This window comes from Carcharodon carcharias, chromosome 1, assembly GCF_017639515.1.
Source record: "Carcharodon carcharias isolate sCarCar2 chromosome 1, sCarCar2.pri, whole genome shotgun sequence".
NCBI classification, from domain to species: domain Eukaryota; kingdom Metazoa; phylum Chordata; class Chondrichthyes; order Lamniformes; family Lamnidae; genus Carcharodon; species Carcharodon carcharias.
Genome location: NC_054467.1, coordinates 31,170,190 through 31,746,905, shown reverse-complemented (window position 1 = coordinate 31,746,905; position 576,716 = coordinate 31,170,190). Strand labels below are relative to the sequence as shown.

The 576,716-nt window shown below is 43.3% G+C and overlaps 6 protein-coding genes across 29 annotated transcripts; 4 read left to right on the top strand and 2 right to left on the bottom strand.

The window, feature by feature from the left end:
- The first annotated feature begins 100,834 nt into the window (after positions 1-100,834).
- On the top strand, positions 100,835-112,550 carry ucp1 (uncoupling protein 1). 2 transcript variants are annotated; one of them, XM_041188782.1, is made up of 7 exons: positions 100,835-100,852; positions 101,651-101,800; positions 102,018-102,234; positions 106,900-107,097; positions 107,186-107,287; positions 109,261-109,441; positions 111,817-112,550. In XM_041188782.1, exons 2-7 carry the CDS (start codon positions 101,675-101,677, stop codon positions 111,929-111,931), a joined length of 939 nt encoding a protein of 312 aa, XP_041044716.1. In that variant the 5' UTR covers positions 100,835-100,852; positions 101,651-101,674; the 3' UTR covers positions 111,932-112,550. The 2 variants fall into 2 exon arrangements, with proteins under 2 accessions (XP_041044716.1, XP_041044708.1); XM_041188774.1 differs by lacking the exon at positions 100,835-100,852 and adding an exon at positions 101,383-101,432.
- Positions 112,551-121,199: 8,649 nt separating this feature from the next.
- On the bottom strand, positions 121,200-144,207 carry elmod2 (ELMO/CED-12 domain containing 2). Of its 3 annotated transcripts, none has more exons than XM_041200227.1 (9): positions 144,121-144,207; positions 139,447-139,594; positions 137,982-138,010; positions 136,844-136,941; positions 131,484-131,613; positions 130,549-130,682; positions 128,868-128,936; positions 126,781-126,914; positions 121,200-123,353 (listed from the first exon to the last, which is right to left on the bottom strand). In XM_041200227.1, the coding sequence occupies exons 2-9, from the start codon at positions 139,589-139,591 to the stop codon at positions 123,202-123,204; spliced, it is 891 nt and encodes a 296-aa protein (XP_041056161.1). In that variant the 5' UTR covers positions 139,592-139,594; positions 144,121-144,207; the 3' UTR covers positions 121,200-123,201. The 3 variants fall into 3 exon arrangements, with proteins under 3 accessions (XP_041056161.1, XP_041056154.1, XP_041056167.1); XM_041200220.1 differs by lacking the exon at positions 144,121-144,207 and adding an exon at positions 143,319-143,337; XM_041200233.1 differs by lacking the exon at positions 144,121-144,207 and adding an exon at positions 140,579-140,607.
- A 400-nt stretch (positions 144,208-144,607) lies between these two features.
- LOC121286655 (zinc finger protein 774-like) lies at positions 144,608-154,991 on the top strand. Of its 3 annotated transcripts, none has more exons than XM_041203679.1 (2): positions 144,608-144,711; positions 148,904-151,924. In XM_041203679.1, exon 2 carries the CDS (start codon positions 149,092-149,094, stop codon positions 149,848-149,850), a length of 759 nt encoding a protein of 252 aa, XP_041059613.1. In that variant the 5' UTR covers positions 144,608-144,711; positions 148,904-149,091; the 3' UTR covers positions 149,851-151,924. The 3 variants fall into 3 exon arrangements, 2 of the variants coding, with proteins under 2 accessions (XP_041059613.1, XP_041059694.1); XM_041203760.1 differs by having other exon boundaries at positions 144,634-144,711; positions 149,043-151,924; XR_005945058.1 differs by lacking the exon at positions 148,904-151,924 and adding an exon at positions 154,655-154,991 and having other exon boundaries at positions 144,639-144,711.
- Positions 154,992-167,498: 12,507 nt separating this feature from the next.
- On the top strand, positions 167,499-445,012 carry LOC121284965 (alpha-1,3-mannosyl-glycoprotein 4-beta-N-acetylglucosaminyltransferase B-like). Of its 4 annotated transcripts, none has more exons than XM_041200975.1 (15): positions 167,499-168,119; positions 249,494-249,682; positions 270,785-270,925; positions 301,298-301,431; positions 316,860-316,906; positions 318,072-318,185; positions 350,006-350,081; positions 390,107-390,221; positions 399,106-399,236; positions 415,205-415,312; positions 419,924-420,117; positions 423,600-423,678; positions 428,111-428,198; positions 432,814-432,926; positions 441,975-445,012. In XM_041200975.1, exons 1-15 carry the CDS (start codon positions 168,029-168,031, stop codon positions 441,996-441,998), a joined length of 1,644 nt encoding a protein of 547 aa, XP_041056909.1. In that variant the 5' UTR covers positions 167,499-168,028; the 3' UTR covers positions 441,999-445,012. The 4 variants fall into 4 exon arrangements, with proteins under 4 accessions (XP_041056909.1, XP_041056900.1, XP_041056929.1 ...); XM_041200966.1 differs by having other exon boundaries at positions 249,494-249,694; XM_041200995.1 differs by lacking the exon at positions 249,494-249,682.
- Positions 445,013-457,110: 12,098 nt separating this feature from the next.
- Positions 457,111-516,513, top strand: LOC121278565 (calnexin-like). 3 transcript variants are annotated; one of them, XM_041188952.1, is made up of 15 exons: positions 457,111-457,209; positions 465,325-465,493; positions 466,466-466,539; positions 466,706-466,764; positions 469,243-469,384; positions 474,989-475,070; positions 490,011-490,203; positions 491,651-491,840; positions 492,022-492,135; positions 493,657-493,813; positions 496,935-497,150; positions 505,314-505,433; positions 506,246-506,375; positions 512,250-512,359; positions 515,280-516,513. In XM_041188952.1, exons 2-15 carry the CDS (start codon positions 465,338-465,340, stop codon positions 515,358-515,360), a joined length of 1,824 nt encoding a protein of 607 aa, XP_041044886.1. In that variant the 5' UTR covers positions 457,111-457,209; positions 465,325-465,337; the 3' UTR covers positions 515,361-516,513. The 3 variants fall into 3 exon arrangements, with proteins under 3 accessions (XP_041044886.1, XP_041044885.1, XP_041044884.1); XM_041188951.1 differs by having other exon boundaries at positions 457,189-457,274; XM_041188950.1 differs by lacking the exon at positions 457,111-457,209 and adding an exon at positions 457,231-457,355.
- Positions 516,514-548,703: 32,190 nt separating this feature from the next.
- Positions 548,704-567,076, bottom strand: LOC121268922 (short coiled-coil protein). Of its 14 annotated transcripts, none has more exons than XM_041185588.1 (4): positions 566,881-567,052; positions 557,246-557,317; positions 549,886-549,969; positions 548,704-549,464 (listed from the first exon to the last, which is right to left on the bottom strand). In XM_041185588.1, the coding sequence occupies exons 1-4, from the start codon at positions 566,945-566,947 to the stop codon at positions 549,322-549,324; spliced, it is 366 nt and encodes a 121-aa protein (XP_041041522.1). In that variant the 5' UTR covers positions 566,948-567,052; the 3' UTR covers positions 548,704-549,321. The 14 variants fall into 14 exon arrangements, with proteins under 14 accessions (XP_041041522.1, XP_041049589.1, XP_041065585.1 ...); XM_041193655.1 differs by having other exon boundaries at positions 557,246-557,314; XM_041209651.1 differs by lacking the exon at positions 566,881-567,052 and adding an exon at positions 566,211-566,330 and having other exon boundaries at positions 557,246-557,314.
- Positions 567,077-576,716: the final 9,640 nt, after the last annotated feature.

The window sequence follows — 576,716 nt, the reverse complement described above, 5'->3', positions numbered from 1 at the left end:
AGGGCAAAACAGTTAAGAGTGGCTGTTAACCAAATCACTAGCTTGCCAGGAACTTATTCATGGTTTGGGGTCATTTTTGACAAGGCTGGTTTTATTGCCCATCCCTAATTGCCCTTAAGGAAGTGGTGGCAGGCTATCTTCTTGAATTGCTGTTGTCTGTGTACTTTTCTTCCCACTCCTGAACTGTTACCTCTGGAGTCCCCCAAGGATCTATCCCTGCCCAATTCTTCCCCTTGGCAACCTGAAAACAAAATGTAAGATTCCACATCTACACTGGTGACACCTAGTTAGATCTCAACACTACATTTCGATCCCTCCACACTTTCTGAATTGTCGCACTACTTTCCCAACATTTATTATTGAACGAGCAGAAATGTCATCCAATTAAATAATGAGAAGAATGAAGCCTTTGTCTTTGGTCCCCAACGGAAAATCTATTCCCTAGCCATCAATTCCAATCCCCTATCTAACCACTGTTTGAAGCTGAATAGGACTGGTCACTACCTCCATGTCATATTCGAACCTGCATCGAACTTTGAACCCATATCCTCTCTATCTCCAAGACTGCCTACTTCCATCCCTGTAATATTCCATGTCTCTGTCCCAATCTCAGTTGCTTCTGAAACCTTCCTGTATTCTTCTGTTACCTCCAGACTAAACTATTCCAATGCCTTCCACATTGTATCTTCTCTAAACATGAGCTCACCCAAATGCTACTGTGCATATCTTAGCTCCCACCAAGTCCTGTTCACCCATTAAGCTTGTGCTTGCTGATCCACATTAGTTCCAGATATGGCCGTGTGTTCAAATCTTGCATGGCCTCACCCTTCCCGATCTCTGCAGCCTCCTCCAACACTACAAATCACCAAGATCTATGGACTTATCTTATTCTGGCCTCTTGTACTTTCCCGATTTTCATTGCCTCATCATTGGTGGCTGGGCCTCTGGCTGCCTGACCCCTAAGTTCTAGAATTCCCTTCCTAAGCATCTCCACCTCTTCTTCCTCTCTCTCTTCCACTGCTCATTGACCAAGCTTTTAGTCATCTGTCTTAATATTTCTTTAAGTGGCATGATGTCAAATTTTTTTCTCTTAATGCTCCTGTGAAGTGCCTTGTAATGTTTTTACAATGTTAAAGGCAAGTTGTTATTGTAGTAAAGGTGCTCCCACAATGCTTTTCGGTAGGCGTCTTCAGGATTTTGACACAGCACTGATGAAGGAACAGCGATACATGTCCAATTCAAGATGGTGTTTCATTTGAGGGACCTTGGAGGAGATGCTGTTCCAATGCACCTACTGCCCTTGCCCTTTTAGGTGTTCAAATACATCTTACCTCATAGTAACAGAAGATATTCGACATTTTATTTCCCTAATAGGATACCTGGTAACTGAGGCACATCCTTCCTAAGAAAACACAATGAAATTTGGAGACCAACTGCCTCATCTGTCAGATTACTATTACATTACCAGGGAGCTAATGCACACCATCAACTAAACCAACAACAAGGTCAGATACAAACATGGGAACATAGAAAATTTACGGCATAGAAGGAGTCAGTCAGTCCATGGTGCCTGTTTCAGTCAAAAAAGAGCTATCCAATCTCAAATGATTGTTCTTCTGAACTCAGGAATCATATCATGCTAACTCTGTTTCACTCTCCACAGCTGCTGCCAGGCCTGCTGAGTTTTTCCAGCACTTACTGTTTTATTTCAGATTTCCAGCATCTGCAGTGTTTTGCATTTATTTTATCCAGCCCAATCCTATTATCAGCTCTTGGTCTATAGCCCTGAAGGTTCTGAGAATTCAAATGCACACCCAAGTACTTTTTAAATGCAGTGAGGATTTCTGGATCTAAAATCCTATCGGAGGCCCCGTACCCTCTCAATGATGAAAAGAATTCTCCTCAGCTCCAATTACTTTAAATCTATTCCCCCTGGTTATTGACCCAAGGTTCACCACTTCAGCTTCACCTGAGACTGGAAACCCCTGGTCCAGGCAGTGGGCAGGTGTGGAACACCCTCTTTCCACAGGGGGCGGGAGGCAGATGAATGCTGGTAGCTTATCTCCCACAACATGACTGAAATCCCAGAAAAAGTTCAAGGCCAAGTGGCAATCCCAGGAGAGTGGCCTTGGCTCCATGGGGGCAACACCTGATGCCATATCACAGAATGACAGCATGCCTGCCACTTATTCCACCATGGCATGCTAGTGCCACACAGGCCACTCTGGCCCACATTGAGATTCTGCAACCTGTACCTGGGCCTGCAAGCCCCAGAGCTATTTGAGATCTGATGTGTCCTCAGCCTTCTAGCTCTCAAGCTGCACTCACCAGGAAAGCATTTAATTGGAGCGCCAGGATAGGGAAGGACCATGCAGGACTAACACTAAGGCACAAGGATGATTAAATAATGATTAATTATTTCTATTATCTGCTAGATTGAGATGGAATTGATTTGTTTGATAAATGTATTTTTTTTGTCCTGGATTTGGTGTTGGTGTCTGTTTGTGCAGAGAAGTGAGGGGAAGACCTGTAAGCCTGGACCGAAGGAAGGCTGTCGGATGGTGATAGTAAGGTGAGTGGTAAGGACTGTGGCCTTGTTGTGCTGTGAAGGGATGGGTGGTTCACGTGAAGTGGTCTTCGATGAGCTGGACTCTGAGAGATCTGGCAACTTTGGGCACTAGTGGTCGACGGCACTCCTGCTCCTTATCATTTTTGCTACCCAGGTGATGATGAGCACTGGTTGGACATGATGGTGTACATGATGCATGCCACAGACGGCTACAAATCTGGATACCCACTCAGGGGTATACTGCAAAGCTCCCGCCACCCATACCCACTCCTGCCAGTCATATAGGCCTCATTTCAGACTAGCTGTGCCCAGGTTCCTGAAGAATCACGAGTCAAATTTGGAGGGGATGGCCCTTGTGATCCAGTAGCCAGTATGTAACTGTATGGTCTGGTAGGAATAAAGGTGGCATAGAAAGCTGATTTCTTGTTTGATGTATGAACATACAAAAGTACGAACATACAAATTAGTGGAGTAGTCCAGTCGGCTCTTCGAGCCTGCTCTGCCACTCAATAAGATCTTGGTTGATCTGATTGTAACCTTAACTCTACATCCCCACCCGCCCCCAATAACCTTTCACCTCCTTGCTTATCAAGAATCTATGTACTCTGCCTTAAAAATATTCATAGATTCTGCTTCCACCGCCTTTCAAGGAAGTCTAAAGACTCTCAACCCTCTGAGAGGAAAAATTTCTCCTCATCGCAATCCTAAATGGATGTTCCCTTATTTTTAAACAGTGGCCCCTAGTACTAGATTCTCCCATAAGAGGAAATATCTTCTCCACATCGACCCTGTCAAGACCCATCAGGACCTTACATGTTTCAATCAAGTTGCCTCTTACTCTTTGAAACTCCAGCGGATGCAAGCCTGTCCTGTCCAACCTTTCCACATTAGACAGCCTGCCCAATCCAGGCATTAGTTTAGTAAACCTTCTCTAAACTGCTTCCAATACGCTTACATCTTTAAATATGGAGACCAATACTGTACATAATACTCCAGATGTGGTCTCACTGATGCCCTGTATAACTGAAGCATAACCTCCCTACTTTTATATCCAATTCCTCTCTCAATACACAATAATATTCTATTAACTTTCCTAATTACTTGCTGTACTTGCATACTAACTTTTTGCGATCCATGCGCTAGGACCCCTAGATCCCTCTGCATCTCAGAGCTCTGCAATCTCTCACCATTTAGATAATATACTTTTTTTTATTTTTCCTGCCAAAATGGACAATTTCAACTTTTTCCCACATTATATACTCCATTTTCCAGACTTTTGCTCACTCACTTAATCTATCTATATCCCTTTGTAGCCTCCTTGTGTCCTCTTCACAACTTACTATCCTACCTATCTTTGTGTCATCAGCAAATTTATCAACCATACCTTCTGACCTTTCATCTAAGACATCTATATAAATTCTAAAAAGTTGGGGCCCCAGCACTGATCCCTGTGGCACACCACTTGTTATATCTTGCCAACCAGAAAAAGACCCATTTATGCCTACCCTCTATTTCCTGTTAGCCAGCCAATCTTCTATCCATGCCAATATGTTAACCCTACAACATGAATTATTATTTTTTCATAATAACCTTCGGCATGACACTTTCTGGAAATATAAATGCAGTACATCCACTGGTTCCCCTTTATCCACAGCATATGGTACTTCTTCAGAGAACTCTTATAAATTGGTTAAACATGATTTCCCTCTCACAAAACAATGTTGACTCTGCTGAATTTTTCCAAGTGCCCTACTATACCTTAATAATAGCTTCTAACATTTTCCCTATGACAGATGTTAAGTTAACTGGCCTGTAGTTTCCTGCCTTCTGTCTCCCTTGTTTTTTGAATAAACAAGTAACATTTGCTATTTTCCAATCTAATGGAACCCTCCCCGAATCTAGGGAATTTTGGAAAATTAAAACCAACACTTAAACTATCTCACCAGCCACATTTTTTAAGAGTATGGGATGAAGTCCATCAGGACCCAGGGACTTGTCTGTCCACAGCTCCAACAATTTTCTCAGTACCACCACCCTGGTGATTGTAATTTCCCCGAGTTCCTCCATCCCTTCCATTTCCTGATTTACAGCTATCCTGATTTTGGCCTCTTTGTTGGATTTTTTTGATGCTGTGCCAATATAAAGAATGTTTCTCATTGACTGAGAACTGTTATGAAACCATCTTGCATGAGCATTACCTCATATATTATTGAAGTGGGGATCAGGAGAAGGGCTGAACAAACAACCTTCTCCTAATCAAGGCTCTTGCTCCATATCCTCTGCATCAAAATGCATTGGGCTTGCCAATCATTCTAATAATCTTTTATATCCTCTGTCTCCAAAACTGCTCTGGCCTTAACCAATACCATTTCCCTTGCTAATAACTAATTACATGATTTCTTAAAATCATTTGCAGTGACAGTTTAATAGGTGCATCTTAATAAACACAACAATCTGATGCTTCAAAACACAAGGACCTCTTATTGATAAAAATTGACCTTGATAACACTATGGGATAAAGCATATAGAAACTTATCACGGTCATTTGAAATTCCTTTCAACTTAGTGGAGGACATAACATAAATAGCTTTTAATTGATTAATACCTCTTCATAAAATCAGAGAAATTTCAAAAAAATACATTAACCATTCATACACCAGTAACCCGTCTTGCCATTTCAAATCTAAGGTCTCCTTGTTTTTTGTTCTAAAAGCAAATTTCATTGTTTACGAACAATGACCTCAATAATTTTGAGTATGTGACATTGTTAAAATTTTCATAATACAAAATTGTGAGCATTTATAATGCTATCTATTAAACAATTAAAAGACTATCAAATACCCAGCAAGCAAAAGTTTACCTCGGCAATTGTTGTATACATTGTGGGTATTGATACTAACTGATAGCTATTTGATGATGGAATTTACTACTCTTGTGTCATAATCTTTCCAACACCCACACGTTTCAGAGACAGCAGGCTGTAGTGAAACCTTATATTAGAAAGATTATACTGAAAGCAATCTATTTTGTTCTGCTGGGATGGTTCTAGTAAGGCAAAAAAACCAGACTGTTTCAGCATCTGCCTAGCTCCCATGTCAACAGTCTAGCAGATGAAAATGGTATTGCCCACCAGAACACTTTCTAAATAGCGATTGCTGTGCAGATATGTGGCTAATTTTGCATGATGTCACCTTTAATTTATCACAGAAATATTAAATCTGATATATGTATTGTACTTGCATATTGGTAATAGAACATTAGAGGGCCACATGATGGCAGCAAGAATACCATAGCAAATGCACACCTGGATTTTCTTATATTAAATATTGCATAGAGAGAATGGCCTGGATTTTGCAGTCAGTGGCGAAGGAATGATGTTTGCCGTTTACCCCATTGGCAGCTTCCCACAAAGACTTCTGAGGCTTTTGAGCTCAGACATGCCTAATCTGGCATCTGATCCAACGTGGTACCCTCTACAGGGGCCTGAAGCATCTGTATGCAGTCTTCTTAGCTGGAAGATTCCTCACATGCAGCATCTAAACTAGGGATTATAAAGCAGGAAGAACAATTTGATTTAAAGAATGTACAGAAAGTGAAATAAAAACTGGGAAAGACAGATGGGATAAAGAAAAAGAGATAAATCTCCTAAATCTCCAACTTTAATTAACTTCTGAAGGAATGAGACTCTACATTTGGAAAATTAAGAAGAGCCAGAAAAGTTGCTTGGCACTAGCTATCAGTTAACACACAGTTTAAAAACTCCAGAATGTAGCTGATGTGATATTTCCAGGTATTTTAGCAGGGAACTAGTGGTGAAAAAAACCCAACTTTAAGACATTGCATTGATTTCACACCCTGTGACAACAATTTCCATGTTAAATTTTCAGCATTGTTATCCTCACCATTATTATTTAAGCAAAATATGGGCCCTTGTTCTAGAGAATCTGAAATAAAAGTAACCATTCATTAGCACACCAACTGTATTTAATAGAAACAAGAAAATGTTTTCTTGCTTCTATTAAAATTAATGTACCATAATTATTAACTGTAGCTGCTATGCTTCATTTATGTTCATTCGTTATCTTTTTCTTCTTTTGGTAGATTCACCATTCCTCCCGTTACACATTCTCACATTCAATTCATTAACCCCTGGTTGAGAGAGACCTCCTTCTGAGCTCTTCTAATCTTTTCCCACAACCAGCCATCAGGAACCATGTGAGAAATGTCTAATTTGTCTCCTCCAACCGTGTTTCTTCCTGCCCTACGGCTGTAACACCTTATTCCTGTTGGTAATTCCAACAAACGCTGCAATTGAGATCAGGACGACCAGGGAACAAAATCACTGCACCACTTGGACTACAGACTGAACTCAAGGTTTCATTCAAGAGGCTGCATTTCTAAAACAATAATGTTGAAAAGGAACATTCTGCAGGTGAAGAAATTCCATCTTTATTTTCATTTCCATGTTCCATAGTGTTAGCCCCGGCTCAGTGATAGCATGCCTGCCTGCAGAGCCAGAAGGTTGTGGTTCAAGCCCCATCCAAAAGTCTTGAGAGCATATCTAGGCTGGCAGTAGGGGAGGCGATGGCATAGTGGTATTGTCGCAGAGCTAGTAATCCAGAGACCCAGGGTAATACTCTGGGGACCTGGGTTCAAATCCCACCATGGCAGATGGTGAAGTTTGATTTTAATAAAAATATGGAATCAAAAGGCTGATGATGACCATGAAAGCATTGCTGATTGTTGTAAAAACCTATCTGGATTAATACCCTTTAGTCAAGGAAATCTTATCTGGTCTGGCCTACATGTGACTCCAGACCCACAGCAATGTGGTTGCATCTTAAATGCCCTCAGAAATAGCCTAGCAGCAGGTCACTCTGTTGTATCAAACTGCTACAAAGTCTTAAAGAAGGAATGAAACCCCCCAGCATTGACCTAGGCACCAGAAATGACAGTGGCAAATTCAGCCCTGTCAACCCTGCAAAATCCTCCTTACTGACATTTGGGGGCTAGTGCCAAAATTGAGAGAAACTAGTCAAGCAACAGCCTGACATAACTTGCAGACAATGTCCCAGACAGTACCATCACTGTGCCACCACCTAGCAGAGGAGCTAAATGGAATGGATTTCGAACAGATCTAGCCAGAAATGCCGAGTGGATGATCCATCTTGGCCTCCTCCAGAGGTCCCCAGCATCACAGATGCCAGTCTTCAGCCAATTCGATTCACTCCACGTGATTTCAAGAAACAGTTGAAGGCACTGGATATTGCAAAATCTCTGGACAGCACCATATTCTGGCAATAGTACTGAAGACTTGTGCTCCAGAACTTGCTGTGCCCCTAGCCAAACTGTTCCAGTACAGTTACAACAATGGCATCTACCCGGCAATGTGGAAAATTGCCCTATAGGTATGTATATGTATGTCCTATACATAAAAAGCAGGACAAATCCAATCCGGCCAAATACCGCCCAATCAGTCTACTCCCTATCATCAGTAAAATGATGGAAGGGATCATCAACAGTGCTATCAAGTGGCACTTGCTTAGCAATAACCTGATCACTGACGCTCAGTTTGGGTTCCGCCAGGGCCACTCAGCTCCTGACCTCATTACAACCTTGATTCAAGCTTGGACAAAAGAGCTGAACTCCAGAGGTGAGGTAAGAGTGACCGCCCTTGACATCAAGGCAGCATTTGACCAAGTGTGGCACCAAGGAGCCCTAGCTAAACCAGAGTCAATGGGAATCAGGGGGAAAATTCTCTGTTGGTTGGAGTCATACCTAGCATAAAGGAAGATGGTTGTGGTTGTTGGAGGTCAGTAATCTCAGCTACAGGACATCACTTCAGGAGTTCCTCAGGGTATTGTCCTAGGCCCAAAAATCTTAAGCTGTTTCATCAATGACCTTCCTTCTATCATAAGGTCAGAAGTGGGGATGTTCACTGATGATTGCACAATGTTCAGCACCATTCACAACTCCTCAGGTACTGAAGCAATCCATGTCCAAATGCAGCAAGATCTGGACAATATCCAGGCTTGGGCTGAAAAGTGGCAAGTAACATTCACACCACACAAATGCCAGGCAATGACCATCTCCACAAGAGAGAATCTAACCATCACCCCTTGACATCCAATGGCATTACTATCGTTGAATCCCCCACTATCAACATCCTGAGGTTTACCACTCACCAGAAACTGAACTGGACTAGCCATATAAATACTGTGGTTACAAGAGTAGGTCAGAGGCTAGGAATCCTGCGGGCAGTAACTCATCTCCTGACTCTCCAAAGCCTGTCCACCATCTACAAGGCACAAGTCAGCAGTAATATGTAATACTTTCCACTTGCCTGGATGAATGCAGCTCCAACAACACTCAAGAAGCTTGGCTCCATCCAAGACAAAGGAGCCCACTTGACTGGCACCCCATCCACAAACATTCACTCCCTCCACCACCGAAGCACAGTAGCAGCCGTGTGTACCATCTACAAGATGCACTGCAGGAACTCACCAAGGATCCTTAGGTAGCACATCCCAAACCCAGGACCACTACCATGTAGAAGGATAAGGGCAGCAGATAGATGGGAACACCATCAAATGGAACTTCCCCTCCAAGCCATTCACCATCCTGGCTTGGAAATATATCACCGCTTCTTCACTGTCGCTGGGCAAAATCCTGGAACTCCCTTCCTAACAACACTGTGGTGTATCAACAGCACAGGGACTGCAGCAGTTCAAGAAGGTAGCTCACCACCACCTTCTCAAAGGCAATGAAGGATGGGCAATAAATGCTGGCCCAGCCAGGGACACCACATCCCTTGATTGAATAAAGAAAAATGGAGTGCAGTATTGAGAGAGTGCTGTACTGTTGGAAATGCCATTAAACTGAGGCCTGCTCTGTCCTCTCAGGTGGCTATAAAAGAATGCTTTGCACTATTTGAACAAGAGCAGGGGATTTCACACTGTGCCAAAAGCAATGTACTGCGGATGCAGGAAATACTCAAGAGGTCTGGTAGCATCTGTGGAGAGAAGTGCAGAGTTAATGTTAACATTATTTTCCTTTCCAAAGATGCTGACAGAGTTGCTGAGTATTCCTGGCATTTTCAACTTTTATTTATTTATCCAGTGTCCAGGCCAACATTTATCCCTCAATCAATCTCTAGCAAATGATGATCTGGTCATTTGTTCCATTGCTGTGAGTAATTTTGGCTGCCACCTTTCCTAAAGTACAACAGCAATAAGACTTTAAAAGTATTTTGTTGGTTGTAAAGAATTTTGGGATGTCCTGAGATTATGAAAGATACTATATATTTGCAAGTTCTAGAAACTTCTTGCTAACTAAATCTCATTGCAAATAAAAGAAGTTGACATGATGGAAGAATGGGAATATCCAAAACAACACATTTGTCACTCTCAACAGCTTAAAATTGAGGAATTTCTGAACCAGGAGCCAGTTAAGTCAGCACACATAGGTACTTGACGCATGTTAAAATATGGGCACGAGGTTTAACTAAGAATTGAAGTTTTTGGAGCATCATTTCAAGTCTAAAATCTTAGGTTACCCTTGATTGGCCAGGAAAGCATTGGAATAGCTGAGTCAGCGGTTAATGAAGCAGTGAGCTGAGGTAGGACAGAGACAGGCGATGTTGCTGCTGCAATCCCCGTAGAGACCAATAACTATTTTAAAAGTGATCGATTTCCCAGCCACCGATGGAAATAACTGAAGGACAAGATTTTACATCTTAAGATTTTTACTGGAACCAACAAACTAAAATCAACATGTATCAAACATTACTTAGCAGGCAACTAATGCACCAAGCTAAGGAAAAAGGTACTTTTGCATTAACTAATTAATTCAATCAAAATATGCCAGACAACGCGTTTTTAATGCCATGCTTAAAATAAAGGAGACATTTTAAAGTACTGAATTGATAGCATGGCAGAGGTGGAAGTAAGCAGTCTTGGTGATAGAGAGGACAGGGAATCAAAAGCTCAGCTTTTGGTCAAATTAGATGCAACAAATCTGTTTCAGTGTGAGACAGTGACCAGGAATGAGAATGGAGACTGAGAATCAATGGCTTCAGTCTTCTTGATATTCAACTGGAGGAAATGATGGCTCACCCAGGACAACAAGTAGTCTGACAACTCAGAGACAGAGGAGTGTTTGACAGAGAGATGTGTTGTGGCAGAACTTGATGTCACAGCATACATGTGGAACCTATTATTATACCTTTGGATGATGTAGCTAGATAGGAGAATTGGTCCTTGGGGAACTCCAGAGATAATGGTGGAGGGGTGGAGTTGGGTGGTGCAGGAAATGAAGCCAAGACAGAAAATATTCTGACCACAACTGGACAAACATAGAATCAGGTGACAGCAGTTCCACTCAGCTGAATGATGTTGGAGAGGCATTGGCTGAAGGGAATGCAGTTACCTTTGTCAAAGGCTGTGGAGAGCTTGAACACTGAACACAACTGAGCTTTTTGCTGAGAAATCTTCTCATTGTGCTTTGGATTTGCAAGAGCTCCAGTACAATTCCAGACCAGAGCAAGGCAAATTTTGAAATTGCACCTGGGAGGTTTTAAATTTTGGAATGGAATCATATGTCACTGAAAAAGGCCATTCGGTCCATTGTGCACATGCTGCCTCTTTGAAAGAGCTATCCATTCATCCCAGTCCCCTGCTCTTTCTGCATAGCTATGGATTTTTTTCCACCTCAAGTATTTGTCCAATGTGCTTTTGAAAGTTATTATTGAATCAGCTCCCACCATCATAACAACATGCTGCATATTTTTCTTCCTTATTTCACCTCTGATTCTTTTGCCAATTCTCTTGAATCTGAGTCCCCCAGTTACCGAACGTTCTGCCACTGCAACAATTTCTCCTTTTATACCCTAACATGATTTTGAATGCCTCTATCAAATCTCTACTTAACCTTTTCTTCTCTAAGGAGGGGCACCCAGTTTCTCTCAGGTCTCCGTGCAAATGACATCCTTCATCCATCTTAAGGTGTTCTATCCAAAACTGGCAATGACATTCCGGTTGTATCCTAATCATTGTTTTGTAAAGTTTTAGCATAACTTCCGTGCTTTTGTCCTCGTTGCTTTTGTTAATGGGCTGGATTTTACAGGGACGTACTGCTCACCCAAGCCCATGGAAGGAAAGTGGGTCCCAAACTTTAAAAAGGCCTACCCCACAGTGATAACATGCTGGGGGCTGGCTAAACAATTTCAGGGTAAGACTTCTGCCCTCAATGGACAGGAAGCCCCGCCCTTGAGAGCTGCTGGCCAATCTGATTGGTCGGCAGCTCTAGCAGTCCCAGCAGCGTCAGATCTCAGTAGTGCTAACTGCTAGGACTACAAGGAGGTGCAAGGAGAAAAGTGATGGCCCCACCAGAGAGAGGTAAGTTCTGGGGTTTTAGGATGGGGAGGGATTGCAGAGCCTAGGGAGGGGAAGAAGTGGGTGGAGGAGGATGAGTTTTGAGGGCAGGCAAGAAGGAATGAATTGGGGGGTGACATCTTGGGGAAGTGCCTCCTATGCCCACCGATTGATGTACCCCCAACACCACCCCCCCTCCTTCCTGCCTTTTTAAAGAAGCCTTTCCAAAAACATCCTTCGCACTCTGGCCCGCCTGCCACTTCCCAGCATTTTACGGCATTGGAGGTGGATTGAGGCCTTTAATTGCCAATTAATTGGGCAATTTAGGCCAATAAGCCTAAAAGTGGGTGGCCTAGTGGGTGTCTTAACCACCCTGCCCCCGCCCCAGTTTTATACAGAACAGGTTGGGGGTGGGCAGGTAGGAGGTGGGCTGGATAGCCGACAAACTTTGGGTTTCCCCCCCCATCCCCTGCAACGAAAACATGCCTGGCAGAAGACAATAAAATCTAGCCCAGTAAAGCTAAGGATCTCTTAGTCTTTTCAACAGCCTTATCCGAGCACCTTCTAATACATTTGCGCATAATCCCCTTGTACCTGTGTTCCTGTATCTTCTTTAAAAATGTACTATTTTGTTTATATTGCCTCCCCTCAGTTTTCTTATCAAAGTGAACTGCTTCACATTTGTATGCAAGCCTATAAATATTATACTGTGATGGAAACTTGAATGTTCACTTTAATATCAAAACTGGATACCTGGGATTGAATCACACGAGGAGTTGCACTGATACTGCACCAAATTACATCCAAACAATTCAGAGAAAAATTGGGCAGAGTGTATTACAGGTGGACGATCCAATTGCCTGCTAAAGTGCCAAAGTTGAAATTTATCCTTATGTTTCAGACACAATTATAATCACATATACTAAAAAGAACAGCTCCTTATATCAGTGTGATGAACCAAGGAAAAGAATACTTACATTAAAGTCAGAGATCAGAAGCTTGGAGGCTGGAAACTACAGTTCCCAGGGGGCCTCGGGGTTTCTGCGCATGCGCCAGCTGAAGAATGGCCAAACATGCGCAGTTGGTGGATTTTCGCATCTTTAGGCAGGGAACCATTTTTTGATCCCTTCAACTCGGGAAACCAACCCTGTGCATCTGTGCAGAGGAAAATAAGCACAGAAGAGAAACGGCGTGAAACCACAGGTCAGGCGGCCTGAACAGGGGCACTATTTAGGAGAAGGTGTCCCACGGAGGACACAGGGAGGGGGGCAGGGAGAAAGTCGCAGAAGAAGGTCCCAGGCAGGGTCAAAGACAGGGATCAGAAACAGATCCCAGAAAACAGTCCTAGGTAAAGGACAAGAGCAGAGATCAGAAATAGACCCTGTTGAATAAAGTTGAGAGAAAGAAGCAGACCATTTGGCTCTCAGTTAAAGAGAAAGCTGCGGAGAGCAGGCTTGAAGCAAAGTGGGCTTGAGAGAAGCCAGAAAATTCGAGGAGGCAGCTGGTGACTCCTTACTGTGGGCCTTTGGAGCAGTGGTATGCTGATTGGCATAGCCGAAGATCTGAAAGTGTGCCTGGAAGGTGAAGCTTGAGTGTATGTGGAGATCTAGGGGCAAGGAACATCAGAAAGCGAAATTGAAAACCTGGAGATGGATCCTTGTTGAAGGTGTCCAAGTAGAAGCGACGTTTAGGAGGGAATTCCAAGGTGAGTTCTTTGAGCATAGAGATTGGAAGCTTTCGTGAGAAAGACAGAGTTTCAGTGAGAACGATTGGCTCACAGCGTGATGAGCACCTGAGGAGTTGATGACAAATCCATGGAATCTGCCTTGGTGGCATCTGTCACTCATTTGGGGTGTGGTGTGTCTGACCATAGTTCAACTATTAATTTGCATGTACTATGTACTTACCCTGAACATTAGAGTAAAGATAGATATTGTAAATTGAGTTATCTTTACGAATTTGTATGTATCTGTAAAGATATATTTGGAGTGAAGGGATAGTGTGATTGAATCATTTACTGGGGTTTGTATTGAAATCTTTCCAACCTTTTTGTCTCATGTAATATAGTTCATTTTTCTTGTTTAATAAACATTTTATTCTCTGTGCTAAAAGTACACTAGCGGACTCCTGTGAATGTGTTCAGTCACTGTCCTCCACTGTTTCTAAAAAACAAAAGTTAGGATCTATCAAGCCAGGTTTCACTCTGAGATCTGACTTGTCCAGTATTAATATCAGCTGGGATTGTAGCAATCAGATAATCGGAAGTTTCCTTTTTCCACTGTTAAGGACTGGTAATTCTTTAGCTTTATCTTTCACACACTTGAAATAGCATTGTGTTATTCCTGATTTCATCTGGATGCTATGTGCACTTCCACTGGATACGTGTTTCAGTATACATTGAATTGTTAATGGCTGCTCTTAATTGCTAGTCTTTTCCTCTGCATGTTTCAGAAGCAATCTGAATTGTTTTAAGTCATGTTCAAGTAAAATTCTGAAAGTAGCACCATTATGGAATAAAGCACTTACAAACCTGTGAAAGGATAGTTGCATTGTCCCCATTTCATGCCCTACAGATATGTACAGTTCTCACAGCATAAATCACAGCTACAAAAACTGCAAGATGCACATAAAACTAATAGGATTCTCCAAATGCAAATTATAACCAATTAAAAGCTTCAAGGTCAATATCCAACAGTAAAAGAGGATTCTATTTCAATTGATTTAATGGCAATGAATTATTCTGGAATACAATTGGAAAACATATTTTTTTCTGTCACCTCAACACCTCCCCCCCCCCACCCTGCTACTCTACCTGGCTCAGAAAAAAAGTCTAGTGTGTGGATAATACCATTTAATCCTGTTGAGTGGAATGAATGTTTGGGAGGCATTAAGGGGGGAGAGAACATGGAGGCTTGAGACAGTTTTCTTTTCCAGGGAGGACAGATGGGAACTGGTGAACCTTGTCCATGGAGTCAATCCAAGGTTTATGGCTTCTGAGACAGCTAAGATTAGGACTATAAGATTACAAATGGGGCAGTTCTACACCCAGCACAATTTTACTCTTCATTGACATTTGTCCTAACAGGTGAGGAGTTGGAATCCATACTAGCACACAAGTCTGCAGATTTCTGTTGCATTGGGTGAGTTAATCTCAGCTAGGCCAGCAGCTGAGGTGCAACAATTGGCCTCAAAAAAACCAGAAAGGGTTTTCACTCCTGGTTATGAAAAGGGGCAGGAGTTGATTGCTATATTTTAGCCTCCATACAAACATAGTTCCTCCCATGGCAAAACCACTGTTTTGCTGGGTAGCATCCAACTCGTTGACTTCGTGATGTGCAAGTGCTGGTCATTGCTTGTCATGTGTGATATGGGAGATTGATGGTGCTATTGTTCAGTTCTACCAAGGTTTCCATCTGTAGAAAAGTTTAGGTTTAATAATTATTGACAATTAGTTTGTAGCTTGTCTATGTGTAATGATCAAGTAATCAAAGTATATTAATCAATTAACCCAATATGATATTTTGCTTAATTATAGTTAATGCAGGACATGAGTACATCACATGATTAGCTCTTTGTTAGAAGTCGCATTTGACAAGTGAGAAGAAACACCACATGGCCCCAAACCATGTAGTGTTATATTTTCATGGTCTAATTACAAAGCAAGCACTGTGAAATCAGTCAAGGCTGATCAGATCTGAGTACAGTAAAGAGTTGTTATACTCCCCAGCAATTAACACTGATCAGTTTATATTCCCTAAGATTCAAAAACCTATTGTGTGAAGTAAAACAGCTGCAAGGTTCTAAACAGTTAATCCTACTCCATGAGAATTAGTTTAGTCCTCTTATCTTGTAGTATTGTAAAAAAAGAGGAGTTACTTTCCTTCACAACATGTGGTTCGCAACTTTTGGTTCTGCAAACTTAGAATTAAGTTTTGTAATCAGATTTTGTAACTATGTAGCTCTTTTGACTTTTATTACTTAGAAATATGTATTAATTGAATGTATCATGCTGTGTTTTTAAGTGTATCTTGTTACCTCAACTTTAACACACCAATCATCTCTGCACTGATTTTATATGTACTTTATTATTCTTAATGTAATTTCTATAACTTTGTAATTTCTGTAAGGCTATGCACCACTCATACTCTTTTATTATTTTTAATTTATTTGTACCAAGCACTGGTAGAAACCACAAAAAAATAAAATAGCAAAGCTGTTTCCATAACTAAAACATATTGATAAACTAAAATAAAAGCAAAAAACTGCAGATTCTGGAAATCCAAAACAAAAGAATCTCCACCTATCACTGGCCCTCTAACCAGCTCTACTTGTCCCACCCCCCACCCCCCCCCCACCTTAAACCAGCTTATATTTCACCAGTCTTCTATTTTTCCTTAGTTCTGTCGAAGAGTCATACGGACTCGAAACGTTAACTGTGTTCCTCTCCGCAGATGCTATCAGACCCGCTGAGTTTTTCCAGGTATTTTTATTTTTGTTTCTGTGTTGTCTATAAGAAGTCACTCTGTTTAATGAGCTGCTGTTACCCTCCTCACTACTTGCTTCTTTATTCACTCACCTACAATTTAAATGATCCCACGTTTATAATCTTGCTGATTATAAATTATGCATTGATTTTTTGTCCCGTGCTCCTGCTAAGTACTGGAAGTGGATCAATGTGTATTGTACTGTTGGGGAAAATGTGGCATTTTCTCAACTTTACCAGCTGGACGTTGTAATGGGTATTTTAATCCCAAAAAATAGGTGGGCCTGGATCAAGTGGGATTTAAAAATGTTAAAAATCTTAAACCTGACCCCAAACAGCCTCCAATCTGCCAACTTCCGAGTTTAATGGAGGCGGAAGAGGGTGTGTGGTCAATCTGCTCCAAGGAGGTAGGTTAGTCATTTAAATATTAAAATGAGGTTGCATGCCTCAGATTTAAACTCCACTTTAAACTTTACCCTGACTGGCTGGGTTTCCCCAATCTCAGGAAAACCGTCAGCTAAAGGAAAGCGAGGATGGCTGGATCCAGCAGGTACAGAGACAGAATATACTAATCACCTCCTAACATTAAATTTAGCAGGACCTGAGAGAAACCTGTCCTTCTTAGTTTCCCAGCTGCAAAAACAGTGTTCCCCACCCTGCTGCACCTCCTCTGTGGGCCTACGTATCACCCGGGAGGAGTGCAGAAAGAACAATCCATTGGGAAGGATTGCATGTCTGTTCCCAAATACACCTGGCTGTCAGTCCAGGGAATGCTTACTGCCCACGGTTAAAGACCAAACTCTACCCAGGTGGACATAAAAGATCCCATGGCACTATTTCGAAGACCAGGGGTTATCTCCCCAGAGTCCTGGCCCCTACTTATCTCTCAGTCAACGTCACTAAGAACAGATTATTTTTTCATTACCACATTGCTCTTTGTGGACTTGCCATGCACAAGTTGGCTGCTGCATTGGCTGCCACATCTCCAATGTTACAACCATGGCTACGCTTCCAGAAGTACTTCATTAGCTGTAAAGCACTTTAGGACATCCTGAGGTTATGAAAGGCAAGTCTTATAAATGCAAGTCTTTATTCATTTTACATCAATGGGCAGAGTTTTCCCCTCGTTGGGCGGGTGCGGCTGGTAGGCCTGGGAGCAGCTGTGAAACAGGCCGCTGCCCATGATTGGGCCCTGACCGCGATTTCACTCTGACGGGCCAATTAAGGCCTGCCCACTGTGAAATGCGGCTCGGCACTGGCTCGGAAGGGCCGAGCAGGGGCGGGGGCCTGTTGGTCGCTGGGTCCAGTGGCAACCCGGCGGCTGGTTTAAAAACGGCACAGGCAGCCCCAGAAAGGCTGCCAGGGAAGGACGTCTGTCTTCCGTTGTAACGGAGTCGAGTGCAGTTGCAAACGCCAGGTGGGAGGGCAGGTCAGGTGGGCACTTGGCTCCCCGCTTTCCTGGTGCCTCGCTGTCCTCCTGGATGAGGTGGCTGCCAGGAGGGACACCCTTGTCCCCAGAGATGGGAGAAGGAGGCCACCACACCTCACCAAAGGAGGAGGTGGAAGCCCGAGTGAGCAGCCATGACATGGTGCGGAGCACCTGGGTGCAAAGCTGCAAACGCGTCAATGACCTGCTGCACTCAGGAAGGGTGAGTACCATGTTGGCTTGGCTCAGTGTGCAGATGTGTTAAGGTGTGGCCGACCCCCGTGGTCCTCAGGGGTGCTAGAGTCTGAGTGCCAACTGTCAATGACGCCGGAGCTGGCCAAGGGACTGAGCCCTGGCTGCTTGGACTGAGTGCCTTGTGGCTCGAGGGCCGCGACTCGGATGTGCCCTGCAAGGTGCTCCTCAGCTGGGATTGGCCAGGCTGCAATGGTGCTGCAGGTAGAGAGTGGACCAATCAATGCTCCTCTTTCCTTTCAGGAGAAGACGAGCTATAACCAAGCCAAGAGGGCACATACAGGTGGAGGCCCGTCCAACCTGCTGCTGCTCACCAGGTTCGAGCAGGGCGCCCTGGAGCTGGAGAGCCGGCACACTCCCCATGCAACTGGGCGTGGAGAGGTGGAGTGCCAGACGAAGGTAAGAGAACAGTGCATAGTGGTGAGACTTTCAGATTGTGCAACTATTCTAGTGCAGTCTCCTCATTAATGGGAGCCTCGAATCTGGAGGCCCCATTGACCATTGAAAGATGATGGCACCGTGATGCAGATCTCCATTGTCTCATCTGGCATGCACAGTGACAGTGTGATGACTTTAACTAATGACAAGTCTTTCTTCTCCCTTTTAGGTTTGCCAGCAGGCATCCGATCTGCAGGCCCTGAAGGGTAGCCCCTGACACCAGAGGACCACCGGGCGTCATTTTCACCTGCGTCACACCCACTCTGTGAACCAGGCACCAGCGCAGATACCAGCACCTCGGTGGGCATTATATCAGCAGCTAGAATGTCAGTGCACGTTGGTGAGGGCATTTCACAGTCACTTGAGGTACAGGAGGAGGCAGAGAGTGCCCAGGGCGCTGGCAGTTGGAGAGCTGCTGGGGACCAGGACGATGCTCGAAGGCAGATATTGAGCCTCTGGAGTCGTCCATTAGGCGGCAGATGCTTGATGGCTAGTGGGATGTGCGGGAGGATCTAGCGGAGATCCATGTGTGCCATGGTCCTCGTGATGGAGGAGTTCCTGCGCAGCATGAGCGCTGCGTTGACCATCATGGCCAAATACACTGTCCCCTCCATTGATAGAGCGGCGACTCTCATGGAGAGGCAGCTCCAGGGACAGAATGAGGAGGTCCTGGGGTTGCGTTTGGAGCTGCAAGCCCTCCCACAGGCAATGGCCTCGTGGTCAGTGTCAGTGTGGGAGATGGATGAGGCACCCAGTATCCCATCTAGATGTCCGTCAATGGTGAACAGGGAGGTCCAACACAACCTCACATTGGCACTCAAGTTGCTTGTCACCTCTGCGGGCTCCTCTCAGGGCGGTCCAGGCGACAGCAGCAGCTCCTCTGCCCCTCCCCAGTGACCATGGCATCTGTCGAGGCTGCGATGATTGGGTTGATGCCAGGCATGGTACTGGCCGCTCCCCCTCAGGCAGGGTCAGCACAGGCTCCACTGGCCAGAGGGAGCCCTCCAAGGTCATTGAGGCCAACAAGGCAGCAGAGTCAGCAGGCTACCTCCAGTGTATACTCTATATACTGCCAGCGATGGGGAAGCACCTAGACGTAGCACTCACAAACGTAAGTTAAAGGCACCATGAGGACAAGAGAGACAGGTCACGGGTGATTTTATGTTCATTTATGTTTACTTTGCCTATACTGGTCTGGGAATGAAGACCAGAGAAGTTTATGTAACCAGTTTGGAATTGTCAAAATGAGATAAATTTTATTTTGTTGTCACGGCTTGAGTATGCTTCACCTTTTTATATTATTGGTGCAGGATACGCCAGTATGTAATGCTGGATGTAGGTGGCTCTGAACTTTATTGCACAGGTACTGAGTGTTCTTTGTGTTCAAATGAATGGGTCCTTTCAGACATCTGGGATGGAGGCAGCAGCCCTGGCATGTGTTTGAAGCTGATCTTTGGTAGCCTAGCTGAAGGAGCGTTGAATCAAGGCATCCCTGGTGTCCCTGCCTCCCTGGAGGTTACCGAGGTCTGGCTTCACACCCTTAGCATTCTCCTCACTGTGCTCATCTTCAGACTTACCACTGGACTCATCATCTGTGGTCTGTGCAGCTACATCAAGATCCTCTTCCTCCATGGGTCCACCCTTGCCAGTGCCAGATTATGGAGAGTGCAGCATGCAACCACTATCAGTGACACCCGCTCTGGGTGAACGGACCAGGCATTGGAAGCACATCCTGAGAAGACCTATGGTCCTTTCTACCACCGCCCTTGTGGAAGCATGACTCATATTATAATGTTTCTTTATCTCTGTTCTTGGGTGGCAGAGAGGCATCATGAGCCACCTCTTCAATGGATAGCCCTTGTCACCGAACAGCCATCCATCCAGTCGGGCTGGAGCACTGAAGAGCCTCAGCACCTGGGAGTGTCTCGGGATGTAAACGTCATGGGAGCTGCCAAGGCACCTAGATGCAGAATCTGCATCCCATGGTCACGTGCATGGAGTGGGATCCCTTCCTGTTGATGAAGGCACCCAGCTGACCTGCTGGCGCCTTGATGGCCACATGTGTGTAGTCGATTGTACCCTGGACGTGGGGGAACCTAGCAATCACTGCAAAGTCTCTGGCTCACCCAGCCTAGCTGGCCTCATCCATATGGTAAAGAATAAAGGTCAGTGCCCGCCTAAACAGAGCTTCTGTCACCAGCTTGCTGCAACTGCAGACAGCTGATTGGGAGACTCCACACAGATCCCCAACTGAGCCCTGGAAAGAGCCGGAGGCATACAAGTTGAGGGCCACTGTGACCTTCAGAGCCACTGGCATTCGGTGTCCAGCCAGACAGCCGGAGCTGTTCTCAGGCCCAATCATCTGACAAATGGAGGTCACGATCTCCCTGGAGAGGCAGAACCTCCTTCGGTGTTGCACCTCAGACATGTTGAGTTAGCTGCATCGCCACCTGTAAACTCTGGCAGCAGGATGGCGATGTTTTCTGTGGTTTTGGACTACCTGCTGGCACTGTGTCCCTTGTGCCTGTGCGTCTCCTCCCACAGGTCTCTACCCTGGAAGCTGCATGGGGATACCTGGCCTCCTCTCCCTTCCGTCCTTCTCTTCCTCCTCAGAGGAGGTGCCACCAGCAGTACCATTACCAGGGTAAAAGAAGGCAATACCTAGAAGGGCATACATGGTCTGAATCTTCCAGGGGCCTGGCAGACAGCAATGAGTCCTGAAATGAGGCCAGGAGATGGTAAGAATGACGCCGTGAACATAGATGACGCTGCCAACTACCAATAAACCACCAGCTGCAAACTATCTACCAAACTGCTCACTGCTGACACTGGCAATGCTGCCTACCATTTTTAACCCACCCTTGGATAAGGTTTGTGAAAATGTCGGCTAGCCGCCTGCCTGTTTTGCCCGTGCGACGATCAGAAAATCACACGGGTGAAAAAATCACAGTCAGTTGGACTGTTAAGGGCCTTAAGTGGCCTGTTAATTAATGACGGGCGCCATTCAGGCACCTACACGTGCCTGCCAAGCAAAATATTGCACAAACGCACGATGACATCAGGATGCTCACCCGACATCACCTCACACTATTTTACCCCAGTTTGGGTCAGGCGCGGGTCTGCCCATTCGCCCATAGGACAAAAAATTCTGCCCGATGTGTTTAGGAAATCTCAGTTCCTTCAATCAGCACTAAGCTAACTGTTTTCTGAGACGGACTGAAGATCCCCTGAAATGAAACATTTGGAGTTAATTTTAGAATGGTGCTTACCTGTCGCAAATCTGATGAATTTAGCTCCAGTTTTAACTCCCAGCAGGAGTCACACAGGTAGGACCGAGGGCAACTGCCTGATTTTCAGTCCCAACTTTCATCAAAGCCAGATCCCATAGATAGAAGTAACAATGTGCTACATCACTGCACCGGTCCCCGTCCCCAACCCCCACCCCCAACCCCCATCCCACCCCCTGCCAAATGCAATGACAATCCTAGGGTTATCAGCAATGCAGGAAGGTAGGAGTCGGTGTATCAGAACTGGGAATGATGGACATGACAGCTGTGGTACCTGATCAGAAAGATAAGTGTATGTACACATCTGAGTGCACATTGGAGAGGGGTCAATTCTTGAGGCCTGCCCAGCCTTGGCCAACACACTGGTGTTATTAATTAAAGCAAACAGCAGTTGAATTTTGAGTAAACATGACTTACAAATCTAACACAGGTCACAAGATGTACAACTGACAAGAACCAGTCAGCTCTGGTTCTCTCTGGTACACAGTAAAAGAGCAGGCTGATTTTTCCAACCGCATCAATCACTAAAGACTTACAGAAAATGTTCCCCGTCCTTTAGGTTAAATTCCTCTCTATCAATACTGACAGTAGAAACAAAAATGCAATCCACAAGTACAAAATCCACACATAGAAAAGTGAAGACCAAGAGTTTCCACCACTTTGGGTGTAATCAATGACCTGGGCACAAATTGCACTCAAAATTGTGCCAGTTTTCAGAGGCTTTTCCCTCCGTTTCTGCTTAAGTTTATTTGCAAATCACTAAACATAAAGGGCAGAATTTTACAGCAGCGGGATTTTACGTTCCCGCTGAAGTCAATGGAGTTTATAATGTCTCGCTACATTTTACAGCCCCGCCCCCACCAAAATGGGGGCCGTAAAATTCTGCCCAAAATCTTTGAGCCAGAGCAATCAGAGAGTGAAATAATATGTAGTGTTTTTTTGTGAATTTTGTCTTTAAAAAAAAACCCTTGATATACTTAACAGTAGTAAACTGTTCCAGTTTCATTAATACAGCTGACAATGAGTTTATCACAAAAAGTTAAACGTTTTTACTTGGGGATTGGGATTTTCCAGGCCCTTGGAGGGTGGAGTCAGAGGTGGGATGGCTGGCAAGGTGGCGTGCGGAATCTATGGGTGCTATGCCAGGCACCTTTCCGCTGCCATGTCAGTTTGCCAGCAGCGGGAAGAGTGGCAGAAGGCCTGCTCACCTGGAGCCCAATTGAGCCACTTAAGTGGCCACTTAAGGGCCTCTTCCTGCCCCTGCTAGCATTTTATCAGCGACAGGGACTCTGCCACAAGGCAAACCCTAGCATTTCCGGCAGGTGAGGTCTGTCCTTTGGGGTGTACCTCCTTTTTTAGGCCTGTGGAGGGGCTGCCCCTGGCAGCAATGGGTTGCCTCACAGCATCGGTGCTGCCTGGCCTCAGTGAACCACCTCTAGTTGGAGCCTGGCTGACTGCACCCCCTACCCCACTGTCACTGTCCATCACTGAGACTGCTGAGCTCTTGGCCTTCTGGTCCTTGGGGACAGCAGTAGGACGGCAAGCCCAGCAGCAGCCACTTTGTTGGTTGTCACCCACGAAAAGCAGCTTTGGATCTTGCTGAAGCAGGGTCGCCTACCCGCTTTCTCCCCCACCCACCTGCTGCTTTTGGCCCCAGTGAGGGACCCCTGCCGCCTCTGAAAAATTCTAGCCAGAGCTTCTCACCGGCTGTGAGTAACTCATTTTTAAGTAACTGAAAATGTCTTTAACAAAAACTGCAGAACCATTTACTAATTACATTGGTGTGCAGTGGCCAGTTTTCTAGTAAATTTTTAAAACTACAATTATTTCAAGATTTGTGGAAGTTGGTTATAAGTGCGCTTGCATCAATACCATCCAATGAACCTGTGGAGCTCATCATCCAGCCTGATGACTCAGGTCACAACTTCTACTGCAACAATAAAAGCAAAATACTGCGGACACTGGTTATCTGAAACAAAAACAGAAAATGCTGGAAAAACTCAGCAGGTCCGATAGCATCTGTGGAGAGAGAAACAGAGTTAACTTTTTGAGTCCGTATGACACTTCTTTAGAGTAGAAGCGAAGTGGAAATGGGATGGAATTTATATTGTTTAAGGGGTGTGGGGCAGGTAGAGCTGGATAGAAGGCCAGCGATAGGTGGGGACAAAGGAGGGATTGACAGAGATGTCATGAACTAAAGGACAAAGGAAGTGTTAATGGTGGTGGTTAGTACTAAAAATGGTGCTGATAGTGGCATAAAGGTAAGAAAGCAGATAATAGCAGAACAAGGGTAGCATTGTGTGAAAGAACATCATGGAATAAGTAACAGAAGGCCCTGTAGGAGATCGGGTGGGGGAAGGGGCAGTGGTGGGGGGGAAGAAAGGATAGAAAATGGGATAGAACTTCAGACAATGAACTCTCTCCTCCATCCTCACCCCCTTTTTTAATCCCCTTTTTTCTACATTCATTTATATTTTTTATCCACTTATTTTTATTTTTATTCAATTATCAATGGTTTTATCCCCTTTTTTATTCCTCCTTCCATCCCATTTTCTATCCTTTGTTTCCCCCACCACCACGCCCTTCCCCCACCCCACCCCATCCCCTACAGGGCCATCACATTCCGCTTACTTACCTTTAAGTCACTATCAGCACCATTTTTAGTACTAACCACTACCATTAACACTCCCCTTGTCCTTTATTTCATGACATCTCTGTCAATCCCTCCTTTGTCCCTACTCATCACTGGCCTTCTATCCAGCTCCACCTGCCCCACCCCCCTTAAACAGTGTAAAGTTCATCACATTTCCACTTCTCTTCAGCTCTGAAGAAGGGTCATATGGACTCGAAACATTAACTCTGTTTCTCTTTCCACATATGCTGCTAGACCTGCTGAGTTCTTCCAGCATTTTCTGTTCTACTGCAACAACATTCCATATCACTTGTAGCATCTTCTAAGGAATGGCAAAGTGCTGAAATGGAAGTTTTTTTTCAGTCATTCATGGGATGTGGGCATCACTGGCTAGGCCAGCATTTATTGCCCATCCCTAGTTACAGAGGGCAGTTAGGAGTCAACCACATTGTTGTGGGTCTGGAGTCACATGTAGGCCAGACCAGGTAAGGAGAGCAGATTTCCTTCCCTAAAGGGCATGAGTGAACCAGATGGATTTTTATAACAATCAACAATGGTTGATTGTTATAATCAGACTTTTAATTCCAGATTTTTATTGAATTCACATTTCACCACCTGCCATGGTGGGATTTGAAACCAGGTCCCCGGAACATTATCCTCAGTCTCTGGAATACCAGTTCAGTGACAATACCACTATACCACTGCCACCCCAGTTCAGGCAGCTGCCATGGTGACTGTAGACTCCAAGGTTAAAAAAGGCTTGCAGGGTGTTTCAGCTGCCCAGAGATTTGTCCATGAGCAGATCAACTGGGATGACTGAACACCCAGAGATATTGGCCTGGAAATAATGGAGCAGGAACTTGCTGGTCTCTCCCCAAATGACTGCATTCCTGCTCCCTGCACCACCCCCCCCCCCCCCCCCAACACACACACACACACACACACACACCCTACCCCCTTGCTGTTGTCTTTCAGCCAGGCAGTGCAGATTGCTCAAGCCCATGTTGAGATGGTGCAGATGTAGACAGGGCCATCCATCATGGCCCATGGCCTCACAAAGGCTTCACAGGAGGACACCTGATTTGTCCTCTTCAAATTTGCAGCAGCCATCTACCTCAAATGCTGTTGCCACTCATGTTTCACCTCATAGAAGCACCAGAGTAGGCAAGAGCACTTTTGGACAGTCACCAAGAGTAAGTACCAGGGTGAATAGTTTAATATTTGTAAGTGTCTTAGGCCTAACATTCGTCAGCTGTTTCATCAATGACCTTCCTTCCATCATAAGGTCAGAAGTGGGGATGTTTGCTGATGATTGCACAATATTCAGCACCATTCGCAACTCCTCAGATATTGAAGCAGTCCATGTCCAAATGCAGCAAGACCTGGACAATATCCAGGCTTGGGCTGTACCAATTACCAAGTAACATTCATGCCATACAAGTGCCAGGTAATGATCATCTCCAACGAGAGTGAATTTAACCATTGCCCCTTGACATTCAATGGCATTACATCACTGAATCTCCTATTATCAACGTCCTGGGGTTACCATTGACATGAAACTGAACTGGACTAGCCATATAAATACTGTGGCTACAAGAGCAGGTCAGAGGCTAGGAATCCTGTGGTGAGTATCTCACCTCCTGACTCCCCAGAACATGCCCACCATCTACAAGGCACAAGTCAGGAGTGTGATGGAATACTCCCCACTTGCCTGGATGAGTGCAGCTCCAACAACACTTAAGAAACTTGACAAAGCAGCCAGCTGAATTGGCACGCCATCCACAAACATTCATTCCCTCCACCACCAACACACAGTGGCAGCAGTGTGTACCATCTACAAGATGCACTGTGGGAATTCACCAAGGCTCCTTTGGCAGCCCCTTCCAAACCCACAACCGCTACCGTCTAGAAGGACAAGGGCAGCAGACAGATGGGAACACCACCACCTGGAAGTCCCCCTCCAAGTCACTCACCATGCTGACTTGAAATATATCGCCGTTCCTTCACTGTCGCTGGGTCAAAATCCTGGAACTCTCTCCCTAACAACAATGCAGGAGCACCTACACCACATGGACTGTCAAGAAGACAGCTCACCACCACTTTCTCAAGGTCACCTAGGGAAGGGCAATAAATGCTGGCCTAGCCAGCGATGCCCACATCCCATGAATGAATAAAAAAAGGATTTGGTTGTGTCAGGTTTTCATTATTTTATTAGTTTTTACTCCAGATAAAGAGTCATTTTGGTAATTGGGTAATGGCAGAATTGATGATTGTTTTTTCTTGCGATGTTCATGGGGAAGGGGTTGAAAGGATTGAACATGGATGACAGACTTGATGGAACCTCAGTTCTGAAAGAGAAGGCATCCCAATTGTCTGCTTGGTAACATTTTACTGGTGGCAGAGTCGCTCTCAGTGTATCAGTGCTCAGCTGGTGGCTAGGGCTTTCTCAGGGGAGTCATGAGCCTTTCCTTAAAGTGTATAAAACCTCAGAGGACTGTGATATGTGACAGCTATCACCTTCAACAGACTGGAAAGTTCCAGTTTCTAACAATTACTGTGACCATGGCTGCCACAGGCAATGCAGTCCTGACTGTGCTATGAAGACTAAGTCTTTCTTCCATGAGGCTGTAGATATCTGTGATGACCTCCTTGGTACAGCACAGCCTCTTCATGCACCGGACTTGGTTAATGTTCCTTCTTAGCTGTGCGGCTGGGAAGTAACTTGGAATCCCCACAAGTTGGCCCCTTTAAACTATCACGTATGTCTGACTAGGCAAAAGGATTTAATGGGGCTGCACAATAGAATAAATCACCTGCACACTTGAAATAAAATCAGAGGGAATGTTAGACTTGGGTCATGTCGATGTAGAAGGAGTGTTCTCTGAATTCCTTGGGTGGATAGAGCCTTTCTTTTGAAAGCCTCCCTCGACTTCCTGTCTGTCCTCTCCCTCTGTCTCCACCAGCAGCAGTCTCTGTCTGACCTCATCTCCTCCCACCTAAGGGGGCCCCCTAGCAAGGTCCCGGTGACTAACCTTTCTCCTGGTGACTTCTGCAAGGTACAGTGTCACTGTACAGGCCATCTTTAGGTGATGTTCTCAGCAAAGTTCTGGAAAACATATTGATGGTTTGTGTTGTAGAAGTTTATTTGGTCTTGCACTAAGAGGCCTTGAGACTTGTATGTTTACACATAAACCATTTACTGTTAACCCATAACTATGTATATATTAATGAATGGGTGCTGCCTCCATGCAAGCTCCTAGGTTCTACTATCATGTGACTCTCTACATCATACTGTGGGCAGTATTGTTCTACAGTCCCACATTAACCCTTGCTCTGCCAAATACCTTCATACTACAATGGCATGCTGTTATCACTTAAAGTCATACACAACAATGTTGTGGAAGTCTTGACAAAGTGAACCAGAAAATTTCCCAGGGTGCATCTTAAGTCCACTTCAAATGCAGTATAGTAAGCCAACTTCAATCAGTAAGTGCAGAGTAAAAGCTAAGCATGGCTTTATTTAGTACTCACAATCCTCATTAATGACTTTATTTGCTCTTGTTCAGCTTTTGTTGTTAGAAGAGGTTGTTAGTCACAGCCAGCAAAATGGCATGGGGCCTCAATCTTTAATGGCCAAATTTATCAATGGCATTTTTTAAAAAAAATACTTTATTCATAAATTATCTGGAAGAACATTACAAAACTTTTCTAAATTGCCATCACAAAAAGTGCAATCAGATTCAACTTTTACACATGGATCACGAGGCGCTTCAATAGAATCAATGAATATTACAATCATTTCAATATGTTTATTACAGACAATCAGACAATGGTATTGGAGTTATCAACATACATCATGTTGCACTCTGAGGTGCTTCAATACAATTATAGTACAATTAGTATTCAATGCATACACTCATTGTGAGCCGTACAGCCTGAGGGGTCTATACAATTCCCAGCCCCTCGGTGCACTATGGCAGAAAGGTCTTAGACAACGACCTTTCCCCATTGCACCTTTGCGGCAGCTGCCCCAAGCTTTAACGTGTCCCTCAGCATGTAGTCCTGGACCTTGGAATGTGCCAGTCTGCAACACTCGGTTGGTGACAACTCTTTGCACTGGAAGACCAACAAGTTTCGGGCAGACCAAAGAGCGTCTTTCACCAAGTTGATGATCCTCCAGCTGCAGCTGATGTTTGTCTTGGTGTGTGTCCCTGGGAACAGCCTGTAGAGCACAGAGTCCTCTGTCACAGAACTGCTCGGGATGAACCTCGACAGAAACCACTGCATCTCTCTCCAGACCTTCTTTGCAAAGGCACAATCCACAAGGAGGTGAACAACGGTCTCATCCCCACCACAGCTACCTCGAGTGCAACATGCAGAGGGGGTGAGACTCCTGGCATGTTGGAAGGATCTGACGGAGAGGGCCTTTCTCACCACCAGCCAAGCTACATCTTGGTGCTTGTTAGAAAGTTCTGGCGATGAGGCATTCTGCCAAATGACTTTGACAATCTGCTCGGATAACCATCCCACAGGATCCACCATCTCCTTTTCCCGCAAGGCCTCTAAGAAGTTAAGTGCCGACCACTGCCTGATGGACTTATGGTCAAAAGTGTTTCTCTGCATAAATTTTTCCAAGAGGGACAGGTGATACGGCACGGTCCAACTACTTGGAGCGTTCCACAGCAGAATGGCCAGACCCATCCTTTGCAACACCGGGGACAGTTAGAACCTCAGCAAGTAGTGACACTTGGTGTTTGCGTACCGAGGGTCTACGCACAGCTTGATGCAGCCACACACAGAGGTGGACAAAAGGATGAGGGCGATGTTGGGCACGTTTCTCCCCCCCCTTATCTAGAGGCTTGTACATCGCGTCCCTGTGGATACGATCCATTTTTGACCTCCAGATCAAGTGAAAGATGGCTCAGTTGATTGCCATCGCGCAGGAGTCTAGAATGGGCCAGACCTGCCCCACGTACAGCAACAGTTAGAGTGCCTCACACCTGATGACCAGGTTCTTACCCGCAATGGAGAGGGAGCATCGCTCCCACATGCCCAGTTTCCTTTGCGCCATAGACACTTGCTCCTTCCAGTTTCTAATGCATGCCCCGGTCCCTCTGAACTATATCCCCAGCACCTTCAGGCCGTCAGCCCTGATGGTGAAGGGGACAAAGGATTGGTCAGCCCAGTTCCCAAAAAACATGGCCTCACTCTTCCCATGATTTACCTTGGCTCCCGAGGCCAGTTCGAACTTGTCACAGATGTGGATCAGTCTGCGTACCAACAGCAGATCCGAGCAGAAGACGGCGACATCATCCATGTACAGGGAGGCTTTGATCTGAGTGCCTCCACTGCCTGGGATTGTCACTCCTCTTATGCCCAGATCCTTCCTGATGGACTCAGCAAAATGTTCTATGCAACACACAAATAGGAGAGGGGAGAGAGGGCAGCCCCGCCTGACTCTGGATTTAATAGGAAAGTTATCTGATTCCCACCCATTGATTGAGACTGCGCTACTGAAGTTAGTGTCAGTTGGATCCAATTGCAGATTCCCTCCCCAAACCCCATTTTGGAGAGCACATCCACTATGTAGGTATTCTGTCAATGGCCTTCTCCTGATCCAGGATGATCAGGAAGGTGTCCACACCCCTGTCCTGCACATAGGCAATTGTATCCCTGAGTAGCGCAAGGCTGTCAGAGATCTTCCAGGTGGGCACAGCGCAGGTCTGGTCAGGGTGGATCCCCAATTCCAGAGCAGACTTGACCCGATTGGCGATGACTTTGGACAGAATCTTATAGTCTACATTCAACAGTGAAATGGGTCGCCAATTTCTAATTTTCTCCCTTTCCCCCTTGTGCTTGTAGATGAGGGTGATGATGCCTTTCCTTGCCAATTTAATTGCTAATCAGAGTCTGAATCATCCTCTGGGTGGTTGTTCTTAACACATGCTTAAACGCCTTTATCGGGCTGGCACCTTGTGGTAATGGTGGGCTAACCAAGCATTGAAAACCAAAAGGTTTAAGGAGAGGCTTGTCCAACGTACTGCCCACAGGCCAAAGGCCTTGCGCTACTCAGGGATACAATTGCCTATGCGCAGCACAGCTTGATGCAGGCACACACAGAGGCGCTCCATGAAGCCCCTCTATGCGGCCCCAAGAATAAGTTTTTAAATTCCAGTCAAATAGGTAAGTTTGAATGGAAGATTTTGCATGGAGCTGCTCCTCCAATCACAGGCCGTTTATCTCCCACATTTGGGAGAAAAACAATCTGTGATTGGAGGAGCAGTGCACACCAGCAGCAGTGAGTTCAGGGCCCATGCAGCGTGGCCCAGGGAGCAGAGGTGCTGGAGAGCATAAACAAGGGAGCGGAGGTACTGGGGAGCAGAGCATGGTACAGCCAGAGCTGAGCTCAGGCGAGATGCAGCAGGGCTCAGGCATCCCGGAGTGGGGCTCGGGCAAATTCACGTGGGGCCATGGTGGTCTGAAGCAGAACACAAGCTAGCAGGAAAAATGACTAATGGCATCTGAGAAAGTGACTGGAGACTGTGTGAGAGAGTGGGAGTAGGTTTGAGAGTGTGGGGGGTAAAGACAGAGTGTGAGGAGAGTGTTGAGAGAGAGTGTGAGGGGGTTTGAGAGAGTGTGGGGTGTAGCTGAGTGAGAAAGCGGGCAGAGAGCTGGTGTGAGGGAGAGTGAGAGGTTGCGGGGGGGTGTGAGAGTGTGTTGGGGGTGTGAAAGCGTGGGGGGTATGACAGATTATGAGGGGTTGTGAGAGATTGTGGGCAGAGGGTGTGAGAAATTATGGGGGTGGGCAAGAGATTGTTGGAGGGGTGTGAGAGATTGTTCTGGAGGTGTGTGAAATTGTGGGGGCTGTGAGGGAGTGTGCGTGGTGATGTGAGAAGGTTTGGGGGCGTTGTGAGAAAGGAGAGAGAGAGGGAGAAAGAGAGAGAGTGTATGAGGGGAGTGTGTGTGCCAGCGCAGACTGGGTCCATAAGCCTGTCTCACTCCCAGAATCAGGGTTCTCATTCACCCTCACCCACGCACACCACCATGCACTCTCATCCACTCTCACAGTGGGTGTGGGAGAGTGAGTGAGCACCCTGAAACTGCTATCACTAATTGTTTTTTTGCTTGTCAAAGTGTTTCTTTTCATACCTCAGTTTTATTTTGAAATCCATATTTATTGTTGTGCCAAAGTTTATCCATCTGAAATTTGCTCATCAGCCCCTTGAGTGAGAAAACGTTTGAAATGTGGCCCCCACAAGAAGAGGTTGGACAAGCTTGCTCAAGGAGCTTAAGGCCTAGGCTGCTGAAGGCATGGCTGCAATAGTGAGGTGAAGAGAATGAAGGATGCGCACGAGGCCAGAATTGGCAGAGTGCAGAGATGTCGGATGGTTAAAGGGCAGGGAGGAGGTTACAGAGACTGGGTGGGAAGGGGGTATGAAGGGATTTGAACACAACGTTGAGAATATGTAACATGAGATGTTGCTGGGCCTGGAGCCAATGTAGGTCAGTAAGCACAGGGGTGATGGATGAACAGCGTGTGAGTTAGGATACAGGTAACCAAGTTCTGGATGAGCTGAAGTTTACCAAGCATCTTAGTTTGGAGGCCAGCCAGGAGAGCATTGGAATAGTCAAGTCTAGAGATAACAAAAATGTAGCTGACAAAAGAGCTGAGGCATCTCTGGAATATTAATTGGTCCAAATATTGATTGCTGTGCAAGCAGCATGACAAATTAAATGCATTGGAAGCACAAAGCTGTTGGTGAGGTAGAGTTGGGTGTCCTTAAGCTATATATATAGGGCAGAACTTTACAACCATGTCACAGTGGGGATGGGGCCATAAAACGTGGCGAGCATTCAAAAGTCCGTTGACTTTAACAGGACCGTAAAATCCTGCCAGCGTAAAATTCCGCCCATGGAATCGAAAGTTGAACTTGTGCATGATTGTTGCCAAGGGACATCATATAGGTGAGAAATAGGAGAAGGCCAAGTATAGACCCTCGGGAGACTCCAGAGGTATTGGGGTGGGAGCAGGAAGAAATGCTGTTGCAGGAGGAAAGAGAGGTGGAAGATGGAGCAGTAGTTCACAAGGAAAAAGGAATCACAGGTGGGCTTTTTGAAGACCAGTGTGCTGATGGAAGATTTGAATGAGAGGGGGACAGTACCAGAGGAGGGAAAACTGCATACAATATCAGCTTGCATGGAAGCTGAGTAGAGAACATGGGTGGTCAGCACTTTAGTGGGTATGGGGTCAGGAGAATAGGGGTTTGTGGACAAACATGAGCTTGAAGAGGGCCTGGGGCTTTATATGAGAGAAACTAGAGAAAGAGGCAAATTCAGGGCTAGGCAGGAGGGAACCATGGAGTAAGTTTGCCTTCGTGGACAAAGAAATGTCAAGATATAAGGGATGGGTGTGGCAGAAGTAGATTAACAGAAGGTGTCCATCTTAAAGAGAAAAAAGTTGATTCTCTCCTAGAAGGGGCTGTCTGACATGAGAGTGAACAAGGCAGGGGAAATGGATTTGTTAAGATGGTTTGCAGTGGAGAAGAAAAGCTAGGAGTTATCTTTGCATTGCAGGGTGATTTTGGAATAATGGACTGTTTTGTCAAAGGTAAGCAGTACCTAATTGTGTTGACGTTTCGAGTCCTCATGACCCTTCGACAGTTCTGTCGAAGGGTCATGAGGACTCGAAACGTCAACTCTTTTCTTCTCCGCCGATGCTGCCAGACCTGCTGAGTTTTTCCAGGTAATTCTGTTTTTGTTTTGGATTTCCAGCATCCGCAGTTTTTTTGTTTTTATGTTTGTACCTAATTGTGCTTGATGTGATCCAGCCAAATCTGGCAATGAATGACGAAGCAGTTAATATGAGCGTTCAAGCCTGTGGCTCTTAAGTGAGCGGAGATGGAAGCTGCATCGGAGGAAATAGGGAAGGAGAGAATAATAGTTTTACTAGAAGCAAGGCAATGTTGAGGTGAGGGTGTAATTGAGCAGATTGGTAGCTATAGAAACATCATAGTGAATGGAGGGCCAATCGAGGACTAGTTGGGAATTTCAAAGTGCTGTTGGAAGTGACTCGGGTGAGTGTTTTTTCTAAGGAGGGACAACAGGAGGAAGTGGGTTTGGAATGGGGAAGGGGTATGTGAGTGGTGAGGGATACAAGGAAGTGATTTGAGATGACCTTATCTGCAATTGAGAGGATGGGATTAGAGATTCCATGTGAGCTGCTATGGTCAAGGGAGTGGCTGTCCAGAACGCTACTGCTCTATCTTATCCCACGCTACATTTAGTCACCTGTCATCCCTGTGCTCACAGATGTAAATTAGTCACTGGTCCAATGCCTCAAATTTAAAATTCTCATCCTTGTGTTCAGGTCCCTTCAGGATATCAATACTGAATACATCTGTAATTTCTTCCAACAATCTTGGTAATGAAGTGAGCCTCTGACTCTGGCTTTCTATGCATCCTTCATGCCCTTTGCTGACCATACCTATAGCCACCTAGGCCATAGGCTCTGGAATTTGTTCCCTAAACCTCTCTCCCTCACCTTACTGAGGCACTTGGTAAATCTTTGACCAAGTTTCATCCCATTCTTTTGCTGTGCTTGGATTTTTGTCCAATTACTCTTCTGTGAGATTTCTTGGGACATTTTTTTTTCTATATTAAAAGGTCCCATATATATGAATGCAAGTTGTTATTGAAATCCTTTCTAAAGTGGGTGAGGTTTTCCGACCATTTCTTTGCACAGAAGCAGAAATCCCCATGCCGACGGCACTGCACAATCCCAGTTGAGTGAACTTTCAAAGGAATTTACTTTGACATTATTCATATGTAAAACGGCTTTGACCTGCAGTGCAAATATTGAGCAATAAAGTGCTATTTCCAGTAAAATGACACAAATACACTCCACCAGCAAACTTGTGCTGTCGTTCATAAGACAGCTTTCCAGTTTCTTTTTTGTTTAATTTTTTTCTTGCAAACTTGAAAAACTAAGTAGAAGCAGTTACTACAGGGATTGTTAGTTTACATTAAAATATCATTCATTTATTTCTACCTATCTAATGAAAAGCCAGTAGAGAAAATGTAAAAGATGGTTCAAGGTTTTTGAGAAAGAGGAACCTTGGTATATTGAGGTCAACTTCTTCTTGAATTTGCTGCCCAAAGGCAGGTCAGACCCACAGTGTTGCAAATTTGATTATAGGTAGGGCAAGGAGGCAGGACCTGAATCCACCCCAGCGGGAACAGGGATTGAACCCCATGTTGTTGGCACCAATCTGATCCACACCAGCCAACTGAGCCAACCTGCACCGCACCCGCCCCCCCCCCCCCCCACCACCACCACCAAAGAGCCCAAGCTGATGAGGCAACCGTTACAGACAGGAGGGGGTTTACAATGCAACAGCCCATTTTGTCCACTCACCACCCATCCGTAAACAGAGAGGCATTTCTGAATTCCTTTCTTGGCCATCAAGTCCAGGGATGGGACATGAACCCACTGCCCACTGCACCATAAGACCACCTTCGTAGGTGAACCAGGGAAGAGTAAATTGCTGCACAGACTGATGAAATGGAGGAGGGAGGAATCACTTCAGGATTCTTCCTTATAGATAATAGGATCCTTGTGGAAAAAGGTATATATTTTTAAAAAGTCCAGGAATTGAGCTTCATAGCAATGGGATGGTCAAAAATGGATTGGAACTTAGATCTGTGAATTTGCACCTCATTCATACAAAAATGCAAATTGCAATTTGAGGGAAAAGACATCTCTGCTTACTTGACTTCTGTTCTGCAAGCAGTTTGAGGGCATGTCTGGGACATAATCAGGCAGCCCTGGAAATCCTCAAAGAATCGTCCTGATAGCCCTAGTCATTCACACATCTGCCTAGAGCAGGACTTAATGACCAGCTATGGATAATCCAATAGTAATGGACCCATGAGAGATTGATTACTGTTACAGATGGGCATCCCATGAATAGTAATGAGTGTTTAAAATATTGGCTATTATCTTCAGCACAATACAGGCCTCTGACTCCACACTCACCGCCTCCCCCCAACAAGAAAGGCGGTTCCCACCCTCCGTGTACCCCCCCCCCCCCCCCCCCCCCCCCCCCCAACGCCACCCCCCACTCCCCAACCTGCCCCACAAGATTCCGAAATGGAATCTTTTCAGAAAGATTCCGAAAATCTTCATTGTTATACCATCACTGGCGCAGAATCAGAATTATAGGATGGGAACAGCACAGAAGGAGGCCATTCAGCCCATCGTGTCTGTGCTAGCTGACCAACTTCTCCTCATAAGATAACCCCCTCAACCCAGAATCATTCAAGTAACCATTCTCTGAACTGTTTCTAATGCAAATATTTTCTTTCTTAAATGAGACTGAAACTGCACACAGTACACTAGATGTGGTCTTACCAGTACCCTGCAAAACTGTAGCAAAACATCCTTATGTTATATCCCATCCTCCTTGCAGTAAACAACAACATTCCATTTGCCTTTCTAATCATGCCTTTCATCTCCCACAGGCCTCACAAGTATTCTTGAGTAGCTGCCACTAGAGGAGGACAAAGACTCATCAAAGGAGGCCACTCCATCTGAGGATGCACTGTCACATCACTCAAGCTCACTCTCCACAGCTCAGGTACTGCATAAAACTTCTCCTGATTCAAAAGGTGAGGTTTTCCTCCAAGCCCAATAAAGTGACAGACTTCTCATTCAGGCCATTAGCGATGCATGTGATAAGTTACTTGCCATGACTGATGTTCCATAGATGTAGACATCAGCACAATTACCCGAGACATCATGGCACTCATACTAGAGGACTCCTCTAATCTCTCTCCAGTGGTTCACAGTGACTTTGGAAATGCTGGCAGAACCTTACACATATTCTGCTGCTTGTCCAGAATAGTCTCATGATGACCCCTGAGGGTCAGCGCCTGCATTCAACTGAGCAGAATTTGAAGGCCCTGCACCCTCCAATGAGTGTTTTTCACAGCAACATCTATTTCCACCTCCTGATCCTGCTCACTTGTGATTTGCACTTCACCATGTGACAAATCAATTACTTGTCTTGCTGGCTGCAATGTGAGTACCTAAGCTGTGGAGAGTGAGCTTGAGTGATGTGACAGTGCATCCTCAGAGGGAGTGGCCTCCTTTGATGAGTCTTTGTCTTCCTCCAGTGGCAGCTACTCAAGGATACTTGTGAGGCTTGTGGGCGATGAAAGGCATGAATTAGAACTGATAATGTCAGCGGGTTCTAAATCACCATTGTTCACGTCATAATATTTTAGTGGTCAGTGACACCACGCCTACAGAAATGAGTGTTTTGTGCCATGTGGCTGTGTGATTTAATTCTGTCACCATTTAACTGGGAGATCTGCATTTGTCCATCGCCAATGGCTAGGCAAGCAGAGACATGACTTATCCCTAGTGCTTTTTCCCCGTGACCTCTGCCTCTCCCTGGTGTGCTGCGCTCTCATTTCCTTCAAGCAGAGAAGCAGACCTATGAGTGTGAGAAGTGGAATATTTTCAGAGGGTGTTAGGGCAACATTTGTAGTGAGTCATTGTGAAAGACGGGTGTGACAATGTAATGGGAAGATGGTGAAAGTCAGTGGTCAGATAGGGATGTGAGGAGATGCTGAGAGATGGAGGAATGGAATCACCTGTGAGGTGGGCTGGTCTGAAGAGTGATATGCAGGAGAAGGCACAGTGAGGGAGTTTGCATTTAAATGAGGCATAAAACCAACCTTTCCTGCCCTAAGCATATCATTAAACTTCTTCTGGCTCTGTATCCAGGAGTGAGGCACCGCACCCCTGCTGCATAAATCTGCCATTTCTAGCTATGTCTGCTTGCTCTCTGCGGCACCCTTCTTTCTCCTCTCCATGAGGAATAAATCTTCTCTGGAGTGCCCTTCCATCCCACAGCATGATGTCCAGGGATACTTTTAAGAACTGTGGTGTAGCCTTTGTATGTTGACCCTTCATTTGTTCAGTTGCTGGCTTAGTTCTGGTACTTTTAGAATGCTTTATACAGACCCTTGCAGGGTTCCTTTAAATAGTGGAGCTGAAGCCCACTGTACTGACTCATCATCATGCCCACCCATTCCAATTAATCAGGAAATCTGGAAGTCTGATGCAAATATCATGTCTAGGTTAAAAAAAAACCCTGATATACTGCTTTAATGACCTGCTGTTGACCTTCCCCACTGCATGTGCATCAAGATGTTAAAATTATTTTATATGCTGCACTCTCTGCTCCAGTATTGAGTTAGTCCAGCTCCCTCATGAAAGCATGGAGAAGATCATTATCCACACCAGCTGGCAATGTATTCCAAAGGCTCAAGATTCTAAGGGAACATCGATTCCTAGTCTTGTATAGTTTGAACTCGTGTCCCCTTGTCAACCATAATCTGTCAAACTGGAACAATCTATCAATAGGGATGCTATCCAACCCTTTCATTTTATGGACTTCTATCAGGTCACCTTCAAGTCTAAGCTGCTCTGAAGTGAATAGGCCAAGGTCCTTGGGCCAATCTGAGAAACTGAGCCTCTTTAAGCTAGGATTTATTCTTTTTGTTCTCCGGATCTTTTCCTTGATGACTATAGCACCCATTGGGTTCAAACTGGGCACAGTATTCTGCCACATACACAGTCTGATTTAGTGACTCATACAGTGTTTAATGGCATTTTGATTTATACTGTATGTTTCTCTTAATACAGCCCAATAACCTGTTAGCTTTAGCTAGTTTCTCTATATTGGTCATCAGTGATCTGTGCACAATAATGCCAAGATCTTTATCTCACTCGGCCTCTTTGTGTAATATTTCCTTTCAGTGATACAGGTACTCTGTGTTAACCCAACCAACATGCATGACAGTACATTTATCTAAATTGAATGGCATTTCCCCCAGCACACCTAAATCTGTTAGGACTTGATCACACATCTCCACGGCCCTAACCCTTGCTTAAACTCTGGTGCCACCTGCAAACTTACTTGCCATACTCCCAAAACTGCTGTCCAACTCATTGATAAAGACTGTGAGGAGTAGCGGGTCAAGGACCAATCCCTGGGGGGCATCACTAGTAGCGCATCTCCATACTGGGCCAAGTCCATTAGCTACAACTTTTTGGCTGTGAGATTGGAGCCAGTTCTAATCCAATGTTACAAATTTCTACTTATATCATAAGATTGCATCCTGTGATTTGGCCTAGTGTGAGGCACCTTATCTAAGTCTTTCTGAAAGTCCAAGTGAACAATGTCTGCCTCACTCTCTACCCTAGTAACTTCATTAAAACTTGTTAGGCATTAACTATTTTTTCAGAAGCTGAGTTGTAAACCTCTAATAGCCCCTTCCATTTCCCTTAGATCATTCAAGGCATCTCTCATGACCCCTTCTAGCATATTCCCAATAATGGATGTTAGTTTGATAGGCCTATGATTCCCAGGCTCTGATTTGTCCCCTTTTTTTTAGCTTCTTGTCTCGCCTCCCAAAACCATGACCTCTACTTCCTAGAAGGACAAGAGCAGCAGGTGCATGGGAACACCATCATCTCCAAGTCACACACGACTTAGCCTTAGGTTATATTGCTGTTCCTTCATTGTTGCTGTCAGAATCCTGCCTAACAGCACAATGGCAATACTGACACAATAAAGACTTCTGCAGTTCAAGAAGGCGGCTCACCATCACCTTCTTATGGACAATAAATACTGGCTTTGTGATACCCACATTCCATGGATAAATAAAACAAACTATTGATATTATGGGAAGAGGCTAACAGAATACCACTCCCATGTATTTAATCATTTTTGGATGAATATTATACTGATCTGAAGCCCTATAAACTTTGAGCTTTCCTAACCTATCCAAGATGACTTTATTATATATTTTAATGTTACTAATGCCGCTCAATGATGAGTATCCATTATTTACAGGAGTATAGACTGATATAAAATAGTATTTTAGCCATAACTTGAGAATCAGCTTGCATTTGTCCTACAATATCATTTAGGGGCCCTATATCATCAGTTATGGTCTCTTGATTTCCAGCATAACTAAAAAAATCTTTTGCTATTGCTTCCACAATGCAGCAAATTCTTTTACCAGGGATCTCTAGGCTAACCTTACAATGGGTTTTGTTTTCCTTAACTGCGCGCAATGCATTTCGCTACTCTCATGCCTGTTAACTGCCTTAAAAATGTATACACATTTCGCTGTGTACACTGGTGCTACTTGGTGCTATCCCGGTAAGAATAGGAACTTAGGTGGCTGGCTGCTCATTCCAAGAGCTTTCTGATATGTGAGTGGCCTATTACGTCCTTCTGTTGGTTAGAAGTTATCCCTTTAACCCATCGGTGCACTGGTCAGCTCGCCTTATGATTCTACCAGTATCATTTGAATAAGGCAGCTGTGTATCATGAGAGGTAAGTTGCCTTGTGATAAAATTCACCCATCGATGCTTGCTCATGCCCAGCTGGTATGCATGTCCTGTCACCTGTGCTACAGGAGTCACTGAAGCTCTCATCAGGGTCATGTCCAAACAATTTTCCAGAACAGAATCTGAGTTCAAGTCCTTTACGTTGTTGGACATTGTGGAGAGTGAAAGGTTTAACAGTCAAAGTTCTTTGCATTATGGAGCAATATTCTTTACAAGATCAACAGGATGGCTTTGAAGTATCATGAGAGGAATACACAGCTTATCTTATGATTTGTAAAATTCTTGTGCAAACAAATACATGGCAATAATGGCATCAGCCATGAGTGGTTAACATGTGACTTTAGGGGCTAGGGTAGTTAACATAGGCAGAAGGTATCCTTTAGTTATAATATAGAAAGATAAAGGTTGTTATGCCTGTTCTCCAGAGGTTGGCATCAGGTCAGAAATCTTGTTTGAGAAAGCAGCTTTGGAGTAAACAAGTACAACTGTTTATGTGACTAGATTGTCTTCAAATGATTTAGGAATAGATATGTCATGAAATCTTATCTATGATATGTACTTTTTGATGTCAGCAAAACATGTTGTGTGAAGGCACATGGTTTCCATTAGTTCTTCAGAAAGTTCAAAAGATACTGAAACTGTAAAGCTGTTCTCCCTGTATACACATCGGGACAAATAACATAAGTAAGACTAGGAAAGAGGACCTGTTTGGGGATTATCAGGAACTAGGAACTAAATTAAAGAACAGGTCCTCAAGACTTATAATCTCTAGGGTAAACTAGCCAGTAATATAAAAGAAGATTGCAGGAGTTTTTTTAGATAAATAAAGGGTAAGAGAGAGGCAAAAGTGGACATTGGGCAGCTGGAAAATGACACTGGAGAAGTAGTAGTGGGGAACATAGAAATGGCGCAGGAACTGAATAGGTACTTTGCATCAGTCTTCACGGTGGAAGACACAAGTGACATCCCCAAAGTTCAAGAGAGTTGGGGGGCAGAGGTAAGTATGGTGGCCATTACCAAGGAGAAGATGCTAAGAAAACTGAAAGGTCTGAAGGTGGATAAATCACCTGGACCAGATAGATTATGCCCCAGAGTTCTGAAGGAGAGAGCTAAAGAGATAATGGAGGCGTTAGTGGTGATCTTTCAGGAATCACTGGAGTCAGGGAGGGTCCCAGAGGACTGGAAAATTGCTAATGTTTAAGAAGGGAGTGAGGCAAAAGACGGGAAATTACAGGCCGACTAGCCTGACCACGGTCGTTGGTAAGATTTTAGAGTCCATTATTAAGGATGAGATTTCAGAATACTTGGAAGTGCATGGTAAAATAGGGCAAAGTCAGCATGGTTTCATCAAGGGAAGGTTATGCCTGACAAATCTGTTAGAATTCTTTGAGGAGGTAACGAGTAGGTTGGACAAAGGAGAGCCAATGGATGTTATCTACTTGGACTTCCAGAAGGCCTTTGACAAGGTGCCGCACTTAAGGCTGCTCAGTAAGATAAGAGCCCATGGTGTTAGAGGCAAGGTACTAGCATGGATAGAAGATTGGCTGTCTGGCAGGAGGCAGAGAGTGGGATAAGGGGGTCCTTCTCAGGATGGCGGCCGGTGACTAGTGGAGTTCCTCAGGGGTCAGTGTTGGGACCACAACTTTTCACTTTATACATTAATGATCTAGATGAAGGAACTGAGGGCATTCTGGCTAAGTTTGCAGATGATACAAAGATAGGTGGAGGGACAGGTAGTATTGAGGAGGCAGGGAGGCTGCAGAAGGATTTGGGCAGGTTAGGAGAATGGGCAAAGAAGTGACAGATGGAATACAATGTGGGCAAGTGTGAGGTCATGCACTTGGGTAGGAAGAATAGAGGTATAGAGTATTTTCTAAATGGGGAGAGAATTCAGAAATCTGGAGTGCAAAGGGACTTGGGAGTCCTAGTCCAAGATTCTCTTAAGGTTAACTTGCAGGTTGAGTCGGTAGTTAGGAAGGCAAATGCAATGTTGGCATTTATTTCGAGATGACTAGAATATAAAAGCAGGGATGTGCTGCTGAGGCTTTATAAGGATCTGGTCAGACCACATTTAGAACATTGTGAACCATTTTGGGCCCCGTATCTCAGGAAGGATGTGCTGGCCATGGAGAGGGTCTGGAGGAGGTTCTCGAGAACGATCCCAGGAATGAAGGGCTTAACATATGAGGAACGTTTGAGGACTCTGCGTCTATACTCGATGGAATTTAGAAGGATGAGGGGGGATCTGATTGAAACTTACAGAATACTGAAAGGCCTGGATAGAATGGCTGTGGGGAAGATGTTTCCATTAGTAGGAGAGACTATGACCCTAGAGCACAGCCTCAGAGTAAAGGGAAGACCTTTTAGAACAGAGATGAGGAGAAACTTCTTTAGCCAGAGAGTGGTGAATCTATGGCAATCATTGCCACAAAAGGCTGTGGAGGCCAGGTCATTGAGCGTATTTAAAACCGAGATAGGTTCTTGATTGGTAAGGGGATCAAAGGTTACGTGGAGAAGGCGGGAGAATGGGGTTGAGAAACTTATCAGCCATGATTGAATGGCGGAGCAGACTCAATGGCCCTAATGGCCTAATTTCTGCTCCTATGTCTTATGGTCTTATGGATCCCCTGGCTGTATTTTTCAATCAACTGACAACTATCATGTACCACCAGGGCTCCTTTTACAGGATAGGCACCCGTCCCCAAGAGCGGCTAGCCAGTTGAAGGGCTGGTAGCTCAATGGTGCCACTGGGAGCAGTGGCCAAAACTGGGATTGCATCTCGAAGTTGAGGACGTCATGGAAGGAGACTGCCTTCCCAATCATGGAGGTTGCTGCATGAGCAGCCATTGTCACCAGGGGCCCCACCTGGGTTACAGAGTACCTGAGAAGAAAAGTGTCACACCCCAGCCCGCAGAGAGGCTGCCAGAATTTACCAGGCAGTCTCCCCATGCAGAAAAGGGCCCATGAACTTCTGGTAAAACACCATTATCAGTGGGAAGAGGCCTTTAATAGGCCATCTGAGTGGTTCAATTGGCCTCTGGGCAGGAGGGCCATTGCCCATCTTTCCCACAGCTGGTAAAACGCCATGGTGGCAGGAAGACAACAGGCAGTCCCTCTCCCCACCATTTCACAGGCTCCAACAGCCCCTAGCTCTTAGCCCATCCCCAGAGTGTTGTTAAAATTCAGCCCTAGGTATTACACTTTGCAGAGTCCTTTCACTCCTTTGAGAGTATGCAATGAACTAATGATGCAAAGCCCATGCTTTGTAGGTAGCTTCTGGAAGGCACCAATTTCAAATCTCAATATCGGAGGGGGCTGGCTTTGAGCTGGACAACTTCTTCCTGTACTCATACATTACATATATTTCAATCTTCATGACACTTCTTATACCAACATTTTGTATGTCATGCTGTTGTGGTGTTGGGTAACTGCCTTTTGACAGAATACCTAAGTAAATGATATATTTCTTGAGGGAGTGAAGATTGCAAAATGGATACCAGTCTGCAGATACAGTCTGCATGTCCCTCTACAATGAACTCCACATAATAGTGGTGCATAATATCAAGAGTGGCTTGCTCTTTAAATTGGTGGTGCCCCTTCTATTTGATGACAACTCGCCTACGTTGAGAGGTTTTTACTAAAAGCCAAGAGATTAGCGAAGGGGTTATTGGAATGAGCCTAGCTCTAGCTATGCAACTGACTGCTAGAGTCACAAAGATGCAGCGCACAATTTGATGAAGGGGAACCATTTTCGGCTCTATAGCATCAATAGATGATTACCAGAAATGTGAAAGGCATGAGTATGAATTGTTTGCCATTAGTTTCTGAGAGATTGAAAAGCCAATTAATAACATTGGTATGTAAAGCTATTCTTGCCAATGGTGCATGTGAAACTATCAAGGATGTAAAAATCCATCTGGTTCACCAATGACCTTTAGGGAAGGAAATCTGCCATCCCTACCCAGTCTGGCCTACACGTGACTCCTGATCCACAGCAGTGTGGTTGGCTCTTAACTGCCCTCTGAAATGGCCTAGCAAGCCACTCATTCAAAGGGCAATTAGGGATGGGCATCAAGTACTGGCCTTGTCAGTTACACCCACATCCCATGAAAGAATAAAAAAATATTGTAACCTCTACCTTGATTCCCTGTTCACCTCCACTCCATCTTCCATGTTCCAAATATGTGGTCCAGTAACTGCTGGCAGAATACCAACTTAATGTAAATAAGGGAACCTTGCAAAAAAAACAGAGAGGTCCTTTCCTGGCACCCATAACACAAACTGTATCTGTTTTCTGGCTATAGCACCAGCAAAATGTCATTCCCATAGAGAAAGCATGTAGTTTTGAATAAAAGAATTTTGTGTTCATCCCCTAAGTACTGACAGGAATGCATTCCAGACTGTACTTGAAACGTTGCCTGCAAAATTCAACACAGTAGCATCAGTGTTTTTTTGGTGATACTGGTGCTGTTGTGTCCAAAATGGCATATCTGCACCACACACGCACACTTCTGGTGAGGCAGCATTTTGGTGAGGATTTTAGTGCGGGTGTTAGCACCGTGAACTGGACGTATGCAGAGTCAGTAGATTGTGACATCACTGAGTAGTGCTGACTTGACTCAACTGTTGCCACTTTTGGACCTCAGTGCTCCAACTAATGTCTATTTTTAAACATGTACAGTTTATATACATATGCTCAGCAGTTGGAAGCATCCTCACTACTGCCATTTGAAGGAATCATCAACTACTCTCAGGCTAGATCCTAACTGAATTCAATTGGTTGCTGCTGAGTTCATGGAAGTACTGGGAATTTTCTACTACTCCCCGACTACAGGGAGTGGTGTGGCTTATGATCTTCATATTTCCCTCAAGCATTCTGCTCACACCACTTGCTCCAGTCATGGCTGCTGTGGTGCACTATGATTTCTTTTCTATTTGTTCATGGGATGTAGGCGTCGCTGGCTAGGCCACATTTATTGCCCATCCCCATCTGTCACCTGTTGCAGGAAGATCTGCAGTCTCAGAGCGGCGTGGGGACTACACTGCCCATGGCTGCATAGGTGACCATGGCGATGAACTTCATTGCATCAGGATCGTCCCAGGCTGACTCTCCTTCAGAGCTAAAGGGTAGTAGAAATGTGGTGAAATATATACTGATTAAGATGGGTGGAACCAATGAAGCTGGATAGAAGGCAATGGATAGGTGGAGGCAAAGGAGAAATAGAGAAAGATGTTACAAACAAAAGGTCAAAGGGTTGTTAATAGTGGTAGTACTAGCTAAAAGAGGTGCTAATGGTGACATTATGAGTGGAAAACAGAATGTGATAATGGCCAGACCAGGGTAAGCACTCTGGAAAGTGACAGATAGCCCTAGTGGGGGTGGGGTGGGGGGAGGGGATGGTGGTGGGAAAAAGAATCAAAAAAACAATGAAAAAAATGGAAATAAATTTTAAAAAATAATAATGATGAAAATAAGTGGGAAAATAAATAAATAAAAATTTTAAAATAAAAATTAATATAGGAAAAAGGGGGATCAAAAAGGGGTGGGGATGGAGGAGATGGTTCATGATCTGAAGTTGTTGAATTCAATATTCAGTCCAGAAGGCTGTAAAGTGCCTAGTCAGAAGATGAGGTGTTGTTCCTCCAGTTTGCGTTGAGCTTCACTGGAACATTGCAACAGACCAAGTACAGACATGTGGACATGAGAGTAGGGTGGAGTGTTGAAATGGCAAGTGACAGGGAGGTCTGGGTCATGCTTGCGGACAGACTGAAGGTGTTCCGCAAAGCGATCACCCAATCTGTGTTTGGTCTCTTCAGTTTAGAGGAAACCGCATTGGGAACAGCGAATGCAATGGACCAAATTGAGGGAAGTGCAAGTGAAGCGCTGCTTCACTTTAAAGGAGTGTTTGGGCCCTTGGACAGTGAGGAGGGGGGAGGTAAAGGGGCAAGGGGTTGCATGGGAAGGTGCTGTGGGAGGGGGTTAAGGTGCTAGGGATGATGAAGAAGTGGATCAGGGTGTCCTGGATGGAATGGTCCCTATGGAATGCCGATGAGGGCGGGGGTGAAGGGAAGGTGTGTTTGATGGTGGTATCATGCTGGAGTTGGTGGAAATGCCGGAGAATGATCCTTTGAATACGGAGGTAGGTGGGTGAAAAGTGAGGACAAGGGGGACCCTATCATGGTTCGGGGAGGAGAGGAAGGGGTGACAGCAGACCCGCAGGAGATGGGTCTGACACTGTGGACTGCCCTGTCAACCACCGTGGGTGGGAAACCTCAGTTAAGGAAGGAGGAAGACATGTCAGAAGCACTGTTTTGGAAAGTGGCATCATCAGAGCAGATGCGAAGGAGATGAAGGAACTGAGAGAATGGGATGGAGTCCTTACAGGAAGCAGGGTTTGAGGAGGTGTAGTCAAGGTAGCTGTGGGAGTCGGGTGCCTTTGCCCTCACATCTTCCTCTCCCTCCCAGAATCATGATAGGGTCCCCCTTGTCCTCACTTTTCACCCCACCAGCCTCCGCATTCAAAGGATCATCCTCCACCATTTCCGCCAACTCCAGCATGATGCCACCACCAAACACATCTTCCGTTCAACCCCCTGTCAGCATGCCATAGGGACCGTTCCCACCAGGACACCCTGGTCTACTCTTCCTTCGCCCCCAACACCTCAACCCCCTCCCATGGCACCTTCCCATGCAATCGCAGAATGTGCAACACCTGCCCCTTTACTTCCCTCCTCCTCACCGTCCAAGGGCCCAAACGGTCCTTTCAAGTGAAGCAGCATTTCACTTGCACTTCCCTCAATTTGGTCTACTGCATTCGCTGCTCCCAATGCGGTCTCCTCTACATCGGAGAGACCAAACGCAGACTGGGTGACCGCTTTGCATTGTATACATTGCACAGTAAATAAAAGATAATTACTACATTCCTCCCCCTTTAATTCGGCTATAAAACTATATTTACAAGTACATATCTTTCAAGACAACATAATATTTATACTGGGTAAAGAATTTACAAATTCAGCCTTTCAGGCGGTTTCCTGGTACATGTGGAATATCGCAGCTCCACAACTTCAGATTCTTTGTCAGGAACCTCCTTTTCCAGAGTTGCCTGAACATCAGGTGATTCGGTGGGCACTTGCAGTTCTATACCCCCAACTCGACAGGAACATCAGACATGTCAGTCCTGGCTTGAGTATTCTTAGCAGGAAACGCAGAACTGGTCGTGGTCACAGGTGGAACCAAGTCTTGGTGATTTGTCTCTCCCTTCCTTAAATGGTCCACATGTTTATGGATGATCTGGCCTTCCATCCCTGCGTGGTAAGATAGAGGCCCAGTCACCACACTTACTTCACCCGATAACCACTTTGGTCCTACCCTGAAATTTTACACGTATACCAGCTCTCCTTTTGTAAATTTCCCCTCATGACTATGCCAATTGTGTCTAGTTTTCTGGCTTCCCTGACTCCTTTCCACTTTCCCCCCTAAATTCGACATTATGAATCTCAATCTCGTCCTGAGATGGCGTTTCAACAATAACTCCGCAGGTGTGACACCTGTTGTTGTATGAAAAGTAGTCCTGTAATGAAAAAGAAAGCGTGATAGCTTGGTTGCCAAGGAATCACCAGTTAACTTTTTCATCCCTGCCTTGAACATTTGAATCACCCTTTTGGCCAGGAAGGGTGGTACAGTGCAGTTTCCACAGTGATACTGTTGAGACTGATAAACTGTTGATACTCAGCACTTGTAAATGCTGTGCCATTATGGGATACTGCTACTCCTGGTAGTCTGTGAATTGCAAATATCTGATGTAGTTTCTCAATTGTAGCAGCCGACGTTGGTGACTTCACCACATATACGTCCACTCATTTTGAATGAGCATCAACAATGAACAGAAACATTGTTCCCAGGAAAGGTCCAATGTAGTCAATGTGTAACCGCACCCAGGGTCTACCTGGCCACTCCCATAGGTCTAACAGAGTGTCGCTGGCAACTTTTACAGTTGTTGACATTGCACACAGTGCTTTACTAAACTCTCTATTTCACCATCCATCCCAGGCCACCATAGATAGCTGCATGCTATGGTCTTCATTGAGGAAATTCCTGGATGGGCACTGTGTAGTTCAATTAAAAGTGGTTCCCTTCCCTTTGGAGGAACTACCACTCATGTTCCCCATAATAAGATGCCCTCCTGACTGGTTATTTCATGTTGTCTGTTGAAGTACGGTTTCATTTTGTCAGACACAGGCTCCTGTGACAACCATGAAGCACTTGTTCTTGTAACTGAGATAGGACTGGGTCCCGACCTGTCCAGGCTTTGATCTGTCGAGCACATACTGGTGAGGAATCTGAGAAATTTAACAGTAAAACAAGTTCCTGTGGAACTGGGATGTGCTCATCATTTTCTTGTAAAGGCAAACGACTAAGGGCATCGGAGTTTGCGATTTGATTGCCAGGCCTGTGTATGAAAGTATACTCGTATGTTGTCAGGATTAAAGTTTTATTTATATTTCTATATCTTCTTTTTAGTGCAGACTTTAATCTTGGCCTTCTTTTTGACTTCACTATTGGCTAGACTACTCTCAGATGCAAGCTGAACTTGTCTGAGCTCAGTGGCTGAGTCTCCCAAAATTTCATTATCTGTCTGCTTCTTGGAAAATTCTGTCTTTTGCTTCCAAAGCCTCTTTGGCTTCACTTAGCTGATTCTTCAACTCTTCCATCTTGTTTTTGTATTTGTTTGCTGCCTCCTGGAAAACTGAGCATTGTTGTGTCTTCTCTGCCAACTCAATCTTCAGTTTGTTCAGAAAGGTGCTGAATTCTTTCTGTTTCTCTTCATTCATTTCCAGAGGTACAAACTTTGACCTGAGGACTCTTGTAGTTTGTGAAGGTCTTTCAATAGATTCTCTTTTTCCCTTCGAAGGTTGCTCACGTCGTTGCAAATTCTGTTATTAATCAGGGTCTCTTTGAGTTCCTTCTGCTGTTCTTCAAGGTTTTGGCTTAAGACAGCCTGCATTTCTTCAGGTTGTTGAGTCCTTGCACGCTCTTTTTCAAAACAGGAATGCTTCCAGCTTCCTTTTAGAATCCCAGTGGCCAATCAAGGTTGATTTCCCTTAGCCAATATCACCCTAGAAGGCTTGGTCCTCTGCCTCTCAATACCAACACTGGTAGTCTTGCTGATTGGCTTCCATAATGGACAGTTTTTTACTCTACTCATGCCTTTTACTTGAATGTATTCACCCGTATATGTTTTGAGTTTGGCAGCTATTTGTTCTAGACTTAATTGGTGTTCACCATTATTCAAATATCTGAGGGTACGTTCCCCAATTACTGTAGTGGAAGCTCCCTTGTCCACTTCCATTCTAACAGGTTTGCCATTTACTTTCACTGTAACAAATATTGGTTCTGTCTTTCCAACTTTCAGATTAAACAATGAGGAAATGTCTGAATTTGTTGTTTCAGGCTCTTCTACATTGTAGATTTCATTGGACTTCTTTTGTTTACAAGCCTGCTTGAATCTTTCTTTGCACTGCCTCATTACATGTCCATTTCTCTGGCAATAATAGCATTCGATTTTTTTAAACTGCCAATCACTAAGACTGATTGTTTCCACCTCTATTAAAATTATTCTTTAATTTCAATGCTAAGTTATTTTTCTTTATTCTTCGGATATCAGGGGGCGTTTCCCGCTTCTCGGCGGAGTCTCATTTTTTACCGCCTCTTTTGGCTGAGGTTTCCCACCCAATGTGGAGGATGGCGCCATTTTGTGCACCCTGCATTATATCCTGCAAGTTAGAGGCAAACGTGTCAGTGAGTATGGTGCAATGTGTTTGGATGGTGTGCCTATCATGGTTGAATAGCTGGCAGCATGCTCAAGGTGTGAGATGTGAGTATGAGGCTTGCAGCAGTGTTAAGTGTGTGAGAGTCAGGTGAAGCTGTGAATGTGAACTTTGAGTGACGCTTGATGAAGATTGCTGATAGGTGATTGATGAGGGGTAGGGAGGAGGGAGGATGGTGTTGTGTTGAGCAGAGTCAGAGACCAGTGATGCAACTGGTGGAAAGTGGTATTGGAAGATGTATTAACTGACCTTGATAATTTGTGTGAGGCCATAAACTTCATTCGGCATTGCTTGGTCTTCTGACTACAATTCTGGCATTAATCTGCACAGCTGTCAGCTCCAATTGTCTTCAGAGTTTGCCTAGAGGGCCTGTTGGCCACTATAGAAACAGGACCGCTCTCTTCCTCTTAACCTCCTATACTAATGCTTTCAGTGCCGCATTGGAAAATCTGTGTGCCACTCTTACCATGTTGTACCATTCCTGTGTCTTTCTCAGGTCAATCACTTGTGCAAGGAATTCCAGCAACCGCTCCAGCCAAAATGCACTTCCCCTTTAAGCAGTGCAGGCTTGCTTCAAGTCGCAATTAATCCAATAATGCAGGTTAAAGATCTCCATTGGAACAAGTATTTGCTTCGATTTTGAACAGTACTTTGCTTGTTCAGCTTTTGATCTTTCTACCAGAGCGGATTTAGATATCACAGCTGCCAAATCCTTACATCAATCTTTGATTTCCATGAATGAAAGCTATTGCTGTGGACCTTGCTCTAATCTTTCACAGATTCAACTCTGTGATTCAGCAAAAACCTCAAGCGAGGCGCTTCCACTTCTTTTACATATAATGATAATCACCTTTTCCGAATAAAATATTGGGTGCAGAATGGAACTCCTCACCATGCCTGATATTTCCGTTTTCACAAGGTTAAAATAGACTGCAGTTGAACATGACCAGGCACGGCCAATAGGAGATATTTGGTAACAATGAAAAGGGTAATACTGATAATGGAGGTGAGGGTTGTGAGTTGAAAGAATCAGCATGGAAATGCTCACTTGTTTGGTTACTAACTATATCCAGAAGGTGTCAGTGTTGTCAGGAGAAGGGGAGAGGAGAACATGAGCAGCAATGGGGAGAATGTTCTGTGCATCGGGTGGGCCAGTTGGGAGTGGGCGGACACGGACACAATCGGCTGCGTGCCACCATTTTACGTGGGCGGGCCAATTAAGGCCCTCCCAGAAAGACGCACGGCCTGTAGTGCTCAGGGCTACCTGTGCGAGCGGGGGGAGGAGGGAGAGTCGGGGCCTGCGATGCGCGCGGAAGTGCACAGAAATCTCCCTGAGGCATGGAGCTGCCTCAGGGAGATTAAATTCACATTGAAATTTTTAAATAAAGAAAGATAAAAGTTATTTAGACATGCCCCCTCATGTGACAGTGTCACGTGAGCTGGGACATGTTTATGAATTGAGCAAAAAATATTTATTTATTTAATAAAACCTTCAGGAAACCTCATCCCGCCCATGGAGGAGATTTCCAGAAAAACGCAAAGGCCGCTTGGGCTCTTCGCCTACTCGCCAACCTTAAGGTTGGACGGGCAGCTTTGATAAGTACTTTACTTGGGTTTTTAATGTCCTTAACAGGCTTTTGACAGTTCGACAGGTGTGCAGACGCCTCCGGCGTGTGCCCGCCGACCAAAAGATCTGAATGACGCGCGATAATGTCAGGACGCACGCTCGACATCACCGTGCGTCATTTTATGCATCAGCGTGCCGGCCCACACCCGCCCCCACACGCCAATGTCAAAATTCTGGCCTCCTGGCTCAGACTATCGTTATCCCTTTTATTAAATTCAGTGTATGAATTGCTGTTTCGTTGCACGGAGCTGTCAATCTGATATATTTTGTCAAATGTGACGTTTTTCTCCAGATTTTTCCTGCTAATGTCAATGACCCCAATCTTAAGAGTAGCAGCGCCAATGTTAGTTTACATATCAACTGCGAGAAGACAAGACAGTGATGACTGGACGGCAACGGAACATAGAGGATGTCGACCACTTCCCCTACCAAGGAAGCAACATTTCTATACGAACATACGAATTAGGAGCAGGGGTAGGCCATTCGGTCCCTCGAGCCTGCTCTGCCTTTCAATAAGATCGTGGTTGATCTGATTGTAACCTCCTGTCTACCCCCTCGATGGCTTCACAAGAATCGAGAAAGCAGCATCGGTCTTCCAGTGGCATACATTCTGGGCATCCAATGCCATCAACACAGCCAGGAAGCTGTGACTCTACATGCCTATTGTAGCACCAACTGCAATCTATGCCAGTGAGACATGGAAGAGAGCAGCAAAGGTATCACATAAGTTGGGCATCTTTTACCGATGTTGCTTATGTAAGATACTGGGCATCACATAGACAGAAAAAATCGTGGAAACACCAATGAAGGGGTATGACAGAGGATTGGTCAGAAGTATATATGAGCCATTGCGATGCAGAGACAAATGAGGCTGGCAGGACACGTATTTCGCCTCCCAGACATGTGCCTCGCCAGAGTGTCAGTAGAATGAACACCAGCAGATGGAAGAAGACGGGGCTGGCCAAAGAAGACCTGGTGAAGTACCTTTAAGGAGGACTTCCAAGAGTGGGACATCACCTGGGATGCAGTGAAAGAAATTGCAATGAACTGGGGCCGGTAGTGGAGTCTTACTGGCCATTGTTCCACATGTCACTGAAAGAACTAAGCATAAGGCTAAATAATCAATGACTTCTGCCTCCTCAACGATGTCACACCACCCAGTTCACCTATCATCATAGTCCCTTCCCAAACTGTCATAATAATAGTGACTCTCCACTTTTCTCCTTTAACTAGTAAGTTTTCTTCCTTTGAGCACCTCACCCCCTTCCATCTCTCCCACACCTCTTCCTAAGGCCTGGTCATGACTCCTGTCATATTTCTTCCCCTCTCTCCTTCCTGAATCTCTGCTCTAAATGATATCACATCTTCCACGATTTTGACCTGCACTAAGATTCCCCTGGTCTCTGCTCTTCAGGTTCCTCTGGTTTCCTGTTCTCATTTAACATCCCCGTTCAGATAAACTCCCCTCCCACATCCATGGCTACTCCTCAATCTTACCATTTCACACAGACCTTTAACTCCTCCAAGGTTTCAATCTCCAATAAGATTCTGACCATTTTCTCTCCCTCTTATCATCCACATCTTCATCCCTACCTCCAATCCCACCGGATAGGGAACTGCTCTGTTCCTGTTGACCTCTTCCATTAAGGCCTTCAGTGCCATTTGGAAAAGCTAGATGCCCAGTGTTACTATGTTGTGCCATTCCTGTGTATTTTCCAGGTCAAAAACACTTGTGTATTGAATTCCAGTAACTGCTCCAGCCAAAATGTACCTCTCCTTTAAGAGATGCAGGCCTACTTTAAGTAGCAATTAATCCAATCTCCATTAGAAACTTGTCTGACAAAACAATCCTGTTTCCCACTCAACATCCTCACTAACTTGCCTTCCAACTCCATCTGCCTTTGACTCTCTGCCAATACAAGACTATTATCATGGTTGCTGTGGTCAGTAGCTCTCTCGTTTCTGCCTTTTATGCTCTTGACCCCATCAAGTCACTCACCATTTCTTACCTCCATCAATCCCACTAGTTCCGATTCCACCTTTGCAGTTTAAGTCTGAAGGTTGCAGCTTTGAGTACAACCTCTTGCAGGATTATTTGTTTCACCCACTGCTGGAACTGGTATAGTCAGGTGAAAGATTAGATTGCCTCTCTCTTCATCTCAAAATCCAATACTATTCCAGGATCATCTGAAGGTTAAGAACAGTCTCAGGATTCCTTTCATATGTGACAAGTGGTCTCTTTAAAACCTTTTCCCTTTCACCTCTACCCTCAATTAAGACAACGGACCAGATTTTCATTACCAAGGCAGGTAGCTTGAGTTGGGAAATTTCCCAATTCGGCAGACATGCCTTGGTTTGAAGGAACTTGTGGTCCTAATTTTCAATCTGGGGAGGCTGGGATGGGATACAGTCAAACTCACTGACTCTGGAAGCATTTCCTAGGCATCATGAAAGTGGGTGAGTGGCGAGACAGGCCCCACCTCACTTCTCTGGGACTTCATCCCAGTAGTTTTATAAGTTACTTTGCCATTAGCCCTCACTTCCCACACCCCCCATCCCCACCCACCTCCCATGCCCTCTCATAGACCCCATGCCACCTCCATGCCAACTCATGTCCCTACCAACATGCCCACTTATAGCCTCCATGACACCTCCATATCACTCACCCAGTATCCACCATGGATAGACTTCAAGAGCCAAATGAAGATGCAAAAAAAAGCTTCAGACAATCTAATACAGCCAGCACTCATACACACTTGATTGTGAAAAGAAATATCGTTCATGAAGCCCATTCAAAGCTTTTAAATCTCATCAAGTGGTTAATCTCTTATAAAAGCAAATAAACTTCTATTCAAGCCACACATCAAAACAGCTAATCCTTTAATGGCTTCTTTAAACTGTCAATCAAATTGTGAACTCAAAACCCCTGCTGAGGTTATTGTAACTTTTGAAAATCAGTCAAGCATTCACAATGACATATGAATAGTCCTTGGGTAAATGTAAACAAAGATCTCTACTGAAACGGCATGATCAAATCATATTTTCTTTTTCTAACCTACACTGATCACTTATCAATAAAAGCAGTGCAGCAGAGGATTTTTTAAACTCTCACTGACAGCTTAAGTTTGTTGTTTCATGTCCAAAGAGCAGGGGATTATAAAAAAGCCTTCAAATCATGACACTTAAACAAACCTTGTCTGCCTTCAAGAGCATTTACCTCTACTCCATCGATTTGTGACTCCCACACAGCAAGTTAGCACCCTTGCAACAGCCAAAATGGGTGCTTTGGAACTCAGCACTAAGTTCAAAAGGTCCTGCCGAGTTTAGGTTTCCCTCCCATGTGAGCCATGCACCATATCTTTCCCCCTGCTGGCAAAAATGGGATCTGTCGGAAATGAGGACAGGACTTTAGTATCAGGGACCTTTTCACCATTTTTAAAGGTCTGTGGAATCTTCCCGACTTTGCGTAAATCCAGCCCAATGTTTGCAACTGCTTCAGCCAGTGTATTCAGCAAAAGGACCCCAAAAGGTTAACAAAAAGGGAAGAAAATGGGATATGAGAGCAAGCTAGCCAGGAACGTAAAGAGATTGTAAGAGTTTTTACCATTATGTGAAAGGGAAGACAGTGGCTAAAGTAAACATTGATCCCTTAGAAACAGAAACAGGAGAAATTATCATGGAAAATGAAGAAGGGCAGGGTCATTGAACAGATATTTTGTATCTGACTTCACAGTAGAAGACATAAATTACATACCGGAAATAGAGGGTGGCCTAGGGGATAATAAACGTGAGGAAGGGAAGGGTAATGCCTGGGTCTCTGGAACATGGCAGGTGATGGAATTTGAATTCAATTAAAAATCTGGTATAAAAGTCTAATGGTGACCATAAAACCATTGTCAATTGTCATAAAAACCCATTTGGTTTATTTTAGGGAAAGAAATCTGCCACCCTTACCTGGTCTGACCTATATCTGACTCCAGGCCTACAGCAATGTGGTTGACTCTTAAATTCCCTCTGAACAAGGACAATTCGGGATGGGCAATAAATACTGGCTTAGCCCATGGAGTTGGGAGTGAGATATTAGCATGGATAGAGGATTGGTTAATGGACAAGAAACAGTGAGTAGGGATAAATGGGGCATTTGCAAGTTGCCAGGCTTTGACTAGTGGAGTGCCACAGGGATTAACACTGGGGCCTCAGCTACTTACTATCTATTTTAATTACTTCTCATCTGGGAAGGCACCAAACACATGGAGAGACTTTGTTGGGAACATGTAGAGGCAAAGCTCAGGCATCAGGGGGAGTGCACAAGCCCCCAAACAACCCAGCTACCCAACCCTTCAAGCACCAGCTGCCTTGTATGTGTCAGGGTCTGTAATTTGTGCATTGGACTTACCAACCACCTCAGAACCATTGAACCGGAGTGGAAACAAGTCATCCTCAATAATGGTTAAGGAGTGAAAGTACATGGCAGAAGTCTATCTAAACAAGTCTAAGGAAGAAAGTATGATAGACGAAGAGAGATTTGGCACTAAACAGTTTGAAGAAATATGCACAGTCATTCTCAACTGAAACGAAATGCAAATAAGAGATCGTGTACAAATTTATGGTGTTCCTTCTTTATTATGCTATGGGCCATCTAGGGCCAGAGAAGGATAAGCTGAGTCATTTTTTGGCAGAATAAAATTACTTTTGATTAAATCCATACTCCTGCCTTATTTTCTGAATTGGCTCAGTAATCTGTTCATGTTTCATTATTACCAATATTCCACAGTGGCTGGGGTGATTCATCTTCTATTCCCATCCCTAAAGAAAACACTTATCTTCCAACCATCAGGCCTTGATGACAAGGTAAAATTCTGTGGGGAATCATAAGTACATTAGACTAGTGGAGTTGAATTACCACTACATCCTTCTCAATCATATTTAATCTCATATCTTTGTATTGATCAGTCCATGAACTGCAAGGGAGATCAAATGTTTAAAGGGGCATCGCTTCGATGAAAGGGACAGTTGATACACTTTTTTACTTGTCAATAAACACACAACATTTACATCATATCAAAATGCATTGTTATTTTGTGATTTATTTGTGACTAAAATAATAGGACCCATAGCTCTTTTTTCAATCTCTCACTCTCCCAAATAAACCTTTGCCAAATGCTTCTTCATCAGATCCATTTCCTTTTTAAGGTTGTCAACAATGATGTAACTAATAAGACTGATCCAATTTGGCTAAAATTTCATCATGCATAGCTCCAATTCCAGTTGATCGTTGTGTGTCAGCTTGGCTCCATTGTCATTTCCTTCAGGGTTGGTAGGTTCTAGATTTGAACCTTATTTCAGGGGGGTTTTTTTTCCAGTGCTATGCTGAGGGGATGTTGTATTTGAGATGAAAAGTGAAACTGAAGTGCCATCTACCTGTTCACAAATACAGAATAATTCTCTGGTGATGGGACAAAATCTAAACTTCAGCTGTTTATTGAATCAGAGCACTCTAGAGTACATTTGAGTTGGATTCCACAGATCTGGTGGATGCACAGGTATGGTTACATACTGCGGAAAAGTCCACCCTCTGTCTCTCTGACTCAGCCGTCAACAATACACCACTGTTTCACATGCCCATAGCAAAGATTTTCAGATCTTCAGTTGTCTCTTTGGACCTTCTTGCCTCTTGCAAGCTATTCTCACTTTAAATCTGCTTTCTGCAGCTTTTGTCTCTTTAAATCTGAAGCTTAGAGACTTTCTCTCTGCCTCTCACTGTTAACTTCAATTAACAGGACCTTTTTCCAGGTTCCTGTCCTTCCTTTGACTAGAAGGTCATCTTTGGACTTGCACCTCTTCCAGTCCCCTGGATTTTTGGGGTTTTTCTTTAGATTGGAACTGGATATCTGCCCCCTTTGCTCCAGTCTCTCCTGGTAGTTGAACTCCAGCAGCTTCCAAAACAAACTGATGTTTCTCTTCTTCTGTGTGTGTGTCTATGCCTCTCTGGGCCCCTGTTGCTAGGCAACAGTCCAATCATTCTACCCCTGTACATTTACTTTCTCTTTAGGGGTCGTAAAACTCCTCATTAGAAATGCAAGCACCTTTTTAAAATGAAACTAAAATTCCATTTGAGCTTTCTTAACACACAGATACAGAAATACAAATCAAACTTAAACTTTAAAGCTAAAACTCATTTCTAACACCCACAAATACCAACATAACTTACTTAAACTATCTCTATTTCCTAATACTTACCCTGCTGAAAGATACGGGTATGGTTGTCAAATAAGAACACCATCAGACTTGGCTGTGACATCCAAAATGAGCAAGGAGCCACCCAAAAAAATGTTCACACATGAAGAACCTTAATTGGTTGAAGCACTGGAGGATAACAAGAAACCTAGGAGTAATCATTACCCAGTTTGAGTTAGTGTCTTCAGATGGAAGGGAAAAAGGAGACAAAAACAGTGGATAGAATACAATTGCTTCATTGTTAGTGAAGGTAATTGTGGTGAATGTAGTAGCAATGCCCCTTTCATCCAGTTATCTGTCAGACTTTAAATATAAATCAAAATTTTGCTTGGTTATAAATTCTGAGACTGTTTTTCAGAACTTCAAAATAGCTTTGCATCCAACTAGTACACCCACCTTGCATACAACAACTGTTCTTTATGATAATATTTCATGGGGTCCTAATGTCTTCCTTTTTATAGGTAGACTGAATCTTCTACATTATATCTGATACTAAGTAGTCATTATTGGAAAATGAACCTCTTTAGGAATCAACAGTAACTGTTGTCATTTTCAAAGTAGTCCAAGCCTCTTTCTTCCACTCTGCTTTCTTCCTTTCCCTTATTTCTTCTCCCTTATCATCTTCCTTGCTCAATTGGGAGTCTTCCAGCAAAGTTGAAAGCAGCCCTTCCAAAGAAATATTAGTTCAGTTGGTAACAGTTGAATCTGAGAGAGAATGTTGTAGGTTCAAATCCCACTCCAGGATCTGAATATCTATCCAGGGTGGCACTTCACTGTAGTGCTGAGGAAGTGCTGCAATGCTGAATACAAATCCTTTGGATAAAATATTACAACGAAGCTCTGTCATCCTGTTTGTTTAGTCCACTCGGACATTAAAAATCAAAGAAAAAGAAGGTGATTCACTCCGTAGCTACTGACTTCATCCGTCTTGCTAGCAGTTGTCTGAGGCTGAACCTGACAGTTTGTAACCTTGCTGTGGTTTTTGACCCTGAGGTGAACTTCCAACCACAAATCAATGCCATCACCAAGACAGCCTTTATCCATTTATGTGATGTTTCCTGACACCACTCCTGCCTCAATTCATCTGTTGCTGAACCTCTCATCCATACCTTTGTTATCTCTGGATTTGATAATTCCAAACACTCCTGACCAGCCTCCCATCTTCCCATGTCTGTAAACATGATGTCATCCAGAACTCTGCACCTATGTCTTAATTGTACCAAGTCCTATTCACCCATCATCCCTGTACTTGGTGACCTAAGTAGTTCCCAGTTAAGCAACACCTCGGTTTTAAAATTCTGATCCTTGTTCTCAAATCACTCCATGGGCTTCCCCTTCTATACCTCTGTAACTTCCTCCAGCCCCACAATCCTCCAATATAGATATTAGATAGATTTTTGATCGACAAGGGAGTCAAGGGGGCAGACAGGAAAGTGGAGTTGAAGCCACAATCAGATCAACCATGACCTTATCAAATGGGAAAGCAGTCTTGGGGCATCAGATGGCCTACTCCTGCTCCTAATTCATGTGTTCCAGCATGTGTTGTGATATATCGTTGTTCCTCCAATTCTGGCCAATTGTATATCCCCAGTTTTGCTCATTCCACCATTGGCTGTGTCATGACAACAGATCGCAGACCCGAATTCTTTACGGGCATGTCGAACATTTTAAGGAAGACTTTTTTTTCAAAAAGGGCACACAAGCAAAAGCTGGCTGAGAATGTAAAGTAACCACTTTCTGGAATATTCGTGTGTGGTTTATACTTGACTGACTAGTCCCCATGGAATGCCACACCCAAAAAGATATCAAGTCTACTTCAGACAGTGGCACTTGAAAGGAAGAGATGCAATGCAAAAGACTAAACTTTAATCTCCTGTGGTTGTGGAGGCAATGGAGACTGATTATCACATCTCAGCAGAAGCCATCTCCTGTTGAGTTATATCTCAGAATGTGGAAATGGTTTGAGTTGAAAGAAAGCAAATTCTGGGCAAAATACACATATTTTTTCCCTTTCAAGAATGCACAAGGAAGTGGGTTAAAAAGCCAGCTGCAAACCTGACCTGTGTGTTCTAGTTCTTGTGTCCTATAGATATATTGTAAAGGTTAGAACAGAGGAACATCAGCTAGGCATCCCTGCAGCTTGCAAATAAAAGTCTGTACTCTCTCTCTATAGCTAAAGGCAATTCAGCAAAGCCACAATCAAGAAGGCAATAGCACAGCTCCTTCGGCTAACCTGTAGAAAGAAATGTCTCCAAGCCAACTGCTCAACTGCCAAAGTCAGCACTACCGGAAACACCGGAAATGGCCACAATGTTTTGCCATCTGCTTCTCATGGACAAGCCAAAGACTGATTTGTATATCTTTTTAACTTTTACTTTTGGACTCAACTTCTCATTTCTGATCTGTGCGTTTGTGTGTTGCATTTTTATTATTTTTTTCCGGTTTTTAATAACTAATAAACTTATTCTTTCTTCGACTAAAGAAAGCCTGGTTAAATTGGCTCCTTCTAAAACACAGATACATTTGGACTGGGAAAAGATATCCATGAGGGAAGGGGTCTCTTTTAAATTAACCGTGTTGTGGGATTGAATAAAGAAGGGGAGTCAGCTCATTCCTCCTCACCCGGGAGCATAAAAAAATTGGGGTCCCATTTGGGAAATGACCAATTTGGAGTATCTTGTCTGGGATCATAACAAATTGAGGCCTCATCCAGGGACTGATTGTAACAGCAACCATATCTTCAGTTGCCCTAAGCTCTCAAATTCTCTCCTTAAAAATTGTGTTCAACATTTCTGTCTTCTTTCAAGACCCTCCTTTAAACCTAGCTCTTTGACCAAGTTTTGGTCCTTTTCCTAATATCTCCTTATGTGTGTCAGTGTCAAGTTTTATTCAGGAATGCTCCTGTGAAGCATCTTGGGAAGTTTATTGCATTGAAGGCACTATATCAATACAATTTGTTCTTGTTGTTCTTGTGGGTAACCATTTCGTCATTCAACTAACTCACCAAAACACAGATGAATTGATCATTTATTTTACTGCTGCCTGTTGAGTACAAAATGACTGCTGTAATTGCCGATGTCACCGCACTTAGAAGTCGGTTATTATACGTGAAGCACTTTGCTGCATTTCAGAGAGATTTAAGGAGATGTTACACAACTATAAGTCTTTTCTTTCATCACAGTGCCTCCAGAGTGCTGCAGAAAATGTATTTTGGTAGTGGGTGATTTAGCATAATAGCAGAAAGAATTATATATCCTGACATAAGAGCATTTGCAATGCAGAATCTCCATTATTGTTTTTTCATAATTTTTCAAATTCTATTAACCATGGTTACAATCAATAATATAATTGAATCAGACATCACATCACCATTTACTAATCCCCTCTATTTACTAACTTGCTGATATACCTCACAAAGCAATTTACTAACCTGGATTCTCTTTTGAGGCACTGTGCATTTTGCAGCAGGTTTGGCATCGTAAGTAGAGTGAAATGTGTCTTTTAAGGCTACTGTTTCAAGTCTGCCGCTAAAGCTGCCATACCTATGCTCATTTATAGTAGACACTTGAACCTAAGGGAATATTTGTATTTACTCCTTTAATTGAGTTCTATTGCTTTATTCCTTTATCATCTACCAAATCCATTTTTAAAAAGTGTTAAAGCTTAATTCATTTTGCACAAAAGCACACAAAAATCTTTTCACTTCAGCTGCTGACTGCACTTGCTGATCCTCTTCAATATTATTGCAACATTTTTAATAGATTTTTATAACCACTATTGTGTTGCTCACAATATAATTGAGTAGATCAGAGTTTACATTGGCTGATATCAGATAAGCCATACAATAAATGAAATGCAATATGACCCAATGTAACAAAGCAATTACCGACCGAATGTGACAATGGGGCACTCATTCATCAGCAAATTCAGTTGAAACAGCATTACATAGATTGCCTCACCAGTGAATGGAGTTGATGTCCATGTTGGCTCCAATTGCTGCAAGAACCGCAAATAACCTTTCAGTAGTAATATTAATAACTTCTTACAGATAAATCTCACTGTAACATCCATTGTTTTCAACAAAAAGCCAAAAGCTTTCAAGCATTTCTATTGCCTAATACCAGGTAACAATCCCAGTAAATCTGTGCTGTACTTTCTCTATTAACTCAACTGATCTTTCCTATGGTGTGGAGCCCAAAACTGTACAGCATTCTTCAACAGTGGCTTTATTAAGATTTTATATGGGTTCACTATTACATTTGGGACTTCCACATTCAATAACTTTCACTATAAAACCTAATATTCTATTTTTTAAAGGCCTTATCCACTGGAGATGCTGATTTTAATGTCTTGTGTACCTGATCTCCAAATCCCACTGCTCTTTCACATCATTTAATTTTCCTTCATTCAAAGTATGAGATCTTTTTAACAAAAATATACTAACGTTGAATTGCTTCTGCCATTTAGTTGCCCATTCCACCATCTTACAAATACTTATTTGCAGCTTCCTTAGGTTCTCAATTTTATTTACTACGCCTCCAATTTTAGTACCATCAGCAAATTTGGATACCTCTCCTTCTATCTATAAGAAAATTATTGATTTACAGGGTGAATATAAATTATCCTAGAACAGAATTTGTTGGTATCCTTACACCCAACCACTATGAGAAACTGTCCTTAACTCTCTCCATTTCCTTCCTTCTCCCTAGTTTTAATTCAATCTTCTATCCCCATGTAATTTCATAACCCTTTATCTTCTCCGTAGGTTTCTGTATGGCACCTTATCAAAGGCTTCTAAAAGTACACATAAACACATCTGCTGCATTTATCCCATTCACTTGGTCACCAAACTCTTCCCACAGTGTGTTGCTCACCCACTGAAGCTTGGCACAAAAGAGGCAAAGTCGTCTAAGCCCCACAGTGGCAGGTTTGGAGGCAAGACCACAAGCAAATTTAGAAAGTTACACATCGGGTCAGCTCCATGATGCATTCCCTGCTTCTAACGTTCTTGTCGGAGGTGGGATCAAAGCAGCAGCATCACGCCTGGTATTGGTGTGCAGATAGTTGAGGCATTGATTGATGCAAATGACAGCCATTTATTGAAGAGGCTGAGATTTCACCGAGGGTACACAAGACCCCGCTTTGCCTGCAGCTTGCCTACTCACAGGAGGTGAGAGCAGAGCAGGAGGTCAGGGAACCATGAGATCAGCATGAATTTTTAGTTTTGAGGATACTAACTATCCATCCTCAGGCTTTTCACCAGCAAAGGTTCGCAAGTGGATTTGCCTCACTGCACATGGATCTACTGGAGAGTACTGGGTGAGCGGGATAGCTATCCAACCTTGTCTTGTATACTTTAAAATGGAACTCCAGTTCGGACCAGCATGAATCATTTCCAGGTTTTACTGATTTTTCCTTCTGGGATAGCCTCCATCGTGTGCTGCCCTCTCCTACTCCATACAGATCAGCAGCACAGAGCCTGTCCAATGGGTCTGACATCCACCCTTCGCCTCAGGTGCTCTGGATGGTCCTCCCACCTTTCCAGCCCTTCTGCCTTTCTCTAATTGGGCAGTGAACACAGAGGCAGCCTGATAATTGGCCACATCTGGAAAGGTTTCACAAGCAGGCAGACCGCAGGTGCTAGCTTGTCAACAACCAGAAAGGCTACCATGCTTGAACATGTTTAAAGATCAGAAGATTCACTCCATTGAATCCATGTCAGCCTGCTCAAGTAGGCTTCTGAAAAATTAGTTGATGGAAAGATTGGCCAGGTGGTTAACAGTGAGGTTGAGTGTCTTGGGCTACAGGAAGATATAGACGGGATGGTCAAATGGGCAGATAAGTGGCAGATGGAATTTAACCCTGAAAAGTGTGAGGTGATACACTTTGGAAGGAGTAAGTTGACAAGGAAGTATTTAATGAACGGTATGACACTAGGAAGTTCTGAGGAACAAAGGGACATTGGCGTTTGTGTCCATAGATCTCTGAAGGTGGAGGGGCATGTTAGTGGGGTGGTGAAAAAGGCATATGGGACACTTGCCTTTATCAACTGAGGCATAGATTACAAAAGTAAGGAGTTCATGTTGGAGTTGTATAGAACATTAGTGAGGCCACAGTTGGAGTACTGTGTGCAGTTTTGGTCACCACATTATAGGAAGGATGTGATTGCACTGGAGGAGGGGTGCAGAGGAGATTCACCAGGATGTTGCCTGGGATGAAACATTTAAGTTATGAAGAGAGGTTGGATAGACTTGGGTTGTTTTTGCTGGAGTAGAGAAGACTGAGGGGCGACCTGATCGAGGTGTACAAGATTATGAGGGGCATGGACAGGATGGATAGGGAACAGCTGTTCCCCTTAGTTGAAGGGTCAGTCACGAGGGGACATAAGTTCAAGGTGAGGGGCAGGAGGTTTAGGGGGGATGTGAGGAAAAACATTTTTATCCTGAGGGTGGTGACGGTCTGGAATGCGCTGTCTGGGAGGGTGGTGGAGGCGGGTTGCCTCACATCCTTTAAAAAGTACCTGGATGAGCACTTGGCACGTCATAACATTCAAGGCTATGGGCCAAGTGCTGATAAAGGGATTAGGTAGGTAGGTCAGGTGTTTCTCACATGCTGGGGCAGACTTGATGGGCCGAAGGGCCTCTTCTGCACTGTATGATTCTGTGAAATGGAAATGTTGGATTTGTTATTGATATTTTACTACATGCTTTGGTTAGTTTTGCTTGGTAGTCTCCAATTATTTTGTATTCTTTCTTTGGCATTGCTTTCCTTCAAATATTTTTGGTTCCTAGTGTCAATTAAATCTCATCAAATAAATTAGGTTTTCCTTTAGGGGTACAAATCTCCTGCTGGATTGAGATGAGAAAGGAAAGTTTTAGTGTTAGAGACTAACATATATGGATACAATGACTCCTGAAGTGTTTTGGCTGTATCCAACAATACCCCAGGGCTCAAATTTATGAAGTGCTTTATCAATATTGTCTCCACCTTATGCGAAGCTCAGACAAAATTACACCATCTACTCCAGGGTGATATGCAAACTGCAACAGCTTGCATTTTTGAAGTGCCCTTAACATCATAGAATATCCCAAAGTGCTTCACCAGAACAGAATCAGACAAAATTTGCTGCCAACATAAGGAGACAATTAGTACTGATTAAGAAGGTAGATTTTAAGGAGCATCTTGAAGTAGGAGAGAGTGTTACAGAGGCGAAGAGGTTTATGGAGGAAGTCCAGTGTGTTTGAGGCTTAGACTGTTGAAGGAATGGAGGCCAATGATAGGGTGAAGGAAATTACTCTAGAGGCTAGAACTGAAGGATCATGAAGTTCTGAAGTTGCAGGCTAGAGGAGGTCACAGAGATAGGGAGGGATGAGGCCATGGAGGGATTTGAACACAAGGACGAGAATTTTAAATTTGTGGCATTAAGGATTTCAGCTGCAGATGGGTGGAGATGGGCATTATTACAGAAGTCAAATCGAGCAGTCAAGGCAATGGAGAGGTTAAATGGGGTCAGCAGCATAGCTCATACAGGACACTGAAATTACGAACGGTCTGATTCAGCCTCAGACGGTGGCCAAGGAGCAGGATAGAATAAGTACCTGGGGCACTGAGTTTGTGGTGGACAACATCCTGAAGAGAGAGGCCTCTTCTCATAGGTGAAAGGTTCCCAAGCATGAAGATGTCATGCTGTCAGATTCGTCCATGGGGCATTGATCAATTTGGACAATCTGCAATGCACGTATGTATATGCAAGTAGCAAATACACTGTTTTCAAAGGGTAATGCTTTAGTCACTTTTCTTGTGGAAGAGAAATGTTAACTGGGTGGGATGGTAGAGTTCACAGCAAGGTGAAGGCATACAGGACAACAGATGGCACAGGGAAGACAGCTGGATAAACCTTTTAAAACTAAAGACTGGCTAAATCTATATAGTTCAGGACACAGGCAAAATTGAAAACAATAGGTAAGAAGAGAAAGTAATTCAAGAGATGGTGGTGAGGAGATGCCAATCTTGCATTTGAATAGCCTGTCCACAGGATGGACAAATGGAAGATAAGGAATTTCACAGGGCAGGTTAACAGACAGCGTACTACAACTTTCTATTCACATAAACTAAAAAACTGATGGTGGCAGCAATATCCAGATCACCTCACCCTCTTATCTTTTTGAAATGAGGTACGCAGGCACTTCTGTAAAGCGATTGTTGAGGTTGTGTAATCTGTACAAAGAACATTCAAACTGGTTAATATATAATCCGGATAAACTCGATTTGATGCCTAAGTGCCATTATTAATGATTTGCTTTGTCATCAATAGCCCATATTGACTTTGATAGGTTATTTTCAATACCAAATTTATATAAAATCTTGCAGCTATATTTTTTAACCTTTTCAAAGCTAATGAGCCCTAAGATCTTGGGCCATCTTTCAACTGCCAGAAGTGAGACAGGGTGGATTTCCAGGTGACAGTCTATTCCATGCCTGACCCTATCCCAAATCCTGAAGGTATAAAGTGGATAGGTGTCTGCCCCAGTTATGGCACAACCAAGGGTGAGGAGGGTGTGATCAGGAATTTCCGTCAAACTATTCTGTCAAGCAGTAGACAACCCTTTCCAATGAAAGATTAAGAGATTTCTGAAGACAAAGTTCTATTTTAACATTGCTACCTTCTCTGGAGCATTTGATCATTTTGGCGTGTATACATCTGCACCATACGTTCTGGGCAAAAGAGGCAGAATTGAAAAGAATAAAAATAGATTTTCATATACAAAGCGCTTTTGACAACCACCAAATATCTCATGGTACTTTACAACCAGTGAAGCATTTTTTTAAATGCAGTCATCGTTGCAATGTAGAAAACTTGGCAACCAATTTGTGCACAGTGAACTCCCACAAACAGCCATGTGATAATGAATAGATAATCTCTTTTTGTGATGTTAATTGAGGGGTAAATATTGGCCAGGACACCAGGTATAGCTCCCCTGCTCTTCTGTAAAATAGGCCAGAATCTTCTGTTCAACGTGCGGGGGTGGGAGGGGTGGGGGGGGGCGCCGCATGCCGACGTGTAAAATGATGCCCGGTGACATTGGGCGTGCATCCCAACATCACCGCGCGTCATTACCATCTTCAGTTTGGCAGGCGTGCACTGGAGTCGGCTGCACACCCGTTGAACTACCAAAGGCCTGTTAAGGCCATTAATAATCTAATTGAACTAATTGCCAGGGCTGCCAATCCAACCTTAAGGTTGGCGGGTTGGTGAAGAGCCCAGGCGGGATAAGGTTTCATGAAGGTTTTATGAAGGTCAACAAAATGTTTCAACAAAATTCATTAACATGTCCCAGCTCATGTGACAGTGTCACATGAGGGGACATGTCTGAATAATTTTATTTATTCTTTCTTTCAATTTTTGAGAATGAAATTAATCTCCCTGAGGCAGCTCCGTGCCTCAGGGAGGTTTCTGCACTCTTTCGCACGCATTGGCCCACCCACACAAAATGGCCAGCTGTGTACCCACCCACGCCCACTCCCACCCAGCCTGCCCGACGGGAGAAATTTCTCCCCATAGTGCCCTGGCATCCACCTGAGCAGGCAGATGTGATCTCAGTTTAACTTCTCATCTGAAAGACAGCAGCTCTGGCAGTACAGCACTCCTTCAGTGCTGCACTGGAGTGTCAGCCGAGATTTCTGTGCTCAAGCTGACACCAACAATTAATGGGATTTCTGGCAGGTGCCATTGTCCTGCCAGTCCTGCCTCTCTTCTGACATTCACACCGCAAGGAAGGTGATGGGCATACAGTGTGGCAGCCCCCTACTCACATTGGAATTTCTCATTGTGCAAAAATCAAAAGGCAAAGATCTGTCAGAAACAGTGGCCCCGTGGCAAATTCTCATCTCCCCAGCTAACCAGCATATAATACTCACCCAGGCCCAAAAGGTTTTGGCCCATTATCTTTATCTGTGCAAAATAGATTGCATATAGAGAACAATCACTCTTGCCATAACACACGTTTTGTGTTAGGCTTCTGTGTCCTTTTTAAATAAAGTAGAATATATTCAAATGTATAAATTAAGCTGCAAATGTCTTAACATAGATTGGGTGACGTGCTCATTTATTCACATATAAATTTATTGTTAAAAAGGAAGTTGAGCCAAGTGTACCAGTAAATCCACTCAAAAGAAAATTTAAACTTCTTTTGGCTGCCAGCTTTTCCCCATGAAATGAAACATTTAGTGTCGAAAACAAATATTGATACAGAAGGGCAAATTCTGTGCTATTGTGCTCGAGGAGTCAAGCTCACTTCACAAGAGCACAAGTTGAAAGATTAATGGGTGGAAAATTGTGGGGCAATCACCAGCAATTTTCTGATATTCTCTCCCATCAAGTGAGCAGCATGCCATCAGTTCAACCTCGCTGCATTTGTCCTTTAATAGATATATACTAGAATTACAAATTTCACAATCATCGGCATAGATTTTCAGCTTGCCTCTTGCGTGTAAATCTCACATTGAAGATAGGTTGCACATTATAGAAACAACCCGATTTTAATTTCCCTTGGCTTTAGGTTTGCTTTTAAAATTTTAACCATCACTGATAGGGAACAAAAGAAAGAAGGAGAAAGGGTCAAAAAGAAGGAAGTAAGCTAAGAGGGAAAGAAGCAAAGAAGGCAACACTTGGACGAATGTCACGTCTTTTACTATCTCAGGTCTCCCAAAGTTCCTCACAGCCAATTCAGAAGTGTAGCCACTGTTGTAAAATAGGAAACGTATCAGCCAATTTTCACACAGCAAGCTCCCACACACAGCAATGTGCAGGTAATCTGTTTTAGTAATGTTGAGGGACAACTATAGTCCAGGAGTATTCTCCTGCTTGTTGTAGAATGGTGTCACAGGATTTTTTACATCCACTTGAGAGGACAGTCAGGGTTTCAGTTTAACATCTCATCCCACAGAATCCAATTAGCGCTGCTCTGAAATGTCAGGCTGGATTTTACGTTTAGATAACTGAAGTGTGATTTGAGCACAAAATGGTCTAACTCAGAGGCAAGGGTGCTACCTACTGAACCATGGTTAACACCAATATCAAGCCATTATGTAAATGATTTGCAGATGAGTGAATTCCATGTTACTGCACTATCAGCAATTTCAGAATTGAAAATCCTAACGTATGCGTGCATGAGAGAGTTTATCGGAGGGAGGCAGAGAAATAGCTGAAGGGTAAAAAAGATAAAGGGCTCGATATCCTGATTAAACTGCTCGGCTGACAAAAGTGCATTGATATTGAGTTTTAAGTTGATCAATGTAAGAAGACCAAGACCTTTTACAATTTCTAGGGGCAGGATTATTTGCACTTTGGAGTCGATGGCCAATGTCTATAAAGACAAGTGGTCGACACCTGCCCCAGTCCAATGGCGTACCTGGGAATCGTACACAGTTGTTCACCAGTTTGACTTGGGGACCCTTCTCTGGTTGAAGAGAAAATGTCAGCAAAATTCTACAAAACTCCTGGGAGGGTCTAAAGCTAGCTGCCTGTTGGAAAACATTGTGCTTAGGTCTACTGAGGAGGTAAACTTGAGGAATTCCTCAAATAGTCCAGGAACTTCCCTAGATACTCACTTTAACCTAAGTGGGGGTTTGGAATGCAAGGTTCATAGAAACATAGAAAGTAGGAGCAGGAGTAGTTCATTTGGCCCCTCGAGCCTGCTCCGCCATTCAATATGATCGTGTCTGATCCTCTATCGCATCACCGTTCAGTTTCTGCCCCCTAACCATAGCTTTCTAAGCGGCATAAATGGAATAGAATCCTGGTGGAACTCAGTTAGGTCCCAATTATCAGTCCCCTCATGTAGTACCCAGTGCGAGATCAGAATCACAGCTCCAGAGAGAGAGGAAGATAGACAGAGAGAGAGGGGGGGGGTAGACATTGACAGAGAAAAAGAGTGAGTGAATCTGTAACCTGTTGTAACCTAGTTCCAGGCATCAAGCCCACTATGCATTTCCTGCCCATGCCTGTCTACCATACCATGTGACCCACTTCTGGAAATCACTTATCCTTCGCCCCAAAAAGCTATTGACAGCTTTTAGACACTCCACCAAATCATCCTTAGCCTTTTCCTGTCCATCAAATGACTTCCCCTGAAGCCAGTTTTTAACTATAAAACCCACTGTCATTGTATTTCTGAAATTTCAGGAAATAATTGGCAACAAGGGTGATAGCAGATATTTGCAATTTAAAAATTAACAGCAAGATTAGACGTGGGCTGATTCTCGACGACCATTTCGTGATCAGGCAAATTCCACCACACCTAACACACTCAAAGTGTCAGGACCCCAGGCCTATTTCAATGTATTGAGACTCTAGGTCACCCCTCCCATCAGCGTCAGCCTTGGGAATCAGCGAATCCTCCCGAACAATGGATCCTCCTTCCTGTGCTACCAGGCCCCAAGGCTTCTGGTCCAGTCTGTCAAACTAGAACTCCACTCCGCTCCACGGCTCCTGTCAGACACAATCAACCCTCCCAGTAAACATTTTATTTTCACAATCCCCTTCTTCAAGCCCTATCCCAACGAATAGGCGGAATCATCCCAGATTTTTGTTAAGTGCAGTAGCAGGTGGGTAAAATGACATTTCACTCGCCAGCCACGATGGCAGATTTTCAAGCCACATTGTCCCAAACCCGTCATGGAAACAAAGTTTCCATGGTGGGTGGGCTCTCATTCACCCACCCGCCATCACCCTGCTGCTGCATCACGCCGGGTGTCATGTTTAAAGTCCAGCTGCAAGCCCACATCTCGGCGCTTCCGGACCATCACTGCTGCATGGAAGACATGGCCCTGAAACTGAAGAAGACTGCAGCCCCCTAGGTTCAGTGACGCGTCCCTCGAGTGCTCTTTGGGTGCTGTGCAGGCCCACCGGTATGTCCTCTCCCACCGATCTGGCCATAGGATGGGAAAAATCATCACTAACCCAGCATGGGAGGCAGAGGCAGCGGTGGTCAGCACCAACGCCTTGCAGAAAATGTTGGCCACCCAGTGTCTCAAGAGGATGAGTGATCTCCTCCATTCCGCCAGGGTAAGTCACTCTTTTCATCACTCTCAATTCACACACTCACAAACCCATCACACATCCACAGGGCCCTCACTTACTGCCCATTCAAGGGCCATCATCATTCACTCTCTCACGCTCATCGTCAATGACCTCATCCCATCCATGGGACCACTCAACACCCACACAGGCCAGGCATACATATCATCTGGCCTGGCAGCCATCCTGCTTACACTCTCCCCATCTCTATCCATGCAGGACAAGCTGGCACACAACAACAGGGAGAGGTCGCACACCGGTAGCGGAATGCCCGAAATCAAAGTCCTCACAGACTTTGACAACAGAGCCATCCAGCTGGCTGGTGACAATCTATACTGGTCCTGTGCTGATGGTGGGGTCAACGGTGCTCTACCGAGTGAGGGTCCAGTGGTGCAACATCCATCAGACAACCATGCTGTGAGTGATGTGTCCTGTTTCACAGGCCACTGCCATGAACTAATTATCTCCCCTTGTTTTTGCAGGCACCTCTGCCAAATAGCCAACAGATTCCACAACCCTCCAGGCCTCCAATCAAGCCCTGAAGAAACCTCTGAAGAGGAAGCTGGAGGCACCCTCCCTGAAGACCCATCACAGCACTCACCCACATCCATCACCAGCACAGAGACACACACCTCGGTGAGACCTAGCTTTAGAATAGCCCCAGAATCACAATCTGGTGAGCACATCGCACTGCCTGATCCATAGCAGGCAGAGGCAGGGACCTCCCAAGTCCCCGGCACTCAGAGGACTGCTGGAAGCCAGAACATTGCTGAGTCTGAGTCAGATGGCAAGCCTCTGGACTCGGTCATGTCACAGTTGCTGGAGCTGCAAAGGCAAGCTCGGGAACATCAGGAAGGAATGTCCACTGCATTCCTCAGATTGCAAGGCATGATGGGAGTCTGTCCACCTTCAGGCTGAAGTGATAGCCCTGGCATGCCAATGCACCAAGGTCAACACTGGTAGAATGGCAGCTGACCATGGAGACTTTGGTCCAGGACTTCGCTCCTGCACTGCTGTGCAGGCTCAACTCCATCACTGATGCCATTGCTGGCCTCCAACACTATGTACGTGAGAGGGGTTCTGGCAGCTCGATCTCACTCCAGCCTCCCTGCTCCTCGAGGAGTCACCCTGGGGGGCCTTGGGTACCCATTGGGAGGAGGATCCACAGGTGCACACTCAGCAGGAGCGATCCATCCAGGTGACTCTGAGAGTGTCCAGCCATCTGACTCCCCTCTTCCTGTGACCCCAGCAGCTCTAACTCCACAGGCCGATGAGGGTGCCACTGCCACACAGCAGGACCCTGAAAGCAGACCGGGGGCCCTCCAATCTTGACCCTCCAGAGGATGCCCGCCAAGGTCATCACAGACAGTGTGCTGCAGTCAGCAGGCTGCCTCCACCTCCGCTGTGGATGTCCAGGGAGCACCAAGACATATCAGCAGGGTTAGGATGGTTAAGGAGAATTAGTTGCACTGCCTGGGCATGGGTGTTAATCACTTGTTAATACAGTTCACTATTGTCAATAAACTCTCTAGAACGTCTCCTTGCCTATGGCTCCTTTTTCTGATGAGCAATGTTCCTTTCTGCACAAGATAAAGGCAGGTGTCTCAGTCCAGGGCCTCTTCCCTGTGCTCTGTGCAACATGCAGACCACAGTGATGGTCCAGCCTCACCTCCCTGGAAACATTACTGATGCCTGCGCCTCAGCGGTGCTTGTCATTGCTGCCAGAATGTAATGGGCAGGTGCCATAGGGTTCCTTCATTCTCTCTGTGTGCTCTCCGCACCTTTAAGGAGGAGCTGGCCCTCATCTCTTCAGCATCTGTGACCACTGATGCTGTGCTCCTGAAGGGCTCAGGTGCTGAAGGCGGACAAAGCATCAGATGCTTCTAAAGTTTCGTGGCTGCATCTCTATGATATGGCCCTGATCATCGAGCACAAGTGATCTGCCCTTGGCCAGACAGGTGTCAGACCTTCTCAGAGGCTGTATGAAAATTTATGGAGTGTCCTCACTGCATGTCATCATCATCCTCCTGCAATCAAGCAACTATTAGGGCTTTCACTGTGTCTCCATGACAGGAACATTATCACAGAGGGTATTCGCTCTGCCAAAAGCCAGACCGAAGTTAAACGTTCACATATGCGATGTGAGGATCTATGGGGTTGCCTCACTGCATGTCGTCATCATCCTCCACAAATCTAGCAGCTATGAAGACCTCCTGAATGCGCCTGCCTTGTCTAATCAGGGCGAGGGCCTCATCCCTGTCATTGTCACCCCCGAGGACATCCTCACCCTCATCCCCATCAGCATCCTCCTCATCCAAGGAGATGCGCAGCTCCTCCATCTCCTCCTCAGCCAGCTCGTCTCCCCGTTGGAGCTCTAGGTTGTGAGGGCCACAGCAGACGACGACGATGTGTGACACCCTCTGTAGACTGAATTGCAGGGCTCCACCAGACCGGGCCAGGCACCAGAACCTCACCCTCAGCATCGCGATGGTCTGCTCCACCAAGTTGCAAACTGCTGGATGAGCCTCATATACCGTCGCTCCGCTGCAGTCTGAGGCTGCCGCACGGGTGTCATCAGCCACGGCCTCTGGGGGTAGCCCTTGTCCCTGAGAAGCCAACCCTGCAGCTTCTGTGGACCCTGGAAGACTCCAGGGATCTGTGACCAGCTGAGGATGTAGGCGTGTGCACACTACCTAGAAACAGTGCACGAACCTGCAGGATGCGTTTCTGATAGTCTCACACCAGCTGCACATTCAGTGAATGGAACCCCTTGTGGTTGATGTAGATCACCATGTGTTGTGATGGAGATCTGAGTGCCACATGAGTGCAGTCAATCACATCCTGCAACTGTGGGAAACCCGAGATCTGGGCAAATCCAATCGCTCTTGCATCCTGGCTGTCCTGGTCCCGGGTGCAATGCACAAACTTGCAAAGATGGCATCCGTGACCTCATGGATGTATTTGTGGGTGGAGGCTTGTGAGATCCCACAGAGGTCACCTGGGGAATCCTGAAAGGAGCCATTGGCATAGAAATTGAGCACTGCAGTCACTCACACAGCCACTGTCAGTGGATGCTCTCCATGCCCCCATGGCATCATATCCTGAAGTAGCTGGCAGATGTGACTGAACAGTTCTCTAGACATTCGCAGTCTTCGGCGACACTGGTTCTCGGTCACCTGCAGGAATGACAGGCGGCGCCTATAGACCCTGGGCATCATTAGGTGCCACCCTGCAATGGCTCATTGTGGCTCTTGGGCAACGCGTGCAGGGACCCCAGCCACCCCTTTTTCCTGAGGTACTGCCCCTGCTTCTGCGCAGCCAGGAGCCTCAGCCGCTCTCTCCTCCATCATATTCACGCTCTATGCACCATCGGGCATACAGCTAGTTCACCAGGCTCCATAATATACAAACTAAATACTGTGGATGCTGGAAATCTAAAACAAAACAGAAAATGCTGGAAAAACTCAGCAGGTCTGACAGCATCTGTGGAGAGAGAAAAAAACAAAGTTAACATTTTGAGTCCATATTCTATGATCCTGATGTACTCCTCCTGCAGAATGAAAGAGAGGCACATGTAATTAGCATGAGGGTACTAAGAGCCTGTCCTGGTTAAGTGATGGCCCCTTAACCCTTTTTGGAGCATGCTGGCCGCCGCTTGAATGGCCAGAGATTAGTGCGTTATAAGGCTGCCCTAATAGCTTGAACCATGGGGAAGACAGGTCCAAACCAGGATGCTGACATTGGAAGGAGCTGTGAGCGCCTCCAACAGTGACTGCTCCATGGCCAGCTTTAGCAGTCATCCAACTCTCCTGCAGTCCTCTAAAATGCTCATAGATTTGCAGCCTGTGCCAGGGATGCTGGGGGGAAACTCTGGCACACTTGATGGGGCTTTGATGCCTCTGTGTTGCTTGAGTGGACAGATAAGCTAGGAGCTCGACCCCAACCATATCAATGTGGCTGTGCCTGAATTCAGTTGCAGAGGAGTGGTCACATATTTTCAGGTTTCCCTAATGCGTGGCCACTTCCCTCGCCCACCCTACCCCCCATCCCGAATGCTTGTGCGCTATATTCAACAGCAGGGCTGCCCTTGGCCCCCCACCCCCCACCACCAGTCGCCTAAACCCTGCCTTTACCCCCAACCACACCTTCCCAAAGCTTGAAGTTCAACAGGCGACCCTGGTGAGTGCTGCACAACACTACTGTGTACTTACCTCCGAGCTCCCCTCAAAGTGCAGCCCACCAAGTGCATGCCTTTTATGCACTGTTGTGATGTTGGCGTGCATTCCTGCCGATGTGGACAGGCAATCCAGCAGGGGTTGGGGGGGTGGGGGGGGGTGGGATGATTCCAGCAGCTGGCCTGATAATGATATGCTGATGTATTACAATGAGGTTCCCAACGTCCAATGGCAGGAAATGTGGCAGGCTGAGCGGACAATCACGAACTGCTTTCCCGCCATTGTAAAACCGATCGCCTGACACCAGCGGCCTGGAAAATTCCACCCAGTGCTACCAAACTCCAGATCTCTCTTCCACAATTACTGCTAAATTCCCCAGTCCCCTGCTCGCTTCCTCACAAGGCTACCTCCAACCTATTTATAATGTCCACCAAATTCCTGCGTAACCTGAGCTTTAAAAGAATGAAGTAAGAATTGAATAGATATGTGAAGAAATACATTATAACAGTGATAATCACAAAATCAAAGTCAATCATTTACAGTTTCCATTGTGAAAAAATTACTATTCTAAAATTTGACCCTCAAACTTTTAGTAAAGGCTCCATAATGTCAAGTGAAGAAACAGAACTGGATATATTCAGTTACTGTAAATCAGTTGCCTCTATAGCACATGAGCATTACATAATGTAACATAACTATCACTATAAAAAAAAATTCTGGCTCATTGTGGGCATCACCACTGTGATTTTCTTATACTTCAATGAAAACTTTACACAACTGTGCCTTTCCAGTCCAGCACATTTAAGAGATTGAACATTGCCCTCAGTATAAGTTTGGAACATGCAGCCAAACTTTCCAACAACTGAAACATTAAGGATATTTTCCTAGCCAAGGGGAAGCAGATTTATCTGTGTGGGGAGTTAAACCACCTAAAATTAATATCAGGTTGAGATCCCAACATCATCCTGCTCACCTCTGGGTTTCCCCAGATTGAGATCTGAGGCCGGTGAGGAAATGGTGGGTTACCAACTAAGACAATTTAAAATCTTCTTTAGCTCTGGATTCTGACTTTCCCAGCCAGGGCACTTATTTCCCAACCTGTCAACAACTTGTCAGGGACACCGGGGAGCGTGCACAGTGGGAACAGTTTCTTCAGGCAAACTAAATAACAGGCTGAGACATCGTTGATCAGTGAAACTGAAGAGGTCCAGTCATAGCCAGGTGAGAGGCTGCTGTTCAATGCGCCCCTTCTCTCAGAAAGTTCTGTCACTGCTTGACAGGTCATTGCTAAGTACTTCACTCACTTTCAGCTGCAGTCCCCTTAAGCCAGCCTTTACCATGGCATGGGAGCATGCAACTCCTCCTTGAAATTTTGATGAGGGGCAAGAGCAGAAGCAAAATCAACAGCACCAGCTGCCTTCTCCTCAGCCACATGCCTCTCCACAGTACAGAGGGGATAAGCACCATGATCCAGTGGGAAGTAGGCAAAACCTCCAACACTGAGCCTACAGGCTGAGAATCAGTTTTCCTAACACCTGTTTTAAATAAAATGCAAGAAAAATGCGGTTCAAAAAGTGACTGCCACGAATCACCTGATGTAAGCTGATCACTTCTCTGGAAAGTTTCAATATGAATTGCAATACAGACCTGTTGCATGGAATTTCACACCTAGGGGTATCAAGGTCCACTTCATACAGGGACACTTTTGAAAAGAAGGTATTAAAAATGCAAAGTGCTGGACTTTGACCAGCTGTAGATCTATCAAGGCAACGAGACCTGCTAACCAGCCAGATACACATTAGACATTCAAAACCTCTTGTGGCAAATGAAATAACTCCATCTCCTGTTGATTTCTATCTTGAAATGTGTCAACAGTTTTGGAGATGAAAAATCAAAAAGTGGGATTACTTGGTTTGCAACAATAACTGCAAAACATGTTAAACAAATTCTGTTCTGGGAATATACAGGCAGGAGTTTTAAAGACTGGTTCTGCCAAGCAGAATCAGGGGGAGAAGGAGAAAGAAACATCATAGCCATCTGAAAACACTGCTGGAAGAGAGCAGTACAGATGTCTCACTCTCTCTCTCTCTTTCTCTCTGAAGCTGAAAGAGCATCTTCAATGAAGTGCAGACCTGAATCAGAATTCTACGGAAAACTAATTAACTTGAAACAGCTGTGACATGCAACAATCCATGCCTCAAAGACAAGCAAAGAACTTAATCATATATTCTTCTAACTTTGTGTTGGGCTCTAACTTTTTTTATTTCTGATATCTATTATGTGTATCGTCGCATCTTTATTATTTTTTTCTCAGTTTACTAACTATTAAATTTACTCTTTCTTTGGCTCAAGAAAACCTGGCTTTATTGGCTCCTTATTAACAAATATATACATTTGGATTGAAAAAGGCATTTATGGGAAAAAATAAATTAAAAAAACGTTGCTGTGACCAACTTAGGGGGCTGCACAGAAGGGGAGCCTGCTCCCTCCTCCTCACCTGGTCATAACAAAATTGAAAGCAGGCGGGTCTGCTGCTGGGGCTGCATGGAAAAAAATTAGAAACAAATCAATATTATGATCAAGGCAAATTAACCGATCAGTTGAAAAGGTTAGTCTCTGATCTGACTAAAAACAATAATTGCTTAATTAAAGACGGAATGGAAGCAAAAATCTCATTTAGGTAAATTCTAAAAGAGATAGGTGTAAATAAGGATAAGGTTAATAAATTGATCAATAACCAAGTCTAAATGCCTCATTTTTCGTGTGTTCTTTATATTTTTTACATTGCAAGAATATGATAAACATGGACTAGAGGACCTAACATATGAAAAATTCCCAGCTAGTTACCTATGAACAATTATGAAGATGAGTGCCAGGGAAGAGAACCTTTGTTCGGTTCAACCATTCACTCAGGCCCATATTGTAGAGGCACCCTGTAACTGTACATCAATGAGCAGGACATTTAAATCCATGTTAAAGGAACCAAACTGGACAACAGTTGTGTAAGATTGAATCTACAAGACAAGTGCAGAATAAAAATATGAAGGAGTACCTCAATTCTCCCACCATGTTTCACAAAAGGAGAGAAATGGATGGAAGTGTGTTTGAATTTATGCAGTAGTCAAGGACATGGGTCATGAGGCATGTGAAGCTCATCGTACTAGGATGTCACAATCATGTTAGTATACTTCTGCAGACAAATCACCATTAGGTCTTATGTTTCCATATGGGAGGGGGCAAATATTGCACACACAGGAAAGGGGAGATTTTGTTAATACCACCTCAGAAAACATGCCTTATCATGGTGGAAGTGAGACTGATGTCAAAGCCAGTGCCATCCCACACTATTGGGTTCTGCAACTATCAAGTTTTTCCAGTTCTGTTGTAAAAGACAACATTATCAAAATACAGGTGAGAAGTGACCTTCCGGCAGAAGCCTTAAAAGCAATTGTAGCATTTGGATGCTCTATACCTCCTTTGACTTTTAGCCAACAGAGTATAACAACTAAAGATATCTGATAAAAACGCTACAAAACAATGAGGAGGCCAAAAAAGGAATAAGAATTTTAGGAGCTTTTTCATTGTGGCAAAACATGTGTAATTCAACAGAAATGCCTCAGCTGATATTGTTGATTAATATAAATTGAAAAGCAGAATACTACAGACGCCGGAAATCTGAAATAAAAACAGAAAATGTTGTTTACAAGCTTTGATGAAAGATCACAGACTTGAAATGTAAGGCGGAAATTTTCACCAGTGGGGTTTTATGGTTCTGCTGAAATCAATGGACTTTTGAATGGCTTGCCACCTGTTAACTCTGTTTCTCTCTCCATGCAGATGCTGCCTAGTCTGCTGAACTTTTCCTAGCATTTTCTGTCTTTATTGTTGATTAATATGTTCCTCATTGCCAGATGTCAGTGACTGTAGCACTGTTGGTTTGTGCCGGCAAAGCTTTTCTCTGACCCAATGATACTATCTAGTTCTTCCAGGATCTTCTGATCTCAGCTGAAGCAGAAATGGGCAGAGCAGGTACACCAGGGTAAGTCCAACGACAGTAAGGAGGGTCAGGTGACTGGGAGGGGAGGGATGGCAGGGGGTTCAGTTGTGATGCTCAGTTGCGTTACACTGTTGCCAGACCAAATATTAAACTGTCTAACATTTCCTAGGTAAGGATTTAAGTAAGTCCCATGTATCTGATTCAGTCTCTGCCCTGAGCTCAGCGAAGAGACATTTGGGAAAGGTCCCAGGAAACAGGGAACCAGCCCATTGGAAGATTAAACTTCCTGGACAATTTCCATGCATGTCTAGCATTAAGACTTCCGTAGTCTCACACCTCCCAATGTACGTCCATCTCCAATGATCCAGAGGCTGGAAAATTTCAGCCATTATGTTTAACTGGACTTGGTCTCATACAAAAAAGATCAGTCATTAACCATTATTTGGCATCAGGAATTGAACTTGTTACATGTCACATTGTGGATATCATATTTTGTTATAATGTCACTTTTTAAAAAGTAAACCTAGCATAAAGGAAGATGGCTGTGGTCGTTGGAGGCCAATTGTCTCAGTCCCAGAACATCACTGCAAGAGTTCCTCAGGGTAGTGTCCTAGGCTCAACCATCTTCAGCTGCTTCATCACAATGACTTTCCTTCCATCATAAGGTCAGAAGTGGGGATGTTCATAAGAACATAAGAACTAGGAACAGGAGTGGGCAATTCAGCCCCTCGAGCCTGTCCTGCCATTCATTACGGTCATGGCTGATCTCATTTTGGCCTCAACTCCAATGTCCCACCCTCTCCCCATAACCTTTCAACCTATTACTAATTAAAAATCTGTCTATCTCCTCCTTAAATTTATTCAGCATTCCGGTATCCACTGCACTCTGAGGCAATGAATTCCACAGATTCACAACCCTTTGAGAAAAGTAATTCCTCCTCATCTCTGATTTAAATCTACCACCCCTTCACCTAAAACTATGGCCTCTTGTTCTAGAATACCCCATAAGGGGAAATATCCACTCCGTGTCTACTTTGCCTTTCCCTTTTAGCATCTTATATACCTCAATTAGATCTCCTCTCATCCTTCTAAACTCTAGTGAGTATAGGCCTAAATTGCTCAATCTCTCCTCATAAGACAAACCCTGCATCTCTGGAATCAATCAATTGAACCTCCTCTGAACTGCCTCTAGTGCAACTACATCCTTCCTCAAATAAGGGGACCAAAACTGTGCACAGTATTCCAGGTGTGGTCTCACCAATGCCTTGTACAGTTGCAACAACACTTCCCTATTTTTATATTCTATTCCTTTAGCAATTAATGCCAAAATTCCATTTGCCTTCCCTATTACCTGCTGTACCTGCATACTAGCTTTCAGCGATTCACACACGAGGACACCCAGATCCCTCTGCACTGAAGCATTCTGAAGTTTCTCTCCATTTAAATAATAAGCTGCCTTTTTATTCTTCCGACCAAAATGGATAACCTCACACTTATCCATATTAAACTCCATCTGCCAAATTTTGGCCCATTCACCTAACCTGTCCATATCCACTTGTAAATCTCTTACTTCTTCATTGCAACTTACTTTCCCACCTATTTTGGTGTCATCTGCAAATTTAGCTATAGTACCTTCTATCCCTGAATCCAAGTCATTAATATAGATTGTAAATAGTTGAGGCCCAAGGACTGAACCCTGTGGCACCCCACTAGTTACAGCTTGTCATCCAGAAAAAGACCCATTTATTCCGACTCTCTGTTTTCTGTTGGTTAACCAATCCTCTATCCAAGCTAATATATTACCCCTAACTCCGTGTGATCTTATCTTGTGTATTAATCTTTTGTGCAGCACCTTACCAAGGGCCTTCTGGAAGTCCAGATATACTACATCTACAGGATCCCCATTATCCACTTTGCTTGTCACATCTTCAAAGAACTCTAGCAAATTAGTCAAACATGATTTACTCCTCATAAAACCATGCTGACTCTGATGAATTGCATTTTGACTTTCCAAATGCCCCATTACTACTTCCTTAATAATGGATTCCAACAATTTCCCAAAGACAGATGTTAAACTAACTGGCCTATAGTTTCCTACTTTCTGCCTCCCCCCCTTTTTGAAAAAGGGCATTATATTAGCATTTTTCCAATCCAGGGAATTTTGGAATATTATAGCCAATGCATCCACTATCTCCACTGCCACTTCCTTTAAGATCCTGGGATGTAGGCCATCAGGTCCTGGGGACTTGTCACCCTTTAATCCCAATAGTTTGCTCAGTACTTTTTCTCTAGTGTTGGTGATTGTTCTAAGTTCCTCCTTCTCTATATCCTCTGCACTATCTGTTACTATTGGGGTGGTACTAGTGTCCTCCACTGTGAAAACTGAGGCAAAATATTGATTAAGCATCTCTGCCATTTCTGTGTTCCCCACTATTAACTCCCCAGTCTTGTCCTCCAAGGGACCAAAATTCACTTTAGTTATTCTCTTTGCTTTTATATACTTGTAGAAGCTTTTGCTCAGTTCTTACATGTTGCGCTAGTTTATCTTTCACAATTTATCTTTGCTGTTTTTATTATTTTCTTAGTAACCCTTTGTTGATCTTTAAAAGTTTCCCAATCTTCCAGCCTGCCACTGACCTTTGCAATTTGGTATGCCTTAGTTTTTGCCTTTAAGTTATCTTTAACTTGCTTGCTTAGCCATGGATGCTTTTCCCTCCTCTTACCATCTTTCTTCCTCATTTGGATATATTTTACTTGGGAGGAATTGAATATCTCCTGAAATATCTGCTACTGTTCATCAACTGTCCTACCTTGTAGTCTTCCTGCCCAGTCCACTAGGGCCAAATCTGACTTCATACCTATGTAGCTACCTTTGTTTAACTCCAGACGCTAGTATGGGACTCAAGTTTCTCACTCTCAAATGGAACTATGATCACGCTTCCCTAGAGGATCCTTTACTATGAGATCATTAATTAAACCCATCTCATTACACAAAACCAAATCCAGAATAGCCTGCTCCCTGGTTGGTTCCACAATATATTGCTCCAAGAAACAATCTCTAATACATTCTATGAACTCTCCTTCAAGGCTACCCTTGCCATATTAAAATCACCCATGCCTTTCTTATATGCTCCCAGTATTTCCTGGCTTATACTGTGCCCTACTGCTAAACTACTGTTTGGGGACATATAGATTACTCCCATCAGGGACTTCTTTCCCTTGCTATTTCTTATTTTTACCCAGACTGACTCTATGTCTTGCTCGCCAGTGCCTATATCATTCCTCACTATAGCACTGATCTCTTTCTTTACTAACAAAGCTACACCACCTCCTTTTCTTTTCTGCCTATCTTTCCGAAACACTGAGTACCCTTCAATATTTAATACCTAAACCTGTTCTCCCTGTAACCACATGTCAGTAATCACCACAAAATCATACCTATTTATCTCTATTTGCACTGTTAACTCATTAGTTTTATTCAGAATGCTACATGCATTCAGATACAAAGCCTTTAAGTTTGCCCTATTGTCAATTTTCCCTACTCTTATATGATTCTTTGGTGCAATATGGCATTCACACACTCTGTCCCTTCCTTTCACTTTTTGATAGCAATCAGCCTCTTCACTAACCTGCACTCTAACCCTCTCCTTAAACCTTGTTTTTTTATATTTCCATGCAACTGAACCCTCCCCCCACTATTTAGTTTAAAGCCCTATCTATGACCCTAGTAATGCAAATCGCTAGGACACTGGTCCCAGCAAGTGGAGCCTGTCCGAATGGAATAGCTCCCTCTTTCCCCAGTACTGGTGCCAATGTCCCATGAATTCGAAATCACTTCTTCCACACCAACCTTTGAGCCACACATTTACCTCTATAATCTTATTGACCCTGTGCCAATTAGCTCATGGCTCAGGTAGTAATCCGGAGATTATTACCTTTTTACCTTTTAACCTTTGGCTTCACTGATGATTTCACAATGTTCAGCACCATCCGTGACTCCTCAGATACTGAAGTAGTCCATGTCAATATGCAGCAAGACCTGGGAAACATTCAGGCTTGGGCTGATAAGTAGCAAGTAACATTCATGACACACAATTGCCAGGCAATGATGATCTCCAACAAGAGAGAAATTTACCATCGCCCCTTCACATTCAATAGCATTACCATCACTGAATCCCCCACTATTAACATGCTGGGAGTTACCACGGACCAGAAACTGAACTTGGCCAGCCATATAAACATTGTGGCTACAAGAGCAGGCCAGAGGCTGGGAATTCTGCAGCAAGTAACTCACCTGAATCCCCACAGCCTGTCCACCATCTACAAGAAACAAGTAGTTAATGTGATGGAATACTTTCCACCTGCCTGGATGAGTGCAGCTCCAACAACATTCAAGAAACTCAACACTATCAAGGACAAATCAGCCTGCTTGACTGACATCCCATCCAGCACCTTAAACATTCACTCGCTCCACCACCCATGTACAGTGGCAGCAGTGTGTACCATCTACAAGATGCATTGCAGCAGTTCACCAAGGCTCCTTCGACCGCTCCTTCCCATCCAGCGACCTCTACAACCTAGAAGGACCAGGACAGCAGATGTGTGGGAACACTACAAGCTGCAAGTCCCCCTTCAAGCCGCACACCATTCTGTGGAACTATATCACAGTTCCTTCACTGTCTCTGGATCAAAATCCTGGAACTCCCTTCCTCATAGCACTGTGGGTGTAGCTACACCATATGGGCTGCATTTGTTCAAGAAGGCAGCTCATGACCATCTTCTCAAGGACAACAAATGCTGACCTAGCCAGCGCAGCCACGTCCTGTGAAAAAACTATAAAGACCTATTTATCCTGTGTGCTTCTGACCTGAAGCTGAAATTGGCCAGCACTTACTAATTTGCATTGTTACATTACCAAATAACAATTAAACTTTGAGTGAATCAAGTCTGAGCTTACTCAACAAAATTTAGGAACTTTTGGAGAGAGGAACCAGAATTCATTGTACTAGTAGTTAAACGAGGCATTTTGAATTCATGTACATGATTAATTAGTGAGCAGTTAATGTTCATGGCAGCTTTACATTGACTGGACACTTTCAGAAAACAGTCAACAATCCTACACAAATGTTCCCTCCTTTCAACCTTCCAACAGAATCTCACTTGTTGCTCATGTTGGGTCCCTATGACATGAAAAGAAATCCAAAACTTTACTCTTTCGCCATTTTAAAAAAAATGGACTTTCTGCTGGACCAAGGAAAAGATGATGGCTGCTACAAGTCATCGGACTGGCCCTTTGTTCTGGGAGCTACCACCAGCAGTTACAAGAGCAAAATAATTCCTCACTCAGCGTGTGGAATCTCACACCTCATTCTACAAACCCCTTGTAATCAATGAAAGCAGGGGAAGGGCAGGCGAATTGGCTCCCCAACCTAAACTATCACAGAAAAGAGAGATTGACACTCATTACACCAGAAGAGATGCTAATGGGCACTTCTCCTCCCAAGCGGGGAGCAATGGAATTCTGGTCAGAAGCACAGAAAATGATTGTTAAGCTACAATTAACCATTAATGGGCCATGTCACATGACCAAAGCCTCTAGCCTTTTGGACAGTTTTAACATTACAATTTTGGCCTCACAGGAAGACTGCTGTTTTAACCTCAACTGGCAAGAACTCCAGCAGCCCGACTGAGCAAGCAGCTGATTACCATCTCTCAACTTAACGAAGACTGCCTGATTTTAAACGTCTCTGATCAATGCCTGCCAAGCGGTCTAAGCACAGAAAGCCCGATGTGTTGTAGCGTCATTTGTTTCAAAGATTTTTGTGCTGTCATCCACAACCAGATAGCTCATCCACATGATTCAATGTGCATTTAATTTGAGCTGATTTTAGAATGGGGATTTTCTTAAAAAGCATTCCTACTCAACAACCAGTGCAATACAATTTTATTTAAATCCAATTATATACTTATATTTTACCCAGTAACTGAGACCAATATAACACCATCCTCTGGTGTCAAAGTGTTCTTGGCAAATGGAAAATATCTATTCTGAAGTTTTATTTTTATAATGTACATTGAATGATTAAAAAATACAGAACTGGTAACTAGGCATTAATAGATTGCTGCGTGCGATAAGCAGCAGCTGTTTTGGAATCAGAGTTTTTAATTGTTTTCACAACATCAAAGTTCTTACAGGATATTTCCACTCCAATTATAGTTGAGAACAATCTTTGATAATGGCCGACTGGAGGAACCACTTAGAACTAAAAACTACAATCAGTGGTCAGTCTTCCTGCATATTTGGTGTCAATAATGAATTCCCAGCCTCTGAACAGCTCTTGTTGCCATAGTATTTATATGGTTAGTCCTGTTACCTTTCTGGTCAATGATAGCCTCCAGGGTGTCACTGGTGGGGATTGAGTGATGGTAATGTTGTTGAATGTCATGGGAGAAGATGGTTAGATTCTCTCTTATTGGAGACAGTCATTGCCTGACATGTGTGTGTGGTGCAAATGTTACTTGCCTCTAATCAGCCCAAGCCTGAATGCTGTCCAGGTCTTGCTGCATGTGGACATGGACCGTTTCAGTATCTGAGGACTTGCTGTGCATTCATCAGCAAACACCCCTACTTCTGATCTGTTAATGGAAGGAAGGTCATTGATGAAGCAGCTGAAGTTAGTTGGGCCTAGACACTGCTCTGAGGGACTCCTGCAGCAATATCCTAGGGCTGAGATGATTAGTTTCCAACAAACACAACCATTTTCTTTTGCAGTACGTTTTTCCCATAATTCCCACTGTCTTCAATTTTACTAGGGCTCCTTAATGCCACACTCAGTCAAATGTTGTCTCAATATCAAGGTTAGTCATTTTCATTTCACCTCTGGAATTCAGCTCTTATGTCCACGTTGAACCAAAGTTGTAATCTAAGTGGATCTGAGTGATCCTGATGAAATCTGAACTGTGCATTGGTGAGCATGTTATTGTTGGTTAAATGGCACTTGATACCATTGTTGACAACACATTCCATTACTTTGCTGGTGATTGAGAATAGACTGTGGGGTAATAATTGGCCAAATTATATTTGTCTTGCTTTTTGAGAACAGGACATACCCGGGCAATTTTTAAGACTTTTGGGTAAATACCAACATTGTAGCTGTACTGGGACAGCATGGCTAGGCACATGGTTAGTTCTGGAGCACAGATCTTTTGCACTACAGCCAGGTTGTTATAAGGCCCATAGCCTTTGCTGTGTCCAATGGGCTTAGCCGTTTCTTGATATCACATAGGATGAATGGAAATAGCTGAAGACTGGAATCTGAGGTAGGGACCTCAGGAAGAAGCCAAGATTGATCATTGACAAAGCACTTCTGGCTGAAGATGGTTGCAAGTACTTCAGTCTTGTGTTACAAAGCAATGCTTTATAAAAATGACTTTATGAATTTACTGGCTGGAAACCACTGACTGTACTTCAAAAAGACTGAAGCCATATTCCAGTGACTTGAAATCACAGCTTCTAAGATGGCTGAAAATTTGCATCACTGTACACAATAAATTCCAAAGCCATTAAGTGGAGCCAACCTGCCTGTATGAGTCTAACAAAACCAATTCCTTAGGAGAATGTGAGTGAACTACATCTCCTGTCACCATTCATTGGCTATCCAGACTCAACTGGGTGAGGAACTAGCATTGGTTCAGACTAAGGACTCTGTCTGAGATAAGAATTCCCTGCCAAATTTTAATCAAGTTACAACTGGAATCCACTAGCCTTGACCATATTTGGGTCACTGGTGAGTTGGAGAAAGAGGATCATGTGTCAAGTTAGCTAACTTTTTTTGCTTTTAAGAAACTGTTTTATCCAGACCATAGACAGAAAGCCGAAAAGACGCCAAAGTGGCAAGGTCCCTGTGTGGATCTCGTTCTCTTTTTCCACCCATCCTGCAAGCTAAAACCCCATCTGCTTTTTGATTATCTATTTGTCACAGATAGAGATTTTAAAGAACTCAATCCAGCAGCTTCTGTCTCCAAAAGAACAAATAAATAATCTATCCACATCTTTAAACCACCTCAACACTGAAACCAGAAGAACCACCGAGCCCAGTATAGATCCTTTCAATTCAACTCACGATAACCATATCACTTTAATCTTTAACAGACTTTAAAATATCACTTAATCTATCCTCCCACTCTGTAACTTCTTGTTGTGCGTGTGAACTATGAGTGCAAATACGTATGAAAGTTGAAGCATTTTATTGTTTTTACTTAGACCAGGCTAAGTACAATAAATACAACCTTCTGTTCTTTTTAAACAATTCAAGGAAACATAGCTATTTGTGTATTTTACAGTTGCAGCACTTAAACAGTTATGCCTGAATTGACAATCACATTCTTTTTTAAAAAACACCCTGCAGTCAAATGAGGCGTGGGGAAAGAGGGGAGCCACTTGACCCCTCGTTACTTGATCATAACACTTGCCTTTAACACTGATGCTGAGATCTAGCATCATTCAGGTTGGGGATGCTTGAGGATCCTCCTCTTCTCATTCATTCTTTAATTGTCCACCACCATTCACAACTAGATTTGTCAGGACGGCAGAGTTTTGATTTGATTTATTGATGTGGGATGGCTTAGCTCAGCCTATAACATGATGTTTCCAATATATAGCATTATTCTTTTGCAGATGTGAGAATCACAGGCAAAGTCAGCATTTATTGCCCATCTCGAATTGCCCTTGAGAAGGTGGTGGTGAGCTGTCTTCTTGAACTACCGCACTCCATCTGGTGTATATACACCCATAGTGCTGTTAGGGAGGGAGTTTCAGGTTTTTTGACCTCCAACATAGACATCGCCATATAGTTCCAAATCGGGGTGTGTGTGGCTTGGAGAGGAACTTGCAGGTGGTCGTGCTCATATGTGCCTGCTGTCCTTTTCCCCAGCATCACAGATGTCCATCTTCAGTCAATTCAATTCACTCTGCATGATAACAAGAAATGGCTGAAGGCATTGGATACAACAAAGGTTATGGGGCTGACAGCATCCCAGCTGGAGCACTGGAAACTTGCGCTCTAAACGAATCATGCCCCTAGCCAGGTTACTTCAGTACAGCTGCAACATTGGCATCTACTCAACAATGTGCAAAATTGCCCAAGTATATCCTGTCCACGAAAAGCAAAACAATTCAATCCAACTAATTACAGCCCCATCAGTCTATTTTCAATTATCAGCGAAGTAATGGAAAGTGTCTTGACAGTTCTATCAAGCATCACTTACTCAACCTGCTCACCAATGCTCAGTTTGGGTTCCCCCAGGGCCACTCAGCTTCAGAGGTCATTACAGCCTTGATCCAAACATGGATAAAAGAACTGAATTCCAGAAGCAAGTTGAGAGTGACTGTTTTTTAGATGTTGGTGCAGTGAGTGAATGTTTATGGAACTGGACGGGGTGCCAATCAAGCTGGCTGCTTTGTCCTAGATGGTGTCAAGCTGCTTGAGTGTTATTGGAGCTGCACTCATCCAGGCAAGTGGAGAGTATTCCATCACACTCCCGAATTGTGCCTTGTAAAAGGTGGTCAAGGTTTGGAGAGTCAAGAGGTCAGTTCCTCATGCAGAATTCCCAAATTCTGACCTGATCTTGCAGCCACAATATTTATATGGTTGGTTCAGTTAAGTTTCTCCTCAATGATAATTCCCAAGATGGGATGATGGATGATTCACTGATGGCAAGTCTGCTGAACCTCAAAGGGAGGTGGCTAGATTCTCTCTTGTTGGAGATGGTCTTTGCCTGTCACTTGTGTGATGTGAATGTTACCTGCCACTTAGCAACCATACCCTAAGTGTTGTCCCGCTATTGCTGCATTTGGGCACAGACTGCTTCAGTATCTGAGGGTTCCCGAATGGTATGAACACTGTATAATCTTCAGCAAACATCCCTGTTTCTGACCTTAAGATGTAAGAAAGGTCACTGATGGAGCAGCTGTATGTAATTAGGCCTAGGGCACTAGCCTGAGGAACTCCTGCAGCGATAGGGATGATTGACCTTCAACAAGCACAACCATCTTTCTTTCTGCTAGGTATATCTCCAACCAGTGAAGAGTTTTCCCCAGATTCCCATTGGCTACTACGCTGGGATGCTGTCAGACCCATGGCCTTTGTTGTATCCACTGCATTCAGCCAGCCTGGTAATCATGTGGAGTGAATCAAATTGGCTGAAGGCTAGAATCTGTGATGCTGGAGGCCTTAGGAGGAGCTGAGATGGATCATCCATTGGATAGCCCCAGCTGAAGATGTAACAAAACAAGAGTTTTTTGAAGTTGGCACCCCCTCTACCAACATGCCAAGCTGTCAAGGGAAATCACTCTCATCTCAACTCTGGAATTCAGGTCTTTCAAGGTTGGAATGAAGTCAGGAGCCGAGTTCCCCACCAAGAGTTCATTCTGTGCCCTTGCTCCTACCGTGCTCTCCTACACTCTTCATTGAACCAGTGTTGATCCCTTAGTTTGATGGTAATGGTAGAGTGAAGGTTATGCTAGGCCATGAGGTTAGAGATTTTGGTGGAATACAATTATGCTGCTACTGATGGCCCACAGTGCCTTACGGATGTACTGTTTTGATCTGCTAGATCTGATCTGAATCTATCCCATTTAGTATGGTGGCAGTGTCACACAACACGATGGAGGATGTCCTTAGTGTGAAGATGACTTTGTTTCCACAAGGACTGTGTGGTGGTCATTTCTACAAATATGGTCATGGATAGATGCATCTGTGACATAGATTGATACAGCTAACCTCAAGTGGCAGCTGTGGGTCAGCTGGTAGCATACTTGCCTCTGAATCACAAGGCTCTGGGTTTAAGTCCCACTCCAGTGCTTGAGTACAAAAATCAGGGCTGATGCTCCAGTGCAATACTAAGGGTGCATTGTACTGTCGGTGGGCCATCTTGCAGATGAGATGTTGAATTGAGGCCCCATCTGCCTGCTTGGGTGGATGTAAACAATCACAGAATTGTTACAGTGCAGAAGGAGGCCATTTGGCCCATTGCATCTGCACCAATTCACCTAATGCTATTCCCCTGCCTTATCTCTGTAATCCTGCACATTCTTCCTTCTCAGATAAGAACCTAACTCCCTTTTGAATGTTTCAGTTGAACCTACCTCCACCACAATCTCAGTCAGTGCATTCCAGGCCCTAACCACTTGGTACATAAAAATAAGTTTCTCCTTATATCACTTTTTTTACTAATTATTTTAAATCTGTGCCCTCTCATTCTCAATCATTTCACGAGTGGGAACAGTGGGGAGGCAGTGGCATAGTGGTATTGTTACTATAGTGGTATTGTCACTAGACTAGTATTCCAGAGACCCAAGGTAATGCTCTGGGGACCTGGGTTTGAATCCCACCATGGCAGATGGTGAAATGTGAATTCGATAAAAAAAATCTGGGATTAAAAGTCTGATGATGGCTAATGTCGATTGTCTTAAAAACCCATCTGGCTCACTAATGCCTTTTAGGGGAGGAAATCTGCTCTCCTCACCTAGTCTACTCTGCATGTGACTCCAGACCCATAGCAGTGTGGTTGACTCTTAAACGGCCTCTGAACAAGGGTATTTAGGAATGAGTAATAAATGCTGACTTAGCCAATGATGCCCACATCCCATGAACAAATAAATTTTAAAAAATCCTATCTACTCTGTCCAGAGCCCTCCTAGCTTCTCCAATCTATCTTCATAACTCAAGTTCCTCATCCCTGGAATGATTTTCATGAATTGTTTCTGCGCCCTCTCTAATGCTTTCACATTCTTCTTAAAGTGTGGTGCCCAGAACTGGCTGCAATATGCTGGCTGAGGCCAAACTAATGGCTTATACAAATCCTTGCTCTCGTATCCAAGTCCTTATTCATAAAGCTTAGGATACTGTATGCTTTATTAACTGCTCTCTCAACCTGCCCTACCACCTTCAATGACTTATGCACATATGCACCCAGGTCCTTCTGCTCCTGCACCCACTTTAGAATTGTGCCCTTTATTTTATATTGTCTCCCCATGGGCAGAATTTTGCCTTCATCGGGTGGGCTCGACAGGGGTGAGCAGGAGCGATTGCGAAGCTAATTAAGGCCTGCCCAGCGTGAACGCCTGTTGCCGAATGCTTGAGAAGGGGAGGGCGGGGGCAGGGGCCTGTTGGCTACCGGGTCCAGTGGAAACCCGGCAGCTAGTTCAAAAAGGGCGCAGGCAGCCCCAGGGAGGCTGCCAACTTCAGAGTTGCAGCAGCGACATGGCTGTGAACGAAGGTGCAGAGACCAGGCAGGAGGTGAGGTTGGCTGGGCACTCGGCCCCCCCTGTTTTTCCGATGAGTGCCTCGCCGCCCTCCTGGAGGTGGTGGTTGCCAGAAGGGACACCCTTGTCCCCAGAGATCGGAGGAGGTGGCAGCCCAGGTGAGAAGCCACAATGTGGTGCGGTGCACATGGATGCAGGGCCAGATGTGTTCCAATGACCCGCTGTGCTCAAGAAGGATGAGTACCGTGTTGGCATGGGTTAGTGTGTTGAATTGTTTTGGGCAAGCCATCCACCCCGTGGCGCACAGGGGTGTTAGAGTCTGAGTGCCAACCGTCAATGATGCTGGAGATGGTCAAGTGGGTGAGCCCTGGCTGCTTGGACTGAGTGTCTTGCACCTTGAGGGCCATGACTCGGATCTGCCCTGCAAGGTGCTCCTCAGCTGAGGTTGGCCAGACTCCAATGGCGCATCAGGTAGAGAGTGGACTAATCAATGCTCCTTTGTCCTTTCAGGAGAAGACATCCCATAACAATATTGAGAGGTTGTGAACTGGCAGAGGACCCCGACACCTCTTCGTCCTCTCTCGGTATGAGCAGGAGGCCTTGGAGCTTGAGAGGCTTGTGGAGCTCATGTCAACTGGCTGTGGTGAGGCTGGGCTGTCAGATGAAGAGTATAGAACACTGAGGTGAGAGTTTTGGATGGTGTAAACATTCTTGCACCGTCTCATCATTGATGGGAGCCTGCAGACTTGGATTCTTCATTGATCACTGAAAGACGATGGCACCATGATGCAGATCTCCATTGTCTCACCAGGGTGCCTGACATGCATAGTGATAGTGTCTTGACTTAAACTAATGACATGTCCTTCTTCTCCCTTAGATCTGCCACCACGCAACCAAGTGCATGACCTCCAGGAGCTACGCCTGACACCGGAGAACCACCATGCTCCCCAAGCATCTGCATCACACCCATTCTCTGAACCAGGCACCAGCACAGATAACAGCATCTTGGTGGGCATTAATTCGGCGGCTAGTAACTCGGTGCACATTGGTGAGGGCATTTGCTTAAGGAGCAGGCAGAGGCAGTGAGTACCTAGAGCGCTGGCAGTCAAAGGACTGCTGGAGACCAGGACGATGCTCAGTCGAAGGCTGATGATGGGTCTCTGGAGTCATCCATTAAACAGCAGATGCTGAATGTCCAGCGGAGTGTGCAGAAGGATCTGGCAGAGACCCAAGAGGGTATCCATGCCATGGTCTCCATTGCGGAGGAGTCCCTGCAGGGCATGAGCACTGTGTTGACCCTCATGACCGAGCAGAATGCATCCTCCATGGAGAGAGTGGCAACTCTCATGGACAGGCTGCTCCAGGGTCAGAATCAAGGGTTCCTGGGGATGCGCTCCGACCTGTAAGCCCACACACAGGCAATTACATCAGGTGGTCAGTGTCCTTTCATGAGATGGATTGGACACCCAGTATCCCAGCTAAGTGCACATGCATCAATGGTGAGCAGGGAGATCCACAGTGACCTCTCATTGGTGCACGAGCTGCTTGTTGTCTCTGCCGGCTCCTCTCAGGGTGCTTCAGATGATGGCAGCAGCTCCTCCGCCCCTCTGCCAGTGATTGTGGCATCTGATGAGGCTGCGATGACTGGGGAAATGTCAGCCATGGCACTGGCCGCTCCCTCCCAGGCGGGGCCAGCACAGGCTCCACTGGCCAAACGACGACCACCCAGGTCATCAAGGCCATCAAGACAGCAGAGTCAGCAGGCTGCCTCCAATGCCAGTGTCAGCGAGGAGGGAGCACCTACACGTAGCATCCATAAATGTAAGTTTATGCACAAGAGGGACTGGTCATGAGTGATCTTTGTTCCCCTACTTTGTTTTACTTTTTTTAATGATGCGACCAACACCAGATATGGTTCTGTTCAATAATATGTGAGTTCCAACATTAAATTACATTTGCTTTTGTGTTATTAGCCTGAGCATGCTTCATTAGTTCTGTAGGTGCGGTGTAGGCCAGTATGTAATGCTGGATGTGGGTGGATCAAAACTTTATTGCACAGGCACTGAGTGTATCTTGAGGGCAAAGGAAATGGCCATTTCTGCAGTCCAGGATGGTGGCAGCAGCCCTGGTAGCTCTTAGTTGGCAGCCTAGCTGAAGGAGCATTGGATCAAGGTGTCCCTGGTGTCCCTGCCTCCCATGAGGTTACCAAGGTCTGGCTTCATGCCCTCAGTGTTCTCCTCACTGGGCTCCTCTTCTGACTCACTACTGGACTCATCCTCTGTGGCCTGTGCAGCTGCATCAAGATCCTCTTCCTTCAGTGGGACCCCCCTCGCCAGTGCCAGATTGTGGAGAGCACAGCATGCAACCGCTATCAATGACATCCTCTCTGGGGAGTATTGTAGTGCTCCCCCTGAACAGTCCAGGCATTGGAAACACATCTTGAGAAGACCTATTGTCCTCTCTACCACCGCCCTTGTAGAGGCATGGCTCCTGTTGTACCGCTGCTTGGCCTCTATTCTTGGGGGACAGAGAGGCGTCATGAGCCATCTTTTCAAGGGATTGTCTTTGTCACCCAGCAGCCATCCATCCAGCCTCAGCACCTGGGAGTGTCTCAGGATGTACGCGTCATGGGATCTGCCAGGGTACCTAGCAAAGACTTGCAAAATCTGCTTCCTGTGGTCACACACTATCTGCACACTCATGGAGTGGAAGCCCTTCCTGTTGACGAAGGCACCCAGCTGACCTGCTGGTGCCTTGATGGCCACAAGTGTGCAGTCGATGACATGATAGACGCGGGCAAACCCAGCAATCGCTGTGAAGCCTCTGGCTCGCTCAGCTTGGCTGGCCTTGTCCACATGGAAATGAATGCAAGTCAGTACCCGCCTGAACAGAGTTTCTGTCACCAGCTTGACACAACAGTGCACAGCTGATTGGGAGGCTCCACAAAGAACCTCTGCTGACCCCTGGAAAGAGCCAGAGGCATAGAATTTGAAGGCCACTGTGGCCTTCAGAGCCACTAACATGGGATGTCCACCCATACAGTCAGAGATGATCTCAGGCCCAATCATAAGAGCATAAGAAATAGGAACAGGAGTAGACCATTTGGCCCCTTGAGCCTGCTCAATAAGATTACGGCTGATCTTCTTGTGTTTCAATTTCCCCATTCCCACCTAACCTCGATAATCTTTATTTCCTTTCCCTAACAAGAATCTATCTACCTCTGCCTTAAAAATATTCAATGACCCCATCTCCACCTCCTTCTGAGGCAGAGGATTCCAACGTCGCACAATCCTCTGAGAGAAAAATTTCTCCTCACCTCTGTCCTAAAAGGGGGACCCCTAATTTTAAAACATTGCCCCCTAGTTCTGGACTCACCCACATGAGGAAACATCCTTTTGACGTGCACTTTGTCAAGGCCGTTCAGGGTCTTGCATACTTCAATTAAATCACCCCTCACTCTTCTAAACTCCAGTGGAAACAAGCCCAGTCCGTCCAACCTTTCCTCATAAGGCAGCCCATTCATCCCAGATATCAATCTAGTAAACCTCCTTTGAACCGCCTCCAATGCATTTACATTCTTCCTTAAATAAGGAGACCAAAACTGCACACAGTATTTGAGATGCGATCTCACCAATGCCCTGTATAACTGAAGCATAACATCCTTACTTTTATGTTCAATCCTTCTCATAATAAAGGATAGCATTCCATTAGCCTTCTTAATTACTTGCTGTACCTGCATACTAACTTTTTGTGACTCAAGTACTAGAATACCTAGATCCCTCTGCACCTCAGAATTATGCAGCCGTTCTCCATTTAAGTAATACTCTGCTTTTTTGTTCTTCCTGCCAAAGTGAACAATTTCACAATTTCCCACATTAAACTCCATTTGCCAGATCTTTGTCCACTCACTCACCCTACCTATATCCATCTGCAAACTCCTCATGTCCTCTTCAGAACATACTTTCCTACCTATCTTTGTGTCATCTGCAAATTTAGCTACCATGTCTTCATTCCCCTCATCTAAGTCATTGATGTAAATTGGAAAAAGTTGAGGCCCTAGTACAGAACCCTGTGGAACTCCACTAATCACATCCTGCCAATCAGAAAAAGACCAAAGACAAATGGAGGTCACAGTCTCCCTGGAGAGGTGGAGCCTCCTTTGGCATTGCACCTCGGTCATACTGAGGTAGCTGCATCTCTGCCTGTAAACCCTGGCTGCAGTATAGTGGAATCTTCTGCGGCCTTTCTGCCTTGGACTACCTGCTGGCCCTGCATCCCTTGCGTCTGTGCCTCTCTTCCCACAGGTCCCTCACCTGGAAGCTCCATTGGGACATCTGGTCTCCTCTCCCTTCTGCCCCTCTCTTCCTGCACAAAGGAGGTGCCTCCAGCGGAGACCACAGAGATGATAGTAGGGGAAGGCTGTCTGACACCTGGAAGGTTCCACATGATCCCAATCCTCAGGGGACCTTGAAGACACCAATGAGTCCTGAAATGATGCGTGGAAATGTTAAGAATGAAACCCTGATTAGAGATGAAGCTGACAAGTACCAATAAGCAACCAGCAGAAAACTATCTCCAAAAGTCCTCGCTACTCACACTGACAATGCTGCTGGCCTTTTTACCCTGCCCTTAGATGAGGTTTTGCAAATTGTGGGCTGCCCGTCTGCCCATTTTCCCTGTGCGACAAGCAAAAAAATCGCACGGGCAACGTTAAATCACCATCAGTTGGGTTGTCAAGGGCCTTAGCTTGCCTCTTAATTAATGGCAGGTGCGGCTCCAACTCCCGCACACGCCCGCCGATGAAAATATTGCACGAGTGCGTAATGACATCGGGATGCTCGCCTGACCTCATCGTGCATCATTTTACACTCATACGGGTTCTTCCTACCAAAATGAATCACTTCACATTTCCCTGCATTGAACTTCATCTGCCACCTGTATGCCCATTCACCAACTTGTCTATGTCCTTTTGAAGTTCTACAATATCCCATGGCACTATTTTGAAGAAGAGCAGGGGAGAAATTCCTAACCAATATTTATCCCTCAATCAACTTCACAATAAACAGATTATCTGATCTTTATCACATTGCTTGTTTGTTGAAGTTAGCTGAGCGCAAATTAGCTGCTGTGTTTCTTACAGTACAACAGTGACAACACTTCAAAAAAAATGTACTACATTTGAGATGTCCACTGGTCATAATAAGCTCTACATAAATCCACATCTTTCTTTCTGTAAGTAGTTTTTTTGGCTGTTGTGCTGGTTCTCTCACCAGCTGCCTCAAGCCTAGTCTGTCAGCTATGTCCTTCAGGACTCGCCCAGCTCAATCAGTAGTGGTGCTACCGAGCCACTCTTGGTAATGGATATTGAAGTCCCCCACCCAGAGTACATTCTGTTCCCTTGCTACCCTCAGTGCCTCTTCCAAGTGGTGTTCAACATGGAGGCGCACTGAAGATTTGAGGGAGGGCGGAAGGATGTAATCAGCAGGAGGTTTCCTTGCTCATATTTGACTTGATGTCTTGAGACGTCATGGGATCCGGAGTAAATGTTGCTGATCTCAGAGCCACTCCCTCCCAACTTGTTGCCACCGCTAGTCAGCCTGTCCTGCAAATGGAACAGGGCATACCCAGGGGTGGTGATGGAGAAGTCTGGGACATTGGCTGGATAGTATGATTCTGTGGGTTATGACCAGGTGAGGAGGAGTGAACTGGCTCCCCTATATTCAGCCCTCCTCAACTGGTCACAGCAAAGGTTTTAAATTCATTTTCCCCATCCATGTCTTTTCAAAATCCTAAATCTATTTTTTACTATCTATGCAGTGAACAATAAAGAGCCAATCAGGAGGCTTTCTTGAGGCAAAGAAAGTGCAAGTTTATTAGCCACTAAACCCGAGGCAAAACAATAAAAGACACAATGTCACAAACACACACAAACATACACACACACACGAACACACACACGAACACACACACACACACACACACACATACACACACACGCACACATGCACACACGCACACAGACATACACACACACACACACACACACACACACACACACACACACACACACACAGGTATAAGGAAAAGGGAAAGTTAGAGTCCATTAAAAGTTAAAAGAATATACAGTGAGAAGTCCTTTGCTTATCTTTATGGTGTGGATTGTTAAATGTTATGGCTGATTGAAGTTATCTGGTTCTTTGGAGCAGGTAGATGTAGAAGATGTTGGAATTCTTACGAGTTCTCGGTTTATTTATAGGTTTTAGGTACGTTGATTTCTTGAACTGAGTGCGACACTTGTTCCCAGGAAGAGATAGAGAGCGAGAGATTCCTTACTGCCCCATTAGCAGCTTCTCCAGACTCCTCTGCTTGGCAAACCCCAGTTCTTAAAGTCCTGCATGACGTACATTCCAAAGGAATCTAATTACCATGTCTGCTGTTGTAAATGTTGTAGAACAAATTTTATGTTTTGATATTTCATCTCAGAAACTTTTGACACATTACAAGATAATAGAAACCAACAGGAAATGGGGCTCTTTCACCTTCCACAAGGGGTTTGAGTATCTGTTGGTTGTATATCTTGGCTGGCTAGCAATTCCCCAATATTTTGATGCACGCTCGGTCTCCACTGAAGAGGTAACCTCATAAAGATACATATGACATGTCCATTTCTTTCAATAGTCTTTTTTGAAGTGGATCTTGACACCCTCAGGTGTGAAATTCCATGAACAATATGTCATAGCATGCCAGGAGTGCAATCCATATGGTAACTATTTAGAAGTGGTCCACTTACATTTCCAGACATCAGTTGACTTGTGGCAGCCGTCTTTGGTCAGTGTCTTTTCCTGTATTTAAAAAAAGGTGCTTTTTAAACAGTTCAGTATGATTTTGCTCAGCTGGTGAAGTTACAGGTAGACATCACACACAATTTCCCATTGCTGTGACAGAGTATAACTATATCAGGCTGCTGCTTGACTTGTCTGTGGCACAACTCTGACAACATGACACAGGTCTAGATGTTAGTCAAGAGGGCTTTTCAGAGTTGATTGGACAGTGTACATTTGTCATTTCCTGGGTTTGTCCTGTTTTATTCTTACTCACTTTATTTTCTTCGATTTTTCTATCACGGTTTGGCAGAACTGAATGATTTGCTAAGTTATTTCAAAGGCCGGTTAAGAGTCAATCATATTGCTGTGGGTTTGGAGTTGCATATAGGCCAGACTGGGTAAGGGCACTCATGAACCAGATGGGTTTTACAACATTCCAGTAGCTTCATTGTCAAACTTACTGAGACAACTTTATTCCAGATATACTTAATTAATTGAATTTAAATTCCCCTGGCTGCTGTGGTAGGATTTGAACTCTGCAGCGTCAGTCCAAGCATCTGGATTACTCACCCCGTAACATTACTGCCAGTCCCTTTTACAGTTTTGCCGGGGATGCCCACAGACCGAGTTTGAATCAAAACGACATTCGCCTCAACAAAAATGGAATTATCTGGAAAAACTCAGCAGGTCTGGCAGCATTGGCGGAGAAGAAAAGAGTTGACGTTTTGAGTCCTCATGACCCTTCAACAGAACCTTGACCCTTCGCCTCACCCCACTTCCCTAGCAGGATTCCTAAGATTGAGTTCTGATAAAAGGTCACAGACCTGAAACGTTAACCCTTTCTCTCTCTCTACAGACATTGCCAGACTTGCTGAGCATTTACAACATTTTCTGTTCTTATTTCAGATTTCCAGCATCCGCAGAACTTTGATCTTTCTCTAAGAATGGTGTGAATTTCCAAAAAGTGTAACTTAAATCCATCCCTAATGAGGAAACGTGACAGTAAATGCTTCAGTTTTAAGTAAAATAAAACGAAGATATTGAGATTAATCACGAGTTCTGAAGAAGAGTCAACAAATTTCTAGCACTTGCAGTTTTTTTTTATTTTTATTTTGAATTCCATGCACCTTTAGTTAGAAACTAGACTTCTTTTTATTTCTGGTGGTTAGTATGGAGCTCTTTCCTTTGATGGTGCTGCAATTTGAACTTTTTAAAGGACCTTATGTCGAAAAATGTAGCTACAGGAAAAAAACCGTTTTGATCAGCTAGGTGTAGGGATAATAAGATGCGCTTTGTTCTCCGGTATTGGGCCACTGTCATGCACGGTAATAAAACTGAAGTTTGACCTGTGGTTAGGTAATTTTACTGAGTAAAGCGGTAAAAAAAATCGGTGTTAAGGGTTATGAATGCCAAGTGATTCAACAATCTTACACTTATCTATGACTGTCAGTCAAGGCAAAATGGGGCAGGCTTAACACATGAGATTTGTCGTCTGCTAGTTGCATATATTTCCATATAGATGTTGCGATTCGGGGCTACCCATAATATTTCACCAATGTTGGCAGGCGCTGCTTTGGCTATTCTCGCCGCTAGAAGTCTTTTACATTTATTGCGTAATCGTACACTGCAAGTGCAGACACTGCATCTAACCTTTGACTGAACTCAGCTCCCTGGAAGCCCTTGACCAGCTGTAACCCAGGGTTCACTGTGTCAAAGCTTTGTACTCAGCTGTTTGAACCTTCAGGGGAGTAGCGTCATCGCGTCTCCTCCTGTCCTAGACCAGGCCTCCTTGGCTATTGGCTGTCCTGGAGCTGGCCTCACGGAACACTTCTCTGCTATTGGTTCTGCCGGTACGAGCCCCCCACCACCCTCCCCACGCCCCCCCTCCCCCTCCTCCCTCACGAATGGCAGCTTAGGCTGGAGACGCAGAGGGAGCAGAGCGGACGTCACCAGAGGAGTTACCCCGGTCAATCTCATCGGTCTGAAGCCAATGCACCGCCCCAGGGCAGAAAACAGCTCCCCGAGGCGCACACAATGCCACATAGTGAAACATTGACTCCATATTTCGTAGTTTTGCTTTGCATCTTTTCTTATTCATGACTCCCTCTTTGTCTTTTTTTTTCTCTGTCGTTGCAACTTGATTATGCAGCGGGGACAATTCTAGTTTGAGAAAGTTCAGGACTTTGACAACTTCCACGTTTTATTGCACAGCAATACCTGGCTATCAGAAAAAAACAGACAGGTCATAAGCATACTTAAAATAACACATCGTAACATAATTAGTGCCATATGAAGATTATTTATTGTTGAGCAATCAAAGCTGCGGTTTTTCCTTGGCTGCTGTCAACCAGGTATCCGTCGATGTGTAAATCTACGAAAAAAGGTTTAAAACCCATTGCACCTTTCGCAAAATGTTGACCGATTGCCAAGCCCTCCCACCTTAACTTGCTTTGGGTTCTCGTTCTCAATAACAGTGCCCACAGTAGATGTTTACTGGTAATAAAAGACAAAAGATCATAACATCATCTCAGTACGTTATCCAGCAGCCCCACACTCTATCTTTCTGCTTCAGATCTGTTCTTTCTGGGAGCCATATCCTAGGGAACTTAGATAAACGTTCTACGAGTTGAAGGTTAAAATTGTAAATTGTAGCCAAGCTTCTTGTTAGTTTATTTGGTGGAACAACGCCATAACACTGAAACTGAGGCAAACAGGGCTGGTAAAGGTAATCTGTCCACACCTCCCATTTAGGAACGCCCAACCGGTTGAACTTTGGTTGCATCATTTGGTTATAAAAGGACAGAATACCCTGAGCTGTTACAACAAGTCCCGGTCATTCCAATAAAAGAACATTTGAAGGGCATGAGAGAAGAATTCCTCAGAGGGTTACTCTTTATTGAACAGTGCAAGAACGTACATAGCCACTGAAGGTATGTACCAGTCAGACATTTCTATTGTAGCTTCCACTGGGATAGGAACAATTGTACAATGTACTAGCTGAACTTTTTGTTACGGGCCAACATGTTTTCCAAACTCCAGGAATGTTTTTATCAATGACTAAGTAGCTTGTGCGTGAAAATGCCCTCATGGAATGGAATTGGTTCCAAAAGATTGAGAAGCTAATAATAAACTCCGTTATGATTTAATGAACAAGTGCATGCATCATCTGGACTGCAAGCTTCCAGGCTGGATCCCCATTCTCTGCTGATCTAAGCCAGTGTTGCATTTGAGGCCCATACAGAGGGTCCTGCCTTCTGATCCCTATCCAGTCAGTGGCTCTAGCTACTAAGTTTACACGTGGGGATGTTAGTAGAGACTAGATTAGGCTTTGGTTAATGATGCCCTTGGTTGAATAGCTTCACTGTGTGAAGGAGGTGGCTGAGCCTGCGGAACCAGACTCCAGCACATATCTAAGCTTTCAGGGAAAGAGAAGGTTTTGGGAAGGTGCTGGTGGAGAGGCTAATAGCGCAGAAAACGTGATGTTGGAGAATTCCATGGGCTTATGGACAGGTTTGTGCATTTGTGATAAATTTCATTAGGATCAATGGAAGGACAAAATGGCAAGGTACAATGCGAAATGGGAAGGAGTCTTACAAATTAAATGTCATGAATGATTTTAAAAAAAAAGAATTAGTAGCAAACAATGTACAAAAAACCCGGATCATCTATGAAGCGGATTGTAACCTGGGCAGCACCATCCACAATGTGCTTGCATTATTTCTTTCTAGTACTTTGCAAAGCCTGTATTCAAGATGGTGGGGCTGAAACCTTCAAGCATACCCCCAACGCCTGGCGTGCGGTTCCTGAGCGCTGGTACAGCAGCCTGCATCGCTGACCTCATCACCTTCCCACTAGACACGGCTAAAGTCAGGTTACAGGTAATTAGCTCTATTCTCTCCAAGATATATCATGAAACTCCGTTTTCGACCAATTGTATGTGTTTGGTTAAAAGTTGCACGTGATTAATTATTTTGCCGGGAAAACAAAGTTAGGAATTTCACATTGACCAGAGTTAGAAAGGGTCAAAACATCATCAGTTCTGCTCACTTGAAACATTCTCTTGGCACCCAATATTTACTCAGGTCTGTGGTTTAGATTCAAGGAGAAACTGCAGGATCCTCTGGGGCCAGACTTGCCAAGAGTATCAAATACCACGGCGTTTGGGGGACAGTCACCACAATGGTCAAAACAGAAGGACCGAGGAGTTTGTATAATGGACTAGTGGCCGGCCTCCAGAGACAGATGAGTTTCGCTTCAATAAGAATCGGTCTCTATGACTCTGTAAAACAATTTTACACCAGAGGGAATGAGCGTAAGTACCAATTGACCGGCGGGAACATTATTTAAATAAATATTATAACTCGCAGGTGGAAGATAGTTAATGCAATGAGTGTGCTATATGAAACAAGGACAGTTGTAGACATTGGAAAAACTCAGCAGGTCTGGCAGCATCGGCGGAGAAGAAAAGAGTTGACGTTTCGAGTCCATGACCCTTCGACAGAACTTGAGTTCGAGTCCAAGAAAGAGTTGAAATATAAGCTGGTTTAAGGTGTGTGTGTGGGGGGCGGAGAGATAGAGAGACAGAGAGGTGGAGGGGGCGGGGGGCGGGGGGCGGTGTGGTTGTAGGGACAAACAAGCAGTGATAGAAGCAGATCATCAAAAGATGTCAACGACAATAGTACAATAGAACACATAGGTGTTAAAGTTGGTGATACTATCTAAACGAATGTGCTAATTAAGAATGGATGGTAGGGCACTCAAGGTATAGCTCTAGTGGGGTTTTTTTTTATAATGGAAATAGGTGGGAAAAGGAAAATCTTTATAATTTATTGGAAAAAAAAAGGAAGGGGGAAACAGAAAGGGGGTGGGGATGGGGGAGGGAGCTCACGACATAAAGTTGTTGAATTCAATATTCAGTCCGGAAGGCTGTAAAGTCCCTAGTCGGAAGATGAGGTGTTGTTCCTCCAGTTTGCGTTGGGCTTCACTGGAACAATGCAGCAAGCCAAGGACAGACATGTGGGCAAGAGAGCAGGGTGGAGTGTTAAAATGGCAAGCGACAGGGAGGTTTGGGTCATTCTTGCGGACAGACCGCAGGTGTTCTGCAAAGCGGTCGCCCAGTTTACGTTTGGTCTCTCCAATGTAGAGGAGACCACATTGGGAGCAACGAATGCAGTAGACTAAGTTGGGGGAAATGCAAGTGAAATGCTGCTTCACTTGAAAGGAGTGTTTGGGTCCTTGGACGGTGAGGAGAGAGGAAGTGAAGGGGCAGGTGTTGCATCTTTTGCGTGGGCATGGGGTGGTGCCATAGGAGGGGGTTGAGGAGTAGGGGGTGATGGAGGAGTGGACCAGGGTGTCCCGGAGGGAGCGATCCCTACGGAATGCCGATAAGGGGGGTGAAGGAAGATGTGTTTGGTGGTGGCATCATGCTGGAGTTGGCGGAAATGGCGGAGGATGATCCTTTGAATGCGGAGGCTGGTGGGGTGATAAGTGAGGACAAGGAGGACCCTATCATGTTTCTGGGAGGGAGGAGAAGGAGTGAGGGCGGATGCGCGGGAGATGGGCCGGACACGGTTGAGGGCCCCTGTCAACGAATGTGGGTGGAAAACCTCGGTTAAGGAAGAAGGAGGACATGTCAGAGGAACTGTTTTTGAATGTAGCATCATCGGAACAGATGCGACAGAGGCAAAGGAACTGAGAGAATGGGATGGAGTCCTTACAGGAAGTGGGGTGTGAGGAGCTGTAGTGGAGATAGCTGTGGGAGTCGATGGGTTTGTAATGGATATTGGTGGACAGTCTATCACCAGAGATTGAGACAGAGAGGTCAAGGAAGGGAAGGGAAGTGTCAGAGATGGACCACGTGAAAATGATGGAGGGGTGGAGATTGGAAGCAAAATTAATAAATTTTTCCAAGTCCCGACGAGAGCATGAAGCGGCACCGAAGTAATCATCGATGTACCGGAGAAAGAGTTGTGGAAGGGGGCCGGAGTAGGACTGCAACAAGGAATGTTCCACATACCCCATAAAGAGACAGGCATAGCTGGGGCCCATGCGGGTACCCATAGTCACACCTTTTATTTGGAGGAAGTGAGAGGAGTTGAAGGAGAAATTGTTCAGCGTGAGAACAAGTTCAGCCAGACGGAGGAGAGTAGTGGTGTATGGGGATTGTTCGGGCCTCTGTTTGAGGAAGAAGCTAAGGGCCCTCAGACCATCCTGGTGGGGGATGGTGGATCCTTTTACCCATCTCCAATATTCTCCCTCCACCTGGACCCCTCCCTCTGGATTCTTACCTTCTCTCGATCTTTTCATTGAGAACTGTTGGCGCGACATTAGTCGTCTCAATTTCTCTGCTCCTCTCGCCCATTCTAACCTGTCTCTCTCTGAACTTACTGCACTCCATTCTCTCAGGTCCAACCCTGACATTGTCATCAAACCCGCTGACAAGGGTGGTGTTGTTGTCTGGCGCACTGACCTCTACCTCGCGGAGGTTGAGCGTCAACTCGCAGACACTTCCTCCTACCTCTCCCTGGACCATGACCCCACCACTGAACATCAAGCCATTGTTTCCAGGACTGTCACTGACCTCATCTCCTCTGGGGATCTCCCTCCCACAGCTTCCAACCTGATAGTCGCCCAACCTCGGACGGCCTGCTTCTATCTCCTACCCAAAATCCACAAACAGAACTGCCCCGGTAGACCGATCGTCTCAGCTTGCTCCTGCCCCACAGAACTCATTTCTCGTTATCTTGACTCCCTTCTCTCTCCCCTTGTCCAGTCCCTTCCCACCTACATCCGTGATTCCTCTGACACCTTACATCACATCAACAATTTCCAGTTCCCTGGCCCCAACCGCTTCCTCTTCACCATGGACGTCCAATCCCTCCACCTCCATCCCCCACCAGGATGGTCTGAGGGCCCTTAGCTTCTTCCTCAAACAGAGGCCCGAACAATCCCCATCCACCACTACTCTCCTCTGTCTGGCTGAACTTGTTCTCACGCTGAACAATTTCTCCTTCAACTCCTCTCACTTCCTCCAAATAAAAGGTGTGGCTATGGGTACCCACATGGGCCCCAGCTATGCCTGTCTCTTTATGGGGTATGTGGAACATTCCTTGTTGCAGTCCTACTCCGGCCCCCTTCCACAACTCTTTCTCCGGTACATCGATGATTAATTCGGTGCCGCTTCATGCTCTCGTCGGGACTTGGAAAAATTTATTAATTTTGCTTCCAATCTCCACCCCTCCATCATTTTCACGTGGTCCATCTCTGACACTTCCCTTCCCTTCCTTGACCTCTCTGTCTCAATCTCTGGTGATAGACTGTCCACCAATATCCATTACAAACCCACCGACTCCCACAGCTATCTCCACTACAGCTCCTCACACCCCACTTCCTGTAAGGACTCCATCCCATTCTCTCAGTTCCTTTGCCTCCGTCGCATCTGTTCTGATGATGCTACATTCAAAAACAGTTCCTCTGACATGTCCTCCTTCTTCCTTAACCGAGGTTTTCCACCCACAGTCGTTGACAGGGCCCTCAACCGTGTCCGGCCCATCTCCCGCGCATCCGCCCTCACGCCTTCTCCTCCCTCCCAGAAACATGATAGGGTCCCCCTTGTCCTCACTTATCACCCCACCAGCCTCCGCATTCAAAGGATCATCCTCCGCCATTTCCGCCAACTCCAGCATGATGCCACCACCAAACACATCTTCCCTTCACCCCCCTTATCGGCATTCCGTAGGGATCGCTCCCTCCGGGACACCCTGGTCCACTCCTCCATCACCCCCTACTCCTCAACCCCCTCCTATGGCACCACCCCATGCCCACGCAAAAGATGCAACACCTGCCCCTTCACTTCCTCTCTCCTCACCGTCCAAGGACCCAAACACTCCTTTCAAGTGAAGCAGCATTTCACTTGCATTTCCCCCAACTTAGTCTACTGCATTCGTTGCTCCCAATGTGGTCTCCTCTAAATTGGAGAGACCAAACGTAAACTGGGTGACCGCTTTGCAGAACACCTGCGGTCTGTCCGCAAGAATGACCCAAACCTCCCTGTCGCTTGCCATTTTAACACTCCACCCTGCTCTCTTGCCCACATGTCTGTCCTTGGCTTGCTGCATTGTTCCAGTGAAGCCCAACGCAAACTGGAGGAACAACACCTCATCTTCCGACTAGGGACTTTACAGCCTTCCGGACTGAATATTGAATTCAACAACTTTATGTCGTGAGCTCCCTCCCCCATCCCCACCCCCTTTCTGTTTCCCCCTTCCTTTTTTTTCCCAATAAATTATAAAGATTTTCCTTTTCCCACCTATTTCCATTATAAAAAAAAACCCCACTAGAGCTATACCTTGAGTGCCCTACCATCCATTCTTAATTAGCACATTCGTTTAGATAATATCACCAACTTTAACTTTAACACCTATGTGTTCTATTGTACTATTGTCGATGACATCTTTTGATGATCTGCTTCTATCACTGCTTGTTTGTCCCTACAACCACACCGCCCCCCGCCCCCTCCACCTCTCTGTCTCTCTATCTCTCCGCCCCCCACACACACACCTTAAACCAGCTTATATTTCAACTCTTTCTTGGACTCGAACTCAAGTTCTGTCGAAGGGTCATGAGGACTCGAAACGTCAACTCTTTTCTTCTCCGCCGATGCTGCCAGACCTGCTGAGTTTTTCCAGGTAATTCTGTTTTTGTTTTGGATTTCCAGCATCCGCAGTTTTTTTGTTTTTATCAGTTGTAGACATTGGTTTAGCAGTCTGTGTGCGGTAATGTAAGGAATGCCGTTATTGTTTTCAGTTTTGTTTTAGCAAGAAATTCCAATTTAATTATGTTTAAAATAGTGTATGGATCATAGACAACTGGAAATTATATCTCCTGTTGAATGACACAACTTAATAAAGATGTTTTCGTACATAGTATGAATTTGGTGCAATATGTGACATACTGATGAATCCTGCCTCTCCGTTAGATGCCAGTATGGTAACCCGCCTCCTAGCAGGGAGTACCACAGGAGGACTTGCAGTACTACTGGCTCAACCGACGGATGTGGTTAAAGTTCGTTTTCAGGCACAAAGGAACTTCCGCGGTGTTCCGAAACGATATAATGGCACACTCCAGGCCTATAAATCAATAGCGAAAGAAGAAGGAGTTCGAGGACTTTGGAAAGGTGTGTGTAGCATTGATCTATCTGACTCATCATGAATTTGGTAGCATTTCAATCATGTTAATCACACCCTGTTTGTCGTTGCTTATAGGAACTTTGCCCAACGTTACTCGAAATGCCATTGTCAACTGTTCGGAGCTTGTAACCTACGACCTCATTAAAGAGGCCATTCTGAGGAAGAAACTGTTGACAGGTGGGCTGACAGTCAACATTTCATTTCAGATCCCTTTTTCGCTGCGTTCTACATAGACAAAGACCAGAAAGTGCGCTCTTTGTGTCGCATTGTAATTGGCTCCGCCTCATTAGCAAACTGAATCTAGGTGGAAGTGTTGGACTACATTTTGTGTTGGCTAATTTTATCATGGGCATAATGTTGGGGAGGAAGGCCCTTGTACCTACTCCTCTTGTCACAATGAACTCACTTTAATGCAAAATGAAGAAACTGGGTGTAATTATTGTTCTGGTCATTGAGAAACGCCTATGATGTTCTGCCATTACGTAATTAAATCAAAAAGATGAATCTACATTTTGGATTTGAATTGAAGGGGGAGATGTGGAAGCAGTGACAGAAATGAAGAGTGTAAGTCTGCACAAGTTTTAGCCAGAGAGGAAATGTCAGGAAAGAGGGATAAGGCAGACTCACCTTTTAATTTCTCTCATAATTAGTGTCAACTCACGGTCTACATCAACCTGACACTGTGTTTTGCACATGTGCAAGGAAATCTCACCATAATTTGACTGATCCTGGGATGGTGGGGTGGGGAGTGGTAGGGGGTTAGCCTATGATCTTGAGAAATGACCTTATTGAAATGAATAAGATTCTAAGGGGACTTGACAGGATGGATGCTGAAAGGATCTTTCCCCTTGTGGGTGAGACTAGAACCGGGGGACACAGTTTGAAAATAACAGGTCTCCCATTTAAGACAGAGATGAGAAGAATTTTTTTTCTCTCAGAGGGTCATGAATCTTTGGAACTCACTTCCCTGAGAGAGCAGTGGAGGCAGGGTCAATGAATATTTTTAAGGCAGAGGTAGATAGATTCTTGGCTAACAAGGGAGTCAAAGGTTATTGGGTGGAAAGTGGGGTTGAGGTTACAATCAGATCAGCCATGATCGTATTGAAAGGCGGAGCAGGCTCAAGGGGCCAAATGGCCTACTCCTGCTCCTAATTTTCAGGGCTGTACTTAGGTACCTGGGGAGGATATGAATCTTTGCAGAAAAGCCAGGAGAAAGTGTATATTTAACAGACTGAAAAAAGACACAGGAAAGGCAAGTCTCTGCTGCTTCATAAAATAATAGATTAGAGAATGTTATCATAGGTGGCACCTGGTGCAAACAACTAACTCCCTATTTATTGCTACCTACGTCACTTGTATTTGACACTTAACCCATTTCCACACTGCTGTAATTAAACATTTTATCCAGTATTTAGGTTTGTTTCAAAATTAATATGATATCAATATTACCAGCCAAATTTACTTACAGATCCCAGCCCATCCCCACTACTCCATCCTAAATGTGCCAGCTGGAGCAAAACGGATAATATTTAATATGAAGTAACAAAAAAAACATGCTTGCCTGACTTGTGACTATAAATCTCATATTAGGATATGTCTGTTATTGATTGACATGGCTTTTAGGGAATTGTCTTGCAGGCAAAGAACTTGTATTTAGTAGCATGTACATCATTGTTCTTTTAAGCATACATTATTTCTGGAGTTTTAGCATAATAGCGAACTTTGATTCATAGTGAGACTACAAGAACAAAGAATGGATCGAAAGAGCTTTCATCCCACAGTGGTGTTTTACAGTATTAATATTTAGATTATCCTTATTATTTGAAATCAGTGAATTAAGTTGCTCAGGTATCAAATAATTCAAATCTTCATTTCATAAAGTTTCTGCATCAAAACATAGAAGTTAGCTGATTATGTTTTAGCCAGAACTTTTGATAATGTGCTTTCACAAAGACACTAATTTTCTATATTTCAAATAAAATCCAGAAAGCTTGATACCCAATCCCTATTAACAATGCCCTAAGACCTTCATTAAGGGCTTTAGTTCCTTTTAATTCCTTAAATAGAAAGTACAAGTTGAAAATAATTTTGTACCTTCACTTGAAAAGATGCAAAGTCTGAAATTGATAAGAATTTGTCCCAATTTGCAGATAACCTTCCATGCCACCTCCTCTCGGCCTTTGGTGCAGGGTTTTGTGCGACAGTAGCAGCTTCTCCTGTTGATGTAGTGAAGACAAGATACATGAACTCTGTTCCTGGGCACTACAAGAGTGCATTAAATTGTGCTTGGACCATGCTGGTTAATGAAGGACCAACAGCTTTTTACAAAGGGTAACTTCATTTGGTTCAACTTAACTGACAGTAAAGGATTGTTCTTTTCTTCTTCCTTTATCTGCTGATTTTCTTCCCTCTCCTCCTTATTGGAGTCAGTTGTACAGTATCATGTGAATGTAACCCCTGAGTGTCAGTAGGTGATTCAAACATGGGGGCATTGCAGCTGAACCTGATCTTGTCCATACCAGAACACCATTCCTGGTTCTAGCAGGGACTGCTGGACAGGTTCATGAACAGGAACCCTGGCTATTTTTTCTCTCCCTGGTCTAGGAGCACCGAGGTCCAGTTGCACTAACGTTCCTGTTGGCCTGGCTGAGATCAACAAATTCAGCACAGGCTAGGGAGCAAAACCAGGGAAATTCTGCTTTCTGACTCAACTACTGGCCAACTTAACCAGCTGAGAAATCAGAAGAATATTTACATATTAAATATTCACCCTAGTTTTATGCAAAGCAAGACACATTTCAAATCCAGATAACCTCATTTAGCTTTGCCAAGTCTGAAGATGAGAATTTCAACATGATATATGGATGAGATCTCCCTGGAGGCGCACCCCTCCCCCCACCCCCCCCACCACCACCCTCACCCCATCTGATATTATGTGTCTAAGTACTCTTTCTTTTCTATCTTCTAAGAGATTTCTTATCTCATTCCATATTCTCCCTTAGATCACTGTGGGTTTTAGTTTAATTAGAAGTCTTTCATGTGGAACTTGGTCAACAACTCCCTGAAGGTTTAAATAAATGATATTGTGGGCTATCTAGTTAATTTTATAATATTCAAAGGGAAGCAAAGGAGGTTTAGTTGGTAGGTTATCCTCTTTTAAATCTATTCTGGTTGTTCCTTAAGTTTTGTTGTACAGGCATTTCTCCAGCCTGGCCCTTACAATTATTCTACCCTTCATTGGTTATAGGATAATGGCCCTGTTCTATTTGTCGGTTCTGTTTTCCTTCTGAAATATCAATCATTTGCCTGTTTCCAATCCTGCAAAATCTGAAAAATGCTCAGTAATTCTCCTGTAATAACCAACCAATCTTCTTACCCTAGTATCCATCAGTACCCTAGAATATATTCTATCCGACTCAGGGGATTTAACAGTCTTGAGACTCTCAATGTTTCAAGTATCTCTGCCTATTCAGCTTTGAAAATACTCAAGGATGCTGGGTGTACAAGAATTAGATAATATATTAGTATGACTAATAAGTAATTCTAGTGAATAATTCTAAAAACAAATGCATTTATATTAACTATTTATGTTTTTAATTTCTGTCATTTTTAACATGTAACTTTTCTAATTCATCATTTACAACAATATGAACATAGGAACAGAAGTAGGCCATTTAAATCATGACTGCTCTATAACTTACCTGCCATGGTTCTGTTACGCTTAGTACCCTTGCCTGTGCAAAAAAAGATTCACAAGGATGATACTGGAACTGAGAGCTTAGAACTATTAAGAAAGAGCTGAGATCTTGTTCAGCCTATCTAGAAAAGGGAAAGCTAAGGAGTTGACTTATTAGAGATAATTAAAAGGAGTTTAAGGTAGATGTGGAAAAGATGTTTCCACTTGTGGGGAGTTCAAAACCAGGGGAAATAAATATGATAGTCACTAATAAATCCAGTAAGAAGTTCAGGAGAAACTTCTTTACCATGTAAGCCATTAGAATGGGGAACTTGCATCCACATGGAGTAGTTGAAGCAACTGGCATAGATGCATTTAAGGGGGAGCAAGCTAAGTACAGGAGGGAGAGAGGAATAGAAGGATATGCTGAGAGGATTAGATGAAGTAGGGTGGGAGGAGTATAAACACCAACGTGTTGAGCTGAATGGCTTGTTTCTGTGCTGTAATATCTAAGTAACAAAAAGCTAGCAATCTCAATTTTGAAATTTTCAATTGACCTAGTCATGGTAGCTTTTTGGGGAGATAGTTTCAGATTTCCAGATACAAGACTTGAAAAAAATCATGTTTAACATTTTTATCTGAGCTCATTTCTACGTTCCCCTTTATATATCTACTATCCTTTCTAATCCATCATAGCAATTTCCTCCCAGAATTATCTCATTTCTATTTGCCTGCAAGCTTTGTATAATTTGTTACTTTTCCCATCTTTATTGCCTTACCCATTCATTTTAGAGGACCCTTACTTAGCTTGCATGTATTTTTCTTGACTATATAATTTTGAATATTCAACATTATTGTTTCAAAAGCATCCTATTCTCCCTTATGAAAATAATACCAACATCTTATCTTTATCCTTATCCTGCTTAGGGGATGAGTGACCTATGGCAGTCATGTATTACTAATCCTCTTTTCCTCTCCCACTACATGCTAAATACCCTGGATTCACTATCAATGTTCATTTCTCTTCTAGGTTTCTTCCTTCTTATCTGCGCCTTGGGAGCTGGAACGTGATAATGTTTGTGACTTATGAGCAGCTGAAAAGGGCAATGATGATGGCCAAACAAAGTCAGGATTGTGCCATATGATTCCCTGGAGCGCACAATGTTGTATCTGGATCATTGAACTACTTCCCTGCACTGCCAAGTCTGCATTATGGACATGAGAACTTATATTATAAATGTGATCATTTTCAATATTGGATTATTTTGTATGAAATGAGACTCCATGAACAGCATGCCAGTGGTTTAATTCTATTGCGTTTCAAAATCTGGTGATATTCATTACATCTTATAAAACACATTCAGGGTAAATGTTTTTAACTAGCATAAGAACAGTCAAAAAGAAGCACTTTATTTTCACAGCATATGCTGTGTAAAACAACTAATACCGTCTGATGGAGTTTGTAACGTTTTTTAAAATATACAACTGAGCAACATGCACTTTATTGATGAGATTTAACATTTTCAAACCTAGGGAAAAACTATTGTTCAAATAGTTTGCTTTGAAAAGTTAATTTCAATCCTGTCTCTTGGCAAATGCCATGAGTTTGCATTGAGCCTTACGTAGCCACAATTCATTAAATATTGTATTTGTCAGTATTTTTATAAAATTAGTTTTAATGGAAGCATAATTTACAACATACTATATGTATCTTTCATGTAACGTTTAGTGAGATGGAATAAATTATAACATAAGTCCCCGTAACTGTTGTTGGCACTGCCCATTACTGTATTATTACATGACTATAGATTGGGAAAAAGGCTTATCCAGTTAAATGGCCACATTTTAAACTGGAAACCTGAGCCCAATTGTCTGCAAGGCATATCCACGTCGATTAATTCTTGAACTTTGGCTGGGGTGCTTACTAAGTTGTACTTGGCTGAAGTATTAACTATCTTAGGTGATGTGACCTCATCAATCATTCTATGTAATTGCTCAATCCATTGTGTCTTTGATCTTTGTGATTGGTAACTCTGGCTCCTGAGAATCTTTAGTCTGAAGTATATGCTGGAGATATTTCTTAATATCTTTAGTTCAGTTTGGTGGATAGAGATAGGAATGTCACTGTCATGCAGTTACCCCCATGTCAGATTCCTGAAAGTTTATGAAAAAGTTTCTTCCATAAATGTTGTTGCTTGACAAATTGTGAAAGAAATACATATGAGAATACGTTTGTAAAAGGGAAATCATGTTTAACCAATTTATTGGAGCTCTTTGAAAGCCTCTCATGTGCTGAGAATAAAGGGGTGGATGTGCTGTATTTAGATTTCCAGAAGGCATTTGATAAGATACCATATCAAAGGTTATTGCAGAAAATAAAAGCTCATGATGTAGGGGTTAACATATTGACATGGATGGAAGATTGGCTAGCTAACAGGTTACAGAGAGTATGGGTCTTTTTCTGGTTGCCAGGATGTAGCAAGTGGTATGCTACAGGGTTGAGTGCTGAGGCTTCAACTTTTTACCATTTATATAAATTACTTTGATGAAGGGACCAAAGGTATGGTTGCTAAATTTGCTGATGACATAAAGATAGAAAGTAAGTTGTGAAGAGGACACGAGGCTACAAAGGGACATAGATAGGTTTAGCGTGTGGGCAAAGATCTGAAAAATGGAGTATTATAATGTGGGCAAATGTGAAATTGTCTATTTTGGCAAGAAGGATTAAAAAGAAGCCTATTATCTAAATGGTGAGAGATTGCAGAGCTCTGAAATTCAGAGGGATCAGTGTCCTAGTGCATGAATCACAAAAGGCGAGTACAGCAAGTAAATAGGAAAGCTAATAGAATGTTATTGTTTATTGCGAGGGGAATTGAATACAAAAGGAAGAAGGTTATTCATTTGTTGTACAGGGCAGTGGTAAGACCAGACCTGGAGTCCTTTGTACAGTACTGGTCTCCTTATTTAAGGAAAGATGTAAATGCGTTAGAAGCAGTTCAGAGAAGGTTTTCTAGACTAATACCAGGAATGAGCCGATTGTCTTATGAGGAAAGTTTGGACAGGTTAGGCTTGTATCCACTGGAGTTTAGAAGAGTTAGAAGCAACTTGATTGAAAACTTTAAGATCCTGAGGGGTCTTGACAAAGTGGATGTGGAGAGGATGCTTCCTCTTGTGAGACAATCTAGAACTAAGGGTCATTTTTTAAAAATAAGGGGTCACTCATTCAAAACAGATGAGGAGAAATTTTTTCTCTCAGAGGGTTATGCGTCTTTGGAACTCTCTTTCTCAAAAGGCAGTGGAAGCAGAGTCTTTGAATATTTTTAAAGGCAGAGGTAGATAGATTCTTGATAAGCAAGGGGGTGAAAAGTTATCGGGGAAATGCAGGAGTTTACAATCAGATCAGCCATGATCTTACTGAGTGGCGGAGCAGGCTCAAAGGGCTGAGTGGACTACTCCTGCTCCTAATTTGTATGTTTGTATGAGAAAAAAACTAACTGTATTTCTGTCCAATGTAAGCCATAGCACTAAGCATCATACTTTTAGTTTCTTGTGGCCTTACTGCTTTGGTATATTAGCTCACACATAACTCAGTATTATTTGTTTAATCTGCATGGTTTGAACTGAAAGCAGAGAAAGCACAATAACATAATAGGCAGCTTACACACTGACAGGGTTCTACACATTTAATGGGTGATGGCTGGTTTTGTGGAACATCATGATGCGCTCAGCATACATACAGGTAATGGTTATAGTTGACAATGGCCTTGGCTGGCTTATGGAAATTATTCTTCAGTCATTAAATGCATGTTAAAGTGCTGGAAGAAAGCCTGAGTGATGACAAAGGAAATAACAGGAATCAGCTATTTCATTCTTAAACAATGTCCAAAGGGACACTGACCTAGAAATTTGATTCCACTGCACCTGTTTTACAGAGACATTCCCGATCGGTGTCTGAGGGCGGACGTGATAGGCTGATGTGCAAAATGACGCGGGATTACAACAGACATGCGTCCCGACGTCATCGGGATATTTCGGTCGGCAGGTGTGCACCGGAGTCGATGTGCACTCGCTGAAATGTCAATGGCTATTGAGGCCATTAAGAAATTAATTAAAGCACTTGAGAAAGCTGCCTGTCCAACCTTAAGGTGGGGGGGGGGGCAGGGGGCAGGCGGAGAGCCCAAGTGGCCTTCACGTTTTTCAGGAAACCTCATCCACGGGCAGGATGAGGTTTCCTGACGCTTTTACTAAATAAATAAAGACATAAATTTACAAACATGTCACATGAGGGGACATGTTTAAATACATTCTTACATAATTTATTCAATTGTATTATTCAATCAATCTCCCCAAGGCAGCTCTGTGCATCAGGGAGATTGGCCCCGATTCTCCTTCCTCCCCCACCACCCCGCCGCCTGCACAGGTAGTGCTGTGCGCTTCCGGCTGCATATTACGCTGGATGGGCCTTAATTGGCTTGCCTGCGTAAAATGGCGGCTCCGCGCCCACCATAGGAAAAATCCTGGCCATAATAAACATCAAAGGGTCCAAAATAACTGATGGTGTGCATGGATCACTCTTTGCTGGATATATGTTGCATCCCCCTATTGGAATAAGTTGCTCACTATGCATTCAGGACATATGCTGGAAAGATTCGAAAGCCTCATTATATTATTTAAATAAGGTTCGTACGCTTGCTATAGGACTATTTGGTGAAATTGGTTTGCTCCAGTGCCTGACATAATAAACATAGCACTAACAGGCAGCAAGGACCCTGCTGTAGCACCATTAAAAGGGCGGAGCTACTCCTTACAGGTTTATTGTTGGTTTGTTTTTTTAACTCGCAAGGTTAACTTCCAAGCCTTTTTTCCCCCAGTTATTTTCTCCATTCCACAAGTTAATCCTGATGTCTTGCAACAACTTTGTGTGGGTGCTGGACTGCTTTGCAATTAGCTTTAATTGTAGCTATGAGTAGTCTGCCTTTGTACCTTGAGAGGGTGCATCGTTGAAGAGCAGGAGGCCATACCCACAGTTGGTCTTCAGTGACCACACCACATACCTTAACTTATGGTGAGGTCCCAAAGGACTGGAGAATGGCCTATGTTGTTCCATTGTTTAAGAAGGGTAGCAGGGATAATCTAGGAAATTACAGGCCGGTGAACCTTATGTCAGTGGTAGGGAAATTATTGGAGAAGATTCTTCGTGGCAGGATTTACTACCATTTGGAAGCAAATGGGTGTATTAGTGAGAGGCAGCATGGTTTTGTGAAGAGGAGGTCATGTCTCACTAACTTGATTGAGTTTTTCGAGCAAGTGACAAAGATGATCAATGATGAAAGGGCAGTGGATGTTACACACATGGATTTCAGTAAGGCCTTTGACAAGGTCCCTCATGGCAGACCAGTACAGAAGGTAAAGACGCATGGGATCAGAGGTGAGCTGGCAAGATGGATACAGAATTGGCTTGGTCATAGAAGACAGAGGGTAGCAGCAGAAGGGTGCTTTTCTGAATGGAAAGCTGTGACTAGTGGAGTTCTGCAGGGATCAGTGCTGGGACCTTTGCTGTTTGTAATATACATAAATGATTTGGAGGAAAATGTAACTGGGCTAATTAGTAAGTTTGCAGACGACAGTAAGGTTGGAGGAGTTGCAGAGAGTGAAGACGATTGTCAAAGGATACAACGGGATATAGATCAGTTGGAGACTTGGGCAGAGAAATGGCAGATGGAGTTTAATCCGGACAAATGCAAGGTAATGCATTTTGGAAGGTCTAATACAGGCAGGAATTATACAGTAAATGGCAGAACCCTTAAGTGCATTGACGGGCAGAGGGATCTGGGTGTACAGGTCCACAGGTCACTGAAAGTGGCAATGCAGGTGGATAAGGTAGTCAGGAAGGCATATGGCATGCTTGCCTTCATTGGCAGGGGTATTGAGGATAAAAGCTGGGAAGTCATGCTGCTGCTGTATAGAACCTTGGTTAGGCCACACATGGAATATTGCATGCAATTCTGGTCGCCACATTACCAGAAAGATATGCAGGCTTTGGGGAGGGTGCAGAGGAGGGTTACCAGGATGCTGCCTGGTGTGGAGGTTTTTAGCTATGAGGAGAGGTTGGAGAAACTTGGATTGTTCTCACTAGAGCGATGGAGATTGAGGGGCGACTTGATAGAAGTTTACAAAATTATGAGTGGCATGGACAGAGTAGATAGAAGCTTTTTCCTAGGGTGGAAGAGTCAATTACTAGGGGACATAGATTTAAGGTGAGAGGAGAAAACTATAGAGGAGATGTGCGGGGCAAGTTTTTTACGCAGAGGGTAGTGAGTGTCTGGAATCTGCTGCCAGAGGAGGAGGTGGAAGCAGGTACGATAATGGTGTTTAAGAGGCAGCTTGACAAATACATGAATAGGTTGGGAATAGAGGGATACGACCCCGGAAGTGCATAATGTTTTAGTTGATGGGCAATATGATCGGCACAGGCTTGGAGGGCCGAAGGGCCTGTTCCTGTGCTGTACTTTGTTCTTTGTTCACTAAGCAGTAATATTTCAGATGGCTTCACTTCACCAAGGAGGCTATCACTGAAATACGTTCCTGGCTGCAGCTAAACTGGAACTGGAATTGGAACTCTCTTCCTGAAAAGGTGATGGGAGCAGAGTCGTTGAACACTTTTAAGGCAGAGCTAGATAGATCCTTGATAAGTAAGGGGGTAGGGGGAAAATGCGGTGTTGAGGTTAAAATCAGATTAGCCATGATCTTACTGAATGGCGGAGCAAGCTCAAGGGGCTGAGTGGCCTACTCCTGATTCGTAGATTCATAAGGACTGAATGCTGTACTCCACGTGGAGTCCTAACCGGACTTCTGTACAGTTGCAGCATAACTTCCAATTCTTGTATTCCAGTCTCCTTGTAACAAAGGCCAAGATTTAATTAACTTTTTAAAAATTACATTTTGTTCCTGTTCACTAATTTTGTGTTTTCGGTAGTAGGACTCCTAAATCTCTCCACTCCTCCACAGTTTCTAGCTTTCCACCAAACAAAATACTCTGATCCATTGGTGCAATGTATGGTTTCACAATCCCTAGGTTGAACTCCATTTGCCAGTTTTACCTGCTCACATAATCAATGTCTTGTTGCAACTTTCTGCTCCATCATACACCATTTATTATGTCTTCGGCAAACAAATACATGGATCTCTATTCTTTTGTCTAAGTCATTTATAACTACAGTAAAAAGCTGCAGCTCCAGTACAATTTCCTGGGGACACACTAGTCACATCCTGCCAATTTGAATATCTGTCCATTATCTGTACTCCCTGCCCCCTCCTTCTAGCCAACTTTCTACCCATGTCAAAAGGTTGCTTCCATGTGGTCTGACTTTTGTAAAGTATCTTATGTGAAGCTTTATCAAATGCTGTTTGGATGTCCACAAACAACATAGACACACTCTGATCTCCCACATTAATTACTGCCTTAAAATATTCAACTAGATTTGTTAGATATGACTTTCCTTCTACAAACTTGAACTGATCAGAGTGAACCAGCCTCAGTCACTCTGTCCCTAAACAACAGATTCCATTAACGTCCCCCATTACAGACATTTGAATAAATGTCCTAGTTTAACAACTTTCATTTAAAAAGCATCTTTAATGTGAAGGAATGTTATCAAAGAAAATTTGACACTGAGTCACAGAGAGATATTTGTAGAGATGACCTAAATCTAAATCAGATTGATGGTTTTAAGCAGCATATTAAAAGGGGTGTGGTAGAAAGGGGGTGGCAAGGTTTAGCAAGGGATTTCCAAAGTTTAAAGGCCAGACAGCAACCAACAGTGTTGCAATTAAAATCGGGAATCCAGAATTGGTAAAGAGATTTCAGAGGTATTAGAGCTGGAGGAGATTAGATTAAATATAGTAAATTCTTCCTCCTTGAATTACTTTTAGATTTCTCTTATCTCTGGTCCTTTATACTCACCCTCTATGAAAACTGACAAGAATTTAGCATTATGCTATTTCCCAATTTTCAATTACAATATTGCTCATGCCAGAGCAATGCTCTCTTAAGACTTTCTCTTAATATATTTATATAAACCTTTAGTGTTATCCTTGATATCCCTTGAAAGTTTTTGTTGCATTTCCTTTTTGCAGCTCTTACTACATTCTCTGCTGTTCTTTATATCTCACCCAACCTGTGGACTCTCCAATGTTCTTTGCACTTGTTTAAGCCCATTGCTAGTTATACACGATCCCTCACGTTCCTTGTTGACCAAGGTTGCATAATTATACAAGTAGATAGCTCACCCTTTAGGCATATGTACAGGTCTTGTATTCTACCAAATACTTCTCTGAACACTTCCTACTATTCATCTGTAGTTTTGTCTGTTAATAGTTCTGCCCAATCTAGTGTGGTAAATTTGTCTCATCCCTCCAAAGTCCACCTGACGTAAATTTAAACTGAAAGTTCGTGATTCACCCTTATCCAATTCAATTGTGTTATTAGCTAGGTGTTCCCATACGTTTAGATTGTTGACCAATTCAGATGCATTACTTATTAAATACCAAGGCTTGCTCCCTTGTTGGTTCACGAGAATGTTCCAGAAACCTGTCTTGAATACACAATAAATTTGTCTTTTTGCATCTCCCGGTTAATGTGAAAATTAAAATTGGCCATTATATGATGGAGGTGTGATAGAATGAAGTGTGATGCAGTGACTGGGGAGTGTAAAGGGAAATGGGTGGTTGAGAGTAGGAAGGATCTTTTCTTTGACAAATCTGGTGATGTCATTGAATTTTCCTAACATTGAATGCTTGGAACTAAGCTCGATTTCCTCAGCAACCACTCAATAATACGGACTCATAGGGCTGAATTTTGCCATGGGGGAAGTCCAGGCCTGCCATGGGGGATGAAAGCACAAGCTGAACCCGGACTGGTGAGTGGCAGGACCCTGGGGCAGCACCTTGCAGCCTCAAGGGCACCGGTCCAATCAAGGATGGCAGATTGCCCCCTCAAGCTGCCGGCCCAGTCAGAGGGCTGATGGCACAGCAGGCTCAGTAACATCACTGTTAGCAGCGGTGGTTGCTGAACTGCATCACCAGGCGGAGACACCCTCAAGGGCAAGTAGGTTATGTTTGAACCATTGCCAGGCAGGCATAGGGGGATGGGATGGGAGGGGCAGCTATGGGGCACAAGCAGCACCTTAGCATAGAAGTGGCCATCGGCACAGGGGGCCCATCTGTGAACCATGGAGTGCCCATTAAGGAGGGCCCCCTCTCAGGGAACCCAATGGGAGACCACCAGGGTTTACCAAGCAGTCTCTCCGCAAGGTGACATACCCTCCTGATATGGGCATTATAACCAGGGAGGGGAGGTGGCCGGGGGGGGGGAGCAAGCGGCAGAAAGCAGCCCTTAAATTGGATCAAGAAGTGGTTCAATTAGCTGCCCAGTCACAAAGGTTCCCAGCACCATTGCAGCAGGATGACATCAACTCTGCTTCCAACACATTCCCCCACCATATGCCACCCCTCCTGCCTCCCAGCCCATCTCCAATGGGACAGGAAAATTCAGCCCATCGCCTTAAACAATTGAAAAACTGTTAAATTCAATGACAGTGAGAGTACAAGAGCGGACCAAAGGTCAGGAAGGTATCCAGACATAAAACACCATACCATTAAAAATCTTAAAGAACGTTTCACTTCGTTACATGACTCCTCTGCATCCGAGGAGATCACATGAATGACTTTAAATAACTTGCATGCAACATTTATAAAATGTCCATTATAAATTCTATTTGATACAGATGGAATTATTTGGCAATCAAGTAATTTAGACACTGTTTGTCATTTAAGCCTTATTTTAGCAGTGGTATACTGATTGAGATTTAGTTTGAGAATGAATGAGTGATGCAGCAATGAGATACCATGCTCCTGTGGTAGTCACATGTTGCAGCTCATCTGTCAAGTAACTTAATATGGGTATTGTTTCCCCTGGAAAATTCATCAGAAATATCAACTTGATCTGGCCATCTGAGCTGCATTAAGCCAACAACTCAGTGGTCATCCTCTAATAGACTCAATCTTTGTTAATTCCTTCAAGTGCAGAAGTGGTGCAAACTCTAGTAATTAGAAAGGAGATGTGGTGGATTCTGAAAGGTGCAACATTATAGAGAAATCTGAAAACTTCTTATTTCCATACTATTAGTAAGCTGTAGACAGCAATCAGGCAAAAATGATAGAAATGGTGCCTGGGTCTTCAGGCTGACAGCTTTCCAGACAGACTTTGAGCCAGTGACCAGTGCAAAACCAATGTCTCCCCCTACAGTATTTAGTGCCTTTAAAGCAGCAACAACCCTTTGTTTAGGTGTACAACAGACATACAATGGTTTAAAAAAAACACAACTGAGTCAAAATACATATGATACACTTAAGTTGTTGCAGTTATACTATTTATTTCAGCAAAGTTCATAAAATAAAGCATCATCTCCCCCCACCCCTCTTGCCCCCATTCTTAAATGGAAAGCCAACCAGTAGAAATCTATATAAACTTCAAATATCATAGCATATTTTTCTGAAAAAATTCCATCCAATAAACTTATCAACGTTCAGCTATGAATGTTTTATCCAAAATAAACACCAGCAATAAATATAAAACTTTCCACTGCCGATCATACAATAAGGGATCCTCCGTAAAAAGCAGGAACAATGCACGGGAAAACATGACCTCCTCTGCTTTCCTGAGTGAGATGAGGCTCATTTTTCCTTGCACCTTTTCAAATACTGCACTGACCATAACACTAATTTTGGAATTTTTCAATAATCTTTCTTTAAAAAATATTTTTCATTTTTTGGTAGAATTAATTTTTCATTGTGGAAAATGATGGGAGACATTAAATGTTAATGTGCCAGTTAATATACACTTCACACAATTTAAACAAAAGCACTCAAAAATTAAGGGTGCATACCTCAAAAGGGTCTCAGCTTAATTGTACCAGCAAGATTGTCAACAATTTGAACTTACTAATAAGCTCCAAGTGATTCATAGACTATGGTTGTTTTTGTGGGAAGATTGTTTTGTAATGTAATCACTAAAAATTAAGAGTGATAAAATCAATTATATATTTGCATAATACGCTACAAGGGTTTTTTTGAAAACAAGTCAGACTATTAAATACATCAATTGCTACTTCAGAACTTTTTGGTATTTACTGTAGTCAGATTAAAACAAATCAGTGCTGGAAAATTTAGCTTTGCGTCACACACAGGCATTAACTTTTCAACAATGTTAATGCATGGAATGTCCTGGTGAAATTTGCTGAGCCACCTGTCACTCTCCAACACCATGATGTATATCATCATGAATTATAGACTTATGAAAGTAGGCTCCACAACAGTAATCTCAAAGTTCAAATGACATTCTGATGCAGCTAAGCCACTGAAACTTTGCTCTAACAACTGGTGACATTACAGTCTGGTAATGACTCCTATGTAGCCCAATTTGCTATTTGACTGCAGTAAATTAAAAAAGGCAGAATGACCATGCAATGCAAACGCTGCTTTAAAATTTCATAATGTTCATGAAACTGCATGGCCTGAGTTTTTCGCTTGTCGGGCAAACGATTGATGAGCCCGGGGGCGGACAGGAAACAGGGCCCCGACCACGATTTCACGCTAGCTGGCCAATTAATGGTCAGCCAGCATGAAACATGAGCTGAGAAAGGCTCAGCACTGCAGGTGCAGGCGGGCGCCAACTTCACCGCGGGTGCTGGTGAGCACTTCCATTTAGCTCCCTGAAAGCAGACATCTGCCTCAGGGAACTGCAGATCTCTACAGAATAAACAAAACAAAAATGCCACAAAATATGTCCATGAAGCACAATCAAGCACCTGAAAGCATACCTCATTAAAAAACCAGTCCCCAGATATCTTTTTATTTTATTACCCCGCGGAAGTTTCATCCTGCTCTGGATCAAGGTTTGAGCAAAAATGGAATGACCGCCTAGCCCATGGGCCCATCCGCCAACCATAAAATTAGCAGCAGCAATAACAACGACAAACTAAAAAAGTTTTTGAAGGAATAAATTCAAGTTATGTTACATTTGTGCTCCAAAGGGAAAACTGAATATCTCTCAAATCATATTTATATACATTTCAAATGGTTCCTCCAAAATGAAGTACCATTTCAATTACTGCTTTGTGGATATCACTCTAAATAAATGATCCATATCTATGCTATCAAACACAAGGCAACCTGAAACAATTTGATGGTATATTTATATTGTAAAATGAATCCATCCTGAATTTCAGTCACAATGTTATTAATAGGTTCCAATTTACAAGTAAAGACTCAATTGAAAATCATGGATCCACTGCATAAACTCACATCTTCCAATTAATTCCAAGTGCGACATCATAGGTTTCATGCAGTTTACTGTCTATTTATTGAAGTTCAGTTCAAGCACTGTTTTGGGATCTTGTAATAGCTGTTTTATCTTTTCATGAAATTGTTCTCTGTACTGGTTGAATTCCATGATGCTGGATGGTCCCTCCTTGAACCAGAATTGATCAAACTCATACATTAGGTAACCTAAAGCAAGATGGAAACTATTATTCATGAAGTCTGGCTGCATTATATAACGCTTCTCTTCCACCTGAACATTTACTACAACTTAAAAATCTGTATGTTCTAACTAACCCGTCTGTAGTAATCTGCCTAAAAATTTGTACAAATCTCTGTTGCTATATTAAAGTGTGTTATCTGCATTTGAAATACAAGAGGACAGATTAAGTGAAACAATGGTTTAAGAAACCCTGTGCAGGCATTAAAGGGAATTCAAACTTTAAACAAGATTCATCACTGGGAATGGAGGAAGAATGTAATTTTGAGTCAGTCACCAGATTACAACAGCAACTTGCATTAAATAGTCTCTATGATGCAAAATGTCCCTAAGCACTACATACTAGAAAGTGTCATAAGCAAACAGTGTTTTAAACTACTACAGTGTTGGTATCATTTTTGGAATGCATACATATCAACCTGTACATACTATGTTTAAATAAAATCTCTGATCCAAGAGGATCTCCAAAATAGTTGGAGCAATAATATTGTAATGTATATTCCTAAATAATTAGGTTACTTTTTTCATATTTAAAAGATATAAAACTGCCCATCAATTTCAGTTAGGAATGTGCTAATGACTACCAAATAATGTTTATGCAAATACTGAACATATTGCATAATAAATAATGAACACAATCCATTACATTAATAGCAATGCTCAAACTGCATAGACAGCTAAATAAAAGTGGGAAAAAAAACTTTCCTTTATGACAATGCTAAAGTTCATGATTAATCTGCAATGTTGCTTCTGCTGTAATTTTTTTACTAATAGACGCTCACTTCAGCTGTAGTGAAGGACTGAAGAATGATAGGTGGGCTGAAGGGAAGTATTTCATTAATATGCCAACCCAAGTTTTTTAGTATAGAATGTATTTTAATCTCTGAATCTTTGAGACTTTTTTTTAAAAAAAATTCGTTCTTGGAAGAGTGCCAGTGGCAGGGCCAGTATTTATTGCCCATTCCTTATTGCCCTTGAGAAGGTGGTGGTAGACAACCTTCTTGAACATCTGCAGTCCATGTGGTATAGGTACTCACGGTGCTTCTATTTTCCCTGTAGGAGATTGATACAGTTGAGTGGCTTCTTATGCTATTTCAGAGGATAGTTGCTGTGGATCTGGAGTCACATGTAGGCCAGGTAAGGGCGGGAGATTTCCTCCACTAAAGGTCTTTCATGAATTAGCTGAGCTTTTATGACAATCTTGTACTTCCTTGATCATTCTTAAATGAGACTAGCATTTTATTCCAGATTTATTCATTAATTGAATTTAGATCCCCAACTGCTATGAAGAAGTTTGAACTCAAGTTTCTGAAGCATTAGGGCCTCTGGATTACGAGTCCAATAACATTACCACTAAGCTACCAACCTTTGATGTTATTGCAATATTATAGACTCCAAAAAATGATGAAAACATCCATCTTTATGTACAAACAGTCTAAGTTTAGTTAACTTGAAGTTGCTGTGATGTTAAAATGCATGTTCAGAATGAGACAATGCATTTCCTATGCTTTACCAGAAAGGTAGCTTCAATCACATCTGGAAATATAGCCACTTAAAAGTGCTGCATTTCACAAATAAATAAAAGATCATAATCTGCAAGTATTTTTTCAATTTATTCAGTTTCCCAAATATTGGCAAAATAAGAGCGAGTCAATTTTTCAAAATTGCATGATGGTTAATTTAAGCCTGCCGAGTTCAAGGCTATTCCTAGGATTTCTGTCTGCAATTTCCTATACAGTAATTTACCAGTCTCAGTGATTTGATTTCATGAAAATGATTCAGATCAGGGTTAGGGTGAATTAACAATTATTCTGCTAATGGAGAAAAACCAAAGTATAACGTGCAAACTACAAGGAATTTGGAAACAAAAATATTCAGTTATGCATCTTCCACTACGGTGCGTAGTGAGGTATCAAAAACATAGATTCACAATACACTTGCCAAGTGCACCAAGAAAGGAATATACTGCAGACACATGCTTTACAATAGGGATAGAGAGGTGTTGCAACAGTCATGATACATTACTATAGGAATAAAGATATGCTGTAACAGGCAGTCAGATATATTACTATAGGGTATAGGGATATGCTGTGTCATGACTCACTGGGAATAGTGCGCTGCATTATCAAGCCCCACTGCTCCCCGAGCTGCGACAAATGTGAAAGAGCTTCATCAACTCACCTATTGTTTAATTTAGGTTAACAGAATGATAAAATAGTAAACTTAAGTAAATAACTGTTTATTGAACAAATTGCCTTTAAATCGTGGCAAAAGAAAGAAATATGAACTTCTAATTTCTAACTCTATAACCTAAACTCTACCCCTTCTTAAATCGCTATACACAAACACAAGACACAGAAGACACACAAAAACATGGATTTTAAGGGTGGGATAGAACAGTTCAATAACACAGTCCCAGAGTACAGGATTCAATGGGTTGATTTTGATCGATGTCTTCCAAATTCCTTTCAGCTTTTTGTTGATGACACGAGGTGGTGGTCTTCCAGCCCTTTCAATCTTTAGTTCACTGGTTGAGCACTTGCCTTTCGATGTCTCTAACAGTGATTTTTCCCTTTATCTCTTGACACTCCTCCTACCTTACTCTTACTGTCTCTATCATCTTCCATTAATCCTAGCACCTGGCATATTTGCTCTTTCCCATCATCTTCCCTGTGATGATATTGCTTCAGCATGTTTATGTGATATAACTGTTTCTTCTTTCTACGCTCAGGAGTATCTATCAGACAAGTCACTTTACTAACTCTCCACCTTCGAGTTTCACTTCCACCCTCAGTAACTTCCTTGACAGGAGTTTTCAGAGAGATAGGAGAAGAAAAAGCCAGCTAGCTATTATTGCAGAATTACTGGAATCTGACACACACAGGAGCAAAAGCTTTCAAGTTGTTTTCCTTTTCAGGCTAGGAGTTATTCTGCTGCACTGTTCTCACACAAACCCTGGTCACCTGGTCAGGAGCCAATTAAAACACTGTTGCCAGGCGGTTCCCCAGTAGACCAGACTCCTCCTCGGCACCATCCTGTCTTTCATGGCACATTCTGTTCTAGGACAGCAACATTGTATATATCCCTCACACTGTTTCAGTAGACATGCCCTTCAAACTGCAGCCATTGTAATTTTAATCCACAGTCCAACAGAAATAACAAGATATGTTCTTTACAGCTACAACTGTCAGATATGTTACTATTGCTAGAAATTAACTTTTTATGCGCCTGACTTAGATTGGGAATAATTTAATTTCAAGCAGTTCATACTAAACTGGAGATGTGACATTGATAACTATGAAAATAATCACATTAACTTTTCAGCAAAAGCAATATATTCTGCACTACTGAGGAGCAAGCATTAAACTGTGGAAAGAAACATCTTAAAACACTTACAATAAAACTGATGGAAATGATGCAGCTGTGGAACTCCAGGAACCAGGTTGCAGAAATGAGCCTTTAGTAAGCCACTCTTCATCATACTGTAAGCCATTTCAGTGAGATTTATTCCAACTATAGCATAGGAATATCTGAAATCGGGAACACAACATAACATAGCTTTAGCTGTCAAACTGATTGAAATATCATGACTATGTTCTAAAACTATAAAACTAAAAATAATTTTAATTTTTGAAACAGTTTATTGCAGATGCAATATACAATAAAACAAATCACATTCTGCACAAAATCTAACCATTAAGACATTTTTGATGTTCTGATAAAAAGGTCATCAGCCTGAGACCTTAACTGTTTTTCTCTCCACAGATGCTGCCAGGGCAGCTGACCACTTTCAGCAATTTGTTTTTATTTTATATTGTAAAATAGATTTTTAATCTTAGTTTTACTAACATGTTTCCTTGCTTTGGGGACTTTATATCAATTTTCCACTCATCCTGAGTGGCTCTGTTTCCACATATTGGCACACACTGGTTAATAAAATAATTTAAGATCTATTTTTCTCTCCCAAGTTCTTTACGGTTGAATCATTCTGCTTTTTTGGTTTATTTAATTAAAACAGTTAAATCACAATAAATGGAAATGCCTATTGCTTGACACCTTGAATGTGACTTAATCACACCCAATATCCAAATTGAATGATAAATTTAAGGCAAGGATCCACACCCAAAATGTGATGACTATCCAATAACTAGAAGCAATTTGTAATTGTAAGGTCTCATTCTTTTCCTTTAAAATTATAGTGTCCATTCTGGATTTCGCTTAAAATACTTACTAAAAAGAACTTCATAAAATCATACCTACTTTTAAAAGTGAGGTTGTTAAAAAATTTGCTTTCAGCTTAGTTAAAGTTTTGTAAGAAAACAATGCTGCTAGTTTTCATTTAAGATTTGTCTTGGAGCCAAGATCTCTCACTATACTTTTATGAAATATATATGGCTACTTCCTAAAATTTTAAAAACTGGACAAAGACTAAAAAGGTTGAAGCTATGTCTGCCTGTAACCTCGAACAAAGGGAACGTTTGACAATATCAGAGCTTTTGATGCCTCGTTATCTCTGAAGAGATGTTAATGACTCCTGTGGTTGCAGAGATCAAATTCAAAGGGAATGATGCAAAGGCCATCTACAATTCCTAAGCCAGGCCCGGCCAACAGAGATGACCAGTCTGCTAGGGCAAAGAACCCTGCAACTTTCAAATTATTAATTGTTGAACATTAACAACCTCAAGAATCTAGATAAAGAAATGTACATCCTTTGTCAAAGCCAAAGTGGGGAGAGTGGGAAAACCAGTTATCCTGTCTTGCTGTACTGCCTCTCAATCTACCTTCTTCCATCTAGCAAGCAGCAGAACCAGAGCTTTGTTCAGGTTTAAATGCCTGGCCCTATCTACACTGTTTATACTGGAACTTATGTACTAGTGTCTACAAGACTAATTCATTTCAATGTGCCTATCTCATCATGGAAGTCATCTTTACTGGAAAAGTTAATTATCCAGCATCAGTCTTCAACCTGCCAACCCCTGTGAAAGAATACACCATTGGATTTTGATTCTGGACTTTGGACTCACATGGAACAATCAGTCTTGGCTCTGTGGTCTTTAACTTGTAACACTTTCTTTCTCTTTTCCTCTTTTATTGTGTGAATGCACCAGGGGCTACCTCCTCCTTCTATGTCTTGAGTGAGAGGATAAACTACTTGAGTTTAACCTATCGCAAGTTTGCTATGGGATTATTAACAAAACTCAGGTCACACCAAATTGAGGGGTTGGGAAATTCACCACTGCCTATAAAAGGGGGGAATTCAAAATTAAAATCCGTTTCTATTTATGGGTGGAGAGAGGAGAAATCAGGGCTGTTTAAATTAAACCCCCTCCTGTCTGTAACACATAATATTTAGACTGAACTTCCTTTGAAAGTGAAACCTTCAACATGTCTTAAAAGATGCTATCATGCCCAACTAAAGAGTCAACATATTTTTGATAGCCTTTCCCTTGTAAAATGAGTGAGATGGTGTAAAACTCACTTACCCTATTTTGGGGTGATTTGAATGTGAAAGAACCTGGCGAGCTGTTTCTGTGTAGTGATCCCCAAAGAACCTAAAAATTTTAACGATAACAAATTAAAAATTACACATGTCATTCGCAATCAAAATCTGAGTTTAGCTTCTCTTCTTTCTTCTATGAAGCAAAGCACCTTGTATCTCCTAAGAGATAGCACAAGGAAGACTCAATTTTAATTCCTTTTTGATGCAGAACAAATCAGATGAAGCTTTGCTTTCCCAGGTTTATCAAAGGCAATCAATGTACCAGGACTTTTTAATAACACTGTAGATGTACAGGAAGTTAAATAATTCTAACAATAAGAATGCTACCCCTTGCTTCTCTTGAATTAAATATTTGCCTTGCCATTTGTCAGCTCAGCAGGAGCTTTGCTTGGAGCACCCGTCCACGCAAAAAGAAAATCCAACCAATTAAGTCTTTCGCCATTAAATATAATTGATTAAGAGATCAATAAGTGTACCCTAAATTAACATATCAATTCACTGCACCAGCCTTACACAATGTGATATTTAGAAACACATATGCCTCAACCTTTACATGGTCCTCGTCTGTGGTCTCATGCCTCCCAAAACCCCAGGATTAAAATAGTAGCTTGTGCGAGTGCAGCACCAATGGGAAAGCCTGTACCCGACCCCATTTTAACCCCACCCATACTCAGCTCGTCATGTACAGAAGTCTAACATTAGGGCTATAATGATTGTTTAATTATTAAAGGAAAAATTAAGGGTTTTAAACAGAAGAAAATCCTAGACAAAAATAATCAGATCAGGTGACTGTTGAAACGGACGACTATTAGCCTTCCTGTTCACCAGGTTCCAAGATCTCCATAGCAGGCCAATTTTTTCAATAGGTGTTAAAACATAAATTACAGATCAGCATGTTAAGGTGGAAGGGGCTACTTTTTAAAAAAAAACTTCATTCATGGGATGTAAGCATCACTGGGTAGGTCAGCATTTATTGCCCATCCCTAATTGTCCTTGAGAAGGCGGTGGTGAGCTGCCTTCGTGAACTGCTGCTGTCCATGTGGTGTAGGTACACTCACAGTGCTGTTAGGAGGAAGTTCCAGGATTTTGACCTAGCGACAGCGAAGGAATGGCAATATGCTTCCAAGTCAAGATGGCAAGTGGTTGGAGGGGAACATCCAAGTGGTGGCGTTCCCATGTATCTGCTGCCCTTGTTCTTCTAGATAGTAGTGGTCATGGCTTTGGAAGGTGCTATCTAAGGAGGCTTGGTGAGTTCCTGCAATGCATCTTGTGGATGATACATACTGCTGCCACTGTTCATCGGTGCGGAGGGACTGAATGTTTGTGGATGGGGTGTGAATCAAGTCTTCTGCTTTGCCTTGGATGGTTAGATTCTCTGACACTTATGTGGCATGAAGGTTACTTGCCACTTGTCAGGCCAATCCTGGATATTGTACAGGTCTTGCTGCATTTGGACATGGACTGCTTCAGTATCGGAGGAGTCGGGAATGGTGCTGAACATTGTGCGATCAGCCAACATCCCCACTTCTGAACTTATGATGGAAGGAAGGTCATTGATGAAACAGCTAAAGATGGTTTGGCCTAGGACACTACCTTGAGGAACGCCTGCAGTATTTAAATTATTTGGGGTTACTTATATACTATACAAAGATACAAGAACTTACACTAGATTGTGTAACCCCAGCATTCCCATGCCTCTGAAGTCAGTTTTAGGATCATCACCTTGAAACCCAATGTCACCCCATTGTTTGGTGATTCTTGACTCCAAGTGTACATGAGGCATCAACAAACGCCACAGCTAAAAGTCACAAAAGAAATAAATAAACAGTAAATATGACAATACACTGAACAAGAAAACTATAAGTGGAAAAATTCTTAGCACAAATTTTAATTATTGAAGAAAAAATGGAGGGATCCATAAAGAATTGCTTCTGTTTCAAGGCTTATTACTTATGGCTGACAATAGAACAGTTCCAGAGAGACACTTATTTGCTCAATCACACCTGGCTACAACCAAGTTTTGTTTACACTCATTAACGTTTAACACTTCAGTTAAATAAAATTACCACTTTTCATCCAAGATGATTCTTTATGCTCACAAGGGGAAAAAAAATTGCAAAGATAAAAAGTCACTCGCTGATAAGAACATGCTCACAAAATAAAGGAAGAATGCTTCTCTTAAACTGGTTTCTAATGGGTGCTTTATATCAATGCACTGCCAGCAAAAAAACATGGGAAATGATTCCATCCTTTACTTTGCACCCAGTGGAATAATTTTTGGAGCAGTGCACAATATAGCCTTTGCACATAAAATGTCCCCCTCAGCAGGCAAAATGCAGGTTCTTTCATTTCAGCAAAACAGGAGAGAAGTAGGTAGCAGCTCACAATGACAGACCACAACTTCAGGATTTCTGCATTAACCTCACTTGCACTAAATCCTGAAGTTGTGATCAGATTCAGAGGAGTTATGTTACTCAGAGATGTTATAAAAAGATCAATGCAATTGATTTTATCCATTACCTTCTCAAAAGAAATCCCTAAATATTGTAGTCTTGCCAGGCCAGGGTAAATGTGGGACTAAAAAATACGATAAACATACCTTCATTAGCATATCTTCATGTTTCTTGTTTGAAGAATCAAATGGCTGCTTCCGTAGGTTTTCTACTTCGGCAAAGAGTTTTTTAAACCCAGAGATTTGAAGCAAGCAAGCTTGTAAATCTGACTTGAACCTAAGGAAAAATATACATCCATAAAGGAATTGTCAGCCTTTTTTTAAATGCCATTTTCCATAAGATCTTGCGTCTGTGCTCCAAGTAATTTCACAACTGGAATTGAAAGAGAAACAAAAATCGGATAAATTAATCTTTTTATAGCAGACTGGAATTTGCAGGCTTTTTGATGGTGAACAGTCTATGTTCACTTTTATTATCCTTCTGTGCCTGACTGCGGCTTCAGGATTTAGCACAAGATTAACAATGGAAAGTCTGAAGTTGCGGTTTGTCATTCACTGCACCGCCATAGCAGTGAAAGCCCCCCCCACTTCTCTCCCTCCCAAACCAACCAAAAGAACTGGTATCAGTGAAATCAATTGATCTGGCAATAATTTCTCTTTTTCTGCTCTCATTACTTTTTTTTAAGAAGTACCGTGAAAAGTCAAGCCTTGTTCAATGAGTTTTTAAACAGTAATTTAAAAATATATATACATTCTCACGGGGTGTGGGCATCACTGGCTAGGCCAGCATTTATTGCCTATCCCTAACTGCCCTTGAGAAGGTGGTGGTGAGTTGCTTTCTTGAACCACTGCTGTCCATGTGGTGTATGTACACCCACAGTGCTATTTGGAAGGGAATTCCAGGGTTTTGACCCGGTGACAGTGAAGGAACAGCGATATAGTTCCAAGTCAGGATGGTGTGTGGTTTGGAGGGGAAATTGCAGGTGGTGGTGCTCCCATGCATCTGCTGCCTTTGTCCTTCTAGGTGGTTGAGTTTGTGGGTTTGGAAGGTGTTGTCAAAGGAGCTTTGGTGAATTCCTGCAGTGCATCTTGTAGATGGTACACACTACTGCCACTGTGTATCGGTGGTGAAGGGACCGAATGTTGAAGGTGGTGGTTGGGGTTCAAATCAAGCAGGCTGTTTTTCCTGGATGCTGTCAAGCTTGAGCGTTGTTGGAGCTGCACTCATCCCGGCAAATGGAGAGTATCCCATCGCACTCCTCATTTGTGCTATGTAAACGGTGGACATGCTTTGGGGAGTCAGGTGGTGAGTCACTCACTGCAGAATTCTCAGCCTCTAACATGATCTTGTAGCCACAGTATTTATACGGCTAGTCCAGTTGAGTTTCTGTTCAATGGTAACTCCCAGGATGTTGATAGTGGGGGGATTCAGTGATGGCAATGCAACTGAATGTCAAGGGAAGATGGTTAAATTCTCTCTTGCTGGAGATGGTCATAGCCTGGCACTTGTGTGGTGCAAATGTAAATTGTCACTTATCAGCCCAAGCCTGAATGTTGTCCAGATCTTGCTGCCTTTAGGCACAGACGCTTCAGTATCTGAGGAGTTGCAAATGGTACTGAACACTACGCAATCATCAGCGAACATCACCACTTCTGACCTTATGGTGCTGGTAAGGTCATTGATGAAACAGCTGAATATGGCTGGGCCTAGGACATATCCTGAGGAACTCCTGTAGTGATGTCCTGGGACTGAAGTGATTGACTTCCAACATCCACAGCCATCTCCCATTGTGTTAGGTATTGCTCCAACCAACAGAGAGTTTTGCCCCAATTCCCACTGACTCTAGTTTTGGTAGGGCTCCTTGATGCCACACTCGGTCAAACGTTGCCTTGAAGTCAAGAACAGTCACTCTCAGCTCTTTTGCCCATGTTTAGACCAAGACTGTAATGAGGTCAACAGCTGAGTGGCCCTGGCTGAACCCAAACTGAGCATCAGCGAGCAAGTTATTTCTGACTAAGTGCTGCTTCCATCACTTTGCCGATGATAGAGAGTAGGCTGATGGGCTGGTAATTGGTTTGGTTGGAATTGCCCTGCTTTTTATATACAGGACTTACCTGGGCAATTTTCCATATTGTTGGGTAGATGCCAGAATTGTTGCTGTATTGGAATAGCTTGACTTGGAGCACAGCTACTTCTGGAACACAAGTCTTCAGTATCATTGCCAGAATGTTGTCAGGGCCCATAACCTTTGCAGTATCCAGCGCCTTCAGCCGTTTCTTGATATCACATGGAGTGAATCGAATTAGCTGAAGACTGGCATCTGGGAACCTCCAGAGGAGGCAGCGATGGATCATCCACTGGACACTTCTGGCTTAAGATTGTTGCAAATGCTTCAGTCTTCTCTTTTGCACTTATGTGCTGTGCTCCTTCATCATTGGGGATGGGGATATTTGTGGAGCCTCCTCCTTCAGCGAGTTGCTTAATTGTTCACCAGCATTCACTGAATATGGCAGGACTGCAGAGCTTAGATCTGATCAGTTAGTTCAACGATCACTTAGCTCTGTGTATTACATGCTGCTTACGCTGTTTGGCACGCAAGTAGGCCTGTGCTGTAGCTTCAGCAAGTTGACACCTCATTTTTAGGTAGGCCTGGTGCTGCGCCTGGCATGCACTCCTGCACTCTTCATTGAACCAGGGTTGAACCCCCAGCTTGCTGGAATGCCAGAGTGGGATTATGCTGGGTCATGAGCTTACAGGTTGTGGTTGCATACAGTTCTGCTGCTGATGGCTCACAACACCTCATGGATTCCCAGTTTTGAGTTGCTAGATTTGCTCAAAATCTATCCCATTTAACATGGTGGTAGTGGCACACAACACAAATGGAGGGTATCCTCAATGTGAAGATGGGACTTTGCCTCCACAAGGACTGTGCTGTGGTCACTCCAATCAATACTGTCATGGACAGATGCAACTTTAACAGGTAAATTGGTGAGGATGGGGTCAAGTAGGTTATTCCCTTTTATTGGCTCCCTAACCAACCTCCGAAGGCCCAGTCTAGCAGCTGTGTCCTTTAGGATGTGAGTAATAACTACTGCTGAACAACCAATCTGGCCCTGAATAATATGTGGAATGTTGTTAAAAGTCTCCATTACATTTAATCACCATATATTTTTGAACTAAATTTTAAGCAATTATGAAAATTTAAGGGTTTTCATATTTCAACTTCTACCTTCACACTATACATATGCACCAATCTTAATTTTTTTGTGTAAAATTTCTAAAGTGTGATTTGATTTTAGTGCTTTTAATTTCCTGGTTGGCTGTCTGCAAGAATCCTTTAATTTGATTGGCTGTTTGGACAGTTTGATGACATCACTACAACTTGACTCTGGGAATCCCCATTAAACACTACAATCAATTGCATGTTGAGATGGGCAAAGTTCTCACCACAGAGATCATTAGATCTTTCAGCATGGATTTCTTCAAGGTCAGCGGTGAGTGTCCATACTTGGGCCCAGTATCTAGTCATAATTCTAATGAATCTGCACTCCAAGGCCAGTATATGATTCTTGAAGTGTAATGCCCTGAACTGAACTCAGTGCTACAGATGGAATCTAACCAGAGCTATATGTAATTGTAACATAACCTCTACTCCATTATTTTCAGCCCACTCAAGATACAAGTCAACATAGTATTCACCTTTTTAATTATATTTTAGACCTGCAAACCAGCTAAAAATCTCTATTCCTCCACGGTTTCTAGCTTCTCGCTATTTAGTTAATAGGCTGATCTATATTTCTTAGGTCCAAACTGGATGACTTCACATTTCCCTACATTAAACTCCATCGCTACAGTTTTTCTGAATTACTTAATCTATCAATGTCCCATTGCAACTTTCTGCTCCCATCTACACTACTTACTGTGCCCACTAACTCAGTGCTATCAGCAAACTTGAATATTTATGCTCTCTTCATTCTAAGTCATGTACAAATATAGTGAAGAGCTGAAGCCCCAGTACAGATCCCTAGGAGGCACTACTAGCAACATTTCATCAATTTGAGTGCAAACCCATTATCCTTATCCTCAGTCTCCCACTTGATAAGTAATTTCCTACTCATGGCAATAGGTTAACTTCTATTCCATGCACTCTCAATTTTGTTAACAATCAATGATGTGGAACCTTTTCAAATGGCTTCTGGAAGTCCCACATAAATGACACCCATAAATGTTTCAAATCTGCAATGTTACCTCCTCAAATAAAATTCAACTAGGTTTGTTAGACATGACTTTCCCTTTACAAGTCCATGTTGTCTCTCTTTAATCAGTTCATACTTGTCCAAGTACTCGGTCACCCTGTCCTGAATTACAGATTCCAGTAACTTTCCCACAACAGATGTTAGACTAATAGGCCTATAATTTCCTAGTGACTCACCCTCTAATTGTATCTCTATCTGGAGAAGTCCTTGAACCTCCTGAAAAAGCTACAGTTAGGTCAACAACTCAGCATTGTTCATGAATATTCCAAGATACCATATGTCTGCCCACATTTTTCCCCCTGTCAAATGCTATAAACAAAGATGATCCCGAAGAACTGGTGCTCTTTGTTCTCTAACCAGCTGACAATGAAGAAAGTTACCAGGCAGTACAGGAACCACCACACTCCATTATGTTCATCTATATTGTCTAAAATTAAGAGTCTGAATTCAAAGTGTGTTTGAACATATTGGAGCTCATTAGCTGCAACAGTAGCTGGTTACCACACTAACATTAACTTTCTTCACAGTTAAATGAAGACACACTGGCGAAGCACTGATTTTAAAACATCTGAAACTGAAATGGTGGTGAAACTCTTCAGAAAGCAACATGACTCAGGTAAGTAGACATATTATAAGCATTTTCAGCCCATTGTTATTTTTAGCTTAGGTATGCCAGGGTTCATTAGAATAAGGTTTACTTCATAATGGGTTTCATAATAAAATTTGAGTGTCAAAGTTTACTTCATTCTAATTCAGGTTTCAATTTAAAGTATCATCTTTTCAGGTCTGTGGTGATGGTAGGAGCACTATAATTGGCTCTGGCGCCTCTGTGGAGAGGGAAGACTGGTCACATTTCTCATTGCTATCCAGTGACACATGCAGTGTTAGGATGTAAGGCAAGCTGCTCTGTAATGCTCCCATGATCAAATGAACTACTGGTAGTCACCAACTAGGTTCATATAACGAACAGCCACTTTGTTAAGATACAGAGGGTGGTCAGCGTCCATGAGTCTGTACCTCAAAGAATCCATTCCTTTTATAAAAAGAAGAAATGGCAGTAGGAAACTGGTAGAAAAAGGAGAGCGATAAAGCTTTGGGAGTAAATGCAACATATGCTTTGTTGCTGAGCTACATGTTTTGTGTTAAGTTAGTCAACCTTTAGTGAGGAGACGATGAAGAGGTTAAATGGGCAGTCAATGAATTTTGAGCACAAGATTTCAAACTAATTTAAGAATACCAACACAACTTACTTTGGATTTTTCTGAATGGAAACCTTTTTTATCTCCATTATGTCATGAACTCTGCTCGCCACATTCATTTCACTGACAGTCACTGATGTCTTTAAAACCTAAAACAAGAAACAATTAATGAAGACAAACATTAGTCGGCACAAAGTTAGAATAATAAGCATTGTGAATGTCTTTGGGGAAGAAATATTAAAAACATAAAAAAGTGTGAATGTGAGCAGTCCAAACATGTTACTGTACCTGCTCTCTTATTCAATTATCTATCCCTCCCAAAAAAGGGAATGGTAAAACCCAGCAGAAAAACATTCCTCAGAGGGCAAAAGTACCAGTAAGTGCAAAGCTGTAATAGAAAATTTACTCAAACATTTAGCTCCCAGCTTCATCTTATGAATTGCTTAAAGCTAACTTTGATTAAATGCACTGGCCTACTGACAGGACTGCTCCAGCCTCAGTGCCTGGGTAGCTAAATTTTACTAAGGGATTATGATTACATATCCAAGTAAACATTTTTTCCTAAATGTTATCTACTTCATGACGTATTGAAGTCATTAACTTTCTTATATTCAGGAGATATAGATTCTGCCCAAGCTCTTTTCCCCTACCCCTTCCACGACACTGTACTGCCATGATTGTGATTTCCGTGCTCAGAGTGCATCTGTGTGTAATTTAGTGGACTAGATTACTTAGAACTTTATTTCATCTTTGACACTGGGTTTTATCTTTCTTCCTTCTGCCTACTGAGTAACTTGTGGATTGGTCTCCCCCAGTTAAGCACTTAAGTGTGTTTCTTTAATGAAGCACATTTAGTCTTCACACTAATCATATTTTACCATCAGTGTTTCAGCTGCCACATTCCAGTGTGAAGAAAAACCTTATAAAGTTTAACTTTTGAATTAAAACTAAGAGATTAGGGGGAGAGGAGAGCTGAAACCACTTACTGTTCAGATAACTATAATCAATGTTCTCATGATCCAGGCCCAGTTCTACTTGAAGTATGTTAATTCTACATTAGACCATAAGATGTAGGAGCAGAAGTAGGCCATTTGGCCCATTGAGTCTGCTCTGCCTTTAGTAATTAAGAGCAACATTGACCTGTTTCATCAAGCAGATAAAGACACACAAACAAACAAATCTCACTTACTTCAATTCTGGAGGATTCCAAAGAAGATTCTATTTAAAAAAAAATGTTAAATTTAGTATTTTGTTTAAGTATTTTGACATCATTCATAGATTAAAAAAAACACTTTTGGGAAATATGTTTAAATCAAGTGTGATGCCAACGAAGCATATTAAGACAAATACCAAAATTTATAGAGGCAAATTCTAATTGTTTCAAAAGAGTATAATACTTTTCATTTGAAGTTTATGGTCTTGCTTTTAGCATTAATAGCTACAAGTATAGTCCCATGTATTATTTAAAAAGGGATCAGCTAATGATCTGGATAACTATGCTCCAGTCTTGCATTAACACCAGATAAAATACTACAATTATCAATAACAAGATGGTGTAGTATTAAGTGAGCTTAAAGTTAACATGTGGCTGTGGTTGAAAGGATGTTCAGTTGCACAAAATGAAAAATAAAGTGAAGATCAGTGAAAATAATCTTTTCATTATATACAGCAATGATCATACCCGACCTAATGAATAATGTGCAGTTCTGGAATCCACAGTTGAAAAAGGTACGGAAAAAGTTCACTAAGATGAGAAGGCAGCTAAAGAACAAACTGGAACTCGGCACATAATAAAGGAGAAAATGAATGAGAAATGTCTGTTGAGTTTTTCAAATAAATAAGGTTTGGGAATGTGGATCAATCAGTCTATTTGTAGGGGCATAAGATAAAAAAGCAAAGGGATCAGTATCAATTAAGAGGAAGTAGATTCACTGTGGATACAATACTTTAAGAGGATTATCAATTTTCAGAATAGCTTACTGAACAAAGTTAGAGTTTACATAAAATTGAACAATCATCTTGGAAAAATATATTATTTTACTTGAATATAGGACAACATGAACCTAAATGGACCTACGGCTTCTCAGATTTTGTGTGTTTCTATTTCTTTCTCAAAATTAAATATATTTAGTCAAGAAAACTATAAAGTTAAGTTGTGTACAAAACAAGTATTGGTTAGACTTTATGGAATATTTTGTATTCTAGCTACAGCAGATGGTAAATAACATATAATTATCCACACAGCTTCTTTGTAGGAATGACAGCTTTGGAGAATGAAGCCTTTAGCAACGATAACTCAAGCCAAAATATTGCTTCATAAATGCGTAGCATCTGGCATCGACTTAACCCAATTCACATAGTAAATTTAAAATGTCTGAAAACAGATTCAACACAGTTTTTCTGTTACCGATAGCCACACTCAATTCTACTCCCACTCAGACTGAAAACGAGGGAAAATGATCTATTTTGATCTTATACACAACTGGTCTAACTATTTCAAATGTCACTCAAAAATCACAGGAGTACCAACAGTTAGCAAGTCTCTGGTTGCAAATAGTGAGCCTGGAACATACAGGTACCATATTACTATGGGAAGTGTGCATCAGTAGATGCTTCTGCCCTATTCACAAGGAATAGCTTGCCCCACCGCTCACCTATTTTCATAGTTCGCTCTGCTCCTTGAACAGTACTGGCACAAATACGTTGTAGTTCACATTTTCCAGTAAACTTTCTTAAAATCCACTTCATCCAAGACCTCAGGAGAGAGCTGTACAGGTAATGCCAAATTAAACCAATCATATTCTGGTGAGACAAAAAATAAAGATGATTTCACTAAATATGATTCACGGCAGAATGGTTAACCTACTTTGAGCCTTAGAACCTTCAATGTAAAAACTATCCAGGCCTATCCGAAAAACAATTCTGCATATTACAAAACACCGCCTCCCAGTTACAGCATCTTAATCACAAACAATATCGCTAAGCAAAAATGGTGGGAATGGATATGAACTCAAATCCCAGGTATAAAAAGATATGATACTTAGAATGCCAATTACTAATCCTTTTCACATTTAAAATTTCCATTTCATTTTATTTTTGGCTAAATTATAATCCCTACTGCAATTTTTTTCATGAAAACAAAGAATTACCAGGAAGTCACTACCACCCAGCTAAATGGAATTTTCTTAATTTGAACATGATCTATCTTACGTTTTCCAATTGCACAAGGTTCAGCACCATTCTCGACTCCTCAGAGACTGAGGCAGTCCATGTCCAAAAGTAGCAAGACCTGGACAATATCCAGGCTTGGGCTAAGAAGTGACAAGTAACATTTGCGCCACATAAGTGCCAGGCAATAACCATATCCAACAAGAGAGAATCTAACCATCATCCCTTGACATTCAATGGCATTACCATCACTGAATCCCCCACTATCAACATCCTGGGGGCTACCACTGACCACTGAATTACCACTGAATTGGGCTAGCCATATAAATACTGTGGCCACAAGAGCAGGTCAGAGGCTAGGAATTCTGTGACAAGTAACTCACCTCCTGACTCCCCAAAGCCTATTCACCATCTGCAAGGCACAAGTCAGGATTGTGATGGATTACTCTTCACTTTCGTGGATGAGTGCAGCTCCTACAACACTCAAGAAGCTTGACACAATACAGGACAAAGCAGCCCACTTGATTGGCACCCCATCCACAAACATTTACTCCCTCTGCCACCAACGAACAGTGGCAGCAGTGTGTACCATCTACACGATGGACTGCAGGAACTCACCAAGGCTCCTTAGGCAGCATCTTCCAAACACACGACTGCTACCATCGAGAAGGACAACGGCAGCAGATAGATGGGAACACCGCCACCTGGAAGTTCCTCTCCAATCCACTCACCATCCTGACTTGGAAATACATCGCCACTCCTTCACTGTTGCCTGGTCAAAATCCCTGGAACTCCCTCCCTAACAGCACTGTGGGTGTACTTACACTACATGGACTGCAGCAGTTCAAGGCAGCAGCTCAAGGACAATTAGGGATGGGCAATAAATGCTGGCCTAGCCAGCAAAGCCCACATCCCATGAACGAATATTAAAAAAAAACATAAATTTAAAGCAGCCCACCTTATTGGCAACAAGCATCCACAAGACTACTGAAGTCATTCAAATCTTGGATGGTAATAGCAGAAAGGATGAAAGATGATACAGAAAGTTCGTTAACACACAATCCTTTTGATAACCAGCACGTAATGCTGTTTTATGTTCCAACTTGTCCAATTACTAAAATTAGCTTCGCTGCGCCTCGGGTAGTGAAAAAGAAAGTAAATCCAAATGTATTCTCACTCCTGACCATTCTTTTGTGATTGCTACTGTAAAGTACATGTTTGTCAGAAAAGGCCATTTCTGATCACTTCCTTGTATCTCTCATCACTCAATGCCTTGCCAATCACTTTTTATATCTGCTTTTGAAAAGCATTCACCCCTCAAGCCACCTATAACTGTACTTTTAAACTCCAAATTATCCAGGCTCCATACTCCTGCAACTACTGAACGGTTCAATGACACACTCAGCTCCACCTTAATACATTTGTTCCTAGTAAAACCTTTACTCTCTCTTACCCTGGTCACCCCCCTTGGTATGGGTCTCCCAACTTCACCCCCTCAAGTCCAAGATATGCAGATTTGGCCATATATAGGGATGCAATCAATAGCTAGGGACCAGAGTTTCTGGTGAGGGCCAAAAACAATAGCTTTGATCTTCCTAATGTTTAACTGGGGGAGTCCTAGAGGTAACAAACCAGTGGGGGTGTTGCAGGAAGAGAAGCCATTGCAGGAGTTTCTTGACCTATAACTGGATAGGTAAGAATATAACCAAGTGAGAGCAGTCCCATTCAGCTGGCCAATGGAGAAGAGACAAAGGAGTATGGTGTTATCAGTTGGGTCAAAGACTGCAGAATGCTTGAGGAGGCAAACTGCACCATGGTCACCAGTCACATAAGATGTCATTTGTGTTTGTCTGTTTTGCCTTTCACAGTCAAAAAGCCTGCAAAAACACACTGTTCATGAATACATATGAAGACACAGTGAGACAGAAGTTAGCAGCCAGTATCTGCAAACTGTCTCAGATAAAGCACCTGAAGTATAGCATACAGTTCTAACTGCCTGAGCACGTAGATGCTGCTGAAAAAAAAAGGTTGTGAGGAAGCTATCAGGAAAAGTTAGATAAGCAGACTCTTCAACCTCAAAAACAAATGCCTCAGACACTCAGTATAAAATAGACCCAGAACAATGCCTTCAGATGTGGCAGAGCAGTTACTTAAGGGAATATACAATTTGAACTAATGAACAGCAAGTTTTGGACACATGTCAGGTGGGACCACTATAGATAGCTATTAAAGCTCAAGCAGCTTCTGTCGTTGAAGTCAGAAGACCTGACTGTAAATCTTATAATGCATGGAGCTGCAAGGTTCCCTACACATATACTAGCCAGTGAAGGTAGGCTAGTGGTAGACTGTGGTAGAGAACCCCAAGCAGTTTTCTCAACTAGGAAAGGGAGTTCATTTGACTGCTTCGTTTAAAAGGTGAATTTGAGCACAGGATGAAGCCCATTAAGACATGTAAGGTGATTGTTACATGCAACTGAGGATTTAAAAATAGTGAAGGTATCATCCACATATTGGAAATATGCGAGGGATAGGAGGTTGGGTGTCACTCCATTGAAGACACGTTTCTCATGGAACCCAACAAAGATGTTTGCAAGAGCCGGGCCTAGAGGGAATCCCATTGCAATGCCATCTATTTGGGCATATGTGGTGTCATTAAAGCTGAATTCAACTGTGCAAGTTGCTGAGTTCATAAGCTCAATGAACACTGATTAACACAATGATGGGGGGTCTATATCACCATGATATAGTGCTGCAACGCAAATATCTACAGCTAAAGTGGAACATTAACGAATAGGCTAGCAATGTCAAATGACATACAGTATAAAAATATTGTTTCCCCTGACAGGTATGTTCTTGTGAATTGTCCTAATGAGTGCAAGACAAAAAACTTCAACAAAAAATGTTTTTTTTCCAGCAATACTCAGGACCTGACTAATTTAAGAAACACTAGATGCTGTAACAGGCAGATAGTAGGATGAGCATTCCAGATAGAAATCAAGTAGCCCAAAGGACATTCTTCATCCAAAATTATTTCAGTCTTCAGTTAGCACCTCCACAAAATGGGAACAAACATTACAGCGAATAAAACATTGCAATAAAGATACCTGTATGTAATCTTTAATCCACCACATTGGCATAAAATTCCTGAGGTCTCAGCTTTTACATAAATTTACACTGAAATTCCAATATTAAAAAGGCCATTAGGGCCAACCAGTCCATGATGTTTATATATGAGCTTTCATCCTATATTAACATGGAGTGAAAACACCAAGCAGGGGCTGTGTTGGTCCTTCAGTCGTATATTAATAGCTTCATTTGGTGAATTACTATTTAACCATTTTAGGCAGTATCAACTTACAATGCATATCGCCATAAGGGGGAAAGCTGAGTGAAGCAAAAGTAACAACACTGAAGAACCATGTGATGATGTAGCAGCATATCCTCTGCAGCTGACTCAGCTCCACACACATTTGTAATGGCAGCAAAACAGTAGAACGGTTTTGTTCCCATTTACTTTGCACCATTCAAATCATATTAAATCTCTCCGGTTTAAAAGTAAACTCTTTGAAGTTCTGCAATATAATCCTTGGAGTCATACTGTAACCCGAGAGAGATGTTTGCCTATTGAACGACTGAGTCACTACTATAAAAGTTGAGGAGTCAAGTCAGCTCCTCGACCTGCCTGACCATCGTTCTGTTGCATAAGCCTGCAGAGCAAGAAAACTAGGTTCGCTTTTTAAAATCTGATTTAATGAACGAAACTCAGGAATATGCTGAGGGTCAAAACATATATTAAGAAACAAACTTTTAGCGGGAAAAGGTTTTGTAAAAAAAAATGATGCAAAGTGGGTTTGGGATTACTCAGTGCCAAACACCCCAGCCCCCATCTCCATCCCGTCTGTGCAGCATGCAGCCACTGCAGCGAGAAAAGGACGAAGCCATTTGACCTGAGACCGAATGATCTTGAGGAAGAGTCCCATAATGGTGCAAACAGAGCGGGGATTAACCTAGCAGATTTGGCAACAACAAGTGACCGGCCCCGGCTCGGCTCCTAAATAAACTCCGGTGGCCTTCTGTCAGACCCACTCCCCCACACCGGCGACAGCAGCAAGCTGAAAGCCTCCAGTCCCCTACTGCCGAAGAGCAGGCTCTTTACTCACAGAGTGACCGCTCCAGACAAACTTCAGCCGTGATGATTCACTGTCACCAGGCCAACAGCCACCGGAAACGCATCACCACCACACGTCCTCTGCGCGAGGGGGGAGGGGCGGGGCAGGAGGAGAGGTGGGGCGGGGCAATAGGAGGGAGGCAGGGCTGGAGGAGAGCCGGGGCGGGGAGCGCCGGGGGCGGGGCGGGGAGCGCCGGGGGCGGGGCAAGAGGAGAGCTGGGGGCGGGGCAAGAGGGGAGCTGGGGGCGGGGCAAGTGGAGAGCTGGGGGCGGGTCAGGAGGGGGAAGTAAGAGCTGGTGCGGGGCAGGAACAGCGCGCGGTGGGGCGGGGCAAAAGGAAAGCCCCCGGGGGGGGGGGGGGGGGGGGGGGGCGTGAAATTGATTTTCCCCAAGCGGTTGCGAAAGGGACGGTTTTTCGCTTCCTTGATTGGTTCGCCTTCCGTTGCCTTGATTGGCCATTCTGTCAGAACACTCTGATTGGCTAATCAGGGACTTCCATGGATGTGCTCGTATGAGGACAGTTTGTAGAGGCGTCAGTGTGTACCTGCGGCCTAATGGACTTCCTCTTTGGAAGAATTCGCGTGGTAAAAAAGAAATCACCTTTTACCGAACTTTATGAAAATCGCGCTCCGTTTGAATGTTTGGGGTTAAAAATGAGCCAACTGTTAGAATTTGTTTTGGGGAAAAAATCGCTCCGAAGTGTCTTTGAATACGAACTGTGTGAAATAATCACGGGTGATGGTACCGGTGGTAATTTTTGGAGGCACTGGGGTTAATCTATAAGAGGTGTAGAAGTTAATCTATAGAAGGCACTTTTTAACCTATAGGAAACATTGGGATTAATATATGGGAGGTCATGTGGTTAATTTGTAGGAGGTACTGGGGTTAATCTATAGGAAACACGGTTTAATATATAGGAGGTACTTGGATTAATCTAACCGAGATACTGGGGTTCGTCTATAGGAACATAATACAAAGGAATACAATACAAAGTTAATTTATAGGAGTTAACTGGTAGATTTGCAAAACCGTGGGAACTGAGGAAAATCTAAGAGCAATGGGACCGATCTTCCAATACCAACAGTAATGTATATTGAGGTGTAAATCCTGGGGTTTTAAAAGAAGTATCTAGTGAGATAGCTGAGGCATTGGTTTTAATTTTCCAAAATTTGGGGAAGGTCCTATTAGATTTGAAGATAGCAAATGTAACTCCATTATTCAAAAAGGGCAGGAGACAGAAAACGAAACTACAGGCCAGTTAGCTTAATATCTGTCATAGGGAAAATGTTAGAAGCTATTATTAAAGAAGTTATAGCAGGGCACTTGGATAAGCTCAAGGTCATAAGGCAGAGTCAACATGATTTTGTGAAAAGGAAATTGTGTTTAACCAACTTATTTGAGTTTGAAGAAGTAAGATGTGCTGTGGATAAAGAGGAACCGATGGAAGTATTGTACTTAGATTTCCAGAAGACATTTGATAAGATGCTGCATCAAAGGTTATTGTGGAAAATAAAAGCTCATGGTATAGAGGTAACATATTGGCATGGATGGCTGGCTAACAGGAGCCAGAGAGTAGGCATAAATGGGTCTTTTTCAGGTTGGCAAGATGTAACAAATGTACCACAGGGATCAGTGCTGGGACCTCAAATGTTTACAATTTATATTAATGACTTGGATGAAGGGTTAGATTGGATGGGATGGCTGCCAAATTTGCTGATGGCACAAAGGTAGGAAAGTAAGTTATGAAGAGGACATAAGGAAGCTACAAACATATAGATACGTTAAGTGAGTGGACAAAGATCTGGCAGATGGAGTATAATGTGGGAAAATGTAAAATTGTCAATTTTGGCAGGAAGAATAAAAGAAGCTTATTACCTAAATGGTGAGAGATTGCAGAGCTCTGAAGTGCAGAGGGTTCTGGGTGTCCTAGTGCATGAATCACAAAAGGCTAGTATGCAAGTACAGCAAGTAATTAGGAAAGCTAATAGAATGTTATAATTTATTGTGAGGGAAATTGAATACAAAAGTAGGGAGGTTATGCTTCTGTTGTACAGGGCACTAGTGAAGACCACATTTGGAGTACTGTGTACAGTATTGGTCACCTTATATAAGGAAAGATGTAAATGCATTGGAAACAGTTCAGAGAAGGTTTACCAAACTAATCCTTTGAATGGGTGGGTTGTCTTATGAGGAAAGGTTATGCATACAAGGCTTGTATCTGCTGAAGTTTAGAAGAATAAGAGGCGACTTGATTGAAATATAGAAGATCCTAAGAGGTCTTGACAGGGTGGATGTGGAGAGGATGTTTCCCCTTGTGGGAGAATCTAGAACTCGGGGTCACTGTTTAAAAATATGGGGCTGCCCATTTAAAACAGAGATGAGGTGAAATTCTTTTCACTGAGTCTCGTGAGTCTTTGGAACTCTTCCTGAAAAGTTGGTGGAAGCAGAGTCTTTGAATATTTTTAAGGCAGAGGTGGGTAGATTATTGGTAAGAAAAGAGGTGATAGGCTATCAGCGGTAGATAGGATGCAGATTTCAGGTTACTATCAGATCAGCCATGATCTTATTAAATGTCGAAGCAGACTCTAGAGGCTAAATGGCCTACTCCTGTTGGCTCCAGGGAAGTCCTGATTCAGCATGCGTGCTAACTGCCCAGAAAGTTTAAACTTCCAATGGATATTTTTAAGCACACTGGACCCCTGCAAATCTCTCCAACACTGGACTTCATGCCAGACATTTGGACCTGTTACGCGCTACTCATATATTAAAAATCCTGGTGTAGATCAGTAATTAATAGCAGAGCTGACACCACCAGCCCAGCTCCACACACACACGCACACCTCCATCCCGATTACCCCACGGACCAGACTGCCCACCTCTCTAATCACTCCCATTCCTACTAACATCACTAAAACCCTTAAGACCTTTAAATATTTACCAGAATATGGCAGCTCCAGTTGCAAAAGTTGGGGATGCGCCGTGTCCTCACCTCTCCTGTATTCCACATTCTCATGCCTCTTGGGCAGCATCCTGGGATCCCTGCTCCACCTGGGACCTGAAGACTGCAGTTACGTTTAACAAATATGTTTGCCATTTACCTTTGCTTTGGTCAGCAGCAATTGGAACTGAATTGCTGCTGACTGGAAGATCTGGCCCAATAAATGTCAATCTGGAATTTTTTCATGACCATTGAGAAATTCCAAAAACTTTGTAGAATTAGAATAATTCACATAATACTAATAGGAACTTTGAACATAACCATTACTACGTTATTCAACAAAGATGCTTCATTCATACATGTGTAGAATTACAATAATTCATATTTGACTTATAGGAACATTGAACCAAACTTTTACAATATTATTCATTAACAAAGATGCTTTGCGCATAGACTCTGCCTCGTGGCCTCCTCGCCCCGCATAGACCCTCCTCATCATTACTCAACAATGTGTAACACACTTCCACAATTTCTTTTCGCTAACTTCCATGATTTCCTTTCGAGGAAATTCTACTCCTGGCCCAATAACATTCTGCCACTTGCATGAGTGACTTTTTCTGAAATTCTCGTTGACAAATGTGACTCAGATTACATGAAGCCCTTCTTGGCTGCTTCTTTGGAAGCAAGTTCACACATGCATTTTCTTTTGTCTGCTGCGGCTCCTCAGCTCTGCCCCAGCATTTTGCTGTGCGAGGGGAGAGCCAATCAAAGCATTGAAAAATGCCACGAAGAAACACCCAGTCGTGCAAACTTTTATTATATTCAAGAAAATGCCATGAAGGGGAGGGACAGGGTCCCAGTGGAACAATTATTATTTTCAAAAGAAATGTAATACAACGTAATATTTTGCACAGATATTGTCACTAAGCATTTTACACTGTCTAGTTCTATTTTTGGAATACTCATTCTTCCATTTACTAAATATTAATTCTCTTTTACATTGATTATTCAAGTGTTTGGGATTTTAATGTTTCTGAAAGGCATTTTCAGTAAGTGAAAGTTGAGCTGTGCCAGTGCTAAGAACAAAATAATGTTGCCCAAATGTAAAAAGGAACACACATTCTCAGAGGCCACCATGTTTATAGGGGGCAATATGCAGCAGGGTACATGTGGCTGCCATATTTAAAGGGGCAGTGTGCAGCAGGGCGCATGCGTGGCTGCAATATTTATAGGGGCAGTGTGCAGCAGGGCACATGCGTGGCTGCAATAGTTATAGTGGCAGTGTGCAGCATGGCGCATGCGTGGCTGCAATATTTATAGGGGCAGTGTGCAGCAGGGCACATGCGTGGCTGCAATATTTATAGTGGCAGTGTGCAGCAGGGTGCATGCGTGGCTGCAATATTTATAGGGGCCGTGTGCAGCAGGGCGCATGCGTGGCTGCAATATTTATAGGGGCCGTGTGCAGCAGGGCGCATGCATGGCTGCAATATTTATAGGGGCAGTGTGCAGCAGGGCGCATGCGTGGCTACCATATTTATAGGAAAAGTGTGCAGCAGGGTGCATGCGTGGCTGCCATATTTATAGGGGCAATGTACAGCAGGGCGCATGCGTGGCTGCCATATTTATTCGGGCAGTGTGCAGCAGGGCACATGCGTGGCTGCCATATTTATAGGGGCAGTGTGCAGCAGGGCACATGCGTGGCTGCCATATTTATAGGGGCAGTGTGCAGCAGGGCGCACGTGCAGCCACCATAGGCTAGGAAGCAGGAGGAGAGAAGTTGTGAATTTCTATCCTAGACTGACAGTGATAGTTTTTTTGTAAACTCACTCCTCTTACAGGGGGTTACTCGCTTCAATGAGACCTGAATATCATCAGCCTTTGAATGTGGAACAAGAAATGTTTTAACTAATCACACAGCCTAAAAAGACATTGCCCCAATCACAGCAGAGAGAAACCGTATACGTGTTCTTTATGTAGGCGAGGCTTCAACTGATTGCCCATCCTGGAGGGAGACAAGACACCCACCATGGAGAAACCATGGAAATGTGGATATTGTGGGAAAGGATTCAGCTACCCATCCCAGATAGAAAATCATCGACGCAGTCACACCGGGGAGAGACCTTTCAGCTGCTCCATTTGTGAGGAAGAATTTACTCAGAAATCCAGCCTTTTGACACACCAACGAATTCACACTGGGGAGAGACCATTCGTCTGCTCTGAATGTGGGAAAGGATTTACTCAATCAGCCAGCCTGCGGAGACACCAGCGAGTTCACACTGGGAAGAGACCGTATACCTGCTCCGTGTGTGGGAAGGGATTCACTCAGTCAGCCAACTTTCTGAGACATCAGCGAATTCACACTGGAGAGAAGCCATTCACCTGCTCCATGTGTGGGAAAGGATTTATTCAGTCATCTGAGCTTCTGACACACCAGCGAGTTCACACTGAGGAGAGACCTTTTCAATGCTCTGACTGTCGGAAACGCTTTAAAAGTACAAAGCAGCTCCTTGCCCATCAGCGCACTCACACTGGGGAGAGGCCATTCACCTGCTCCGTTTGTGCAAAGGGATTCACTCGTTCATCCACCTTACTGACACACCAGCAAGTTCACACTGGGGAGAAGACATTCATCTGTCCTCAGTGTGGGAAGGGATGCATTACTTCATCCCACCTACTGATACACCAGCGGGTTCACACTGGAGAGAGGCCGTTCACCTGTTCAATGTGTGGGAAGGGATTCATTCAGTCATCACACCTCCAGAAACACCGGAGAGTTCACAAGTGATTGAAGGGGTTGGATGCAGCTCTTATTGCTGCTGTTAATCACATCAGGACTATTCATTTTCACAGTTGGAATTTGTTTCTGCTAATGTTAAAAATCCCTATATCTTTAATTAAAAATGAATTTGATTAGTTTAATTTGATGATTAATTAATGTAATAAAATTTAACTGGCTGTTCTTGGGTGACTTTTTTGAATATAATAAAAAAATTCACCTGATTGGCTGTTCCTTTGTGGCAGTTTCCAGTGCTTCGATTTTTCTCTCCCCTCACACATCAGGGACTTGGCTATGTGAGTCCTCATTTGCTGCTGAAAGCTTCTGAGGGAATCCACTTGTTTTCACTCTTCTGAGGGAATCATGCTTGTGAAGGAGGTACTTAGAAGATGCTTGTTGATAATATTATGGAGCTACTATTAACATCGGAACAATTTTTCTCAGCATGAAGCTCCTACAGCAGGCTGTCTGGAGGTATTTGTGAGAAGATAACTGTATTAGTCACGAACATCTGCCCCCTTTGTTGGGTTTGGTCAAAGATTTGCTGTATGCTCACACTAATGAGGATCTTCAGTGAAACTATGCCAAACTGACAGGGGATCCCATAGCAGAGGCTGCACCAGCTACTTTCAAATATGCCACATGGCGGTACAACTGAAGACAACTCTGGACTGTCTGCCACAGACAGGACTTGCCTCACCATGGAAGCAACAGTACAAATTATGCTGAGGCTGCAAAGCAAATCCTAAAAGACCAGATCTTCCAGTGTGTAAAGGGCATGTAAAGTTGTTAAGTTTCTTGCTGATGAGGATGGTGGGGTGTTATGAAAGGAGGATCATGGATTTGGCAAATGGGAAAATAAATGCAACCAGATAGAGGAGATACCTTTCCAGGGGTGGCAAGATAACTGCGGAGATGGTGACACCATTGGAATCTGGCTTATTTAAGGTACAAAGTGCATCCACTGCTGACAAGTATCAAGTGGACATAGAGATTGGAATGTGCACATGGCTTTTTGAGTTCAAAGGCGCACTTTGTAAGCATCAATATACCATAGTGAAACATTATAGGATTCATTCAACTTCCTCCCTATCAATGTTGATAGAATGCACCTAAAGCTGCTCTACCTAGCTACTGGAAATGAAAATATACTAGAGGGTTGGTTTGTCCCCCTGCCTGCAGGTCCCCATAAAGCACACCAGAGAGAAAAAGTCCCCACAGGTACATGTGCAAGCTGAACATATGCAGGAAACCATGGGAAGCAGAAATAATTACATAAATGGTGACCGTGGTCATTCTCAGATAGAGTGGAACCTTGAGAGATTAGAAGTGGATGTGATGAAAGTGACACATTGTCTTCTGAAACAGATGAGAGAAAATCCCCAGGAACTTATGCCAGCAGTTCAAGCATTGCACAGCAAAGTCAGAAACAGACGACTGATTCTGCAACTGTGTCTGCACTGATGACATTTGGGGAGTATGTTGGGGCTGCTGCTTCCTTGGCTCCCAGGTACAAGTTTGGACCATTGCAATTACGACGAGGCACAGAAATCAAGGTACAACCAACTGCAGCTAGCAAGAGAATAAGTGCACTTGGTGGAAGATGCTGCCTTCAAACAAGAAGGAAACTGAAAATTGCTGGTGGGTGCAGAGAAGCTGCAGCAGAAGAAATGAAAATGCATGCGTGAATTTACTTCCAAAATGACAGCCAAGGAGGACAACACATAACCTGTGTCATTGTGTGTCAGTCAGCAAGAATTTCAGAAAAAGTCACTCATTCAAATGCTAAAATGTTGTTGGTAGTAGAGGTTCGTTAACTTCCTGATTTAATTTTAAGAAAAGAAGTGTGTTACACATTGTCTGGGAGTGGTGAGGGATGTCTATGAGCGATGAGGTGGTCACGAGGCCAAATCTATGCAGGAAGTATATTTGATGATGAATAATATTATAAAAGTTATGTTCAAAATTTCTCCTGGTCTTATATGAATTATTGTAATGCTACACATGTATACGCAAAGCATCTCACTAATATAGTAGAAGTTATGTTTAAAGTTCATATTAATATTAATTCTACACATGTACTGAAGCATCTTTGTGGAGTAATGTAGTAAAGGTTATGTTCAAAGTTCCTATTAGTATTATGTGAATTATTCCAATTCTACACAGTTGTTGGTATTTCCCAACAGTCTTTTTAAAAAATTGCAGGTTGAAATTTAATGGGCCAGATCTTCCAGTCAGCAGCAATGCTGTTGTGATTGCTGCTGACTGCAAGCAAAGATAATTACAAATCTATTTGTTCTTTGTAACTACAACTGGGTGCAGCAGGGATCCCAGGATGCAGCCCAAGGGGTAAAAGAACAGGGTGTGCAGGAGAGGTGAAGACACCTCCCCACCCCCCAGCTCCCTTTCCTGACTCCTCCCTTTCCTGACTCAAGCTGCTGCATTCTGGTAAATTTTAACGGTCTTGAGGATTTTCGTGAAGTTTTAAGGATTGAGTGGAGAGGAATGGGTAATTGGGGTGGTGGACATTGTGGTCAGGAGTAGGCTGGGGTGGGGTTTGGTAGTGGGTGAGCTCTTCTATTAATCACTGACCTATGCCAGGACTTTTCCGTGAAACTGTACTCGTGAAAGTAGAGCGTAACAGGTCCAAATGTCCGCTATGAAGTTCTGTGTCAGACAATTCTTTGCAGGGGCTCGGGTGCGCAAAACTGTCCATCAGAAGTTTAAATTTCCAGGGCAGTTAGCGCTTATGCCAGGTCAGGACTTCCATGGGGCCTCAATGCGCAACAGCATATGTACACCTCAAAGTAGGTTGCTGTTGGTATTGGTAAATCTGGCCCATTGCTCTTAAATTTTCATGATTCCTTGGATTTTAAAACTCTACCAGTCCTATAAATTAACCCTAATACCCCCTGTAAATGAACCCCAGAATCTTCCACAGATTACCCCATGATCTCCTGTAAATTACACCATGACTTCCTATAGATTAACCCCAGTACCTCCTCTACTCAGAGTAACTCCTATCAGTTACCCCATGACCTCCTATAAATTAACCTCAGTGCCTCCTACAAATTACCTCTGCGTGCGCTAAAAAAATAACCCCAGTACCTCCAAAAATTACCACAGTACCATCAGCCCTGATTATTTCACAAACAGTTCATGTTCATGTTCGAAGTTGCTTGGGGATTTCTTCTCCATATAAGTTTGCTCTGTTTGCTGATTTTATCCCCAAACAGTTCAAACAAAGCATGATTGTCAGATCGTTCGGTAAAAGGCCATTTCTTTTTAGCCAAGCAAATTCTTCCAAATGGTAACTCCATTAGGCCACGCATACATGCTGAAGCATGTTCAAACTGCCTTCCTGTGAGCAAGTCCATGGAAGTCCCTGATTAACCAATCAGACTGTGCTGATGGAATCCCATTCAATCAATGGGAAATCAATGAATTAACAGAAACTTCCACTTTTTAATTGTTAATTTTGCTGTAAAATGTCTCGAAAAAGTTACATTTGTTAAGTGATATGTAACTGTTTTTTAATGGTGTACTACATTCCTAATTACTGCCAAACACCCTCCCTGGCTCTGAAAAGCTCATTTTAAATTTCTTCATTATAAAAAGAATTCTTCAGATTTTATTCATTTTTAAAGTTTGTTTCTGATATTTTAGCTTTATCTTAATTAAATCATAATTTATTTTGCTATCGAAAAATTTGAGTTAGAAGCAATGCTTTTAACTTCCCTGCTTTGCTACCTGTGAGAATACTTAAGCCCTCCCTTGATGACAACACATCTGAGGATATCTAGAGACCGCTTGACTTGGCACCAGATTTAAATTGCCATCGGGAGAGGGGAAATCCATGCCACAGAGATTGCTAGATGTTTGTAGGCAGCTTTCAAAGTCAGTAGTGAGTACTGCTACTTTGCCACTGACCATGAAATCCTAGGTGAGAAGTTGCTGTCCGGGTTGCCCTGCTATTCCATAAGCTGCAGTACATAGTAATCGGTATCACAGTGCAAGACGGGGCATTCCATGCATGCAGTGGGGTGAAGTTGATGTACTTATCTACTAACACAGCAGAAAAATTAAAGTTTACCTGTTCAAGTAGTGTAAGTAACTTTTTTAATGATGTGGTTGCTGTCAAACAACCTGCTATGGCACTGAAACGTTTATTTTACAAGTGTGAAATCTCATTCATCAAACTTTAACGATTGCTGGAGATTTTTTCTAGTTTTTCTTTGTCTTTTATCTTGCCCTCTTAATCCTGTCTTTCTTTATCCTCACTTTATTTTGCATTCTGTGCATGATTTTACATTGAGTTAAATATTCTAACATGCACTTCTTTGTTTAAACTAAGTAAGGATTCTTCAATGCAATTTTTTTAACTATTCGCTCGTGGGATGTAGACGTTGCTGGCTAGCATTTATTGCCCATCCCTAATTGCCCTTGTTCAGAGGGCATTTTTAAGGGTCAACCACATTGCTGTGGATCTGGAGTCAATTGGTTGAGGAGATACACCATTGCCCTATTCACACAGATCTCAGCTCCCCTGTAGAGGGCGCTGTGCTGTTTTGGCTGACTAATTACCACAAATGTCAGTGTAAAAGCCCACAGAACATCTGATCAAGTGGAAGTGTAATTAGCTGAAAGTAACGCATTCTCTGATCACAAAATGTGGACTTGTATGTGTGTGTGTACATATATATATATATATATATATTTAGAGTGCATATATTATGTGGATTTATGTATTTGTGTATATATATTGTGTGTGTCACGACAATATCTAACATTCCAGTTTGGCATTCTTTTGTAGCTACAGGTGGTGTCAGGTGGATCAGGGGAGGATTTGTGCCTAGAGGCTGCATCTTTAGGTTATCGGTCTGGATAATGGGATGGGTGACTGAATCACAACAGAGTTTTTATTAAAAAGGAAAAGCCTGAAGGCTGTGGTCCTATATACCAGGGAGAGAGACATCAAGGTTTGGCAGGACTAAAAGGTAATGAACTTTAAGTATCACCAATATAACCCTAATATTAACATGTGACACTATTATAAATCACTATTATGCCACCTCTCTCGCTGTGATCTCTGATTGATGTCTCTGACTTTGTTTCCCACTGTCTCAGCCCTATCTTTTTCACCTGATTTCTTTCTGGCTTCCATCCTCTCATTGATTTTTGTCCCTGTCAGATTGTTATTTCACACTTTTCTATCCACCTCATGTTTCTGCTTTCTTACCCCCTTCACAAATGCTGATCGCTCCTGTTTTTAGTTCCATATTGTCCTTCCTCAGTGGGGCCTGTGAAGTTGATTTCTCCCTGTACTGCATCCCAGGGTCTGTCTTTGTCTTTGTCCATCGCTGTATTTGTGGTCACAAAGTGCTAGAACGTACAATATGGTAGGGAAAGTCTGTTGGCAGGCAGTGTTGGGGAACTAGAGTGCCCAATTTTATAACTTACCTCCCTGTCTTGGGTACAAAAGTGGCAGTCTTCAGGCCGGGCTGAGGGCAGAATGGAGGGGTGAGGAGACATCTGCTGGCCAGTGTGCATGAGTGGGAGAGAGGCTTTCCTCCATCTCCCTCTGTTGGCTGCCTTCTGTCACCTCAGAGAATAAGCAGTTTGAGAGAATTCACTCATTGCATGGTTCAGTTGGGGTGCACAGGTAACACCTTCCTTGCATGTAGATTAGGGCTGCCACCGCTTGAGGATTATCATGGAGAATCCAAGAATTAAACATTAGGACAGCTGCAAGTAACCAGAAAGAGTGTTGGGGGGGCAGTGGGGGGGGCATTAAAAATGGCGTACTCTTTATCATTTTCTTTGAACAGTTTTGTTTATTAATTATAAAAATATCAAATGGGAAAAAGGCTGACTGACAATCAACGTTCATTCAGTTGGGTAATGAAGAGCCTAACTGCTTTCCAATTGATATGGGAAAGCGGAACACTGAGGGTGTCCATTGACAGGACTATGGGGGCAGGGAAGTTGGATGTCGTGATGAAACCTCTAGGAACGTGTCCATTCAGGGTTGGCAACACTAACTTGATTTTGTTGCAGGAAATACAAATTAGAAAGAGTAATGCAGAGGCAGGTGATTTGATGAGAAAAATAGGCAAAAGATAGCAACTATGATATTGGGGCTGAGTCAGAGATTCAGGGGCTTGGAACACTCTTACACTCTTCACACTGTCTTCGCTTCATGTTCACTGCAACACTATGATTTGACCTTATTAACCTAAAAAAAACAACACTGTTGATTGGGTGGCGGGGTGGTAAAGGAAGTGGGATCATGAGAATGTATAGGTAAAATGAGTTGGGGAGACAACTGCTTAGAGGAACAGGAATACATTTGTGAAGTGAAAATTGTGGGGAGAGCAGCTGTTTAGAAAACCTTGGGGCAATTATGATCAGTTTTGTGTTTTGCATAAATGTATATCTCAAAGCATTGGCGAAATACCACCAGCAGTGTCTTTGCAAGATCCTCTAAATCTGGTGGCAAGAAAGGCAGTCCAACAATTGAGTCCTCTCCGAAGCCAAAATGCCCAGCATCGAAGTGCTAATAAAGCCAGCTCCGCTGGGCAGGATATGTCACTCATATGCCTGACACCAGACATCTAAAGCAGTTGCTCTACTCAGAGCTCAGAGGAAACTCCCAGGAGGACAGTTTGAAACACTTTAGTACTGTCCTCAAAGCATCCCTGAAGAGATCAAACATCCCTGCAGACTCATAGGAGTCCCTGACTTGTGATCGACCAAAATGGAGAAGATTCATTCTGAAACGCAGGAAAAGACTTCATTAGGAACATGCAGAGGCAAACTCTAGGCACTGGAGAGAGCACACAAACTCATTTACCCAACCCTTCAAGTACCACCTGCCCTGCATATGGCAGAATCTGCAGATTGTGTATTGGACTTATCAGCCATCTCAGAACCCATTAAACTTGAGTGTAAGCATGTCATCCTCAATCCCGAAGGACTGGCTAAGAAGAAGGATACGCAAATGTTGTTTAACTTTCAGATTTTCTTTTAGATTAAATCAAGTTAATTGTTTGAGTAAGAGTTTAAAATAAATTGTGCCATCTTAAAATGTAAAAAAAAATCAACATTTTCCAGGGGACATGCCCTCAGATCCTCCAAAAAATGTTTGCAATCCCATTTGGAAGAAGTATGCACAACGTGAAATTTTCTGCCTGCACCCTTCTTCCTAAACATGTCAATGGGTTTGCATGTCAAGAAGGTTAAATTTATTTGCTCAAATTCTGGTTCATAATTTAAAGGTTTTTTGAATCCCAATTGGAAACAAAGCTCAAAAGAAGGAATCCAACAGCTGGGTTAATAAACAGCTGTCCACAGAGATTTTTGCAGGCTTTTGAGTGGAGACTTGCTATTGTTGGGTCTCTGATTCAGCACAGAACCCTCTATGGGGGATCTGTGCCATCTGTGAGCAGGACAAGCAACAGCAAGACTCTTCAACCAATCAGATTGAAGAATCCTCAAAGTGTGAGACACTTTGGGTGAATCTTCCAGACTTTGAAAATTTTCAGGCATCAACCCATTTGGGGCAGCAATGGGTCTTCAGGCATGATCTCACAAGAACTAACCAATTACCAACCTGTTTCTAGGATCACTGGGATGGCAAGTGGGCTGAGGACAATGGACAATGCCCATTGAAAGAAACCATGCTCACTGAAACAGACCAGACCATTGAAATAGATCATCAACATTGAAATGGATCATGCTCATTGAAACAGATAATGCCCCTTGAAACATAGGGAGCTGTATTTAAGAGTGAGCTTATAGTATGTATATCCTATATATTTTAGGATATTTTCTATTCCATTCTTGGGTGTCGATGCATTGTGCATCATTTTTGGTCAAAAGGTGATTGAGTAATGTTCTCTTCTAGTTCTGCCAATACTGCTGTGAAATTGATCATTAAGGGCTCCCTTCTCTCCTGGCTGGGAAGATTCCAAGTTGGTTACACAGTCTGTACTGAAATAACTAATCTCAGCCAGGATGCTTGTAGAAATGCTGTAATAGGGCTTAGCACTGCCATAAGAAAGGAAGAATCAACCGCAGTTTATTTTCATGATGGCTATTTTGTGACCTTTTCTGGAAGTGCATCTGTTGCTTTCAGAACCCTCAGCCAAATGGCCTTTATTCATATGTAAGCACTGCCACTATATGCTGGCAAGGTAGACATAAAAGCCAAGTCCATTCCTGTCCGCAGCTGATCTCCATACATGTTGCTGCAGAAAAAGGAGGAGGATCGCTGGACAATATTTTCTTCACTAACCGAGGAGGGCTGAGGCCAATTTCCACAAGCTTTACCCTAGATTAACTCAGCACTGACTGGGAATCAAACTTTGAGCCTCTCTGTTCTATGCAGCTACTTTACTTTTAAAATGAACTCCTGAGAATTTTTTTTTGGGGCTGGGGGTGTTATATCCATTTGGTGCCACTTAAGAAGAAACTCCTCTGCCTCCGGGGATGAGGTTTATTGCTGATTTAGAGATATTTGCATGCAGCTGCACTGTCCAGTGACATGTACCACTCCTGTTAATAATTTCTCAGCATGAGATAGCTGAAATTCCAAAAGCTAAAGGTTACCAGCATATTATTTTTTCTAAAGTTGTTTCGCTCTTTCTCACTCTCTTCAAAGCAGTGACACATGTTGTGGTATAGTTCCATGATAAGCCCACCAATATCTTGCCCAAGTGGGCATTCTACGTGTGCAAGCCTATACGCTGAGTGAAGGCAGAATGCTCAACCTCGGGGGCATCACAGCCAAACCTGCCGTCACCTGACATGCACACTTTTCAGCAGTAGTCCCTTAACAGGAACCAGGAAACATGAACCCGAGGGTGTTATGTAATATTTCCAACCACAATCTCCTCCTCAGAACTGTGGATAGATCCATATGTTTTTCCCCACTCTAGGCCAGTGACACAAATCCCAATTACTCTGTGCCTCCATGGCTGGGATTAGCACATTCAGCACTAGCCAGAACTCAAATGTCAGATTTTTAAAAATTCACTCACGGGATATGGGCACCGCTGGCTGGACCAGCATTTATTGCCCATCCCTAGTTGCTCTTATGGTGGTGAACTGCCTTCTTGAACCACTGCAGTCCATGTGGTCTAGATACACCCACAGTGCTGTTAGGAAGGTAGTTCCAGGATTGTGACCCAGCGACAGTGAAGGAACAGTGATATAGTTCAAAGTCAGGATGGTGAGTGACTTGGAGGGGAACTTCCAGGTGGTGATGTTCCCATCTATCTCTTGCCCATGTCCTCCTAGATGGTTGTGGGTTTGGAAGGTGCTGTTGAAGGAACCTTGATGAGTTCCTGCAGTTCATCTTGTAGATGGTACACACTGCTGCCACTGTGCACTGGTAATGGAGGGAGTGAATGGGTGCCCAGTGTGACCAGATGGTAGCTTTACCCCTGGCACAGCCAGCCAATTACTTTTTTTAAGCTAAACTTCCCAACGAGTTACATTTGATGTTAAGTGTATTAATGATGTAACCTAGTTTGCATTTTGGAAACTGCAGCTACACAGGCATTACACATGAAGTGAGGCAGCTGGCACAGCTACACATCAGCACCAAATGCTCTTGTGTATTACAAGTGCCTGCAGGTTCTTATATGCTTTGGAATGCAATCGAATTAAAATGATCAACCTCAATGATAAATGACTGGGGCTAGGTGTGTAATTGAAACAATTGTCTCAGCATTGGCTTTAAATGAATGTTAATCCAATTATCTAGCGGGTCTTATGGCTGTACCCCTAATAATTAACATTTTTTGTGCAATCGTGTTTGTATAATTGGCATTCCATCCAAACATAATATAAGCAGTGATAGTAATCTGATAGATTTTTACTCTTTTTAAATAAAACACCTGATCCACATGCAATGCACCAGAACTGTATGCTACCATGTGCTCAATACCATAATGAATATAAAGAACGTTAAATGTAGAATTTAGACCAGAATCATTGATCCACCTTCAACATTTGATGTATTTTCCTCAGCGCCGCCTCCCCGCACCCACCACCCCCCCCCCCCAACGCTGTAATTCCCGCAAGTCATTTTCTTCCACCTCGTCAACACTCAGAGCTTGAGTTACATTTGAAAGGCAAGATTAACATTGAAAAGTCAGTCAAACTATAGTGGGTCTTATTCTTACCACGTTTGTTTCCTGCTTTGGATTTTGACGTTCGCTGTCAGTATTTCAGTTCTCGCACGGGAACGGAGAATCAGATGAGTTTGTGGAGTAGTCACGCCCCCTTCAGCATTCAATGTTCCCATATGTCCTCCTATCGAGTGATGATCCGTGTCAAGAGCACAAAAACGGGAAACTTTCCTTAGATTTTGTTTATGTTAGGCACATTAAATCCCAAGTGAAGAAGGCCCCTTGTTTTAGCATTGTATCGAAGCCACCTGTGACACCAAGATGATAACTTTTGGCTACCATCTTTGTGCCATGGGTGACTTCATACAAGACAGGCGGATTTTGACCGCTCATCTACATTCAGTGTCAGTGCTGAAATCTTGAATTTGTTTCTTGTGCTGCGAAAGGCAATGGCCTGGATCTGGTGGTCGTCAGTGGTGAAGGGACCACGAAGAAAGTTATCCAAAAAGACTGAGCGGGCTCTGCGCTGTTGATTTCTCCTATTGCGATGTCAGTTCCATTCTGATGTTCTCCATGGGGGAAGTTATCAAACAGGCCGAGCAGTCAATCAGATTGAAGCATTCTCACAGCAAAACTGGAAGTAAAAGGTGCTGATTATCATTTTTAAAAATCATTTTATGGAGTGCAAAAACATAATAATAATTAGGACATATATATCAGATTAAGGTAAAGACTGAAATGTCACATTTTTAGGGGGAAGATGGTGGCTTAATGGGAATATTGGGGTGGGGGTGATGGAGAGCCGGAGCTGGTAATCTGGAGACCCACGCTAATGCTCTGGTGACATGGGTTCAAATCCCACCAGGACAATTGCTGGAATTTGAATTCAGTTATTAAATCTGGAATATAAAGCTAGTTTCAGTTCGTGGATTGTTCGCTAGTGCCCTTTAGGGAAGAAATCTACCCTCCTTACCTGGTCTGGCCTACATGTGACTCCAGATCCACACCAATGTGGTTGACTCTTAACTGCCTGATGAAATAGTCTTGCAAGTCACTCAGTTCAAAGGCAATTAGGGATGGGCAACAAATGCTGGCCTTGCCAGTGACACCCACCAAGAAAAAAGAAAAAAATTATAAACAATCTTTAAACAAATAAAACAAAAGGTTATTTCATTTTTAAAAATAAATGGAATTTTTATCAAGAAATGGAGGGAATGACATTGAAGACTTCTAACATCAGTTTTACAGGGTCAGAGAGGTTGGTTATTAGTAATTGTGACAACATGGTGTTAAAAATTCAGCTACACTTCATTCAACAAGGCTAAACTTTTACTTTTTTGCAGTGAGAATAATGCCTAAAAGGTGAAGTTCATGTGAAATCACTGAATCTTTGCTGACTGCATCTGCAAAGACTGTAACAGCCCTGAGGAGCAGCAGGGTATCTGATAGCAAACTTCTGGATTTCCAGGTTTAATTGTAAATGTGAAGGCAACAAAAGGTGCTGTAAGTTTTATACAATTTTGACAGTGATCATTGAGAATTTTGCTGTCATTACAAAGGCAAATTCCAGGCTAATAGTGCTCTCCAATTTACTTCTCAGCATTTAGCAATGAGGCTGTGGCTACTGCCACTGGCTATACTGTAATATATTAGCAAAAGACTAAGTGTTCGGTAAAAATCTTTCTTTTTATAAATTGTATCAAAACAATAAACTTTTTTTATCCTTTTCTAATATAGATGATCCCGCAGTGTATGTTTTCACATTTTCAGTTTTTACTCAGTTCAGATTTCAAACTGCTGTTTATCTCAACTTATTACTGTTGGAGCTTCACGAAAATTCATTTCATGGCCACCGTTATTAACTCTCAAGCAAATAACTTTTAGGTCAATTAATATGTTAGTAGAATTTATAAAAGGTTATAATCAGAACAATGTCAATTTTAAACTTGGCAAGTTAAGGCATCACCACCACTATCATGAAATGGTTAGGTATGGGAGTATTTTTGTAATCTCTTATGAACTGTGTGTCTGAGTCCATCTGTGCTGCTATGGGATGTTAGTAAGGAGAACACAGGTGCTTTCCCATAGAGTGGGTAAGCAAAATCAGAGGACAGGCATTCCCAAGGCACTCTTCAACAGTTCTCTGGTAGCATTTCTTCTAGTGCCCTGTCTTACAGCAGTATTAGTATAGATGTGGGAGAAGGTCACAGACCACAGACAGTGAATACTACAGGGAGCCTTTGGAAATTGACTTTACTGTCCCTGAGCTTCAGAGACAACAGCAATCAGAATAGGGGAAGTGTGCATGTGTGGTTGTCAAGTGCGAACAAGAATCAAGTTCAACCACAATGGCATTCACATCCACACATATCAGACCACTAGGCTCATGCGTGGGCTATCTGGGCACAGTGCCAGGATGTTGCTGTTGCTGTGGAACCATTTCTTCCTAAAGCTGTAAACTATTATTGGAAGGAAATTGTGGAGGGAAAAGCACAAGTGTTGCTGAATGATAGTGTCACAAGAGTATAATAATTCTCAATATTTTTGTGATTTATTGTAAAAGTAGGTTAATAGTGTGTTTTGAACAGGTTCTGTGTTTGTGTGCGTGCAGGGGAGATTTAATTGAATTGGGGACAGCTGGTCTGGAGGCTTTGACTCATCAAAAGAAGCTAAATACATAAACATGGCTGAAGTTTTAGAATGTGAGGTGAGGTGAATTTGCGTTTTTAGATAAATCAGGGTAGTTTTAATTTCAAAGAGATACTAGGATGTTACACCTAGCCAAAGAAGCTAGGCCAAACAGTGTGTTTATTTTTCCCAAAGGTTACTGATAATATTAGCACTATGCAATGATTTATATTATGAGAAAAGTAAAGTTCCAAAGACACATAGGAACAATGGAATGTGCATTAAAAGGGAGAAACATGTATAAAGGAGAATGAGGCTATGTGTTGGAAGACGTTGTGAGATCTGCCAGAAGCGTGAAAAGCCTCCAGTAGTTGTGCATTAAGCTGCTGTCTACAGAAACCAAAGCTGGGAAAAACTACTTTGAATTTTGCTGTCCAGGGTATTGTGTTGACTTGTCTGGATCTGTTTAAATCTATTTTTTTACCATTGCCTTAACAGAGGTGTAACTGGAAGCCAGATTAATTAGGGGTTTTAGGAGTTATTATAGTAGTAATTTGTAGACCTATGTATGTGCTTGAGATCTTTTCTTTTGTAAATAAATGTTTAATTTAGTTTTGTAAAAAATCTTTAGAGTCTTGGTAGACTTATTACCACTGAATTCAGGGCGCGCATCTCGAAATAAAATACAAATTGTGAAATCATTGTGACCACGTGATCAAGTTTCCCTCGTGGATTTGATCCGCCTGGCACACATCATCTACTGCATCATAACAAATATCCAAATGCAAATGAGATTTCTATTATTACTGAAGAACAGACCACCCGGAAACCTTTCAAACTTTATACGTTGCACCCGTTTCCATTCTATTGTAACCCAAGCAGTATAAGATTACACCCCAATACCAAAACCCAAGTGACACCAATTTGTTGCAGCTATACTGTACATTGGTAAAGGAGTGGAGGGGGAAATCACTGAGAATCTAAATTAAGTTTTTGTTTTTAAAAATATAGTAGACTTCACATTCTGAAACACCTGCTGGGCCTTTCTGTAAAGAATATGATCAAAAATAAAGTGGTTTGAACTTTTTTTTCATGGTGAGAATAGTCACTGTTGCAATTATAAATGTTGTTCTGTAATTAGATCCATAGCACACACAAATGCCTCCACCAATTTCATGTTTCTCTACCTTTTGCAGTGATAAACTGCAAACAATTTTATAAAATTGATTGCAAATATAAAGAAAGACTTAAAAATTACTGAACATCAAAATTCACTGATAAAACAAAATGCATACATTGAAATCAGTCTGTGCAAATATTAGTACCACACTTGAAAGAAAAAAAACTTGCTTTTCTATTGCACCTTGCATGACCTCAGGATGTCCCAATGCGCTTTACAACAAGTTAAGTACTTTTGAACCTAATAACTGTTGTAATGTAGGAAAGGTGGCATTCAACTTCCATATGCTGCACCAAGGTCTCACACACACTGATGAAATAAATGACCAAATCAGCTGTTTTTATCCAGGTGGTGGTTAAACAATTAACATTGACTAAGAAACTGGGAGAACTCCTCTCGTGGTCTTGGAATAGTCTAGTGGGATCTTTTACATGAATCTTTTACATCATCTGTCTGAGGAGGCAGGAAGGGCAGTAGTTTAACACATTATACAAAAGATAATACCTCTGATAATGACTTCTTCAGTACTACTCTGAGTGCTTTGTGCTCAGATCTCTGGAATGGGACTTGAAACCAAAGCATGCTACCTAAGGCAAATGTGCTAATGCCAAGCCACAGATGACAAGGAAAAAAATAAAGATTGCATTTATATAGCACTTGTCATGACCACCGGATATCTCAAAGCGCTTTACAGCCAATTGAGTACTTTCTTTTTGAAGTGTAGTCATAGCAAACTCCCACAAACTGCAATGTGACAATGACCAAATAGTCTGTTTATGTGATGCCGATTGAGGGATAAGTATTGGCCAGGACCTCAGGGATAACTCCCCTGAACTCCTTTGAAATAATGCCACAGGATCTTTATATCATCATAAAAAGGCAGATGGGGCCTCGGTTTGGTGACTCAGCTGAAAGACAGCACTTCTGACAGGGCCCCCTTGGTACTGCACTGGAGTGTCAGTTTTGATTTTTTTGTATGAAATTCCTTTGTCATTTTATCAAACATATTAACCTATTCACTCCAACCCTCTTTGAACTAATATAACATAGAACATTTTCAAGGCATACCTTTTTTTAATAATTCTGTTGTACTACTCAACTGTAGCTTAGTGGTAAGGTAAATAAATTCTAAGTTATAAGGTCCTATTCCAGAGATTTGAGCATATAATCTAGGCTGACGTTTCAGTGCAGTACTCAGCAAATGTCCTGTTGAATCTGTCGGAGGTGCTGTAATTTGTATTAGACGTTAAATTGTCTGCACTCTCTGGTGGATGCAAAAGTGTCCATGGCACTGTTTCAGAGAAGAGCAGAGGATTTCTCCCAGTGTACACTGACCAATATTTATCCTGCACCAAAACAGGAATATCTGGTCATGGTGACATTGCTGTCTGTGGGGCTCACTGTGTGCAAATTGGATGCAGGTATTCTGCATTACAATACTCCAAAACTATTTGACTGTAAAATGTTTTGTGTTACCCTGGGCTCGTGAAAGGCACGGTATAAATGCAAAAGAGTTATATTCGACTGGAAACTCTTAATTGTTTCTCTCCACAGATGCTGTCAGACGTGCTGGGCATTTCTAACACTTTGTTTTTATTTCAGATTTCCAGCATCTGCAATATTTGCTTTTATATTACTGTATAAATGCAAGCCCTTCTTTAAAACCATAGGAAAGTGCAGGATCAAAAAAAAATGCAATTCATGTGCCTAGTACCAAACCACATCTAATACCCCATCAATAGAAAGCTAGGAAGGAAAACATGAGAATACGAAATGTGTCCGCGTAACATCAGTTCACAAACTGTTTATCTGAATCATCTACTGAGTTGCATTCGCAACACCATAATTCTACAAGCCTGACCAGCAGTGTCTTTTCTGTTGCCGTTCTTCCAGAAATAAGGGCAATTAGGGAGCGGCAACGAGGCCCACATCACATGAATTTTAAAAAGCAACACATTTGTGGCCTACATATAATCAAACAGCTTTAAATTCCTCTTCAAAAAATCTGCAGAAACAGGTTTGATTGCATATCGCACTATATGATGTAAGTAAAGTCCACACAAACTCCATGGGAATTAAATAATCAGCAGTGCCAATAAAAGCCTATTTCCTACTTCCCTTAGCTCTGAAGAAGAGCCATAAGGACTCGAAATGTTAACTCTGTCTTTCTGTCCACAGATGCTGTTAGATCTGCTGAGTTTTTCCAGCATTTTTTGTTTTTGTTCCAGATTTCCAGCATCCGCAGTATTTTGCCTTTACCTTAAAGCCCATTTCTCACTTCACCTGCTTCAAACATTGCACTACATCAGAAAACCACTAGGTGGAGTCAAAATTCCTTTCATTCATATGGATATATTCATTCTTCACCCATTTTTAGAAACTCATGGTCCACATGGCTCGGACCCTCATTGGATCAAAACACCAAGCAGTTGAAGGTGTGTAAATGTCAAAGGGAATAGAGGTGCATAACACAACTTCTTTCCTAAATAATTGCATTATATTTAGTTTATAAATTATTACCACTTCCACAAAATCCTGGAAACCATTTCTTTTTATTCTTTGTAAATGCCAGCATATCAGAATTACAAAGCAAAGAATGGGCAAAACACATAATACCAGTTATGCAAATCTCAAAAGCAAGGATGGAAGAGAAGTGTGAAAGGATAGGCCTTGGATTCCGACAGTTGCAAGCTGCAGACCACTTTGAAGTCTAAGCTTTCTTTTGACATAATTGTCATTGTTTTGAGAAAAAGGACTGAAAACAGAAATACAAACAGGTATAGGGTAGAGCAACCAAAATACAAACAAACAAACAAACAATAGTTGAGAAAGTCAAAGGAGGTACACTTGAGGGGGGCACACACACAGAATGAACCCTGACATACACACACACACACACACACCAGGAACAATACCTGGGACACACACAAATGGAAAGGGACCAACACCTGACACACACACACACACAAAACAACATCTGACACACACAGGAAACAACCCCTGAGACACACACACACACACACAAACACACACAGGGAACAACACCTGACACACACACACACACACACACACACACACACAAAGGGAAAAACACCTGACACACACACACATAGAACAACACCTGAGACACACACAGGGCACAACACCTAAGACACACATGCACACACACACAAACACACATGGAACAACACATGGGACAACACACACACAGGGAACAACACCTGAGACACACACACACACACACACACAGGGATCAATACCTGGGACACACAAAAGGAACGCATGACACATACACACACACACACACAAACGCAGGGATCAATACCTGGTACACAAACACAGGGAACACACACACACACGGAAAAACACCTGGGATACACACGGAACAACACCTGAGACACACACATGCACACAGTCACAAACGCACACACACTAAGGCAACATCTGGTACATACACACAAACATGGAAGAACACCTGGGACACAAACACAGGGGCAACTCAGGACACGCACACACACACACATGGAACAACACCTGAGACACACGCGCGCACACACACAGGGAACAACACCTGAGAGGCTCACACACACGCAAACGGAATACCTGGGTGACACAAAGGGAGCAATTACCAATATCGAGAAGTGATAGAAAGTGAAACTAAATAAAGGAACTGTGTGTGTATATGATTGTGTGAGATAGAGATGCTACTTCAGTGAGAACCACTCAAGAGGAAGGAAGGGTAGCGGCGTTGAGGGCGGAGACTGTCAGGGTTGACAAAAGACACTTGTGAAACCATGACAATCGTCTGAGCGGAGAGTCAAATTTGGCAGCGAGCGAGTCCAGTGAACTGAGGAAAAACTCGCATAAAGAGCGGAGCTGACGGAGAGGAAAGAGATGGAGAAATGGTCGAGAAAATCTGGGAAGAAATAGAGTGGAAATGAACTAAAAGATAAAAACTGGGAGATTTTTTTTAAAGCGGGCAACAGAAGGGACTGCATACATGAAGGAGAAAATAGAATAAATTTACAAGGTGGAACGCTGTCCCTAGTAGATACGGTCACAGCGGAAACTACTGTATCAGAAGAGTGAGCTGAGAGGAGGAAGGCAAAAGGAGAGCTATTGGAGAGAGTGAAACAGACAGTGCTCACCTGGATTAATACCGCAGAGCCTGCCCCCGTCCCTCAGACCAGACGATAATCAGCACCAGCAGATACCTGCCCGCTTTGTATGTTTCTGACATGAAATGAGGCTCAGGAATGGAAGTGTTTTAACAGTGCTCATCCTGGGTGCATTTCTATCAATGTCCTGGTTCGCTTCCCGGCTGAATATGAAAGGTATGTGAGGCATTTATCTGTCCGGGCACATTGTACCTCACCATGGCTGGTAGGCAGGTGGTTGAAGATACCCAAGCCCGGTTGGTTCTAGACAGTAGTTGGTTGTAGTTGATATTGCCTGTTTTGGATCTAAAGAAAGCTACAATATTCTGCACGTTGTGTGCATCTGTGCATTTACACTCTCTGTAATCACCAAGTCCACCCCAGTCACTGATTCCACTCGTAATAAGCAGAAAGTCAAAATAAAAAAATGAATGCTGAACTTAAATATGAACACCATTGAAATTACAAACCAAGAGAGCAGAATCTGATTGTGTTGTTATGGTTGGGTTAATAATGCACTCTTGGGGAACTCAAAATGGTGAAAAATTGGCCCTGAATGTCTCAAATCTCAGAGCTCCGTGTCTCCCAGTTTTCAGAGTCATACTGGGTCACCCTTGTATTGACCTGAGTGAATAACGTCAACATTGAGTCAAGAAAGTTGTCAAAGGTTTGGTTAAACCAGGGGGCACAAAGGTTCTGGGTGTAATTATTTCTCTCTCGGAGAGTACTTCTAACATTTCCTGTTTAGCATTTGCAGTTTTTCTTATTCCTGGCTTACCTTTTCCCAGGAGCAGGCTCAGGGAACATAGGGATCATAGATCTCGGTATCTGAGTAAGCGTTGCACTGCAACTTTTTCATGGGGACACAACTGTGGCGGTATGAACGCAGCCCAGAAATGAAGTTAGGCAACACTCCTACACGCAAAGGGCGGTAGAAGTTTGAAACTCTCTCCCACAAATATTAGTTGATGCTCCGCCAATTGTTAATTTTAAATCTGAGATTGGTAGATCTCTGTTAACCAAAGGTATTACGCCCTACAGGGGCAAAGGCAGATATTTGAACTTGGGTCACAGATCAGCCATGACCTCACTGAATGGCAGACCCGAAGGGCTAAGTGGTCGACTTCTGGCTTATGTGACATTATGTTTGGAACGTGTAACAGTTCAGGATTTTTTGGGCTATTTTCTTTCACAAAAAGGATTCGCAAAGTGAATTACTTTAAAAATGTCGAGTTTAAAAGCGATGTGCATTCATAAATGTTTCGGTCAAAAACACTAGCATGGAAATAGTTATTATGCGAATGGCATTTATTTCTTTCAAAGTCTGCAATCAATAATGATAATCAATGAACATCTCATACCCACTGCGTGGGGAAGTCTCTGGTCCAGACAGCTTGGTCACGATGCCTTGGCAGGTCTGCGTGATGTTAGCAAAGAGAGACAGAAAGGCAGGCAGACGATTAGGTTCAGCAAGACAGGTCAGATTTTAAACAAAAGCTGCAGGGCTGTTGCTAAACCCAAGATGAAATGAAAGAGGGTAGTTACTATTTTTAATTCATGGAAGATTACTCACTTGTTAGTTTTGGAATTATGTAAGACAATTTACACTTACTGGACTAAGTGATCCCGATAACTTTTTCTGTATGTTCCGCTGCTGGGAAGTAAAGCAGTTTAAAGATCCACACCCCGTTTTATTTCAGTGTGAACTACATGAAAATTCAGTTAATATCGTACGGTGATAATATTGTTATACCCCGTTGGCTGCACTATTGTACTGGACAGTAAGGGTGTCCTCATAAACACAAGCCACTTGGATTGCTTAAGGCATTTACTCATACTGCTGTGCTTTGGACACTATCAACGAAAGACCCTAAAGTTGCAATCCTGCTTTTGCAGGTAAATGGAGAGCGCAGTGATGCATTGAGTTGATAAAGATTTGATTTACTGTGCCTTGGCAGTTGGTCCTGATATGAGAATGTAGCAGAATTTAGAATTGCCCTTGTGCTACAAGATTGAACGAGTGCATTTTTGTTACATACCCAGGTTTTTAAAGGGATTGATTGGCTACACAATAATATTATTATAAAATGTCTAATTACAAAGCCCCAGCAGTTTTATTTTTAAGTGCCAATATGGTCAGGTATCATTCCGGGTTTTGTACATGCGGCTCTGCTTCGATGCAGCTTCGCGGTGAAGTACTCCCCTGCTTTCCAATAAGAAACTTCCTAGGTAGATTTTCCTCCTTTCCACCTGGGTGGGAGCAGCAGTGGGACAGCACACACCCTTAAACAGAACATACTTCGTTTAAGAAAAGTGGAAGAAAATGCAACTTGTGGAGGAAAAGTTAGGCAATTTGTGAGGCTTTTGGTAACTCTAATTGAAGGACTATGAAAACTATAGAGAAAGGCAAACTTCAACTTGAGAACAGCAATGTTGACATTACTCAAGACAATCTTTACCCATACATTGTGCAATCCCAGCTCAGCAAGTCTGCGATATCTTCCTTGATTTCAACACGTGCAACTCACCAAGGTTCCACGTCATCTGGTTTCCGAACTGGTTTCCGAACATGCAGCAATTCAGTGTTTCCGTTACGGCGACGCCCATGAGGCAGTCTTGAGGAGAGGTGCAACTTTCGCGCTCTATTTTCTCGCGTTCAACTTGTAGCAAGGATTTTGTGCGGCAATTTTCTTATTTCCTTTCCGGGGTACTAGATAAACTATTTTCCTATGAAAGCCAGGAATTGAAAATAAAAATTCTATTGCCCTACTGATTTAGTCTGGCCCTTGCTCCAAGACCACTGGATCCCTTTCCAAAACAGGCAAGACAATGGACGGGAAATCACAGTAAAATCAGGAGCAAAGTCCCGATGGTAGGTTATGAGGCCTAAGAATGACCTGAGTAAGATTTTTAAAAATGGCAAACGGTCTTACAGATAATGCAGTTTTTTCACGCACTAGGGATCTTCCCCATCTTTGGACTGTATCATTCCCAAGAATGAGATTTGGGATTGGGTCTTCGCTGGGATGCATTTAGGCTCCAGCGAGAGCAGGAATAGGAGCCCCCTGAGCAATGCTGTCTTCCTGTTTTAATTATAAGACAAATGTCATCCAGGTATTTGAATAGATTCGCTGGTGAGGAGACATCTTCTAGTTCTTGTATATATAGAGGTGAAAAATATCAGAACCATTCTGTGATAAAGTTCATCGATCTGGGGACATTAAACTTCATTTCCCTCTTTATCGTCGCTGCCTGATCTGCTGAGTGTTTCCAGCATTTTTCTGTTTTTATCCCTGTGGTAAAGTGAGATACCCTGCCCCTTTAAGAGAATGCAAGAGTACTGATTATGTGACAGCATTGACACATCACTACAGCACAGGCAACTGGAAACTGTAAGTCTAGTTCTGGAGGTTTCTGAGTGAGCACTATGTCTAAATAAGCAATCACTGTTTACATCAGTCTCTCTCCATTATTGATTGCAAACAGCAATTGAGGAGAACATAGGAAGGCGTGCTGTTAGAGTTCAGTTGACCAACGAACCCATTTGCCCAAGGCATAAAAGTAGCGATGAGGATAAAGAACAAAAGAAAATACATTTCAAGATGGGTGAGCAAAGCATTGGAAAGAGTATCTGTACTTACCATGTAAAATAGGCGACAGCCAGAAATTGGAAAAAAAAGCAGTGCTGCAGTTTGGAATTTTAAAAAAATCATGGGGATTCTGCCAAAACTTGAAAAAAAGTGTGAAACCCAGCAAAGACAGCTGCAGAGACAGAGCTAAAAAAAGGTGACTGCTTTTAAAGTGGCAATACATTAAAGAAGTACATGCAAGAAAAATGGCTATGGACAGAAAATTATAAGACACCCCAGAGAGAGCGCAACTCTGTGGAAGGCAAGGCATGAATTGATCGACGGCAGTCAAGAAATCCATGGTAAGCCAAACACCTGAACTTGTCATTGCCTGGAAAGCCTATTGGAAGTGCAGTCCCCTTACAGTCGTTCATGATGTCGCAGCTTGGGCGTGTCGATCCATTTGGCCCCATTTCAGATGACTGGTCGCAGTATGTTGAACACCTAGCATTTTTTTTACCGCTAACAACATCACGGGGGAGGGAAAGAAGAGGGCGATTATTTTGCCCTCATGCGGAAACAAAACTTACAAGCTGATCTGCAGCCTTATGTCACCTAGCGCCCCAGACGCAAAGACTTTTGACGAGTTAATAAAAATTGTGCAGAGTCACCTGAGACCAAAGCCCTCAGTTACTATGCAGCACTTCAAGTTCAATTCAAGGAACAGGCTTCCGGAGGAGACAATAGTTGACTATGTGGCCATTTTAAAGGCATTAATTGAGCATCGCAAATTTGGAAACATCCATTAGTGATATGCTGAGAGACCGGCTGATATGTGGGATTGGAGATGATATTATCCAAAGGCATTTGCTAGCCGAACCTGCTCTATACTTTAATAAGGCATTAGAATTAGCTACCGTGATGAAGAGTGCTGTTAGAAATTCTAAAGTTATAAAAGAAATACAAAAGGCTTCATCCATCTGGTCCAGTGGAACAATCCGGCAACAAAAGCCACAAAAATTTTGTACTCCACAAAAAGGCGGGAAATGCTCTCTATCCAGACCATTGAAAAACAATGGTACTGCAGTGAAAACCCATAAAATGAATGAGAGAAATACAGCCAGGCCATCAGTGAGAGAACGACAATTCAAACAAGTCGAGTGCTTTTTCTGACACCGCTATGGCCACACAATGCGGCACTGCAGAGAAAGGCTAAAACAACACTATAAAGGCAGAAGGAAAAATCATGAAATATGCCTCATGGAAGAGCCAGAAGAAATAGAAACAGACATCCATTCATTATATAACCTCAAAGTGGGTAGAACCGAGCCAATCCAAATAGTCATTACAGTTAACGGACAACCCAATAAGATGGAAGTTGATACAGGAGCATTGATGTCCATCATTGGAAAGCATACATTTAGATATTTGAGTAAAGGAACCCATCCTTTGGAGTTAGAAGTTTCGAAAACAAAGCTGAGGATATACACGGGCGAAGAAATAAATGTGAAAGGGGTATGTCAAGTCAAGGTGCAGTATAAGGAACAGTCTGCAAAATTACCCCTGTTTGTAATGTCAGGCACGGAACTGAATCTCCTCAGAAGGAACTGGCTGGGAGGGATAAATCTTGAAGGCCCACTAAGTTCCCAATTCGAAACCAGAAGTATTGCTGCAAGAAAAAATGAGTACGCAAAGACCCAATGGGAGAAGTCCATTGAAGTGTTACACCAGGACAGAATTCAAGCTGAAGTCAGCATCCTTCGAAAGGAAATGGAAAATCTATTAAAGGACTTTTGTGCGCTACAAAATTCAATCAGCTCCCAATTTGTGCCACTGAAAAGATATGAAAAGTTAAGGAAGATTTAAGCCTGTCTCTAGCCAAGTTAAGGAATGAATTAGCTGAGAAGGGGCAACGATATATGATTCTCCAGGAAACTATTAATGAGAATAGGAAAGAATTGTAAAAGCTGAAACAGTAGTTGTATAAAAGCCCTGAAGCTTTAAAGCTAGAAGGCCCTGAATTCTCAGAAGAGCTGTCGGAAAACCCAACTGCTGAGCTTATTCATGTTCAGCTGGCACCTGAGTCTAGTCCAGCCAACAGCGAAATTAAAGAGAAGACAGAGATATGGGTCAGTGCTCCCAAGAAAAGGACATGCAGAAAGAAAAAGAGAAATTATTGACTGTCCTCATAAAGAAAAACAAAAAGATTTTTTTCTTTTCCTTTTTCTCCTCACACATCATGCAGCTCATCGCTGTATTGCTTTGTGCCTGTTGCCCTTTATTCATTTCAGCTTGGAGAGGACGAACATGTTTGCACCCAGAAGATGGTGAAATCATCCACCGAGGGACATAGTGGGCAACTGCCCCTGAAAAGGAGGGCTCAGAAACACAATGTCAAAGTTGTTGGACTACGATGCTCAACCCGTCAATGAAGGCCTCCTGAGAGACTTGACCTGTAAATAGCTATTGTGTAAATAGTTAATGAGCTTTCAGCTTGTTAGCTGTACTTTTAACTAAAGGGGAAGGGTTGTGGTAAAGTGGGGTAAGAGAAAGTGCGTGTACTGATCATGTGACAGCACTGACATATCACTGTACAGCACGGGCAACTGGGAACTTTAAGTCTAGTTCTGGAGGTTTCTGAGTGAGCATGTATGATCTGGTGCTCTGCCCTATGTCTCATTAAACCATCACTGTTTATTCTTACATCAGTCTCTTCATTACAAGCAGCAGTTGAGGAAAACATAGGAAGGTGTGCAGTTAGAGTTTGGTTGACCAACGAACTCATTTACTCAAGGAATAAACCATTCCTGATTCTAATTCTGGTATGGAGAGTCCATAAATGCCGTGACCTTTTGTTCTATGTTGAACATTCCATTGCCACACCGGGATAGAGTTTGACTGTATGACAATATTAAATACGTGATAGCGAGTTGGCAGGCTGATTGACATGTGTCCAATCTTTTCGTTCCATTGAAGTCAACCCTCTCTCCCTCATTTTACACTATTGCACTAAGATCCACCCTGCAAAATATCTCCTAGGGATGGTAGGAGTCCTTACACTACTCCTTTCAAAAGTTCCATCGTTTTCCTGAAGAAGTTCCTATGCAGGGGTCCATTTGGATCACAGTCAGTCACAAAGCTCCTCGTTAGGCCTCGTTAGCCTCTCATTGGATATTCACTACAGAACAGAATCCAATACATCTAAGCTGAAATAACTGTTGTAATTTCTTTAATACTACCTGATTGCTGTTGTTCTGTTGATAGGATTCTCCACTTTCCAAGTGGGAGAGTTAGCATTGAGGCCCTTCTTTGTGAATTTGATGTCCAGTCCAAAAATAAACTAATTTAGGAGTTTGACAATTACTTGATTCATTGGGATCAAGTTTGCCTGCATCTTTCACTGTAATTTTTAGCGTCTCTGTCTATGGTGGGTTGAGGGGAACTTGTTGATTGTCAATTGAAGCACCTAGTCCCAAGATCAGGGGTGCGGATATTGAAATCAGGTCTCTCTGTTGCCCTGACTGTGGGCCATAATTTTAGGAGAGGAGTGAATGAAAACTAGAGCAGCAGACCTTTGTAAATATTTCTCCTTTGTATATTCAATCCATTTAATAGCATATTAACATTGGATTCAAAAATCTAAATATAGGCAAAGAATGTAACACAGTTATAAACTTTCACCTTTGCTTTTTACTGGGCCTGCTTAATGGATAGCCTAATTGAATCTGCAAAGTGAGCACTGGGTTGTTACAAACTGTATCATATCCAAGAACCCAATTTAAAAAACACTTTCAGGACCTAAGTGCTTTACAGTCAATGAAGTACTTTTGAAATGTTGTATTGTAGGAAACTGTAACTAAAAGCTCACTTGGTTTTTATTTCCCTTTCCTGTACCTTTCCCCATAATGATTCTACCTGCTGGTTGTACCTAGTCAGATGCTTCCTTGCTAGCATTTTTTTAAGCATTGTCATCCCAAATGGTTCAGGAATCTTTCTCAGTTTCATGAATTGGCTTCGGTTTCTCTTTTCGGGTAGCAGATCATTGTGCTTTCGTATGGCCTTGTGCCTGCAGGTGCCCTTTAGTACTGACACTGCCAGAGAAAGTGAGGTCAGCATCAATGGTTGTCTATGCTACTAGGGCTGTACCCTAGGCACCTGCCTGCCCCAGAATATTGCAAAAAAAAGTGTTGCAGATGGGGGGAGGTGGGGTGGGGGTGTGGTGGTGCTGCATGTGCTTCACTCAGAAAGGTATTCTTGAGAGTGAGGGTATTATCTGGCAGGGCCCATCTTCCTTAAACGCTCCCTGATGTTCCTTTGCTCCACACTGTTTTGCACCTCCTCTTCATTCTATGTGATGATGGCGCACAAGGACATGCCTATAGAGAATGCCATACTTACTTCCGAGAATTCATGCTCTCACAAGCAGTGGGATGCAAATTTGTAGGCTAAATGTCAATTTAAAAAAATGTTGCCAAATGTTATCCCAAGCTGCAGAAATATCCATTGAAACTAGTGCCAACAGCTGTGCCTTCTAATTCTCAGTGTAAAATACCCTGAGTACTTTGCAATTGCAAAAGCAAGAAGCTTGAAACTGCAGTGCCTTTGGCCTTCAACTACATGTAAATGACTTCACTTGGGACTCAGCAGGTGCAGCACAGGGGGGACCAAAACATTTTGAAGGATCCATTTTGGAAAACCAGCATAAATGGCTTCTGTCTCATTTTGCTGCCAAAAATGGTCACTTTAGCCTGATTATACACTTGAATTATTCCAAATTTCTAGGCCTAACATGCAGGCATTTTCTTTGCAAAATTTCTAGTTTCAGTGTCTTTCCAGAACACAAGCTGAAATCTATTTCTTGAAGCTCATTGGTTGTCTGACTAATTTAAAATAAAAAGGGGAAATGTTAACATTCTGGCACATTAGGATCAGGGTAGGTCCTTGAAGCGAATGCAAATCCCAGAAGACTGGGTCTTTCATCTGTGACAGATTACCTGCCTGGAAGTCAGCCTGATTCCTGATTAACATGCTCGGCTTCCACTCAAGGCACAGAGGACTTCAGAGCAAGCCAGAAGAGTAGATAGGTCCCGTCCTGGAATCTGGGAGGAGGCATTGTTACCTCCCAAGTGGTATCCGATTCCCCACTCTAGCTGACCCCCAGAGAGGAGTCTGATCCCTGACCAAGGTAAGAGGTCTCTCATCCATGATCCATTGCAGGGGCTCTAATCCACAATCTCAGGGATGTCTGATCCCATGGTGTGTGTGCGGTGGCTGGTGAGGGGGTGAAGCTAGGGGTTGGTTGTATGGGAGATGCAGAGTCTGATGGTGGGAAGCTTGCAGGGGTTGGGTGACAGTGGTGTAGTGGGAAGTTTTGAGGTGCAGGAGCTCTAAGGAAATGTGTTGCCATATCACTTCTAAATCTACTATTACATTGTTTTCCTATGTATTAATCATTTGAGTCCCCAAAAATCAGTAAACTATGCTTTTTGAGTGTCGTTAGGCATTTTATTTTGAACCATGTGGTATTTTGAATCATTAGTCTTTAATGTAGCTAGAATTTCATTCAGCAACATTTTACAGGTCAAGTATCTGTTATCCAAAATCCTTGGGGCCAATCCCATTTCAGATTTCAGGTCATTTTGGTTTTCAGACACCACATATAGGACTAGGTCTACTTACATTATAATAGCTTAAGCCTAGGCTAGCTATAGACTAAAGTCAATAAAATGGCTGGAATAGTAAGATCTATCACTGAATAATAAATGCAGGGTACCTGAGATAAGCTCCCACCTGTAGCACCATCGTCGATTCTGCTTGTAGGAGAGGGTTTAGAGTGTCGATGTACTCTGCTAGGAGGCATTCTTGAATCATTCTTCCAGCTTCATCTGCCTCATCAACATTGGTTTTTGTTCCATAGATTTGTCTTTTATTTTATAGATTTACATTATTTCTTGCTCATTTATAAATGCACGTTGCTCAAGTGCAGCTATCAATCCATCACACATCTTAATAATACCATCAATGGGCACCTTCTCTATCGGATTCACTATGTCATCCTCGTCATCGCTGTTTTTATCATTTACATTCCGTGAACCAAAAATTGCCTTCGTCCAGTGGCTGAATTACTGGAGATTTTAGAAATTGTCCTGTTTCCTGTGGGCAGCTGTAGCAATTCTGACCAAGGCTTTTCTCCCTTCAGGCTGGCAGTGGGTCCTGAGTAGGCCAGTAGATTTTAGGCTGTTTTATTTTATGAGCCATTAACCTACCCCTTTGATGGTGTGGAGAGCCAGGCGTTGGGGGAAAAAAGACAAAACACGTAGACAGTAAATAGGCAACGATTGGCACACAATGCGGTGACACCAAAAAAAGAAAGTAGTTTTGGCATGTTGTTCACCTCCAGGGTTTAGCCTCACCATCTGCAATTATCCTGGAACTCCATGTACACTCAAGCTGCACCTTCAAAGCACACTTTCAGATCTTCGGCCATGTCAGCCAGAGCACTGGTGCTCCAAAGGCCCGCAGGAAGGAGTCACCAAAATTTGGTGCCTCCTTGGATTTTCATGGCTTCTTTTGCTTCTCCCTTTACAGGTCTTTCTTTAACTTGGAGCTTTCTTTAACTTTACTTCTGGAAGCTCTGGGACCTTTCTCCTGTCCCTCTTGCTGTGTCCTGCTCCACGGGCCACCTCCTCTGTAATGGCTTTCCTGCTCAGGTCACCTGACCTGTACTTTCACAGTGTTTGGACCCTTTTTCCACTGCGCATGCGTGCAGGGCTGTTCACCGGCCCAAGAAACAACAAAAGACAAACTGCGCATGTGCCGGCCAGTCCCCAGCCGGGGCTTGTGCAAACAGCCTGAGAGTGGCCGCAACCTGCGGGAAATGTAGTTCCACGGCAGTGGTGCCAAGTTCCCGGTATGTTCACCAGGCGCAGGGGGAGTCGGCGCTGTTGGTGGGTGGGGAGTTGGGACTGTTACTGGTAGGAAGAGAAGGTGGCAGAGTGGCGCTCCAGTGCACTCGGGCAGCGCTACACCGCTGTTGGGGTGTGGTGGAGTGGTGGCAGGATGAAGCACTTCTTCTGGCCCACAAAGAGTCTCCCTGAGGGTAAGCCTGCCTTGCTGCAGCATCCAGGTTTCCTGAGGCACAGGAAACCAACTGACAAAAGTTAAACCTGTAAAGCAATTTAAACCTAAGGCTGGAACATATTTGAAATTCCAACACGTTCCCTGGGAACCGGCTGACTTCCATTCTGAATAAAACCTAGAAGACTTAGAGCCGACTTCCTGACACACTTCATTTTTTGTCTGTTTAACCACCCACCCTCATCCAATCCCACCCAGTTACCATGTCAAAATTTATCCCCAATGTGCATCTGCCTTGTATTGTCATCAGGATGCTTTGTTGAGCAAGGTAACGGTTCTTTGTACAAAGAGGAATATGTTGCTGAAATGTTTACAAACAGCCCAACCTTAGTTAGTTCAGTTTGTTTCCGGCCACTGGGTACTATGAAGAATTCTGTGAATTGGAAATTCCCAGGATACTGGGAACACTGATGAGTTGTTCTTAATTTAAAGTGTAGTGACACTTTATCAAATTGAAAGTTACACAGGAGCACTCCACCATTCCTTGGAAATGCACCCCTAAATTTAAATAAACTGGATGTCATCTAATTAATTCTGTGGTTTATTTTGCTTCTGTCATTTTACTTTGTAGTAAATCTGATAGGGAGCTTTTCGTCTAACACAGAGATGGCTATGTTGGGACATGTAATGCCCATTTGTTAAGTGCTATGCAGCCAACTAAGGCTCAGAGATGGGGTCTGCGATGCATGCACTCACTTTAGATGGAAAGTGTACAGGACACTATCCTGGTAAAGAGGTTTGCATAGATGTGTCAATTGCTGGCAGCACGTGGAGGAGGTAGATCATGGCATAAATCAGTGTGCAACACTGATTTTCCGCCAGTGTCAATTCCCAACACTACACCCTGTTCAACATCGCACAGCTCAACATGATGTTAAATAGAATGAAGGGTTGACCATAGTGCTATTTAAAGGGACCATGGACAATTTACAGGTTAGTTGCTGGATTATTTCTTCTGGCTGTTGGTGCAATTATACATGGCTGTGGAGGTTTCCCAAACTTGAATACTCCACAGGGAGTGCTCTGGCTGCCCTTGCACTACTTTTTTTTGTCATATAAAATATTGTGCTGAAAGAAGCTGCTTCCAGACATGGGTGGCTTGGCAGGTATGGTTGCCAACCCTCCCAGGATGGCTAGGAGACTCTGAGAATTGTCCACAATCTCCCAGTTACTATTAAAAGCAGTCTGGGAGATTTTAGAATGATAGGATTCCCCATTCATTGACCAACTCCTGTCCTGGCAGCCACAAAATCCATTTCATTGAACGGCATTTCACAGGCAGGCTAGGCGGTACTCCATGCAGGCACAGCCAACGTGGTGACATAGCACATTATGTCACGGCCTCATACATGTAATAAGCTCATGGATGTCGCTGCTTGCTGCTCTGCCTGTTTTTTTTTCCCTGCCGGCACTGTGTGGTATGAGCTAGCAGGGGAATTGGCACTTCTGCAGCTGTGAGACCATGGTGCCGGGGATGGAGTGGGCTAGTCATAGAGTCATAGAGTTATACAGCATAGAAACAGGCCCTTTGGCCCATCATGTTCGTGCTGGCCATCAAGCACCTATCTATTCTAATCCCATTTTTCCAGCACTTGGCCTATTGCCCTGAATGCTATGGCGTTTCAAGTGCTCATCTAAATACTTCTTAAATTTTGTGAGGGAACCTGCCTCTCCCGCCCCTTCAGGCAGTGAGTTCCAGATTCCAACCACCCTCTGAGTGAAAAATTTTTTCCTTAAATCCCCTCTAAACCTCCTGCTCCTTACCTTAAATCTATGACCCCTGGTTATTGACACTTCCGCTAGGGGGAGAAGTTTCTATCTATCCTATCTTTTGTTACTATAAATGTAACCATCAGGAGAGCAGAACCCAAGGCAGCTGGTTACCAAAGCAGCACCCTGTGTTTGTTGTCCGGGGCTTTGGACTCTGCTCCCCACTGGATGGGCTCACCTGCTTGAGCCACGTCGCCTGGATTCTGTGACGTCACGTCTACAGATGTCTCCCGGAATATGCCCAGCTGGAGTTGGCAACCCAATTGGCAGAACTTACTTTGGGAATTGAAGATGACTGGGAGAATGAAGAGAGGCCACACAGCAGGACAAACTACAGGATGATTTTCAGGGAGCAATCTCCTTACCTCAGCTTTAGTGAGGACCAGTGCATGAGACATCTTCATTTGGCACTTAGAAAAATTCAAAGCAATCAGGCAGGGTCAACATGGTTTTGTTAAAGGGAAATCTTGTTTAACCAATTTATTGGAGTTCTTTAAGGAGTCACATGTGCTATTGATAAAGGGGAATCAGTGGATGTACTTTACTTAGATTTCCAGAAGGCACCTGATAAAGTGATACATCAAAGGTTATTGCAGAAAATAAAAGCTCATGGTGTAGGGGATGACATATTGGCATGGATAGAATATTGGCTAGCTAACAGGAAACAGAAAGTTGGCATAAATGAGTATTTTTCTGGCTGGCAGGATGTAACGAGTGGTGTGCCACAGGGATCAGGGATGGGGCTGCAACTTTTTACAATTCATACAAATGACTTGGATGAAGGGACTGAGGGAATGGTGGCTAAATTTGCTGATGACTCAAAGATAGGTAGGAAAGTAAATTGTGAAGCGGACGTAAGAAGACTACAAAGTGACATAGATAGGTTAAATGAGTGGGCAAAGGTCTGGCAAATGGAGTCTAATGTGAGCAAATGTGAAATTATTCATTTTGGCAGGAAGAATTAAAAAATAAGCTTATTATCTAAATGGTGAGAGATTGCAGAGCTCTGAGATTTAGAGGGATCTAGGTGTTCTAGTGGACGGATCACAGGTTTGGAACTAATTAGGAAAGCTCATAGAATGTTATCATTTATTGTGAGGGGAATTGATTGCAAAAGTAGGGAGGTTTTGCTTCAGTTGTACAGGGCATTGGTAAGACCATGTCTGGAGTATTGTGTTCAGTACTGGTCTCCTTATTTAAAGAAAGATGTAAGTGCATTTGAAGCAGCTCAGAGAAGGTTTGCTAGACTAAAAACAGTTGTCATATAAGGAACGGCTGGACAGGTTAGGCTTGTATCCACTGGAATTTAGAAGAAAAAGAGGTGGCTTAATTGAAACCTTTAAGATCCTGAGGGGTCTTGATAGGATGGATGTGGAGAGGCTGTTTCCTCTTGTGGGAGAACCTTGAACTAAGGGTCTGTTTAAAAATAAGGGGTTACTCATTTAAACAGAGATGAGGAGAATTTTTTTCTCTCAAGGGGGTTGTAAGTCTTTGGAACTCTCTTCCTCAAAAGACGGTGGAAGCAGAGTCTTTGAATGTTTTTAAGGCAGAGTTGGATAGATTCTTGATTAGCAAGGGGGTAAAAGGTTATTGAGGGTAGGCAAGAATGTGGGGTTGAGATTACATTCAGATCAGCCATGATCTTATTGAATGGCAGAGCAGGCTAGAAGGCTCAAGAGGCCAAATGGCCTACTCCTGCTCCTAATTTATATTTCAAAAAAGAGGCTGGAGGTGAAATCTGTCAACTGCTGCAGTCACTGCTGCAGCCTCACAGCAGGGCAAGGATAGAATTGCCTGTGGCTGTTAAGGTGACCATGTCTCTTAACTTTTATGCAATTGGCTACTGCTAGAAATATAAACAATACCTTGCAGTCTGCAGCAAATAGCTGGATAAAAGAAGTCACTAAGGCTCTTGATACAAAGAGAAATGCATTCATTTCATTCCTTCTTGTCAGGGAAAATCTGGCAGAACGAACTTGAGGGTTTACATGCATTGCAGTCTTCCCCAAGGTGTAGGGTGCCATTGATAGCAGGCTTATTGTCTTATCTCTAATGAACTCAACGATTTTCATGAATCAAAGGGATTCCACATCCTCAACGTGCAACTGGCGAGTGACCACAGGTAGTGAGCACATATTATAGGTAAATGCCCACTATCTTGACAGTTGTCACAATTCCTCCATTCTGTGGCAGTCCACCGAGTCACCCAAATTTGAACAACTACAGTAAGTCAAAGGCTAGCCACTAGGTGATCAGGACAGTCCACTCATGACATGGCTCCTGACTCCAGTCCGGAGCCCATGCTCACCTGCACAGTAGGCCTATAATGCTGCCACAAGAAAAACTATACTGCACACAGTTGGCATCCTCAAGTAATGCTTCCAGTACCTGGACAACTGTGGTGAACCATGCAGTACTCAGCTGATCAGGTATCTAGATTTGTGATAGTATGCTGCACAACCTGATAATTATGAGTGAACAGCCTTTTCCTCCAGCTATCAGATGAGAAGCTGAGAAGCAGGAGCTTGACAACCGGGAGGAGGAAGTAAAAGGGGAAGTGGAGAAAGAGGAAAAGGAGCAGACCTTACAATATGGGCAGCTCCTTTCTGCCTCAGCTCTACATGATGAAATAATTCATGAGCGATACCAATAACGTTCCCATTCACCTAGAATCTTACGCACTTCGTCTTTCTTCTAACACTGATCATCACATTGTCCTCTTTCCAACAACACAAAAATAAAAACCACTGGAAAATTAACATTTAAATTAAATTTTATAAATTCACTCATTCAATAATACAGACAAATATAAATTAATCACCCGTGTGTATTCTCTCAGTAATGGTCCTCATTGTACCTTTCTCTGTCCTAGTGCCCCTACAAGATACTTCCTTAGTGGCTGCAGCATGGGTAGTGGGAAGCTGATGACCTGCAATTAAGGAGCTCATAGATGGCATTGGATGTTGATCCCAGGTAGTTTTGGACCTAGACTGCCAGCTTCAGACTGCTCCATCTTGGGTGGCAGCAGTCTGCCAGTTAGCTGACAAGGACACTGCGGAGTGGAAGGGATAGAAGCAGGAATGCTGTCATCTTGAGAGAAGACAACAGGTTCCATGAAGTCACTACCATTCTCCCAGGGCAGTACCTCAGCAATCCTGGTGACCTGTTTCAGAACAGGCTGATGGACTACTGTGTTGTTCTAGCCCCTTTGAACACTGGTATTGGAGTCATGATGGCAGTGTTCTTTGATGTAAGCTGTTTGTGCTGTAATGGAAGCTGTGACATAGTCAATCAGACATTGCATCAAGGTGGATTCGACAGGTTCACTGATGGAGGTAAACACAAGTTCAATATTGGAAAGAATCCTCAAAGCTCCATAAAGTTTTGCACAAGTTGTTGATGAGCTGGACTTATCTATGCTCCTTGACATTGAGAAAAGGTTTTTTGGAAAGCTTTTCAGTGCACCAAGCACTTGGTCGTGTACACCCATTAGTCCTTTTTTGCAGCCTGGGCCATTGAAGTCCCCATATGAGTCCTCTGCAGTAGAACTAGTGTGCGACCTCACTCTCTGGTAAACTGACACCTGCACTATCCTTTCCTCCAGCCCTGGCTTCTGTGTAATTGGGTCTGGTATCTCATCAAATACAGATCTCTCCCTTACCTTAGGGTTTATACACACAGTGTGTGAGTCTTTGAGCTGGAACTGAGTGTAAGATTGAGCAAAGTGTCTCTTCAGTGTTTTCTTCCTCTGTTGACTGTGAAAGTTCCAGTTCTTGGCTATCTGAAATAAAAAAAGTGACAAGATTTAGGTTGCAGTGAGGGGAGAGGAGAAAGTAAGAAGTGTGTGTTTACACTATCTGCAATTTGAGTCAGATAAGATTATGGAATGAGGGAGAAGTGTGAAGAGAGAAGAGGTATGCCAGTGCCCTTATCAGGGTGGCTATAGCTTCAGCAATGCCCCATCCCATGATGACCAGCATTGTCTCCTTTCTCAGGCATTAAAACATGCAGGCATGATTATTCTTTTCCAGTTCTTTCCTGCTGCTTCCTGTTGTGTGCTAGTTATCCTGCAAGAATGGGAGAAGTGGGTCTTTGTGCATCCTGTAATACATTTAGATGATGCGGTTGTCATCATTGAATAACTGTCAGTGTTTGCAAATTGAGTTTTGGGTGTGAGACTTGCAACTGTGCCAAGTGTATGAAGGTGATTTGATAGAGATTGTTGATAGGTGGTAGTGGGGCTGTAGTGAATTGAGCACTAGATGGGGTTAGTAATATAGTTGGTTGGATATGCTAGTTGGTTGGATATGCTATTTGAAGATTGAACTCACTTATCTTGATTAAAGGCTGCCGCTAATTATCACCAACCATGCATGATATTTGCCCTCTGATAATGGGTACAGTCAATAAAAAAATTAAAAACTGGCTGCGTGCAACAATCATGTAAAGCAGCAAGCAACACCAATCTCAGCACAAGGATATTGTTGCAAAAGTTCCTCAGAGTAGCGTCCTAAGCCTAACCATCTTCAGTTGCTTTATCAATGAACTTCCTTCAAAAATACGGTCAGAAGTGCAGATGTTTGTTGATGATTGCACAGTATTCAGTAATACGTGCATCTCCTCAGATACTGAAGCGGTCTATGGCCACATGCAACAAGACATGGAGGACATTCAGGCTTGGGCTGAAAATTGGCAGGTAACATTCATGTCACCAAATCCCAGGCAATGACTGTCTCCAACAGAAGAAAATCTAACTGTCTCCCCTTGACATTCAACAGCATTATCATTGCTAATTCTCCAACTATCAACATCCTGGTGGGTTACCATTGACCAGAATCTTAACTGGACTAACTTGGTCAAAATCTTAAAGCTCTTTTCCTAACAGCACTGTGGTTGTACCTTCAGTTGGACCCTAGTGGTTCAAGAAGGTCGCTCACCACCACCTTCTCAAGAGCAATTAGGGATGGACAACAAATGCCAGCTCTGCCAGTGATGCTCACATCCTATGAAAGAATAAAAAAAATATAAATGCTGTGGCTACAAGAGCAATTTGGAATTCTGCATTCTCCTGACTTCAGCATTGACAAGGCACATGTCAGAGCGCGATGGAATATTTGGATGGGTACAGCTCCAACAACACTCAAGTAGCCCAACACTATCCAAGACAAAGCAGCCCAATTGATCGACACCCATCAAGCACCTTAAGCATTTACCCCCTGCACCATGTGCCTACCTACATGAATTGCAGCAGTTCAAGAAGGAGGCTCACCACTACCTTCTCAAGGGCAATTGGGGATAAGCAATAAATGCTGGCCTTGCCAGCACATTCACATTCCAGGAATGAATAAAAAAGTTAATATGCCACCTGCAACACCTGGCATCAGCCAGTTGTGCATTAATTGCATACCTTGATCCCCATGCCTGTTTTTGGGGTTATCCAACTTAACCCTTACACTGTTTGTCAGAGTGCTATTTATCGATAAAGTAAAGAAAACTAGGAGAGCCCAGGACATCTTGTACTATTTCTAGGGGAACTCATTAACAGCATAAGAATTTTATTCACCAAGGCATGCTACATTACAGATAATTTGTACATAATGTTTTAATTCAGCTCATAGTTTATGGGAGGAACTTTTTACATTGCATGCGAAGAAAGGATCCAGCCACACCCTGATTTGAATCTGTTCTTTCTAAACTTACAGCATAAATATGCTTATTTCATTTAAAGAGTTGGAATTCAGGTAACTCGACACAATCATTTTCATCAAACTGCTGTAATTTATGTGTTTTTGCTTACAAATCTTGTATATTGACTTCATTATAATTAATATAGCTATTATGAAATTCACTTTTTTTGCTTTTTGTTAAGCTGAAGTTTGCAGAGCAGTAATTATGAGTAGTTGGAAAGCAAATGAGGTGCGAAGATGTAAATCAAAAACAAAAATACCTGGAAAAATCAGCAGGTCTGGCAGTATCGGCGGAGAAGAGCAAAGTTGACGTTTCGAGTCCTCATGACCCTTCAACAGAACTAAGTAAAAGTAGGAAAGGGGTGAAATATAAGCTGGTTGGGGGTGTGGGGGGGTGGGGGGGTGGGGGGCGTGGTGGTGGTATGGTGTGGGAAGAAGGGGGGGTGGTGTTGTTGGGACAAGCAAGCAGTGATAGGAGGAAATAACCAAGAGATATCACAGATAAAAGAACAAAGAGGTGTTGAAGGTGGTGATATTATCTAAAAGAACGTGCTAATTAAGAGTGGAGAACAGGACAAGCAAGGTAGCTCTATTGGGGGTGGGGTGGGGTGAAATAAACGATGGGTGGAATACATTTAAAAATTATGGAAACAGGTGGGAAAAGAAAAACCTATATAAATTATTGGAAAAAACAAAAAGGAGGGGGAAGAAACGGAAAGGGGGTGGGGATGGAGGACGGAGTTCAAGATCTAAAATTGTTGAACTCAATATCCAGTCCAGAAGGCTGTAAAGTGCCTAGTCGGAAGATGGGGTGCTGTTCCTCCAGTTTGCGTTGAGCTTCACTGGAACAATGCAGCAAGCCAAGGACAGACATGTGGGCAAGAGAGCAGGGTGGAGTGTTAAAATGGCAAGCGACAGGGAGGTCTGGGTAATGCTTGTGGACAGACCGAAGGTGTTCTGCAAAGCGGTCACCCAGTCTGCGTTTGGTCTCTCCAATGTAGAGTAAACCGCATTGGGAGCAACAAATGCAGTAGACTAAGTTTAGGGAAGTGCAAGTGAAATGCTGCTTCACTTGAAAGGAGTGTTTGGGCCCTTGGACGGTGAGGAGAGAGGAAGTGAAGGGGCAGGTGTTGCATATTCTGTGTTCGCTTGGGAAGGTGCCATAGGAGGGGGCTGAGGAGTAGGGCGTGATGGAGGAGTGGACCAGGGTGGCACTGAGGGAACGATCCCTATGGAATGCCACCGGGGTGGGGTGCTGAAGGGAAGATGTGTTTGTTGGTGGCATCATGCTGGAGTTGGCGGAAATGGTGGAGGATGATCCTTTGAATGCGGAGGCTGGTGGGATGATAAATGAGGACAAGGGGGACCCTATCATGTTTCTGGGAGGGAGGAGAAGGCGTAAGGGCAGATGCTTGGGGATGGGCCGGACACGGTTGAGGGCCCTGTCAACTACAGTGGGTGGAAAACCTCGGTTAAGGAAGAAGGAGGACATGTCAGAGGAACTGTTTTTGAAGGTAGCATCATCAGAACAGATGCGACAGAGGTGAAGGAACTGAGAGAATGGAATGGAGTTCTTACATGAAGCGGGGTGTGAGGAGCTGTAGTCGAGATAGCTGTGGGAGTCGGTAGGCTTGTAATGGATATTGGTGGACAGTCTATCACCAGAAATTGAGACAGAGAGGTCAAGGAAGGGAAGGGAAGTGTCAGAGATGGACCATGTGAAAATGATGGAGGGGTGGAGATTGGAAGCAAAAGTAATCAATTTTTCCAGGTCCCGACGAGAGCATGAAGCAGCACCGAAGTAATCATTGATGTACCAGAGAAAGACTTGTGGGAGGGGGCCGGAGTAGGACTGGAACAAGGAATGTTCCACATACCCCATAAAGAGACAGGCATAGCTGGGGCCCATGCGGGTACCCATAACCACACCTTTTATTTGGAGGAAGTGAGAGGAATTGAAGGAGAAATTGTTCAGTGTGAGAACAAGTTCAGCCAGACGGGGGAGAGTAGTGGTGGATGGGGATTGTTCGGGCCTCTGTTCGAGGAAGAAGCAGAGAGCCCGGTGGGAGATGGAGGTGTAGAGGGATTGGACGTCCATGGTGAAGAGGAGGCGGTTGGGGCCAGGGAACTGGAAATTGTTGATGTGACGTAAGATGTCAGAGGAATCACGGATGTAGGTGGGAAGGGACTGGACAAGGGGAGAGAGAAAGGAGTCGAGATAGCGAGAAATGAGTTCCATGAGGCAGGAACAAGCTGACACGATCGGTCTGCCGGGACAGTCCTGTTTGTGGATTTTGGGTAGAAGGTAGAAGCGGGCCATCCGAGGTTGGGTGACAATCAGGTTGGAAGCTGTGGAAGGAAGATCTCCAGAGGAGATGAGGTCAGTGGCAATCCTGGAAACAATGGCTTGATGTTCAGTAGTGGGGTCATGGTCCAGGGAGAGGTAGGAGGAAGTGTCTGCGAGTTGACGCTCAGCCTCTGCGAGGTAGAGGTCAGTGCACCAGACAACAACAGCACCAAGATGTAAATGTTTACTTTCTACTGTACCGTAAAATTAAAGGACTCTTCCTATAGTATCCCTATCGCTATGAGGAATGTAAATGAAAGACAATTGTTCGTGATTATTGGCTGATATCTTCCTTTTATATGGTACAATGCAATATGCAATAAGTACTTTCATCTCAGATTTATGGAATATGGAATGTATTATGTCTGCAAAACAATTGTACTCCAAATTTCCTTGTTTGGTTCCACTGAATTTCCATGCATCTCTGGCCAGCATCCAACATAAGTCACTGGAAAACAGCAAGGGCATGACAGTGATTCTGAGATTTCCAAGTCAGTTGTAAGGGACAGAAGCCTCCAGTTGCTCCTTAAAAGGCCAAAAATGTGAGGAGGGCCACAGCTGGATGTTGGAACTTCCTACCCTGGGAGCTCCCATCCCCTCAGCTTAGTCAGGACCTGGAGTGGGACTGGAGACCAATACACAGAGCGGAATGAGGTAGGATGATCTCCATATGGCCGCAAGTGACTGCCACTGGGAAGTTCAGTAAGGAGGCAATCTGGGTATCTGGAAAAATGGGAAGTTTTTTTTAAATTTATGATTGAGTTGTTGGCTTTACATAGATAAAATGGCTAGGACATTGCAGGCAGAGGCCTTGACGATGATCCCCTCCAATGGCAGCCTTGGATTTCTGGCCCCATTGGTCATGTGGGTTTCAATCATATGGGTGCTCTTTAATACCATGCAATTTAAGTTTACTCCAACTAGTCCAGCAGACTTTAGAAGAGTTGGTACTACAGATATTAATGGCTACAATCTTGGCATAGCTTATAGAATCACATCCCTTGGATTTCTGGGATTCTTGGTTATATTCAGTTCCCATAACAGCCAAATTGTTAGCTGTCTTGAATGCTTTGTAATTTACCATTGAATTATATGCCGTCTGTCTTATAGATTCCTTTTCCCAGATCTAGATTCATCTGGTTCCAATTAGGCGTATCCCCCTACCCGTACTAGGCTCATTTCCACTCCTCCCAAATTATTCAAAATGTTCTATCTCTTATTTCAATTATACAGCACATTCAGAATCCCCAAAGGAATAACTATGTTTACTTTGTAATATGCTGTGATTTTTAAAAATCCTTCCAGCCGTTAGTGAGGCCTCAAATGGTAATATTTGTTAGCCTTTCCAAAGGTTGTGAGAGGGGAAAAATGGCAATCTGAAAGTAGAGAAAGGAAAATCCCAATGAGCCAGAGTCTATTGCATGAGAAAGGTTTGCCCTGCTTCAAACTCCAGGGCACTGTGCCAAAGGGATGGCAGCTGACCATGCCTGGTCGGAGGTGGTAGCCAGGTTCAGTGCTTTGTACAGAATTTGTAGAACCTGGGAACATATGTGGGCGAAGGTGGTATTCTTTAAGTCAGCTAACAATGTATGACTGCCCGATTACATTATGGCCTGAGATTGTGTGCAAAAATGATCCCTGAGAACCTGTTTCATATGTGCTGCTCACCCTTGCCAGGCCCTTACAGCATCTTTTATCACATCTCATGCATAACTATACTTCAACAGGGAACACACTCAAACTGCAAATTGCAATTGAAAGCTTTGCTGCGCTCAACGTCTTCATTTAGCTTCTGATGATTTTGGATTTGTACAATCAGACATTTTTCTGAGTTCAATGTTAGCAGTTCAGACCTCTTACCCCTGATAAGGGAAAAACTGGCATTTATACAAGACCTTTCATAACATCAGGACATCCCAAAGTGCTTTAAAGCCAATTAATTATTTTTCAAATGTATAACAGTTGCAACGTACTGAACCAGAGTGCACCTTTTTTGCTGAATATTTAGGTAAATGATTGCAAGTCTCAGAGCCCTTACGTTTCATCGCATGAGGTATTAAAATGTGTCACATACATCTCTTTGAAAGTGGGTGTTCTATTTCAGAAAGCCAATTGTTGAAGGATAAAACTGGAGCCAATCTTGGCTCATTTTTATATTTAATTTACAGAATTACATGTTAGAAGTAACCACAATTTTAGTCTGTGTCCATTTATGGGGGCGCAAGAGAATCCCCAGTTAATGCCCACTACCTGCAAACAATTAGTATACAATTAACAGATCCCCTCCTTTCTCTCTTTTAATTAAAATTAGAGTTAATATACATAACCAAAATTTCAAAACAAATTAAATCAAAAGCCTCCGTATTCTGTATAAAGCATCACATTGTGAGGTGCCCCTCCTCTATGACCCCCAACAATTTCTTCATGCATTTATTTTTGTACAATTATCAGACAATTGATGTCTTACATCCACCCATAGAATTTTAGAGATTTCCCTTTTCTCCAGCATTTTTATTAAGCCAGTAAGGTTGATCTATTTTTCTTACTCTCACTTTTTGTAGTGTACATTATCCCACAATGAAAGATTGAATGTTATGCAGATAATGAGTACTTTTTTTTTAATTCTTTCATGGGATGTGTCACTGGCAAGGCCAGCATTTGTTGCTCATCTCTAATAGATCTCGAATATAGTATCTTCATCACACCCTTTGTCCAGGTTCTCACTCAAAATACAACAAATAGAATCCCATATCCATTGTCTCCAAAAGAGCCAGTATTGCAGCAATTGAGGCCCACCCAGCATGAAACGTGAGCGGCAGTGTTCAGCACTGCCTCTGTGGATGGAGGGAGGAGGGGGATTGCGAGCGGGGCAAGCGTGACCTTCATGCAAGCTTCTACAAACTCTCCACATAACTGAAGTTCCTTATTTCTGATATCCTGACTAGTTACTGCAAGTTTTGTATCATCTGAAAACTTCAAAATTGTATTCCCTACACCTAAGTCCAGGCCATTTATAAAGAACAAGAAAAGCAATATCCCTAAAACTGCCCCCTGAGGTACCGCAGTATAGGTCTGTCCATTCAAAAGAACATCCGTTAACCGCAACTTTCTGCCTCCTTTCTCTTCGTCAGCTACATACCGAAGTTACCACTATCCCTTTAATATCATGTACTTTTATTTCTTCCCAAGTAAGCCTGCTGTATGGTATTTTATCAAATGTCTTTTGAGATTCCATATATACATCCACTGTACTACAACAACCCTCCATTACTTCCTCAAAGAAGCTAATCAGGTTGGTCAGACACAATTTGTCTTTAATAAATTCAGGTTAGCTGTCCCATATTAACCCATGCTTCTCCAAATGGGAAATAATCTGTATTTGACAATGGTCCTTACTAGGTTTCCCAGCACTGAAGTTTGGCTGATTAGGCTGTAGTTACCAAGTTTATCCCTCCTCTTTTTTTAGACAAGAGTGCGGTATTTACAACCCTTTTGTCTTGTGGCACCACTCCCACATCCAAGGAGGATTGACAGATTGAGGTCAGATCTTCTTCTCCCTCCACCTTAGCTCTCCTCAGCAACTTAGGATGCATCCATCTGGACTGCATGACTTGTAAATTTTGAATGATGTCAACCTATTTAGCTATCCTTTCTATTAATTTTTATTCAATCCAATATCTTTACTCTCCCCTCCTCAACTGCTACATTAATTTCATGCTCTTCTTTTGTGAAGACAAAATGATCATTCAGTACCACAGCCATGCCCTCTGTCTCTGCAAGATTTCTATTTTTGTCCCTAATCAGTCACTTCATTCTTTCTTCTAACCCTTTACTTTTATATGATTGTAAAATAATATTGGGTTCCTTTTTATGTTACCTTCTAAACTTTTCTCATCTTCTCTCTTTGGCCTTGTATCTTTTTCAAAGACACCCACCCCCTCGACTCCAATTCTACCTGTTTTTTAATTGTAATCTGCACCTGGTATTTGTTGCAAACTTCTTTTTATCTGTTTTATTTTAACCTCTATTTCTTATGTCATTCAGGGAGCTCTGGCTCTGGATCCCCACCTTTGAGAATTTCCATTCATATTTGTGATTTGGATTTCAGTTTAAAAGTACTTAGTGTGACGCTGGATGTTAATAGAAATACAGAATACAGTTAAAAATTCAACAGGGATAAAGAATATGTTTTTGCTGCATCTTCACACATCAAACCGTTGTAATGTTAATATGGTCATTTGTTGTTGCCCAAGTTGGGCATATCCCAGTCAACAGTGGTACCTTTCATTCTTGAGGAAACACACCAATGGACAATTGGAAAAATTTTGAAAATGCTTCCCATACTGACTGTTGTGTCTGTCACTTGTTTGATACATATATGAACAGCACCTTAGATGTTAGTTGTGACTTAGCCCTGACAATTATGATTGAGGCTGTGGTAACCTTAGCAAACAATGTCAATGTCATCTTTATGTTGCAAGCCGGTGGCAGATATGCTTAGTGTGCATGAGAAAGATCTGCAACTGGCTTCCTGCTAACCCTGAACAAGCTGATGCAGTTGTCCTTAGACAGGTAGGTATGCTAAGATCTGCAAATATAATCTGCTGCTCACTGATCTCCCTTGCATGCTTTGTCTTCATCCAATATAAAATCCATCATGAAATGCTGTGTTTGTAGTCCTTTGGAAAAGATTTACCTTAATACAATAAAAAAAAGAAACCAAAGTTCAAAAAGTTACACAAGGATTGGCACAAAGGCTCCTTAGTGGCAACAGGAATAAACAGGAAGTACAAATAGCCTGAAAATACTCCCACCAATCTAACTATATTGCTCTTTAAATCCGCAAGGCAATCTACACTTTCCCAGCAACTGTGGCTACTCATTTGATATCAGTGGCTCTGTGAACCTCCAATGTGTTGGCATAAATGCTGGAAATTTATATTAGAGTCAAAAGGATGTCACTTTCAAGTAACTTATGTACACGTCAATTTACACCCCTCTCTCACCTTCACATGGCCCATCTTTGACATTTCCCTTCTATTCCTTGGCCTCTTTGTTTCCATTACTCGTGATAGACTTGTCTACCAATATTCATTACAAGCCCACCGACTCCCACAGCTACCTCAATTACATCCCCTCACACCCTGTTTCCTGCAAGGACTCCATTCCATTCTCCCAGTTTCTCCATCTCCGTCACATCTTTTCTGATGATGCTAACTTCCACAATGGCGCTTCTGACATGTCTTCCTTTTTCCTCATCCAAGGGTTCTCCCCCACCATGGTTGACAGGGCCCTCAACTGTATCCAACCCATTTCCGCACTCCTGCCCTCACCTCTTCCCCTCCCTCCCAAAACCATGATAGGGTTCCCCTTGTCCTCACTTTCCATCCAACCAGCCTCCATTTCCTCCAAATCCAGCATGATGCCATCACCAAACACAAGTTCCCCTCCACTTCCCTGTCAGCATTCTGAAGGGACTGTTTCCCTTCACGACACTCTGGTCCACTCCTCTACCATACCCAACACCTCAGCTCCTTCTCACATCACCTTCCCAGGCAATTGCAGGAGGTGTAACACCTGCTCCTTTACCTCCTCCCTCTTCACTGTCCAACGTCCCAAACACTTCTTTCAGGTAAAGCAACGATTTACTTGCACTTCTTTCAATTTGGTCTACTGTATTCACTGCTCACAATGCTTTAAATTAGGGAGACCAAACGCAGGCGGAATGACTGATTTGCGGAATACCTTCACTCAGCCTGCAAGCACGGCTCCAACCTTCTGGTCACTTGCCATTTCAATTCACCATCTTGCTCCCATGCTCCCATTTCTGTACTCGGCCTGCTATGATGTTCCAGTGAAGCCCAACGCAAGCTGAAGGAACAGAACCTCATCTTCCGACTAGGTACTTTACAGGCTTCTGGACTCAACATTGAGTTCAACAACTACAGACCAGGAGCTCTGTCCTCCATTCTTTTGCCCCAATGTGCCAATCTGTATCTTGTTCTCATGTTTTTGCTTTCACAATGCAGAGCCCTTCTCTGCTATTAACACATTCTGCTGTTTTGCTTTCAGACAGTGCTGAACTTTGTCCTGTTATTAACTTTGTCCTGCTCTGAGCCATAGCTTTTGATTTTAATACTCCCATTGTCTTGTGTTCCATGGCATCTTAGTCATTTCATCTCCCCACCCTCTATCCCATCCCTGACTTTCTATTTTGCTGCACCTGACCCTCCCCCTTTTACAACAGCATAAAACTCATCACATTTCTACCTTTCTTTGGTTCCGAAGATGAGTCATATTGGACTCGAAACAATAACTCTGCTTCTCTCTCCACAGATCTGCTGAGTTTTCCAGCATTTTCTGTTTTTATTTCAGATTTCTAGCATCCGCAGTATTCCGCTTTTATACTTATGTATACAGTTGGCAAACTGTCAGATGGTTCTGTTGCCATTCAAAAACCCTGCATGAAAATTTGCTATGAGAGGTAGAAAGATGGAGACCTGGTGAAATGGATCTTTTCCCTCTTAAATTAAAATTATTGTGCATAAGCAGGGACCAAAGCAACCTTACAGGCTCATGAGAGGATTTTATTTTGGCTCTTCTAATACCAAATCATGATACACAGCAATGTTTCCCTGACACTGAAGTAAACTATCTTTGGCACAGTTTACTACACCAATACCTCTCCTCTGTCATTCAGCTGAGTGGGTCTTCCCTCCTCTATTTCCACTCTTACATATCCAGTCATGGCCAATGAATCTCCTGTAATGGTTTCTCTTTCTGTCATTACCTCTGAAGTGCTGCAAGGATCTATCATTGGTCTCCTCCTACATGCTGCCCCTCGCCATCAATATCTGAAACCATAACATCAGTTTTCACATGTACGCTAATGAAATTGAGCTCTATCTCACCACCTCTGTCAAAATCTTCACTGTCTGTGTTGTCAGACCCATTGTCCAACATTCATTCCTGGATGAATCAATATTTTCTCCAATTAAACACATTCAAAGCTGTTGTCTTCAACCATGCCACAAACTCTGTTCCTTAACCATTGTTTTAATCCCCCTCCCTGGCCACTGTCTCATGCTGAACCAGGCAATTTGCATGCTCACTTCTTATTTGACCCTGGGCCTTATATGACTCATTTGACCTCTGGGCTCATCTCCTCCATCACAAAAATGCCCTATTTTCACCGTGGTAAAATTGCCCAAATCCACATTTGCCTCAGCTCATCTGCTGCTGAAATTTTCATTAATGCTTTTGTTACCTTCAGAATGGGCTGGCTCAATGTTTTCCTGGTTGGTCTCCCATCATCTACCCTCTGTAAATTTATGCTCAGTCAAAACTCCTGTTTGCATTTTAAATTGCATCAAGTCCTGTTCACCAATTACCACTGTGTTCTCTGACCTACATGGACTCGCAGTCCACCAATGCCTTAATTTTAAAATTATTATCTTTGTATTTAAAGCAATCCAAAATACCTCACCCCTTATTATCTTTGTAATCTCTTCCAGCCTTGCAGCCATTTGAGAACTCCATGTTCCTCCAACCCTGGCCTCTAGTACATCCCTAATTTCCTTTGTCCCACCTTGGCAGATATGCCTTCAGCCTTCTAGGCATGAAGCTCTAGAATTACTTTCAATAACCTCTCTACCTCTCTCCACCTTTAAGGTGCCCTTTAAAAGCTACCTCTTTGACAAGGCTTTTAATCACATATCCTAACATCTCCTTTCTTAGCTCAGTTTCAAACTCTGTCTGATTAATTTCCTGTGAAGCACCTTGGGATGTTTTACCACTTTAAAGGTGCTACGTAAATGCAAGTTGCAATTGTACTTGTTGATTGTTGGTGCAGCAAGTTCTCACCAATAGAACATAGCTGAAGGAGGGAAATGAGATGGTGTAATGCATACAGCAATGTGGACAAAAGCCCTGTAATTACTGTAGAACGATGGGATGTTGCATAAGGGGATGTTGGGGTCATTCTGGATGAATTAACTTAGGATGGGCCAAATGGCCTTTCTTATCTGTAATCATCATGTGATCATGTGAACTGTAACCATCTAAGTTAGCATAAACTGGGAATTCAATCACTGAATTTCCTGATCAGTTAATATCCACACCACACCAACCTTTGAGGAAGTTTTATTGGCTCTTCAGTTAATCTACATTGATAGTCATTTGGTAATATAGAACTTGAGTATTAATGAGAAAATACTCTTTTTGTTTTGCACTCATCAGGGCAGATCCAAGAATGCCAAATTTCAAAGGAAGCAAATAGTTCCCTGGGTACATTCTCCATGGCAATCCCCACAGCCAATCAGAGTCAACTTGCCAATCAATGCATACCTTTTGCTCATTCAGTATAAGTTGTAGTTCCCTTTGAAATTTGGCATTCTTGCATTTGTCCTAATGAGTGCAAGATGAAAAACTTCAACAGAATGTCTCTTTTTTTCAGCAATAATCAATATTGAAAAACCATTCTGGACCATAGGCATGCAGCCTGTTCCTCCCAAGAATGCAATTTGCTGAGATTAAGCTGAAGAAACCTAGCAATGCACTGAGTAGATTTTAAACACAGATTTTCCAATATTCTCCATGATTCATGAAGGAGGAAAACTCACATATGGTCCTGGTCCTGTTCACTGCCCTGTGAGCCCTGCTGCAAATGGTATAGCTGTATATGACAAGTGAATGACAGCAGGATAGAGTTTGGGTTTAGTTGCAACCGTGAAGCCCATACACACCAAATGGCTATTTTCTAAATGGGGAGAGAATTCAGAAATCTGGAGTGCAAAGGGACTTGGGAATCCTATTCCTGGATTCTCTTAATGTTAACTTGCAGGTTGAGTCGGTAGTTAGGAAGGCAAATGTTGGCATTTATTTCGAGAGGAATAGAATATAAAAGCAGGGATCTGCTGCTGAGGCTTTATTAGGCTCTGGTTAGACCACATTTAGAATATTGTGAGCAATTTTAGGCCCCATATCTCAGGGAGGATGTGCTGGCCCTGGAGAGGGTCCAGAGGAGGTTCACGAGAATGATCCCAGGAATGAAAGGCTTAACATATGAGGAACGTTTGAAGACTCTGGGTCTATTCTTGATGGAGTTTAGAAGGATGAGGGGGGATTTGATTGAAACTTACAGAACACTGAAAGGCCTGGATAGAGTGGATGTGGGGATGGAGAAACTAGGACCCGAGAGCACAGCCTCAGAGTAAAGGGAAGACCTTTTAGAACAGAGATGTGGAGAAATTTCTTTAGCCAGAGAGTGGTGAATCTATGGAATTCATTGCCACAGAAGGCTGTGGAGGCCAGGTCATTGAGTGTATTTAAGACTGAGATAGATAGGTTCTTGATTGGGAAGGGGATCAAAGTTATGGGGAGAAGATGGGAGAATGGGGTTGAGAAACTTATCAGCCATGATTGAATGGCAGAGCAGACTCGATGGGCTGAATGGCCTAATTTCTGCTCCTATGTATTATGGTCTTATTTTAGAAATGTACAATTTTGATACCATCTTTGAAACCATACCCCAACTTTAATCTTTAGTAGAAGAGGGCTAAGGGAATAATTAATGGAGGGAGGAAAATAAAAATTATTATGCTTCACAATGTTACAATTCATTTAACAATAACTGAACCAATTCAGCTATTGGGATGCAGTGAAAAATGCCAAACATAGTTGATGCAGGTAATTTCAAATTATTTGTCTACAGGTGCACATTTCAATGGTGTGCATTATTAGCAAATGCTGCATCACTTGCATACGTTGATATATTTATGCAAAAGGGTGCACAATTTTAGGATTTCTCTCCTACTGCTAAAAATAGATTTACAACTGCTTATTTTCACTGTGACAGCATATCTTTGATGTATGATTGGACTTTGTAAGACGAGTTTGTTATTGACCTGTACTACTGTAGTGTTATGAAGGATATGAAAAAATCAGATGCGGATTTCATGTTTTAGCACTTGTGATGCAAAAATTTGCATAACGTGAATGCACATCAGGAATTTGGACATGAAGGTCAGTGTGCCAAATTGCAGAATTTTCCTTCCAATTGTTTGCAATGGGCATGGTTTGTCTGTGAATCAGAGCTCCTCATCCAAACTCCAGTATGCTTTCCTGTCGTGCAGAGCTCTACCCTAGGAATGTTATGTTATAAAATAAATCCCATAAAGAAAAAGGCAAGGAGTGTTAGATGTTTGGGATTTGAAGAAAAAAAATGCAGAGAGGGAGATAAAAGGCAGAAAGATATACAGGGGAATCACTGTCACAGGCTGTACTGCACAAATTGGCTCTAGTGCAATTTTATTTTAAATCTATCATCTATTCCTTACCATTTATGTTCTTCCAACCCACTTCCTTTACAGTTCCAACAGATAATTGCATCATTCGGAAAATTCTGACCTGCACTTACGCTACAGATATAAACATTACAACTAGATGCCTGAGTCAGTGATCCATGTTAAATAGAGCTACTGTACTTTAATATTTGTGTTGATTATCAAAGGTTTTTGATATTTACAGATAGGTGTCTATAATGTCAAAGCAGACTTTGTACTTCCAGAGCCCACATATGCAGTCATTCTTTTTGCATATTTCCTGTGTGGTTGAATTTTAGTTTCTTCCAAGAATCAAAACAGTTTTAAACCAGAGCATTCTTAATGCAAGGCACGACTGTCATTTGTCAGCATGCAGTCTAGTTGCTTAATATTGTTTTTTTCTGTGCAGGACAGTTGCATGGAATGAAAAACCTTCCCTGTCTTCTTCACTTGTAAGTCTAAATAGTAAGTGCGTATGCTGCCCCACATCGCCCTGCAAAATCAGTGTCCCAAACACACATCACGTCGGTCCTCGCTGGCCTATATTGACTCTTGGTCCATCAGTGCCTCGATTTTAAAATTCTCATCCTTGTATTCAAATCCCTGAATGGCCTTGCCCCTCCCTATGTCTATAACCTCCTCTATCTCTACAATCCTCTGAGAAATCCACGTTCCTCCCAGTCTGGTCTCCTGTATTCCCTTCACCCATCAAGGGAAGCCTTGCCTTCAGTCAACTAGATCCTAAGCTCTGGAATTCCTTCTTGAAATTTCTATGCCCCCCCCACCATCTCTCATTCCTCCTTTAAGGGTGCCTTTATAACCTACCGCTGTGGCCAAACATTAATGATAGGTCCTAATATCTCCTTCTTTAGCTTAATGTCCATTTGTCTGATTATAATCCTGTGAAGTGTCTTGGGACATTTTATACAAATACAAGTTGCTAATGTTGTCCTCATTGCTGCCTTCCAGCACTGGACAGTAATCGGACTGATTTTTCTCTCTTTAGATCAAGGGAAGCTGAAGCCAATTATTGTCCTCCCGTTGTCACTTCAGCTGAAATCAGCTCATCCAGCGCAGGCCAGGAAGCAAAGCAGTCTTTCCTGCTTTTCATAGCTCTGTTTTGGGCTGAATTTACCCAGTGAACAATTGGGGGAGTTCCCAAATGTATCCGTTTAATTCGATGATGTAAATGTTGTAAACAACCTTCACCGAAAGAGGATGGTTACAATAGGGATTAATCAGCATGATTTTAGAAACTCAAGACTCTAATATAAATCTCAGAGGTGGTAACTGAATTAGTCCAGCGGATGCAATCTTTCAGAAGACATTTGATAAGATTTCAAATCTGAGACTTCAAAACATGAAATTAACGAAGAACTAGCAGAACAATAAGGGCAGGTACGGCTATGTCATTAGCACTTGTTTCAAGAAAATATTTTTAAGTATAAGTTTATTTCATATAAGTATCTCCTTGGTAGCACTGAGCAGTAGCACTCAGCTGAGTCTGCCAAATGAATAAACCCATTGGGCTGAATTTAATGCTGGCAGCTGTGACCTCGGCAGTGGGTCGGAGAGCGAGGGGCAGCCCCGCCTCAGCCATTTCTGGGAGCCCTGACTAGATTGCAGGTCCTAAGATAAAAGCAAAATACTGTGGATGCTGGAAATCTGAAACAAAAACAAAAATTGCTGGAAATAGCTGCCTGGGGTCAGAGCTCTTGTCCCTTTGAGGGCATAGATCCCGCCTCCAAGAGCTGCCGGCCAATTGGAGGGCCAGCAGCTCTTCAGTCCCAGTAGCACCACAGGAGTGGTGGCCATTGCTGGAATTGCAGCAGCCCAGAAGCAGCATCATGGAATTGGCCAAGGAACCTAGAGGGAGGGAGAGGGGTGTTATTGGTGAGGGTGGGGGTGCTAGTGTTTCTGTGGGTCAGTCCATACTGTGAGTTGAAGAGGGGTGTGGGTCTGCATGGGCCATAGGGTGCCCAATCAGGAGGGTTCCCACCCTGAGTTGCAGGGAGGCTGTCTTGTTTGACTACTCTGTCTCCCCACACTGTGAAGGGCCCCTCCGCCACTCACAAAATATCAGTAGGAAGAGACCCTCAAATAGCCTTTAATTGGTCACTTAAGAGCTTCAGTTGGCCTCTGGACAGGAAGGCTGCCCTCGACCTCCCCAGCCCAAGTAAATTGGATGGCGTCGGAAAGGCAATTCTACGGATCCCTGCCCTTGTCTCACTAACCAATACTGTGGACAGGTTTAAATTCCACCCATTATTTGCAACAATTTCAAAGAGCTGACACAGGCATGATGGGCTGAATGGCCTGTTTCTGTGCAGTATAATTCTATGCTAATATTTGAGAATTCCTCCAGGCCATCCCCTCTAATCTTCCACTTCAGTTGGTGTTAATTCAACTTATAGTCTTTTGCCAAGACAAATGTTGAGATTTATGAGTAGAATTAATTTATATATTCTTCATATATCAGAGCGAAAGTGAATTTTCTATTAGTTAATCATAACAAATAATTCCTTTTGATCTGTCTGGGCTTCATAAGGGAGGTAGAATTGACAGGGAGTTTTCTGGTACATTTCCTGTAAAAATGCTAGAGATTTTGGTCAAGGTAGGTGTCTCACAATTCTATGAAATATTCATGCCTGAGAATTCCTCATTATTAACAATTGTGCCAGAATGTAAGTCTATTCCTCCAGACACAATGCATACTATGGCCGTAAATTTCTGTGGGGATTGTCATAATTCCCCACTGCAACTCCATTGGGAGATTGGCAGAAAATGCCACACCCACTGCCCACCATTGACCAAGAGAAACGGTATAAAGGACAACTTTCTGCAGGAGGTCAGGGCAACCAACTGGAGAAATTCCAGACTTCTATCTGTAAAAAGAAATAGAGGTTTGCACCCTCGTCCTCTCTCAGCAGCCTTTCAAAGCATTTCCCATACAATGGCTGGAATCATCTGCCCCCACAGAAGGCGAGGGAAGAGATGGGCAGGCCTGAAAATTTGGTGGGCTGGTGTTGGGACTGATATCCGACGCCTTTTCACCTCCACTGGAAATTCTGGGTAGGACAGCCCATGGTCAACCTTCCCGCCCGGCTACCACTTGAGACCCTTAAGTGGCCAATTATCGACTTCTTAAGGGCCTCTTCCTGGCTCCGCTGCAATTTTTCCAGCTCCAGGCAGGCCTGCTGACATGCGGCCTGCACAACTGTGTGAGTTGTATGTCAGCTGTTGGGGGGAGCTCCCTCAGCCTGCACTAGTCTGTGCTTGGTCGAGGGCATGGACATTGGGTAGCCAACCACGCTGCCCTTGCTGCTGACCTCCATTGCTCCCCTCGACCCCCACCCTGTGGGACCATTTCCACTCCCCCCCCTCCCCAACAGCACTTCACTTTCTCCTGGGTTGTTCTATGAACCTGGGACACCAGGGTGGGGGTTATGTTAACCCAGCTGCAGCCACAGCCTCCTCTGTGGCATTGCAAGAACTGCTAGCCCCTGATTGGCTGGCAGCTCTTGGCGATCGGTACGTTGTCTTCCGGGACCCTCAGTCAGGACAAAGTCCCAATGGTGTCTACTTAACTGCCTGATGGGCAGAAGATACAGTGGGCCTTCCTCCTCAAAGTCAATGTGGGTGTCTCGCTGCTTTTTCAGTCCCCACATGAAATATCCGGTGATACCAGAAGACTCCACCCAATGAGTTACTTTGAAATGCAACAAACTGTTCATTGAAGCCATATTACCCTGAATAGCTTGCACAAAATGAGTGTGGATGTTAACTGCAGATGCTGCCAGAAGTAGCAGAAAACCTTTCTACACCTACTCTGAAAATGTCCACTACTCCCGACACTGAAAGTGAAATTGCCTGACCTATCAAATAGGCAATCTCATATTACTGGTTCTCACTTGAGTAAGCAATGTAATACTAGACTTGGCTTAACTATAGAAAGAAAATGTCGAAAAATGTATAGGTTTTTATCTAGGGACAGCAGGTAGGGTAAAAGTTCCTCAGGGATTTTATCCTGTTCTGTTCCTTTCCACTCTCCTCCACCCTATCTTTCTTTCTGTCTCGCATGCTTTTTTCTGTGTCTATCCCCCATTCTCCCCTCTCTCCTGCCCCTTCTTTCATCTTTCTCCCTTCCCTATCCCCCTGCCACTTTTCTTCTTCTTCTTTTCTCCTCACCATATCGTTCCACATTATATCTCTCTCTCTGTATGCCCCTTCCCTCCGCAATTGCCTATCAATCACTCACCCTTACCTCTCATCTTTCTCTCTCCCTACTTACCTTCCCCTCTCTTCTCTTTCTCCCCTCGTCACACCAACACTGTCTTCATTCCCTAGCTTCAAATCTGTTATCTCCTCCCCCCACCTTCTTCACCCCCCCTATCTGGGCCCACTTATTCGCTTCACCCTCGAACCCAGCTTAAATGATTGGTGCTCTTGGTCTTGATTCTTCTTATGCAGTACCCAGAAACATCACCCACTGTGCTCAAATACTGCCCCATCAAATTCCTTTTTTCTACTTCACACCCCAATTGACTGCGCAGGTGAACATAACAGATCACACAGCCTAATTTGGAGAGCTAGGGAGTTCTCCAAGTGTCCCGACCAATGTTCATCTCTCAACTAACACAACACAAGAAAGAAACACACCACTGGGTCATTTATATCATTGTTGTTTGCATACTGACTGGCATGCTTGGCTTCAAGAACAATAGTGACCACACCAGAAGTAATTATTTGGCTACAAGGTACTTTGGAATGTCCTGAGGAACTAAAAGGCACTATACAAATGCAAGTTCTTCCTTTTAGTTTTAGGTGCTGTACTAGTGGCGTATAAACTCCTTCTTAGTTGTAGGATCACAAGATTTGAGTGGCGTGAATAAAAACAGATAAACAATTCTCTGAATAGTTATCTAATTTAACTCTGGTTAAGTTATTTGTAAGCAACTCTATAAAGTTACCCATGTAACAAACTAGTTGAGAGACCCTGAAGCAATGTATTGAGAAACTGAGGAGATTGGTGAATATGCTGACCACAAGATAATAAAGTAACAGTTGAATTGAATTCACTCCAGTGCATTCTCAGTGGCTCAGCTATTAAATTGGCAATGAGCTGTCAAGTAGACCTTGGGAGGTGGCATTAGAGGTGTGGAGATATTAAGGGGCAAATCAGCCACTGTTCCCTTTCTTAATCACTGGCCAGTCACCTCTTGTGGAAATGTAAATGTGTGGCCATTTGGTGAGGACAGGATTGAGCTCAATATGATGTCCCATGTGGTTGAATAACCTAATAACATGCACAAGATCCAAACATAGAAGAAAAATTCTGCTGATGCTCGGAATCTGAAATTAAAACAGAAAATGCATTAAATGCTCAGCAGGTCTGGCAGCTTCAGTGGAGACAGGAAGAGAGTTAACGTTTCAGGTCAATGACCTTTCATCAGAACTGGGGAAAGTTAGAAAGGCAATAGGTTTTAAGCAAGTAAAATGGGGAAGATGGGAAAAAGAACAAAAGGGAAGGTCTGGAATAGGGTGGAAAACAGGAGAGGTGAAATACAAGAAAGGAGGGAGAAAGCAATGATGATATACAAGATAAAAGAGATAAACGGAAATCTCATCAGAGACAAGAGTAGAACTTCAAGGTGGGCAACCCTGGAAGAGAGTTAAGTGAATGAAACATTAATATATAAACAAAATGCTGTAGACTGCGAATATGTACATCATGTTGACTGGCTACTTTGACAAAGCAGCAAAGGGTTACTGACCCCAGGGAATTATACCTCTGCAAGGAGTTAACAGCTTCGAGTGAGGAGGAGAGGAGAAATAGATGGAACAAGCAGGGAGGTAGCCTCTGTTTGTTGACTTGAAAAGCAAATCAAAAACTGCATCCAATAAGTAGTAATTAAAAATGTAAATCACTCATAAAAATATTGTTTTGAAATTTCTTAAACTAAATTAAGGATTCACTCCCTAATTAAACTATGTGTACCCAACCCCCACATAACCAGAGAGACTGTGAGTTAATCTGTTGCAGCATGGAACATGCAACCAGAAGACTGGTGTGTAAACATATGCAATGGCAGTTCCAATGACCACTGTACCACTTGTAATTTAATTTGCAAATTTTAAAGGCTAGCAGATCTGCTGTCCAGATTCTGAAGCAGTTGTGAACTTTAGCTGCTCAACCAGGCCATCCCTTTAAGGTCTTTAAGATATCTAGGAAAGTAAGATGTCAAGAGGCGGTTGTGAGTTTGCAAAGTGATACAGGCAGGCTAAGTGACTGGCCAAAAATTTGGCAGTTGGAGTATAATGTGGGAAAATGTGAACTTGTCCACTTTGGCAAGAAGAATGGAACAGCAGTATATTATTTAAATTAGAGATATTGCAGAACTCAGTGATACTGAGGGATCTGGGTGTCCTGGTACATGAATCACAAAAAGTCAGTATACAGGTACAGCAAGTGGTAGGAAGGCAAATATAATGTTGGCATTTATTGCAAGGGGAATGGAATATAAAAATAGGGAAGTTTTATTGCAGCAGCACAATACTATTAAAGTTTCAATTAACTGCCAGTTTTTGCTGGGCGGGTGAATCAGCCAGGCGGTCTTTGGATTTTTTAGGAAACCTCATCCACGGGTGGGATGAGGTTTCCGACATTAATAAAAAAAAATGTTTTGACGAAATCTTTATTATGTTTATGTTCATGTGAGTGAGCCCAATGTAGGGACATTGTTTTCCAATTTTCAAAAGGTTTATTTTGATTTTAAAATTCTTCAGCTCCCTGAGGCAGATCCCTGCCTTCAGGGGCGTTTCAGTCCACACTCCCCTACACAGTGCAGACTTTTGCACTCGCCCTCCTCCTGCCCCCACCCTGGCACCGCTGAGCTTCTCATTAACTCATTAATTAGCCAGCCAGTGTGAAATCATGATCGGGGGCTGATCATGGGTGATGGGCCGTTTCGCAGCTGCTCCTGGGCCTGCCCACTGTGGCCTTTCAACGACCCGAAAATCCTGCCCATAATTAGTTAGAAGCAGTTCAAAGATGGTTTGCTCAACTCATTCCTGGGATGAAGGGCCTATCCAATGAAGAAAGGTGGAGCAGGTTGGACCTACACCCATTAGAGTTCAGAAGAATGGGAGGTGATCTTATCGAAACATATAAGATCCTGAGGGGTCGTGACAGGGTGGATACCGGGCGCTCATGAAATAGGGGACACAATCTAAGAATAAGGGGTCTACCATTTAAGGCAGAGATGAGGAGAATTATTTTTCTCTCAAAGGGTCATTAGAATGTAGAATTCTCTTCCCCAGAAAGCAGTGGAGGCTGGACCATTCACCTTACTGGTTTGACTGATTTTTGATAGACAAGGGAATCAAGAGTTCTGGGTGGCAAAGTGGAGTTGAGAACACAATAAAATCAGCCATGATTTTATTGAATGGCAGAGCAGGCTGGAAGGGCTAAACGGCCTACTCTTGCTCCCAAGTCCTATGTTCCTATATCACTGCCCATATGCTTCCTGTGGGAATGCAGAAACTGGACATCTGCTTGTAGAATGGCTGAAGTTAGAGGGTGGTAAATTACCTGTAAATTTCAGTCTCTGCTCAATTTCTGGCTTCCATTTTTGTTTTCTCCCCAAACATTGTTTTGCTTCTGTCAGAAAGAGTAGCACTTTGAAGTTTGACATTGAAAGTATAACGCCTGAAGTGTTAAAGCTGGCACTGGTTGCAAGGTTTTCATATGTATACTAGGGGATCCTCTGTGGTACAATGAATGGTAGGTTTGAGGTTATCTGCAGTGAAGAATTTTGAAAGACATTTAAAAGAGGTCGCCCTAGAAACAGGCATGTGCTTTTTGATATTTGGAAAATTAATATTGCTTTCCTTATTTACTGCAGCTATCTAAATAACTAGCCTCCCTTCCTCTCCAGAACACTAAATAAAAACATGACTTAATAATAAAAAAAGATTGTATAACAAAAGAGAGCTTGTAGTCATGTGAGATGGAGCAAAACACAGCATTAATGTAATGAAAAGTCCCAAGGCAATTCACAGGAGCATTCATTATAAAAAGTACGACACCAAGCCATTTAAGGAGTTATAAGGTCAGATGGCAAAGCTTGGTCAAAGAGGTAGGTTTTAAGAAGGCAGGTATTAAGAATCATAGAATCACAGAATTGTTACAGCAAAGAAGGAAGCCATTTGACCCATTGAGTCTGTGCTGCCTCTCCATGGGAACAATTTATCTAGTGCCACGCTGCTTCTCCCCATAGCCCTGCACATTCTTCCTTTACAGAATCCAATTCCCTCTTGCATGCCTCGATTGACCTTGCCTCCAACACACTCCCAGGCAGCACATTCCAGATCCTAACCATCCACTGTGTAAAAGGTTTTTCTTCATGTTGCCATTGATTCTTTTGCCAATTACTTTAAATCTGTGCCTTCTCGTTCTCATTGCTTCCACTAATGGGAACATTTTCTCCCTATCTACTTATCCAGATCCTTCATAATTTTGATTGCCTCGATCAAATCTCCTCTCAAACTTCTCTTCTCCAAGGAAAACAGTCTCAACTTCTCCAATTATTTATGCAACTTAAGTTCCTCATCCCTAGAACCTTTCCCGTGAATCTTTTCTGCACTCTCTCCAATGCCTTCACATCTTTCCTAAAGTGAGGCACACAGAGGCTGAACCAGGGTTCTGTACAGGTTTAACCTAACTTCCTTACTTTTATACTCTATGCCCCTATCAATAAAGCCTAGGATACTGTATGCTTTATTAACCACCTTCTCAACAAGTCCTGTCATCTTCAGTGATTTATGCACATGTACACCCAGGTCCCTCTGCTCCTGCATCCCCTTTAGAGTTGTACCCGTAATTTTATATTGTCTCTCCATGTTCTTCCTACCAAAATGAATCACTTCACATTTCTCTGCATTGAACTTCGTCTGCTACCTGTCCACCCATTCCACCAACTTGCCTATATCCTTTTGAAATTCTACTATATCCCATGGCACTATTTTGAAGGAGAGCAGCGGAGATATTCCTGGTGTCCTGACCAATATTTATCCCTCAATCAACATCACAATAAACAGATTATCTGATTATTATCACATTGCTTGTTTGTTGGAGTTTGCTGACAGCAAATTAGCTGCTGTGTTTCGTACAGTACATCAGTGACAACACTTCAAAAAAAAGTGCTCCATTGGCAGTAAAACACTTTGAGATGTCCGGTGGTCATGAAAAGCTCTGCATAAGTTCACATCTTTCTTTCTTTAAGTAGTTTTTCCAGTCATGTTGGTTCTCTCACCACCTGCCTCAAGCCTAGTCTGGCAGCTAAGCCCTTCAAGATTCACCCAGCTCAGTCAGTAGTGGTGCTACAATTTATTATTTCACAGGGTGTGGGTGTTGCTGGCTAGGCCAGCATTTATTGCCCATCCCTAATTGCTCTTGATAAGGTATTAGTGAGCTGCTTCAGGGTGTGAGTGTTGCTGGCTAGGCCAGCATTTATTGCCTATCCCTAATTGCTCTTGAGAAGGTGTTAGTGAGCTGCTTCTTTGAACCGCTGCTGACCATGTATTGTAGGTACGCCCACAATTCTGTTAGGAAGGGAGTTCCAGGATTTTGACTCAGCGACAGTGAAGGAACAACAATATAGTTCCAAGTCAGAATTGTGTGTGGCTTGGAGGGGAACTTGCAGGTGGTGGTGAATATATATCTATATATATATATATGGTTCCCATATATCTGCTGCCCTTGTCCATCATGGTGGTAGAGGCTGCGGGTTTGAAATGTGCTGTTAAAGGAGCCTTGGTGAGATGCTGCAGTGCATCTTGTAGATGGTACACACTGCTGCTACTGTGCATCGGTGGTGAAGGGAGTGAATGTTGAAGATGGTGGATGGGGTCAATCAATTGGGCCACTTTGTCCTGGATGGTGTCAAGCTTCTAGAGTATTGTTGGAGCTGCACTCACCCAAGCAAGTGGAGAATATTCCATCACACTCCTGAGTTGTCTTGGAGATGGTAGACAGGCTTTGGGAGTCAGGAGGTGAGTTACTCTCTGTAGAATTCCCAGCCTCTGACCTGCTCTTGTAGACACAATAATTATATGGCCAGTCCAGTTCAATTTCCGGTCAATGGTAATCCGCAGGATTTTGATCGAGGGAGATTCAGTGATGGTAATGCCATCGAATGTCAAAGGGAGATGGTTGGATTCTCTTATGTTGGAAATAGTCATTTCCTGGTGAATGTTACTTGCCTGGATATTGTCCAGGTCTTGCTGCATTTGGACATGGCCTACTTCAGTATCTGAGGAGCCACGAAAGGTGTTGAACATTACACAATAATCAACGTGCATCCCCTCTTCTGACCTTACGATGGTGGGAAGGTCATCGATGAAGCAGCTGAAGATGATTAGTCTTGGGACACTACCATAAGGAACTCCTGCAGCAATGTTTTGGGATGGAGATGGTTGACTTCCAACAACCATAACCATCTTCCTTTATGCTAGGTATGATTACAATCATTGGATAGCTTTCTCCTGATTCCCATTGACTCCAGTTTTGCTATGCCTCCTTGATGCCACACTCAGTCAAATGCAGCCTTGATGTCAAGGGCAGTCACTCTCACCTCATCTCTGGAGTTCAGCTCTTTTGTCCACTTTTGGGTCAAGGCTGTAATGAGGTCAGGAGCTGAGTGGCCCTGGCAGAACCCAAATTGAACGTCAGTGAGCAGGTTATTGCTGAATAAGTACCACTTGATAGCAGTGTTAATGATTCCTTCCATCACTTTGCTGTCTGATGGGGAGGTAATTGGCCAGGTTGGAATTGTCCTGCTTTTTGTGTACAGGACATACCTGAGCAATTTTCCACACTGCCAAGTAGATGCCAGTGTTGCAGCTGTACTGAAACTGTTTGGCTAGGGGAGTAGCTAATTCTGGAGCATAAGTCTTTAGTGCTATTGCTGGAATGTTGTCAGGGCCCATCATGTTTGCAGTATCCAGTGCCTTCAGCCATTTCTTGATATCACGTAGAGTGAATTGACTTGGCTGAAGACTGGCACCTGTGATGCTGGGGACCTCCGGTGGAGGCCATGATGGATCATCCTCTCGGTACTTCCAGCTGAAGATGTTTGCAAATGCTTCAGCCTTATCTTTTGCACTGATGTGCTGGGCTCTCCCATCATCGGTATTTGTGGAGCGTCCTCCTTCTGATGATTGTTTAACTGTCAACCACCATTCATAACTGGATGCGGCAGGACTGCTGAGCCTAGATCTGATCCATTGGTTGTAGAATCACTTAGCTCTGTCTATCACTTTCTGCTTATGCTATTTGGCACGCAAGTGGCCTGTGTTATAGATTCACCAGGTTGACTTCTCATTATTATGTATACCTGGTGCTGCACCTGGCATGCCCTCCTGTACTCTTCCCTGAGCCATTGTTGATCCATCGGATGATGGTAATGGTGGAGCAGGGGATATATCAGGCCATGAGGTTACCGATCGTGTTTGTATATAATTCTGCTGCTGCTGATGGCTCACAGCACCTCATGGATGCCCAATTTTGAGTTGCAAGATCTGTTCAAAATCTATCCCATTTAGCACGGTGGTAGTGCTACACAACACAATGAAGGGTGTCATCAAAGTGAAGATGGGACTTCACTTCCACAGGAACTGTGCGCTAGTCACTCCTACCAACACTGTCATGGACAGATGCATCTGCAACCAGTAGATTGGTGAGGATGAGGTCAAATAGGTTTTTCACTCTTGTTGGTTCCCTCACCACCTGCCACAGACCCAGTCTAGCAGCTATGTCCTTTAGGACTCAGCCAGCCTGGTCAGTAGTGGTGCTAACGAGCCACTCAATGATGGACATTCAAATCCCTTAACAGGAGTACATTCTGCACCCTTGCCACCTTTAGTACTTCTTCAAAATGGTGTTCAACATGGAGGAGCGCTGATTTGTCAGCTGAAGGGCTAGTGGTTGTGGTAGATGGTAATCAGGAGGTTTCCATGCCCATGTTTGACCTGATGTGATAAGACTCCATGGGGTGTGGAGTCAATATTGAGGCCTTTCAGGATACCTCCCTCATGACTGCATACCACTGTGCCGCCATCTCTGGTGGGTCAGTCTTACCAGAGGGACAGGACATGCCCAGAAATGGCAATGATGGTGTCTGGTATGATTCCATGAGTATGACTATGTCAGGCTGTTGCTTGACTAGTCTGTGGGACAGCTCTCCCAATTTTGACACAAGCCCCCAGATGTTAGTAAGGAGGATTTTGCAGGGTTGACAAGGGATGGTTGTGCCATTGTTGATTCCTCTGCCTGGGTCGATGTTGGGTGGTCTTTCCGGTTTCATTCCTTATTGACTCTTTTCTGTAGCGGTTTGTTACACCTGAGTGGTTTGCTGGGTCATTTCAGAGGGCATTTAAGAGTCATCCACTTTGCTGTGGGTCTGGAGTCACACTTAGGCCAGACCAGATAAGGACGGCAGATTTCCTTCCCTAAGGGCATTAGTGAGCCAGATGGGTTTTTACAACAATCGACAATGATTTCATGGTCACCATTACCGAGACTAGCAGATTTGTTAATTGAATTTAAATCCCACCAGCTGCCATAGTGGAATTTGAATCTGTGTCCCCTGAGCGTTAGCCTGGGCCTCTGGATTATGAGTCCAGTGACATAACCACTATGTCACTGCCTCCCACAATTGTACCCTTTGTTTCTCCATGCTCTTCCTACCAAAATGAATCACTTCATACCTCTGCATTAAATTTCATCTTAAATTTTGTCTTAAAGAAGGAAAGCAAGGTAGAGAGTCAGAGAGGTGTGGTGGGGGGGATTCCAACAGCTTGGGGCCTAAGCTACTGAATACGTGGCCATCAGTGATGGAGCAATCATAATTGGGAATGCACAAGAGGCCATCATAAGAGGAGCACAGATGTCTCAGAGGGTTATGGGGTTGGAGGAGATTACAGTGATGGGGAGTGGCAAGGCCTTGGAGCAATTTGAAAACAAGGATGAGAATTCTAAATCAAGGCGTCACTTGACTGAGGGGGCCAATGTAGGTCAGTGAGCACAGGGTTGATAGGGGAAAAGGACTTGCTGCAAGTTAAGACATAGTCAGAGTTTTGGATGACTGCAAGTTTATGGAGGGTAGACTGTCAGTGACCCGCCAGGAGTGCATTGGAATAGTTGAGTCTAGAGGAAACAAAGAAATAGTTGAGGGTTTCAGCAGGAGATAAGCTGAGACAATTGTGAAGTACAGCAATATTTCTGAGGTAGAAATGGGCGGTCCTGGTGATGATGCAAATATGAGGCCAGAAGCTCATCTAGGAATCAAATGTGCCACCAAGGTTGGGAACTCAGACTTTTGTGTCACACTCACACCATAAAAACCTGTGAGCCAAATATGAACTTATGAAATAAAAGCCTGAAATTGACACTTTCCTATAAAACAAAATGGAGTTGAGATGTCAGGTGACCTTTCCTTCCCTACCAATACACATGGAACTGTAAGAAGCCTGAGTTAATGTTCATGTCTGGACAAGTCTTGATGGAATCATTAAAATGCAAATGACCCTTCCTGTGGTTAATGGCAGCACTTCTCCAACTAATTAAATGAACGGGTTTCACAATACAGTTTGTAGACTCTTCGATTCCAAAGTTGAAAATGGGTGTGAAAAGGTTTATCTTATCAAGATATTTTGAGGGTGGTTGATGCTTGAACTCCATGGGCAGGACTTTACGCGTTGGCAAGTGGGGGCAGGGCCCGCTCGCTAAAGCGTAAAATAACACACGGTGACATCGGGGGGAATTCCCGACGTCACCGACCCCCATTTAAATTTTCAGGAAGGTGAGAGCTCAGCAAAATCAGCTGTGCGCCTGCCAATCTGTCAATGGCCAATTGAGGCCATTGATAGGGTCAATTAAGTAATTAAAGGACCTACCCTCCAACCTTAAGGTTGGCGAGCAGGCCAGGAGCCCCATTGGGAACTAGGAAAAACATGAAACCTCATCCATGGGCGGGATGAGGTTTCCTGTAGGCTTTTAAAAATTTTAATAAAGGTTTTGTAAAAGTTACGGACATGAGTCACATTATCACATGAGGGGACATGTTAGGGAAATTTTATTTTTCTATTTTTATTTTTTTTACATTTACAGCCGATCTCCCTGAGGCTGCACTTAGCCTCAGGGAGATGAGTGCGCTCTTTTGTGCGCATGCACTAAAGAGCGCACTGTCGATTTTGGGACCCCCCCCCACCAGCCTGCACGGGGAGCGCATAGCACTTCTGTGCAGATGTCACACTGAGCGGTCCGTAATTGGCCCGCCCATGTAAAATGGCACGCCTCCAATTGGAGGCACTGATCGGAAGCGCATCTTTACACGCCCGCCCTTCAACTCCCCCCTACCTCAACGGGGGGAAAATTCAGCCCCATTGTCTGACAATAGCCTAGCCATCAGAAATGTTTTGTGAGAACAATGGAAAAAGATGCTCTGGTCACATGACAAACCAGATTTCTGATAAGGAGGTTTAATAAGGAATATTTTTGGAGCAGACATAAGAGAATTAGAGGAGAGACAGAAGAGAGAAAGAAGGAAAAAGACCTTGCCTAAGAACCACCAACAGGCAAAGACTCAGGTTGGCCTTGACTTTACCTGAGAAACTGCACCAGGACTTCACTACAGGGGTTCACTATTGCATCTCGACTGGAGTGGAATGAGAAAAATCCGCTACTGTGAGCAATAAACAACAGTGAATCCATCTTCCTAAACCTCTACACGCTTTTCTTCAGTGGGCCAAAAAAGGATTACAGGCCTGTATCATTTCAAGTCTTCACCCTGGGAAAAGCACATACACAAAGAACTTTGACCTTTTATGACCTAATTACATGCTACTTCTGTAATTTCAATCTTTGAATGTGTGGATCTATGAGTGTGAGAGTGGGTATATATATTTGGATGTTGAATAATAAATTAGTATCTTTATTTTGAAAACCTACAAGAAAACCTGTCATTTGTCTGTTCCTGACATTTACAGCACACAGGAGTTAAAACACTATATTTTTAAACACCCTCTTCAGTCAGTTGAGAGGTAGAAAAAAAATCATTTCTATCATCTCTCCCTGTCTGTAACATATGCCAGGGAAAGGGATGAAGTTTGTAGCTAAGGAATGGAGTTTGGAGCAGGGACTGAAAACAATCGCTTCAATCTTCCCAATATTTAATTGGAGGAAATTTCTGCTCATCCAGTACTGGATGTCAGATAAGCAGTCTGATAATTTGACAACAGTGGAGGAGTCGAAAGAAATGTTGGTGAGTTGGTGCTGGGAAAGCAAAGTTTTACAATATACAGCACACCACTAACACTTTTTTTATTTGTTCATGGTATGTTGGCGTCGCTGGCTAGGCTAACGTTTATTGCCCATCCCTAATTACCCTAAAGAAGATGGTGGTGAGCTGCCTTCTTGAACCGCTGCAGTCCACTCTTGGACCACTCTTTGTGGGGATGTTTTGCAAGATGTGGCTGCCCAGGTAAGGAAATCATCATATGCAGACCCCAATGGTATGTTTTATGAGGGCTCTAGTTGACCCATGCTTGTAGTGCAGTTTGATTCCTCAGTCACAGGTCGCTGAGTGTGCCTTTGTCCTAAAGCAGCAGGCAGTCATTTTGCACATATTAGAGGGATTTGGGAGTGGGTGAAGAATGGTTACAATATAAAATTGTCATGGCAACTTCTGGGAAAATGGGCACAGACTTGCATGATGCACAATTAATGATCACTCATGGAGTCCCTTTAATTTCATGAAGGCAATGGGTTAATCTAAAGTAGCCAGCAGGGTGATATGTCCATAATTCCCTGGACTTGGGACAAGAGGCATCCTGTTGCTGCTGGATGTCCGTGGTGAGAATATTAGCCCCTACAAATATGACATCAGTCATCTGGGTGGCCTGGATTTTTCACCTCAGAAGACTTCGATTTTTCAAATGGAGTAGCCTGGACTTTCATCACAGGGCAGGCTTAGATTTATACATACATGAGAAAAACTCAATGGCTGAGCTATGTGGACCCAGCCCCCGCTGTTCCAAAAAGTTGGAAATCCCCACACTAAGCTATTTAATAAAAAATTTGAGTTCAGTATTGTCTGGGGCCTGCTGGTATATAAGTATAAGTATAAGTATAAGTTGTTGTTGCAACTGGGATTAAAATATAGGGTCATCATTGGTCAAGGACTTAGAGCAATTTGATGAGAGGATAATGATGACATAGAGAATGGAGTGGAAATGGATGGGCTCCAACTCCAACTTGCAGCCAGAAATGTTCTGTATGAGTTGTTTGAAGGTTGCTTCAGCTGAACAACTGCTGGTTCCCTGCATTTACACTTATACCCAACATCGGTACCACAGCTTCCACCATCCAATAAATTACAACTGTTCAAAGGTCCACATTGATATACATGTTTACTAACAACTAATTGCAGAGTTTCCAGCTACTACAGGAACACTTCATTACACAAATACTTGAAAATGGATTATAGTTTTCACACCTTATAGAAGCGTCTTCCACAAATTCTAACCATGGCGTGAGCCCCTAGTGTAAATCTTAAGTGTGATCTTGCCTGCTGTAGTCCCCCTACAACATGTTGCCCCAGTGACTGCAGAATGAGAGACAGAAAGCTGCAAGGGCACAGTCTAGAGTTCTTGAGTTACTTGGGGTAGTTAAAAGCTCAGGTCTAAGACATCCTGACAGCAGGCTGCAGTGACTGTCTGCCAGGACAATTTGGGCCATCTGGCTTTCTAGTATCAGGGCAGGCATCATTTATGGACAGGGGAGGTTCCAGACATGCTGATATTCTGAGAGAAGGTAACTTTTCCCTTTCCTATTGAGCAACTGCCTCTGCTATCAAGCTGTGGCTTAGCACTCACACTGATTAAAAGCAAAGTAATAATCTCATGCTTGAAAATTTCATTTGACTCACCATCCATAGACTTTTTGGAGAGAAAATTCAAGATTTTTACTATCCTTTGTATGGAAATGTATTTCCTAATTTTACTCCTAAATGGCCTGTCACTAATTTTAAAAGTAGTTCCCCATGCTCTTAATTTCCCCACCAGAGGAACTAGTCCCACTTTATTACCTACCGATAAATCTCTTTAACATTTTAATGGGGATCTTACCTTGCAGGTCCTGATAAGATCATTAAATTTCTTTTGTACTGTTGCTAGGTCCTGGGAATAAGGCTGGTAGCATTAACTTGCACTGTGATCTTCTCCGCTACTGCTGATCCACTTAGCTGAGCAGTCATCACCAATCAGAGGGGAAGAGCACATCCTTCCTCCATGAGCTCTCTATGGCTGCATTAGACAAAATGAAAGCCTTGGATGAAATCAAGCTGCCTGCAGCCTCTGAATATCACATACACTCTGCACCACCATTGCAAAATGACCTTCTCAGACTGCTTTAAATAGCAACTGTCCTGTTGCATTTCCCAACTCCTAATTTCCGAGCTGCCAATAAGAAGCATGATTAATATTGGTGCCTTGAAAGTTTCATGTTAATCAAAATCCAACTATGAAAATGGTTCAAACCTCCTGCTGATCAGATACCCTTGCCCACTGCCCAGTCAATATATGCTTTACACAAAAACTGACCCCTTATATCTCTCTTACGGGGGCTGGTTGGCTCAGTTGGCTAGTGCGTGGTTCAAAATAGCACAAACAGTGTGAATTCAAATCATGCTCTGGCTGAGGTTGACTTGGGACCTGTATTCTCACCCTACCCCTGAGAGTGGAAGGCAATGGCAAGCCACCACTGACAAAAACTGCCAAGAAAACAACTCAGGATGAAGCATCAGAAGACAATGACCAAGGACCTGCCTTTGGACAGAGCACACATACCATATAATCTCTCTTAATCCTCCTCTGCTCCTCAGCTAGATTCTATTTCTGATTAGCATCAAACATTTGATAATAATTTAAATCTTAAGATTTGTGTCATTGTCTGTAAATAATAATCATTAATTTCTCAGTGTAAACTAAAGTAGGCACATGCTCCCTCCACACTATTTCTAGCTCAGTCTCTGAGCTAGGCTTTCTCGCTGAATTATAAAATGCATTTTATAATTGTTTAAATCTGAAGCTTTACGAGAAAAATAATTTTTAAAATCCATGTTCTGGCTTCTTTTCAAATGTAATCACTGAGGGCCATACTGATATATCCTGGCAGGCTTCTCACTGCACACACCTGGACTGTAGCATTCTTAGAATTGCAGACATAAATGCAGTTGGCAACTCTGAGAGATAATTCTTGGGAAAAATATGAAATAAGACTTCCGAGAGGCTGGGGCGATAATGAAGTCATTTGACTAGAATTTTGTTGCTATATTTAGTCATTATTATTTTAACTATGTAAGAACTCATAATTGGTAGGCAGAAGGAAAAAGTAATAAACAAGAAAATGTTCAATAAGTATTTTGATGAATTAGACTGATTTGTCTCTCCCTTTCCTTTTTTAGACCTTCATGACTGGTCATTCAGGATACCCTTTGAGCATTTTCTCTGGTAGTTTTCTAGCCATTCTCTTCACTTTTGATTCACATGTTCCCTGCCTCCCCTGTTCTAGTTTGTTGATGTTTTCTTTTGAGCCAGTCAATGGAGTGTGATGCCAGGTTGTGACAGACAGAAACATATGCAGTGGTATTAGTGGGGATTCTATTTCCAGTCATGATATGGAGTCAGATACCTCCTTTGTTGTCAATAAAAGTGTGGCACACCTTTTTTTAAAATTTCCCAACCTGCAAATATGCGACACAGTGAAATTATCTGTGATAAAATGTGTCTTGTGAAGTTAATGATTTGTGACTTTATAGAGTTTGTTTTCCATACTCCAAACAAAATCAAGGAGGTGCAGAGCACTTTTCTTTTGTGAAGCTTTCTTATGTTGTTGCGGATCAGTTTACAATGAATACTGTGGGAAGGATGGGGGAAACTTGAGTGATGCTTTTGTCCTTTGGTGGGCTGAACAGAAACAGCTGCACATTAAATTAGGACATGAAATGTAGAAAAAAGCATGGTTCATTTGGGTTTTGTGATCTAGTTATTGTGCTTTGAATAGAGTCTAAGTGACCCACCTGCACCTCAAGCATTGTAAACAACGAGTCACACAATTAATTGTGTATTAATCACATGAGAAATCTGCAGGCAGAAAATAGAGTATTTCAAGATTGCTGAATTGACTTAGCTTACAGTGGCAATGCAACAATAAATGTCTACAGTGAAAGAACAGACTATTCGTAACCTGTGTATCATTTGTTTTCAAACTTTTTAGTTGAAGATTTTTAAAATAATATATATTGTACCAAAGTTAGAATAAAACAGAATAATATAATGACAAATAGGTCACAGAACTGGAAAACATCGTGCTGAATGTTTTAGTCCAAACTAACTGAAAGTGAAGCTGTACATTATAAACAATTGAGTAGTGAGGTCTTGATATGTGTTTAGTTACTGTGTTATTCACACAAGCTTACCAATTACACACTGATGCATGGTAACAAATACCTTGGGTTTGTTTTATTGAAGACTTGCAAAACTGTATACAAGTTACAGGAGAGCTCAAAGGTTGGCCTAAATAGCCAAGTGATTATGGTACTGGGTTTGTAACCCCAAGATCAAGAGTTCAAATCTCACAATGGCAAAACTATGAAACAATGTAACTTCATCTGAAACAGATGGAAACGGGTTTGTACTCGAAAGAGTTACAGGAGAGCTCGATATGCACATCTTATAGGGAATCAGCACAACACCAACTGCTGTGTCACATGTTGTAAGACATCACTTCCTGCAGTAAAGATGCACACTTGTTATCTACTTATTCCATTAAAGTAATATCACAACACTATGTAATAGCTTAAGGCCTTGAAACATTGATACCTTTAAAGCCAGTTCCGAAGAAGAGTCGTATTTGACTCAAAACGCAAACTCAATTTCTCTCCCCACAGATGCTGCCAGACCGACTGAATATTTCCAGCACTTTCTGTTTTTATTTCATAATATCAGTCATGTAAGTTAGCGAAATATCTGTCAGTGAAGAGCTATGTTTGTTTCATATAGTGTTGTAACTGTGATCAATCAAATTATCTAAGTCATACAAGTCAAAACTGAAAATGCTGGAAATATTCAGCAGTTCAGGCAGCATCTATGGAGAGAGAAATAGAATTAATGGGCTGACGTCTCCCGGCCACGTGGTGACAGCATTGAAGGCGGGTTAAGGGGGAATGGGGTTGAGAAAATAGGGCGAGCCACGTTCCCGACTCATTCTCGTCTCCAGGGTTTTCCCAGGGGACGGGCTGGGAACTGGGTTTGCTACCTGCTACATGGAGATGGGCAGGCAATTAAGACCCTTCTTAGGGGCCATTTTGAGGCGGGGTTGGTAGTTTCCAGGTTTCGGAGCAGCTCCTCAACCAAGTGAAAAGGCCGATAGCTCATTGCAGGCACCCCCTCGGTGGCAGACTGGAGGCTCTATTCCCCATTGACAAGGCTGTGGAGATGAAAGGCCGCAATCACACCTGAAACCAATCCTGTGGAAGGGTTTCCCCTCCACTCCAATGACCTTGCTGGCTTTAGGCCTCTTTATTTGCTGACATCTCTGCTGGCGACCAAGTAACCCTCGCCCTCACTTTTCTCCTTTGGATGTGTCCAACTCTCACAAAAAACTGCCGGCGCCCCTGTCCTATGGACTGTCTACTTGGGCCTCCAGCCCCTGGAACCCACCTACCGCCCTTACAGCGAGAGCAGAGGTGGCCAGTTAAGTGAATGCCTCCCGGTAGGTTGCACTGCCAAGGTGCATTGAAGGCATGGGCTGGCTTGGGATCCCCACATAGGCCTGAGTTTGGGTCCCAATGTCTGCTAGAAAATTCAGCCTAATGTTGCAGGCCAATGGACCTATTATCAGAATTAGAAAACAGCAAGTGCAAAGCAAGAGCTGGGGGGGGATCCCCTAGCCTGGTCACATGCTGCCTGACTTGCTGAGTGGTTTCCAGAGTTTTCTGTTTTTATTTCAACTTTGCGGCAACTGCAGTATTTTGCTTTTCCCCTAAGTATAAATCCTGGTTTGTGATGCATTAGCTGACCTCAGCAAGTTTGGCAGTAAGGGTCCTGCGCTTGGCTTCAACAGACTGAGCTAGAGATAGGAAAATCTGTCAGGGTTCCCGCTCCAATAACTAACCATTGAATCTGTCTGAGGACTGAATCAGGCTTGACTGTGATGCTTGTAGTCTCCTGGTACTCACCGTCAACATAGACAACAAATGGTGGACATTCAGTGCCGTTGAATGCAGTAAAGCATTTCAGATGTGGCAAATATTCAGCAGAAAATCATGGGCTCATTAGGATTGCCAACTCTGCAGGAAAGCACTGGAGTCTCCAGGAGTTAAAGATGAATCATCTGGATGTTGCGGTGAGCAATCCAAGAGAAAAGTCACACAGACATATAAAAAATGATGGGAGGAATTTTCCGTGCCCACTCGTGTCGGGCATGCTCGGTGGCATCAGCGGACAAAATGGCGAGAAGGCCAGAAATCAGTTTCACGACATGAAACCAGTTTGAGATTGTCCGCTCAGACCGTCGATGGCAATATAAAATAAGGGGTAAAATTTTGAAGGGGGTGCAGGAGCAGAAATACTTGGGGGTACCTGTGCATAGATCATTGAAGGTGGCAACACAGGTGGAGACCGCAGTTAATAAAGCATATAATATCCTGTGCTTTATTAATAGAGGCATAGAGTACAAAAACAAGGAGGTTATGCTGAATTTATATAAGACACTCGTTAGACCTCAGCTGCAGTATCGTGTTCAGCTCTGGACACCACATTATAGGAAGGATGTGAACACATTAGAGAGAGTGCTGAAGAGATTTACAAGAATGGTTCCAGGGATTGAGAAAATTCAGTTATGAAAATAGATTGTAGAGGTTGGGACTGTTCTCCTTGGAGAGAAGAAGGCTAAGAGGAGATTTGATAGAGATGTTCAAAATCATGAGGGCGCTGGACAAAGTAGATAGGGAGAAGCTGTTGCTGCTCGCAAAGGGATCAAGAACAAGAGGGCACAGATTTAAAATGATTTGCAAAAGAAGCAAGTGTGACATGAGAATAAACTTTTTCACACAGCAAGTTGTTCGGGCCTGGAATGCACTACCTTGAAGTGTGGTGGAGGCAGGTTCAACTGAGGCATTCAAGAGGGCATTAGATGATTATTTGAATGGAAACAATGTGCAAGAGTATGGGGAAAAGGCAAGGCAATGGCACTAGGTCATAACACTCATTTGGAGAGCCAGTGCAGACATGATTGGCTGAATGGCCTCCTTCTGTGCCATTAAAATTCTGTGATTCTGTGATGGCTGGAGATAGAAGTAAGGGTGGAGGAAGGAGTCAGAAAGGGGGAAGGACTAAGGATGGAGAGGGAGTTAGGCTGGAGGAACAAGTAATGTCTGATGGAGTCAGGAAAGGGGAAGGAGTTAGAAGGAAGAAGTAAAGTTGGAGGAAAAATTCAGGAGGGGGGAAGGACTAAGAGTGGCAGAAGAATTAAGGGTGTCTGAAGGAGTCAGGAAGAGTGAAGGGGTTCCGGGGTGGGGGGAACTCCAAGGGGGGAAGTGGTTTCATGGGGGTATGGGGGGGGGATGTCCAGATGAACATGCAAGGGAGGGCTCTGCTGAGTCCATGGCCGCCTCCTGGGAAGCAAATTGAGGATGGGCATGGTACAAGGGAATGGTGAGAATGACCGAGGGCAGAGTGAGGCAGTAGGGTGAGAGGGTGAGGGTTCAATGGTAGCAGTAGAAGGGACGGTGTGGGTGGTTGGTGGGGACTTGGAGGCAGACTTGAAGCCTGGGGTGGGAAGGAGGAGGTCAGGGAGGTAAATGTGGATGGGGGTGCAATTTCCAGGAAGGAAGGGAACGTGATGTTCACCTCGACATCCCCGAAGGAAAAGGGTTGTGGCTGGTGGGTCACAGAGGGGAGGTGGAAGGTGATGCCAGGGGGGTCAACAGTGGTGGAGGAAAGGAATAGGTAATTGTGGAAGGACAAAATACAGAGGAGTGCACGAAAAACTGAATCATGACCATAAATTGAAGTGAAACGGCAGTCTTGGTGGGCGAGATCAGGTACTGAATGGGAGGGTGATCAGTGGGAGGGCAGAGATGCAGGTCAGCTCAGATGGACATCTGAAAGTGAACCCCAGCAGGCAGCATTGAAAATGATCAGAACAGCGTGATTAGTGTGGTATGGGAAGGATTCACATGCATGCGAGAGTGCTTGCACGAGGCCCCAAAAGGCCCTGCCACACACACTTCTCCCTCCAGAATCACTTGTTGGCCAGCTTCTCCCTCTGCAGTGACAGAAGATGAGGTTGAGGGGCTCATAGGCAAAGGGGTCTCGGAGGGAGAGGACAGCCTCTGAGATTACTGAGTGAATGACCCAGGGGTGTCCAGCTGCCGCTCCTCCTCCCTTTGGGTGCCAAGGGTCCCCGGCCTGAGTTCTTGAGGGGAAGGACTACCTAAAGGGACGTCAAGGTTCCTCGTTTCCCTCTTGCGTTGACCTGCTGAAACTCACCTATGGAGTGCAGGTCTGCACACATCTCTGCGTTCTGCTGGACCAGGGTCTACATGGTGTCTGCAATCCTTTCCATGGAGACCTCCATGTGTGCACATGTGGACACCACTTCATCAGAGAGCAGGCAAACGCACTCCTCCAACTCGCATGCCACTCTATTGAGGGCTTTCAACAGCTCTGCGTGATGTTCCCAAGCCTTCTGCTGACTCTCTGAGATAAGTTGGAAGGCAAAAATCCAGAGACTCATCATCTGACTCGGATCTCACAAATGCCTGTTCCCCAGCAAACCTGAGTGCTGGAGAGCTTAGCCAAACCTGCTTCCTGCTGCTGTGGACACATGTCCGTGCGCTGACCATCAAATTGTGAACCCGAGCTTGCTCTAGATCTAGATCCCACTGAGGTATGTGTCTCTGCGCTTTGGAGGGTGTGGGTAAGCATTGTGACAGGTCTTCTGCTGGCTCTGCAGGAGAGCAAGCACTCACATTTGTGTTGAGAGAGGGATGATGTGGTCCAGGATCCTCACGAGGGTATTCACCGCTGACCTCACCATCACCGCAGGCATAGTCCATATCCTCACGGTCAGCGCGATGGCACACTCTTTAAAATGAGTGAAAGGCCTAATGTGGGCCACTCCACCTCCTGGTCTGGGGCCTCTCGCTGCTGTTATGAGCCAGTTTCTCCCGTGTGGAAATAGATGGTAAAAGTGTGAGCAGGACACATGGCACTGCATGGAATGTTTGTGTGGTGAGTGGAGCCATGGACAGGATGACGACATGAGCTTGAGGGGACATGAGCCCAATGGAGATGTGAGGGTGTGTGTGAGAGTTGGTGATGTTGTCCCTTGAGGCGTGAGATCCCTGTGGATGTGTGATGGGTTTGTGAGTGTGTGAGTTGAGAATGGGTTATATTGATGGAACGGATGAGACTATTCATCCTGTAGTAGCACTAGGTGGCTGTCCTCTTTTGCAGGGCATTGGTGCTGACCACCGCAGCCAGCACCTCCCATGCTGGATTGAGGATGCATGTGCCCATCCTGTGGCCTGTCGGATGGAGGACATCATGGCGGGCCTTCCCTGCGTTCAAAAGGCGCTCGAGGAATGCATCACTGAAGCGGGGGGCTGCAGTCATTTTGCCTTTCGGGGCCATCCTGTCTTCTCTGCAGCAGCTGTGGGCTGGAAGCACTGAGAGATGTGCGTGCAGCTGCATTTTAAATATAACGCTGGGTGTGATGAATAAGCAAGGTGATGGCGTGTTGGGCAAAACAGGAAATGGTGTATCAGCAAACCTTTGTGCGTCTCTCCTGAGCTTCATTTTGGTTGATTTTTGGTGGGATGTAAAATGGCATGCTGATTTGCTGTTGCCTGTTTTTCACAATCATAGAAAGATAAAGCGACCCCCATTGTCTTCATTTCAACATCTCCGTCACTGCACTTGTAGAATTGCCGGTGTTTTGAAATAAGGTAGGAACTAAAACATGTTTTAATCCAATAATTGGCAGCAGGGTAAAGGAAAATCAGCCATTCTGATTTCTGTAGTTGGACCTTAGATTATGATGCTCACTTCAATATTTCACCTCATCTAGCCATAGTCTCAAAGGACCATGGGCATCTCTCTCCATTAGGGAGAGACATTTTGGCTACTCATAGCTTGAGGGGCACCACTCCACAAGTGTGGGGCAAGGCGAGGAGACAGGGCCTCCATGATTAAAAGTAGCCGGTATGGGAATTAAACCCACACTGTTGGTGTCAGACACTCTGGTTGTCTAAGCTAACCTCACACTCCATTTTAATACAAGTACAAGTTAAATTCGATTAAATATCCTTTTATCAGAATGACAATTTCTTTTGGTTATATTGCTGGATTTTTTGAAAACAGTAACGCATGAAACTCTTCCAGTAAAAGCATTAAGTGCACTCAAGTCAGGTACCATAAAGCCGCATGCAAAGTTAAACATCCCAAGCTCTGTCCCCCAAAAAAGTTCATAACGCTGGAACCCAGGAGACTACTTGCTTCACAGAAGGGAAAAATTATTTTCCTATCTCCCCCACAAGCCAACCTGCAGCCTGTGGGCCTCCCTGCAAGTGTCAGTCAATGCTGTAGGTACCTGTTAAAAGACAGTAAATTGAAACCATTTCACATGTAACTGTCAGATTGACAACACAATTATCCTATCGACCCAGGTCGGATTTTGACTCTGATTCCAGAGAGAGATGGACAGTGCCTGACCTATTGCACCAGAGAGTTCTCCATGGCAGCAAATTTCTAAAGAAGTTTAGGAAAAAACATCCAACTGAATTGGTACCTTTATTGGTATCCACTTAGAAGTTGTCCCACTACAATTTATATTTACGTTGAAGTTCAGTGCCATTTACATAGATCAGCGGAGCAACATTTGTTTTGCACACAATGAGATGACTAACCAGTTAATGCATTTTTGCTTTGGTAACATTGGTTAAATTGTAAGGGAGCACAAGTGGGGGCAGTTGGGGGGGGGGGGGGGTGGGTGGGGTGGGGTGTGAGCAGGGTGGTGGTGGTGATGGGTGGGGCGCTCCCACTCATGGCACAAGTGCAGCAGAAAGTCCATAAAACACCATAAATGGTGTTTGCATTGATTTTCCAGGCTTGCCACCCAACCTTCAGTGAAGAATGGTCTGGCCACCAGTGGTGGGGTGAGTGGACAGGATGTGAAAGAGGTCAGACTGAGTCGAGCAGGAAGTTTGAATTGGGGGGGGATAGTAGGTGGGACGGTTTTAGGGCTGAAGAGTTAACAGAGGGAAGGAAGGGAGGAATTAACATTAGAATTTTAAATTAGAGGTACTGGGGGAATGATGAGACAATATAAGTGAGCAGGACATCTGTCCTTCCACTGTTCTCCTTTAAAGAGACCAATGGTTAATTGTCCATGGGGCACATTGAAATATTTCTGGGATAAGATGTTATATAAATGAAAATGATTTCTTTCCTCCAATCAAGGGTGCATATTGTTGCTCAATGCTGCTTTTCAAAAAAAGCTACAGATTATGAAGCACTCCATTATCTCAAATGAAATTTTCCTGTAGGTCATGCTCTTTTCCTGTAATACAAATTGTTTTTTCCTGTGTGCACTTCAGTGCAGCCACACTAAAAGCAAGTATAAAAATAACTAAATTGTTTCACTTGTGCACAGAAAAGGCTTTTAGGTCAAAGAGTGTACGATTAAAATGTACAGATTTACAAAGTTAAAAGCACTGCAAATGCTAATAACTGAAAGAAAATATGAAAATTCAGGAAATACCCTGTGGAGAGGGAGGAGAAAAGCAACAGCTTGAATTTATACATCATCTTTGACATAGAAATATAATGAGGCATAACCAAAAAATAGCCAAAGAAGGAGATATTAGGAGGGGATAGCCAAAAGCTCGATTAAAGCAGTCAGTTTTAAGGAGACTCTAGTAGAGGCAGTGGGGAGGTTTGGGAGAGAATGCAGAAGCATAGGGCCTAGGTGCTTGAAGGCCTGGGCACAAATGGTGGGGTGAAGGGAAGAGATGTACCAAAGTGAGAGGAGCAGAAATTTCGGGGAGGGCAGTGCTTGTGGGGCTGGAGAGGTTACTGAGTTAATAAATAGGGAAAGACCATGTAGTGGTTTAAACGCAAGGGTGAGAGTTTTAACCTGCCACTGGGTGTCCAGAAGTCCATGGGCAGGATTTTACTGTCGGCTCCATGCCAAAATTGGAGATCCTGAGCTTGCACTTTTTGGGAGCGATTGGCCTTCTAATTAGCTGCCTCCATGCTCATTGTTCAAATAAGGACGACGAGTGATCTCCTAATGTTGCTGACCCAATCAGAGGGCTGTGGTGGTGGGCATGGCTGAGGCAGGCCGGAGAACCACACAAGGGCACCTTAAAATGGAGGCATCCAAGGAGACAACATTTTTACAAAGATTGCAGAGGGGTCAAGTTAGTAGACCCCTTGGAGGAGGGGGAAATCCCTCTGGCTGCAGTACTTGGGCCACAGATGTGCCCTTTCCTTCCAGCATCCCTCTCTTGGAAGTTAGAGCCTCTGGTTCTGATGGCCCCCCTTCCTGCCAGCCTGCCATGGAGCGGGCAGCTTCCACATGCAGCAGGTGGCCACCTCGCCAACAGCAAAATGCCAGCAGTGATGCAAAATTGCCCCTCGTTGGAGCCAACCCACTTCCCAGACCACTCCTGGAAAACATCCCAGTGAATGCATTAGAAAGTCATGTCAGTGCACTTACCCCTATTTTCCTGGTCCCTCTCCTTGAAGCCAGGCACCATAGGGCCAGGCAAATTCAGCCCTAATATGTCAGAGCAACAGGAATGAAATTTGAGTGGGACTTGGGGCTGGGTTTCACAGGTGCCTGAGGGTGGGGGATGGGGGTGGGGGGGGGCGCGGTGGTTGGTGGATGTGCGGGGTATTGGTCTGCCCGTTAGCCCCCTGGAAGGAAAGTTGGCCGGCAGCCAATACATCCAAAAGAAGCCTGCCCCACAGCCTTAACATGCTCAGGGAGGGCTAAACTAAATTAAAATGGGACTTCCGCTCTCAGTGGGAGGCAGTCCCATCCTCAACAGCTGCCAACCAACCTAACTGGCCGACAGCTTCAGCAGTCCCAAGAGCACCAGAGTTCAATAGTGGGCACTGGCGGGACTGCAAGCAGGCCCAGGAAGAAAAGATGGATGCCTCAGCCAGTTAAATCAGGCCTTTTTGGGCAGGGAGGGATTAGGCAGCCTAGGGAAGAGCTGAGGGAGGATGGAGGGGGCTGGTTTTGGAGGCCAGGTGAGAGGGGGAAAGAAGAGGGTAAAATTTCAGGGTGGTGCCCCCGATGTGCAAAGCGCACCCACCAAATGACATACAACCCCTTCCTTCCCGTCTTTTAAATACTTCTGTTTAAAAAACGGCCTGCTCACTCCTGCCTGCATTAGGGTCAGGAAAGCATCAGGATATTTGAGTCTGGAGCTGAGAAAAGCAAGGATGAAAGTTTCAGCAGCAGGAGATAGGGTCAAAGACAGGACCCATTATAGGAGCAGACATAGACAGTCTTTGCGATGGAGAGGATATGTTGATGGAAATTCAGTTCAGGGTCAGATAGGATGCAGAGTTCAACCTGAGACAATCCGTGGGATGGGGAATGAGCTGTTCAGAAGAATGCAGAGAGTGTACAATGGCCAAAGGCAATGGCTTTAATCTTCTTAGTGTTCAGCTGGACTAACTTGCAGATCATCTAATATTGCATGTTGGAGAAACAGTCTGACAGCACAGTGGCAGCGGAGGCTAAAGAAGTGAGAAGTGGTCCAGATGTAATAGTACTGAATATTACTATTATGTAGTAGTAATCCCCCACTATCAACATCCTGGGGAATAATATTGAACAGAAACTTAACTGCACCAGCCACAATAATTACTGTGGCTGCAAGAGCAGGTCAGAGGCTAGGAATTCTGCGGAGAGTAGCTCACCTCCTGACTCCCCAAACCCTGTCCACCATCTACAAGGCACAAGTAAGGAGTGTGACTGAGTACTGCCCACTTGCCTGGATGAGTGCAGCTCCAATAACATTCAAGAAGCTTGACACCATGGAGGACAAAGCGGCTAGCTTGATTGGCACCTCATCTACTACTTTAAACATTTACTCCGTCCACCACCAACACACAGTGGCAGCAGTGCAGAAACTCAGCAAGGCTCCTTCGACAGCACCTTCCAAATCTACAATCTTTACCTCCTAGAAGACAAGGGCAGCAGATGCATGGGAACATCACTGCCTTCAAGTTTCCCTTCAAGTTACACACTATCCTGACAATTGGAACTATATCGCTGTTCATCCCCTATCACTGGATCAAAATCCTGGAACTCCGTCCCTAGCAGCACTCTGGGTGTTCCTACACCATAAGGACTGCAGCAGTTCAAGAAGGCAGCTCATCACTACCTTCTCAAGAGCAATTATGGATGGGCACTAAATGCTGGCCTAGCCAACAACGCCCACATCCCATTAACAAATTAAAAAATGATGGGTTTCATCAGCATCCATATGGAATGTGGCCCTATGTCTGTGATTGGCATCACTAAGGAGCAACTTGTAAATCAAGAAAAAGACTCAATTGGTTGAATGGCCTCTTTCTGTGCTATAATGAGTCAATGACTTCATGACTCTTTAAGAGGAAAAGGCAAAGGACAGAATCTTGGGGCACTCTGCACTCCATGGTCCGACAACTGGAAGAGAAGGCCCTGCTCAAAATACTCTAATCAGATAGTTAAGAGTGGAATTGAGTCAGGGCAGTCGTAAGTCACATTGAGAATGGTATGGTCAATCTTGTCAAAGGCCTAAGCGCGATCAAAAAGGTCAAAGAGGGAAGTGCACAGTTATAGTTACAGAGAATATCATCTGTTTCATTGCTTTGGGAGGAACAGAAACCTTAATGGACAGATCAAAACCTGGTGCTGACTTATGTTTCTCAGTGGGGTGAGGGAGGCAGAATGGAAACTGACTGTTCCCGCCCCTGCCTTCTCAGCTCATTCAATCAAGTGTCAGATGACCAATTATTGGCCGTCTGGTGGGAAGGAGGCAAATGCGAGGTATAAATGAGGGCTCCACGCCCAATCAGTAATGTGGACCGGGACATCATGCAGCAGAGGGGTAGTGCCACAAACAGGAAGTCCATCACGGCTAGAACTGTAAAGGCACTTTGCTCTCAGAATCGGTGGCCAGGATTTTATGGCCCCTCTCACCTGGCAGGATATTATGGTCACGCCGAACTGAGTGGAGATTTAAGTGGCTTGTCCCATCCGCCGGGGGAGCCACACCACGGTGGGGCTGTAAAACCCTGGCCAGTGTTTGTCTTTTATTGAAGTCTCAAAAAAGATAAAAAGAAAGAACAGAAAAAAGACATGCAGATACTGCATCTTCCCCAGCAGAACCTGCAGGTCTTTTCCTTCACTCTTGTGTGACATCGTTATAGCTATTGTAAAACTCCCAAACGTTTTCACATCCGATGCCCAAAAAATGTGGCGGATTTTTTAGATGGTTAGGTTGTTAAGTGGTGGGATGATGTCACAATGTCATCATGCCCTATTTTCCATTTGTGTGAAGGGGTGGGCAGCCACTATAGAATCAAGCCTCTGGAGTTGCAGGAGAGATGGGCATAAATTTGGGAGGTGACAACACCAAGAACCTTGGACAGGGAGGGTAGGTTGGAATTGAGGTGATCTTTTGTAAGGTTTCTTGATGGAAGGGACCATATTTCAGGAGAGGGAAATATTTATCATGTCCGCCAGCATGAAAGTCAGTGAAGGAGTTAAGTGTTCAGCATTTTAATGAGAATGGAGTCAAGGAAGTTAAAGCTAGGGTTTGTAGAAGAAATGAGCTTAGAGAGGGCAGGGGATGGGGTGGGTAGATGTTAAGCCAGAAACCATGGTGAGATCAGTGCAACCGCCATGAAAATTCAGCACCAGTCTTTACAAATTGTTTCCACATTACAATATTACAATATTTCAGTTTCTTTATCATCCACATGCTGAAGTGTTCTGGACGAGCAGGTGTGAAGATTGTCAATGTTGGTGGGTTGGAGGAGGGCGGGCACAGTTGTTTGGGTGCAGGATGGTGGTGATTCCTGTGTTCAAAAGGGTTCTGTCATACCAGCAGCAGTGATGGGACCAGGCGTAACAGATCATTATACACTATCAAATATTATAATTAAAGTTTGCCTTTTACAAATGGGGCTGTCAGGTACAGGCCACCATTCTTTCCAGGGGCGGGGTGGGGATGATGCTGATATCACCCCTGCCTCAGTTTTCCAGATGGAACAGAACACTGTAAATTGCAGTGTCCAGGGGTAGGCAGGAGCCTGAGGTGTGCACACAGGCACCTGCCACTGATATAGAAATATGGGCACTTACTCCAAGTTACAATTCCTCAAGAGTTACCAGGAGAAGATCCCAGTGGGTACAATTGTCAGGATTGGCTGATCAGGCATTTTCAAATCCTATGTTTTTATCCAAACATTTTGGAAGAATCTTTTGCTGAGAATAGAATGACATTAAGTAGGTTCATAAAATATTTCAATGGATAATTGCAGCAGAAGTCAAAGGTGATTTGGACAATACTTGTTTCCTGCTTTCTATTACTTCCTATAGTCTTCAATGTACAATGAACTGGCAACAGGAGCCAACTGATTTCCCCAGTATTACTGAACTTAAACTAATCACACTGAGATTCCAGAATAACTGTGTAGTGATATCCAGAACAATGATGGGTAACTTAATTTGCCATCATGTGGTTCGAATAATAAAATGCTCAGCTTATTCCATGAGTGGGGAAGATCGAATAACAGAGAAGGTGGTTTCCTCATGAGAGAAGTAAGACAAGTATTCTAGAGTTTCCAATTCATGCAAGTTGGCATCTTTGGTAAACCTACAACCGAAATGGATCATGATGTCAATTCCAATGGGTAACTTTTCCCACTTACCTACCTCCTCCTGTTTAGGATGTTGATTCACGCTGAGATGCTGTTTTACAGATAACTGTAACCTTCCAGTAGTGCATCAAAATGGCCATTTGTCATTTGCTACCCTATACAGGCAACTCAACCCTGGGTGGTGTTAGACACACAGACACATAGATGGACACACACGTACACACACAGATATTGACACACACATACCCATACAAAGATACAGACACACACACACAAAACACAGATACACATGCACACACACAGACATGGGCACACACATACAGACAAATATACAGATACATACACACACAAATAAAGATACACACTCACATATGTGCACATGCATGATGGCAGAAACCACATCCCAGCTAATTATTGGTTTTACTTCTACATAGTTGAAGAACGCTGAGGCTAGTTGTAACACCCCTATCCTTAACCACCTGTTGAGATCAGCTGGTGACCCTCTCTGAGTGGTTCAGGGAGTTAGGAGCCATGCATAAAATATGTGTTTTGGTAAGAGTGAGGGGGTGGGGAAGGGAATTCAAAATGTGTATTAAATCTTAAGGGACCGAGGGTATTAAAAAGATCTGTTTCATTGGTTCTGACAGCAGTCAGTGCCATTCTCTACTGTTTTCAGTCCCCCCAGCAATTGTTTAGTTACCATTTGTTAATGATATGTTTGTTTATAATGCTTAAAGTTATATTAAATTGCCGTGTTCTTTTATATCCACTTGAGAGTGCAGTTAGGGCCTTGGTTTAACAGCTCATCTGAGAGAGGGCACCTCTAACAGTGCAGCACTCTCTCAGTACTGCACTGAATTGCCAGCTTGGATTGTGTGCTCAAGCTTGTGGGGTAATACTTGAGCCCACCACTCTTTGACTCAAATGGTGGGATCATTAATGGGCCAGGAACTAGTGACAGATGGAATGGGCTTTGTTGAGGCTCTTTAACTGAGCCATGGCATTAGCATCCAACCTCTGGGTCCGCATGCCAATTAGGGAGGGTGGCCAGGATGATGCACTGGACCTGGAAATATTTCTAATGAAAGGGACCTTGCTATGGGCCACAAGAATTTCTGAGGCAGCAGGAATGGAGAAGAGGTATGGGAAGGCTGCTCCCCAGGTTTCTCCTCTTACGTGGAGGGTCTGCTGCCGGATATAAAAGACTGGAGTGAAGCGATCCTTCCTAAGGGTGGGAGGACGTTTCCAAGCAAGCAGATCTAGATGGAATCAGCTGAGACAGTCAGCAGTACCTCTAACCTGGAGACAGAGCACCAAGAGAATTCAGGACCTCAGGGGGGCAGGAAAGGTGAGTGGCATAAACACTTGCAGCTGCCAAGCCCCACACTGACTTTCTCAGCACTCTCCTGCACAGTACTCCTCAAGTCAACACACCTTACAGCTCTTCTTATTCCCACTGGCAATATGTGCCCTCTGGACCCACTAAGATAGAGGCCTTGTTTCTGGAGGCTGCGAATGTCAGTATCAACCTGCCTTGAAAACCTGAGCCTCCTGAGGCACTGTTACACACAAGTTAAGAGAGCTGATCCTTTCTCTGTAGACCCTGTGTTAGGGGGTCTCATCTCCTTGGAGCTGGCTCTCTGTGTTCATCCCCTCTGCCCTGTGGAGCAGCATGTGGCTCAGGAGAAGGCAGCAGTTGCAGCTGGTGTTGTCCCTGCAGCTGCTGGTGTTGTTGGTGTTTATGCTCCTCTTGCTCTTTTTCAGGGGTGCAAGGTGAAGCTGGCATGCTGAAGGCTGGCAGCAGGGAAGTGCAGCTGAAGATGAGCGAAGAGCAAAACGAGTGAATTGTCATCCTAAAAGTTGGCAATTACCCGTTGAGCACTGAAAGCATTCCCTGAGGAGAAGTGCTGTGAGCTGCAGTCTCACAACTGGCTATGGCTGCAGCTCTTCAGTTTCACTGATTGCGGGCATCCCAGCCTGTCAGTTTCAATGAAGAAACACACCTGCTGTGCTCTCATCTTGGTGACCCTGGTGAATTCCTCACAGCTTGGGATATCGGTCCGTTGCCTGTTAAATGCAGAATTCTTGGTTGGTTAAAACAGAGCTTAATCGCCTATTAATATATTTAGATGCCTTACACAACAACTGCACAGATGTTCCCCACTCACCAGAAACCCAGGAGAGGATAGGTGATTTTGGAATCTTGACACAATGTCATTTTAGGGGATTTAACTCCCCGCCTGCGCCCAAACTCACCTCCCCTTGCTTGGGTTAATTACCCCTAAGAGATGAGAGTGCAAAATTTGATCAAAGGCTGCTTTTTTCTCTTATTTTTGACTGCTTAATTTTTGTCTTCTTTCCTATATTCTACATTTTCACTTTTCTTAGCAGTTAGTTGGCTGTGTGTCCAGGAACTCTATTTGCCTTATAACTAGAGTGGGAGCTGGAGTGGTTTGCTGCTCTGTTGGACTGGATAGTGTTTCTATTTGGCTTGATCTGTACAATCCGCTTTGTTCCTCAATTTTGTATCAATAGCATATTGAATTTCAGGCGGTAAGAATCCAAACTCCTGTGAAACATCTGAATTTTTTCTTCCAAGATTCCATCAGTTAATTATTTTGTTCTTGTTCTGGGGTGGGGCTTGACAAGCTGAGAGACATTAGTCCTAAACAATGGAAAATGTTTCTACATTTTTCATCTATTTTCAACATCAAGCGTTTCAAGTTCTGGTAGAGCAGAATCCACCTTTGGTAGTTTTGCTTGATGGATCAGTGTTTGACTAGGAAATTAGAATAACTCACCTGCTCATCTGAAAGTGGGACCTTTTATATCTGCCTGAGAGGGCAGACCTAACTTTGGTTTAATGATTCATCCAAAGGATGGCATTTCCAACAATGCAGCACTCCCTCACTACTGCTTTGTAATGATGTCCTAGATTATATGTTCCAATCCTTGAACCCATGACTTTCTGACTCGGAGAAATCTGCTAAGTCAAGACTAATGCTTACCTTGCTCAGGCATGAATTTTGATTAATCTGGTGTTCTGAAGCAGTCGATTCACCTGAAAATGCAGTAGATTTCTGACAACAAACTTTTAAAGCTCATCTGCACATTGTGCCAGCACATTGTTTCTTAATCTCTTGGGGCAGAATTTTATCCTTGGTGGGTGGGCTTGACGGGGGTGGGCGGGGGGAATCGGGAAGCTGACCACTGCTCGCAATCAGTACCGCACCGTAACATCACAGTGGAGGGCCAATTAAGACCGCCCAGTGTGCATCATGAGCGGCAGTGCTGAGCACTGCCTCTGCAGGCGGGGGGAGGAAGTGCGAGCCAGCCGAGCACACAGGCTCAGGGAGATGAACAGATTTTTAAAAAATTTTAAATAAAAATGTAGTGAAACATGTCCCTTCTCATGTGACTCTGTCACATGAGAAGGGACATGTTATTAATGAAAAATTAAAGTTTATTATTTTTATTTGCTTATGGAAACCTCATCCCGTCTGTGGATGAAGTTTCCAAAAAAAATGCAAAGGCTGCTTGGCTTTTTCGCCTGTCCGCCAACCATTAGGTTAGATGGGCAGCAAAAACTTTGTGTTAATTGATAACTTATTGGCTTTTTAATTGTTGGCAGGTGCGCGCTGGAGCCAGCATGCCTTCACCGACCGAACTATCGTGTGACTGCATGTTGACACCGGCATGCTCTGCCGACGTCAGTGCGCATCATTTCATGCTGGGTTGGGCGCAGCTGTGCCCGCCAAGTGAAAACTTCAGCCCTTAATTTCGTGATTTAAGGAAGATGGTGGTGTACTGGTAATGTCACTGGACTAGTAATCCAGAGGCCCAGGTTAATGCTTTGGGGATACGGGTTCAAATCCCACCATGGCTGCCGCTGGAATTTGAATTAAATTAATACACCTGGAATATCACATTAGTCTCAGTAAAAGTGACCATGAAACTATCATTGATTGTCATAAGAACCCATCTGGTTCACTACCATACTTCAGGGAAGGAAATTTGCCTACATGTGACCCCAGACCCACAGCAATGTGGTTGACTCTTAACTGTCCTCTGAAATGGCCTAGCAAGCCACTCAGTTCAAGTGCAGTTAGGTTGGGCAACAAGTGCTGCCCTTACCAGTGATGCCCACATCCCATAAAAGAATAAAGAAATCAAGGCACTTCTGCATTCACAGAAAACAATGAGAAAAAAGAACTTTCCTCCCCTTTTTCTTTTAAAGATGAAAATGGTGGAACAAAAAACTTCAGTTTCAACACCACAATTATTACACTAAAACTTGACAATTTAAGTATAATACAAATACTCTACTTTAATATTCACTGTTTGACAACTTGATAATAGCTCACACGTGGGGGTGGGGTGGGGGAGGGGTTGTAGGAAGTAGATGGATGGGATGCTATTGGACTTGGTGCTGAAGTGATGTAATGGAAATATTCGACAATCCATGGAATTGCAAGATCTTATACCACAACCACAAAACCTGCTAACATGGACTTACTGTTGCAAAAAATCAACAAAATTAAGTCTTAGAATATTGTCCTTTTTTAGAATGGTAATATCCAAGAATAATAAGTATAATGCACAGCTAGCAGCTTTTGGGGACATTTGACTCTGGCAACTGTGATCTTTCACAGTGGTGCATGTCCAAAATAGCTGGTTGCTATTACTGACCGTCTCGAACTTTTAATGGTGTCAATTCAATTTTTCAATGAATGAAAGTCACCTGATAATTGGTCAGCAACGACTAGCTTGTCACACTCTTGTTTTCTGAATTGCAATGAATCCATGGCTGTGGGGCCCCTTTATCAACGTGCAATATTGTATATTTCTCCCTCTTGCTTTTCGTAATTGATTTGAAACTGTTCAGTAGCTATATCTCATATCCTTCCCCTAGACCATTCCCTGATGTGTGTCCATGCCCATCGCTTTATTGTAAATTAGCAACAAAGTCTACAGCAGATAACAATTGCATCCCGTAGAATGTTCTTTCAAAGACAGGAGGCAGAATGCAATACAAATTATGGAGAAATTAATTAGGGTTCCTCCACTGGGGATTTTCACAAGATGAGGGCATCTGCTATAGCATAATATCACAAAAGGTAGCATCCTTGAGAGTCTGAATCCACACCGCTTTAAGATAATTGGACAGTACTTATAAAAGAGACTGCATTAGTAAGCTTCTATACATTGAGATTCCTGATTCTTTAGCCCAAATGGCAAGTTTGACAAAAAGTTGACCAATCAGTGTAGTCACCCATTGTGTCAAACATTTAGTGATAATTTCATTAATAATGAAGGACCATTACTTAAATTTGAAAAGATATTTTAATAGCTTGTTCGTGAACAAAATTCACTTCATAGATCTGTTGACATCCAAAACCATTACCGTGTGTTGTAGTGCATTACAGCATGGAGTACTTTTTTTCAGGAGGATGACTTTAGGTTTCAGCCACCCAGCATTTTCTAGGTAAGATGATTCTTGATACTTTTTTTGATTGTTCAGAAAACAAGGTGATTTGTTGAGGACTATACTATTGTATGGGATAGCACCAAGTTGAAAGAGTAAAAGAGAATGGCCAGTAAAACTGGGCTCCATCAAGCCACTGGTGTCAGTCCTACAGGAGCCTAGGTCCCAAAAATGGTGGACCTAATTCTGACATGGCTCGCACGGCATGCCATATTGGGAAGGGAGCTAGTACAGATGTGTTGTGCATGTGCTGGAAGCAGAGTGAGCAGATTGTGACATCACTCAATGTCTAAGATTGAATCGGCACACAACCTGCCATTTTGGACCACCATTTTGTGATTTTATGCTATAGCAGATGCACTCATCTTGTGAAACACCTCCCGTCAGCATTCACCACTGAACATTCATTCAGCTTTATTAGAGAGCCCTTTAAGGCTATTTACAGGGATTACCATGGGAATTTCTTGTGAGGGGCTTTTGACTTTTTTTTGCTGCTGCAGAGTTAGTGGTAAGTCCTGTTTACTGCGTTGTTAGAGAAGCTCTGAAAAGTTGTTGGGAATCAGAAGGGACTGGTGCGGAGCTTTTCTCAGGAGAGTTTGAAGGCTGGTGATCAGAAAACCTACAATCATTCATGGGGACTATAGTTGAAGTCTCTCTCGGACTGCAGCATGACAGAAATAGTGCACATGCAGCAGAAACGAGAAGACGTGAGCAAAGGGAGGAAGAGGAGGGCTCTCATTAGAATGGCTATATTTACCAGGTGTCTTCAGGGAGCAGTTCTCTGACTTCCACCTTAGCCATGAGCATCACCTGAGGCAGTTATGATTCACCAAGAGGTCACTGTGCTATGCCACTTCCTTTGACCAGACCTGCAGTCGCAGAGTAGGGTAAGGATGGCGCTGTTAGTAGCTGTCAAGATCACCCTGGCCTTCAATTTATATGCCTCAGGATCCTTCCAGGATGGAGCAGGCAAGATTGCCAAATTCTCACAGTTCCCCATGCATCGCCACATCAGGGATGTGACAGAGGAAAGAAGGGACTTTATAGTCCTTTCAACTAGAGAGGAGCCGGAAAAACAAGCATGTGGCTTTGTAAGGGTAGCAGGATTCCCAATGTTACAGGGAGCCATCAACTGCACACACAAGACTCTGAGGGTCCCACGTGTCAATGGGGAGCTATCAACTGCCCACACAAGACTTTGAGGGCTCCACATATCAACAGGGAGATGTACCACACTGCAAGGGGTACCACCCTTTAGTGTGCAACTGGTATGCAACCATGCAAACATCATCATGTTGGTGAATGCCCATTATCCTGGTAACAGCCAAGATGCTTCTATCCTGTGCAGGCAGTTATTCCTTCCATATATAAGCCACCATGATGGGTAAGCATGTGACTCCTTGGTGACAAGCAATACTCTCTCTACACATGGCTCATGATCCTCCTCCAACATCCAACCAGGCTGATTTGGCTACTGCCCTTCAGGTAAGATATTGATTCTCCCCCTCCAACCACTCCTCACCCCAATTTAATTTGCCTGTTTTGGTGGTTCAGATGAATTCTATAGCATTATGAAAAAGATCAGACACAAAGCGCTACAGTCACACTGAAATAGGTAGAGAAGCTGGGATTGTTCCCAGAGCAAAGAAAGTTAGGGAAGATTTAAAAGAGGTGTTCAAAATTTATGTGGTATTTTGATAGAGTGAGTAAGGATAAGCTGTTTCCATTGACAGAGGTTCAGTAACTAGAGTACACGGATTTAAGGTTATTGGCAAAAAAGAGAGGAGATGAGGAGAAGTTGTTTTATGGAGTGAATTGGAATGCACAACTTTAAAGAGTGTTGGAAATATTTAAATAGTAACTTCCAAAAGGAAATCAGATATATAAAAAGGTAGAACAAATTAAATAGCACTTTTCTGAACCCCAGATGTCCCACAAGGTTTTATAGCCAATTGGTCGAAGGATCGCTATTAGCCAGGGTACTGGGGAGCACACACAGGATTGTCTATTGTATATCAATGGGCTGTTAATTATATTCAGACTGACTGGAGGTATGCAACATGCAGTGTGCGCCTCTGTAAATAAAAGTTTTTAAGTCTATAAAAACTAAGTTCCAGTGTTCTATCCTTCACCTTCTGGTTGTCCAAGAATGGTTGCCTAACGATGGAGGCTAAACACTACAACTTATTTTTCTTTTGGACATAATTTTCGTGGCTATCGTGGAAAATGTCAGAAAGCAAGCTTAAATTGTTGATGTACGAATGTCCACTGATGTTCTTAGTGTTTAAACCACATGAACAGTGGAAAAATCAAGTTGATATATGGACACAGGTTAGATACTACTCTACCAAAGAGTAAAGATGGCCTTAGTATTGTTACTTCCTGCACAAAGTAAAAAAAAAAGTAAGGTGTTTTCTGAGATGGATGCCACACAGTTCAATAGTTCAACAGAGATGAAGGTTTAGGTTCTCTAATAGGATTCATGAATGAAATCTTCAAGAAAGATGACCTGTTAAATGCCTGGTCAGAATTTGATAAATTAGAAGGCCTGTTTCAGTTTGCTGGGACTTTGTCCCAGTTGTTTTAGGTGCTGTTACCGACCCATCCATGGTCCTTCATAACCCATGCTACCTCCATGCCAACACATGCTATCTCATATCCTAATGCCACCTCTATAGCCACTCACCCATCATTGGCAGACCTCACACGCCACGTTGAGATGAGAAAAAATAAACTTCTAACAATTTAATACATCCCTAAGTTCTACACTCTTGATAATGAAATAAACCTCCCATTCAAGAATCCCATTCAAAGCTTTTAATTCTCCTCAAGTAGTTAATCTCTTATAAAAACATCAAACTTCTGTTCAGACCCCACATCAAAGACAGCTAATCTTTTCATATCCTCTTTAAACTGTCAATCAAACTGTGAATGCAGAACCCCCAATGAGATGACTGTAGCTTTATAACTCAGCCAGGCATTCATAATGACATAATAGCCCTTGGGGAAATGTTAGCAAAGACTGTGTGACCAGATGGTAATGTTTTTTCTAACCTACACCAGATGGTCTGTCAATTAAAGCAGTCCAGCAGGGTTTTTTTTTTAAAACTCTCGCTGACAACTGAAGCCTGTTTTATTCACATTTAAAGAACATGGGATTTAAAATAAAGAACTTCAAATCCTGCCATTTAAACAAACCTTATCCACCCTTCAAGAGCGTTTACATTTACTCCATCAATTCACGACTTCCATCAATGGGAACTATATTGAAATGGCCCTGCTGATTTCAGGTTTCCCTTCAGTTCCCCTTCCCACACTAGTAAAAATTGGAGCTTTTGGCAGTGAGGGTGGGATTTGTGCATTTGGGTCCTGCCGTCATTTTTCAAGGTCCACAAAGTCTTCCTGACCCATGAAAATCCAGTCCCAAGTTTTTGCTGGGTCCACAGATCTTCTAATCTCTGGCTGTTTTGCCAATTAACTTAAATTTGTGCCTTCTCATCAGTAACCTCTCCAGCCACCAGAAACAGTTTTTCCCTATTAAATCTTCCCTTAACTTTTTCTGCTCTAAGGAGGCCAACCCCAGCTTCTCTAATCTCCCCAATTGAATGCAGTTCCTCATCCCTGAACTATTATAAATGTGGCTATAGGAATTTATTATCTGAAAGGTTAACAGAACAAAAACCCTGCTCATCTTCTACTCAATGCCCCTTATTCCACTATCTTATACCAGTTGAAACCCTGAATAATTCTTTGTTTCTGAGTCTCATTTATTTGAAAACATCTTTAGGACGCTACTTAAATACACATTTTATAACCTTTTTAATGGGTTAAGGCATGCTTCAGTGTATTTTTTTTATTCATTCATGGCACCCCATTCTGTGCTTTCCATCTGCCTCACATACATTAAATCACTCCTTATGTTCTGGGAACAAAAGCCTGCTTATGTGCCTAGATGTCAATGGATTTCAATGTTTACCTTTGCCAAACAGCTTAACAACTCCCACACCTGTCAAAATAGGTAGAAACAGTAAGCCAATGGTTCCCATCCTATGATCCAATAAAAGTAAGATAACCATAATCGATAAAATGTCTTCTGATGTGAGTGTACTGTTGACAGTAACAATGTTGAATCCAAAATGCTTGTTTTGAAAAACCTGTACAAATGAATATTTTCTCATAGTTGACATGTTTCATTGCATCCATAGCCTGCTTTAGAGATTCCTCAACTGAGTTGACTTTTTTTTATTCATCCATGGGATGTGGGCGTTGCTGGCTAGTCCATCATTTATTGCCCACCCCTAATTGCACTTGAGAAGGTGGTGGTGAGCTGCCTTCTTGAAGTGCTGCAGTCCATGTGGTGTAGCTACATCCACAATGCTGTAAGGGAGGGAGTTCACAGCAACAGTGAAAGAATGCGATATATTAAAAAAAAATTTAAATTCATTCAGAGGATATGGGCTTCGCTGGTTGGGCCAGCATTTATTGCCCATCCTGAGTTGCCCTTGAGAATGTGGTGGTGAGCTGCCTTCTTGAACCACTGAAGTCCATGTGGTGTAGGTACACCCACAGTGCTATTAGGATGGTGAGTGGCTTGGAGTGGAAATTCCAGGTGCTGGTATTCCCATGTATCTGCTGCCCTTGCCCTTCTAGAGGGTAGAGATCGTGGGTTTGGAAGGTACTGTCTAAGGAGCCTCAATGAGTTCCTGCAGCGTATCATGTGGATGGTACACACTGCTGCTACAGTGTGTCGGTGGAGGGAGCGAATGTTTGTGGATGTGGTGCCAATCAAGCAGGCAACTTTGTCCTAGATGGTGTCAAGCTTCTTGAGTGTTGTGGGAGCTGCACACATCCAGGAAATTGGAGAGTATTCCATCACATGCTGACTTGTTGCCTTGTAGCCCTGGACAGGCTTTGGGGAGTCAGGTGGTAACACTCACTGCAGGATTCCTAGCCTCTGACCTGCTTCCAACCCTGGAACCCCTTGCCCCCTGGAACCCCTTCCCCCCTTGGAACTCCTCCCATCCAGAGTTCCTCCCCCCAACCCCAGACTGTACCCCCTCCTTAATTCTTCCCTCACCAGTACTCCAATCCCCCCAACTTAGCCCTTCTCCCTTCCTAACTCCTTCAGACACCCTTACTTCTTCCTCCAGTATTACTCCTTCCCCCTTCCCGAGTCCTTCCACCAGCCTTACTTCTTCCTCCAGCCTTAGTCCCTCCCCTCTCCACACTCCTTCCTCTCCTCTGAACTCCTTCTCTTACATCTTCCGCACCCCGTTACACCTACCTCTCCAGTTTCTGTCTTCTCTCCCGTTACTCCCTGCTCCGCCCATACTCCCTCCCCCACTCCCAACTTCCCCCCAATACATTTGTTCTCTCCCCAACCTTACCCACACCTGATACCTTTGTTCCCCCATCCCAATCTTACCCTCTCAACCTAAACACCCCTGACACCTTTGTTCCCTCCCACCCAACCCCACCCCCCAGACACCTCTTCCTTTCCCTGTTGATTCTAGACTCTCCTCTCTCACACCGCAACCTCCTGGGGCATCTTCCTCTCCCAAACACAGCTGGACCTTCCTCTCTACCCCTTCAACCATCAACCATCGTGAGCAGACCCTCAACAGTGACTTTCCAACTTCTGTGAGCTGCTTTGCAGCGGAGCCATATGCATGAGAATTCACCCAGCATGCCATGGACTTTCCTCCAGTGTGCCGTTGCTGTCAGGCTCCAGCATCTCCTGCTCCACAGAAGTCCGTAATGTGAACAAGGCCCTGGTGGTAAGTTTCGAGTTCTGCATGTCATACTTGTCTAAACATGTTCTGCACCATGTGTTTTCCCACCGACATGGGCGAATGATCCAGCGTGGGGTGATGATTCTGGCAGGCTGGCCTTATAATGAGGTGCAGATGTATTACAATGAGGTTCCCAACATCCGATGGCGGGAAACACAGCCCACTGTCGACAGACTGATCGGACAATCACAAACTGCTTTCATGACATTGTGAAACCGGTTTCCGGCCTTCTCATCATATTGTCCGCTCACGCTGCCGAACTCGACAGACCGCCAGTGGGCACAGAAAATTCTGCCCAGCATCTCCAAAACAGTAGCACTCCCTTAGTTCTGTGCTGGAGTATCAGCATAGTCCTTTGTGTTCAAGACCTGGAATGAGACATGAACCTTTTGACTCAGAGATACGAGAACTACCAGCTGAGCAGCAGCTGACCGACCATTTTATCAGAACTTCATTATTCTATCATTTTATTATATTGCTTCATTTCCTGATACAGGTTCACTTTTGTGATTAAGTAGGAAAAATGTATAACTCTTTACAACATTTACAGGATACCTCTGATGAGGATCTATGAACATTGAACTTGAACTGCAGCTGTCAGCAGTGGCTCAGTGGACATTTTCTTGCCTCTGAGTCAGCAATGGTGGGTTTGAATCCCACTCCAATGAATTTCACGCCAATTGCATGTCTTCAAAGTATACACAGATCACTGGGATGTCTGGCAGAGCCCACCGATCGCAGAAGGCCTATAGTGTACCAGTGGACACCACGTGCTTCTTCTTCAGGACCAGTCTCCTACTTATATGTGTTCGAAGTATTTAATTGAACAATGATCTTCACCTGCATATCCTAACAATATAATTAACACCCATTAACAGCAAGTATCCCCCTCCTGGGCAGAAACAGTTACTCCACCACCCGTATCCAGCCATGATCCCTGCCTCAGCCGAAAAGCTCTATTGCTGCCCTGGTATCTGCTATCTTAGTCATGTCAGCTGCTGATACCATGATGAGCCAATGGGAAGCCAAGCTTCAGCTTATCACTGTATTTATCAATAAATTAGATGAAGGAATAAGAGTAGTTCCCATTCTGGACCTGAGAAAGATAGATAAAAGCACTTTCTAAATGTTGCAAAGCTGGAAACTGTGGAGGATCAAAGAGATGTAGGATTCCATGCACAGAGCTCACTAAAACCTAGTGGACAGGTACAAAAAATAATTTAAAAGTCCAATGGAGTATTAACCTTTATCTCAAGATTGAAGTTGTTACAGTTGCTATGGTTGAAGTTATGTTACAGTTATATAGACCCCAAATTGAGAACTGTATTCAAATCTGGGCACTGCACCTCAGGAAGAATGTATTGGCTTAGAGAGTGTGCATTACAGATTTAGTAGAATGATACTGGGGCTAAGTTATGCAGACAGGTTACACAGACGAAGGTTGTATTCTCTTGAGTATAGAATATTAAAGGATGCATTTAAGATTAATAAAGGAATTGATAGGACAGATAGAAATAAATTATTTCCTATGATTGGTGAATCCAGTATACTGCACGATAACCTCATTATTAGAGCCAGGCCATTAAGGGATGATGTCAGAAAGTACTTCTGCACTGCAACTGTAGTGGAAATCTGGAATTCTGTTGTTCAAAAAATTGTTGAGGCTGTGTTAATTGAAAAGTTAAAAATTGGGATAGATAAATATTTGAAGGGGAAATTTGCAGGGTCATTAGGAAAGGGCAGAAGAGGGTGACGAATTGGAAAGTTGGATTGCTCTTTCTAACGTCAGTGAGAATGGTGCAAAGAACATTTTAAAACAATGTGTAGCAGTTGTACAGTGGGTGGAATGACCTCCCCAATCATTCTATTGTTCTAAGTAGATCTTTGTCAGGTCAGGGTGCTAAGGGACCTGGCGCAAAGGCAAGTTATTTTTATTTTTTCATGGAGTGTGGGCATCCCTGGCAAGGCCAGCATTTGTTGTCCATTCCTAATAGCCCTTGAGAAGGTAGTGCCGAGCCGCCTTCTTGAGCTACTGCATTCCATGTATATAGGGTCCAGGTAAATGGAGTTGAGGCACAGATCCATCATGACCAAATTGATTGGCAGAAAGACTTGAGGAGCTGAATAGTTGACTCCTGTTCCTATGTTCCTAGGCTACCAGTATTGGAAGTATTTCAGCAGTTCCATCTCTGCCTGTGTCAATGGTCTTATTTGAGATCGGTGCCTAACAGATCAAATGGGAACACTGGAACAAGGTTGGGAGCCAAAATACCAGGCTATCCAACCTTTGGTGAGAGTCTACGAAATGGACTGCATGCTTTTGGCCCCAGTGTCTCATTCCTTTTAAATCCTAATTAAATGTTTGAGAACATCCATCAGTCCTTGGCAATTGCTTTTTTTAAAAAGTGTTTGTATCATAAAGATCTGTTCAAAATCTAATTATTTACTGCCCATCCCTAGTTGCCCTTGAGAAGGTGGTGGTGAGCCACCTTCATGAGCCACTGCAGTTCATGTGTGTAGGTGCACAGTACTGTTAGGATGAGAATTCCAGGATTTTGACCCGGCGACAATGAACAAATGGCAATATAGTTCCAGGTCACAATGGTGCAAGGCTTGGTGGGAGGCATCTTGCAGATACCGGTGTTCCCATGCATCTGCTGCCCTTGTCCTTCTAGGTAGGAGGGGCCGTGGGTTTGGAAGGTGCTGTTGAACATGCATAGGTGTGTTGCTGTAGCGCAGTTATGGATGGTACGCACTGCTGCCACTGTACACCGGAAATAGAAGGAGTCAATGTTTAAATTGAGCGTTGGGATGCCGATCAAGTGTCCTGGATTGTGCCCTGCCCCTTGAGTGTTGTTGCAGCTGCACTCATCCAGGCTTGTGCCTTGTAGATGGTGGATAGACTTTGGGGAGTCAGGAGGTGTGTTACTCACTGCAGAATTGCCAGCCTCTGATCTGTTCTTGCAGCCATAGTATTTATATTTACATTAACATTAGAGGAGTTTATATTCAAAATCTCTAGGATTAAGGCACTCCATGTAAGTGCTTTCTGTTCTCAATGAGGAAGAAATGTTGCAGTTTCCAAAATGCTGAATTTATTCCGGGTGCAGCATTAGGGAAGCTACAAGTGGCCTTGGTGCTTCTTGACCAGGATTCTGAAATCTGATTTGTAGCCATTGTTTCCTACTCAAAAATACACACCTGATGATAGCAGACCAGGTCTCAGTTGTCACCTCTGGTTGATGGGATTCCTGGCGGTTTATCATGTGATGTCCTGGTCACATGAACCTGACCTAATGGTGTCTGATTATGTGACATCTGCAAATGTTACCACACTTACCTTTTAACAGTGGGCCCCCTGTAGTTGAAAATCGTTGCTTAAGGTTTCGCACCAGCAGCTGTTGTGCAAGAAGTTCCAAGAAGTGGGAAATCATCCTTGAACAGGTGAAGAAGGGAATTCAAATGTCGGAGTGTCATACTTGAGGAAACCAGAGATGTGTGGAACTTAGATGCCATCAATAATTAATAGTAACTCATTGAAAGTGTGCTGATAACTAATAGTAACACTGGTAACACAGATCTCCTGCATAACCAACAGTAATTTAATAACTCACAACATAAAACTGGTATTTTATCCTAGATGTAATGCTCCAATATCTTATCTGTAACTATTAATAACCTTATAACCTAATAATACTAATGCTGAACCTATAGCTAGAATCGCATTGCACTACCCAGGGTCCGGCCAGTCCCTAGGCTTCACTCACCCCTTTCATGACTGCTCATCCCATAGAGCTGCTTTCATTCATCACATTGTTGCTGCTTTAGACACTGTAGAAAATATTGATCCCCATGATTCCCAATTTCCCTCTCAGCTCCTCCCCTGGCTCAAGCCCCATTCTTTCTGAGCTACAGTCTTTTTTTTCCCCAAAATATACTTTATTCATAAAAACCTGAATTCCATAACAGTTCAAATTGGACATTACCAAAAGTGTCATAAGAGTTCAAGTTCTTTCCAAACAGACCGTGAAATTCTGATGGGCCTCAATACAATTGCAATTACATGTGAGATTTACAATATACATTCTATGACAATGATACTGCCCAAGGGTTTTAACTCAATTTCCAGACCTTCGCTATACCATGGTGGGTGTGTCCTTTCCCCATTGAGCCTCTGTGGTGGCTGCCCAAAGCTTAATGCATTCCTCAGTGTGTAGTTCTGGTACTTGGAATGTGCCAGTCTGCAACACCTCTTTGCGCAATTCTTTGCACTGGAGACCAGCAGGTGTCAGGCAGTCAAAGGGCGTCTTTCAATGAGTTGATGATCCTCCAGCAGCAGTTGATGTTTATCTTGATATGTGTCCCTGCAAACAGTCTGTAGAGCAGAGTCCTGCATCACGGGGCTGCTTGGGATGAATTTTGACAAAAACCACTGCATCTCTTTCCACACCAACTTTGCAAAGACACATTCCACAAGGAGGTGGGCTACAGTCTCTTCCCCAATACAGCTGCTTCAAGGGCAACCTGCAGAGGGGATGAGACTCAAGGCATGCAGGAAGGATCTGACAGGGAGGGCCTTTCTCACTACTAGCTAAGCTACGTCTTGGTGCTAGTTTGAAAGTTCTGGCGATGAGGCATTTTGCCAAATGACTTTGACAGTTTTCTCAAGGAACCATCTGACAGGATTCACCATCTCATTTTCCCGCAGGATCTCGAGGACATTATGTGCAGACCACTGCCTGGTGGACTTGTAGACAAATGTGCTTTTCTGCATAAACTTCTCCACAAGAGACAGGTGGTACTGCACAGTCCAACTGATTGGTGTGTCTATTGCAATGTTGCCAGACCCACCCTTCATAACACTGGGGACAGATCGAGCCTCAGCACGTAGTGACACTAGGTGTTAGTGTACTGAGTGTCTATACACAGTTTGTTGCAGCTGCACAGAAAGGTAGCCATCAAGATGAGTGCTACATTGGGTATCCTTTTCCCCCTTTTTTGGAGGATTTTACATCATGTCCCTGCAGCAATAGTCCATTTTTGATCTCCAGACAAAGGGGAAGATACCCCGAGTCTCTCTGCCTTTGCCTTCCCCACCCCAATCCCATTCTCAATCCCTGTAACCTCTGTCTCCCTCTTTCCCCAAGATCCCACTTCACAATCTCCCTGACTTCACTTTCCTTAATAACCAGGCTTTGTCTCTCTCCCCAAATCCTAATTTCTGAGTACCTGTCCCCAACCTTCCTCACTCCCAAAGTTCAAGTTCCCGACTCCCTGGCCTGACTCCTTCATTGTCTCGGGCTCCCAGGTGCAGAGGTGCAGATTGTGAAAAGGGACAACACCCTGATGAACCATGCCCCGGCTCCTCTCCCCTACTGATTCTCATCCAAAAGAAACAAATGTAATCCGATCAAGCACACGCCTTTTCACGGTCAGGCAAAAACCAATGTCACGTTTTGTTTGAAATTATGCAATGTGAATTCAACTGGAAACCTGCCAAAGAAATACTCCAAGACGAAACTTTTTCCTTGTTTTTATAAGGCAAATTATACCTCTCCAGTACACATTAAATGTTGAGTGATGCAGCAATCATTTCAAACAATAGTTTGTGTTTTAGACAGTCTGTCCTCTTGGAATACATAGCAAATCTACCAGTGTAACTATTCCTGGTTAACCTATAACCAGACAAGAGCAACTCCCTCCAATACAAGGTATCTTCCATAAGTGTGGCAAGCAGCAATGGGAGCGAAGGGATGGGGGCAGGTGAGGGTGGTGGGGTTGGTGGTGGAGCAAACACAGCTGATTGGCTGCAGCATTAATGCACATGCGAGAATTGACCATACAACAAATTTACCTCCTGAGTAGCCAGCAGCATTGTTTGAGATGAATTGCTGATTTTGGGAGATTCCCACCCAAAAAGAGAGAGATGGCAGCCCCAGCCTCAACTGTGCTATGTGCCCTGGTTAAATATTGCCATCCACTCTTCAGGTTTACACATGCAGAGTGATCGCTGAGCAGCTGACACCTTTTGAACGGTACCTCAGTGTGTCAGGGCCTTCACAAGAAGCAAGCAAAATCTGGAATGGTGCATTTTTTTATATATTCTTCCTCCCCCGCTGAAACCATTGACTCTTACTGAGATCTGGTTCAATGGCTGGAAGCTGACATTACAATGTAAAGGCTTAATGGTTCTGTTAATTAGACAATAACGTTAATGATGATGTAATCATGACAATGGGGTCAGATGACCAAGGGAGCAGGACAGAACAGTCTGTGTATACAGAGTATAATATATCTACCATGAGATCTTGATGTAAATAGTTATTAATAAATAGTTTTAAGAAAAAGTTAATACTAATTCTCCAAGTTGCTCACTGAGAAAAATAAACCACATCCGGCCAGAAGATAATACAAGTAAAGGGCAACAAGTCAAACCATACAATATTTTACATAAATGACTAGTTGAACCCAGATGCTAAATTCCAAAAGCTGTCACAGTTGCACCCACTCTTACCTTCCAAGCACACATATGAGTGGCTGGGGTGGGGGATGGGGGGGGAGTAATTTTAATATTATGAGATCATTAGGATCATAAGAAATAGGAGCAGGAATTGGCCATTCGGCCCCTCACACCTGTTTCACCATTCAATGAAATCATGGCTGATTTGATTGTGGCCTTAACTCCACTGTCCTGCCTGTGTGCGATAACCTTTGATTCCCTTGTCAATCAAAACACTGTTTAATTCAGCCTTGAATATATTCAATGATCCAGCCTCCACTCTTCTCTGGGGAAGACAATTCCAAAGTTAATCACCCTCTGAGAGATGATGTAAAATGGATATTAGCAAATCAGCCACGTGTTTTACAACCCACCAATTTTCATTTCCTTGAACACAATGACGTATAATATCAGGAGGGATGTTAAATGGGCTGTTAATTCCCGATTATCCATTTTACTTTATCACCTTTCTATTCCAATGCATCCCTACGTGTTTCCTACATAAGAGTAGTGACTACATGTCAAAGGTACTACGCTGACTGTAAAGCATTTGGGACATCCCAAAACTGTGAAAGGTGCTAAAGAAATGTAAATATTTCTCTTTTGTATTGTCAGAATTCAAATGAGGCTCAATTGGGAAAATGGTTTGGGCCTCAAACCAATTCCATTATGTGTATGGTGGTTTCCCCTGCACCCCCACACTCCCTCTCCACCTTGGCCTAATGGAAGCTATCACTTCAAAACTAAGACCATAGAGTGCCGTCACTACAGACTAACACTCGGATTATTTGTCTGAGTTTTTACAGCTTCACCACAGCAACACAAAAACACATCTCACTCCTCTCCAAAAATCATAATGGAGATCTGATATGAAAGTAATTTATTTGAAATGCAGAGGTCTAATCACAGCCTTTCTTAATTTTGCAGGAGTTAAAGATGAAGTGTCCACGTACCAACAAGAACTTTTAGAACTCAGTAACAGAATGCACAAGACTGAGAAAGAAAATTTAAAACATTCGGAGGAACTGAAACTTGTCTTAGAAGAGATTAAGCATGTGATAGCTGTGCAGAAAAAGGCAATGAATAACACATCTAAGAATTTGTCCAAATTTTCAGGTAAAAGTCATGGTAAACATGCTTATTTTATTTTCTTTGTCCATTTAATTGGTAAATACCATTGATACGATTACTCCAATCTTTCTACATTGTTTGGGAGAAGGGTGGGAGACTTACTTAGACTTAGTTACTCCCATCCCAAATGGGACAATGAGCAGCGAGACTCTGCCACTGGCCTGGGTCCATCACAATCTCTTTCACTCCAGCCTAGGTAGTGTCCTCCTCTTGAAGGTTCTCCTTAAATGTACTCCACCAAGACTTCTTTGGCTGGCCCTTTCTTCTTCCTTCATTCCATTCTACTGCCCCTATTGCAGGACATACATCTGGCAGGCAAAATATGTGTCCTGCCAGTCTCATTTGTCTCTCATGCCTCGCATGTGCCTCTGACCAGTCCCTTTATAACACCATTTCTCCTTGGATAATTTTGTCTGCCAAAGTGATGCTTAGGGTGTTTTGTAGGTAACACTGGTGTAAAACATCCAACTTACACGACACTTTTGCTGTTCTCTTCTATGTCTCACTGGCACAGATTGCAGTTGGTACTACTGTGGACAGGTAGAGTCGCAGCTTCATGGCTGTGCTAATGGTGTTGGATGCCCAGACTGTGTGGAGCATCATCCTCCCTGGAGATGTTCCTTCCTTGGTAGAGGAAGTAGTCAATGCCTCAATATTCTGTTCCTGATGGTGATGGGAGGGCTTTGTTGTCATCCAGCTGTCACTGTCTTGGCATCTTGCCGTGAATGCATAGACCAACCTTGGCGTCGCTATTCTCAAGACTGGTGGTCATATCTTGAAGCGCATGTGATTCTTCGGCCAGCTATGTGATGTCATCTGTGAACTCCAGGTCCGTCAACCGGTAGTGTTGCCATGGGATACCAAAGTCTGCACCCACCATCACCTTCCTCATAATGAATTCGATAACCAAGAAGAAAAGGAATGGGCAGAGTATATAGCCTTGCTGTACACCTGTAATGATGTTGAAGGAGTCCATAGTGCCTGTGCTGGTCTTGACACAGCAGATGGAGTCGTGGTATATGGCTTTGAAGATTTTAATATACTACTCCAGGAAGCCTTGCAATGTATCAGAGTGACTGCCAATGGATGCTATCAAAAGCCTTCTCGAATTCAATGAAGTTGCTAACAAGTAGCTTCTGATGCTCCAGGCTCCGCTTTATGATGTTCCAGAGTGGAAAGATTGGCTCACAGCATGATCTGCCACCCCAGAAACTACCTGTTCTTCATAAAGATTACTGTCTACTTCTGCTTTCAATCTGTTGAGGGGCACCATGCTGAAGACCTTTCCAGGTACTGGCAGCAGTGTTATGTCCCTCCAGTTGTTGCAGTCGCTGGGGATCTGTTTCTTTGGCAGCTTTGAAGATAACTCCTCACATCCAGTCGAACATCCTCCACAGTCCAGATCTTGTTTAACAGGTCCATGAACTCTGTTGTGATGTTGTTTATAATGAACTTGATGCACCAGACAGGTTTCTTACTTGAAACAAATAATTTTATTACAGAGCTTTTAGAAGCTACATGCTTGAACCAGGTCCATGACTATAAAGCTCCACCCCTAAGATTATCCGCGCTTAGTGCTCATTTGTCAGTACAATCACGTGACCCCTAAAGGCAGTAGGAAAGGTTATACCTACAGTCACTACATTTCCTCCCCCTTTAGTTTTTTTTTACATTTCCTATTTACAAAGGATATTTTAATCCACAATATATATTTATATACACAGGTCTTGTGATTAAAGATTAAGTCTCTGAGGTGGTTTTCTAATTCAGTTAGAGCGTTGTAGCACTACCACTTGAGATTCTCCCACTGGATCGACTTGATCAGGAACTACAGCATCAGAGACATCCTTAGAATGTGGCAGTTCAGGATTAGGTAATTCAACAGAGACATCAGGTATGTCCATTCTAGGTCGATCTGTCACCTCAGGGATTAAAGGTTCGACATCAATTACAGGTGGAATAGCTGGTTGTTGGACTGTCCCTCTACTCCTTAGATGATCCACATGTTTTCAAACAATCTAGTCTTCCACTTCCACTTGGAATGACAAGGGCCCAGTTTCAGAGACAATTATACCAGGAGCCCAATTAAGTCCATTTCCAAAATGCTGCAGGAAAACTATATGTCCCACAGTAAATCTTCAAGTTTTGTTATGACTACTCTGATTCTTCTCTACCTTCCCCTCTAAGTTTGGAAACACCAGCCTTAACCTTGTACGAAGGTGGCGTTTCATCAATAACTCAGATGGTGTTGAACCCGTAGTTGCATGAGGAATCATACGATAATTGAGAAGAAAATGTGAAATTCGAGTTTCTATAGTACCTTCGGATAACTCCTTCGTTCCTGATTTGAAAGTTTGCAATATTCTTTCAGCTAACCCATTTAATGAGGGATGATATGGTGCTGTCTTGATATGCTTAATTCTATCTAAGCTCATGAATCTCTGAAATTCTGTACTAGTGAAGATAGTACCGTTATCTGAAACAATGACTTCTGGTAGGCCGTGTACACTAAAACATTGGCTCAGTTTTTCAAAAGTTGCACACGATGTTGCAATCTAACTTCATATACATCCATCCAGTTAGAATATGCAGCAATGATCAATAAAAACATGCTACCTAAAAATGGGCCTACATAGTCCATATATAGTCTAACCCGGGGTCGAGCAGGCCACTCCCCGCATGCAGTGGAGCTGAAATGGGCAACTTCTGCTGTTGCTGACACTGGAGACAGTGCTTGACCATACTTTCAATGTCACTGTCTATACTTGGCCACCAGACAGAGCTTCGCGCAAGCATCTTCATCTTCAATAGGCCTGGATGCGCACTGTGAAACTCTGTCAAGAGTGGTTCTCTTCCTTGTGAAGGGACAATGACTCTTGATCTCCACAACAAGATTCCATCTTGATTACTTTACCCTGTTTTATGGGCACGGAATTGTCTTATCTCTTCAGACACTGGTGAATTCAACTATCCTTGCAATACTTGGTCTCAGACTTTTGACAAAACTGGATCTCGGCTTGTCCAATTCCTTATTTGCTTCACACAGACTGGCAAAGAGCCCAAGAAATTCAACACAAGCACAATTTCTTGTGCCACTGGAGTGTGTATAATGTAACGGAAGACAACTGAATATGTCTGCATTTGCAATATGCGCACCAGGACGACGCAAGAAGATGCCTATAGGATCAAAGCCCAATGTTGAATCCTTGCTGAGGCTATTGGTGGAATGGCTTTGTCCTCACTAAATAAACCCATTAGTGGTTTATGGTCCGACACAATGGTGAAATGTTGTCCATGCAGAGACTGATGGAATTTTTTCATTCTAAATATTACTGATAAACCTTCCTTTTTGAGTTGTGAATAACTCTTCTCGGCTGCAGAGAGGATTCTGGAGATAGCCTATTGGCCTTTTGGAACCGTCTTCCACCCTGTGTGATATCATAAATCCTACACCATAAAGAGCTGCATAACAGGTTAATATTAATTCTTTTGATGGATTATAATGTACCAGTAAACATGATGCGTGTAATGGCTTCTTGACCTTCACAAAGGCTTCTTCTTGTTGCGCATGCCATGAGCAACGATGGTTCTTTTTCAATAATAAGTGCAAAGGTGCTAACATTGTTGACAAGTTTGGCAAGAAGTGACTGTAATAATTTATCATGCCCAAAAAGTCTTCAGTTCAGTGACACTGGTAGGAGAGGGCACCTCTTTGATTGCCCTGACTTTCTCCTCTACTGGATGCAACCTTTTGGCAACCTTTAATCACTCGGGCGATCCAAGTAATTGACTTCTGTCGCTTGGAATGTACATTTCTCTTTCTTCAATTGTAAACCAGCTTCCAAAAATCTTCTTAAAACCTCTTCTAGGCTGGCCAAATGTTTGGCTTCCATTGATTCTGTGATCAGGACATCATCCAGGTACACCACTACTCAGGGAAGTCCTTGCAATAGGCTTTGGAAGATTGCACATGCAGATGATACACCAAAGGGTAAATGTGTATCTTGGTACAGGCCCTTGTGCCTATTGATAGTTACATACCCTCTAGACATGCTGTCCAGCTCTAGTTGTTGGTATGCATGGCTCGTCCAGTTTGGTGTAGGATTTTCCTCCAGCTAGCTTAGCGTACAAATCTTCTATCCTCAAGATAGGATATTTATCCAGTTTAGCACCTTTGTTCACAGCCAATTTATAGTCCGCAAATGCAAATAGTTTGATCTGGTTTCATCACAGGGACTATGGGCGTTGCCCAAACTGAAAATTAGACTGGCTGGATCGCGGCTAGCTTCTCTAAGCGGCACAATTCTGCATCCATCTTCTCAGTTAGGGCAGAAGGCACAGGTCTGGCCTTAAAGAACGGAGGTGTCACCTCCGAATCTACATATATTTTTGCTTGCAAGCCCTTCATCTTTCTCAATTTGTCACGAAACACACTGTCGTACTTCCTTAACAGCTCAGGAATTTCTTGTTCTCACTTGAAATATTTCTGACCAATTGAGCTTAATTTTTTGCAACCAATCACAGCCCAGAGGACTAGGTCATTCACCTGTCACAATGATCATTGGAAGATGGGCTGTCTGTTGCCAATAGGACACAGGTACTGTGGCAATGCTCTTTACCTGTATTGACTCTCCAGTGTATGTCTTCAGTTGAACCATGGTTTGCTCCAGATTCAGTGGCTGGGTACCTTCATTTCAGTACTTATATGTGTGTTCTCCCATCACTGTTGTTGAAGCTCCTATGTCTCCCTACTAGAGGCTTCCAATTCACTTGAAGGGTGACAGTTATTCATTCAGTTTTACCGCTTTGACGTTGTATAGGGAATAGATATCAGTATCGGCAGCTTCTGGTTCTGTTATATTGTGTGCTTCAATCATCTTGGTCTGCTGTCTGATTAGTTGTCTCGATTTTGCCTTGTAATGCTTTATTACCTGCCCTTTTGTGGCAATATGGCATTCTGCCTCCTTAAATCTGCAGGTTTCAGGCACATGGTTACTCCCACATCTGAAATAGGTTAATTTCTGAGTCGCTGCTGAGATGCTTCTGATATGCCATTTCATTTTTCGAGCAACAGAAACTATCTCCCAATTCGCGGCTGTGTCTCTGGTTTTCACGTCATGCCCAGTGGTAGATTCATGCCCCAACTGAAGAATGGCGCCATGTTGCACACTCTGTAAAGCCTGTGAGTCCCTCTCAGCACTCTTCATTGCTAGCACTATTTCCATGGCGTGCTTCCAGCCGATGTTAACTCCTGCAAATAAATGGCGTGGAGTGGTGTCATCATGAACACCACAAACCAACCAGTTCCGCAGTGATCAGTCAACTGTTTCAACTTCACTATATAAGTTGTGATGGACTCTCCCAGGGCCTTTACTCTGGAGTTAGACTTAAATCTCTGCATTATTATCAATAGCTTCGGCTGAAAATGTGTCTTCATGAAGTCTACCAATTCATTGAAAGATTTCAAGATGGGCACGCTCGAGGCCATGAGACTGTGGATGAGGCCGTATATCTTGCCACCACAGACACTTAAAGGAATTGCTTTCTACTTCTCCTCTTCTGTTATTTCATTCGCCTCAAAATAAAAATCTAGGCGCCCTAAGTACTGGCTCCAGTCTTCCATGGATGAGTCATAAAGGTCGATTCTGCCAAAGAGTGGCCTGACTGGTGAGAATACTTTTATTTCTTTCCTTAAGAATTGATGTACTCACATTTACAAGGTGAGTTGCAGCATCAGAGCTATTTATCCTCATCACCAATTGTAATGAACTTGATGTACCAGATAGGTTTCTTCCTTGAAACAGATAACTTTATTACAGAGCTTGTTTAAAAGCTACATGCTTGAACCAGGTCCACGACTGGACAGCTCCGCCCCTAAGATTACCCACGCTGAGGGCTCATTCATCAGTGCAATCATGTGACCCCTAAAAGCATTAAGAAAGGTTATACCTACATTCACTACAGTGTTCTTACCATGTTTCAATTGCTTTGCTGGTATCTCATTGAATCCAGGTGCCTTGTTAGTCTTCAGGCTCTTACTGGATCTTTGGACCTCTGATCTGACAATTTCTCCCAGGTTGACGTTCAGCTGCTAAGCTGCGGTGCTGTCATCGAACTCAAAAGATGGAGCTGGGGTTGGGCTGAGGATCTCCCAAAAGTGTCACACCCACCTTGCCTCCTGTTCCTCACCTCTTGCCCTTGAATGGTACAGTACTGTTGCTTCTTGTACAATTCAGTTCCTGCACGATTCTGTACAGCAGTTGGCACCTCAGTTTAACATCCCATTCAAAAGACAACACCTTTAATGGTACAATGCTCCTTAAGTACTGCAATGAAATATTAGTTTAGGTTATGAGCTGAAGTCCTACCATGAGGCTTGAACACAAGGCTTTCCCCCACTAAGGATGAGTGCTACCACTGAACCAAAGTTGGCATCTGGACAAAAATTTGAAAAACAAAATGTACACCGATATAAATAATATTAAACCTTTATTGCTAGATAGCTTCCATCCGGACTCTGGCTAGACAGTATATTTTTTCATTGAAATGTTTATTTGTAATAGGAACTGGACAGGAACCACCTGGTTTTATTGGGTCTTCAGTGATATTTTTGGCAGTTATTTTTTGGTCTGGTATTGTAAGGCTTCCAGTAAGATATCAAAACTATTCAAGTTATTTCATTGGCTGCAAAACAAAAAGCCTTCAAATGAAGTTCAATGGCACCAACAGTCAGGGGAGTGGTGCATCCAGCTACAGGTCTATAAAAACAAAAACAAAAATCGCTGGAAAAACTCAGCAGGTCTGATGGCATCTGTGGAGAGAAAGACAGAGTTAACGTTTCGAGTCCGTATGACTCTTCTTCAGAACTAAAGAGAAATAAAAATGTGGTGAAATATATACTGTTTAAGGGGGTGGGGCAGGTGAAGCTGGATAGAAGGCCAGTGATAGGTGGAGGCAAAGGAGAGATTGCAAAAGATGTCATAAACAAAAGGTGGAAGGGGTGTTGATGCTGGTGATATTGACTAAAGGAGGTGCTAATGGTGACATAAAGAGTATTAAGACATTAAAAGCAGGATGAGCAAGTGACAGAGGGCACTAGTAGGGGGTGGGGTGGGGGGAGGGGACAGTGTGGGAGAAAAGATAAAATAGGCTAAAAGGTAGGGATAAATCAATGAATGAAAATAAATTTAAAAAATAATAATAATAGAAATTGGAAATATATATATATAAAAATTAAAAAATAAATATTTGACAAAAGGGGTTCAAAAATGGTGAGGATGGAGGAGAGAGTTTACGATCTGAAGATGCTGAACTCAAATGTTAAGTCCGGAAGGCTGTAAGTGCCTAGTTGGAAGATGAGGTGCTGTTTCATTCAGTTTGCGTTGAGCTTCACTGGAACATTGCAGCAGGCCAAGGACGGACATGTGGGCATAAGAGCAGGATGGTGTGTTGAAATGGCAAGTGACAGAAAGGTCTGGGTCATGCTTGCAGACAGACCAAAGGTGTTCCGCAAAGTGGTCACCCAGTCTGTGTTTGGTCTTTCCAATGTAGAGGAGACCGCATTGGGAGCAGCGAATGCAGTAGACTAAATTGAGGGAAGTTCAAGTGAAGCACTGCTTCACTTTAAAGGAGCGTTTGGGCCCTTGACAGTGAAGAGGGGGGGAAGTAAAGGGGCAGGTATTGCACCTTCTGCAATTGCATGGGAAGGTGTCGTGGAAGGGGGCTGAGGTGTTGGGGATGATGGAGGGGTGGTCCAGGGTGTCCCGGAGGGAATGGTCCCTACGGAATGCCAACAGTGAGGGTGAAGGAAAGATGTGTTTGGTGGTGGCATCATGCTGAAGTTGACCGAAATGGTGGAGGATGATCCTTTGAATGCGGAGTCTGGTGGGGTGAAAAGTGAGGAAGACCCTATCATGGTTCTGGGAGGGAGAGGAAAGTGTGAGGGCAGAGGCATGGGAGATGGGTCAGACACAGTTGAGGGCCCTGTCAACCACTGTGGGTGGGAAACCTCGGGCAAGGAAGAAGGAAGACATGTCAGAAGCGCTGTTTTGGAAATTGGCAACATCGGAACAGATGTAACTGAGACGAAAGAACTGAGAGCATGGGATGGAGGCCTTACAGGAAGCAGGGTGTGAGGAGTTGTAGTTGAGGTAGCTGTGGGAGTTGGTGGGCTTGTAATGAATATTGGTGGACAGTCTATCACCAGAAATAGAGACAGACAGGTCAAGGAAGGGAAGTGTCAGTGATGTACCATGTGAAAATGATGGAGGGGTGGAAATTGGAAACAAAATTAATAAATTTTTCCAGGTCCAGACGAGAGCATGAAACGGCACTGAAACCATCATTGATGTACGGGAAAAAGAGTTGCGGGAGGAGGCCTGAATAGGATTGGAACAAGGAATGTTCCACATACCCCATAAAGAGACTGGCATAACTGGGTAACTGCATAACAGTTCTATAAAAAAGCTGTCAATAGAGAACGAAAGAATCCAAATAAAAGTTATTCCATAGAAACAGATCCAAAACTGGGAACAAGATTGATTTTAGAATCATACCACACGCGATGAGGCTATTTAGCCATCGTGCCTGTGACAGCTCTTTGAAAGAGCTCTTCAAATTGTTCCACTCCCCCACTCTTTTCCCATAGCCCCTGTAAGTGCATATAAAATATAATAGATAATGCGAACAAACATGAAGGAGACAGGGGCGCTGGATATCAATCTGTTGAAAATGAAGAAAGAGGTGGCAAAGATTGAGGAGCCAGGAACATCTATAAGAGAATGTGGGGTTGGGGGGGGGTGTGTGTGTGTGTGTGTGTGGGGGTGGGGGTGGGGGGGGGGGGGGGGGGGGGGGGGGGGGGGGGGGGGGGCGCTGGTTGAATATGGCGGCCAGCCAACAAATGTTTTTAGAATTTTCCTCTATGCCACGTTGGCAACTCTAATTGTACTGCAGGTGGATGTGACACTGTTCACCACGTAGTAGTGTTGCGCACTTCTCCTGCAATAAGCGTGTTTTTATACTACACTAGGGCTGCTACATTTCCTAAGAGCAGTGAGCTGTGCTCAGCTGGTTGCAAGCCAAACATGAAACTGTCAGGACTGACTAATACCAGCATTCAGGGAGACCTGCTAAAAGGAGGCCTTCCTGCAGCAGTTCTGAAAAAATCTTGGTTATTTTATATTCCATTGGAAGCAGGCTTTGTGAAACCTGTTCACTGACACTAGTCTTGTGCAATACAATAGAGACTTAAAAGTGTTTCCTTAAATTTACACACATTGCAAACACTTAGACAGATTTGTATGCCCTGAAATAGTTAAGCTACTTCTGTGAAATTTAAACTATTTCAAGCACTGTGGGTGTAGCTACATCACATGGACTGCAGTGGTCCTAGGAGGCAGCTCACCGTCACCTTCTCAAGGGCAATTAGGGATGGGCAATAAATGCTGGCCTAGCCAGCGATGCCAACATCCCATGAATGAATAAAAAAAATTCAAGGTGCAAGTCACTGTTGGTGATTTATCCAAAAACTGATTGACCAAGAAATATAGGTTTGGCAGAATTGGCTTCAGCTATCTCTGCCAGAAACCACTTGATGTGATCCTTGTAAGTTGCATTGTGATGGAGTTGGGAAGTATATTTGATTGAAGTATTTTTTAGAAAAATGACATTCAGTGAGCTGTATTAAGATTACCTTCCTCTCCCTATTGCCATTTCCATGTTAATAAAAGTTATATTTAATCAGAAGAATAACTTGTACCCATAGCTGATGCCTACACCATTAGGAGCACATCTGAGATGAGCTTCATAAGCATAAGGCTTAAATTACAGCACAGGTAGACAGGCCAAGTGGGTGCACAGTAGGTCCCCCCTGGAAACAAGTTGGAGAGGCCCCACTGGCTCCTTTAAAGAAGGATTTTCTCCTCTTTCAGGGTCCAGGTCCAGATTAAGCCCTGCCCCTTGGATAGGTCCAATAACTGCCAATTGACTACCTCAGCTGACCATATGCTGGTCCCATCCATGTCCCTCTCTCCCCTCACCCTTTCTCCCTCACAGCAATGGTTGTATTTGGAGCTGTTGGGGGGCCAAACGAGAGTATTCATTGCAATGCAAGGACCTGGTGTATCTGTTTTGTCTGAGCTTTGGCCTCTCCTAGTGAGCTCTCACCAAAGTTATGGTGGAAGTAAGCTGAAATGGACATTGACTTTTGGCTTCTTGTGTACTGAAAAATAAATTTAGGTCAAATTCCAGACAGAAAGTCTTCCTGCAAATATTGGTAAATGTTTGGAACAATATTCCAAGCATGGAAGTAGACAAAGATCATCAAAGGTTCAATATTTAGATAGGATATAAACCCAGCAAACACACTGGGGGAGGCAGTATTTAGATACCAGTCAGCTTAACAGCCCTTTAATGTTATGTCCTATATTCCACTAAAGAGAGTGTGTAAGGTGCAGCTACCCTAGTTATGGTGCAACATACGAACATACGAATTTGGGGCAGGCGTAGGCCACTCAGCCACTCGAACCTGCTTTGCCATTCAATGAGATCATGGCTAATCTAATTTTATCTTCAACTTCACATTGCTGCTTAACCCCGATAACCTTTCACCCCTTTGCTTATCAAGAATTTATCAACTTCTGCCTTAAAGCTATTCAAAGACTCTGGGCAGAATCGCCCCAGATTTGCACAAAGTGCAGTAGCAGACAGGAAAGGGTTTTCGCGCCATAACATCCCATCCCTGCCTCATTAATTATGCAGCCACAGAAAATACACCATCTGGTTGGCAGACAGCCTCCGATTTGCCCGCCATACCGTTACCTTGCTGCTTCCTCTACTGCAGCTGCAGGTTAAAAACTTCTCAATGCTAGCAGTCCCGGAGGGCACTGCTGAAGTCATGGCCCCAAAAGCCAAGAAGAATGCAGCGCTCCAATTCAGTGAAGCATCCCTGGTACACCTTCTGGACACTGTGGAGACCCACTGCGAATCTTAGAAAGGAAATGATAAAAGCTAGGGCTGATGACATTATCCTGGCTTACATGCATCATTGGCACTGTTTACAATTTATATGAATGATTTGGATGAAGGGACCGAATGTATGGTTGGGAAATTTGCTGGCGACACAAAGATAGGTAGGATAGTAAGTTGTGAAGAGGACATAAGGAGGTTACAAAAGGATATAGATAGGTTAGGTGACTGGGCAAAGATCTAGCAAATAGAGTATAATGTGGGGAAATGTGAGATTGCCCATTTTGACAGGATGAATAAAAAAGAAGCATATTATCTAAATGGTTAGAGATCACAGAGCTCTGAGATGCAGAGGGATCTGGGTGTCCTAGTACATGAACCGCAAAAGGTTAGTATGCAGGTAAAGCAAGTAACTAGCAAAGTTAATAGAATGTTATCATTTATTGCAATGGGAATTGAATGCAAGAATAGGGAGGTTATGCTTCAGTTATACAGGGCATTGGTGAGACCGCATCTGGAGAACTGTGTAAAGTATTGGTTTTCTTATTTAAGGAAAGATGTAAATGCATTGGAAGCAGTTCAAAGAAGGTTCATTAGATTAATACCTGGAATGGGCAGGTTGTCTTAAGAGGAAAGGTTGGACAGCTAGGCTTGTATCTGCTGGAGTTTAGAAGAGTAAAAGATGACTTGATTTAAGCATATAAGATCCTGAGAGAACTTGACAGGTGGATGTGAAAAGGATGTTTCCTATTGTGGGAGAATTTAGAACAAGGGGCCACTGTTTAAAAAGGGATTTAAGACAGGGATGAAGAATTTTTTTTCTCTCAGGGGGTTGTGAGACCTTAGAATTCTCTTCCTCAAAATGTGCCCTTTTTTTTCCGGATGTGGGCTTCGCAGGCTGGGCCAGCATTTATTGCCCATCCCTAGTTGCCCTTGAGAAGTTAGTGGTGAACTGGCTTCTTGAACCGCTGTAGTCCATATGGTGTAGGTACACCCACAGTGCTGTTAGGGAGGTCCAGGATTTTGACCCAGTGACAGTGAAGGAATGGCGATATATTTCCAAGTCAGGGTGGTGAGTAACTTAGATGGGAACTTCCAGGTGGTGGTGTTCCCATCTATCTGCTGCCCTAGTCCTTCTAGATGGTTGCAGTCGTGGGTTTGGAAGACGCTGTCGAAGGAGCCTTGGTGAATTCCTGCAGTACATCTTGTAAATGGTACACATTGCTGCTACTGTACTTCGGTGGTGGAAGGAGTGAATGTTTGACGTTGTGGTGCCAATCAAGCGGGCCGCTTTGTCCTGGACTTTGTCAAGCTTCTTGAGTATTGTGGGAGCTGTGTTCATCCAGGCAAATGGGGACTATTCCATCACACTCCTGACTTGTGCCTTGTAGATGGTGGACAGAATTTCAGGAGTCAGGAGGTGAGTTACTCATCACCAGATTCCTATCTTCTGACATGCTCTTGTAGCCACAATGTTTATGTGGCTAGTCCAGTTCAGTTTCTGGTCAATGATAACCCCTAGGATGTTGATAGTGGGGGATTCAGTGATGGTAATGCCATTGAACATCAAGGGGCGATGGTTGGATTCTCTCTTGTAGGAGATGGTCATTGCCTGGCACTTGTGTGGTGCAAATGTTACTTGCAACTTGTCAGCCCAAGCCTGGATATTGTCCCGATCTTGTTGCATTTGGACATGGACTGCTTCAGTATCTGTGGAGCCACGAATGGTGCTGAACATTGTGCAATCATCAGCAAACACTACCTCTTGATTAATAATAATTCTTTCATTTCCTCATTCTCACTGATCCCTTGTATTTCTAGGAGATTTATTGTACCTTCCTCTGTGAAGACAAACAAAGCAATTGTTTGATTTCTCCACCATTTCCCTATTCTCTATTATAAATTCTCCTGTCTCCACCTGTAATGGATCCACATTTGTCTCTGCTAATCTTTTCCTTTTTGCATACCTACAGTCTTTATCATCCTTTGCTGGATTCCAAATTACTCCCACTCCTGGGGCTTACCACCTTTTCTGGTAACCTTATAAGCCACTCCCTGTGATCTATTTTAATGCAATCTTTAATTTACATCATGTGTGCATCATGTGACTTCCCTCTGACCCAGTGAGCTTTCGCACGGTTGAGTCACTTTTTCTGTTGGATTTTTGTGTCTTAGAGGAATGTATATTTGTTCTGGACCATTTAATACTTCTTTAAATACTAGCCATTGCCTGTCTATTATTTTATTTTTCGAATCCACCATAGCCACTTGCCCCTCATACCATCATAATTTCCTTTGTTCAGATTTATGACCCTAGTTTTAGAATGAACCAAATCACTTTCAAAATTAATATAAAACTCTATTATATTATGGTCACTGTTTCCTAGCAGCTCCTTTACAGAAAGGTTATTAATCAGCCCTTTCTCATTCGATAATACTAAATCTAAAATAGCCTAATCCCCATTTGGTTCCTCAACGTACTGCTCCAGAAACCCATCCCATACACACTCCAGGAATTCATCCTCCAAAGCATTATTGCTAATTAGGTTTACCCAGCCTACATGTAAAGTGAAGTTGCCCATTATTACTGTATTACCCATATTACACACAGCTCTAATTTCCTGATTTATGCCATGCCCAACATTACCACTACAGTTAGGTGGCCTATAAACTACTCCCGCCAATGTTTGCTGCTCATTACTATTTCTTAGCTCCCACCAAACTGATTCTACATCTTGATCCTTCAATGTAAGATCCTCTCTCACTAATGTACTGATTTCATCCCTTATTAACAGTGCTACCCCAGCTTCTTTTCCCCTCCACCTATCCTGCCTAAATTACAAATATCCCTGAACATTCAGTTTCCAGTCCAGCTCATCCGACAACCACGTCTCCGTAATGGCAATTAAATCATACCCATTTACCTCTATTTGTGCCTTCAAATCATCTTCCTTGTTGCAAATGCTGCGTGCATTCAGACAGAGTGCCCTTAACTTTGTCTTTTTAACATTATTCCACATTCTAATCTTATTTGATGTATATTTGATTTTTGTTTCACCTGCCTTCTAATTTTACTTGCTGCTTTTCTACTTCCTGTTACCAGTTTTGCTTCCCTGCATTTGAGCTCCCTCCCAGGTTCCCACCTCCCTGCCAATCTAGTTTAAACCCTCCCCAACAGCACTGAGGATATTAGTCCTGGTACTGCTTGGGTGCAACCTCTCCATCTTGTACTGTTCCACTTGCTCCAGAACTGGTCTCAATGCCTTAGAAATCTGATGGCTTCCCGCCCACATCAACTCTATAGCCACATGTTGAATAGATCAATTCTCTATTCCTATGTTCACTAGCGCATGGCACTGAAAGTAACTTTGAGATTACTTCTCTTGTGGTCTTGCTTTATAATTTCTTTCCTAACTCCCTAAGATATCTCCCTCATCTCTCTTCCTACCTATGTCATTGGTACCAATGTGGATCACGATCTCTGGCTGTTCATCCTCACCAGAAGAATGTCTTGCAGCCACTCTATGACATCCTAGAGTCTGGCACCAGGGAGGCAACACACCATTCTGGAGTTACATCTATGACTACAGAAACACCTGTCTGTTCCCCTAACTAACCAATCCCCTATCAATATTGTTCTTCCACTCTTCTTTCTCCCCTCCTGTGCAGCTGAGTTTCCCCGTGGTGTCACAGACTTGGCTTTTGCTGTACTCCTCTGAGGAACCATTATCCCTACCAGTATCCAAAATGTAAAACAAGTTATCAGGTGAGGTCAACTCAGAGGACTCCTGCACTAGCTGCCTGGTTCGCTTAGACTGTCTGACGGTCACTCTTTCCCTCTCTCCTTGCACACTGCTAAACTGCGGTGTGACCACCTCCCTAAACATGCTATCTATGTAGTCCTCTGTCTCGCAGATGTACCACAGTGATTCCAGATGAGTCTGAGCTCCATAACCCGGAGCTCAAGTTTTAGCACCCGGTGACACTTCCTGCAGATTTGTTTGGCTGGGACACATGGTGAGTCCATGACTTTCCACATATCACAGTAGGCACATTCTAGTCAGCTGAGGTGACCTGTCGTACCTTAACTTCATAAACTATCATAAGTAGAATAACTTACCAGTTACTCACCAATCAGCTTCATCCACTGCACCAATGTAAGAACCAAATACTGGAGAGTGCAAAATGTAGGAAAAGAAAGGAGCACCTACTTCCCCTTCCACCCACCCATCCAACTGCCCACCCAGCTGCCCGCCTGCCCCACCCACAGTAAATTTCAATTAAATTTACACAGTAAATTTCAGTTAAATGCTAAATGCAGACAAGACTAGATTTTTAAAAAGAGATTGACCCCCTAAGATTCCCATAAGATTTCTTCACACACCAAATTCCTAGATTCTCACTCAGTTCAAGTGGCACATTGTTTTCCTAAATCTCTGTATTTATACAGCCCCCACTGCATCACTATTCTCAGGAGGCCTTTAGACAACACAAAGCCTTACGTTCTTTGCTGTTCCTTAATTCCACCGTCAGTTTACCTTTACTGTAAGTCATTCTTTCTGTGCCGCATTTGTGTTTCAGCATTCCCAAGACCCTTTTATAGCCAGAAATATTTAGCTGTCAATCATGCCCAGTTGTAGTCAGATCTCTTTAATTGCCAATACATCTAAATCTCCTCAAAAGCTGAATTTGTGCTTCTAACTCACATGTTTTATTTCTTTGTTTCATATTTGTATGCAGAGGTTTTATTTAGGTAACTACTCCTAATTTGCCTGAATGTCTTGCTGTCTTTATTATTAGTTTTATCCCGCTATCCTTTATTTTGAGAGGAATTGAACATAAAAGTAAGGATGATATACTTCAGATACATAGGGCATTGGTGAGATCACATCTCAAATACTGTGTGCAGTTTTACTAACTCTCCCTATTTAAGGAAGGATATAAATGCGTTGGAGGTGGTTCAGAGGAGGTTTACTAGATTGATACCTGGAACGAGTGGGTTGTCTTATGAGGAAAGGTTGGACAGACTGGGTTTGTTTCTACTGGAGTTTAGAAGAGTGAGGGGATCTTGATTGAAGTATATAAGATCCTGAATGGCCTTGACAAGGTGGACGTGGAAAGGAAGTTTTCTCTTGTGGGTCAGTCCAAAACTAGGGGGCACTGTTTTAAAATTGGGAGTCTTTTCGGACAGCGATAATGAGATATTTTTTCTTGCCAAAGGTTCTGCGATCTTGGAACTCCCTGCCTCAGAAGGTAGTGAAGGCGGGGTCATTGAATATTTTTAAGATGAAAGTAGATAGATCCTTGTTAGGCAAGGGAATCAAAGGTTATTGGGGGCATATGGGAATGTGGAATTTGAAACAAAAATAGATCAGCTATAATCTTATTGAATGGCAGAGCAGGCTAGAGGGGCTGAATGGCCTACTTCTGCTTCTATTTTGTATGTTCAGATATGTATGTATGTCTTTATTTGTCACTTTTTGAATTACAGTATGGATTTTCCCTTCCTGCCCCTAATTTGTTTAAATCTCCCACTCCCCACATCCTTTCAGCCTTGCCTGATTTATCCTTGCCCCACAGACATAGGTTTCTCTCTTGTTTAAATAGATGCTATCCTGTTTGTCTCGCTTTCCCTGACACAAATGTGGCCCCAGTGTCCCAGGAACATAAAACCCTCCTTGATGTACCACTTACCATTCTGGACTCTGGATCACATTGAGGAAAGAAGCTTTTCAATTCTTGAATATAGAATCATTAACAGTCAGCATCCTGTATACTGACTACCTGTACTGTCTCCCCCTTGGAAAACCACTTGCACCTCAGTGCCTTTTAGATGCTCATGGTCACCCTCCCCAATGTTAACCTGTGTATCACTGGTACAATAGGTATGCCAGCACCACAGATGATCCCATTTCTACCCACACTTGTTGTTTCCTGCACAGTCTACCAGTGGTTACCAAGGCTTCTTTACTGGCACCTCTACTGCTAGCAACTCATGGGGTGACCTCACTCTGGAACAGCAGCTCCAGAAAACTTACACCCTTCTGAATTGTGCTGTGTGTATGTCCAGCTAACTCTTGAGCTCTGCAACTTCCTGTTAGAAGACGTCAGTCTTCATCCATATGTACACATGTGTTCTGGATAACGAGAGTGTACAGGCCAGATTGCATCATGTATATTGCACACATCATTCTAAATTTTAATCCTGCCATAACCTTTCATAAATTTAACACAACAGAGAATATTTTAAGGTTATTGTCCATTTAATTATTTCTATTACTTATCCTAATTGATTCTTAATTTTACCTATTCCATGAAGCTGTTTTGTAGTTAAAAATGATAAACTAGATTTCAGCTGAATCATTACTTAAGCAATATTTAGCTTTTTCTGGCTGTCACCCCTCCTCATTTTGGACCTCCCACTCTCCTAAATTGTTTCCCAACTGTTCAGCTCTTCTCCATCTACTTCCAATATTACGGCTGTCAGCTCCAGTCACTCTCTCTCTCCCTCTCTCCTGCGCATGGGCTCCAACCTCAAATTGGACACTCCATAGGCGATGGGTCCAGTTCTCTCTCTCTTGGGTTTGGTCTTCCAGAAGGAAAAAAACAGTTCAGACCAGTACTCTTATTTCCCAGTTTTTACTGGTGTCCCATTTTAAGGTATACAAGACTAGTTTAGACCAGTATTCTTATTTCCCAATTTTTGCTGCTTTTTCCTTCTGGGTTACACTCCGCGCAGACCCTGGTCCATCATTCAGTTCCTGCTTCTCAACATTAATGTGTTTTATTTTAAAATTTTATAATTTTAAAGGCTGCTTTGTTGGCCTGGACTCTTTTAGGGGCACCACATGAAGGATAGGATGCCTCAGTTGACTTACACTGTCAGCCTTCAGTCTTAATCAAGGCCCCAAAAGGCTGGGAAGCAGCAGCGTTTGGAGCCCCACTCCACACCTCTGCTCCCTTTAACATGGTTGACCATTAAGGGGTAGGCAGAGGCCCACCCACTGCAGGTCAAGCATAAAGATAAAAGCAAAATACTGCGGGTGCTGGAAATCTGGAACAAAAACAAAAATTGCTGGAAAATCTCAGCAGGTCTGACAGCATCTGTGGTGAGAAAGACAGAGTCAACGTTTGACTTTATAAACCTTCCTGTATTTGACACATTGCTCAAGATTAGGCAGTCTAAATTAATATGAGCAATTTATATTAAATTCAGTTTTTGATGCTCAGAGACTAGAGGCTATTACAGTGAGAAACTAAGGTAGTACAAGTAAATAAGTTAAAATACAAAGGCTATTCTCATAATATAAGATAGATATTAACCTATAACCTATTAACATCTACATAGTTTCAAAGTGATCGATTTTGAATGGCCTTTGGTAAAGCATGGGTTAACCAGCCTCCCTCTAAGAACATTGTAACATTCTACATTTTCCATCTGCCTCACATACATTAAATCACTCCTGATATTATGGAAATTTGAGCCTACTTATGTGCCTAGTTGCCAATAGATTTCAATGTTTACTTATGTCAAACAGCTTCCTAACAACTCCCACACCTGTCAAAATAGGTAGAAACAGTAAGCCAGTGGTTCCCATCCTATGATCCAATAAAAGATAACCACAATAGATAAAACATCTCCTGATGTGAATGTACAAGAACAGTTACACAAACTGTTGACAGTAACAATTTTGAAGCTAAAAGACTTGTTCTGAAAACACTGTAGAAGTCAGTGTTTTTCTCATAGTCAACATGTTTCATTGCATCCATAGCCTGCCTTAGAGATTCCTCAACTGAGTTGACTTTTCACGGTTAAAGTTGGGGAAAATGCGAGTGCTCACCATTCTGAAGCCACAGACTCAGATTGCTCATCATTGTCAACTGCAGTGACTCCTTGTTTCTCATATAGTGTTTTTGTGGTGCTTGGTTTTGAATATGGTTAATAAGAACAGGTGTCTTGCAAACTTGGTTCTTCTTGATTAAAACCGTTCCAACACAGGAAGGAAACAGAGTGATGTCTTAGGCTGTGCTACCATAAGCACCCTTTTTTGAGATAAACGATATCTTCTGAGTTGCAGCTGAAGCTAGAAATACTTTACCACCTTCCTAGCTTTTGAAGTAAATCTGCTTGCCATTCTTGTACCAAAGTGAGAGGAATGAAAGAATGAAAGAGAAGATATCTTCCTAAATCAGTCAGGTGTTTCCTCTCTGCTGGGCTCAGCAATATCTTAGTACTGCTGGCTCCTGGTATCTGGATCTTATGCAGCTGCACTTAACCTCAAGATAAACTTGCCGATTTAACCAAGCCTGGGGGCCAGGAAGATCCGCAATATAAAAGCAGCACAAGCAATAGAGTTCCTCTCCCATTCTCCAACATAGAAACTGGTTCTCAATGTATGCAACACAAAATTGGCTTCCTTGTCACAGATGAGTAATGAGCTGAATGAAGCTGCATATTCAGTGAATGGAAGCCCTTGTGGTTGACACAGTTGACCACTTGTTGCGACAGAGATCTGAGCGCCACACGTGTGCAGTCAATCGCACCCTGTTCCTGTGGGAAACCCCGAGATCTGGGCAAATTCAATCAGTCTTGCATCCTGGCTCTTCTTGTCCCGGGCGAAATGCACAAACTTGTGTGCCCTCGCAAAGCTGCCATTTGTGACCTCATGGATGCATTTGATGGTGGAGGCTTGTGATATCCCACAGAGGTCACAAATGGAGCCCTGAAAGGAGCCACTGGCGTAAAAATTGAGTGCCACAGTCATTTTCACAGCAAAATCCTGCAGCAGGTGGCAGATGTGACCGACCAGTTCCCTAGACATGCACAGTCTTCAGCGACACTGGTTCTTGGTCATCTCCAGGAATGAAAGGCAGCGTCCATAGACCCTGGTCATTACACACTCATGCAATATTTCAGTTGGCGGGTGTGCGCAAGAGTCGGCAGTGTGCCCACCAACAATTAAGAGGCCCATTAAAGCCATTAAAGCAGTAATTGACCTGGATTTTTTGCTGCCCATCCAACGTTATGGTGGGCAGGTGGGCAAATCGGCCAGGTGGCCTTTGGATTTTTGAGGAAATCTCATCCAAGGGCGGGATGAGGTTTCCGATATTAATTTTTTACAAAATAAAAATGTTTGAGCAGAATTTTTATCATCAGTGTGTTTAGGTGAGTGATTCTTACCTGTGGAAATTTTTTTTGGAATTTCATAAGGTTTAATTTTGACTTTAAAATCCTTAAGCTCGCTGAGGCAGCTCTCTGCCTCAGCGAGCTTCCATTGCCCACTCTCCAGCTGACTTCAGCCCTCGCTCTCCTCCTGCCCCCACCCTGGCAGCGCTGGGCTTTTCAGCACGTGTTCCACACAGTCTGGCCGTTAATTGGCCAGCCAGTGTGAAATCGAGGTCAGGGGCTGATTGTGGGTCAGTGGTCCGGCTGCTCCCAGGTCTGTCCACCATGCCTGCCTGACGACCTGAAAATCCTTCCCATTGAGTTCCAGGCTGAGTCCTGTCAGGAATCTGGTCATGGGTGCAGGGGTTATCTAACACAAGAACCACGCTGCCACAAAAAACATCATTGAGCAAAGAGTTGACATGTTCAAGCAACATTTCCAATGCTTGAACTACTCCAATGGTGTTTTGCAAATACAACAAATAGGTTTCCAGATCTATGCCTGCTTGTCAAAGATTTGTACAAAATGATTATTTAACATAATAGTGCTGTTAACAATTCAGCGCTACAGACAATCAGTTACTTGGCATTTTGTACATTTACATTCGGCCATGTTTCTCAGGAATTAATCTGTAGGAACCTTCAGTTTTACATGATTTGAACCTCCAAACAGAGAACTATTTATAAGAGTGTTTATGCTTTTTGTGGCACCAAGCGTTAAATTACAGCAGCAACAAACTGCTAAGGAATTTGCCTTTATGTCACACCTTTCACATCCTCAGGATATCCCTCAGTACTGACTGAAGTCTCAATTTAGATTATGTATTAATATCCTGAAGCAGGGCTTGAACCCTGAAAGCTGGCACAGCCACTGCAACCTGTTAAGAACTCTCATTCTAGAAAATAAGAGTGCTTGTATGAGCATATTCCCTTAATATTGGTTTCCTTGATTTCAGATGCAATGAAGATGAAAGCATTGAACCTTACCAGAAAGCATAACATTCAGCAGCCAAATATCTTCTATTACCTTCCTCATCTGATGTATAATGAAGACAGCCTTCAACCAAAAGTAATGATAGGACAGCTGAAGACTGAAGGTAAGAAACAAACAGCAACATTTAAAACTGCTGCCTAACATGACCTGATTTTAAGCATATACTCCCTCTAAATGTGTCGATCTGAATGGTTACCTTAAATGGTTGCATTTAAAGGTTTAACAATACATTTCTCACATCTACCTGTGGTACTTAAAACTATACAGCATTTTAAAATTGTCTCTTAAGTTTCTCTTAAGCTTTCTTAAACCAAACTCTTTTTTTCTCCTCTCAGAACACTGGAGAGAAAATTGAGAGAAAATACAAAATATTTCAAACATTGCTGCTTCCACCTAGATCAGGATAGTCAAAACCTTGAATTTTTGTAAGACTGGCAGTGCAATTTAAATAAAGGAAACAAAGAAAAAAATTGCATTCGTATATAGCACCTTTCATGACTTCAGGACATCCCAAAGCACTTTACAGCTAATTAAGTACTTTTGAACTTTTGCAACATAGGAAATACAGCAGCCAATGTTTAGACAGTAAGGCCCCACAAACATCAGTGCAATAATGAAGAAATAATCTGAATTCTTAATATCCAGTTGAGGGATACTGTTGTAGGGTGTTAGTTATAGTTCGGTAGTTCTGAAAAGTCATACGTAGGTTAACTGTATGTCTTATTGACTCTGGAACTATTTACAAACATATGGCAAAGGGTACAAGCTAGGAGCTATCTCCATGCTTGCTGGTACACACAGCTCTGCCCAACACTAGATTGACCCTGGGTACAGGTCATGTGCTTTCTTACATCACTGTGTGGGCAGCGCTGAACTCAGTCCCAACTTAACCCTATTTGTGCCAGACCCTTATACTAAACCTCCCTCTAATCTTTATCTAAGATATTTTAAGTGATTACAGTTTATCTTATGTCTTACATTGTTATTACTATCATACATTCACACTGTCATTCTAATTTTTCACTACGCCATCTCCCCCCTTCAAGTCCTTGAATTGAAAGGTTCAGGCGGTCTGGAGGTCTTATAAATATTCCGTACCTCGTTTGCATTACTGCCGTAGGAGTGGTAGGCTCTGTCGCTGTTGGTTCTTCCTGTAGGTTTGGAAATTATTCTGGCATCTGGGTATGTTCCTTGCTATCTCTCCATTGCTCAGTGGGGACGGACACTTTAAGGATGTGGGCTGAAGAGGAAACTCCTCCTGCTTCTCCTGACTGTGCCCCCTACAGTGCCAACCAGGTTAGGAATGAGGTTAGCCCTCTTTCTAATGACAGTACCTTTTCTCTCAAGGTCTTTAATACAGGCCTTGTCACCTTCCTGTATTGGGTTAAGTGGCTGGTGCAGTACCTTCTGTTGTAAGCGGAAGCCTGATTCTGCCTGTAGGACTGCTTTCTTGCTCGGATGTCCTGATAATCCTTGGTTACCAAGACTGGTATGAGTCTTTTCGGCAGCATTGGAAGTTGTGCGCGGAGCTTCCTGCCCATCAGAAGTTCAGATGGGGAAGGCCACACTGTAAAAGGGCAGACCTGTATGTGAGCAGTGCTGTGGGGAACTCCTCGCTCTTTTTAAGGAGGGTTTTTCATGCACGGACCCCTCTTTCAGATTTTCCGTTTGACTGCGGGTATCTCAGGGATCTGGTGCAGTGGTGGAAGCTGAATGTGGTGGTGAAGTGAGTGAAGTATTCATTTCAAAATTAATTACTGCTTCTGTGGTAGTTATATATAGTTGCTTCACCTCAACCCTTCTGGAGAAGCAGTCTATCACTATAAGTAACAATTTGCTGTTGAAGACAAACAGGTCAGTGCCCAACCTCTCCTATGGACTCTGTTAAGGAATTGTGTGGAGATGAGGGGCTCTGTTTGGTCCTGCCTGTGCAATGCACACACTTAGCAATTTGCAATGGTGTTTTCAATTACCTTGGAAATGCCTGGCCACCAGACTGCAGAATGGGCTAATGCTCTGCATTTGGTGATGACCAGACGATCCTGACGTATTTTTTGAAGGATCTCTGGCCGCAGGGAGACTGAGGTGGCCAGCCGCTCATTGTAGACCAGGAGGTCATCGTGAAATTCAGGCCTTGGTTCGAACAACAAGAACACTTAACATTTATAGGTGTCGGATCAGATGCGCAGTGATCCTAATCTCAGAAGGGTGTCCCGACGTCCTCGTGCCGTCACGCGATATTACGGTCGGTGGGCACGCGTGGATGTCGGAAGTGCGCTCACCGACAATTAAAAGGGCAATTAGGCAAAGTAAAAAGGCAATTTGCAATGATTTTACGTGGCCCGTGCGATCTCATGCTCAGCGCACGAGCCACTTGGCCAGGCAGCCTTTATGTTTTTCATGAAATCTCAATCCAGGTGGATAAAAGGCGAACAGGATCTTGGCAAGGTGAGTGGGTAGGAGTTTTGCTGTGATTTGGTTGGAGTTGGTTTACAGACAGTTTCTGGCATTTTCTATGTGTTCTGGAGAACTACTTGATTTCTCAGCATTTGCGGAGGCTCCTTCCGTGTACTATCCTGTGCAACCGAGAAAATGGGAATTGTCTACGCTGTTGGAGGGACCGCCACAGAAGAGGAGGAGAGGGCCAGAAGGGAGAGGAGACCAGGTGCTTGCAGGCAATGTTCCAGAATGCGACCTGCGGAAAGAGAGAGGTATGTGGCAGGTATCCTGGAAATCCTTCGACACTCCCTGGTGCCAAGGCTCTTCATCGCTCCAACTCGCTTAGATGGATGGCTCCTGGGGGATAAAGGTTATCCCTTGAAAAGGTGACTCATGACACCACTCAGACACCCAAGGACAGAAGAGGAGGAGAACTATATTCAAAGTTATGCCTCACAAGGGCAGGAATTTAGAGGACCATTGGGCTACTCAAGATGAGCTTCCGCTGCCTGGACCGATCAGAGGGAACACTTCAATATCCTCCAGAGCACGCTTCGTGTATTGTTGTTGTCTGCTGCGCACTGCACAATCTGGCTTTATCAAGGGGGCCCCATTGAAGGATGAAGACAGCGATGTTGCTCTGCAGGCCACAGAGGATGACTCAAGTCTGGGTCTGAAGAGGAGGTGGAGCATGTGAGGAGGTGCATGCCAAAGTGAGGAACCTTATGGGAGGCAGGGAGGCCTTGATGCACTGTACTTTCAGCTAGGCATCCAAGGCACGGCTTGAAAGTGAGGGCAAGGGTGATGCCACCTTACTGATCATTCCTGATGAGGCCATCCTGTCACCCTTAAGTCAAGTTACAACCTCTGAAATAAAGTGTCACATGCAACTCCCAGGTCTATCACCTCTAAAAAAACATGAAGCACATTCAGCCATTACACATAATAAGACATGTGTATGCTAGTCTCGAAAATACAAATACTCATATTAGGCCCCTCACTCACTTTTAGGAACATGCCATCATGCTGACTGGTAAGGATATGGACCGTGCTGATGGCAAACACCCACATGACGATCCTGAACCACATCACCCCTCTCTCAATGCAACTGTGAGTGCCCTGTTTTTGGACTCTGCTGCCATGCACTAATCATCTGTACTTTGGTTCACAAGGAGCTCTGCCAAGTGATGTCACCCTCAGCCAACCAGTCCCTCAGTTCCATCCATGTCCTCACCAAGAGGATTCCTCCTCCATTGAAAAGCTGGAAATAAGTAGCCTGGGAGACCTGTCATAGCACTTACCTACACCCTGCACCAGCATGGAGGCACACACCTCGGTGGGACCTAGATCTAGAGCAGACTCAGGTTCACAATCTGATGGTCACTGCAGCAAGAGGAGGCAAGTTCAGCCAAGCTCCCCAGCACTCGCAGGACTCCTGGGGAAGAGGCGTCTGTGAGGTCGGAGTCAGTTGATAAGCCTCTAGATTCAGCTTTCCAATTCATTGTGGAGAATCAGCAGAAAGCAGGGGAACATCATGTGTAAAGCTGTTAGAAGCCCTAAACAGAGTGGCACACGAGTCAGAGGACTGCGTCCACCTGTTCACAGCACTGCACAGTATCACAGTATCTTTACAGTGCAAAGAAGGCCATTCGGCCCATTGAGTTTGCACTGGCTCTCTGAAAAAGCATTCCACCTAGTCCTACTCCCTTGCCTTATACCAGTAACCTTGCACTTTCTTTCTTTTCAGGGTAGCACTCCAATTCCCTTTTGAATACCTCGATCGAACCTGCCTCCACCACCCTTTCAGGAAGTTGTTCCAGACTCCACCACCCTCTGGGTGAAAAAAATTTCCTCACATCACATTTACTCCTTTTTCCAATTATTTTGAACCTGTGCCCTCTAGTTCTTGATATTCTCTTGAGTGGGAACAGTTTCTCACTATTTACCCTGTCCATTCCCCTCAGGATCTTGAATACCTCTGTCAAGTCTCCTTTAAGCCTTCTTTTCTCCAAGGAAAAGAGTCCCAACCTCTCCAATCTATCCTCATAGCTACAGTTTTTTATCCCTGGAATCATTCTTTGAATGAAGATATTTTTGAATCTTTTGATGTCCCTATAGGTGCTCCTTCCCCTCAAGGAGTCAGGCTGTGGCCCTTGGGCACCTTAAGGGAGGAGGAGCAGCAGCTGAACACCCCTGGGTCATCCACTCAGGAATCTCAGAGGCCGTCCTCTTCCTCCAAGGCCCCTTTGCCTGTGCCCACCTCAACCTCCTCCTCTGTCACCGCAGAGGGAGCAGCTGGCCCACAGGAGGACACCAAAGCAAGCCAGGGCCCCTAAGGCCTCGGCTCTCCAGAGGACTCATGCCAAAGTCATCAGAGGCAACAGGGCCAAGCATTGCACAGGCTGTCTCCACCCCTGCTGCTGATGCCAGAGCAGCACCTAGAAGAAGTAGTGGGCCTTGAAAAGTTAAGAATTTCTGACCACAAGTGGTTGCATAGGTGAACACATTTCATCACTTCATAATCGGAGAATATATTCACCTCCACTGAGTAATGTATAATGGTGTCTTTCAGCTTAATTTACAAGTTTCAAAAGTCCTCACCCGGCATGCCTCCCCAGTAGCAGTTCAGCTACACACAGCCAGCCCACAAGTGATTCTGGAGGAAGAAGTATGTATGTGGCAGGGCCTTTCATAGCCCTGTGCAAGCTGTCTCCCATGCACACGGATTCATCCATTACACTCATCTCACTATCCCAAGCATTTTCAGTTCTCTTTCAGTTGTCCATCTGAGCTGACCTGCATCTCCGCCCACCCACTGCACTCCCATGCTGCACCTGTTCCCACCTAACACAAGGCTTCTTTCATTTTCGATTTGAAAGCTGGTTGTAGTGAAGTTAATCTTCAGCTTCCCTGTCCTTTCCCTTCCCCTAGAAATCCATGTCATTTCCCCCATCACTGTTGACCCCCACGCACCTCCGCCCCTGCCCCACCCAACCGGCATCACCTTCTACCTCCCCACCATCACCTACCAGCCAGAAACCTTTTCTTTCTGGGAAGTCCAATGTGAACATGATGCTCCCTATCTTCCTGAAAATCCCACCCCCATCTACATTAACCTCCCCGACCATCTCCTTCCCACCCCCAGGGTCTGTGTCTGCCTCCCAGTCCCCACCAACCACCCTCGCCGTCCCTTCTATCGCTACCATTGTACCCTCACCCTCCTATCCTTCATGCTCACTCTCATTTTCACTATTCCCTCCTACCATTTCCACCCTTATTTTAGTCCCCAGGAGGCAGTCATTGACTCCACAGAATCCTCCCTTGCATGTCTACCCGGACATCCTCCCCACTACCCCACTTACTCCTTCCCTCATCCAGACTTCTTCCTCCCTCCGGACTCCTTCCTCCCCCTGGACTCTTTCCCTCCTCTGAAGCCCTTCCTCCCCCCAAAGTCCTTCCCCGCTCTGAACTCCTTTCCATACTCCTTCCTTCCCCCTTACATTTACCTCTTCAGTTGCCACATTCTCCCCGGTACACCTCCTCTCCCATAGTCCCTTCACCCCACAATCTCATCCCCAAACACCATCATTCCCCCCCCTCCCAACCTCATCCCCCCCATGACACCATTGCTCCCCCCGTCACCAACTTCACACCCTATCGTTCCTTCCCTCCCAACCTCACCCCCGCCCCAGTACATCTTCCTCTCCCAGTCAAACCTAGACGTTCCTCTCCCATCCCCCGGTACACCTGTCTCTCCCACTCACAGTTGGACCTTCTTCTCCTCCCCCTCGACCATTATCTGTAGCAGACCATGGCCAAGACATTGATGTCCCGAAGCAGACCCTGAACGGTGACCTTCCATGTTCTGTGAGCTGCTTCGTGGCAGTGCCATGCCCATGTGAATCCACCCAGCATGCGACGCACATGTTCCTCCAGGGTCTGGTTGCTGTAGGGCTTCAGCATCTTCTGCTCCTCGGATGTCCGCAATATGAGCAAGGCCCTGGCACTAAATCCCAATTTCCGCATGTCACACTTGTCAAGACGTGTGCTGCACCGACGTGTTTTCCCGCTGACGTGGGCAGTAAATTTGATGTGGGGGGGATAATTCTTGTGAGCAGGGCTTATAATGATATGCAGATGTATTAAAATGTAGTTCCTGACCTGTGGCGATGGGAAACGTGGCCCACAATTGACGGGTGGAGCAGACAATCACAAACTGGATTCATGACAGCATGTAACCAATTTTTGGCCTTCCTGCCATATTGTCCTCTCACCACCACCATGATGCCTGATGCCAACGGGGACGGAAAATTTGGCCCATGGTCTGAAAATTTCTTGCATGCCCACATGACTGCGAGGGCTTCCTTTTCTATGATAGTGTACCTCAGCTCCATCTCCGACAGCCCTCTGAATGTGTAGTGTACAGGTTGGCAACTTCCATCCAGATATTCCTGGAGCAGGACCGCACCCACTGTGCACAAAGCTGCTATGGTGGTGAACAGGGCTGCGTTGTAGTGGGCCAGAAGTTCGTGGAAAGCAGTATCATCTCGATGTGAGTGAAAGCTTGCTCTTGATGTGAGTCCCATACCATGCTTGGTCTTTCTTAACTAGATGCCTCAAGGGTTCTTTGATCTGTGCCAAATTCAGTAAAAATTTTGCCGGCTGGTTCACTATCCCCAAGAATTGCTGGAGGTGTAGAATTGAGGATGGGGTTGGGGACTCGCTGATAACCTTGGTTTTTTGTGGCTCTACCATGATGCCTTTATTGCTGACTCACATTTGTCATTCAGCGTCAATGCTGCTTTTTGCAGTTGCTCTCAGACTGCTGCGAGTCTCTTGTCATGTTCATCCACTGTTGTACCATGAACTAATACATTGTACGTGTGGCATATGACCCCCCCCAAAGGCCCTGCAAAATGACCGATATCATACATTGGAATATTTCTGGCGCTGATGTCATTTCAAACAGCAGGCAGCTGAAGCAGAATCTGCTGAAGGAGGTAATAAATGTTGTCAGCAGCCCAGACTCTTAGTCAAGCGGGAGCTGCCAAATGCCGCTGTTTGCGTACAGTTTTGAAAATACCATGGTCTCCGGGAGTTTAGTCAGGCTTTCATCCACTGAGGACATGGGGTGTACGTTTCTGGCTATGGCTTTACTGAGCTGTGTCAGGTTGATAGAGATACCGATGAACCAGTTTGGTTTTGGGACTAGGACCATCTCAGAGCACCATGCAGTTGGTTGTGTGACTGGAGAGATGACTCCTACGTTTGTCATCTCATCCAGCTGCTGCTGCACCTGCTTCATGAGTGAGTGGAGGATCTCACATGGTGTGAATAGGCACACGGGTTTAGCATCCTCCCTCAGTGTGATCCTGTGTGCGTTTTTCAATTGTCCCAGTCCCGGTGAAGAGTTTCGGGAACTCACATTTGTACTTGGAGCTAAGCCCTTGCTGGCTGACCTTGTCAATCTTCTGTACAGGTTAAGCTCAACACAGGCTTTGTGGCTTAGTAATTAACAGTCCTGGTTGTGGATCACAAAGACAGTCTCATGGATTGTTTAATTCTTATATCTCAGTGTTGGCTGCAGGGTGCCCTTCACCAGGAGCTTAAGCCTCCTACCCCGTACAGGGGTAGCATAGGCAGTGTCAGCAACCATAGTTCTTTGTCTGACAGGATTGTTACGCTGGCTCCTGTGTCCAATTTAAAATTTGTTAATTGGCCATTGACTGAAATGTTCACATTCCAGAGAGAGAAATCAAGATCTTTGATCTCACCTAAGAAGCATGGCTACATACCTTCTGGGCTTGCAGTCTCGAACTCGTGGATGATCTTTGGGCCTTCTGTGCATTTCAGAGTTTTTAATTGCACAGTGTTCAATCCTGTTGCACCAACAGCATTGGGCTGAAATTGCAGGACATTGACATTGCCTGCAAGGGCACTTTGCTCCATGGAATTGGCATAGTCACTATGCTGGTCAGTTCAGATATTGCTCTTCCTGTCCTGGAGTGTCCCTGTGTCTTATTGTCTTAATTTGAACTGTGAATTGACCTCTACACCATAGTTTACTTTATCTCCTTAAAATGGTCTGTGCTGCACAGAGATCTGACTGCCAACTATCTGGATTGCCTTTTCCAGGGTTAGGTCTTCCTTTGCTTGCATGAGGTCAGAGAGTGCATCGTCTGCTACTCCTACCACTATTCTATCTCTGAAGAGTCCAGTTTTAAGTTTTTGTATTTGCAACCTTCTGCCATTCTGTACAGATCATTGATGAATGGATCGCTAGGTTCTCCTGGCTGCTGGACTCGCTTGTTAAATTTAGCTCTTTCAAGTATTTCATTGCTTCTTAGATTAAAATAAATGTTGAAAGCTCTTAGTACTTCTTCAAATTTTGACTCCCTGGCTTGCAAATGTTGTCTGCAATCAGGCCTATTGAGTATTGTGTGCTGACCTGCTCTGCTTCTGATTTTTATCTAAATCTGAAGTGATGCTGTACCTTAGGAATCTTTTCCTCCAAAGTCCCCAATTATGTGATTGACCTTGGCCTCAGGTTAGTCCAAATTGATTTGGAGGTGTGGAATTCTGATCCATGTTTAAATTTTTAAAAGTATAGGTTCTGTTTTAAGAGCTTCCTGAATTTCAAGATGGTGTGTCGCCATTCACTTGGAGACAAAAGGATTTCCTACACTTGCCAGTTTTGGTGGGCTCCGCTACAATGGCAATTGCGCTCAGCTTGAAAAAAATTTCTAACAATGGCTGCCTAGATCGACTGCCTGCAGAATTCTCTTGCTCAGCAATTTACTTTAAAGTTTGAATTTGTCAATCCTGGCTTTTGCTTTCTCTCAGCTCTGTTTAGACGTCACAATTCTCCCAGAATATTTAACTTTTTTTTTCGTTTCGGAGAGTATTCAGGCGCTGACTTGGGGTTTGGGTTTTAGCGATGGGTTTTTTCAATCTGCTGTTCTGACTATGAATTATATAAAGATTTCTCAGGACTTACTGTTGTCACGACAGCGGACTGCAGCTACCAACTACCTACATAGACGTCACAATTCTCCCAAAATATTTAATTTTTTTTTTCGTTTCGGAGAGTATTCAGGCACTGACTTGGGGTTTGGGTTTTAGCGATGGGTTTTTTCAAACTGCTGTTCTGACTCTGAATTATATAAAGATTTCTCAGGACTTACTGTTGTCACGACAGCGGACTGCAGCTACCAACTACCTGCATATTGAGTTTTTAGAAGAAATACAGATAAAGACTAATCAAAAGATGGCTTATGATGTAAAGTGATCACTTTCTGGAAAATTCCTATGTGGATTGTACAGACAGACCTGTCCGAAGAGAACATGAAATGTCGCACCTGAAGGAGTGTCAAGGCCTAAGAGATACTTGAAAGGAAGATATGGAAAATGCAAAATACTGAACTTTTAATCTCCTGTGTTTGTGGAGACATTGGAGACTGATTCCCACATCTCAGCAGTCATGCAAAAATAGATCTCCTATTGATTTACATCTCAGAATGTGAAAAATAGTCTGAGATGAAAGTAAAATGGACTCCATTACAAGACATGACTATTTCCCCTCCTGGGAATACACAGGAAAAATGGGTTAAAAAGCTGGCTGCAGATCAGTGTTTGTGAGGTACAGAAACAAGAAGAAATGCCAGTCAGTCGCCCCAACAAAGACTTTCTCTCTCTCTCTCTCTTGCTGGGGAGCAAGTGTGTTCTAGCAGAGACCATACGTAAAAAGAAACAAGATAGCCTTTTCAGTTACCCTGCAGAGAGAAGCAGGATTCCCCCTTCCGGGTCAAGCCAACAAGTGTCGCCAACAGATTGCGAATCTGCCAAAGTCAGCTTTACTGAATCACCCAACTTAACGACCGCAACGTACCATTATCCACACCTCACAGACAAGCCAAGTACTGATTTGTATATTTTTTTTAACTTTTATTTGGACTCTTAATTTCTCATTTCTGGTCAGAGTGTGTATGATGTGTCATGTTTTTATTATTTTTCCTCGGGTTTTATAACTAATAAACTTATTCTTTCTTTGACTGAAGAAAGCCTTGTTAAATTGGCTCCTTATTAAAAATAAATACATTTGGACTGCGAAAAGGTATCCAAGGGGAAAGGATTTTTAAACTAACCTTGCTGCGACCAACCAAGCGGGTTGAATAAAGAGGGGAGCCAGCTCATTCCTCCTCACCCACGATTATAACAATATTGAGGTACCATCCCGGCTGTGACAAATTGGGGATTTCGTCCACAATTTTAACAAATTGGGGATCTTGTTCAGGACTGGTTGCAACACTGTAGACTGGAATTTTAAAAGACTTAGCTCACCCCTGCTAGGTCTGCCAACAGCACTCTGAGATTAGAAGCTGTTCTTCTAAAGGAGATTCAACGGAGTCTTCTTCTGCAGTGAGCAATTTTAAATTTCTGCATCCAACTTCCAAGCCTTTCTTTGGAGCTTCTTCCTGGTGATTTTTCCTTTGCACCTCTGCTTCTGGAGCTTCTTCTCATCTCAGGCTGCTTTGTTGAATTTTTTCTCAGTCTTTGAATATTTCAATTTTTCTCTACATTTTCTGCAAGGTCTTGGATTTTTCCACAAGTGCCAGCATGTTGTAGGATGTTGGTTACCATTTGGAAAGCTTGAAGAAGTCTTCATTGTCATACATAGGTTAATTGTAAGTCTTTGCTGACTCCTAAAGTTATTTACAAATATACAGTAAAGGGTACAAGCTAGGATCTGTCTTCATGCTTGCTGATACACACAGCTCTGCCCAACGCAAGACTGACCATGGGTGCAGGTCATGTGTTCTCTTACATCACGGTGTGGGTAGTACTGTACTCACTCCCACATTAACCAGAACCTTATACTACAGATACCAGGGAGAACTCCCTTTCTCTTCTTCCAAATAGTGCCATAACATCTTTTATATCACCTGAGAGGTCAGGCTGTTTAACGTCTTATCCAAAGGCTGGCACCTCAACAGTGTGGCACTGTACCATTGTACAGAGTCTGAATAGTCAGCCTAGATTTTATGCTCAAGTTCCTGGGGTGGAACTTGGAGCCATAACCTTCTCACTGGGGGTCAGGAGTGCTGCCATTAAGTTATACTATATTGAATTTGTCTTTCTTCAGGCAAGAAAAGAAGATTCGTAGAAAAATATTGGCTGATTTAGGAAAAACCTCTGGGAAATTCTTCTCTGACCTTCAAAAACCATGAACAATGTCATTGTACAAGCCAGCAACTTTCCCCCCATCCCCAACCCAGCATTTACCTTGCTGGCAGCTGACGCCTCAATCTGGTGAACTGTGCTACATGGCATCCTGCAGCTCATTACCCCAATGTTAATGAGGCCGGTGCTTCAAAATTGCAGTTGCTTCTCCACCGATCAGCCAGTTCTGAAGGCCAGGTACCAGAATTGACCCCTGTTTGCATCTGCAGTAGCCTCATAGAACTGGTCACAGACCTTAAATGATTCATGCTCCATAACATCCAGAGCCTTCTTCCACTCCACACCCCTGATCCTGCAGAGTCTATGCATGCTTGCTACTGCCGCTAGCATTTACACAGCACCTTTCTCAGAACATTCCAAAGAGCTTTGGAGCTATTGAAATGTAGTTACTGTTATATGGCAACCCAAAGTACATAATGTTGATTTATCTTCATAAATGGATATCTACAAGATACAAGCCCATTCTCCCATTAAATCTAGTATACAATGGCATTCAACTGTTGCTTCGTTATTTATACATCATTAGCTCCTTTCTAATAAATGGAGCACTTGAACAAGAAAAGTGCAATGATTCAATACTTCTTCAAAAGGTTGGGATTAGATCTAGCATTGCTATCATGTTTCCTCACATAACATCATAAGTAAACCTTACCTAAAGTGTCTGTACTTTTCCTTTGTATCTTAACTTCCAGGAAACCTGAGTAAGCTGCTTGGCTTTCCATTTGAAATGATCTATTTCACGTTTGATAGCACTCATGTCACAACAAAGCCAAGACAGCAAAACAAAAAAAAATGTTATAGATTTAAGGATTATCTGGTTTGAGTATAGATAAGAGTTGCTGTGAAGCTGCTTTTTCTCACATCATTATGTTGACTTAATGAGTGGAATAAACAACGTACCAGGCAGCCATGCTGTCTGAGAAGAATGTGAAGAGCTACTAAAACATATTTAGTACCTAAGCTGTCTGACTTCAAATTGACCACAATTACACAGTGGTACTAGCTTATCAGAAAAGCTGGTGTTATCACACATTTTAGAAGCAGGAGTAGGCCATTCAGTTCTTCAAAGCCTGGCCCCCATTTAATTAAGTTGTTCATTGATCAATGCCTCAGAAAAAAATCAATTTACCTGCCTTCACACTATATCACTTGATGCCCTTACCTAACAAAAATCTATCGATCTCAGTCTTTAGAATTTCAGTTGACTCAGCATTGATAGCCTTTTGGGCATACGAGTTCCAAAAGTCCATCAGCTGTCCTGTGGAGGAAGGGTTTCCTGATTAGCTGCTTTTACATTAGGTTTAGCAAGATGTATGGGCCTCCAGTTTTGATACACAGGCCAGGATTTTGCCCTCCTCAGGCAGGCTCGGCGGGAGTGGTCGGGAAGCCCCATCGCCATCCATGATTGGGGCCGGACCGCGATTTCACACTGTCGGGCCAATTAAAGCCCACCCAGCATGAACACGGGGAGCAGCGCTGAGTGCTGCCTGTGTGGGGGGGAGGGAAGCGAGCAGGGAACGTCATGCATGTGCGTGGGCACATGTAGGAAAAGCTCCCTGAGGCACAGAGCTGCCTCAGGAGGCTGAAGATATAAAAAAATCAAAAATAAAGATTTAAAAATGTTACAAAACATGTCCCCTCATGTGACTCTGTCATGAGCAGGGACATGTTATTAATGAAAAGTTAAAATCTTTATTTTATTTTTAATTGTTGCTGGAAACCTCATCCCGCCAGTGGATGAGGTTTCCTAAAAAGTGCAAAGGCCACTTGGTCTTTTTGCCTGTCTGTCAACCTTAAGGTTGGACAGGCAGTGAAAAATTACATTTAATTGGTACTTTAATGGCCTTAATAGGCCTGTTAATTGTCGGCGGGCCGCTGCCTATTCCTGCACGTGCCTACCGACTGAAATATCGTGCGAGTGCGTGATTTTACATTAGTCTGGCCACAGTTTGGAGTCAGCCAGGAAAGCACATTGCTTCAGACAGCTGCACAAGCTCCCAATTAGTATAAAATGGCATGCCAGCCTTCATGATATAGTGGAACAGTCGACCAGGGTTACATTTCCTCCTTATTGCTCAATGGTCCCAGTTGGGAAGAGTGTATAAAGCCCCTATTTTAACCTAACTCACCCATTGAGAATCAGAAAGGTTCGAGTCAGATGTGCATTTTCCATCTTGTCCAATTTTACTTTCAATTGAAGCCAATTGGTCTTAAACTTGGCTGATGTGTCAAATGGCCGTCCTGCCCAAAGCTGCCCATATTCAGCTAGCTTAAATTAATAACAGAGCATTAGTATGGACTCAGCAGGCAAGTAAACGGTCTCTGTCTCAACTCATAGGGATAAATTTTATTGGCTACCCGTGGGCGGAAAAACAGGTGGGTGATCCCGTAAATAAGGGTATTGTGGTATCGGTGGTAAACCCACTACCAGTCCACCCACCCATACACCTGCCACGATTTTACGGTGGCAAGTGAGGTGTCGGGTGGATCGCCCGCCTTGTGGCCCAGTTAAAGCCCTTATGTAGGCAATTAATGCCCAATTAAGAGCCTCATCCTGATTCTGCTATGAAGTAACGGGCAGCGGGAGAGGCTGCACCCAACATAAAGCCTGACAGGTTTAACCCTGCAGGCTGCTAGTCAGTGAAAAGGAGGGTGTCTCCTTCCCTGGCCCATGGTGCCAAGCGAAGGCCCCCCTCCCACAGTTTTGCCTCCTCATGTCCACTCTTCTCCCAGCTCTGTCCAAAATGCCCCCCACCCACACTCCCTCACTGGGGCCTGTCAGCCTGACCCTGGAGAGACCACAGACTTAGCTCAATGTCCGGTCCATTTTTGAGCTCCACTTCCTGCTACCTGCAGCACCAGCAGTGGCCAATGCTTCTGCTTGGCCAGCAGCTCTATGAGGCAGGACTTCCTCCTGAAGACAGACAGAAGTCTCATCTCATATTAATTAAATAGCTGTCATCTGAAAAACTAAAGTGGAGCAAGCTGGCTAACTGGAGGCGGGCTCACCCACAACATTTACGCTGGAAGGTAACTGTAGGGAGTTTATCCTTGGTGTTAAATCCAGCTCATACATTTATTTTATATATTTTTTCCTTCAAATTTCTCTCCATTTTCTCAGTGGCCACCTGTTGCCTGTAAACTAGTACTCCAATAAGAATTCAGGAAATGGTGGGAGGAATATACAATTGGTGGCATAATGCCAGGTCTTACTGTTCTGCCTCAGGCTAACTCCAATATCCCTGGTATTCCTCTTTGCTGTTATTCATCTTGTTCTGTTAAAACCACTGAAAGGTTGGGGGCCAGCGCTGAAAAATAAAACTAATCAGTGCCGCTTTATAGGACACTATCCTGACAGGTGAGAAATTGGCTGGCCTTTAATCTCTTCACTGTGAGTGAGGTGAGGAAAAACAGGAGTTTCACTGATTCCCTTATTAGCAACTGAATTGCTTTGCATAGGCACTTTAGCTAGCAGGTGTGCTGTGGGAACCAGCCATACAACCAGCTAATGTTTCAGGACTATTCTTAATGACTTAATTATTCAAAATCACTTGTCTGTCTAGTTGGAAAGGTGAGAAAAAATTATAGAATTACAAAGGAAATGACTGCACAAGATGGCACTGATAGGAGGAAGAGAAGAAAACACTCCAATCCATACACACACATTGCTGAAAAGGTGACCAGAGGGCCAACAATTTATGTAGGTATATTTTAAGAGACTGATGAAGAAAGAAGCACTTCATGCTCCGTTGGGAAACTGGTCCAATGACAACACCTATTGATAAGACCTGTCGGAGAATTGGTATTAAGTTTTCCCACTGGAAGCACAGATTTGGAAAGTCAACCCTTAAAACCTATATCACAGGCCATGAGCCACAGCCAACTTTGTGAGTTTCACAGTGATGCTGCTAGGCCTAGAAATTCCCATTTTTGGGTGCTCCCGCTGCACATGCTCCTTACCCTGTGCCGCACTGGGACACAGGTAGACTAAAGGGAAGATTACAGGCCTGAAATGGTTGGGGCAGAGGGTGGCAGGATTTCCATGGCCAGGGGAGTCGATTTAGTGTCAGATGGCACTGTGTTGTGCATCACAGGGACAAACTCAGGGAGATGGGGGTGGGGGGGTTTGGGGGAAGCCCTGGAGGTAAGGCTGGAGTGGGAAGAAAATTGGGAGTATAGGGGTCAGGGCAGAGGGGAGAGAGATTGGGAATTGGGTCAGGGCAAGGAAGTGGGGTGGAGATCAGTGGTTTGGGGGCACAGAGGTTAAGGGTTGGGATCGGACAGCCTGGTCAGCAAGAGCATGGCCACGTAGTTTTAGAGTGATGTCAATCGGGATTTGGGGTTTAATATGGGATTTGAAGGGGCAATCCTGGTCTCCCCAGTTCCACATCAAGGCTGACATTTTAGTTCAGTACTGAGGAAGCTTTGCACTATTGAAGGTGCCATCTTTCAGATGAAACATTAGAACGAGGAATGGGTGAATGTAAAATATCCCATGGCACTACTTTGAAGAAGAGCGGGGAAGTTATTCCTGGTGTCCTGGCCAATATTTAGCCCTCAGTCACCATCACAAGAAACAGATTACCTCGTCATTATAACATTGTTGTTAGTGGGGCCCTTGGGTGCTTGGGCCATTATTGGTCTTGACCGCAATGAAGAATCCACACACGTCGTGACTGTCGGTGAGTTGCTGTATTTCCTGTGTTCTTTCCACCCACCATCTGTTCTTTAGGTCAGGTTTTTCTGCTGGACATTACCTTCATTTATCTGTAGACCTGCTTTCTTTCCCTCGAATTTTGGTGGTGCTTCCAGTTCAGGAACATATCTTGCACTTGCAATTTAATAGCTCCTGGATCTCCTGGTTGTTCTCATCAAACCAGTCTTGATGCCTCCTAATGGAGAAACCAAGAGTATCCTTGCAGTGCTGATTGTGGTAAATTTAAGGGCAGACCAGACACTGTAGGAATGCTGTGGTTCCTGCTGGTTGAGCATCACCAGATTGCTTGTAAGGCGCTGCCTGAGTAGGTCCTTCTTCGCAGAGTCCATTGACATTGATTTTCTTGCAGCAGCATTTTGCTGTCGCTACCGTTTTTGGGCCAGGTTGATGGAGATAGTAGCCCAGATTAGGCAATGGTGGGTCCAGCAGTCATCAGCTCCTGTCATGGAATGGGTGATGTGAACATGGATGATGACATAGTCAAGCAGGTGCCAATGCTTGGAGCAAGGGTGTTGCCAAGAGGTCTTGTATTTGTCTCTCTGATGCAAAAGTTTGTTATGATCAGACCATGTTCCAGGCATTTCATCAGAAAGAGAACTCCATTGGTGTTAGCTTTCCCAATGCCTTCCTTCCCAATTACACCTCTGCTGTCCACCATAGAGAAGGTCATTGCAAGATTCTTTCTCAATCACCTTCTACCCGTGGTTGAACAGCTCCTACGGGCAGCACAATGCAGATTCCATCTATCAAGAGGCACAGTGGACATGATCTTCACAGCTAGTCAAGTCCAGGAAAAATGCAGAGAGCAGCAGCAATCTCTATTCATGGCCTTCTTTAACCTCACAAAGGCCTTCAACTCGAAATCAACTGGGAGGGACTGTGGAGTGTCCTCCTGAAATTTGGCTGTCCACAGAAATTCGTCACCATGCAAGCTGTGATCCTTACCAACGGATCTGCCACAGACCCAATACTAATGCAAACTGGGGTCAAGCAAGGCTGTGTCATCGCACCAATGCTCTTTTCCACCTTCCTTTCCACAACACTCCACCCCATTTCCATGAAGCTCCCTCCTAAAGAGGAGCTACCCTACAGAGCAGGAAACTACTCTACTAATGACGCCTCAGTTCCAGAACCAAGATTATCCCAACCTCTATCATCGAACTGCAGTACGCTGACAATATTTGTGTATGTGCACACTCAGAAGCCAAGCTCCAAACTATCATCGACATATTAATGGAGGCCTATGAAAGAATGGCCTTAAGCTAAACAACCAGAAGACAAAGGTCCTCTCTGAGCCTTCTCCCGTTGCACAATACTGCCACCCGACTATCAAGATCCACGGCGAACCATTGGATAACTTTGATCATTTCTCATACCTTGGGAGCCTCCCCTCAGTGAGGGCAGACATCGATGATGAAACTCAACATCACTTCCAGTGTGCCAGCACAGCCTTCAGCCATCTGAGGAAGAGAGTGCTTGATGACAAAGACCCCAAACCCAGCACGAAGCTCATGCTCTGGAGGGCTGCAGTGATACCTGCCCTCCTGTATGCATCAGAGTTGTGGACAACATACAACCCTGGAGAAATATCACTTCCGCAAAATCCTGCAAATTCAACGGCAGGATAGGTGCTCCAATATCAGTGTCTTCTCTCAGACCAATATCCCCAGTTTCGAGGCATTGTTTATGGTTAATCAACTACGTGGTGCGGGCCACATCATCCACACTTTGAAAAGTACTTCATGGGCTGCGAAGCACTTTGAGACATCTGGTAGTCATGAAAAATGTTTTGTAAATGCAAGTCTTTTTATTTTCTTTTTCATATTCAGGTTGCATGCATTCTGTAAGGTTGGTTTCCCTGAGTGTAGCTAGTGTCTCAGGGCAATCCAATCTTCTAGAGGGCCAAGAGACCCCAAACAGGCATTAGGACCCTTACATGTGGAAAGCATCTAATGCCTACATCAAATATGGGTAAAGAACACCCCTTGTTTGTCCTTATCCTATATGACGGGCGACACAATTCTGGTTAGAAAGGTATGTGCACTTCCAGCCGCCATTTTGGAGACGTAGAAGGCCAAGTAGCATCTGAAAAGTGCATGCCATATAGCCCAATTTCTAGGCCTTTGAATCCACCTTGAAACAGGAGTTGGGAGAAGGCTGTAAAAGTGAAAATAGAGATCATACACACGTACATATGAATTAGGAGGAGGTGTAGGCCATCATGCCCCGCGAGATGCTCCAAATGCTCTGCCCTTTGACAAGATCATGGCTTATTTGATGTAGCCTCAACTTTACTTTCCTGCCTATCCCCTATACCCTTAGACTCCCTGGTCAATCAAGAATCTTTATGAATCTGCCTTAAGAATATTCAATAAGAGAATTCCAGAGACTAATCACCATTTGAGAGTAAAAAATTCCCCTCTTCTTTGCCTTAAGTGGGAGACCCCTTATTTTTTAAACAATTTACATGGTTTGAAGCTGATCCTTGGGCAGTTGGTTGATTTGGGTTTACTGTTAAATCTTCCATGGGACCTGACATCATTTTTGATCATTAATGTTTCAATCATTTAAGTTGCTTCACTCTTTTAGCTTGCATCTCTCTGTGACAGGAGCTCTGATCTTGCAGTGGATTACAGAAGTGTAGTGAACAGAAAAGAAACCAACTGCATGCCGCTTGTATTCAGTGACTTGAAATTGTTGAACATATGGTAAAATGCCAGTCTCCTGTTGGGCATTTCATTAAAAAACCCATTGACTACTGACCCTGTTGCTGGCTAAAAAAAAGGCTAAAAAATTACTGTTACAGTGAAACGAAGGCACGGAATTAACTCCAAATGTCAAAGAGTTATAGGCATCCTACTGTGCAATTGTTAGATAAGAAAACACTGTAAAGCTGTATTGTAATACATGCAATGCATCTAAACAGTAAATGCTGGAAATACACAACAGATCTGTCAGTCTCTATAAAAAGATAAGAGAGAATATGACATTTCAGATGAGTATCCTGCATCACACTGAAAGGCACTTGGGAACTTTTATATCAGCTAACGGCTTTCTAATTAGCAATTAACAGGTTATGTAATGCATGAAGCTCCTCACAGTCATTGATGTGTCTGTTAATGCGTTCTCTCGCTGAATGGAATTTTGTGCCCTTCCCTGTGGCCAGTTGCAGGCAGCATTTAATCAGGCAGGAGGGTAGCAGGTGGGAACCCCGCCATCTTCCCACCTCCACCCTGATTAAATCCGTGGCGGGAAAGCCCATGGATGACCCTCCCATCCTGCTACGATTAATCTACTTGCAGGCTATTGGGGTGGGGGAAGGGGCCTCTTCTTCAAAGGCAATTGGTGCCTGATCAGGGGACCTGGCATTGGGAACAGGGGACCTGCTGAGAGCCATAGCCCCTGTCCTTGCTGCTGACACCCCCAAGAAAGAGGCAACACGAGGCTCTCACGGCTCTCCAGCTGAGATCCCTGTAGCCTCCACAAGATTCAGCAGTCTGTTTCTGTCTCTATATCCACCGCACTAGTGTCTCTGTTTTTCCAAGTGACTATATATCTCTTTGTCTGAGTCTGATGTAAGGAATATATCTTTTTATTTCTGTTGGACTTTGGATTAAAATTACAATGGCTGTAGGTTGAAAGACCTGTCCAATGGAACAGGATGGGAGATATATACAATGATGCAGTCCTGGAACAGAGTGTGCCATGAAAGATACAATGGTATCAGAAAGGAGACCTGGACCAGGGGAGGTGCCTGGCAACAGCATTTTAATTGGTTCCTGACCAGGTGACTAGGTTTTGTGTGAGAAGCAGTGCAGAGAATAGCTCCTAGCCTGAAAGGAACAAGACCTAAAACCTCTTGCTCCTGTGTGTGGATGATTCCAGTTACTCATACTTGCTAGCTGACTTTTTCTCCTCATATCTCTATAACCTGCTTTCTCTCTTGTCAAGAGGCAAAGGGGAAAATCACTGTTAGAGACATTGAAAGGCAAGTGCTCAACCAGTGAACTAAATACTGAAAGTGCTGAAAGACCACCTCATGTCATCAACAAGAACTGAAAGGAACTTGGAAGACATCGATCAAAATCAACCCATCGAATCCTGTGCTCTGGAATTGCTGCTATTGAGCTGTTTTATCCCACCCTTAAAATCCATGTTTTTTATGTCTTATGTGTCTTGTATGTGTGTGAATAGGGATTTAAGAAGGGCGTAGAGTTTAAGTTATAGGCCAGAATCTTCAGGTCGGCAAGCGGGGGTGGGGCCCGCTCACCGACACGTAAAATTACGCGCTTCTGGGTACGCGTCATGCTGGGTGGGCCTTAATTGGCCTGCCCATGTAAAACGGTAAAGTGCAGCCAATCGTGGGCAGCAATAGGCTGCACGCTTGCTCAGGCCCGCTCCCGCCCAACCCCCTCGACGGGGAGAAAATTCTCCCCATAGTGTTAGGAATTAGCAGTTCACATTTCTTTCTTTTGCCACTGGCTAACAACAGTTTGTTCAATGAACAATTATTTACTTATTAAGTTTGCAAATCTGGTGCTCATATTCTGTTAACCTAAATTAAACAGTTAGGTAGAACTGGGGCAATCTGGTCGTTTGATCAAACTTTTTCACATTTGTCGCAGCTCAGGGAACAGTTGGGCTTGATATTACAGTGCACTATCCCCAATGGGTCATGGCACTGATGAAGGACATACACCTGAAAGATCATAATTCCATTGAATGACATAGAATATACAGCATAGAAACAGGCCATTTGGCTCAATCAGTCAATGTCAGTCATTATGCTTCATGAAGCTCTCCTATGCTTCTTAGCCAACCCAATCAGTATGTTGCTCTGTTGCCTTCTCCTTCATGTGCTTATCTAGTTTCCCCCTAAATACATCAATAACCTGTCTTTTCTCTTTACAGGCTGAAGATTAAATAAACAGGCACTTCAGTACTAACTTTGAAAACATAGAAATAGTGGAAGGGAGACAGAAAGAGCAAGGGGGTTATTGGTGAGTTTAGATGATAGCTAACCCATTACATATCCCTCCTGATTGGGATGAAATGACCACATTGGCATTGAAAATTGGGAGAGGTACAAAACGGGTGGCCACATCGCTATCACCCATTTTACATAATCACCCAAAATCGAAATGATCCCGCATCCCCCCCACCAAGAGAGGAATTCAATGTCTTCAGTGAAAAGTTAACTGAAAAGTTAGATGATATAAAAGATCGATTTCATTGTGATGAAAGGTGCACATCCAAAATAGCTACTTTTTACAGATATTGACCTGTTGTATATTTCCAGTATTTATTCTTTTACTTCAGGTTCACACTCTTTGCACTTCTTAATTTTTATTTTAATAAATTGCTGCTGCCTGTTGCTTTTGCTGCAAAATCCATTCAAGAAATGATTAAATGGTTGAAATCTACAAAATGACTTCCAGGTGGTGGGAGACTAATTTTAAAAAAGAAAAGACTTGCATTTAGATAGCACCTTTCAGAAGCCCAGGACATCCCAAAGAACTTTACAGCTAATTAAGTACTTTTTGAAGTGTAGTCACTGTTGTAATGTAGAAGAGGTCACAGGTTTGATCTCAGACAAGGATAATATTAGGTGCTACATTTGCCTTGAGTACCATGAGATTATGCAGGTAAAAATAAGCCAAAGACATTTGTTAGATAATGTCATTGCCACTTGGGAAAGGCCTCTGTGCAGCAAGGTCCCCCAGACTCAAAACATTAACTCTGTTTCTCTCTCCACAGATGCTGCCAGACCTGCTGAGTTTTTCCAGCATTTTCTGTTTTTATCCCACAACCAACAACTTGTTAACGATCAGATAATCTGTTTTATGTTCTTTTAGGGACAAATATTGGTCAGGATGCCAGGGATAATTCAGCTACTCTTCTTTGAAAGGTGCCATGGGATCATTTACATTCCTGAGCAGGGAGTCATTATCCTTTGATTAGTGTTTCATAACACTATACCTCCAACAGTGCAGCATTCCTTCAGTACTGCACAGGAGTGGCAGCCTGGATTTTGTACTCAAGTCTCTGGAGTGGGATTTTGAACCTGGATTCAGAAGTGAGAATGGGCGGAATTGTCCAATCTCATTGGAGGTGGGCATCATGGCCGGTGTTAGTGAACAATATGGCGAGAAGGCCAAACATCAGTTTTACACTGCCATGAAACCAATTTGTGATTGTCTGCTCCACCCCTCAATGGTGAGTTGCATTTCCCGCCGCTGCAGATGGAGAACCTAATTTCAATACTTTAGCATCTCATTGTAAACTCTGCTCGTTGGAAGCAACCCCCATACCAGATCATTTAGGCATGTCGGTGTGCAATCACATTGATGTGTTTCACAACTGTACATAAGCAACATGCGCCTGACGACCTGCACTTCAATCAGGACTTCGTGGTTTATTTGCCTACCTTTCTTTGGGCAGCATTCATGATCATCAGTGCCAGGCTTCGCAGGCAGCACCACATTGCTTTTAGGGGGACTCACGGGCAGGACCCTACCTACCAGATCAGTCATAAGGCGGAAGTGGCTTTTCAATGGCTGCAGAGCTATGGCTTGCTTGGGGAAGGGGGAGAGGTGGCCTCAGGCAAAGCAGGAGGCTGCAGGGCAAGGGCTGTACTGTGGAAGGGGGGGTATCTCAGGGTGTATGTGGGGTCACATGTTGATCTGTGCAAAAGATGACCGAAAAAAAGGGAGAAAATAAACTTTGTGGGTAAACTAGTGCTGGCCCCCACCTTGGACACATTCTGCGTCCATCACTTTAGGAAACACATGGTCTTAGCTCCCATAGCAAGGAGGCACAACTACGTGCAGCGTCGAGGGCAGCAGAATGGCTTTTGGCCACAAGACCTTGAGGCTCCCCTTCCACAATCTCATCACTGTGAATAGGACATGTGCTGGAGTTCTGAGTGTGCACCTAGCTGCATCTCCTGCAGGTTGCCCCCAGACTAGCCATGTGCGACTAAGAGTAACACATTGTGCGGGGGAGAACTCATCTCCTCATGAACCACTCGGGCACTATCTGCTTGCCCACCCATCGTACAAGAAATTATTCATTGTTATTATGTTATTATTCAATGCAGTCACGACAGTAAGACTTGGGGGATGGGAGAGTAAGCCCTCAAAGGCTAAGGCTACCTGCTGGGTCAAATGCCCAATGCCAACATGGTACTCACCCTTCCAGAGCGCAACAAATCATTGAAGTGCTTATGGCACTGAATCCAGGTGTACCGCACCACGTTGCGGGAGTTCAACACCTCCGCCACCTCCTCCCAGGCACGTTTGGTCATGTGGGGGGCCTCCTCCTCCCATCCTGGGGGGCCAACACCTCCCTCCGTGCTGCCACCTCCGCGAGGAGGGCAGCAAGGCAATCATCAGAAAAGCAAAGGGCACATTGGCCCCCCCGCTGGCCTATCCTGCAGCCTGCCCTGCTCCAGTGGCAGACCCTGCAGCATTCCCTGCTCCTCTGCCTTTCCCTCCAGCGTGCCTTGCTCAGCAGACCCCCTGCAGTGTGACCTGGACGTTGCCATTGTGAGGAGCCTACAGGAGGCTGACAGGCCTTCCTTTAAACAGACTGCCGGGTCGCCATTGGACCCAGCGGATGTGCATGCCCACCGCAGCCCGCACACTCCCGCCATTCACAGGAGTTGGAAATGCGCTGGGCGGGCCTTAATTGGCCCGCCACGCAAAATGGCGGCGCGGCCTCGATCGGGTCTGCTCCTGCTCTGCCAGCGGCTGCTCATGCTCCACCCGCCCAACAGGCCCAAAATTCTGCCCATAATGTGGGAAAATATGAGGTTATGTACTGTGGCAGGAAGAATAGAGGAGCTGAATATTATTTAAATGGAGAAAGACTGCAGAAGGCTACAGCACAGAGGGATTTGGGAGTCCTTGTGTATGAATCCCAAAAATCTAACATACAAGTTCAACAGGAAATAGGGAAGGCAAATGGAATGTTGGCCTTTATTACAAAGGGAATGGAATATAAAAATAGGGAAGTCTTGGTAAAACTATACAAGGCACTAGTTAGATCACACTTAGAATACTGTGAACAGTTTTTGTCCCCTTATCTAAGGAAGGATATACTGGCATTGGAGGCAGTCCAGAGAAGGTTCACTATGTTGATTCTAGGTATTGAGGGATTTTCTTATGAGGAGAGGTTGAATGGGTTGGGCCTTTACTCATTGGAGTTTAGAAGAATGAGAAGCGACCTTATTGAAACATAAGATTCTTAGGGGGCTTGACAGGGTAGATGCTGAAACGTTATTTTCCTTTTGGGAGAGTCTGGGACTCTCAGGGCATAATCTCAGAGTAAGGGGTTGCCTATTTAAAACAGAGATGAAGAGGAATTTGTTCTCTCAGAGGGTAGTTAAACTGTAATTCTTTACTGCAGATGGCTGTAGAAGTTTGGTTGTTAAGTATATTCAAGGTGGAGATAGACAGATTTTTAATCAATTAGGGAATCAAGAGAAAAGGCAGGAAAGTGGAGTTGAGGATTTATCAGATCAGCCTTCATCTCATTGACCGGCGGAGCAGACTTGATGGGCCAACCCTTTTACAGATTTTACAAATTAAATTAAAGCATTTATTAACATAAGAAAATAATAAAATGCATACACAAAGAATATAATTACACGGTTGCTTAATATTATAACAATTCCCAAAATTCTTAGTTAACCAGACTCCCAACTACACACTCCGCTTAATGCAACAGTCCAAAATAGATTTTAAATTATAGCGAAAATCCAGCGAGGTTACCACAAGCACCCACTCAACAGCGGAATTCCAAAGGCTTTTAACACAACTTTGGTTCTTGGAACAGCAGACTTCTGCAAAGTGGCTAGAGACTTTTCCCCAAGTCTGTTTCACATGGTGCACATTTCAGATATTACACAGCCACCCCTCATACAGCCTTCTATCCTTCTTTAAATATATTTTTCCTTCTTTGATTTGTAAATCCCATTGTTCCCACATGGAATTTACTTTTCCCATAATGTAAGAATCTTTTATGTTGTCATTCTGGTCCGCCCTTTTGGGAAAAATTTATGTAAGATAAATAACCTATCTTATTTATCATATTAGTTATAAACATCCTACCATGTCTCTTTGAAAACCAAACAGCTCTTCACTTATCTTAAAATGCAAATTTTATTCACACCCTATCTGCTGACACTTTGCCCTGGTTCATTCATTAACATTTTGCATTCCCTTTTACACCCAACTCTTTGGATAATTTCAACCTTGCAGTCTATCTGTCTCTAATTTAATTAAATCTGTCACACAGACAGAACCATCCACAAACGAACAAACATAAGCCTACTTTACAATACCCCAAAATAATATTATGAAAAATATGGTAGTTTCATGACAATCACTAAAGTAATGGAAGGAGTTATCAACAGTGTTTTTAAGCAGCACTTGCTTAGCAATAACCTGCACACTGGTGCTCAGTTTGGGTTCTGCCAGGGTCACTCAGCTCCTGACCTCATTACAGTCCTGGTTCAAACATGGACGAAAGAGCAGAACTCCAGAGGTGAGGTGAGAGTGACTGCCATTGACATCAAGGCAACGTGGCATCAAGGAGCCCTAGCAAAACTGGAGTTTATGAAAATCAAGTGGAAAACTCTCTGCTAGTTGGAGTCATACCTAGCACAAAGGAAGTTGGTTGTGGTTTTTGGAGGTCAATCATCTCAGTTCCAGTACATCACTGCAGGAGTTCCTCAGGGTAATGTCTTAGGTCTAACCATCCTCAGCTGCTTCATCAATGACCTTCCTTCCATCATAAGGTCAGAAGTGGGGATGTTTGCTGATGATTGCACAATGTTCAGCACCATTCACGACTCCTCAGATACTGAAGCAGTTCATTTCCAAAGCAGCAAGACCTGGACAATATCCAGGTTTGTCTGACAAGTGGCAAGTAACATTCACACCACACAAGTGCTAGGCAATGACCATCTCCAACAAGAGAGAATCTGACCATCTCTCTTTGACATTCAATGGCATTATCATCACTGAATCTCCCACTGTCAACGTCCTGGGGTTACCATTGACCAGAAACTGAACTGGACTGGCATATAAATAATATGACTTCAAGAGCAGGTCAGAGGTTAGGAATCCTGCAGCGAGCAACTCACCCCCTGACTCCCCAAAGCCTGTCCACCATCTACAAGGCACAAATCAGGAGTGTGATGGGATTCTCTCCCCTTGCCTGGATGAGTGCAGCTCCAACAATACTCAAAAAGTTTGACACCATCCAGGATAAAAAAGTACGCTTGATTGGCACCCATCCACAAACATTCACAACGCACAGTCACAGCTGTGTGTACCACCTACAAGATGCACTGCAGGAACTCACCAAGACAGCACTTTCCAAACCCACAACTGCTACTATTTAGAACGACAAGGGAGCAGACAATTGTGAACACCACCATCTGGAAGTTCCCCTCCAAACTACTCACCATCCTGGCTTGGAAATATATCGCAGCTCCTTCACTGTCACTGGTTCAAAATCCTGGAACTCCCTTCCTAACAACACTGTGAGTGTACCTACATTATTTGGATTGCAGCAGTTCCAGAAGGCAGCTCACTACCACCTTCCCAAGGGTGATTAGGGATGGGCAATATGAGGCCTACATGCATAAAAAAAGTTCATAACCACTGTGAATTGACAGGGACCACTGATCTCAGACAGGCTAGGCTTGATTGAGCCATCATTCTGGTCCCTTTTAATGTTCTTTAATGGGTTACCTGACCAATATGAAAGTTGTCATGCGTTGGGTAACAAAACAAATAAAGGAGGCAGAGATCTAATTCTCCTCAGTCAGGCAAAGGTACACAGATAGTAGCTCATCCTTATTGCTTTGATTTTATCAGTATAAGTTTTACAAAATTAGTATACCAATGCTGGTTTGTCCATCCATTGAAAGCAAGTGTACTGGCTAAAATGAGGCTGAAGAAGAGCAAGTTTAAAGTTCTTTTTATTATTGGCCTCCAAAAGAGATGCAGGGAGCCAGAAAACCATTTTTTCTGGAGGTTGAGGGGGTCCTAGCACTCCCACACTCTCACCTAGCAAGCAGCAGAGTCATGAGGGATTACCTCAAAAGACACCTGGGCTCCATAATGTACTTCTGCTGGCATAAGCATTTCCAGATAACAAGAGAAAGCTCCCAATGACCTATGAACTTTAGCAGGGGAATCTTGGTGAGTGCATCCCAGCACTTAGAATAAGATTCTGCTCTGTGTGTTTGGTCCTTAATTTCCCTAATTTTTTATGTTAAGTGAACCTGTTACAGAACCTGTGGTATTGAGAAAGGCTTCACTGAGCCCCTCACAGACTGACTGTACTGGTCCCTGTACCAAATTAGCCGACCTATCAAGTTGGATTCAGTGGAAGAGCAGGTTAGAGAACTGTATGCAGAGCTCAACATGGTCAATTCACAGTGCTCCCAAAGTTCCTGTCATTCATTTTAATCACCAGAAATTACAAATCATTCCCCTCTGGCGCCGGATTTTCTGAATTGTTTTCCCATCAAACAAATGTGATAAAATTTATGTCAATACTAATTTTATTTTTTGAAGGAAATGTCACCACAAACTTTATGCTCTTCAACTGAAAACAATATTAATTCTGAAAATGAAACTGGACATGCATTGCTTCTGGATTCATCTTTTGCTTAAAATCTGCAGGAAGCTCTTTGCAATCTGAATAACCATGGATTTATTTATTTAACTATCTCTATCTCTGCAATGAAAAATATCTGTCTGTAGTGAACAGCATGGCAGTGGTATCTGCCTTTCCATTTTCTTCCCTGTTGTTAAGAATCTGGATCATTTTTTTCTGATTGCTCATTTTCTACTACTGTTATTCAGCAATCATAAGGCAAAACCTTTGTTCTATAAAATACTTCTGCACAATCACATTGCAGTAGAAACATTTTATACCAAGTTACAGCTGCCTTGGCATTTCCACACTGTACTCCTAAAGATAAACTTTCCCACATAATTAACACAGAAATAATTTAGTTGTTGAGGAAAAATTAAAATCCCTATCTCAGCTTCTAATTGCTGCAGTTGTTCATCCTTCCCATGTGCAAGAGTCTTGACACTAAGTCCATCCTCACTCACAAGTAGGCAGCACCGCATCTATCCACTTCCCTAACCACTCCAGGCCCTGCTCAGGCATGATGCTCCATCATGAGGACCACATGCACTTGTGCAATAGACCAAAGGTGAGGGTGTATTATCAATATTGATCCTGCTCCTCAATTTGCATTCACTCAAAACTCTACCTCCTTACATTGCACAGAATTACCTTTTAACTTTCATAGCTGATACATTAAATATCAGAGACCCTGTGGGGGTGGCAACCACAGAGTTATTCTTCCAGTGGGCTCCCAAGCCTTTAACACGACTGTGCATAGTTGGCACCTCCAAAGCACACATGGGGCAGGCACGCGCAATCGGTGGGCCCAGGAGCGGCCGGGGAATGGACCACCGACCACAATCAGCCCCCAACTACAATTTCACGGTGGCTGCCCGTTAATCGGGGCTGAAATGCTCAGCGCTGCCAGGGTGGAGGCAGGAGGAGGGCGGGCGCTGACGTAAGCGTGGGCACGGGGAGCACAGAATAAAAGCTCCCTGAAGGCAGAGAGCTGCCTCGGGGAGCTGAAGACTTTAAAAGCAATGGATAAAGATTTAAAATCCAGAAAAAAATGTCCATGCATCAGAGTCAGTCACCTGAACATAGAGATGATGAAAATTCTGTTCAAACATTTTTATTATTTTTTAAATTTAATAATGGAAACCTCATCCCGCTCCTGGATAAGGTTTCATCAAAAATGCAAAGTCCGCCTGATAGATTTGCCTGTCTTCCAACCGTAAGGTTGGAAGGACCATGAAAAATCAGAGTCAATTGGGACTTTAATGGGCTTAATTGCTCTCTTAATTGTTGGCGGGCATGCTTCCGACTTTCATACGTACCAGTCAGTCGAAATATTGTGCGAGCGCAGGATGACATCAGGATGCTCGCCTGACGTCATCACATGCTCGAGCAGGTCAGGCGCGCGCCCGCGCACTGAGCCTAAAAATTCTGCCCATGAGCTGGTAATTGTATTTCATCCCCACCCCACAGCCTCTAATGAACAGATTAAAAGAAAGATCATTGAACCTGTTCTGTACAATCATGGTACTAGTTTCTACAATTCACTTACCCTGTTTGCCATCACCACCCCCACCCCAACATCCCCACATTCCTACAACCCAACTGCCATTTCATCTCCCAAAATAGGCAAAAAAAAAGAGAAAAACATTCTGGAACAATTTAGGAAATGACTGGGGTAGGATTTCCCCAACTCACCTCACCTTTCCCCTTACCCCAAAATGGGGGCAAGAAAAGAGGTGGGTAGGTAGGTGGGTAATTTCATTCTGCAAGCTGGTGTGCCAGTTTGATGTCACAATCCCTTCTCCAAGTCATTTTGCTGGAATTTTCCAGTTGACCTGTGGGTCACCCCCGGGGTGTCAGCTGCATGGCAGCTGCCTTGGAGATAGACTGGGATGTGGGAGTGCTCCAGGCAGACTTCAAGAATGCGTTCCCCATACCCCCACTTGGGCCTACCTGGGCACAGCCGCAGCCTCAGTCCACCCTGCGGAATTCTTCCTATTGGGTCTCAGGCTTCGAGAGCCTGGCTGCTGAGCTTAATTGGACTGTGAGCATGTCCTCTGGCTACTAATTGGCGAATTCAGGTAAAATCAGTGTCAGAACTTGCATTTGATCTCATTTTAGAGTTCTGACCCAAAACACAAAATCCTGTCCTGGATGTCTGTTACTTCCTAATAAAATGCAAAATTGGGCATAAGTAGTGAACATTTTAAAGGTTGAATGTGAATAAATGTTTAAATCAATTGTTTCTATTAATTACATGTATGAACCTCTATATGCCATCTTTGTCCAAAAGTTCAAATGGTCTTATTTACCTCACATGTGCAAATGCAGCAGTTCCCTAATTTGTAGCTAGAGTTCTAGTTGTGATGTATTACTTCACCTACCACTTTTTTCTTATCTTAGTTTTGATGGTGATGGGTGTACCCACAGTAAAGAGAGAATCGCAAACTTACCTGTATGACACACTGAACTCCCTTATTTATGAGCTCTCTCCGGAGGAAAGGAAAAAATGCGTAATAGTTGTATTCATTGCAGAGGTCAGTCAAGTTTTGAATATTATTTTACTTAACACGATGTTAGTCTAAAATTGTTTTGCAAATAAAGCAGTAAACTTTATTAATGTCAATACTGAACATCCGTGAGAACTGTCAAACATTTTAAATGTGCTCTAGGTTGTAAATTAATTATTGTTGTTTGTCATGTTAAATGAACAAGCTCCACATAGAATGATAAATGGAACTTAACACTGAAGGGAAAATCTGTTCTATCACAGTTGATTAAGTATTTAAACACAGAGCAAGTGGGCTGCTTAGCTCAGCTAGATGGTTAGTGTATGGCTTAGCATAAGGTCAACAGGGCAGGTTTGATTTCAGTTCCTGCTTCCTCCCTCTGCCCCTGACAGTGGAAGGCAATGGCAAACCACCACTGACAAAACTGCCAAGAAAAACGGTTCAGGATGAAACATGAGCAGAAAATGAGCCAAGGATCTGCTTTCGGGCAGATTCATGGAGCTTCGGTTTACTCAACAAAATAAACACAGAGCAAGTGTCACTTGAAGCATTAACCCATCTTTGTTCATTTCAAAAGAGGCAAGGTGTGAAAAGATAATCTAACAAACATGGCATGCTGCAAAATACCTCACTGCATGAAATTTTTGTGGAACCTCGAATGGACATAATGGATGAGTGGCTGCAATTGGGCAAGGCCAGCATTAATATCAAAATGAGATGGGAGATCATTTTCTGCAGTCCAACATCACTTTCCACTTCAATTGCCCCATATTACTTACTTCAGCGAGGCTTGCTGTGGAAACCCCCTCAGACTAGCGAGCTGGAGAGCCCCCTGCAGCAATCTGAAGCCAAAGATTGGGTGCAGATAAGATTTATCTTTCCCTATTCCTCCCCAGTGTTATCTTTAAGCTTTGGGGCCTCCTGGCTGCAGCTCTTCAGTAACAGCAGCGGCAACAGCCAGAAGGCCTTGTGGCTGGTGGTCAGGCCGACAGCTGCTCTTCTTTCTCTGTGCCATATTCTCAGCATAAGACCCTGCTGGGGACAGGTCTGTGCAGGAAAGTCTCCCGGACTATGCTAATGGTTCAGGCCAAGAAATTTGAGCACTTGGTTCCCTTAGTAATTGTAGCACACTTTGGATGAGCCTCTTGTTTGGAGCCTTATGGAAGGTGGTGGGTGGGAGGAAAATTAGCATTCATCATTTAACTTGTCACCTAGGCAGTTTCTTAGACACACAGTTACTATTCATTCCATTTTGCAGGTCGAAGAAACATTTAGCCCAGATTTACTGGAATGTGGCATCTTGCAGCATTCCCTGATTTTTGGTGGAGCCAGGCGTATGTGAGCCATCCTGTGGTGGTTCCTCCCCCTCCACAATGATGGCCTGGCAGCTATGGCCACACTTAACTTTTTACAATGTTATAATTGGTCATTTGGTAGCTTAGAACTTGAGTTTCACTAAAAATAGACACATGTTGAAGCTGATTGGGTATGGTCAGATGAAAATTTGAGCAACAGGTGAAGCTAGCCATTTCACACTGCTACTATGCAGGAGCAACATGAGTGGTTTTCGTCACTAACAGGATGCTGCCGTTAAGCCAAAAAGAAGTTTTGCCTATCATACAAATGAGTAATGTGATATATGAATTTCAGTGCCAGTGTGATGCCAGATTTGTAGGCCGTACACCCAAAAGACTGGTGGATCCTATCAAACAGCATGACTCTTCGGCTGTTAAATGGGCAAGTTACTGATTGTACCCAACCACCCTTGCTTGCAAAACACAGTATCCAACATCAGATGTGATTCCATGATTGGACAACATTTGCTTTTACCATCCTGAATGTTCTAGGAATGACACTGGCAATCAATTTAAGATTATCAGCCAGGCTCACAATGTGGCACACTTGCACGTGCTAGAAGCTACATATATTAATACATAGAGCCCTGTTCTTTGCAGACAGAAGGAACATTGCGCCTGGTTCAACTGAACAAAATAGGTGACAGCCATTCTTTGGTTCATTCCTCAGGGCAATGCCTTGACCAATCAAAATCAACCTGCCTGGTTTGAATTCAAACAAAATTTGGCAGTTAACTGTCAGCCATCAGTTAACTGACGCATTCTCCATGGCAATACCTCTACCAATCAGAGTCCACTTTTCAACCAACCAGCACTCTCTTCTCATGAAGTATAAATTGTTGTTCCCCTCAAATTTAATATTCTTGCGAATGTCCTGATGAGTGCAAGACAAAAAGCTTTGATTCAAGTTTTATTATTTTTTAGAGGACGCCTCCATTTTTATGTGCCCTTGCATTTTCCTATGTATTGGCGGGACCCAACTCTCCCAATAGGGCTGCAGGATGGACATTACTGCAGCCCTCCTATTGGGCCTCCAAGTTCCTTGAATTGCCCACCTTATTTAATTGGACAGGGCTGCTGTAGGCCTTCCTAATTGGTCACCTTCAGGCAGATTGAAAACAGCATTCTGCCACAGTCACTTTGGAATTCCCAACTGAGAATTGAGACCGATTGTTGGGATTATGACCCAACCACCAAAATTTAGCCCAATGCTTTAGCTCATGATCTTTCACCAGGGGGAGAATTTTCTCCCCGTCGGTGGGGGTTGGATGGGAGTGGGCATGCAACTGATCACCGCCTGCGATCAGCTGGGTGCTGCCATTTTATGTGGGTGGGCCAATTAAGGCCCGACAATCGTGAAGCTTACCCCGAAGCACTGAGCACTTCCTGTGCGGACTTGGGGGGGGCACAGAGCTGCCTCAGGGAGATTAGAAAAAAATTTAAGACATGTCCCCTCATGTGAAAGTGTCACATGAGCTAGGACATGTCTATGAATGTTATTAAAAATTTTTATAGAACTTTAAATACCTTCATGAAACCTCATCCCGCCCATGGATGAGGTTCCATGATAAATGTGAAGGCCGCCTGGGCTCTTCACCTGCCTGCCAACCTACTCAGTTTATTGTTTTAATTGATATCCAAATGGCCTTAATAGGCCTTTGACAGTTTGGCGGCCGCACAGCTGACTCAGGTGCACGCCCAATGTCACCGTGCATCATTTTATGTGTCGGCGAGCGGGCCCCACCCCTGCTTGCCAACCTGAAAATTCTGGCCCAGAAGATTATATGAAAGGCCATTAACCCGAAACGTTAACTTGTTTCTCTCCCCACTGATGCTGCCAAGCCTGCTGAGTATTCGCAGCGTATTGGCCCTGAAGTTGGGCTGTAAAATGCCCGTTGCATTCAGCAGCACAAGAAACCACCCCACTAGCACTGAGGGCTCGGATTTGGACTGCGCTACCTTGACGTGGGCGGCAACAATCTGGCCTGGCTGGCTCAGAGGCAACACCAAGGACATTGGAGGAGTGGCAGTGATGGGAGCACAATGTTCTCACCCTGAGGGAGGACAGTAAGTTTGTTCTCCACAGTACCACTGCCACTACCATGGGGTGCGTCTCAGCAACCCTAGTAATCTGTTGGAACACAGATTGCTGGACTGCGGTGAGAGCCTAAATGCCCCTTTGAGCACCGAGATCCACAAATTAAAGCAACAATCTGTGCCTGCATGGCACCAAGCATGAATCACATGACTTCAGCCTGAGCTTTCACAGCAGCACTGGAATGTTACATGGCTGCAGAGAGTGGTCATCAGTGACTGCATCATGGATGGAGCTGCAAGCGCTGTCTTGGAGTTGACCACCATTTCCATGCTGGAACAGATGGGCCCAGACTCTCCGTAATGCTCTCTGCCACATGGGAGCCGGACCCCTCCACGCTCCTTGATAGTGTTAGAAGGCTACCTGACTGGCCTGCTAATGCACCCAGCATCCCAGTGTGAATCCTCATTAGGGTTCTCATGTATGCTGCCCCGTCGAAGAAGTTATCTATGACCTCGCTCTTCAGTGAGTTGCCTCATGAGCTATCTTTTTGCCCTGGTCTTACTGGGTCTGCTCATGACCAGTGACTCACCGTGTGCAGACCTGATCCTACATTGTGCTCTAAAGTTTGTGTAGTGCCACTATCTGAGCTGGTGACTGCAAGTGTCAAATCAAGTGACATTGTTTCTTCATAAGAGCTGTGCTGTTGCTCTTTCCTCCTCCTAGGGCTGCTGTGCTGGACAGGTGAAACTTCTTGGATATCTGAAAGCATAAAATCAGAAAGAAGGTTGGTGTGGGGTAAGAGGGTGTGGGATGTACACAAGATGTCAATGATCACACTATCTGCAGCTTATTCATCATGACAGATCAGAGGATGAGGTTGAGGTGGGCATTGAGAAGGGGTATAAGGCAGTAACACACCATCATCATGGTGTGTTACTGCCTTGTGGCTGAATGCTACATGTTCTGTTATAGCTGGTACCATGATGCGCAGTACCATCTCCTCCATCAGTCTCAAGCAATGACAGCATGCTTGTCTCTCACCATTTCACCATTTCCATTTGTTCCCTTCTATTGTGGACAAACTTGTCCTGCAAGAGGGAGGGCAGAATGTCAGTGATCCTCTTGTTCTGTGTTTGGGTGATCTGCCTGCCATAGCTGAATAGCTGAAGGTATATGGAGGCAGCAAAAGGTGGGCATGAGGCTGGCATCATTGAAAGGTGTGTATGGGTGAGGTGGAATATTGAATGTTAGCTGTGAGTCTTGAGTATTACAGACTGTTGATAGATGAGTGATACAGATGTGATGCATTGAGCAGTGTGAGAAATTCGTGGAGTGGTGAGTATGAGATATCTTTTGAAGGTGTATTCACTGGGCCTGACCAGCCATATGAGGTCATGAAACTTCTTGCAACCCTTTGGTCAGGTCATCTTGACCAGACACCAGGGGCCAGATTTTCATGTTTGATTGGGAATCAGGAAATTTGCCAAAGCCGTGATCCTGCTTCTTACTCCGGAGTTCCATCTGGTGGGTTTTTCATCTGGCAGAGGTGGGATAGTGGCAGGCCAATGCTGAGGCACCCGATTAAAAGGCCCACTCTGTTTGCAGAGACATCAGCCCAATTACACAGATCTGCATGAGCTCCCCCCGCAATCCTCACCCCACCTCTTACACCACTCAACCACCCTTATTCTCCTCACCTACTCCAACCCATCAAACTCTAACCCACTCACCCAGTATCCACCATAAACAGAGCTGATAAGCCCTGTAATAACATTTGTGAGTCCTTGAAAATCTCATAAATCTGTCAAAATAAACAAACATTACTTGAAAGCCACTAAAAAGCCATTATCCTTTTCAGAGCAAGTAAATCTGTCAAGATAAACAAGCTCACATTCCCCTGGACAGCTGTGTAAACAAACTCTGCTGAACACAACCCTTTAGTAGTTTGGAAGACAGCCAAGCATTAATTTGACATTTCCCTGATGATTGTGTTAAAAAAAACTGCAGTACAGAATTTAAAGCCCTTGAAGATAGCCAAAAGCTCAGAAACCTGTAAAAGCTTTCAAATGGCCAAACAGATGGCTGAGCTGAACTTCAAGAAAAAATAAAAGTAATGGAGACATTTCACACGATCAGGAAAAACTCAACAGTTCTGGCAACATTTGTGAAGAGAGAAACAGAGTTAGCGTTTTGAGTCAGATATGACTCTTGTTCAAAACAGTTTCAAAGAAATGTCACATTTGATTTGAAATATTAAGACTGCTTCTCTCTCCACAGATGCTGACGGACCCACTGAGTTTTTCTAGCACTTTGTTTTTATTTCAAATCTCCAACATCCGCAGTACTTTGATTCTATTTTACACAATCAGCTCTAGATTTCAAACTGAGCTAGCCTTTCCATATTGCACCTCTTGCTGCCTCTAATGCAGAATACCCCTTTATCCAGTGGATAATCTACTCTAATGTATCAGAAGACTGTTCCATGTTCACAATGCTGTCCTTTCCCTTGACAGCTTGCCAGTTGTCAGAAGTAAAAACCTGGCATTATTTAATGGTGACTTGCCTTTTCAATTCACAGCACTATCATCACTCACTTTAGTAAAAATAGATATGTTAGGCTGTAGCATTTCATGCCAAGCGAAGTAAGCAACAGCTTTTGTACTGAACTTTCATACAATTCCTGCCTCCAAATCAGAGTTCAAGATACCTCTCTGCTGGAGTGATTTATGTCACTTACCAAAACCTGTCCCCCTCCATCAAAATTGCAGAAGTTCCAAAATGCCCACTTCTGCAATGCTGCAGCAAATTTGGGACAAAAATATGCAGACTCCCTACCCACCCCCTTTCCTGTGCTGATGAAAATTGTCAACACTAGAAATAGAGGCAAAAAGCCCGTCCAGTGTACTTTGACCCCCATGTTAGGATGGGAAAATCCGGCCCCAGGAGTTCACTTCCCTGGCCGTCTCCTCCATTTCCTTTGGAGGGTAGTGCTTGATAGCTTCCTGCTCCCCTGAAAAACAATGTGCCTCTCCTAGTCATCTCCATGAGCAACACCTCCAGTGCCGCAACTGTGAACTGCAGAGCCCTCTTTCTATCCTGTTGCTCCATTTCCCTTCTTTCCATTTGTAGCACCGACAGTCAGCAGCAGCCTACTTTCATTCAGTGCAGCTTGTCTGTAAGAGGAGAAGACTGGCCTTAAGATCTGATGACTGAAACACATGCTAGTCTCACACACTGTTAGGCCCCCTGTTGAAACGCTTTCGAGTACAAACCCGTGACCATCTGTTTCAAATGAAGTTACATTGTTTCATAGTTTGCCATTGTGAGATTTGAACTCTTGATAATCTTTTAAATGAAAACCAAATCAACAAAATTGGGATAAATCAGGCACAGCCCCTAATTCAGGTCAGCTGTAAAACCAAGAACAAAGTTTAAAGGAAACTTACAAACTTTAAAGCAAAATGTGATTAAAGGGGTCAACAAAACACCCCAGTCCCCGTGGTGCCCACCAAGCACGGAAGGCCTCGAGAGTGCCAGAAGATAACAGTTTTGAATTATCAGCAAGCCTGTAACTCTTTCGAGTACAAACACATTTCCATCTGTTTCAGATGAAGTTACATTGTTTCATAGTTTGCCATTGTGAGATTTGAACTCTTGATCTTGGGGTTACAAACCCAGTACCATAACCACTTGGCTATTTAGGCCAAGCTAGGCCCCCAGTTGAATGTGCAGCAAGCCAGCAGAGCAAGCTGTGCTTGGCTGCACACAGCAATCATTCAAATGAGGAGGCAGTGCAAAATTTGAGGTCCGCCTTCCTCAATAAGAACAGGCACAAAAACAGGTGCAAATGAATTTTTAGTCCTATCCGTTGTGATTTTATATTATATAAAGCTGAATACTTCCCAGCCTGCATCACTCAGCTATAACTGATTACTTTTTGGTCAACTCTATTGAACAACCACCCCCCCCCCCCGCCCCGCCCCCCCAACCCCAACCCCAACCCACCACCATCCAATTTACCTGATGATCCAGTAAGAATTTCAAAATTCTTGCCTTTGTTTTCAAATCCCTCCATGGCCTCACCCCTCCCTATCTCTGCAAACTTCTCCAGCCCTACAGCGCTCCGAGATGTCTGCAGCCTTTCAATTCTGGCCCGTTGCACATCTCTGATTTTTATTGCTCCACCATTGGCAGCCCAACCTTCAGTTGTCTAGGCCCTAGAATTCTCTCCCTAAGCCTCACTGCCTCACTACATGAACCATAGAAGAGTTACAGCACAGAAAGAGGCCATTCAGCTCATTGTGCCTGCGATGGCTGAAAAAGAAAAACATTTTGAAAACTAGCTGCCCATTTTAATCCCACCTTCTGACACCTAGTCCATAGCCTCGCAGGTTACAGCACTCAAGGTGCAGATCCAGGTGCCTTTTAAATGAGTTGAGAGTTTCTGCCACCACCAAACCAGGCAGTGAATTGTAAATTGTAAACAACCACCATCCTCTGTGTGAAGTTTTTCCTCATGTCCACTCTAATGCTCCTACCAATCACCTTAAATCTGTGCCTCCTGGTAATTGACCTCTCTGCTAGGGCATCCCTGTCTACTGTGTCCATGTCCCTAACAATCTTGTACAGCTCAATCAGGTCACCCCTCAGCCTCCTCAGTTCCAAGGAAAACAACCCCAGTCTATCCAATTCTTCCTCATAGCTGCAATTTTCAAGTCCTGGCAACATTCTTGTAAATCTCCCCTATACTCTCTCCAGAGCAATTATGTCCTTCCTGTAATGTGGCAGCCAGAACTGTATACAAAAGTCCAGCTGTGGCCTAATCAGTGTTTTATACAATTCCATCATTGCTGAGATGGTCAGATTATTAATCAGTAAGGCAATCAAGGGTCATGGGTTAAAGGGAGGAAAGTGGAATTGAGGATTATCAAATCAGCCATGATCGCATTGAATGGCGGAACAGACTTGATGGGCTGAATGGATGTCTTCTGCTCCTACGTCTTATGGTTTTATGATCATTACATCCCTGCTTTTGTACTCTATATCTTGGCCAATAAAGAAAAGCATTCCATATGCTTTCTTCACCATCTTATCCACCTGTCCTGCCACCTTCAGGGACCTGTGGACATGCGTGCCAAGTCTCTCACTTCCTTTAGCCCTCCCAATATCCTCCCATTTATTGTGCATTCCCGAGCATTGTTTGCCCCTCCTGAATGCATTACCTCACATTTCTCTGGATTGAATTCCATCTGCCTCTTTTCTGCCCACTCAACCAAACCATTGATTTAATTCTGAAGATAACAGTTATCCTTTTCACTATCAACTACAGGATCAATTTTTGTGTCATCTGCAAATTTCCCAATCATGCCATCCACGTTTAAGTCCAAATCATTAATATATACAAGCAGCAAGGGATCCAACACTGAGCCCTGTGTTTTCTATTTACAAAAATGTTCATCAACCTTTGCATTTTGTTTCCTGTCGCTGAGCCAATTTGAATCCAACTCGCCGCATTCCCCTGTATCCCGTGGGCTTTTACTTTTCTGACCAGACTACCATGTCAACCTTTTCAAATGACTCACTTAAATCCATGTAGAGAACATCCATTGCACTACTCTCATCAATTCTCCTTGTTAATTACTCAAAAAATTTGATTAAATTAGTAAGGCACGATCTTCCCCTAACAAAACTATGTTGACTATCCCCGATTAATCCATTCCTTTCTAAGTGACAGTTTATCCTGTGTCTCAGAATTGATTCTAGTAATTTGTCCACCATGGAGTCAGACTGGCTGACCTATAATTATTTGGTCTATCCCTTGCACCCTTTGTAAATGATGGTACAAGGTTTGCAGACCTCCAATTCTCTGGTACCTCGCTTGTATCTAGTGAGGATTGGAAAATGATCCTCAGAGCAGCTGCTATTTCCTCCCTGGCTTCCTTTAATAGCCTGGGGGAGAATTTTCTCCCCATTGGGTGGACCGGTCGGGAGCGGACACGGGTAGGCACGGGCCAATTGCCGCCCGTGATCGGCTGCGCGCTGTCATTTTTCATGGGTGGGCTAATTAAGACCCACCCCAACGTGACACGCATCCAGAAGCGCTCAGCACTACCTGTGCGGGTGGAGGGGGAGGAGGAGGGAGAGTTGGTGCGAAAGAGCGTAGAATTCTTCCTGAGGCATGGAGCTGCCTCAGGGAGATTAATTTCATTATGAAAAATTGAAAAAAAAATTTAAAAAAATATTCAGCCATGTCGCCTCATGTGACAGTGTCACATGAGCGGGGACATGTTTACTAATTTTGAGAAAAAATTTTATTTAATTAATAAAACCTTCATGAAACCTCATCCCGCCCATGGTTGAGGTTTCATGAGAAATGCGAAGGACGCCTGGGTTCTTCGTCTGCCTGCCAACCTTAAGGTGGGACGGGCAACCCTGACAATTACTTCAATTAGTTCATTAATGGCCTTAACAAGCCTTTGACAGTTCGGCAGGCACACAGCTGACTCTGGTGCACAGCCGCCGAACTGAAGGTCGGAATGACGCGCAGTGACGTTGGGTCACACACCCGACGTCACCGCGCATCGTTTTACATGTCGGCCCAGCCCCGCACGCTGAACACAAGATTCTGCCCCTGGGATACCTCCATCCAGCCCTGGTGACTTATCCACCTTTAAGAAAGTCAGTCCTCCAGTACATCCTCTCTCACTATTCTTATTGTACCTAATATTTCACACTCCTCCTCTTTAATTAGAATATCTGCTTCCACCCTCTCCTTAATGAAGACAGACAAAGTACTCATTGAGAACCCTGCCCACATCTTCAACATCAGAGAACAATTTGCCTTATACATCTCTGATCAACCCTACCCTTTTCTTAGTTATTCTCTTGCTGTTAATGTGCTGGTAAAACATCTTTGGGTTTTCTTTGATTTTACCTGCCAATATTTTTTCATATCCTCTCTTTGCTTTCCTAATGACCTTTTTTACTTCACCCCTGTACTTTCTATGCTCCTCTAGGTTTTCTAAAGTATTAAGTTTTTTGTGACTGTCATTAGCTTTCTTTTTCTGCTTGATCTTACCTTGTATACTCCTAGATAATTAAGGGACTCTATATTTGGCAGTACCCACCCTTTTTCTTTGTGGGGACATGTATACACTGTGCCTGTAGAATCTCACTTTTGAATGCCTCGCACTGGTCTGTCACTGATTTCCCTTCAAGTAGCTGTAACCAGTCCACTTTCGCCAGATCACCTCTCAGCTTTGTAAAATTTGTCTTTCCCCAATTTAGTACTTTCACTCCTGTTCTATCTTCATCCTTTTCCATAATTATATTAAATCTAAATGTATTATGGTCACTATCTCCAAAATGATCACCCTCTGCTGCTTCATCCACTTGCCCAGCTTCATTTACTAATACTAAATCTAGAATTGCACTCCCTTTTGTTGGGCTTGTCACATGCTGGCTAAAAAAGTTCTTCTGAATGCAATTCAAGAATGTTATGCCCTCTTTGCCTATTACACTGTTCATATCCCAGTTGATTTTAGGGTAATTGAAATCCCCAACCAATATTACCCCGTTGTTTCTGCACTCAGAAATCTTCCTACATATTTGCTCTTCTATCTCCCTCTCACTGTAGTACACTCCTAGTAGTGTGGCTGTCCCCTTTTTATTCCTGGGGCAGAATTCTCCTGTTGGCGAGCAGGGGCGGGGCCTATTCGCCGACACGTAAAATGATACGCAGTGATGTTGGGCGGGCATCCCGACATCACCACGCATCATTTAGATTGTCAGTTCGGTGGGTGTGCAGCTGTGTCGGCTGCACGCTCGCCGAACTGGCAAAGGCCCATTAAGGCCATTAACAAAGTAATTAAAGTTGTTAGGAATGCTGCATATCCAACCTTAAGGTTGGTGGGCAGGTGAAGATCCCCAGGCGGCCTTTGCATTTTTCATAAAACCTCATCCACGGGTGGGATGAGGTTTCATGAGGAGTTTATTATTTAAATAAAAACGTTTGAAGAAGTTAATGGACATTTCCCAGCTCATGTGACAGCTTCACATGAGGGGGCATGTCCTTAAAATTTTTTTTACCTTTATTAAATAGTCCAGAACTTAAAGTGATCTCTGCACTCTTTGGGGCGCATGTGTGAAAGAGGGTAGGCCCCGACTCAGGAAATCCCCCCCACCCCACCGCCCGCACAGGGAGCGCTCAGCACTTCCGGGTGTGCGTCACGCGGCGGGCCTTAATTGGCCCTCCCACATAAAATGGCGGCACGCACCCAATCTGGGGTGCTGATCAGGTTCGCGCCCACCCTCACACAACCCCCCCTAACAGGGGGAAAATATTTCCCCTGGGCTCAACCCATATGGCCTCAATTGATGATTCAGTTAGTATATCACCCCTCCTCACAGCTGTAATTGATTCTTTAACCAATAATGCCACACCCCCACCTTTTTTATCCCTCTCTCTATCCTGCCCAAAAACTCTATATCCAAAGATTTTGAGTTGCCGTTTTTGTCCCTCTTTAAGCCAAGTTTCAGCTATAGCAACGATATCATGTTGCCATATGTCTATCTGTGCCCTCAGCTTGTCGGCTTTGTTTGCTATACTCACTGCTATATGCAATTAAATAAATACCTTTGAACATTGCCAAATTCTTGTGCTGTTAACCTTTTAACCATTGCTTCTTCTGTCTTTCACAGTCACCAGCTAATTTTCTGTTTCCCACTCCCTATTTTGAATTTGTCTTATCTGATCCTGCCCTCCCATCCCATCCCCCTGCCAATCTAGTTTAAACGCTCCCCAACAAACTAGCAAATCTTCCTGCAAGGACAATCATCCCAGACCTATGTAGGTGTAGACCATCTGGCTTCCTTTAAAAAACTCCATAAAACCTATCCCTTTGATGAAGCTTTTGGTGACCTGCCCAATGTCCCCTTATGTGGCTCGGTATCACATTTTGTTAGATAATGTTCCTATGAAGTGCCTCGGGAATTTCCCTATTTTAAAGGTGCTATATAAATTCAAGTTGTTGCAGTTGCTTCATTTTCATCAAACATTTAAGCAATATTTCACTGATTTTGTTCATTTCTAGAAAGCACCGTATCAGATAACCCTTGAGAGGGCTGATTTTAAAAGCACACGCTCTGATTGGTAGCCTCATGATTTTGTAAAAATAATCCCTGAATGAATTCCAACCGGGTGCTGTTGTGACAATGGGAATGAAACCTGTGTAAGATTCCAATGGGACAGATTATAGAAAAGGCAAACCCATTTCAAGGATTTGCCTTGTTCTCAGCACCGCATTTAAATTGGGACTCCTTAAATTCTGCCATGCTCATTTTCAAATCAAGATACCAAAAAGAAGCTACAGCAACTTCACAGAGAATTAGGCGGCAGTGTATCATAAAGCTATCAAACAATACATAAAACACTTGTAGATGCTGGAGTTTAATCTGTACACTACAGCCAAAGTGAAACCAAAATCAAGGTCAATGACTTACACAATCAGCTAAAAGGCATTCATCCTGCGAACCACATAAAGAAACCACTCAAGTAATTTTCACTGTACAGCTGACATTTTGCATAACTTCCATTCCAGTTACAAAACCCATTGTGCAAAATTTTGCCCTTATTGGGCTGGCTCAAGTGAGAGCGTTCAGGAAGACAACCGCCGCCTGCAATCGGACCACAACCGCGATTTCACGCTGGAAGGGCCAATTAAGGCCAGCCCAGGGTGAAGCGCGTGTTGCAGCCCTCACCGCTGCCTGTGTTGGGGGGGAAGGGGAGGAGGGTGAGCAGGGAACTCCGCGCACGCGCACAAGTGCGCGCAGGAAAAACTCCCTGAGGTACGGGGGTGCCTCAGGGAGCTGAAGATATAAAAAATCAAAAATGAAGAATTTAAAAATGTTAAAAAAACATGTTCCCACATGTAACTTTGTCACATAAGCAGGGACATGTTATTAATGAAAAGTTAAACATTTTTATTTTATTTTTAATTGCTGTTGGAAACCTCATCCCGCCCATGAATGAGGTTCCCTAAAGAGTGTAAAGGCTGCTTGGCCTTTTCGCCTGCCTGCCAACTGTAAGGTTGGATGGGCAGCGAAAAATTACATTTAATTGGTACTTTAATGGCCTTAATAAGCTTGTTAACTGTTGGCAGGCATGCTGCCAACTCCTGCGTGTGCCTGCCAACCGAAATATTGCACAAGTCATCGCATGTCATCTTATGTTCATTTGGGTCGGGCGCACACCCACCCAACGAGGTAAAATTTCTGGCCATTGAAATGCTGCAGAAAAACTGAATTAGTCTCACTGTTGTAATCATCTCACACTTCTGCTTTATATTACTGCTAACAAATTTTCTTTGCTGAGGTTATAAGGAGGATTAATTAGGGCAGTGTGGTTGATTTGTACCTGTGAAATTTCAAAAGGGGTTTGATAAAGTCCCACATAACGGGCGTGTTAGCAAAATTGATGTCCATAGGATTAAATGGGTAGTGGCAGTGTTGATACAAAATTGGTTATGAAAGCAGAGTAATGACGGTCAATGGGCATTTTTCAGACTGGAGGGAAGTATGCCATAATGTCTCCAGGGTTCGCATTTCGGACCACTGCACTTTTTGGTGTATGTTAACAACCTGAACTTGGGTATACAGGGTGGAATTTCAAAATATGACACCAAGCCACAAGAGGATATTTTAGGTCGGATGACCAAAAGCTTGGTTAAAAAGATAGATATTAAGGAGTTTCTTAAAGGAGGAAAGCTAGATAAAGAGGTGGAGAGGTGTCAGAAAGGAATTCCAGAGTCTAAGGCCTAGGCAACTGAGGTAGAGCGATTAAAATTGGGGATGCTCAAGAGTCCAGAATTAGATGAGCTCAGGTATCTTGGAGGGTGGTACAGCTAGAGGAGATTACAGAGATAGGGAGGTGCTAGGCCAAGGAGGGATTTGAAAACAAGGATAAGAATTTTAAAATCAAGATTTTGCTTGACTGGGAGCCAATGTAGGTCAGTGAGCATAGGCTTAATAGAAGAATAGGACCTAATGCGAGGGAGTTAAGACACTAGCAATAGAGGTTTGGATGACCTCAAGTTTACAGAGGGTAGAATGTGAGAACTAACCAGGAGTGCATTGGAATAGTTAAGTCTACGGGTAACAGAGGCATGAATGAGGGTTTCAATAGCAGATGAGCTGAGACAAGGGTGAAGTTGGACATGTCACAGGGGTAGAAATAGGTTGTCTTAGCGATGGTACAGGTATGACGTTGGAAGCTCATCACACAGTTAGTCTTGCTTATGCAATTGCATCCCTGATAACACCTCTGCAACTCTGCCCTTTGCTTCACAAGTCCAAATTGCTGGAACCCAGAATTTTTGGATCATCTATTTGCTACAGGAGATTTGTGACTTCCTGTACCAACTAAAACCACTATAGTACAGTACAGCACTTTGACCTTTAATGTGTGGTTAGGCAGAACATTCATCATGCTGACCTAGCTGTATTGTCATTTCTATTTATTCAGCAAAATGAGGATTAATGCGCCACACTGGTGGGCTAGGACAGTTTCCTTTACCCTTGAGATCTAGGATCTAATCTAGTTTAGATTGATGGGATGAAAGTCTCCTCTTTCTATTGTTGCAGGTTTGAAATGAGCTCAATCAGATCCTAATAGGCCTCAAACTTGTAACACAAAACCGCAGGATGGCTGTTCATGAACATTCTGTTGAAGGGAATACTTGTTAGAGTCAAGGATAAAGTTAAATTGTTAGAGCAAAGTGGAAAGAACTTAATTCTGCAGGACTAATTCCATAACCTAACATTACCAGTGAGATGCCATGCTTGCAGGGAGCATGGATCAGGGAAATAGGGCCACGACACATTCCTGCTCAGGTGAGGGATTAAGTCTTGCATCTTAACACGTTATGCCTTACCCAGAAGTGACTGGTACTAATACCGCAGGACGAAAGTACAAAATGTATTCCAGTAGTCATCAAAAATTAAAATGACCGTGTACTGTGAAGTATTGACCGATTAAATATATTTTTTCTGTTCTTACTCTACAGGTAGAAGAAAGTTATGTAAATAATCTGGTGGAGAATTTACAAAATACGTAAGTCTGATTTTAACCAGTTGATAGTGGAATACAATATATGGGAGCAGCAGTTCATGGCCTGGGATTCAAATTTACTGCCCCACTTATGGAACTCTAATTGCACCATGGCACAATAAGGAGATGTGGAGCAGGGGAGAGGAAGATCCCCAGAGCCATTGCTCACCTCCTGACAGCCATTTTCCAGTAGTGCTAGCAGAGGTCTTGAAAACAGGTGCTTTATATCTTCCTTATTACAATTTTCACATGACCTTAGGAGGTTAAGGGAGATTAATAGGAAGGAAATTGTAACGAGTTTACCCATTAAAAAAAAATGACTTTGCACAAAGTGGAAAACAAATTTTAAGTATGAGCCATATATGGGCTACTGGTAAAGAACCTTGCGCAAAAGCCATGTATATCTGAAAATCATGGGCAGTGTGCCAGTGATTCCCCAGTATACACAGCTGGCTGGCAAGGCTCCCTGCTGGTAACACATTGATAAGATCAGCCCTTTAGTGTGCTAATCTGAAATTGTGGCTATGTTTATATGGAACAGGTTAATTTCAGATTTTGCACTCACAGACAGGAACCTTGCCTGGGACCACATATTGGAAGTAAGTTTAATGCGCTCATATCAAATTCCTTTCTCTGCTATCTTAGTGAAAGAGTTAACTCCAAACTGAAAATGAAATTACACTTGGATTGACGTAAGGGTAGAGAGGAAATTGTCATTTCTACTCTGAGCTCCCTGATTAGCATAAACTACTTTTCAGGTTATTTCTAATTCAACTCCCAAGTTAATCTTCCATGGATTCTGCTAATACTTTATGGTAGTCGCCAGAATTTTTTGAAGCATTCACTGTCATAAGAATATTGAAATGTCCATTACATTTTGTGTGACATAAATGCATGGAGATTACACCGACGGACACAAGGAATAAACCTGTTAATGTGTTTTCACAACCTTAGTAACAATGTTAACCTATTTAAATAAACTTGTTAATGGTTGTAATAAATTAGCTGTCATTCAGTGCATTGGTCAGTAATATCACACAGTGCAATTTCAACCCTAAGAGTATGAAAATAAATTATTTTTGAAAGTTACCAGAAAATCACAAGTGTTCTCTTCTGTAAGTTTGTTCTGAAAAATGATAGTTCTGGGTTATTGATATATTACCCACAGGTACTCCTATGAAATACAATCAGGACTTCTTGAGATCATCTCCCCTTCTGCTAATTTTTATCCTGACCTCTCAAATCTGAGGGAAACCTTTGGAGATTCCCAACAGAGAGTAAAGTAAGTCACTCTATGAATTTTGAAGCAGCTTACCAATATATTTTCCAACAAAAAACATTCTATAGATGTTACAATATAACTGAGGAAGATATTGGGAGGGATCTCTTTACATCAGAAAGCCTCCATTACACTTTCAACTTTGACCATCATCTCACCTTAATACAGGGTACATTGCATGTGGCAGAGTTTGATCAATGTGGAATTTGTGTATGGTCACAAAATTTGGTGCTTTAACATCTGTTTTTTTTAATGCTATGAATGCCGCTTTGCCTCCACAATGGCATCCAAGGCATTCATGCACACTTTTGTTCTGGTGATGACACAGCTATATGTTGTTTTGGTGAGGGCTTAACACATGCATAGGGAGCATCTGCAGGAAATATGCCGAGTACGCAGATCCTGATGTCAATGTAATGCTGATCTGACGCCAGCACTGCCATTTTGGAATTCAAAAATCCAGCAAGCACTGTCTCTTAAACAATTGAGCATACTGGAAACAGCTCCTACCAGCACTATTTAAAGGGACTATCAACTATTTATAAGCTAGTTGCTGATTGATTTCTGTGACTGCTGTGATTATAGAAGTATTTGTTAGTTTCTAAAATTGTGTAATGTTGCTGAAGTTCAGGGAGTCATGTGGCACGTGCTGAAGGAATTAGTTCTTACTTCAAGAAGTCTGCACAAACCACTTGCTGCCAGACATGGATGCAATAGTTTGCATCCCCCTTGAGCTAGAGTATGACTTAGAAAATAAGCAGAGGTATCACAGAGCAGGACAAGCTGCTGGAAGAGGGAGGAGCAGGAGTGGGAAAAGGAGTCTCAGCAGGAGACCATATCCACCCAGGATATTCAGGGATTCTCAGCGAGGAACAGTGGGTCATTGGCCTCCACTCCAAAGGACATCCTCACTGATATTTGCCACCTGCTGCAGCCACAATTGTAGCTTCAGAGCAGGGCGAGGATCTCATTACCACCAACTGTGAAGGTGGCCGCAATGATAAACTTTTAAGCATCTGGTTCTTTCCAGGCTGGAGCAGGTAATATTTGCAACAATCATCCGTTCGCCATCTAGTGTTGCGTAAGGGAGATCACTGAGGTTTTGTATCCAAAAAGAACCAAGTACCTTTCACTCTCTCTTGCCAGAGAGAAGCAGGCAGAATGAGCATTGCATGAAGCTTTCCCTTGGTACAGACTGCCATTGACTGCACACAGGTTGCTTTGCAGGCACTGCATGTCAACTTCAAGATATACCATAACCGGAAGGGATGCCACTCCCTAATAAGTGAAGCTGTTGTGCGATTATACCTAGAGAATCCCAGCAGTCATGATAATTTCATTCTGCATCGGTCTGCTGTACAACACAAATGTGGGCAGCACGCATATCATGAAAGCCCTCACATCTTTTCTAAAGTGCAGCATCCAGGACTGGATGCAGTACTCCAGCTGAGGCCAAACTAGTATCTGAAACTAGTTCATCATAACATCCTTGCTCTTGCATCCTATACCATGATCAATTAAGTCTAGGATACTGCATGCTTTTTTAACCACACTCTCAACCTGTCCTGACACCTACAATGGCTTATGCACATATATACACCCAGTTCCCTCAGCTCCTGCACCCACTCTAGAGTTGTACTCTTTGTTTTATATTGTCTCTCCATGTTTTTCCTACTGATGTGAATCACTTCACATTTCTCCATGTTGAACTTCATCTGCCACCTGTCGGCCCATTCCACCAACTTGTCAACATCTTTTCAAAGTCCTACATGATCCTCTTCACAGTTCATATTGCTGACAAGTTTTGTATTATCCACAAATTTTGAAATTGTGCCCTGTATACCAAAGGTCTAAGTCATTAGTATATATCAGGAAGAGCAAGGGTCCCAACACTAACCCCTGCGGAACTCCACTATGAACATTCCTGCACCCCCAAAAACATCCATTAACCGCTACTCGTTGTTTCCTGTCACTCAGCCAATTTCATATCCATTTTGCTCCTTTTCCTTTTATCCTTTGAGCTACAACTTTTCTCACAAGTTTGTTGTGTGGTGCTGTATCAAATGTCTTTTGGAAGTACATGTATAACCACATCAACTGCATCACCTGCATCAAACCTCGCTGTCACCTCTTCAAAACATTTAAGTTAGTTAAGCATGATTTTCCCTTAAGAAATCCATGCTGGGTTTCATCAATTAACCCACATTTGTCTATGTGATTATTAATTTTGTCCCCAGTTATTGCTTCTAGAAGCTTCCGCACCACTGAAGTTGACCTGGCTGACTTGTAGGTGCTGTGCTTATCTTTACAGCTTTTTTAGAACAAGTGTGTAACGTCTGAATTTCTCCAGTCCTCTGGCACCACCCCTGAAACTAAGGAAGACTGAAAAATTATGGCCAGTGCCTCCACAATTTGCTATCTCACTTCCCTCAGCATCCTTGGATGTATCTCATCTAGACCTGGTGCCTAATCAACTTTAAGTGCCTATTCAATACTTGCTCCTTATAAATTTTAAACCTTTCTTGTGTCTGATTTACCTCCAAATCTTCCCTCTGTCACTGACTATCACTGGGAGGAATTTTCCATGCCCGCTGGCGTCGGGTGTGCATGAGCAGACAATGTGGCGAGAAGGCCAAAAATCGCCATCGTGAAACCAGTTTGCGATCGTCCTCTCCACTCATCAATGGCAGGCCACCTTTCCTGCTGCCAGACGTCAGAAATACATTGACATACCATTATAAGCCCTGCTTACCGGAATCAGCCCCCCACGTCAAATTCACCACCCACGTCGGCGGGAAAACATGCCGGTGCAGAACACATCTTGACAAGTGTGACATGCAGGAGTCGGAACTTACCGTCAGGGCCTTGCTGACATCGCGGACATCCAAGGAGCAGAAAACGCTGGAGCCCTCCAGGAACTAGACCCTGGAGGAACATGTGCATCGTATGCTGGGTGGATTTATATGGACTTGACTTTGGAGGAGGATGTACCAGGGGAGGAGGTTGTAACTGGGGAGAATGCAGCAACTGGGGAGGTAGTTGTCAGCAGGGGAGGAAGGTTTGAGTGAAGTCATTCGAAGGGCGGAAGAGGTTCGGAGGGGGGAAGGACTTTGGATGGATGAAAGAATTTGGTGGGTGGGAAAGTGAGTTTGGAGGGAGGCAGGACTTCGGGTGGAGGAAGGAGTTCGGAGGGGGAAAGGAGTCCAGGAGGAGGAAGGAGTCCAGGGGGAGGAAGGGTGGAGGAAGGTGTAAGGGGGAGGGGGGAATGCTGTCCAGGTGAATGTGCAAGGGAGAGGCCTGTGGAGTCGATGACTGCCTCCTGGGGAGCAAAATGAGGCGGGGTATGGTAGGAGGAAATGAGGAGAACAAGAGAGGGAAGCATTGAGAGGTGTGCGCACGGCTGCACTTTAAATGTGTCGCCCGGCATGAGAAAGCGGCGAGGTGACGACGTGGCAAGCAAATCGGAGGTCACCTGCTAGCAAAACGGCATGTTTCCCGGGAATGCATGATTAATGAAGCGGGATTGGGACAATACGACACAAAAACCCACCATTGCTACCAGCAGGTAAAACATCATTTTCCCGGCCCCATTTTCCCGGCACTTAGTGCAAATATGGGACGATTCTGCCTAATAATTCCACAAACAAAGCAGCTAACTGTACACCAATATATGTTTGGTGCTTTTGTCTATGCTACAACTTTTGATTGGCTGAGACAGGTTAGAGTTGACCTGGCATAGATTGAGTCAAATCCCTCCTATGGTTATGCAGGCATGAGACCTGTTTCATCAGGGACAGTTAATGTTTCAAAAAGGAAGAAGTTTGTTGCTAATGACTGCCTGGAGACACTGGTGGCACAGTTAATTAAAACTTAACTCCTAATATGTGTGTAAAACAACTCCAGACATAAGGCAACTATAAGGAGGCTATGGAGCAGTTAGTTACCAAATAGATTATGCTGTATTTAATGCAAATAAATAAAATAGTATTCAGATACTTACAACAAAATCTCCACAACAACTTTCATATAATATCTCATTTAATAATTCATAGCAAACTTCAGAAATTTGGGAGGTAGTTCTCCAACAAACAGTCCAATGCAAGTTATTCTGATTATTTTCCATCTTCCTGCAAAACAGTGCTCTACCTAGCTATTACTATTCTTTGGAAGGAATTCTAAGGTAGCACACAGTGAAAGAATTCTATTCTCTACTGCCATTAAATTAAACTCACCCATTGTCAATGGGAAATGGGAAGTTTTTAAATATAAAACATCAAATAATGCAAGTTCTTAACGTAGTGTTGAAGTATTTAAAGAGCATTTTAACATATCTGTTAAGTACCTAAGGGCGCCACACCCAACATCCGAGGCTGCTAACAAGTTCCCTTGGGAAGTGTTTGGAGTGCTTAGCATTTATCCAAAAATAGTCAGGCATACATCAATGTAACAGAGGTGAGGGAGGGGTCGGGTGAAGGGAGACTTAGAAATCTAAAGAGAAAGGTCTCGATATTGGAACAGTATAGTGACGTAGGTAAAGACAAGCAGTGTGGGACAGGAGGGGACAGAGAGCTTAACAAAAAATATACTTAAGCGAATAAGGTCATTGCAGGGAATAGAGGTAAAAAAAATTGAAATTAAATGCTCTTTATCGAAATGCACGAAGCACCTGCAATAAGATGAATGAACTAGGGTACAAATAGAAGTAAATCGTTTAAATCTAATTATCATTACAGGATTTTCGGGTCGTCGGGCAGGCGCGGTGTGCCCAGGAGCAGCCAGGAAACAGCCCACCTCCCGCGATCAGTCCCCAAATGCGATTTTACGCTGGCTGGCCAATTAACGGCCAGCCAGCGTGAAAGGTAAGCTGAGAAGCTCAGCGCTGCCAGGGTGGGGGCAGGAGGAGGGCAAATGCAAAAGTCTGCTCATGCACTGAGGAGCGCACGCTGAAAGCGCCCTGAAGGCAGAGAGCTGCCTCAGGGAGCTGAAGAATTTTAAACCAATGAATAAAGTTTTTAAAAATCGAGAAAAAATGTCCACTCAGCAGGCTCTCTCACCTTAACATGTATATTTGAAAAATTCTGCCCAAAAGTTTTTATTTTTTTCAAATTTAATTATAAAAACCTCATCCCACCCGTCGATGAGGCTTCCTAAAAAATCCAAAGGCCACCTGGCCGATTCGCCCGCCTGCCAACTGCAACGTTGGATGGGCAGAAAAATATACAGGTTGATTAATTGATTAATAGTCTTAATAGGCATCTTAATTGTTGGCGGACATGCTACTGACTCTCGCACATGCCTGCCGATCAAAATATCGTGCAAGTGCGTGATGACATCGGGACACTCGCCTGACATCATCGTGTGCTATTTCACGCTTGGGCGCACGCCTGCACGCCAGGCAGAAATTCCTGCCCATGGTTACAAGGTGATCAAAGTTGGGAAATAAATATTCCAGGGTACGCAATATTTAGGAAAGACAGACAGATTGGCGAAGGAAATTGGATAGCCCTTATAGTAAAGGATGACATAAGGACATTAGTGAGAAAGGATCTGGCCTCTGAAGATCAAGAAGTAGAATCAATATGGGTGGAAATTAGTAGTAGCAAGAGTCAGAAAACACTGGCAGGAGTGCTGTAAAAGCCCCTTAACCGTGGTTCCACTGTTGGGCAGAGTATTAAACAAAAAATTACTGGAGCATATGTTACGACCGAGATGGGAGGAGTGCACTGTCTATCTATAGTTCCACTACTCCATGGGTCACAACATATATTTAAATTATTTCTCCAGCTAGCTATACGGCCAAATATGTGCTTTACCTATTAATCACAGAATGACCACTTAATGCCTAGGTTCCTTCAATAAACAGCAAAATTATTAGTTTATTATTAAACCAAACTGGTCAAGTGGAAAGTCAAAGCTTATTAACATATAGTATGAAATATGAAAGTATAATAATCACCCCTTCTGAACCCTAACACACACACACATCAAAAATAAGATAAAATAAAATAGGGAAATTCTTCCAAATAGTTAAAGTCAAAGATTCAAGGGAAAAAGATAAATGGTGGAGTCCTTGAAATTATGTCTGGGTTTTATGGTTGGTCTCTCAATGCTGACCTGTGAAACAATCGATGGCTCTTGCACTATTTTTCAGGCGGACTTCATGGAGAACTTGCAGTTATTCAATTTCAGAACGTAGAACGAGTTTGGAGAAATTGCCATTTGCTTTTTGCTTTTGACTGAGTCTGGAGCTTAAGGACCTGTTATCTTCTTTACCCAAGCTGTTGATCCTTTTTGTTTCCCCGAAGCAAAATCCACCAACCAGCTTTTAAAACACAATTTTCCAGGCATGGTTTATTTTCAAAGCCATAAACCACCATGTGACCCCTTTGTGAACAGTCCACCAGGGTCCACCAGGGACCCTGAACCAGGGTCAAGAGGTTTCCAGCTTTTTTAAAATTGCTTAATTACCTTTTCCTGTAAAATGCTGTCTTTTCCCAGGGACAGCAGCAACCAGAGTCGTTGAATTAACCCTTTAATGGACAGTATCTTTTAAAAATCACAAATTCTTCCAGAATGTTCTTCGATCTTGACGATGAGCCATTTTCTGTGATCAAAGCGTTAATGACACCTGTAACAAAAGAAATGTAATAATTGTAGGGGACTTTAATCTTTGTATAAACTGGGACAAGCAAATTGGGAAGAATGGCCTAGGAGATGAGTTTGTAAAATGTTTTTTGTGAGTTTCTTGGAGCAGTGCATAGTGGAACTGACTAAGGATAAAGCTATCTTAGATCTAGTATTGTGTAATGAAGCAGGGGTAATTAGTAATGTCATAGTTAGGACCCACTGGGTAATAGCGACCATAATACCATTCAATTCCATGTTAAGTTTGAAAATGATGCATTCCAATTCAAACAAAAATCTTAAACTTAAACAAAGCCAAGTACATAGGTATGAGGGGAGCACTCGCTAAGGTTAATTGGGTAAACAGAATAAAAAAATATGGAGGTAAATGAACAGTGGGAAACTAAAAAAAATGTTCGACAAAAATACATTCCATTGAAGAAGAAAAACTCAGCAAGAAGGACCCATCTGTGGCTCACTCAGGAAGTTAAGGATAGTTTTAGATTAAAAGGAGAAACTTACAATGTTGCTTAAAAAAGTAGCAAGTCTGAGGATTTGCAGTGTTTTAGAAACCAGCAAAGGCTACCAAGAAGTTGATAAAAAGGGAAAAAATAGAATATGAGAGTAAGCTAGCCAGAAATATTAAAACAGATTGCAAGAGCTTTTATAAGTATTTAAAAAGGAAGAGAATAGCTAAAGTGAGCTTTGGTCTCTTAAAAGCAGAGAAAGAGAAATTATCATGGAGAATGAGGAAAGGACAGAGGCATTGAACAAATATTTTGTGTCTGTCTTCACAGTAGAAAACACAAGTTCCATAACACAATTAGATGATAATTTAGGGGCTAAAAAGAGTGAGGAAATTGGAGAAAGTAAAAGTAGCAAAAGAAAAAGAAAGAGAAAGGTAATTTAAGAAGCTGGAATTAGAATTTCAGGCAAGGGAGAAGGAACGAGAAAGGGAATACCAGCTTAAAAGGCTGTAATTAAAAAAAGAGACCTCAGATGGTGGGGAAAGTTCTGATGATGAAAAAGCCACCTCCAACCCAAAGCCCAGTGGGGAGATGTTTAAATTTGTGCAAGCTCTTCCAAAGTTTGAGGAAAGGGATGTAGAGGGATTTTTCATTTCATTTGTAAAGGTAGCTAAGCAAATGAAGTGGCCAAAAGAAAACTGGACATTGCTCCTCCAGAGTAGGTTGGTGGCTAGAGCTCATGAGGTTTATGCATCACATTCAGAAGAGGTTTTACTGGATAATGATGCAGTAAAATAGGCTATCCTTAATGTGTATGAGTTGGTTCCTGAGGCGTGCAGGCAGAAATTTCGAAACATAAGGAAGCAGCCTAGGCAGACTTATATTGAATTTGAGAAGGTAAAGGAAAGAAATTTTGACCGTTGGAAGTGGGCATTAAGGATAGAGACAATGAATGAGGCTCTTAGAGAAATAACTCTCCTGGAAGAATTTAAAAATTCACTTCCTCCACAGTAGTTAGAATCCATGTTGAAGACCAGAGGGTTGCAACAGGTAGTCAGGCAGCAGAGATTGGTAACAATTATGAGCTGGTCCACAAATCAAAACCCTTTTCCATCAACCCCACAAACCTGAGAAGGATAGAAAGTGGGAAGGTAAAAGAAGGCAAGTAGCCAGGGAAGAGAAGGAACAGCTGGGAATTCCTGGGAAACTGTTCCTCAGACCAGAAAGGAAGGTGCTGAGGATGGAAGTGATATTCGACGTCCTAAGCTAATCCATTGTAACAAGGTGGGACATGTTTGTGCAGATTGCCAGAAGGTGTGTGAGAAATCCATAGGCTTATTGGGGTACATAAGGGCGATTCAGGAAAAGGAGCCCTGACTGAAAATGCAACAGATCAAGTTATAGCATTAATTGTAGCTTTGAAACAAAGTGTGAACACTGCTGTGAGCTCAGGAGAGGTGAATGAGATACATGAGCGTTATAAAGAACTTTTGTCGAGAGGGAAAATAACCCTTTAACCCTCAAATGAGGCAGCTAAGTCTATAATCATATTAAGAGAAATGGGAGCCACTCAGACACTTTTGCTGGGGAAAGGCATAACTTTTCCCTCAGAAAGTGCATTAAAAGCTAAAGTTTTAATAAAAGGTATTGACAGGGAGTATATACCCATAACTTTGTGTTTTCAGATTATAAAGTGACAAAATGTGTCTACCTGTACACCCATTTGTGATCAGAAATTCTTAACTTTTCCAGGCCAAACACTTCTTCTAGGTGCTGCCCTGACATCTGCTGCTGGGGTGGAGGCAGCCTGTGCAATGGTGGCCGTGTTGCCTCTGACGACTTTGGCCTGGGTCCTCTGGAGAGCCAAGGTCTTGGAGGACCTGGCTTGCTTTGGCTGTCCTCCTGTAGGCCAGCTGCTCCCTCTGTGGTGACAGAGGTTGAGGCTGAGGGAGCTTGCAGGGAGAACACAGCCTCTGTGATTCCTGAATGGATGACCCGGGGTGTCCAGCTGCTGCTCATCGTCCCTTCGGGTGCCTGAGGACCTCGGCCTGACTCCTTGAGGGAAAGGAGCACCTAGAGGGACATTGAGGTGCTCCTTTTCCCTCTCTCGTTGCCACTGCAGGAACTCACCTTTCCCCCAGAAAATGCATTAAAAGACAAAGTTTTAACAAATGGTATTGGTGGGGAGTATATACACATACCTTTGTACTGGGTGTACTTTGGAGTGTGACCTAACGGGCGAAATCGTCCCAGACTTTCACTAAGTTGCGGTAGCAAGCAGGAAAAACAATGCTTTACCTGCTGGCTGCAATGATGGCTTTTCAAGCTGTATTGTCCCAAACTTGCCGAATTAGTTATGCATTCTGGGGATACATGCTGTTTCCATGGCGGGCGGGCTCCGATTTGCCTGCCACGCCATCACTTTGCCGCTTCATCATGCCAAGCACCACATTTAAAGAACAGCTTCGCTCAGTGCTTCCAGCCCAGGGCTGCTGCAAAGAAGACATGGCCACAAAAGGCAAGAAGACTGCAGCCCTCAAGTGCTTTTTGGATGCACTGGCTGTGGGAGGTGTACTAGTCTGGCTTGGTAGGCGATGGCAGTGGGGATCAGTGCCAATGCTGTACAGAAGAGGTCGGCCATCCGATGCAGATAGAGGATGAATGATCTCATCCGTACTGCCAGGGTATGGCAACCATCTCATCATTCTAAACTCTCACACTCAAGCCTATCACACATTCATTGGCATCTTACTCGCTGCCAGCTCAAGGGACATCACCACCCAATCTCACACACATACCCTCACATGTCCATCTGGCATCATCTCCTCTGGAGAATGCCTCCTCAGCCCTCACCATATTAAGGCCACTTGCACAGACCAACATGTGCCCCGCACACATCCTGGGATAGAAACATAGAAACATAGAAACTAGGAGCACGAGTAGGCCATTCGGCCCTTGAACCTTCTCCGCCTTTCAATATGATCATGGCTGATCCTCTATCTCAACGCCATATTCCTACTTTCTCTCCATACCCCTTGATGCCCCTAATATCCAAAAAATTATCAATTTCTTTCTTGAATATACTCAGTGACCCGGCCTCCAGCACAATTCCACAGGTTGACCACCCTCTGGGTGAAGAAATGTTTCCTCATTTCAGTTCTAAATGGGCTGCCTTGTATCCTGAGATTGTGCCCCTGGTTCTGGACTCCCCCACCAGGGGAAACATCCTCCCTGCATCTAGTCTGTCTAGATCTGTTAGAATTTTATATGTTTCAATCAGATCCCCTCTCATTCTTCTAAACTCTAGTGAATACAGGCCCAGTTGAACCAATCTCTGCTCATATGACTGTCCTGCTATCCCCAGTATCAGCCTAGCGAACCTTCACTGCACTCCCTCTATGGCAGGTATATCCTTTCTTAGATAAAAGCAAAATACTGCAGATGCTGGAAATCTAGAACAAAAACAAAAATATCTGGAAAAACTCAGCAGGTCTGACAGCATCTGCGGAGAGGGATACAGTTAATTTTTCGAGTCCGAATGACTCTTCACCAGAACTAAGGAAAAATAGAAAAGAGGTGAAATATAAGCTGGTGGGTGGGACAGGTAGAGCTGGATAGAGGGCCAATGATAGGTGGAGACTGCCAAAAGATGTCATAAACAAAAGGACAAAGAGGTGTTGATGGTGGTGATATTAGCTAAGAAATGTGCTAATGGGGACATTAATGGTAGAAAGCAGGATGAGCAAGGGACAGATAACCCTAGTGGGGGTGGGGTGGGGTGGGGGGGAATCGAAATAGGCTAAAAGGTAGAGATAAAACAATGGATGGAAATACATTTAAAATAACGGAAATAGGTGAAAAAAGAAAAATATATATAAATTATTGGAAAAAGGGGGATCTGAAAGGGGGTGGGGATAGAGGAGAGAGTTCATGACCTAAAGTTGTTGAACTCAATATTCAGTCCGGAAGGCTGTAAAGTACCTAGTCGGAAGATGAGTTGCTGTTCCTCCAGTTTGCGTTAAGCTTCACTGGAACATTGCAGCAGACCAAGGACGGACATGTGGGCATGAGAGCAGGGTGGTGTGTTGAAATGGCAAGCGACAGGGAGGTCTGGGTCATGCTTGCAGACAGACCAAAGGTGTATCCTTTCTTAGGTAGGGAGACCAAAACTGCATGCAATACTCCAGGTGTGGTCTCATCAAGGCCTTGTATAACTGCAGTAAGACATCCCTACATCTGAACTCAAATTCCCTTGCAATGTAGGCCAACATACCATTTGCCTTCCTAATTGCTTGCTGTACCTGCCTGTTTGCTTTCATTGACTGGCGTACAAGGATTCCCAGATCCCTTTGTACATCCACATTTCCCAATATATCACCATTTAAATAATACTCTGCCTTTCTGTTTTTCACACCAAAGTGTATAACTTCACATTTATCCACGTCGTACTGCATCTGCCATGTGTTTGCCCACACACACAACTTGTCTAAATCGCCCTGAAGCCTCCTTGCATCCTCCTCATAACTCACAACCCTGCTAGTTTTGCATCGTCAGCAAACCTGTAAATATTGCATTTGGTTTCCTTATCCAAATCATTTATATATATTGTAAATAACCAAGCACTGATCCCTGCAGTATACCACTAGTCACTGCCTGCCATCCGGAAAAAGACCCATTTATTCCCACTCTCTGTTTCCGGTCTGTCAACCAATTCTAAATCCATGCCTGTATATTACCCCTCTCGCCTCTTACGTGGGACTTTATCAAAAGCCTTCTTGAAATCTAAATACACCACATCCACTGGTTCTCCCTTATCTATTCTACTAGTTACATTCTCAAAAAACTCCAATAGATTAGTTAAGTATGATTTCCCTTTCATAAACCCATGCTGACTTTGTCTAATCTCATTAATGCTTTCCAAGTGTTCTGTTACCACATCTTTTATAATAGACTGCAGCATTTTCCCCACTACTGATGTTAGGCTAACTGGTCTGTAATTCTCTGTTTTTTTCCCTCCCTCCTTTTCTAAATAGTGGGGTTAAATTTGCCACCCTCCAATCTGTAGGAACTGCTCCAGAATCTGTAGAATTTTGGAAGATGACCACCAATGCATCCAATATTTCCAGGGCCACTTCCTTTAGTACTCTGGGATGTAGATTATCAGGCCCTGGGGATTTTTCAGCATTTACCCCGTTAATTTCTCTAGCACCATTTTTTTTTACTAATACTGATTTTCTTCAATTCCTCCCTCTCACTAGAAGCTTGGTTCCCTAACATTTCTGGGAAATTATTTGTGTCCTCTTTTGTGAAAACAGAAGCAAAATATGTGTTCAATTCTTCTGCCATTTCTTTGTTCCCCCTTATAATTTCCCCTGTTTCTGACTCTCAGGGACCTACATTTGTCTTTGTTAATCTTTTTTTTCTTCACATATTTATAGAAGCTTTTACAATCAGTTTTGATGTTCCCTGCAAGTTTACTCTCATACCCCATTTTCCCCTGTTGATCAATCTTTTTGCCCATGTTTGCTGAATTCTAAACTGCTCTCAATCCTCAGGCATGCTGCTTTTTCTGGCAATTTTATATGTCTCCTCTTTGGATCTAATACTATCCCTAATTTCTTTTGTAATCCATGGTTGAGTCATCTTTCCTTGCGCCAGACAGGAATGATTAATTGTTGTAATTCATGCATAATTCCTTAAATAATAACCATTGCCTATCCACCGTCAACCCTTTTAGTAAGGTTCCCAATCCATCATTGCCAACTCGCACCTCATATCCTCGTAGTTCCTTTTATTTAGATTCAGGACCCTAGGCCAGAATTTTCTCGTCGGCTTGCGGGAACGGACCTCACATGCCGATGCGTAAAATGACACACGGTGACATCAGGCGAGCATTCCGATGTCACTGCGTGTCATAGAGATATTTTGGTGGGCGGGGCGATGATCTCCCATGCGCGCCCGTCATTATTTAACAGGCCACTTAAAGACCTTGAGGCAGTAACTGACGCTGATTTTTCAGGGCCCATGCGATCTTCAGGTTGTCGAAGATAAGAGTGTTATTTGCAAGACATTTAATGCTGAAACTTACTTATACTTGCCTCTGTGAGCAGAAATACTTCAAAACTCTTCACAGCTGCTCGGACAGGAGTAGCAGGCTTCAGTCAGGACTCTGGAATAAACATCATTTCTGGGGCCTTCCTGGTTTCAGGAAGCCTTCCCTTAGCCTGGGAATGGGAGTTGTGTTCTCCACTGGAGGCACCTCCTCTAGGGAGGAAGGGAGGGCCAGAAGGGGGTGGAGGCCAGGAGACCACATTCAGCCTCCAGGGGACCCACCTTTGGGAGGAGAGGTGCAGGCACAAGGGGCACAGGGCCAACAGGAAGTCCAAGGACGCCATTATCTTGCTGCCAGGGTTTACAGGTGGCGAAGCAGCTACCTCAATATGTCTGAGGTGCAGTGCCATTTGTCAGATGGTAGGCCCTGAGATCTGCGTCAACTGTGTGGGTGGGCACCCCATGCCAGTGGCATTGAAGGTCACGGCTACCCTCAACTTCTATGCCTCCGGCTCTTCCCAGGGGTTAGTGGGTGATCTTTGCGGAGTCTCCCAATCAGCCGTCCACACTTGTGTCAAGCAGGTGACTGACACTCTGTTCAGGCGTGCATTGATGTTCATCCACTACCACTGGGATGAGGCCAGCCAGACAGAGTGAGCCAGAGGTTTTGCAGCAGTTGCTGGTTTCCCCCGTGTCCAGGGTGCAATCGACTGCACACATGTAGCCATCGAGGCACCAGCGGGTGAGCCCGGTGCCTTCATCAACAGGAAGGGCTTCCGCTCCATGAACGTGCAGATGGTGTGTGATCACAGGATGCTGATTCTACAAGTCTATGCCAGGTACCCAGGCAGCTCCCATGATGCTTACATCCTCGGACACTCCCAGGTGCTATGGCTCTTCAGTGCTCCTGCCTGGCTGGATGGATGGCTGCTCGGTGACAAGGGCTATCTCCTCAAAAGGCAGCTTATAACGCCTCTCTGACATCCAAGAATAGAGGCCGAGCAGCGGTACAATAGAAGCCACTCCTCCACAAGGGCTGTGGTAGAGAGAACCATCGGTCCTCTCAAGATGCACTTCCGATGCCTGGAACATTCAGGGGGCGCACTCCAATACCCCTCCAGATCGTGTGTCACTGATAGTGGTTGCATGCTGCGCTCTCCACAATCTGGCGCTGGAAAGGGGCGACGCATTGGAGGAAGAAGATGTAGACACAGTTGCTCCGGCTGCACACGACGGGTCCAGTAGTGAGTCTGAGGATGAGCACGCACAGGAGAATGCTGAGGGGGGTAGACGCTGACCCAGGCATCCTCCAAGAAGGCAGGGAAACCTGGGAGGCTTTAATCCAATGAACCTTTAGCTAGCCCACCACAGATGGTCCTTCAACACAAGCCAGGGCTACAGGCCCCATACTCGATACCTGAGAGCAAAATCTGCCTGGATAGGGACATTAACTATGTACCTTGTCAATAAAGCTCAGTGACAAACAGATCACTCATAACATTATGGGTTCCCGTCCACCTGCAGACGTAAGGAGTCACCCTGAGCCATGTTCACATATTAAAATTTAATGAATTAACAAAACAAAGCAGAAAATAAAATGAATGCAAAGGTGTTACGCATCACACAAACTTGTCATCAACTAATACCGGAGCAACATAAAACCACCAGTGAGAACCCATGGTGTGCCTAAGGTGCCTTAAGTTTATGTTTCCAGGTGCTATGTCTAGGTGCTTCCCCCTCACTGGCAGTGGCATCTGAGACAGCCTGGTCACTGTGCTCTTCTGTTGACTTTGATGACTTTGGCAGGCATCCTCTGGCCCGTGGAGCCTTAGATGGCCCCGCCTGGGAGGGAGCGGCCAGTTCCATGGCTGACATCTCCCCTGTCGCTGCAGCCTCATTGGATCCCACAGCCACTGGCAGAGGGGCAGAGGAGCTGCTGCCCTCATCCAGAGCGCCCTGAGAGAAGCCTGCAGAGACAACAGGCAACTCGTGTGCCAACGTGAGGTCACTTCGGACCTCTCGCTCACCATTGGTGGATGGACACCGAGCTGAGATATTTGGTGCCCAATACATCTCTCATACTGGCACTGACCAGCTGAGGTCAATGCCACCGTGAGAGCTTGCAGATCTGAGCACAACCACAGGGGGCCCTGATTGTTTTCCTGGAGGACCTTCTCCACGAGAGTTGCCACTCTCTCCATGGTGGAAGCATGGCGCTGAGCCATGAAGGTCATCACATCAGTGATGTTCCGCGGGGACTCCTCCAGGATGGGCACCATGCCATGCATTGCCACATGTATCTCCACCAGATCCTCCTGCATACCCTGATGCACTTCCAGCGTCTGCTGCCTCACAGATGACTCCAGAGGCACATCATCAGACTGAGCATGTGCCTGGTCCCCAGCAGTCCTCCAAGCTGGCACCCTGGGCACTCTCTGTCACTGCCCGCACCTGTGAAGTGCTCTCACCGCTGTGCCCTGGGACACGAGCTGACAATCTAATTCCCACCGAGGTGCTAGTATCTGCGCTGGTGCCTGCCTGGCAGAGATGGTGTGACGCTGGCGAGTCCATTTCCTCTAGGCCCTCAGTTGTCAGAGGTGGCCTATCTGCCTCCTCCTCCTGACCCTGCTCTGGTGATGCTGAAAAGAAGAACAAGGACATTTGATTAGTTAAAGTGGAGAAAATGTCAATGTGCATGCCTGTCCCCCGGATCAATATGTGCTCATCCTTCCATAATCAATGGTCAACCCATGTTGCAAACTTCAATCACTTAACATTCAGCAGTGCCACGGCTGCTGGGACACAGATGGTGACCTAAGTGCTCGGCAATCTTACCTCCCCATGGCATCCCAGCCTCACCACCACCAGTGGACCTGGGCACATGGCACCACTTCAGATCCATTGTCTCTTGCTCGTATCTGGTGATTATGGCCAACTAGGCCTGGCCTCCACCAGTCCGCATCCACTCGGCAGCATTGTGTGCGGTCTTCTCCTGAAAAGGAGAGAAGAGCATTGATTAGTCCACCCTGTACCTGGATTGCCATCACATCCCTGCTACCCTAACCAGAGTGGGACATTGCAGGGCTCTAGTTCTTCGTTACCCCGCAGCTGCCGCACACTACACCAAGAAGCCAGGGTTGACCCCCGACTTGCCCACATGCTGCCTCCATCATATTTGGGACCACATGCAAAGCAAGGATGCACAAGCACATGGAACACCAAGGGCAGCAGATGGATCGGTGCCCTGCCACCTGAAAGCTCCCCTCCCAGCATGTCAGCACCCTGACTTTGACATGTTTCGCAGCTTCAGCACTGTGCCTAGTCGCAGATCCTTAAGGTTGCCCCCAAAACAGTACTCTGTGTCAGTCTAACACATGCTGCGGGTGCAGAACCCATTTCAGAACTACCCACTCAGGGTAAACTAGGCATGGGCAATATCTGCTGGCCCACCTAGCGAGGGAAATATGCCGTGAATGATTCAATGCTGTAACTGCACTCAGAGTTGAGGGAGGGCGCTGGGGGGAAAGCCTACGTGCTGTGTTACGTGACCTCTGCCAACATGGTACTCACCTTTCCCAAGCGCAAGAGGTCGTTGAGTCGCTTGCAGCACTGGACCCACGTGCATTGCACCATGTCATGGGAGCTGACTATGTCTGCCACCTCCTCCCAGGCACGTTTGGCCTGGTGGGGGGGCCTCCTCCTCCCATCCCTCAGAACGAGGACCTCGTGCCGTGCTGCCACCTCCTCCAGGTACTCATCAGAAAACCGAGGGGCACACTGCCCCGCTGACCTGCCCTGCTGCCTGGCCTGCCCTCCAGCAGTGCTCTGGGGAGCTCTTCTGTTGGCCATGATGATCAGCCTTTGCAAGGTTGTCTGCGTTCTATTTGAACAAGCCACCGGGTTGCCATTGGATCTGGCAGTCTTTCCACTCCTGCCGCCTCCCGCCCACTCCCGCTATCCTCAGGAGCCGTGCTTTACGCTGGGTGGGCCTTAATTGGCCCGCCCACATAAAATGGCGGCGTGGAGCTGATCGCGAGCGGCAATTGGTTCTGCACCTGCCCACACCTGTTCCCGAATGGCCCGCCCGATGGGAGAAAATTCTCCCCCTAGTTTCAGATTCAACTTCACTCTCCATCTTAATGAACAATTCTATCATTTTATGGTCACTCTTCCTAAGTGACCCCACACAACAAGATTGTTAATCCTTTTTCATTGCACAATACTCATTCTAGGATAGCCTGCTCTCTAGTTAGTTCCTCAATGCATTGGTCTAAAAAACCATCACGTACACAGTCTAGGAAATCCTCCTCCACAGTATTATTGCTAGTTTGGTTTGCCCAATCTATGTGTAGATTAAAGTCATGAAAAGTCATTAAAGGATATCCTCCTTCTACAGTACAGCCCTCATCCTGCAGCCTCTTCCCTTGCCTGAGGCCACTTCTCTCCCTTCCCAAGCAAGCCCTAGCCCTGCAGCCATTGAAAAGCCACCCACATATGGCTGATCGGTAGGTAGAAACCTGCCCTTAAGGCCCCCTAAAAGTGATATGGTGCTGTCTGTGAAGCCTGCTGCTGATGACTACGAGTGCTGACCAAAGCAAGGTAGGCAAACAAACCTTGAAGTCCCGAGTGATGTGCAGCCTGCCAAGTGCACGCCTTATATGTGCTATTGTGAAACACGTTGTCATGTTTTCTCGCCAACGTTGGTGGACAATCCAGCAGGGGGTGGGAGATGAGTCCGGCAGGTTGGCCTTATAATGATATGCTGATGTATTACAATGAGGTTCCCGATGTCTGATGGCAAGGAACACAGCCCGCCATTGATGGGCTGAGCAATTGCAAACTGGTTTCACGACGTTGTGAAACCGACTTTTAGCCTTCTCGCTATATTGTCTGTTCAAACCACCGAATACACCCAACACCAGTGGGCACAGAAAATCCTGGCTAATGCCTGGGACAGTGATGGTAAGGATTGTTCACAACTCAACCATAGAAGGAGTTGACTTACTCCTGGGAAGTGATTTAGCCGGAGCAAAGATAGTAGCTTCTCCGATAATTACAGAAAGCTTAAGTGAGGTTAAAGAGATGGAGCAGTTACAGGAAAAGATTCCGGGAATTTTTCCTTCATGTGTGATGACCCGGGTAATGGCTAAGTAAAATCCATCATTGGAAGTCAAGGTGATACCACAGACAGATATTTGGTTAGCTGAAATTCTCTTTAAAGACTTAGATAATCCGAAGGAGGTGCATAATAAATATGGTCTCATCGAGACTCAACAAGCTGATCCAGAGTTAAGTAAGCTAGTAGAATCAGCCCAAACTGAAGCTGAAGCTGAGGAAGTTCCAGAATGTTATTATGTTAAAATTGGAATTCTAATGAGGAAGTGGCGACCTCCTCACAGACCTGCAGATGAAGAGTGGACAGATGTTTATCAGGTAGTGGTACTGCCCAAATATCATAAAGAAATATTATGGATAGCATACGAAATTCCTATGGCAGGATATGTAGGGATACAGAAGACTGAAGTGTGGATAAACCAACAGTTTTACTGGCCAGCTCTTCACAAGGACGTGGTGCAGTTTTTTAAAACGTGCCAGATGTGCCAGATGGTAGGAAAACCACAACATGCAATCAAACCAGCACCCTTAATTCCCATACCAGTTTCTAAGGAGCAATTTAATAAGGTGTTAGTAGGCTGCGTGGGACCATTACCAAATGCAAAAGCAGGACACTAGTATATCCTTACTATTATGGATATGACAATTCAATTTCCAAAGGCCATCCCTTTAAGAACAAATACAGCTAAAGTAATGATAGAGAAGTTAACCCAATTTTTTACTTAATACGGATTACCAATAGGGATCCAGTCAAATCAAGGTTCCAATTTCATGTCTAAGCTGTTTCAAAACGTAATGAGTAGTTTGGGTATAAAATGTTAAAGTCAACAGCATATCATCCACAGACACAGGGAGCTTTAGAGAGATACCATCATGCTCTCAAAACAATGATTAAAGCATATTCTCATAAACATCCCCATGACTGGGGCAAAGGACTGGATTTTTTGTTATTTGCTACCCGAGATTCACTAAATGAATCTACCAGTTTTAGCCCTTTTGAATTAATTTATAGACATGAGGTAAGAGATCCTCTGAAATTAATCAAAGAAAAGTTCTAAGGACAGAAGGACGAATCTTCTATGTTAGATTATGTGTCTGTATTCCAGGAATGGCTCACGGGAGCCTGCAACATCTTAAAGTTTATCAAACAAAGTTGAAAGAATGGGCAGTTAAGCAAGCTATGGCCTGAATACTACAACCAGGGGATGAAGTGTTAGTGTTATTGCCTTTACAGGGGAACCTCTGAAAGCATGGTTCAGTGGTCCATACAAGGTAATTAAGAGGGTGTGTTATGATGTGGCAGGTGATATGTGCCAGGTGGACCAAATCCACTATCCAACAATCACCTCACCTGTTTTCAACTTATTTTTTAAATTTATCTTCCACAATGGAATAGGTTTAGCATCTCCATGTGAAGGGAAAGTCTTTCCATGTGCACAGAGTGAAGCAGGCAAATATATTAAAATTTTAATAGACACAGGGGCTAGTCAATCCTTAATGTTATGAGAAAGTGCTATTTGTTTCCCTTCACATACAAAATCTTTAAACATTTCTGTAACCTGCCCTTCAGCACTCCCTTGGGTAAATTGTGTACACATTCCCACTTCTTTACCTCTCACTGATTTTTCCTGTTTCACCTGTACACAAACCACTGGCTTTTCCTAATTCTGGGTCTCAGAACACACAGTACTCTTACTTCCAGAACTTTTCCGCATTCCAATTACTGCAATGGGTTTTCCCTGTAGCCTCCAACACATTGACTTTGTATGTCCCACCTTATTACAATGAAAATACCTCATTTTTTGAGAGTCACTTCTACCCTCAGCACCTTCCTTTTTGGTCTGAAGAGAAACTTCCTGAAAATTTCCAACTGCTCCTTCTCTTTCTTGACTAACTACCTTCCTTTCACCTTCCCACTTCCTATCCTTCTCAGATTTAAAAGGGTGATGAAAGGTTTAGATTTATAAACTAACTCATACTCATCAGCTATCTCTGCTGCTTGCCTTCTGTTCTCCAACATGAATTCTCACTATCGAAGGAATTGAATCTTTAAATTCTTCTAAAAGAATTACTTCTCTAATAGCTGCATATGTTGTCTCTGCCTTTAATGTTCATATCCACTGGTCAAAATTTATTTGCTTTAATCTCTCAAACTCAATATAAGTCTGACCAGACTGTTTCCTTATATTCCTAAATTTCTGCCTATGCACCTCAGGAACCATATCATATGCACTCAAAATAGCCTTTATCCTGCCTCATAATCCACCGATATCTCTTCTGACGGTGATGCATATACCTTATGAGCTCTACCTAACAATCTAGACAGTAAAAGCATGTCCAGATTTGTTGTGGCCATTTCAATTGCTTAGCTATCTTCTCAAATGAAATAAAGAACGCTGCTAAACTTTGGAAGAGCCTGCACAAATTTAAACATCTCCCCACTGGATTTTAAATTGAAAGTAGTTGTTTCTACATCAGAACCTTCTTCCCCATCTGAGATCTCTTTTTTAACATCCAGCTTTTCAAGCCAGTATTCCTTCTCCCTTTCCTTTTCTCCTTCCTCCATTGCTAATTTCTCCCTTTGAATATCAAGTTTTCTCATTTTTGCTTCCCTTTGAAGTACTCTCTCTTTTTCTTGTTCCTTTTCTTTAGCCTTCAACTCAAGCTTTTTTTTCATTTGCATTGTTTGTTCATGTTCAACCTTCTTCATTTGTAACTGAAGTCTCACTACCTCCAGCTGTGACTTGCTAGTTTCAGGTATCCCTTCCAATTTTAAATGTTTTCCAATACTTCAATTATGTCTGCTTTCCTTGCACTTACGGTTAAACCTAACTGCAACTTATCTGCCAATTCTGTTAACTTAACATTAGTTACTTTTTGTAAACCAGTCAGTTATACCGTCTGCTGCCAGAAAAGTCTTAGCTATGGAGAAAGCCATATTTGCAGTCTCACCGCTTTAAAATCCCTCACACCAACTCCTGAGTTCAATGTTCTTTTTGTATTCATAGCCTTAAGATTCACCAAGTCGAAGCCAATCAAGGAGTTTTTACAATCCTGCAAAGAGCCCCCAAATTTGTTATGATGTAGCAGGTTGCATGTGCCAAATCCACATGGGAAACTTGGCCATACTATCACAACAGTTTTGTAATTTGTATTTATTACAAGGAGATTTGTGCGCTGAATTCTGAAGTAATGAGTCCACTAACAACTTTAGAGATTTTAAAAAGGCAATCCAGCAAGGTTACCACAGCACCCACTCAACATTGGAATTCCAAAGGCTTTTTTAGCACAACTTTAGTTACTGGAGCAGCACTTCTTTTTCAGGGTGGCTAGAGGCTTTTTTTCCCCCAGCAAGTCTGTTTCGCACAGTGTATCTTTTAGATCTTACATGGCCACCCCCACAAAGCCTTCCATACTTTTTTATATATATTTCTCTCTCTTTAATGTGTAAAATCCCATTGTTCTACATGTCTTTGGAAATTTACTTTTCCCATAATATAAAAATCTTTCATGTCATTATTGTGGTCAGCACTTCTGGGAAAAATAAACGTATTGCTTTGCCTCACTTATCTTGATGGTTGCAAACATTATACCATCCATTTGAAAATCAAACAACACTGCCACTTATCTAAAAATGCAAATTTCATTCATACCCTATCTGTGGAACTCTCATTCTGGCTTATCCATCTCCATTTCAAAAGTCTGTTTTACACCTAACTCTTTTGATGTTTCAGACCTCGTAGTTTAAACGTCTCTAGTCTAATTAAAACAGTCACATAGACAGAACAATTCACACTCACATCCATAAGCCTACAATAATATTATGAAAAATATGATAGTTTCATGACAGATTGGTAAAGTAAATTATTTGTTAGACACCCCAGATAGTAGGAAAAAGAATCGGCTGTGTCATATCACTCTGTTGAAACAATACCATTGTAGGGAGGATTTTCAAATGGATGGTATAATGTTTGCAACTAACAAGATAAGGGAGGAGGATAAGAAGGAGCAGGTATGTCAGGTAGTAAGCACAGTTGAGGACGAAACAGACAGTGAAAGTGAGCCAGAAGGAGATTTATACAGTTCACAAATTGAACTTCCTAATATCCAGTTAGCTAACACTGAAATATTAGCACAGTTAGACACATATTTTCATACTCAGAGGCAGGACAATGAGAGGATCTAGTGAGGTTACTTACAGAATTTAAAAGAAACAGTAGGGACAAGCCAGGATGTACAACTTTAGTCATACATGATGTGGATGCAGGAGAATTCCCTCCTATAAAACAGCATCGTTATTGCTTAGGGACAGGAAAATAGGCCCAAGTGAAAGCAGAGATCCAGTATATGTTGGAAAATCATCTCATTGAACCCAGCCAAAGCAGCTGCAGTTTCCCCGTTGTCTTAGTGCCTAAGCCAGGTGGTACAACCAGATTCTGTATAGACTACAGAAAGGTCAATGCAGTAACAAAAGCAGCTTCCTACCCAATCCCTCATTTAGAAGATTGTATTGACAGGATTGGCAGTGCCACGTTTCTTACTAAGATAGATTTGTTGAAAGGATACTGGCAAATACCTTTAACATTGCGAGCTAAGGAGATAATTGGCTATACCAATGCCGCGTAATGCCACTTGGGCTAAAAAATGTTCCAACCACTTTCCAAAGACTAATGAATCAAGTCATAACTAGTGTTTCTAACTATGGTTTACTTGGATGATGTAATGGTTTATAGGAGCACTTAGAAAGATCACTTAAAACATTTGAAAGCCTTATTTAGACAATTAAAGTTGGCAGATCTAGTAATAAACCTGGCCAAGAGTGAGTTTGCAAAAGCACGAGTAACTTAACTAGGGCATATCGTAGGGCAAGGACAAGTGTTTCCAAAAACAGCAAAGGTGCAGGCTTTGATAAAATTCCATGTCCCTAAAACTAAATGGGAAATCATGAGATTTTTAGGGATGTGAAGCTTCTATCGTAAATTTGTGCCAACCTCAGCACAATAGCTGCTCCACTAACAGGTTTATTGAAAAGAAAGCAAAGGTGGTATGGTCAAGGCAGCTTTTGAGAAGCTGAAGGTGATCCTAACTAATGAACCAGTGTTAGCTGCCCTTAATTTTGCTAAACCCTTCAAAGTGGCAATCGATGCTAGTGACTTGGGGCTGGGTGCGGCCTTATTGCAAGAAGATCAGTCAGGCATAGAGAAGCCAATGGGGTACTTCTCTTAAAAATTAAATCAGCATCAAAAGACATACTCTACAGTAGAAAAGGAAACCCTGGGATTGTTACTGGCTCTTAAATATTTTGTGATATATGTCCCTCATGGCTATAAACTGACCATAATCCCTTGGCCTTGGTGGAAAAATTTAAGACTAAGAATGACAGACTGTTCCAATGGAGCTTGCTACTATAGCCTTGGAACTTAAAGATTGTTTATATTGCTGGAAAGGATAATATAATTGCTGGTACATTATCAAGAATGTAATTTTTGTAGAATTAGCTGTAAAGCAAGAAAGTCAGAGAAAACCATACAGACTCTGAATAAGGAATGAATGGCTGGGTGAGTGCAGGATGAATTTTGTTTTATATGTTGTATATATCTCTTTCTGTATACTTTGTAGTGAAATGCATTTGGAAATGACATTTCATTTCTTTAGGGTGGAGACATGTTAGAATCATATCTTTCAAAACTATATTTTTCTTTTTAAAATATGCAGACATTAGATTATCTGGACACTTGGATCCTGACCTGGAGTTTTTTTTAAAAAGGTCATGAGTTCACTTTGGAATTAAGCATGTCTTTTCTGAGAAATCACCTGACCAGTATGGTACTTGAGGGGGAAGAGCTGTTTGTTTGTTTTGAACTACAATTGCTTTAATTGATGGGGGAAAAACTGATGAAGGCAAAGGCTAGTGATTTACTGGAAGTTACATGACAGAGACAAACTTTAACTTTTGAACCTGTTGGTTTTGAACTCAGTCTTTTGAGGAATAAGCCGAGAAGAAAGGCTGCCCTAACTGGCTCTGTCTGCCATACCTGAAATTCCATTGTGTGGTTATCAACCTGCAGCCAGAGAATCCTCATCTGAGTATAACTTATCTGCATTTGGAAACCTGCAAAGCTGAGACAAGAAGAATTGATCCAGCTCTATATTCTCCTCCATGCCAAAGCTCCATTGTGAGACCCTCCAGACATCTATTGGGACCAGCAGCCCATCTTCACACAAGGGAGCACCAGATTGACAGCATTGAATCCTGGGAGCTTTATCCTTTAATTCATAAAGCCTATCCTCCAAAGCCCATCTCTGCAGAGACCCTATCTGTTTGACTTTTGTTTGTTAGAGTGTGTGTGTATGTATGTATGTGTGTGTGTGTGTGTGTGTGTGTGTGTGTGTGTGTATGCTGGGGTATTTTTAAAAGGGTACAGTTGTGTGTTAACCAGTTCTTGCAACTTGTTTAAAGAAAAAGAAGTTCTGTTTTATAATAAATCAATCATTCAAAGTTTCTTGAAAGAAGCTTGGTTAAAGTTTCTTTTATTCTGCATAACAGTAGTGAAAGTAAACTATTGGCCATTTTCATGAGTGAATTGAACACTTAACCTAATGTTCTGACCTGTGGAGTAGTGGGGCTAGGTTAACTGTGCACTCTTCTCATTCCAGTCATAATAATCGTGGGACTCAGGAAATGTAGAGGAAAGTTTGTTCAATATTTAAACATCAAACTAGGTTGGCACTACTGTGCAGTCCCGAGGAGGTGCTAAACTATCAGACTATCAAACAGGGGATCCATCTGCCCTCTCAGATGGATGTAAAACTTCCAATAGCACTATTTCATTGAAGACCAGGAGACTTCTCCCCTATTTCTTGGCTAATGATTGTCCTTCAAAGAACATCACCATAAGATTATCCTTATCATTATGACATTGCTGCTGGTGAGATCTTGCAAGTCCAGTCTTTACATTTGAAGAAGGATCTCACCAGCACCCAATCAGCATAGGGCAACTCGACAATACCTTAAATTCACAAACAACAAAAGATCACTTTCAGCCTATGCTGGATGTGTTTCCACTGTATTCTTAGGATCAAGAATACCAACTGCAAATATTGCAAATCAGCTTGACTTCATATACCTCATCTGTCAGATTCGAACAGGATATGCCCCCAGTTCCTATGCAGTTTGGGTTCCACATCACCTTATTGCTATCAGATCTCCCCCCTCCTCCTCCTCCTCCTCCTCCTCCTCCTCCCCTCCCCCCCCCCCCCCCCCCCCAGTTCTTCTGGATACTCTGGAGTTCTACCAGCAATTGTCCACTGAAATATTTTTCTTCATCATCTATTATCTAGAAGGGACCAAATCCCGATATTTGGCACTGCTGTGTGCAAATATGCTGCCTTGTTTCATACATTACAATGATGAGTACACTTCCAAAATACTTGATTAGGTATAAGGTGTTTTGGAACATCCTGAGGTCATATATAAATGCAAGTTTTTCTTCATGATTTAATATTATCTTAATATTACTGCAGTAAAGCTACACCAACATCTCAGCAACTTTATGAATACAAAGTTAGAAGATTTTACAGCATTTCAATTAGTGAGCTGAATTTTCTTTTTTAAAAAGGCCATGTCAACAACAAGTTATATTTATTTAGTGCCTTTAATGTAATAAAATGTCCCAAGGCACTTCACAGGAGTGTAATAAAGCAATATTTTACACCAAATGACATAAGGCAGATATTACTGCAGATGGCCCTGGCTTGGTTTAAGAAGTAGATTTTAAGGAGCATCTCAAAGGAAGAAAGAGAGGTATAAAGGGGGAGAGGCTTAGGGAGGGTATTCCAGAGATTAGGCAGCTGAGGGCACTGCCATCAATGATGGAGCAATTAAAATTGGGGGTGCTCAAGAGACCAGAATTAGATAAGCACAAATATTTTGATCAGTGGATATTAGATTCCTTGGAGTTAACAATTTAGTTGTTATACTGTCACGTTAGGCTGGTATCCTAATGTTGGGCCAATGCTCATTGGGAAGTACCATGAAGTGAAAAGTGTCAGCATGTCAGCATTGTCCATTTTGTCAGTAGATCTACATGATCTCCTTTTGCTTTACCATTTTCTGTTCAATACCAAGATAAACACTAATGGTTTATCACCTGCTTTCAAGGACCACCTCCAAACTAGGTTTATTGAACAGGAGCATAATCTAGGCCCACAATCACCCTTCTTACGAGAAAATTTTCTAGAATTCTCAGCCAAAACATTTGGAAGTTTTGCCCCCAGCTGCATGGATTTGAGACAGAACTTAAAGTAAACCAGAACCATCTTGTCTTTACAGGTAGATGTCTTCACAAGCTCTGCTTGCTGGTGACAAAACAGCTTTCCAGCATAAATAAGGACTAGATTTAGATATATCAATCTATGCCCATTACTATCAACATTGGACAATAGCAGTTTCCTGTCAACAATCCAGCAGAAATGTTTCCCTTCTCTTGCATCCCCAGATGCAGAATGCGGGAAGCTTTAGTGTGCATCTTGCCCATGTTCCACCTGAGCTGGACCTGCTTGATGCTAACACAGGCGCCTGGAAATTCCTCAGGGATTCTCCTGGTACATAACTCTCAGAGAAATGGCACAAAGAGATCAAAACAGCCATTTTTCCAGGCTCTTTACTAATTCTCTGCTGATGTTGGATCATAAGATCAGGAGTTCCAATAATGTTCCTTAAGGATGAATAAGGCATTCCAATCCTGCTATGGTGCTTTCACAAGTATATGATTCAAAAAAATTAAATTAAATACAGCATTTGTTTTAAAGTTGGACAATTAATTTCACACTCTTTTTCAATTGATGCACAAACTACAGATAAAATGCTTGCCTAAGCAGCTAAGTCGATTGCCTATTGACCTGTGGAGGAATGACCTCTCAGGGGTATGCCCTGATGTGTGAGACCTCTTTTTAGTCTTTTGGGAATTTGCTTTCCAAAATGTGACTTAAGTAATTTCTGAAATTATCTATTAAATATAAATGATTAATAATTAAAAATGACTTGGTTCTTATTGCAATTGGCTCTGCAGACAGAATGGATTATGAATCTCTCTCCCAGGCAGGAGGATTCTATAAATTACATGTTAATGGAAGCTCCTGTGTTTGAGCTCTGCTTCTTTAGTTATGATGAAACTGTAATTATAGACAATGAGCAATATCTTACTTCATTATTTATTCTCCACAAAGGCTGCAGAATTCAACAGGAAGGTAGGACAGTTATTAAATTGGTAATCTGGATGTCAAGAGAAGTTGATTTATTCACTCCTATTCCATGTAGAAGTTCCAAAATTCACCCTTGACTAGTTTTTTACGCACTGTAATATATTTCTTTTCTACATCCGTCATGACTGCTGGGTTTGCGTCAGTGTCCACAGTTTTTGTTTTTTTTATTTAATTCAATCTCCGGGACCAGAAATGCAATGGTAGGCATGGAGGCCTGAGATCTATGAAGTGTTCAATTGACTTAGCATATGCCATTGTAATGGGACAGCATGAAGGGCACTTCACACCTCCATTTTACCTTGGGCAGAATTTTCAGCATGTTGGGTGGGCGGGCCCGACCCAATCTCCAGCAGGCGGAGAGCTGATCCCCACCAGCGAAGCGGGCCGTGCCACCATTTTACGTGGGCGGGCCAATTAATTCCCGCCCAGCGTGACGTCCAACAGGAAGCGCTATGAGCTTCCTGTGTGGGCCGGGGGATTCTCTAAAAGCGAGAGTGCGCTCTTTCGCACATGCGTACGAAAGAGCATACATCTCCCTGAGGCTAAGTGCAGCCTCAGGGAGATCACTTCCACTTTGAAAAATATTAAAAATAGAAAACAAAATTCCCTAACATGTCCCCCTCATGTGACAATGTCATGAGATGGGACATGTTCATAATTTACAGAATAACTTTATTAACATTTTAAAAACCCTGCATGAAACCTCATCCCGCCTGTGGATGAGGTTTCATGTTTTCACTATTTGCCACCAGGGCTCCTGACATGCCCACCAACCTTAAGGTTGGACGGGCAGGTCCTTTAATTGTTTAAATAATCCTGTCAATGGCCTCAATTGGCCATTGACAGATAGGCGGGCCCTCAGCTGATTTTGCTGCACCCCCGCCTTCCTGAAAATTTAAATGGGGCGGGATGATGTTGGGGATTCCACCCGACGTCACCGCATGTCATTTTATGCGTCAGCGAGCGAGCCCCACCCCCTGCTCACCGAGGGCAAAATTCTGCCCTTTGTCTCCTGCACTTTAGTGTCCAAAAGCGTAAATACTCCATTGCCATTGTTGTTCCCCTGCCTCTGCCATGAAGTTAGTGCTCTATAGGCAATAAGCAATCCTTCATTGTATACTGACATTCATATTCTGGCTCCCCTCCCCTGCCAGCATTACCATTAGGATTGCCAGTAAATGGCGTAAATCAATTGACCTCATATTATCATGCAAGATCAACTCATTTGTGTGCAGATGTAGACAGCAGCCATAGAGCAGCATTTTCCTATCTAATTAGTTATCTTCTTCTCTCATTATTCACCGTTCACAATGTATAAATGTTTCTGCCAAATTTTAATTTGCTCCTTGATAACCAAATAAAAACTGCATTCAAGCAAAGTAGGTCTGCCTCCAGAGGACACCAGGTCAATTCCTCTGTAGGAAGTTCCACAAACACGTACTCGCAGTGGGGACTACGCTCTTAAAGGAGGGTGAATCAGAGAATCGAAGTTATGATTTTGTAGCCTCATTCTCAGCTTGCCCTTCAGTTGAGTGTGATTCCCCTAGCATGCACATTATGACCCCTCTACCTGTCGCAGATTTTCAACCCTGTGTTTATATTGACTGTTTGATCCTGGAGGAATCCAGTTTTAACCTGGTGGATGTAAAATGTTTTAAAATCCTTTTCAAATTCATTTTTTTTCCTTCCCATGGGGAGCATCTGTAAAGGTAAATGATCCTAAAACCATTTCATCACCCCTGACGTACTATTTTTCTTTGAGAGTGTGATAAAGGAGGTTCCTGGGGGTAATTAGTGTATTTTGGATTTCAGTATATTTCCTCTGGAGAGGTTGACACTGAAAATAAAGAAAACGGGAATCAGCTGAAATAATTTAAAATTGATACATAATTGGTTGCCAATAAAAACCCAAAGGTTAGTGATACAGTGACTGCCATCAATCTGGGAGAATGTTATCAATGGGGTCTTGCATAGTTTTGGGACTTCTTTTGTTTAATAACTTCATGCATGATCTAAAGTTAGAAGTCACAAGCACAACAGCTAAATTTATAGATTATACCAAGCTAATTAAACTGGTAGGCTCCAAAGTTAAACAGGATTAGTTACAGGAGGATGTGAATATAGCTGGAGATTGGGCAGGCAGGTAGCAGATTCAATCCAATGTAGAGAAATGCAAAATACTTCACATGAAGACAAAACAATATAGGGAGGGACTATTACTTAAATGGACTGGTCAGATGGGCAAAGCAGTGGCAAATGCAATTCAAAAGTGTGAGGTAATGCACTTGGGGAGGGCTAACAAGGCAAGGGATTACACTATGAATGGTAGGACCCTGGAAAGTACTAAAGATTAGAGGGACCTTGGTGTGCATATCCACAGGTCCATGAAGGTAGCAGGGCAGTTAGATAAGGTGGTTAAGAAGGCATATGGGATACTTGCCTTTATTAGCCGAGGTATAGAATACAAGAGCAGGGAGGTTATGTTGGAACAGTATAAAACGCTGATTAGGCCACAACTGGAGTACTGCGTGCAGTTCTGGTCACCATATTACAGGAAGGATGTGACTGCACTGGAGATGGTGCAGAGGAGATTTACCAGGATGGTTCCTAGGCTGGATTGTCTGAGCTATGATGAAAGATTGGATAGGCTGGGGTTGTTTTCCTTGGAACAGAAAAGGTTGAGAGGGGACCTCATAGAGGCATATAAGATTATGAGGGGCATAGATAGGGTGGATAGGAAGGCACTTTTTCCATTAGTAGAGGGCTCAATAACCAGGGGTCATAGATTTAAGGTAAGAGGTAGAGGGCTCAGAGGGGAGTTAAGAAGAAATATTTTCACCCAGAGGGTAGTGGGAGTCTAGAATTCACTGCCTGAAAGGGTGGTTGAGTCAGAAATTCTCGTAACATTTAAGAAGTATTTAGATATTCACTAGCATTGCCATAGCCTCCAGGGCTATTTGCCAAGCACTGGAAAATGGGTTAGTGTAGTCAGACCTTTGTTGACCGGTGCGGACACGACAGGCCGAGTGGCCTCCTTCTGTGCTGTAAATGTCTATGAGTCTATAAAATAGTGTGCATGGAAAATTGAAGAGATCTGAGGGTCCTGACTGACAATACATCGAAACTATTGAAACAAAGCTCAATGGTATTGAGTAAAACAAACCAGTTATTGGGATTTATTAAAAGATTAATATCAAGCTGAAATAGTGAGGTAATCCTGACACTTTATAAATCATTGGTGCGACCACACTAAGAATACTGTGTACAGCTCTCATTGCCAAAGTACAAAAAAGATATTTCAGCTATTGAAATGATATAGAACAGGGATAGAAAGATTGGATTTTGAAGAGTATTAATGTAAATTGGGTATATTGTCACTAGAAAAGAGAAAGTTGAGAGGTGATTGCTGTTTTTAGGATTCTACATAACGTAGACCATGAGAAGCTTGTCCAATATGTGGTGGCTCAAAACCACATAAATGCCAGAACCTTCCCAACAGTGGTCTTTACTGCTGATGTTACTAGAGTTAATGCCATGCCCTCGTGTGGCACAAGGGATGCATTTTGTTGCCTGCCAATGTGGAAAGGTTATGAATTCAAGTGGGGGGGGTGCCAGTAACTGTTCCATCAGCCTCCTTTGTAAAGGCCTGAGCCCCTTTGTGGGCCCCACCTCTGCAATTCAGATGTTTGTTATGTCTAGTTTCACTCTGTGTACCAGTCTACCAATATGTTGCCAGACTGGGGATGTGGGAAGTCCTCAGCTACTACTCACCAATTCTGTCCAGATTCTCTCCTATGCTGTTGGCCTTGTTTGTGGTGGATAGTGGCTCCATTCCTTACAAAGCTCCGTGGAAACTCCTGAAGCATATCAGGTCAAACTTAGCTCATGTCCCTTCCACAATGCTACTGCAAGAAGTGCCCTAACAGGGTCACTGATTTGTAGCACTATGGTACCTTGTTAAATTATTTTCTGGAATAAGTCATCAAACTGAATTGATTGAATTTTGGAACTTTTCTCAAATAAAGATTGAGACACTGAGCCAAATCTTGCAGGATCTCCATGGGCACTCAAGCAGCATGAAAAAAATTCACCTGATTTTGGCAATGCTTGAGAAGTAAAAAGGTGTTTAAGTACGTACATACATAACACTTCAATTAACCAGAAATGAATGTCTACCGCTAAGCCAAAATGTTGATGGTATATAATTAGCTGAATCTATTTTCATTTCCCTAATTCAAATCATTTGCGAACCTAATGTGCTGACAGTTCCAATGATTTATATATGACCATTTCTGCTTTCAGGTGGAGAACAAAGCAGAATTTGGACTACAGCTTTTTAATGATGTATGCTCAAGCTAAAGGAGCTTTCTATTTACAGGTATGGTAACAGCAGCATTATGTTACACAGTTTTCCTAGATAAATCTAGCCCTCCAAAGTAATCAAATCCAAGACAAGAGATCTAGTATTGTATGTTCCACTAATAAGTCAACTCATGGGACTTAGACACAAGGATTTAATAGCTTTCAAATGCAATAGCTGCAGCTACTGGAAAATATCAGGTTATAATAACTGCAGTGAAGATCATTAGTTTGAAGCTTCATCTGAATCTATTGTGTAGTTTGTTTCCTAATGGAATCAGTTTGAAAAAGCCCAAGGGGAGAGTGCAGGGAACAGAAATCATACAACAAAATGGTTGCATGCTTCTTTATTCTAACTTCTCACAAAGGTTGGCATAAGTTCTTTCAGCAAAGTCAAACTGAATATGCTGAATACGCATCATCAATTTTTTGCACTTTATTTTTGAGAGAGGACTGAATTGTCAATTTTTCTTCAAGTATGTTCTCACCAGAGGTCTTGTGGCACAGTGGGTAGCGTGCCTGCCTCTGAGCCAGACGTTCTGGCTTTGAATCGCATCCAGGATTTGATGACCAAGGAAGGTGTGTTCATGATGGGGTGTCAACCTGCAAATTCTTCCAACACATACCAATGGTAGGTGGTAAGAGTGGGAGAGATTCCTGGTCAGCCATGTGATGGAAAGAAAATTGGAGCCTCTACCATCACTGTCCATAGTTCCAGACTACAACATGCATGGAAAAGTGCATGTTGGCACAGCAGCTCAGACTCGTGAGTGAACTGTAACATCATGCCAGATGTTTTCTCGCCAAGTAATCATTGCTTAGAAGGCTAAGCAAATAAGATTAAATAAAGTTAATGTGAAGCATAAACACAAGTACAGAAAAATTGAACCAAATAGACTATGTCTGTGCTATAAATTATATGTAATTTTATGCAATTTGAGGAGGCAGTACAGTAGTGTTGTGGTCATGGTACTAGCCTAGTAACCCACGGCTTAATAGCTCAAATTGCACAGTTGCAAATTGAATTCAATAAGTCTGGTATATTATGTGCCAGCAGCAGGAAAAATGACTGATTGGCTCAATAAATCTTTCAGGGAATGGAGCTTACCACCTCTATTCAGTCTGGTCTACATGTGACTCCAACATGGTTATCCCTTCATCTGCTCCCAGCCCCTTCCATTATGTAGAAAACAACCACAATCATCTTCGGTGTACAGTATTGGTCTTATTGTGCATAGTATTGGTCTCCTTATTTAAGAAAGGATATAAATACGTTGGAAGCTGTTCAGAGAGGGTTTACCAGACTAATACCTGGAATGGGTAGGCTGTCTTATGAGGAAAGGCAGGACAGGCTAGGCTTGTATCCACTGGTGTTTAGAAGAGTAAGAGGTGACGTGATTGAAACATATAAGATCCTGAGGGGACTTGACAGGGTGGATGTGAGAAGGATGTTTGCTCTCGGGGTGACTGTTTAAAAATAAGGGCTCGCCCATTTAAGACAGAGATGAGGAGAAATTTTTTCTCTCAGAGGGTCGTGAATCTTTGGAATTCTCTTCCTCAAAAGGCAGTGGAGACAGAATCTTTGAATATTTTTAAGGCAGAGGTAGATAGATTCTTGATAAGCAAGGGGGTAAAAGGTTATCAGGCAAAGGCAGGAATGTGGAGGTGAGGTTGAAATCAGATCAACCATGATCTTATTGGGCAGGATTTTACACGTTGGCGAGCAGGGGCAGGGCTCGCTCGCTAAAGCGTAAAATGACACGCGGTGACGCTGGGGGGAACTCCTGATGTCACTGCACTCCATTTAAATTTTCAGGTAGGCGGGGGCGCAGCGAAATCAGCTGCGCGCCCGCCGACCTGTCAATGGCCAATTGAAGCCATTGACAGAGTCAATTAAGTAATTAAAGGACCTGCCAATCCAACCTTAAGGTTGGCGGGCAGGCCAGGAGACCCGGTGAGAATTAGAAAAAGCATGAAACCTCATCCACGGGTGGCATGAGGTTTCATGTAGGTTTTTAAAAATTTTAATAAAGTTTTTGTGAAAATTATGGACATGTCCCAACTCAAGTGACATTGTCACATGAGGGGACATGTTAGGGAAATTTTACTTTTCTATTTTTAGGTTTTTTACATTTAGAGCCGATCTCCCTGAGGCTGAATTTAGCCTCAGGGAGATGAATGCGCTCTTTCGTGTGCATGCGTGAAAGATCACACTCTCAATTTTGGGATTGGACCCCCCCCCACAGGTCATACAGGAAGCACATAGTGCCTCTGTGCGGACGTCATGCACAATTGGCCTGTCCATGTAAAATGGCAGTGCACCCCCAATCCGGGGCGCCGATCGGAAGCACGCCTGTGTGCGCCCGCCCTTCAACTTCATTCCCAACGGGGGGAGCATTCAGCCTATTGAATGGCAAAGCAGGCTCGAAGGGCTCAGTGGCCTACCTCTGCTCCTAATTTATATGATCATATATATGTTGTTTTCAGGGCAATTTATTTCATAACCCTAAGTGCCCTGGTGTTGCGGAATAAGCTATCCAATTGTTGAAATCTATTTCATAAGTTTTTTTGTACTTTTCTTTCTCTCAAGGCAATTTATTTCAGATTACTAAGTGCCCTGGAAGAAAAAAGGTACAAAACAAAATTATGAAATAGATTTCAGCAGTTGGGTAGCTTATTTCACAAAACCAGTTTTATGTTACCAGATTGAAAATCTACTCCATATTTTCATTTATATCTACCACATGAAATAATTTGCATTTACTTCCATAAAAATAAGATTGTTTCTATAACAGGTTATTATATAATGAGCAACTCCCAGGTGACAAGTTGCAAATCTATCCTTATCTGTTGACAATCATTTCTTTGTGTATCTATTTTTCATATCTAATGAACAGGTGAGGAATGTTAATATGTTCATCTCCTATGTAAAACATAGCTGGGCCAGGTGAAGTACAAACCAAAGTTCCTTCTAAGCTACTCAACAGCGTGCCTCAACAAAACTCTTTCACAGCATTACTGCGATATTTTACATTTTCCACAACAATCAGTTGTCAAAATTGTAAGAGTTATACCAAACTGGCTCCAACTTATCGACTTTGGCAAGTCAGGTATGTTGGGCTGGTTATACATAATTCCCTTGGGAGAACTGGATTATTATTTAAATATGATAACTGCTTAATTAAGTAAAGTTGCAACGCAGTTTCAAACTCAACTGCATATTTACAGGCTTTCCAGACTTCCTAAAACTCACCAATGAAACCAAGGCAAGAACACAACAGCAATTACAAGTTTCATTAAAGTCATGCAAGTATTCCAATAAGTTCTGTGATCACAGCTGCTTTCGTACCTACGAGTGAGAAATAGCTTGTTCACGGTTCTTTTGCTAAGAGTTTATATTTTATCTTTCAGATAATATATCAGGTTTGGTTGGATCTCGGATGTGCACCAATATGACCAACAGCAGCAGTCTGCTGTTGACAGACCTACAAAGGGGAGCAATGGAGAGGTGCAGTTTGCAGGAAGCACACCTCTGAAATAGGTTCTATAGGCAGGGGCTAAGCTTCCTTGATGTTTTGCAACAACGGTGCTTCCAGAGGCTCAAATTGTCATATCAGGCGGTGGCCTCTACAGCCTTCTAGAAGATATGCTCCCTGTTGAACCCAGAGGCCACACATTACCAGTTATTGTCAAAGTGGCCATTCCCATTTTAACTTTTTTGCCTGCAGATCCTTCCAGGTCTCTGCTGGAGATGTATCAGGATCTCCCAATCAGCAGCACACAAATACATAAAGCATGTGATTGAAGGGTTGTTTCACAGGGCTGGCAATTATGTGAACTTTCCTTGTGATTAGACCAGTCAGAAGAAGCATGTGTTAGGGCTTGCATCACTGGTTGGTACCCCGCACAGGTACAGGGCATCTTTGACTGCACACACATGGCAATTCAGGCATTCTCAGAACAACCAAGAGTATTTGTGCAGTGCAAGACGTGGCCCCTCCATCGTTGCGCTATAGGTGTACAGCATGATGATGCTTTCATCCTGCAGCACTTCAGGCTCCCTGACTTTGTTAGGCTTGCAAGCAGCTACAGGGGGTAACTGAAACTTGACTGATAAAAGCCAGGAGAAATCCAACCCAATAAAACCCAAGGCCTGAATTTAGCTCTCCCTCACCAGTGGCCTTTTAGGTGAGGGGGGCGTGAAATTGAAGGGGCAGAATTCTCTCCAGATTTTTATGCTGGGGCGGGAAACACCTCAGACGGGAAGCCTGCCCTTGCCCAAGGCAAGTAGGAAGATTGAAACTCCATGAGGGAAGCCCAAAATACATCAAATTTACATCCAGGGCGGAAAAGGGGGGGAGTGGGTGGGTGCCTCCATCAGAAGTCCCCATCTGAAGTCGGGCATCCCCTCCCCCCTTAAAGTCTGGTGGCCTCTGGACCTCCCTCCCCCCAGCCTCTCCCGTGAGACCCCGATCGTCCCCCTCTTGCGCTCCCGGGCCTTCCCCACCCTCCCCTCCCTGAGACCCCTTGAACTAACCTGGACCTCCAGTTCCCGGACATAGTCTCCGACATTGTCTCCAACATCGTCTTGAACTTCCTGTTCTGTCCACTGCGGCACTGTCAGATTGGCCAACAGCTCTCTAAGGCAGGACATCCTCCCAGGTGAGGGACGGAAGAGTCCCGTCTGCAGCCAATTAACACTCGTTGGAGCGTAAATTGGCTGCAAGGCAGTCAAAGTTATGGGAATGTGTTCCCCACCGACTCTTCTGATGGTGGGAAACAAGACCCTGCCATCCTAAAAATTCAGGGCCAAGAGCTGTACAATGAAAGCAATATGATCATCAGATGTATCATTGAGCAAGTGATTGACATGCTGAGGTTGTGCCTCAAGTGCCTGGACAGATATTGAAGCATCCTTCAGTAGAAATCAGCCAGGGTGTCTACGATGCTCATGGTATGCTACACTCTTCACAACATTGCACAGCAGCAAGGACTGGAGCTGGACTGGACAAGGTGCATAACACTCATTGTCTATGGATGAATCCAAGGAGAACAAAGAGGATTTTTTAAAAATTCATTCTTTCAAGGGATGTGGGTGTCACTGACAAGATCAGCATTTGTTGCCCATCCCTAATTGCCCTTGAACTGAGTGGCTTGCTGGGCCATTTCATAGGGCAGTTAAGAGTCAACCACATTGCTGTGGGCCTGAAGTCACTTGTAGGAACAGACCAGGTAAATATGGCAGATTTCCTTCCCGAAAGGACATTAATGAACCAGTTGTCTTTTTATGACAATCAATGATAGCTTCATGGTCACCATTACTGAGACTAGCTTTCAATTCCAGACTTATTTATTAATTTAATAAATGCTGCTGGGACAAGAGAGCTGCCGACCTATCAGAGATGGGCCAGCTGCTGTGGTGGGATTTCAACTCATGTCCCTCGAGTATTAGCCTGGGCATCTGGATTACTGGTCCAATGACATTACCATTATGCCACTGTCTCCCCAGGATGATGTTAATGTAGCACCAGCCACTTATTTTGCTGCTCAGGATGCCAAAGATACTCTTGTTAATGTTTGCTTCATTTAGTAGCCACCAGTGGGCCCGTGTAAGAACCACATTCAATGCCCACTCTTCCCTGCGCAACCCTTGTCGCCCTTACCCCATCCAATGCCAAAGACACAAAGCAGTCCTGCAAACATCTAACCACTCACAGCACATCCCCCCAATAGACCCCATCAATTAATATCTTCCTATTCATCATCAAACAACTGAAAAGGTGACTTGAGTACAAATATCACACTCCAGTGCATGTCTGAGGTGCTGCACTGTCAGAGGTGCCATATTTCAGATGATGCATTAAACTGAGGCCCCATCTGCCTGCTTGGGTGGATGTAAAAAATCTCATGGCACTATTTCAAATAAGTGTAAGGGAGCAGTCCCTGGTGTCCTGGCCAATATTTATCCCTCAATCAACAACACAAAAAGCAGATTATCTGGTCATTGTGACTGTTTGTGGGAATTTGCTGAGCGCATATTGGCTGTTGTATTTCCTATGACAGTGACTACACTTCAAAAGTACTTCATTGGCTGTAAAGTGCTTTGAGACATCCAGTGGTCACAAAAAGTGCTATATAAATGCAAGGGCAGAATTTTACGGTCCTCTGAGAGCTGGTTTGCAGGGATGGGGCGGAGGCCCAGCATATTAGCCTGCTTGGGTCTCGAGTGGGAAGGAGGGGGCACCCCCAGCACTTGGTCCCTTTTCTACCCCCTGGCCTTTGGAACCAGGCCCCCACCCCACCCCACTTGCCGAAGCCCCAACCCCTGGGCCTCCTGCCCTGACCCGCCTAGAGACCTCCTGTACTGGATCCTTTCTTCTTTTCTGCGACTGGGTGTAGTCCCAGCATTGGCCACCACTTCCAGTGGTGCTGCTGGGACAAGAGAGCTGCCAACCTATCAGAGATAGGGCAGAAGTCCTGCCTCCAGCTAATTAACACTCCACAGAGTGTTAAATGGCTGTGGAGCAGCTGTCAGGAGCTGGGATACAATCCCTGCCGACTTTCTCAGTGGCAGTGGGAAGCCTCGCCATCCAAAAATTATGCCGGTAGTCTTTCTCTCTCTTGCTACCCAACAACCAAGAATAGGCAAGACAGAAAAGTGGAGCAAAGTAATACAATTTATGTAATTTTTCTAAAGGATGGAAAACTCCTATCAGAATATTCCCTCATTCACCCATGTACACTTATCTGGTCAACTATGAAATTTTATTCTTTCCTTCCCTATCACGCCTACATGATAGAACCCCTGTGACTTCAGCAGAGATAGAGGCAGGCAGGTTGCTCAGAACCTAGTTCTAATTGCTGAGGTGTCCTTGGCTGATGACGTCTGTGTTTTGGCACCTTAGTGGACCCAGTCAAAGTGTACTCCACCTGCACCCGTACAGGGGCAGACTCGGCCTTCGGGAGAACATGCAGCATATCAGGTCCTGACTGTGTGGGGGGAAGGGGCAATGGGTGAGAAGTGGAAGTGTTTTGAGTAGAGTTACTGGTTCCATGCCTTCTTTCTGTTTCATCTCATTAGCCAGCCACACTTTACTGCTAGAGCTCTGCTGGAGAACACTTTGGCGTAGATCACTGACACGCTATAAGGCCAAGGTTAAGGTCTCTGTCATCTTACTTAAGGTGGCAGACATCTAGAATCTGCTTGGCTGTGAACAAGACCTGCATGAACTCATTTGATTTCTGTGATTGATGATCCACAGAATTGGTCACATATCTATGTAAGTAGACACTATTGCAAAGTCCTGCAATATCAACCCACTCATGCTTGAGGCTCCTCCATTCATTCTGTAGTCATGAACAGTGTGATTAGTAGCCTGTCAGTACATCTCACATTCTCTATGTTGTTGCTCACTGATTCTCCTTTCCGTTGACAGCTCCCAGGGTACAGTATCTGTGCCCAGCTGAGCAGAGCCTGGAAAGGGCTGCACCCTCTGATATGAACTCACTACTGCTGCCTCTGCCACTACCAGCTGCTCTTGCTCAGGTGAATTTGTGTAACTGGACTCACCAAAGTATGAGTATCTGAGCTGTTGCATAGTTAAAATTGGTCCTGTGGTAGTGCACCTTCAGAAGAAACCCACTCCTCTGAGGATCCATTTCCCGTGAGGTCCAGTGAGTGCTGCTGCATATGTGAAGTCCTGACAGATAGAAAAGATATGAATCAGTACTGGCAGAGTAAGAATGTTGCAACTTATCATTATGAAGATGATCCTCTTTCACGCACTGTCGAAATAAATTCAAGAAGACTGAGTGTTTTGCATTCTCTACTCCTGCCATGGAGGGAAGAGCTGACCAATAAGTAACATACATTTACCTGATAAATATTGTGCATTTGGTAAAGGTGACTGTCAGGGAGAGGAAGGAAACTGCATCAAGATGAGGCTGAGTGTTAGTGATGGATGAATAGATGGGAATATGAGAAAGTGCATAGGGAGAGAAGTATGGTTTTCTTTTATTCTTTCATGGGATGTAGGCGTCGCTGGCTAAGACAGCATTTTTTTTCCCATCCCTAATTGTCCTTGAGAAGTTGTGGTGAGCTGCCTTCTTAAACCGCTGCAGTCCATGTGTTGTAGGAACAACCACAGTGCAGTTAGGAAGGGAGTTCCAGGATTTTAACTCAGCGACAGTGAAGGAATGGCAATATAGTTCCAAGTCAGGATGGTATGTGGCTTGGAGGAGAACTTGCAAACAGTGGTGTTCCCGTGCATCTGCTGCCCTTGTCCTTCTAGGTGGCAGAGGTCACAGCTTTGAAAGGAGTTGTCAAAGGAGCCTTGGTGAGCTAGCTCTTTCGATAGCACCTTCCAAACCCGGGACCTCTACCACCTAGAAGAAAAAGGGCAGCAAATGGATGGGAACAATGTGATGGACTCGGCAATGTTGGAGGTGGGAGTGATGTGCATAGCAGGATTTGGGTGAATGTACAACTGGTTAGGTCATTAATGCTCTTCCTGCTCTGAATCCAGGAATGTGACTCTATGATCCTACTGCTGACCTTCATGGCCACATTTAGCCAGTATCTCCAAGATTATCTGTCTCCAGCTCCTCATAGCCACTAGCAGTGCATCAAAGGAGGCATCATTAAAGCAGGGTGCAATCTTTGACTGTCCTAAATCCATTCTGAAAGTTTTCCTCTCTTGCTTCCAACTCCAATCCAATTTTTGGATTGGCCTTCTAAATACACTAGTTGAGATTGTGACATGCGGGTCCATGCCCGCTGTTGTGTGACCAATGTCAAACCCAGAAGTAAAACTATAAAGGGCTGCATGCATTAAAATAGAACAGACAGCTACACTGAATTGACTTCCAGGTTACCAAACAATATTGGAACACCTATTCCCCACAGCCCCCAGTTAATATTGGGGCCACTGTTTTATGTCAGTGACCTTTCATCAGAACTGGAAGATGAGAGCAAGTGCAGGGCCAAGGTAAAGGGAGGCGCCAGGTAAAGAGAACAAAGGAAAGAGGTTTATGTTGGAGCTTTTTCCCTGGTCTGCACTTGCTGGAAAGCAATTCATTTCTAATACAAAAGTAAAATATTGCGGATTCTGAAAATCTGAAATAAAAACAGAAAATGCTGGAAATACTCAGCACGTCAGGCAAGATCTGTGGAGAGAAACGTCTGTGTTGAAGGGTCATATGCTGCCTGACCTGCTGAGTATTTCCAGCATTTTCTGTCTTGACTTGAAATATTAATTGTGTTTCGCTCTGTACAGATCCATTCTAATTTGGGTTTTATTCACTAATGAGGCAAGGGAACAGCACTTTCTAAAACATCCAAGTCCACAAATTTCAAATAGAATAAATTAATGAATAAGAAATATTAATGCAAATGCAGCTGAGTTACCTGGACTTTGAGGCCTGGATTGCTAGGGCTTGAGGGTTGTATGTGGCACATGCACTCTATTTGGGACGTCCTGACCCACCGCATTTGTTTTCACATCTCATTGATATCTTTCTAGTTCACTTATGGAGTTATAAGCTTTCTTGAAAATGTGAGTCAGCTTTTGCTGGTTTTCCAGATAAGCATGCACAGACCTTGTATGAATATCAGCTGAATGTCCAGCTAATAAGCAGAGAACAGGGATAAATCTATCTAATAACCACCTATTACTATGCCAACAGCTAGCTGCTCTCCTAGGAAGGTTGCCAAAACAACATCCAGAATCTTACCAATTCTTAGTTTTTCTATTTGAAATTTTGGCAGACATCCTTCTCTCAGAACATTTTGAACAGATCACCTCTGCAGAACCAGTCAAAAATATCCTTTCTCTGGAAGTGATCATAGATCTGTGGGTCTCTTTCAACACCTCTGGCGTGCAATTCATCGCTGATAACTCACTTTAATATTCCATGCTTGACATTTTGAAATTGGCAGTCTTGCCATCATACAATATCTAGTGAATGTCATCCTTTGCAATTCACTTGTCAAATCACATGCTAATTTTACCAGCATGGAAATAGGCAAAGTGACCTCGGTATCTCCATTCTATTCACCAGGCCACTTGCTTGCTGTTGTCAGTCACTCTTGTGAAAATACAGCACAGTTTATTTTTAATCTCCTGTGAGTCGAAGAAAGAGACACTGGCCAGAATTTTTTGTGGCCCGTGTGGGCGCCCGGCAGTCCCAATCACGGTTGATGACATCGGAAGGGGTTCCCGATGCAAGGTTACGCGAGGTGGCCGCACGCGAATGTCAAAAGCATGCCCACCATTAATTAAAGGGCCTGTTAAGGCAATTAGGACCAATGGACTCCAATTTTGAGAGGCCTGTTCAGTTTTACGCTTGATGCACACATGAAATGGGCAGGCGGGAGTCGCAATTTTTCAACTTTCTGGATCCAGGGAGGGATATAAGGGCCTGAGGAATAGATATGCTTCTGCTTTTCTGCATCTCTTTCTATCTCAAGCTACCTCATCTGCAACTGAATTTTAGCTAACTCAACAGAATTACCACCTGAATTAACTTGCTCTTCTTCCAATCCCAATTATTCCTACTTTCTTAGATCCTGCTTTTAAGTCCAACTTTAACTCTTCTGCCAATGTGATTAACCTATTCTTGTTTAATTGTTGCAAATTACTCAGGGGTAAACCTTCCCTTTCCAGAAAAGCCTAAGCAATTGACAAAGTCATTCAACTTTTCAATCAGCATCATAAAAATCATTGTGGAAAGCTTATCAAACTTAACCTCAGCAACTATCAGCACTCGTATTTGGTTGTGGATTCAAAATCCCGCAAGAGGCCCCAATTTATGTTGCAATTTTTGGCCAAACCCCAGGTTGATGGTTGCTGGTTCGGGACCAATGACATTTTGTTTGAATTATACAGGACATTTACTAAATGACGAAAGCCACAAGATTCCACAGGATTTGAACAATCAAACATAAATTTTACTTTACAAGATCTAAAATATAAAATAATTTATAATATCTATCTTAAACTCTAGCATCCAGGGTAAGTATGAGGTACATGTAAATTATCAGACAAACTGAGGTCGAACACACTGCACTACAGAATAAATGCTAAATGCAACCAAAACAAATTCCATGCATTTCTCAACAACCCACTCAGACATTAGTCACACTGTGAGTCAGCCAATCTCACTGAAATTTGGCCTCTCACGAGTGTTTCCAATATTCACCTTTGAAGATCTCACCTTGGAATTCTCTCCACAAAATTCTCTCCAACTGGGAAAGTTTCAGTGACGACCCATCTCACGGTGTTTCAATCTCCCCTTCCGAGATTACATTCCCCTGGATTTCCAGTACACTTGAACATCAACTTACAAGCACAATTTCAGCTCTTCAGCCATGCCAAGCAGAACACTGCTGCACCACAACATGGAGGCACCAACCTTCGGCTGTCTTCTTGGATCTTCAGGCCTTCTCCTGAGCCTTTTTAAATTATCAGGGCTTCTCCTGAGCCCACTTCGTTTAAAGTCTGCTCCCTGCAGCCTTTCTTTAATTTGAAGCCTGTTCCTCTGCTCCTTTGTTTTTACTTAACTTATGTGGGACCTGTTTCTGTCCCCTTACTTTGTCTCTTACCCAGGACTTCATTTTGGGACCTCTCCCTGGGACACTTCTTTTCTGATTAAACGGACTGACTGAATATAAACTGATTCTCCAAGAAGTGCTGTTCAGTGACCCTTGAACTGATCTAATGACCTGTCACAACACTCCAAGAGGGTCCTGCACTTGTTACTAGGCAGGAAGAAATGTAACAAGCATTGGAACATACTATGCCTTAAATGTTACAATCACCATAGCCTGTTAACTTAGCACACAGAGGCACAGAAAGAATGGATTTCATCACATATGACATAGGGCCAATTTCCATCTTCTCTGAGGAAGTAGCAGTAAGGGTAAGTGGACAGATGGGGAACCCTCAGGAGATTTAGGACCAACGCTCTCTCACAATTTACATTTATATAGTGGACTGAAAAGTAGAGGTCAGTATCTGTCCTGGTAGCAGTTCAGGAAGGAATAAAATGAATAATGAGATAATTACATTCTCCAATGCAATCCTATGGAAACATAGGAACAGGGGTAGACCATTTAGCCCCTCGAGCCTGTTCTACCATTCTGTGAGATCATAGCTAATCTGTTTTGAATTCCATATATCCTGCCTGATTTTTGGTGGAATTATAGAGAATAATCTCTTTGCTAATGTCAAAAGTAAGAAAAGCTTCTGATTTTAGCACTGATGACCTGCAGCTTATGATAATAAAGTTCAAAGAGCTCCCCAAAGAAAATGGTCATATCTCTATTCAGATTGTGAACCCTAAATTCAAGGAGAAAATGTTGGGTAGGAATTTATCCAACTAATAACCTGTCGTTTTCTGGAGCACAAAAGCTGGGAAAATTCCTCAGAGTTGTTCCCACTCTTAAACGAACATACAAACACATGAGCCAGGAGCAGGAGTAGGCCATTCAGCCTTTCGAGCCTGCTCCGCCATACAGTCAAATCAGCTATGATCTTATTGAAAGCTCCCGCCTACCCCTGATTACCCTTCATCCCCTTGTTTATCAAGAATCTGTTTACCTCTGCCTTGAAAACATTCAAAGATTCTGCTAGAATTAATTCACAGGCCAGAAAAACCCTGCAAATGCACACTACATTCCTGCTGAGGCAGCATTGCTGGAACTGGAGCAGTAACAAGGAATTTCCCAGTGATACTCTTTTTACCTTTGTCATAACAACACTGTTGCTTGGAGGGGAGTAGAGAACAACAGAGGGATATACCTCCGCTGTCATATGCAAAACTCAAAACATCCTGCCAAGGAGAAAATCTACCATACTGGGATATCTGCCACACTGGCTTCATTTTCAAGAAGGTTCCATCTCATCACCAAATCAAACTTTTCAAATTTCATGCTCTTGGCACATGCTAGGAAAACATATTGGATATTGTACACTCCACCCATTCACCTTTCAGCCCTGGTAGTTGTTTGCTTTTGGGGCTTCTTAACATTTATACCATGAGTATTATAGTATGATGCAGCAGGAGTTAGTGATATTAAATTTAGTAATATATTTGATACCAGTATTATTAGTCATGAATATGACATCATATAGATATTCAAAAATAGGCATCAATATTTTTTTCATTTTTGGGCCAGGTCTTATCAAGGTTTACTGCATGAACACTTAATGCATTCCTTGCTGTATCTGTTGCAACAGAGGCATTAACCTTGTTTATTTTGTACAAGCTAACACCTCCAATAAAATAGGAATCAGAATGTAATACCAACACGTTGTGTTTACTTGCTAATCCTTGCACAATACAGCTTCAGGGCTGTTGTTGAAAATTCTCAGACTTGGGCGTTAACATATGTTACCATGTTTATTAACGTGAGTTTGTAGAAAAAGTGGAGCTGCTCCTGTCTTTATATACAGAGACCTGTAGTGCTTAAGTATGTTATAGTAGAGCAACCAAAACTAGCTGCATGACAGAAGGTCTTATCTATTAAGGATAAGGATATTACCTTCACATGGTCCATCTCTGACACTTATCTTCCCTTCCTTAACCTCTCTATCTCCATTTCTGGTGATAGACTGTCCACCAATATTCATTACAAGCCCATTGACTCCCATAGCTAACTCGACTACAGCTCCTCAAACCCTGCTTCCTGTAAGGACTCCATCCCATTCTTTCAGTTCTTTCGTCTCTGTCGCATCTGTTCTGATGATGCCACTTTCCAAAACGGCGCTTCTGACATGTCATCCTTTTTCCTTAACCGAGTTTTCCCTGCCCCACTGTGGTTGACAGGGCCCTCAGCTGCTTCTGACCCATCTCCCACGCCTCTTCCCTCACACCTTCCCCCCCTCCCAGAACCATGATAGGGTCCCCCTTGTCCTCACTTTTCACCCCACCAGACTCCACATTCAAAGGACCATCCTCCACCATTTCTACCAACTCAAACATGATGCCACCACCAAACACATCTGCCCCTCACCTTCCCTCCCCCCATTAGCATTCCCTAGGGACTATTCCCTCTGCGACACCCTGCTCCACTCCTCCATCAGTTCCATAAAATTCAGAAATATGGAGTGCAAAGAGACTTGGGAGTCCTAGTCCAGGATTCTCTTAAGGTTAATTTGCAGGTTGAGTCGGTATTTAGGAAGGCAAATGCAATGTTGGCATTTATTTCGAGAGGACTAAAATATAAAAGCAAGGATGTGCTGCTGAGGCTTTATAAGGCTCTGGTCAGACCACATTTAGAATATTGTGAGCAATTTTGGGCCCTGTATCTCAAGAAGGATGTGCTGGCCCTGGAGATGGTCCAGAGGAGGTTCACGAGAATGATCCTAGGAATGAAAGGCTTAACATATGAGGAACGTTTGAGGACTCTGCGTCTATACTCGAAGGAGTTTAGAGGGATGAGGGGGGATCTGATTGAAACTTACAGGCCTGGATAGAGTGGATGTGGGGAAGATGTTTCCATTGGTAGGAGAGACTAGGACCCGAGGGCATAGCCTCAGAGTAAAGGGAAGACCTTTTAGAACAGAGATGAGGAGAAACTTCTTTAGCCAGAGAATGGTGAATCTATGGAAGTCATTGCCACAGAAGGCTGTGGAGGCCAGGTCATTGAGTGTATTTAAGACCGAGATAGATAGGTTCTTGATTGGTAAGGGGATCAAAGGTTACGGGGAGGAGGCGGAAGAATGGGGTTGAGAAACTTATCAGCCATGATTGAATGGCGGAGCAGACTCGATGGGCCGATTAGCATAATTTCTGCTCCTATGTCTTATGGTCTTATAGAAGTGAGGAGGCAGGAGTCTAAAATTGAGTTGTGAGTATGTGCTTTACTGATTTTTTAGGGAAGTGTCCTATTCATTGATATTAGTTTAGGAGGCTTTAATCATTTCAGAGGCTTTTTGTAAGGCAGGCCTCATCATAAGTTAGATCAAACCTCTACCAAGCGAAGGTTTGAGATGGCCATTCTTTATTCTGCGGAGGGACTTCCTCAGGTGAGGAGGTGAGGGCAAGAAGGGAGAAGAGGCCAGTTGGCTGCAGACTGCGTTATAGAGTCTGCCCTCAAGACCGAGAGGCACAACCTGAAGGGGACAAAGGCCAGCAAGCGTTGCAAGGGAGAAGGGGCAGGAGAAGGCACCAATTACCTGCTGGAAGAGTATACAAGCTGACATCCAACCATGTTGAGATAACTGAGGTCCAGTACCGCTGAAGATGCTGCCTATCAAGGGAGACAGTGATCTCAATATGTGACATGGTAAGCCCCGAGAGAGCTTCAAACTGTGTAGGTGGATGCCCAATGCCAGTGGCACTAAAGGTAACAGTTAACCTTAATTTTCTATACTTCGAGTTAGTTCCTTCCTTCCTTCGGGAAAAATAAACACATTCCTTAGCCTTGCTTACCTGGCTAGTTATAAACAGACTTTGAAATCCAGATCTCTTCATTTATCTAAAAATGCAAATTCCCTTCACACCTTACATGTTAAACTAGCATCCATGTTTACCATTAGCATGTCAAGCACCTAGCTTATTTTGATGATTTCAAACTTGCAGTCTACTTAACTTCAAATGTAATTAAATCACACACAGACCCAACTATACTTACCCCTATAAACCTACTTCACAATAAACTAGAAAAATATTATGAAAATTATTATACTTTCAGCACACTATGAACCATAGGATCACTCCACTTTGTCAGAGTATTTTGTTTTCACTTACTGGGGAATTAAAAGGAGAAGCAACAGTGATCATTTCAGGCAGGAAATAACCTCTGAGCTTCCTCCTACCACAAGTTACAACTCATCCTAATTTCAACGATCCATGCCGCTATCCAAAGTTCTACTTTATTTTAATGCATCTATATATCATTATAAGCCCTGCTCGCCAGAAACATCCCCCCATGTCAAATTTACCACCCACGTCAGTGGAAAACACGTTGGTGCAGAACACATCATGAGAAGTGTGACATACAAAAGATGGGGGTTACCGTCAGGTCCTTGCTCACATCGTGGATATCTGAAGAGAAGAAGATGCTGGAGCCCTACAGCAACTGGACCCTGGGGGAATACATGCATTCCATGCTGGGTGGGTTTGTATTGACAAGGCACTGCTGCGAAGCAGCTCGCGGAAGGTGGAAGGTCACCATTGAGGGTCTGCTTCAGAACATCAGTGTCTTGGCCATGGTCTGTTATGGATGATCATCAAGGGGGTGGAGAGGAAGGTCCAGCTGTGAGCAGGAGAGGAAGGTGTACCAGAAGGGGTGGGAGAGGAAGGCCTAGGTGTGACTGGGAGAGGAAGGTGTACCAGGTCGGGGGGGGGTGGGGTGGGGTGAGTTTGGGAGAAGGGGAACGATGTTGTCGGGGTGGGTGAGGTTGCGAAGGGGGCGAACAATGGTGTTGGTGGGGGGGGGGTGAAGTTGAGAGGAGGTAGGGAGTACAGGGGGAGGAGGGTGTAATGGGGGAGAATGCAGCAAATGGGGTGGTAGGTATAAGGGGGATGAAGGTGTAAGGGAAGAAGTTTGGTGCGGGGAAGGAGTTCGGGAGGGAAGGGCTTCGGGTGGAGGAAGGAGTTTAGAGGGGGACAGGATTTCAGGGGGAGGAAGGAGTCCAGGGTGAGGAAGGAGTTTGCAGGGGGGAAGGAGTTTGGGGAAGGAAGGAGTCTGAGGGTGATGGGGTGGGAGGAAGGAGTTCACATTGGGGGAACGAGTCCAGGGTGAAGAAAGGGTAAGGGTGGAGGGTGGAGGAAGGAGTAAGGGGGGGAGCATTTCCAAGTGCAAGGGAGCGGTCTGAGGAATCTATGACTGCCTTCTGCGGAGCAAAATGAGGGTCAGTGTGATAGGAGGGAATGGTGAGAATAAGAGAGGGCAGAGTGAGCCAGTAGGGTGGGAGGGTGAGGGTGCGATGGTAATGGTAGAAGTCTTGTGAAGGTAGTTGGTGGGGATTCAGAGGCAGACACGGACCCTGGGGGTGGGAAGCAAGAGGTCAGGGAGGTCAATGTAGAAGGTTGGGGAGGATTCTCAGGAAGGTACGGAATGTGCACGTTCATCTGGACATCCCAGAAATAAAAGGCTGGTAGGAGACAGTGGGGAGGTGGAAGGTGATGCCAGGGGGGTCAACAGTAATGGAGGAAAGGACATGGGTGACTAGGGGAGGGGAAAGGACAGGGGAGCAAAAGACATACTTCCCCAATACCATTTTGCAAAATCGAAAGTGAAAAGAGCCTTGTGATGGGTAGGAACAGGTGCTGCATGGAAGTGCGGTCAGTGGGTGGGCGGAGATGCCAGCCAGCTTAGATGGACAACTGAAAGAGAGCCCTAGTAGGCAGCATTGAAAAGGCCCGGAACATTGGGATGAGTGTAATGGAGGAAGAATCCGCATGCGTGGAAGAGTGCTTGCACAAGGCTCCAAAAGAACCTGCCACACATACATTTCTCCCTCCAGAATCACTCGTGGGCTGGCTGTGTGCAGCTGAACTTCTGGCGAGGGTGGGTGGGGGGAGGCGAGGGTTGGGGGGTGGTGGGAAGGGCTCAAGAAGCCTGTAAATGAAGCTGAAAGACACCATTACACATTATTCATTGAAAGTGAATATATTTTCGCATCATAGAGTGACAAAATGTGTTCATCCATGTAATTTCTTGTGATCAGAAATTCTTAATTTTTCTAGGCCAACCACTGCTTCTAGGTGCTGCCCTGCCATCTGCAGCAGGGGTGGAGACAGCCTGTGCAATTGTTGGCCCTCTGATGACTTTGGCCTGGGTCCTCTGAAGAGCTGAGGCCTTGAGGGCCTCAGCTTGCTTTGGCTGCCCTCCTGTGAACTAGCTGCTCCCTCTGCAGTGATAGAGGACAAGATTGAGGGTGTCACATGCAAAGGGGACTTGGGGAGATAGGACAGCCTCTGAGATTCCTGAGTGGATGACCCGAGGGTGTTCAGCTGCTGCTCCTCCTCCTTTCGGGTGCATGAGGGCCCCGGCCTAACTCCTTGAGGGGAAGGAGCACCTGGAGGGACATCGAGATGTCTTGTTTCCCTCTAGCATTGCCACTGCAGGAACTCACCCATGTATCTCCAGGAGATCTCCGTACACGTATATATGAGCACCAATTCATCAGAGAGAAGGTGGATGCACTCTTCTGACTCACGTGCCACTCTGTTGAGGGCTTTCAACAGCTCTGCGTGATGTTCCCCTCCTGCTGAATCTCCACGATGATTTGGAAGGCTTGACATCTGACTCGGAACTCACAGGTGCCTATTCCCCAGAAGTTCTCTGAGTGCCGGGGAGCTCGGCTGAACCTGCCTCCTCCTGCTGCGGACATGTGTCTGTGTGGTGGCCACCGGATTGTGCTCTAGATTGTGCTCTAGCCTGCTCTAGATCTATGTCCCACCGAGATGTGTGCCTCTGCACTGGTGGAGGGTGTGGGTGAGCACTGTGACAAACCTTCAGGCTGCTTATTTCGAGCTCTTCCGTGGAACTCTTGGCTGGAAATGAGGACGTGGATGGAGATGAGGGACTGGCTGGCTGAGGGTGTCAGTCACTTGGCAGAGCTCTCTGTGAACCAAAGTAGAGCTAATTAATGCATGGCAGCAGAGTCAAAAGCAGCAGAGAGAACACTTACATTTGTATTGAGAGAGGGATGATGTGGTGCAGGATCCTCACTTGGGTGTCCGCCGCCAACCTTACCATCACCACAGGTATGATCTACGTCCTCACCAGTCAGAACGACGGCACACTCCTCAAAGTGAGTGAGGGGCCTAATGTGGGCCATTCCACCCCCGGTCCGGGACCTCTCCTGCTGCTGTAGGCTAGCTTCTCCTGCATGAAAACAGATGGAGAGAGTGTGAGCAGGACACCTGGCACAGAATGGAATGTTTGTGTGGTGAGTGGAGCCATGGACAGAATGAGGACACGAGCTCCTGAGGATATGAGCCTGATGGAGATGTGAGGATGTGTGTAAGAGTTAGTGCTGTTGTCCCTTGAGGTGTGAGATCCCTGTGGAGGTGTGATGGATTTGTGAGTGTGTGAGTTGAGAGCAATGAGAAGAGTGACTTACCCTGGCGGATCCGATACAGGATTGGTGACCTTGCTGCTGGCCTTCGCCTAGAGTAGGGGTAGAGGACATTGCAGCAGGCCTCCATGGCATCCAAAAGGTGTTCCAGTGGCGCATCACTGTATCAGGGGGGCTGAAGTCCTCTTGCCTTTCAGGGCCATGTCTTCTGTGCAGCAGTCCGACGCTGGCAGCGCTGAGAGGTTTGTGCACAGCTGCACTTTAAATATGGTGCCCGGTATGAGGAAGCGGCAATGTGATGGCGTGGCGATCGAATCAGAGGCTGCCCGCCAGAAAAACAGCGTATTTCAGGGGATGCATGATTAATAAGGCGAGATTGGGACAATACGGCATGAAAACCATTGCAGCCAGTGGGTAAAATGTCCTTTTGCCTGCCCACTACCACATTTAGTTCAAATCTGGGATGATTCCACCCACTGTTTCTGGCACAGGCAGGTGACTAGCAGCAGCCAAGTTGTCTGAAGGCTGGATTGAAGGTCTTTCTGCTCATAAGCAGCTCCATTATGTAGTAGTTTGCATGCACACTTGTCAACAAGTAAAACCAAAACACTTCTCACTTCAACCTCAGTGATGACAGATCACTCGACCTTTCCTGTATAATGCAATTCAGTGAAATAGTTACTGTGTATTCCCTTGGTTGCAGTTTCAAATCATGAGTAAGGTAAAGTTCAGCTTACAGTAACTGGTATACTGAACCTGTCAGGGTTTGATCAGTAACTTGTTGAAAAAACCATTAGTATTAGCTAATAATGCTGCCTTGAGATCCCTATGAATCCCTTTATAACTGCCTTCCAAATTGTAAATGCTTCCTGCACCAACAATTGTGTCTTCCTGTAGTATCACTAATTCATAGATTTAAATAGGAGCAAGCTAAAATATTTGCTAAGATTGTCTGGGTTGGGTAGGGCGGGAGCAGTAGGTGGAAAGTACTTCCAATCTCTCTGCAGATTGCATTACTGTACCGGATTGGATTTTGTTTTATGTCAGTTAATGGATTCCCATTTCAGTTTTTTTCTTGTCATAACGAAATACCAGAAGAAATTTGTGCCTATATATCACTTATCTCAGGAAGTATTTCACGTACAGTGAACTATTTTAGAATGCAATGAGCATAGTTGCTATGCCCTCATAACTGTGGATGTCATATATTTTTCTGAAATAAGAAAATTAACAGCAGTAACGTAATTGTTGGGCCTCCCATTTCTCAGAGGATTTCAACACAGTCCCCACTGCTCACAGCTGGTGTTAACATGATTAGCCCACAATAAGTGACAGTAAAATCAGAATAGATTTATCATAAGTGCTACCAATAACTGTCCCCACCATTTATGAAGTCTCACATGAAAAGGTCCCCAGAGTAAATTTAACAGCATTCCCTTTTCTCAGGGATTCAGTGATGGATTCAAGTCTGTTGGTCACAGGGATGATCTGAACTCATCCTGATCCAAAACATTGTATCATCCTTCTGAGACACGGAGAAAGAATGGGAACAGAGCAGGAAACAAACAACTGACTGGATTCCAATTCCACCCCTGCATTTACTCTTTGATCAACTAATCAATTTGGGCAATCTAGTTGCAGTGTCTTTTTCTGTAATCTATGTTTATTGAACAGAAACTTAATGACCGGGGCCAGTCAGTCACAGAAGTGCCTGAAATAGCTAGTAAGCTTAACATGTTATGTGTGGCATCTTTGCAATTGTCTTCAATGCTTTTGGTAAAGGCACAGCACCGTATGTATTTCACTAAATTATGTACATGGAGATTACCTAGACCTGTCAGCTTTTACCAGGATAAAAGTAAAATCAGATGCTGCAAATCTGAAATAAAAAAAGAAAATGCTGAAAAAATTCAGCAAGTTAGCCACCATCGAACATCAAGCCATTGTTTCCAGGACTGTCATTGACCTCATCTCCTCTGGAGAACTTCCCTCCAGAGCTTCCAACCTCATAGTCTTCCAACCCGGCACAGCCTGCTTCTACCTCCTTCCCAGAATCCACAAACAGGACTGTCCTGGTAGATTCATCATATCAGTCTGTTCCTGCCCCATGGAACTCATTTCTCCCTATCTTGACTCCATTCTGTCTCCCCTTATTCAGTCTTTTCTCACCTACATTCATAATTCAGCTGATGCCCTATATCATCTCAACAATTTCCAGTTTCCTGGTCCTAACCGTCTCCTCTTCACTATGGACGTCCAGTCCCTCTACACCTCCATCCCCACCAGGACAGTCTGAGGGCTCTCCACTTTTTCCTTGAACAGAGACCCAAACAATCCCCAGCCATTACCACCTCCCTCTGCCTGGTTGAATTTGTTCTCTCACTGAACAGTTACTCCTTTAACTTGTTTCACATCCCCCAAATGAAAGGTTTGACACAATCCAGGACAAAGCAGTCCATTTCATCGGCACCACATCCACCTTCTTAAACAATCACTGCAAACTTAAACAAACACAATGAGCAACTCACCCAGTCTCCTTCGACAGCACTTTCCAAATCCGTGACCTCCACCACCTAGAAGGACAAAGGCAGCAGTTGCATAGGAACACCTCCACCTCCAAGATCCCCACCAAGTCACACATCGGTTTGATTTGGAAATATTTGGCTGTTCCTTCATTGTTGTTAGCTGTGTCTCAGTTGCAGGCACTTTTCAAGGGCAATTGGAATGGGCAATGCTTGCTGGCCTAGACAGCGATGTCCACATCCCATGAAAAAATAAATTTAAAAAACACTTACTTCTGAGTCATAAGATTCTGGTCTGAAGTCCCATTACAGGACCTGAGTACAAAAAATCTACACTGACACACTAGTACAGTACTGGGGGAGTGCTCCACAGTCAGAGATGCAGTCTTTCAGAGGAGTACCTATTCTGAAGCAGAGAAAAGGAGTTATACCTGGTGTCCTGGTCACTATTTATCCCTCAGTCAATATTTTTTAAAAAACAGGGTATCTGGTCATTACATTGCTATTTATGGGAGTTTGCTGTGCACAAAATGGCTGACACTTTCCCTACAGTACCTATATTTCAATGGTGCTTCATTGGCTGTAAAGCACTTTGAGATGTTTGGTGGTTGTGAAATCGCAAGAAAAGTGCAAATCTTTTTTTTTATTTTTCTGAGTCAAAATCTTGGAACTCCCTTCCTGTGTGAATATCTTCACCACACGTACTTCATTTGTTCAATAAATTAGCTTATTCAAGGACATCAAGGATGGGAATTAAATGCTGGCCTTACTAGCAATTCTCCCATCCAGTGAATTAGTAAACTTAAGAAACGATTCTTGGAGAAAACATGTAATTGCTGGCTGTTTTCATAGGTATTGAATGACTTTCAGCTCTCAGTTCAGGGCAGTGCAGGGATCTTAAAAAAAGAAAGAGAAAGAAAATTATAAGAGAGAATGGAGAAGGAAAACAAGCAAACTGCAGAAAATTGAAAGGAAATAAAAGCAAGGAGCATAACAACAAAGAAAACTGAGAAGCAAAGTAAGAAAGTGCAATGTATAAACACTATAAGCTCATTACCAAATTGTACAACAAACACACAAGAGAGACCACAGCAAAACAGGTATCAAAATGGTTGAAACAAAAACCGAAAATGCTGGAAAAACTTAGTCGGTCTAACGGCATTTGTGGAGAGAAAAACAAAGTTAACGTTTTGAGTCTGTATGACTCTTCTTCACCTCTTGAGCAACCTGTTTGAATTGCCAAGAACAACAGGGACTGATATAAAACCTTTTAGTAGCTGAATTCTGATGTAACTAATTTATTAACAATATGCTGGAATCAGTAATTCTGTGCTTTCAGAGTATATGAACATTCTATTTGGAAATTCCACGTTTGGATAATGTCCAGTGTGAGATATTTTGTGATTTAGCAATTTTAGAAAGATAAAGGAAAGGACAATCTACCACACTGCAAACTGTTATCACAGTGGGAAAAACTAATTAAAATCAGACCTATAGTTGAGAAAAGGCTGTTCTCTCAATTTGCTTGCTCTTGATATTTTACATTTATTAAACTACCTTTCATTCGTATAGCTATGAAGTGCTGTTGAAGGCAACCTAGTACGTAAAAGGCAAAGGGCAGAATTTTAAGGTTTTCCACTGGCGGGTTTACAGACGGAGAGTGTGGGGGCTGTAAAGTTCCCTGGATGGCCTTCCCATTGCCCTGACATGTCCACAACTTAAAAGTGGGATGGGCGAGGCCCAGGCCAGCTCGCCTGCTCTTGCTCCAATTGAGGTCCTTAAGTGGGCAATTAATGAGTGTTTACGGGCAGTTTCCCACTTGGCTTCAATTTTGAGGCAGGCAGGAGGAGGTCTGGAGTTGCCGGAAACCTGGAAAATCATCCTACTTAGGAAGGGGTGGAGGGGTGCCTCCATCAACAAACTCAACATCGATCATCTCCAGAACAGTTCAGTCCTCCATTGGTGCTCCCTCAACCCTAGCCCCTCCATCAATACCCCACTATCTTTGCCCATACCCCTAGGCCTCAACTACCCTCCCCACCTTGAGACACCACACACTTACCTGGTACTGGACTCCAGAATTTAGTTTCAAAAATAGAAAATTCTGCCCTAAGTGTCGTGGCAGGCAGATTCCACGGCGCATACCCCACTAGATGGAATGGCAGGATATTCGCACCAGATTCAGCACAGGCGAGTATCTCTCCAAATCACCTGGTGGGTTGGGAGCTGATTCGTCTACCCCACCATTACCTGACAGGGTCCAAGAACCAGGTGCCATATTTACACACCATCCAAGCACACACATCTCACTCTCTCCAGCCCAGCTGTCTCCAGGACTTGCACAGAGATGTTTGGCAACTTTGGCGGAAGAAGCCTGCAAGCCACAAGAATAATGTTGCACCTCGCTTTTGCCTCAATGCCCTCAAAACCTTGAAACAAGAAGTGTGGGAGCATAGGGATTTGCTTTACGTGAGGGATGGCTACAGAAAGCATACCAACCCCACCTCTCTGCCCTGGGAGGCCATTGCAAAGGGAGTAAGCGTGGCTGGCCACCACACCCGCAATAGCATCATGTACTGAAAGGGCTACTCTCCTCAGGGATTTCACACAACAATAGCAGGGCACACATATCACCAACTGATTGTCTCACAGAAACTTTCACATCACCACCATCTCATCAATCATGCTGCTGACATTCCATCCTCAGCCCCTTCTGGAGAGGGCTCAGCACACACAGGGGGCATGCATGTTTCCCAACCTATGCTCCATCCCTTCTCATCACATTCCTTTCTTTTGTCTTCACGTAGAGCAAGCTGGCTCACAACAGACATGAAAGATCCAAGACTGGGGAAGAGAGTGCCGACATTGTGCCCCTCATCCAGTTTGAGGGGGATGCCTCTGAGCTTGCTGGGGAAGACAAGGATCGTTCCTGTGGGGAAGGGAAGATCGGCTTGTCCCAGCAGCCCAGTACGGATGACACTTCCATGAGTTCATCACATCCTGACATTCACAATGAGTGACATGCAATTTTGTATTATGCCTGCTCATGAACTAAAACTCTCTTTTCTCTCTTATAGACACCAGCAGATCTAGGCAAACAAGGATGGCCAACATAAGCTCCATCCCCCAGATCACATCGGATGAGGAAGCCACCGAGGAAGAACCGTCACTACGCTCACCAGCACCCTCCACCAGTGCAGAGACACACGCTCTAGGTTAGGCTTGGGTCACCTACTGGAGAACACCTCACTGACACATCCCCGCAGCAATCGGAGGCAGGGACAGCCTAGGTGTCCGTCCGCCAATAAAATGCTGGAGATACAACAGCAGGTGCAGAACATCAGGCAGAGATGCGGCAGCCACTCAGCAGACTAGAGTGAAGGATAGAGGGATCTGTCCGCATTCTGTCTGATATTGTGGCTCTGACTCCCAAGTGCCTCGAGGTTAGATGGCAACCACCATGCAGACCTTAGTTCAGCAGGTTTTGATGGATTTGTGCTCAGCCTGAATTCCAGTTCCACAGACACTGGTGGGTACCATCAATGTCTAGGCAAGAGGGGGATGAGGCACCTTGACCTCCCTCCAGTTGCTTGTTCTCCTCAAGGAGTCAGGGAGGGGCCCTCAAGAACCCACAGGGAGGATGAAGATCAGTCAGACACCCCAGGGGCCTCCAGCTCAGAACACTTCAAGGGTATCCAGCTGCTCAGAATTCCCTCTGCCTGTGACCTCATCCACTCCAGCTGTTCTGGTTGAGGAGGGTGCATCTGCCCCTAAGCAGGAGACCCTTATCAGGTCAGGGTCCTCCCAGCCTCAGGTCATCAGAGTACATTCACCCAGCTCATCACAGACATCAGGACGTAGCAGTCAGCAGGCTGCATCCACCTCTGCTGCAGATGTCGGGGCTACACCCAGGCACAGTGGTAGGGTTAGGAAAGTTTAGAAATATTGAAATCACTTTTGGGTCACGAGTGTGCAACCACTGTAAAAATATTGCTTTCATTAACACATTTGATGTTTATGTAAATGGCTTCATCAGCTGAAGGCATTGTGATTATGTGCATATGAATCCTCTCATCTTGAGTTTTAGTCATCCTCCCACTCAGTGATAGTCTCCCTCTGAGATTTACATTCATGTGATGTAACTGAAGATAGTTTCCACACCCTTGTATGATGTCAGGGAGATGTGTTAAATCTTTATTGGAAGCATGTGATTAGTGCACATGTCACCCTTTTTTCCTCATGACATACCATTGTGTGAGGGCAGCTCAGCAGTCTTGAGGGATTAGCAGCAGTTATGTCTCCTCAGTGGTGGTGCCGAAGGAAAAGACCTGGACAGGAGGATGATACCCCCAACCATGTCCTCATCTCACTGGCTACTGTAGTTTCTCATTAATGTGGCGATGACTGTATCAAGTAATTGCTGCACCATTCTTGCTGTTGTGTCGATTCTCATTTCCCAGAGCAAGCGCATACAGTGTGCACTGCTGACCTTCTTAGAGATCATGGCCTGGTGAATCATGAGGCTGGAAGGTGCAAGCATGAATGGAGAACTTGCTCTTGATGTGACTGGTTGGACATCCCTTTCAATGCAGTGGAATGGCATTCAGGGCCAGAGGAAATGTGACCATCTCTCCTTGCCTTTACTTTACTCCTCCTGGAATTTGGTAGCAATTAAAGTCGCATGGGCACATCTCCCATGTCTTGCTTCCTCTAAGACATCATCCCGTGCAAGCTGACCCTCATGACCTTCTTCCGGTTCCTGCCCACCTGCTCTTCATCCTCTGAGGAGCTTTCATTCTCCTCCTTTTCACCCTCTGGCAAGGGATCACCTCTTTGCAGGGCCAGGTTGTGAACGGCGCAACACACCACAAAGATGCAAGATACCCTATCTGGAGTGTACTGTAGAGCATCACCTGAGAGGTCTAAACATCGGAAGTGTATCTTCAGAATGCCACTTCGCTGCTCAATTTGGGACCATGTGAAGCTGCGTTGTATCTCTCCTCCGAAGCACTGTAAGGCTGACACATGGTGTCATGAGCCAGCATTTCAGTGGCTTCCCCTTAACCGCAAGCAGCCATCCCTGTAAATGCTCAGGCCCTTCGAATATCTGAGGCACCCGGGAGTGACTTATGATATAAATGAGTCATGGCAACTCCCAGGGTACCTGGCACAAACGTGCATTATGTGTTCCAATGATTACAGACCAGTTGAACATTGATGGAATGAAAGCCTTTATGGTTGATAAACATTAGGGGCTGCTGCTCTGGAGCTGTTAAAGCCACATTTTTTTTATTCATTCATGGGATGTGGGCATCGCTGGCTAGGCCAGCATTTATTGACTATCCCTAATTGCACTTGAGAAGGTGGTGAGCTGCCTTCTTGAACGGCCGCAGTCCATGTGGTGTACATGCACCCACCCACCTGGGTACAGTCGATTGCACCCTGCACTCTTGAGAAACCTGAGATAGCTGCAAAGCCATCGCCCCTTGACATTCAATGGCATTATCATTGCTGAACCCCCCACTATCAACATCCTGGGAGTTATCATTGACCATAATCTGAACTGGACTAGCCATATAAATACTGTGGCTACAAGGGCAGGTCAAAGGCTAGGAATCCTGCGGCAAGTAGTCACCTCCTGACTCCCCAAAGCCTGTCCACAATCTACAAGGCACAAATCAGGAGTGTGATGGAATACTCTCCACTTGCCTGAATGAGTGCAACTCCAACAACACTCAAGAAGATTGACACTATCCAGGACAAAGCAGCCCACTTGTTTGGCACCCCATCCACAAACATTTACTCCCTCTACCAACATTCACTCCCTCCACTACTGACACACAATGGCAGCGGTGTGTACCAAGTACAAGATGCGCTGCAGAAACACACAAAGGCTAGACAGCACCTTCCAAACCCATGACCTCTGCAATCTAGAAGGACAAAGACAGCAGATACATGGGAACACCTCCACCTGTAAGTTCCCCTCCAAGCCTCCAGTCATCATCCTGACTTGAAAATATATCACCATTCCTTCACTGTTGCTGGATCAAAATCCTGGAACTCCCTCCCTAACAGCACTGTGGGTGTACCTACACCACATGGGTTGCAGCAGTTCAAGAAGGCAGCTCATCACACTTTCTCAAGGGCAATTAGGGATGGGCAATAAATGCTGGTCTGGCAGCGAAGCCCATATTGCTTGAATGAATAAAAAAAATGAATCTTGCAGCCAGGTATTTTCATGGAGTGTAAACCTCATATAGTGATGTGCCTTTCTGTAGAGGGCACCTGTGACCTCCTTGGTGCATCTCTGAGTTGCGGACTGCATGATGCTACACAGATCCTCTGTGGATCCTTGGAACGACCCACAGCTAAAGAAATTGAGCAGGACGGTGACATTCAAGGCCACTGGCAGGGGATAGCCTCCCACTCCGTGGGGCATTAGTTCCTCATGAAGAATGTGGCAGGTGTGATCTACCAGAGCTCAGGACAAGTGCAGACTTGCACAGCATTGTCTCTCACTCATCTGTAAATAGGAGTCTTCTTCGGTATACCCTAGGTCTAGCAAGCTGCCTCCATGCTCTCGGTGTATCCTCCTGGTCCTCATGTTCTTGCTGTGGCTCCCCTGCACTTTAGACCTCAGATGGGCCTCCTCCAGAAGCTGCGCTCGGCATCACCTGACCCTTCTTCTCCTCCTGCATTATATTAGAACCCTCAAAAAGGCAGCATTGAGCCCTGGATCCATAATTGTTTTATCCTCCTCTCTGAAATGATAGATTTAATAGATTAATGAATAACAGATGAACGTAGTGTAGCTCACAATCTTGCACCAATAATAATCTTAATGGTCTTTAGTGGCTTCTGCCCTACTAGCCTTGTTACTGATACAAGCTTGTACCTGAGGCACTAACAGACACATTGAGGTGACCAAAATACCAACCCTGAGACTTAGCATCTGAATCCCACAGTGGTTGGAGGAAGGTTTGAATGACATGCGCAACCTGACCTAGCTCAGTGTTCCAATCTCAAATCTGGCATACTAATTAACAATAAGTTTCTCATGATTCATGACTGGATGCCCTTTGGCCTGTTGTGAATGCCAATTGTGGAAATCACAAGAAAGCCTTCCATTGATGGGATGCCATTTATGCAACACCCGTGCCTCCTTAACAGTTGCCTGCATCCCCAAATTTCACATTCCTGTGTATTAATGTTAAAATACAGCCAGAGACTCCTACATTTCCCTGTTGCAGCGTGGCAAAGGGCATGGGCTCCAGTGGCCAGCATCCCAAGGAGGCCTTCTTCCTTTCTCTCAGCTCAGGCTCCGCTTTAATCTTGTGGCACCAAGAAGTTAGAGGGTGCCCCAAGAAAGGGCCCCTTAGTCCTGCAGTGTGCAGTTCCCACATTGCCTCAGACTCCTCCTGTGCAGATTCGGTTCTACTTTCGATTTACAACCGCACGATTAGTTTGACAGTGCAAGATGGTGGTTCTCCGCTATTACTTCAAGGCCAGCTTTGGTGCTCCCTCTCTCACTGTCCACGTTCCAAAAATTTACCTGGAACCTCATGATGTGAAGGTAGAACTCCCTCCTGTTATTTTCCACTCACCCCCAGTAATACTGGATCCCATTGTTGTGGTCAACATTCCTACCCTACCCCCTGCTGAGCTCATCGCTGCTGACATGCCCATGCCCCATGTGGACCTCTACCCTCCCCGTCTAGAGGTTGTGTGCATGGTCACCTGCAGAGGAGAACCCCCTCCGCCCTTCCCGAGGAAAGTTTCACATACCCACCCCGCTGCCACATCTTCATTATGTTTTCTCCAAATACAGGCTGCAGATGCCTCCCATAACCATTCCCATCACATGTTCAACCCAGTACAGAAATAGACAAGCCCATGGACAGCGACAGTGAAAATGCCCTGCACAATAAGCTGTGGATTATCCCAACTGAGCACACAGTCCTTGGCCCTCCCCAGAATGGGAGTACAACAAGCGCATCATGCATAGCCCTATAGCATGGCCTTCTGCACCCTATGACTGTCTCTACTCTCTTACTCTTGACTGTGAGATCCACAGGGTTCCAGGACTGTTTCTACTCTCTCACTCCTGGCTGTGAGGCCAAGGAGAGTCTCTACACTCTGACTTTAACCTCCTGGCCCCAGACCAAGGACTTTGACTTTCAATGAGTTCCCAATTGCCATCATGACTGAACATTACACTGTCTCTCTTCCCAACATCCCCCCCACCCCCACCACCCTTTATGAGTACAATCCATCCCTCATGTGCCACACTAACATATACCTTTCCTATTCCAGAGTCTGCGTGCATCCCCTCCCACTCATTCCTGTGGTATCCCATTCACCCCCTTGTTTGTCAGCATTTTAGTTTCCCTTGTTGGGTTCCTGCTTCCCACCCCTTAGTCTCCCCTCTGCCTGCCATTATCCACCCTCCATCCCCTTTCAAAGCCTTCCTACCCCTCTGAATGCCATCATTGCCCCTCGCCCTCAGCCCCTTGCAATGCCTTCCTGCCCCTTTGCCACCCGTGTGTTTGTTATCCTTCAGCACATGATTCTGGCGAACAGCTAATTTGATTAGAATTCATGAGATGGTAATGAATGCAAATTGTGTTCACGCCAGTAGTCGACTGTTTCAGCCCTCTTACTCTTGACTGTGAGGTTCAAAGGGCCCCAGGACTGTCTCTATTCTCTGACTCCTGACTGTGAGCACAAGGAGAGTCTCTATTCTCTCACTCCTGACTGTGAGCCCAAGGAGTGTCTGTACTCTCTCACTCCTGACCGTGAGCCCAAGGAGCGTCTCTACTTTTTGACTCCGACCTGCTAGCCGATCCGATACCTGACCCGCCATTAACCTGCCATTGTAAGAATTACAAACTGCTTTATGCTGGCGGGATTCATATTTTTTGGCTCCCGTTAGGTACTCCGCTCCCACCCACCACGAAACTTGCTGCAGGCAAGATGGGAAAATTCCATCTACAGATTTTGGGGACTGCTGTTAGTCCCAGTAGTGGCCACTACTGCTTCTGTCACTGCAAGGACTACAGGGCTGCCGGTCAATCAGATTGGCTGGCAACTTTCTGAAGTGAGACTTCCTCCCAAGTGAGGGGCAGAAGTCCTGCCTCCAGCCAATTAATGATTCTTGGAGCATTAAATGGCTATGGGACAGCCAGTAGTGGTGGGATGCATTCCCTACTGATTCTTCAGGTAGCAGGGCAGAAAATCGACCATCCAAAAAATCCTGGCCCCAGTGAAAGTACTGTCCAAGGCACTGAAAAATGTACTCTTTCCTTCCCTAGGATAAAGAGTAACACTGGGTGTCAGCAGCAGAGCTATGTTTGACTGATTGGGGAAGCGGGTAAGGGATGAATTCATGATTTTGTTGACTTGGCATGAAATTGACCAAGTTGGGAACTGGGAAACAGCAGCTTAGCTCCTCTGAAGGCCAAGGCAAGAATCTTGCTGACTTGCAGGTCAAAAATGAATGACAAATGTTCCTGGGGGCAAAATGAAAGTGGTCCGCCGAAGTCACATTGGCCGACATCAAAATGATTGAGCCATGACCCTGATCCACCACTGGCTCTATCATTGCTGGATAACTTAATCATACTGTTGGCACTTGCAAAAGATCTGCCATCATGAATGGAGTGACCAATCAGCCTGCTGCTACAGGCTATAGCAATGCTCTTTTTGCGGATGCTGATCTGTATAATCTCAGCCAGATTGATAAAGTCACAAATGAAAAAACTGTTGTGCTAATGAGGCCTGCAATTATTCTGTTGTTGCAGGATTGGCCCTGCCCTTTAAAATTTTAATTTAACAGCAGGAAAACTGAGTTACACTATGAATTAAAACATAAATTGAATGTATGCATTTAGCAAATCTTCTTAATCTCTCTTTGCCTACTCCATTTGGTCTGTTCAAGTGTCCACATGCTCAAATACTTTGTGTTTTGCTCCCATTCTACAATGTCTTTGTCTATCAATAAAGGCAAAAGCAGCTTAAAAGCAATTAATATCTATGTTACTCGAATCCAAATGCTGCAGCTTTACACATCCTTTCAAGGTCTATTGAGATGGCCGACAGAGTCTCACAGAAGCCTGCCAAGAGACTAATAATGTAGCCATGATGCAATAATAATAGCATGCTATATGATCCTTCTGTGAAGAAATTAGATGCTATTATTCCCTGTGCCCATTAAAGTATCTTCAGTTCCTCCTGATAATTGTGTGGTTGTAAAGTTCAAAGTGTTTCAGATGGTTTAGTTACAATCTCTATTCGACAGAGCTTTTGGAGAGACAGACAGAGGAAAAAATTAAAACATCAAATATGACAGCTGCTTTTAGCATCCTTATTCTTAATTCATGTCATAAACACAAACTTATTTATGCAGCGTAATGCTTCCATTTGTTACTAATACAGAAAGTGTGAGAGGACAAATGTTTGTTCTTTCTCTGTGGCATTTGAAGACTTTCCAGTAATCTTCTCTTTTGCCATTCAGCAATTAGCACACTGGCTGCTTTCATCAGAACCAACATGAATAGGCTTCTGTCTCAGCAAGAAGTCATTGAGATAATATCTGAAAAAAATAAACTAAAAATCTCATCAGGAAAAATGCAGATTTTGAAAAAATGCATAGCAGTGAATGTTTTAATTTCAACATGGCTTGGTTCAGATACCTCAATCAGTTAAAATGTATCTCAGATAGCTGAATGCTTGGTTATAAAGTTGTTCAAGGTAAAATGGGCAGTTAAACTTTAATTGTACTGAAAGTATCATCTCTGGTATAACCAATCATTGGAAATGTGGTAAAAACAAACTAAGATCAAAACATTTGTCACCATAACTAAGTTAATGCTGTCCAGGAGTGTAATGAGGAACTTCAGTTACATAAAACGATTGGAAAAGTTGGGACCGTTCTCCTTGGAAAAGAGAAGATTGAGAAGAGATTTGATAGAAGTATTCAAACCACGTGGGGTATGGATAAAGTAGATTGAGAGAAATTGTTCTCATTGGTGGATGGATCAACAACCTAAAGGCACAGATTTAAGGTAATTGGTAAAAGCAGCAATAGCGACATGAGGAAAACCTTTTTTCATGCAGCAAGTGGTTAGGATTTGGAATGCACTACTTGAGAGTGTGGTGGAGGGAGGGTCAATTGAGGTATTAGGTGAATTGCCCCTTCAGCGGGCAAGCACAGAGATCATGGGCTGAATGGCCTCTTCTGTGCTATAACCATTCTATGATTCTAATTGAAACCAAGTGTATGCTTTGTTATAGGAGCATGGTAGTGGTAGTGTTGACAACTGCAAGTGTTAACATGCAGCTACACATTCTGTGGAAGCGTGGAGTGAATAAAGGAATGATTTACTCCGCTGATTATTTACTCATCTATTTTCCAAAGGGATGCAAACTATTAGCTATAATATTTCAGAAGGTACATAGGCATCGTGGTATGTGACAACAAATAGGCCATTACAGTGTTCAGTTTGTGTCAATGTAAAGCAATTTCAACTTTGAATTGGTGTAAAATGTACAACAGTGCATTGAATTTAGACACCACTTTGACCTTGGACCCTCTACAGTATAACCACAGATAGTGTGAAGGCAATCTTTAAAAATTCCCAGATGACCAAACTAGCACTCACAAGTTTTTATATTTTTCACCTTTACCATGTCCACAGAGAACTGATTATCCCATTTGCTCTTTGCTAAAGTTAAGATTAAACTATTTGAATGCAAATGAAATTTTGCACATTAATGAAAGGATACACCTGCAAAGCTCTTTCTCCTGGTCAGAGTGTAATGCCAAGCCAGCAGTGTAACTTGAGTCTGCCAGTCCCATGTTACTTTAGTACTTATAGTTCTGATAAACATAGGACGGTAGCTTTAAGAATAATCCTCTGTTGTAAGATCACATGATCTGTGTAAACCAATGGGTTAGCAGCATGGGGAACCGCTAAAAGAGAGTTCTTCTTTAAAGAGCTTGATACACGCATGTAATTGCTGCTGTTGTCTTGTAAATAAAGTTCAATGAGTCCACCAAGAAAAGTTGCCTGGAAAATCAACTCTATAACAGTTGCTTTAAGCACTTTTTCAAATTGATGTCTTTAATATACCTACATATGTTCTTGTTTTATTCCACATTTGGACTGCTGATAGCAAATTTTACAGTCTCAGGATCGCAGAAAGCCTGATCTGTCGAAAATGTGATTATTTGATATCATGATGAAGGCAAGGTCAATGTTTTTTTCCTTTTCACCTTGCTTTCTTTAAAATGTTAATCCTCATCCAAATATGGAAAACAGTTAAACAGTGCAATAAAAGGCATATAGCCAATTCCTTTGTAATTTATCATCTGATGTTCTGTGAGGACCCATGTCATTTTGCTTCAGAAGTAAAGAAGAGGCATTAATGGCAAAGGTTAATAAGATTGCATAATATGGCAGTAGAGGTTTAAAGCAGACAATAATTCAATCTTGGGGTTTGGATGACTAACAAATAACTTGAACTTTGGTTTTGCTTGCTATGAGTCATTTTAACTGTTCAATTTGCTTGTAATTCAGGTGGTATCTTGAATCATGAAATAATAGGCCAAATGAAATATACCCTTCGGCCAAATTCTAAAAGGTGAAAGCAGCTTAACTGTCCCCAGACAATACAAAGACCAAATAACACGGATGCTAGAAGTCGGAAATACAAACAGAAAATCAGTAGGTCAGCCAGCATCTATGGAGAGGGAAACAAAATTCATGTTTAGGTTGATAACCTCTCGTTTTGATTAAAAATAATAACCTAAACCTCTGTACCACTCACCACAGATGAGCCAGAGCTGCTGAGTAATTCCACTGCATCAATGCAAAAGATAAGGCTGAAGCAGTTGCAACAATCTTCAGCCAAAAGTGCCAAGTGGATGATCCATCTCGTCCTCTGGTTCCCAGCATTACAGATGCCAGCCTTCAGCCAATTCACTTCACTCCACATGATATCAAGAAACGGCTGAAGGCACTGGATACTGCAAAGGCTATGGGCCCTGACAATATTCCGGCAATAGTACTGAAGACTTGCGCTCCAGAACTTGCTGCGCCTCTAGCCAAGCTGTTCCAGTACAGCTCCAACACTGGCATCTGCCTGGCAATGTGGAAAATTGTCCAGGTATGTCCTGTACACAAAAAGCACAACAAATCCAACCCAGCAAATTACCACCCCATCAGTCTACTCTCCATCATCAGTAAAGTAATAGAAGGGGTCATCAACTGTGCTATCAAGCAGCATTTGCTTAGCAATAACCTGCTCACTGACACCCAGTTTAGGTTCCGCCAGGGCAACTCGGCTCCTGACCTCATTACAGCCTGGGTTCAAACATGGACAAAAGAGCTGAATTCCTGAGGTGAGGTGAGAGTGACTGCCCTTGACATCAAGGCCTCATTTGACTGAGTGTGGCATCAAGGAGCCCTAGCAAAACTGGAGTCAATGGGAATCAGAGGGAAAGCTCTCCACTGGTTGGACTCATACCTAGCACAAAGGAAGAAGGCTGTGGTTGTTGGAGGTCAGTCATCTCAGCTCCAGGACATCACTGCAGGAGTTCCTCAGTCCATGTCCAAATGCAGCAAGACCTCGACAATTGGGCTGACAAGTGGCAAGGTAACATTTGTGTCACACAAGTGCCAGGCAATGACCATCTCCAACAAGAGAGATACTAACCATCACCCCTTGACATTCAATGGCATTACTGTCACTGAATCCCCCATCAACATCCTGGGAGTTACGTTGACCAGAAACTGAACTAGACTAGCCTTATAAGTACTGTGGCTACAAGAACCGGTCAGAGACTAGGAATCCTGTGATGATTAATCCACCTCCGGACTCACCAAAGCCTATCCACCAACTACAAAGCACAAGTCAGGAGTGTGATGGAATACTTCCCACTTGCCTGGATGAGTGCAGCTCCCACAATACTCATGAAGCTCAACACAATCCAAGACAAAACATCCCACTTTATTGGCACTCCATCCACAAACATTCACTCCTTCCACCATCGATGCACAGTAGCAGCAGTGAGTACCATCCACAAGATGGACTGTAAGAATTCATTATGGCTCCTTAGACAGCACCTTCCAAACTCATGACCACTACCATTTAGAAGGACAATTGGTGCAGATAGATGGGAACACCACCACCTGGAAGTTCCCCTCCAAGTCACTCACCATCTTGACTTGGAAATATATCACCATTCCTTCATGTTGCTGGGTCAAAATCCTGAAACTCCCTCCCTAACAGCACTGTGGGTGTACCTACACCACATGGACTGCAGCGGTCAAGAAGGCAGCTCACTATCACCTTCTCAAGGGCAACTAGGGATGGCCCAGCCAGTGAAGCCCATATCCCATGAATGAATTTTTAAAAATTCCAATGTTTTCTGTCTATATTCCCCATATAATAGCCAATTTTTTTGGAATGCAAACCTTGGAGTTTCATTGTAGCTTTTTGTCAATCATTATCAACTATTCAGATTTCCCAATGCTACATCTTAACAGTCAATCCATACATGGATGGATTATCCAAACTAAAGAATCCAGAATTGTAAAATCATTATCACAAGTTTACTGAGTGATAATTTCTGCTGAAAACAATGAAATGCCAAGTATAGGCTTGAGTTTAAATAGGTTTAGAGAACAGAGAATAATTAAACCAGTGTGCACAATCAATATTCAGTTCCCCCTTTTAAAATTATATATTCGGTCCTTGTGGCTATATATTTTATGATACATATTCACATCTATAATGGAAACCATCTATGTAAACTTTACCAGTTGTAATTGCACTGTCCCACTTTTGGTGGCACTGCAACACCTCCACTCATAGGAAAATGTAATTACCGTGTGACATATTGACTAGGGTGGTCTCCATTACAAATGTGGATCTAAGAATTTATAATGGAAAGATAATAGGAAATGTGTGTAAACTTGAGGCTTTATATAAGTATATATATATATGTGGTGTTGTTCATGGTGAGTCAGAAGTTCTGCTGTTCTATAAAAATAGGGGTGTTTAGGCCTTGAGAACATCAGGATCAGTGATTACATTGACTGAATAAGTCAATGTCCATTTTACTGGGCATTTTATTGGACCTTTAATGATTGAACTTTACAACTCTGTCATTGTTTGAAAACTGCCAATGAGGAAATGAAGGGCCTTTATTGTTTAATATATTCCTTTTCCTATATCTTTTTATCTGGCTCACACCTCTCCCAGTGGATTATATGTAAGGCAGAAGAACCAATGTTGTATTATGTTGTTAATGCAATTCTGTGTCAGTCCGTCTGACTCTCTCCTTCTCTCTTTATCTCTTTCTGTCTCTCTCTCTTTCACCTTCTATCTTTCTATCTTTCTTCCTCTGACCATCTCTCACAGCTATAAGAACATGAAAACAAGATTTAAAATGCAACTTTTTTCACTTGAAAACAAACCCAAATTAAGTGAAGAAAGACATGGAATGGAGGGAGTGTGGAGCAGGGATTAACCTCCCAGGGCAGTTGGGCAAGGAGTGGGTTAAATTCTTAAAAATGGAAAATCTGACCATAACCTGCCTACTTCCGATTTAACTCAGGCAGGCTGGGGTTTGGACTGGTAACTTGCTATTTCAAGGGTTTGGGCTGGTGGGAGGAGTTGATGAGGGGGAGGTGGTGAAACACAGTATAATATTCAAATGAGCATGCAAGCCTCATATTTTAGCAGCCATGTGGTTGTGGGCTGTTTTCCAAAACTGGAAACCCAGCAGCTAAAAGGTGGCAAGAACTACCTGATTCAGCAACTAATTTCCAAAACACCACTGTCTGCGGGCCAGGAGAAGCAGGAATACTGCTCTCAAACCAACCTGTTGTGAGTTGCTCCTCTGCATCACCACTCCACCCCCACCACAATCTGATCCTGACATCAACCTATGCAATCAACACCTATGATCCGGCTGACCTATGATCGCCCCAACTTGTGATCTCACCCCAGCCCCACAATCTCTTTGCTTCCTTACGACCTCTCCCTCCCTTTCTCCCTCCTTTCCTTCTCTCTCATCCCCCTCTGTGGTCTACTGTCACAGGCTTTCCTGTGGGACAGTCAGCTAGTCAACCAACTCTTACCATGGCTGGCTTTTGGCGAAAACAAAGAAAAAAATTCGAATGAAATCCTGCCATAAATTCGGCAGCGTCACTCCATTCCCTGTATTTCCAGGTTTCCTGGCCACTAAAACTCATCCCCACTCCTTCCTCACCATAAATACTCAACCCATTGTGTGCATCTCATTGTGTCTGTGTCTGACAGAGCATTAAATAATTACATTAGTACCTCAACTGTTCAATATTCCTGGATATCTTTGGTAATAGTAATCCATCTCAGACTTCAAAATACCAATTGACACACATTCACAGCCTTTTGGGGGAAGAGAGATCCAGATTTCAAATACACTTCGTATGAAAAAGTGTTTCCTGATTTCACTTCTAAATTGACCAGTATTAATTTTAAGATTAAGCCTTCTTGATCTGATTCCTCATGAGAGGAGATAGTTTCTCTGCGCCTATTCCATAAATTCCTTGATCATTTTGAGACCCCATTAGGCGGCCCATCAAACTTCTAAACTCAAGGCAATACAAAAAGAATTTTGGAACCTGTCTTCATAATTTAACCGCTTGAACGCTAATATAATTCTGGTAAATTTGCTCTGTATGCCCATGGCGGTATTGGTGGGAAGGCAGCATTTAATTGGGCAGGAGGGTGGCATGTGGGGAACCTGCCAACTTCCTGCCTCCACTCCAATTAATGCCCACTTAAGGGTCTCATCCCACTACCATTGGTGTTAACCCAGTGTTATGCTGGGAGCACAACTGGCAAACCTTGATGTGTTTGTTTGCAGGCTCCCAGGGGCTATCCCTCATTCAAAGGCACACAGTGACTGATCGAGGGATCTGACATCGGGAAGGGTTGCACTAATGGAAAGCAGCCCCTGCTCTTGCTGCAGATCCTCTCCTCCATGACCCTCACCCTGCGACCCCCTTCCTACCATCGTTCGCCTGTGCTTGGGTCCCTCCTTGATCCAAGGCCTTGGGTGGTGTAGTACTGGCAGCAGCCACTGCCTCCCTGGTGACACTGCTGAGTACAGACGAATATGGTCACTGATTGCCCAGCAGCTCTTGGCAGATAGAACTTCCTCCCCACCCCACCCCGAGGTCCTTGATCCCGGGAGAAGGCTCGCTGCTGGCCTGTTAAATGGCTGAGTGGAACAAGATGTGCTGAGCCTTCTCGAAAAGTGGCAATGAGAGGTTCCCACCAGCTCTCCAGACACCGGTGGGACCTCTCTTGCCTCCACAAGATTCCACCCAATGTATCTTTCTGAAGTTCAGTACACAACACTAAATGAACTGAAAACACTGAATTCAGATCAGCCATGATCTTATTGCATGGCTGAGAAGGCTCAAGGGGCTGAGTGGCCTACTCCTGCTCCTAATTTGTATGTTTTTATGTACTCTAGGTGGAATTTGACAAAGGTTGCTATTGGGCTGATGATTTTAGGTACACAAAATCTATTATAATGTGATAGTGACAAAAGTGGCAACATGGTTTCCTTTAATTCCTTCACGGTGGCGTTCCCATGTGCTGGTTGGCCTTGACCTTCTAGATCAGGGACTGGCAACCTTTTGAAGAGCCATTTTAAAAATTTACTTGAAAACGCAATACAGTTAGAGACTCAATGCCATTATTCAAATATCAGTAATAGTGAATATAGTTAAACTATGAATGTATTTTTATTCTATAAAAATTATTGCCTGTATTTTGTTGTCTATTTATTCCATGCAAATTTTTGCCATTAATACCAAGTTTAACATTTTTAAATTAAAAAATTAAATATATAAAGTAAAAAATAAATAAAATTGAAGGTATCATGGTAGCTAAAAAATTAGATAAATGCTGAAAACAGGAGTTATATGTATTGGCATAAATAAGATGATGGATGCAAAAAATAATAACTGCAATGCATTCTCTGCGGGTTCGACCAATCAAGGTCAGGAGCTGCACATAAGTTTTTAATGAGCTCCAGGTTGCCCAACCATGGTCTAGGCGGTAAAAGTCATGGATTCAGGAGGTGCCATTGAAGGTACCTTTGCTGAGTTGCAACAGCACATTTTGCACCAGTAAAGGAGGAAGTGACTGTTTAAGGTGGTGGATATCAGGTTGAGCAGACAGGAAGTATAGGTGAGTGTATTACACCTGCTTAGTTTCATTCAGTAACGCACTGGTTAATTTTTAATGTGTAAAATTTCTTTGTGGACTATTTTAATTGTTTACCTATCTATTTTTGGCTTTACAAAGGAATTTGTTAACCAATCCACTATCCAAGGAAATTAAACCACTACATGTTTATTTTAAGTTAATTACTCATTACGGGACAATGCACTGATGACTTGTTTCTTTGCCTTTTCTAACAGTTGGAGGATGATATTATAGCAACACCTAACTACTTGCAAACTATGATAAATTTTGCACAACAGCAGCCTTCTGATGACTGGATGACCTTGGAGTTTTCACAACTTGGATTTATTGGTAAGAGTATACATAATTAGATTTTTCATATACAAAATAAATTTTCATTTGAGAACAAATTTTCAGAATATATTTGACCTATAAATAACTATATCCTGGACAAGTACAAAAGTATTAATACCTTTTATTATAAATGACCTAACATTGAATCATACATAGTAGGTTATAGAACATTAACTTTTAATGTACTTCACCAGACAAACATTACAAATGGTGTATCATCATGTAACGAGCCTTTGTGTGTTCTTTATTTTAAAATAACTTAATTACAGTCATGATATTATACATTTTCATTCACAAATTACTTACACGGACTTTTTGAAAATTTGAAACCTCTTTCAAGCACTGATATTTCTCCTAATTTCTTCTTTTTTATAATTACTTTCTTGAGTTCTTTTTCCATCTGTCCTCAGGGTACTAATGCAGGTGCATGGTTTCACAGGCACTAGTCATTTTTTAGCTTCTCAGCTAATGAGTAATTCCTCATGCAAGGATTTGTGGATTTGTCTGCTGCTAAATACACGATGAGTACATCATAGTCAAGCTCAATCGTCACACACACTTCCAGGAGACATTATTGAATCACAATCAGAAATGTGAATTTAAGCTGATTTTACCCTTTGTAATTATGGCTGCTAAGTGCATTTGTAGCACCTGCACTGTCTTTCCAGTTGATGTCAGCTAAATCAGCACAGATTTGGGATCAGGCCTGATCTAAACAGTGCAGCACCCATATTGGGCTTTGCATTATCTAATTTGAAGCCTGGAGGGAACTTGTCTGCACTGGAGTGTTGCTTTGGGCTTCAATAAGTGCTTAAGTTGGGGCTTGGTGACTGAGGGAGTTTGGTGAGGAGGGAACAAGGTTATTATTTGAGTACCGTGAGGTCAGTTAAGTATTTACTACTTTTATCGCTTATAGTTTTTAAGATCTTATTTTGTGGTTCATCGTTTGTAAGGGTTATATTCTGTAACAACAAGGAGCAGGGAAGAAGGGCCTTAGAATAATTGATATTATTTGATATTAAGTATCTTCCAAAAGGTTTAATTTAATTTAAAGGAGTAAGTCATGGCAGGAGAGCTCAAAGTCATGGTATGCTCCTCCTGCTCTATGTGGGAAGCCAGGAACATTTCCACTGTCCAGGGCCAACATGTGTGCGGGAAGTGTCTCCAGCTGCAGCTCCAGGAAGCCTGGGTTTTGGAGTTGGAGCGACGGCTAGGGACACTGTGGAGCATCCGTAAGGTGGAGAATATCGTAGATAGCACACATACAGAGGTGGTCACACCGCAGGCTAAGAGTCCAAAGTCAGGAAGGGAATGGGTGACCACCAGGTAGAGCAAGAGGACTAGGTAGGCAGTGCAAGAATCTCCACTGGCTATTCCACTGCAAAGCAGATATAGCGCTTTGGATACTGTTGAGGGGAATGACTTCTCAGAGGAAAGCAGAAACAGTCAAATTTGTTGCACCATGGTTGGCTCTGCTGCACAGGGGAGGAGTAAAAAGTGTGGGAATACAATAGTTATAGGGGATTCAATTGTAAGGGGAATAGATAGGCATTTCTGTGGCCGCAAACGAGTCTGCAGGATGGTATGTTGCCTCCCTGGTGCGAGGTCAAGGGTGTTTCAGAGCAGCTACAGGACATTCTGAAGGGGGAAGGTGAACAGCCAGTGGTTGTGGTACACATTGGTACAAACAGCATAAGTAAAAAAAGGGATGAGGTCCTAAAAGCAGAATATAGGGAGTTAGGAAGTAAAACCTCAAAGGTAGTGATCTCAGGATTACTACCAGTGCCACATGCTAATCAGAGTGGAAATAGCGGAATATATCAGATGAATACATGCCTGAAGAGATGGTGTGAGGGGGAGGGGTTCAGATTCCTGGGACATTGGGACCGGTTCTAGGGGAGGTGAGACCAGTACAAACTGGACGGGTTACACCTGGGCAGGACCGGGGCTGATGTCCTAGGGGGATTTTTGCTAGAGTGGTTGGGGAGGCGTTAAACTAAAATGGCAGGGGGGTGGGAACCTATGCAAGGAGTCAGAGGAAGGGAGAATCAAGGACAAGAACAAAAGACAGAAAGGGGAGTAAGAAAAGTGAAAGGCAAAGAAATCAAGAGCAAGAATCAAACAGGGCCTCAGTGAAAAATAGTGGGAACGGGACAAGTAATGTTAAAAAGGCAAGCCTTAAGGCTTTGTGCCTTAAAATGGGGAGCATTCACAATAAAGTGGATGAATTAACCGCACAAATAGATGTAAACAGGTATGATATAATCGGGACTACGGAGACATGGCTGCAGGGTGACCAGGGATGGGAACTGAACATCCAGGGGTATTCAGTATTTAGGAAGTACAGACAAAAAGGAAAAGGTGGTGGAGTTGCATTGCTGGTTAAAAAGGAAATTAACGCAATAGTGAGGAAAGATATTAGCTCCGACGATGTGGAATCTGTATGGGTAGAGCTGAGAAACACCAAGGGGCAAAAAACGTTAGCGGAGGTTGTATATAGACCCCCAAACTGTGGTGGTAATGTTGGGAATGGCATTAAACAGGAAATTAGAGACACATGCAATAAAGGAACATCTGTAGTTATGGGTGACTTTAATCTGCATATAGATTGGGCAAATCAAATTAGTAACAATACCATAGAGCAGGAATTCCTGGAGTGTATACGGGATGATTTTCTGGACCAATACTTTGAGGAACCAACTAGAGAACAGGCCATCCTAAACTGGGTATTGTGTTATAAGAAAGGAATAATTGGCAATCTAGTTGTGCGAGACCCCTTGGGGATGAGTGACCATAATATAATAGAATTCTTTATCAAGATGGAGAGTGACATAGTTGATTCTGAGACTAGGGTCCTGAATCTTAATAAAGGAAACTACAATGGTATGAGGTGCAAGTTGGCTATGATGGATTGGGAAACGTTACTTAAAGGGACGACGGTGGATAGGCAATGGCAAACGTTCAAAGAGCGCATGGGTGAACTGCAACAATTGTTTATTCCTGTCTGCCGCAAAAGTAAAACAAGAAAGGTGGCCAAGGCTTACAAGAGAAATTAGAGATATTATTAGATCCAAGGAAGAGGCATACAAATTGGCCAGAAAAAAAACAAGACTGGAGGATTGGGAGCACTTTAGAATTTAACAAAAGAGGACCAAGGGATTGATTAAGAAGTGGAAATTAGAGTACAAGAGTAAGCTTGCAGGGAACATAAAAACTGACTGTAAAAGTTTCTATTGGTATGTGAAGAGAAAAAGATTGGTGAAGACAAATGTAGGTCCCTACACTCAGAAACGGGAATTTATAATGAGGAACAAAGAAATGGCTGACCAACTAAATACATACTTTGGTTTTGTCTTCATAGAGTCAGCATGGGTTTACGAAAGGGAAATCATGCTTGACAAATCTACTGGAATTTTTTGAGGATATAACTAGTAGAGTTGATGAGGGGGAGCCAGTGGATGTGGTTATTTGGGCTTTCAGAAGGCTTTCGACAAAGTCCCACATAAGAGATTAGCGTGTAAAATTAAAGCGCATGGGATTGGGGGTAGTGTATTGAGATGGATAGAAAACTGGTTGGCAGACAGGAAACAAAGAGTAGGAATAAAAGAGTCTTTTTCCGAATGGCAGGCAGTGACTAGTGGGATACCGCATGGATCGGTGCTGGGATCCCAGCTATTCGCAATATATATTAATGATTTAGTTGAGGGAACCAAATCTAATATCTCCAAATTTGCAGATGACACAAAGCTGGGTGGGAGGGTGAGCTGCGAGGAGGATGCAGAGATGCTTCAGTGTGCTTTGGACAAGCTGAGTGAGTGGGTAAATGCATGGCAGATGCAGTATAATGTGGATAAATGTGAGGTTATCCACTTTGGTAGCAAAAACAGGAAGGCAGATTATTATCTGAATGGCTATAAATTGAGAGAGGGGAATGTGCAACGAGACCTGGGTGTCCTTGTACACCAGTCGCTGAAGGTAAGCGTGCAGGTGCAGCAGGCGGTAAAGAAGGCAAATGGTATATTGGCCTTCATAGTGAGAGGATTCGAGTACAGGAGCAGAGATGTCTTGCTGCAATTATACAGGGCCTTGGTGAGACCACACCTGGAATCTTTGTCTCCTTATCTGAGGAAGGATGTTCTTGCTATAGTGGGATTGCAGCGAAGATTTACCAGACTGATTCCTGGGATGGTGGGACTGATATATGAGGAGAGATTGAGTTAGTTAGGATTATATATGCGGAGTTCAGAAAAATGAGGAGGGATCTCACAGAAGCCTATAAAATTCCAACAGGACTAGAAAGGGTAGATGCAGGAAGGATGTTCCCGATGGTGGATTAGTCCAGAACCAGGGGTCAGAGTCGGAGGGTCCATGCTAGACCATTTAGGACTGAGATGAGGAGAAATTTCTTCATTCCGAGAGTGGTGAATTCACTACCACAGAAAGTAGTTGAGGCCAAAACATTGTATGTTTTCAAGAAGGAGTTAGATATAGCTCTTGGGGCAAAAGGGATCAAAAGATATGGGGTGAAAGCAGGAGCAGGCTATTGAGTTGGATGATCAGCCATGATTAAAATGAATGGCAGAGCAGGCTCGAAGGGCCGAATGGCCTACTCCTGCTCCTATTTTCTATGTTTCTATGTTTTCCCCTGTTATGTATAATAATGCTTTAGAATAGGGATAAATTAGTCCTAGTTTTTCGGCAGGTTTAGTTTGAGATTTGATTTACTTCCTGATATTGATTTAAGCCTTTTTTGGTATAAGGGTGAGATTTAGTGTGATGGGATTAACTTCAAGGTAAATTTTCCCCTTCCAGATTTGTAACTTTAGGTTTACTCAAAATTATCTTATTTTTATTCAAAATTAGCTGCAGAATTTAAATCTATGTAAAATCAACAAAAGAATTCAAGGTATTAGTGGCTCTTGTTATGTAGCAAAGCAATATTGACCCTGAATCTCCTCGGACTTGCGGCCGCTGCATCGCTTAACTCCATTGGAAGTGTGTATTTCTGACAAAGTTACGCCAACACAACAGCAGAAAATCTGACGAAATTCAGGGTCATTAACTTCTACTCTTTCATTTGGTGAAAAAAAATGTCCATTTATGCTGAATCTTTCTGCCTGTTAAAGCAAAGGATATCAGTACTGTTGCAGTGGAATATATATTTCAATTTTACTACATAGTAGTACATTGGGTGTAGCTCCATCAGGTCAGGTATAGCACAGCTGTAGAATAAAATACTTCCTTAATCTGCCTCATCAACACACTTGCGGCTCAATCCCAGTATAAACACTCTACTACACCGCTGTGACTGTTCCACCTCATACACCAGCCCTTATCTCAAAATGTGATGACTGTTGTGTGATCTAGACCTGCACCCATTATTTTGAGCCTGATCAGACATACAAAATCATTACAGCCAGCTGAGGGAGACTTTCATACTTCCAGTCAGGGCTGAATTCTAATCTAGGTCTCCAGAGAATAAAAGGCCTTATGTTGAACCACTCTGTTCTCTTCTCATTTTTTAACATGTATACAATTGGTTGTAAGTGATCGTTGACAGATTTTTAAACTACAAAATAAGTCAACTTTTGCAAAATTCTGGACCTCTGCTCTGTTGCTGAGTGCAGTGAGGAAAGATTTCCATCTGCCATTCAGGGGTAACCCTGGCTCATCCTAAATGCCTGAGAGGGAGTCACTAGCATATAATAGGTAGTGCCTGTGCCAATCATAGCACTTCTATGGGCATCCACACAATGTAATATCTTGCCACTGCAATGTAATAGCAAGTCGGGGCAGTTAAAGACATTGGCCTGTAATCTTTGAGCTCAAGGGCAGTGTATCTGGGGAGGGTACCCCAAAAATGCACTGGGGAAACCCCCACATCCCCCCAGAAATTCCCAGGTAAGGAGTACATGGCAATTGCCCAGGAAGTTCAAACTTCCAGTGGGAATTGCTTTGCACTGGGAACCATTGATAAAGTGATTTTATTCTCAAACTTTGGATGGTTCTGACTGTCTTACAGCAATAGTTACCCAGAAAAAGTTAGGAGAATTAAATACACTTCTAGCTTCTTAGTACCTATTGTACTGACCTCACTCGGGTCCCCCAACAACCTCCATCCCCCCCATCACTCACCGCCCGCCCCCCCCCCCGCTACATCCCCCACCACAGGAGCCCCACCCATCCCGACCCCACCCTTTCCGCCCAGGGAGTCCCCGTTACACACCCCCAACCCCCGCACAGGACATTGCTCCGTACACCCCTGACCCCCACAGGACTCTCTACACACCCACCCTGACCCCAACGGGACCGCCCCCCCCAACCCCACACCAGAACCTTCGATTACACTCCCACCCCCCTCTCATGGGACGCCCCAACACACTGTCTGCACACATCCCCCTACTGCACACCCCACCACCCCACCAACTGCACACGCAACCTGACTGCACAACCCTGCATGACTGCACACCTCCTGACTGCACCCCCTGACCGCACCACCCCCTCTCACTGCACCCCTTTAAACCGAACCCCCCCCCACTGACCCCACGCCCCCCCCAATTAACCATCCGACCCAAACCCAACCCCCCCAACCCCAACCACCCAACACCCCCCCCACTCCCTCAAATCCTACCTACTTACCTTACAAATCTACCTTCTCCCAGGCTTGAAGGTGGCTGGACCTTTAAACTCACCAGATTTATGGCAGCGAGTGGGAAAAAAAGGGGGCATGGTCTCTTTGTGTTCGACTCTTCAGTCCTCAACTGAAGGCCTCAGGAGTGTGCTGCACTACACACCTGGCCTGAGTCGGAAGGTCGGGCGTGAAAGGGTCGTCTGGATTTCCAGGTAGGAAAGTTGGAGTGGAGTGGCAATCCGATTCTGATTGCCACTCTTCAGAAGTTAGGCCCATTTATTTTTTGAAACATGCAATTAAAAGTGTTCATTGCTATTTCCTAATGGTTATCAATGGTGTGATCAATTGCTGCTTGGAAAGTGTCATTAGGCCACCATCACCACACTGATATGTTGAGGCACACACTTTTACTGGGCCTTAGTAAAGCTAAAACTGGTAGATTTTCAGGCCAGCAGATAACATGCCACCAGTCCTGCTCTTTGCATGACATCCCAATGGATGGAGAATAAGTACAAGATCACCTTACCCACCTCCCAGTTTGAATTTCCCCATTCAACAAAAAGGACAAAGAGACAATTGGGCCAAGTCTAATCCTAAATGCTGCTTCCTTGCTGGACTTAAGCCTGGGATTTTCTGGCCCCACTATGGCAGGACCTGTCATGGCGGGGTTGGGGGGGTGGGGGGGGGGGGCGGTGTTGGTGGTGGTGCAGTGACCCAGCCAAAAGCCCATTGACTTTTCGCAGGACCGGATCCCGGCGGTGGGCGAGGCTGGAAAATCCAGCCCTAAGTCTTCCTTGTGTTCTTCCAGGTGTTGGGTATTCAGACCAATGTAACTAAAATTTAATTCAAATTTTTTATTTGTTCTTGGGACATGAGTAAGCAACACTGGCAAATATTGTCCTTTCCTACTTGCCCTGATATTTGAGTCCTATTGGATATTCTAATTGAAATAAAAAGCACAGTTAAATCTCTGTTCTGTTGTTTAAAACATGCACAAAGCATCCATGATGAATTTTCCTGTGTGTGCAACATTAAAGAAAATTCCCTTTACTAAACTTTCATTGGTTTATGATGATAGTTTAGTAATCAAATCATTCTTAAACTCTGCTCACAGAGCAAGTGTGTTTCTGTGTTTGGCATCATCTTGAAAGAAAATGGTAACTGTTAATAATATCAGAAAGCCAAATGTTACTTTACAGGATCTCTGTGCTATAATACAAAAGGGCTTTACTGTATTTCAGAACTTGGAGTAGAATTCGGTTTGCAATAATCCTATCAAGTTTCATACATTTGTACAGCCTCAGTTGGCTTGCAGCTTTTAACGAGCTCATCATTGTTGCCTGTCTGAAGAGATGAATACTGATATTTGAGCCACGCTAAGTTTTCTTTGCTATTGAGATGTTTTTAACTGTTCTGATTAAGCAGGATGCTGATTCAAAGATCTTAGAGATGTTTGTAACTTGATTGTATCTGAATGTGAACTAAAGTTGGCCTTTACTATAGGCAGTAAAATTATAAAGAAATCGCTGCCAATGGTATGCATAATACAATCAAGGGAAGGTCAGCTTTTAAACATAATTGTTTTTTTTAAAATGGATATTTGTTGACTGAGTAACAAGCACATAATAGATATCTTGTTTTCCACATATATTCTATTCTTTGCATTTATTAATGTACTTGTGCTTTCTTAATTGAAAATGGGGTCTGATGTCGGTCCACAAAAGGCTATATTGACCAGTTGGTGTAATTCAGATGACCACAGTACTTGGGACAGCAATATCATTTTCACAGTTAACTGTTTCACAATTATCAATATATTTAGTTTAATCTTAAAGTGGAATATCCAGTAAATCACTCTAATTAAATTTGGATGACATTTTGAAAGGCTAATAAGCATCACAGTGTTGTCTTGTTGACTGGAGAGGAAGAATAACCAGAATAAACCTACACATCATTTATATTAAAATCAATACAAGAGCATTTTTGCAGCGGTGACTTGAAGTGGCTTGAAGTGCAGTTTGCCACTGCAGCCAAGGATTTAGCAAAGGGAAGAAGCTTTCCCCATTTTATTAAATAATGAATCTGCTTTTATAAAAGTATATCATTATATTCACTTAGTTCATCTGTTTTCTTTCGCCAACATCTTCATTTATGATTATGCCTCAATTGATATGGGTAGCAGAACCTCTCACTAAAGAGCAGTGTGACAACCTAAAGCCGTTTTCCCTCTTGTTTTGCTGACTGATATAGGAAAATTGTTCAAGTCTCCTGATCTGACACTCGTCGTAGAATTTATTATCATGTTCTACAAGGACAAGCCAATAGACTGGTTACTGGACCACATATTGTGGGTGAAAGTATGCAATCCTGAGAAAGATGCTGTAAGTCCATTTCTCTTTCATGATCAGTGGCTCAAATACAAGATAAGAAACCTGCAATTATCTTCTGCCTCTGTCTCTATTTCAATTAATCAGTTTGAATATTAGAAGCTGAAGGGTACCTTTGCTTTATGTTGAGGACAGCTGAGATTGATGAAGGATAGTTAACTATTTCACTGTTATGATGAAGGGCTGTAGAAACAACCAATAATTTGGTTTGAGAAAAAATGCTTTTAAGTATGGCATTAATATGATAAAAATCTATTATGATGAACTTCTATCATATCAATGGTAAATTACATGTTCGTTTGAAGAATGACCAAAATGTTCTTTATTGTACTTCATTCAGCCAACTTACCTTCAGTTTGGATGGAGGTTGCAATTATTTTTGTTTTCCATTCAGTTTTCTGCCCTTCTCCTCTTAAGGTGCTTATTCCTATTGGAGTGCAGGTTCCAGATATTCTGGGAATCCTTATTACCAGAGGAAACCATTCTTCACGGCCTAGATTTTCCTATGGTGCGCAGGCAGGGTGGGAGCAGGCATGGAGCCGATCGCCGCTAATGATCGGCTGCGCGCCGCTATTTTACGCAGGCGGGCCAATTAAGGCCCACTCAGCGTAACGCGTGACCAGTAGCGCTCAGCGCTACCTGTGCAGGCGCAGGGAGGAGGGAGAGTTGGGGCCTGCAATCTCCCTGTGACACACAGCTGCCTCAGGGGGATTGAATAGATAATAAAACATTTTAATAAATGAAATAAAAATTTATTTAAACATGTCCCCTCATGTGAGTTGGGACATGTTTGTGAAGTTGGGAAAATTTATTTAATTGTTTTATGAAAGCTTCAGGAAACCTCATCCTGCGCGTAGATGAGGTTTCCTCAAAAATGCGAAGGCTGCTTGGAATTTAAGCCTGCCCGCCAACCTTAAGGTTGGGCGGGCAGCATTCTTAAATACTTTAATTACTTTCTTAATAGGTCATTGACATTTTGGCAGGTGTGCAACCAACTCCGGTGTGAGCCCGCCGAACAAAATATCGCAATGACTTGTGATGATGTTGGGATGCATGCCCAACATCATCGCGTGTCATTTTACGCATTGGCATGTCGGGCACACCCCCACATGCTGACCAGAAGATTCAGCCCCATTTGTAAGCACACTATTGGATTGTGTAGAATAGGACAGACTCCAATCCTGCCATCATCCAAAGGACAAAACATCATGCCGACTATACACTAAGTGAAGCTCCATGTTGGGAGCACATTTTGTAAAATGTTCTTAGAAGGGCAGGTGCAGCCTGTACCATCACAGCCAAACTCCAGAGAAGCCTTACAGATGATTTTGTGACAAATGAAGGGTTTTTCTAAACATTTGGCAGCACAGTGTTGATTCTGTTTTGAGTAATGCAATTTTAGTGACTTCTGTTGATATACCATCATCTGAAAAGTCAGTATTCTCAGATAGATAATCACATAGCCTGGGCCAACTACTCCATTCGCAAGTGGTACTTTGCAGAATTCCAACTCAGAGTGATATTTTCCTCCCAGCACAAAGTTTAATAAATAAGTATATGTGAGTAAATGGCAGAGCAGCACTGGTAGAAAATCACAGAAGAGAATCATGGAATCATAGAATGGTTACAGCAATGGAGGCCATTTGGCCCACCATGTCTGTGCTTACCCTTTGAAGGGGCAATTCACCTAGTGCCTGCCTTTCCCCATAACCCTGCAAATGTTTCTTTTTCAGATAATGATCCAAATTCTTTTGAGTGCCTCAATTGACCTTGCCTCCACCACACTGTCAGGCAGTGCATTCCAGATCCTAACTACTCGCTGCGTGAAAAAGGATTTTCCTCACGTCGTCTTTTGCCAATTATCTTAAATCTATGCCCTCTGATTGTCGATTTGTCCACCAATGGGAACAATTTCTCTCTATCTACTCTGTCTAGACACCTCATGATTTTGAATAATTCTATCAAACCTTTGCTCAATCTCCTCTTCCCCAAGGAGAACAGTCCCAACTTCTCCAATCATTCTATGCAACTGAAGTTCTTCATCACAGTCCTCCCAGTCTGCTTCACAGTGATGCTGATCTGCTGCACAGTCTTCCCAGTCTGCTTCACAGTGAAACCCTAACCTGCTGCACACTCCACCCGGTCTGCTTCACAGTGATCTTGATCTGCTGAACACTCCTGGTCTGCTTCACCATGATCCTGACCTGCTGCATGCTTTTCCTAGCCTGTTTCACAATGATCTTGACCTGCTGCATGCTTTTCCTGGTCTGCTTCACAATGATCCTGACCTGCTGCACACTCTACCCGGTCTGCTTCACAGTGATCCAGATCTGCTGCACATTCCTCCTGGTCTGTTTCACAATGACCCTGACCTGCTGTCACTCCTCCTGGTCTGTTTCACTGCTTTCCCAACTTGCTGCACACTCCTCCTTGTCATAATACCATAGAATCCCTTCTATTTCATTCACTCTTACTACATGCTGAAATGTGCTAGTGAAAATTAGCCTAAAAAAAAATTAAGAAAAAAAAGACTTGTATTTACATAGCGCCGATTAAGTACTTTTGAAGTGCAATCACTGTTGTAATGTAGGAATCGTGGCAGCCAATTTGCACACAGCAAGCTCCCACAAACAGCAATGTGATAGTGACCAGATAATCTATTTTTGTGATGAAGATTGGGAGATAAATATTGGTCAGGATATCAAGGATAACCCGCTCTTCTTTAAAATAGTGCCATGGGATCTTTATGTCCACTTGAGAGGGCAAACAGAGCCTCAGTTTAATGTCTCATCAGAAAGACAGCATCTCTGGCAGTGCAGTACTCCCTCCGGACTGCACTGGAGTGTCGGCCTTAATTTTTGTGCTGGAGTCCTGGAATGGGACCTGAACCTGGAGCCTTGTGACTCAGCAGTAAGAGCGCTACAAATTGAGTCATAGCTAACACTATGGGCAGAATTTTACAGCCTCGTTTCAGATGGGGTGGGGCCGTACAATGCGGCAAGCCATTATAATCCCCATTGACTGCAGCGGGAATGTAAAATCCCGCTGCCATAAAATTCTGCCCTATGGGTGGGATTTTCTGGCCCCGACACCAATGGACATCATAATGGGCTGGACAGCTGAACGGCTCTCCAAATTTTCCCGTCCCACCCACGACGATGCCCGCTGGTGTCAGGGCTGGAGTATCCCACCATATGTTGTTTGTTGTTAAATCTTTGTAAAAGAGCAAACAAGAGAAATCTATGCATTTTTGCACAGGTGAGGTAACAATAAAAATTGATTTAATTACCCATAGCCATATCTGGGAGTTAGTTGCACTGAATAAGGACAAGATTTCAAAGTTGTGGCAGAGCCCTTACAAAAATTGTAGTTTCATTCCAAAGCCAAAGCAGCAGCTGTAAGGTGCTAAAAATAAAGCTTATAAAACCTGCACATTTCATAACTGACAGTCTACTGTCCAAGGACATTGTTTATTACACTTAAAAAGATATTGGCATGATGATGGTTAATTCCACAATCCTATGAAGAAGCTGCAGGCAAAGGGAGCACAGAATGTAAATACAACAATGTCACCTGAATTCTTCAAACTGTCCTCTCTGAAAGCACAGCTCCTTCCTGGGAGCATGAGCAGAATTAGCTCAATGGTATTGAAATCAAATCATCTTCCATACTGCTTAGCTGTCTGCCAGGGCTGGGATAATTTTCACCTTCACCAATGGATAATACCCTGGCTGTGGGGATTACCTGCCTTTTATAGAGATGGGGGTGGAGAGATGGTGGTTGTGGAGTCTTTCAAGAGTAGGCAGTCTGCTCTGCCAGATTACTGCCCAGGTGGCAATGTTGAAAATCCTCCTTCTGTGTGTCTGTAAAAATAAGCCTTTGCATATCTTACTTATCACCCAGGAACTTCAGAGCCCATTTTGACAGGTTGTAAGGCAAGGAAAAACATCTATGTCCAAAAATACAACATTCAAGGGATCGTGTGCAAGTTGAGACATTCCTGATTATTAATAGGTCAGCCCCTTATTTATATCTCAGAACAACATTACCTATGGTTGTATACCATTTCTACAAAATTGTTATCTGTATACTAAGACTTATTTAGTCACATGATTAAAATACTTAAATATAATGCCATTGAACAATTATTTACTAACATAAACATGAAGTATGTTAATAGGTGAAACCAATGTTTTCCATAATTATACATCCAATCTGAAACAAGTGCTGTACAGGTGTAAAAGACTTGGAATTCCTGTTGATGTGGTGCAGATATATCCTCAAAAGTACTCAGTACATCATTCCATGCTTCTTCAGCAACATCACTACTTTTACTATCGTATATGTATCAATCTGGCCAGCTGCTTTAAGTGGGGGTGCAGACAGTTACCACTCAGGTTATGTGGCTACTGGTTGACTGGATGCTTCATGCTGTATTAAGAGGCTACTTGCTACTGCATTAACATTATATGCATTACTCTGCCCTTATGCACAACTAGTATGAGTGGACATGTTCAGATCATAAAATATATGATTAATATGGTATATGCTACTTGTTCTGCCCCCTGGTCCAGTCTTCACATTGCCATCATTTTATAAATTCTCCCAGCTGAACAAATCCAACCTTGCTTTCTCTTTTAAATGGAGTTCCTAATGTCTGAGCATGCATGACACATTGCATGAAGCGCCTTCCTGTTGTCTTCCTGTTTACTTATTAAATGCCAAACAGTGGGAACTGAGATATGGGGCTAGAATTCCCAATTGGCAAATGCTAATTGTGCATCTGGGTACCAGGTAATCTTAATTGTTGAAGGTATCACCAATCAACCAGATGTCTTTGTAACAATGCTTGGGACACCCTTTGTATGGATTTCCTGCTGGCATTTAGTGCTAGCATGTAGTGCAGCACATTGAAAATGCAGGAGCTTCCTACAAATAAGGGACTTTACATATGATTCCCTGATTCCAGTGTGGAGCATCATTCACAGGGAGTGATGGTTGGGAAATCATAGAACCACCGCTTCCAATTATCTATCCCTCTAAATGAACCAACTGAGGCAGAAATTCAGGGTGGTTTCATTTTAAAGATGTCCTATCACCCCGAGTGCATTTGTGTAAATCAGTTAAAAGACTCATGAAACAATTTTATATTGATTTGCTTCTTCTAAAGATACTGACCTTCAAACTATGTGTAATCCATAAGGAATTATTGCACTCATTCTTTGTTAATAAGGCTGCAGTGATTTTATTGTGATAGCACTGAGGTGATTAGGGATTTAGGCATGAACGAAATGCTTTATGCAACAACTCTGTTCTAATGGGTTTCTCAATTGTTCAATGCCCAGATCATCTTCTAAAACCATATTAATGATGCTGTGATATTAGAACGTGATCGATGAATATCAGGTAGCAGAAATGTCCATTAGCAGCTTGCTGGGTTTGGGGCCTGCCTTATCCAGTGAAGCGTTGTGTTGTATTGAACACTTGTGGAAAATGTAATAAATCCAAATAAAAAGATGAACATGAATATTTCTTCTATGACTTAACTGAGTTCTGAAGACCTTAATCTTATAAAAGGTTATAAAGTTATTTTAGCTGTTACTAGGTTACTAAGGTGCATGTGAGCATTCTGCCTGCTATCCTAAATGACTGTCAAAGCTACTTTAAAGTACAAGACTGATACTCATTGTTAATGTCAATTAAAATAGCCACAGAATAAAAATTTTCAAAATAATAGAGGGTAAAATATACCCACACATGAACAATAGACTGCCTTAGTTCAAGGCTCTAGTGGTCATGTGTCTTATGTACATTAGGACATGATCCCTGGGTCACTAATGTAACACATGATAGTACAATAGTAGTCTGATTTCATTTAAGCCACTTAAAGGCAGCCAGCACCTCTTAGAGAGGTGGTGCATTGTGGTTTCAGATAAGAAGGAAGGTGTTTGAGAAACAAATGGATGTAAAACCAGCAGATGTGCCCCAAGCTTCTAAGATGCCGTATTAGAGACTCCCAGATGCTTTGGCCTCCATTTCAAGGATTCAAAGCTGTACAAACCAGACAATGATCAGAGCAGCACAGGGGTCAATTGAACTGAAAATCAGGAGAGACGTAAATGGATTGCTGATTCACCCTGCCGGTTTTATACTATTGCAGAAGTTCAGAATAATCCCCATCTGATGTTATCCATGCTCTTTCCTCAAAACCTTTAATATATTCTTCTCTTCAAATACTTAATTCCCTCTTCAGTGCTGTGATTGACTTAGCTGCATTAGCCTCTTGTAATGATTTCATATACAAATATATTTTTCCATGAAAAAGAATTCTTCTAACTTCCCTATTTATGTTTTTAGTATTAATCCTATCTTTCTCTAGCTGAGCCATACAGCAGCCAATGAAAATAATGGGCAGGATTTTCCAGTCGTCAGGCGGGCGCGGTGGGCGGACCTGGGAGTGGATGCGAAATGGTCTGCTGCCCGCGATTGAGCCCCGACCGTGATTTCACACTTGCTGGCCAATTAATGGCTAGCCAGCGTGAAACGCGCACTGGAGAACTCAGCGCTGCCGGGGTGGGGTGGCAGGAGTGCAAGCGCAGAACTCTGTGCATGCGCGAGGTTGCACATGCTGAAAGCTCCCTGAGTGCACAGAGCTGCCTCAGGGAGCTGAAGAATTGTGGACACAAAAATAAACATTTTAAAAATGAGAGAAACATGTGACTCAGTCACATGAAGAGGGATATGTTTAAAATGTTTAAAATGATGTTTACAAAATTTCACTTTCGTTTTAATTACTTCTGGAAACCTCATCCCGCCCATGGATGAGGTTTCATAAAAAATCCAAAGGCTGTCTGGCCAGTTTGCACCCCTGCCAACCGAGCGGTTGGATGGGCAGTGAAAAATACAAATTAATTACCTGCTTAAGGGCTTTAATAGGCTTCTTAGTTGTTGGTAGGCACACTGCCAACTCTCACGCATATACACTGACTGAGGGATCATGCGAGTACATGATGACGTACTGCGCTCGCCCAATGTCATTGCACATGATTTTACGCCCGATCGGGTCAGGCATGTGCCCGTCTTTGGGATGTTAAATCCTGCCCAATCAATGCGGTGCAACGTGCCTGTAATTTTAACTATATCATTTGCATTGATTGGGGCCTGCATATTTTTGAAGAGCGAGTAGACCTATCATCCTTTTCTCAGGCAACATTGCTTCATTAACATATACCTCTTTGTGGTTTTAGTTTCTCCCACCACCACCTCTAGGGGCAAACTTCAATAACCTTTGTAAACCCAGTAAAGCCAACCATGCACTTGTTCCAGTTGTGCATAAAGTTTCTCATTGCAACAGCCCCCACCATTCCTTGCCCATGCCTTTAGATTATGAGTGACCTTGCCCATCAAAAAACAGAACTATGGCAAGGTTATTACATCATATATAATGCCAACAGATAACACCTAGCATATAATGAGTTACATCTCTACCGCTATCATTAAAACCCTGTACTGGTTCACATGGGCCAGAATTTTACCTCTCGCGGCAGGCGTGCGCCCAACCCAAATGGTCGTGAAATAGCGTGAGATGATGTTGGGCTAACGTCCCGACATCATCCTGCACGTGAGCAATCTTCAGGTCGGCAGTGAGCCATGCCCACCGACAGTTAAAGGGCTACTTGAGACCATTAAAAAGGTAATTGATTCCAATTTCGCACTTGTTGCACGGGCAAAATGGGCAGCTCACTTTTAACGAAACCTCATCCAAGGGCAGGGTGGAAAGGGTCTGCATCATTGTCATTGTGAGTGGAGAAGAGCTTAGGAGATGTTTTGCTGCTGGTTGATTATTTCAACTTGACAGCTTCATCTCTGTTCTGAGTTTCAGTATTAGAATTTCTAGGCTTCATTTCAGGACTCATTGGTGTCTCCAAGGCCCCAGGAGGATTTTGACCATGTGGACCCTTCCAGGCACCAGTCAGCCTTCTGTTACCCTAGTAATGGGGATTGTGCTCTCCATTGATGGCACCTCCTCCTCTGAGGAGGAAAGGAGCAGAAGGGAGAGGAGGCCAGGTGTCCCTATGCATCTTCCAGGGAAGCAACCTGAGTGAAGAGAGGTGCAGGTACAAGGGGCCGCAGAAGACACCACTATCCTGCACTATCCTCTCCTCCGAGGCACTCTGAGGACAACGCACAGGTGTCATGAGGCATCATTTGAGCGAGTACTCCTTATCCCCAAACATCCCGTACTCGCTGAGCCCCTTCGAATATGTGAGGCATCTGGGAGTGACTCAGGACGTATGAGTCATGGGAACTCCTAGGGTACCTGGCACAAATGTGCATTATGTGCCTCCAATGATCACAGGGTTTAAAATTACCCTTTCCTTCGAATCCAAAGTCCACTCAGTGCCTGTGCAATAAGGTTTAGGGCCACTCATGTCCAGCATGAGATACTGGCATGCCCTGCAGCTACAAAACGTGAAGAATACTCAGGCCATTAATACAAAAGCAAAAGTTATATCATGTTGGCACTCACATCAAATGAACATAATCTATGGTGTTAATGGTCACATCAGTAAACATGATTAACAAACAAGGCAGAACAGAAGATCTTCTGCTCATGGTGCCTTGAGCTTATGTTTGCGAGTGCTGCGTCTTGTTGCCACCTCCCTCCCCCACCCACCCTTCGCTGGCAGTGGCAATAGAGACAGCCTGCTCACTGCGCTGTCCTGTTGGTCCTGATGACCTTTGCAGTCATCCTCTGGCTCGTAGAGCCTGTGTTGGCCCCGCCTGGGAGGGAGCGGCCGGTTCCACAGCTGGCCTCTCCTCAGTCATTGCAGCCTCATCAGATGCCACGGCCACTGGCCAAGGAGCTGCTGCCATCATCCAGAGCTCCCTGAAAGGAGTCTGCAGAGACAAAATGCAGCTCGTGCGCCAATGTGAGGTCACTCTGGACCTTCCTGCTCGCCACTGATGGACGGGCATCTAGCTGGGATATTAGGTACCTCATCCATCTCCCACACTAACACTGACCTCTTGAGGTGATTGCCTGTGTGAGGTCTTGCAGGTCCGAGTGCAACCCCGGGAAGCTCTGATTCTGTCCCTGGAGTTGCCTCTCCATGAGAGTCGCCACTATCTCAATGGAGGAGGCAGTGCACTCGGTGATGAGGGTCAACGCAGTGCTCATGCTCCACTTGGACTCCTCCACAACAGAGACCATGGCACGCATACCCTCATGGATTTCCACCAGATCCTCCCGCATCCCAGTGGACATCCAGCACTGCTGCTTAATGGGCAACTCCAGAGCCATATCATCTGCCTTCGAATCAGCATCGTCCTGACTGCTGGCACCCTGGGCATTCTCTGCCTCCACCTGCTCCTCAAGTGAATGTGAAACGCCCTCATTGCTTATGCAACCAACATTCTAGCCGATGATCTAATGCCCAGCAATGTCCTGGCATCTGTGCTGGTGCTTGGTGCAGAGGGGGTGTGATGCAGATACATCTAAAGCCCAGTGGTCCTCTGGTGTGAAGGGTGACTCTTCGGGGGTCCTGCATTCGTGGGTAAGCTGACGATTCGAGGGGAGAACAATGACATGTCATTAGTCTAAATCATCACACTGTCACTGTGCATGCCAGGTGCCCTGGTGAGACAATGGAGATCTGCATCACGGTGCCATCATCTTTCAATGATCAATGGGGACTCCAAGTTTGAGGCTCCCATTAATGATGAGACTGCACAAGAATGTGTGCACAATCCAACACTCTCACCTCTGTGCACTGCACTCTTACCTTTGTCAGAGACCCCTGCCTCTCCGTGACCAGCTGACTGGTGGCGGCACTCCAGCTTCAAGGCATCCATCCATCTTGTACCTCATCAGAAAGAGGAGGTTTGGGGGACCTCCGCCTGTCTTAGTTCTTTCATTGATGTTATGGCTTCTCTTCTCCTGAAATGACAGAGGTACATTCATTTGTCCACTCTCTATCTCCAGTGCCAATGCAGTCTGGCAACCGCCCATCCTCCACTATGGGACACCTTGCAGGGCACATTCGAGTTGTGGCCCTCAACCCGCAAAGTACTCAGGGCAAGCCAGGGCTCACCCTCTTGGCGGTCACCGGTATCAGTGACAGTTGGCACTCTGACTCTAACACTCCTGAGCTCCACGGGAGCACGGCCAGCTCTTAACACTTCACCACACTGATCCATGCCAACTCGGCACTCACCCTTGCCAAGCGCAGCAGATTGTTGAACCTTTTGCGACACTGCACACATGTACACCGCATAACATCATGGCCACTGACCTTGGCTGCCACCTCCTCCCAGGGTTTTTTGGTCAGGTGCAGTGGCCTCCTCCTGCCTCCCCTGGGTACTAGAGTGCCCTGCCTGACACTGACCTCCTCCACAAGGACCGCAAGGCACTTGCCTGAGAAACGGGGAGCACTCGGCCCCCCAACTTGCCCTCCCGACTGACGTCCCCAACTGCTGGTGAGGTCATTGTTCGAATGAATTGGTTTTATGGACAGACTCCAAAGATTCTCCCCTGGCAGGCCTCAAGAGCTGCCTCTGCCGATTTTAAAGTGCCTGCTGGGTCGCCATTGGACTCGGCGCCCGACAAGCTCCCACCCGGCCCTTCCTGACCATTGAGAAGATGCATTTCACGCTGGGTGAACCTTAGTTGACCATCCAGCATGAAATCGTGTTTGCAATGCAACCACGGCCAGGAGTGGATTCCACATCTACTTCTGCTGACTTGCTGGGCACGTCAAGCAAATTCAGGCCGTGATTCTATTTTGTCACTTACAATTCTGCACGAGCCATACAGGAAATTTATTAGAATTCTTTGAGGAGCTAACAAGCAAAATAGATAAAAGGGAACCAGTAGATGTAATATATTTGGATTCCCAAAAGGCGTTTGATAAGGTACCACACATAATACTGCTTAATAAGATAAGAACCCATGGTGTTGGGGGTAGTATATTAGCATGGATAGAGTACTGGCTAACTAATAGAAGACAGAGAGTTGGGATACAGGGGGCATTTTCAGGATGGCAACCTGTAACTAGTGGAGTGCCATAGGGGTCAGTGCTGGGGCCACAATTATTTACAATATATATTAATGACTTGGATGAGGGAAGTGAATGTACTATCGCCAAGTTTGCGGATGACACAAAAATAAGTGGGAAGGTAAGTGGTGAGGATGACACAAAGAGTCTACAGAGGGATATAGACAGGTTAAATGAGTGGGCAAAAACGTGGCAGGTGGAATATAATGTGGGAAAATGTGAGGTTATGCACTTTGGCAGGAAGAATAGAGGAGCTGAATATTACTCAAATGGAGAAATACTGAAGAAAGCCACAGTACAGAGGGATTTGGGGGTCCTTGTGCATGAATCACAAAAAGCTAGCATACACGTTCAGCAGGTAATAGGCAAGGCAAATGGAATGTTGGCCTTTATTTCAAAGGGAATGGAGTATAAAAACAGAGAAGTCTTGCTAAAACTATACAAAGCACTGGTTAGATCACACCTAGAATACTGTGAGCAGTGTTGATCCCCTTATCTAAGGAAAGATATACTGGCATTGGAGGCAGTCCAGAGAAGGTTCACAAGGTTGATCCCGGGACGGAGGGATTTTCTTATGAGGAGAGGTTGAGTAGGTAGGGCCTGTACTCATTGGAGTTTAGAAGAATGAGAGGCAACATTATTGAAACATATAAGATTCTTAGGGGGCTTGACAGGGTAGATGCTGAGAGGTTGCTTCTCCTTGTGGGAGAGTCTAGGACCAGAGGGCATAATCTCAGAGTAAGGGGGGCCCATTTAAAACAGAGATGAGGAGGAATTTCTTCTCTCAGAGGATAGTCATTCTGTGGAATTCCTTACCACAAAGAGTTGTAGAGGCTTGGTCATTAAGTATATTTAAGGCTTAGGTAGACAGATTTTTAATCATTAAGGGAATCAAGGGGCATGGGGAAAAGGCAGGAAAATGGAGTTGAGGATTATCAGATCAGCCATGATCTCATTGAATGGCAGATCAGACTTAATGGGCTGAATGGCCTACTTCTGCTCCTATGTCTTATGGTCTTATGGAGTGAAAAGATTAGTTGGTTTTCATCAATTTCCTCATTACATTGCAGTGCCATATAACCTTGAAGCACTTATGCTGCAGGTTACTACTTTTTATGAGTTCATTCATTCAGAAATACTGGATCCATCTCTTTTTATGATGTCTTTGAGTTAAAGGTTTCACTCACTTTTTTTTCCATTAAGGCATACTATATATATATATATATATATATATAGCACCAGGACTCATCTAACTCTACTGACTGACTAAAACATGATAATGTGCAAAGTACAGTTCCACAGTGATTATTTACCTTAGTGACTTTATTAGTACTGTATTATCAAACTACTTTTGCATTCTTTGATGCCTCTCCAGGACTCAGAAACACCCTTCACAGACTTTGTAACTTCCTCCCATGACAAAGTCAGCAAGCTACAATTGTGTAACCTGCAGACATAATTCTTTGCTGCTGATAAGCCAGTACCGCATTGGCAGGCGTAGGTAGAATGCAAGCAGAAAGATGTCCTTTCCTTTTACAATTGGCCTCTATTATCTCACCTGTTCTTCAATCTCCACAGCTGTATTGATTACAATTGTTATTAAGACAAAACAGATCTAATATTTTGAGAACAGAAAATGTTGGAAATACTCAGAAGTTCGAGACAGCATCTATGGAGATAGACCTTTCAATAAAACGCTATTGACCTGAAAATACATATATAAATAATAGTAGTTATTGAAAAAATTAACTTTGTTTCTCTCTCTCCACTGTTATTGCTTGACCTGCTGAGTATTTCCAGCTTTTTCTTTTTTGTATCTGCAGTACTTGCTTTTCTAATATATTGAGAGCTGTTTCTTGTTCTGTGACTGATATGTTGTTGGCCAAATTTCACAAGTTTGAGTTCCTGGCAAGGAATTTTCCTGACTGAGGGCGAATCTGAGAGCTGACTCCTGATTAGGTGCTTCAGATAAGAAGTGCAGCTCATGAGGAAATGCTAATTAAGAAACTTCAGGTCAACAGTCCCTGATTTTCTGTCCATTTGAATGGATGGAAAGCAGGTGTTGTCAGCAAACATTTTCCTGACCAGTGTTCCTACTAAACACCAATACTTGCCAACCGTGCCAAATTCAAGAATCTAATTTAATGTGGTAACTGAGTGAACACCTGTTTCAGTCTAAAATACCCAGTGCACTTAATATGCTATATACAGTAACAACTATGTAGTTGGCAATAAGGGTAGTGGTAAACAGTACACGGGAGAGTCTGGACAAAGCGCTAACTCCTGACGAACTGACTGAGGCCCTTGAGTCCTTCGAGAAGAGTAAAACTCCCGGAAGCGACGGCTTGCCGGCGGAGTTGTATTTGGCTCTGTGGGATTGGATCGGCCCAGACCTGCTAGAAGTGTACGAGAATATGCTCCTGGCTGGCAGTATGTCAGAATCCATGAGGAAAGACATTATCACCCTCATCTACAAGCACACCGGGGAAAGGGAGGAAATTAGAAATTGGCGACCCATTTCACTGTTGAATGTGGACTATAAAATTCTGTCCAAGGTCATCGACAATCGGGTCAAATCCGCTCTGGAATTGGTGATCCACCCTGACCAGACCTGCACTGTGCCGGGCAGGAAGATCTCCGACAGCCTCGTGCTGCTCAGGGATACGATTGCCTATGTACAGGACAGGGGTGTGGATACCTGCCTCATCAGCCTGGATCAGGAGAAGGCCTTTGACAGAATATCGCACACCTATATGGTGGATGTGCTCTCCAAAATGGGGTTTGGGGAGGGAATTCGCAATTGGATCCAACTGCTCTACACTAACATCAGTAGTGCAGTCTCAATCAATGGGTGGGAATCAGATAGCTTTCCTATTAAATCTGGAGTCAGGCAGGGCTGCCCTCTCTCGCCTGTTCTTTTCGTGTGTTGCATAGAACCCTTTGCTGAGTCTATCAGGAAGGATCCGGGCATAAGAGGAGTGACGATCCCAGGTAGTGGAGGCACTCAGATCAAAGTCTCCCTGTACATGGACGATGTCGCCGTCTTCTGCTCGGATCCACTGTCGGTGCACAGACTTATCCACATTTGCGACCGTTTCGAACTGGCCTCGGGAGCCAAGGTAAATCGTGGGAAGAGCGAGGCCATGTTCTTTGGGAACTGGGCTGACCGATCCTTTGTCCCCTTCACTGTCAGGGCTGATGGCCTGAAGGTGCTGGGGATATGGTTCTGAGGGACCAGGGCACACGTTAGAAACTGGAAGGAGCGAATGTCTATGGTGAAAAGGAAACTGGGCTTGTGGGAGCGACGCTCCCTCTCCATTGCGAGTAAGAACCTGGTCATCAGGTGTGAGGCACTTTCGCTGTTGCTGTACGTGGCGCAGGTCTGGCCCATTCCACACTCCTGTGTGGTGGCGATCACCCGAGCCATCTTCCGCTTTATCTGGAGGTCGAAAATGGATCATGTCCGCAGGGACACGATGTACAAGCCTCTAGATAAAGGGGGAAAAAACGTGCCCAACATCGCCCTCATACTGATGGCCACCTTTGTGTGTGGCTGCATCAAGCGGTGCGTAGACCCTCAGTACGCAAACACCAAGTGTCACTACATGCTGAGGTTCTACCTGTCCCCGGTGTTGCGAAGGATGGGTCTGGCCACGCTGCCGCGGAACGCTCCAAGTAGTTGGACTGTGCCGTACCACCTGTCACTCGTGGGAAAATTTATGCAGAGAAACACCTTCGACCACAAGTCCGTCAGGCAGTGGTCGGCACGTAACGTCTTAAAGGCCCTGAGGGAAAAGGAGAGGGTGGATCCTGTGGGATGGTTCCCTGAGCAGACTGACAAAGTCATTTGGCAGAATGCCTCATCACCAGAACTTTCCAACAAACACCAAGATGTAGCTTGGCTGGTGGTGAGAAAGGCCCTCCCTGTAAGATCCTTCCTACATGCCAGGAGTCTCACCCCCTTTGCACATTGCCCTCGAGGTAGCTGTGTTGGGGAAGAGACCGTTGTTCACCTCCTTGTAGATTTGCAAAGAAGGTCTGGAGAGAGATGCTGTGGTTGCTGTCGAGGTTCATCCCGAGCAGTTCTGTGACAGAGGACTCTGTGCTCTACGGGCTGTTCCCAGGGACACACACCGAGACAAACATCAACTGCAGCTGGAGGATCATCAACGCGGTGAAAGACGCTCTTTGGTCTGCCCGAAACTTGTTGGTTTTCCAGCGCAAAGAGTTGTCCCCGACCGAGTGTTGCGGACTGGCACTTTCCAAGGTCCAGGACTACGTGCTGAGGGACACAGTGAAGCTCGGGGCAGCCGCCGCAAAGGCGCAATGGGGAACGGTCGCTGCCGAAGACCTTTCTGCCACAGTGCACTGGGGGGGCTGGGAACTGTAAAGAGCCCCTCAGGCTGTACAGATTAAAATGTATGTCTGCCAATGATTGAAATATTCATTGATTTTTCTGATACACCTTGTTTCATGTTGTAAAAGTTGAACCTGTTTGTATTTTTGTAATGGTGATTTGAAATGTTTCGAAATGTTTTTGAAGATTTATGAATAAAGTATATTTTTGCAAAAAAAAAAAAAATAAGGGTAGTGGTAAATGGATACTACCTTTTTGGCAATTTAAATATGAGCTGTTTAAGAGGTGGGAGTTGTTTTAAGTATTTAAGAGGAATTCTTTCAAACATTTACACAAAATATTCTGGAGATGGTGGTGCTTATTTCAATTCTGCATTTTAATGCAGTACTGACAAAATAAGCCTATAGGTTCTTAATAGATAATTACTGCTTACAAATTTCCTATTGTAAATTGCATCATAGGAAAGATAAAGCAATCGATCAGAAAAGTAATGGTTTCAAGTTGCTTATTTAAAGGAAGTTTAATGTTTGTCACTTTTATTCTTTCAGAAACACTGTGACAGACAGAAAGCTAATTTGCGAATTCGTTACAAACCTTCGCTTTTTCAGCATGTAGGAACTCACTCTTCATTGGCTGGGAAACTTCAGCCACTAAAGGTAAGCAGAAATGAAGTGAAAGCTTGCTGCAGAATGTCTTGATTTGTATTAACTGCTTATGCTGTTGGTAGCTCTTAATATGATGAGATGTTGTTAACAATGTTCTTGTCAGTTCAAAGTAAGGCTGTTTGACTAAAGCATCGGTTTTCTGTCAAAGTTTTCATCCACTATCTACACCATGCCATGAGCTATTCTCCTCCTATCCTTGCTAGCAAATCCAATTCTAGCTTTCCACAGCAGTAAATTTCAAATTGTCATTTTTCAATTCTATTTGGTTCTGTTTTAACTTAAAGCTCTACTCTGCAGTCCATTTAAGTTATTTTTACTTTTTAATTACATTTTGTAAAATGCTTCCAACTAACAGGACAACTCGTGAGAGAACAAAAGTAATGTATTTTTTAGATCTAACAACAATCTCAAAAGTTCTTCACCACAGGAAGACTTGATGCTTCTGAATATACTTTTTCCTGGTTTTGTTGATTTGGGCACATACCTTTCAGAGGTACCTGTGTGGATTAAGCTGTATACTTTTTAAAAAATTTTACTACAGGCTCCAAAGTTGGAATTTTCTGACCCCCACCCAAAGATGGGATTTTCCAGTCCCGCCAAAGTCAATGGACTATCGAACAGCTTGTTGCATTTTCTAGCTCCGCCCCGGCGGGGCCGTAAAATTCCACCCCAAGTCTGGTCAATATGTCACCATTGCTATGAGACTTTAGGACAATGTGGACTTTGGTATATTAATGCAAATATATGTAACATCCTTTACTGATGTAAAATTACTCATTAAACAACAATCTGTTGAACTCTTCTTCACCAAACTTTGATTTAATGGTACAAAATGGACAAAGCTGTACATATAATCTGATGGTTTGGAATTACTAAGAGGGAGTCAATGGAGATGGGGCTGGGAGTGGTGGGCAGTTGTAACAATAGATTGGAAATAGGTTAATGTGGTATCCATATTGAAAAATGGTGACAAAACACAAACTAGCACTACAGAGCCATTAGTCTTGCTTCCGTTTTATTTTAAATAAAGGAATAAATTATCAGGAGCAAACCTGATAATCACCTGCCACAACAATAATCTAGGTGTTGATAGTCAGCAGGTGTTTAGAAGGGGAAGATCCTGGCTAAGAAATTTTGACTCCTTTAAGGAAGCGACCACCCAAGTGAACTGTGGTAAGCCCTACATCGTGATGAACCTTGACTTCTAAAATGATTCTGACAGTTTCACACAAAAGGCTATTAATAGAACTCATCACTGTGAGGATTCAGACTCATCACTCAGAATGAAAGCGAGACCAACTGAAGGAACAAAGGAGGGAAGTATTGAGTATGTGCTAGGCTCAGTGCTAGGACCAATATTATTTCTAATTTACATAAATGATCTAGATTAGAAAGTTCAATGTAAATGATACAATCCAAAGTGGGGCAGAGGCAGTTTAGAAACTATCAAGTGAGCTGGACAAAATATATAAGTAGACAGAACAATGGCACATGAAATTCAATGCAGACAAATGTACTGTGATAAGCATAGGAAAAAAATAGGAAGTTTGTAGATAACACTAAGTTACGGGTAAATTGTGTAGCTGGTAGCAGGAAATTACAAAGGGACATAGACAGACTGAGTGAGTTGGGGAAAACTGTGGGAGATGGAGTTCAATGTCAGAAAGTGTAAGATCAATCACTTTGGATTGAAGAAGAGAAACCCAAATATTTTCTTGAAGGGGACAGTTGAGACTTGTGGAGAAGCAAAGAGATTTAAATGACCAGGTACACAAATAACCCGTGCACAGGTTATAAAAAGTATGCAAAAAGTCAAATGGAATGTTGGCCTTGGGGGTTGGATTATAAATACAAGGAAGTGATGCTTCAGATATACAGAGCCTTGGACAGACCCCATCTATTGTAATGCATTTAGTTTTGGACATAGTACCTCAGTAAAGATGTTTAGGCCTTAGAAGAGGTATAATCCATTTCACTAAAATAATACTGGGCCTTAAAGCATTAAATTATGAGGTCAGGTTGCATAAACTTGACTTGTATTCAATGTTCACTTTGAAAATTTTAGTTGGTGTGTATGACCTGATTTTTTTCTACTGCGCAGTCCATTTAAATAGTTTTGCGCAGCTGCGTACACACATTGTTTATCCCAGGGCAAAGCTTATGTGGTAACTTTCAGGCTGATGCGTGGTCATGTACCCGTGCGGTTTCGTGAGAACATTACTTACATTTCCTTGAGTTTAAAACATTGAGGGGCGATCTAATCAAGGTGCTAAAAATGATAAAGGGATTTGATAGGTTAAATACAGAAAAATTATTTCTTTGGGGAGTGAATCTCAGAGCGGATGGGAGCAGAAAATATCAGGAGATTGCAAAAATTAGTTTCATGTTGTCATAAAACCAGTTTACGATCGGCTGCTCCACCCGTCAATGGCGGGCCACGTTTCCTGTCAGGAAGCTAATTTCAATACATTAGAATCTCATTATAAGCCCTGCTCGCCAGAATCAGCCCCCATGCTGGATCATGAGCTCATCACACCAATATGTTTCACAATGGTACATAAGCGATGTGCACCTGGCAACCTGCACTTCACTCGGGACTTTGAGGATTAGAAACATAGAAAATAGGAGCAGGAGTAAGCCATTCAGCAATTCGAGCCTGCTCTGCCATTCATTATGATCATGGCTGATCATCCAACTTAATAGCCTGCTCCCGCTTTCTATAAATATCCTTTGATCCCTTTTGCCCCAAGAGCTATATCTAACTCCTTCTTGAAAACATACAATGTTTTGGCCTCTACTACTTTCTGTGGTAGCGAATTCCACAGGCTCACCACTCTCCTGGATGAAGAAATATCTCATCTCAGTCCTAAATGATCTATCCTCAGGCTGTGACCCCTGGTTCTGGACTCCCCCACCATCGGGAATATCCTTCCTGCACCTACCCTGTATAGTCCTGTCAAAATTTTGAAGGTTTCTATGAGATCCCCCCTCATTCTTCTGAACTCCAGCGAATATATAATCCTAACCGACTCAATCTCTCCTCATATATCAGTCCCACCATCCCAGGAATCAGTCTGGTAAACCTTTGCTGCACTCTCTCTCTATATAGCAAGAACATCCTTCCTCAGATAAGGAGACAGAAACTGCACACAATATTCCAAATGTGGTCTCACCAAGACCCTGTATATTTGCAGCAAGACATCCCTGCTCCTGTACTCGAATCCTCTTGCTATGAAGGCCAACACACCATTTGCCTTTTTTACCGCCTGCTGCACCTGCATGCTTACCTTTAGCGGCTGGTGTACGAGGACACCCAGGTCTCGTTGCACATTCCCCTCTCCCAATTTATAGCCATTCAGATAATAATCTGCCTTCCTGTTTTTGCTACCAAGGTGGATAACCTCATATTTATCCACATTATACTGCATCTACTGTGCATTTACCCACTCACTCAGCTTGTCCAAATCACACTTAAGCATCTCTGCATCCTCCTCGCAGCTCACCCTCCCACCCAGCTTTGTGTCATCTGCAAATCTGGAGATATTAGATTTGGTTCCCTCACCTAAATCATTAATATATATTGCGAATAGCTGGGGTCCCAGCACCGATCCCTGCGGTATCCCACTAGTCACTGCTTGCCATTCGGAAAAAAACTCTTTTATTCCTACTCTTTGTTTCCTGTCTGCCAACCAGTTTTCTATCCATCTCAATACACTACCTCCAATCCCATGCGTTTAATTTTACATGTTAATTTCTTATGTGGAACTTTGTCGAAAGCCTTCTGAAAGTCCAAATAAACCACATCCACTGACTGCCCCTCATCAACTCTACTAGTTACATCCGCGAAAAATTCCAGTAGATTTGTCAAGCATGATTTCCCTTTCATAAATCCATGCTGACTCTGTCCGATTCTGCCACTGTTTTCCAAGTGCTCAGCTATTAAATCTATTATAATGGACTCTAGAATTTTCCCCATTACCGACGGCAGGCTGACTGGTCTATAAGTCCCTGTTTTCTCTCTACCTCTCTTTTTAAATAATGGGGTTACATTAACTACCCTCCAATCTGTAGGAACTGTTCCAGAGTCTATAGAATCTCGGAAGATGATCACCGATGCATCCACTATTTCTAGGGCCACTTCCTTAAAAACACTGGGATGTAGATTATCAGGCCCTAGGGATTTATCGGCTTTCAATCCCATCAATTTCTCTAACACCATTTCCTTACTAATACTGATTTCTTTCGGTTCCTCCCTCTCACTAAACCCTGTGTTCCCCAACATTTCTGGTATGCTATTTGTGTCCTCCTTTGTGAAGACAGAACCAAAGTGTGTATTTAGTTGTAAAAACAAAAAAACTGCGGATGCTGGAAATCCAAAACAAAAACAGAATTACCTGGAAAAACTCAGCAGGTCTGGCAGCATCGGCGGAGAAGAAAAGAGTTGACGTTTCGAGTCCTCATGACCCTTCGACAGAACTTGAGTGAATCCAAGAAAGGGGTGAAATATAAGCTTATATTTAGTGTTTACCAGTTTGTGCGTTAAGTGTCTATGATTTTTTTTTGTTTCAGGTCCTTATTCTAATCACTTTGCTTAAAATACAGGATAAAGATTTTAAGAAAAAGCTATTACACAAAGACCATTCAAATCCGACTGCTGAATTGACAAGTAGCTTGAAAGTCTATCAACATCATAGTCTGGACAAGGCCTACCAAGGGGATGATTTCTTCTGGGCATTTACTCCAGTGGCAGGGGACTTCATCAAATTCAGATTCTTTCAGCCACTGAAAGTCGAAAGGTCTGTATAAAATTGTATTCTGTAAACCTATTTAATATATTTTTTATTCATTCATGGGATGTGGGCTTTGCTGGCTGGGCGATAGACCAATCACCTGTATTATTCGCTTCAATCTAGATTGCAATTAGATTTGGCCATGTTTACATTTTATCAAGACATTTCACCATTCCTCGATAGTTTTCCAGTCTTACCTTATTTATAGTTATTTCAGTTGAATAAATTTCTTCACTTTACTTCAAACTGTGGGTCAATTTACTTGTAATCTTTACTACAATAGAAGGTAATACAGTAGTTGAACTTCTAAAATGTAACATTTAAACTGGTGATGTGGTATGTTGTATACTGATGTGCCAATATGTCACAGCATCAAGTGTAGAACATGGGTTCATGCCCATGGTTCCTCACATTTTAAGTTCTAATTTTGATCTGACAAAGGGAACCATAGAAGTATACAGCACAAAAGGCTGTATATTCTAGCCATCATTTTTGTACAAATACTTTGCTAGAGCAATCCAATAAAAATCCCAATTCTCTGTTCTTTCCCATAGCCCTGCAACTGTCTCTGCCTAAAAGTTTTTACTCTTTCCTTAAAACATACATTGGTCTCTGCCACTTATTTTCCTATAGTAAAGCATTCCTTCTTCTATCGGTGGCAAAAAGAGGTTTGGTACTCCTTTCCAGATAACAAGATGAAATAGGAAAGCAAATGATTCATGAGCAGTTGTTCATAAATCTCTAAAAAGCAAGTTACAGAGTGGCTTTGTCCACCATACTTAAGTACTTGTTTGACCGGCGCAGACTCGATGCGCCGAAAGGCCTTTCTCAGTGACTCTATGACCATTTGGGAATAGGTTACCTACCTGCCTCCTTCTGCAAAATGGTCACGATATGAGCAGAATAATTGTTATTTCCTATTTTCAAAGGCATTTTTTAAAAATTTGCATATCTGCAAGATAGTGATGGTAGAAATTGTCCCAGATACCTGAGTAAGATATTGCAAGTCAAATAATAGCTGTGGAACAAATAACTTGCATAACACAGGATTTTCAGGAAATACAGGGAGAAGATCAGAGGGGGACAAAATTCTATTGAAGCAAGTAAAAGTTTATCATTATATCAGGGCAGAATCATCCCAGATTTACATTAAGTGCGGTAATGGGCGGGAAAAAGGACGTTTTACCTGCCAGCCGCAATGGCGACTTTTTGCACCATGTCGTCCCATTCCTGCCTCATTAATTTTGCAGCCACAGGAAACATGCCGTGTTGCTGGCAGGCAGCATCCGATGTACCCACCGTGCCATTACCTCGCCACTTCCTCACGCAGGGCATCATATTTAAACTGCAGCTGCATGCACACTTTTCAATGCTTGCAGCCTAGGAGGGCACCAGTGAAGACATGGCTGCAAGAGCCAAGAAGACTGCAGGCCCCCAATTCAGTGGTTCATTACTGGGATGCCTTCTGGACACCGTGGAGGCCCGCCAAAAATGTCCTCTACCCTCGCTCTGGCCGCAGGAGGCCCATCAGTCTCACCAGACCGGCTTGGGAGGCGGTGGCATATGTAGTCAATGCCAATATTGCACACACAAGTAGTCAGTCATCAAGTGCAGAAAACAGATGAATCATCTCATCCGTGCTGCCTGGGTAAGGCAGCCATCTCATCACTCTAAACTCTCATACTCACAAGCCCATCACACATTACTGGCATCTCATTCACTGCCAGGTCAAGGGACACCACCACTCACTCTCTTACACAAACCCTCACATCATCTTCTGGCCTCATTTCTTCTGGAACTGCCTCCTCAGCCCTCACCATCTTGAAACCACTTGTATAGCTCAACATGTGCCCCCGATACACACCCTGGGCTGCCCCCGATACACACCCTGGGCTACCCCCCTTCCACAGTACAGCCCTCACTCTGCAGCCTCTTCTCTTGCCTGAGGTCACCTCACCCCTTCCCCAAGCAAGTCCTAGCTCCGCAGCCATGGTCTGGTAGGTAGACACCTGTCCATTAGCCCCCTAAAAGTGATCTGGTGCTGCCTGCAAAGCCTGATACTAATGACCGCAAGTGCTGCCGAAGAAAGGTAGGCAAACAAACCTCGAACTCCTGAGTGAAATGCAGCTTGTCAGGTGCACATCACTTATGTACAGTTGTGAAACACATCAGCATGATTGGCCAGATGATCCAGCATGGGGAGATGATTCCAGCGAGCAGGGCTTTTAATTAGCTGTAAATGTATTAAAATGACATTCCCAATGTTGGTAGCGGGAAACGCGGCCCGCCATTGATGGGTGGAGCAGACAATTGCAAACTGTTTTCATGACGACGTAAAACCAATTCTTGGCCTTCTCGCTATATTGTACGTTCACGCCAGCCATGACGCCCAACGCCAACAGGGGTGGAAAATTCCAGCCTCAGTAATGCTGTCATACTTTTTCCAGCAATAATGAAATACATCGTGGCACCAGTTAAAAATAAATCAACGTACACATTCAATGGTGAACTTTATAGAGCCAATTTTAACCCCAGCATCCAGTGAGGGTGGGGGTCAGAGTTAAAATAAAGGCAGCACACCACAGGAAAGTGAAGACCTGATTAAAATTTAAAAGATGGTGTCTAATGATGCCAAACAGACTTTAAAATTAATGTGTCTGGTGCCAGCACTGATAGGGAAGTTGTGCGCGAAGGAAGAGCAGGCCCAGAAAAGGGTCAGAAAGATAAATAATTTTTCTTTAAAGTTTGCCTTGTAATGCAGAAGTTTCCTCTATGTTTCACAAGGAAGCCTAGGGGCTCAGGCTTTCTTCCATCCAGCAACTGCCCACCCCACTCCCACACCATCTGATAGCCTAGAAATATTCTCATGGGCCCCCAACTAAAGCCTCCTGTCATGTTGATCAGCACCGGCCCATGACAATATCAATTTGGGCCCGGTATAATTAAATGAGGTGTGGGAGTTAAAATGTTGGCGAGCTGGGCTCATGCTTCCCCTTTGACCACAGATAAGATCAGGACATTTTAATTAATCAACATCTGGGCAAGCATTCTATTCATTTTTGGATAATATGATTATCTGAAGGTTTTCTAGGTTAATGCAGCTTTCATTGCTGTGTTTATTGTACCTTCTGACTGTTTTTTAACCTGTTCAGAAATAATTAGATAGGGAAAAAAATAAATAAGAGCTTCTCTTGAAAGTGAACCTTATTATGTCCTGGGGCACTAGTTCATAAATGTTTATCAGGTTCATCTGTAATTCTTCTCTCTGCTATTTTAGCAGAAGCATTAACCTATTTAAAATAAGTAGGTTAACACTCCACTAAAGTCAAGGAGAGACGGCTTTCTGAGAAAGAAGTTAAGCATTTGCATGCTAATATCATACAGTATAACACATTATCAAACCTTGTATCACGCTGTCCAATTTTAAAGCAACAATTAATGTTCCGTATTCTGCCTTGTTCACTATTCTTGGCTCTTATGTTTCACAGGTATCTTTTTAGAAGTGGCAACGGGGAACATCCAGGCGATAAACTTATTAATACAACGGTGGAAGTTCTACCAGCTGATGTAAGCAAATATTTTATTAAATACCCCAGGCACAAAATTTGCATCTGTAGCACTACCAGACTACCCGGATGCCCCCAAGTAGGGCACAGTGCCTCCAGCTGCTTCTAACAAGGACTGCACAATTCATTGATAAAAACAAAAACAAAAAAACTGCGGATGCTGGAAATCCAAAACAAAAACAGAATTACCTGGAAAAACTCAGCAGGTCTGGCAGCATCGGCGGAGAAGAAAAGAGTTGACGTTTCGAGTCCTCATGACCCTTCGACAGAACTTGAGTTCGAGTCCAGGAAAGAGCTGAAATAATATTTCAGCTCTTTCCTGGACTCGAACTCAAGTTCTGTCGAAGGGTCATGAGGACTCGAAACGTCAACTCTTTTCTTCTCCGCCGATGCTGCCAGACCTGCTGAGTTTTTCCAGGTAATTCTGTTTTTGTTCTGCACAATTCATTCCCCTGCTGGGATGAGCACACGCGCGGGCGTCCGTTAAGAGAAGTGGAAGCCTCCCAACTGGTGCTGTCATGACATTAAACAGTTTTACGAGCTGATTTGATGCTCTATTCACAAACTTGGTCCATGCAGGCCCATTCGATGTATTCACTTGTCACTCACTGATCAGCATTTGGTAGCCTACAAGGGGGCCCGACCCTATTTTATCTAAAGGCCAGGCACCCAACTTGCAGCTAAGGTAATTTAGAATAACTTATGCTATTGTAGAGATTCTAAAGTACTGTGGAATATTTTTGGAGATGCTTTGGTGAATTTCTGAATTTGGCAGGGAGTGTTGCGGCATCCTCACTGCAAAGGCAGAGGGGACCTGTCCACATTTGCAATTACAGTGCAGCTTTGTCTGCAATACAACAGGGAAATGGAGCAGAGGCTGTGAATTAAACAAGCTCTGTGCGATGTCCTCTGCCAAATTGGAGCCTTACTCCTCCAAGCTCCTTGGCAGTGACAGAAGGATGCCTATTAGGCCAGTCAATACAGCTAGCATCTTGGTTTGGTGTGCATTCTCACCAGCATTCTCCTGTACAACACCCCATCAAAATATTTGGCAGATCTCCTTTGCAATCTCGTACACCCCACCTCCCCCTGGTGAGTTGGCACACAAACAACTATCCTTTTCCCCCGGCTTACTTGAAGCCCACTCTTGCCTAATAACTTACCACATGCACATCCCAACTCCATATTAACCTCTAGGCTACATGTAGTCCCAGTATTTGAGCTGCTGGCAGCAAGTGGAAGATCAATCTTTATTACTGTCATGTTCTTCCTCTCTGCCTTCCTGGGACAGGTGGCAGTTCTTGGGTGTCTGAAAGCAAGAAATCAGAAAGGGCGAGTTAGAGTGAAGGAAGTGGGTAGGGTGAAAAGCAAGAGGTCCATTGTCACACCATCTGCAGTTTGCTGATCATGCCACATAGCTGGATGAGGGTGAGCTTGGAGTTGAGAAGGGGCCCATTTCATGCCCCCACCCACCAGTCTTTCGTCTTACCCCCCTCCATGCCAACTCACCTAGTATCCACCATGGGTAAACCTCAAGAACCATGCTGCCATAAAATACAGTTATGTATCTATTGATGCCGTCACTATTTAAAAAAAAACACTCACTGCAAAAAAACATTCAATACATTGAAATTTCTCCAACTAAGAAAGAAATTCTCTCCAACAAGACAGAATCTAATCATCTCCCCTTGATATTCAATGGCATTACCTTTGCTGAATCCCTCACTGTCAACATCCTGGGGATTGCCATTGACCAGAAACTAAACTGGGCCAGCCATATAAATAATGTGGCTACAAGGGTACATCAGGCAGGGAATCTTGCAGCAAGTAACTTACCTCCTGACTCCCCAAAGCCTGCCCACCATCTACAAGGCACAAGTTAGGAGTTTAATAGAATACTCTCCACTTGCCCGGAGAAGTATAGCTCCAACAACACTCAAGAAGCTTGACACCATCCAGGACAAAGCAGCCCACTTGATTGGCACCCCATCCTCCACCTTAAGATTTCACTTCCTCCACCAATGATGCACAATGTGCACAGTACTGTGCACCATCTACAAGATGCACTGCAGCAATTCACCAAGACTCCTTCAACTGCACCTTCTAAACCCATGACCTCTACCACCTAGAAAGACAAGGGCAGAAGATACATGGGAACACCACCACCTGCAAGTTTCCCTCCAAGCCACACAAAATTCTGATTTGGAATCATACCTCATTACTTCACTGTCGCTGAATCAAAATCCTGGAACTTCCTTCCTAACAGCACTGTCAGTGTACCTACACCACAGGGACTGCAGCAGTTCAAGAAGGTGGCTCACCACCACCTCCTAGCCAGCGAGGCCCATTAAAGACTGTTAAAAAAAACCTCCTATTGGAAACAAACATTTCGCTTAAGTACTTAATCTCTTATTAAAATACAAATCTTTCTATTCTATAACCATTTGGAGCTTTCAATCAAACAACTCACTTAACAGGCACCCCACAATGATAATGTTAGGTTGTAAAATCAGTCATATACCACAAATCCTAAAATGATAGCCCTCAGGCTTATGTCAACAGAGTGAAATAGCAAGCACTTTTTAAAAATCTCCACACATTTTCTTTTAGTTTTAAAGCCTGGCAGAGTTAAATTCCTGTGATTCTGTGATTGACGGCTTTGCCAGTTACAATGAGCTTAGACAGTTCCATTGAGCTTTGACAGCTCCAACGAGTTTATGGGCTTTTTACGCTCATTCATGTCTAATTTTAACAATTCAAAAGGGCACCTGACCTCTCCCAAAGGGGTACCTTACCTCTCCCAAAGTGAACATGACCTTTCCCAAAGGTATCCCAAAACCATATTCAAAGGGATATTTTAGGTCTCCAAAAGGGTACACTGGCTATCCAAATGAATCCAAAAGGTTCATACCTGCTCCTAACAGGTCTGATCTGCACACTTGGGTTTCAGGCACCTAAAAACCACTCAAGTGGAGGCAGCTGCTGATTTATAAGAGCAGATCCTCCATGAACTTTGGACGCGCAATGTAGAACCTGCTCCCAAACCTACCCCTCTGAAAATGGCAGAGGTTGGGCTTTGGGACAGGACTTCCTGGATTCAGGCCTTTGCCAGCATTTTCATTCAGGCAAAAAGGATCTCCATTTATGTGAAAATTCAGGTCTATACCTCTGTTCCTTCACTGTCACTGGATCAAAATCCTGGAACTCCTTTCATAACAGCACTGTGGATGCACCTACATTACATGGACTGCAAGGCGGTTAACCACCACCTTCTCAAGGGTAATTAGGCAAGTGCAGCAAATGCTGGCCTAGCTGGCGATGCCCACATCCTGTGAAAGAATTTAAAGCATCATGCTCTCAGGTTAACTAGGGACTATTAGAGTGAAATCCTGCATTGAAATTTGCTGCTACTGGGCAGAATTTTGCCCTTGATGGGCGGGCGGGCCCAACCGACTCAGCAGCGGGCGGGCAGCCGATCGCCCCTGTCAAAACGGGCCCCACTGCCATTTTAAGTGGATGACCCAATTAAGGCCTGCCCAGCATGCCGCCCGATGGGAAGCACTATGAACTTCCTGTGTGGGCGAGGGGGGATTCCCCAACTGCAAGAGTGCACTCTTTTGCGCATGCACCTGAAAAAGCGCACATCTCCCTGAGGCAAAGTGCTGCCTCAGGGAGATTGCTGAAAGGCTGACAAATATAAAAAAAAACAATAAAAAATTCATTAATATATCCCCCTCATGTGAAAATGTCACACGAGATGCGACATGTTAATGAAATAAACAAAAACTTTATTAAACGTTTTTAAAACCGCTATCAAACCTCACCCCGCCACTGGATGAGGTTTGTAAAAAAAGTCACTTACCCGCCTGCCCGTTGGGCCTGTGCACCAACCCGAAGTTCGCACAGGCCCCTCAAAATCCTGGTCAATTGGAGAGTAAATGGCCTTAACAAGGCCTTTAATTAATGGTGGTTGCACGTCCCACTGCCCACCGACCGAAATATCGTGATGCCGCGCGCTGACGTCGGGACGCTCAGTGCGCGACATTTTACGTGCTGGCACCTGTACGCCAGCCAGAAGATTCTGCCCTCTGTTTTCTTTACATTGGCAAACTGGATAGGATAAAGGGCAGGCGAAACTTAGATAATTTAAATTGTGGCAAGACAGAGATAGCTTTTATAGCTTCAAAAAGCTGAACTCCCCACACCTAGCACAGTCCGAAAAGGGATGCAAGTTATACTCAGTACAAGTAATTGTGATGAAAAAATCTCAACCATTATTGCATGACGTACACTGTATTAAACTGTCTATGCTGTACTGTTGAGAATCAAGAAATTAGGTGTTCTCATAACTATGATTATGATTCAGTTTCTTCAATTTAGTTAAAATGCTTCCATTGTAATGATTTGGATCCTCCTTTCTCATCATTTTTCAGAAAACTGAATTTGAGAAGAAATTTTTGCACAACAATATGACAAAATATCCAAAATACAAAGAAACAGAAGATGGCTACTATAGAATAGGTAAAGAGTTACTTAAAATGTTCTTTCTGTAGACTAATTGAACAATAAAATTATACGGAGCTGAATTTTATGGGGGGGGCATGGACTGCACAACCCCCTGCCCTGCCCGCCCCAGAAACCAAGTCAGTGTGGAGCCAACATGCTCCACGCTGACCAGCCCCGCAGCAATAAAGCACTGTCAGGCTCGTTAGTGAGAGCCCGCATCAAACGTATTATGGCATGACAGCATATTATTAGGGTCAATAGGCTTGATAACAAGCCTAGTTGACCCTTAATTGCTCATTTTAATATGGTGGACGGACTGCTGATTTTGGCACCCTCTCCTCCACCCCGCAGTATTATGGGAATGAGCTCCAGGGTGGGTGGGAAGGTGGTGCAACAACCACCCACCCCATTTAACGTGCCTTCCCTCCCCAGGAAACACGACTGCCTGAGACAAGTAAAATTCAGCCCAAGGTTTGCAAATATCCTTTGAAACAAAATCTGGGGCAGAATATTGTCGTTGGTGTGCGGGGGTGGGCCCGACATGCCAACACGTAAAACGACGCGAGATGACGTCCCGACGTCATTGTGCATCATTTGTATCTTGTGTTCAGCGGGCATGTGCCAACCAAACAATCGACAGCATATTAAGGTCATTAAGAAAGCAACTTACCTTATTAACAACCCTGCCTGTCCAACCTTAAGGCCCAAGCAGCCTTCGCGTTTTCCAGGAAACCTTATCCACGGGCAGGATGAGGTTTCCTGAAGGTTTTATAAAATAAATAAATAAATTTTGTAAACTTCAGAAACATGTCCCAGCTAATGTGACGCTGTCACATGAGGGGACATGTTTAAATAATTTTTTACTTTATTTTTAAAAAAACTTTTATTATTTACTTAATCTCCCTGAGGCAGCTCCGTGCCTCAGGGAGATTGCTGCCCTCTTTAGCGTGCATGCACAAAAGAGCGCAGGCCCTGACTCTCCTTCCTCCCCCTGCCTGCATAGGTAGCGCACTACCGGCCGCGTGTTACACTGGCTGGGCCTTAATTGGCTGCCCGCGATCGGCTCCGCACCCGTCCCCACCCCCGCCCAGTCTCGCCCATCATACGTAAGGTTCTACCCCTGGAATTACTATCAGCTAAAAATTGCTGTCAGTCCTATCAGCAGACCAACTTTTAACACTTCATATGACTTATCCATTTTAACACAGGCATAGCCAGATTATTTAAATGCGTTAATGCTTCTGCTAAAATAGTAGACAAAGGATTGTCATATAAACATTTTAAGTATTCATCTACAGCTGTTGGCAACAGTAATTTCTAAGTTTTAATATATAGGGTATTGTTGGAATTTTCAATGAACTGTTATAATATTTCTGATCCAGACTTTGAATGTACTGTTCTTATATTATTGTTAACGAAGATAATATGAGCTGAGGGACTATTCTGCGCTGATGTCAGCCTCTATCTTCCTTTATAATTCCTACAACTTTGTACATTATACAAATAATGGTAGATTTTCATCTTTTCCACCAGATGTGGGATGTTCCCTGTCTGATTTTTTTCTCAGCATTCTGCAAAGGCAATGATTTATACCCAGGTGGTGTAGATGGAAATCTATCCTGTAGTCTTTACAATATGGGTGCTGGATGTGCTTAAAAATTATCTCATGGCAATCATCAAGACAATGGGGTGAATTTTATGGCTCTCTGCAGGAATAGCTGAATGTGGTATGACTCAAAATAAAACGGGTGGCCTGCCTTCCCACCCATCCCGACTTGTCTCCCATATTATGGTGGGCAGGCAACACATCAGGTAGCCAGCCAGCTCTTGGGCCAATTAATGGCCATTTAAGGGCCTCATTCCACCTCTGCAGCAATTTTATGTGCAGCTGGGGAAGGCAGATGCAAGGCAAGCAGCCCAGCAGCTTTAACTGCATGGGCTGCTGTCAGACAGAGAGGGGCTATCTCCTTTCATGGGGATCCCCTAGGCCTATTGGGGTCATCCCCCACCCCCTTTATTGCACCCCTTGCCCTCTAAAGCCCAACCCCCATTCAACACCTTCGCTGGGGTCTGCAAGCAGGCCCAACCAAAATCCCTGACTTAATTGAATTGTGGGATCCATCACTTCTTCATCTTCCTGGATGACCTGTAGTCCAGCAGTTGTTACTACTCGATTCTGGCACTGCTGAGACTACAGAGCTGCTGGCTTGTCAAATTGGCTGGCAGCTGTCTAGGACTTCCACCCAGATGGGGGTAGAAGTCCCATTCTAATCCAATTAAGGCTGGCCCGAACATATTATTGCTGCAGGGCAGCCGGGTTTCTGGTCAGTGTGATGCCGACAGACTTTACAGTGGGTGGAGGGGTAGGGGTGGAATCCGTCTCCCCATAAAATCCACCCCAGTGGGACCAATTTTCATTTACAGCAGTAGTAGAAAACTGGCAATAGCTAATCAGTTGCCCATTATACAGCCTAACTGGTCTTCCTTCCCGATAAAGTCAATGGAAAGCAAAATCAGTCAGGGTGTATAGTAGTTGCTTGGTCAGTTACTGTCCATGTTTGCCACCACCAAAAATAAAAATTACCAGCAACATTTTTGAATGAACTTCTAGGAAGATCCCTGAAATCAGGTTCATGTGCCTCAAGGACAATGATGAGTAAATTGTTAATTATTGACAACCAAATTCAACATATGTTGGTACAATTTATCAATAATAATGACTAGAAATTACTTTTCACCATTCTTTTCAAAACTCAGGTCCTGGTTGAATGTAGGGGGATCTTGTATCCCATGCCTGGTGCTCTATGTAAACATGTGAACTTCCATTTTATTTTGAGATTAGTTCTCACCCTTTTCTTAAAATTCTTGTTAAGCAGGTTCTCCAGGTCCTCTATGTTTATCCAGTCCACTTTCTCCATTGGAACAAACTAAAGTCAGAGGACCTCAACATTTACACATATACTCAATCCAATACATACCAATGGTGATGAAAGGAGAGTTGGGAAAGGCAGCAGCAGTTCAGAAAAATCTTAGGTGCTGCATTCTGAATGTTGCTGATGGAGTACGGGCTGGTGACTGCTATCATCCTGGCTGATGGATTTTTCCAAGCAAGAAAATTTCCCCAAAACAGAAGCAACTTAAATGAACTGAAAAATCAGTAGAAAACCCACCAATTCTGCTCTAGCCCTATCTTCCTGACTTTAACTAAACCAACATGTATGCCTACTGCCTCAATTGTATGTCAAACATTTGCCATTCCATTTGAACTCATTGGCCAGGATTTTCCGGTTCTACTCATTGCGAGAACAGAAATTCCTGCCCGAAGTCAACGGACCTTTGGCTGGTCTGTCAAATTTTCTATCCCACCAGTGATGATTCCCGCTACAAGCAAGGCTGGAAAATCCTGGCCATTAAAACTATCCTGTCTTTCCAATAATTTCCCCTTGAATTTTAATTCCTACATTCAGGTTATTTTAAGCAAAACCTAATTGAAAACTTCCGGCACAAATTGAAGTGGAATAAGACAAAAACTAATTTTTTAAAAAAGGACTTGAATTTTTACAATATATTCATTTCTCCTATCTTCCATCCTATCACAGACCTTTCTTTTGTCCTTGTCCTGCCCACCCCTTCTTCAAAACCCCAATGACATCTCTAACTTTTCCCAGTTCTGATGAACGGTCACAAATGTTCACTCTGTTTCTCTCTCTACACAGATGCTGCCTAACCTGCTGAGTTTTTTTTCCAGCATTTTCTGTTTTTATTTCAGATTTCCAGCATCTGCATTATACGGCATTTCAAATTCAAGAGACTTAGCTTCATTTCTTATTTTAAATTGTGTGGAGATGAAATCGCAAGATAATACAGACCGTGAGATTCAGTTACAAAACTTAGAAAGGCTGCCAACCTATGAGACTGGTATCTTGGTGGACTTTCCAGGATATGCCTGTCCTGGTCCTCTGGCTTTGACCCCATCAACGTTTGTGCGGTCAAAGGGAGGTTTCTTAATATAAACTTACCTGCAGACATTTATTTACTTCGGAAAGCATTTTGGGCACCCGTTCACTAAAAGTGGTCATGAATCATGGTGCTAGAATGAAGATCTGTGTAGATCCAAAATTAAAATAAGATTATATTAAAATAAGATTTTATTCAGAGGCTTGGCAAATAGCAACCAAACAAAGGTCTGATTTTAACTCCAGATGGGTTTTAGGTGGATGGGTAGCAAAGTGAGTGTGAAATTCACCAGCTAATGCAGAAATGAGGCCTTGGCTATCCTGTGCAAAAGGAAAAGCTTCAACAGCATATCTCTTTTTTCAACAATACGGACTAAGTGAAGTCACCCAATTTTTGTTAAAATATTACTTTTTCAAGGTGTGGATTTGTACTAATTCTGAATGGAATACAGAAACTATTCAAGACTCATTTAACATAGCTTGCTTAAAACTGCTAGAAAGATGATGCTGAACTTAATATAGTGCTAGGGATGAAACTAGTGTCTGAATCCAAAACTTTAAACAGTCCCATTAAAATTTTCAAATTTAGCTATGAGTTACAAGTTTAATCTGTGGGTAGTTAATCTTTATTTTGTTTTGTGTGAATTGTAATCTTGTTTCATTTACATGTTAAGGTACATTTAGGAATGGAATTGCAGAAGGTGAAGTTGATGCATCGATTGGAAAAATTGAGGCTATTCGATTGTCCGTTCTTTCCGAATCTCCTGTTTGGGTTTTACTGAGTGAGGTAATATTTCAGAAAGAACACAACATCCTAAATTATTTCTACATTAAAGAGAGAAGCCCAGGTCTCGTGCAGCTGACAGCACGTCCCCCATATAAATGTCCAAACTACCTTGTACCAGCAGCAATGTATACTTAACTTTGCATTGGTCTCTTGATTTGCCATCAGATCTACCTCCTCAATGGGCGTAGTTACATACATACGAGTTAGGAGCAGGAATAGGCCTTTTGGCCCCTCGAGCCTGTTCAGCATTTGATAAGATCATGGCTGATCTGATTGTGGCCTTTGTGGCCTCAACTCCACTTTCCTGCCTACCCTATAACTCCCTTGTTAGTCAAAAATCTATCTACCTCTGCCTTAAAAATATTCAGTGACCCTGCCTCCACCATTCTCTGGGGAAGAGAGTTCCACAGACTCACAACACTCAGAGAAAATGTATCTTCTTATCCACCTTAAATGGAAAACCCCTTATTTTTAAACTGGGTCCCCTATTTCTAGTCTCTCCCACAACAGGAAACATCCTTTCAGCATCCACCCTGTCAAGTCCACTCAGGATCTTACATGTTTCAGTAAAATCACCTCTCATTCTTCTAAAAGCCAATGGATACAGGGCCAACCTATTCAACCTTTCCTCTTAAGATAACGCTCCCCCAATCCCATGAATCAATCATGTGAGCCTTCTCAGAATTACTTGTAATGCAATTATGTCCTTTCTTAATTAAGGAAACCAAAACTGTACACAGTACTTTAGATGTGGTCTCATCAATGCCCTGTACAACTGTAGCAAAGCATCCCTACTTTTATATTCCATTCCCCTTGCAATAAATGACAGCATTCCACTTGCCTTCCTAATCATTACTGTTCCTGTATACTAACTTTTTGTGATTCATGTACCAGGACATCTAGATCACTCTGTACCTTGGGGGAGAATTTTCACCCCGTTGGGAAGGTAGGGTGGGAGCAGGCACGGGCAGGGGTGGGTGCACAGCTGATCATCACCCACAATAGGCTGCGCACCGCCATTTTACATGGGCAGGCCAATTAATGCCCGCCCAGCGTGGTGCGCACCCAGAAGCACTGAGCTCTCCCTGTGCGGGCGGGGGGAGTAGGCTGAGTCGGGGCCTACGCTCTTTCGTGCATGCGTGCAAAAGAGCACAGAAATCTCCCTGAGGCACAGGAAACAATTTTAAGACATGTCCCCTCATGTGACAGTGTCACATGAGCTGGGACGTGTCAGTGAATTTTATTAAGAATTTTTATTAAACGTTAAAAACCTTCATGAAACCTCATCCCGCCTGTAGATGAGGTTTCATGATAAATGTGAAGGCTGCCAGGGCTCTTCACCTGCCCGCTAATCTTAAGGTTGGATGGGCGGCTCAGTTAATCATTTTAATTGGAATTTAAATGGCCTTCATAGGCCTTTGACAGTTTGTCGGGTGCACAGCAGAGTCAGCTGCACACCCGCTGAACTGAGGATCTGAATGATGTGCGGTGATGTCAGGACACACGCTCGACATCACCGCACGTCATTTTATGAGCTTATGTCATTTTCACAAGTTACTTTCCTACCTACCTTTATGTCATCAGCAAATTTAGCAACCATACAATCGGTCCAAGTCATCCAATTCATTGATATAAATTGTAAATAGTTGATGCCCCAGCACTGATCCTTGTGGCACTCCACTTGTTACATCACACCAATCTGAAAATGACCCATTTATGCTCTCTGTTTCCTGTTAGCTAACCAATCCTCTTTCCATGCTAATATACCCGTACACAATGAGCTCTTATTTTGTGTAGTATCCTTTGATGTGGCACCTTGTCAAATCTTTCCGGAAATCTAAGTACACTACATACACAGGTTCCTCTTTATCAATGTTGCTTGTCACTTGTTCAAAGAACTCGAATAAGTAATCAAACACAATTTCCCTTTCACAAAACAACACTGACTCTGATTATATTGAGATTCTCTAAGTGCCCTGCTATAACCTCCTAATAATAGATTCTAGCATTTTCCCTACGGCAGAGGTTAAGCTAACTGGCCTGTAATTTCCTATTTTCTGTCTCTCCACACCCCCCCGCCACCCGCAACCCCCTCCCCCTCCCCCACTCCTCCCACCCCCTGCCTCCACCAAACACTTTCTTGAATAGAGCAGTTACACTTGTTATTTTACCATCTGATGGGACCATTCCAGAATATAGGAAATTTTGCAAAATTACAACGAATGCATCTACTATCTCAGCAGCCTACTGGTGATCAAATGCAGACTTAAACGACAGACGTAGCAGGTGTGAACTAGCTCAGTTCTTCAACCTGCCTGTGTTACATCACTAAGAACCAGCTGAACCCAGTCTCAGAGCACCTTCTTCACATGTTTATGGTGCACTCCAGGGGGCTATAGATAGCCCATCTCTATGATTGGAGGAAAATTCAATGTTGCAGCTAAAAGGATCAAGGCATCCAATGTGGCTCCATGCAATGTCTGAATCTGTTTCTTCTTCATGGCATCAGGCTTTCAAATTAAAAGTTCTTTAGTTGAGGTGCTACTGCCTTCAACTGGGCAAAGAACAACCCAGCGTTCTGGCCCCAATAGAAAGAGACCCACAAATGGCCAGATCCAGGGCCATGGAAAGGTTTGTCTTTGGCAGTAATTGCCCCTGTGCCCCCCTTTAGGGAATGCCTCCTGAAACATGGCCTGGATTTCATATTATGGCATGCAAAGAGCCTTCACACAGAGAAATGGTGCACAAACAAAGATAATGAAGTACTACCACCTCAATTTCCCAAGGTTTAGCCACTTCACAAGTTTCTACAGTGGTAGAAGTGGGAAGCTTAGAAAATAAGGACTGAATGATCAGGCCTTAAAAGGAGCCACTATGATCTTAAACAAAAGGTTGTCAGATTTGTTATAAGTGAGATGGGATATAGGCAAGGTGGGAAACACCTCCATGAAGGAGTAATAGAATCATCTTCACATGTGAGTCTTGGTAATTTTGCAGGATAATTCAACGTTGCCAAGTGACCAAGTTGAGATTATTGTCAAAACAGAACCATAATGTCAGGACATAAGTGAAAGTGGGCTCAGATCCTAGTCAGCTGCGAATGCAGTTGTACGGCAACTGACACAACTTAGATATTGCTTTGTGATGGAAGTATTGCCTTCTCAACTGACAGTGAAGCAGTCAACTTAGCGCTGCAGATATGGAAATGTGGATAGTGAGAAACAGCTAAAGGCCACCTACTGTACCTGTATAGCCTGGAAGCTCTGTGATCATTCTTCTGATCCTCCTCCTCTTCCTTCTGAAACAGAAGAACAGAAGGAGACCTAATTGTAGACCCTTTTAATTTCTACTTGGAACACAATAGAAGGTAAAACAGAAAAGAACTCTGCTGTTGGTAAAAGGTATATTGCCACATTCAGAAGCTTCAAAACATTCAAATTCGCTTCGAAAAGGTTGTTGGTATTAATGGGAACTCGAAATTATCATAAAGATGTTAGAACAGGATAATTTCTATCTGATTTAAAGCCCTGATTATTTAATATTTTTCTAACTAGTCCAATGTCAAGTTTTTTCAGGCTTTTAAAAAAAGTATTTTTCTTTTGTCCCTTATGAAGCACCAAGAAACATTTTACTGCCTTAAATGTGGCATGGTTTGCCTAGAAATCCAATACTATGGTAAAATGTGAATGGGGGGGATGAGCTGTTAACCCACAGCAGTTGATAGGAATGTTGGTAGCACATGAAATTCGTGCTACTTGCTTATTTCAATGATCTGTGAGTGTAGCCAACGCTATCCATACTGTTCACTGGCTGTGCCAATGAACCATTCAAGCAGAGCAGGCTCAAGGGACAAACAGGCCTAATTCTGCTCCTATTTCTTGGCCAAAATTTTCCGTTTGGCAGGCGGGCAGAGCAGGAGTGGCCGCGGGCAGGCACAAACCCGATTGGGGCTGTGCCGCCATTTTGCGCTGGCGGGCCAATTAAGGCCTCCCCAACGTATTTCCAACTCCCATGAATAGCGGGAGCGTGCGGGCTGCGGTGGGCGTGCACAGACCACCAGGTACGATGGCAAGCCGGCAGTCTGTTTAAAGGAAGGCCTGGCAGCCTCCTGTAGGCTGCTCACAATGGCCACGTTGAGATCACACCGCAGGGGGTCTGCAGAGCAAGGCACACTGGAGGGAAGGGCAGAGAAGCAGGGAAGGCTGCAGGGTCTGCCACAGGACCAGGCAGGCTGCAGGGTAGGCAGTGGAGGGACAATGTGCCCCTCGCTTTTCTGATGACTGCCTTGCTGCCCTCCTCGAGGAGGTGGCAGCACAGCGGGAGGTGTTGGTCCCCCAGAATGGGAGGAGGAGTCCCTCCCACATGACCAAACGTGCCTGGGAAGAGGTGGCAGAGGTGGTGAGCTCCTGTGACGTGATGCGGCGCACCTGGATCCAGTGCTGTAAGCGCTTCAATGATTTGTTGCACTCTGGAAGGGTGAGTACCATGTTGGCATTAGGCATTTAACCCAGCAGGTAGTCTTAGCCTTTGAGGGCCCTCCCCCCCCTCAGCCAGTGTATCCCATATTGCTATGTGCAAAAGTTGCTCATCACCTCACCTGTCAACCTCATGCCCCTTACCTTAAATCAATGTCACCAGGTTACTCATCCCTCCACCAGGGGGAAAAGTTCCTTTCTGTCGACCCTATCTATGCCCCTCTTAATGTTATCAAACCCAATAATGTCACCCCTCAATCTCCTCTGCTCCAGGGGAAATAACCCCAGTCTATGCTATGTCTCCTCATAAGTCAAACTCTCCAGCCCAGCCAGCATCCTAGTCAACAACCTCTGCACTCCCTCCACTCCAATCACATCCCTCCCGTGAAGCACATATCACAACAGCACGCAGAACTATAGCTGTGGCCTAGGCAGCGTTTTCTGCACTTGCAACATGACCTCCCTGTTCCTATATTCTGTTCCTCAGCTAATAAAGGCAAGTATAGCATTTACCTTCTTAAATGCCTTATGTACCTGTCCCGCTCCCTTAACGGGCCTCTCGACATGCCCAGCAAAGTCCCTCTGATCCTCTACTTTCCACAGTCCTACCATTCCTTGTGTATTCTCGGACCTTGTTTCTCCTGCCCAAGTGCATCACCTCACACTTACCCACATAACATTCCATTTGGCATTTTTAAGCCATCTGACCAGCCCATCTGTATCCTCCTGTAATGTTAGGGTCTCTTCCTGACTATTTACCACCCCACCAATATTCATCTCCATAGGTTCTGGAAGGCTGAGCGCATAATGAGCCAGGAGAAAAGGGATGAAGTGTGTCACTGTGTGCACACTAACTGATCCACTGTCCTTGTTGTTAATTTCAGCATCTTCAGAGCCTGTCTGCCAGGAGCAATTCCAGATAGCCCCTCTCACACCTGAGGGCCCTCAACTGTCACCCATGTCACACTATTTCTGCGAGGCAGGCACCAGCGCAGATACTAGCACACTGGTGGGCATTGCAACGTCGGCTAGCACCATGGAGAGGACACTTCACAATCACTGGAGGAACTGGCAGAGACAGAGTGTGCCGATGGTGCCAGCAGTCGGAGGACTGCAGGGGACCAGACGCATGCTGAATCGGTGCGTGACGATGTGCCTCTGGAGTCGTCCGCGACACAGCAGCTGCAGGAAATGTGGCTGGGTGTGCGGGAGCATCTGGGAGTGTTGCATAAGACTATGCTTCGCTTGGTATCCATGGTGGAGGAGTCCACGCGGAGCATCATTGATGCAATGAGCCTCATGCTTCCTCCATGGAGAGAATGGCGACTCTTGTGGAGAGGGGCTTCCAGGAGAATAAGCAGCTTCTCCTGGGGTTATGCTCAGACCAGCAAGCCCTCACAGTGCCAGTGGCCACAATTGGTCATTGCTAATGTGGGAGATGTGTGGGCTTCAAGCTTCCCAGCTCGTTGCCCATCCATCGATACTGAGCAGGGAGGTCCGAAGCAACCTCACGTCAGTGGAGCAGCTGCCTGTTGTATCTGTGGGCTCCTCTTACGGAGCTCTGGATGAGGGCAACAGCTGCTCCGCCCCTCTCCCAGTGAGCGCTTTATTGGGTGAGTCTGCAACGACTGGCAAAATGCCAGCTGTGAACCTGGTAGATCCCTCCCAGACAGGGCCAGCACAGGCTCCAAGGGCCAGAGAACAGCCACCAAGGTCATCGAGGCCAACAGGACTACAGAGTCAGCAGGCTATCTCAGATGCCACTCCGAGCGATGGGATGACACCAAGATGTAGCTCCCGTAAACGTAAGCATAAAGCACCTTAGGCACACCACAGGTTTCTCACTGGTGCTTTTGTTTGGCCCTAGGTGAGGGAATTATTTGTTTATGCTTGAAAAATGTTTTGGTTTGACTTTGTGTGGCCTTATGATGGTGAAAATTAAAACCAGATGTGTTACCATGGCTGAGGGTTGCTCCTTTGTTCTGCATTTGTATGTTTTACATATATGTCATGAGTGTTTGAGTAGACATTGAAGTTGATGTCCAAAGCCCTTAGTTGCAGTTGTTGAAATGGCAGATATAGCAGCTGATGAAGTGGCAGATATAGAACTTAAGCACCGAGTATGGAAGCGCCAGGCAAGGCTGGTCCTCCTGATCCATTTGTGTGTAGCTAGCTGAAGGGTTGTTGGATTAAAGTCTCCTGGGTATTCCTGCCTCCTTGGTGTAGTCCCAGGTCAGCATTTAGCCCCTCAGCATTCCCCTGTGCTTCCTCATCCTCAGAATCAGTGCTGGACTCATCGTGTGCAGCCGCATCCACTGTGTCAACATCTTCATCATCCACTGCACCCCCCCTTTCTAGCGCAAGATTGTGGAAAGCGCAGCATGCAACCACTATCTCCGACACACGATCTGGGGGTTACTGGAGTGCACCTCCTGAGCAGTCCAGGCATCAGAAGTGCATCTTGAGAAGACCAATGGCTTTCTCCACCACAGCCCTTGTGGAGGTGTGGCTCCTATTGTAGCGCTGCTCAGCTTCTGATATTGGATGGTGGAGAGGCATCATGAGCCACCTTCTGAGGGGATAGCCTTTGTCACCCAGCAGCCATCCATCAAGCCGAGCTGAAGTACTGAAGAGCCCCGGCACCCTGGAAGTGTCTGCGGATGTAGGCGTCGTGGGAGTTGTCTGGGTACCTGGCACAGATTTGTAGAATCAGCATCCTGTGATCACGCACTTTCTGCACGTTCATGGAGTGGAAGCCCTTCCTGTAGATGAAGGCACCGGGCTCACCTGCTGACACCTTGATGGCCTCATGTGTGCAGTCTACTGGACACGGGAGAAGCCAGCAATGGCCACGAAGCATTTGGCCCGCTGTGTCTGGCTTGCCTGGTCCCAGTGGAAGTGGTTGAAGGTCAATGCACACCTGAACAGAACATTGTAACCTGCTTGACACAAGTGCGCACAGCTGATTGGGAGACACCGCAAAGATCACCCACTGAGCCCTGGAAGGGGCCAGAGGCATAGAAGTTGAGGGCAACTGTGACCTTCAGAGCTGCTGGCATGGGTGTCTGCCCACAGTTAGGAGAGATCTTGGAGCCAATCATCTGACAGATGTAGTTGACTGTCTCCCTTGACAGTCGGAGCCTCCTTCGGCACTGCACCTCAGTCATATTGAGGTAGCTGCTTTGCCGCTTGTGTACCCTGGCAGCAGGATAGTGGCATCTTCTGCGGCCCCTTCCACTTTGGACTACCTTTTGGCCCTGCGCCCCTTGTGCCTGCGCCTGTACTCCCAAAGGTGGCTCAACTGGAAGCTGATTGTGCACTCCTGGCCTCCTCCTTATTCTAGCCCTCCCTTCCTCAGAGGAGCTGCCTCCAGTACACATGTCAGAATCCATACCCAGGCTAAAGGGAGGCCTCTGGAAAGTTGCAGGCCCAATAAAGATTACTGATTGCAGAGTGCTGACCTGAAGGTTCAAAGTGCACAGAAAGCTGCTGGAATTCGTTCTGAACTGCTACAGATCTCACAGGCAAGTTTAAAAAACTTTCTGCAATAAATATCCTCAGACCAGATTAACAACCCCACTGGGCCCACTTATCCCATCCGTGGATGAGTTTTTTAATAAAAAGTCTCTTACCAGCCTGCCCATTGCGCCTGTGTGCCGACCCGAAGATTGCATGGGCACCTGAAAATTGGCCTATATTGCCAATTTAAGGGCCTTAACTAGCCCGTTGATTAATGGCTGGCGCACGTCAAACTTCATCATGTGCCCATCAGCGGAGAAGAGTTGACGTTTCGAGTCCTCATGACCCGCCGATGCTGCCAGACCTGCTGAGTTTTTCCAGGTAATTCTGTTTTTGTTTTGGATTTCCAGCATCCGCAGTTTTTTGTTTTTATTTTTTTTCATCATGTGCCCACCCAGCAAAATATCGTGATGGCGTGTGGTGACGTCGGGATGTTCACCCGACGTCACTGTGCCTCATTTTACGCACTGACGTGGCGCACCCCCGCACATCAAGCAGAAAATTCTGCCTCGATGTTCATATCTTTCTGGTACTGAGCTCATTGGTGTTATCCTTCCACACCTCCTCCTTAGCAGCCATTACTCACAAGTCATGGATAAAATGCTGAAAGAAGTTTAATGATTTGACTAAAATTGTCAGGATAAGAGTGCTGCTTAAATCCCTCTCACCACAACTGCACCACTCAAGTGCATCCTGGTTAGTGTGCCATTGTATTAAGCGCGGTCAGCACATGGCATCCAATGAGCTGGAGAGCTGCATAATTGTGAGTGTGTCCTGCATGCAGCAGATGATTCTCATTTACAAACTCATCTAGCTGCTTTAAGTACTGTCAGCATGCATAATGTGAATGCTACCACCTACATTAAAAGGGCAGGGTGTGCACTTTTAGTCCATGTGCGTGCATCAATCCCGCATTTTGGGTCCTTAGTAGGTTACATAGCACCTGAAAAATGCCCATGTTCTTTAAATTATAAGAGGTGAACAGCATATGGTTTTCTGCAATAAAATGTACAAAATACATCAAAAAATTGATGTTTATGCAATGTTTTCATAGATATTCATTAAGACAGCTGCATAAATGCAAGAAAGAAACTGGGCTTCCCACTGTGCCTCTTCGATAAAGGTTGCCTGAGACGGATTCCTGCAACAACTGCACCACCTAGTGTGGTAAAATTAAAAGAACAATTGGGTAAAAATCAACTAGCAAGACAGCTAACATAAAAAGACCATGGTGGTGGAACACTGCAGAAATGAAAATGTTTAAACGATCTTTCACCAAAACATTTGAACTGTTTATTTATATATAGTAACATTGTTTTATAATTTATGACTGTCACCATGAAACTGAACAACACAATACCATTTTAATGAAAACTACAGTGAAGTTGAGTTATCATTATGTTATTGTGTGCTGTTTATAGATGCATAGTTTGTGCAGAAACAAAATGTATGCTTGGTAACTTTATGTAATTGGCCCTAAGATAAATGATTTTAAAATTAATCTACATGAAGTCTAGTGTGATAATGATCTCTATTAATCACAAACTATCTTTTTTTTGAGGGGAGGTTTTACAAGTTTGGTTTGTAACCTCACGCCAACAAGTAGCGCGAGATGGTTTGGATTGTAGCATTGAGAAATGACATTCTGTGAGCTGACAGCATGTTCTTCGCCTTGTTTGTAACCTTCATAACACACTCCACTGTTGCATCACCTTTTTTTTCAAGTCAATCTGCCAAAGAATTCACAGAAATTGAGCTAATGACGCTCATTGTTTAAGTGCCATTCAAGGCTAGGATCCAAACTTTGATTTGAAGTCAGAAGTTACACACCTTGCTGTTGGAGCAAAGAGGCTACTGAAGGTGTTGGCCCTAATACTCTGTGAGGCTTCTATCAAAAGAATTTCAGGGCATTTGCTTTAATCTTCACTGTAACTCCTGCTGCTGCAAGGTTCTATTGCGTATGCTCACTCAGCAACCATTCCGTCCACTGACGTCATTGTTGTGCACCCATTGTCCATCTTGATCACCGCCCCGCGCCCGACCCCTTGCTGCCCCTCTCACCAGCCCTCTCGACTCTTTGCCATCATGCGCAACATCCTGCTCACCTCCCCTCTGCCAGACCCTGACCACCTCATTCACCACCACTCTCCTGACCCCCTCACCACCCAGCTCGCCATCACTCTCCTGACCCCTCGCTGTCTTGTTCGCCGCTGCTCTCCCAAGTCCTTGCTTGCCGTGAAGGGGACAGTAAGGGGTTGGGAGGGAGGCGGCAAGGGAGAAGCAGTAAGGGCTTGGGTAAGGGAGGGTTCCAAGGTTTCAAGAGGCAGCAAAGGTGGGGGCAAGCAAAGGTGGAGAAAAGGCATACAACAATGATGTCACTGTTGGGAAAAACCGCATCCACCAGCAAATGGAGTGAGTGCTGAGTGGTTGCAACTGTTCCTGTGTGGTGGCAGGAGTTAGTGTTTAATTTTTCAAAGCTGTGAGAGGTCTGCAGTTAGTTGCACTAAAGCAATGAGTACAAAGCAATGCTGTTCTTAGACACGCTTCTTGTTGCTACTACAACTGTAATGGTTAATCTTAGTCTAGAAATTGTTTTATTCTAAAATTATAATTTGATTTGGATTTTATTAATATATTGGGTGTCATATTTCAGTGCCATTCATTTTTTTCCCTTACAAGGAACTCACAATCATATTATGTTAAAAGAGGATGAAAGAGTACTTTGGCTGAATTTTTGTCAATACCACTTCATAACTAAACTGCAGGAATGTCCTTAAAGCGATTTAAGACTTGCAATGTAAATTCCTTCTGCACGCCTTCTCTGAGATGCACATATAACATTCAACAGCCTGTCTAAGGACCATCAAAACTTGTGCAGTTGAGGGTGCAGCCATGTCATCCACAATTACAATCTTTTTACAAGTTAAGTACTCAACCTCTTAAGATACAATGCTACCTCAACTTTTTTTTAAAATATACCTTTCACAAATACCCACTAATTTTGTACTGCAATTGTTGGTCTTTAGTCTGTTTATAAAAGGTTTGTATCAAAAAAATTATTCAGGTGCTTCGAAGGCAGTGGTAACATTATTGGCACCAAATAGTGCATGAAGTCTTGTGGATATATTTTGCTCTGTGGATTAAGTTAAAGCAAAATTGCTTTATTAAACTTTAATTGGAGCATGTTGGTTTATTAAAAGAATGCTTTAGCTTTAAACACAGCAGAAAATGTGTTCCTTAGTCTGGAAGACATGTAATATTGAAGTCAATGTGTTATTGTCCATTGCCAAAGTATAGTAAATCCTCCCACCCAATAGTAGCATTTTATTAAAGCTTTAACTGAAATATTGGGCTGGATTCTCCCCTGATATCCCACCTCAAGCCAAACAAGACAATGATGGAAAATTACAGTGGTACATCCTTCAGACACCTTACCTGACCAATACGCCCCCCACTTCACACCTGCATATCCCTCCACCAGTCCGCACCAGGACCATTGCTGGCCACTCCTTCCTCATTCGCTGTAGGGAGGGGAGCTCAGCGACCTTATGTATTTCCTGGTATCCACCTGTTACTTGCAATAGGTGGGAAGTAATGGTAGCATTTACATACTGAAGGCCTTGGTTTCAGCCAAGGCTTTCACTTGAACATTCCCTTCCAATCGTCAGAGCCCTTACAGGTTTTTATTGCTGCTCCCTCCTCTTCTGATGCTGCACTCACAATCCTGCTGAAGCACCAACAGAATTGCCTTCTCCTGTAGTGGCTGGATCTGTTTTGGTAGCAACAATCCCATCAGGAATCCATCCTGCATGTCAAATGACCCCTCACCCAGGAGAATGGGTGGGGGTTACAGCAGTCATTGTGATGGGCAGGAGACCCACCCAACTACATCAGCACTGCCGGCAGGAGAATACTGGCTGTAATGTCAAATTGGATATTTATCTGTTTACATTTTAAAGGACTTGTGCACATTTTTAACCTTCAAATTGGTGGATTGTATTTTAAGTTTTGTAATTAGCAGATTATAAAAATGTCAAATTGAATATTTTTAAAAATGGAAAAATAAAAGCAACCTGATGTGTCTGACACTAATTATTCCTGTCATTTTCATTTGTACTACACACTATGGGCATGCATATAACTGCACATGCTATTATTAATGTAAATATTTTGTTTAGAATGCTCAATATTTAGCTTACATCCAAGTGAACACTTCACTGCAATGGAAATAATTTTGGAGAATCTTTGCAACTACCATGAAAATATTGATGCGATTATGTAACATTTTGGAAAATCTCAATTTTCACTTACCCTTGTCTTATTGACAATCATGGACAGCTTCTGTACTATGATTTTTACAAAGAGTAACAGACCTCTTGTACCTAGATTCTTCCTAGATGAGCTGAACAGTCAACTCTTAAGAGGTATTTTTCTGTGAAGGTCATTACAGCTGAGCCTGCCCTCACACAATATCCACATACGTACATTTTATAGCAAGAAATACTGGAAAGTGGCCAAGAACAATGGGCAATTTCCCCCTTCCAGCCCAGACATACTGAAGTTAATTATACCACTCCCACTTGCTGCTCTAGTTAACTCCACAAAGAAGCGGAATCAAATCAGGTAACCTCATGACTTATATGTCCACATGTCTGTCCTTGGTTTGCTGCATTGTTCTAGTGAAGCTCAACGCAAACTGGAGGAACAGTACCTCATCTTCTGACTAGGCACTTTACAGCCTTCCAAACTGAATATTGAGTTCAACAACTTTAGATCTTGACCTCCCTCCTCCATCCCCACCCCCTTTCCATTTCTTCCCCCTCCCTTTTGTTTTTTCCAATAATTTATATAGATTTTTCTTTTCCCACCTATTTCCATTATTTTTAAATCTATACCTTTTATGCCCTTTTAGTCTTATTTCACCCCACCCCCACTAGAACTATCTGTATCTTGCGTGTCCTGCCATCCGTTCTTAATTAGCACGTTCTTTTAGATAATATCCCCACCTTCAACACCTCTTTGTTCTTTTGTCTGACATATTTTGATTAGCTGCTCCTATAACTGCTTGCTTGTCCCTACAACCACCACCCCCTCCCCCCCATCCCCCACACCTTATATTTCACCCCTCTCCTATTTTTACTTAGTTCTATTGAATGGTCATGAGGACTCGAAACGACAACTTTGTTCTTCTCCGCCGATGCTGCCAGACCTGCTGAGTTTTTCCAGGTATTTGTTTTTGTCATGACCTATATGGCTCAGTACCACAATATACAGTGCCTCAACTATAGAGTCATCGCACTAAATTTTATCAGCCCTCTGGGAATGGGCTAGGAGGCAGCGTAGGACTGTAAAATGGCAAGGGAAGGAAAGAGGTTGGAGTGCTCACCATCTTTCTGCTGCCATGCCATCTTGCCAGTGGCATAGAAGGTACCAGACGGTCCTTCCACCCAGAGGCCATTATTAATAATTCTTTCATGGGATGTGGGCATCACTAGCTAGGTCAGCATTGATTGCCCATCCCTAATTTCCCTTGAGAAGGTGGTGATGAGCCATCTTCTTGAATTGCTCCAGTCCGTATGGTGTAGGATCACCCACCGTGCTGTTAGGAAGGGAATTCCAGGATTTTGACCCAGCAACACTGAAGGAAGGGTCATATAGTTCCAAGTAAGGATGGTCTATGACTTGGAGAGGAACTTGCAGATGGTGGTGTTCCCACGCATCTGCTGCCCTTGTATATCTTGGTGGTATAGATTGTGGGTTTGGAAGGTACTATCAAAGGAGCCTTGGTGAGTTGCTGCAGTGCATCTTGTAGATTGTACACACTGCTGCCTCTGTGAGTCGGTGGCAGGGGGAATGAACGTTGAAGGTTCTGGATGGGGTATCAATCAAATTGTATGCTTAGTCTTGGACAGTATCAAGTTGAGGTGTAGAGCCTGTATGCCCGAACTCCTATCCAGCACTCCCCTACTGGACTTTCTGGTTATTATTCCAATAGTACGCAATCACATTTCCCTACTGGTGCAGATACCTATCCATGACAACTATCAGTCTTGAAATATAATGGTGTAAGCTCTGAAGCAGTTCAGTTACTTTGTCCTGCTGCAAAATGTGTGGCTGAATAGGCCAATTCTGAAGCAACACTCCTTGTCATAGATGGTGCAGGTGTAAATCACCGGGCCAAATGATGATGAAGTCTACACAGTAATAACTCTTAGAGCCTGCTGTGCTTTCTATTTTGTTCTTTTTGCGTTCCTCTCTGTTAGCCATCTCTCTTCAATTTCTTTGACTCCCTGAAGCAACACAACTCTTCAATGGTGGCAGCCTATTTGGAAACTTGCTATGTTAGATGTTGCCACTTCAGAGTACCAGATCAGACCTGGGCCTGAATTTTTAGGATGGCAGGGGCACATATCCCCGCCGACTCCAGCAGCCCCGATGACATATTATGTTCTGAGTGTTGATTGTCATAAGGTGGGACTTCCGCCCCTCACTCAGGACGAAGTCCCGCCTTGGAGAGCTGTCAGCCAATCTGCTTGGCTAGCAGCTCTCCAATCCCTCCAGGTAAAGCGCTGCAGTGCCCTGAAGAGGCACTGCAAGGAGCTGCCTGGCACTTAGTCATGGGAACTGGAGGACAGGTAAGTGTCAGGGGTCCTGAAGTGGGGAGGGTGGAGGGTAAGGAAGGCCCAGAAGGATCGAGGTCTTGGAGGATAGGCAGGGAGCCGAATGGGAGGGTGTCCAGAGGCCACTGGGCCTTAGGAGGACACTCTCAGTCAGAAAGGAACTTCTAATGGAGGCCGCCCCCCCCACCCAAAAAGATTGAACTTACTTTATTTTCGCATTCCCCCAACCCCCGAGCTGTCATCCAGCCGCCAGCCTAAAAATTGAGGCTTTGCGGGAAAAGGCTCTTAAGCGACCATTAAGTGGACTCCTCTACTGGACCTTCTGGCATTATTCCAATGGTGTACCAACACACATGTCCCATCTGGTGTGGCCAATTTTCTAATTGTGGTTTGAAGGTCAAAGATGTTCATATTTTCTAGGTTAGAACCTCTGCCTTCCAGATAAGATGTTAAACTGAGGTCCTATGTGCTCAATCAGGTGGACTTAAAATATCCCACGGCACTCTTTTGATGAAGATCAGGTGTTCTGGCCAGTATTTATCCTTCAGTTAACATCACAACAACAGATTATCTGGGCATTATCACATCGTTGTTTGAGGGAGCTTGCTGTGTGCAAAGTGGTGCCAGGTATCCTACATTACAACATTGAGTACTCTTCAGAAGTACTGCATTGGCTGTAAAGTACTTTGGGATGTCCTCAGGTTGTGAAAGGCTCTATATAAATGCAAGTCTTCCTTTTCTAACATTGACATGATTTTTAAGAAATCACCCCCTGATCCTACAAACATTGCTGTGGTCAGTGATGGGCGCACTTGTGCCTAGATATGCAACCCCACAAATTTTTTTGGGTCACGATATTGAAGGTGTTTATTTCATAGTATTGATGGTGAGAAGTTAGAAACTGTGAATGAGCAAAACAGCTTAGGAATTCATCAATAGAAAGTACTAAACACTTGTGGATGGTATAAAACATTATCAAAAGAGGGAAGAATACAACATGTGGAAGTTATGCTGCAGTTATATAAATCTGATTAATTACACGTGGCATACTGTGCTCAGGTCTGGATACCCTGCCTCAGGAAGGATATATTTGCCTTGAAGGTGATGCAGTGCAGCTTCACCAGGACAAAACTGGGACTAAAAGAGATAAACCAGAGGATAGGCTGGTAATAGCCCTAAGGTGTTCCTGCTCCGTTGTGTGGAGGAATTGCACTGATAAAGGAACAGCTTTGTGGAAAGTCCCAACAATTGTCAATAATGAGAGATGGGTTATATTTCAGTTTTTAAAAATTAATTCTTGGAATGTGGGCATTGCTGGCATGGCTGGCCTTTATTTCCCATCCTTAGATACCCTTCAGAAAGTGGCATTTGGGCCTTTTTCCTAAACCACAGCAATCTGTGTAGTGAAAGTGCTCCCACGACTCTGTTAGGCAGGAAGTTCCAGGATTTTGACCCAACCCCCATGAAAATATGGTGATATATGTCCAACTCACAATTAGGGAAAATTTGAGGTGATAGGATTCACATGCACTTGCTGCCCTTATCCTTCTAGGTGCCTTAGGTGCTATTTTGGGAGTTGCTGCCAAAGAAGCCATGGCTAGTTGGTGCAGTATATCCTCTCGGTGATGCTAATTACAGCCATGATATGCTGGTGGCTGAGAGGGTAGATGTTTAGCCTAGGGAATTAAGTGTAAATCAGGTAAACTGCTTTGTCCTGGATGGTGTTAAGTTTCTTGAATGTTGTTGAAACTGCACTCATCCAAACAAATGGAGCATGTTCAATCACACTTCTAACATGTATCTTTGTAGATGATAGGGTGGTTTTGGAATTCAGGAAATGAGCCATTGCCTCATGAATACAAATAAGAATACATTTACTCTTGTAGTTATGGTATTAATGTGGCTGATCCACTTACGGTTCTGGTCAATGGTGACCCCTATGATCCAGATGCTGGGAGTAATACCGTTGAATGTCAAGGGGAGATCATTAAACTCTCTTGTTAGAGGTGGTCATTGGTTGGCACTTGTGCTTTCCACTTCATCAATCTAAGATTGAATGTTGTCCATGTCTTGCTGCATGTGGGCATTTCAATTCCAGCTATGATTTCACCCAGGTGCTGCTTTCCAGCTGACCCTTTCTGATATTTGTGGTATAATTGGGAGGGCACATTATTGTTTTCGACAAATAGATGCAAGCACTGCTAAGGATGCATCTTTAGCACTATCTTCCCCAAATCAGCAGAATTTTACTATTCCATTTGCATCAGGGCAGGAGTGCAGGAAGGTTGCCAAGGATTGGTTCCTAAGCAAGGGGTCAGATCTAGGATTAAAAAAAAGTGTTTTCTTCTTCAGTGGTCTAGGCCATTTGAAAGGCCTGAACCCTACTGGTGTAGAAGCAGGAATATTTCATCTCTACTGACGTAATAACTGCCACTACTGCATCGGATTCTCAATGAGCCTTAGGAACAAGAGCTTCAGTTAGGGAGGTGAGCCAAAGTTAGCATTAGCATTTCCTTGTATGAAACAACAGTAAGAGAAATGCCATGTATACCACTGCTGAAACTAAGCTGTGAGGTGAACACAAAGAGGCTACAAAAAAGATAGAGATCAATTAATTGATTCGGCAAAAAGCTAGCTGAAAGAGTTTGTGTGAAATTATCCACTTTGCTAAAAATAGAATAGCAGGATATTTTTTAAAAAATTGAGAGACTAGTAAATATCAGCATTCAGAGGGATTCAGGTTTCCTTGTACCTGAATAACAGCAACTTAACATACAGCAAGCAATTAGAAATGCAAATTGTAGGTTAGCCTTAATGACAAGGGGGTTTGCATCTAAGAGTGAGGAAGTCTTGCTGCAATTATACGGGGCTTTGGTGTGACCATACCTGGAGTAGTATGTACAGTTTTGTTCTCCTTACTTTTGGAAGAATACACTTGCCTAAAGTGGCTGCAACAAAGGTTCACAAGATTGATTCCTGGGATGAGAGGGCTATCCCATAAGCAGAGGTTGAATAAGAAGGATGTGTGTGTCAGCCATGGCTCAGCTGAACACATTCGCCTTTGAATCAAAAGGTTCTGGCTTCAAGTCCCACTGCAGGGCTTCGGCACAAAAATCAAGTCTGACACTCCAGTGCAGTACAAAGGGAGTATTGCACTGTCGGAGGTGCCTTCTTTCCAATTAGATGATAAACCAAGGTCCCATCTGCCTGCTCAGATCAACATAAAAGATCCCATGGAGAACAGGGGAGTTATCCCTGGTTTCCGGGCCAATATTTATCTGTCAATCACAAAACACAGATTATCTGGTCACTATCACACTGCTGTTTTGGGAGTTTGCTGAGCTGAAATTAGCAGTTGCATTTCCTAAATTACAACAGTGACTATACCTCAAAAAGTACTTCATTGGCTGTAAAAGAGTTTAAAACATCTGGTGATTGTGAAAGCACTAAATTAATGTAAATATTTCTTTATTTTTATATTTTCTAGAATATGGAAGAATGAGAGGTGATTTCACTGAAACATGTAAGATTCTGTGAGAGTTTGACAGGATAGGTACTGAAAGACAGTTTCTCCTTGCCCCCTGGAATTTAGATTCAGAATAGAGTTGTAGAATCACTATGGCACAGAAGGGGGCCATTTGGAGTCCATGCCTGCCATCTGTACAGCAGTGTAGTCACTCTCATTCCCCTGCTCTGTTCCCGTGGCCATGTAGGTTAAGTGACCATCCAATTTATTTTTGAAATCTTTGATCATCTTTGTTTCCACCATCTAGGGGGCATAGTCTCAGGTCAAGGAGTCGGCCATTTAGGATTGGGATGAAGAGAAATTTCTTTACTCAGATGGTTGTGAATCTTTGGAATTCTCTTACTTGAGAAGCTGTGAATGCTCAGTAGAAGAGTATATTCAAGGCGGAGATCAATGGATTTTGGGCACTGACGGAATTAAGGGACATGAGGATAGGACAGGATAGTGGAATTGATGTAGAAATGCAACCATAATCTTATTGAATTGCACAGAAGGCTCGAAGGGCTATAAGGCATCACTCCAGCTCCAAGCTGTAAAGGCCCACTGAAGAATGCTACAATCAGTTGTAGTACCACTGGACAGAGTTAGTGGTGAAATTCCCTGCCAGAGAGATCTGTGATCAACGCAAGAACACTTGCTTAACTGCTAACTGCAAAATTTGTATCATTATTTCTTCCAGTCTCTCTGCATTACTTACACTGCTCTTATCACTATTATTTACCTCACTCCATTCTTTTTTTATAAATATACAAAATTGATGGGCATGGAAAGAACAGCTCATCGATCAAGACTGCCCCTCATCTCATGATGACTTGAGCACCATGCATAAACACTTTCCTTCCCCTCTGTCCCATCCCTACAGACCAGCAACAACAGATGTGCCCCCACGTCAGAGTTCCCTGAGGCAGTGCACGGGGTTATGGGGTCAAAATGGAAGTGTCCATCCAGCTCAAGTACACAACCATGGCTCAGGACCTTGCACGCATGAACTCCTCCATCATGGACAGCCACATACGGTACCACCTGAGTGCACGCAGGAACTGGGTGCATACCACACTCTGTAGCCTTGACCGGTCAGTGGCACTGACAGCGCAGAGAAGTTTGAAGGGGTGCCAGGTCTACTTCCCTATGCACCCAGGGTATTTCTGTGTTCTGCATCTTCCTCTTCTTCCACTTACTGCTCCTCCTCTTCCTCTGATGAGTTGCATCCATCTAGCACAGCATCATCTTCAAGGTCCACAACTCTCTGAAGGGCCATGTTATGGAGAACACAGCAGACCACCACAATGCGTGAAACCCTTGCAGGAGTGTACTGCAGAGTCCTCCCCAAACACCAGAAGCTTGCGAAACCCAAAGGTCTGGTAGTTCTACTGAGCAGATGGCTTCAATTGTGGTGCCTCTGTGGCTCCAACTCAGGTTCTCAAAAAGGGGTAAGCCATCTCTTCAAGCGATTTCTCTTGTCTGTTAGAATCCATCCATGTAGTTTAGAGGGGTAGAATGAAATGCTGTGGCAACCTGGATTGCTAGGGGATGAAGGAGTCATGACAGCTGTCAATGAAGAGATGCAAACATGCAGGAAGCTCATGTTGTGATCACAGTTCGATTAAACATTTGGGGAATGGAAGCCCATTCTGTTGATGTATCCCACAGGATGGTTACTCAGTGCCTTGATAGCTACATGGATGCAATTATGACACACTGCACCTGGGGGAATACAGCAATTGAGGTGAGACCCACTACCCTTTGTGCCTATAAGGACCCATCTGTCTGCAATTGTATATACTATCCAGCTTTCACAAAAAAAGGAATCAGGACCTGTGAGATGCAATGGTGTACAGCCTCTTGTGAGATGCCACAAAGATCCGCAGCTGATCCTTGGAAGGAGCCAGAGGCAAAGCAGTTCAAGGCCACAGAGACTTTGACAGCTAATGGCAGGGCACCATGAGTATGCTGCGAGACGTGAGGTCTTCCAGAGGGAGGCCACAAATCTCTGTAATAATTTTTCTGGAGAGTTGTAGGCTCCTGCTGCACTAGTTCTCCAATATATTTAAGAGGTCCAACTTTGGCGGTATAGTCTATGCTGAGGGTTTGGCCTCCATTGCCAGCCTGATACTCGTACCTCTCACTTCCCTCCTCATGCTCGGGGCTCTGCCTTTCTTGTGCAGGATGTTGCTCATCACTGCAGGACCCGAAATCTGAGAGTCATGCTCCCATTGCCAACTGCTGCCCTCCTTGTGCTCAGGTGGCCTCTCAATTAAGAAAAACTGCATTTGATAGCCATCACATGAGGCATCAGGATCAGGCAGGGGGAGGTAAACAAAGATCTCTAGACACCTCCTCTTTTGATAAGATCACCTGCTTGTGCAAGAATGGCTTATGTCGGATGGTAAGTCTGATACGATTTTGGGCTGAGTATGCAAATGTGATTTGCGAAGCATTTAACATGCCGAAATGCATGGGGAATTTGCACTGAACAGCAGGTCTCATACTTGCTCAGTTACTTGACACAAGTCAATAGCACAACATGAAGTGGTTAATGTTGCCAGTAAAGTGAGTTGCTGCAGTGCATCTTGTAGATGGTACACTGCTGCCATTGAGAGTCGGTGGTGGAGGGAGTGTTTACAATGGTCAATGGGGTGCCAATCAAGTGGGCTGCTTTGTCCTGGATGGTGTTGAACTTTTGAGTGTTGTTGGAGCTGCACTTTTCCAGACACCCACTAAGTATTCCATCACACTCCTAACTTGTGCCTTGTAGATGGTGGACAGGCTTTGGGAGTCAGATGAGTTACTTGCCACAGAATTCCCAATCTCTGACCTGATCTCGTAACCACAGTATTTCTATGGCTGGTCCAGGTAAATTTCTGGTCAATGGTAAACTCCCCTGTACGCTGATGATGGGGGAATTCAGGAATGGTAAAGCCACTAAATATCTATAAGAGTTGGTTAATTACCTCTTTTTTTTTGCAGTTTTCACAAAACATTTATTTTCCATTATCATAGAACAATTGAAGCTGAAGTACAGTTACAAGTTACTTGGGGCCAAGATTACCTCTTGTTGGAGAAGGTCATTTCCTGGCACCTGAGTGATGTGAATGTTACTTGCCACTGTTACTTGCAACATTCAGTCCAAGCCTGAATGTTGTCCAGGTCTTATTGCATAATGATACAAACTGCTTCAGTATCTGAGAAGTCAGGAATTGTATTAAACAATGCACAATCATCTGCAAACAGAGTCCCTACTTCTGACCTTATGATGGAGGGAATGTCATTAATGAAGCAGCTGATTTCCATTGACTTCAATTTCGCTAGAGCTCCTTGATGCCACAATCAGTCAAATGCTGTCTTGATGTCAAGGACAGTCACCGTCACCTCACTTCTTGAATTCAGCTCTTTTCTCATGTTTGGACCAAGACTATAATGAGGTCAGGAGCTGAGTGGTCTTGGAGGAACCCAAACTGAGCTTCGGTGAGCAGCATAATTCCATTTGTACGTGCCACTTGATAGCACTGTCGACAACACCTTCCATCATCTTGCTGATGTGTGAGGGCAGACTGATGGGGCAGTAATTGGTTGTCTTGCTTTTTATGGACAGGACATACCTGGGCAATTTTCCACACTGTCGGGTAGATGTCAGTATTGTTTTAGTACTGGAACAAAATCCTGAACCACAAGTCTTCAGTACTACTGCCATGATGTTGTCAGGGCCTTTAGCCTTTGCTGTATCCAGTATCAGCATTTCTTGAGTATCGCGTGGAGTAAATCTTATTGGCTGAAGACTAGCATCTGTAATGTTGGGGAGCTCAGAAGGGTGAGATTGATCATTCACCTGTTAAAATATTTGTTTAACATTTCTGCCATTTCCTTACTCTCCTTTGTAATTTTTCCTGTCTCAACCTCCACTTTTATCCTTATATTATCCTTAACTTTTTTTGTTAGTCATGGATGAATTGTTATCAGCAATGTTCACATATCATGAATGAATTAAAAAAATTCTATTCATAGTAGATAACACAAAAAAGTCAGAGGAACCAATGATCTAATTAGAGTGAGAACTTACAGTAATTAAGAAAAAGTACTGGAGAAATTAATGGGACTAAAGGCCAATAAATCTCTCAACCAGATGGGCTGTATTCTAGAGCCTAAAAGAACTGGCTACAGAGATATTGGATGCATCGATTGTGATCTTCCAAAACTCTCTGAATTCTGAAACAGTCTTGGTATTGGAAGGTAGCAAATGTAATACCATTATTCAAGAATGGAGGAAGAAAACAGGCCAATCAGTCATCAGGAAGATGCTGGAATCTATTATTAAATTAGGCAGAGTCAACATGTTTTATGAAAGGAAAACTACAAAGGAATATAAACACGTTAAGTGAGTGGGGAAAAAATAGAAGATGGCGCATAATGTAGGGAGATATCAGTTTATTCCATACTGTAGGAATAAAAAAAACAGCATTTTTTTAAATTATGAGAAACTATTAAATATTGGTGTTCAGAAAAATGTTGGAGTCCCTGCATACAAATCACAGAAAATTGGCTTTTCTTGCAAGGGGGTTGGAGCACAAGAGTAAGAAAGTCTTGCTGTGGTTGTACAGGGCCTAAGTGAGACCACTCCAGTGTTCAGTTTTGATCTCCATATGTAGAGAAAGATATACTTACCTTAGGTAGTGCAATGAAGGTTCATTAGACTGATTCCTGGAAAAAGGGATTCTCTTATGAGGAAAGATTGAGCAGACTAAGCCAATATTCCTTAGAGATTAGAAGAACAAGAAGTGATCTCATTGAAACATATGTAATTCATAAGGAGTTTGACAGGGTAGATGCTGGGAGGTTGTTTTCCTGGCTAGGGAGCCCAGAACTAGCAAGTACAGCCTTGAAATTGGTTAGGCAATTTAGCACTGAGATGAGGAGAAATTTTTTTACTCAAAGGGTTGCAAATCTTTGGAATTATCTACCCCAGAGGGCTGTGGATGCTCAGATGTTGAGTACTTTGAAGAAAGTGATCAATATTTTTGAATGCAAGGGGAACCAAGGGATATGGATATATTGCGGGAAGGTGGAGTTGATGTATAGAATCAACCATAATCTTTTTAAATAGCGAAGCAGGCTCAAAGAACTGAATTTTATACAATTGCTCCAATTTTTAGGTTCTCATATATTTTCCTCCACTGCCCAATCTGCTGTGACTATCATGTACACTCCCTATTTGCCCAGTCCATTATGAACGCTTCTCTGCCCTGTTTTGTGCCTTTCTCCTCTGACCACCTAATTATGAATCCTCCTAATGTAACTGATCAAGCTCCTCTTCTGCGTTCTCCCTTTGTATCCTTGTTTCCTGCCCTATTATATATCCTCCTCACCTGTCCAGTCCCCTATGTCCCCTCCTACCTTGCCCACTCCATTATATACCCTGCTCACCTGCCATTCGGTTATATACCCTCTTCCTCTGCCCACTACATTATGTACTCTCCACCTATTACTTACCTTCCTCCTGTTATTTACTCCGCTCCTTCCTGCTTACTTACCTCACTCTTCTCTTCCTATTTAAACTCTCGTTATTCCACCTGACATTTCTCCGTTACTCAGTTCTCTCCACCATGTATTGAACCTCGAGCCTCACTCCGCACCCGCTGCCGGGCCATGGATCCGCGCTTGCGCCGAGCCGCCTAACGGCTCTGACCACCTGCCGTCTCGCGCCCCCGGCTCCCTCCTCCCCTTTCCTCTCTCCCTCCCTCCATCCCTGTGTGCATATGGTGGCGGGGAGGCTCGACCTCCAGGTTCGGCTGCCGATTCCGTCCTAACACCTCGCGCTCTGGCACCACGCCCTCCCCTTCGTGTAGACGGACGGTCCGGCGGGCGGGATCACTCCAGCTCCAGGTTCGGCTGCCGATTCCAAGCTCCTCCCCCACCCACGGTTGACGGTTTGAATCTTGACAACCGGAGCACGTTGCGAGGCGACGCCGCCTCCTGCTGTCCTGGCGTCGGCATGGCGCGTGCGCAGACAGGTCTGGCGGTTATAAATGTGAGCCAGCGGGGAGATAACGGGGAAAGGAGAGTGAATCAAGAGTGGGGGCGGGGTGAAAGGATTTAGGCAGCCCGGTGTCAGGCGGCACAAACTCGCAGCTAACGCGCCGACAGATAGTGTAAGTAAAACAGGGAAGAGAGGAGGGGAATTAATAAAAGGAAGCTGAGCAGAAGGGATCTTGAGGTAAGTGGTCTCGCTGAGTATTTTCTGCAGCAGATCCGCAGTTACTCCATCTCCATTCATTACAGGACTGGACTGTGCAAGGTACAAGCTGCACAAAAAAAAATCTCACCTTGTTTAAGATCGCTTTTCCTTATTGCATGATGTTCAGGATTTTTTATAGTTGCAAGCAATACAGCTAATTGTTAGTGATTTGCACGTTTTTAAAAAATAATGCAGCCATTGGCAAGAATTTTAACGTATTGCGGGCATTCCTGCACAATTATAAAATTTAGGTTTTTTGAGTGAAGGCAGTTATAACCAGGGTAAAAATAATGGGTGTTAATGTTTCATTAAGGTAAAAACGTGTCTCTGGATTTTTTAACAGACCTTCAGGAGGCTATTGTCAAAGGCCTTAGGCCTCTTTATGCTGTATTTCATTTCACAGCCTATAGTAGCTGTGTATATAATAACAAAAATACCAGTAAGTACAAATTAAACCTAGTTTCTAATCAAGATGAAGACAGTGGAGTCATTATAATTGGTCAAATTATGTAGTTCAATCCCGTTGGTGATTAAATCCAAGTGACTGCAATTCTGTCCTTTGCTGTTCCCTCCTGACAGTCCCTTGCCCATTGGTGCCATGGTTTGGACTGCAGATTCAAGGTGTCGTCATCCAGTTAATGTTTATCATTAATCTGCTAGCAATAATATGACCCATCAAATTGATGAAGTTAACATTTACAATCCACTAATACAATAAAATGGACAATTGGTTAAGGTGTGTGCTTTAGTTGTTTAATGTATATATTTAGCTTAGCCAATTGCTGCTGTGATCTGTAAACAGAAAATGCTGGAAATACCCAGCTGTTACATAGCATCTGTGGAGGGAGAGAGAGACAGTCAGACAGTTAACATTTCAGGTCAGTGACCACATCGTTTTTCTCTCTGCAGACCTTACCTGATCAGTATTTCCAACATTTTCTGTTCCTACTTCAGATATTCAGCATCTGCAGTATTTTGCCTTTGCGGTACTGTGATCTCTAATTAACATTGATCATCTTAACTGTCAACTTTGAAAGTTTCCACAGCAACAACTATTCTAGTTAGTGTAATAAACAATCCAATTAAGTGTGGATGATGTGAAAATATTGTGCTTTTGTTGCAAAACATAATTTTTTAAGGTATAAAACATCTGAATCTACTGTTTATATTCTTGTAATGTACTAATACAATTGATGTATTATGCAATGTTAATTGAAACTTTTTGTTAAGACTACTCATCAACCTTGATGATAATTTGATAGTTTCCTGGATCATGCATTCGAGGAGTTGGTCACGCCACAGCTCTAAGAGTTCAGGATCATAGCTGGTAAGCCATCCTGAAGAATAGGAAGAAGTAGGAAATGCAGGACTCTTGGGGGTGTCTGTGCAACTCAAACCAGTACTCAGCACTGGAAACTGCTGGGAGTGACAAAACCTTGAATGTGCAGTCCAAACCATGGCACCAATGGGCAAGGGACTGTATAGGAGGGAACAGCAAAGAATAGAATTGCAGTCATTATAGGAGATTCCATTGTTAGAGAGAGAGAGAGAGAGACAAGCATTTCTTTATCCTGCAAGGTGTGTTGCCTCCCTGGTGCCGTAATAAAGAATATTGCGGAGAGGGTGCAAAATATTCTGCAGGGGGAAGGGAGTGAACCAGAAGTTGTGGTGCACATTGTTTCCAACAACATAGAGAGGGCAGGTACTGAGGTCCTACGGTCAGGTTTTCAGGAGCCAGGGAGGAAGTTTAAAAAGTAGGACCTCAAGGTAATCTCTGGATCACTCCCAGTGATGTGCACTAATGAGAGTAGAAAGGAAGATAGGGAGGATCGATGTGTGGCTTGAGACATGGTGCATGAGGGAGGGCTTCATGGACATTGGGATCACTTCTGGGGAAGGAGGCACCTGTTTGATAGGGATAGGTTGCACCTCAACAATACTGACACCAATGTCCTCACTGAAGGGTTCACTAGTATAGTTGGAGAGAGTTTAGATTAAATTGGCCAGGGGTTGGGCCCCAGCTTATAGAAGTAGAAGAGAGGAATAGGGTGTATAAAGAAGTGTGTATTGGGTATTACTAGAGAGGGAAGTAGCACCATATTAGATAGGAGCAGTCTAAGAAGGATTATAAGGAATGCAAGACAAGTTTAAAATCTTTGTACTTAACACACAGTGTGGTGAATAAAGTTGGTGATCTACAAGCTCAAATAGTTGTGTGCGAATATGATGTAGTAGTAATAATGGAAAAATGGCTTAAAAAGGTGAGAACTGGGCACTTAATAAACAAGCATATACGGTGTTCAAAAAAGATAGGGAAGGGCAAAAGGGAGGTGGGATGGTAGTACTGATTGGGAAGACGTAGTGTTAGTGTATGATCATACCACCATAAAAGGTTATTGCGGAAAATTAAAGCTCATGGTATAGGGGTAACATATCAGCATGGATAGAAGATTGGCTGGCTGGCAAAAAACAGTGCGCGTAAATGGGTCTTTATCTGATTGGTAGGATGTGACGGGTGGAGCCCCGCAGGGTTCTGTGCTGGGGCCTCAACATTTTACAATTTACATCAATGACTTAGATGAGGGAAGCAAAGGCATGGTAACTAAATTTGCAAATGGCACAATGATAGGTAAGAAAGTATGTTGAGTAGAAAACATGAGGGGCAGAATTGATCAGTCCACTTGGCAGCGGCAGGCGTGAGCAGACAATATGGCAAGAAGGCCAAAAATCGATTTCACACTGACGTGAAACCAGTTTGCAATCTCCGTTCTGCCTGTCAATGGCAGGCTGCGTGTCCTGCCGCTGCACGTCGGGTACCTAATTTCAATACTTTAGCACTTCATTATAAGCCCTGCTCCCCCAGAATCATCCCCCGATGTGTTTACACATAAGTGCACCTGGCGAGCTGCACTTCGCTTGGGACTTCAAGGTTTGTTTGCCTACCTTGCTTCGGGCAGCACTCGTGCTCATCAGTGCTGGACTTCGCAGGCAGTAGGACATCACTTTTAGGGGTCGCATGGGCAGGTCTCTACTTACTGCCCAGCTGTAAGGCGGGGGTGACTTTTCAATGGCTGCAGGCTAGGGCTTGCTTGAGAAAAGGGGAGTGACCTCAGGAAAGGGAAGAGGCTGCAGGGCAAGAGCTTTACTGGGGAAGTTGGGCGTAATATTCCAGGATGTGTGTGGGGGCACATGTTGATTTGTGCAAGTGGCCTCAAGATGGTGAGGGCTGAGGGGGCAGTCTCAGACGAGATGAAGCCAGATGGAAATGTGAGAGTTTGTGTGAGAGAGTGAGTGATGATTTCCCCTGAACTAGCAGTGATTGAGATGCCAGTGAATGTGTGATGGCCTTGAGTGTGAGTTTAGAGTGATGAGATGGTCGCCTTATCCTGGCGGCACGGATGAACATTCATCCTCTTTCTGCACTGGATGGCCAACCTCTTCTGTGCAACGTTGGCACTGACCACCACTGCCATTGATTCCCATGCTGGAGCGGTGAGATTGCTGGACCTCCTGCGGCCAGAGCTGGGTGGAGAACATCATGACAAAAAGGCATTCCAGTGACAGGTTACTGAACTCTCCTTGGCTTTCGGGGCCATGACTTCACTGGCGCAGTCCTGGGCTGCAAGCATTGAGAACTGCGTGCACGGCTGCAGTTTAAATATGGCACCTCGAGTGAAGTAACAGTGTGGCGGGAGGCGGATGATAACATGCGAAAACACGCCTTGTGGCTGACAGATAAAACGTTTTTTTACACCCGCTACCGCACTTAGTGCAATTCTGGGATGATTCCACCCAAGGAGTTTGCAGACGGATATAAATAGGTTGTGAGTGGACAAAAATCAGGCAGATGGAGTATACAAACAAGGAGCAGGAGTAGACCATTCAGCCCCTTGAGCCTGCTCCATCATTTAATAAGATCATGGCTGACCTGAAAGCAACCTGAAATTTGTACCCCACCTATCCCTGATAACATATCACCCCCTTGCTTACCAAGAACCTCTGCCTTAAAAATATTCAAAGACTCTGCTTCCACCACCTTTTCAGGAAGAGAGTTCCAAAGACTTACAACTCTCTTGAGTGAAAAAATTTTGTCTCATCCCTGCTTTAAATGGGCGACTCCTTTTTAAACAGTGACCCCCTAGTTCTAGATGTTTTCCACAAGAGGAAACATCCTCTCCACATCCACCCCATCAAGACCCCTCCAGGATCTTCTATGTTTCAATCAAGTCACCTCTTATTCTTCTAAACTCCAGCGGATACAGCTTAGCCTGTCCAACCTTTCCTCATGAGACAACCCACCCATTCCAGGTATTAGACTGGTAAACCTTCTCCGAACTACTTCCAAAGCATTTACATGTGGGAAAAAGTGAAGTTGTTCATTTTGGCAGGAAGAATAAAAAAGCAGAGTATTACTTAAATGAAGAATGACTGCAGAATTCCAAGGTGTAGAGGGATCTGGGTCTTCTAGTGCATGAGTCACAAAAAGTTAGTATGTAGGTACAGCAAGTAATTAAGAAGGCTAATGGAATGTTATCCTTTATTACAAGAGGAATTAGACATAAAACTAAGGCTTCAGTTATACAGGGCTTTTGTGAGACCATATCTCGAATACTGTGTACAGTTCTGGTCTCCTTATTAAAAAGGATGTAAATGCGTTGGAAGTGATTCAGAGGAGGTTTACTAGATTGATACCTGGAATTAGTGGGCTGACTTATAAGGATAGGTTGGACAGGCTGGTCTTGTTTCCACTGGAGTTTAGAAGAGTGAGGGGTGACTTGATTGAAGTATATAAGATCCTGAATGGTATTGACAAGCAGATGTGAAAAGGATGTTTCCTCTTGTGGATGAGTCCAGAACTAGGGGGCACTAAGAGTCGCCCTTTTAGGACAGAGATGAGGAGAAATTTTTTCTCTGAAAGGGTTGTGCGGCTTTGGAACTTCCTGCCTCAGAAGGTGGTGGAAGCGAGGTCAATGAACATTTTTAAGGCAGAGGTAGATAAATTTTTGTTCGGCAAGGGAATCAAAGTTTATTGGGGGTAGGTGGGAATGTGGAACTCAACAAACAGATCGACCATGATCTAATTGAAGGGTGGAGCAGGCTCAAGGGGCCAAATGGCCTACTTCTGCTTCTACTTCATATGCTCGTATGGCTGATCTTCAGCTTCAACTCTGCTTTCCTGCTCGCTCCCCATATCTCTTGATCCCAAAAAGACCAAAAATCTGTCTACCTCAGCCTTAAGTATAATCAATGTTGGAGTGCCCACAACCATCTGGGGTGAAGATTTCCAAAGATTCACAACCCTTTGAATGATGAAATTTCCCTTCATCTTAGTCCTAAATGATCGGCTGCCTATACTAGGACTGTGTCCCTCTCCCCTGTATTCTAGATTCCCCACCGAGGGCAAACAACATCTTTGTCGACCTTGTCAAACCTCTTCATAATCTTGAATATTTCAGTGAGATCACCTCTCAGAGGACAAGCCCTTCATCCCAGCGACCAACCCAGCAAGCCTTTGTTGTACCACCTCCAATGGAAATTATATCCTTACTTAAATGTGGAGACCAATACTGCACATAGTACCCCTAGATGTGGTCTTACCAAAGCTCTGTACAATTGTAGCAAGACGTCTTTATTCCTGTACTCCAATCCCCTTGCAAAAAAGGCCAAAAGTGTCATTTTTCTTCCTAATTGCTTGCTGTATATGCATGCTATTTTTGTGTTTCTTATACACCTACACCAAAGTCTCTCTGGACGTCAACATTAATAAATTTCATGCCTTTTTAAAAAAAATTAAAAATAACATTTTGCATTTCCATTTTAATAACCAAAAAGAATACTTGCACCTCCCCACATTATACTCCATCTGCCACTTGCTTAACTTGTCCATATCTCTTTGCAGTCTCTTTTGTGTCCTCCATGCAGCTTACACTCTGACCTAGCTTTGTATCCCAGCAAACTTGGATACATTATTCTCTATCTCTTCATCTAAGTCATTTATATAGATTGTGATTAATTGGGGCCCCAGCACTGATCCTTGCAGCATTCCACTTGTCACAGTCTGCTAACTTGAAAATGACCCATTTATCCCTACTCTTTGCTTCCTGTCTGTTAACCTATCCACTATCCATGCTAATGTATTACCCCAAATATATTAACCAAAAAATCTTAATAACATGTGAGCAGGTAGGAAGAGGCAGGGTAGGTCCTAATTAGCGAAAAAGATGATATGTGCTTAGAGGAGCAGGGCAAGACTAGAATATTTAATATGTACCTTGTATCGGTGTTTATTAAGGAAGAGGATGCTGAAAAAAATGTCAATAGAAGTGGAGACGGTAGAGGTAATGGGTGGGGTGAAAACTGATAGGCAGGGTGTACTGGAAAGGCTGGCGATGCTTGATAGTGGATAAGTCGCCTGGTCCAGATGGCTTGCAGGTTGCTAAAGAAAGTGAGGATGGAGATACTTGGGAGGTGCCAGAGGTTTGGCGAGTGATAAATGTGATACCCTTAAAGAAAGGGTTTAAGGACATTTCTAATAACTACAGGCTGGTCAGTTTAACATTAGTGGTAGACAGGCTGTTGAAAGGATTAATTGCAAAAAGATCAACAGGTACTTGGAGAGATTTGAATTGATTAAGGAGAGCCAGCATGGATTTATAAAAGGCAGATTGTGCTTGACTAATTGAATTTTTTGATGAAATAACAGGGAGAAGAATGCAGTGGATGTTGACTATATGGATTTTAAGAATGTGTTGACAAAGTAGCACATTAAAGGATGGTTTACAAAACTAAGGCTTATAGAATAGGTGGATCAGTATATACTAGGTTAAAAAAATTGGCTTAAGGACAGAAAACGGCTCAGGTCCCAGAGAACATGTCGTCTGACTTTGCATAGTTCAGATAAATTGGGTGACTGTTTCATTCTGTGAAATGCGTTGCGCCTTTGTGCTAGTCCATAATGGGAGGAGCAGGAAGGGGAGACTTGACCCTGCTTGAATTATGCCGTCCATCCACTGCATAATTTATGAACTATACTTGATGTTTCTGACAATCCATGTTCTTCTGTGCTCTTAGTCGGAGAGAATGAATGCATGTAGGCTGTAAGGGGAAAACTTCATTAAATTTTGAATTATGATTTTTATTTAATGCATGTTATTTTGAAAGTCAGTGGCACTCTTCATAGAATCCAATGCTGTAAAACAGTTTAAAACTTTGTGTTAAGCTATTCTTGTATTCTTGCTTGTTCATAAGATGGATAATTTGACACTAACCTGCTTAGAAACCATGCTGATAACATTATGGCTGATTTTGGCAACTCAGTCATTTGAGGAGGGTGTGAGGGTAAAGACTGAAAGGAGAGCTTTTGGAATGGTAGGTTGGCATGCCATTCAAAACTTTTTTTAAAAAATGCATTATACTACTATGGAATATTCAGTATTAAAGGAATGTATTGCAACTCATCTTTTATTTTGTGCTATAATTGACTCTGTCCTCTGTTGTGGTGTTAAATTGTAGCCTTACCAGACTGGTTAGAAATAACATTAGCTGCATGCTTGGTATGTGGTCTAGTGAGTAATAACTATTTTTAAAAAAAATTTTTTTTGCTTGGTGTACTCCATTATTAATGAAGGCTACATATTTCCTTTTGGATCTTGTTCCATTTCAGCATTGATACAATAGTTCATTAATTCCACTTTGGGTGCTTATTTCAAATTAGACATTGAGTGCCTGAGCTATACACAATGCCCAGGAAGGTCCCAAGTTCAACCCTGCATTGGGTTATTTAATCTCAGCTGTTGGAAGTTGGGTGAGGACCAAATAATGCTCTGTTCTCATATTTTTCCCCACACTCGCTCTTTATAGCTATATGAGTAGCAGAGCAGGCTATTCATGAATATGAGCGCTTACAGGAGGGAGCCATAAAGGAGTTATTCTGGTGTCTTCTGGAGATGAGGGAAGAAAATTGGCGCAATTTTTTTTTTTTTTAAAAAAAGAATATGTGATGGTCATTAGTTCTGTATATTCCACACAGGTAAACAATCAATATGAGGCTGAAATGGGAACAGTTATTTCTTGGACTTTTGTTCATAGTAGCAGTAGTCTGGGCTGAAAATGATGATGACGAAGCAGAGGTGGATGCCTTGGAGATAGAAGAAACCACTGTCAGTCAAACTACTAAGGATAGCAAACCTACAGTTCAGGTGAATGTTTACTTTAAACACTTCTCCGAATGTGACTTGTGTTTCAGTATTGCTTGTATTTAAGGGAGAGGAGAATGAAGAATAGACCTTGAGGAGTTGCAATTATTAAAATGAAACCCTGTTTTTGAATTCAAAATCTCTGCCTTTCCTAATATCCAGACAACTTCGATGAATATTATCCAGTCTGAGAATATTGGATTAGCAGAAACTCTGTTGAATTATACAGCTTATGTTTTCATTCTTGCATTTATCATAAGGATGGCTAACTATACAGAAAAACGGGGGTATTTCCCTATTGGGCATGCTTCAGCATTGAGCAAATTGGGCATAGCTTGACAAAATGCAGAATGGCCTCCAATTCTGGTAAGCCTCCAACCTAATCTAATCTAAGAATAGCATCCTCAACTGTGAAGTTTCAATTTCTCACATCTTTAATGATCTCCATGCACCAGTATATTTTAGTCTGGTGGTGAGTCTACTGCAACCTGAATTAATGTTGCCTAAACTTGTAACGGATTTTTTTTTTTAGCTGAGAGAAAGAAAAGTTATACATCCCATAAGTCTGGACTAGCTCCATCATGGTCCCAAAAGGTTAAAAAATCTATTTGAACCCTTTACCACCTATTCAAATCTTATATCTGAATTTTCTTCCACCTGATGTATATGTTTACAGCATACAAATGTCAGCCATGAGCTCCATCTAGGATGGGCAGTTTGAGATTCAGGCAGTGAGTGGGTAATCTGGATCCAGCTTTTAGTCAATTTGCTGGCAAGTTAAAGATGTGTTTATTTTAATTATAAGAAACTATTTTGAATAGCCATATTACTTTCTGAATTGTTATGATTAGAAAATGCAAAGTCCAAACTTGACATAAAAGGAAAGCATATTTCTAATATAAACAATCTTTTGTCCCTATAAATAAAGTTTTTGTTTATTGTATACAAGTTATTGAAATTTACCTAAACTTGCAGATAACTTACAGGACACCAGTGCCTATTAGGGAGGTATATTTTGCTGATACGTTTGATCGTGGAAATTTAGATGGGTAAGAAGATTTTTTTTGCTCCAAGATTATTGAGAAAGATGCAATTCATTTAAGACATTTATTATTTAGCACTTTTTTTGGCTATGCTAATATGCTGATATTAGCATTGAATAAAAAATCACCATGGCACAAATGATCTTTCGCTCTTTTTCCTTTCTCATTAAAGATGGGTTTTGTCCAAAACCAAGAAAGATGATGCAGATGAAGATATTGCAAAATATGATGGTAAGGATTATTTAGACTGTAGCTTTTATTTTATGAATTAATGTGACTAATGTAACTGTTGCTATTTAGTGCTTCACGAGTAGCTAAGTTCTGAAAGTGGATGGATATGTCATCATGAGATTCTATGTCTTGTGGTTTTAAATTGTTTACCACTAATTGTTGGAACATAGCTTAAATGAAGCTTGGCCGGTTCCAAAATTGGGGACCAAGAACAAGCTATATTAAACTGCTGAGCTGAATTTTCCTTAAGTTGTAAGGGAGAGAACTTTGTATAATCAAGGCCTAACATTCAAACTAATCCTACATTACATCAGATCAGTTGAAGTCCTGGAAGTAATGGTCAGTACATTGTAACTGGCACTATGGGATAGTGCCTACATTTAATTTAGTCACAGACATGCATGAGCAATGTAACACGGTTCTCTTGTGGTGTGCCGTGCCACTAAAAACATTGCACAAAAGGTTCGCTTGGAGCATTGAAAGGGTCAGTAAATGGCACTTGCTCTATTTAACAAAAAGTTTACATTTTAAATTGATAATGAAAGGTGATGTCACTGCACACTGTATGTCAGCTGTAGCTTAGTTGATAGCACCCTCATCTGAGTCACAAGGTTCTGGGCTCAAGTACCACTCCAGGGCTTGAGCACAAAAATCAAGGCTGTCACTGAAGGAGTGCAGAGTGTTGAAGGTGTTGTGTTTCAGATGAGACCTTAAACCTGAGGCCCCATCTGCCTGCTTGGGTGGATGTAAAAGATCTCATGGCATTATTTTGAAGAAGAGTTGGGGAGTTCTCTCTGGTGTCCTGGCCAAGATTTATCCCTCAATCAACAACACAAACAGATCTTCTAGTTGTTATCCCATTGCTATTTATGGGAATTTGCTGTGCACAAATTGGCTGCTGCATTTCCTGCATTACAACAGTGACTACACTTCAGTCGTACTTCTTTTGGCTGTAAAGTGTTTTAAAATGTCTGGTGGTTGTGGAAAAGGCACTATATAAATGCAAGCCTGCTTTTATTGTAGTAACAGCTGTTTTAGCATCTTAGAATAGGAACATAGGAAATAAGAGCAGGAGTAGGCCATTCAGCCCCTCGAGCCTGCTCTGCCATTCAACTAGATCATGGCTGATCTTCTACCTCAATGCCATTTTCCTGCACTATCCCCATCCCTTGATGGCTTTAATAACTAGAAACCTGTCCAGCTCTTGACTTGAACATACTCTCAATGACTGAGCCTCCATTGCCCTCTGGAGTAGAGAATTCCAAGTATAAAATGCTTAAACATGGGTTTGTTCTCTGGCTCCTCTAAAAGAAATCAAGACCTGGCAATAGGAAGGAAAGCACTTTATAGTAGAAGAATGCTACTGGCTGCCACTATTGGCAAATATTTGGGGATATGTCTCTTGGTTTACCCTGGCTGATGGAAACCTGAAAATAAAAGGAATGATGTAACTTCCAAATAAAAATACACTTTCTGCTGTGCGATACTCCAGTACGTAGTTCTGTATTTTAGTATTTTCTGTCTATCTTATCTTAAAATGTCTTATCTCATGACCAGGCCCCAATCTTTGTTGCATAAATAGCCTTTCTTTATGTAGCCTTGAGATTTAGTTTGTTCCACGAACTATGTATACTCAGTGCTTTTCAGTGAAATGTATAAAATTCTTAGAGGGATTGACAGGGTAGATGCTAAGAGGCTGTTTTCCCCTTATGGAACATTTAGATATAGGGGACCTGGTCAGCCATTTAGGGCTGAGATGAGAAATTTCTTCGATCTTTGGAATTCTCTACCTGCAGAGAGCTGTGTATGTTTAGTTGCAGAATATATTCAAGGCTGAGATCAATATATTTTTAGATTCTAAGGGATCAGGGTGATCAGGGATCAGGTGGGAAACTAGAATTGAGATGCAAGAAAAAACATTTATCTTATTAAATAGCAAACCAATTTTGAGGAGCGCTATGGTCTATTCCTGCCCCTATTTCTTATGTTCTTAGCTAGGTTCCTGGCCATAGCTGTGTCCACTGAAAGTGTAGAACAGAGGAAAGGATGGAAAATTAACAGGTAAATTCTGATTTCATGTGTCTTGGCTACAGTAGAGAACTTCAAGCAGATCACCTGCCAGTATGGCTGTAGCTTTCCTGTGATAAGCACTTCTCTATAAAGGTGCACCTGAGATGAAGGGTTTTGCTGTTTGAGTCCTCATATCCATGAATTTGTATTTTAATAACTCTCCCTTAAATTAGGGAGGATTCATATCATGTAACTTGAGCCTGTAAATGTCAAATGCATTCTCTATTTACATGCCCCCTTATTTAGCAGAACACAGTTTAAAATAAAGCTACTCATGTTCTACATGTTATGTCACAACATCAGAACATTATAGTGCTACATTCAAAGCATATTATTAAAAATAAAGTACATTTTTATTTAATTTATAATAGTCTAGCCTGTCAATTTTCTTTTTCTTGCCTTTTGTAGGAAAATGGGCAGTAGAGGAGTTGGTGGAAAACACAGTGCCTGGTGACAAAGGTTTGGTGCTAAAGTCAAAAGCAAAGCATCATGCAATTTCAGCTCCACTGAAGAAACCTTTCCTGTTCAAAGGTGAACCTTTAATTATTCAGTAAGTACCTATTTGGTCATCTTTGAAGGGGAATTACAAGATAATTTATAAAGTTAACAATGCAATATTGCATGTCTGACATTATTTGATTTTCATTTACACATATTGTACAAAAACCAAGAGGTGAAACTGAGAAAATATTTTAAGGTTTAGTTTTGCTACTTTATATCTGACCAAAATTGGTAAATATTTAAATCATGCAAAATTGTAAGCCTAAAAATTTGAAGAAGAAAAAATGTGTCTACATGTGTTCATCAATCAATTGATTCATATACTCACCTGATGAAAGAATTGTCTGGAAGTGGACTGTTATAGTTTTGTGTGTAAACCAAAAGTTGCTTTGTATTGGCCTGAGAGGAGTATTTATGCTTCCAAAAACCCCAATATTAATTTGACAAAATTATAGGCCCGTAACTTCCAAGTGCCCCAGCACCTGATTTGGGGGTAACTTCCAAAGAGGCGCTAGGGAATCCCTCTGGAAAGTTCCCAGGTAAGGGTTTGCACGGCAATTGCCCGGAAGTGCACACTTCCTCAGGACAATTGCACTACACTGGGAACCATCTGAAAATGTGATTTAAATCACAAACTTTGGGTGGTTCTGTCAAGGTTATATAAATAGTTACTCAGAAAACATTAGAATTAAAACCTATTCTAACTTCTGAATAACTATTGTAAAGACCCAGACTGACCCCATGGGACTTCCCTGACCTCCGATGCCCACCCCACCCCCTGGACCTTTGACTGACCTCTGCCCCCAACTTCGGGCAGCCCCGGCAAATGGAAGCGTCATCTAATTTTCAACACCAGGTAAGTGTGTATTTATTTCTTTTAATCCTACGGGTCAACACTTTCTGATGCTAATCAGAAGTTACAGTCCATTAAAATAGTTTGCTAAGGTAAGACAATCCAGTGAATTTACATTGGAGTTGCTGGTAGGTGCATAAGATCCAAAGTCAGGAATTGGCAGTGCAAGCACTCATCTAAGGTCAGCATAAAAGCAGATTTAGATTGTCAGCAGCTCCAAGAATTTCTGAGTTTGCTTTTTTTTGTTTGAAAGAATTTCAAGTTGCTGAAAAATCAAATTCCGGTTCCCTAGTGCTATAATGGCTTTGGTACTGAAAATGCTGGGCTAATATATGTAAGTTCAATAGGGAGTTTGGCAGAACCAAAAAAAAAAGTACAATGCTTTAGTCACTTAAGTTTGTAAAAATGCAGTGAAAGCATAGAATTGACAGGTAGGATGGTTTCTGTGCTGTTCACCCAAGTTTGAACATCAAACGCTACCCCTAAAGTGGTTTAAGTTGAAACAAAAACAAAAATAGCTGGAAAATCTCAGCAGGTCTGACAGTATCTGCAGAGAGGAACACAGTCAACATTTCGAATCCATATGACTCTTCATCAGACTGTTCTGATGAAGAGTCATATGGACTCGAAATGTCGACTGTGTTCCTCTCCGCAGATGCTGTCAGACCTGCTGAGTTTTTCCAGCTATTTTTGTTTCAGATTTCCAGCATCCGCAGTATTTTGTTTTTATCTTAGTGGTTTAAATTGAATTGGCTCTCCTGGTAGCAAGATGTTCGGTGGGGGGTGGCTCTGTCACGAGGTTATGTCTCTTCATTTTTGAAAATATGATTTTTCAAATTTCAACTGACTGTAAATTTTGTAATTTGAACTGTTTAAAAATGAAAGTCCACATTTTATGGTGGAAGGTGAAAAACAAGACTCTTGGCAAGTGTGAAGTGAGACATTTACTGTAATCTAGACATCTTTCGAAACTGGTAACTGTCTAAAAAAGATACATTTCCACCAGAGTGCCAAGGTATTGGTAAAGGGTATTAAGAGGGTACATGCCCATCCCCTTATACCATGTGCAACTGGAGGGCAACTTTGTGTCAGGAGCAGTGACTGTGGGAGTCATTCCCTGTTTGCCTGTGGATGGTGTCAACGTGCTCCTCAGCAATGACCTGGCAGGATGAAAAGTGATAGCATCCCCAGTAGTCTCAGAGAAGTCAACCCAGGTCAGGGACACAGAACAGCTGCAGGGAAAATGCCTGGCATTGGGAAATGTTAAGGCTGGCACACAAAATCCCAAAGGCAGGGTATATTGGTATGTGGGGGAAAAACCCAAGCCCGCATCAGCCAGCATTTTCGCTGACCACATTCTCTCAAGGATGCAGTAAGGTTTTGCAGAACCTGTGGCACCTGCCAGGTTGTGGGAAAACCCCAGCCTGCAATAAAACCTACACCTATGATTCCCATGCCTGTTTTTGGGCAACTATTCAGCAAGATGCTAGCGGACTCTGTGGGGCCCCTACCCAAAACAAGAGGGAGCTACCAGTTTATCCTCACCATCATGGATGCGGCTACCTGCTTCCCAGAGAACGTTCCCCTGGAAACTATATCTGCCAAAATGGTGGTGGGGGAATTAATACAATTCCTTACAGGCATGGACTGCTCACGAAGCTCCAGTCAAATCAGGGCTCACATTTCATGCCCCAGATATTCCAGGAAGTTATGGGTAACCAGGGTGTGACCCAGCAGAAGCCCTCAGCCTAATGCCCACAGCCACAGTGGGTGCTAGAACAGTACCACCAGATCCTTAAAATAATGATCAGGGCATACTGCCATGAGTACCCCCATGACTGGGATAAAAGACTAGGTTTTCTTCTGTTTGATACCAGAGACTCACCCCAATAAGTCCACCGGTTTTACTCAGTTTGAATTGGTTTATGGACACCAGAGGTCCTCTGAAACTAATCAAGGAGAGATTTTTAGAACAGAAGGAGGAAGTCTCCATGTTGGACCAAGTAACAGTGTTCTATAAGTGATTCAAGAGCATGTGATGTGGCTTGAGAATACTTAAAAAAAAATCTCCCAAACAGCTATGAAAAAACAGGTAGACAAACATGCCAGAGCCCGAACCTTTCAACTAGGAGACAACGTGCTAGTGCTCCTACGAATACTATGTAAATGCTTTAAAGTCCAGTTCAGTGGCCCCTACAGAGTAGCAAAGAAGCTTGGGGAGGTAAACTACCTAATTGACACTGCAGACCACAGGAAAAAGAAAAGACTGTGTCATGTCAACAAAATCACAGCCAGGAAGGGGACAAAGCAGGTGACTGTCTGTCCAAGAACAACAGACTTACAGGATGAGAGATACAGGATGATTTGGAGGGAGAAGTGCTCATGCTCAAGCTGAATGGCTCTGCAATGACTACTGAAAGGTAAATGCAGTGACCAGAGCTATCTCCTACCCTGTTCCCCACCTGGAAGACTGCACAGATAGGGTAGGGAATGCAGTCTACATTACAAAAATAGATTTATTCTGGGGATACTGGCAGGTTCCCTTGACTGTGCAAAGAAAATCTCTGCATTCTGGCTCCAGATGGGTTATATCAGTGTCAAGTCTTGCCATTTGGGCTCAGAAATGCCCCAGCCACCTTTCAAAGGCTGATGAACCAGGTGGTGACAGGCTTGTCCATTTGTGTAGTGTACCTTGACGACCACCTAGTATACAGTGACATCTGGGAAACTCAGAATAACTGGAAGCCCTCTTCCAGAAATTATTCACCTGACCTTGTGATCAATCTTGCAAAGAACGAGTTCACTAAGGCTCAGATGACCTACCTAGGACATGTGGTGGGTCAAGGACAAGTACTGCCCAGAGCTGCAAAGGTACAAGCAGTAGTACACTTCCCTATTCTCGCAACAAAAGGGGAAATCATGAGATTTTTAGGGATGTGTGGGTTCTTCTGCAAGTTCATCCCAAACTTCAGCACTTTAGCTGTCCTGCCTATAGACCGACTGCAGAAAAAAACAAAACTAGTATGGACTAAGAAATGTCAAGCTTTCAAAGCTGAAATCCGCTTTAATAAATGAACGAGTACCAGCAGCTCCAGACTTTAACCAAGCATTTAAAGTAGCCATCAATGCTAGTGACCACTAGGTAGGGGCTGTCCTCCTCCAGGTGTAAGAATCAGGAATAGAGAAACAAAAACAAAAACAGAATTACCTGGAAAAACTCAGCAGGTCTGGCAGCATCGGCAGAGAAGAAAAGAGTTGACGTTTCGAGTCCTCATGACCCTTCGACAGAAACCAATCGGATAGTTCTCCAAAAAAACTGAGCAAACAGAAGAAATTATGTTCCACAGTAGTAAAAGAAACCCTATGTTTATTACTGGCTCTCAAACACAGATGTATATCCAAAATGAATACAGGGAGATCACAGTCTATACTGACCAAAACATTTGTGGAGAAAATTTAGAACTTTGAAAACAATGTTATTCTGTTGGAGTTTGTTTTTGTAACCATGTCACCTAAGAAAAAAATCACCCACATTACAGGAAAATCGAATGGGACTGCGGATGCCCTGTCCAAACTTAAGAGACTCAGTTAGAGTTGATGGAATAATCCAGATTGAAGCTAAGAGAGTTAATGGAAGTGATTGTGTTTCATTTTTTGTGGCTTGTGTTTTTATACTTAGTAATGAAACGAGAGTGAATCTCATTTCATTTTTTTTTGTGATGGGGTGTCAAGTCTGTGCCCCTTTTTTATTTTTGAAAATATGGTTTTTCAACTTTCAACTGACTGGAAATTTTGTAATTTGAACTTGAGATAGAGCAAACTGCTTAACAATGCAAGGCCACGCTCCAAGGTGAAGGTGAGAAACAAACATATCACTCAGGAGCGTGAACAGAGACACTTTTCTTAAAATCCAGATACCCATCGAAACTCATAACTCTAAGGAAGGGTCATTAAAACTTTAAAGTACTGGATATTGAAATGGTGGCTGCCACAGACAGACACACCCAAAACCTCTTCAAAATAGAGAATGGCCGAAGTATTTCAAGGCAAAGCTCCACAGCCACTTGAGAAAGATTGTGAGTGACACTGGTGGTGTCAGGAAAGTCTTCAGCAGAGAAAACAGGATCTCCGGCGCGCATGCCCTCTCCCTGCCCCTCTCCTGCGCGCGCCCTCTCCCTGTCTCGGCCCCTCCCCCTTCTTGACTTCACATTTTTCATCTTTTTCTTGGGTTTAGTGGTTAATAAATTTGCTCTTCCTTGACTCAAGAAAATCTTGTTTGAATGGCCCCTTATTGCTCACAGCTTAAATAGTTAAATACATTCCGATTTGTGAAAGGCAAATATTCATGAAAAAAAACTTAAACCTTTGTTGTGATCAACTGAGGAGGTTGGGGCAGTCACTTCACTCCTTCTTGGTCATAACTCTCACAGGAAGCTGGAAGAGAGTGGTCTGGGTACATGATAGCAGAAGCTGTTGCTGCCTAGAACTGGAAAGTAAATGACGGCAACAAAAACTGATAAGTAAAATGTAACAGAAATGGGGACAGGGCTTGACCACCAGGAACAGAATTGACAAAAAAGTCAAGCATGCTCTAATCTTCACTCTTGACTTACCACCCTGTAGCTTTGGGTGTGCTTGCTCCACAACAAAATTTAACATGATTTGTTTATCCAACAGAAATGTTTGCCAAAACCATGAAATAGAGGGTCAGAATCAGAGTTTTCTGGTTTAGCAACCTGATGAAATGTCAGAAGGAGATGGCTGACTATATGCAGAATGTTCTATGTACTTGTTTTTCAGGTATGAAGTGAATTTCCAAAATGGCATTGACTGCGGTGGTGCATACCTAAAGTTGCTCTCACATACCGATGACCTGAAGCTAGTAAGTATTCAATCAATTTCAGAAGGACTTTTTTCCCACTTGCATTGTATCAGTGGTGGGTCATACCAGAATTGCCTTCTGTTGTCACTAGTATTTGCTGATTATCCTGTTCCTGCCCATGTTTAAAATGGTGATTTGATGAGCAGCATCACAGTTGAGTCTACCCCTGCCTCTCCTGACATCAATGTGCACTTTTCAACAAGGTCACTAGTTAATGGTGACCAGCAGGAACCATAGCTTGTCATTCAGTTTTTCATCTTTCAGCGTCCTTTTCCTCCCACACTGGGGCCGAGATTAACCCAAGAGTAAAATGCTGAGATTATATTGGATAAGTAATCCATGATTGTAGTTTGAGATTTTGAATTCAGTTAAAATAAATAAATAGGTAATAAAAAGCTGATATCGATAAAGAAGGAAACCTGTTGTCCTTGCCCAATCTTGCCAATATTATAGGCAGTGCATGTAGACTTCATATAATATTTTGCATTTTCAAAATGGTACTCAAAATTAAGTACAGAAAGGACATGGGTAAGGACAAGTGGAGATGGTGGCATAGTGGTAGTGTCACAGGAATCACAGGATTAGCAATCCAGGGGTCCAAGCTAATGCTCATGGTAGCTGATGGAATTTAAATTCAATTAATAAAAATATGGAATTGAAGATTGGTCTTTGTAGTGGTGACCATGACAACTATTAATTGTTGGGGGAAAAAACCAACCCGTTCACAAATGTCCTTATCTGGTCAGGCCTGCATGTGACTCCTCAACATGGTTGACACCTAACTGCCCTCTAAAATGGCCCAACAAGCCACTCAGTTCAAGGACAATTAGGGATGGGGCAACAAATGCTGGCCTTATAGCGATGCCCCACATCCCATGAAAAAGTAAGAAAAAAATGAACAACTGATGCCCTGTGCAAAAACTTGTGCCTTTGCATAGTAATTAGGAAAGACAGTTAATGAAGAAGGTTGTACTGGTTCTTTCTGAACCCTCTTTAGCATTGATATTGTTATTTGAATGTAGTGTTATTAATGATACATGCAGTATTCCAAATTTTATCTCATTAGTGATGTATACGTATTTTGTCAGATTCTGTTCAACTCTGAACTGTTGATGCTGACTCTGTACCATGATGCATTCCTTGCCTTTGCATTAACCCAACAGATTGATTATTGGCTAAAGTGGATAATACAAGGGAAAATCAGGCTGAATATAGAAGTACAGAGAGAAATGTAAAAGGAAATAAGATAAGGCAAAGGGCCAATACAAGAACAAGATTTGTGGCTCACTTGAAAAGGAATGCAATTTTAAAGGTTGTCAGAGGAGCAGTGAAATTGATTAGGGAACAAAATGGAGACCTATTGGTGAAGATAAAAGGCATGCCTTGAGGTACTATGTGAGTACTGTACATCGGTGTTTACCAAGAAAAGTTCTTTGCCATAGCTATGGTCAACAAATAAGTTTTGAGATACTGGATGCAATTAAAAAGAGAGGTATAACTAAAATATAAATGAAACTGTTTTCATCACTACTTAAACTGGATAAGTCACCTGATCTGGATGTGAAGCTTTCTAGGTTGTGGAAGGAAGGAAGGGTGGAAATTGGTGAGGTGCTGACTACAATCTCTGAATCATCCTTGGTTGAGGGAGGGTAGCAGATGATAATCAGTAGGAGGTTTTCTTCTTCTTCCGCTATTTGCCAGGTTAATCCTTTGTCCCCTTGTGGAACAAGGGTGTAACATTTGCAGTCCTCTGGCACCACCCCTGTATCCATCACCATGTTGAGCACCACTTGGCAGAAGCACTGAGGGTGGTAAGGGCATAGAATGTACGTGGGTAAGGGACTTCAATGACCATCACCAAGAGTGGCCCTCCAGCACCACTACTGACCAAACTGGCCAAGTCCTGAAGAACAGATTTGTTGGACTCAGCCTGCGGCAAGTGGTAAAGGAACCAACAGGAGGAAAAAGCCTATTCAAGCTTGTCCTTGCCAACCCACCTGTCGCAAATGCATCTGTCCATGATGATGTAAGTAGGAGTAGTGACCACATAGTCCTTGTGAAGACCCAGTCCCATCTTGACACAGTATACACTCCATTGTTTTGTGTGGTACTGCCACTGCTAAGTGGAATAGATCAATCCTGGTTCAATGAATAATGCAGGACGGCATGCCAGGAGCAGCACCTGGCATACCTAAAAAATGAGGTCTCAACCTGGTTAAGCTACAACGCAGAACTACTTTCATGACAAATCGCAGAAGCAGCATGCAATAGATAGAGCTAAATGATCCCACAACCAATGTATCACAACAAAGCTCTGCAATCCTGCCACATCCAGTCATGAATGGTGATGGGCAGTTAAACAACTAGCAAGAGAATGAGGCTCCACAAATATCCTCATCCTCAATGATGGGGGAGCCTAGCACATCAGTGCAAAAGACAAGGCTCAGGCATTTGCAGTCATCTTCAGCCAGAGATGCCAAGTGAATGGTCCATCTTGGCCTCCTCCTGAGCGCCACACCTGCCAATTCGATTCACTCGATGTGATATCAAGAAACTACTGAAGACACTGGCTGCTGCACAGGTATGAGCACTGACAATATGCCAGCAATAGTACTGAACTCATTGGCTGCAGACTATCTGTGCACCAGCCTAGTTGTTACAGCACAGCTACAACATTGGCATCTAGCCAACAATGTAGAAAATTGACCCAGTGTGTCCTGTCCACAAAAAGCAGGACAAATCCATTCTGGCAAATTACCACCCCATCATAAGAAATGGGAGCAAAAGTGGGCCAATCAGCCCATTGAGCCTGCTCCTCCATTTGATAAGATCGTGGCTGATTTGATTGTGGCCTTAATTCCATCTTCCTGCCTGTCCCGCATAACCCTGAACTCCTTTGTCAATCTAAAATCTGTCTAACTCAGTCTTGAATATAATCAATGACCCAGCCTCCACTGTTGTCTGTTAGTCTTTGGAATTCTCTTCCACAATCCTCAGAGAACAAATTTGTCCTCATCCCCGTCAAAATTGGGAGACCCGCCAGGACCCCTCTAGTTTTAGGTTCCCCCAAACGAAGAAACATTCTCCTAGCACCCACCCTGTCAAGCTCCCTCAGAATCTTATGTTTCAATAAGATCACCTTTCGTCCTTCTAAATGTCACTGAGTATAGGCCCAACCTGCTCAAACTTTCCTCTTAGGAATCAGCCTGGTGAACCTTCAGGGAACAGTCTCCACTATCTGGAGTCCTATCTAGCACAAAGGAGGATGGTTGTGGTTGTTGGAGGTCAGTCATCTCAGTCCCAGGACATCACTGCAGGCGTTCTTCAGGGTAGTGTCCTCTGACCAGCCACCTTTAGCTGCTTCATCAAAAGGCCAGAAGTAAGATGTTCACTGAAAGCACAATGTCCAGTACCATTTGCAACTCCTCAGATACTGAAGCAGTCCATGCCAATATGCAGTAACATTTGCACAATGTTCAGGCTTGAGCTTATAAGTGGCTAGTAACATTCATGCCAGGCAATGACTTGACTCCAACAAGAGAGAATCCAGGCACCTTGCCTTGATATTCAATGGCATTACCATCTCTGATCCCCTGCTTTCTAAATGCTGGGGACTACTAGTCAAGCTATTTCCAACACCCTATGATTCCAAATTCTAACTAATTTGCATAAAGATTTTCAAGTCACATCTGGTTCTTTTGACAACCACCTTATATCTGGTTTATCTAATTAACTCAGGGAAACACCATTGCTTTTCCAGACGAGCAGGAGGTATACAGTCTTCACCACACTTTTTTCAATCCTTTAGTTAATTTTGTATCTATGGCCAGAATTTTTGGGTCGGTGAGCGGGGCCTGCTCACCGATGCGTAAAACGACACGCGGTGACGCCAGGCGTGCATCCTGACGTCACCACGTTTCATTCAGATTTTCAGTTCGGCGGGCGCACACCTGAGTTGGCTGCGCACCTGCCTAACTGTCAAAAGCCTATTAAGGCCATTTAAATATCAATTGAAACAGTAAACTGAACTGCGCGTCTAACCTTAAGGTTGGCGGGCAGGCGAAGAGCCCCGACGGCCTTCGCGTTTATCATGGAACCTCATCCACGGGTGGAATGAGGTTTCATGAAGGTCTTTAAAGTTTTATAAAAATTTTTAATAACATTCATTGGCATGTGCCAGCTCATGTGACTTTCACATGAGGGGACATGTCTTTGATTTTTTTTTTAGTTTAAGTTCTAAAAAATTGAATAATCTCCCTGAGGCAGCTCTGTGCTTTCACTGAGCTCCCTGAAGGCAGATAGCAGTGTCGGGAAGCTGCAGACCTGCAAATAATAAAATAAAGCACAAAAAAGCTGCAAAAATTGTCCATGCAGCACAGTAAAGCACCTGAAAGCACACCTCATAAAAATGCTGTCCTCGGGTATTTCTTTTTATTTTATTTCCAAATTCAGATTTCATCCTGCCCTTGGATGAAGTTTCATCAAAAATGTAAAAGCTGCTTGGCTGATTGGTCCGTCTGCCAACCATAAGGTTGGATGGGCCACGAAAAATCGCTGACAATTGTGCCATTAATGGACTTAATTGGATGCTTGATTGTCAGCGGGCATGCTTCCGACTGCCACGCGCGCCCACCGAACGAAATATTGCTCGAGTGCACGATGACATCGGGACGGTCACCCGACATCATCTTGTGCGGTTTTATGCCCGTTCAGGTCAGGCACGCATCCGCCCACAGAATGTAAAATTCTGCCCTATGATTCTATATGGAATAAGCCTAAATGTTGGGGAGAGCTCTTCTGCTCTTCAAAATAGTGTTATGGGATCTTTGTCGTCTACCTGAGACTGAAGATGAAAGTGAAGTGTCTACCTTAATAGAATTTTAAAATATTTCAAATGGCGTGCTCTCATTGGTAGAACTGGTACTCTATTTGTATATTGGTCACACTCCATCCCTTTCACTTTTTGTGTGTGCGTAAATTGTTTATCATTCTGCTTTTTGAATTAGGAGATTGAAATCTCCTAGAGACTGAAATTGAAACTAGGGAAGACTGACATATCTTGAGGGAATGGAACATCATTTTGATGCCATGATTTTGAGGTGCAGTGCCTTTAAAAGAGGAATTTCTATTGATAATATAGCTTTGCTTTTAATGCAACATGTATACAGCTGTTAGAAGCAGATTCTGCAAGTTGGTAAATTTTATATTTAAAGAGGTTTCGTTGAGCAGCCAACAGGCCCTCAACATTAAGTTGTTAGACAAAGAGCATACCTTATTGCATTAACACCAGAGCTGCTTAGTGTTGAGACTGCTGTTCCTGGGGGCATTGGGATTCCTCAAGGGGGCTCTTCAGTTGCATAAATTTCCCTTGGAATTCAGTCTGCTGGCAGGAACATTTGCTTCCCCAGGGGCCTGGGTACTGACAGGGGGCTCAACATGAACACTGATCTGTTGTCCCCTGTATAGGGCAATCTTTCTGAGCAAGGTCTATCAGCAGAAATCCTTTGGACCAAAGAATGGGAAACACAGGAATTCACTAACAAGTTCCTTGTGACAAACTCCATCTGTTGCTTGAACTACCTCTGCAAGAGTGGTCCTTGCTAAACAGGTTCAGGACAGGCCAAGGCCCGTGTGTGACCAGCCTCTACCACTGGGGCTTCAGTACAAATCCTTTACGCACCCATAGAGAGACATAAACAATGCTGCAAATTACCAAGGAGTCTCCCTTTTACAGGCAGACTAATCACCTTAAATTCAGCAAATGAGGCTATCGCTTGGCTTTGGGAATTCACATTCACTAAATAAATACTATATTATAAAACAAATACACAATTTACAGATCTGGCAGCATCTATGTAAAGAAAAACATGGTTAACGGGCTGAATTATACTGGCCTCCGTCTCCATCCCTCACAGCCATGGAACTGGTAAAATGACTCGGGCCCGTGTTGAGCTGTCTTTCTGGCGTTGTCCTGTCGATGAGCAATTTTGTAAGATGCAGCAAGTGAAGTGAATTAGTAGTAGATACACCAGTGGCAGGCTGGTGATTAAGGTTGTGAACAGCCAATTGTCAGATATCTGTCTATCTTTTTTCAGTTTTATGAGTGACACATGGGATGCATGGAGTAGTTTCACTTCCTCAATGGAAGTAAGATCTGAGCAGCAGTTGAATTGTGGGGGAACCTGGTAGCCATAGTTTGAATCTGTCTGCAGGCTGTGTGTTGAGGAAGCAACACATCAAGTTTGGAGGCACTGCAAAGGTTGGGGTCAAAATGAAGTACAAAGGGTGTCTCCCAGGTCCTCACAGCCACTGCAGACAGGAGAAGGTTCTTAAGAGAGTCATAATAGTGGTTTAATTTGGCTATGGGATCAATGCTTTCAGATTTTGACTCCTCCAGTGAGGAGGAGAGTGGCACAGAGATGGGGATGCAGCACATGGAGTAACTGTGTAGTGGCTAGGAGTGCTCTAGTGGATTGAGGAAGTAATGGCTGTAAATGAGGAGGGTATATGGGGGCAAGAGGGCAGCCTCATGGTCACAGAAGGTTCTACCCAGCACAAAGCATGTACCTCCAGAGGTTCATCTTCACTGAGATGTCCAAGCATCAAAGTCTCCAATGACTGACTGCTTCTCTTCAAGGTGGTGTTGGTGGAGTTGTTTGCACATGCTGAAGCAAGAGTTGATGTCATGGGAAGTGGCAGACAATGCTTGCTTATATATTAAAGCTGACGCTGGCACTCATTCACCTGTGGTTTGTTTCAGGGATGTCTGGAGATCTATGTGGCATCTCTTAGCAACCCATCACTTTTTACAAGGAGGTCACAGAAACCATGTACAGTCGAGCTGGCCAAGATATCAAGTTCCAACTGATTGGGCCAAAAGGGCAGTTGGCTTTAGGGCCGTGACTGGATTTCCTCTGATGCAAGAGCGTCATTGTACTCGTGAGCAGCTGGGTGTCTTTGTGAACAGGAAGGGGTTTACGCCCTGAATGTTCAAGTCATCTGCAAGCACTGTAAGTAGGAGGTTTCTGGGAAGCTGCCTTTAAAGACATGGCTTCTGACCCCTGTGTGTAACTCCAACACACAGGCAGAGGATACATGCAACTGCTGCAAAATAACTACAAGGGCTACCAACATGAGGTTTGGGTGCTTCTTAAGTCTGGGGTGCCCTGCATTACCACCCTCAAGGGTGTTCTGCATCATTGTCCTCTGTTGTGCATAGAACAACCTAGCACTCCAGAGGGGACTAGTACTGGAGCCAGAGGAAGATGCTGAGCAAGCAACATCAAAGGAGAATGACTGAGGTGCTTCAACAACTGCCAACCGATGAAGGTGGCTCACTGGCCAGTGATTTGTGAAACAGGGAGAGACTCGACTTTCTGATCAGCGGATGCTTCACAAAGTTAAGTGCAAGGGGCCACTGAGCCAAGAAGTTCTCTCCCAGAGAACCTTGCTGAACTTTCATTAGAGGCCCTTACCATCTCTCTACATCTGTCAGCACTATATGCCAAGGCCTTCTGTTAACACAGGTGCTCATGAGCTGCTCACTTCTCACAGACCATCAATATATTCAATTCCACATCGGGCTACTGTCAACTGGTGCACAACAATAAATATGTGAGTCATTATACATTACACATCAAGACATTTGACTCTCATAACACATTAAAGCTTCTACATTTAACAATTAACCAACGAAACACTGCTAGTTCATGCATCGGCGCATTCGCTTACAGTTGCTTCTTCTGGGTGCTGTCCCTGTGCCTTCTTGCTGTGGTACATGAGATGGCTATGGGCTGCGTCCTCTGGTTACCCGAGCCCTACTGGAGCCTGACACATTAGGGGCCACCCATATCAGCGCAGGGACTGCTGCAATCTTCTCACCAGCATTCAGCATTAATGCCACTGTCAGTGATCAATTGTCCTTGAGCAGAGCCCTCCATTGACTTCACCCTGCCCTTCCTTTTGCCTTTTCAGACCCCACATGCACTCCTGTGATTGTCTGCAATATGTCACCACCTGGCAATGGGGAGATGCATGGCCAGTCCATTTTGCACACACATTGCTCCATATATCTCATGGATGAGACCAGGCAACACCGCACACTCTCTGCATTTACTCGGTCCTATGTTCCACATGTCTCCTTGTCACACTCGATGGAGGACATCATGCACGTCAGATAAATACCACTACTCGAGGCATGGATGAACTCCATCATTTGTGCGCAGGACCACGCTGCCTCTGGAAACTCTTGACAGATGTTCTCAAGTTACATCTGTCACTTTGACACCTGAGGCCATCTGCATGAAGCTGAGCATTACTCGGCCTCTCCTCGGAGGGATTGCAGCTGTCACTGCCTCCATCTGTGCATTGATCATTAGTTGTCCCACCCATTTCACATGTGTAACAAAGCCCACTGAGGTGATTGCATCTACACTGGTGGAGGGTGCACTGGAATGAAGTGACCGTGTCCTGAGATGATGGTGTATCCTCTGAACTTTCCACCTTAAATATTCATTCCCTCCACCAGTGCACACACTGGCAGCAGTGCATGCCATCTACACAATGCACCACAGCAACTCAGTAAGGTTACTTTGACAGCACCTTCCAAACCCACAACCTGTACCACCTAGAAGGACAAGGGCAGCAGATGCATGGGAACACCACCACCTGCAAGTTCCCCTCCAAGCCATACATCATCCTGAACTTTCCAATGTATCCAGAGCCCTTCTCTCTTAGTCATCTACAGTTGGACCTGCTGGAGAGATGAGCTTTATTTGAGTCATCTGCTTCAACCAATCTGTGTTCCTGCTCCTCTTATCCATTCAATGGATGTGGGCACCATTGGCTAGGGCAGTAATTATTGCACATCCCTATTTGCCCTTGTGAAAGTGGTGTGAGCTGCCTTTTTCAACCGTTGTAGTCCATGTGATGTAGGTTCACCCACAATGCTGTTAGGAAGGGAATTCCCAGGTTTTGATTCAGCAACAGTAAAGAAACAATGATATAGTTCCAAGTCAGGATGGTGTATGGCTTGGAGGGGAACTTGAGGTGGTGGTGTTCCCATGCATCTGCTGTCCTTGTCCTTCTGGGTGGTAGAGGTTGTGCGTTTGGAAAGTGCTGTCGAAGGAGCCTTGTTGAGTTTCTGTAGTGCATCTTGTAGATGGTACCCACTGCTGCCACTGTGTGTGGTGGTGGAGGGAGTGAATGTTTGTAGTGAATGGAGTGCTGATCAAGCAGGCTGTTTTGTCCTGGATGGTGTCAAGCTTCTTGTGTTGTTGGAGCTGCACTTATCCAGACAAGTGAAGAGTATCCCATCACACTCCTGATTTGTTCCTTGTTGATGGTTGACAGGCTCTGGGGCGTCAGGAGGTGAGTTAGTTGCCACAGAATTCCTAGCATCTGACCTGTTCTTGTAGCCACAGTATTTATATGGCTGTTCCAGTTCAGTTTCTAGTTAATGGCAACCCCTAAAGCTCCATGTGCTTTAAAGGCCCACAGGTGCCACAGCTCAAATGATCGAGGGAATGATGAACATAACCATCACTCTACTGACTATCTGTTGCTTCCACATCTGCCTCTCCCTCAGTGACAAGCTGCCATGCCATGACTCATCTAATATCTTTGACCTCCTCCTCCTCCTCCTCCTCCATCAGTGTCCTCAACAATTGAATGATGCTCCAATGTCTGTTGACCCTCCCTGGTATTATGAGCGTGCTTCTCCTGCAAGCACATATGCACAGTGTCACTCGTGTCTCATGGCCCATCTATGTTGGTCATCCTGAGGCACTGTAAACATTCAGCATCATGCTGCTTGGATGGAATGATGAGATGGCCATTCAGCCATCTAAGTACAGCACAGAAAAACTCAGCAGTCTGACAGCATCTGTGGAGAGAAAGACAGAGTTAATTTTTCGAGTCCGTATGACTCTTCAGAGCTCTTTTATAGTCTGTGTCTGCAGCCTGCTCGAACGCTATACAAGTGCCATTAAAAATAGTGCCAGCAGGTGGATGTTGGGTGACATGATCCACTCTTAATTGCCTGGCTCCCCCAGGTACTAGCCCTCAAGTGACATTTGTTCATGAAAGTCACCAAGGAAGTCCTGCTACCCACCCATGTGTGCCACTGACTAGAATATCCCCTTGACATTGGGTCATACAGCTGATTTTGGTCAAATTCAGGCCAACGTTTTGGGTCAATGACCTTTTCATCAACTAATTTTACTCTCTAGCATGATGGTGTTGCTCAGTTTAGAATTCAGGGATGAGAAATTCGCCCCTTTTGGTAGAATTCCAGCTTTTCAATGATGGAATTACGTACTTTGAAACGTTTTCCTGGCCTCTGCCTCCCCCTCTCCGTGGTCTTTTCCTATGCTTCATACGTACATAATCCAGCAATATCATGTTCTGTTGTTAGTACGGACCTCTATTACATGCAGTAAACACATTGAGTGCCGAAATCCTAAGGTTGCTTTGGTCCACACTCTTGACGGTAATAGAAGGTAAACAAAAGGAAAACTAACATTTATATTTACTTGAAGTCTAATAATCCCATGCATTTGAAGTGGCCTAGAAGCATCTCACTACAGATCATAATTTTCGGCACCTCATGCTACAGTGACTTTGCCACTTTGTACTATAATGTGTTCATGATTCCTTGTCATATTAAAAATCAGACCTTTTTGTATTTACTCACTCTCATCCCTGAGAATTACTCGACAGAATTACCATTCAGTCTACTTTTGTATCTTCCTCTTCCTGAATTAATTACTACACTGTTCATATATTGTATCGTGAAATTCTGGCAAAAAGTGCTGTCATCAAGTTTTACTGATTTACTGTGCCCTTCTGGTCCATGTATCATGCCTGAGGAATACATTTCCATTATCATAGGATCTGGTTACACTGTGTTCTCATCTTGACTATCTGCAGTTGTTCAATATAAAATGTATTAGGATATAAGGCTGGAATTTGCTGAAACAGGGCATTGCACATATCCAGTTTAGTTACGTGTTTTGCACCTTTCAGCTTAATTTTTGAGTTGCTGGAACTGTGAGATTATAACTGCAACAGCGAAGGCATAGAGCATTTGACACCTAGGTGAATAATGGAACCAGCAGTGTATCTCTTTAAACAGTGAGGTTTAAGAATTGGTAAAGAAACACAGAAAGCACCAAGGAGGAGGCTGAATTAGAATGGGTGAATTCAATGTGAAATCAGGTATAGAAAGAGAAATGAAGAAAAGAGAGGTCGTTTCTCCAAACGGAAAGAAAAAAGGTTAAGTCTGACACTTTAAAATCTTCAACAGTTCTGAAGATTTGTGACTCCACACTTCCAATTGTTCACTTTCTGAGCCAGAGAGCCTGAATCGTAGTCATTAACAATTATGATATTAAAACTTATTACTAAGCTTGAATCACTTGGGTTGGTTTAATGTGCAAATACAGCAATTGCATAAAACTCACAAAGACTTTAAGAGCAAGATGTTTTTGTATAGCTAATGGCAATGCAATCATCTAACAACTTGAGGCAATTTCATTGTGTCTCTTCCTCACCACAAGTTATTGACCAATTCACAATAATGGTGCATCATTCAAATGCCATTGTTATTTTCAATAAATTCTGACCCATTTTCCAGCCACCCCAGTGTGCCATCAGATTCAACACACATTACCATAAACTAATTCTGTTAAGCTCTCTTTGCAACTTTGAAACAGTATACACCATTTACTTTATATGGCAGAATTTTCTGCTTGTCGGGGGTGATTGTGCGGGCGGGTTTGCATGCGGGCGGGTTCCCGATCGGCGCCCCAAGTCGGGGGCGCACCGCCATTTTACTTGGGCAGGCCAGTTAAGACCAATTAAAACACTGTACGCTCCCTGTGTGGGCAGGGGAATTCCCTGAGCAGGTATGCGCGCTCTTTCACACGTGTGCGAAGGAGCCCACAGAGATCTCACTGAGGCAAAGTGCTGCCTAAGGGATTTCACTTCAACTTTTAAAAACTGCTGAAAGGAGAAGAAAAAATTATTGACATGTCCCCTTATGTGACACCATCACGTGAGCTGGGACATTCAATTACTTGAATGTTAAAACTTATAAACTTCTTAAAACCCTCATGAAACCTCATTCCGCCCGTGGATGAGGTTTCATGTGTTTTCGGAAGCCCGCCTGGGTTCCAGGCCTGCCTGCCAACCGGATGGGCAGCCCTGACAATGGCCTCAATTAGGTAATTAATATGCCTCTGACAGTTCGGGAGGCACGCAGCCGACTCAGCTGCGCGCCAGCCGAACTGAAAATCTAAATGATGCAGGGTGACGTTGCGACGCACGTCCGATGTCACCCTGCGTCATTTTATGCGTCGGCGTGCAGGTCCCGTCCCCACATGCCGACCAGGAAATTTTGCCCATAGAATCTAGTTATATGACTCCCTCTAGGCTGTTTGCAGTTGTATAATATTCTTATTTCTCCCCATGCCCTTTGAAATCAACGATACTGATGTTTTTACTTGGCAATAAATACATCTTCTCTACCCTGTAAGACTTGGATCACTGTTTCTACATTAGACCTCTCGTTATTATAGTCCGATGAATTGATTTGTTTTGACCTTTGAACGAGGTATTTACAACGTGAGAATATCTTGGTTCTAAGTTTGTTCTAGTAATAACATATATTTTGTGTATAATAATAATAATTGCCAGATGTGGAAAAACGATGTGGAGATCTTGTTTGATAATGTCTCTACCTCTGGGCCAGAAGCTCCGGGTTCAAGTTGTACTTCAGGACTTGATGGCCATGGGAGGCGCATTCTTAAAGCGGCTAATTAGGCTGATTATCAGCCTGTAAATCCTTCCAATATGCCTAATGGCGGGCAGTAAGAGTGGGAGAGTTTCCTGGTCAGCCACACTGCAGAAGGCAACAGCAAACCACTGCAGTACTTTGTCAAGCATAATCATGGACCAATCCAATAGATGTCCATGGTTGCCAACACCCTCTTAGGGCATGGTTCCTGGAGGAGGAGGAAAAACTAGTGTCTCATAAATTGCTGGTTTGGTCAGTCTACAAAGAAACAGTGATAATATTGAAATGTTGCTGTGGAAAATGTTAGGGCAGGAGTTTCTGGTTGTCGAGCTGGCCCGGCACCGAATGGGAAACAGTCCACCGCCCGTGTTTAGCACCCAACCGCGATTCCACGCTGGCTGGCCAATTAACAGACAGCCAGCCAGCATGAAACGCGCGCTGAGAGCCTCAATGCTGCCGGAGTTGAGGCAGGAGTACGAGTGCAGAAGTCTGCGTATGCGCGGGGGAGCGTGCACTAAAAGCTCCCTGAAGGCAGGCAGTGGAAGATTTGTAGAAACAGAAATAAAGATTTTAAAAATTAGAGAAACATGTCCCCGTCTATGACAAAGTCACATGAACAGGGAGATATTAAAAGTGATGTCCAAAAATGTTTACTTTTTAATTACTGTTGGAAACCTCATTTCATAAAAAAATTCAAAGGCCACCTGGCCGATTCGCCCACCCACAAACCATAAGGTTGGACAAGCAGTGAAAAGTTGCTTTTAATTAATTGATTAAGGGCCTTAATAGGCTTCTTAATTGCCAGCGGGTATGCTGCTGGCTCTCTCATGCGTGGCAACCGAAATATTGCGTGAGTGTGCAATGACATTGGGACACTCACCCGACGTCTTCCCGCGCTATTTTACACCTGCCCGCGGGATGTAAAATCTTGCCCTTAGTGTTTTTTACTTCATAATTTAATGGCCTAGTTTTTCCTGATGTATTGAAGGTCAGTGTTAAATGTTACGATTCTGGACCAGGCCCCCAAATTTTTGTTACGATCTAGTAACTTTGTTTAAAGTAGACAAAGTTTGAGATTCAAGACACTTGTTAAGAAAATAAAGCCACAAGATTCCACAGGTTTTGAACAAAAAAAAATTCTGACCTTGTATAGTAAAGATAAAACAATTTACAGTATCTATTTTATTAACCTTGAATGTTATAGTATATGAGATACATGTGAATTAACAGGCAAATTGTGGTCAAACACACCACACTGCACAATAAATGGCAGACGTGACCAACACAGATTTCATGGATTTTTGAACAACCCACCCAGATGTCAGTAACCACTGAGTCAACTAACCTCATTGAAACTCTCTCTTACAAAAGGAATTCTAGCCTTCACCTTCGAAGATCTGACCTTGGAAATCTCTCCAAATGCTGCTCCAACTCGGAGGGCCTCATTAATGACCCACCTCACGGTTTCGATCCCAACTCCCGAGACTCTGTTTCCCTGAATTCCCAAGTCTCCACTTCACCCCAGCACCAACTCACAAGCACAACTTCAGCTCATCGGCAATGCCGAACAGGCCACTACTGCTCCAAAGGGTTACCTTCATCCCAACGGCCGCAGCACGGATTCTCCAACCTTCTGCTGCCTACTTAGATCTTCAGGGCTTTTCCCAGACCCCCATTACTTAGCCGGCCAACCAGAGCCCTTTTTCTGCTTCAAGCCTCTTTCGCTGCTCCTCCCTCTTCTTAACTGGGACCTCACCCTGTCCCCTGTCAGGGACTCTTCTCCATATAGTGCTCTACTCCTGGGTACTCCTCGTGCCTTTTTCTTTTTGGGCAGGTGCACTGGGCCCACCCTCAGCTCAAAGAACTACAAATTGTTGGATTGTGCATGCTTAGCCCGCTCCCGGTCCACGTATGTGCAAAACTCCCAAAGCCTGGCAGGACTTGAGTTCCTGGACCCCCGCTTGTTGATTAAGGTAAGTTTGGATCTCATAACATCAGTGCTGAACAAATATTTTCTGAGTTTGACAGCGGTCTTGTAATATATTGGTCATCTCTGATCCAGTTGAGCTCTAAGCCAATAAGAAGATAGGTTAGCAATATTAATAGTGACTGTTGTAACATATCGACTGTTCGTTTTTTTCCAGGAAAAATTCTTTGACAAAACCCCTTACTCTATTATGTTTGGGCCAGACAAATGTGGTGAAGACTACAAACTGCACTTCATCTTCAGACACAAGAACCCTATAACTGGAGACTATGAGGAAAAGCATGCCAAACGCCCTGATGTAGATCTAAAGAAGTTCTACACAGACAAGATCACGCATTTGTACACTCTAGGTATTATATACAGTTTTGCTGATTTGCACTGATTATCTAAATATTTTCTTGATAACCATTTTCCCCTATCTTGTCTGATCATATTCAAAAAATAGTACAATTCAAATTCTGATCATTTTAGAAATTGAATAGTCAGAGCTGTCCATCCAACCATGAAGTTTGGGGAAAAATAAAATCTGAATGAAATTTAACTATTTAGCTAATTGACTTTATTGCCTGAAATATATGAAAGAGGTGTTGCAGGGAGCATCTATTGGTTTATTGGATTCATAAAAACTTTGGATTATACTTTTAATGAATGTGGATCCTTTTATAAATTTACATGTGCTAAATGTATTTGAATAAACAGGATCACCCAGAATAATGAATAGCTGACCTTCTCATATGAATTGCTGAAATTTCACATTTTGTTAGCTTTTGGCTTCAGCAAATTATTCTCCTTTTGCCATTTGTAGTTGTATAATTGTGTCAAAATTGAGAACATTTGATGACAAAGACACAGCAGAAACTTTGGGGGAAGATTTGTTGATTTTCTACATGGACAGAATTTTATGGCCCCATTTCGGCGGGGACAGGGCCGTAAAATGTGGCGGGCCATTATAAATCCCATTGACGACAGCAGGATCGTAAAATCCCGCTGTCTTAAAATTCTGCCCCATGTGACAAAATTGTAATCCATTCATTGTGCATGCCATACTGATTAAATCTTTTTCCATTGTGAAACTTCTTCAGCACTCCAGTTGAAATTTAGCCTGAAAGATACAGTATTCACTGTCCTTCACATGCTGGATGATGTTTTAAGAAATTGCACCTTCTGATGCTTCCTGTGTAGACCATGTTTCAGTGAATGCTCTGTTGCTCTGCATGTGCATAATCGCAATAACAAAAAAGAAGTATAAATGCTTTGCAGGCCGATTGTATATTCAAAAGCTAGGCTATTATTCTTTCTGGCAACCTAAAAATATGGACTTAATTCATTTAATGTGTCTCCAAATTTCCCCAAAAGTGAAGTGGCTTGTTAGTTTACCTTATGCAGACTAAGTATACTTAATGAGCTTCTGATTTGAACTGCATAGTTGAGATGGCCTGGAGAAACCTCCTGTGCCTCGGAAGAAAAAGGATAAATTGAAGATGATTGTTTTTGTACTTTCCCTTGTGGCCAAGTCAGAAAATTGCGCTGGTAGCAAAACATGTATACATTTCAAAAATGGCATGACTTTGAATATTTTTACCTCGATATCTGAACCATATGATATTGAAAATAATACCTAAAATCATGTCCCTTCTGTAACGTATTCCCCAAGCAATCTTTTTTTGCATATGATTCTAAAATATTGACTGCAGGTAGGGAGGAGAATGTGCATTGAGTATTACATGATTGCAGTTGAATGTGCCTAGGTTACCAACTCCTTTGAATTAAAACAGCTTTTGTTTTACCCTTTGTCAGTGCTGAATCCAGATAATAGCTTCGAAATGCTGATTGATCAAACTGTTGTTAGTAAAGGGAATTTGCTGGAGGATATGACTCCACCTATTAATCCACCTAAAGAAATAGATGACCCTAATGACAGTAAGCCTGAAGATTGGGATGAAAGACCAAAGATCCCTGACCCTGATGCGCAGAAGCCTGAAGACTGGTGAGTACCATTGTGAGGGACCCTTCTGCAATGCTTTCATTTAATGTTTATTTTGATGTTTAGTTTGGAATTGTGTCATAAACTGTTTTTCTGCATTTTATCAATGCGAACTTGTATTATATATTTCATAATTTTGAATACTTCTACAGTTACAACTACAAAATAAAGGATCTTCTTTCAGGGATGAAGATGCTCCAGCAAAGATAATTGATCCAGATGCTGTTAAACCAGAGGGCTGGCTTAATGATGAAGCAGAGTATGTCCCTGATCCCAGTGCAGAGAAACCAGAGGATTGGTAACTATTTTTAAATAGTTTTGCTGGGATTATTAATTCCGAAAGTGTAGGTCCTGTATAAGTTATGGGCCTACTACATTTTCCCAAGGTTCAGGGACTTTTTCTCTTGTTCTCCCTTTTAAACAAAGTTGGGACCCTTCCACTTCCATTTGCTGTTTGGTGAAAAAAACTAGTTTATTACTAGTGTAATAAATTTAGGTATGTTTGTGGAAATGAGAGTTGAATTTCCTTGTCATGTATACAATTTATTGAAAAGTGATTGAGCAAAACTGCCATGGAAAACATGGAAGAAATCTTGATTTTAAATATAATGGTCTGGATCTTCCAAGCAATAGCAATCATGGTCGGATTGCCGCTGTGCTCATATTCCCCCGACTCAACACTGCTGCGTATTTCTTCGGGGTCTGCCATCTCTGGCTTTCACCGAAATACACAACATAGCGTCCTTCAGGGAAGTCCAGAGTGCAGTAAAATTGGGGGAAGATGAGACATGCCCTCTTTTTATGGCATTAGCTGGCGTATGGTAAGTTTAAAGGTCCAGTCTTAATGTTAATGAATGGGTAAGTGGGGAGGCCAGTAAGGTGAGTGAGGTGTGTAGGTGGCGTGAGTGGGGAGTCAGGTTGGGTTGGTGTGGGTGTGGTTCTTATGCAATCGGCTTGGGTGGGGTGGTTAGGGGTGTAAGAGCTTTAGTTGGGTGGTCGGTGAGTTAGTTGTGCGTTCATGGGGTGTAGCTGGGTCATGGGGAGGTGGGGGGTCAGTTGTGTAGTTAGCCAAGTGTTAGACCAGGTTTTATTTTTCTGCCTTAACATTTTCCTGGGTAACTAACCACCTAATTACTGCAGAATTGTCCAAAATCACCGACTCTTAACTTTCAAGCTGGAGACGATCACAGGGGGCCCCAGGGAGCAGGGTTTGTTGTCCATCTGATGTTTAAACTTTCTGGGCAGTTCTCATGGAGGTAGGCACATCAGGACTTCCACAGGGTCCTGACAAGCATCTTCAGCCTTGCATCTAGTCTCCAACGAGCCGGAGACTGGAAGATTTGGCCAATGAATAAAAGTGTAGGCTGCATAGATGACTGCCAATTAAATATGGTCAGCTGACTAAAATATAAGTACATGATGCCCTGCCTATTTTTTTGCAAATATCTTATCTAATGTCTTCTGCTGGTACAATTTTCAGACAATAGAAGAAATGCACAATAATAATTTGGGTATTGCCAATGTGCAGTAACATCTGTGGTTTTTTTCAGGAAAATTATTTAGTGCACTAATTTTCTACTATCTTTAGGATTCGGGAATAGATTACTACAGTGTAGGTTGACCCTACATTTGGTGAGAAGGAAATGGCAGGAAAGTAGCATCAAAACAATGCAGCGCTCTATTTAAGCTTTCATGTACAATTTTTGATGTATAGGCCTGTAAATTTTTTTTCAGTCCCATTACTTTTAAAATTGGCAAAATAACATACAATAGTATTATGTAAATAGGTAATGCATTCAGAAAATCATTTCCTTTTCAGGGATGAAGAAATGGATGGTGAGTGGGAAGCTCCCCAGATTCCTAATCCAAAATGTGAAACTGCACCTGGGTGTGGAATTTGGGAACCACCTATGATGAACAACCCTAACTACAAAGGAAAGTGGAAACCACCTATGATTGACAATCCAAACTACCAGGTACTCAACAGAAGTCTTCGGGTTGTTATTAGTAACTATGAAGCCTGAATATCAAAGTTCATAATGTAGCTGGGAAGGTGAAATAGTAAGAGGCATCTGTTTATATGAACAAAATAGCATGGAAGAAGTGAAGAAAATAAGAACTAAGGTTGTTTGATATGTGCACTTGGGTGACTGGCAGGATAGTTGCACCCTCTTAGGTGAGCCTCTTTTTCTATATCCAGGCACACTCTTATGGAGTGCTTTGCCACCATTGACCAGCATTGCAGAGAGTACAAGATATAAATAGGAATAAGATAAATATTCCTTTTTCAAATACGTATTTTATTCATTTACTAATCCTGAGTGGATAGCTCCAGTGCAAAAGCTAGCACTAGCTTTGAGATGATGGACCCAATGATCCTTTCCTATGATTTCTAAGCTCACTGATATGCAGGTTCATATATTATTTTCTACTTTCACAATTTCCTAGGGAGCAGTGCTAGGTTAGACTTATTTTCAGTGGTGCCTAATTTTAATCGATTTACTTGAAGAGCCATCTTTTGATTCTATAGTGGTGAATTTTGGTCATGGCGTTTTTGTAGCTCTTCTACCGAACTTCACCCATTTTTGTATAATGCATCATAACCCTGTATCTAAGGCTATTGGGGAGAATTTTCTCGCCATTGAAGGGGGGTTGGGTGGACGTGCGCGCAGCCGATCACTGCCCGCGATCGGCTGGGCGCTGCCAGTTGACATGGGCGGGCCTTAATTGGCCATGCCCAGCGTGACGCACGCCCGAAAGCGCTGACCGCTCCCTGTGCGGGTGGGGGTGGAGGGGAGGTGTTGCCTGAGTTGGGGCCTGAAATCTCCCTGAGGCACAGAGCTGCTTCAGGGAGATTAGTTTTAAGTTTAAAAAATGTAAATAAAGGGGAAAAAACAATTTTGGGCTATGTCCCAGCTCATGTGAAACTGTCACATGAGCTGGGACATGTCTATGAATTTTATTAAACATTTTTTTTCAAACCTTTAAAAACCATCATGAAGCATCATCCCACCCATGGATGAGATTCCATGAAAAATGCAAAGAACGCCTCGGCTCTTGCCCTGCCCGCGAACCTTGCGGTTAGACGGGCAGCTCAGTTTATTGTTTTAATTGATAGCTAACTTGCCTTAATTGGCCTTTGAAAGTTCGGCGGGCGCGCAGCCGACTCAGGTGCGCACCCGCCGAACTGGAAATCTGAATGATGCGCGGTGAAGTCGGGATGCATGCCTGATGTCACCGCACGTCATTTTATGCCTCAGCGAGTGGACCCGCCCCCACTTGCCAAGCCGAAGATTCTGCCCACAGTTATACAGCCACTTTTGTGTCAATGCAAAACAGATTATGTGTACATTGGTACAAAATAGACTATCCTCTTGGGAGTCAGACTTAATAAACGTCACCATGGACAGCAAAGGATTGGGCAAGGCGATGAAACATTGAAATCTGAAATCTTGCCTTCTATCTGCCAAGTTCTAGAACACTAATTAATATTGAAGGCAGTGATTCAAGTCCTTGATGAAGCTCCTGCTGAAAAGAAGCAGGGGCCTACTGAAAGGCCTCCTCAGCACCACAAAGTAATACTAACGCCAATACAGTGGTAGTACTACATTACCTGCCACCCAGCAGAGAAATGTGGTAGGAGGAGGCAACTGACCAGAAGGGGATACAGTATAAGCTTTAAAAACTTTCTTCATTTTAGAGTTCCTTCCAGGGCTCTTGGGGAATCTTTTGAGCCTCCCTGATCTAACTGTGATTGCCCTCAAATCTTTTCACCGATTGCTGGAGAGCATTCCCATGGTTCGCCAGCTGCACTCAAACTCCCATTCGTACCCAATGGCAGGATTTTATTTAAATGAAACAGCAGAGACACCACGCCCCTTACCTGTCCCAATGTACTGCCCACCACCAGGCTCACGCACACCTTTTCTCTATCACCTCACATTCTTGTAAATAATGAGGCCAATGTTTTATTGCTGGGAGGCAGTTTGTGAAAGGACATTGTAGGATTATTTGGACAAATGTAGTTTAAAGATAGGATGAATATATTAGTGGTGTGGGAAGAAGTTAAAACCATTATTACATATTGCAGGGACGTAAACAGCATGAAAGGAGAGGGAAGTGATAACTCAGTTTCCCAGCTGCAAGCCTGCTTTAAATAGAATGCTAATTTAGTCGCTTGGTAGTACAGAACTTGAGTATTACTGAAGAAAGAGACATTTCTAAGCTTTTCATCTTGCACTTATCAGGACACTCGCAAGAATACCAATATAAGGGGAAAACAACAATTTATATGTGAAGAGAGTTCTGATTGGTTGGCAAGTAGCATTGTCATGGAGAGTGCATTTGTGATGGCGACTAACAGTTAACTGCCAAGCATTGTTTGAAATTTAAACCAAGCAGCTTGGCCCTGATTGATCAAGGCATTGCCCTGAAGAATGAGTCAGCAAATGGCTATCATTTCTTTCTGTGTGCAAAGAACAGGGCCCTCTATATTAATATAATTAGCTTCCAGTACATGCAAATGCACCACACTACAAGCCTGACTGACAACCTTAAATTGGTTGTCAGTGTAATTCTTAGCACATTGAGGATTGTTTAGCAAATGTCCAATTGCGGAATCATATCCAACATTGGACACTGTTTTGAGTTTTGCAAGCACTGGCTGGTTGGGTACGGTCTGTACACTGTGACATGCTATTTGATATGATCTGCCAGTCTTTGGTATGTATGGCCTACATACCTAGCATCACACTGGCACTGAAATTCATACACCACATTACTCATTTATGTGATGGGCAGAACTTATTTTTGGCATGATGGCAGCATCCTGTTAGTGGCGAATACCATTCATGTCGCTACTGCATAGCAAATTTTGCGAGTGTCCTATCTTTAGTATGGACTTGGATCTGGCATATGTGCAAGATAACCTGGTTTGTCCTTCCTCCTTTCCTTCTCCTTGGCAACTACAGAAATAATAAGTTGCACTACTCTGAGGGATAAAGTGAAGGGAGGCAGACTGATAACAACATGAGATAAATGTGAAAAAAGAAAGAGCAGTTTGGATAGCCATTATTTGTGTTTTTTTCTTTTATGCAGGGTGTATGGAATCCGAGGAAAATCCAAAATCCTGATTATTTTGAGGATTTGCAACCTTACAAGATGACGCCAATCATTGCTGTTGGTCTAGAACTGTGGTCCATGACTTCTGACATCTTGTTTGATAACTTTATCATCTGTGCTGAGAAGGAAGTGTCTGAGCAGTGGGCAGCAGATGGTTGGAGGCTAAAGAAGTTGGTGGCTACTGAAAATGAGGTGTGAAATATGTTATAAATTGTTATTGTGAGGTGCATTTATTGTAAAGTAATTAACTTTTTAGTTTCTCTCTTGTTTGGTGTACAACTGAAGCTTTCCAAACCTCCTGTGTCACAGATTTCATGCTCCATTTCAGGGGAGAGGACAATGACTGATGCTATCAAGGCTAGGTTGATTGTAAATGCATCAATGTCGAAAAAAATCCAAATTAAATTTTCTGATCAGATGTGCCAATTGACAAAGCACATAAACTTGCAGGCCAACTTCAATGTAGACAGGTGTCAATAGAATGACTTGAGGTCTGATGTTGTTGAAAGATGTGTGGCCAATTTTTTCAATAACACTTTGTATCCTGAAGGTGTGCCCTACTGATGTATGGATGCATGTGAGATGCAATGAAAGAGCCATGGGCTTACTATGGGTCAGCTGTAAATTTACAACAGATTGGTTAACACATCGTGACATCCAATCTTGTGTGATCCGACCAATGCATGATACTCCCTCTGGTTGTCTTGCCTTGCTAGATTCCTCAGTATACTCATTTTCTACAGGTGACATATACAGCACTGAACTTCATGCTGCCAGAAATTGTGCGCTGCTGTCTTTTGGGTAGTGTCCTGAAGTACCAAATGGGACAACCTTCCTCACAGCCACTTCATACAGCCACAATTTCATTTTGCTAAACACCAGACAAATATTGGGTGCTATCATGCTCAGGATTTTTTTCCCCAAAATAACCTAATTCCATACTGAATTTTGACTGGAACGTCTTTCCCAGCCCAACCCAGTCCTTGGCAAAGGCTAACCAACCTTTAAAATTCACTCTGAAGTTTTACAAAAGCTGAAATAATGTTTGTGCCCATATGCTTCATTGTGCACATACGTTTTAAATTTGAGCTGCTAGCCAGATTTTTTCATATTTCCATTAGACTAGTTCCCTACATAAAGCCAAAGCGATGCAGTAAGCAATGAATAAGTACTCAAAATGATTTAACCCTGTAAAATTTCAGGCAGCAAGTAAGCACATTGTTGTGAACTTGACTTGCACAAGCAGTTAGGCAGTAACACTTAAGATTAGTCTGAAGTAGGCATTGGTTAATTTTTGGTCTATTTCTGTGCCTTATATGGGATATCTGATTATCCTTTGTAAATATGTACCAATGCATTTGGTGAGGGTTAGCAAAGAACACAAAAGAATCCTAACCATTACACAATATAGAGCTCCCAAAGAAATTGGAACATGTCATGGGGCACACTTTTCTGTTCAGCGTGAGTAAAATGAAGCGCAGTGATGTCGGACAGCGTCCCGACGTCACCGCGCATCATTCCGATCATTAGTCGGCAGGCGTGCACCCGAGTCAGCTGCGCACCTGTCGAACTGTCAAAGGCCTGTTAAGGCCATTAATAAACTAATTGAAGTAATTGTCAGGGCTGACCGCCCAACCTTAAGGTTGGCGGGCAAACGAAGAGCCCAGGCGGCCTATGCATTTTTCATGAAACTTCATCCACAGGTAGGATGAGGTTTCATGAAGGTTTTATTAATTCAATAAAAATGTTCATAAATTCATAAACATGTCCCAGCTCATGAGGGGACATGTCTGAATAGTTTTACTTTGTTATTTTTTTCAGTGTGTCATTATGAAATGAATCTCCCTGAGGCAGCTGCATGCACCAGGGAGATTTCTGCACACACATGAAAGAGCGCAGGCCCCGACTCTGCCTCCTCCTCCCACTTGCACAGGTAGCGCTGAGCGATCGGCCCACCCGACGGAGGGAGTATTCTCCCCATGGAGGAAAATTCTCCCCATGGAGTAAATATTTTCTGATCTAATTAGAGTCATAGAGGTCTGCAGCTCAGAAAAAGGCCCTTCGGCCCATCGAGTCTGCACCAGTCAAACAAGTACCTAACTATTCTAATCCCATTTTCCAGCACTAGGCCCATAGCCTTGTATGCCATGGCATCCCAAGTGCACATTCAAATACTTCTTAAATATTATGAGGGTTTCTGCTTCTACCGCCCTTTCAGGCAGTGAGTTCCAGATTCCCAACACCTTCTGGGTGAAAAAATTCTTCCTCACATCCTCTCTAAACCTCCTGCCCCTTACCTTAAATCTATGCCCCCTGGTTATTGATTCCTCCACCAAGGGGAAATATTCCTTCCTATCTATGCCCCTCTTAATTTTATAGGTCTCAATCATATCCCCCCCTCAATCTCCTCTGCTCTAGGGAAAATAACCCCAGTCTATCCAATTTCTCCTCATAACTAAAACTCTCCAGCCCAGGAAACATCCTGGTGAATCTCCTCAGCACTCTCCAGTGCAATCACTTCCTTCCTATAATGCAGATTCCAGAACTGCACGCAATACTCTAGCTGTGGCCTAACCAGCGTTGTATGCAGTTCCAGCATAACTTCCCTGTTCTTATATTCAATGCCTCGGCTAATAAAGGCAAGTATCCTCTTTACCGCCTTAACCACCTTATCTACCTGTCTCCATACCTTAAGGGACCAGTGGACATGCACACCAAGGTCCCTTTGACCCTCGGTACTCCCCAGGGTCCTACCATTCATCATGTATTCCCATGCCTTGTTTGTCCTGCCCAAGTGCATCACCTCACACTTTTGCGGATTAAATTCCATTTGCCACTGATCAACCCATCTGACCAGCTCATCTATATCCTCCTGTAATCTAAGGCTATCCTCCTCACTATTTACCACCCAACTAACTTTCGTGTCATCCACGAACTCACTGATCCATGAACCCTCCTACATTCAAGTCTAAATCATTTATATATACCACAAATTGCAGGGGACCCAACACCGATCCCTATGGAACCCCACTGGACACAGGCATCCAGTCACAAAAACACCCCTCAACCATCACCCTCTGCTTCTTGCCACTTAGCCAGTTCTGGATCAGTTTTCCAAATTACCTTGGATCCCTTGGGCTCTTACCTTCGTTATCAGTCTCCCATGCGGGACCTTATCAAAAGGCTTGCTGAAGCCCAAGTAGATAATGTCAAATGCATTGCCCTCATGTACACCTGGTCACCTCTTCAAAAAATTCAGTCAAATTGGTCAGACATGACCTCCCCTTAACAAAACCATGCTGACTGTCCTTGATTAATCCCTGCCTCTCCAAGTGTAGATTAATTCTGTCCCTCAGAATTGCTTCCCCACCACTGAGGTTAGACTGACTGGCCTGTAGTTCCCTAGTTTATCCCTTCCTTTCTTCTTGAATAACGGTACCACATTGGCTGTCCTCCAATCCTCTGGCACCTCTCCTGTGGCCAGAGAGGTATTGAAAATTATTGCCAGCACCCCTGCTAACTCCTCCCTTGCCTCACTCAACAGCCTGGGATATATTTCATCCGGGCCTGGAGATTTATCTACTTTTAAGCCTGCCAAACCACTTATAACCTCCTCCCTTTCTATCCTAATTTCTTTAATTATATCACAGTCCTTCTGCCTGATTTCCATACCCACGTCATCCCTCTCACTTGTGAACACTGACACAAAGTATTCATTTAGAACCCTACCTACGTCTTCTGGCTCCACACACAAATTACCACTATGCTCCCTAATGGGCCCTACACTTTCCCTAGTTATCCTCTTACTCTTATAAAATAACTTTGGATTTTCCTATATTTTACCTGTTAATGTTTTTTCCTGCCCCTTTTTTGCTCTCCTAATTTCTTTTTTAAATTCCCCCCTACACATTCTATACACATCTAGGGCTTCCGCTGTTTTGAGCCCTCAGTATCTGCCATAAGCCTCCCTTTTTCTCTTTATCCAATCATGTATATCGCTCGACATCCAGGGTTCCCTGGATTTGTTGGTCCCACCCTTTGTCTTTACTGGAATATGCTGGCCCTGTACTCTCCCTGTTTCCTTCTTGAATGAGTCTCACTGCTCTGACGCGGATTTATCTAAAAGTAGCTGCTCCCAGTCCACTCTGGCCAAATCATATCTGATCTTATTAAAATCGGCCTTCCCCCAATTTAGAACTCTGATTTCTGGCCCATCTTTTTCCTTCTCCATAACAACCTTGAATCTAACAGAGTTATGATCACTATCTGCAAAATGCTCCTCTGCTGATACCTTTACCGCTTGCCTGGCATCATTCCCTAAAATTAAGTCGCTTGTAGGACCTTCTACGTACTGACTTAAAAAGCTCTCCTGGATGCATTATAAGAATTCCGCTCCCTCTAAACCTATCACACTATGACTAACCCAGTTAATGTTGGGGAAGTTGAAATTCCCCACTATTACTACCCTATTATTTTTACACTTCTCTGAAATTTGCCTACATATCTGCTCTTCTATTTCTCTCTGACTGTTTGGGGGCCTATAGTACATGCCCAGAAATGCGATTCCTCCTTTTTTTGTTTTTCAGTTCTACCCAAATGGCTTCATTTGAGGAGCCTTCTAAGATGTCATCCCTTCTTACTGCTGTAATTGATTCCTTGATCAGTATTGCGATTTCCCCCTTCTCTTTTACCTCCTTCCCTGTCTAACCTGAAGACCCTATATCCTGGAATACTGAGCTGCCAATCCTCCCCCTCTCTCATCAATGTCTCTGTGACAGCAATGACATCATACTTTGATGTGTTAATTTGTGTCCTCAACTCATCTGCCTTTATTCGTCAAACTCCTTGCATTAAAATAACATCCAACCTTGCCAAACTCCCTTGTGCCTTAACTGGCTTATAATTTCTATGCCTTCCAGACTCACTTGCTCTCTCTTCCAACTTTGGCTATGCATCTCCCCCTGCTGAACCTCTTCTCAGGATCCCATCCCCCCCCCCCCGCCAAGTTAGTTTAAACCTTCCTCAACAGCACTAGCAAACCTCTCCACAAGGATGTTGGTCCCTTTCCAGTTCAGGTGCAACCCGTCCGCCTTGTACAAGTCCCACTGCCTCCAGAAACGGTCCCAATGTCCCAGAAATCTAAAGCCCTCCCTCCTGCACCATCTCTCCAGCCACACATTCATCTGGACTAACCTCCTATTTCTATACTCACTAGCGCATGACACCGGAAGTAATCCAGAGACTACTACCTTTTGAGGTCCTGTTTTTTAATCTGTTTCCTAGCTCCCTAAATTCTGCCTGCAGGACCTCATCCCTCTTTCTACCTATGTCGTTGGCACCAATATGTACCACAATCTCTGTTTTCCCTCCCCCTTTAGAATGCCCTGCAGCCATTCAGTGACATCCTTGACCTTGGCAGCAGAGAGACAACATACCGTCCTGGAGTCATATTTACGGCTGCAGAAATGCCTGTCTGTTACCCTTATTATCGAGTCTCCTACCACTATTGCTCTTCCGCTCATTTTCCTCCTCCCCCAGTGGAGTTGAGTCACTCACAGTGCCATGAGCATGGCTGCACTCCCCAGAGGAATCGTCACTCTCACCATTTTCCAACAGAGAAAAACGTTTCTTGATCGAGATGCACCCTGGGGATATCCTGACTACGTGCTGACACTTTTCTTCTGACTGGTCACCCATTCCCTCTCTGTTTGCACTTCCCTAAGCCGTAGGGTGACCACATCTAAAAACGTGCTATCCATGAAACTCTCAGCCTCGCGGATTCACCTCAGTGACTCCAGCTGCCGCTCAAGCTCCGAAACTCAGAGCTCAAGTAGCTGTAGCTGGTGGCACTTACTACACACGTGGCGGGTCAGAGCGCAAGGAGCGTCTAGGACTTCCCACATGTTACAGGTGGTACATAATTAGGGATTGAGCTGCCCTGCCATGCCTAAATTTGGAAAAAAAACCCTTACTTTAAGTTAAATACAGTTAAAAAAAATTAAGTTATTTATGTACTTTAAATAAAAACTAGAACCTTTACCTTTCCTTAGCTTAATCTGTTTTAAACTGGAGAAAAAAAACTGACTACTGACCAATCAGCTCTCACTTTTGTGCTGACATCACTCTTTGAAGCTTCCCCGCACTCGTGCTGGTTCTGATCTCTCCGCCATGCTCTCACCCTGTCTTGTGATGTCACTTGTTATTTTCAACAAGAACTGACTGCAGGACAGTCTTCCCAGACTGCTTCACGGCAATGCTGACTGCAGGACACCCTTCCCAGCAATTGACATCAATGGATTGTTGTCTTTCCTGAAAATGTGGCAAATGGATTCTTGTGTCCATGAGAAACATTGAAGTTATGATGAAAGATTATCAACCTGAATCATTAACTCTTTCTCTCTTTCTCAGACGCTGCCTGACCTGCTGAGTTTTTTCCAGCATTTCTGTTTTTTACTTAAAATTTCCAGCACCTGGAGTATTTTGCTTTTATTTTTGAAGGGTCAGGTTCTGAAAAGTAGAAGGAAAAGTTTTTCTTTACTCGGGGGGAAAGAAAAGAATTCAAACTGTGTATTTTATTTTTTTTAACCACATTTACATAATCAGTTGTGATCTGTATGTCTTAGCTTCTCTGATCACCTTTCAGCTACAAGTTGATGTTTCTGGTCAGTGAAGCATAATTACATTAATCTACCATCTCACTTAAAAGTTCAGCTTAAGTGCTTCTTCACAGTTTCCATATATTTTAAACAGGCATAGACTATAAGAGCAGGGAGGTTATGCTGGATCTGTATAAAATTCTGGTTAGGCCACAGCTGGAGTATTGCATGCAGTTCTGGAATCCACATTATAGGAAGGATGTGATTGCACTAGAGAGAGTGCAGAGGAGATTTACCAGGATGTCGCCTGGGCTGGAGAGTTTTAGTTATGAGGAGAGATTGGATAGACTGGGGTTATTTTCCCTGGAGCAGAGGAGATTGAGGGGGACATGATTGAGGTGCATAAAATTATGAGGGGCATAGATAGGGTAGACAGGAAGGAACTTTTCCCCTTGATGGAGGGATCAATACCGGGGGCATAGATTTAAGGTAAGGGGCAGGAGGTTTAGAGGGGATGTGAGGAAGAATTTTTTCACCTAGAGGGTGGTGGGAATCTGGAACTCACTGCCTGAAAGGGTGGTAGAGGCAGAAACCCTCATAACATTTAAGAAGTATTTGGATGTGCACTTGGAATGCCATGGCATAAAAGGCTATGGGCCTCGTGCTGGAAAATGGGATTTGAATAGTTAGGTACTTGTTTGACTGGTGCAGACTCAATGGGCCAAAGGGCCTTTTTCTGTGCTGTAGACCTCTGACTCTATATGGAATTAATCATTGCCTAATACAACAGATTGATGCAAAAATATAATTGTAACACAAATATTTTATTTTTTGGAGTTTTATTAATTACAGTATTCTTGCATTTATTCATTTATGAGCCATTGACTGCTTTTCCTGGATTCCCCATTTCCTCAATTGCATTTAAAGATTTTTTTCTGTTTCAATTTTTGTTTAATATGCATCAAATGACAACATTTTTAACCCTTGGATTGCTGATGGATCTGGAGAAATTCCTGTCTGAGTTAACTGGTTTATCTATTATTTACTTTGTGTCTCATCGTATGTACTCAAAAACAAGACTAAAGCCTAAAATTTTATAGGGTTAAATCATTTTGAGTACTTATTCATGGCTTACTGCATCACTTTTTGGCTTTATGTAGGGAACTAGTCTAATGGGAATGTGAAAAATCTGGCTGGCATCTAAAAGTTAAAAGGGATGTGCGCAGTGAAGTATATTGAGTACAAATATTATTTCAGCCTTTGTAAAACTTTGGAGTGAATTTTAAAGGTTGGTTAGCTTTTGCCAATGTTAAAGTTACTTTAATCAAGGGTAGTTTTATTACTCTAATATCTATAAAACTAAGAAGACACATTTGCATTTTAATTAAAGTGTTTATGATTTTCCCCCTTTTTTTATGGCTTTCCTTTTTTTTTTCCTACTTTGTCCCACTATCTAATCCAACCTATTTTTACTTATTCTATTTCTTGCTCCTGTCTCCCACCACCCATTCCTGAGATTAGTTTTTTTAAGAGCATTTCACTGATAAAATAAATCCGTTTTAAAACTGAGTTCAGACCCAAACTTAATTGACCTGACCTGATGCAACCAAGCCAATCCTTACCACATACTTGCATGGAGGTGGTGTAGTTTATCCAGTGATCCTGAGATTCCAGAGCAAAGTAAATCCTTTGTGTATCAGGCTGAAATACAGAAGATTGTTTGAACAGATTCAGGAGGTTCGTTTTTTTTTCTTTTCAGCCTGGTGTGTTAGGTCAGTTGACAACTGCTGCAGAAGAGCGTCCTTGGCTCTGGATTATTTACGTCTTGACAGCTGTTTTACCTTTAGGGCTAATTGTGCTGTTCTGCTGGCCAAGCAAGGTAAGAAAATGCTCGAAAGTTTTTGTAGTGACTCTCTAGTGACTTGTCTGATTTCAGGCAGTGAGTAATTAAGCTTCATAGATCAGGTAATCTGGACGATCCCATGTTTGATCACTGGACAATACTGATGTAGCTGCTTTGGTTTGGGTGAGGAGGTACTAGTTCTGGGCAACCCTCCATCTTGTGTTTATGGAAGAAATATAGGACAACATTTCCACTGCCAATTTTGTTATCCAGAAAGCCCTGCTGGAAATGTGTATAAGCATCTGTGCAATGGCCCAATGGTCTCACAGTTTACCATCACTAATACTAAAATGTGCCTACTATGTGTGGAACTACAACTTTTCAAGCAAATTGTCTTCAAAAGTGGAGAGTAAACTAGGGGAGGAAAAATGCCGCCAGGTTTGAGATTACTTTAATTAGTCTAGATGGAATTTTTGATTAGTTTAGACGATAGAGAGGTAGGAGGATTGCCAACCCTTCAGAATTTTTCTGGACTTGAAGCAATAAAGCTATTTTTTTTTTTTTAACACTTTGTTTAATTGTTATTTAAGTATTGAAGGGCAAAAACACTGGTTGATAAGGTGACTAGGGAAAGAGACCTTGTGCTGAAATTTCCAGGAATCTATCTCACCATAGTTGACAACCCTAAAGTGGAAGTGAAGACAAAGAGAAAGAGAGGAAGCAAAGGAAGAGGAGGGGAAATTTAAAGATGACTCTGAACTGGGCTGCTCAAAGAAATACGTGGGTTTTTGAGTTTGACCTTAATGGCAGAAATACCAAACTGTAGCATAAATTATATAACTCTTTAGAAACCTGACGATGCAGCTGTGTATAAGAAGACTGACGCTATGCAGCCTGATGTCAGAGAAGAACAGGATCAGGAGGATGAAGAGCAGGTGGAAGTGATGGATGAGAAGAGAGAATGTAATCTTGCAAAAGGTAGAAGAACAGCATCTTGATTTTTCTTGTGTTTTTATGTTGTATGAAGGGGAATAATTTCTCACAGGATTTTTAATAAGAATGTCATGTAGATTTGATGTTACAGTGGAACCTTCACTGTCAGCTTCCATATGTACAGTAGCAACACATAATTCTATCTCTCCGCTTGCTCTGTGTTGTTTGCTTGTTCAGCATCTATTCTTGGATCAACTGCAGTTTCTTCCAGTTGAAGATTGGGATCACTGAAACCATTGTGTTTGGTTCATGCCATTGACTCTGTACCCCTCTCTGGCCTCAGGTTGAAACAGACTACTCACAGCTTCATTATCCTGTTTCCAACTTCTACATATGAACATACGAATTATGAGCAGGAGTAGGCCATTCAGGCCCTTGAGCCAGCTCCACCATTCAATAAGATCATGGCTGATCTGATTGTAACCTCAACTCCACATTTCTACCAACTCCTGATAACCTTTCACCCCCTTGTTAATCAAGAATTTAGCTAGCTCTGCCTTAGAAACATTCAAATACTCTGCTTGTACTACATTTTGTAGAAGAGAGTTCCAAAGACTCTTAACCCTCAGAGAAAAGATTTTGCCTCACCTCTGTCTTAAATGAGCGATCCCTTAGTTTTAAACAATGACCCCTAGTTCTAGATTCTCCCACAAGAGGAAATATCTTTTCCATATCCACCCGTCAAGACCCCTCAGGATCTTAAAGGTTTCAATCAATCGCCTCTTATTCTCCTAAACTCTGGTGGATACAAGCCTAGTCTGTCCAACCTTACCTCATAAGACAATATGCCATTCCTGGTACTAGTCTAGTACATCTTCTCTGAACTGTTTCTAACGCATTTACATCCTTCCTCAAAAAAGGGGACCAATTTTGTACACAGTACTCCAGATGTGGTCTCACCAGTGCCCTGTACAACTGAAGCATAACATCCTTACTTCTATATTCAATTCCACTCACAGTAAATGATAACATTCTATGAGCTTTCCTAATTGCTTGCTGCACCTGCACATTAGCCTTTTGTGATTCACGCATTAGGACACCCAGATCCCTCTGAACATGAGCTCGGCAGTCTCTTACCATTTAGATAAAATGCTTCTTTTTTACTCTTTCTACCAAAATGGACAATTTCACATTTTGCCCACATTATACTCAACTTGTCAGATCTTTACCAACTCAATTAACCTATCTATGTCCCTTTGTAACTTCTTTGTCCTCTTCACAACTTACTTTCCTACCTATCTTTGTGTCATCAGCAAATTTAGCAACCATACCTTCGGCTCCTTCAAGTAATTTATATAAACTGTAAAAAGTTGAGGCTCCAGCACTGATCCATGTGGCACACCATTCGTTACATCCTGCCAACCAGAAAAAGACCCATTTGTGTCTACTCTGTTTCCTGTTAGCTAGCCAATCTTCTATCCATGTCAGTATGTTAGCCCCTACACCATAAGCTTTTATTTTCCACAGTAACCTTTGATTTGGCACCTTATCAAATGCCTTCTGGAAATCTAAATACTGTGCATCCACCAGTTTCCCATTATTCACAGCACATGTGATTCCTTCAAAGAACTCTTTCACAAAACCATGTTGACTCTGCCTCATTACCTTCAATTTTCTAAGCTATAGCTTCCTGCTCTAACATCTTTAATAGCTTCTAACATTTTCCCTACGACAGATGTTAAGATAACCAGCCTATAGTTTCCTGCTTTCTGTCTTCCTCCATTTTTGAATAAAGGAGTTACATATGCTATTTTCCAATCTAATGGAACCTTCCCGAATCTATGAAATTTTGGAAAATTAAAACCAACGTGTCAACTATCTCACTTTGGGATTTGTCAGCCTGCTGCTCCAACAATTTGTTCAGTACCACTTCCCTGATGATTGTAATTTTCCTAAGTTCCTCCCTCCCTTCCACTTCCTGATTTACAGCTATTTCTAGGATGTTACTTATATCCCCTATAGTGATGCAAAATACCTGTTCAGTTCATCTGCCATCTCCCTACTTTCCATTATTAATTCCCAGACTCCCTTTCAGATCAACAGATCAACGCTCAGTTTGTTAACTCTTCTTATTTAAATATCTATAGAAATTCATACTGTCTTTATATTTCTAGCTAGCTTTCTCTCATACTCTAATTTTCCCCTCCATATTAACCTTCTTGTAATTCTTTGCTGTTCTTTATATTCTGTACAATCTTCTGACCTGCCACCTGTCTGCGCCATTATAAGATTTTTCTTTAAGTTTGATACTGTCTTCAACACCATGGATGGTGGGTCCTCCCTTTGTAATTTTTCTTTTTCATTGGAATGTATCTATTCTGTGTATCCTGAAATATCCCTTTAAATGTCTGCCACTATATCTCTATTGATCTATCTCATAACCTCATTTGCCATTTAACTCTAGCTAAGCCCTATTGGAGATGACTTTCTGATATATTCCCTCTATCATAAAGACCACCTCTGTAATATTGCCTGCCTCCACCCTTGCCTCAACCTTACTGCTGCTGAATTCAACATCTGTACCTCTGTCAAATGTTCCAATGTTCTCGTGGCCGGCCTTCAAACCAGCACCCTCCTTAAACTTTAACTTAATGTAAAACTCTGCTGCCCAGATCTGAACCCACACCAAGTCCTGCTCGTCCATTATACCTTTGTTCACTAAATTACCTCTTTATAAAGCACCTCAAAATTAAAATTCTCATCATATTCAAATCCCACCATGACTTCACCCTTTCCTAACTCTGTAATCTCCTCCAGGCCTATAACAACTTCTCCCCTCCCACACCCCCATCCCAAAAAAAAAACTCAGGCCTCATTCATCCCCTGTTCACTTTGCCCAACCATTGGTGGCTGTACTTTCAGCCATCTAGGTCCTACATTCTGGCATTCCGTCCCTAAACCCCTCTCCATTTGCATCTACATATGGGCAATATCACCTAATTTTTATTCACTTTGCAATTTTGTGACTGTAGTGTTCAACCATTTTCAGCTGCTTCATCGAAGATTTTCCATCAAAAGGTCAGACATGAGGATGTTCGCTGATGATTGCACAACGTTCAGCACCATTCACAACTCTGCAGATATTGAAGCAGTCCATGTCCAAATGCAGCAAGTCTTGGACAATATCCAGGCCTAGGCTAACAAGTGGCAAGTAACATTCGTGCCACACAAATGCCAAACAATGACCATCTTCAATTAGAGAGAATCGAACCATCACCCCTTGACATCCAACAGCTGAATCCCTCCCTATCAACATCCTGGGTATTACCGTTGACCAGAAACTGAACTGGACTAGCCGTATAAATACTGTGGCTATGAGCAGGTCAGAGGCTAGGAATCCTGCGACTAGTAACTCACCACCTGACTCTCCAAAGCCTGCCCACTATCTACAAGGCACAAGTCAGGAGTGTGATGGAATACTCTCCACTTGCCTGGATGAGTGCAGCTCCCACAACACTCAAGAAGCTTGACACCATCCAGAACAAAGCACCCCATTTGACTGGCACCCTATCCACAAACATTCACTCCCTCCACCATCAACATATGGCGGCAGCAATGTGTATCATCTGCAAGATGCACTGCAGGAACTCACAAAGGTTCCTTTAGACATCACATTCCAAACCAATGGCTAATACCATCTAGAAGGACAAAGGCAGCATACACATGGGAACACCACCACCTGGAAGATCCCCAACAAGCCATTCACCAACCTGACCTGCAAATGTATCATTTGCTGGATCAAAATTCTGGAACTCCCTCCCTAACAGCGCTGTGGGTGTATCTACATATGTGGACTGCAGTGGTTCAAGAAGGCAGCTCACCACCACCTTCTTAAGGGCAATTAGGGATGGGCAATAAATTTTGGTCTAGCCAGTGACAGCCACATTCCGTGAATTAATTAAAAAAAAAAATCAGATCTACCCTTCCATGTTGAGCTTTATTTTCTGTTACTTAACCTTTTTTAATAACATACATACTAGCAAACTTCAGAAAGAGGAATCATTGAATGGCTGTAGGAGGCCATTCTACCCATCATGCCTGCATTGGCTGTCTGAAAGAGTTACTCCCCTAGTCCTTTTCCCTCTAGCCCTGCAATTTTTTTTCTTTCAATAAATAATTATCCAATTCTTTGAGGCCCTAAATTGAATCGGCCTCCAGCACAGTCTTGGGCAGAGCATTCCAGATTCTAAACACACGCAACGTAAAAATGTTTTCCTCATCACTGTTGCTTCTTTTGCCAATCACCTTAAATCAGTGTCCTCTGGTTCTCGAAGAAGAAGCCAAAAGGAGGCAGAAAGCAACGCATAACATAAGCAATAAAAATAGTCAATAAACTGTGAGTGACTATTTTTCATCACCCCACCCCCCCCACCCCCCTCCCACCACCACTTAGTGGGGCAGGTTCAGAACTCTGAAACAGCCCCAATTTCTGTTGCCTCCCCTGGAGGAAAAATCCCATCCTTTAATTTTATATCTCTGTTCACAGATGGTGCCTGAGCTGCTGGTCAGCAGTTTCTCTTTAATATTTTTTTTAAATAAAAAGCTGCTAATTTTGTGCATGATTTGTTTTCACAATTTTGAATCAACAACTGGAACATGTAGAACAAGAAAGAAGCATCTGACTAGTTCCTGAGTTCAAAAAATAATCATGTTGAAGTTTTTGTTTGTGAAGAAGCAGCTATCTGATTTCCATTTTGGATTTGTCAGCTTGATCTGCCTCCATTAACCCTCGAGGCATTGTGAAACCATCCTGGACATTAGTTGTAGCAGAGCAAAACAAAAAGGCACTAAATAAAAATGTTTAATACACTCAGCTGAAATGCCTCTTCATGTTGTTTTAGTTATTAATTAATTATTTTAAACTTATTAAAGTGTCTCCTAATTCAGAGGTATTTCAGATAAACTCATGAAGCGTTTGTGTATTAGTATCCCACTCTTTTTGGGCTTAAGTCTGTCTTTTTCTAGTGTCATTTTGAAAGACTTGTTGCTATTTTGGGAGAAATAATTTGGTCATAACATTTCTTTTTGGAGATTGTTTTTGTGACTATTCATTACAATTTGAGATTTAGCTAGGGCAATAGTCCATTCCATCCCTCTGTCCTACTCCGTCATTCAATTAGATCATAGCTGATTATGGCACCTCAACTCCATTCTCCCAACTTTGCTCCATATCCCTGATACCCTTACCTATCAAAAATCTGGTTGATTTGATGCACCAATTTCCCACACCTTTAAAGGGAAGCAGATTTGAATCTTTTTCTCTTGCTGTCTGCTTTAGCAGATATCTTTGTTAGAACCCATCTGGATTACTAGATACAAAGGCAGAACAGGGTTTGAAGGCTGAATGTCCCACTGCTGTTCTTAAGTAACACAACCTCTCCCATCCCAGTGAATTAGGTATTGCAAAAGAAAATCGTCTTCATTCCATTATTGGCATTCTTTATAGGAGTGGACTGAATATAAAGAAAACTCCATAGAGGTGCATTTCTTTGAAGTTGAAGTGCAGATATTCATGATTCATGGTCCTGTGTACTAAAAATGCATGTTTTTTTTTTGCAGCTTGATACAGGATTGCAAGTAACAGTTATAATACCCTGATGGAAATTGAATAAGAATGAGCCAATGTGATTTTGGTGTGTGAATGATGTTCCAGTAGTGTCCAATAAAGGAGTCAGTCTTGGTGACCCAAAATTTCACTTGTGGTCTGACCAAGAGTCTATACGACCGAAGCATAATTTCCTCCACTTTATACTTAAGACTCCCTTAAGATAAAAGCCAACATTCCATCATCTTTTTCATTGATACAAAAGCATTCTTCTGGCTTTTTAACATATGTATCCACTGGCTTTTTTTGTGTAGAAGATGAGAAAGCAAGTGGAGATGATGAAAACATTGGAGAAGGCAGTCAAGAAGAGGAAGAGGAGGAAGATGAAGAGGCCAATAAATCAAAATCTGCTTCAGAGGATGAGGTTAGTGTTTATTTTTGTTCAAATGAATGCTGCTTTTTGAAGTATATAAAGCTTTGAAGAATAAATAACTATTAAAAATCTTTTTAATCTTATCAGACAAGCATTAAAACTATATTTTATTTTCTTCTACCTCCATAGCATGCTGCATATTCAGGATAAATGTTAGGATTTTGGAAAACCTTAGGGCCAGGCTTATGCTACTAAGTTGGGTAGCCTGAGTCAATAAATTTCCCAACTCGGCAGACCCATCTCAGTTTAAAGAATTTCATTAGACCCAATTTTCACTCTGGGGAGGCAGTAGCAGATCGCGTCAGGCATGCCAACCCAGAAACATGATAGGCTGCCAAGGCAGGCTGGTTAGAAGGTCTGATTTGGTTTTCTGGGACTTGTCCCATTTGTTTTGAAAATGATTAGGCAGCCCTCTATGCCAGCTCATAACCCCACACAATCCACATACCACCTCCATATCTACTCTCTCAGTATCCACCATAGGCAGACCTCGGGAGTCATGTGGAAAAAAATCTAACAATCTAATACAGCTCTCACTCATACATAATTGATAATGAGAAAGCTCCCATTCAATGCCTCAAATAGTTAATCACAAATATTTCTATTCAGACCCCATGTCAAAAATAGCTAATCCTTTAATAGCCCCTTTAAACTGTCAATCAAACTATCCATTAAGCCCCCTGTTGAGATAAGTATAGCTTTTGAAACTCAGTCAAGCATTCATGATGAGTTAATAATCCTTGGGGAAATGTCAGCAAATAACTCTACCATCTGGTCGTGCAGTTTCTATAATGTATTTTTTCTAAACAACATCACATGGCCTGTGAATCAAAGCAGCGTAGCCGAGGGTTTTTCTTTTCAAATCCGCTGCTCAAGCTGTCAATGAGAGTTAAAAAACTTAAGCAGACCTTATCTGCTCTTCTAGAGCATTTACACCCACTGCATAAATTCGTGACTCCCATGCTGCAGAGTTAAGGCCTTTGGACCAGCCAAAATAGGATCTGTTTGAACTCAGCACTAAGTTCAAATGGCCCTGCTGAGTTCAGGTTTCCCTCTTGTATAAGTCACCCCACCCCACACTGGCAAAAATTGGATCTGTCAGAAATGGGGATGGGACTTCCACGTCCAGGTCCTGTCTGCCAGGTTTTTTTTTTTTGAAGGTCTAAGGCTCTGTGAAAATCTGGCCCATTGCCTCGATATGTGAAAGAATACCAATTTTCTGGGTCAATTATGATTTGTGTGCAAACAAAAGAAAGAACTAATTAGTGCAGTACACAAAGTAAAGTGAGTTGTAAAACGTTACCAAATATGACTTGGCTTGTGAGCAATGACCCTCCTAAATAATTTTGTGTGTGGCCTATTCATTTCAATGCATGGTACCTTTTTAAAAGGTACAGCTTGAAAGGATGCACGGTACTTTCTGGGATACAGCACAGTGCACGCATGCATCTTGGCAGGAGCGTTGCATGTGAATGATCTTGAGGCACCTTGGTATGTTTTACTAATTAATGGTGCTATATAAAGGAGAGTCGTTGTTGTTGTTGTTGTCATCACTGGAAATGGCAGTAGTGTGAGGATGCACTAGTTGTCCAGAGTTATAATCCAGTAGGCTTTGGTTGTTCTACTGTAATGTTGAGTTGCTATGTACAGTTACGGTAAAGTGCAGTTTATTTTACGCTGCCTATTTTGTGAAGAGTTTTATTGGTGTTCTGACCAGTGACTGGTAGAGTGCTAGAAAGGGGAATTCAATTCATTTAAAACATTTTCCTGATTCAACCTCTAATGAATACATGCTTTTCTGTAGTGGGATTATATTTTTATTTTTAGATGCACCAATTTCCCACATCTGAAAGGGAAACAGATTTGCATCTTTTTGTATGCCTTTGTTAGAACCCATCTGGAGTACTACATACAAAGGGCAGTGGAAATCTCTAAAATATTCTTTCCCCAAAAGGCTGTGGAAGCTGGTTTGAAGTAAATAATGTTGAGGTACAGATCAACCTTGATCTAATAGAATGGCAGAACAGGTTCAAAAAGCTGAATGCCTGTTGCTGTTCTTAAGTAACACAACTTCTTTCATCCAAGCAAAGTAGGTATTGCAAAAAAAAGTCTTCAATCCATCATTGGCATGCATTGTAGGAGTGAGCTGAATGTAAAGAAATTTCATCGAGATGCATTTCTTTGAAGTTGAAGTCCAGGTATTGGTGCCTCCATGACTCATGGTCCTGGGATTTTGGTGTGTGAACAATGTTCCAGCAGTACCCAATAAAGGAGTCAGTTGAATGACCTTTGATCCCTATATAGTTTATATTTATATCACCATCTTTGCTTCATTTTTATTCAATCAATTCCTTTTGATATATTAAATTTGAAACCAGATATGTCTTGATGCATTATTGGTTTTGAAGACTGTTTTATGTCTTATGAAGACAAAGTAGGTGCAGAAGGAGTTTGCTGCCCTCTTCCCACAGGCATTGCTGAAAGCATACTTCAACCTCAAGGCAAGGATAAAATTGTCTCTTGAAGGTGTGTTAGTTGAGATTCATCCATAAGAGTAACCTAAAATATGAGAAATAATCTAGGATAAGGTAGTTAGGAAAAAATAAACAACTGTAACAACAGATCTGAGTTCTGTTCACAAGCAGTATGGGACAATTTGAAATCCAGCATTATGGCTACACTTGGAAGTAGACTAGATGCAATAGCATGTGGCTTGATGGAGGACTGCTGAAGGGAGAAAAATGTGTGATTCTTCCCAGAACACCATTAAAACTGCCCAGTACGAATTCTGTTACCAGTACTGTACTGATGTATGTTGAGCCAAGAAGAGGAGCACAATACTAGATAATAACATCGCTTCCAAAAAAAAACAAATTCTCCTTTTGTGATATGTTTTGCTTTTACTTTTCAGATGAAAGAAGCTGATGAAGGTGCTGGCTCGGGCGATTGTCTCACAAAACTGATTCGTAAGAAAAAAGTGAGAAAGGAGTAAATGCCTTAATAGCTATTGAATGGAGGCATCCTCATTTTCCAGATGGGCATACCACCCTCTGTACTTCCTGATAGCATGCAGATTACTCAGCTCACCGCTGAGTTGATAAATCAACCTCTATTCCAAGTACCTATCTAATCTTAGCCTCCATACCTCTCTTCCCTGCTTCACTTACAAACCTCTTAGTCTTCCTGGCAAAAAAAAAAATCGCTTTGAGGGTGTTGTTGGTTTTTAAACTTTAGGAGTGTCAGAATGCGTCCTAATACCAAATGACCAGTTGTGAAGGCATATTCTAGTATTGCAAGGAAAGTTGTAGCAAGTATTTGGTAACTTTTGTGAAAGAAGTGTTAACCAGGGTAAAAGTACAAATATTATAAAATGAAAGCTAATTACAGTTATATGGTGACATTTGTATTGAAAGGGGAGAAGTATTGGCATGTTTTATGACTGTAATATTTGATATTCAGTTCGTTTTCAGCCCAGTATGAGGGGGAAGGGGTAAATTAGTATAATAAAACAATATTGAAGATAATTCCAATGTGTATATATATATATATATATATATAAATTAATTGAAATGATGTAGCTTTTAGCACAACTTCCAGTTTGTTTGCATTGGTGCCAATGCTTTCTTCCCTAAATAGATCTCTTATCGAATTGTATTGTTGTAGCAAAATAAAAAAGATGCACTGAATTTCTTTGTACATTATATATTGTTCAGGTACACACAAGGGTCGTGTGCTTTTTTTGCCCTCTCCAATGTATTACAAATAGCTGTATTGCATTTTAAGTTTATCACCAACTTAAAACATCTCCTATGATCTGCACTCCATATTGTCAATTTAACTGAGAAATATTCTCTTCCTTGATGGGATGGTGTGTGTGTGTTTGTGTGCGTGTGTGTTTGATAAATAATTTGTAATACAGTGCAGTGACATTCCTAGATCATCTTCCGTCTCCGTTTCATTATTATGAATGCCGAAGTGAATGATTTTACAAACCAATTGGCTGCAATTCAGGAGATGAATGGTGTGGAGTGTACTGAATTTTCTGGAGTTTTATAGTTTTAATGTTACTCTGGGTTAGCATAATCCCTGTTTACACTGATGTTTGCAAAATGTACAATTGCTCTTTGAAATAAATATTTAATATAACGGAAGTTTCTGTGTTGACTAAGTATTAAATCCTCACCTATGTGGAATGGCTGATTTGTATTTTGTGAATCTGGCACTGTGATAAGGAGCTGAGGCAGAAATTCAAGACAAAAGCCACCTAGAGTCCAACTGAAGTATTATCTTTTTTCCGTGCATTTCTAATCCTTCCTTGTTTTGTCTTTTTCTTGCTGCATCCATTCCTAATACCCCATTACAATTCTCCTTCACATAGCTGACTAGTTAACGCCTATCTAAAATTTGTATTTGATTCCTTTAAGATTTATTTCTTCCAGTAAACTTGGTGAGTAAAGGTTAATTTTACAAATAGTAAAATAAGTCCTGCTTGCAGTGATGTAAAGTTATTTGTTAAACAGCAGTGGGGCTAGAGATGGATGTCTTTCATTGCAATGTGGTTCTCCTGAAACTCTTCACACATTATTTGTAATAATTCTACACAATATAATTTCAGTGTCAACAAGGACCCCAGCTGACATCTTCAGAAGAAGAAAATGTGCAATTTTTCTTAGCAGTTTAATTAACATATGTACCATTCATTTAATGGGCTTTCCTCTTGCTTGTTTTTGGGGCACTTACTAACTCCTTCACCATCTTTCTTGGTTTTGTTTACGAACTCTCACTCTCGCTTGCTGTTGCGCACTTCATCTCGGAGTGAAATTCATCAGTGGGGGCACAAAACAGATGAAAGCAGATAAGGCAGAGCAGTTGATCTATTACCAGCCATTTTGCACAATGCATTTTACTGCCCTCTCTCTCTTTCTCCATAATAGTGTTTTGTTTGTTTATTTTTCTCTCGCTCTGCTTTGTGCGTAAGCAAAACTGATGGTTTGCCTCTTTAAGAGGAAGAATAGGGTGCCCAGAGCTATGGAAGTGATCCTCCTTTACTGGCAGTTCTGGTTACTGTCATGGCTGGAACCCACCACAACACATTAAAAAATACAATGGATAGAGTACAGTGGGTCTCTCTTAAAATTCATTCTCAGCATATGGCTGTCACTAGCATGGCTGGTATTTATTGCCTATCCCTAAATGTCCTTGAGAAGATGTTGGCCTTAAGTTTAAGATGAAAGTACTCTGACCATGCTATTGGGTAGGGAATTCCAGAATGATATCTGAAGTGGGAAAAGAGGAAACAGTTTTGCAGGAACTGAGGACCAAATCTGAAAGAAAAGTTTTGCAGGGAAGACTTGTGATGCAGGCCTGTTTGGAAACATTACTTACATCTTGTGGGGGGGAAGTGGATACTTTTTGCGTGACCTGATTTGCTCTGTAATGTCAGATTGCTAGCTTGAATAACTGGGGATTTACTGATCTACACAAACCATACAGTTCCATAGATCAAACAGCAACATTTTTGATTCCATATAATCTTTAGACATGGAGACATACCACTCTTAATTATATAGAAGACAAGCCACTGGTTACAAACCTTTTACTACCTAAACTGAAAATTGGGTCATGCAGTGGAGGACATCCAATAAAGCATGATCAAAGCATCCTGGTTCATGTAAAAGGAAAACTATTATAGACAAAACCTTAATAACTTAGCAGAGTTGCATAATCAAAACAATATTAACTGTGGTGGTGCATGTTCATTCCTGCACTCTTTAATTGTTTCAACTGAACATATCACACTGAAGGAAGTGGCTTGTGAAGGCAAACAAACTTTCAAGGTAAAAACTTTTTCAGTTCCTTTTGGGTTTCACTTAAGGGCAGGAGGTTTCAAAATGTGCTTGGATGTGAAATTCCACCCTTTTACAGAACATTTTCTACTACCCACACATGCTAACTATATACATTCAGGTAAGAGGAAAAACCAGGCAAAAATCACAAGGGGCTGAAAGCTTAGTCCATCTTGTAAGATTCAAAGTTGAGGTAGCTTACATATACTCAATGGGTGATGTTCCTACAGTGTGATAATAAGATATTCAGTTGAAACAGTTAAAGGGTGCAGGAATCAACATGCATCACCACAGTTAATATTTAGATTTGCAGTTGGCAGGATATCATATTCGGTGATATCAAGGACAAATGATCCCTATTGCCCTCCCACCCCTGCAAGGAAACGTTGATGTCTCTGCTCAGGCTGACATTGCATGCTTTCCTGAGTTCTTTGACATTGCTCCCCCCACTGGAATGGTGTTACAAAGTAAATGGAAAAAATAAGATATCTAAGCACTTGTTGACAAACTGAGATATTCAAGATGGTAATATTGACCTGCATGATCTGCACAGCATTTGAAGTAGCAGCAATGGTAGCCCTCAAGATTGCATATATTTGCATCACAGGTCAGTATCATTATAAGACCTTCCCTTTAATTTGTTGCCAGACCAAAGGATATTTACCTATTGTCACTGTACATAATTTCAGGTTGATTTGAACAAATGCTGATGTACCTGTAGTTTCAAACCATAACTTCTCCTGACTTTTAGTTTTTAATTTTCAGTAATCATGATATTAAAAACATACAAGCAAGTTATAGGACGAGTTCAATCTTGCCCGATGTGAGAATAGCGTATTCTTTGCTTCACCTCACATTCCCACATTAATACTGGAATTCTTTTATCTGATGCCCAGTGTTAATGTAATTCATTGAGTGGATTGAAGGAAGGTTTACCTTGCAAAACTTTTGTAATATAGCTACTGAGAGTAATATTTTTTAAAAGAGAAAAACAAATATACTGTTTAATAAGTATGGATGGTGCAAACATCAGGAGACGGTTCTGTTTGCATGCCTGCACCACACTAAAATGTATACACTTCTGAGTGGTATTGTTCAAAGTAATCTGTTAGGTGAAAAATAACTGACTTCAGAAGAGAGCCTAATTCCTTACCTTAGCCAATTGAATTTTCTCCTTTTAAAATAATATCCTCTACAAATCAAGGTCCTGTCCTCTTCTCGTTTGGCTTGATGTATAGGGATTTTTTTAATTACTAAATTATGATTTGTATTTTTGCTGCATCTTTTAAAATCTCCATGCTCAATTTCTTTAAATTAAAATGAATTGAATTTTATTGAGGGCTTTGGAAGAAGGAAGTGTGATTTACATTGTTCAACACTAGAAAATATATTCAAATCCATCTCTCTTTAATCTGCAGCACACCACAAGACGAGATTAATAAATTCCGAGACTCCTAACTTTTTGTAAGGCATAGCCCTTCTAGCACCACGGAGAATAAAAATGAAGCCCATAATCTAATATCTTGTAAGGGAATTCTAAGTTTTGTCTGTGCACAGTTCCCATTTTAACATTTGCTTCCTATAATTCACTTCTTTGATTTGCTAATGTTTTACTTTTGATCCACTTGGAAGTAAAAAGGTGGCAAAAGTATGAATCAAAGGTAAGGAAAGTAGCTGGAAAACTACCAAAAAGAAACTTAAAAACTTACAAAAATAACAAAGCCAGAATGGCCTCGCCAATGTGCTAATAAAAGAAAGGGAAAGTTAGATATTTCACAATTTGATTAAGTTTACTCATTACCATACCAAGGAAAGAACATCTTGGACTGCCATAATAAATGTTAGACTAGTGCACATTAGCTGACTGAAATACTGACCAAGGCCTGAAGACACCAGGGCTCCATGCCTCAGCCAAAATGGTGCTGGAGCCCTGATTCTAGAAGTCCTGCCCCTGAACCCAGCATTTTTTGCTGGAGCAGAAGGGGGCAGGTTGTACTTTACACGTGTACAGTTCACAGAGGCAGCTGCACAATGAAAAGTGCAGCTGCCTTCAGTTAGATGTGATTTTCATCATCTAGGTTTCTGAAACATTACTTGTGGGCTTTACACATTTGAGGTGCCATATTGGAGTTCTTGGGAAAGATCAAGTACCCTTTTGGGGAGCTTTAAGAAGTTTGACTAAGTGCTAAAGAGCTTCCACTAATTATATCACTGTGCATGGCTGACATCCAGGGGTGGAGGGGCAGGGGGTGGGTGCCTGTGTCCTTGGAAGGGCAGATATTTTTTACCCTTGTGACTCGGGCACCCAAGTGGCAGGAAGGAGTATGTGCCAGAGAAGGGAAAAGTTTGCATTGTGGCAAAGAAGCTGCATAATGGGGATGACACCTTCATACATTCATGCCGTAGAGCAGTGTGAGTGTGACCAATGTGAGACCGGAGGGAGGGAACCAGGTCAGGAGTTAGGAGGGAAGAGGACGACAACCAGGTCTTACCCTGAGTCAATGGGAATCAGGGGGAAACCTCTCTGCTGGTAGGTGTCATACCTAGCTTAAAGGAAGATGTTTGTGGTTGTTGGAGGTCCGTTAACTCAGCTCCAGGAGATCACTGCAGGAGTTCCTCAGGGTAGTTTCCTAGGCCCAACCATCTTCAGCTGCTTCATCAATGACCTACCTTCCATCATGAGGTCAGAAGTGAGGATGTTTGCTGATGATTGCACAATGTTCAGCACCATTCACGATTCCTCAGATACTGAAGCAGTCCATGTCCAAAGGCAGCAAGACCTCGACAATATCCATGCTTGGGCTGACAAGTGGCAAGTAACGTTCGCGCCACAGAAGTGTCAGGCAATGACCATCTCCAACAAGAGAGAATTCAACCATCAACCCTTGATGTTCAATGGTATTACTGTCACCGGGTCCCCCACTATCAACACCCTGGGGGTTATCATTGACTAGAAACTGAACTGGACTAGCCAAATAAAGACTGTGGCTACAAGAGCAGGTCAGAGACTAGGAATCCTGTGGTGAGTAACTCACCTCCTGACTCCCTAAAGCCTGTCCATCATCTACAAGACACAAGTCAGGAGTGTGATGGAATACTCCCCACTTGCCTGAATGAGTGCAGCTCCTACAACACTGAAGCAGCTGGACACCATCCAGGACAAAGCAGTCCGCTTGATTGGCACCACATCCACAAGCATTCTCTCCCTCCACCACTGATGCACAGTAGCAGTAATGTATACCATCTACAAGATGCACTGCAGGAATTCACCAAGGCTCCTGAGACAGCACCTTCCAAACCCACGACCTCTACCAGCTAGAAGGACAAGGGCAGCAGATAGATTGAAACACCACAACGTTGAAGTTCCCCTCCAGGTCATTCACTATCCTGACTTGGAAATATATCGCTGTTCCTTCAGTGTCGCTGGGTCAAAATCCTGGAACTCCCTTCCTAATATCACTGTGTGTACCTACACCACATGGACTGCAGCAGTTCAAGAAGGCAGCTCACCACTTCTCAAGGGCAATTAGAGATTAGCAATAAATGTTGGCTCAGCCAGCACAGCCCACATACCGTGAATGAATAAAAAAAGAACCCTGAGGTAAGGGTCTACGGACTGCAGAGGTCATACCTCGATATGAATGTGAATCAATGCAGATGGTGACTCAGGTTAACCCGGGAATTGGTCACTGACATATGTGCCATTGTCCAACAAGATCATTTACTGCAGTCTGCCAATCCTCATGCGCTGCCAGTGGTTGTCAAGGTCACTGTGGCTGTGAACATTGATGCAGCTGGCTCTTTCCAGGGCCCAACGGGAAACCTCTGCGGAATCTCAGTCAGTCACACACACTGCATCAGGGGAGTCACTGCTGCCTCTTTGCTCGGCTGGGGAAACACAGATTTCCCAATGGAAATGTCTTAAACACGGAGGACCAGGAGTTTGCACAATTAGCAAGCTTCCCTCAAATACAGGAGGATATTGATTGCAACCACGTCACCATACACATCAACCCTTGTGAACACAAAATCCTACCACTCCCTGAACATGAAGATGGTGTTTGACCACACCAAGGCTTCCCTGCACATCTTTGCACAGTACCCTTGAAGCTACCATGACCCATTCATCCGGAGGAATTCAAAATTGCCTCAGCTTTTGCAAACACTGACACAGGTCTGTGGTTGGCTTCTGGGGGAAAGGAGGTAGCTGATGACCCACTTTAGGTGGCTGCAAATGGACCCCTAAAGGCACTACTACAACAAGCATGTGGTGACTTGCAATACAAAAGAGCAGGCTTGGCATTCTCAAAATATGCTTCAGCTGCTTTCACTGTTCAGAAGGAGATCTGCAGTATTCCCCTGCAATATAGGATCTTGAAAGCTCACAATCCATATCAGTCAGTCCCCGGTGAGCTGCTTCCACATAATAAACCTGCAAGTCACACATCTTCAGGAAAATATCCATCCCCAACAAGAGAGCAAACCAACAGCACATACTGAAAGTCAGTGCCATAAACATGGTTGAAACCATGACCATCATAACCAATGGCCTCAAAATAGTGCACAAATATACCTGAAGATGTCCTTTACAACCTCCACCCTGCACATGTGTGTTAGAGGTTGTCAATGAGCTTGCCAAGACACCACCCTGTGCCTGCTCAAATCGAGCCCGCTCTGCCGAGAGTGCCAGCAGCCAGCAGGACTTTACACCCAATACCTACAGATATGATTTCATCTGCTAACAATATGCAGCTAATGCACATTGCGTAAGGTGAGACTGCAACTGTGTTATAGCAACACTTTTAATTACCTTCCAAATTATCCATCCACCACTGGTGTTCAGTTTCAGGAGTGTACAATATTTGTAACATGCAATGCTGTTAAAAACCTCGGCTCCCTTAGAATCCACAGATTCTACCATCTGGAAGACAAAGGCTGGGGAGACCACAGAAGCATGCTTCCCTGGAGCACATATGGCATCTTGATATGCAGAACATCCACTTAAATGACTGTGTATCACTCACTTGCAGGTGACTGCCTTCAACACAGCACTCATGCTAACTACCCTGCTGGTTTGCTCCCTTTGAGTCACACTATTGTGCCATGAGAGCAGCTGTGGGTGTCCTAGTCAAGGGTCCATTGCATGGGTTCACCCTGAGAGATAGATGGAAGGAGGGTAGACGGAAAGGCAAAGAATGGCAAATGTGTGTATCAATTATCCCTTGATGCATTACAGTAACCAAGTCAATACAGAATATCGTGAGCAGCAGGTATTGCCAAAATGCTGCCATCTCCATGGCTGCATCTTGTGAAGCTTTTCCAGCCTTAAATTGGTCGTGTGCTCCTTCATTACAACGTGGATAGGTAGTAGCAGTGACTATTTTTTCCTATGGAGAGTCCATGATGGGCCTTCTGCTCTGGTGTCTGCAACCAGTTAGACAACTATTACAGTTTGTGGTCACCTGACTATTGAATGACTACTTCTCCAGGCAAAAGCAGCACCTCGTATACATTTGCTGCCTCACAGAAGGAACTCCTTAACCAGCTTGCCTTTTATCTCTGACCAAGTCACACAATCCACACTGGGCCCGCCCCTGCCTCACAGTACTTCCGAGGTTGGCAGGCCCGACTCTCATTAGCCTCCACCCCCGGAACAAAAATCAGAACATTCTGGGCAGTTTTCCCCAGGTCCGGTTTGAGGAAAAAGCAGAAACTTCAAGCTTTGTTGCAGTAATTGCTTGATTCAGTTTAAATACATTTATGAAATACTATTCCCAATTTCTTCATTCTTGTTCCCAAACCATATACCTTCCTTCTGTGGCTGGAAGAGTGTTACTGTCTTGCTCCCAGATAACAGCTAAAACTCTCAGTTAGGAAAACGATCTGAGTTTTCCCCTAACTCCAAACATTTAGAACTCTTGACAGTTTTATTTTTTTAAAAGAAAGTTTTTTCTGTTAAGCAAACAATTCCCAACCAAGAAATAAATGTAACTGGTTGCCAGTGTAAACAAGGTCAGGTTGTTTTTTTGGTTTAGAAACAGTATTTTTAAATGAGATAATTCAATGGTTCTTGTGGTTCCAGATGATTAAAGGATATACTGTGGTTGTAAATGCCAAAGAATATGTCTACTTTAATGCTATGAGAGATCAGTCTTTTGCAACATTTACACAATTACTTAAGGTATAAACTCCATGTTTTATTAACAAAGAGGTACCCTAGTTAATAACTGTTGTTACTCATTTTTCTTACTTGGAACCTTTGGTAGTCCTAAAAGTGTAAAAATATTTACAGATTAGCAACACTTTTTCTAATTAGAAAAGCAGTCGTACTATTTTTCTGAACAACATTGGTCAATGAAAAATAACTTTTCAATTTACTATATTTCATTGGGTTACATATTCAAGTGGATTCAAGGTGATTACTTCAACTGCTGCCAATGGAAGCAAGAATACAACAGGGTAATTACTCAAGAAGTAGTTGAAGAGGACAGGTTTAAGCAAGATGGAAGGGTTTAAGAAGAGAATTCCAGAATTAAGGCTGTGGGGGAGATGTATAATTAAATCATGTATAGAGTTGTAATACAAAATCATTTCAATTAAGTATTTCTGTAAGACTTTTAGTGCAACAGGGCAAGAAATTGCTAAGATTGCACAATTTCACTTGTGTGCAGTGATGTGATTTTATAAGGTTTTCAGTATTAGTTAACCAACTTTGTATTTTTATTCTAATAGGTTGTAATGTAATTGCACAGAGCAGGAGCTGATACTCAAGTGAATATAAAAATGAGATTAATTTGTGAATTATCACTTAATAGTTGGCAAACTGATTAATTTCTTTAGAATGAGTTGAGATCCACAATGATGAAGCCTGTAGAGAATGTCCTACTGAGGGTCATTGTATTAATTCTTCTCAGCTGGAGGTTAATAATGTGTCACATTATGAAACGATGGGACATGTTCTCCATCCATAATTCTCTATATGCTGAGCTCTGTCTGCCTTGACTCACTGGTAGCACTCATCTATTAACATTATTATTAACATCTATTAGAAGAATGACGGATGATCTTATTGAAACGTACTAGATTCTGAGGGGGCTTGACAGGATAGATGTTGAGAAGATGTTTCCATTAGTGGGGAAACCTTGAACTAGGGACATAGTTACAGAATAAGGGGATACTGATTTAAAACTGAGATGCAAAGGAATTTCTTTGCTCAGAGGGTAGTAAATGTCTGGAATTCTCCAACCCAGAGAGTTGTGGAGGCTAGGTCACTGAAAGTATTTAAAGAGGAGGTAGATTTTTGAAGTATAGGAGGATTGAGAGCTATGAGGAGATGGCACAAAAGAGAAGTTAAGGCCTGGGGCAGATCAGCCATGATCTTATTGAATGGCGGGGCTGGCTTGAGGGACTGAATGGCCTACTCCTTCTCCTATTATGTTCTTAACAGATAATGGTTTTAAGCCCCACTCCAACATGTGTACATATGTTGTACCCTTAAGTGCGACAGGGTGTGCTGCCCCATTTTCAATCTCACTTTTCTCTCAAGTCCTTCAGTATGTTGTTGCCTCTGAAATCTTTGCCCATCTTTCCCGCCACACCAAGTTTGAACTGCACCAATCAGGTTTCTTTTCCTGCCACAGCACTAAAATGGTCCTCATCAAACTCATAAATGTGAAGTTTACCATGGTAATCTATCATTTCTCATCCTTATGAGCCTTTGACACTGTTGACCACAGCATCCTCATCCAATGTATCTCTTCCATGAACAAGCTTGGTACAACTGGCCTCGGCTGGTTCCATTCCTACCTATGTTGTTGTAATCAGATAATAATTTGCAATGACTGCACTTACCTCTCCTGCACTGTTACCTCTGGAGTCACATCCTTGGCCGTCTATTTCTCAACTACATGCTACCTCTTAGTGACAAAATTCAAAAATTATGGCCTGAATTGTTCAGATGGCAGTGTCTCGCTTCCCGCCAACTCTGAGTGCCCCACAGCCATTTCACGTTCAAATGAGCGTTAAGTGGCTGCAGGCGGGACTTCTGCCCCTCATTCAGGAGGAAGTCCTGCCTTAGAGAGCTGCCGGCCCTCTTCCGTCCCTGCAGTGACAAGAGCTGCAGTGGACTGAAGAGGAAGTGCACCAACATGCCTAAGCCTAAGTACCAGGACCGGAGAACAAGGCAAGTTTAAGGGGTCCCAGGGCGGACAGGGTAAGGAAGATCTGGGGGGGCGCAAAGGAGGCGATTGGAGTGTTGGGGGAAAGGCCAGGTGGGGAGGGAGGTCCAGCGGCCACTGGACCTTAAGTGGGGGGTGCCCGCAGTCAAAAGGGGGCTTCTGATGGGAGGGACCCGCGCCCCCCTCCCTTCCTGCCAGAGGCCTAAGCCCGTTCTCTTTTGGGCTTCCCCCACATCAGGTCCAGTCTAAAAGTTGAGGCTGGGCGGGAAACGGCCACTTAAGGGCCTCAATTAGGGCAAGGCCGGGATTCCCATCCAATGCCTTGCCAACCCCAGCGTAAAATCGTTGGGGTGGGTGGGAATCCAGAGGGAATCCTGTTCCATCATTTTCATGCTCCCCCGATTTCTCTCAACCCCTCCACTGTCTCTGCTTGGTCATGCTGCTTGACTGAAATCCAGCACTGACTGAGCTGAGTTTCCACCAACCAAGTACTGAGAAGACCACAGGCATTGTGCTTCAATCTCATTCCCTACCACTGACTATATCCCTCTCCCTGGCCAATCTGAAGCTGAACTAAGACCAACCTTGGTGCCCTATTTGACTCTGAGATGAGCTTCAAATCATATAGTCACACTATCCCTAATACTGCTTATTTCCACCTGTAATATCATATGTCTTTGCCCCTGCCTCAGCTCATCTGCTGCTGAAACCCTCATCCATGCCTTTGTCATCTCTAGACTTGACTACTCCAATACTTTTCTGGGCAGCCTCTTGTCTTCTACCCTCCATTAACTTGAGTTCATCCAAAGGTCTGCCGCCAATGCCTTACAGCAAGTTCCCATCACCCCTGTGTTTGCTGGCCTACATTGGATCCCAGGCTAGTAACACCTTAATTGTAAAATTCTGATCATGGTTTTCAAATCCCTCCAAGGCCTCGCTTCTCCCTATCTCTGTAATCTCCTCCAGCCATATAATCCTGAACAATCTCTGTGCTCCATCAGTTCTGAACCCATCCACAATTTTAATCATTCTACCACTGGTGGACAATCCTTCATCTGCCTAAGCCCTAAATGTGGGTAATCCCTCCCTAAACCTTTCTACCTCTCCTCCTGTTCAACTTTCCTTAAAACCTACCTTTTTGACCAAGCTTATTTGTACTAACAGATTTTTTAATAAAATAATGCTCCTGTAAAACGCTTCAGGCCATTTTACTACATTAAAGGTTCTGCTACATAAATTGCATCATCAGAGGTACCTGCTTTTGGATGAGGCATTCAGCTAAGTCTCCATTTGCCTGCTCAGGTCAATATAAAAAGACCTTACGGCATTATTTAAAGAGCAAGGGATGTTCTGATGTTCTGGCCAACAATTATCCCTCATTAACCTGTAATTGACACTCAGTTTGGGTTCTGCGAGGACCACTCAGTTCCTGACCTCATTACAGCCTTGGTTCAAAAGTCAAAGGAGCTGAACTCCCGAGGTGAGGTGAGAGTGACTGCCCTTAACATCAAGGCTGCATTTGACTGAGTGTGGCTTCAAGGAGCCCTAGCAAAACTGGTGTCAATGGGAATCAAGGGGAAAACTCTCCGCTGGTTGGAGTCATACCTAGCACAAAGGAAGATGGTTGTAGTTGTTGGAGATCAGTCATCTCAGCTCCTGGACATCACTGCAGAAGTTCCTCAGGGTAGTGTCCTAGGCCCAATCATCTTTAGCTGCTTCTTCAATGACCTTCCTTCCATCATAAGGTCAGACGTGGGGATGTTCACTGATGATTGCACAATGTTCAGCATCGTTCTCAACTCCTCAGATACTGAAACAGTCCATGTCTAAATGCAGCAAGACCTGGACAATATCCATGCTTGGGCTGACAAGTTGCAAGTAACATTCGTGCCACACAAATGCCAGGCAATGACCATCTCCAAAAGAGAGAATCTAACCATCGCCCCTTGATGTTCAATGGCATTACCATCACTAAATCCCCCACTTTCAACATCCTGGGGGTTACCATTGACCAGAAACTGAACTGGACGAGCCATATAAACACTGTGACTACAATAGCAGGTCAGAGGCTAGGATCAGAGGCTGTGACAAGTAACTCACTTCCTGACTCCCCAAAGTCTCTCCACCATCCACAAGGCACATATCAAGAGTGTGATGGACTACTCCTCACTTGCCTGCATGAGTGCAGCTCCCACAACTCTGAAGAAGCTCGACACCATCCAGGATAAAGCAGCCCGCTGATTGGCACCACACCCACAGACATTCACACCCTCCACCCCCGACACACAGTAGCAGCAGTGTGTACCATCTACAAGATGCACTGCAGGAATTCACCAAGGCTCCTTAGACTGCACCTTCCAAATCCAGGACCACTACCATCTAGAAGGACAAGGGCAGCAGATAGATGGAAACACCACCACCTGCAAGTTCCCCTCCAAGTCACTCACCATCCTGACTTGGAAATATATTGCCATTCCTTCACTGTTGCTGTGTCAAAATCCTGGAACTCCCTCCCTAATAGCACTATGGATTTACCTACACCACATGGACTGCAGCGATTCAAGAAGGCAGCTCACCACCTTCTCAAGGGCAAATAGGGATGGGCAATAAATGCTGCCCAAGCCAGTGAAGCCCACACGCCATGAATGAATTTTTAAAAAATCACCATTTAAAAAGATTGAATAGTCAATTATTTCATTGCTGCATATGGGAATTCTCTGCATGCAAATTGGCTGCCACATTTCCCATACTTCAAAATTAATTCATTTGATATAAAGTGCTTTGTGACATCCTGAGCAAAGGAAAGGCACTCAAATATTCCAATCTTACTGAAGGTGGCATGGGAAAGCATTTATTTAAGTCTTCAATGCAGCTGGACAAAGGACACAATTTGTTTAACTGTTTATGATGGTACTTGGGTAGGTTTGCCACATGAAATTTTGCATCTCGTTCTTATTCCTCATCCTCCTGCATTCGAGAGTTGATGAGTTGCCTATTCCCAAGCTATAGCTGATGCAATTTGGACCATGAAAACTACACAGTGTGAATTTCAAACTTGTATTTGCCCATGCTATGTAACACAGAGCTAATACGCAGTACCATCCATCTACTTATCTAAGAATGAAGGGCAAGTCCCTTCAGTATACTGTCACCTACTTCTAGAAGTCAGGTAGCAAACTGCCCGACTGTCTGCATAGCTGGAAAATAGTAGCTGGCACAGAAAATTCACTATTGTGCTAGTTACACAGTTACAACCAGGAATAGGGCCTTAGACTTGCGGTGGTTCTGTCAGCAACTGCTGGAGTCAGTAATGTATAATCTGACGAGCCTATGCTGAATTCACTATAGCAGGGACACAGGGCTAGATTTTACCAATCCTCTGGAGATGGGCTGGGAGTTGGAAGAGGGGGTAGAATGGTGACCGATGAATTCCCACTGCCTTGGGATATTATCAACAGTTGGAATGGAGGTGGGCAATCAATTAAGCCAATTAACTGACCAATAAGTGACCACTGCCCACCCCCACTGGTACTTTACCAGTGTCAGGAGACTTCCAGGTAAAGCATCGGGGCCTCCCAGTGAGTTTCCAGTGAGGGGTGGGGGGAGCCTTCCTTTATTGCCACTCTATGGCCCATAGAGGGCACCCCCTGGCATTAATAAGGTTGTTATCTTCCAATTACTGGGGCCTGCCTGGCCCCCAATATGGTGGGGAAAAATAATTACCTGGCCTTCGACAGTGCCTGAAGATGAAGGTGCCATCTTCTTCTTCCTGCTGCCTCAGCAACGGCCACCTCTCTCAGGCGAGCTGACAGCCTCTAGATTGTTCCAGAAGTTCTGAGAGGCAAGCCATCGTCTTCAATTGGACAGCAGTTCCAGTGGCAGCCTCTGAATTATCCGCCACCAGTAAAATGTTGCCTGGGGTTCTGCCATCCAACTCAGTGGGCTTGGAACCCATTTTCAGTCCTGGCAGTGGGACAGATTGCCTTTTGATTAAACTTCTGCCCTCAGTTTCCTAGATCTCCAGACTTTCTGCCAGCATTCAAAATTCTATCCACTGCTTTCAGTGTATTTACATTATGATGTATGTCTGACAAGCATATCATAAACCCAGACCCAGATCCAGACCAAATGTAAAACCCTTTCTGAACCTTTACTACGTAACAGCTTCCTGGTTAAACTGAAGACTTTTAATCAAGTACACAAGTTATCTGAAGAGGTATTTGTTCAACAACATGATGGCAGGCAAATGTAATGAAATTAATACAGCCAGGGAAATCACAATAGAGGTTTTTGATCTGAATTGTACTCTTTAGGAAAGACCCAGGGTAATTTTGCAATTTATTGTACTTTGAGGTGTAAATCGATACGGCTTCATTAGATGGGAAAATAAAACGTTTCCTTATTTTTGCCCTTTTTTGTTATCGAGGATTGAGTGTATCGGGAATTATAAATATTCTCTTGCAGCATTCACAAAAAAAGTCAATGCTCCTAAAAATCCTACAAAATATGAATCTTCAGCCAGGGAAATCACAATAGAAGTTTTTGATCTGAATTGTACTCTTTAGGAAAGACCCAGGGTAATTTTGCAATTTATTGTACTTTGAGGTGTAAATCGATACGGCTTCATTAGATGGGAAAATAAAACGTTTCCTTATTTTTGCCCTTTTTTGTTATCGAGGATTGATTGTATCGGGAATTATAAATATTCTCTTGCAGCATTCACAAAAAAAGTCAATGCTCCTAAAAATCCTACAAAATATGAATCTTCATTTATTTGAAGAGTATAAATATAACAACCTTCACTAACCATGCTATAGAAACTTTACATATAGTAATGTGTACAAAGATATTTGAAATGGTAACAGGTTAACAAGTTTTGTGCTAAGCAGCTGACTGATCTAATGGGTCACAACTGTGTTTGTAAATCCACTCTCCAATACAGACTTAATGCACAAGTGAAAGTTTTAGTCAATATGAGCTCATCTTGTCAAAACTAGATGTGGCCAATGAAAAGTATATATTATTTATTGCTATCCTGATGAGCGTAAGATGAAAAACTTTGAAAGCATGCCTCTTTTTCCAGCAATACTCAAGTTCTGCCCTACCAAATGACTATTTTATAAATTATATAATTGGTGTGGAAAGGGGTCAAAATGCAACCGTTTACATCTATGATGTATTACGTGTCTTGCATTTAAATAGCACCTTTAAAGTAGAAAAACATTGCGTGGCACTTCCTTTCAGTGTCGAACTTACTGCTGTCACTTTTACCATCACATTTAATTGATTGGCTCAATAGGTTTCAGGATTCTTTTAGTCACTGTTTTATTTTTAAATGTGGAAAAGGTCTGGAAATGAATTATTATAAAAGATGTTGACATTGGAATCTTGCTTGAAAGGGCTTAAATTCAGAGGACGCAAGAGACGACAGGTGTGTATAAGGTTTCAAACAGAGCATCTAAAAGCAGCATCCTGGAAACAATATGGATAGTTTGACATTCCAGTAAGCAATCACACATTGCTAATTAAAGCTGTTGGACTCTTACCTCAAGGAGAGGGCATTTAAAAAGTGACAAAGACAATATAAGATGATGAAAGGATTCCCGCAGCAATATCCTGGGGCTGAGATGATTGCTTTCCAACAATTTTAGGTGGGGACAGGAGTCCCTGATCCCCAGCGTAAAAGTTGAAGGTGAACCTGCCTGCCCTTGGCTGACTCAGTCCACAGCCATTTAATGGCCAATTAGCCTGATGTGGGCCTTCTTTTCCCCGGAGTTGAAGTCCCACCACCCAGAGCTGCCAAACAATCAAATGGCTCTTGTCCCAGCAGCACCACTGAGAGTGGTGCAGGCTGTCCCCTGAAGAAAAGGGGCCATGGAGCCCGCACAAAAGCAAGTCCAAAATTAGCCGAAGCCAGGCTAACAGGCCACAGCGAAGGGGTTGGGGTAGCCTGGGATTGACAAGGTGGCAGAGTGAGGGGATGGGGTGGAGCAAGAGAAAAGCAGGGAGCGGGGCACTACCATGGGGGTGTCTCTGATGGGCACAGGTTGCCTGAACAGGAGGCAACCCCTTCCCCATGTCCCACCCGATGCCTGGCCTATCCCAGCCACAAGGCTCGCTGGCCTTTACTGAGAGGCCTAGACACTTGGCATTGGCCTCCCCTGCCACTGAATATCCCACTTGCAGCGGGTGGTGAGCCTCATGTGGCCTTAACTGGCCCATTGGTGAGCAGGCTGCCTGATGCCTCCTCCGACCTGAGCAAAATACCTGTGAGGTTGCAGGGAGAGCAAGCAACGGGCACAGCATCACTGCTATGGCACCCAATTTTACATTCCCCCTCTGCCTGTCATCCCACCCTAGGGGAGAGTAATATTCCAGCCTTTATGTGTAGTTAGCTTATTTTGCCATATTTGAAGTGACCCTTTTTTTTTTGCTTTCTCTTTGTCTCCCTCTCTCTCTGTTTGCCCTTACCCATTTGTTAAATAAGCAGTCAATATGAATTTTACCAAATGAATCTTTAAATTTTTCCCCCTAGCTTTTTCAAATTAAGCTGGAAAAGCAACCAAGAAAAATCATATTTGTTAAAGCTGTGAGGATGTTGAAAAGGCATGAGGCTGCAGGGTTAGAGTTCCTGCCCCAAGATGCAAGACAGGATACAAAGAGATTTTTCTGTTTAAGTAAAATGACCCGCCAGAGTGAAGGTACCATTGCTGAAGATATAAACATAAAGAGATATAGCCATTGCTCTATACATTTAACTTTACTGCAGAATAAAGCAGGGTATACTTCAAATTAATTTTAACCTCATCTACCTTTGGAGTAAGGGTTACTTGTGGATGAGACATGGAGATCCCATCCAGATTACAAGTGGTTCTGATGAAAAGTCAGTGAACAGAAATCTTAGCTTTATCATTCTCCTACCGCACATGCTGCCCAACCTGTCAAGCGTTTCCAGCAATTTCTGATTTCAAATTTTCAGTGTCTGCAATAGTTTACTTTTTGTTCTGTTAATTCGCTGGTATGTCTCTTCAAGGAATGCCAACTTGAAGAAGTTCTGCTCTTTTCTTTGACGGGATTTTTGTTTTGTCTTTTACACTGTTTTTCTTCATTGCACCTGTCTCCCATCTTATATTTCATTTACGTTTACTGTAACTTGCTTTCACAGCCACATCTCATTGCTCAGTAACTGTCTCCATCTCCGACTCATTCTACATGGATTACAGCTTAAGTTTCCATACTTCCAGTTTAATTCATGATCGCATAACTCCATGATATTTTATGTTACTCTAACCATTGCTTCTACCATCATCTGCTGTCATGTTCTCTTCAGCAGCACCTACTAGATTTCTGAGCTGTCCTGGTCCTCAATTCCATTTTCATGACCTGTATTTTACCCTTGGCAGGCACGATCGACAGGCTCGCAACCTGTCGGGAAACGGACGGCCGCCCACGATCAGCCCCCGACAGCAATCTCACACTGGCCAGCCAATTAAGGCAATGGTCGGAAAGGGGCAGGCGGAGGTGGAGGCAGGGGTGGGGCCTGTGGGCTGCAGGTCCAATGGCGACCCAGCAGCCGGTTTAAAAATGGCACAGGCAGCTCCTTGAAGGCTGCCAGGGAAGAACGTATCCTCTGCATTGTGAACACTGCAGTTATGGCATCAAATGCAGCCGGAGGCACCAGGCAGGAGGCCAGGTCGGCTGGGCACTCGGCCCCCAGGTTTTCTAATGAATGCCTCACGGTCCTCCTAGAGGAGGTGGCTGCCAGGAGGGACACTCTTGTCCACAGAGATGGAAGGAGGAGGCCATCATACCTAACAAAAAGAGGAGGCGGCAGCAGTCACGGTGTTGTGCAGTGTACATGGGCATAACTCCATGATTAACGACCTGTTGCACCCGGGAAGGGTGAGTACCATGAAGGCGTGGATCAGTGTGTTGAAATTTTAAGGTCTGGCTGTCCTCCCGTGGAGTTCAGGGGTGTTAGAGTTTGTGTGCCAACTGTCAATGACACCAGAGATGGCCAAGGGGGTGAGCCCTGGCTGCTTGGACTGAGTGACATGCTGTTGTTCTCTCTTAGATTCGCCAGCATGCACTCAATCACAGGACCCCGAAGAGCCACCCCTGATGCCAGAGGACCACCAGGCTTCACATGCACATGCATTACACCTTCTCTCTGAACCAGACACCAGTGCAGATACCAGCATCTCAGTGGGCATTAGATCCTCAGCCAGAATGTCAGAGCACAGCGGTGAGGGCACTTCACACTCGCTTGAGGAGCAGACAGAGGCAAAGAATGCCCAGGACGCTGGCAGTCGGAGGACTGCTGGAGACCAGGACGGTGCTCAGTCAAAGGCAGATAATGAGCCTCTAGAGTCATCCATTAGGCGCCAGATGCTGGATGTCCAGTGAGATGTGCAGGAGGATCTGCCGGAGATCCATGAGGGTATGCGTGCCATGGTCTCTGTTGTGGAGGAGTCCATACGAAGCATGAGCACTGTGTTGACCCTCATGGCTGAGCGCACACCCTCCTCCATTGAGAGATTGGCAACTCTCATGGAGAGGCAGCTACAGGAACAGAATCAGGGGTTCCTGTGGTTGCGCTCAGACCTGCAAGCCCTCACACAGGCAATGACCTCAGGCGGTCAGTGCCAGTGTGGGAGATGGATGAAGCATCCAGTATCCCAGCTAGATGCCCGTCCATCTATGGCGAGCAGGGAGGTCCAGAGCGACCTCACGTTGGTGCATGAGCTGCTTCTTGTCACTGCGGACTCCTCTTAGGGCACTCTGGATGACGACAACAGCTCCTCCACCCCTCTGCCAGTGACTGTGGCATCTGATGAGGCTGTGTTGACCTGGGAGATGCGAACCATGGCACTGGCCACTCCCTCTCAGGCAGGGCCAGCACAGGCTCCACTGGCCATAGTTCGACCACCAAGGTCATCCCCAGCAGAGTCAGCAGGCTGTCTCCAATGCCGGTGCCAGAAAGGGGCGTGGTGGGGAGGCACCAAGATGTAGCACTCATAAACATAATTTTAAAGCACCATGAGCACAAAAGGGACTGATCATGGGTGATCTTCTGTTGTGTAATGTTTTGATTATATTTACTAGCCTGGGAATGAAGACCAGAGAAGGTAATGTTAATATTTTTGGATTGTCAAATGAGATAAATTTTATTTCTGTTGTAATGGCCTGAGCACGCTCCACCTTTGTATTTTTTTGGCGCAGATTATGCCAGTATGTAATGCTGGACGTGAGCGGCTTTAAACTTTATTGCACAGGCACTGAGTGGACTTTGGGTTCAAATGAAAGGATCATTTCAGACATTCGGGTTGGAGGTGGCAGCCGATGAGATGGAAGTAGGTCTTTGGCAGCCTAGCTGAAGGACCATTGGATCAAGACTCCCTGGTGTCCCTGTCTTCTTAAGGATAAAGAGGTCTGCCTCCATGTCCTCAGCATTCTCCTCACCTTGCTTCTCTTCTGGCTCACTACTGGATTCATCATCTGTGGCCTGTGCAGCTGCGTCAACATCCTCTTCCTCCAGTGGCCCCCCACCCTCGCCAGTGCCAGATTGTGGAGAGCACAGCAAGCAACCACTATCAGTAACACCCGCTCTAGGGGAGGGGTATTGTAGTGCTCCCCCTGCACAGTCCAGGGATCGGAAGTGCATCGTGAGAAGACCTATGGTCCTCTCTATCACCGCCCTTGTGGAGGCGTGTCTCTTATTGTAACGCTGCTCTGCCTCTGTTCTTGGGGTGGTGGAGAGGCCACTTTTTCAATAGATAGCCCTTGTCACCCAGCAGCCATCCATCCAGTCAGGCTAGAGCACTGAATAGCCTCGGTACCTGGGAGTGTTTGAGGGTATAAGCATCATGGGAGCTGCCAGGGTACTGTGCACAGACAATGGAGGTCACCGTCTCCTTGGAGAGGCAGAGCCTCCTTCAGAATTGCACCTTGGACATATTGAGGTAGCTGCATCACTGCTTGTAAACCCTAGCAGCAAGATAGTGGCATCTTCTGCAGTCCCTTCCGCCTTGGACTACCTGCTGGCCCTGTGCCCCTTGTGCCTCTCCTCCCCTGGAAGCTGCATAGGGGCATCTGGCCTCCTCTCCCTTTCTGCCCCTCTCTTCCTCCTCAGAAGAGGTGTCACCAGTGGAGAGCACAATCCCCATTACCAGGGTCACAGAAGGTTGTCCGATACCTGGAAGGGTCCATACAGTGAAAATCCTCCAGGGGCCTTGGAGACTGTAATGAGTCCTGAAATGAAGCCTCGAAATGCTAAGAATGAGGCTCAGAATGGATATGAAGCTGTCAAGTTCAAATAAGCAACCAACAGCAAACTATCTCCTAAACTCTTCACAACTCACACTGGCAATGCTGCTGACCCTTTTTATCCCGCCCTCGATGAGATTTTACAAAATGCGGGCGGCCCAACTGTCCGTTTTGCCTGTGTGATTTCACGCTCGTCGCATGAGCATTGTAAAATTGGGTTCAATTGGGTTTTTAATGGCCTTAAGTGGCCTCTTAATTGATAGTGGATACGGCTTCGACACCTGTGCGCACCTGCCGACCTGAAGATTGGACGCATGGGGGACGCAAGGCATAAAATTCTGCCCCATGTTTCGTCTCATCCAGCACTTTAACAACAGGAAAAAAACTCTAGCTTGCTTTTCCAAATTTATTTGAAGAAAAGCTAGAGAGCAAATTTGAAAGTTTCATTCGGTGAAATTTATTTTGAGTGCTGGTTGAACAAATGGAGATAAGCAAAGAGACATAGGAGAAGAGGCATTGAGGAGAAGTGAAAAGACAGAAAAATATGTTCGAAGATGCGAATTTCACATAAAGGTACAGATATTGTTCAATTAATTGTTGGAGGCCAATCGTCTCAGGTCCCGGACATCGCTTCAGGAGTTTTCCAGGGCAGAGACCCAACCTAGGACCCTGGTGAACCTAGGTTCATCAATAACCTTTATTTTGTCATAAGTGGAGATGTTCGGTTATGGTTGCAATGTTTCAGTTCTATCCACAATTCCTCAAACAATGAAGAACTCTATATCCACTTACCACCAGACCTGGACAACATTTTTTCAAGTAACATTTACCAATGTTCCTGAAAAGAGTGCCAGGTAATGACCATCTCCCACAAGAGAGATTTTAATCACATCCCCTTGACATTCAATGGCATTACTGATGTCTCATACCCTTCTATCAACATCCAGAGAATTGCCATTGACCAGAAACTGGATGAGCCGGGTAAGAGCATGGAATTCTGTGGTAAGTGGCTTAACTCATTACTCCTTAAAGCTTCAACATCTTCTACAAAACTTAAAAGTCAGGAATGTGATGGAATACTCTCCACTTGCCTGGACGGATACATCTCCAACACCACTCAAGAAACTAGCACCATCCGAGACAAAGCAGTCAGTTTGATCGGTACTTCATCTATCACCTGAAAAACTCACTCCCTCCACCGCCAGCACACCATGCTTGTAGTGTATACCATGTATAAAATGCACCGCAGCAATTTTATAAGGCTTCTTCGGCAGCAGCTCCCAAGCTCACAACCTCTACCACCTAGAAGGACAAGAGCAAGGGGTGTATTGGAATATCACCACCTCCAAGTTCCTCTGCAGGTCACACGCTATCATGTCTTGGAAACATTCATTCTTTCGTCGTCACTGGGTCAAAATCCTAGAACGCCCTACCTAACGGTATTGTGGGAGTACCTCCAACTCATGGATGCAGCAGTCCAAGGCAGCGACTCACCACCTCCTTCTCAAGAGTATCTAAGGACGGGCAATAAATAAACTTGTGATATTAATAAACAGAAAATAAAATTTAAAAAGTTATTTATTTTCCTCAGTGGAAAAGTTATCTGTTCAGACAGTAAATAATAATTTCAATATATCTTTCAACTAAACTTTTAAATTAGAGCAATTTTTTTTTAAATATCAAAATTTGTCCTACTGAGACAGATAGACAAACCCGTAAAACCCTTGAAATAGGGAGCTGATCCTGGGTGGAGCAGGACCTCTGCCTGCCCAATGCCAAGGACCCTGGAATTCCAGGTCTGGAATTATCTAAGTGCTAAAGGATAGTTATCCATGACATTTCTACCTGCCGATGGGATGGGGCAAAAAGGAAAAGGAGGGAGAAGGCAGAGAAATTTCAGTGTGGCATGTGAGTAACTCCCCCAGTTCCATCTACTGAGAAGCTAATTTTATCCACAAACAAACCTTTTATGGCAGAAATGCCCAGCTCTGCCACCACAGCCAAAAGCCAGAATAATGCTAGACACCAGGCAATTATAGCTAGGTTTAGCCATTTACTAACATCCACACCAACACTCTTGCCCGCAAAGATCACGGGAGAGATCAGGACCAGAAACCTGGCTAATTTTCTCCTTCCCTTCCTAAAGTCCAGCAGCTTAAATGTATCTCAGTGGCGTCCTGTCTGACCTCATCCAACACCCACCAATGGTTAGACCTATTTTAAGAATGAAAATTACAGATTTCAACTAATTATATTTAAATTATGTACCATGCACTGGTATTTGTAATTAACCCAACAGTCATCAAGGCCAAGTCCAATTTCTTTTGAAAACTGCATCAATGTGCTTGAAGCCTGGTAACTACATATTTAATCTGATTATAAAGGATAAGAAGCTGAACAGCTGGCAATGTAAACTAGATGGATAAATAGTTAACTGTCTGTCTAACCATCACTCATGCAAATTAAGGAGCTTCCTAGAGTCAATTCAGCAATTTTTTTCTCTTTCTACTCTCTCCAAACCATCATGGATTTAACAATATGAAGCTCACTATTACAATTTCTGATACTGTTGAACTTTTTAAAATGAGGGGTTTTAACATTAGTTTTAATTGAGGCAGTTTAACGTTTGAAAGTTCGGACGATTGTTTTCACAGAGCTTATTGATATTCGTAACGGAGAAATGGAACACTTGGTTTGCACCATGCCAAGTTGGATTTTAAAATTTTTGTGCAGTCTCTCAACTATTCTTCTCTCACAGCAGAAATCCTGCATCCCACTACCTAATGTGGCAAGACTCTGGTCTTGGCTCTGTGCCCATTCAAGGAGGATCATCAAATTGCACTTCAGGTACCAAAGCAATCACCCATAGTCAAGTGATTCCAATCTTCTGATTCAAAGGTCACCTTTGAAGACACAAGAGCTTCCTGAACAGGAAGGGATTCGGCTCCCCTAATGTTCAGGGGTTGTGTGTGATATTGGTCTGTGAATCCTGCAAATGAATGTCATGCATGGGCAGGATCAACTCCCTAATGCCTTCATAGTGAGGAATTCCTGTGTACTCAGGAAGGTGATTGATCTGATGGTGGGCTAACTGGGCACAAGGTAAACCATCTACTGTCATGGCTGTTGACACCAATTTGAGCACCACATATTTAAGGCAGAGGTGAAATTTAAATGAGATCCGTGTCTGCACCAGGCAGGTCATGAAGCAAACCAGGTGTGTGGACAGATCTGGGAGTGACCAGGATTATTTTGTGTGCTGTACCCTGCACAATTTTGCTCTGAAACAAGCCTGGACCTGAACATCTGAGCCGAACAAAATTAATAGCATGGCACAAGATCTGGAGCTGATGGTTGCTGAGTTTGGACAGAAAGCAATTGCTTAACAGGGCAGGGCTATCACAGCAAATCCTGTGGAGTTTATTTTGGCGTTATGAGTCTCATGTCATGGTCAACCCCCACCCACCCACATTCTGAGAGACTGGGACACTGAATTTAAAGTCAAAGATTTACTACTATCCCCAATTGTTAATCTAAAATAAATTGAAAATTAAGCTACTTTTGCAGTTGAAAAATACAGCCAAATTTGTTTCTTGTGTGTTATAGCAAACATTGATAATTCATTCTTAATACGATACTAAAACTCTAGCATTTTATAATTAAGATTGGGAAGATTTATTCAAGGATGTCCAAGTGGAAAAGTATAAAATTGCACAAAAACTTTTCAACATTATGAAATTGGGAAGATGCAACTTCAACACATTTTTTAAAAATGCAAACAAGAAACTCTTAACCATTCAAAAAAATTAACTTTAGTAAAGCACAAACAAATAACTATTCAAGAATATTATAAAATGTGCAATCAGATTAAACAATGTAGGTGATTTTAACCCCCAAAGACAGTTGAGTTGAGTTTGAGATGGGTGGGAGGTTAAAATGTTAAAAATCTGAAACAGGAATCCAACTTGACTCGCACCCCTTCAAGTCACAGACCATCCTGATTTCGAACTCAATCACCGTTCCTTCACTGTGCTGGGTCAAAATCCTGGAACTCCCTAACAGCACTCAAGATGTACCTATACCAGATGGATTGCAGTGGTTCAAGAAGTTGGCTCACCTTCACCTTCCCAAGAGCAATTAGGAATGAGCAACAAACACTGGCCTTACCAGTGATGCTCAAATTGCACAAAAGAATAAAAAAAACATCCACTTTTAGTTGTAATAAAAATGGGACAAGGGACAATTGACTAATCTGCTGTCTCTCAGTTATTGAAACCATTTAAGCATGCTGCATTCCTTAATTGTAACACAATTTCTTAATAGATGCTGGCCAGCTTTCCCAGACTTCGAGAAACCCAGCAGGTCAAAAGGAGGCATGAAGGGCTGGATCCACCAGCACCTTTCCAGGACTCCTCATGAGCCAGGAGGATAAGGAGGTTTTCCTCCAGATCCAACAAGCTAACCTGTAAACATTTCCCCAACCCCGCAATCTTCTCCAACACCAACTTCAACTCTACAAGACTGACACTTGCACCTGTGATCACCGCCCCCATCTCCAACTATTCCCTGACCCCGCCCCCCACCAATCTCCAACACTTCCCCGTGATCACCCCAATCTCTGATCCCCCATCCGATCTCTCTGTCCCCTTGTAATTTTCAACCTCCTCCACAATAACCACTAAGCCTACCTGCTCCAAGGCAGCAGCCTTATCTGAAATGTTCCCCACTCAACAGGTAGCCAAGCCAGTCAGACAAAACCCTCCACTCCTAAACCCTCGTTCTAGCAAATACTGGAGCCTATGTTTCAGAAACCTGTCTGTCAGCTCCTCCTTGAATGACAAGGAAGAGAAACTGGAGGTGGCAGACACAGTAATTAAAACTTTCTTACTCTCTCAAGGCACCTCATTTGGCCGCTGTGCCCAGTTAAGCCCTTTTACCTGCTGCCTGCACCTACATTATCCACCTGCACTGTGATGGGAGAATGTAAGTTTGCTGAGCCATGGGCTTGTGGCTCACAGGCTCTTAGGCCATATGCTTTCAGGGCAAAGATGGTTCCACCTATATCCCAAGATTGAAATCCTGAGCTGCTTCATGTAGCCTGTCCTATGGAGTTGGGAACATGCCTGATGCTGTAAGGTTGAAGTCCAGGGTTGTGCTGACACCGAGCCAACAGGCCAGCACAGAGTTCACCAATAAGCTGCATAAAGTCTATTTTATAGACTGTAAGCTGTCTCATAATGACTTCCTGTCTATCTACCATGTCTGAAATGCAGAAGCCTGAACCTCCACTGCATTAAAGATCCTAGTTTCTACTTCATTGACCCCTTGTAATGGACCGGTCTGATGGCCCAAGGCAGCATTCAACTGCTGGGTGCGCTTCTGGACTATAGCTACTGTCTGTCCAATTTGGCCATCCAATATGTCCTTGATGGAAGTCCGACATCTCATTCCAACACTGGGTGCCTCCTTATTTCAACAGATGACAAATCAGGCTCTGCTGGCTCCTGACCCATCTGCCTTCTGATTGGCCTTGCCAGAGAAGCAGATAAGTCTGCCACCCACTCCAAAGTTTTCATCACCATAGAGCTGTTGGAATCAGACACCTGGGAGCTACTGCAGCATAGAAACACTCTCCAAGCACAGACATGTTTGTCCTTGCTGATGCCAGGGTTAGAACAGTCAATTGACTCTGACACTGCTTGGGAGTGGCCTAAAGGGTTCACTCCCAAGAAGGAACATTGGTGAGGAGCCTGGTTCTCCATTGTCAAAGGGCTCAAGGTGCCTTTAGAGGTCAAGGTAGTCCTCCTCTCCGTACGTGATTCATTTGGCTCATACCAACCACCTTTGAGTCAACCCCCTCCGAATCCTGTCTTTGAACTGTCTTTGATCTTCTCCTTGCTATGGGGAGAAAACAGATGCTTAGAAAGTTTACATTGCTGGGAGTGGGTATGGATGTGGAAGGCAACACTCTGCCATTTTCCTGTGAAGTGTGGAAACGCCAATGGGCAGGTACTCACCGAGTTTCCCAACCTAACTCAGCACTCACAACAGCCACGATGGTGTGTTTCCATCAATTCCACTGCCTTCTCGTGGAAGGTCAACACCCTGAGACTTGGGATGCCCAACACCACTTGCCCAGGCATTATGTTTTTGCTTGGCTTGCTAAGACAAAAGCAAAACATCACAATGTGCAACCAGCAATTCCAAGCAACCACTGTCATGCACATATTGGGATAGGCGTGTGCCTCTCCAACAGATTGTTGGTCCAGTTGCTTCCCACGAGTCTTACAGATTAAGTGTGGCAGATGGAATGGAAATATATTCCTCACCTTCCCTGACCTTCTTATGCCACTACATTTCCTCTGCCTTGATATGATAATCCCCAGGATGGAATGGACCCACTCAACATCTTCACCACATCCCTCCACACACACTTCCCCAATCCTAGACAAAGCAACCAGGCTCCCCTGCCTTCCTTCACTCTCACAGGGGAGGACCAGAAAGTCCCCATCCACAAAATTATAGACCCTCTTTGCCATCCTTTGTCAGTCATCTGCAGGGCTGGAAAATTACAAAATGCTTTCAGTCTGCTTGACATATTGCCCAGGAGTGATTAAAATTACTCAATAGCCAATGCAGAAATAGTTAAATCAATTTGCACACTGCTCAGATTCAAATCATTCACTCAACGCTTTTAATTAATTTAAATTAGCTAAATGAATGTAGTTTTTTAAAATCAATTTGCATTGCTCTTAAAACTGATGTATTAATAAATTTAAATTTATGTAAATCAATCAGATCAATGTATTTGGTTAAATCAATGCGCACAATGCTCAGATTTAAATCCTTCACTACTGCTCTGAAAATCCATGTATTAAAAGCAATCCAATAAATCAGGCCCACGTGGCAGGTTTTGTAGAAAGGAATGTCCTCTTTTCAATCTGAAGGAAGAATTGAGTGACTTTTATGTATAGCTCCTCCCAGATACTTGAGGCCTCATTGGCCCGGCTCCTAGTCACTAATCGATTACACCCGCTTACACTGCTCCATCAGGCTGATTTATGAGAAATCTTACATTCAACAGTATTCAAATGAGCTTGGGCAGAAACTTGAACTGCAAATTTTCACTGGAAAAAGAGCACCATTTCAAGCAAATTTCCCATTTGCACCTAAAGTGGAAATTTATCCCTAGATCTTTGAGTTCTTAATCCTCATCATTCATTCATTGAGTTTGCCAATTTAGTGCAACTTTGAGCTTTTAAACAACAGTTGCCAACAACAGAATGCAAATGCCTTAAACTTAGTTCACTTAAGTGGGTAAGTCAGACATGGCTTCAAACCACATAAGTTCCAGATGTAAAAGAATTGTCATACTTCCATTCCAATCCATGTGTGCTCTGCCCAAAGGCAGCTTCTTGGCCCATTCTCTGTTGATGCTTCATCTTGAGCGGTTCTTTTTTGTCAGTGGTGGTTTGCCATTGCCTTCCACTCTCAGGGTCAGGATAAGGAGGCAGGTCCCAAGTCTTCTTCAGCTGGGACAGGAATCAAATCCACACTATTGGCATTATTCTGAACTGTACACTAGACATCTAGCCAACTGAGTTACATTTGTCCATCTGCAAACTGGTCATATTGCATCAAAAAGAGCAACAAATCACAACTGAACAAGTCAGAAATCTATCAAAAAATAACAGCAAACAGAAATGAAAATAGCAAAACCATGAAACTGAAAAACTACAAATCAAAAAATGGATAGTGAGCAATAGCTACCAATACTTCAAAAATAAGACAAACCAATCAACTCATCCCAAACTTTATGAAAAGCCTTCTGGCCACCATCTTGGTTTCTCCACTGTGCATGTAATAGAAACTTAGAAACTAGGAGCAAGAGTAGGTCATTCGGCCCTTTGAGCCTGCTCCGCCATTCAACATGATCATGGCTGATCCTCTATCTCAATGCCATATTCCTGCTTTCTCTCCATACCTCCTGATACCCCTAATATCCAAAAAAAATCAATTTCTTGAATATACTCAGTGATCTGGTCTCCACAGCCTTCAGTGGTAGAGAATTGCACAGGTTCACCACCCTCCAAGTGAAGAAATATTTCCTCATCTCAGTCCTAAATGGCCTGCCCCATATCCTGAGACTGTGACTCCTGGTTCCAGACTCCTCAGCCAGGGGAAACATCCTCCCTGCATCTAGCCTGTCTAGCCCTGTTAGAATTTTATATGTTTCAATCAGATGCCCCTCATTTTTCTAAACTCTAGTGAATACAGGCCCAGTGGAACCAATCTCTCCTCATACAACAGTCCTGCCATCCCCTGTATCAGCCTAGTGAGCCTTTGCTGCACTCCCTCTATGGCAAGTATATCCTTTCTTAGGAAGGGAGACCAAAACTGCATGCAATACTCCAGGTGTGGTCTCACCAAGGCCTTGTATAACTTTAGTAAGACATCCCTACTTCTGAACTCAAATCCTCTTGCAATGTAGGCCAATATACCATTTGCCTTTCTAATTGCTTGCTGCACCTGCCTGTTTACTTTCATTAACTGGTGTACAAGGACAACCAGATCTCTTTGTACATCCACATTTCCCAATATATCACCATTTAAATAATACTCTGCCTTTCTGTTTTTCATGCTGAAGCATATAACTTCATCTGCCATGTGTTTGCCCACACACACAACTTGTCTAAATCACCCTGAAGTCTCCTTGCATCCTTCTCACAACCCCACCCAGTTTTGTGGGAAATAATGATCTGTTACAGTTAATTTGAGGCACAAATGTACAAGAAAACTATCAAACTTACTCACACAATTGCAATTTGATGTTTGAACTGCCTATAATAAATATTTCCATTGGAGGCTCATGCGAGAAACTTCAGGAAACAGACCATTCAGCCATGTCTATGTTGGTGTTTATGCTCCACTTAAGTCTCCTCCCATCCTTCCTTATCTAATTCTAGAAGCAAAATATTCTATTCCTTTCTCTCTGAAATGCTTATCCAGCTTTCCTGTAAATACACCTATATTACTTGCCTCAACTGCTTGTGCTAGGGTCTCATATGCTCACCAATCTCAGTGAAGATGTTTTTTTCTGAATTCTCTATTAGATTTCTTGGTAACTATTTTATATTGATGGCCTTTTCATTTGCTATTCCCCGCAAGAGGAAATACTATCAAAACCTTTCATTATTTTAAAGCCCTATACTAGTGTCACCCTTCTCTTTTCAAGACAGAATAGAACCAACCTGCTTTCATGCTTATATAAAACAAAAACGGAATTACCTGGAAAAACTCAGCAGGTCTAGCAGCATCGGCGGAGAAGAAGAGTTAACGTTTCGAGTCCTCATGACCCTTCGACAGAACTTGAGTTCGAGTCCAGGAAAGAGCTGAAATATAAGCTGGTTTAAGGTGTGTGTGTGGGGGGCGGAGAGATAGAGAGACAGAGAGGTGGAGGGGGGGGGGGTGTGGTTGTAGGGACAAACAAGCAGTGATAGAAGCAGATCATCAAAAGATGTCAACGACAATAGTACAATAGAACACATAGGTGTTAAAGTTAAAGTTGGTGATATTATCTAAACGAATGTGCTAATTAAGAATGGATGGTAGGGCACTTTCATGCTTTCATGCTTTCTTGATGGGCATAACTTCATAGTTCTGTCATCATCTTTATATTTTTTCCCCAAGCTCCAGTGCCTCTATTTTGTTTTAATAACGTGACGACCATAAATGTAGATTGCACTCCAAACGTGGTCTCACTTCTGCTTTTCAAGTCTATCTCTAGAAATAAATCCTTGTGCTTGACTTGTTCTATTTAATGGCCTTATTAACTTGTGTCACTACTTTTAATGCACTCCCAATTACAATATTCTTTAAATTCCACCATTCCCCCCATTAATACGATCTAATTTTTCTTACTAAAATGTGATGTATCTCACATTTTTCTACATTGAAATAAATTTATCATTTATGTAAGCAATCTGCAAATTTATTAATGTCTTGTAATTTGCACATTCCTCAACATTGATTACCACTCAAATTTGGCATCATCTGCAATTTTAGAAATTGAGTTTTCATTTTAAAGTCAAATTATGAAATACTGAACATTGGTCACAGCACTGATCGTTATTGGACCCCACTTGCCAAGTTCTACCACTCTGAAATGTTACCCTTTATCCCCTACTCTTTCAATTTTGCAACCCGCTACTATACATTCTGCTACTTGTCCTCTGACACTGTATGCTCAGACCTTATTAGTCTCTTGTATGAACTTTCTAATTTTTGAAAATCTAAGAATGACATATCTGCTATATTATCCTCATCTTCGGTTACCTCAAAGAATTCAATGAGGTTAGTCAAACAAGACTTTCGCTTATGAAATCCATTCTATTATAATATTTTTGATTTCTAGATTTTTTTAAAATTGGCTTCATTCTCCTTTGTCCTTCCTACCATGATGGTATATAGTGCCCTGGACATGTTCTATCGCCCTTCTTAAATATAGGTACAATGTTAGTTATCTGCCAGTCCTCTGGCACTACATCTTTTTCTTATTAATTATTAAGTATGCAATAGTGCTTCTGCTATCTACTCCCTAGATGGGTGAATGCAATCTGTCCTGACCAGAAGTTTTAGCCATGGTTTGATTAGTTAATATATAATTAAAAAAATATATTAAATGAAGTGCAGTCATATCATTTCTAATCTATTGATACGCAGATCAGGACTTCTTGTTTTCTTATCTCTACCCTTACTCCATTCTGGTAGATGGATGAAAAATTACTGTGAACAAAGGCTTCCAAGAAAAACATTTTAAAGCAGTCAAAGCAGCTGAGTTTTTAAATTGTGTAAACATATTGAAGTTAGGATTTGTTATCAATTGAGGGATAACTCTTTTTTAGGTTATTGTGTTCAAAAGGTTGCTTACCTGTTCATGTTCACTTGAACTATCCCCCTGGTAAATCAAGAAGCAAAATATGCAATACTTTTGCCATTGCTGCCTGTGATTTATCAATTCGGTCCCATACTGGCCCCTAATCCTATTTCATGCATTGCTGTTAGCCATAGCTACTAAAGTTAGCAGGTTACAACTGCTAGTGTACAGCTATGCATACAAGCTACTGTAAATCAACTTTTTTTGGGAAGTCACCATTGATAACGCAGATCAGGACTTCTTGTTTTCTTATCTCTACCCTTACTCCATTCTGGTAGATGGACGAAAAATTACTGTGAACAAAGGCTTCCAGGAAAAACATTTTAAGGCAGTCAAAGCAACTGAGTTTTTAAATTGTATAAACATATTGAAGTTAGGGTTTGTTATCAATTGAGGGATAACTCTTTTTAGGTTATTGTGTTCAAAAGGTTGCTTACAGCATGTTACATATGAATGAAAGAAATTTTATTTGTAGCCAAATTTTAAAATGGACTAAATTTTGATGATCATTGCTATAAAACATTATACCCTACACCCTAATCAGATAGGCAGTGAGCTGCCTCCCCATAGGAGAGGAGATTTATTTAAGTAGGATGTGTGGGGGAACAAATATATCCTCATTAAAAAAAAAATCTACCTACATTTGGAGAAAATATTGGTTGGAATGTGTAGTTTCTCCAATGTGTCCCTGACATTCACCAATGTGTAAATCCCTTTTATTTAATTTTCCAGAAATCAATCAGGGGCACTCTGACAAATGTCTTTCCAAACTCCTGCAGATGAGACACATGGTCCTCCCTGTCCTTACATTCTATAATAATCATCACCACATCATCTTCATAAAAGGAGGGACTTCTGACTCACTGGGTTGGGAGCGGAATTCTACAGATCTACAAACTATCGCATTCCTTGAACTGGACAATGCAGTGCAGCATATCCACTTCAAATTCAGCCAGAAACACCTGAAATATTTAATTGTTCAGTGTTTTCCTTTGGAGGTGGAGAGGTTGGGAAGGTTAGAAAAAGGGGGAAGAAGCAAGGTGGTTAAGCACCACCTCTTGGAAACAAAGTCACATATTAGAGTGAACTCAATTAGACATAACAACAATGTAGTTTAAAAAATTAATGTTTTATTACGGCAAATACATATAGCAAAAATGTAAGGTAAGCATATCACTGTACACAAAGGAGGTCACCAGGTGGCATTTACTGATCAGCATATACAAAGTTAAGACAATTCACTTTTCTAGTGTTGACATTATATTGCACTATGTTTTTCTTAATCTAAATTATGCTTTGTACCTAGTTCAAGTTAAACTAGAGGCAACAGCAACATGTAAATTACACTGAAGCCCCAGAATCAGTATCAAAACTGTAGCATCCCTTTATAGACCACACTCTCCAAAAAAACCCACTGTGCTGTAATAATCATGGAACCATTTTGATATTACTGGGTCTGAACGATTATGCTACAACATATTTCCAAGTGTAAACCTGTTAACAAGGGGCAACAAGCCATGCTCAAAATTTCCTAAAAATGCATCCTTAGATGAATTCAGGCCATGGAGGTTAAACGAAAAAAAGCAACAACTTTTTAAAAATCTGTTATTCCAGGCCAGTCAAGTTGAATTAGTCAGACATCTTAAGAAACTGAAGCAAATCACTTGACATTCTAGAAAGAGAATGTGTGTACACATCCCAATTCTGATGACCAAATCAAACTGGCCCTTACTTTCGTTTGCTTTTTGTGTCTGTTGTCTGGAAAACGCTAGAAGCCGACATGAGATTTTCTATGTACTGCCCGAGAACTTGATTTTCAGACTTTAGTTTCAGATTCTCTTCTTTTACAGCATCCACGCGTGCAGACAGCTCTGAGTAAGCAAAAGAAATACACTAAGGCTTACTTGATCACTAGAATATAAAATGCAGTAAATTATGGAATCTCAATCCAATCGTACCAACCAATATTTTTCAACTGATAAAAGGAACTTCGTCAATTTTACTCAGCTAAACTATGCTGGTTATAAATGAAGCCAGTATTTTTTATATTTTAACTAGGAAGGGAAGAGAAAGCAAGAATTAAAAAATGAAAGCAAAACCTAAAGTTTCTTTTTCTAAAAAGAAACTCCACAAGTTGCTTCCTTCATATAGGGCAGACTTTAAACAGTGGCGGGGTTTCCTCAAGGAAAGAGACCACAACCTTACACTCAAGACTACCACCAAGTTCAAGCATATTGATAGATCTATCCATAAGGATAAAAAGTATGCACTTCAGTATTTAAATTCATTTACCTTCTAAAGTGTGTTGAAGTTCCAACACTTGATTAATCAGTCGTGTTTTCTCTTCTAATTCTACTTGGTTCTCAGGGTCAATTACTAGAATTGATGGAAAGATTACATAATTTTACAAATCAAAAACATGTTTTAAAACATGGAGTAGAACAGGACTCAAGAAAACCCACGTTCCAACACATTAAAAGCCAGCTTAAAAATTAATATTGCCTTCTTCATTCTTTTCCTCTCCCTTCTTTTTAATGAGGAACTTTCCATAGCCAGTTAGGATGCTTCAAAATGAAAGCTAAAAGTTTTTAATTTAATCCTTTTTAGCCTCAGTATCATTCTGGTGAATCTATGCTGCATCTGCTCCTAGTACTAGACTGTGTGACTCGTTCCAAATTTTCTTCCCGATTAAAAACACCCACATTCTGTTCAGAATTGTCTCTACATACCACCCCAAATATATGAGTGCAATCCCAAATACACAGAAAAGCTCCAGCAGTTTGTCCTATTAATAGGAAAGCCAAAGCACTGACCTTCACAGAAAATTGCAACCTGCTATGACTTTAAATTTACAACACTTTACCACAACATTTAAAGTCAAAATGAATATCTGACTTCTCTAAGAATCAATTAGCCCTATTAAAAGATTGCAATGCAACCATGGCATCTACACAAAGGCCTTCATTAAACTTTAGCGGTCATGCCATGACAGTTTCATATTAAAAAAAAGGTGATATAAAAATTTGGGTGCATGTTGAAGGCTGCAACACTCGAAGCTTAGATGATTCTTCAAATAGTTTAGACAATCATTCAAATCCCACACAAGTGTTATTGCCTTGAACCACAATCTATGACTTTGGTTATTTTACACCTAGGCTCAATGCCTATAGCACATCTGTGTCATATCTAGGAATTCAATTTTCTGATGAAGGAATTTATAAAGTTGCGTCGAAAAATTCAAAATTAGGGTCCAGCACATATATTCATGTTAATAATAAGCTTCTATTCTCATGCCATTTGAGGTGTAGCAGGAGAAGAAATTACAACTTTCCCACAGAGAGGTAAGTAGAGTAAATTACTCTGGACTACTCCCACACACATCTAGAATTGATCATTAAAACAGTCATAACAGGCCTCACAGTGGATTGGCTGTTGGCCTGCTCAGCTAGATGTAGCATAAGAGTGGGCACTTTTTATTTAAATATCTTATTACCATCTCATTCAAATACTTCAGGAAAACCTTTTCCATGGATACTCTACATGTATTTGATCGTGAATTCAGATATCCTATTCTCATTAATATTTCCAAGTTTTGAATTAGGATAACTAATATAATGTACTTAAAACACTATTAGACACTCATACCTTCAATTTGATGGTGTTCCATGGATTCCATCTACATTATGTAGATATCCAAAAAGAACTACAAGACACCAAGCAAAAGGCCAAATACCTACATTAGATCTTCCCACTCTCACTTGATCATAAGCCTTGTACTCCATTTATATTACAGAATTGCTTCCATTGAAGTGATACCCTTGCTGTCATTTGTACCCCTCAACACTGCCTGAAAAATCAAATTTACAGATGACTGCACATGTCAGGAGAAGGTCCACAATTGTGCCTGAGGAAAGAAGAAGTGGCAAAATTACTAACAGTAGAAGATAAAGGATGTAATACTAGAGATATACGGAAAAATAGATCAAGGGGAGGGACTTACTAGGTTAAATAAAAATTTTAAAAAGGATAATGGAGAAAATACTGAGATTAAAAGATAGACTAAACTCCAGAAACTAATGGTTCCAAAACAGATTGTTAAAAGTAGGTGAGGACGTTGTAGATGCTGCAGTCACAATTTGCCAAAACACTCCCAGATTCAGGAATTCCCTTGGATTGGAAAATTGCAAATGTCACAACATTAAATTTAAGAAGTTTAAGAAAGGTGAGCTAGGAAATTATAGGCCTATTAGTCCAATGTCAGTTTTGGGAAAGTTGCTGAAATCTGTTATTAAGGGACAGGAATGACAGAGCACTTGGAAAAACCACGAACGGGTCAAAAATCAGTCAGCGTCGATTCATAAAGGGATGAATCAAAGCTACCAAACCTAATTGCATTTTGGAGGACATACCTAACATCAGATAAAAGAGTGTCTATGGATGTTACTGATATGGACTTCCAGAAGACATTTCACATGAGACTTAAAGCTGACAGCAAACAAAATTTGCAGCAAGCCATTAACATAGGCAGGGAATTGGAAAGGAGGTTAAAACAAAATCTAGGGTTTCATGACCACCTGATGTTCCAAAGCACCTTAGAGCCAATAAATTATTTTTTAAAGCGTAGTCACTGTTGTAGGGAGCAGGTTAGCTCAGTCGGCTAGCGTGTGGTTCACTTAAAGGTGCAGATTTGATTCCTGTTCCAGCTGAGGTAGACTTGGGACCTCCCTCCTTGCCCTGGCAATGGCAAATCCCCCTGACAAAAATTGGTAAGAAACAGCTCAGGATGAAGCATCAGCAGTCAGTGAGCCAAGGACCTGCCTTAATTCAGGCAGAACACATGACAGCGTTGTAATGGAAAATATGCAACAGCCAAATTGCATACAGCAAGCTCCCGCCAAACAATGTGATAATGACCAGATTTTTTTTTTGTGATGTTGACTGAGGGATAAATATCAATAGGAGACGGAGTAGGGATAGTGGGTGTGTATTCAGTTGGCAGGATGTGACTAGCGGTGTCCCCAAGAATCTGCACAGAGGTCTCAGTATTAAACTATATTTGAATGAAGTCATCTAATTCAAGTTTGCTGATGACATCAAGTTAAGTGCCACAGTAAATACTGTCAATAAGAACAAAGTTGCAAAGTGATAGTGGTTAATTAGATAGTAGATTGAGTCATTTGGCATAATTGTGGCAGATGGAGGCCAATGATAGATCAGAGTATTTTCTAAATGGTGATAAGCTAGGAACTGTGAAGTACCAGTGATTTAGGTGGTGTCCAAGTACCGAAATCAAAGTTAGTGGATAGGTACAAAAAATTCAAAAAGGCAAATGGAATGCTGGCCTAAAGGGGCTGGATCATAGTGGACAGAAGTGATGCTATAGTTAAATAGATCTCTGGTTAGGCTCCATTTAGAATACTGTGACCAGCTCTGGGTAACGTATCTCAGGAAGAATATATAGTACCAGGAGGGTGAGCAGCACAGATTCACCAGAACGATACTGGGGCTAAAAAGGGTTAAGTTATGAAGGTTGCAGTGTCCAGGCTTGTATTTCATTGAGTATACAAGATAGTAAGTTTCCCTCCAAGCCACACACCATCCTGACTTGGAACTAAGTCATAGTCACTGGGTCAAAACCCTGGAATTCCCTTCCTAACAGCACTATGGATGTTCCTACAACGCATGGACTACAGCGGTTCACTAAGGTGGCCCAAGGGCAATTAGGGAAGAACATTAAAAATGCTGGGCCAGCCAGTGGTGCCCACATCCCGTGAAAGGATAAAAAACAAATTAAGGAGCGAGGTGATTAACATAATTAAAGGATTTGACAGTTTCACTTTATCTACCTTATTGCCTCTGGTGGAATTGTATAGAACAGGAATGGGTGGTGGGCATAACATTAAGATTAGAGCCAAGATGTTCATGAATGATGTCAGAATTTTTTTTTAGATAAAAGGGTAGTGAAAATGTGGAAAACTCTCCTTCAAAAACTGCTGAGGCTAAGTCAATGGAAAGTTTCAAAACAGATTGCTAGATTTTTGTTAGGCAACAGTACAGTAATTCCTCATTTAACATCGTAGTGTTGTTCCTGAAAAGTCAGCTTCAAAATGAAACATTAAGTGAATCAGATTTTCCCATTGCAACAAATGTAAAAGTTGCAGTTAGCTTCTGTAGAACCTTTCTTGTCAGAAAAAAAACATGAAAACATTAAACCCTGTAAGTTTAAATACTAAAATACTTAAATACTATATATTCTAAAATTTGTAAATGAAAACTTAATAGGCTAATTCTTTCTACTTGCCTTTCATTCGCTAACCCTTCCACTTGCTCTCCTGAAATCTTGCTGCGAGTGAGCGCTTGGGAAAAGAGCAGCGAAAGGTAGGAAGCAAGTGAGTGAGCGAGAGGAGCGTTAAGCAGGAAAATCAGGGAACAGGTGAGAGGGAGGGTTGACAAGCTGCACAGGTGGCAAGCAGAAAGGTCAGGGAGGGAAGCAGCAAGGGGGAGGGTCAGGGGACTGGATGGGCAGCAAGCTGAGCAGTCTGGGAGTGGAGGTGGGTTGTAGAACTGGAAAGGCCACCCCAAAATGGCACCAATCAGGTCATGCACTACATAGGCCTGAAGCAAAACAGAAATCCTGATGCTAAGTGCACATACCAGCCCTATTATATCCACAATGTTCAAGCAGAACAACTGGGGCAATTTTAAATGGGGACTTGCTATACTACAAAGTTCCGAACCAAAGTGAGTAAATGGGAGTTGAGGTACACATCAGCCATGAATTAATTTAATGGTGGGCCAGGCAGGAAGGGCTGAATGGCCTACTCCTGATCCTATGTTCCAGGCTAACTATTCTGAAAGTACTCACCCGTGGTGAAATTCAAAAATCACAGACCTAACTTTAGATCAGAATAAATGTTATAAGTGTTGCTAGAACCTAGAGGTCAGGGGTAATGCACACATCCACTTAGAGAGAACTTTGATGCCTCTAACCACAGGAATTACTAGGTTGGATTTATAGGGTTGCCTCCAAACGTGCTCTTGCCACATGGACAACTTTATAAATAAATGGGTTTTTAAAAGAAGGCGATATTCTGTTAAATTTTCTTGTGATCCTAAATGTAAAGAAAGGAGGTGGCTGAACACTGGCATCTCAGTCATATCTCTCCATTTATGCTTTTGAACTGCTGGTTGCAGAGATTTAAAATGTTGAATTTGTCTCCTCTAATTAGGTAAGTAAAGATCTCACAGCACTATTCAAAAGAGTATAAGTTAGGAAATTAAAAGAGCCTATAACAGGGGTAATGGAATAATGGGCAACTTTAATCCTCAAAAAGACAGAGTAAACCAAATAAGCAAAACAGCTCGGAGGTCAAGTTCATGGATGATTTGAGACAGTTTTCTAAAACAGTATGTCAAGGTGACAACTAGAGAACAGACTATTTTAAATCTAGTATTGCATAATGAGACAGGCTCATTAGCAATTTTATAATAAGATGTCCTGTGGAGAAGTGATCATAATATTAAGAATTTCATATCAAGCTTGAGCGGTAATTAAGTCCAAAACTAGGGTCTTAAATCTAAACAAAGCTAATTACAAACAAATGAGAGGCAAGTTGGCCAAGGTAGGCTGGGAAATTAAATTTAAAGATATGATGGTAGATAAGCTACAGGAGACATTTAAAGAAATAATTTATAATACAAAACAAATATGCATTCCATTGTGGATAAAAATCACCACTGGAAAAGCAGTTCAATCATGGTTAACTAGAGAAGTTATGGATAGTATCAGATTTAAAAAGAGGCAGCTTACTATGTTGCCAAAAAAAGCAGTAAGCCTGGAGATTGAGGGGGCTTTAAAAGCCAGCAATGGATGGCTAAGTGATTGATATTTGATTTAAAAAGAATAAAAAAACATAACCAGAAATAATGAAGATCTAGAGTTTAATGAGTGATTAATTGAGAAGGGAAAATACAGGAGAAATTAATGAGAATAAAGATCAACCAATTCCCTGACTAGATGGACCAAATAATATGCCGAAGTTTGATGATACTTTACTTTCCCACCTAGCTTTGTAAGCTGTGAGGAGGGAAAAAGATTGCAAAGGGGTATAGACCAGTTAAGTGATTAGGCAAGAAGGTGGCAGATGAAGCAAAATGTGGGGAAATGTTAAATAATCACTTTAATAAGAAGGATCAAATGGCAGAATTTTTTTTTAAAAAAAGGAGCGATTAGAAAATGTTGGCAGATGGGGTATTTGGATGTTCTTCTACATGAAACATGGACAGTTAACATGCAGCTGCTGCAAATAACTAGGAAGGCTTTTTTGCAAGAGGGTTGGTGTAGAAGAACAAGGAAATCTTGTTACAATTATAATCGGGCTTTGATGAGCCCCATCCGGATTACTGCTCTGGTCTCCTTACCCATGGAAGGATATACCTGCCTTAGAGAGGATGCAACAAAGGTTCACTAGACTGATTTCTGGAATGAGAGGGTTGTCCTATGAGGAAAGATGGTGGAGGATGGGCCTATATTCTCTGGAGTTTAGAAGAATGAAAGATGATCTTATTGAAACATAAAATTCTTAAAGAGAGTTTGATAGGATAGATGTTAACAGGTTGTTTCTCTGTGGTGAGAGGGTCTAGATCTAGGGGGCATACTCTCAAAGGGGTTGGTATTTTGGATTGAGACAAGGAGAAATTTCTTCAGAGGGCTGTGAATCTTTGTAATTCTCTACCCTACTGGGCTGTGGATATAGAGATTATAGAGATTAATAGATTTTGGAGCACCAAGGGAATCAACTAATACAAATATAGGCCAGGAAAGCAAAATTGATCTTATCATGATTTTAGTGAGTAGCAGAGGTGCAAGAGGCCTTATGGCCCATTCCTGCTCTATTTCTTGGTCAACAATCATCCCTCAATCAACTTCAACAAAAACATTAACTAGGTATTCATTTCATTGCTGTTTATCAGATCTTGTCAAGTCCAAAACTCATTATCCTAGTCTATTCAGCCATTGAAGGGTAATGAATAGTATGTCAGTCACAGTGACATTTCTATGATGGAAAATAAATATTCTTTGCATGCCTGTTTCTCTTCTATTGGCTCACTGGTCCAGCTATCATGGCACTGTTACACTTATAGAAATTTAATTAATCAATGAGAACCTTTGACCTCCCCCTGTAAGGCTAGGGAACTTACCCAATTTCTATTTTCCAACAAAGGTAGACAACCTTTAAAGGCCTGCTTCTGCCTGGATTTCATTGGCTTGAACTTTGGGAGATCAACAGTACCCATCTCCCTCTGAGCTTTTCCCACTTACTGTACTCCCTAAGGATTCAATAGCCAGCTGATAGTTCAGACTTCACATTCAATCTCTCCTTTCCACAGCAACTCCATGGACCAGAGTCCACACTAGGCTCAGGTCAAAGACTTGGCCACTAAAAGGTCTTTTTTTTTTGGTCAGTGAATGGCACAGGACATCGGCTGCTTTTACACAAATTTCCATAACCACATCCTTCATCTTTTTAAGGAGAGATGCTCAGGTGAATGGAGTACTAGTAAATGCATTTCTTTCTGGAGAAGCAGATTACAGGAAAGGGACTCATTCACTTTGAAAGCATTAAGAGCCAATTTATGCTTTATATCATACCTTCCATATCTGCATTCATCATGACCTGTTCACAGTCGAGTTTTGAATCACAGACGGTTGATCCAGAATCTACTAATGAAAAAGAAAATCTTTTAAATTGCAATAAGATACTAGTAGTGGAAGATTTTACATTAGCTTCTCTAAATAGTCAGTTGGTAAATATCCCACCGTGAAGCCCATACAAAGGACGAAAGTCCCAGGTTTAATCCCTAGTCTCTGCTAAATTAATAGATTTTAACACTAAAGCAGTGGTGGGTGTGCTGTTACCTGATATCAATTGGAACAGCCATTGAATTCAACACCCATAAGTTAGGGAGAGGAAAGGATTACAATGGTTCCCCGCTCCTGATCACCATCCAACAACTCCTGCTGGAAAGTGTTTAGAGGTATAAGGTGACAACAGGATTATTCGGTCGTGATGCCCTCTTCACATCAAAAAGCCTGTCAACACAAGCTGTCTAGGCTCAAAACTATGAAGAATGCCAGCTGGGAAGCTACCAAAAGTCTTCCACCCCTCAGGAACCAGACTCTAACATGAGCCATCAACTCCAAAAAAAGGGGGATTTTTTCTGGTAAAATAAAAGCAGTAGATTTTGCTTCTTCAGAACTTCACTTTTAAAGTCAAATAGGAGCTGAAATCACACAAATGTTAATCAATATAGCTCCTCACCTCCATAAGCAAAGTGGCAACAAACTCTTAAGATAATAAAATCTTTAATAATACTGCAGATAAAACAGTGAAGTGAATTAACTCACAGCAAAGGTAGAAAAAGATCAGAAGTTTTAATTCATTCAGTCACCAGCCGCCTATTAGAGATCAACCACATTAGGTCTTACGTGGAAAAGAAAGTTGTTCTGCTGGTGCCTGCAGCGGACCTGCCAGTAAGTACCTATTCCAGCTTTCAGATCTGACACCAAAGGTCAGAATAGGCTTGGTCACTCATTAGTTATGATATGTTAAAAGGTATATATGTAAATGCAAGGAGTATAGCAAATAAAGCCAATGAGCTGAGGGCACACATAGACACATGGCAATATGATGTCGTTGCTATAATGGAAACTTAAGGAGGGGCAAAAATGGCAGCTCAACATCCTTGGGTATAGAGTTTTCAGACAGGATAGGAAGGGGGATAAAAAGGATAGGGGTATAGCACTAATGATTAAAAAAATAAATTGCAGCTGTGAGGAGAGATGATATACCAAATGAGGCATCAAATGAAGCCATATGGGTTGAGCTCAGAAATAAAAAAGGGGCAGCTACACTACTAGGAGTGTACTATAGACCCCCAAATAGTGAAAGAGACAGACCTTGGAGTGCATGTAATGCATTTGGGGAGGGCAAACAATGCAAGGAAATACTGAATAAATGGGAGACTTTTGAGAGAGGTTGAGGAAGAGACAGACCTTGGAGGTCCCTGAAGGTGGCAGGACAGGTAGATAAGGTGGTAAAGAAAGCATATGGAATGCTTTCCTTCATTGGATGAGGCATTGAATACAAAAGCAGGGATGTAATGATGGAACTGTATAAAACATTGGTTAGGCTACAGCTGCAATTGTGTGTATAGTTCTGTTAGCACATTACCGGAAGGACATAATTGCTCTGGAGAGAGTACAGAGAAGATTTACGAGAATGCTGCCATGGCTTGAAAATTGCAACTATGAAGAAAAATTGGATAGGCTGGGGTTGTTTTCCTTAGAACAGAGGAGGCTGAGGGGTGACCTAATTGAGGTGTATAAAAATATGAGGGGCCTAGATAGGGTAGGCAGGAAAGACTTGTTTTCCCCTAGCTAAGGGGTCAATTACCTGGAGGTATAGATTTAAGGGTGACTTGTAGAAAGATTAGGAGGGGATATATGAGGAAAAACTTTTTCAGTCAGAAGAATTCACTGCCTAAATCAGTGGTTGAGGCCGAAACACAACTCATTTAAAAAGGTACTTGGATCTTCATCTGAAGCGCTGTAACCTGCAAGGTTACAGACCAGATGCTGGAAAGTGGAATTAAAATGAGCGGCTTTTTCATCTTTTTCTGGCCAGCACAGAAAAGATGGACTGAATGGCCTTTCTATGGTTTCTTCCTGAAGTACAGGATTTTAAAAAAAGCAAAATAAAGGAGGTATTTTGATCAACAAATGTTACATTTTTTTCTGGAAGCAGATTCCGTCAATTATATTGCTACGGTTTTGAGTAGAAAAGAGTGTTGTCATCATGTTGTCTATGGAGTAAATGTTTAGAAATGCAACTGAAACTACTGCAGCAATAATCCCAAAGTGACACTATCCATTTAGTGTGGACATCAAATTTCAATGCTGATTTTACATTATCTTGAATCCATATCAGCCATTGTCCTAATCAATAACAACTACATTTCCAGATTTGGCTGCTAGGAAACTGACCCTCCCACATTTGTCTCACCCAACACCACAGCAGCCTTCCAAAAAAAAACTTTATTCCCTTCAATATCTGCTCCACCAAAACTGGTTGGGAAAGCCTTTATATTTTTTTAAGTAGTAATTTAAACGTCTCTCCTACCAGACAACAAATCAGATACTCAGGGAAACCACTGCACACAAGTGTGCACTGGAATGAACACAATATTAAGAGGCACTATATTTATTTCCCCTCAGAGCCTGCAAGTGGGGGAAAACACTGATCCTAATATAAACAGGTCATGTCAGTAAGCTAACGGGAACACAGGAGTCAGGTGTTTAAAATGGAACCACTGCCAATGATAAACCTGCTGAAATGCATTTATGCAGAAGTAAAACACCTTATGAGCCAATTATGAAAGTCAAGCTTCCATTATAGAATGCATTAGGAGTGAAACTTTCCATTGCTTTACTTTATAAAAGTGATTAGGTTGGTTAATTCACACATTTGCACATGTATCTGAAGGAACACATAACAGTAAACAAAGGGTCAACAATTTGTAGATTACAACATTCAAGGAAGTAGGGGATACCTGTATGTAATCTAGCATTTTATATGTGGTACAAGAGTTCTTCAGTACCAATAATTTATGGAGAAATATTGAAGAAAACATTAGTGCAATATTTTGTTTTAGTTTAAGCGCTCACCCTCTAGCTGTATTAGCCTAAATAATTCTTGTGGGCAAGGCCCAGTTATGTTTTATTTTCAAACATAACTTGCAAGACCTTTATTTTATACCAACATACATGAAGCATGAAAATATCTGATTTGCTAAGAAAACACATTTTCTGTTTACCCTGAAGAGAATACTCAGGAGATATCTTTAAGGAATAGATCAATTGAATTCTGATGCATTTCAGCTTGTCACAAACTCTAGAACTGAAGGACGTGAACTCAAGCTTAGAATGAAGCTGCACTGACAATTTTAGGCTTAATTACTTTATACAGGAGGTGGTGAATATGTAGAATGCCAGTGAGGCAGATGGGCTTCTATACTTCCCCATCAGAAACGAGCCACCACTGGGAGTCTTCAAGAGGGCAGACTGCAAATCTGAACACACTAGTAATGTTCCATTGTATTTGGCTGGAACATGCCAGTCATGGAGACCACAGGGAGGATGAAAGAATTAATGCTGGAAGGTGGGGGCTCAGTAGAGCCCAGGGAGGGGGTGGAGAGGGGGAGAGAATGCCGACATGGGGAAGAGTGGACAGGGATGGCAGGCTTATGGGGAAGGGTGGGGAGAGAGTCTGGGGATATTGGGTGGGGGGGGAATGTCTTAGATGGGGTGTTGGTGGTGGGATCCTGAGGGGAGAACTCACAGGACTGATGATAGGATGCAATAGTCAGATAGGGGGAGTGGGATTCAGTAGGGAGGCAGGTCCAGCGTGAGAGTCTGATAAGTTAAGGTCTCATCAAGTGGGTCACAGAGGGGGACAAGAGAGGTGGCTTAGACAACAGGAGGGGGCAGGGTCAGGCTGGGCAAGGGGACGGTAATAGGTGCTGTTGCCAAGGGGAGGAATGGCATGCGGAGGTGGATCGTGATAGGGTCCACAGTAAAGGTAGGAGCAGAGAGGGAGGTTCAAGAGTGATAGAGGGGAGAGGAGTGTTGATGGTGGGTAGGCTGATAGTGGTGGGGGGTGGAGACATTAGTTGTTGGGTCACAGTAGGAGGGTAGAAGGTGGTACAGCAAATTTGAAAGGTGAGGCACACCATTTTCCAAACTGACCTTGACCAGGCAGTTAGTCAGTGAGAGATTCCTGGAGGTGGGAGGAGGGTTTTTCAGGTGGGTGGAGCTCAAGGTCAGTCAGCATAAGTGGCCAACTAAAGGGACACCCTAATAATTGAGGCAACTGGATGTCAAAGATGCTCAGCTGTGTTCTGCCCTTGGTGAAGCCTGCATTGCAGCAGGTTTGTTCCTGACTCATGGGTCTCATTACACCAAGATCCCAGCAAGATGTGGAGCTGATGTTCACTCTGTGCCATTTGCTGCATTCAGAGGGAGGGAGGTGGATGCCTTCAAGGAAGCACTTCTTCTCATCTTCCCAGGTGAAAGGTCATGCTTGACAAGGGATCATGCAGTTAGTTTTTCTATGCTGCCAATATAGAGTTGAGGGTAGTGAAGACAAGTGGAAAGTGTCCATGTGAGGCTTCTTGCACATGACTCTCATCACCCTGGTCAAAGCAATGTCTCCACATACATTCATCCACAGAAGTCTGTAAAGAACATGCTCATTAAAACTTATCATTTAAATTCATTCACATATCTAGTGAGGTGTTGATGATGCAGGCTGCAGGCAACCCTATAAGACACCATAAGACATAGGAGCAGAAATTAGGCCATTCGGCCCAGCGAGTCTGCTCCGCCATTCAATCATGGCTGATAAGTTTCTCAACCCCATTCTCCCGCCTTCTCCTGGTAACCTTTGATCCCCTAACCAATCAAGAACCTATCTATCTCGGTCTTAAATACACTCAATGACCTGGCCTCCACAGCCTTCTGTGGCAATAAATTCCATAGATTCACCACTCTCTAGCTAAAGAAGTTTCTCCTCATCTCTGTTCTAAAAGGTCTTCCCTTTATCTCTCCTACTAATGGAAACATCTTCCCCACGTCCACTCTATCCAGGCCTTTCAGTATTCTGTAATTTTCAATCACATCCCCCCTCATCCATCGAGTATAGACCCAGAGTCCTCAAACGTTCCTCATATGTTAAGTCTTTCATTCCTGGGATCGTTCTCATGAACCTCCTCTGGACCCTCTCCAGGGCCAGCACATCCTTCCTGAGATACGGGGCCCAAAATTGTTCACAATATTCTAAATGTGGTCTGACCAGAGCCTTATAAAGCCTCAGCAGCACATCCCCGCTTTTATATTTTAGTCCTCTCGAAATAAATGCCAACATTGCATTTACCTTCCTAACTACCGATTCAACCTGCAAGTTAACCTTAAGAGAATCCTGGACTAGGACTCCCAAGTCCCTCTGCACTGCAGACTTCTGAATTCTCTCCCCATTTAGAAAATAGTCTATGTCTCTATTCTTCCTACCAAAGTGCATGACCTCACACTTCCCCAAGTTGTATTCCATCTGCCACGTCTTTGCCCATTCTCCCTAACCTGTCCAAATCCTTCTGCAGCTTCCCCGCCTCCTCAATACTACCTGTCCCTCTACCTATCTTTGAATCATCTGCAAACTTAGCCAGAATGCCCTCAGTTCCTTCATCTAGATCATTAATGTATAAAGTGAAAAATTGTGGTCCCAACACTGACCCCTGCGGAACTCCACTAGTCACCGGCCGCCATCCTGAGAAGGACCCCCTTATCCCCACTCTCTGCCTCCTGCCAGACAGCCAATCTTCTATCTATGCTAGTACCTTGCCTCTAACACCATGGGCTCTTATCTTACTGAGCAGCCTCCTGTGCAGCTCCTTGTCAAAGGCCTTCTGGAAGTCCAAGTAGATAACATCCATTGGCTCTCCTTTGTCTAACCTACTCATTACCTCCTCAAAGAATTCTAACAGATTTGTCAGGCATGACCTCCCCTTGATGAAACCATGCTGACTTTACCCGATTTTACCATGCACTTCCAAGTATTCTGAAATCTCATCCTTAATAATGGACTCTAAAATCTTACCAACGACCGAGGTCAGGCTAATCGGCCTGTAATTTCCCGTCTTTTGCCTCACTCCCTGCTTAAACAGGGGGGTTACATTAGTGATTTTCCAGTCCTCTGGGACCCTCCCTGACTCCAGTGATTCCTGAAAGATCACCACTAACGCCTCCACTATCTCTTCAGCTATCTCCTTCAGAACTCTAGGGTGTAATTCATCTGGTCCAGGTGATTTATCCACCTTCAGACCTTTCAGCTTTCCTAGCACCTTCTCCTTGGTAACGGCCACCATACTCACCTCTGCCCCCCGACTCTCTTGAACTTTGGGGATGTCACTCATGTCTTCCACTGTGAAGACTGATGCAAAGTACCTATTCAGTTCCTCCACCATTTCTTTGTTCCCCACTACTACTTCTCCAGCATCATTTTCCAGCGGCCCAATGTCCACTTTTGCCTCTCTCTTACCCTTTATATATCTAAAAAAATTCTTGCAATCTTCTTTTATATTACTGGCTAGTTTACCCTCATATTTAATCTTCTCTCTCCTTATTTCTTTTTTAGTTGTCCTCTGTTGGTCTTTGTAGGCTTTCCAATCCCCTGGTCTCCCACTGCTCTTCACCGCATTGTATGCTTTCTTTAGCTTTTATGCTGTCCCTGACTTCCCTTGTCAACCATGGTTGCCTCGTCCTCCCTTTAGTATGCTTTTTCTTCCTAGGGATGAATTTTTGCTGTGTCTCCCAAATTACTCCCAGAAACTCCTCCCATTGCTGTTCCACTGTCTTTCCTGCTAGGTACATCTCCCAGTCAATTCTGGCCAGCTCCTCCCTCATGCCTCTGTAGTTGCCTTTATTCAACTGTAATACTGTTACATCTGATTCCAGCTTTTTCCTCTCAAATTGCAGGGTAAATTCTATCATATTATGGTCACTTCCTCCTAAGGGTTCCTTCACCTTAAGCTCCCTTATCAAATCTGCCTTGCTAATGGCTCTCATCCAGATGGTCGCCAGTTGGTACAGGACCAGGAGGAGAAAAAGCTCAACCAGCAAGAGGCAGCAGGGTCTCTATAAAGGTCAAGAGGCTGGCAAACATGGACCACTGCAACAGTGAGCAGTGGCCCAATCACAGGTGTGTTACCAGCAGTGGTCTTATCTAGGGATGAGTGAAAGGCAATACCAGAGGAGCCCTCATACACCCCGGGATGTGGTTGCTCTCATCTGCCAGCTTCTCCAGCACAAGCTGTGGCTGCAAGGACTCTGGAACTCTTGACCTGCATCAAGTGCATGTCTGTCTGGGTGCCATTTAAATAGGGTACCGGGACCTCTGACCCCATGAGGCACCAGTGGGGTGGGCGACTTCCTGCCCATCCCACCACAAAATTCACCGAACTCCTTACAGATTTACAATTAACAGGAGGTCGAAAGCAGAAGATCATACATGTTCACCCACCCGCCCAGCAGGAATCACACAGACTATCCCACCCGCAAATGGACTTAAAGTCTCCACAATGGAAAATTCTGTCCCTTTTACATGAACTTGAATCACCACCCTGGCTGAGATCCGATAGCAGCATCGATGGGCCTTGCTGGTCTGTGTGGCTCAGCTGGCTCACTGGACTGAACACCCAATATCCAGCTTTATAAAACATTACACCCCATCAATAAACATTTTTTTTTTGTTTAAAAAAGGTAATAAAAAAATACATAGGGCCAGAACTTAAAGCCAGACGTGGTTTGGTGGCAGTGAATCTGAAATACTAAACATAGATATCAATGGAGTAGCAGCAGCCAGCTTAAATTCTCAAGTCACTTATCAGCTTCGATTTCAGATCAATTCTCTTTTTTTTTGGGGGGGGGGGGGGAAGAGAAAGAGATGAAAGGCGGACCTTGCATTTCTCCATAACCCATATTGTCCCAGAGGTTTGCATTTAATCCGGTTTTATTGCCCCCTCCTGGCTCTGCAGGCTGACTAAAGGCCTAACCCTATCCGTAGCACTGCCGGCATTTTTAAATGGAGTTTGGCGGGGGGGGGGGGGGGGGGGGAAGGGAGGAGGGGGAGGGGGAGGATGTTAACTTGCTTTAGCCGCTCGCCGGGAGGGCCGACACTTACCTCCTGAAACTCCGGGTCGGTGTCTGAGTTAGCGAGGGCGAAGGATTTTTTTTTAAGGGGGGGTGGGGGAAAGAAAGAGCGTCGAGTCTGGGACTGACTGGGAGAAGGGAAGGGTTTCAGAGGCTGGCATGAACAAAATGGCCACCAGAGGGAGAGTCAAACAAACACAGGAAGGCAGAGGAAGGACAACCACACACTCATCTGAAGCAGAAGAAACAGGCTTCCTGTTCACTGCTGACACCGACACACACACACACACACACACACACCAAATACACCCAATAGTCAGCCTCATTTAAAAAAAAACATAGCAGGCTCTTTGGAAACTTCTCTTCTACCCACACAAACACACACACACAATAAAAAAAAAACAACTGCGAAAGAATTCACATGCCACATTTTTTTTCCATTTAAGTTGAAAATCCAACTCTCTCTCTCTCTCTCTCCCATTTCAAAATGAGAAACAAAAATAAAAAATACCTGGGGAGAGAGAAAAAAAAAAACCTCAGCGGGTCTGACAGCATCGGCGGACAGGAAGACAAGTCAACCTTTCGAGTCCGAGTGACTCTTCATCAGAACAATACAGAGTCACTCGGACTCGAAAGGTTGACTTGTCTCTTCCTGTCCGCCGATGCTGTCAGACCCGCTGAGGTTTTTTTTTTCTCTCTCCTCAGGTATTTTTTATTTTTATTTTTGTTTTGGTTTTGGATTTCCAGCATCCGCACTTTTGTGTTTTTTTTTTGCTTTGATCTATCCCATTTCATTTGGGTGACACTTTAAAAGCACGAAATGCAGCTCATAGGTTTAAATAAGCTCACAGACCATCAATCTTGACTTTTTTTCTCCCCATTTAAAACCGCATTTGTTCCCAACGTTCACTCAAAACTGTTATAGTTGGTAACCAAAAGATACGCAAATGCATCCTGTCACTGCTGTGCAACTCCCCAAATCCCACTCCCTTTTGAACCCAGGCAGCTTTTTTCGAACAGACTATTTCCCACCCCCGCAATGAGCCACGTGAACATAACTGAGACGGGAGGGTGGGGGGGGGGAAAGGGGTGAAACGGTTGTTGCAAGTCAAAAAGGTTGTCAGGGGCATTGCCGCCCGGGCATGAGCTAAAAACAGCTGAAGTGAGCTGTGGTTCTGAGTCCCCACACATCTGTGGCACAAACCAGGCAGTGAGACCCACTTAACTGCATCCAAGTGGTTTCTGAAACAAGTGAAAAACAAGAGAATAAAGGTACATTCTTCAGAAGTTCCATCACATTTTTGATATTGTCCCACCTGATTCCTGGAAATAGGATTTCCTACACCACACATGTGCAGACTGCCCTAATGATCCGAGGGGAGGGGGAAACCCAACCACACGTTTTGGATCATTTGGGCAATGCCATTTTCGAAGCATCAGAAAGAAATGCCAACAAACCGCCGAAGCCGCTGCATTTCCCCCCTGTACTTTGAGTTACTAGTTACGCATTAACTCGGCTTTACCCGAATCATTGGCTAAAGAAATGGTCGTGAACACGCCGTCCTCTTCTGCACTCTCGGTTTGATCCATGCCACTCTTTCAAGTTTGAGCGAACAGCAATACCCTAACCACTAAAGTGGAGCCAGAAATGACTTGTTCAAGACGTGCCGGTCTTCTTTCAGCTGAATGATTGCTCAGAAAGAACTGAATAATTGAAATCCGACCTGCTACCTTTACTTGATACCTGATCCACTGCACGGGGTTTAGCTCTTCCGGAAATTGTATAAAGGACGAAGCATACATTTAATGGCTTAGAAAATGCTTAACTAAACAAAAAAGCCTGTACGTTTGGTATCCTCCCTTAGTGCTCATTTCTCCTGTCTTTAATTGGATGGTAAATTAGTACTAGTAATTTACAATTCGCGATAAACAAGGATTCATTTTATACGATTTTCTTCAAAATTTATCTTTTGGTAAGTTAAAACTAGGGAATATGCCAATATAAACTAAATACTTGGTTATTTTACATAGAAATTATTACATGGAAACAGCCCGTGTTGATATTTTATCTCCCACAACAGTAATCTCAATTCCATCTGTCTGTTCAGTTCCCATACCCCTTTAGTTAACCTGACCCTACCTGAACAATAAGTACATTGTATTAAAATATTCTTTCTTCTGTTAATTCTTTAAAAGTTAGATTTGATGATATAATTATGTATTAACATTTAAAAGATCAGCATTTTGAAACAAAAGCAATTATTTCTGCTGTTTCAGATATATTAGTTTCAAAGATGTATTGGTTTTCAATGACCAAGTCACAGTATTTTTATTACATGAGATTTGTAATTTTTTACTGGTGTTTTGCAAAACAAATTCCATAATTTCATTGCTGCTTTCCATGAAAAGACTTCTCAGATCAGCAGCCACCCTTGTTAGATACATTGTCATCAAACTATTCTGCCAGCAAGAATATTAATCCTAATGATTTTTGTGCACTTTTATTGTTCTTCTTGAATCTAACACTAATAAGAATTAGCCCAGGTACTTAGTAAAATGTAAGTGGAATAAAGACATAGAAATAACATTTTAGGTTTGTAAAAGACAATTATTGAGATTTTAAAGAAAGACATATTCTGACTCTTGATATCATCTTCTGGAATTACATGTCCCAACCATTGTATTGATTTGGGCCGTGCTGTTGATCTATTTTCCCCCCTTAGGGGGCAGAAGTGACAAGACTAGCGCTGTCGCCTACAAAAGGCTGAAGATGGCATGGCACTTGGGCACATGTATACATCAGATAGGCTGAAGAGCCTTTGAAAGCAGTAAGCCAATTAACCTTTGGAATAATTTCCTGTTCAGCCATGATATCAGGGTAAATGAGATGGGAGGGAGTTCTGTTTGCCTGCAAGATTCAACACTGATTGCACCTGAGTTTAAGGTCATCAAATAATGTTGGCATTTTCCTATACCTCTACTTCAGAACCTGAATGGGAGCAGCCAGAAAATGGCTGCATGGGTCAGCTGAAGGTGGACAGAATATTTCTGTAATTTCAAATTGTATGTCTGAGGAATTTAATCAATTGCACCCCTTATGCCCATAAGGTACAAATGAAGATGTTGTCTGATGCATTCCCATCATTTCCCTTTAGTTTTAATATCATTGGATCATAGAATGATACAGGACAGAAGGAGATCATTTAACCCATTGAGCTTGTGCCTGTTCTTCAGTTGAGCTATCCAATTGATCCCATTTCCTTGCTCTTTCTCCATAGTCCTTTAAATTTTTCTCTTCAAGTATTTATCCAATTCCCGTTTGGATGTTACTGTTGAATCTACTTCCATTATCTCTCAGCAGTGGTTTCCAGAAGACAACAACTCACTCTGTGAAATGTTTCCTCATGTCATCTCTGGTTCTTTTGTCAATCACCTTAAATCTCTGTCCTCTGGTTACCAGCCCTTCTGCCATTGGAAACAAATTTTCCTTACTTACTCGGTCAAAACCATTTATGATTTTAAACCTCTCTATCAAATTTACATTTAACCTTCTCTGCTTTAAAGACAAAAACCCCAGCTTCTCCAGTGTCTCCACATAACTGAAGTTCCTCACCCCGACACCATTCTGGTAAATCATTTCCCCGCCCTCTACAAGGCCCTGACACACCTTCCTAAAACATGGTATTCAGGATTGCACAAGATACTCTAGCTGAGGCAACCAGTGTCTTATAAATGTTTAGCATAACTTTCTTGCTTTTCAACTATATGTCTCTACTAATAAAGCCAAGGATCCCATTTGTTTTTTTTAAAACACTTTCTCAACTTGTTCTGCCACCTTCAAAGATTTGTGTACATACACTCCTAGTTCTCTCTGTTCCTGCATCCACTTTAAAGTGGTAAAGTAAGAGCCCATGGGATCCAAGGCAAAGAGGCACTTTGGATCCAAAATTGGCTGCGCGGCAGGAACCAGAGGGTGATGGTACAGGGATGTTTCTGTGACTGGAAGTCTGTTTCCAGTGGGGTTCTGCAGGGCTTGGTGCTGGGGCCCTTGTTGTTTGTGGTGTAAAAAAATTATTTGGACTTAAATTTAGAGGGTATGATCAAGAAGTTCATGGATGACAAAAAAATTGGTAGGATGGTAAATAGTGAGGAGGATAGCCATTAACTACAGGAGGATATCAATGAACTGGTTAGTTGGACAGAGTAGTGGTAAATGGAATTCAACCATGAAAAGTGTGAAGTAATGCACTTGGGGAGAACTAACAAGGCAAGGGCTTACAGGATGAATGGTAAGACCCTGGAAAATACTGAAAATCAGAGGGACCTTGGTGTGCCTAACCACAGATCCCTGAAGGTAGCAGGGCAGGTAGATAAAGTGGTTAAGAAGAATATGGGATACTTGCCTTTATTATCTGAGGCATAGAATACAAGAGCGGGGAGGTTATGCTGGAACTGTATAAAATGCTGGTTAGGCCACAACTGGAGCACTGTGTGCAGTTCTGGTCACCATGTTATAGGACGGATGTGATTGCACTGGAGCAGGTGCAGGGGAGATTTACCAGGATGCTGCACGGGCTGGAGGGTCTGAGCTATGAGGAAAGATTGGCTAGGCTGAGGTTGTTTTCCTTGGAGCAGCAAAGGTTGAGAGGGGACCTGATAGAGGTGTATAAGATTATGAGCAGCATAGATAGGGTGGATAGGAAGGCACTTTTTCCATTAGTAGAGGGCTCAATAACCGGGGGAGGGGAGGGTGCATAGATTTAAGGTAAGAGATAGAAGGCTAAGAGAGGAGTTGAAGAGAAATTTCTTCACCAAGAGGGTGGTGGGAGTCTGGAACTCAGTCTGAAAGGATAGTTGCGTCAGAAACTCTTGTAACATTTAAGAAGTATTTAGATATTCACTTGTGTTACCATGGCCTCCAGGGCTATTGGCCAAGCTCTGGAAAATGGGATTAGTGCAGTCAGATCTTTGTTGACTGGCATGGACACAATGGGCCGAATGATCTCATTCTGTGCTGTAAATCTATGAGTCTAAGGTACTATTTAGTTCCTCATTATTCCTACCAAAATTTATCACTTCACACTTACCTGGTGTTAAATTTCATCTGCCATGTGTCTGCCTATTTTTATTTTTGTTTGTCTATGTCTTCCTGATGTCTCTTACTATCCTCCTCCATGTTTACTACATTTCTGAGTTTTGAATCATCTTCCAACTTTTAAATTATGTCCTGTGTACCCAAGTCCAGATCATATCAAAAAGCCAGCGGTCCAAGTAACAATCCCTGGGGAACATAACTGTATACTTTCATCCAGTCTGAGAAACAACCATTCACCTCTACTCTCTGCTTTCTGCCTATTATCTAATATTGTATCCATGCCAGCACTGTCCCTTTAATCCCATGGGCTTTAATTTTGCTATCAAGTCAACTTTGTGGCACTTTGTCAAACGCCTTTTAAAAGCCCATCTTCACACCACCCACATCAACTTTCTCCGTTATTTCATGAAAGCACTTGATCAAGTTAGTCAAACACGATTTGCCTTTAACAAGTTCTTCTGACACTTTCATTTATTAGCTAATGCTTTTCCAAATGCATTTTAATTTTGTTCAAATTTTTTGGCTCTAAACACTTCCCCACCATCAACATTAAGCTGACTATAGGTGCTGGGTTGAGCTCTCTCCCTTTTTTTCAACAGCATAACACCAATAAGAATTAGCCCAATAAGAATTATTAAAATGTAAGCGGAATAAAGAGATAGGGCAGAATTTTCCATAAATGAGACTAACTGCAGAGGCGGGTGGTTTTGGCAGCGCCCACCCCGCAGACCGGAATGGCAGGAACTCGTGCCCGAATCTGTGCTTGAAGCCTCATTAATTATGCAAAGGCATGTATCAGTCCAAATCACCTAGCGGGCCGGGAGTTGATTTGTGTGGTCGCCATTAGCTGGCAGGTTTGCAGATCTGGACGCTATTTTTAAAGGCAAGTCCAACACACATGCTCACCCTCTCCAGCCCACCAGAGATGACTGGCAGCCAGAAGAGGAAGACCGAGAGCCTGAAGAACAAGGCAGCACCTCGCTTCATGCACCAGGCCCTGCAGGCCTTGATCAGAAGAGTGCAGGCTCACAGGCACATGCTCTATCCCAGGGATGGCTGCAGGAAACACAGCAGCCTCACCTCTCCGGCCTGGGAGGCCATGATGGAGCAGGCTAGTGTGGCTAGCACCTGTGTCCCAAAATGCCATCCAGTGCAGGAAGAGGATGAACAAGCTCATCCGCTCCACCAGGATAAGTCTTCCTTCAACACCCTCCAATATCAAACTCTCATCATGGCATCATGCACTCCAATGGCTACTCTCTTCAGAGGTCTCAGGCAGCCATTAATGGGGGACACATAACAACAATTGTTCTCTTACTGAGACTTTCACATCATCACCCTACCATCTGTCATGTTGCTCACACTGCAGGTTTAGTTTTCTTCCCACTCAGTGATAGTGCCCCACTGTGAGATTCACATTCCTGGGATGTCAGCCTCGGTTGAATAGTACCCGCACCCTTTATGTGATGTCAGGGAGGTGTATTTAAATCTTTATTGGAAGTGTGTGACGTTAAGTGTTTCTACCCCTTCTTCTTCAAAGAACACCATTCAGCCAGGGCAGCTCATCAGCATTGATAATCGAGCAGCATTTGTGTCTCCTCAGTGGTAGTGGCAGAAGAAGAGATCCCTAGGCGTGTCCACATCTCAGTTCGCAGCAGTGTTTGCATCATTAGATGGCAAAGAAGGGTTTCTCTTTTTCCTAAGTGGGCGCTCAGTACCCAGAGTGAGCCCCACAGACCAAAGCAAAGATCATGGCCTGGCAGTTCATGAAGCCAGAACGTGCAAGTGTGAATCCAGGACTCGTTCTTGCTGCAAGTGGATGGACATCACCTGAGTTGAAAGAAAATGGCATTAAGAACTAGGAGAGACGCGGCCATATTCCCTCACTTGACTACTCTTCCTGGAACCTGTCAGCGATTAACGTATCATGGGCACATCTCCCATGTCTTCCTCCCTCCATGGCATGTTCACATTCGTACTGACCCTCGGCAGTCTCCTGAGGTTCTTGGGCCTCCAGATCTTCATCCTCTGATGAGCTCTCATCTTCTTCCAAGTCAGCCTCTGACAGGGGGTCACCTCTTTACATAGCCAGATTGTGAAGAGCGCAACACACTGTGATGATGCGGGAAACCCTGTCGGGAATGTATTAGACCAAGCAACCCTGAGCAGTCCAAGCATCTGAAATTCATCTTCAGAAGCCCTACGGTCTGCTCTGTAAGGGAGCGTGTGGAGCTGAGAGCAGTGTTGTACCTCTTCTTGGAACGATTCTGAGGGTGACACACTGGTGTCATCAGCCAGCGTTTCAGTGGGTACTCTTTATCGTCAAGCAGCCAACCCTGCAAACATAATGGCACCTCAAAAGTGTCAGGCACCTGGGACTGACTCAGGACATAGGAGTCATAGCAACTCCCAGGATACCATGCACAAAGGTGCAGTATGTGCTTCAGCTGATCACACACCAGTTGTACATTGATGGAATGGTAGCCCTTGCTGTTTATAAACATTAGGGGCTGCTGCCATAGAGCCCGTATGGCACATGGGTGCAGTCTATTGCACACTGCGTTCTTGGGAAGCCTGAGATGTTAGCAAAGCCAGTGAATCTCTCAGCCTGGCTATCTTTGTCCAGAGCAAACCTAAGATAATGATGGGCCTTCCTGTAAAGGGCATCTGTGACCTCCTTTATGCATTGATGTGTTGCAGGCTGAGAGATGCCACACAGGTCGCTTGTGGATCCTTGGAAATAACCAGAGGCCAAGAAATTGAGTGCAGTGGTCACTTTCAAAGCCACTGGCAGGGGACACCCTCCAACTCCATGTAGCAACAGGTCTTCACGAAGGACGTGGCAAATATGATGTACCAGAGCGTGGGACAACCAAAGGCATGCATGGCATTGCCTCTCACTCATTTGTAAATAGTTGACTCTGCTTCCTTCCTTGATGGACTGAAAGCACACTGATCAAGAAAACTCTCTTGTACACATTTCAGTGATTCCTCCCCCTCTTTGTTCTTTACGCCATTACTTTTCCAGCCAGTATTATAGGATCATAGAACAGTACAAAAATTCCTCCCATTGAATCTACGCCATCTCTTTGGAAAAGCAATACAGTTAGACCCACTCTTTCCAAATATCCTGGCAATTTTTTCTCCTTCAATTATTTGTTCAGCTTCCTTTTGAAAGCTACTATTGCATCTGTTTCCACGGTCCTAATAGACAACACATTCCAGATCCTGCTACATAAAATGTTTTTCAGGGCTTGAGTATTGCTGAAAAGAGAGACATGGTGCTGACGTTTTTTGTCTTGCACTCATCAGGACAAACACAAGAATGCCAAATTTCTAACAATCAAAACAATTTATACTAGAGGAGGAAAAGGAGTCAAGTCGGCTCTGATTGACCAAGGTGTCATCATGGAGATAGCAATGGAGAACTATAGGCTCCCAAGCTTCCGGATAATTCAAAAAAAGTTGCAAGGCTTGAACATATTCCTTTTGTTTGTGGAGAATGTGTCCCAGTGTATGAATGTATGTTGTTTCTAACAAGTGTAACTGAGCCAAATTACGAGTTCAACTGATTATCTTAAACTGGTTGTTAGTATAACTATTAGAGCATTCAGGATTATTCAACTTTGTTCCAGTAACAGGATGCTGCTGTCAATCCAAATAGACGTTCTGCCTACCACACAACTGAGCAACATCATGTATGTATTTCCGTGCCGGTGTGATGCCAGGTACATAGGCCATATGTCCCAACAATTGGCTGGTCGAATCAAACAACATGTTCCTCAGACTGTTCGCAATAGGCAGAGTACAGACGGTACTCAACCACCCCGTGCTTGCAAAACCCAAGTCAAAACATCTACTGTTAGATGTGATTCTGCGAGTGGGCAGCACTTGCTGAACAATCCTGAATGCGCTAATAGCTACACTAACAATCAATTGGCATATCTACACCAGTTAGTCTGCAGTTGTTCAAGAAGGCAGCTCACCACCACTAAGGGCAATTCAGGATGGGCAACAAATGCTGGCCTTGCTGGTGATGCCCATATGCCATGCACAAATTAAAACAAAACTATGTTTTGTGCATTTACATGCTCTCCAAACCCTTCTTAGACCTTCTGTAGTTGCTCCAGTCTGATCCCTTCTATTTCTGAACTATTCTTTACTCAGTGCTATTTTCCTCTCCCAGTCCTCTGAGCACCTTGTTTCTTCTCTCTTAAGTTTCGTCCTGGTGCCCAGCTCACTGTCAAATTCAAACCCTCCCCACAATACTAGTTAACTTTTCTGCGAGGATTTTGGTCCCAGCTCTGTTGAGGTGCAAACATTGAATGTGTCCATCCTCTGCCAATACTAGTCCAAATACCTCGGGACTCTAATCTCTCCTCCTGCACCATTTCTCCAGCCACACGTTAACTTGGTTTACCTTACTATTTCTATATTTACTCATATTGAAAACTCCTTGGAGGTCCTGCTTTTTAACTTCCTCCAAAGCTCCTGAAATGCTGAAGACTGGACCCCAACCCTTTGTTTCCGCTGTGTCATTGGGTCCCACATGAACCACAGCTTCTGACTGTAACCCCCCTGCCATCCCCCACCGCTCTTCAAAATATGCTGTAACATATTTGGACAAATATATGTGCCTGAGGTCACTTAGTATGGAAAATGTCCGACATGGCTCAGGTGAATGGGGAACCAGCAGGGCCTCTCTCAAAAGAACTTGTGATGAATTCTTACCAAATTACACCTGGCAGTCTGCATAATTCAAATGAAAATTTGGGCCAAGATTTTGTAATAGCTTTCCAAGCATAATGTTGCCCAATAAAAATCAATGACCAGGTACAAGCATAGTTAAGTTTACACCGTCTTAGTCACACACACAAATTTTAGACAAAAATATAATAAAAGCAAAAGCAGTTCATAGAACCATAGAAAAGTTACAGCACAGAAGGAGGCCATTCGACACATCTTGTCCATGCCAGCCCAAGGACACCCAGGTGCCCTATTGGGTATCTTAACTCAACAAAGAGCTACCGAGGTTCGGTGCAAAATTTTGCAGTCTTGCCTTGGAGTTTTTGCCTTAGAAATAAGTGAAGGGCTTAAGATGGGCTTTTGATGGGGACTATTTTTTTTTTATTACTCATTCACAGGATGTGGGCTTTGCTGGCTAGGCCAGCATTTAATGCTCATCCCTAGTTGCCCATGAGATGGTGGCGGTGAGCTGCCTTCTTGAACCGCTGCAGTCCATGTGGTGTAGGTCTACCCACAATGCTGTTAGGAAGGGAGTTCCAGGATTTTGACCCAGCAACAATGAAGGAACAGTGAAGTATTTCCAAGTCAGGATGGTGAGTGCTTGGAGGAGAACTTCCAGATGGTGGTATTCCCATCTATCTGCTGCCCTTGTTCTTCTAAATGGTAGCAATCTTGGGTTTGGAAGGTGCTGTCTAAGGAGCCTTGGTGAATTTCTGCAGTGCATCTTGTAGATGGCATACACTGCTGCTACTGTGGACGGAGTGAATGTTTGTGGATGTGGTACCAATTAAGCGGGCTGCTTTGTCCTGGATGGTGTCAAACTTCTTGATTGTTGTGGAAGCTGCACTCATCCAGGCAAGTGGGGAGTATTCCATCACACTCCTGACTTGGACCTTGTAGATGGTGGACAGGCTTTGGGGAGTCAGGGGTGAGTTACCTGTCACAGGATTCCCAGCCTCTGACCTGCTCTGGTACCCTGTGCCTGAATCAAAGCAGTTCTATTTATTTTTGAGCCAAAATGAGTGAGTCACAGATCAGATCAATGCCCCTTGATGCGTCTGTCAAATAATGAAGGTGGCAGAATCCTGTATTTACCACTTTAGGGAAATGTTTGCATTGAGATTTAAATATGCAGCACAGCATAGATGCTGCTTCCCACGAGCACTGGTGATGAAAGCGTAAATCTTAAGCTATTGCATTAAGAATAGACTTACACCTTTTTTTCATATGGTTGGAAAGCTACTTTATGACTGACTAAACTATTCTGAAACTAGAGAGCTGACCTTGCCACAGACCCTGCAAGCCAGGTGAGGAAGGTATTTATCAAAAGCTTCTCTGCGCCCGATTTTGCTGTGCCAGGTCACCAGCATGGCCTGAGTGCATCCCTGCCACATGTTCACTCCCACACAGGGCCTTACAATGGAAAGCAGAAAAGAATAGGAGCGTAATAGTTGGTTTTACAGGCCAGAAACCTCAGTGCTTCTAGCTGCTGATCTCCAGCAGGAGACACAATGCCTG

Bases quoted from the DNA above. Each gene is read 5' to 3' on its own strand.
- ucp1 (XM_041188782.1), top strand. From the start codon at position 101,675: ATGGTGGGGCTGAAACCTTCAAGCATACCCCCAACGCCTGGCGTGCGG. The intron at 101,801-102,017 runs GTAATTAGCTCT...TCTGTGGTTTAG, and splicing joins CGGCTAAAGTCAGGTTACAG to ATTCAAGGAGAAACTGCAGG. The intron at 109,442-111,816 runs GTAACTTCATTT...TTTCTCTTCTAG, and splicing joins CCAACAGCTTTTTACAAAGG to GTTTCTTCCTTCTTATCTGC.
- elmod2 (XM_041200220.1), bottom strand. The intron at 126,915-128,867 runs GTAAGTGAGTTT...TCCCGATTTCAG, and splicing joins TCAAATCACCCCAAAATAGG to ATATTCCTATGCTATAGTTG. The intron at 123,354-126,780 runs GTAAGTGTTTTA...ATCTTGCTTTAG, and splicing joins TCATTTCCATCAGTTTTATT to GTTACCTAATGTATGAGTTT.
- LOC121286655 (XM_041203679.1), top strand. From the start codon at position 149,092: ATGGAGAAACCATGGAAATGTGGATATTGTGGGAAAGGATTCAGCTAC.
- LOC121284965 (XM_041200966.1), top strand. From the start codon at position 168,029: ATGAGGCTCAGGAATGGAAGTGTTTTAACAGTGCTCATCCTGGGTGCA. The intron at 399,237-415,204 runs GTAAGTCCATTT...TTATTCTTTCAG, and splicing joins GCAATCCTGAGAAAGATGCT to AAACACTGTGACAGACAGAA. The intron at 428,199-432,813 runs GTAAAGAGTTAC...TTACATGTTAAG, and splicing joins AGATGGCTACTATAGAATAG to GTACATTTAGGAATGGAATT.
- LOC121278565 (XM_041188952.1), top strand. From the start codon at position 465,338: ATGAGGCTGAAATGGGAACAGTTATTTCTTGGACTTTTGTTCATAGTA. The intron at 465,494-466,465 runs GTGAATGTTTAC...CTAAACTTGCAG, and splicing joins ATAGCAAACCTACAGTTCAG to ATAACTTACAGGACACCAGT. The intron at 466,540-466,705 runs GTAAGAAGATTT...TTCTCATTAAAG, and splicing joins GATCGTGGAAATTTAGATGG to ATGGGTTTTGTCCAAAACCA.
- LOC121268922 (XM_041185588.1), bottom strand. From the start codon at position 566,947: ATGGATCAAACCGAGAGTGCAGAAGAGGACGGCGTGTTCACGACCATT. The intron at 557,318-566,880 runs GTAAAGCCGAGT...CTTTTTCATTAG, and splicing joins TTCTTTAGCCAATGATTCGG to TAGATTCTGGATCAACCGTC. The intron at 549,465-549,885 runs GTAAATGAATTT...TTGCTTACTCAG, and splicing joins ACTTCAACACACTTTAGAAG to AGCTGTCTGCACGCGTGGAT.